General features: G+C 42.5%; 1 protein-coding gene and 1 pseudogene across 2 annotated transcripts; one reads left to right on the forward strand and one right to left on the reverse strand.

Moving 5' to 3' along the window:
• Nucleotides 1–21,081: 21,081 nt before the first annotated feature.
• LOC126417450 (putative inorganic phosphate cotransporter) lies at nt 21,082–442,393 on the reverse strand. Of its 2 annotated transcripts, none has more exons than XM_050085118.1 (10): nt 442,277–442,393; nt 121,834–121,970; nt 115,211–115,441; nt 97,164–97,251; nt 88,423–88,643; nt 78,275–78,424; nt 58,455–58,587; nt 52,112–52,356; nt 35,792–35,918; nt 21,082–22,493 (listed from the first exon to the last, which is right to left on the reverse strand). In XM_050085118.1, the coding sequence occupies exons 1-10, from the start codon at nt 442,356–442,358 to the stop codon at nt 22,459–22,461; spliced, it is 1,449 nt and encodes a 482-aa protein (XP_049941075.1). In that variant the 5' UTR covers nt 442,359–442,393; the 3' UTR covers nt 21,082–22,458. The 2 variants fall into 2 exon arrangements, with proteins under 2 accessions (XP_049941075.1, XP_049941076.1); XM_050085119.1 differs by lacking the exon at nt 442,277–442,393 and adding an exon at nt 241,600–241,672.
• Nucleotides 156,315–156,431, forward strand: LOC126419978 (5S ribosomal RNA; annotated as a pseudogene).
• Nucleotides 442,394–478,340: the final 35,947 nt, after the last annotated feature.

A 478,340-nucleotide genomic window follows, 5' to 3' on the forward strand; every position in this document is an offset into this window, starting at 1 on the left:
TTCCGAGAAATAAAGGAAAGTCTTTCAAATCTTGAATCCTCCACTAGTATCTGTGTGATAACAAATGCCTTGTGTGGTTGTAAAGATGATAAAATAAAGATGTAAAGAAATTAATTTCAACCTATAGTGTTGTTTAATTGTAATGGATTGAACCCTCATGTGTATGGTGTGAATATGTATGACTTGGGAAATAGTGATTTGCTTTGTTTCTGTGTAATTTTTCTGTTTTTGTGTCCAGCTTTGCCCTTAGTGTAGTCCACAAGCAAGAGCCATTCACAGCATTATATTCATAACTCAGAAATTTATCTTCTTCTCTGCACTATTATCCTGTGTTACCAAAGCACAGGCCTTTCTGTGAAAGACAAACCTGCCAATTTTGGAATATTAATGTATTTGGCGGATTACTTTTATGAACTTATACAGCAAGCCTCTCTTGTTTTATATTTCTTCTGTCTGAAATCACACTGTTAAAATAACAACTGATACTGGTTTAGAACAGGGATGCAGTTTGTCAGTGATACTTCTTATATTGAGACAATGAGTAAAAAAATGGAGTTTTGCATCAAGACCCTTACACAACAAAATTAAAAAAGACTCTTTGGTGGTGATCAATTTTTATAGTTGATAGTGAGAATGCCTTCCAAAACTCCATTTAGGGATTAAATGCAACTGCCAAAAGTTGTAATTGTTTTGACTCAATGATAAAAAGGACACCATGTGGATGACATCCTATAGTGTCTTCATTTATGAAACATCTTTTCACTAAACAATATCAGAAGCTAATAGCTTTTAAAGATCAAGATCTAGTTACAAATGAAATTGCAACAACTGATCAGAAAATATACAGAGTAAATGAGTTCAAGTTCTTGGGGAAATACTATCTACTTCACAAAAGAAAGACACATATCGACTAAAATAGAAAGATTCAGTTATGTTGGAGAGGTAAAATCCAGATTAAAGATCAAAAATTTGAGGAGAGGGACCCTAATATTTTTTTTAATTATAAAATAAGGCAGTACAAACTATACTATATGATGATGATAGACACAGCAGAAATGAATTTTCTAAGAGCAACTGGCTACATAATATCAGGTAGAACAAGAAACACAGCAATCGGACAAGAATTGGGAATTAGAAATATTAAAAATTGTTTAAGAAATATGCAGATAAATGGAGAGTCTTTGTCATAAGAATGAAACAACACAGAATATCCAAAGTAATAATGAGCTATCAATGAACAGGAAAACAATCATTAAGTAAGGTACGGTGCAGAAAAATAATTAAAAACTTGCAGTAAAGATATACTACAGGACGACTTAACAGGTAAGAACCTAATTCTGGAAGGTAGTCAAAAAAGCAGAAGAAAAAGGAGGAGGAGGAGGAGGAGGAGGAGGAGGAGGAGGAGGAGGAGGAAACAGCAGTAAAGGCAGACCAAGTACAAACATAATATTCAATGAATAATCTTTATGATTTGACTTCATGGTCTGTTCTTCATGTGCTGCATCATGTTTATGATGCAACGGGTTCTTGTGGCATTTTCACCTTATTCTTATCAGTAGTGGGAAACACCAAGACAACTGCACACTGAAATACTGCAAGTGTATGCCCAATCTGCATTGGGTTCACTCACCTGTGACTGAGTGGCAACATCAGTAATGCACCTCAAAAGATAATATCTAAAGTAGACTGTTTGAAGTATCTATGAGAATGGATATCAGACAACATGAAGGATAAGATGACAACAGAAAATGTAAAATAGAGATGGCTTTCAAATAACAAGAAACATCCATGTTAAAAAATCTTTATCTTGAACACAAATCTGAAATACTATGAAATGAAAGTCAGACAAGGAGAAACACTTAAACTAACTATAAAGGAGAAGCATGAAAAATTAGAAAAAAAGTGAAAGAAGAATCTCAAGAAAAATATGAGGCCCAAAAAGCAGCAGTAAATTAGAATACAGATTAAGATCTAATTTCCCCTATATATAAAAGGAAATGTCCTGACTGATTTACTTACTCCTCATCTTGCAGCCCAAACCATTAAGGATAGAAACATGTTGGAGAACATTTTGAGCTTATACTGTAGGCATTGTTTATGAAGGGATCTTTCAAAATTGCACCCCTAAGCGGATGAAAATTCTGTTGAAAATATTTCACTATTAAGGCGAACTATGAAAACTGGTATTTGGTTTCTTGGTTAGAAACAAAAAATTGTGCATTTCAGAATTTTTGGAAAGTAAACCCATGGGAAGGGGCATGAGGGGGTGGAATTTGGGATGAAAATTTTTGTAAAAATATTTCATTATAGTAAAACATTTTGAAAGTTAAATCTATGAAAACTTGTATTTGACTGCTTGGGCAGAAATATGTATTAAGGGGTAAAGTTTCTGTGGAAATGTCATCATAAGAACTCAAAAGGCGTAAGTACAGAATTGCTTAAAAGTCTAGGTGTTGTTGCAGTTTGTGAAGTAAATAAAAAAAAGCTGTTTAGTAGCCACCAAAACAAATTGGCTTTGTCAGACTGCCTAGAAAAATAAACAGATTTTTAATACATTAATTTTTCAGCAGGCCTAATCTATGTTTATAAAATTATTTTTGGTGTAATTACTGCTCTAACTAATCATTACTTATGACAAAATAGACACCACATTGAAGTGCATTTTTGTTTGAAATGACCAAGTGCACTGTTCCTAGATACTGATTTGTACATGAACAGTGTGTGTAAGAAAATATAAATTCAATTAGATTTTTTAAAAATGTGCACATTTTATACAAAGTATTTCTTTATTAAATTTGAGTACCCTATCTGCAGCTTAATTTACATCACTAGATACACTGCTTACACAGTGTTTGGATTTACACATGAGCAACAGGCATAACAACATACAAGTTTAACGAAAGAAAAACAAAAAAATCTGTGCAGGTCGTACAGTTTACACAAGCAAAGTAATGGGTGCAAAGCTAGTACAGAACTATAGCTGAAAGCTGAAAAGGTAACTGATGTAATGAGAAAAAGGTGATTAAAAATCTATGGACACATATACAGGATGAATAATGACAGAATAACTAAACAAAGTTTGGAATTACTAAACAATTACAAATTCAAAATCACATGGCTGAGAGAACTAGGAAGAGATACCGAAAATCTTGGAGTGAATTTGGACAAAATACGAAACAGAAAACTTTTAAATAAGCAATGCAAAAGGTAAGATTTCAGGACAAAAAAAATCAAGAACTTGAACAGAAAAGGATACAAGAAACAACACTAACCAAGGATGAAAGAAATATGGCCCCAAAGGATACTGCAGTTAAAACAAGCAAAAATGATGTTGTTATATCCTCCAAAAGGGTACCTTTAAAAAAAGTGCTGCAACTTCAATAAAATACTCAGTTCCTTTCATTGTTGCTGTCATCCAACCATAATGTGAGTTGTCTCAGTCTGAGGGGAAAGAACCAAGAAGTACAAACACAGCTGCAGTGACACTCCATGAACCTGATGAAGACTGCTTGTAACAGTAGCTGAAACTGGTTGTTATTTTCACACATGACTACACAACAAGCAAATTTTACTAAAATAGATTACACTAAGAAAACATTTGTTCACTCATATGGTACGGTTTAGATTTGCTCTTGTGTGTGTGTGTGTGTGTGTGTGTGTGTGTGATGCTACACATTAAGTAGAGAAGCAGAGCCCAGACTTTTATGTAATCAGGCCTACATCTTCTTTCCTTTCACTACTATGCATGTGAAAAGTGTTCACAAATTATTTTGTCAGCTTTGATATATTTCATTTGATCATTACATATTTTTACATATTTCACTACAATTACATATTTTAACTTCATGTTACATAAAATTACAAATTATTGCTTTTTTACCCTTCTCACCATACGTTACCACTCGCTAGAAAAATATTGGTGTAAGACCAACCACAAAAGTTGAAGATAGGAAGTAAACTATCTTTAATCATTTATGTTGTAATCAAATGTGTTTCATTGAACTTTGAGTTGGATTATAAAGGACGTACATTTGCTTAATTTTCTAATACTTGACATTTCAGTTCTCAAAAGCAAATCAGATACAATAAAATACTGTGTATAGCATTGTAGTGGCCACTGTTAGTAAAGGGCTTTGCGTGCTATCGAGATTGTCAGTGGCCAAATAAAAGACTAGCAGCCTGATATTTGCTGACTGTTAGTGATTTTTACTGATCCAGAACTAGGGAGTGCTTGCACCAACAAAAGTGTGCCAAATAGCACTTAAGAGTTCATGCCTGACTGGTGTTCATGATGCCTCCTATTGCATCAGAATTATCATCTAAATTAAGATCTTTGATTATGATGGATGACTCTTTAAGCATTGATGCAGAGATTGTTCTATGTTGAGTGTGTTCTGTGAATCCCTTCTCATGTATGTGGCGATACGCACACAAACCACAAAGCAGTGCAATTGACTAAGAGGAAACTCTTACTGATGCAGTTATAAAAAATCCCAAACTCCACAAATGAATTTGTCCGTGATATGTGCTCCACTGTGGTTGCTGTGTACATTCCATGGTCAAGCTTGAAGTACCCAAGTATCGCATGTTTCCACAAAAGTACTTCAGGCAATAGGTTCCTTGTGAACTGACATTAAGGAAAAACAATTTAGGCTTCTGCTACCAGGAGGCTCTGAAAAGTGTGTGTTACTTCATAAATAACCACCGTATATGGATAGCTGTTGACAAAAAAATAGACCTATGTGGAGGTTTCATTTGAAATCTCATTGTTGGCATACTCAACAGAGAAGAACCCTCAAAGCCATTATTGATTTTCTGCCAAATGTTGGAACACACAAATCATTCAGCAATGAATTTTTTTGTGAATGACAGTCTTAAACTATTGTGACCTGAGGGAACTCTGGAAATGAAGTCCTACATGCTGAAGGCAGCAACTGCCCTAAATGTATTCTACCTTCATTTAATCCACTTAATCTATCTGCCCCATGCACTGGATCATATCACCTGGTAGTGCATGGCAGGTGCCGAGAAGTCTCTTTCTTTGCCTTGTCCCACGTGTATATGAGGTTGACATACCAATTCGATTATACCAGTGTTAGTGGTATGTGATGGCGGGATGCCCTTCCTGACACTACCAGTTCCCCTGATGGATTATGAGTATCCTCATCTCTCTGCATCAAGAGTAATTTCAGGTTCAAGGGTGAGAAAATATACTAGCTCAATAAAATTCTTATGGGTATGTGACCGCATTGGCAGTGTGTGCAAAATTCTTTGGCATTACGAGCACTGATGCAAATGGCCATCTTAATGATGTTTTTGCTAACTGCTGAATAAGAAAAGTTTTGGTTCTTATATACCGTGAGAACAGGCAGTATGATAGGATACTGAGGATGAGGAGAATGGTTGTTACACGTCCATTATTGCTGTTCGTTATTTATTTCATGGAGGAAACAGATGTTCTTGATTGATATTTGCTTAATTTCTCACCGCTAATGGAAACAGGTGAATGAAAAATGAGTGGGAGTTGTGATTTAGCACTGTTTACTTGCTGCCTAGTACCAGCCAAGCCATTTCAGTACTCTGTGTACCTGTCTCTGCTGGTAGGCTTTCTATATACTCTATGGCCAAGTTCACCATCAGGCTTTTGGTAAACTTCCATATCAATGGAAGGCAGCACATAGTTCTTTTTTATCTCCATAGTGAACTGGATTTTGATGTGCTGTTGACTTGGGTGTTAGTGGAAGTTCTTTAGCTTTTCTCCATGCGACAAGATAATAGAAGTGTTATCAAGATATCTGAGCCAGCATTCTGGGCATAATGGTGCAGATTGGAGTGGTGTTTCGTGCATCCATGAAGATGTATGTTGCAATAGCTGAGGGAGGGGAACCCAAAACTGCACCACCTGTCTGTTCATAGAATCCCCTTTCCGCCTAAAACAAGTTGTCGTTAAACAGTGGTGCACTAACTTGCAGATATTGTGTGCCATGCGTTCCTCTAAGATGCTTATGGTGCCCACTACTGATATATTCGTGAACAAAGACTTCACATCAAAGCTGACTATCAGATCTATAGCCAGTGCTACAAAATGGTTGGAGTCCTTAACATGCAAATCTGTGGGATTCATCAAAACCGAATTTTTGGAGCCAGTTCTTTCATTAGACTGTAGGTCAGTGAGTTAATACTATTCAGAATGGTCCACAAAGGAAAAGCATCTCTGTGCATCTGTGGTAAACTATACATTCTCAGTGCCTGTGTAACTTGCGGGATTAGTCTTCTGGTAATGTTGATGCTCATTCTAGTTTGCTTTAGCAGTCCTTGTGATGATTTGATTATCTTGGCCATCACATCCTCCTGAAGTTTCTTATAAATAGATGAGCTAAGAAGATCCTCCATTCATTTGTTATGACCTGCCATGCCCAAGACAGTGGTGGTATTTTTCTTGTCTGCTCGTGTAACTACTAAGTGAGCATTGTTCATAAGTTCCACTATAACATGACGTTCTCCCTTGCAGATGCTTTCTGTTTTGGAGGTTTTGTGTGCATCAGGACACATACTGGTTTTTGCCAGGCCTTCTCTGCCTCAGCTTGTCATAGATAATGAACTGAGGCCTCAACTGATTTGATGATGTCTTTCAGAAATCGTTTCATTGTGATTGCAAAATTCATCCCTTTAGCCAGAATTTTTGTGACTGCATTGCTTAAGATGCAGCTGGAGGATGTCAAGTGTCCAGCATCACTCCTTCCTCCATTATTTTCTGCCATAGTTTGTCAAACTTCCTTGTCTGACAGGTGGCGGTACTATCTCTCAACATTGTGGCTTGTTGAGATGTCAACCTGTTGACCTCCCAGTCTTCCATATCCTCTGAAGCAAAAAAACACCAAGGAGGAACATCATGCTATTGCAGAACTGAAGAATAACTCTCATTTAATGATAACTCAAGAAGATAAGGAAAATGCCACCGCTGTGTAGCACACGGCAGGTCATAACAAATGAATGGAGGATCTTCTCAGTTCACCCATTTATAAGAAACTTAAGGAGGATCTGATGGCCAAGATAATCAAATCAATGCAAGCACTCCAAAAACAAATGAATGTTGACATGGCCAGAAGTCTAATCCCACAAGTTCCACAGGCATCTAGGAAATATAGTTCACCAAAGGTGCACAGAGATGCTCTTCCATTATGGACCATTATGAATAGCATTAATTCACTGACCTAGAGTCTAGCAAAGGAACTGGCTTCAAAGCTTCTACATTTGGTGAAATCCACAGACTCCTATACTCCAACCACATTTCAGCAGTGTTTAATGAAAACTGTATCTTGGCTAAATTTATTTTTTGTTTTATTTACACGTCAAGTTCCATAGGACCAAATTGCAACCGAGCGAGGTGGCGCAGTGGTTAGCACACTGGACTCGCATTCGGGAGGACGACGGTTCAATTCCGCGTCCGGCCATCCTGATTTAGGTTTTCCGTGATTTCCCTAAATCGCTCCAGGCAAATGCCAGGATGGTTCCTTTGAAAGGGCATGGCCGACTTCCTTCCCCATCCTTTCCTAATCCGATGGGACTGATGACCTCGCTGTTTGGTCTCTTCCCCCAAACAACCCAACCCAAACCAAATTGCAGGGCAAATCTCCAAGGTCATGGAACGTGTCAGCTGATGATCAGCTTCAATGTGAAATTTTTATTCATGTATGTAGGCAGACACCATCAACATCTTAGAGAAACACATGACACCCAATATCTGAGAATTAGTGCATCACTGTTTAATGACAACTTCTTTTAGGTAGAAAGGGGGATCTATGAACAGACAGGTGGAGTAGCTATGGATTCCCCTCTCTCATCTGTTGCAGCAGACATCTTCATGGAAGCATTAATTTTGAAGAAATAGCCTTCCAAGTTGCACCATTATGCCCAGAATGCTGGCTCAGATATCTTGATGACACCTTTGTTATTTGGTCACATGGAGAAGAAGTAAAGAACTCACACTAATACCTCAGTCAGCAGCACAGCAAAATCCAATTCACTATGATGATAAAAAAGGAATGAGGTGCTGCCTTTCCTTTATGCAGAAGTTTATCAAAATCCTGATGGTAAACTTGGTCATAGAGTATATATAAATCCCACCAGCATGGACAGGCACCTACATGGCTCCTACCATTATCACCCTACACAGAAGAAATCTGACCTGTACATTACAACAAAGAGGGCTCACAGTGTTAGGGACAAATATCTGAAGGCTGAACTACAAAACTTCAGGTCCATTTTTGGTGTCAGTGGTTGTGGGATAAAGATGAGAGATCAAACTACATTGAGAAAGAAAGAAGGCAATAGGAAAATGCAGAATGGAGCACAAAACATCAGACTACTACTGTACTTTGAAGGTGTCTCTGAACTTGGGGGAAAAATCCTCTGCCATGGAGGTATCAAGCCTGTTTTCTGAGACAGCAACAGAATAAAAGATGTTTCTGGCTGAACAAAAGATGCAGTTGACAAGTTACATGCTAGTGGAGTTTACAAAATCAGGTGCAAGTGTAGACTAGAGCATGTAGGCAAAAAGGAGTGACCAATCAGCATATGGATATCAGAACATGAAAGATGTCTGTTCAAGACAACACACCAACTTAGCTGTGGCAGAACACTGGGATGAGTGTGGCAAGCAGATAGAATTCCAAGAAGCCCATGTACTTTCGGAGAAAGATCAGAGAGGTGATAGAAACAGCCAAGTGACCAACTAACATGAATAGAGAGGGTGGGTACAGGCTTCTAGTGCCTTGGCTGCCAGCAGTAACAGTGCTACAGCATGGCAGCTCATGCAAAGCAACACACACAACTGTCAGGGAGACCACAGCACCCACAGTCAAGAACATCTATTTCCATCAATGAAAAGAAATAATGCAAACAACAATAATGGTGTTGATTAATCAGGTTTCTGCCAGTCATTCGCATCTTTCCTGCACAATATTCCAACTGCGTGACTCGCACTCTTCTTCAGATGCTGTCCAATACTTACATTATGCAGGAAGGACACGAATGACCATCAGAAATCTGATTAATCAACATGACAATGCCTCGCCGGGGAAGCCTGAAGAATAACAATAATGATGTATGATACCTCTTCTCCTCATACTAAACACCTTATCAGATTGTGATAAGAGCCCCCTCAGCCAGTATACAAGAAATGAAACTTTTCTCATTCAGCAGTTAACAAAAACACACTGAAGGAGGCTATTTGCAACAGTGGCCAAAATGCAGGATAATTTTAAACACTGACAATGTGCTCACATACCCAGAAGAATTTTATTGATTGTGACAGTGGCTGCATATTCAAAATGTTTGTTTAGTGTGTAACTGATGCAGGATGTGGATACCAGCCCAGTATTTACCTTGCTGGATGTCAGTCATCAAGAAGATTCAATCCATGGCCAGCACACCTTCTTGTGACCCAAGAGCTGGTGCTGTAATGCATGTGGCTATCTGAGTGGGTCATACAGCTATCCATAAGTAAATAAAATAACTTTTACACCAACAAAGTGTTTCTCAAAGCCTCACATTGTGTGTTGCTGCACAGAGAAATGTTGCCAAACCTAACATTGCTTCCTGAGCCCGTGCTAAACGACATGGGGTACAGAGATTTAAGCTGTTGGTTTTTATAATGAATGTTTTCAAGCCATGAAATCTGTGACTGATTCATTTTTGAGAGAATCTTCCATTTCAGTACAAGAGACAAAAAATGCTTTCATTGAATATAAAATCAAAATTTCTCTGGCATATGTCCATAGTGATTTTGGCTTCTTGCCAGCAGTATTAAAGAATTACCCTTTATGGAAATAATTAGAAGTTACTGAGAATGTCAAATGAAAACTGGCTGACTGGGCAGAAGGTAGTCATAAGTGGGATGCCGTTTCGGCAAGAAAACCTTGCTACTTAAATTTGCTGCTATCTAAAATATCATCAATGGGACAGAAGAAGATGATTCAGCTGACAAATATCCAGGAATATTTCACCTCCTAAAATTTGGACCATCAATGTAATGTGATGTGGAGAGGTCATTTTCCACATCCAAAAACATTCCTTCTGATGGGCAACATTTGCTAACAGGAGCAAATTCAGAGAAGTACCTTATTGCTCATTGCAGTTCAAAATGAAGAGTAAGGTAATATACTGTAGTAAGTTAAATAAAGATGAACATTTTAGCAAAAAGATAGACTCAAAATAATTTTCTTTTAGTAGTGCATTACAGAATTTCAAATAAAAAGTTATCTAATGTAAAGTGTACCTTCTTACTGTACTTCTGGTATATTTAAATGTGTATCAATATAATACAGTAGCCTACACTGTACTTTGAAAAGTGGTTTCAGTTGAAATTACTGTTTTACGTAAAATATAATAAAATATTTTTGTGAAATTATGTATTTACCTCTTTTCATTAAATAAATGTTTCCCACATTTTGTGTGTCAATACTGAATAAAGATTTGTGCTATAAAGATAAGTGTGTGCATGAAAGTTGTTTCATTTTGAAATATTCTTGTGGTATTTTGTGTGCCAGAATAAACAAATTGTGACTTATGAAAGTGCATTCCAAAAAGTTGCAACAAAAACTGGTTTGCATGCATAATAATTTTATATTTCCTGGAAAGTAAAAGGTAATTAGATAGTTATTTACTCATTCCATCAATTGTAACTGCATTCACTCACTATCATGTAGAATGTGTCACTTACTCCACAAATGTAACAAACTTTCTTAGTAGAAAATGTGTGTATGTATATGCTCACATGTTTGCTCGCACACACACACACACACACACACACACACACACACACACACACACACACACAGTAATATTCAAACAACGTAAGGAAAAGATAGGCTGATAGTTACCATAAAGATGATGCATTAAGTTGTAGACACACACATACACACATATGCATGCATTCGTTAACACAAGCAAGTACATGTCGCACCCACATGACTGCCCCCTCTGGCAGCTCCACCCAGATTGCAACTGTCACATGGAAAGCAATCTGAAGAGGGGGGGGGGGGGAGGGGTGGTGAGATAGCAGTGTATGGGTGAGGGGTGAGAAGAGTTCTGTCTGCCACTGTGCGCAAGGACTAGACTGCCAACAACTGCAGTGTCAGGAGGTTGTGGAGAACGGAGATAGGAAGGGGGTTGAGGGGGGGGGGGGGGGGGGGGAGCAAATGGAGTGAAAAAGAAAGATGGGCAGGTGCATTGGTGGAAGCTGGCACACAGAGAGTGTGAGGCAAGAAGAGGGAGGAGATGACAGAACACAGGGGGTGGAGGGGAGGGGGGACAGTATGTTGCCATTGTTGGAGGCTTGAATAATTTCAGGAATGGAGAATGTGTGTAAGGATAACTCCCAGCTGTGCAGTTCTGAAAAGCTGGTGGTGAAGGGAAGGATCCAGATGGCTCAGTTAGTGAAGCAGCCATTGAAGTTGAACCTGTTATGTTCAGCTACATGTTGTGCCAAAGTGTGGTCTACTTTGCTCTTTGCCACAGTTTGTTAGTGGTCTTTCATTCTGATGGACAGCAGGTTGGTAGTCATAGCAATATAGAAAGCAGTGCAGTGATTGCAGCAGTGCTGATATATGACATGGTTGCTTTCACAGGTGACCCAGCCCCTGATGGGGCAGTGTAAAGGGACACCCTCCTCTAGCATTACTTTTTCTCAACAGAAATAGTCAATACCAGGAGTGTTTTTGAATTTTGAATAGGTCAATATTATCTCAGCTGTTTTTCTATAAAATTTCATTTGATTTTGTACATGGGGTGTTATATTTCAAGCTAAAATCTATGGAAGGAAATTACATTATTTTCTTTGTTACACTCAATATATATCAGCTCTGAATGTACTGTTAAAATTACTTTTTTTAGAAACATTTGAAACTATGAAATATTTGGCACACTTAAAATTTCTATTATTAATTACACAATCTGATGCTAATTATTATGTTTATTTCTGGATACATGTATAAAATAATAACATAAATTAATAGAAATTCATTTGTCATGGGAATTTGTAAACCCTTTGAAGTATTGTTAGTACTGCAGAGTAAAGTAGTAGTGGGCACACCTCTGATGTGACTGGACATGTTTTTATATTTCGGAAGAACAACGTAATTTCATCTTTGTTAAAGTCAAAATTCAAAATACAGTGTGATGTAGAGAAGTGTGACAGAATAAAATATTTGTGAAAACATAAGATATAGTGCAGGCTTTCTTTAGAGTTAATTACATCAATTGGAACCATGAGATCCTAAAATATGAAAATTTCAGCTTCAAGAATAAATGTGAAGAACTGGAGCCAACTATGAGAAAAGAAGATAAGTAAAAAGTTTATTGTAAATCTGACTCCTCTCATATTTTTAAAAAAAATTAGACCATACCATCGGCAATAATATTGATGACAACAACAAATAGTGGGAGGGGGAGATTACACGTGGTGGCATCATATGGGATCAATTGCCTAATAATGAAGTTTTGTTGGTTGCTGAAGAAGGGAGAGTGATTTATGTCATCTGCAGTTTATGTATAAATGGATTTCCAATCACACAAAGAAAGAAGATCAAGGTCTGTCCAACAAAGTAAATTGCATCAGCAGTGATGATGTACTACCAACAATGACTGACTGGATCGAATGAAAGAGCACTTTACAATTACAACAAGGGACATCAAAAAGGAAACATAAGTACAAACTATGTGTGAAATTAATTTCTTTGTGGACCCATGTGCTTGTTAACAAAATGAATAGAGACAAGGGTAGGAGTGATGTAGAACTGGAAACTGTAGGATCCAGTCAGGGCGTGTCTGAGCTGAGTAAAATCATAGCAAAGAAGCAGTAAAAACTGGTATCTTGCAGTTTTGGCAAAACTAGAGGAAATGAAGGCAGATAATGATAGCCAAGTTTATGCAGTTAATGATCAATTAACTGAAATAAGAACAGATAACAATAGTAAATTTGCTTCACTACAAGGACAATTAAATGACCTGAAAACTGAAATAATAGTAAAATGGACAGGTTACAAGACCAAATGGACCAACTTAATAATCAAGTTTCAGGGCTAAAACACGGATTGTCAAAGGGGTTAGAAAGTCTGAATGAAAAAGTTGATGTTTTACAAAATAAATTTATTGTTTTGGACAATAAGTTATCGGCAAGACAACCGAAGAATGTTAATGGTGTCAGAGTTGAACAGAAGGCTGTAGTGGAAAAAATGGAACAAAACATCACCAGTTTAGACCAAAAAATTTTAAATGTTGAAAACAATATGCAAACTAACGTAGCTGTTTTAGACCAAAACATTTCAGCAGGAAAAATGTGTGAACCAAAGTATATGTGTAAACAATGGTGGAGGCTGGGATGGGGAAGGAGAGGGATAGTATGGTGGGGCTGGCGGACAGCGAAGTGCTGCAGTTTAGACAGAGGGCAGGAGAGAAGGTGTGGAAGGGGTAAGTAGTGGAAAGCAGAGAAATAAAAAGAAATTAAAAGATTGGGTGTGGCGGTGAAATGCTGGCTGTGTAGTGCTGGAAATGGAACAGGGAGGGGGCTAGATGGGTGAGGACAGTGAATAACAAAGGTTGAAGCCAGGAGGGTTACGGGAACGTAGGATGTATTGCAGGGAAAGTTCCCACCTGCGCAATTCAGAAAAAACTAGTGTTGGTGGGAAGTATCCATATGGCACAGGCTGTGAAGCAGTCATTGAGATGAGGGACATCATGTGTGGCAGCGTGTTCAGCAACAGGGTGATCCACTTGTTTTTTGGCCACAGTTTTTTGGTGGCCGTTCATGCGAACAGACAGCTTGTTGGTTGTCATGCCTACATAGAATGCAGCACACAGGTTGCAGCTTAACTTGTGAATCACATGACTGGTTTCACAGGTAGCCCTGCCTTTGATGGGATAGGCGATGTTAGTGACTGGACTGGAGTAGGTGGTGGTAGGAGGGGACAGGTCTTGCATCTAGGTCTATTACAGGGGTATGAGCCATGAGGTATGGGATTGGGAGCAGGGGTTGTGTAAGGATGGACGAGTATATTATGTAGGTTCGTTGGATGGCGAAATACCATGGTAGGAGGGGTGGAAAGGATAGTGGCCCTATTGTGGACAGTTACTGTGCTCCCACTGAGAGAATCACTGCTCTCATAGGCCAACACCTTCAACATATTACCCGGAACCTGTCCTCCTACATTAAAGATACCAACCATTTCCTCAACCAACTCTCCACAATCCCTGTCCCACAGTTCTCTGCTTTCCGCTGCTTACCCCCTCCCCCCTCCACACCTTCTGTCCTGCCCTCAGTCTGAACTGCAGCACTTCACTATCCACCACCCCCACCATACTATCCCTCCCCCTCCCCACCCCAGCCTCCTCCTAACCCCCATCCAGACGCCAATCCCATCATGCACTGATGCTACTGCTCGCAGTGTGGTTTCAGTTCTCTGGGACTGCAGACGTGTGTGCAAGTTGCGTTTGCATGAGTGTGTGTGTGCGTGTGTGTCTGTGTATCTACTGCTGACAAAGGCCTTAATGGCCAATTGTGTGAATCTTATTGTTGTGCCTATCACGACTCAGCATCTCCGCTATATGGTGAGTAGCAACTTTCCTTCTCTGGTATTGTTACATTCCATCCAGGATTTTCCATTGTTTGAATCAAAAAATTAAATTTGTTACAAGATATCTTGAAGGCAAACGTCTATCATGGATAAATTTAAATTTAAGTCTGTTGGAAACATATCAAAGTTCTGAGAAAAGTTTTTTAAATGAATTTTGGTCAGAAGCTGAACAGGGGAGAATTAAAAGCGAATTTTTGAATGGTCCCAATTATAGGAATAGGGAGGGTACTTTGAAAGAGTTTTGTAAGAACCAACTTTAAAAAATTAACACATGTTGACAAACCATTTGGCGAAATGATCTTTGTTGATGCACTTAAAAGAAGATTACAGAAAGGTTGCAGTGGGATTTTGTACATGGAGCTGATGATTGTCTTGCACAATTTTTACGATATGTTGACAGGCTGGATAGGGCACTAAAAAGAAGTATGTACAATAATAATAATAATTGGAATGATAGAATTCATAATGAGAATAATTATGGAAACAGAGATAATGGTAACTTCTATCAGGATCAAAGTGTTGATAAAGGGAAAAATTTTGAACATCAGCAGGATAGGAATAATGGGGATAACCATGGGCATTTTAATAGGAGAAACAATCATAGACCTAACTACTTGGGAAACGGCAGTTCATCTCTATCCAAAGTTTTGGGGTGAGGAAACACAACAAGCACAGGGCCCCCAAGTTACACTTGCAATTAAACAAGAATAACAGTGTTCATGATATGGCACATGTACCTGACAGTGAACAGAAGGAATATTAAATTTCTCATTTATGTTTTGATCAAAAGTTATGGGATAATATGTTTAATTATGGTGATGTAGGTGCTAATCACAAACCAGAAAGTGAGAGTGATGAGAATTTTGATATAGTATGTACTAATAATTTCTTTTCTTGTTCAGAAAACAGTGTTATTGATGTATGTAAATTGGATGATGACTGTATTGGATCAGAAATAGGCCGTGCTTTTGATATAGATATGAATGAGAGTTGTGAAATAACTGAGGTTGATAAGTCTTGAGACTAGTAGCTTATTGCAAATGAAAGTAGATGAGATAAGTGACTTTGATGGAGATGAGACTTGTGTTGTTAGTGATGCTGTTGATGAGGTAATTTTGGAGGAATATGATGATGATGAATATCAAGTATTTGTGGAGTTTAAGGATAATGAAGTTTTAGAGTTATTTGTGAATGATGTTAACAATACAGATAAGGTAAGTGATGTACGTGATGTTGTTAGTGAGATGCATGGAATACCAGTCCATTGAAAACAATTTTTCATTAGAACTGTTTGAATGATACAGGAAGCCCAATTTGTGGTACCATATATCTGAACTATTGAGAAACAATTTAGAAAGAATTTTGTGGAAATGCCCATTCTAGGTGTAAAGATACGAGGAGCTACAGGTAAGCAAAGCAAATTGGTAAAATCTCAGGTACTTTTAACTTTTAGTATAGAAGACAAAAGCTTTGAACATGGATGTTTAGTGAGCCCTAGTCTGGAAGAAAATATCATTCTTGGTGTGGACTCTATAGTGAAAGCTGAGGCTTGATTTGTTTTGAATGATGAAGAATTGTTTGTTTTGGAACCTAAAAATAATACTTACATGAAAACTAATTTCTGTATTTTAAGCTGTGGGAGAAGTTGAACTATTTGAAAGACATTGTGAACCGAGGTGAGTACCAGGTGTTTGATGATGATATAGATATTGATGAGACTGAGGATCAGGATTTTGAAAATGTAGTAGATTCTAAAGTAAAGGAAGCTACAATTCTTAATGACCAACAAAAAGAACAACTTAGGAAATTTTTATTGGAATTTAGAAGTGTGTTTAGTGAAAAACCAGGGAAAGTGAAAGGCTATCAGTGCATGCTTAACATTAGAAACTATCAATGACCATCCTGAGAACATGAACGAGCTATTACACAAATTTGATTATGTAAAATACAGGAGTAAATTGGACCTAACTTCTGGATTTCACAAGATCCCACTTGAAATTAGTTCTAGAATGTATACTGCATTTTTCTTTATAGGTAAGTGTTTTCAATACTGTGTGGTGCCGTTTGGGCTAAAAGTATCTGTAACTGAATTCATAAGAGCTGGGAAGTGAAGTGCATTCAAAATTAATTGTGTGCGTTGATGACATTTTGGTCACTGAGAAGACTTGGGAACAACATTTGGATCTGTTAAGAGATGTGTTTTAAAAATTGGAATCAGGAGGTATGACTTTGAAAATAGGTAAGTGTAAATTTGGTATGGAAGAAGTTAAATTTTTAGGACGTGTTGTATCTGAGAAAGGAGTTACACCTGATAAAGAGAAACTTGATGCTGTTGCTAATTTTCCTAGTCCCCACTGCAAAAACAGCTTAGATGGTTTTTTGGGTTAACAAGATTCTATAGAAAATTTTGTAGCAGCAAAGCTTTAAATGCTTCATGCTTTTGTGAACTTTTGAAGAAGAATAGTGTTTGGAATTGGAATCAGGAATGTGGGATGCTTTTTATGAGATGAAAGGGCAGTTATGTCAAAGTCAGATATTGTCCAGACCAGGTTTGTCTCTTCCTTTTTGTATTATGAAAGGCAGTAGTGATGTTGGTTTGGGTGCTCATTTATTTCAGAAGATTGAAGTTGTTATTGAACATAGATCTCTTGCATTTGCTAGTAGAATGTTGCAGAAGCATGAAAAGATATACACTGTATCTGAAAAAGAAGTTTTGGCTGTACATTGGGCAGTTAACAAGTTTAAAAATTATCGACTAGGTCACAAAGTCATCATCTATACTGATCACAAAGCATTATGTTATCTCCAGGTATGTAAGCTGTACCATAACAGAATTACTCACTGGGCCTTGTTTTTACAGCAGTTCAATTATGAAATCAGATACATTAAGGGCACATACAGTGTAGATGCTGATGCTTTGTCTAGGCTACCTTTATGGAGTGAATCATCTAACAACTTTGGAGAAGGAGAACAAGAGTTTAAAATTATGCACTTGAGAGGTGTGAAAGAGGAAAAAGAGATGTTGAAAATACGACATCTGCAGGTATTAAATCCATGATCAAAATTGGAAACTGGTTAAAAGCATGTTGGGTAAGAAAGGAGGAGAAAAGACAGAACAATATTATAAGAATATAATAGAGGGAAACATTCCACGTGGGAAAAATATATCTAAAAACGAAGATGATGTAACTTACCAAATGAAAGTGTTGGTATGTTGATAGACACACAAACAAATACAAACACACACACAAAATTTAAGCTTTTGCAACCTAAGGTTGCTTCATCAGGAAAGAGGGAAGGAGAGGGAAAGATGAAAGGATGTGGGTTTTAAGGGAGAGGGTTAGGAGTCATTCCAATCCCGGGAGCTTGTGTCTGTATATGCGCGGATGGATATGTGTGTGTGTGCGCGAGTGTATACCTATCCTTTTCTCCCCCTAAGGTAAGTCTTTCCACTCCTGGGATTGGAATGACTCCTTACCCTCTCCCTTAAAACACACATCCTTTCGTCTTTCCCTCTCCTTCCCTCTTTCCTGATGAAGCAACCTTAGGTTGCGAAAGCTCGAATTTTGTGTGTGTGTTTGTATTTGTTTGTGTGTCTATCAACATACCAATGCTTTCGTTTGGTAAGTTACATCATCTTGGTTTTTAGAACAATATTATAAGGTATACAAGGGTAATTTATTCGGGACTGACTTAGATGATTGGAAACTATGTTGGCTGGAACCATGCATCGATACTTTAATTACTTATGCACATGAGAGTTTTGGTCATTGTGGATCAACCAAATGTACACAGAAAATTCAGGAAAACATCTATTTTTATAACATAGGAAGGAGAGTCAAGAAGGAGATTGCCAGCTGTGACAGATGTCAAAGACTGAAGGAAAGTAATCAAACAAGTAGAGGCCAAATGCAAAACATACTGCCAAATAGTTACCTAGACATCATGTCTGTGGACATTTATGGACCTTTGCCTATGTCTAAGAATAGGTTTTGTTATGTTTTTGTGGTGGTTGATGTATTTTCGAAGTTCATAAAGCTGTTTCCTCTTAAGAAAGCTACCACTAAGCAATTCATCTCTAAGTTTGAAAATACTTATTTTCATCAGGTGAGTATTCCTAAAAAAAATTTCTCTGGCAATGGTTCTAGTTTACATCATAAGCTTGTAAAGATTTTGTTGATCACACTAAAACAAGGTATATTCTAACCTCAGTGTACCAAGTGTGAAGTAACCCTGCAGAGAGATATATGAGAAGGTTGGAAGACTGTTTAGAACATATTGTAGTAAGAATCATACCAGTTGGATAGATTATGTCGGTGGTTTAGAGGATATCATGAACAGCTTACAAACTTCTTCAACAGGTTTTTCATCATATGAAATCATGTTTGATTGCAGACTAGCTAACTTCATTTCTGAGACTGTTGAGTTTCTTCCATGTAAAATTCTGTCATCGCAAGAGAGGGAAGAGTGTGTCAGGGAGATGATGAAAAAGCAGGGGGATAGAAGAAAGCAGAGACATGATGGTAAAAGCAGATTTTCTAAGTTTGAGGTAGGAGAAAGCCAAAGAGAAATCAAGAGTGCCAACATCTGGGATAAAGAAATTTTACAATATTTATATGGGATCATTAGAAAATCTTGATAATCTGGATCGTAGTGCATACAGACTTGTGTATCCTAAATCTAAGAAGTTGTTTGGATTATGCAGTATCACTGAACTGAAAGGTTATCTTTTTCCATAGTCAGATACTGTCCCCAAACCCTCCACCCAACAGTTTCCACCCCTCTGTCCTATCACCTCCTCTGCATTCTCATCTTCCACCCTGTTTATTTGTAGCCCTTCTCCAATGCATTTGCTCATCTTTCCCTGCTTCTCTCCTTTTTTGCTCCTTTTTTCCCCACCTTGCTGCCCCACAACCCCCTGTCACTGCTCTTGTTGGCACTCTAGTCCCTGCACATTCCATCAGACAGAGTTTCTCTCTCTCTCTCTCTCTCTCTCTCTCCCTCTCTCTCCCTCCCTCTCCCCCCACTGTACACTACTATCCCTTCCCCCTTCCAGACCCCTCCAGATTGCTGCTCGCATCCCATGTGGCAGTTGCATTCTGGCCTGAGATGCTGGAGTTAGTGGTTGTGCATGCATGAGGTGTGCTTGCTTGTTTAGGTATGTGTCTCTTTTTTTATTGTGGCTGTGGCTGAAGGCTTTAAGTAAGTGGCCTTAAATTGTGCCTGTCTGCAACTTGACTTGTCTTCAAGTAGCAGTCTGTCTTTTCCTACATTGTTGATATTCCTACCTGGAGTTTCCATTGTTTGATTTATACAAAAATGTTTCGGATAAATTACTGAAAAGAGTCATCTTTACCAAAGCAACAAGAGGTTTCTGCTGTGTAACAATGGTCAACCTGCTGCCTCACTAACTATCAATCTATTTTTGGTTAAAAAAGTGAAAATCCTCCCCAATACTTGTTTCCTTTGGTATCTGCTAATTTCAGCTTTTCTTAAAAACTGACATTTGCTTTGTATGTAAAACATTATGAGCACATTACTGTCATTAAAAAGCAGTGATAAGCTCGTGAAAGTCATTGCAAACATATTTCTTAAATAAACAAGTGTTTACTGACATAATGATTATGTGAAAAATTGAATGAATAAAAGTTTTTGATACACATGTATGCATTTTTGTTCACCAATTGTTTGAATTTTTCAGGCAGGCTGAGTAAATCCTTTATCATAATAAAGATAAGATGGTGATAATTTCTTTTGGAATGTTTAGGTATTGTATTTTGGGATTAGTGGTTTTGTAAATGGTTGTAAAAGGGTGGGCAATGACAACTCATGCTAAAAACTTTTGCATTGTGTTTATCATTTCCTTTATTCCCATTTCTTCCATATGTCTTATTACCTCTCAGATTCACTGTATTTTGGTTGTTGTGTTGAAAAGCAACTGCATTATTTGATGTGTCAACCTTTCCTGATCCATTCTTAGGTCGTGTCCAAAGCATGTAGTTTTTCTTTATCTGACAGTGTCTAAGATCCTCTCTCTCTGATTATAATATTCTTGGCTTATTGGTCTTCTATACTGATCATTTCATGTTCTTCTGAGTTCCAATGTCATCCTGCAAGTCCTTCATTTCATAAGTTCTAGCCTCCTAAGTAATCCTATTTATACAAGATTCAGACTTTTTCAGTTTATAACAATTCAGGTCAGATTACTGTCTTGTAATGTTTTAGTTTTGCATTGGTCTGAATGTTTTTATTATTGTAGATATTCATAGTGAGTTTGTATCTGAAATTCATCTTGTTTGTTCATATCCCATAGCTTCTTTTTCTATGAAACAAGTTTCTATCCATTCTATCATAGCATTAAAGACTGCCGCAGACAATTTTGAAAAGCGTATCTTATTTAAAAGTTAATAAAAGGATAATAAATATGGAGAGAGAACACATGTTTTTAACAAATTGCATATATTTTACAAAACAGGAACAATTTTTACAAGACTACTTACAGTAGTTCATTTGAGAGACTAGTTGTTTCAGAACATACCCAACTGGTACAGGCTGAAAACACTGTTAATGATAGTGTCTTAGAGAGAGTCAGCAGTAAACTCTGGTTTACTAGAAAGTAAACTAGAGTTCACCAGCAACACACAAATCCCACCTAATTATTCAGGAGAGCTTATAACATTCTGCCACAACTTTCCTTACTATATTTGCAACTTTATCTGATAGAAATACCATAGGTGAAATTATGAGATGTAGAGGAAAGCTTCCTGGAACATATGACTAAAATTTCCATTACCCAAAAAATTTATGTCTTGAAATCTTTCTCCCCTAAAATTTTTATAATTTCATAACTTGATAAGTGGAATCTTTCTCTAACTTTATAAAATTAGACTTTATACCTTAAGTTTAAAAAAAAGGTTAATCAGTTTTTCAAAAAAATAGAATGACACAGTATAATTTAAAATTTACTATATGAAGTGAAGAATAATTTACAGCTGATATGTCCATTTCATATCAGTAAAACTATTCTGCCAGTATTTCAGTTCTACAGCAGAAGAAAGTAAAATACTTATTCTGTTAGAAACTATATTTGAAATATGAGCACATGTTTTCTCATGTCCAGTATGAGAAACTGTCAATATACTTACACAAAATGTTTTCCAGATTACATTAAACAATTGAATCACTGCTGTTATATTCTTTTAATAATTGATGTGATGCTAAAGCACACAGTACTAATTTCATGTTTGTTTATCTTCTTTCACATAAATAATTGTGCACCTCAAACTCCATAACCCTATTGTTACATTGTTTGTACATTTTTATCTTTTCAGCTGAATATGTTGCCCATGTTACAATAAAAGGAGGTAAAATTCTGATGTATGATATATTTTATGTATTTATGTTTATAAAATGCAGGCAGCAATCAGACTGACAACATAACAAAACAGTTGTACCAAATCTTGAGTGTTTGAAGTTAAACAGTTTTCATCAGGAAATAAGAGTTCAAATCCAATCATGACAGTGTACACTTTATTATTTTTCCCTTTCAGTTTATCTTCTGCAAAATAAACTTTGATGTTATGCTGATGAGATTCAGTACTGGTGCTTTTATAATGATATTTGCTTGTTCACCACAACTAGTCGTGGCACACAAAGTCATTTTGCTGACTCAACTGTCATTGTAACACTGTTTTTGCTTCACTAGCTTAAAAATGTCAGTAATATCATTTTCAGTGTCAGCTGAGTGATACAATAAACTGTTGATGACATCACTTCATCAAGAGCCATCAGTAACTTCTTTTACTGAAGCAGTACATCCTCCGCATTACGCCTTTTCAGTGGGGGCTGATTCAGCGTTTTCTGTAAAAATAAACATAAAAACAATTAAGAACTCTGAAACTGTTTTACAAGTATGGTAAGCAAGTTTACTGAAATAAAAAAGATTTATGTCAGGCAAATACATACACATGTGAACACACACATTTTTGTGTTCTTTAGATCGAGAGCCTTTATTGATGCTTCGTTATGAGAGACTTAGCCTTTGTTCTTTTACATTGTCATGCTTGGTTGTGAGTTATTTATCCTTTTTTCTTGTACATCTAAAATGGTTCTATGTATCTAAAGTTGTCATGTTTTATCAAAATCTATAGAATGCCTGGTCTTTTGTAAACTTGGGATCACAGAACAGAAAATGATGATAGACAGTTAGGCACTGTCTGGATAAAGAACCATGGGGTTGTCAGTAGTGTAGAAGGGGAGAGGGCATCATAGTGTAGAAGGAAGACAATGAGGAAGTTCTATGGGACTTAACTACTGAGGTCATCAGTCCCCTAGAACTTAGAACTTCTTAAACCTAACTAACCTAAGGACATCACACACATCCATGCCCGAGGCAGGATTCGAACCTGCGACCGTAGCGGTCATGCGGTTCCAAACTGACGCGCTTAGAACCGCACAGCCACACCGGCCGGCGAAGTTCTAGGTGACAAAGAATCGATATCTGTGAATAAGAACAGTGGAGGGCTGGAGGGAAACTAGGCAGGATGTCAGCTCAGGTCCCACTGAGCATGGACAAAGAGGTGGATTGGGAAATAAGAATGTTAAGTGAAGGCATCAGAAGTGACAGAGAAATTGTCATAGGTGTGCAAGAGGGAAGGTAAATGGAAAGTCAAATAAATATTTTTTAATTATGGCTGTGCATCTCTACTCCTATGATTTGTTTGGGCATGCACAAACACCCTCAGCAAAACCACTACATCCATTCCTGTTACTTTGTTAATCATCAATATTTCTAACTGCATAATTATTGGACTCCCCTTCTTCAAACAACAGCTCTTCAGACAGATATGAAATCTTTCCACCTCACTTAGTATTTTGTATGAAATTATTATTACGTGGTCTGTGTCACACAAAAGAACTATTAACTTGCTCCTAAAAACTTCAATAGCTGCTCTGAGACCAAATTTCTACATCTACAACTGTACTCTGCAAAGTGCAGGCCAGGGGGTACTTCTCATTATACCACACATTAGAGTTTCTTCCCATTTCATTCATGGCTGCTATATCACCTCTATGTATGATTTGATTAGTCTAATCTTGTATACTTGGAGCAATACAAAGGCAGACATGGCACATTCCCAGATTTGTCTCTTACTACTCATTCTTCAAATTTTTAAAAAGGCTGCTAAGGGATAACTGATGTAGGTTCTCAAAACTCTGTAAGTAGGCTTTTCATGGATAGCAAGCATCTATCTTCAAGCATCTGCCATTTAAAGTTATTCAGGAATTGTTTAGACACTCTTCCATGACTCAAACACACTTGTGACCATTCATTCTGCCTTCTTTGTATATGTACAATATTCCCTGTTAGCCCTGTTTGTTATGGGTCCCACACGAGCAGTATTCTAAGACATGTCACATAAGTGTGTTCCTATTAATCTACTTTGTTGAATGACTGCATTTTCTCAATATCCTACCAATGAACCAAAGTCTACCAAAAGCTTTACCTATGACCGAGTCACTGTGATCTTTCCATTTTATATTCTCACAAATGAAATGGCTCTTTTGGAAAGTAAAGAATGTTTTTTCTACAGAAATTTTTATTTGATGTAATTAAACAAAACTGTATTGTACATACAGTTTGATACCCAAGCTACTCTTCTACCTAGTCATACTGTTTAACCAGCTTTTCTATGCCTTCTGCATACTCAGTTGCCACCAAGTTGTTGAAGCACTGGTTAACAGTTCAATTTGGGGATGATCACTTAGGGCTAAGTCAGGACTGTATGGCGGATGTTGAAACATTTCTCATTGTAACCACTGAAGCAAGTCCTTTGTCACTTTTTGTATGTGGACATGCAGTATCATGAAGAAGGATGACTCCAACTGGTTAGCATTCCACACTGCTTGTTTTTAAAGCCACAGTGAAGTCGCTGAAGAGTCTGACAGTAAGCCACTGCATTTATGGTCTCACTATAGACACATAGTTGATAAGTGGGAAACTCTTATGATCACAAAACACTGCAGCCATAACCTGTCTTGTGCTCAAAATTTGTTTTACTTTTTTGATTTCTTTTGGGATTGCAAGTGACGTCATTCCATTAACTGGTGCTTTGTTTCTGATGTGAAATGTGATATCCAAGTCTCACCACCAGTAACAATGTGAATCAAAAAATTCATCACCATCCTTTTCGCAGTGACTTTATGTCAATGCAGCTGCCATTTGTTTGGTTTTGTGTCTGTATGGCAAAATTCTAGGAACCCACCTGGCAGACACTTTTTTATAGCCCAGATCTCCACTAACGATCTCGTTACAACACAGTTTTTGAAATATCTGAAAAGAGTAAGTGCAGTCCACTAATTGTGAAATGCCTATCTTCTTGGATTTTCCTTTCAGTCCTTGCTTTGAGTCCATCAATCACCACTCAGAGCCAGACCAAGTGATCTTCATGTGAACAGCAAATCTTCATGTGACCAGTCTCCTATTCGCCATTACATATGATACACCACTTCCAAACCGACCTCAGTTACCTATCTATAAATTCCGCACATTTAAAAAGTAGATAACACTATGCACCTCAAATTTGGTGGGATCATCAATTTTGTCACATATTTTAAAACTGCACAACTAAGTAGTAAGGAAGTGTATCAGATCATACCTGCCATCAAACTTAAGTAGATGAGACCCAAGGTCAGTGGCCACTCAGTGGTGGCAATGGGGTGACATGATCACATGCCAAAACAAAAGTCCTTTACTTTCTGAATGACCCTCATAGTTACATCTAGCCATTTGTATGAGTCGACTGATCCAAACTGCAGTCACATCATATTTCATTTTTGTGTCATATGAAGGGCACAGTTTACATTTATGAAAATAAAGTAAACTGCCAACCTTTGGAAAACTGTCTATTTTTTAGATAGTACTTCATTGTGGATACATAGTTAAATCATATAAAAATATTCTGAGGTTATCATTAATATTGTCTATTATATCATTAGCATATAACGTGAGCGGTAAGGGTACATGCTGTTAGACATTTCTAAGGCTGTTCATGACTCATTAACTAAGATGACATGTGGCATTCTCTCTACTGAGGAATATCTGACCCAGTCACAAATTTTGTTTGCACCTCATATAATCATACTTCAGTTAATAAGCATCATTGTGATACAAAGTCAAATGTTGTTCAAAAGTTAAGAATTACTGCACCCATCTGATTGTCATCATCCATGGCTTTCAGAATGTCATGTTAGGAAAGTGCAAATCAGGTTTTGCATGACCAGTGTTTGTGGAATCCATCCTGGTTAGTGTGGAGGAAGTAATTATGTTTGATCTACCTCATTGGATTTGAGCTCTGAATATGTTTCGACAGCCATGTTAGTCAGCTGCTCCAAAAACAGAGATAGAGCTTCACTGCAGATTTAAATGCACCCAAAACCTTTTAGACAAACAAAACTGAGCAAAACCAAAATTAGCTTAAGGAGAGCCATGCATGAAGTGTTCAATGAAATCACAAGCAAAATTCAATCTACCACTCTTACAGAAAATTCTGAGAGGTTCTGGTCTTATGTTAAATCAGAAAATGGATCAAAGCTATCTCCCACACCCACACTGAGCATAGTGACACTGAAAGAGAAGATGACAGAGAAAGGACTGCAATACTAAATTTCTTTTTTCAAAATTGTTTCTCTGAGTAAGTTCCTACTGCAATTCCTCCTTTAAATCTTCTCATGCATGTCAAAATTACAGATACTGAAATAAATGATCATATGATAGATATCATTTGAATCACTCAATAGAGGAAAGCCAACTGGACCTGATAGGATTCTATGTAGAGTATGCAAAAGTAATTGTTCCACTTCCAGCAGCAATGTACTGTGGTTTGCCAGAGGAGCACAGCATTCTTAGTGATTGAAAAAATAGGTACAGGTCATTCTTGTCTCCAAGAAGGGTTGTTCTGCTTCAAGAACTCTGGGATAAATTCTAGAGACACTCTTATTTCACCATCTCAAACACACGATATTTTAAGGATGAGTGTGTGAGAGTGGAAATGTGTCTACTGCACCACAGTTTGCGTGTGTGCAGGACAGGCGTGTGTTACGAGAAGACTTAAGTTGTGGTGGTCTATGGGCCCTGACAAGTGGTGGCCACACATGCCTTGGAAGCCATATGTCCAGTACAAAGAGTAATCAAGGGCTACTCTTTGATGCAGTGAAATAGTAGGGACTGTTGGGAACAAATGAAATAGGTTTTACCTAGAGACTCATATATACTCTGTTGTTCGACTTTCTAGGAGCAAGAACTGTTTTGACAAGGTTTATTAAAACCAAAAGAGACTGTATTGGTATATGTTAAGTACTAAAGTATTCCAGACTGGTTGACTTGCGAGACTTGAAAGCACATGTGAAACTTGTGTAGTTGTTTTATTGTGAAGATGAAACTATAGCAAAGTTGATATGAAAGTATTCTGGGAGTAAGAAATCATTTCGAAAGAAGAGAAGTAGTTCAGTATCATTTCCCTCACCAGCACAAAATCTTTGGAGAAGAAGCATTGCGAAGATTGACACAGCCATCTGTCCTGAGAAGAAGATCGGCTGCACACAATACGTAAATCACTCGAGAGAGACGTGTGAGTCTTGCACCCCAGTACCAAACAGTCTCTGGTCACCAGGAAAACATTTGAGGGTCATTGAACAGATGCACAAAAGTATAGGGCTTGAAACTTCCTGGCAGATTAAAACTGTGTGCCCGACCGAGACTCGAACTCGGGACCTTTGCCTTTCGCGGGCACCATCTGAGCTACCAAAGCACGACTCACGCCCGGTACTCACAGCTTTACTTCTGCCAGTACCTCGTCTCCTACCTTCCAAACTTTACAGAAGCTCTCCTGCGAACCTTACAGAACTATCACTCCTGAAAGAAAGGATATTGCGGAGACATGGCTTCGCCACAGCCTGGGGGATGTTTCCAGAATGAGATTTTCACTCTGCAGCGGAGTGTGCACTGATATGAAACTTCCTGGCAGATTGAAACTGTGTGCCTGACCGAGACTCGAACTCGGGACCTTTGCCTTTCGCAGGCAAGTGCTCTACCATCTGAGCTACCGAAGCACGACTCACGCCCCGTACTCATAGCTTTACTTCTGCCAGTACCTCGTCTCCTACTTTCCAAACTTTACAGAAGCTCTCCTGCGTACCTGTGAGTACCGGGTGTGAGTCATGCTTCGGTAGCTCAGTGAAAGGCTAAGGTCCCGAGTTCGAGTCTCGGTCGGGCACACAGTTTTAATCTGCCAGGAAGTTTCATATCAGCGCACACTCCGCTGCAGAGTGAAAGTCTCATTCTGGAAACATCCCCCAGGCTGTGGCTAAGACATGTCTCCGCAATATCCTTTCTTTCAGAAGTGCTAGTTCTGCAAGGTTCGCAGGAGAGTTTCTGTAAAGTTTGGAAGGTAGGAGACGAGGTACTGGCAGAAGTAAAGCTGTGAGTACCGGGCGTGAGTTGTGCTTCGGTAGCTCAGATGGTGGAGCACTTGCCCGCGAAAGGCTTCCGCAACCCAGACAATCAGAAAGATGTACTACTCTGCACATCATGGATTGAGGCTCAGACCTGTGCGGCAGAAGCCAATGACATCACAAGCCCATAACTGATGAACTTCACCGGCACCACTGCCACTATCGCCTTCCAGTCCACCGTCCACTGCTGCTCTTCAACCAAAAACATCATGCCCCTGGAGACTGGACCCTGCCAGCTCAGCATGTCTGGACTCTCTCCTGGTTTTGGTGATTGTAACATTGGAATATTAAATTTTTCATTACTTGTGCTTTGCACAGACATAGTAATCCCAATGAGTATGCTCCACAGTGGCCTGTTGGACCTTTAGCTGTTACTCAGCAAGGGACTTGGTTATTTGTTTTCCTGTTATTGACATTTTTTAAAAATGGACTGTTTACTACAGAGGTAAAAAAATAGCTCTTCTTGCCACAGTAAGTGTTCGATGAAGTATTTAATTTCTACGGTGTTAACTGACTGTGAAAGACATTTCAAGAAGCATTTTTTTGTGTTGTTAATATTTAGCTATATGCTCAACTGTGCACATTCAGTGTAATAGTGTCAATAAACATTTTTCCAGTTTAGATTCCATGTAACAGTTGTGTCATATATAACAATGGTGATAAGTTAAAAACTGTGTTTTACACATGCTGTTGCAGAAAATGACCTGGTGATTTTTTTATTCTCCATGGCAGCTCCAACAGAGACCGTGGATATCAAAAAACTTGTACTCATACTTCTCTAGCAGATGGAGCAGACTAATGAGAGGTTGGTGGCAAGGCTGGAGATTATATACCAGTCCATGCCACTAGTGTTGGACCAATTAACACAGATAGACTCATTGGTTTGGAATCTTCATCAAGTGCCTTGCCCTTTGACCAGAAAGTGGAACCTTAGGACAGCTAGGTTACCCAAATGGAACAATACTTCTGCATTTATAAGTTTACAGGTGACCTGCAGCCCATGCTTTCACCCTGGCTCATGCAAGTCCTTCAGTGTTCCAATTAGTTAAACAACTACACCCTCAAGCAGAGCCCCAAGCCTTCCCCTATGATACATCAAGGCTAGCCTCAATTCACAGATCCACATTGAGGCAGGGAAGCATAAATTTTTTAGCTGTTAAAAGATAGAATCAGAGTCATTCCATGATTGTATTGGCCAATTACAGAGACTGTAAATTCATGTGTACTAATAGAGAGTGCCATTAATCTTACGCTTCCTTGCTAGATATAAACATGGTTTCAGTGCATGCCCTCAACGAAACAATGAGGCACTATCTCCTTAAACTCAAGGGCTCTTCACTTGATGTGTGTTTCCCAATTATTTGTGCATATGAACAGTTGCTCCACTCTTCAGCACCCCTGTAGGATCTCACCTTGGTGTTTGTGTCCATGCCAGCCATGCCTGCCTGTGGACCCCAACGGCATTCCACAAGCAGGATGGGGTACCCCTAAGAGGATGCCCACAATAGCCACTCCCATCATGCATGCAATGTTTCATACAACACACATGCCAGCAACGTCATTTTCGAAAAGTGAGATGAAAATCTTGTGGCAAAACAGGACATAAAGCGGAGATCTGCCACTCGTCTTCACATATGAATGTGCATTATATTCAAGTTGAACAATTTGTGGAAAAAATATACATGGATGCCCGTTACATCCTCAACTATCCATCACCCACCCAACAGTTCAATCACATCAACCCCCGCCTACACCATCACAGGTATGCCCCACAAGGCCAGGTGTGGGCAGGTGTAGGCCATAATGCGTCCCAGCCACCATTTAGCACCTCCTCAGAAGGGCCAAGGTAGAAATCACATATACTGATGGGTCAAAAAACAAGTGCCACCTTAACCAAATTTACCCATCATGGGTACCTTCACAACTGGCAGAAAGTCTGACACCACTATTTGTTCCAAGAACCCCAGTGCCAGCAGCTGACAAGGACCAGGTGCCAGCCTGGAAGGACTATCTGACCACCAGCAGCTCAACAGCTGCCCCAGCGGAACATTCCAATGGCCGTCAATCTGTCAGCTGGAGCTTCACCCCCCCCCCCCCCCCCCCACCCCTCCCTCCCCCCTCCTGGTATTTGAGGGATCAATGTCAGTGAGGCCACAACAACTTGTCTCCACCTAAACACCCCCATTCTAGGACGAGAGGGTTGCTGTGGCATGCCTAACACAGAGGTCCAGCAGCCAAATGGCTGCCAGCTGCACAATTCAAATGATTATGGCTCCACTCGAACCATGGAAGGGCCATGAGGTCAGCAAGTATATCATCAAATCTCATTCATTGCACACAGCTAGCATCAGCCTGCGCTGGTCAAGACCATGTTCTGCTTCTGTGGCCCAGCCAAGCAGCCAACTGGGAAGATGCAGAACTTTGCACATCAAGGATTTAAGCTCACACCAGGCTGGTAGAAGGCAGTGACGTTGCAAGCCCAGTACTGATGAACTACACTAGAACTGCCGCCGCTGTCATCTTCCAGTCTGTCATTCATTGCCGTTCTTCAATCAAGATGTTGCACCCCTGGGGACTGGACCGTGGCTGGATAGTGCATCTGGACTCTGTCATCATTTTGATGATTGTAGCTATAACCACTAACTTTTCCATTACTCATGCTCTGGGCAGACTGACATTCAAGAAGAGTGTGCTGCCAGTTATAACATGCAGTAAAGGGCTTGATTATTTGTCTTCCAATTATTGACATTTTGTAAGACCGAACTGCTTACTACAGTGTTGAAGAACAGCTCTTCATGCCACAGTAACTTTCCTGAAGGAGTATTTACTTTCTATGGTGTTAATTGATTAGTTGTGGAAGACTCTTCAAGAAGCATTTTTTGTGTTGTTGTTAATATTTAGCTAAACACTCAGAACTGTGCACATTCAACATGTTGTTGTTGTTGTTGTTGTTGCTGTGGTCTTCAGTCCTGAGACTGGTTTCATGCAGCTCCCCATCCTACTCTATCCTGTGCAAGCTTCTTCATCTCCCAGTACTTACTGCAACCTATATCCTTCTGAATCTGCTTAGTGTATTCATCTCTCGGTCTCCCTCTACAATTTTTACCCTCCATGCTGCCCTCCAATGCTAAATTTGTGATCCCTTGATGCCTCAGAACATGTCCTACCAACTGGCCCCTTCTTCTTGTCAAGTTGTGCCACAAACTCCTCTTCTCCTCAATTGTATTCAATACCTCCTCATTAGTTATGTGATCTACCCATCTAATCTTCAGCATTCTTCTGTAGCACCACATTTTGAAAGCTTCTATTCTCTTCTTGTCCAAACTATTTATCGTCCATGTTTCACTTCCATACATGGCTACGCTCCATACAAATACTTTCAGAAACGACTTCCTGACACTTAACTCTATACTCGATGTTAACAAATTTCTCTTCTTCAGAAACGCTTTCCATGCCATTGCCAGTCTAAATTTTATATCCTCTCTATCTCGACCACCATCAGTTATTTTGCTCTCCAAATAGCAAAACTCCTTTACTACTTTAAGTGTCTCATTTTCTAATCTAATTCCCGCAGCATCACCCAACTTAATTCTACTACATTCCATAATACTCGTTTTGCTTTTGTTGATGTTCATCTTATATCCTCCTTTCAAGACACTGTTCATTCCATTCAACTGTTCTTCCTAGTCCTTTGCTGTCTCTGACAGAATTACAATGTCATCAGCGAACCTCAAAGTTTTTATTTCTTCTCCATGGATTTTAATACCTACTCTGAATTTTTCTTTTGTTTCCTTTACTGCTTGCTCAATATACAGATCGAATAACATCGAGGAGAGGCTATGATCCTGTCTCACTCCCTTCTCAACCACTGCTTCCCTTTCATGCCCCTCAACTCTTATAACTACTATCTGGTTCCTGTACAAATTGTAAATAGCCTTTTGCTCCCTGTATTTTACCCCTGCCACCTTTACAATTTGAAAGAGAGTATTCCAGTCAACATTGTCAAAAGCTTTCTCTAAGTCTACAAATACTAGAAACATAGGTTTGCCTTTCCTTAATCTTTCTTCTAAGATAAGTCGTAGGGTCAGTATTGCCTCACGTGTTCCAATATTTCTACGGAATCCAAACTGATCTTCTCTGAGGTCAGCTTCTAACAGTTTTCCCATTTGTCTGTAAAGAATTCGCGCTAGTATTTTGCAGCTGTGACTTATTAAACTGATAGTTCAGTAATTTTCACATCTGTCAACACCTGCTTTCTTTGGGATTGGAATTATTATATTCTTCTTGAAGTCTGAGGGTATTTTGCCTGTCTCATACATCTTGCTCACCAGATGGTAGAGTTTTGTCAGGACTGGCTCTCCCAAGGCCGTCAATAGTTCTAATGGAATGTTGTCTACTCCCGGGGCCTTGTTTCAACTCAGGTCTTTCATCGCTTTGTCAAACTCTTCACACAGTATCCTATTTCCCATTTCATCTTCATCTACATCCTCTTCCATTTCCATAATATTGTACTCAAGTACATTGCCCTTGTACAGACCCTCTATATACTCCTTCCACCTTTCTGCTTTCCCTTCTTTGCTTAGAACTGGGTTTCCATCTGAGCTCTTGATATTCATACAGGTGGTTCTATTTTCTCCAAAGGTCTCTTTAATTTTCCAGTAGGCAGTATCTATCTTATCCCTAGTGAGATACACCTCCACATCCTTGCATTTGTCCTCTAGCCATCCCTGCTTAGCAATTTTGCACTTCCTGTCAATCTCATTTTTGAGACGTTTGTATTCCTATTTGCCTGCTTCATTTACTGCATTTTATATTTTCTCCTTTCATCAATTAAATTCAATATTTCTTCTGTTACCCAAGGATTTCTACTAGCCCTCGTCTTTTTACCTACTTGATCCTCTGCTGCCTTCACTACTTCATCCCACAGAGCTACCCACTCTTCTTCTACTGTATTTCTTTCCCCCATTCCTGTCAATTGTTCCCTTATGCTCTCCCTGAAACTCTGTACAACATCTGGTTCTTTCAGTTTATCCACGTCCCATCTCCTTAAATCCCCACCTTTTTGCAATTTCTTCAGTTTTAATCCACAGTTCATAATCAATAGATGGTGGTCAGAGTCCACATCTGCCCCTGGAAATGTCTTACAATTTAAAACCTGGTTCCTAAATCGCCTTCTTACCATTATATAATCTATCTGATACCTTCTAGTATCTCCAGGATTCTTCCATGTATACACCCTTCTTTTATGATTCTTGAACCAAGTGTTAGCTATGATTAAGTTATGCTCTGTGCAAAATTCTACCAGATGATTCCTCTTTCATTTCTTACGCCCAATGCATATTCACCTACTATGTTTTCTTCTCTCCCTTTTCCTGCTCTCGAATTCCAGTCACCCATGACTATTAAATTTTCGTCTCCCTTCACTACCTGTATAATTTCTTTGATCTCATTATTCATTTCATCAATTTCTTCATTATTTGCAGATCTAGTTGGCATATAAACTTGTACTACTGTAGTAAGCGTGGGCTTCGTGTCTCTCTTGGCCACAATAATGTGTTCACTATGCTGTTTGTAGTACCGTACCTGCACTCCTATTTTTTTACTCATTATTAAACCTACTCCTGCATTACCCCTATTTGATTTTGTATTTATAACTCTGTATTCAACTGACCAAAAGTCTTGTTCCTCCTGCCACCGAACTTCACTAATCCCCACTGTATCTAACTTTAACCTGTCCATTTCCATTTTTAAATTTTCTAACCTACCTGCCCAATTAAGGACTCTGACATTCCACGCTCCGATCTGTAGAACGCCAGTTTTCTTTCTCCTGATAATGACATCCTCTTGAGTAGTCCCTGCCCGGAGATCCAAATGGGGGAGATCCGAATGGGGACTATTTTACCTCCGGAATATTTTACCCAAGAGGACGCCATCATCATTTAACCATACAGTAAAGCTGCATGCCCTCAGGAAAAATTATGGCTGTAGTTTCCCCTTGCTTTCAGGTCTTCGCAGCACCAGCACAGCAAGGCTGTTTTGGTTAGTGTTACAAGGCCAGATCAGTCAATCATCCAGACTGTTGCCCCTGCAACTACTGAAAAGGCTGCTGCCCCTCTTCAGGAACCGCATGTTTGTCTGGCCTCTCAACAGGTACCCCTCAGTTGTGGTTGCACCTACGGTACGGCCATCTGTATCACTGAGGCATGCAAGCCTCCCCACCAACGGTAAGGTCCATGGTTCATGGGGGGGACATTCAACTAATGATGGCAATAAACATTTTTCCAGTTTAGATTCCATGTATCAACTATTTTGGAAATAATATGGGTGATCAATGATCATCACTATTTATGAAATATCGATACTGTCCATTCTCACTTTCTTAAATATTGGTGAGGGTCATGACAGTATACAGAAGCAGAAAATCTGAGAATACCTTGATAAAAGACTTGTTATGTGTGTTTTAATTAATTAATATATACAGATGATTGTATGAACACTGGCAGACTTATTCACAAAGAGGTGCTTGTTTTTCCATTGTGGTTTGAGACTAAGCAGGGTACACAGGAAGGCATCCGAAAGAATAAACACCACTTTGACCCAGCAACCACTAATGAGCAAGTTGCACTACATCAGTAGTGAGTGGATAGGTAGGGAATTTGGGCTGATGGGAGGTGTTCTAGGGTAGCAGTGCATCTGTCTAATAACCAGGAGACTTGGGTTTGAATCCCCATCTGACTCAAATTTAAATCAATGCCTGCTTGCAGCCAGTGTCCATAACTCCTTCTCTGTGTAACATCAGTGTTAAAGGCAAAACATAAATTTTCATTCAGTGCCTAAAATATCTCCTCAACGAACAGTCATTTGAAGTTTTCTCAGTATCTCAGAATATGCTCCAGAAACTAGAACCATTATTGAACTATAGTTTGAAAAAGATCTGTGTGGCTATACAGAAAAGAGAACAATGTGGTTCAGTATTGTCTGCAAGAACAATTATGGAGAAGCACGAGTAAAAAGGAAAATATGTCACATTCACTTTCTTAGATATTGATGAGGATCATGACAGTAAACAGAAGCAGAAAATTTGAGAATACCTTGAGAAAAGACTTGTTATGTGTGTTTCAATTAATTAATATATACAGATGATTGTATGAACACTGGCAGACTTATTCACAAATAGGTGCTTGTTTTTCAGTTGTGGTTTGAGACTAAGCAGGGTGCACAGGAAGGAATTTTCATAATTTTATTCATCACTGTATCACAATTTTAGGCTCATGCCTTTGCAGATGATGATTTGATGTGGGATGAAAATGACACTAAAGTAAAACAGCAATTGAATGACTGGATTCTGTATTCAAGCCATTAGACTAAAACCTCCTTTATGTGGTGAGTAGCAATCTATTGGTTTCATAATATTGATGTTATTCCATCCTGGACTTTCCACTGTTTCATTCAGCTGTAAGAAATTACTGATAAAATGAAGTCAGTGGTGACACCTGTTGTTCAGAGAAAAAGTGTTCTTAAATGTGTTTCTACACTGAAGCTGAAAACGTTCATAAAACAAGCAAATATCCTTTCATGACATGTTAACACTGTACTTTATAATATCAAAATTAATACAAATATAAATGCAGAAATTATTTTCCTACCTTTACTTTTCTTTGGCTCATTCCAAGGCTGCACTACTGCACTTCCAAAGATAACAAAAATTGTGTTTCCAAAAAGATATATACCCGAAGCAATATAGAAAACTATTTGCCACTTTTCTCTGGTGCTCTGTATGAAACAAAAATAAAATAAAGTAATAATCATCAGATAGACAGGAGTTTAAAGTCTACATATAACTACATTGATTTATTCATCCAGTCATCTTGTTTTGTAGATCCTACAATGAAGAGAATCTTCAAAGCTGTAGAATTTGCTGACTCCAACACAAGGATCATAATGAAAAAGAATGTGAAAAATATCAAAGTACACATTAACAATGCAACTGCATAATAATTTATATTATCATTTTCTTTTTATACACATCAAACACTTAGCTGTGAAAACATTATTTATTTTATCAAAAGCAAACCAGGAAAGTCTTACTCATTTCATTTACAGTCCATTCAACTGTCTTCAACTGCCCTAAATACACAAATTCATCAAGTGGTTTACTAGTTCACTGTTAATTTGTCCAGTTTTCTTTCAATAAAAAAATCGAAAGCTCTCTCAACATGAAGATTGGGCTGAACACTCTAATAATAACAATAATAATAATATATTCATTTTTGATCATTTAGTACAATAATATGGATAAATCACTTCTAGATAATTATACAATGGAACAACTGTATTGTGTAATACATTCTCACATGCATTTTTGTAATACATAATTTAGAAGCAGTTCTGTGTGTTAATTATTTGCAAAGAATGATGAAACTTTTGTGTTCTCGTTACTCCACATCTCTCTCTCTCTCTCTCTCTCTCTCTCTCTCTCTCTCTCTCTCTCTCTCTCAAGTGATTCCACTTGAAGCATTCGCAGTTTTGCAACTGATTTCAGAAGTGTGTTTTAGCTAATGGTGATTACATTGAAGGCCAGGAAAGGTATTTTGGTATTTTGTTTGTAACTCTTTTTTTCTTTATTTTCTGCAACCATTCGCTGAACTTCTCAGTTGCACCTTGTATGTATAAGAAACAGTAATGGTGCCAGCACTGACCCTGAGGCACCCCTTCCTCCCTCCCTCCCTCTCTCCCACCCCTCCACCACAACCAACCAATTTAACCACATCTCAATCAGACGCCACCTCACAATCATTCACATCACTGTGGAGAATGGCCTTTTGCCACCTGTTCTTAAAGTATCAGAGGAACCAGTTCTAAACCGCTCCTCTTATTCCACAATGGTCCAATTTCTGCAGTATAGTTTGTGATCAACACAGTTAAAAGCCTTAGTTAAATCAAATAAGCTGCCTATCCCCTAACAACATTTTGTTTAAACCATCCAGTGCCCCACAGAGAAAACAGAATGTACCATTTTTAGGTGTTAAACCACTCCCAAAACTAAATTGTACATTTTTGTGTGAACTGAAAGTATCAATTATTCTTACATGTGAAGCCTTTTCAATTGCTTTTGCAAACACTGATAGCATAGAAAAAGGTCTAAAATCATCTACATTATCCATTCCGCCGTTTTTAAAAAGCACTTTCACTACAGGACACTTTAATCGTTCAGGAAACTGCCATTCTTAAATGAAAAATTACAGATGTGTCTAAGTAAAAGGGTTAAAACATGCATCACAGTGCTTTAGCCCCCTGCTAGGTACCCTATCATATCCACAAGAGTCCTTAGTTTCCAGCGAGTTGATTATTGACTCAGTCTTTCCAATGCAAGTATCTCAGAGGAGTACTTCAGGTAGCGGTTTCTATGCCATTTTTTATGAGAAATATAAGATTCCCTGTATAAATTAAGTCTTTATTTAATTCACAGAAATTAAGTTTTAATGTAATTCCCTTGCTACATTCAGAAAGTGATTGTTAAATACTGTATACTTATTTTGGCAGTAAGAAAACCATTTGTATTATGTACTGCCCTTCTGTCCTTGAGCTTGTTCAGTTGGCCAACACTTCTTTCACTAGTGACCATACTGTTTCAATTTTATCCTGAGTCAGCCATTCTATTTGCATACAACATGCATTTTCTTTCTTAATGACATACTTCTTACTGTGCTGTTTATAATGAGCTACTGCACCTCAATTATGGCTATTTCTAACATTTTAATATGATTCTCCCTTTGTAACACATGATATCCTTTTCCCATTAGCTAGCCACCCAGGTTATCTGTTAATTTTAGTACCTTGTTTTAAATTATCTGCTGTAAAGCAGCTTTCAAAGGGCATGAGAAACATGTTGAGGAAAGCATTATATTAATCACCTATTTTATCAGCACTATAAACAACCTGACACACTTTTTTAATGTAGTTGAAAAAGTATCTGTTGCCACTGAATTCACATTCTTAAAGATGTACGTAATTATATTTAACATGTTTGTGTCCACAAATTCCTTTTAGGGTTAAAATTTGTACATCAGGTCTGAAAGGCCATTCATGCTTTTACTAACAGAATGGCCCTCTAGTACTGAAGACTGAATAAAAATGTTATCTGTAGTTAAGCTACTGTTTCTCTGTACTCTGCTTGCAAAGAATACAGTCTACACCAGATGATATGAATTTAGACTTTCCAACATTCTTTTCCTTGTATAATCACTTTTCATCTACATCTATGTGATTACTCTGATATTTACAATAAAGTGCCTGGCAGAGGGTTCAATGAACCACCTTGAAGCTGTCTCTCTACCATTCCACTCTCGAGCGGTATGCGGGAAAAATGAGCACTTAAATTTTTCTGTGTGAACCCTGATTTCTCTTATTTTATTGGATGATCATTTCTCCCAATGAGGGCGGGTGCCAACAGAATGTTTTCACAATTGGAGGAGAAAACTGGTGATTGAAATTTCATGAGAAGATCCCGTCACAACGAAAAATGCCTTTGTTTTAATTATTGCCTCTCCAATTTACGAATCATGTCTGTGACACTATCTCCACTACTTTGCAATAATACAAAATGAGCTGCGATTCTTTGTACTTTTTCAAAGTCATCCATCCTGATTTCTTTTAGTACTCATTTGAATAACTTCACACTTTTCCTTACACAGGGTCAATTGCCACTTGTCGCACCACACAGATATCTTATCTAAATCATTTTGCAAGTCGTTTTGATCATCTGATGACTTTACAAGATGATAAATTACAGCATCATCTGCAGACAATCTAAGACGGCTACTTAGATTGTCTCCTATGTCACTAATCAAGATCAGGAACAACAGAGGGCCTATAACACTTCCTTGGGGAATGCCAGATATTACTTCTGTTTTACTCGATGACTTTTTGTCTATTACTACGAACTGTGACCTTTCTGACAGGAAATCACGAATCCAGTCGCACAACTGAGTCGATACTCCATAGGCACGCACTTGCTTGTGAGGAATGGTGTAGATAGCCTTCTGGAAATCTAAAAATATGGAATGAATTTGACATCCCCTATTGATAGCACTTATTACTTCATGAGTATAAAGAGCTAGTTGTGTTTCACAAGAACGATATTTTCTGAAACAGCGCTGACTATGTGTCAATAAATCATTTTCTTTGAGGTACTTCATAATGTTCAAATACGGTATATGTTCCAAAACCCTACCGCAAATCGACATTAGTGATATAGGCTTGTAATTCAGCGGACTACTCCTACTTCCCTTTTTGGGTACTGGTGTGACTTGAGCAATTTTCCGGTCTTTAGGAACAGATCTTTCTGTGAGCGAGTGGTTGTATATAAGTGCTAAATATGGAGCTCTTTTATCAGCATACTCTGAGAGGAACCTGACTGGTATACAATCTGGACCGGAGGTCTTGCCTTTATTAAGTGATTTAAGCTGGTTTGTTACTCCGAGGATATCTACTTCTATGTTTCTCATCTTGGCAGTTGTTCTTCATTGAAATTCAGGAATATTTACTTCATCTTCTTTGGTGAAGGACTTTTGGAAAACCATGTTTAATAACTCTGCTTTAGTGGCACTGTCATCAGCGACTTCACCGTTGTTATCGCGCTGTGAAGGTATTGATTGCGGCTTGCCACTGGTGTGTTTTATGTATGACCAGAATCTCTTTGGGTTTTCTGCTAGATTTCATGACAGAATTTCTTTGTGGAAATTATTAAAAGCATCTTGCACTGAAGTATGTGCCATATTTCGAACTTCTGTAAAACTTTGCCAATCTTGGGGATTTTGTGTTCTTTTAAATTTGGCATGCTTTTTTTGTTGCTTCTGCAACAACGATCTGACCCATTTTGTGTACCATGGGGGATCAGTACCATCACTTATTAATTTATGTGGTATATATCTCTCAATTTTTGTCGATACTATCTCTTTGAAAACATTCCACAACTTTTCTACACTTACATGATCAGATCAGAAAGAGTGAAGACTGTCTCTTAAAAAGGCATTAAGAGCATTTTTATCAGCTTTTTTAAATAGATATACTTTGCGTTTCTTTTTGATTGTACGTGTTACAGTATTGAGCCTAGGAGCAACTGCCTGGTGGTCGCTAATCCCTGTATTTGTCACAATACTCACTATTTGGCCAGGATTTTGTGTTGCTAGAAGGTCAACTATGCTTTCACAACCATTTACACTTTGAGTGGGCTCATGAACTAATTGTTCAAAATAATTTTCTGAGAAAGCATTCAGTACAATTTTGGATGACGTTTTATGCCTGCCGCTGGCTTTAAATGTATAATTTTTCCAGCATATCGAGGGTAGATTAAAATCACCACCGACTATAATTATATGAGTGGGGTACTTATTTGAAATTAGACTCAAATTTTCTTTGAACCATTCAGCAATTATATCTTCTGAGTCGGGGGGTCCAATTAATAGTTTAGTCTGACTGTCAGGTACAACCTCTACCCATACTATTTCATACGAACTATCTACTTAAATTCCGCTACAAGGCAAGCTACCTCTGACAGAAATAAATACTCGATCCTTTCTGAACACTATTAGATCATTCTGAACAATGTTAGATTGTTTGAAAAAATTTTAGCTGAACTTATTTCTGGCTCTCTGTACCTACAACTATTTGAGCTTCAGTGCTTTCTATTAGGGCTTGGAGCTCTGGTTCTTTCCCAACACAGCTGTGACAATTTACAACTACAATACTAATCATTTCTACAACTACCTTACTGTGTTTTACCTGCCCACTTTTAGACAGACATCCCTTCTGTGGTTCCCTGAGACCCTCTAACCTAAAAAACCACCCATTCCCTTCCACACAGCCCCCGCTACCCATGTAGCCGCCTCCTGTGTGTAGTGGGCTCCTGACCTATTAAGCGGAACCTGGAAATCCACCACCCGATGGCTAAGTCAAGGAATCTGCAGCCTACATGGTCACAGAACTGCCTGAGTCCCTGATTCAGACCCCCCACTTGGCTCTGCACCAAAGGTCCACAGTCGGTTCTATCAGCAATGATGCAGATGGTGAGCTCTGCCTTAATCTCAGAAGCAAGACTGGAAGTCTTTACCATTTCTGCTAGCTGCCCGAAACCAGTCAGAATCTGCTCCAATCCAAAGCGACACACGTGACTGGTACTGGCATGATCCACCACCTGCAGTTGGCTGCACCCTGTACTCTTCATGGCATCCGGAAGCACCCTTTCCACATCCGGAATGACTCCTCCCAGAATGCACATGGAGTGCACACCAGCTTCCTTCCCCTCCTTGCAGCCATGTTCCTAAGACGCCCCATTATGCGCCTAACATTGGAGCTCCCAACTACCAGCAAACCTACCCTCTGTGAATGCCCAGACCTTGCGGGCTGAGGAGCTTCCTCTGGAACAGGGTGGATGACTGCATCCGGCTCAGAGACATCGTCAGCCACAGATAACGCCAAAAACCTGTTTGTCAAACGAACCAGGGAGGCCCTAAGATCGGGCCCTCAAAAAGTTTTTTGCTGCCTGCCAGACTTTGGAATGATCTCCCACTCGACCACGGGTGAGGGGTCAACTTCAGTGCAGGCAGGACCCAGCGCGACCACAGCAGTGGACCAATCGGAGGACACGTGGGACTTGCTCGACGTCCCTCGCATCCCCGCGTTCGATCCCCCACAGTGACGCCCTTGGCAGCAGCTTCAGGCTGTGTGATAGAAGCCAAAGCAGCCTGGAGCTGTGAGCGAAGGGTCGCCAACTCAGCTCACATCTGTACATAGCAATCACAGTTCCTATCCAACTTTTAAAGTTAATATTAAATTCACCACAGACAACTAATTAACTAATTTTTGGTACTCTATATTAAGTGAAGATATTTTTTTCCTAGGGGGAGCAGGTATCACTCATTAACCTGTAATGACTCAATCACTGATTGCCTTGGCAAACTTTTTGTTTAGCATGGCAGAGCTCTGCTACAGCGCTGTCTTTGGCCAGCATTTCAAACTCAACAATTACCATGTGTATTGAGATATCAGCAATAAATTGTCCCTACTTGCTACCTACATTATTCCACACAAGCATTCTTACCTGGACCCTTTGCCACATTCATGATCCTCTGAAGAATGTCAACACCAACTACAGATCACTCAGTGTACTTCATCTCATCATCTATGTGCTGACAATGGAACCAATTACAGTTTAGGTGAACACCGAGTGCAAGGCAGTTCCATAGTGTTTCATTTAGTGCTTCAGATCAGCAGGAACAATCTACATTTTCTGTTAAATGTGTACTGCACTGTACTGTTGGTAGCAACAATGAATCTTGTGTACATGAACAATGGGTAGTGATTGATGACCTTCTGAATGATTTCAGCAATGAGTGTAACCAATTTTCCTACCAATGAGACACTAGTCATCAGACTGTTGGAGACAGAAACAGTGGTATGCCATCTGTGTTGATCATGCCAGCCAAAACGGGAACATTTCCACTGAACCAAATTGTGACATCATATGGAAACCGGTCAGCTGGGCCATGCAACGACATACTAGTGGGATTTTCTTCTGCAGTGCATCTGCATCAGGGTAGTTCATTGTTCTCCAACCTCCTGTGCCTCCATATCCACATAATGTAACAGAAGCCTTCTGACTCAGTGAGGGGCCTGACAAGGTCTAGGTGCACATGCTGGAACTGGTCTTGGGTATCAAACTGCAAGCATTTTGGTCTGTCTTAAGAGTGTTGGTAGGCTCTACAAGCTCGAGTCCAGTAATTACAATCACGTTGGACATTTGGCCATTTGAAATAGTCTGTGAAAAATTACAATTAGCGCGCGAACACCAAGATGTGACAGCCCATGCAGTCAGTTGAAAATAGCCTTCTGCATGATGAATAGGACATGGGTCTAAAGCAGTTCTGTGATATGTCACCCAAAACTTGCACAGATGAACCAGGAATAATATGTGATGAACATTTGATTTGCAATTCAGTTATGATGTTGTGTAGGACATCAAGTAATTGCATGCCCAGTAGTTGTGTCTCGACCAGTTAACTGTAATGCTACCAGCCATGTCATTGTAAGACAGTATGGGGAAGGCTGTCCAACAAAGGGTCTCTACCAAGACAATTAACTTGCAGCTACAAACCCCTCCCCCCCCCCCCCCCCCCCCCACCACATCAATAATCCAAACATGATTATGTCATGGTTATCAGCTGACTAAGCCTATACCGTCATTGCCATATAGCCATAGGGGAGCACCTACCACTTAAGCATGAGAAAACAGAGTTTGACACAACTCCAACTACAATGCTGCCTCCACAGAACAGCTCCACGACTCCCTCATTCCACTCCAATGTGGACCCAATATCACACTACGGCTGACCACACTGTCTCCCTCCTCTCCTTGTGCAATATCACCTGTATTAAGATATGAAAAGGACAAATATTCTTTTCAGCACTGCACTGAGAAATGGTCCAGCCACGCCCTGCACAAGCAACCAACCATAGAACAGGTGATATCACTCACTGGTGTGAAGATGATTTCAGTTGCAGCAACGTATAATTTAATGTTTTTCTAAGCTGTAGGTGAAAATTTTAATGAATATCTTGTCCATTACAGATAATAGGGAGAAAACTGTATCCTTTTTGGTCTTTTCTGTATCCTTTCATGTGAAGTAAAATAATTACAACATTGTGCCAGATTTGGGGAACTGCCTTCCTCTGCAGACATTCTGAAAATTCTTTTGTAAGTTTATTCCTGCCTTAAGTAATATTCTGTGCCTCATCCAATTTATCTCTTACTACACTATACAAACATTTTAATAAGTCTTGAAATGCATCTACAATTCTCTCTCTCTCCTTTTTTTTTTAACATAAGTTTATATTTTGCCTTCTTCATACACTTATTGTTTTCAGTTGTTTCTGTAAACATAAGTTCATAGTATCTTCCCATATCCTCTCAATGACTTTTTGAATACTCTGGTGTTATTCAGCATGTCCCTCTTACTGTTTGCCTTACCCTCTTGATTCCCTTTTAATATTTGCCTAATTCCATTTAAGGTCTTCTTTTGTTTTGTTTTCCTCATACCTGCAACTTCTTTGCTGTTTTCATGAATGCTTGGATAAATAAATCCCCTCCATCAATGACTGTCCAACCATTTTCTTGGACACTGAGCTTGTTGCTTGATTTTATAGTATAACTTGGTGTGTATTTGTGCAAATCCTTTATTATAAGAAGTGATTCAAAAGTGCCACATGTTAAGAAATGAAGCAAATAATCTTTTCAAGTAGTTAAAGGAAAGGAATGTATTGTGAAAATTTTTCACTGACTAGGAAGGCACACAAGATCCTCTGTGACTGTAGTGATCCTCCGCAGAGAGTGAATCTAGTAATAAGATTGTGCAAAGATTCTGACTATTTATTTCGGTTTGGACACTCAACTGGCATGGACACATATAGTGATTAATAGTAATTTCATTAAATATGTGTACCACTGTTGGCCAGCATTACAGCTTATATTAATTTAAAATCATTTACATGACAAAAATGGTGTCCCATAAATATTATTTTGACTTAGTCTGAATATACTAATTAAAAAGAACAGAATATCTGAACTTCAAGGCATATAACATTTTTATATATCCAAAAATTACTGATCTGAAATATAACTGATTGGTCATTATCCTCCTGCTTGCATTATTCCTATTTCATAATGACTGATCTGAGTTTGTGCATGTTGAGTACTGCCATAGGATTTTTGGACACTGATTTCTTGATGTTTCCCAACAAATCTGCCAGATAGCTGTCAGATATAACAAAAGACTTGGAAAACGAGTTGAATAGAATGGACAGAGTCTGCAAAGGAGGATATAAGATGAACATCAACAAAATCAAAATGAGGATAATGGAATATAGACAAATTAAATCAGGTGATGCTGAGGGAATTGTATTAGGAAACGAGACACTTAGAGTAGTAGATGAGTTAGTTATCTGGGCAACAGAATAACTGACAATGACTGAAGTAGGGAGGGTATAAAATATTGAATGCAGATTGAAGTGTTAAGAAGACTTTTTTGAAAGTGTTTGTATAGGGTGTAACCCATATGGAAGTGAAACATGTACGAAAAAGTTTAAACAAGAAGAGAATAGAAGCTTTTAAAATATGGTGCTATGGAGGAATGCTGAAGATTAAGTTGGTAGATTGCATAACTAATGAGAAAATACTGAACAGAAAAAGAAATTAATTGTTGCACAACCTGACTAGACAAAGGGATTGGTTGATAAGCCACATTCTGAGACGTCATGGGTTCACCAATTTAGTACTGGAGGGAAGTGCACAGGGGGGCAGGGGGTAAAAATTTTACAGGGAGACCAATAGATGAATAGAATAAGCAGTTACAGTAGGGTGTAAGTTGCAGTAGTTATTTGGTAATGAAGAGGCTTGCACAGGATAGAGTAACATGGAAAGCTGCATCAAACCCGACTACAGATGGAAAACCTCAACAACAACAATAACAGCTAAAGAGTGGTGTAAGCAGATGGTATTCTAAGTTCATGTTATAGTCTGTTTAACCAGACTTTGTTTAATTATGTGTGAGGATAGAAAAAACTTGGCATGTCAAGCATTCAGAATCCATTGTGTTCCCTGAGTATACTCCTTCCAATATTCTTTCACCTTGACTAGAATAATGGCTTCCAACAGAACTGCACATTGGAGTAAGCATTCTGACAATTTTATATTCTCCTGCCATGACCCAAAGAGTTTCATGACACATGTGAACAGTGCCATACATTTGCAGACCTATGGTTACAGCAGGCCTGGATGCTTTAAGCATCAGAGCCTGAAATCAGTATGATCAGTTTTCATAGTGATCAATTGATAGCAGAACTTTGAAGTTTCCAGTCAGTTTTGTTGTTTGGCAGCTAGTTAGACAGTCAGTCTGTGTGACAGCTATAATGCATTTAGGCTTAGGCACCAGTCTTTTGTTTCACCACACTATGCGCAGTTTATATTTTAGATTAATTTCTTCCTATGTTCCATGGTTCATATTCATGTGGAACTTATCAGTAGGTTAACAAATAAAATTTATCTCTATGAATAATGGCCATTTACAAAACTGGATGTTTTGTTTTAATCTTGATATACAATAAAATTTGATGAAAGTCTGCCAACCACACACATATCATCTACTCATAAATTAATTAATGGGGTAAGAGTTGTCAAGCATAAATAATTTCACTTTGTTTTTAAAACTTTAATTACCTGCCAGCAGCTTTGATTCACAAGGGAAATGATCAGTCATTTTTATTGCTGCATACTTTGTGGTCCTTTCTGCATGTGGTTAATTCTTCTATAGTACGGACACATTTTGTTCCTAGTGTTTTGTTTATGAATAGCACTATTATTTTCAGATAATACCAGATTCATCACAAATACACATCATAAGACAGTAAAAATATTTTCAAGCTGCTGTATGTATGTTTATATTTTTAAATAGTTGCCTAAATGAAGTTTGAGGATTAAAACTAGATATTATCCTTACAACATGATTACGTGAAAGGAATACTTTGTGTGTGTGTGTGTGTGTGTGTGTGTGTGTGTGTGTGCACGCACGCACACACAATTGCCCCGTAAAACCATAAAATTACTCTATATTACATCAAGGAAGTATGCAATGTAAGATAGTTCTCTGATGTCTTCACCACCAAAATCAGCAATTACACATAGCTCAAATGTTGCTGATTTCCTTCACTTCTCTTCCTTCCCCTTCAAACCTTCTGCCTGAAAGCTTGCCTAATTATAATCTCCTTTTATGTGTGTGTTCTGTCACCACTTGGTGTGTAGTTTTTTTTATTTATCCAATTACATTTAACAGACTATTTTGTACTGTATAAAGTGTAAAATTGTAGTGAGACCAGTTCCCTTTATGTTTACATCAGCCTGTTAGTTGTCATTCTCATGCTCACATTCTGACTGGTGGACTTGTGGAATGAAAATGGTATGACTACATCTTGTTCTATGCACCAAGTGTAAATTCTGATACGATATGTTTTATGATACCCATTTTTAATTGTCATAAATTTTGTAAACATCTCTGATAAAAAAATTGTTTTCATTATTTTGATGGATGTAAATGTCTGAGAGGTATAAAAGCATGGAGAAATTTAATAATCGTAGACAAATGTGTTGTTATCTTTGTATTTAACAATCTATGGACTGTCAGCAGGTAAAGTAAGTTAGCTGCTGGGGATTAGTTTGCCGAGAGGAGTTATATATGGCTACATGTTGGGTGATTGTTGCCCATTATGTCTAAATAACAATGCTCAAAAGTATCTTTCTATAATTGTGAACCACAAAAAAAAGTGTTACTTAAAATTAATGAAATGATTTCAAGAATATATCAACACAGTGAAAACTGAAATGTGTCCATTTTTTTTTTATCAAAATTGATACAACAAGAACAAACCTATGAGCTACTGCAAATCCAAATATTCTATCAATCTTCCACAGGAAAGTGATAAAGAAGACCCCTAGATGTGAACCATGAGAAACAATGAAGAAGAATTTTACCAGCTAAGTACCAATTCTTTCGATCAGTCGGCATTTCTGAACTTTCCACCCTGTTTGCTCAGTGTACTGTTAAGGAGGATGAAATTCATGTCATGAAAAATCAACAGAGACAGAATTTAATAATTACTTGAATCAGGAATTATAGGTTTTGGGGTCAGAGTGGGCATATTTATGGATACTGGTGATGAGCAGAAACAGAGACCAGCACCTTCAAAAACAACCAGCACACCAGAAAACATCAAGAAAATAAGGTTGGCAATTTTGAATTCCCCCAAGTGATTTGCTTTCAAACATGCAGCTGCTTTTTCAATTTCTGATTACACATTGACACAAATTCTTCACGAAGACCTGAAATTCATCCAAACAAACTGGCAGTGGTTCACACACTCAATCCACACTATTTTGTTTCGCAAAAATGCACATAAACTCTTGATCAAAAGCCTGCCTCATAATGTCCTCATGCTCTTCAGTGATGAGGCACATTTCCTTTGTCTGGATGTGCAAATAAACAAAACATGGGATACCAGAATAGCATGAAATCTGCAAAAACTTCATGAAGTCCCCACATTAAGACTGTGAGTTTGGTGTGTGTTATTGAAAATTGACATTACTGGCCCATGCTTTTTTGAAGAGAATGAGAGGGCACTTACAGTCACTTCTGAGCATTATGTCCAGATGACTGAGGAGTTTTTTCTCCCTAAACTTGAAGAAATGGATGTGGCTGATGTCTGGTTCCAACAAGATGGCATCACATCTCACACAGCATGAATACCAATGACACTCTTGTGTGAAAACTCTTTGAGGGGTGCTCTTCAGTGACCAGCACACTCACCAGACTTAGCCCCCTCTGATTTGTTTCTTTTGGGGTTATCTTAACTCCCTGGGGTATACCAATCATCCACCGACTCTGTGTGAGCTGTAGAACAATATTCATGCTATTATTGTCAACACAGAGACATTCTGGACAAACTGGACCTAAACTTCTGATTTCGATGCTCCAAGTGCATTGGGCACAATGGAGGCCACTTTCAGGATATCATTTTCAAAGCCTAATGAAATAAAACTTTAAATGTGCCTCTTTATAAAGAAAAAGAGAATTCAATTGATATCTCCAATATTTCCTCTTTTATGATTTTTAAAAATAAGGAAGCTCCCACACCACACCCTGTACTTTTGAATATTTCATTTATTGATCTTCTTATTGTTCCAGCTCTGTTGAGAGTGATGATTATTTTTTGCATCATCAACAAAGAACATTTTTCCTTAATCAGTATGGGATGTCATTTATGTATAAAGGGTTAAGATTAACAAAACTAACAAACTCCAGGGAGGCCAAAATGTCCTGTGAACATGTGACCAGAATTGCATCATTGCCATTGTAGAGGGCACCAACAGATGGAAGTTCCTCTGACCACATGTAGTGTGTTCCTTGTGTGCTGCAGACTGTGATTTATACAGTGTGCTTTAAGCAGCAGAATGGTCAGGTGTTCACGTCCAAGAACAAACTGAGATGGTGTTTCCACATGGCCAAGCAGATGGAAACAATCAAGAGGAAGCACGGCTATTCCAAAACAAGTACCCTCATAGACACCAACCACATCACACAACATTTCAAGCCCACTTTAGTTGTTTGTGTGATCATGGGTCCTTTCAGTATTATGAAAAGGATAGTTGCTACTCATCATATAGCAGAGGTGCTGAGTCACAGAAAGGCACAACAAAAAGCCTGTCAGAAAGTTACCTTTTGGCCATCAAGGCCTTTATCAAAAATACACAGAACACACCCGCACCTGCGCACACATACACTTTTTACTTCTCTCCTTCCCACTACACCTTCCACCCCCCACCCCCCCCTGCATCTAGGACCAAATTGAGGGGCAAATCTCCAATGTCACAGAATGTGTCAGTACATGAAATTACAACATAATGTAATAAAAGATTAGATAAAATGTTTATGAATCCGAAAAAAAGTCAAGCCATAGGTTTGAGTAAATGCAATCAACAATACAACATAAGGATCAGCTTAATTTTTCAAGGAACTCAGAATAGAAGGAGTGACCCATGAGGAAACTCTTCAGATTTAATTTGAAAGCTCATGGATTACTACTAAGATTTTTGAATTCTTGTGGTAGTTGATTGAAAGTGGATGCAGCAGTATACTGCACACCTTTCTGCACAAGAGTTAAGGAAGTCTGATCCAAATGAAGATTGGATTTCTGCTGAGTATTAACTGAGTGGAAGCTGCTTATTCTTGGTAATAAGTTGATATTGTTAACAAGAAACGACTGTAAGGAATATATATATATATATATATATATATATATATATATATATATATATATATATAATGGAAGGAAACATTCCACGTGGGAAAAATTATATATAAAAACAAAGATGAGGTGACTTACCGAACAAAAGCGCTGGCAGGTTGATAGACACACAAACAAACACAAACATACACACAAAATTCAAGCTTTCGCAACAAACTGTGGCCTCATCAGGAAAGAGGGAAGGAGAGGGGAAGACGAAAGGAAGTGGGTTTTAAGGGAGAGGGTAAGGAGTCATTCCAATCCCGGGAGCGGAAAGACTTACCTTAGGGGGAAAAAAGGACAGGTATACACTCGCACACACGCACATATCCATCCACACATACAGACACAAGCAGACATATTTAAAGACCATATGTTTGTTTGTGTGTCTATCGACCTGCCAGCGCTTTTGTTCGGTAAGTCACCTCATCTTTGTTTTTATATATAATTTTTCCCACGTGGAATGTTTCCTTAAATATGTCTGCTTGTGTCTGTATGTGTGGATGGATATGTGCGTGTGTGCGAGTGTATACCTGTCCTTTTTTCCCCCTAAGGTAAGTCTTTCCGCTCCCGGGATTGGAATGACTCCTTACCCTCTCCCTTAAAACCCACTTCCTTTCGTCTTCCCCTCTCCTTCCCTCTTTCCTGATGAGGCAACAGTTTGTTGCAAAAGCTTGAATTTTGTGTGTATGTTTGTGTTTGTTTGTGTGTCTATCGACCTGCCAGCGCTTTTGTTCGGTAAGTCACCTCATCTTTGTTTTTTTATATATATATATATATATATATATATATATATATATATATATATATATATATATATAGAGAGAGAGAGAGAGAGAGAGAGAGAGAGAGAGGGGCCAATGTCAGAATACCCAGACTAGTTAACAGGAGTGTGGGTGAGTTGCAGTTGCATGTGTTTGTGTTTGTTGTCCATTTTTGACAAAAGCCTTGTTCGTCGAAAGCTAACTTTCTGACAGTCTTTTTGCTGTGCATTTCTGCTATATTATGAGTAGCAGCTATTCTTTTCATGACACTGTTACATCCCATCCTGGATTTTCAATGGGTCCTTTCAGACAGGTGAAAATGCAGGGAGTTGGTGTGCTGCACATACACCAGATTTGGAGGACTGTGTTCTACAGGGTATGCTGCCTCTCAACCGTTTCCATCGTTTGGCAGTACACAAACACCATCTCGGCTTGTTCCTGAGATGAATATCAGACCATTCTGCTCCTTATGGTATGCTGTGTCAATTTTACAGTGTGCAACACACACAGAACACATGGAATGTGGTCAGAGGAACTTTCATTCATCTGTGCCATCTAACGTAAATGTAGATGTTCAACCAGAACAGCATGCTACACATTGTTCAGTAGTGAAGTATAACAATCTTCATTAAGACTCTGCCTTTGAGTAATAAGAACTAATAAGGTCTTCATGACTTTTTCTGCATGTGAGGTCATATTTTTCTTTCCTTGGTGTACTTCTTGTCATGTGCTCTGCCATCTCTCACATACAAGATGAGCACAGGTTTCATCCAATACTATTAATAATGAGATAATCTTATTAGAATTGCATTTATGGGACTCTATGTGTGTGTTAACAAACTCAGTGGTTCCTTTAGTAAAAAGATTTGTTTTACCCAAATTTTCATGTAAAAGATCTTTGTAGCACAAGTGAGGTTGCATGTGTTTAGCCAGTGTTCGCTGAATATGTCACTGGGAATTTTTGCCACAATCTGGTCAGACATATAAATTTTTGGACTCTATGAACACTTCTTACTTACAGACATTGCACAAATATACTTAAATTCAGCAACCTGCCACTAAACCACGAAGAATAAAATGCAAAAATTGCTTCTTGTTGAATCTTGCTCCTCTTTTATGTATATATACTAAGTTTATACCACATCATTATTTAGATAATCATTACAAACAAGCAGCTTAACTTATGTATTTCTGTAGGTTCACGGTAAAATCTGCAAACATTTGTAAGCTTTCAGTGTGTCCTTTATAACTAATTTCTACTCAAATTATCCAAAAACTTAGCCATATTGCTGCTGTAATAAATCAACTACTTACCTCAGTGCCAAGAATGACTCCAACCACAAGTGGGCCTACAATGGACATGATGTTTCCAAGTCCATTGGTTATTCCCATCAGAGTTCCAGCAAAATTAGGAGAAAGATCCACATGGTTTATTTGGAAGCCTACAAAAGTTCCAGCATTGAGACCAACAGCAATTGTGAGAAGTGCAACCACCAAGTCTGGGTTGTCCACAGGGGCTAATGCTACGCCAATAAGTGCTGCAGCAGGACCATAATGAGCTGTAAAAAAAGTGTTGTTTTCATTACACACTTTCTCCCTTTTGGTAGGACACAGTGTTACACCTTGAAACACTTTTTAGTCTTTTGCCTCTTTATTCCATTCTGCATTCTGAAAAGATAGCATTCACTTTCTGTGTGCTGCAGTCTTTCTCTAAAATTACAGATATTGCTCCAGAAAAGTAAGATTTCTCCAAATGTGAAAGACAGTTCCAAGGTACAATATGGTCATGTACCAAGGAACAAATATTCTATCCAGATTTAAAAGTGTTGCAGCCAAGAAAAATCTTGTCATTAGAGTCTATAATAGTCTGTGTGTTACATTATTTCTAAATTATCCATACCAGTAATATAAGACAAAATATTATCAAAAACCAGTCAGAAACTAAAATTTTGAAATAGGAATTATTGGCAACTAATGCAAATTTCCATTTTTGAGGCAGTAAAATTGTTAGGACATTAGAAAAACTCTGTTCATTTGCAAACATTATACTTAAAAAAATTTAAAAAATCCATTTCTAGGTGCTAGATAGTACATGACTGACAAAATACAACTTAAATGTCCACACATTAAGTAGCTAGTTTTAAAATATATTGTAATTTACTTGCCATAAAACTCTGTAATGGAAGAATTATCAGTAACCTCAAAACAACATAAATATATTATACAGCATTTAAATATGTAGAACTCATAACATGGTATTTACTGACACTGCACAAAACACAACCTCGTATTTCACAATAACAGAAACAGCAGAAAATGCTGCAAACAGTTTATGACAGTCTACAATGCATGCTCCTTCATTTAATTCGAAACTCAACCACTAGATTGAAACACTGACTAGGAAATATTGTGTGTTCCAGGGTACACTATCCTCAAGGTACAACACGCTCCTCTACTGTATGAACAACTGGAACAAAAACAAGCTATACAAATATGTAATGCATATATGTAGCATTTACAGTATTACTTGAGAAACATTACTTGTGTGTCCCCATAATTTACTTATGAGCACTTCACTGTTAGAACTCCAGTACTTTCGTGATCAGCCTATGGAAAATGATAAAATGAATGAACTGTATTTGATTATACTTCTACAGTTTATGATCCATCCTGTTATTTTTACTTTACTATGCCAAAATGTTTTATTGAGAGAGAACTAATAGCTTGGTTTTGATGTTGCAGTTTGTTATTTAAGATTAAAATAGTCATCTTTTGTGTTCCGAAGTAAAATAATTTGGTATGTCTTTTAGGACTAAAAAAATAAATCAGTTAGTTTCAACAGCAGTTGTTGTTCAAAGTAAGAACAACTCATTCATTCATTCATAATGTTGAGTAAATCCCATAACAATGGATCACTAGCTTTCAAGCTTTGGATCTTTTTCTCATGGAAATTACACATATTCACATACACAACCAAACAGACACTGAAATGCGCACTACCAGAGCAACATTGATTACTGATTTTTGTTTATTGAGAATGATTATTTTGGGCAACAGATGTGTGGAGGGGGTAGGGAAGGATGCATGAGGTAAGGAAGGGGTAGTGGGCTTGTGCAAGATAAGAGTGGGACAGACAGATGACTCACTGGCTGCACAATAATAGAAAGAAATTCTGAAGGGGTAGGCATATAAGAAATAAAGAAAGATATCATGCATCCTTCCCTACCCCCTCTCAAAATCTATTAGCTCAGAAAACTGTCCTCAATAATTAAAAATCAATACTCAGTGTCGTGTGGGCATAGTAGTGTGTGTTTAGTTGTCCATGAGGTTTTGTGCCTGAATGTGTGTAATTTCTATTAGGAAAGAAGTAAACACTTGAAAGCTAGTGAACATTGTTTTCTGTTACATGTGTTTATGTGCCACATATCAATCTACTATGTACTGTTGTATCCAGAATTTACCTTTATTGCTATTAATCAACATACTGGTCATTATGATAAAAAATTACTGCTTTATGGGACAAGTTTCAGTAACTTTTGTTTCATTGTTCATTCATAACTTAAAAATTACAGATAAAAGAAATAAGTGAGAAGTCATTGTATTTAGAGATTTTAGTGTTGACGTCATCCTTTATAGTACTGATCAATGTCAAGTTACTGATGTCCAGCTTTGGCTTGTTCCCCACAGTATTATTTTCAGCAACAATAGAAGTATATAGCATAACAGTGCAACACTTTTAGTGCTTGCCCTTGGTGATATTGCAGCATAGTAGAAGCAGATCTCCTGTTTGTATCAGCTGTAATACATATATCCTCTTGCAAAGAAAACTCTGTACACATCACTGCTTGCACACAGACAGAAACTCCAGAGCTAAATTGTGTTGAGTGCTCTTCCAGCTATGAAGTATTGTGTTACAAGTTGATGCTTACAAAATATTTCTTCCAATCTACAAGAAAGATGGACTGATTGGAGTCTAGACAATTCAAAAGTTGATCTGGCTTGGTTATACAAGGCCCCCCCCCCCCCCCCCCAATCTCCCTCTCTATCTCTATCTCTCTCTCTCTCTCTCTCTCTCTCTCTCTCCACACACACACACACACACACACACACACACACACACACACATGGCAAACCTGGCTAAGAAAGTCCAAAGGAGTAGTTCACAAATTCTAATTTATTCAGTACACATAACCCAGTGAGATACCAAATTTTTTCTTCATTTCATACAAGAAATAGGTTCTGTCATATTCTGGGAAGTACCCCAGTATGGAGCTAATCAGTTCCTTGTTTGTTGAAAGTTTCTTCCTGCCAAGACCAACTTTTCAAGTTAAGTGTAGGGTTGAATAAAGCAAATAAGATAGCACTGATTTGAATTCTAGCTATTTTCACCATTGTGACTGCTCAATAAATGAATGTTGGCTGGAGCACCGTTCTGGTGAAAAACCATTTTCTTGTGTGCCAGTCTTGGTGGCTTTCAGGGACAAACAATCCACAAATAAAGCAAAAGAGATGTCTTTCATGGGTATGATTTTCCCTGAGTAACCTCTGGGGATTACAATCTGGTACCAACATCAGTTACATAAAAAAAAGGAGATCAGCAATTTCAGCATTCAGCACACTATGGGCTCTTTTTGGTACTTTTTCTGGAGAATGTATTGCATTCTATCACCTGGGGCGCCTGTAATATCAATTACTTTCTGCACATTCATTATCTTGGCATAAAACAATATTATGAAAAGGACAGTTGCTACTCAGCACTCACCATATAGCGGAGATGCAGAGTCGCAGACAGGCATAACAAAAAAAAAGTCACAAAATGAGCTTTTGACCAACAAGGTCTTTGTCAAAAATAGACATGCACACACACACACACACACACACACACACACACACACACACACACACACACACATGCAACTCATGCACACATGACCACAGTCACTGGCAGCTGAAGCCAGACTACAAGCAGCAGCACATGATGGGAGAGGCATCTGGGTGGAGGTGAGGAGGCAACTAGGGTAGGGAGGGGGAGGGATAGCAGGGTAGGGATGGGGGACAGTAAATTACTGCAAGTGGGAGTGTTCAGGGATTAGATGGAGAGAGGGTATGGCAGCCAGGTGCAGTCAGGAGGTTAGGCAGAGGGCAGGAGACAGGGGGGGGGGGGGGGGGGTAATGGAAAAGGAGAGAAGTAAAAAGACTGGGTGTGCTGGTGGAATAGAGGGCTATGTAGAACTGAAATGAAATGAGATGTGTGGTGAGGGCCCCAGCGGGTAGACCTGATTGCCTGAGGTGACGCCATATCGGCGACTTGTGTGTCCATGAGGATGAAATGATGATGATGATGAAGATGAAACAAACACCCAGTCCTTAAGCAGAGAAAATCTAGAACCTAGCTGGGAATTGGACCTGGGCCCCCCCCCCCCCCCCCCCCCCCCAGCATGACAAGCCAGTGCGCTGTCCACTCAGCTATGGCAGAGGACTATGTAGTACTGGAATGCGAACAGGGAAGGTTGAGGCCAGGAGGGTTCTGGGAACAGAGGATATATCCAGTTGTTTCTTGGCCACAGTTTGTTGATGGCTATCACACAGGTGGACAACTTGTTGGCTGTCATGCCCACGATGAATGCAGCACAGTGGTTGAAGCTTAGTTTGTAAATTACATGACTAATTTCTCACAAAGTCCTTTATTTGATGGGATAGGTGATGTATGTGACTGGACTGGAGTAGGTGGTGGTGGGAAGATGGGTCTTGCATCTAGGTCTATTACAGGGATATGAGCCAGGAGGCAAGGGGTTGGGGCCAGGGGTTGTGTAGGGATGATCTAGGATATTGTGTAGGTTCAGTGGGCAGCAGAATACCACAGTGGGAGGGGTAGGGAGGATAGTGGCTAGGACATCTCTCATTTCAGGGCACAATGAAAATGTAATTCAGTTGATCCAGTCCTGTGTGATACTGAGGCATGAGGGGAATTCTCCTCTGTGGCCAGACTGTGAGGCCTTGGAGGGTGACTGCAAAGATGAGGCATGGGAAATCTGTTTTTGTGCAAGGTTGGGAGGCTAATTACAGTCTATAAAGGCCTCTGTGAGATCCCTGGTATATTTCGAGAGGGACTGCTTGTGACTGCAGATGTGACGGCCACAGATGGCTAGGCTGTATGGAAGGGACTTCTTGGTATGGAATCAGTGGCACCTGTCAAAGTGGAGGTATTGCTGGTGGTCAGTAGGTTTGATATGATCAGAGGTACTGATGCAGCCATCTTTGAGGTGGAGGTCAACATCAAGGAAGGTGGCTTGTTGGGTTGAAGTAAATAGAGGAGATGGTGTTGAGGTTCTGGAGGAATGTGGATAGGGTGTCCTCATCCTTGATCCAGATAATGAAGATGTCATCAGTGAATGTGAACCAGATGAGGGGTTTGGAACTCTGGGTATTTCGGAAGGATTCCTCTAGATGCCCCACAAATAGGTCGGCATAGGATGATGCCATGTGGATGCCCATAGCTGTACCCTGGATTTGAATGTAGATAATGCCCTCAAAGGAGAAGTAACCGTGGGTGAGGATACAGTTGGTCATGGCAATTAGGAAGGAGTTGGTTGGTGTGGAATCCATCGAGCACTGGGCATTGGGCATTCAGTAGTGACAAGACCATGGGCATTAGGGATGTTGGTGTAAAGGGAGGTGGCATCAATAGTGATCAGCAGGGCACAATGTGGTAAAGGAACAAACACTGTGGAGAGTTGGTGGAGGAAATGGTTGGTATTTTTTATATAGGAGAGTAGGACGTAGGTAATAGGCTGATGGTGTCAGTCTCCAAGAGCAGAGATTCTCACAGTGGGGGCACAGTAACCAGCCACAATGGGGCATCCTGGATGGTTGGGTTTATGGACTTTAGGAAGCATCTATAAGGTAGGCATGCAGTGAGTAGTAGGGGTGAGGAGAGAGATGGACTCGGGGGAAAGATCCTGGTATGGGCCCAAGGATTTGAGAAGAGAGTGAACATCCTGCTGAATTTATGGAACGGCGTCATTGTGGCATGGTTTGCAGGTGGATGAATCTGACAGTGGGCAGAGCCCTTCTGCCAGGTAATCATTGCAATTCAAAACAACAGTGATGGAGCCTTTGTCAGCAGGTAGGATTATAAGGTTGGATCAGTTTTTAGGTGGTGAGTTGTGATTCTTTCTGTGGGTGTAGGGTTAGTTTGCATGTTGTGATGGATTGGGGAATGACGCCGAGGCAAGGTTCAATGCTAAGAAATTCTAGAAAGTTAACAGGAGCTGATTTGGGGGGCAGTGGGGATGGATCACAGTTGGATGGAGTGAACTGAGATCTGCTGTCTATTTTCCACAGAGGCCTTGTTGGCTGAAAGCTCATTTTGTGACAGTCCTTTGTTGCCCTTATCTGTGACTCAGCATATCTGCTATATGGTGTGAGGCATCTATCCTTTTCATAATACTGTTATATTCCATCCTGTATTTTCCATTGTTTGATCTTGTCATAAGAGTTACATATACACATCAAGTAAAATGAAAACAGTCAGCATTTATTATATCCATTTTTAAAAGTTTAGCTTCTCTTGTACCCACTGACAAGTCTTTCATTCGATAAAAGAAGCAACATTTTCATCTGATTAAGATTAAAAATAATTATACTGAAAAATTACCTATAGAATTGAAAAGTTTCCTGGATGCTGTCAGACTTATAATTTCTCTCCTCTGCAACCAGAATGAGACAGGGCTCATAACAAAACTCAACAGCCACATCACCAAGTATGGTAATGCAGAGAGCAATCCATTCTGAAACCCAGAACAATCTATTCTGTACAATGACAGTGTATCATAAACATGGCACAGATAATGCAGTTATATAACAATGAGATAATTCTAACAGCTTATGCAAACTGGACAATAATTATTCTAAAAAAAACACATACATGCAGATAATTTTAGAATACAAAGTTAAAATTAACCCATGGAAGAAAATACTGTCAGCTTGGAATGATGCCAACTAGAGCATCCGTTTGAGAAATGACAATAACATTCAGCAATAAAAGTATGCTAACTGATACTTCCTACAGTCAGAGGATCCTCCATGAAAACTTAAAAGAAAATGAAAGTACATAAAAATTTTTGTATCTGCCTTATACGCTATCTAACCGCATAACTGATAATCATAGATTGTTATTGTACTATGTGCACATAACAGGCTAAGAAGTGAGCACGAATAGCTATTGAATGAACAATACAGTGATGTCACGTTTGGATGATGACTGAAATTCACTGTGTTAAATTTCAATCTCTAGAATAGTTTATACAACTAGAAGTTTCAAACTGTTTAAGAGTTTTGTATATTCTGCTGCTGTGATAGTTGTAGAAAAGCAGATAGGAACAATTTCGCACTGCTGGAACAATTTCTATCAAATGATCTTTTCAGAATAAAGTAATTTTTCATTAATTACATAAAGCACTGAATCACTGAGAAAACTGATTTTCTCCTTTAATGAATTAATCACAGTGTTATAACACAATGAATCTTCAAGCTGCTCCCATTATGGTGTTAATGACATCTGAACTACCCTTTCTATTGTGAGGGTTGTAACTGTGACATGATGGCAAACATCACTAATTGAAATTTCACTTCTATGGAAACTATCATTGTGTGCTTCTCCTATGTTTTCCATTGTTTTCTTTGAGCATTCAAAACTCTTAAGTGTAGTGGTTTCCAAAATCTAAAGAAATACTCTGTGATCCACTATAAACATATATATCTGTATAGAAGTAACATCAAGGAACCGAAGTTGTACTCTGAAGAAATTTCCAAGTATATTTCTGTGTGGTATTGTCTGACTGACAGTTTTCCTGATGTAATTTTCATGTACAGTGGAACCTCGCTGAACAAGTACCTCCCATACTGCACAATTCACATAAAAAGCAAAACAAATTGTAAAAAAATTACTTGCTTAAGAGAGATGTTTCACATAACAAGTGATGACGATTTAGTGTGACGTCACCAACCATTACACATGTAGCAGGGGAAACATTCAACAATATGAACACCTTTCATTGTCAGCAGTAGCATATGAACAATGTCTTTAGTATGTACTGCAGTCTGGGTTTAGCACTCTTTCTGCTACCATCTTAATGCAGCTTGTGATCACACATTTTTCTAAACTTGTATTCATACAGTGTTTTTTGTGTGCAAATATTTGAGACAGTACCTGTGGAGCCTGTAGTCAAAGAGATTGTGTCTTTGGCTAAGAGCATGGAACTAGAAGTGGATGACAATGATATTGATGAACTCGTGGAAGATCACAGTCAAAAAATGACCACCGAAGAGCTTGTGAAGTTGCAGTGTATCTCACAGTAGGAAGTTATGGAGAGGAGGAGGAGGAGGAGGTAGGAACAGCAAAGCAGAAATCTTTTGGCACAGTAGGAGAAATGCTGAAAGCATGGGAATCTGTTGCATTGTACATTGAAAATCACCACCGCAATAAAGCAGTGGCTACGTGCGCTACAAATTTATTTGTCGATAATGCTGTCTCACATTTTCGCCAAGTGCTGAATTATGAGCAGGTACAAATGACTATAGATAGTTTCCTAGTAAAAAGAATTAGTTATAATAATAAAGTACATAATACTGTATGTATAATTTTCTTTGAATAAATGGCATGAATAAGATAAAACTTTTAGTGTTTTTTCTGCATGGAATGCATTATCATATTTTACATTAATTTATATGGGATAAATTGTTTCACTTAATGAGTGTTTTGCACTACAAGTAAGATACTGTAACAAATTATGCCCATTACACAAGGTTCCACTGTACTTCCTTTACACTTACCCTTGAGATAACAAGCCTGTAATCATTCATACTGCCATTCTTATATACATTCAATGCAGTATTTCAGTTGACCTTAATGTGGACACCACAGGCTTGAGCTCCATTCGTTGCACTGCTCAAATGTTTTTTAATGAATCTTTATCAAGGACAAACTGCAATTTGCCAGTATCCTATGAATATATAAAAGATGGCCATTAACTTTGCTAACAACTGTGTTTGTGTAATTGTTACGCTTTATATCTCCAGTCATTGTTACCGCATGACATTCATAGGAATGGCATTTGCCTCAGTACCACACAACACATACTAACAAAAGTATGATCACATATAACATCAAACGAAATTTGTTACTATATTAGGGACACAACATGTTATCTTGGATGGAGAGTCATCAACAGATATAGAAGTAACTTCAGATGCCCCAAAGAAGTGTGTTGGGACCTTCACTGGAATGTTGTATATTCGTGATCTGACTGACAACATTAATGGTAACTTTCTTTAGCAGATGATGCAGTTGTCTATAATGAAGTACTATCTGATAAATATTACACAATTATCCAGTCATATTCTGGTAAGAATTAAAAATGGCACAATGATAGGTAACTTGCTTTAAATGTTCAGGAATGTAACATTCACAAAAGACAAAAATGTAGTATCCTAGGATTACAAACTCAATGAATCACAATTGGAATCACTCAGCTCATAGAAATAAATGTATTAACAACTTGTGGAGATAAGAAATGAAATGGCCAGTCAAAGTAAAAGAAATGACAGAGTTCAGTTGATTGGTAGGATACTGAGGAAATGGAATCAGTCTACAAAGTAAACTGATTACAAGTTACTTATGCTATCCATCCTAGAATATTGCTCAACTGTAAAACCCATACCAATTCAATTCAACTTATTAGAATCCTTCTGTCTCACCACATGTGAATGAGACAGGAACTGAAATTGAGGGTAGCAAAGCAAGAGCTGAAATGCTTAACTCCATTTGCAAATGTTCCTTTAGGATAGAAAACCCACAATAATTTCTCCAATTTAATCCTCATACCCATGAAAGAATGAATGAAATTAGTGTTTGTGTCAGTGGTGTTGAGAAATAGCTGAAATTGTTAAATTTGAACAAAGCTCCAGGCTCCGATGGAATCCCTGTCACATTCTATACTGAATTTGCTGCTGAGTTAGCCCCTCACCCCCTTTTAATTATAATCTATCATCACAGCTCCCTTGAACAAAAAAAAAAACATGCCCAGTTGCTGGAAAAAAGCACAAGTCACCCATCTACAAGAAGGGTAGTAGAAGTGGCCCACAAAATTACCATCCAGTATCCTTGACATCCATTTGTTGTGGAATCTGAAATCATATTTTGAGCTCAAACATAATGAAAAATCTTGAACAGCATGACCTCCTCAATGCCAAGCAGCATGGATTCCAAAAACATCAATCATATGCAATCCAACTCACATTTTTTCCAACTCACATTTTCTCATATGATATACTGAAAGCTTTGGATCAAGGCAGTCAGGTAGATGCAGCATTTCCTGATTTTCAAAAAGCATTTGAATCAGTACCACATCTACATTTATTGTCAAAAGTACAATCTTATGGGGTATCAAGTGAAATTTGTGATTGGATTGAGGACCTTTTGGTAGGGAGGAAACAGCATGTTGTCTTGGATGGAGAGTCACTGTCAGATATAGAAGTAACTTCAGGTGTGCCCCAGGGAAGTGTGTTGGGACCCTTGCTGTTCATGTTGTATACTAAAGACCTTGCAGACAATGTAAATAGTAATCTCAGACTTATTGCAGATGATGCTGTTATCTATAAAGAAGTTGTCTGAAAGAAGCTGCATAAGATTTCAGGGTGGTGCAAATACTGGCAACTTGCTTTAAATGTTCCAAATGTAAAGTTATGTGCTTCACAAAACAAAAAAATGTGGTAGCTTATGAATATAGTATTAATGGGTCACTGTTAGAATCTGTCAACTCGTACAAATTTGGGGGTGTAATTTTGTAGGGATATGAAATGGAATGATCACACAGGCTCAGTAGTGGGTAAATCATGTTTATTGGTAGAATACTGGAAAAGTGCAATGAGTCTACTATGGAGATTGCTTACACATCACTTGTGTGGCTGGTTCTAGAAGATTGCTCAAGTGTGTAAGACCCATAGCAAACAGGACTAACAGTAATATTGATTGTGTACAGAAAAGGGCAGCATGAATGGTGGGTTTGTTTAATCCATGGGAGACTGTCACAGAGATACTGAAGCAACTGGACTGAAAGACTCTTGAAGACAGACATGAACTATCCTGAGAAAGTCTGTTAACAAGGTTTCAAGGGCCAGCATTAAGTGATGACTGTAGGATAATACTACACCCCCCCCCCCCCCCCCCCAACATATTACTCTGTAGGAATCACGAGTATAAGATTAGAGTAATTACTGCATTGAAATAATCATTCTCCCCATGCTCCATATGTGAATGGAATGGAAAGAAACCCTAATAACTGGTACAATGTTACATACCATCAGCCATGCACTTCACAGTGGTTTGCAGAGTACAGATGTAGATATAGCCACCACACACATAAAACAATCATAATATAAATTAGCATAGTATTTTATGTAAATATACTTCTTAAACTAAGCAGTTCTCTTCACTGTTGTTGTTGTTGTGGTCTTCAGTCCTGAGACTGGTTTGATGCAGCTCTCCATGCTACTCTATCCTGTGCAAGCTCCTTCATCTCCCAGTACCTACTGCAACCTACATCCTTCTGAATCTGCTTAGTGTATTCATCTCTTGGTCTCCCTCTACGATTTTTACCCTCCACGCTGCCCTCCAATGCTAAATTTGTGATCCCTTGATGCCTCAAAACATGTCCTACCAACCAATTCCTTCTTCTTGTCAAGTTGTGCCACAAACTTCTCTTCTCCCCAATACTATTCAATACCTCCCCATTAGTTACGTGATCTACCCACCTTATCTTCAGCATACTTCTGTAGGACCACATTTCGAAATCTTCTATTCTCTTCTTGTCCATACTAGTTATCGTCCATGTTTCACTTCCATACATGGCTACAATCCATACAAATACTTTCAGAAACGACTTCCTGACACTTAAATCTATACTCGATGTTAACAAATTTCTCTTCTTCAGAAACGATTTCCTTGCCATTGCCAGTCTACATTTTATATCCTCTCTACTTTGACCATCATCAGTTATTTTACTCCCTAAATAGCAAAACTCCTTTACTACTTTAAGTGTCTCATTTCCTAATCTAATTCCCTCAGCATCACCCGATTTAATTTGACTACATTCCATTATCCTCGTTTTGCTTTTGTTGATGTTCATCTTATATCCTCCTTTCAAGACACTGTCCATTCCATTCAACTGCTCTTCCAAGTCCTTTGCTGTCTCTGACAGAATTACAATGTCATCGGCGAACCTCAAATTTTTTACTTCTTCTCCATGAATTTTAATACCTACTCCGAATTTTTCTTTTGTTTCCTTTACTGCTTGCTCAATATACAGATTGAATAACATCGGGGAGAGGCTACAACCCTGTCTCACTCCTTTCCCAACCACTGCTTCCCTTTCATGCCCCTCGACTCTTATAACTGCCATCTGGTTTCTGTACAAATTTTAAATAGCCTTTCGCTCCCTGTATTTTACCCCTGCCACCTTCAGAATGTGAAAGAGAGTATTCCAGTCAACATTGTCAAAAGCTTTCTCTAAGTCTACAAATGCTAGAAATGTAGGTTTGCCTTTTCTTAATCTTTCTTCTAAGATAAGTCGTAAGGTTAGTATTGCCTCACGTGTTCCAACATTTCTACGGAATCCAAACTGATCTTCCCCGAGGTCGGCTTCTACAAGTTTTTCCATTTGTCTGTAAAGAATTCGTGTTAGTATTTTGCAGCTGTGACTTATTAAACTGATAGTTTGGTAATTTTCACATCTGTCAACACCTGCTTTCTTTGGGATTGGAATTATTATATTCTTCTTGAAGTCTGAGGGAATTTCGGCTGTCTCATACATCTTGCTCACCAGATGGTAGAGTTTTGTCAGGACTGGCTCTCCCAAGGCCGTCAGTAGTTCTAATGGAATGTTGTCTACTCCCGGGGCCTTGTTTCGACTCAGGTCTTTCAGTGTTCTGTCAAACTCTTCACGCAGTATCGTATCTCCCATTTCATCTTCATCTACTTCCTCTTCCATTTCCATAATATTGTCCTCAAGTACATCGCCCTTGTATAAACCCTCTATATACTCCTTCCACCTTTCAGCTTTCCCTTCTTTGCTTAGAACTGGGTTGCCATCTGAGCTCTTGATATTCATACAAGTGGTTCTCTTCTCTCCAAAGGTCTCTTTAATTTTCCTGTAGGCAGTATCTATCTTACCCCTAGTGAGACAAGCCTCTACATCCTTGCAGTTGTCCTCTAGCCATCCCTGCTTAGCCATTTTGCTCTGCCTGTCGATCTCATTTTTGAGATGTTTGTATTCCTTTTTGCCTGCTTCATTTACTGCATTTTTATATTTTCTCCTTTCATCAATTAAATTCAATATTTCTTCTGTTACCCAAGGATTTCTATTAGCCCTTGTCTTTTTACCTACTTGATTGTCTGCTGCTTTCACTACTTCATCCCTCAGAGCTACCCATTCTTCTTCTAGTGTATTTCTTTCCCCCATTCCTGTCAATTGTTCCCTTATGCTCTCCCTGAAACTTTGTACAACCTCTCGTTCTTTCAGTTTATCCAGGTCCCATCTCCTTAAATTCCCACCTTTTTGCAGTTTCTTCAGTTTCAATCTGCAGTTCATAACCAAGAGATTGTGGTCAGAATCCATATCTGCCCCTGGAAATGTCTTACAATTTAAAACCTGGTTCCTAAATCTCTGTCTTAGCATTATATAATCTATCTGATACCTTTTAGTATCTCCAGGATTCTTCCAGGTATACAACCTTTTATCATTCTTGAACCAAGTGTTAGCTATGATTAAGTTATGCTCTGTGCAAAATTCTACAAGGCGGCTTCCTCTTTCATTTCTTCCCCCCCCCCCCCCCCCCAATCCATATTCACCTGCTATGTTTCCTTCTCTCCCTTTTCCTACTAACGAATTCCAGTCACCCATGACTATTAAATTTTCGTCTCCCTTCACTACCTGAATAATTTCTTTTATCTCGTCATACATTTCATCAATTTCTTCATCATCTGCAGAGCTAGTTGGCATATAAACTTGTACTACTGTAGTAGGCATGGGCTTTGTGTCTATCTTGGCCACAATAATGCATTCACTATGCTGTTTGTAGTAGGTAACCCGCACTCCTATTTTTTTATTCATTATTAAACCTACTCCTGCATTACTTCTATTTGATTTTGTATTTATAACCCTGTAATCACCTGACCAAAAGTCTTGTTCCTCCTGCCACCGAACTTCACTAATTCCCACTATATCTAACTTTAACCTATCCATTTGCCTTTTTAAATTTTCTAACCTACCTGCCCGATTAAGGGATCTGACATTCCACGCTCCGATCCGTAGAACGCCAGTTTTCTTTCTCCTGATAACGACGTCCTCTTGAGTAGTCCCCGCCCGGAGATCCGAATGGGGGACTATTTTACCTCCGGAATATTTTACCCAAGAGGACGCCATCATCATTTAATCATACAGTAAAGCTGCATGTCCTCGGGAAAAATTATGGCTGTAGTTTCCCCTTACTTTCAGCTGTTCGCAGTACCAGCACAGCAAGGCCGTTTTGGTTAATGTTACAAGGCCAGATCAGTCAATCACCCAGACTGTTGCCCCTGAAACTACTGAAAAGGCTGCTGCCCCTCTTCAGGAACCACATGTTTGTCTGGCCTCTCAACAGATACCCCTCCGTTGTGGTTGCACCTACGGTATGGCCATCTGTATCCCTGAGGAATGCAAGTCTCCCCACCAACGGCAAGGGGGGGTCTCTCTTCATTATAGTGAAGGAAATTAGCTGCTCTATTTTCAATGCTGCTGATTCATGCATTGTTCAGTGCTATAAGAACTGTTGGTAATTAATTAATATTTCTTTACTTTTTTAAAAATATGTGGAACCCTGATTTTTTTTTATTTACTTAGGTAAGCAATGAATAGAATATTTGGGCTGATAAAAAGTACCTTTTTTGATATTAGGTTGTGAGTATTTCTCTATGAAAATCATCTCTATTTGATGTTTCATAGCTATGAAATTGATTATCTAATACACAGTTCCTGATGTCATGACTTTAAATTCCTTGAAAGATACTTGTCCCAGGAAAACCTCAGACATTACGTTATACACAACTGTTGGAGGTTTGAGTGATAAGTAATGCCTCTATGCACTGTATTCCTCAATAGATGGAGCACTGAGATCTAACTGATTTCAATAAGTTGTGAGGAGTCTATGTGCAACTCAGTTAACTGCAAGCTACTGCTGTGATTTGTTCCATTGTTATTGTGGTCAAATTGGAGCAGTCAATGGGAGCTAGTCAGTGCAACTGAAACAATATGCTATCAACACATTCCCAACAACAAAATTTATTATGTGTCAAAGCAGCTTACGACAATGTATGTGTTGATGTTAGCACTGTGTGGTGATGGGTAAACACAGCTAAGGCTGACAGGCTTGAAATATTGAAATTGTGTGACAAACAAAGAACTGTATGAACATTTACAGCAAATAGCAAATTTCACAAGAGAAGATGAGAAGAGTCTCTTTGACCTGTAAAAAAGTGCCTCAGGAAAATTCGAGGAGAGAATGAGAATGTTTTGTTGTAACAAGGCAATGCCAGGCCATAAACTAAATGTCATCATGGAAGAGCTTAGGTGACATACTTGTGACAACACTGCATCTGCTATACAGTCCACATTTGGCACCCTGTGATTTTCATCTCTTTTCGAAAAGGTAAAAGGCCTTTGTAAGCACCACTATTGCTCCAATGAAGATATCCAGATGGTAATGAAGAGCTGGTTGTGGAGCCAGAAGTTGGGTTCTTATGTGATGCCTTCATGAAACTTAATCCTCATTGTTAAAGGTGATCTAGTTATCTGCCTATCACATAAAAAATGGGAGTACTTCATTAAACAAGAAATTCTAAGGAAACTCAGTTTCTCATTTACTAAATCACTCTAATCCAGTCACTTAGACTATCCATCAAAGTATTATTTGTCATTCAATTCTCATTTGTTCTTTTGAAAGCATTAGTGTTGAATTTTTTCATACAACTGAGATATGTACTAGTTTCGTGGATGGTGTCTTATGTTATGGCACAGCAGTTCAGGGATTCCAATGCCTCCACTAGAAATTGCTGTTAATACTACTCTATCTGTTGTGAATTTCAATAAATCTGAGCAATGAATATTAACTGTTTAATAACGTACTGACACCTTTACAAAATAGTTTGTCTTTATATTTGTTTTTTCACATATATGCCAGTTAATTAACAACAAAGCTACAAAATTACAGTGATTATTTTTCATTTATCTTAATGGCTACTATGAGCCCTGCACCTCAACCACAGTGATCTGGATGATGCACAGTTCTGCAATGAACCTGAAGCTGTTAACTGTCAGCTTGTACTGTTCTGCAGAAGTCTTAATTGTCAATCTTGGATAACAACCAGAGGGAATATTCATTGCACTTGTTGTGGAGGAAGCAACAATGTTCCCCATTTATTCCACAATGGCTAAGTTGGCTGTATTCTCACCAGAAGGCACATCGTAGATGCTAGCAATACTGGCATGTTTAAAAATTTACTCCATTCTCAGTCCTGGGATATTATTTACAATGAAGATAATGTAGATATGAAAACTTTACTACCCCTGACATACTGGGTCATCATTTCAATATGGCCTTCCCAGTAAAACAAAACAAAGTACAATATTCACCCAGAAAAAAGGATAATAGGTGGATGACAAAGGATATAAGAATGCCATGTAAGATTAAGAGGTCACAGAATGAGCCAAGTGTAAAAACAGATGATTCAAGTTTTGCACAGTTATTTCAAACATTCAAGAATGTCCTTCATAAAGTAATATCTAAACTAAAACAACTAGCAAATAAAGCCTACATAAATGATTCTCATAACAAAGGTAAAGCCATGTGGGATATTGCCAGAGAAACCTTACAAACTGATATCAAACAGAAAACATCAGAATCTCTTCAATGTAATAGTCACCAAATATATTTATGATACATTCAATACACCCTTTTCTGGAATTGCTAACAGTCTTTCAGTTGGTCACTCTCCACCAACAAAATCTTTCTCTCCAAAGAGTAAAAATTCTAATACCTGCAGCTTTGAAGAAGGTTCTCCTAATTATTAGGAATATGAAAAATTCCCTCCTGTCTGACCTTGATGGTTTACCTAGCTTTATAATGAACCCTGTACAATCGCTTTGCAACATAATCAAGAGCTCCATGGATACTGGCATTTTCACTCAACTACTCAAAACCTCCAAAATAGTTCCATTACACAAGAAAGAGGACAAGCATGAAGTCAACAACTACCAACCAATATCTCTACTTCCAACTGTGTCAAAAATAATAGAAAAAATTGTATATACTCAAGAGCATAGCTGTCAGAGCTAGCAAAGGACCTGGAAGAGCAGTTTAATGGAATGGACAGTGTCTTGAAAGGAAATTATAAGATGAACATCAACAAAACAAAATGAGGATAATGGAATGTAGTCAAATTAAATCAGATGATGCTGAGGGAATTAGATTAGGGAATGAGATACTTAAAGTAGTAGATGAGTTTTGCTATTTGGGGAGCAAAATAACTGATGATGGTCAAAGTAGAGAGGATATAAAATGTATGCTGTGTATGGCAAGGAAAGCGTTTCTGAAGAAGAGAAATTTGTTAACATCAAGTGTAGATGACAAAAAGCTATTCTAGGTGTGGTGGGCAAAGTCTCAGACAGAACAGATCTCATTTCAGAGCATGATTTTAGGAAGTCATAGCCTTGTCAAAGCAGCTGATTAATACATTACAGACCAGGAGAATGCTGAGTGACAAGTGGTGTGCTCTGAAGTTTGATCCCTCAAAAAAAAAAAAAAAAAAAAAAAAAAAAAAAAAAAAAAAAAAAAAAAAAAAAAAAAAAACAGCTTTGGAGAACATCACTTGTCGCTCAGTATTATCCTGGTCTGGAATGTATTAATTATCTACTTTAACAAGACCATAATGTCCTAAAATCATGCTCTGAAATGAGAACCATTCTGTCTGAGATTTTTCCCACCACACCTAGAATAGTTTTCATCACCATCCCAATGTCCACAATATCCTTGTCAGACCCTATACTCTTTCTGCATCCATCTCCCTACCCTATGGTTCCTACCCCTGTGACTGTACCCACTGCAAGACTTGCCCTATGCGTCCTCTTACCACCACCTATACCAACCCTGTAACTGGCAAAACATATAGTATCAAAGTGGAGAACCACATGTGAAATGAAATATATCATATACCAACTGTTATGTAAAGATTGTTTGGCCTTCTACAGCAGCATGACTACCAACAAATTATCAGTTAGGATGAATGGGCATAGGCAGACGGTGTATACTCGCAACAAACAATATCCTGTCGCAGACATCCTCTACAACATGACAGTCATGACCTCGGTGTCTGTTTCACCCCATTCGCCATCTGGATTCTTCCTGCAGATACCAGTTTCTCATAACTTTGCAGGTGGGAACTAGCACTACAATATGTCCTGGGTTCTTGCCAACCACCTGGTCTTAATTTACATTAATTTCTTCAGTCTCAGCATTTCTTTGCAATAGCTACTCCTTTATTCACTCCACTTTAGTTTTTTTACATCTTTCAATCTCTTACCTGTCTATTTTTTGCCATTCCCCTCCCACCTCTGTTATGTGCAATGCACTTAGCTTTTCACTCTTATTAACTCGTGCATGATGTTTTAGCAGTAATCTCTGTCTTGCATATTAGCCTGCCTTCTGCCTTTAAGTTCTCAGGTTTCCAAATCTCACCTGGCGCCATCCCCAATAATCAGTCTTTCCATTTCATCCCGTCTGTTAACTCACCCCTGACCCACAGCTCTACATGGCTTTTCCAAAATGTACCCCTTTTTCTAGACCTCTTCGATACTTTTCCTTCACGTCTCTTCATTTTCCTTCAGCTCTTCTGTTGGAAGAAGGAGCCACTGCCCTTTTTTTTAATGTGCGTGTTTTGTTGCCACTTGGTGAGTAGATTTTTCAGCTATGCATTGTTAGAACTTCTATCCCACATCATGAACATGATTTTGCAGATAAATAAATAAATGTAATTGAGGTCTGAGTATAACCACATAATAATTAATAGAACCAAGATTTGAAGGTTCTAACCTTATAGAACCTAAAAAGGGCTAAATCATACTTTAAGGTCAAAAAGGGGTTAAATAGTATTTTCAAAGAAAAAGCAGAGGGTAAAGAGAACTTTTGCAGAAAAACATGGTTTTTAGGTAGATTTTCTGTATTAGTATTGCCGCCCCGATAGCTGTGTGGTCAGCATGATGGATTGCTGTCCTATGGGCCCGGCTTCGATTCCCAGCTGGGTATGAGATTTTCTCTGCTCAGGGACTGGGTGTTGTGTTGTCTTCATCATCAATTCATCCCCATCTGGTGTGCAGGTCACCCAATGTGGTGTCGAATGTAATAAGACCTGCACCAAGCTGGACAGACCTGCCCCGCAATGGAGCTGTTCATGGACATGTTCATGATGTGGGATAGAAGTTCTAACAATGCATAGCTGAAAAATCTACTCACCAAGTGGCAACAAAACACACACATAAGAAAAAAGGTTTATAATTATGCAAACTTTCAGAGGCAGTGGACCTCCCGGCCTATGACGCCAAACGCTCATTTCCATTTGTATTAGTATTGGGGAAACTCAATAATGTGAATTTGTACATTTTAAGAAATCACATAATGAATACATTTATACACTGCACTGAAACCAAGAATTTGTATGGTATACTGTTTTTGCACAGAGCACAACTTAATCATAGCTAACACTTGGTTCAAGAATCATAAAAGGAAGAAGCCTGGAGATACTGACAGGTTTCAGATAGATTATATAATGGTAAGACAGAGATTTAGGAACCAGGTTTTAAATTGTAATACATTTCCAGGGGAAGATGTGGACTCTGACCACAATCTATTGGTTATGAACTGCAGATTAAAACTGAAGAAACTGCAAAAAGGAGAGAATTTGAGGAGATGGGACCTGGATAAACTGAAAGAACCAGAGGTTGTACAGAGTTTCAGGAAGGGCATAAAGGAACAATTGACAAGAATGGGGGAAAGAAATACAGTAGAAGAAGAATGGGTAGCTTTGAGGGATGAAGTGGTGAAGGCAGCAGAGGATCAAGTATGTAAAAAGACGAGGGCTAGTAGAAATCCTTGGGTGACAGAAGCTCCTATTACTTCTGGAAATCAGAAATGAAAGGGTGCAGTCCCAATCTTTAATATGATGAAAGGAGAAAATATAAAAATGCAGTAAATGAAGCAGGCAAAAAGGAGTACAAATGTCTCAAAAATGAGATCGACAGGAAGTGCAGAATAGCTAAGCAGGAATGGCTAGAGGACAAATGTAAGGATGTAGAGGCTTATCTCACTAGGGGTAAGATAGATACTGCCTACAGGAAAATTAAAGAGAGCTTTGGAGAAAAGATAACCACTTGTATGAATATCAAGGGCTCAGATGGAAACCCAGTTCTAAGCAAAGAAGGGAAAGCAGAAAGGTGGAAGGAGTATATAGAGGGACTATACAAGGGCGATGTTCTTGAGGACAATATTATGCAAATGGAAGAGGATGTAGATGAAGATGAAATGGGAGATATGATACTGCGTGACGAATGTGATAGAGCACTGAAAGACCTAAGTCAAAACAAGGCTCTGGGAGTAGACAACATTCCATTAGAACTACTGACAGCCTTGGGAGAGCCAGTCCTGACAAAACTCTACCATCTGGTGAGCAAAATGTATGAGACAGACGGAATACCCTCAGACTTCAAGAAGAATATAATAATTCCAATCCCAAAGAAAGCAAGCGTTGACAGATGTGAAAATTACCAAACTATCAGTTTAATAAGTCACAGCTGCAAAATACTAGCGCGAATTCTTTACAGACAAATGGGAAAACTGTTAGAAGCTGACCTCGGAGAAGATCAGTTTGGATTCCGTAGAAATATTGGAACACGTGAGGCAATACTGACCCTACGACTTCTCTTAGAAACTAGATTAAGAAAAGGCAATCCTACATTTCTAGCATTTGTAGACTTGGAGAAAGCTTTTGACAATGTTGACTAGAATAATCTCTTTCAAATTCTGAAGGTGACAGGGGAAAAATACAGGGAGCAAAAGGCTATTTACAATTTGTACAGAAACCAGATGGCAGTTACAAGAGTTGAGGGACAGGAAAGGGAAGGGAAGCAGTGGCTGGGAAGGGAGTGAGACAGGTTTGTCGCCTCTCACCGATGTTATTCAATCTGTATATTGAGCAAGCACTAAAGGAAACAAAAGAAAAATTTGGATTAGGTATTAAAATCCATGGAGAAGAAATAGAAACTTTAAGGTTCACCGATGGCATTGTAATTCTGTCAGAGACACCAAAGGACTTGGAAGAGCAGTTGAACAGAATGGACAGTGTCTTGAAGGGAGGATATAAGATGAACATCAACAAAAGCAAAACGAGGATAATGGAATGTAGTCGAATTAAGTCGGGCGATGCTGAGGGAAATAGATTAGGAAAAGAGACACTTAAAGCAGTAAAGGAGTTTTGCTATTTGGGAGCAAAGTAACTGATGATGGTCAAAGTAGAGAGGATATAAAATGTAGACTGGCAATGGCAAGGAAAGCATTTCTGAAGAAGAGATATTTATTAACATCGAGTATAGATTTAAATGTCAGGAAGTCATTTCTGAAAGTATTTGTATGGAGTGTAGCCATGTATGGAAGTGAAACATGGACGATAAATAGTTTGGACAAGAAGAGAATAGAAGCTTTCGAAATGTGGTGCTACAGAAGAATGCTGAAGATTAGATGGGTAGATCACGTAACTGATGAGGAAGTATTGAATAGGATTGGGGAGAAGAGGAGTTTGTGGCACAACTTGACAAGAAGAAGGTGTCGGTTGGTAGGACATGTTCTGAGGCATCAAGGGATCAGCAATTTAGTATTGGAGGGCAGCGTGGAGGGTAAAAATCGTAGAGGGAGACAAAGAGATGAATACACTTATGAAGAAGCTTGCACAGGATGGAGTAGCATGGAGAGCTGCATCAAACCAGTCTCAAGATTGAAGACCACAACAACAACAACAACAACAACAACAACTGTTGCTTGTCTTTATAACTCGATAATGTGTCATCAAGCTGCTGCATTGGTGACACCTGAGTCTACTTATTTTTGTAATCTGGAATGTATAAGAAATACAGCCCACTCTGTAATCAACATAGGGTATGGTGCACTGTCACTTTCAGAATATGTCCCTACGCCATTGCACTTGGAAAAACCTAGCTAGTCTTTACTTAAATGTCATCTACCATTAGAGATATATATTAAAGGGACAAATCAGTGACACTTGAGTCTGTTTATTTTTGTAATTACAAAGGAAAGTCGGATATTGCATTGACTCCTATTGAGTGGTGTGCTTCAAGTGTAATTTTGTCATGCCTGCTAAACACATATCATCAAAAGTTAGTCTTGGAAGCAATGGATTGGGTAACACTGGCAGCTGAGTAATTTTTTACCAAGCCTGTCAAAAACAAGTAAGTAAGCATGTTATTTTTATCAATCATTTCCTCTACCAGTCTTTGTGCTAGTCAGTCTTCTTCCCTCAGATTTTCAAATCATAATTTGCAATTTGTTCTCTGAATTGCATATGCAATTCAATTGAAGTTGCGATTTTATGTGATTACATACTTATTTTTATGCTACTGCCATCTCCTTGGTGTTTGTTTGTTTTAATTTTGGTAAACCATGACAAAAATTCATATTTCCTTCAACACAAAGATACTGCAACTAACTTTAAGAGCATTACTAGGAAAAAGAATAAACAATAGATTCAACCATCAATTTCCTGTATGACAAGAAGTGTAGGGCTTAGCTTTTATCTAAACTTGTGTAAGACTAATGTCAACTAATGTGCCATGGAATGTGCTAAAGAATCCTACCTTTAAGGGCTTCTTGGAGAGTTTCAATGAGCGCAATATACCAGATGAGTTAACATTGTGCAAAAATGATTTAGAACAGGTGTATGAAAAGGCTATTGCTAGTATGAAAACATACATTGGTGACCATTATGTTTCACTTTCAATTGGTAAGACCACTGACAGTTGGGTAAATTTATAGCTAATATCATCAGGGGGAAATAAGATTCCATGACACCAGGAAAATCCCACCTACTCCAGTGTAAAGAATTGGTGAACATGAATCATAAAACTGTAGTCTCCACTGCCAGGGATGCCATGCACATCCTGTGGCCAGGAGAAGATAGGAATGATAAATTTTTGCTGTTGCTAACAGACTGTGTACGCATATGTTAAAGGCAGGAACAACAATGAAGGAATTATATCCCAGTATGATCCATTGCATATAAGCCATTACACCTGCCTTACTCTTGGCCTACACTGTCTAACAAAGGAAGTCAGAAATAATTTTCCTGAGGTTAAAAATATCAAATGCAGTATTTTTCAGAGCGCCTGTGTGCACTCAGTACTTTAAGGAAATAGGTTCAAGCATTCCCTTCTCACCCGAACTCATACCTAAATGCTGGTGCAGCTGGCTCTTGACAGCTTTATACTACACTGGATACTACCAAAAAGTCAAAGAGGTAGTGTACACATTCGACTCTAATGAATCAGATTTTACTGAAAAAGACAAGATGGCCCTTGAGAACAAAATGAATGTCGCATCCTTGGAATTTTTAGGAGATTACTTTCAACATCTACCTGTTGCAATGCAATGCCCTGAGCCCACATCTCTACCACAGAAAGATGCTGTGGATGTTATCTCTTACATGCAGAAGTATCTGGAGGAAATATCTGACTCAGTGGGTACAGCATACATCACTAAATTATGGATTATTCTTCAGACGAATCACAGATGTGAACACATGATGAAAGTGTCCACAATTGTTCAGGAGGAGAAGTTGGAAGGTGTACTGTATTGGGGATCACAAGTAATTATGGTTGTGAAATATGCATCATTGACCTCTTTTGCTGTAGAGAGATCATTTTCAGCCTACAAAAATGCACTGAGAAACAAAAGAAAAAGTTTCACTTTGCAAAACTTAGAAATGTGGTTAACTGTGTACTGCAATATCAAAATGCAATAGCAAATTTCTTGTTAACTGCAGATTAGGATATGGATTGTGCTCATACATAGGTACACATCTCAAGTGTGTTTTTATGTCAGTGACACACAAAAAGAATTTTCTCAGTAGAAGACTTTTCATTAAAGTACTACAAAAAGACCACTGTAGCGTTGGTAAATATCTCAACTTTTTTTGCATTTTTTCAAGTGCAAATATAAAGAACAGTTAATTTTTACTTTCTGTAAAGAACAAGAATAACTGTGTCATAATTACAATAAAACTTTCATATTCTAATATTAGTATCATTTTTATTAAAATATTCCAAAAATGCTAAAATAGTTTGTTTCAACCTAAAAACAGCTATTCCAAGAAAATGAAGGATTAAAATTCATTTTCTAAAAATCTGGGCCCTAATAATGAATATGAGCGGCTAGAAAGTGTAAATTACCAGGAATTAGGCAAAAACTAACAAAATAAAGAGACCGATACCAACCTCAAATTGTATCATGTGATATAGTTCCAGGTTTGTAGTTCAAATATATGTTTACACATGAATTCCACAAGATATATGGGCTTATGCAGAAACCAAATTACTTTAACTTCTCAGAATTAATGTGAGCACTCCTATCAATCATGAGTTTATAGAATACAGAGACATAGTTTTTCTCAAACAAATTTTGTCATCCTATAACTCCATTTGGAACAAATAAAAATGTAACGTATGTGAAAATGAACATGGACAATCACAACCACAAGAAACTTCTTCTTTATGAGGTCACCCATTTCGGGCTGTTTTAGACCATCTTCAGACCTACCACCATGATGGTAGACAGTGGCGGTGACCATTATTGTTGGTGCTACAACTCCACAAAACTTGTGAAGTCGTAGTGCTATGACTCCACAAATACTAATTTGTGGAGTCATAGTGCCTGCTCTGTTCACCACCACTATCTACAATCATGGTGATATGTCTAAAGATGGCCTAAATTAAACCAAAACAGAGAACTTTATAAAAAAAATAATAAAAAAAAGAAGTTTATTGCAGTTGTAACTGTTCATGTTCATTTTCAAGTAAAATAAACCACTGTTCTCCATGAGAAACGTTCTCAAAAATTATCAGTGTGTGTGAAATTAGTAATCAGTTTTCTTTTAGACCTCTTGTTAAAATGTTAGTTGCAACATGTCATACTATGAATTTGAAATAAATTTACTCTAATCATTTATATGCGGAAATTTATTATATAATTTTAGTTTTCACTTTGTGACTACAGTCATACAGTTTGTTTCATCAGAACTGATGTATCCAAATAAGTATGAGTGAAAGTGAAAAAATAAACAAAACCTAATACGTAAAAAAAAATACAAAGTTATAAAAATTGTAATATATCACATTCAAAAAACCTTTTAGTTTGTCAAAAAGCACATTTGTTAAGATGTACATGGTCTTAAAAAATTAGGTTTGTAGAAGTTTCTAACCAAAAAATGCAATCATCTAAAACCATTATTGTCACTGTTTGACTGCCCTAAGTTTTCTATACAAAAATATACACCTGTGTTTAAATTTCTATTTCAATTAAAAATCCATGATCTTTGAGAAACATCTAGCACAAATACCTAACATACAAATATTAATGTGAAGTGTGACAGTGGCTCTTTGGACATGATATTTAGTTCAGTAGTAGCATATGTAAAATTGTGAAATTCATCAAAGTTGTCTTCTGCAGTGTTCTGCTGTCTGCATTTAATGGAAATGATTTTGTAAAGTTTTATGAAGATATTATGCAGTAACTCGAAAGGACAATAACTAATTGGAAAAGAACAAATATATGTTTCATACAAACTAATCAAACACCTGAGACCTACTAGATGCCACTGCCAACCTCTTGCTGTCTTAAAAAACAGATGAGTATTAATTAATTTATTGTTTTTGAAAACTTGTCTTCCCTACTGAAAGTATCACATGCCATGTTAGTGTTGAACTTACTAGATGGGCAGTGTTATAAACTGAAATTTATGCAACTTGCAAAAATTAAAGTGAAAATTTTTGCAAGTTTGTTCTTTTTAAAAAGTGTTTATTTATAAGAACCATGAACAAATAATTACTATGTACATTTATTACTATCTGCAAAAAGTGACTGTTTGGCCTCATTTTAATTTGCTAGATAATAGGCTGTAAATGTGATGATAAATAAATAAACACATATTCAATCTCAGTGCATTTCAAGTATGAATATGAAGAAAGCAGTAGAACTTCAGTGAAAGAAATGGAAGTAATTCCTTGGACGCCATGAGGCGTACATGTGAGAAAAATAATTATGTGCACTTACCTTAGAAATGTCAAACTTAAGGATGTCAGACATGTAAGTTGGCATTTCTGTCAGAAGCGTCCAAAATCCCCAACATTGGCAAGCATGGACAATTGTGAGTGCTATCATGGGAGGTGATGTAATAATAGAAAGCCAAGGGGTTGAATATCTCTGAAATGTATTAATTTTGGTTGTAACATCATGTAGTAGAAGTATTAGTACTACATTGTACGTTAAAGTAATTGCCCAAATAACACGGGTCAAAATATAGTGCCCAAAACAAACACAGCACACTATTGGGTCACATTTCTACTACCACAAGGTAGTACAAAAACATAATATACATAGATTTAAAAAAATCTACTCACCAAATAATGCCAGGAGAAAACACACAAAAAATTTGGAAATGCATGAGCTTTTGGATTCAGTGACCTCTACTGGCAGAATGGTTGAAGGGAAAGTCAGAGAGAGAAGGAAAGGACTGTTGAGTGTTAGGAAACAGGAAAATTTATAAAAAAAACTCACCCAAAAACTCAAGTCAGCAGAGGCTTATTGGACAGGTTGAGTATGAAAGACTGATTGTCCAACTCAGTTTCCAAATGTTACTCTATTATAGAAGATACAGATTTACTCTTCAGTTTATTTCTTGCGCCACAAAATATTTGAGTGATAATACAGTTATTGTAATCAGTGGTACTGAGCACAGCTAAAATTGCTCAACTTGAATGACTCCAAGGCCCAGTGAGATCCCTATCAGACTATATACTGAATTTGCAGCCGAGATGGTTCTCATTTTAACCGCAACATAGCACCAATCCCTTGAAAGGAAAGAACTATGTGCAAGAAGCACAATAGTAATGATCCACAAAACCACCATCCAATCTCATTTATGTCTGCCTGTTGTTTGTGAAATAGAATTATATCTGCATGCCAATCAGTGAGCATTCCAAAAACATCAATCATGCAAAACCCAATTTGTGCTTTCCTCATGTGGCATCCTGAAAGCCACGAGTAAAGGAAATCATGTAAATTCCATATTTCTTGATCTCTATAAAACATCTGACTCAGTACCACACCAGTGTTTGTTCACAAAAATACTGTGGTGGGCAAAAATATTGAAATACCAAAACACAACATGTCATTATGCATAATACAATGTAGGAAAGCTGTTGCCCTTTAAAACAGCATCTGATTGTCTTGGAGTGGGGAAATACGGGTCCTGTATGGTTTTCATGGGAATCTTATACTATTATTCCTGCAAAATAGTGGCAAATTCAGGTAACAATGATGGAGGAGTATAGCCATCATATATGCTTCTTTGCCCCAAAGGCTCACTAATATTGAACTGGTGACTGTGTTAGCTAGGGCAGATGCAACAATTTATCATCATGGTCACAAAACCAGTCCTGGATTATGTGAGAAATGTGAACAGGGGGCCTGTCATCTTGGAACACAGTGTCATCACTGCAAAACAAATATTGTACCATGGGATGAATCTGATCAGCCAAGGTCTTCACGTACTCCTTGGAAGTAATGTGATCCTGCAGAGTAACCACGGGCCCATTATATAGCTGTACAAACCATCTCTGTACCCCTACCTTTTTTCACTTTTGGCAACAAGCAGTCTGCATCATAGGCTTGGGATGGTGTACACCAGATGTATACATGGCCAGAAGCTGGAAATAGCATGAAACAGGAATCATTTAAGCAAATAACCTTCTTCCACTGCTCCATAGTTCAGGTCTTATGGCTTTGGCACAATGTTTTCCTGTCATGGGCATATGCATCACTGATGTGTTGTTTTGGAATTCCAGCTCATACTGAAATTCCCATCTTATGGAGCTCCCAACATGTTGTTTTGGTGCTAACATGGTTTGTGAGTGTGACATTCAGTTCTGCAGTGACTTTTGCAGCTGGCATCCTCTTTATTTTTCATCAAAATCTTCTTCAACGACTTTCCACAATGATCACTCAACACAGACTTCTGACCACATTGTGACTTAGCGGATGGAATTTTTCTGCTTTCCCTGTATGCAGTATAAATCCTTAGTATGTTGTTGTTGTTGTGGTCTTCAGTCCAGAGACTGGTTTGATGCAGCTCTCCATGCTACTCTATCTTGTGCAAGCTTCTTTATCTCTCAGTACCTACTGCAACCTACATCCTTCTGAATCTGTTTAGTGCATTCATTTCTTGGTCCCCCTCTACGACTTTTACCCTCCACGCTGCCCTCCAATACGAAATTGGTGATCCCTTGATGTCTCAGAATATGCCCTACCAACCAATCCCTTCTTCTAGTGAAGTTGTGCCACAAATTTCTCTTCTCTCGAGTTCTATTCAATACCTCCTCATTAGTTATGTGATCTACCCATCTAATCTTCAGCATTCTTCTGTAGCACCACATTTCGAAAGCTTCTATTCTCTTCTTGTCTAAACTATTTACCATCCACGTTTCACTTCCATACAAGGCTACACTCCATACAAATAGTTTCAGAAACGACTTCCTGACACTTAAATCTATACTCGATGTTAACAAATTTCTCCTCTTCAGAAACGCTTTCGTTGCCATTGCCAGTCTACATTTTATATCCTCTCTACTTTGAACATCATCAGTTATCTTGCTCCCCAAATAGCAAAACTCCTTTACTACTTTAAGAGTCTCATTTCCTAATCTAATTCCTGCAGCATCACCCAATTTAATTCAACTACATTCCATTATCCTCGTTTTTCTTTTGTTGATGTTCATCTTATATCCTCCCTTCAAGACACTGTCCATTTTGTTCAGCTGCTCTTCCAGGTCCGTTGCTGTCTCTGACAGAATTACAATGTTACCGGCAAACCTCAAAGTTTTTATTTCTTCTCCATGGATTTTAATACCCACTCTGAATTTTTCTTTTGTTTCCTTCACTGCTTGCTCAATATACAGATTGAACAACATCGGGGATAGGCTACAACTCTGTCTCACTCCTTTCCCAACCACTGCTTCCCTTTCATGCCCCTCGACTCTTATAACTGCCATCTGGTTTCTGTACAAATTGTAAATAGCCTTTAGCTCTCTTTGTTTTATGCCTGCGACCTTCAGAATTTGAAAAAGAGTATTCCAGTCAACATTGTTGAAAGCTTTCTCTAAGTCTACAAATGCTAGAAACGTAGGTTTGCCTTTCCTTAATCTATTTTCTAAGATAAGCGGTAGGGTCAGTATTGCCTCACGTGTTCCAACATTTCTATGGAATCCAGACTGATCTTCCCCGAGGTCGGCTTCTACCAGTTTTTCCACTCGTCTGTAAAGAATTCACGTTAGTATTTTGCAGCTGTGACTTATTAAACTGATAGTTCAGTAATTTTCACATCTGTCAACACCTGCTTTCTTTGGGACTGGAATTATTATATTCTTCTTGAAGTCTGAAGGTATTTTGCATGTCTCATACATCTTGCTCACTAGATGGTAGAGTTTTGTCAGGGCTGGCTCTCCCAAGGCTGTCAGTAGTTCTAATGGAATGTTGTCTACTCCCAGGGCCTTGTTTCAACTTAGGTCTTTCAATGCTCTGTCAAACTCTTCATGCAGTATCATGTCTCCTATTTCATCTTGGTATGATGCCTCTTGAAATACCAAATACTGTAGCTATCTTGGTTGTGGAAACACCCGTCATAGAAGTACCAACGATATGCCCACATCTGATTCACTTAGCTCAGGCATAATGCATCTACAATTACAAAGAACACTTTTCTCACCACAACTGAAACTTGCAATGTATTGAGGGCATTGCACATTTGCTGTTCATGGTCAGATAAAGCAATGCCAACTGCAGGCTTGGCTAGCAACTGCAGTTATGGTCAGGTATTCATTTCTCTCAGTGTTTCCCTATTTTTGTTCAACCCCTGTATGTTTACAGGGGTTACGGAACAAAATTTGTAATGGGGTAGAGGATTTCTGTTGGCCGGACACAACACATTATCTTGGATGGAGAGTAATTAGCAGAAGTAGATGTATATGTGTGTCCCTGGGAACTGTGTTGGGACTGCTGTTGTTCATCTTGTATATTAATGATCTGGTAGTGGACAATATTAACTGCAACCTCAGTCTTTTCATAAATAATGCAGCTGTCTACAATGCATCACAGTCAACTCATACAAATACCTGGGTGTAACGGTTTGTAGGGATATGAAACAGAATGATCACAGAGGCTTATTCACATGTAACACAGCTGGCAAATTCAGTTTGTTGGCAGGATATGGAGAAAATGCGGTCTGTCTATAAATGAGACTACTGACAAGTCACTTGTGTATTTGGACTCAGAACACTGCTGAAGTGTGTGGGACCCATTCCAAATACACTGAAGAGCCAAAGAAACTAGTACATCTGCCTAATATCGTGCAGGGCCCCTGCGAGCATGAAGACCCTGCTGCCCCTTCCCCTCTTTCCCCCAGGTTGCCTCTTCCATAATATCCTGCTGCTCGCAGTCTGGCTCCAGCCGCCATAGACTGTGGTCATGTGTGTCTGAGTTGTTTATGCGAAGTGTGAGCGTGTGTGTATGTTGTCTATTTTTGACAAAGGCATAGTTGGCCAAAAGCTAACTTTCCAAAAGTCTTTTTGTTGGGCCTTACTGCAACTCAGCATCTCAACTGTATGGTGAGTAGCAAATATAATGTTTTTAGATGTTTAGTAACCTTGTCTCCCCACATGAATCATGGATCTTGCCTTTCGTGGGGAGGCTTGTGTGCCTCAGCGATACAGATAACCATAACGTAGGTGCAACCACAATAGAGGGGTATCTGTTGAGAAGTCAGGCAAACATGTGGTTCCTGAAGAGGGGCAGCAGCCTTTTCAGTAGTTGCAGGGGTAACAGTCTTGATGATTGACTGATCTGGCCTTGTAACATTAACCAAAACGGCCTTGATGTGCTGGTACTGTGAACGGCTGAAAGCAATGGGAAACTACAGCCATACTTTTTACCAAGGGCTTGCAGCTTTACTGTGTGGTTAAATGATGGTGGTGTCCTCCTGGGTAAAATATTCTGGAGGTAAAATAGTCCCCCATTCGGATCTCTGGGAAGGAACAACTCAGGAGGATGTCGTTATCAGGAGAAACAAAACTGGTGTTCTATGGATCGGAGTGTGGAATGTCAGGTCCCTTAATCAGACAGGTAGGTTAGAAAATTTAAAAAGGGAAATGGATAGGTTAAAGTTAGATACAGTGGGAATAAGTGAAGTTTGGTGGCAGGATGAACAAGACTTCTGGTCAGGTGAATACAGGGTTATAAACACAAAATCAAATAGGGGTAATGCAGAAGTAGGTTTAATAATGAGTAAAAAACTAGAAGTGTGGGTAAGCTACTACAAACAGCATAGCAAATGCATTATTGTAGCCAAGATAGACATGAAGCCCATGCCTAACACAGTAGTACAAGTTTATATGCCCATTAGCTCCACAGATGATGAAAAGATTGAAGAAATGTATGACGAGATAAAAGAGATTATTCAGACAGTGAAGAGAGATGAAAATTTAATATTCATGGGGGACTGGAATTTGATAATAGGAGAAGGAAGACAAGGAAAAGTGGTAGGTGAATATGAAAAAAGGGTAAGGAATGAAAGAGGAAGCTGCCTGGTAGAGTTTTGCACACAGAATAACTTAATCATAGGTTACACTTGGTTTAAGAATCATAAAAGAAGGTAGTGCATGTGGAAGAGGCCTGGAGACACTGGAAGGTCTCAGATAGATTATATAATGGCCAGACAGAGATTTAGGAACCAGGTTTTAAACTGTAAGACATTTCCAGGGGCTGATGTGTATTCTGACGACAATCTGTTGGTTATGAACAGTAGATTAAAGTGGGAATTTAAGGAGATGGAGCCTAGATAAACTGAAAGAACCAGGGTTTGTAGAGAGTTTCAGAGAGAGTATTAGGGAACGATTGACAAGAGTGGGGGAAACAAATACTGTAGAGGAAGAATGGGTAGCTTTGAGAGATGAAGTAAAGAAGGCAACAGACGATCAAGTAGGTAAACAGGCAAGGGCTAGTAGAAATCCTTGGGTAACAGAAGAGATATTAAATTTAATTGATGAGAGGAGAAAACATAAAAATGCAGAAAATGGAGCAAGCAAAAAAGAATACAAATGTCTCAAAAATAAGATCAACAGGAAGCGCAAAATGGCTTAGCAGCTAGAGGACAAATGTAAGGGTGTAGAGGCATATATCACTAGGGATAAGATAGATACTGCCCACAGGAAAATTAAAGAGACCTTTGGAGAAAATACAACCACCTGTATGAATATCAAGAGCTCAGATGGGAAACCAGTTCTAAGCAGAGAAGGGAAAGCAGAAAGGTGGAAGAAGTATATAGAGGATCTATACAAGGGAAATGCACTTGAGGGCAATATTATGACTGACCCTAAGACTTATCTTAGAAATTAAATTAAGGAAGGAAACCTATTTTTCTAATATTTGCAGACTTAGAGAAAGCTTTTGACAATGTTGACTGGAATACAGTCTTTCAAATTCTGAAGATGGCAGGGGTCAAATACAGGGAGTGAAAGACTATTTATAATTTGTACAGAAACCAGATGGCAGTTATAAGAGTTGAGGGGCATGAAAGAGAATAAAACTTGAGAAGGGAGTGAGACAGAGTTGTAGCCTATCTCTGGTGTTATTCAATCTGTGTATTGAGCAAGCAGGAGGAAAAAAAAAAAAAAAAAGAGAGAGAGAGAAAAGGTTTGCTGATGACATTGTAATTCTGTCAGAGACAGCAAAGAACATGGAGGAGCAGGAGCAGTTGAACGGAATGGACAGTCAGAACAAAACAAGGATAATGGAATGTAGTCAAATTAAATCAGGTGATGCTGAGGTAATTAGATTATGAAATGAGAGACTTAAAGTAGTAAAGGAGTTTTGCTATTTGGGGAGCAAGATAACTGATGATGTTCAAAGTAGAGAGGATATAAAATGTAGACTGGCAATGGCAACGAAAGCGTTTCTGAAGAGGAGAAATTTGTTAACATCGAGTATAGATTTAAGTGTCAGGAAGTCGTTTCTGAAAGTATTTGTATGGAGTGTAGCCTTGTATGGAAGTGAAACGTGGACGATAAATAGTTTAGACAAGAAGAGAATAGAACCATTCGAAATGTGGTGCTACAGAAGAATGCTGAAGATTAGATGGGTAGATCATGTAACTAATGAGGAGATACTGAATAGAATTGGGGAGAAGAGGAATTTGTGGCACAACTTGACTAGAAGAAGGGATCGATTGGTAGGGCATATTCCGAGGCATCAAGGGATCACCAATTTAGTATTGGTGGGCGGCGTGGAGGGTAAAACTTGTAGAGGGAGATCAAGAGATGAATACACTAAGCAGATTCAGAAGGATGTAGGTTGCAGTAGGTACTTCGAGATGAAGAAGTTTGCACAGGATAGAGTAGCATGGAGAGCTGCATCAAACCAGTCTCTGGAATGAAGACCATAACAATATAAACAACAACAACAAAGTACTTGTTTAACTTCAATGGACATTTTTTATTTACTGACCAGAAATTTTATTTTGAATTGTTTGTTGGATCAAAACATAAAAATAATCTACAATAGTGATGTAGGTATAAGTGGCAGATGTTGTGGTGTATGATACCAAAGTCTTATGATAAATATTAGAAAAACATTACTGTCAACGAAAAGTTGGGTAAAAAATCTGGCCACTTTCATGTTAAACAAATCTCAAATAAAATTGTACCAATGGAAAAATGGTCCTGTTGGAACACAAAAAGGCAAATATGTTCCTCTTTAAAAGATAGGGACAGAAAAGTGGAGAAACAGCTGCCTCAAACCTCATTCTGCTTTCTGCACCAAAAATATTGGCATGCAAACATATTTGTGCTCTTTTAACACATAACTTTCTAAATCCTTCTACTCAGTCTCCCATTGTAGTTAAGCCTTCATATTCACCATCTCCATCTTACTACAACTGTCTGTATAAGTATCTCTCCAATTGTCTCTTTTTACCCCTCACTGATTTACAGTATATCCTGCTACCACTGTCTCCTCTCTCACTTACACTGTATCCTTTTTTCTTTCTTTCCCACTGCCACTATCCCCACCAAACCTTGGCAGCTCACAGACTGTGGGGGTTCAACTAATTTTTTCCATTGTATTCATGTGTTTAAATTTTTGGTCCAAATTCCAACTCCCCTATCGCTATGTATTAAAGTTCGCCAGTCTGGGAGGATCCAGAGCCCCCAAGTATATGTATGGTCTCCGTTCATCTGTATTTTTTACCTCCACTGTCTTCTCTCTCTTTTGCTCCCACTGCTTCTATCATCTCTCTCTCTCTCTCCCTCTCTTCTCTCTTACTGCACAAAAAAGTGTGAATTATGTTCACCTGCCACAAAGGCAGGATGGGAATTAAGGCAGCTGGTCCCCCACTTTTCTGTCAAAAATCTTTTAAAAAGGAACATATTTGCCCTCTTGTGCTCTGGCAGAAGCATTTTTCTACTGGTACCCATCTTTTCCCTGTTACAGCAAGGTTTGCTGCTTATATAAAATGAATTCTATAGCTCTGTAATGCCCTGACTGTTTATTCATATACTTTGACATATTTATATACTTTGACACATGAACAAGAAGTAAATATGTATAATACAAGGTCACACAAAATTTCTTGCTTTAAATTTTTCTGGATACTTTGCTCAGTGATTGAAATTCATCTGTCCATCTTATGAATTGTATCTTAAGAGAGTAAAAATGTTACTAGAAATATTTTATTGAATTAACCGTCTTTCCAGTTTTACATAATTTTTGGCTATCATTTAAAGTTCCTTCCAGGGAAGTTAAAAAACTTTGTAGCCCACTTTGTATCTCTGCAGTACCCCTTTGGGCATATTTCTATATGCAGTAAGTGTCCATTACACAGAGACAGCACACCATAAAGTTTTATTGGTGAAAACACACTGACTCAAAACACTGTCTGATGATCTCAGAACCCTTGCAATGATGCTACTACCCTTTCCATGTGTTCACTATGTCAGTTAAACTACATTTACCCCTCAGACCTGATATTACATGCATATTTTATGTGCTCAAGAATGCTAACTTCGTACCTCTGGATCTCGATAACAAATCATGATATTGTAGAAAGTTTCATGGTTACCTTAGAAAATCATCTTAAGAACATATGTTATAAATTTTGATGATCTGCCATGAATAAAAGTTAAAGAAGTGGCTATCCCCACAACTGATATTTTTCTTACCGAAAAATGATTTTTCGGAGTTTTCTCAGGAAGCACTCATGAGCAAGTCATACTTTTATATGCCACCTACAGCCTACCCTGACTAAATCTGATTAACTCAGTTTGTTTGTGCTAGAGGAAGCGTGTAATGTTTAAATTTTGACCCTGTACTGTAGGATAGCTACAGTATGCTAGTTCTTCCGATAGGAATGCCAATGGCCACTAGCCCAAGGCTTCACCCCTTACCTCTGTGATCACTAGAAACTGAGATATGATCCAATGAAAAAAACATATTTTTGCACACGACTTTTTCGAGCATACCGTGCACTGTCATACAGTGACAAAGAGGCCATAAAAGGTGACATGTCTTCCTTGAAATGTGATTAGGATATAAAAAAACTCAGAAATAACTGTTTTGCAAACATGGATATCTAACAATTTGTTTTAACCAACAAGTATAAAACAGACACAAGGAGGTAATAATCTCCACAATGTTTACCCTTGGGAAAAAAATTACTAGACTATTAATATGATAATTTAAGAATAATGTAATATGGAAATATTAAACTGAGTTAAAAATTGATCATCTGGTCAATATTTATTACAGCACATATAAACACTTAGGAATACAATCAGATAAAGTAGTGGTAGAAGGGGGGAGAGCAGTAGGTCACCAAGTTCGCACATTGAGAGGGATCTATCAGCTCAACGAGAGGTGGGGATGAAGGAGAATTTACCAGACTGAGACAGTCAGTACATGTGCACACAGCTGTCACACATACTGACCTGGATGGAAAGCTCCATATATTTTACAGTAACATTCAGCATCCTCTTATAATTGCAGGGACATTCACAACATTGGCTTGGTGATTTTAATGAGATATGGAAACTCAGAGCAGTTTTCTTATAAAGTTATATTTAAAGTTTCATACATCATTATAATTATGAAAATAATACCTTATCCGATGATCTGTTTGTATGAGATTCTTCAATGAATTTTCTCTCTTCACCAGTTATGAATTTGTGTTTCGCTGGGCTACTGGCTCCAACAATCGCACATAAGATACCCCAAGCTACTGCAATTCCACCAAATATATAAAAGACAGAAGGCCAGCCAAGACTGCTGCTAGCCAAAACTCCAGAGAGAGGCATAGATATGATTGTTCCCAGCTGAGCCCCTGTTACAGAAAACACTCGTTTACAGTAAATGTCCTTCTCATCATGGTTACTGCCTCTTCTTCTTCTAATTATTATTATTATTATTATTATTACTGTTGATTCTCATTACAATTCTAAATAATTAAACATTCATTACAATTTGGGTACAGTATTCAATGTGAAAAGAAAGTTCCCTTTACAGATAGTATCTTAATTTAAGCCAGAAACTTTACAAAGAGAAATATTTATATTTTTCAATTTTTAAAATACTTAGATTAACTTTACATCTTATACAAGTTTTTAATCTAAACCCAGATGGGAAACATAAAATATGATGTTCCAAAAAGTTTGGTATTGGTGTTGATTCCATTTTTACCTATATCAGTGACCTAGCTAATATGTTAAATGACTACACAAAAAATACAATGTTGCTGATGGTACCGACATACAAACACCCATTTCAGGCACAAGATGATTGTTTTGCAACTTATGACAGGTTCAAATACAAATTTTAAATGTTAATCTCAAAAAACCAATATTATGCAACTGCAGTCAAGAAAATTACCTACAGATACCAGAGTTGTCCATTAATGGTCTACACGGAATGACGTACTGTACATAAAATTTTCTGGAATTCACATACATAGCAACCAAAATTGGAGTCAGGGTGTTGGACTCTCTTCTGAGGAGTTAAGATTTTTTTTGAGTCTGGTGAGTTACCCCAGAATATTATGCCGTAACTCATTAATGAGTGAAAGTACCCAAAGTAAGCTGATTTTAAAATGTTGATGTCCCCAAAATGAGTAATGATTCTTAGAGCAAAAGTTGCTGATGAAAGCCTTTTTAGAGTAAGGGACACATGCTGTTCCCAGTTGAGCCTACTGTCAATGTGAATCCCCAGGAATTTAGTGGAGTGCACCTGTTCTAGTTCCTGATTGTCATGAGCAATTACTATATTTTCTAGAGCTTTATTTTTGTGTGGAACTGTATAAAATTAGTTTTTTTAATATTAACTGAAAGAGAATTAATTGAAAACCAAGCTGTAACTTCTCTGAGTATATCATTGACATCAGTCTCCAGATCAGCAGTAGACTTACCATCTATGACAATGCTTGTATCATCAGCAAACATTGTGAATTCACAATTTTTACTAATGGACAGGGGTAAATCATTAACATATATTAAAAACAGCAAGGGTCCAAGCACAGATCCCTGGGGAACTCCATGCTGAATTTTGCCCCATTCAGAATCCACTAGATTAGAAGATCCTTTGTTGCAGCCATTTAGAACCACATTTTGTTTCATGTCTTCAAGATATGATTTTAGCCATTTACCTATAGGCGACTTATCTTAGAAGAAAGATTAAGGAAAGGCAAACCTACGTTTCTAGCATTTGTAGACTTAGAGAAAGCTTTTGACAATGTTGACTGGAATACTCTCTTTCAAATTCTAAAGGTGGCAGGGGTAAATTACAGGGAGCGAAAGGCTATTTACAATTTGTACAGAAACCAGATGGCAGTTATAAGAGTCGAGGGACATGAAAGGGAAGCAGTGGTTGGGAAGGGAGTAAGACAGGGTTGTAGCCTCTCCCCGATGTTGTTCAATCTGTATATTGAGCAAGCAGTAAAGGAAACAAAAGAAAAATTCGGAGTAGGTATTAAAATTCATGGAGAAGAAATAAAAACTTTGAGGTTCGCCGATGACATTGTAATTCTGTCAGAGACAGCAAAGGACTTGGAAGAGCAGTTGAATGGAATGGACAGTGTCTTGAAAGGAGGATATAAGATGAACATCAACAAAAGCAAAACAAGGATAATGGAATGTAGTCTAATTAAGTCGGGTGATGCTGAGGGAATTAGATTAGGAAATGAGGCACTAAAAGTAGTAAAGGAGTTTTGCTATTTGGGGAGCAAAATAACTGATGATGGTCGAAGTAGAGAGGATATAAAATGTAGGCTGGCAATGGCAAGGAAAGCGTTTCTGAAGAAGAGAAATTTGTTAACATCCAGTATTGATTTAAGTCTCAGGAAGTCATTTCTGAAAGTATTTGTATGGAGTGTAGCCATGTATGGAAGTGAAACATGGACGATAAATAGTTTGGACAAGAAGAGAATAGAAGCTTTCGAAATGTGGTGCTACAGAAGAATGCTGAAGATTAGATGGGTAGATCACATAACTAATGAGGAAGTATTGAACAGGATTGGGGAGAAGAGAAGTTTGTGGCACAACTTGACCAGAAGAAGGGATCGGTTGGTAGGACATATTCTGAGGCATCAAGGGATCACCAATTTAGTGTTGGAGGGCAGCGCGGAGGGTAAAAATTGTAGAGGGAGACCAAGAGATGAATACACTAAGCAGATTCAGAAGGATGTAGGTTGCAGTAGGTACTGGGAGATGAAAAAGCTTGCACAGGATAGAGTAGCATGGAGAGCTGCATCAAACCAGTCTCAGGACTGAAGACCACAACAACAACAACAACCTATAGGCCCTTTGATTCCATAATGATAGGCCTTCTCCAAGAGTATCTTGTGGTTTACACAATGAAAGGCTTTGGAAATATCACAGAAGACACCAACTGGTGACTTCTTAATATTAATAGACTCCAAGACATCATTTGTGAGTGAATATATGGCACACTCTGTGGAAACCCCTTTTTGAAAACCAAACTGTCTGTGGTTAATAATATTAAGTTTATCAAGATGTGCCACAATCCTCTTATACACTGCCTTTTCAAGAACCTTTGAAAATGTTGTTAAGAGAGAGACAGGACGATAATTTTTGACATCTGTAGCATCGCCAGACTTGAAAAGAGGTCTCACAATGGCATATTTCATTCTCTCTGGAACAACTCCCTCATAAAGAGATGTGTTGCAAATGTGAGCAAGTACTACACTTACATCATTACTGCAGGCTTTCAACAGTTTACTGGAGATGTTATCTATACCTGAAGATCCTTTACTTTTCAATGAGTGAATTTTTTTTATTATTTCATTAACAGTTATGGGTGTTACATTTATATCATTAAAACATTGTGGGAGGTTAAGTTTCAGAATATCTGCAGCTTCCCTTAGGTCACCACTGCAACCTATTTGAGAGGTGACATTTAGAAAGTGGTTGTTAAATGTGTCTGCTACCTGTTTACTTTCAGTTATTTCCAAATCGTTAATTTTTAGGTAAACTGTCATTAGGGCAAAGCACGAAGGCTTGAATGACTACTATATCAAAATAGTACTGAAACATCTTTCGAAAAACTCAAAGAAAGTTTGGTCATATGTAATGGCTATTAATGGCACCGAAGTTAGTGTCCAGTCATTCACAGATGAGACAAAAACCAAAATTGAGAGCAGCAAAACAAAAGCAGAAATGCGTAACCTGCTTTCAAATTTCCCTTTACAACAGAAAGCTCAAGAGTATTGTTCACTTTAATTTGTGTACCACTGCAAAAATGTGTGAAACAACTGAAGTTGTTAAAACCAAACAAAGCTCCAGGATCTGATGGAATTTCTATTAGCTTCTATACTGAATTTTAAGCTGAGATAGCACTCTTTCAACTATAATGTACCAAAGATCCGTTGAACCAAAAACTATGCCCAGTGGTTGAAAGAAAGTGCAGATCACTCTCATCTACAAGAAGAGCAACGTAAGTGATACATGCATTTGTTGTAGAATCTTATAAGATATTCTGAGCTCAAACATAATGAAGTATTTCGAACGCAGAGACCTCCTTCATACCAACCAGCACAAATTCTGAATACATCAACCACATGAAACCCAATTTGTGCTTTTCTTACAAGATGTCCTGAATGCCATGGATCAAGGCAGTCAAACAGATAGTGTTTCTTGACTCCCAAAAGGCATTTGACTCAGTTCCACGCATACACTTATTATTCTGTTCCTTCAGGGTACCATCTTCAATCCATGTGAATGGATTGAAGATTTCATGGTGGGGAGGATTCACAACATTATTTTGGATAGTGAGTCAATGACAGATGTAAAAGTAACTTCCGATGTGTCCCAGGGAAGTGTGTTCGAACTCTTGCTGTTCATGTTCTATCTTAACGACCTTGCAGATAATATTAACCTCAGACCTTTTGCAGATGATGCATTTATCTACAAAGAATTACTGTATAAGAAAATCAGCCTGATATGCAGTCAGATTGTGATAAGATTTCAAAGTTGTGCAAAAATTGGCATCTCACTTTAAATACAAACAACTTTCTCAGGAGGCCATCATGGCTCGGAGACATTAACAATAACAGGAACAATAACAACATTCAACAACCATTCAAATTATCATAAAATTATAACAACTAAAAAGTCAAGAATGATGAGGTGTTTCCAAAAGCTGCATAGCTGTATGGAAGTACTTTTATTTGCAGCTACTAGTTTCACCTCAGTATAGATGCATCTTCATGTTTATCTGTCAAGTTTTTGAAATGTTAGAAATACAGAACCACAGCATTGGCATTCAACAAAAAAACAGCAACACATGCTAACAATGGTTACATGTCATAATGCAGGTGGACAATTACAGAGTCCCAGCTTTCAGAAAATTATTCATGTTAAGAAACGAACCACAATGATGGGTCATCATAATAAAATTGAGTACACCCAAAAGATGCTCATCACTTGACTGCTGAATGAGCCAGGCCTATAATAAAGCAGAAGAAAGAACTAAAAATGAGTGAGACACTACTGTAAACAGGGACAAAACGCTGAAATATTAACTAACATCTAGAGAAAGTTCTATAAGTACATGGGAAAGATCATCCAAAAATAATACTCAGGTATGGAATCAAAGTGTCGAGAATGGAAGAAATCTTAAAAATAGCTTACCGGAAAACACCTCATAGGATGTACAATAAGATCCTTTTGACACCAACTATATAAAACTAATGAAGTAAAACTTAAAATTCCTTGTAATGTGTGTACTTCCACCATATTGCTAACAGGACAATGTGGTTAAGCAAACCATGGTGGCTAGGAGTACAGTAGAAGGTGGAAGGCCATGATGCTTAAGAGAAAAACAAAGTAAACACATGAGCAACTGCAAGGAGGAAATCATGACTAGGAAAACAACTGAAGGCTGGGAAACACATTATATAACTTCAAAAAATCTGTAGTTTATTGCAGGTATAAAATAAAAAATAAAACATAATCTGCTTCACATCAGTACTTCAGTATTATAAAATTACCAAAGGAATGGTATCTGAGTATTGTGCAATCACTAAATTAACATGAAAATCATCCTAGTAGCTAGCAGCAACAATTCAGATCATCAAGATTCAATATGATATTGTAGTATCTCAGTTCAATCTGATTATTCAAAGTTGAACCTGTGGCTCACTTTTACGTATTTGTGATATGTTTTTCATCCAAAATATTTACAATGTTTCCTTCTGTTCCCTTAAATATAATACACAATTTTTTTTCAATATTGGAAATAGAATGACCTATTTCTTTTAGATAAGCTAGGATAGCTGATTTGGGGTCAGCAAGATTTCAGTGTTTTTTTCAACCATATATTAAAATAGTGCCCCATCTGATCTACATATTTCTGGGGGCATCCACTGTAAGCAATATCAAAAAACCCAGAACCCTTATATTTATTTTATTCAGCCTTTTCATTATGCCTTTTTCTTCTACCAAAACTCCTCAGAATGAAAAATGCTAGATGGATATTTTTCTGATACACTGCTGAAATACAGTACTCTGTAATAACTTGGCCCTAGACTATTTTGATTAGATGGAATTAATGTTGTGGCTGAATCAGTAGTGCTCGCTAAATGGACAGAGCAGGGAAATCTTTTCATCTTTATAGATCTTCTCCTCTTACTGGTGACTTCGTTATTGATCTTCTCTTCAGTAAGAAAAGGTCTGCTCATTCTGTCCATTCAGCAAACACTATTGGTTCAGCCACAAGTTAATTCCATATGATCAAAATAGTGTCAGGCCAAGTTATCACAGAGTACCTTATTTTGGTAGTGTATCAGAATATGTTGGCAGAAAGTTAGAAAAGAAAAATATCCATCCAGCATTCTTTATTCTGAGGAATGTTGGTAGTAGATGAAGGCAAAGTGAAAAGGTTGAATAGAATAAATAATATCTATCAAATTTTGCTTATCTGGGCTATGACCAGTAGCTATTCGGATGATTTTCACATTAATTTAGCAACTGCATAATACTCAAATACTACTCCTTTGGCAATTTTATAATATTAAGATACTAATATAAACCAGATTATGTTTTATTCTTTATTTTATACCTACAATTTCAGATTACATAATGTGAGTCCCAGCTTTTGGTTGTTTTACTAGTTATTATCTCCTCCTTGAAGCTGCTCATGTGTTTACTTTGTTTCTCTCTTAAGCACCATGGCCTTCTGTCTTTCAATGTATTACTAACCTCCATGGACTACCTACACCACGTCAGCCTGATAGCAATATGGGGGAAATGTACAAATTACACGGGAATTTAAGTTTTACTTCTTTAGTTTTATACAGCTGGTGTCGATAGGATCTTATCACACATCCTATGAGGTGTTATTCAATAAGCTATTTTTCAGATTTCTTCCATTCTCAACATTTTAGTTCCATAATAGAGTATTATATTTGGGTGATCTTTCCCGTGTACTTACAGAACTTTCCCTAGACGTTAGTTAATTTTTCAGCATTTGATCTCTGTTCACAGTAACATCCCATTCATTATTAGTTTTTTCCCCCACTTTTTTCTGGTCCTGGCTCATTTAGCAGTCATGCGTTGTACATTTTGACAAGAATCATTGGGTGTACTCAATTTTATTATGATGACCCACCATTGTGGTTTGACTCTGAATATGGATAACATTCCGAAAACTGGGACTCTGAAATTGTCCATCTGCATTATGTGAATATAACCACTGTGAGGATACATCATTGTTTTTTGTTGAATGCCAATGCTATGGTTCTGTATTTCTAATATTTCAAAAATTGGTATTCTTGACTGATAAACATGAAGATGCATCTATACTGATGTGAAACCAGTAGTTGTGAATAAAAGCACCTTCATGCAGCTATGTAGCTTTTGGAAACATCTCAGCATTCTTAACTTTTTAACTGTTATAATTTTTATGATAATTTGAATGGTTATTGAATGATGAGTGTTGTTATTTTTATTCACTTTAAATATTCAGAAATATAAAATTGTACACTTCACAAAATTAAAAAAGTGTGTGATATCCTATAACTATAGCAGTGGTGAGTCACTGTTTGAATCTGTCAAACCATACAAATACTTGGGTGTAACAATTTATAGTAGTATGGAATGGAATGATCACATAGACTCAGTAATAGGTAAAGCAGGTAGCAAACTGTGGTTTGTTGAGAGAATTCTAAGGCAATACAATCAGTCTACAAGGAGACTGCATCGGAAACACTCATGTAACCCATTCTAGAATATTACCCAAGTGTGTAGTATCCATACTGAATAGGACTACTAGGGTATATTGAACAGATAAAAAGAAGGGCAGCTTGAATGGTCACAGGTTAGTATGACCCATGGGAGACTCTCAGAAAGAACTGAAAGAATTGAATTGGCAGACGAAGAAAGTTTCTAGAACCAACTTTATGTAATGATCTAGGAATATACTACAGCCCTCTCATATCATTTGCATTAGGCTTGTGAAGACAAGATTAGACTAACAGCATGCATGGAGCTGTTCAAGCAATCATTCTTCCTGCACTCAATACATGAATGGAATGGGAAAAAGCCTCAATAACTAGTGCAATGGGACATACCTTCTGTCACCACTTCACAGTGGTCTGCAGGCTACGGATGTAGAGGTATATGTTGACATAGAAAAAGATTCATGCTGAGAGCTGCCCATTGCTTCCTGTCAGTTAAATATGATGTGAACCACTCACTCATTGTACCTCAACAGCCACAAAATTTAAATTTCTCCAAAAGAGTGTTGTGAGCTGCCTAGTCAAACGACTTTGATCACAAAATATTCCAGCATCTTGTCATTCGGATAGTTTAATATGCATTCAGTGAAATGATAGATTGAATGTTCAGCAGATTAGCTCTTCTTGAATCCATATTAAGGGTAACTCAATACCTTGTACTTGCAGATATGCCCAACCTTTCTTATATGAAAAGCTTTTCCAAAACCTGTGCAATCATCAAAGTACATCATTATAATGATAAATAAATGAATTATTTTCAGAGCTTTGCAATATTCATCAACTACTAAAGCTTGTAATATGCCTAAATAATAATGTAATAATTTTTTGTGGCTCAATGGCCTGGTGCAAATCTTTCAATTGGACGTCAGTGCTTCGGCTTTCCAGTCAGGGAAAGGTACCTACAGCTTAACATGAAACCTGTACCTTGTATCATTCCTGGTGACTCCTCACATGACTCGTTTGGTTAAAACACAAACTCAAGAATATTTGGTCTGACTGGGATTTGATACTGCGACCTCTCAGTTTCAAGTCAAGTGCTTTACTGCCAGACCAGTAAGCCCAACTACCTAACTAATAAAGCAAGTTAAACTAGCTTACCTGCATAAACTATAGTCCCCAACAGCCCACTTTCTTCTGGTGTCACCCATAATGAAAGTAGAGTGTGTATTGAAGGGTACAGGAATCCCTGGAAAGGATGAATGGAAACTGATGAAATGTGAGTTTATTTGCTGTTCATGGCTGAAAAATCTTTTAATTCCTTAACATATAATTCAATTTCATCATTTTCTCTGGTTTGACTCCTGCTATTTCTGTACGTGCACATTGTACATTACTTCAGTAAGCTAGTATGATAGTGATTGGACTCTGCTAATTTCAACCTCAGCTAAAATATAAATAAAGCAAAACTGGAAAGATGCACATGCTATTCTGTTATTTATTGTTAACGGTGTTTAAGACTAAATTCAATTTCCATGTGCACCAACCGTTCACAGTACTCCATACAGCCAGACTATAAATAATTCTTTAGGCTTGTAAAATGTAAAACAAATCTTACTTATAAATAAATGTGTTATTTGTTTTAAAAAAACTTAAGTTATAAATAAATGTGCTATAATAACAATGAATATAAGCAATTTTTGGCAATATGATTTAACTGTATAGATAAAAAAATCTACTCACCAAGCAACACCAGGAGAAAAAAAATGTTTCCCGTATGCAAGCTTTTGGAACCAGTGGCTCCTCCTTCCAGCTGAAGGGTTGAAAGGGAAGAAGAGGGAGCTATCCCTTTTCCCCATTTTCCTAAACCTCTCTAGTTCCTTTCCCTTCACCCCTTTTTCTTCCCCACAGCTCTGAAAGCTTGCATAAGTAAAACCTTTTTTTTACATGTATGTCCTCCTGCCACCACATGATGAATAGATTTTTTTATCTACCTAGTTACGTTAAACGTGCTATTAGTTTTTTTATATACTCTGGGAAGTGAAAAATCACACAAACTTAAAAATGAAGGAACCCTGAAAAAGAAGAAAAGATAAAACACTAATTCCACTACAAAGCAGAAATCCTTTCCATCACTTATCATAACAAAAATTAATTTAGGATTTGAGGCTCGACTGTATCTTAAAACTTACAAGTCTGGTATGAACGAGTAACTAATGCTTTTAATGTGTGGATTAGACAGAAGGATAAATATCATTCAGAATGTACATTTTTCAATCCGAATTTCAATTTATTCATCACTATTTAATGTAATCATACTTTGTACAAACCAAATTATATAAAGTACAGTTCTATGGAACACAATGTGAACTGGAGAACAGTAAAGCACAAGAATAAAGACAAATACTTTGTATAAGCTGTATATTGTATAACTTTAAAACCCAACAGTAAGGGCAAAAGTGTAACATACAAATTAACATAAAAAATAAAAGTAATGACAATCAAAATGTAATATCTTTCTCTGATAACCCATTAATTTCTATACTGTGTAAAGTGCCTTTTTAGCCAGTTGTGTATAACATTCCTGAAAATCTCTAATGGGACTGTATATGCTTGAGACAAAGTACATTGAGAAGTTTAATGTCTATATTTGTATGACCATTTTGGGTTTTACTAAGTCTAGTAGTGGGCTGGTCAGTCATTTGATTGTGCACTTAACAACAGTGTTATGAAAAGGATAACTGCTACCCACTGCATAGAGGAGATGTTGAGTCACAGACAGACACAATGAAAAGACCATTAAACATTTAAGACTTCAGTTCAAAGGCTTTCTTTGGAAACAGGAAAAACACAAACATTCACTTAAGCACAACTCACACACACATGGTCACTTTGGCTGTTTGTTTAACTTGTAGTTTTGCTAATTTTCTTATTTGTGTAGTTGACAATTGAGTGTAAATAATGAAGAAACTTCCATAATCATAGTTGTTTGAAAGGTGGGCTACAGGACATACCGGTTTTTAAGACACATAAAATACATCTAACTTCCTCCTTCCAATAGATGAAAACTTGTGAAATTTAAAATTTTACCAGCAAATTAAATGCTTGAAGAGATTTCAGGATTGCAGCCAGACATAGTAAACTTCACTCCACGATATTTCAATTGGACACCTGCCAGTCATCTTCAGGTGAGCCATTTAAGACTGATGGAGACATTCTCTGCTCTGCCTTAGATAACATGCTGAAAGTATTGCTGCGCATGCACCAGAATCATGGTGAGAGAAGGACCACACCATGGCACCATGGCACTGCCATCGCTGGTGTAACAGCAAAGTTCAGCTGTCTTTGGCATTGCTGCTCGCTCCAGTCATCAGAGTATTCTGGTGTCATCATCTGGAGCAAATCTCAGAGATGACAGGATTCTACACATTACCCAGCTGCTGCTGCTGCCATGGTTAATTAGATTTTCCACGGTGTGTATTTCAATGGATTCTTCTATGAAGGAGTCTCAAATGATGTTGCTGTGACCAAAATTAATGATTTGTTACATTCCACTGAATGTCTGTTGGTGATACAATGTTCCACAATTGCAAACTTGCTGGGTTGCAGAAGGTGAATGCAATATTTATGTTCCTTGCAGCTTTTTTCTACTGTGTGCGTTGATTGTCCTATATAGGCCATACCACCCTGGCACGGTATTTTGTATATTCCCACCTTCTGCAATAACAAATTGTCCTTCTCTGATTCCAGCAGGTTTGAAATCTTAGATGGTGGGCAGAAAATCACTTTCACCTGAAAATTACTAAGGATTCTTGCTATTTTGAAGGATATATTTCCAACAAAGGGAAGAAAAGCTTTGGACTTTGCTGGCGCATTCTCCTCTTTATCCACTTCCCAATTCTTGGTATTAACTAAGAATGTCCTGTTAATTTGCCAGGTAGAGTATCCATTGTCTCTGAACACTGTCTTTAAATGTGCAAGCTCTTCAGGCAAACTATCTGCATCCAACATTATATGGGCTCTGTGTACAAGGGTTTTAAGCACACTCATAGTTTGGGATGGGTTACCACAACTTTGAGAGTGTAAGTACAAATCAGTGTGAGGGGACTTATGATAAATAGAATGTCCCAGAAAGCTGTCACTCTTCCATCTAACCAAAGCATCCAGGAATAGGAGACAACCATTTTTCTCTAATTGCATAGTAAAATGAATGTTCTCATGAATGGAGTTAAGATGATGTAAAAACTCCATTAACTTATCTTATCTGTCGGGTCACAGTATGCAAGTATCATCCACATACCTCCAAAAAACAAGTGGTTTAACAAGCACTGACTCAAGTGCCTTTCCTCAAAATCCTCCATAAAAAAGTTAGCCACGAGGGGAGACAAGAGGCTGCCCATGGTGACGCTGTCAGTCTGTTCAAAATATTCTTGGTTAAACATAAAATATGTTGAAGAAAGAACATGCTGAAACAAAGCAGTGATGCCCACCTGAAACTGTTTACCAATCAGCACTAAAGAATCAGCAAGAGGTACCATTGCAAAAAGATGTACTACATCAAAACTCACTTAAAGATCTAAACTACTTGGGTGGACAGCCTCCAGTCTGTTGACAAAATCAGCTGAGTTCCGTGTATGGCATGGACATTTGCCAACCAACGATCTCAGCAAGAAAGCAAGGTCTTTGGCTAAATCATATTTGGGGGTGTCACTATTACTCACTATAGGCCATAAAGGAAGACCAACTTCGTGCCAAAGAAATAAGAAGGGAAACCTGCTGTGCTCTTTTGAAAACTCTTCCTCAATGCAGTAATATAACCTCTGAAGAAAGGGCAGCACCATAAAATCTCAAAGAGGAGCTGGACATAGTGATGTTAAAGATCTTATAGTTCATACTTGGAGAAGATGTATGGCCTACTTAGTGCCTACATACTTGCCAGATTGATCAAGACCCTACAGCACATGTGGAATGGAAGACATGTACATTTCCGAATTTTTCCTCATTACTTCCAGAGACCACAAGCACTTAAGACCATATGGCAGTGTACTACCGAGACTGTATGATCTTCCTTAGGTGCATGTGATATCCACTACTATTAAATTTCCACACTGAGCAACGACATGCTCCATTACGAGCGGCCGAGAAACACACCGTTGGCCACACTTCTCCATGCATGGCCCCCTATCAACATTGCAGGCTGCCTTTGCATGCATGCATTTCAAAACACAGCAATTGGGCACCCATAACACTCAGTGATTGGCTGGGAAAATACAGTGACCACAGTCGTCAGTTCCATTAACTATGGAGCCTTATTTAATGCTGCTGATGATGTCTACAAGCCAGGTCTCATCATGCTATGTTTCTACTCCACGACTCAGAAATGTGACACTGTGATAGACCTGCTGTTCAATGTTGATTCAGCTGTGCTTTGGACTTAGTCCGAATGCTATACTGGAACTTGGTGTTCAATGTTCACTAGGCTTAGTATGTCAATGGACTTGTGACTTCTGCCAAAATTCTACATTTCACTTGCTCTTCCTGGACATTGTGACAATTACCATCAATTTATATAATTTTCCATGAAATGTTCATCTACAACTTGGCACTTAGTAACAGAATAATTTGTGTCAGTATTGCATCAATAAATTGAGAATGGTGATATATTTATAGTGTAATGCCTAGTTATACAGCAATAAAATGGCAATGAGCCAGTGACCATCTACAATGGAAGCTCTACTTGTGCAACTTATTCATCAGCAGGATGAGGACCAGAAGCTGCTACTGAACACCCTCCAACCATTTCTTCAAAGTTTACTGCAGACACAAGCAACACAGCAAGTGATTAAAATTCTTCTGGGTATTATGCCGCGTCATTGCTAAAAACTAACAACAATAATAAACTAAAACTGACATTTCAGCTGAATTGCAATGGCCTTCCTCGTGCCCTGAGGAAGGCCATTGCAATTCGGCTGAAATGTCAGTTTTAGTTTATTATTGTTGTTAGTTTTTAGCAATGACGTGGCATAATACCCAGAAGAATTTTAATCACTATTATACCGGCTGCGGAAGCCTACGTTCTTATAACACAGCAATTGTTGGCTTTACCTTCCTTTGAGAAGCCTTTAGAGGACTGGAAAGCCTGCAAATAAAGATTATTGGAGCATTTCCATGCCTTCAAGGTAACTGCTGCCAGCCTCATGAAATCTTTGTTTATGTCATGATCAAAACCTAAGATTTACTGGCTACTGTGCAAATTGGCCCCCTTATCTAAGGCTTCATAGCTCATCTTTTCAAATATTCGTTTGTTGCAGACTAAATATTACCAGGGGCATTATTTCCTCCTGGATAGCATTTTATTGATGCGAGAAAAAACTAAACCAGATTCATAGTAATGGGGCTTAGAGGTGCTAGATTTAGCATGAAAATGTCATTTTGTTACACCCAAAAGTAAGGAGTCATATGCAGAAGATATGATCAGGGACATGATCATCCAGGGTACTCCAGATAGGGATTTTCAGCATGAGGCACTTCAACTTGATGACCCATCATTAGACAAAGTTTTGGACTTAGTACAAAGCTTCAAAGTGACCCGAGCAGTAGGCAAGAAACTGGAGTTGTGGATCAACATGTAACATTAGTGTAAACACATCCTAGCTAGCAGCCAATGACCACACGAGGACATAGCAACTGTACACGTGGGATGCTGTCTCATTAACCAACAAAGTCCTCCACCCCACTTGACCTGATCAAACCAGTCTTGGGTACTGAAACGATTGCCGTCATGTCTAGATTGTTTTAGAAAACATCAACGTAAAGGCTTATGCAAGACAGCCTCCAGCCCAACAGATGGATGTTAATCTGGTAGCCACTATAGACCATCAAAAGACCTTGAATAACCTTTTCATAGAAGTCCAAATTGCAGAGAAACCAGGTCAATTACAAGTAGAATTGGCACAGCCATGAACATGCTGAACTATGGTACCTATTTGAAACTTGGAGCTCCTACCTTGCAGGAAAAAAAGAGACATCTAATGGTGTATAATGAATATACCATCCCAGGATGTGGTCAGGTTGAACTGCCAATGACATATCATAGGTCATCTGCCACACAACCTTCTTAGTCGTTAACAGTGATTCCACTGAGAACTTGTTTGGATTTGACTCTTTTCAGAACTTTGGGTATTCAAATAGATGATTCTGTGAATTTGGTATACGAAGATGTTCCATACTCAGACCTAGAGACACTTTGCCAGGATTATGAGGACCTGTTCACCCACAACTTGGCACTGCAGGTGATTTTGAGGTGCACATTGCACTGAAATGCAATGCATGGTCTCAGTACTTTTGAGCCCACATCATTCCGTTAGCTTTCAGAGACCAAGTAAAGAAAGGATTGGATTGCCTAACAACTGGAGTTCTAGAACCTATTCCTTCTAGTCAATGGGCTACCCCATTAGTCATAGTGTGAAAGCCATTGGGGGAGATCTACCTGTGCAGTGATTTTAAAGTAACTGTCAACTCCCATTCAGAAATTGAGGCATATCCTATTCTGAAGCCAGAAGAATTATTGTCCAAATTAAAAGGTGGAACCTTCTTCTCTAAAATAGACCTAGTGGATACCTCCAACTTCCACTTGATGCATAATCTCAACAGATTCTTACACTTAATGTGTGACATGGGCTTTATCATTTGAAATGCCTAATGTTTGGTATAGCAAATACCCCCACCATCTGTCAGCGGTTTTTGGAACAATTAGTACTCAAAGTGGATGGAAGCATTAACTATTTAGATGACATCATTGGAACAGGGAGAACCATGGAGGAACACCTTCACAATCCGAAATATTTATTCAGCGTCTTAAGGGAAGCTGGCCTAAAATGAACAAAAGAAAAATGTTGTTTTTCCAGCCTGAGACTGACTACCTTAGCCACATCATTTCCAGCTCAAGCATTTGTCCACTGGATGAACATGTCGAAGCCATAATCAAACATCATTGGAACAGGCAGAACCATGGAGGAACACCTTCACAATCCAAAATAGTTATTCAGCGTCTTAAGGGAAGCTGGCCTAAAATGAACAAAAGAAAAATGTTGTTTTTCCAGCCTGAGACTGACTACCTTAGCCACATCATTTCCAGCTCAAGCATTTGTCCACTGGATGAACATGTCGAAGCCATAATCAAACATCATTGGAACAGGGAGAACCATGGAGGAACACCTTCACAATCCAAAATAGTTATTCAGCGTCTTAAGGGAAGCTGGCCTAAAATGAACAAAAGAAAAATGTTGTTTTTCCAGCCTGAGACTGACTACCTTAGCCACATCATTTCCAGCTCAAGCATTTGTCCACTGGATGAACATGTCAAAGCCATAATCAAACTTCCCAGACTAATAATGCTTAAGCAATTTGTTCCTTTCTGTGGAAGATATCATGTTATCAAAAGTTCTTACACACAGCAGCAACAGAAACTGACCCCTCGCCCCACTTGTGCAAGAAAGGAGTGCCTTTACACTGGACACCAGCTTGCAAGTGCATCTTCCACAGGCCGAAATCCCAGTTGTTGATGGCCCTGTGCCTCGCACATTTTGATCTAACAAAGCAGATAGTTACTGCAACGGACGCATCTGATCAGAACGGTCCTGGCACATAAGGGTGGGGATGCCTTGGTTTAGGGCGCTCAACTACTAAGGTCATTAGCGTCCAGTCACAAACATTAGTGCACTTATAGCGTAGAAAAACGCAAGGGGGCGACACTAGAAAGTACTTACAAAGACTCAGATAAACAAAATAAAAGAGTTAGATCTCTTTGGACAAGTCCGTCAATGTAATAAAACTAAGGACACGAACAGCTGCTCGAGCATCATCAGCTAAAAGTTCTTGTAAGGTAGACAGCAGACACAGGACAACATGAGAGTGAATAAAACTGGGACAGGACAATAAAACATGGTGCACTGTCAATGGATGACCACAGGGGCACTGCAGGGTGGGGTCACCGGACAACAGGTAGCGGTGGCTAAATCAGCAATGCCCTTCCTCTTGCTGGGAAGGGTGTGAGGAGGTCATCCAAGCCATCGGGATCGGTTTGATGGCCCTAAGCTTATTTTCATGGAGAGAGGACCAAGCCTCATGCCACAATGATGAAACGTGCTGACAAAGAACCCCACTAACATCTGTTGATGGGACACAAAAGGAAGCTGTCTGAGGCAGGAGGACAGCAGCCTTGGCCGCAGCATCAGCAGCTTCATTCCCAGGCACACCAACATGGCCAGGAATCCACAAAAAAAAAGGACATGAGCGCCGGTATCAGCTAGCGACTGATGAGACCGTTGAATTCGTTGCACGAGAGAGTGGTCTGAATATGGGTCACAGAGACTCTGAATGGCGCTCAAAGAATCAGAGCAGATGGCATAGGGAGAATGACAATGGTGGTGGATATACTGAACAGCCTGATAGAGAGCAAAAAGCTCAGCTGTAAAGCTTGAACACTGGTCAAGGAGCTGGTATTGAAAGGTATCATCCCCAATGGCAAAGGCACATCCGATGCCAGCAGTAGTTTTGGAGCCATCTGTGTAAATAAAGACGTTATTAGTGAGCCTCAAACGAAGTTCGACAAACCTCAAGCGGTATATCGAATCCACGGTCCTCTCCTTTGGGAGTGAGCTGAGTTCAAGGTGAATGCGAGCCTGAGCCTGGAGCCAAGGTGGCTTCGGGGTCTCACCCACCCGAAAAGTCATAGGGAGGGTAAAATCAAGTTGCTGAAGCAGGCGATGAAAGCAAACTCCAGGAGGTAACAGGGCAGAGGCATACAGCCCATATTGACAGTCGAGAGAGTCGTCAAAGAAGGAGAAATATGATGGGTGGTCGGGCATTGACATCAGTCAGCAGGCGTACCAACAAAGCAACATATCGCGCCGGTAGTTTAGCAGTAATGTGGCAACTTTGGCATACAGACTCTCAACAGGACTGTTGTAGAATGCTCCAGTCGCCAGATGTAACCCCCGATGGTGGATAGGGTTTAGACAGCGTAAGATTGACGGCTGGGCAGAAGAGCAGACAAAGCTCCCATAATTCAGCTTTGATTGGACAATGGACCGATATAAGCGAGGCAGGACCATTCGATATGCTCCCCATATCGTACTGCTGAGAACACGGAGGACATTTAGGGAATGGGTACAGCAAGCAGCCAAGTAAGACACATGTGGAGACCAGCAAAGTTTCCTGTCAAACGTAAGACCTAAAAATTTTGTTGTCTCCATGAATGGGAGAGCAGCGGGACCGAGATGTAAGGATGGTGGAAGAAACTGTTTGAGAAGTTCATACAGACCGTTTTCTCACCAGAAAAATGGAAACTGTTAGCGACACTCCAGGAATATAGACGGTCTAGACAACACTGAAGACAGCACTCCAGGAGACATGTTCTCTGAGCACTGCAGAAGATCATAAAGTCATCCACGAAAAGGGAGCCTGAAACGTCAGATGGAAAGAAATCCATTATTGGATTGATAGCTATGGCAAAAAGGGCCACGCTCAAAACGGAGCCCTGGGGCACCCCATTCTCCTGGCGAAAGTCATCTGACAAAACAGAACCCACACGTACCCTGAATATTCGATCCATTAAAAATGCATTAATAAAAAGAGGGAGGTGACCACGAAGGCCCCAAGTGTGCATGGTGTGGAGGGAAAATGCCCACCCTCCAACAGGTGTCATAAGCCTTCTCCAAATCGAACAACACAGCCTAGGTGGTCAACAGCAGAGCGGCGCCTACGAAAGCTGCATTGGATAGTGGTAAGGAGGCATCAAGATTCGAGGAGCCAAACCAATCGAGAATTTACCACGCATTCCATCACCTTGCAGACACAGCTGGTAAGGGAGATGGGGCAATAACTGGAAGGAAGGTGTTTGTCCTTTCCTGGTATGGGTATGGGAACAACAATTACTTCAAGCCAGCATGTGGAAACATGACCTTCAGTCCAGATGTGATTATAGGCGCAAAGAAGAAAGCCTTTACCTGAAGGAGAAAGGTTCTTCAGCATCTGAATATGGATACCATCGGGCCCTGGAGCAGAGGATCAGGACCGGGCGAGGGTACTTTCGAGTTCCCGCATGGTGAAGGTGGCATTGTAACTTTCATGATTCAAAGACTGGAAAGAAGGTGGCCATGCCTCCTCTGCTTGTTTTCGGGGGAGGAAGGCAGGGTGGTAATGGGCAGAGCTCGAAACCTCTGTGAAAAAGCGGCTGAAGGCATTTGAGACATACTCAGGATCCACAAGGACTGCATTTGCTACAGTCAGGCCAGAAATCGGGGAGTGGACCTTGGTGCCAGATAGTCAGCGCAGGCCACCCCAGACAACCGAAGGAGGAGTAAAACTGTTGAATGAGCTGGTGAAAGCCACCCAGCAAGCCTTTTTGCTTTCATTGATAACACGACGACATTGTGTACGGAGTCGTTTGTAACTGATACAGTTCGCCATCATAGGGTGGCGTTGGAAGGTGTGTAAAGCATGTCGCCGAGCACAAATAGCATCACTGCATGCTGTTGTCCACCAGGGGACTGGGACTCGACGTGGAGAAGAGGAAGTATGAGGGATGGAATATTAAGCAGCAGTGAGAATAACGTCCATGAGGTATGCAACCTGACTATCACAGCTGGAGAAGTTTTGATCATTGAAGGTCGCCAGGGAGGTGAAAAGCCCCCAGTCAGCTTTGGAGATGTTCCAGCTAGTGGAACACAGAGAAGGTGTGTGACACAGGAAATGGATTACGCAGTGGAAATGGTCACTCGAGTATGTGTCAGACAGAGCATACCACTCGAACCAACGTGCAAGTTGGATAGTGGATATTGAGAGGTCCAAGTGGGAATAGGTATGCGTTGCGTCCGAAAGGAAGGTAGGTGCACCGGTATTTAAGCAGACTACATTGAGGTGGTTGAAAAGGTCTGCCAAGAGGGAGCCTCTGGGGCAGGATGCTGGAGAGCCCCAAAGGGGATGGTGGGCATTAAAGCCTCCAATCAACAAAAATGGTGTAGGAAGCTGAGCAATCAGGTGTATCATGTCTGACCGAATTCTGTGAATATTCCATTGAAGAAGTGCATTATGAAAATGAAAGGAAAAAGAGGAAACAAGAAAGAGTCATGTCAATGCCCGCTGAGGGCCTGGCTTCAATGGAGCACTACTGCTGCAATCGATAGGTGGTGAGTCATGGTCCATCAACTCAACAGTTGTGTCTGCCACCTTCCTGAGCTGGTCAGGAGGGGCAGCTTCCTCTGCCGGTGAAAGGCCAGATGATCGGCTACCATCAGTGGGGCCTGGCGAAACTGAAGATGGCCGAGGACCACAACCGTTGTGTGGCACAGGAGAAGAAACGCGCCTCAGCAGAGATGGAGAACTCTTTTTTCTATGAGCCTTCTTTGAAGAATTACGTTTTGTTGAAAGAACAGTTGATGGCTGTGAAGTTTGTATGCACAAGAAATCTTCATGTATCAGTTCTTTTTTGAAGGTCCAAGCATCTGATTTAAGGTCCTCATCTTAGCAGTAGCAGATGATGATGTTTGAGCCTTAGGGTTGGTGGGAGGAAGAGGAGACATTGATTGGGTGATCTTAGCATCGGATGATCTGACGACCGAATCGCTAAATGTTAGATCGCATGTCTGTGTAACTACCTCCCTGGTAGGCCGGAAGCACAGTGGGCTTTCTGCTATTGAATAACTTGTGAGCAGCCGAGGTCGACACCTCCTCTTTCACTCGAATTTCCTGTATACTTTTCTCATCTTTGTAGATGGGGCAGTCACGAGAGGAGGCAGCATGGTCGTCCATGCAGTTGATGCAACGAGTGGACGGAGGTGGACAATCACCCTCATGGGCATCCCTGCCACAGGTAACGCATTTAGCCGCACCTGAACAAGACTGCCCTGTATGGTTAAACCGCTGACATTGGTAACACCTTGTAGGGCTGGGTATATACGGCTGAACAGAAATGATCTCATAACCTGCTTTAATTCGTGAAGGCAATTGCGCATTGTCGAATGTCAGGAATATGGTTTGGGTCGGTATGAGGTCCTTGTCGACCCTTTTCATGACCCAATGGACGGCTGTCACTCCCTGATCAGAGAGGAAAGGCAGAATCTCCTCATCAGTTAGACCGTCGAGTGACCTGGTATACACCACACCACGCGATGAATTCAAGGTGCGGTGGGCCTCCACCCATACAGGAAATTTCTGTAAGAGAGTGGCTTGCAGTAATTTTTGGGCCTGGAAGGTGCTCTCTGTCTCCAAAAGCAAGGTACCATTGCACAACCGAGTAGAAGATTTCACTGGTCCTGCAATCACATCTACACCCTTCTGAATGATGAAAGGGTTGACTGTTGAGAAATTGTGTCCGTCAGATCTTGTGACAACAAGAACTTCAGTGCCAGTGGTAGAATTTTCGGAACATTTGTTTCATCTAGCTTTCTTTTTTGGGCAGAAGACAGGGAAGAAGAAGAAGAGAAATCAATTGCGGATGAATCCCCGATGATTGCCAGCATCTCCGATGGCGTGCTCCTTCCTTGTGGGGGGCTCTCTCAGAGGGCACTCCTGCCTTAGGTGATTGTTCACACCTCAGGTCACACATCCCAAGAAATGGATGGAGGGACCAATTGGCATGTTCGGAAGGTAACAGCTCAGGCAATATCCCCTCCCTGGGCCTGACCTTTACCAGGGGGTACATGCGTGCCTTACTTGTCTACCCAGGGTGGGGAATTACGCATTACCCCATCGCTGGCTACGCGTGCGAACGTGTGGGTCGGCCTTCAGACACGCACAGGGAGAAAAGAAGAGAGGAAAGAGAGAGAGAGGGATAGAGGGATAGAAGAAAGAATCTCAAACGCCGAATCGGAGAGTAAGACATGGAAAATAAGACAAGGAGAATAGGGCAAGGAGAATGAGGCAGAGATAGAAGTAAGGGCATGAAAGCAAGGAGAAGAGTGAACGTAGGGAAAGACCAATAGAGGAAGAAAGTGTGAGGATGGAGAAAAACAAAGGAAACAGGATCTTGGAGTTGTCAAACGTCCGTCTCCGGACGAAGGCTCGATACGTTACTTCCAAGAAGAGGGAATGTGAAGGGGAGGTAAGGGGGGGAGGGGGGGGGGGGAAGGATTGGAGATGAGGAGGGATGGGGAAGGGGGGCAGGGCAGCCTGGAAAGGAAGGAGAACTGCACTAGCTTGGGGCCCCGTGCTCACCACACACGTATCCACAAAAGAGTTGTGGACCCGCCGGGGGAAAGGGGGGGGAGGGGGATGGCTCTGAGCAAGCCATGACCTATGCACAAAAACATTGACTGATACCCAACACAGAAACTCCCAAATAGAAATAGAAGCACTGTCTATCATATTTGCATTAAAGAAATTCCACGTTTTTCAAAGTTTCATCTCATCACAGACCATAAACCACTGATCCCCTTATTCAGTCCAGCAGTGAATATTCCAGACAGGACTGTTCACCACCTCCAGTGCTAGGCTTTATTTTTTGTGCACTATCAGTAAGAGATTCACTTCCACAACACTACTTTGTGCACTATCAGTAAGAGATTCACTTCCACAACACTACTTTGCGCACTATCAGTAAGAGATTCACTTCCACAACACTACTGAGCATGCCAAAGCTGATGCCCTCACCCGCCTTCCATGGGGACCCAATTCAGAGTTTGACAAAGAAGAAATTCTGTATTTTCATATTGATGAAGAAGCAGAAGCCACTGTAAATTCTTCTCCCATTACCAGCTTCCAGGTCCCAGATGCAACTGGTAGCAATGGCGTACTCCAACAATTCCGGAATCATATATTTCACAGATGGCCTGAACAACAATCTCCCAAGGCTTCTGCAGCATTCCATCAGTTCTTTAATGCCTGTAATCAGCTCATGTTGACTGATGCAGTAATTTCACTTGCTTCTGATTAAGGGCCACTCGTGAGTAGTCACTCCTTATTCTTTACATTGGCACATCCTACAACTATTGCATCAAGTTCATTGGAGGGTGTCCCGAACTAAACTCTTGGCTCATAGGTTCACTTACTGGCTGGGAATGAACTAGGACATTGAATAACTCACCCAAACATGTCCATCTCGCCAAAGCCAGCAGGCAGCCCCATGACATTTATTTGCTTCTTGGCCACCCTGTGCCCACCTGTGGCAGCGGGTACACATTGATTTTGCTGGGCCAGTGTTTAACACCATGTTCTTGATAATGCACAATGCTTACTCCCAATTTCTGTACATTGTCCAATACAATGCCATGTCAACCAACGACACTATCACTGCCTTAGAAAAAATTGTTGCAACTGAAGGTCTACTGGAAGTGCTCATAACTCACAATGGTCCACAATTCTGGCATTCAGCACATTCCAATCCCCCCCTCCCCTTCCTCCATCTACAATCAAATGAAGAAGCTAATAGAATCATCCACACTTTCAAAACTCAGATGAAGAAATTCTTCCAGGGTCACTCCAATGATGCATCACTAACATCTTTTTTTGAGCAGTTACAGATCCAAAGCATTTGGAGACAAAAGTCCTGTGGAATAGTATACCTAGGAACACATGATGTTTCCCACTTCGTGTTTCAATCTAGTGACCAATTTTACAACCACATGAAAGAATAAGCACTAGACTGCCCTGAGCAGTTTTTGAAATTGTCTGCTGTTTTTGTTGTTGTGAGGCATGAGGTTGTGTTCTATGCAAAAATTTTGAGTTGTACACATTTAAATGCTGTATAACAGTCTATTAAATACAGTACTGTCAAGGTTTTCTTGACTGCAAGACTTTTAAATTTCCACAGAATATTTGTTCCTCAGTACATGGCCATGTTGTACTTTGATTTGTTTTATGATTTCTGATTTTTAATTAAAGATAACAAAGTACATCTGTTGCAATGTATTTTCATCTGTCTTAAATATTCATTATGAAAGTATCTTTCTGGGGATAGGTGTAAACCACTGGTGTACACTTTTACATCACTGTTTGTTTGATTTCTTTACATGTCTTTTTACTGCTTTTGGGCAGCACTTATTAAATGTATAAGGAGCAATCAAAAACTTTCCATTTCAGTGCAGTGCTGCAGCTTAGATTCAACATAGTGTGACTCCAATGTGGGTATTTAAGCACTGACATGCAGACAAGGGATCAGAGTGGCATTTATGTCTTCCAACGTGCAGTAAATGTGGAAAAAGGGATCATAGTGGCATTCATGTCTTCCAATGTGCAGTAAATGCAGAAAAGTGAACTATGGAGACATTATTACCAAAAGCATCCAAACAGTTACTATGTGCTGTTATTCCTTTCTTGGTTGCCAAAGGACAAACACTACAAACACTGGTAGATATCCACCAAAGAATAAAGAATGTGTATGGGGCAGCATGTCTATTGAAAACCACCATTGTGGAATGGTGCATGGCAAGAGGAGCTGCTGCTTCATAAAAGCATGCATCCCCATATCACAAATGTCATAACACAAAAGGTGTGCCAATTCAACTGGGAGACACTTGAGCACCTGCCCTATAGTCCTGATCCCTCCCCACATGATTATCATGCCTCTGGTCCCTAGAAAAAGGCCTTGAAGGGTCTACAGTTCCTGACAGACAAGGATGTGCAGCACGCAGTTACAGATTTCTTCACACAGCATAACACTGTGTTTTACCAAATGGGTATCTTAAACCTGATGCATCAGCAGGACAATGCCTCAATACTACCAGCAGTTTTGCCTGATTGGCAAACTGACTCTGGACTGTGTGACCTTTGAATGGAAACTTTTTATATCTGAAAGAAGGTAGTCAAAACTATAAAAAAAATTCATCAAGATTTGTATAAACAGATATTGACAATGGAAATTCCTGGATGGAATAATACATAAAACAAAGGAAAGCAGCCTATAGCTGATTGAAGTGCAGTGCATAGAAATACACAAAAGAAAACAGTATTTACACTAACTTTAAAGCTTTTGCTCTTCCTCTAGCAAAAGTACACACATTCACACATGCATCACCATAGACACCTGATTGTACACACCTGCTGAAGCAGCTATAGGAAGTTAGGCTACGTCATCTTACATTTTCTTTTAAGATTGTTATTGACATAATTATTGGAACTATCTATATTAAACTGCAGCTTGATGACATATAAAGATGTAGTCGATTCTCATTTAACCAATGTCTGTTTACACATAAAATTATTTTTTGTTTCTGCTAGTTGAATACAAAGCTCATCTACCTATTAACTATATGACACTGATAAGCAATAATAACATATAACTGTTACACAATAAAGGGAGATCAGACATGTTTGAGAGCAGTACACTTTGTACTTGTTAGCAAGGGTATATTTTCGCATTTTGTTGGCATTACTGCTGTTTGATGTCCTCATAAAATCAGCCTTTTAATTCATCCATCCATTCATTCATAATGCTCCATAGACCCTTTCAAGAAGGAGAAAGTCAGGGATGTGGCACAAGTCAGGGTATACATTAACAAAAGACAAAGGACTCATAGAAACTTAGTAAGTATTCTGTATTCACAGTAAACTATCATTATGCTTCTTAATACTATTCACATTTAAGTCATCTAAATTTAATCGATTAAATTAGGAAGGAAGCTGCTACTCAGAAAAAGGCTGCAGTCTTCTGAATTAACTGTAGAGATACTTTTTATCTCCTATTAGTTACATGGTATCTGCTTGATCACTATTAAAGATATCAGTGCAAACAGGAGATGATTCATATTCTACAACGTTGAAAGTAGAAAGTGGTTTTGTTAATGTGACTGGACTGTGTACATTCAGTGTAAAACAGGAATATCTCTAGTATTTACCCCTCTCTCCTACCAAAATGATAATGGGGTAAGATGCTAAAGCTTATAGGGCCTGGCATATGCTATGGGAAAAAGTGGAGTTATCCCCTTTTTGCACTGAGTTACACAATTGTATTTTTTAAAGAAAATACAAGATGTTTCTGAAAAATTTGATGAATGGTCTCAGAAAATAAAGGAAACAAAAATTACAAACAAATTACCTTTACTGGCTGTCAAAGTAATCACCATTACAGTAGTTACAACACACTTCTGGCATCAGTTGTAAAGCTTATTGTGGAATCATTCAAAGTGGTGTGGTCATGTGCACCTTTACAAACTGTAACCCTTTCAGGGCTAATTTAAGGTGGGATAATAAAACGAAGTCTGTCAACATCAAAACCAGAGAATAAGGAGGGCACTGAAGAACAGTCACCTTGCATTGAGTGAGAAAGTTGAGCATGCAGACTTTGCAGATATCCAACAATGCATTGCAGCCTACTTGCCTTTTACCTGTACAATCAGCCTTAGTGGCATCTTCATCAAAATTGGCTGAAAATTTATTGGTGGGGATAGTCTGTTGTCAGTCATCCTTGGTCATGAAACTTTCTGGCAGATTAAAACTGGGTGCCAGACCGAGACTGAAACTCGGGGAGCTTTTCCTTTCGTGGGCAAGTGCTCTACCAACTGAGCTACCCAAGCACGACTCATGATCTGCCCTCACAGCTTCAGTTCTGCCAGTACCTTGTCTCTTACCTTCCAAACTTCACAGAAGCTCTTCTGCAAACAAAATTAATTTTTAAGAGGAATTTTACATGTCATTTCAACAAAGTGATCCCAAATTAATCTCGTGTGATATTCATTTTACTGGTATGTATTAACAAGGACACTAAAACACAAGGAATAACAAGTGCTCTAGCAGCGAAAACACTACCTTGGCCCGTCCTGACTGCTACCACTATGCAGAAGCAGGCTGCTCAGTTCCTGCAAGAGTACTGGTTATTCTTCATATTTTCTGTCACATGTTAATGCATGTCAACAAAACAAATATCACACTAGACTAATGTGGCAGTGCTGTATTGAATAGGAATGTAAAATTCCAATTTAAAAATAATTTTGTTTGAAACGGGAAACAAACTGATGCATCCTGTTGACACTGGGCACCCCATGAAATGTGTGAAGAGCAATATTTGTTTGGGCTGACACCAGCTGCATATTGCAAAAGTGGAGTTGTAAGTAACTGCCAAAATACCAGAGAAAATATGCCTGGGAACTCTTATGAGGCACCCAGTATAATCAAACAGTTTCATTTGTAATTAATTATACAAAGGATTTCAGAATATGGTGTTATAAGACACACCTTGCATTGCAGGATGAATGATTCAACAGAAAACTCACCTGGGAGGCACCCTGGAGGACTCGGCATGCACAGACAAGTGGCCAATCTCCGAGGTCTGCAGCCACTGGCGTGAGAAGTGACAAGGCTCCTGTGATGAACAGGGCACTAGAGAAGAAAATGTTGGCACCATACCTTTCTGCTAGTTGCCCAGCAGGGATTTGGAACACCACATAGCCCCAAAAGAAAGAGCTCAATATTGTACTGCGTGTTTGTGGATCCCAGTCATATTCCTGTTGGAAGACAAATGTAGGTAACATCGGTTCCTAATTGAATTTCCTTTCAACATAAGGGAGATATTTACTTGTTAATTAGTTAGTTCATTTCCTGTCAAAATTATGTGTATACATGATTTCTATGTACACTAGGCAACTTGCTGGCCATTTTGAGAACACTACATAACACAGGTCAAACAATGGAAAATCCAATATGGAATGTAACAATACCAAATAAGGAAAGCTGCCACTCACCATATACCACAATAGGAGGGGTGGGAAGGATATTGGGTAGGACATTTCTCATTCCTGGAACCCATAAGACGCACTGAAACTCTTTTCCTGCAGGAACTTGAGCAACATGCACAATGCCACCTCAAAAAGCTCCCCATCCTGCTCACTTCCTATTCCCACCTCGGAGTACCACAGTCCACCACTTCTACTACAACCTCCAAACCTCCCCCACGCCCCCTCATAGCTGACAAACCCTGCTTGCAGACCTACTACACTTACCCCACCCTCCAAAACTCCCTCCCACCACTGCACAGAACCAAAACCTAAACAGACCCGCAACACAGTCATGGACCTTTCCTCCAGAAGCCTTAGTCCCACAGAAGTATCAGTCCTTTCCAAAGGCCTTACCTATTGCCCCACTCCCAAATTCAACCATGCAGGACTAGTTAAAGACCTTCTCTCCTTCTCCTGGTCCCTACAGTGGAAACACTACTTGCCACCAACCTGACCAATCAGACTCAACCTACGACCAATATTGAACCTTGCCTAACTCAGTTCACTCCTCCATCCAACCATGATCCACCCCCACTGCCTCCAAACCACCCCCTGTTAACTTTCCAGAATTTCTTATCCTTGAACCTTGCCTCACCATCATTCCCCAAATCCCTCAACATGCATACTAACCTTACATCTGCAGAAAGAACCGCAGTCCGTCATCTATAAACTGATCCTGATCTTATAACCCTACCTGCAGACAAAGGCTCCACCACCGTTGTTTTGAACCACAAGGATTTCGTGGCAGAAGGACTCCGTCAGCTGTCAGATACTTCCACCTACAAACCATGCCACAGTGATCCCATTCCAGCAATCCAGCAGGATCTCCAGTCACTACTCAAATCCTTAGGCCCATCCCAGAGCCTCTCCCCAGAGTCCATCTTTCTACTTACCCCTACCACTCCCCGCACTCCCATCTTCTACATGCTTCCTAAAGTCCATAAACCCAACCACCCAGGACACCCCATTTTGGCCGATTACTGTGCCCCCACTGAGAGAATCTCTTCTCTCATAGACCAACACCTTCAACCTATTACCTGGAACCTATCCTCCTATATAAAATATACCAACCATTTCCTCGACTGTCTCTCCACAGTTCCTTTCCCTTTACCACACGGTGCCCTGCTTGTCACTATTGATGCCACCTCCCTGTACACTAACATTCCTAATGCCCATGGCCTTACTGCTATCAAACACTACCTTTCCAGATGCCCTATGGATTCCAAACCAACAACCTCCTCCCTAGTCTCCACGACCAACTATATCCTCACACACAATTACTTCTCCTTTGAAGGCATCACCCACAAACAAATCCGCAAATCCTTATTCACATTCCCCATTTGCTTCACCAGGTCCTACTCAACCCAGCAAGCCACCTTCCTAGATGTTGACCTCCACCTCAGAGATGGCTACATCAGTACCTCCGTCCATATCAGACCTACTAACCACCAGCAATACCTCGACTTCGACAGATGCCCCCCATTCCATATCAAGAAGTCTCTTCTGTACAGCCTAGCCACCAGTGGTCATTGTATCTGCAGTGATGAGCAGTCTTTCTCTAAATATACCGAGGGTCTCACTGAAGCCTTCACTGACCATAATTATCCTCCCATCTTTGTACAAAAACAAATTTCCTGTACCTTATCTTACCAGTCTCCCACCACCTCCGAAAGTCCCACAGTCTGGCCGCAGAGGATCATTACCCTCGTAACTCAGTACCATCCAGGACTGGAGCAACTGAATTACATTCTCCACCAGGGTTTCGATTACCTCTTGTCATGCTACCCACTATCCTTCCCACCCCTCCTACTGTGGTACTGCGCCATCCATCAAACCTACACAATATACTCGTCCATACTTACACAACCCCTGTTTCCAATCCCTTACCTCATGGGTAATACCCCTGTAACAGACCTAGATGCAAGACCTGTCCCATACATCCTCCTACCACTACCTACTCCAGTCTGGTCACTAGCATCACCATTGCATCAAAGGCAGGGCTACCTATGAAACCAGTCATGTGATTTACAAGCTAAGCTGCAACCACTGTTCTGCATTCTATGTAGGCATGACAACCAACAAGCTGTCTGTCTGCATGAACGGCCACCAAAAAACCGTGGCCAAAAAACAAGTGGATCACCCTGTGAATTGCGCAGGTGGGAACTTTCCCTGCAATATATCCCACATTCCCGTAACCCTCCTGGCCTCAACCTTTGTTATTCACTGTCCTCACCCATCCAGCCCCTCCCTGCTCCCATTCCAGCACTACACAGCCGTCATTTGACCGCCACAACCAGTCTTTTAATTTATTTTTATTTCTCTCCTTTCTGTTACTTACCCCTTCACCCTTCCGCACCTTCTCACCTGCCCCCCCTTCTAAACTGCAACACGTCACTGTCCGCCACTCCCACCATACTATCCCTCCCACTCCCCGTCCCAGCCTCGTCTTTACCCCCACCCAGTCAACACTCCCATCATGCACTGGTGCTGCTGCTCACAGTATAGTTTCAGCTCTCTGAGACTATAGATGTGTGTGCAAGTTGCGTTTGTGTGTGTGTGTGTGTGTGTGTGTGTGTGTGTGTGTGTGTGTGTGTGTGTGTTCAATGAACCCTCTGCCAAGCACTTAAATGTGAATTGCAGAGTAATCATGTAGATGTAGATGTACTGCTGACAAAAGCGTTAATGGCTGAAAGCTCTGATTGCGTGAATCTTTTTATTGTGCCTATTGCGACTCAGCATCTCCACTATATGGTGAGTAGCAGCTTTCCTTCTCTGGTATTGGTACATAACACAGGTCTTAAGTCTAGTAAAAATGAACCCATTACTATCTGTCCTCACTCATGTTACAACAGAAACACAGATTTAATAATGAAGTACACACTCCATGGGATTATGGGACTGTAGCAGGATGATGTTAATTCCTTCCCTTCTTATTTTAGTTGACAATCTGGCAGCTATGTTTAACTAAATTTTACAACTGGAGGTAACTAGTACATGCCAGTTTGTTTATATGAAAAACTGGAATGGTGACAAACATGCATAAGCCTTGGCTGTGTGACCACACCTTGTTGACTTTAGTTACCTTGCCTGAATTGTGTTGCATCTGAAGACAATAGTATACACAGAAATAAAATATTTGGGCCACCATCTTGCACAGGATAGTGTCAAACCTACAGAGAACCACACAGTGGCTATTGACAACCTATCTAAACTGTGGAATCTGCAGGAATTCCAGTCATATCTGGGTAAAATCAGTTATTATTTCAAACTTCTCCCCAATGCAGCAGATTTCATTCCTCTGTTAAACATCTTTCATACAAATTGTGTTCATTTTTTTTAGTTGGCAGGCTGCAACAGAGCTTTCACCCACATAAACTCACTGTTCAAGTCATCACTGTGCCTTGACACCTTCAGGTTGTCCTTACCACAGATGCCTCCCAATCCAGGGTTGTGGCAGTTTTGGCTCACGGAAATGCTCATAGCTCTGAACAGCATATTGCTTACACCTCAAAGATGTTAACAGTCATTCAAGGAAGCTTTAACCATTGTGTATGCTGTCGAGAAGATTTACTTTATGTGCAATGGTTAGCCTGAGAAGCTGCCCACCAAGGAGTCCCATCTGCTCTGCAACCGTTTTCTCCTCCATCATCAGCTGGCAGTAGTTAATGGTATGCTCCTCCTTAGCACCAACTTTGACTACCCCTGCATCATCATCCCTCCGGTTCTTACTTTCCTACCTCATGGCCATTGGGGTATGACCTGAATGAAGGTCCTTGCATGTCATTTTGTCTACTGGCCTGACATAAATTCAGCAATTATGAAGATCAGTGAGTGCCAGCAGTATACAGAGCAGCAGGTGGTGATGCTGCAACTTTCTGCTCCATGGCCCAGGCCCAGTCCGACATCATCAACATTGACTCTGCAGACCCCTTCCATAATTCTACTCAGTTGTTGGTGGTTGATGCACTGCCCAATTATCCCTATGCCATGGCCGGCCGGGGAGGCCGAGCGGTTCTAGGCGCTACAGTCTGGAACCGCGTGACTGCTACGGTCGCAGGTTCTAATCCTGCCTCGGGCATGGATGTGTGTGATGTCCTTAGGTTAGTTAGGTTTAATTAGTTCTAAGTTCTGGGCGACTGATGACCTCAGAAGTTAAGTCCCATAGTGCTCAGAGCTATTTGAACCCTATTCCATGCACATGCACTCGACCATAATGGAACCAACTGTGCGTGCTCTCACCCTGGTTTTCATGATCTAAGGGTTGCCCCTGACAATCGTGTCTGATAATGGTCCACAGTTCACTTCACCACTGTTTCACGAGTTCTGCATCTCATACCCACACCATTTCACCTCCAGATGAATGGTGTGGCAGAGTGTATGGTGCATACTTTTAAGACACAACTGAAAATGTGATTGATGGACATGTCCACTGACTTGGCATTGCCTCTGTTTCCCAGAGCCTACAGGGTCACTCCACTGAATGGCAGTAGCTCAGTGGAGATCTTCCACAGCCGACAGCTCTGGACACTGCTGCAACTGCTCTGATCTGTGGCAAGGCCAAAGGTGTGTTCGTGACCTCTGTTGTACACGCCTGCTGACCTTCCATTGGCAGGCTGTATGGGCACCAGGGTATAATACAGGATCAGTGAATGATCATTGTAGAAGCCATCAGGGTATCACTCTCCCTCCTCAGAACCAGTTGCACCCTCGGTGGGGCACTGATCTGTCACAGCTGCAGCCATAGAAAACACTGGTTGGAAGCCCTCTAGAAACCACTGCTCCACTCCAGGGGCCAGGGGCCAGGGGCCATGGAGCCACCTCCACCTGATTGCCTTTGGCACCAGAGACATAGATATGCAACCACCAGCTGCACCAGACCCTGCACCGACATGACAGCAGCTGCATGGATGCCGCATCGTATCTGCCAGAGCACCTGGCTGCCCCTTCCCAGTCATTACTGGGGCCATCCCTCATTGCAAAAGGCGCATTTTCCATGTTGGCACCTGGCTTTCCATCATCCGGGCCACTTCTGATTGCATGCCCTGCCTGGCCATAGACAGCTGACAGTTCAGCCCCACAATGGCAATGCCTCTTTGGTTGCTGTTAAGCTGATACAGACAAACACTGTTGACATTCAGCACCAATTGTGCCGCTGTTGGGACATGTGGCTGGACCCTGTGGGCTTCTCGGCCATGTCAGCCTGTCAACAGCAGTGGTCTCACCTGGTTGGCCTCCATTTTCTGCCATCAATGCCTGTGGTGCTGACTTCTTAAAGGAGGGGATGGAAGTGGTGGCACACCGAAGTATGCCGCTATTGTGACTGGAGAATTTGTACTTGATGCTGTCAGTGGAAGGTCGAAATGAGAGCATCTGCTTCACTCGCTGTCAACACCAGCACTAGCCACGTCTTGCTGACAGCACACTACCAGCGAGACCTCACTTTCTCTTGCTTCAGCCATGCTCAGTGAAGATTCTTCTTACTGTCTAGAACAGTTCTGTGATTTTCCTGATGATCATTGCATATTATCTGACTTGGCACGGGATGCAATTTTTCGTCAATGTTCTCAGGTGCCTGTGTAAATCTGATGCTCTATTAACTGCCATTGTATTTTTTGTGTGTTGATTGTTGTAAACAAATAACTGTAGATACTACATAACTTCTTCCATGATTGAGAAAATTTGGGTGACACTCTTCCTTAAACAATAAAAAAATTTAAAATAAGTGTATGTGTATGTCTGTGTGTATTCTTTTTTTCATTTTAATTTGTACCTTTCATTTGGAAAATGAGTATATTGTGTCTTAGGTGTAACTGCTGAGTGTAGAGGGAAAAGAGAAGGGTTCTGCATGTTATTGATGACAACTAGGAAGGAGGAGTGGGTGAAAATTTAGCCAGCACATTCATCTCAATGTGTGTGTGTGTGTGTGTGTGTGTGTGTGTGTTTGTGTGTGTGTGTGTGTGTGTGTGTGTGTGTGTGAGAGAGAGAGAGAGAGAGAGAGAGAGAGAGAGAGAGAGAGAGCATAAGAATGTTTCTGCATTTTGTGTTGCAAAATAAATAAGTAAAGTATATAACTAAGATATAAAGTATATACTTTCTAATTATTACAACCAACAGAAACTTACCGGAAAATTTGGATTTGAGCTGTTTTTGTCTGTCATAGAGACAATGGCAATTGAAAGATTTGTCCTCAAAGCATACGCAAATGTCACTCCCAGGAACATGAGCATCACCTGCAGATGGCGGTAGCCAAGGGCAGAACCTGCAACATATACGGAACAATGGTTACATGAAACAGATTGGACCATATTTTGAGACAATTTTTCCAGAGTGAAAAATCACTACCAATACAGTTTAGTAACAACACCTGCTAGGGAACAAAGAAGGTTTTCATATCCACGCCTGTCTCACAGCCATATAAATGCATGCATTTCCTGGTACAGGTCACTGACAACCAGCCTGTCCCACCAGCATAGGCGCCCTGGAGCTCACTTCTCAGGAGTATCTTACGTAGATATGTTGTAAGTTGTGACCTTGGTAGATGTTGAAGGAGAGAGTAGTCAGTTATAGTACGATAATGCTGCACAGTTAACAGTCCTACTGGAGGATGCCGACAATTTGTCAGCTGAGCAATTTCGACAATGGAAGGACAGTCGGTTTATCGAAGGTGTCACAGTTTCAAAAATGTTGCAGATATTATGCCACTGTTGTAAAGTGCGTCATGGCTGAAGAAAGCTGTTATTACCTGGTAAACAGCTGAGTATGTATGTATGAGTTTTCGTACTTTTCTATTTTTTCAGACAGATGTACTAGGTCTCTAACAGATGTATTAGTTCACAGATTTACTTCCGGACTGAAAATCAGATGTTTTTACGCTGTGCCCACATAACAACTTGTGCTCATTGTACACTTCCCTTTTTGAATGTTCGCTTGTGATCACACTTATTTGATTTCGTCACTCTCAATCAAATAGTCTATTCTCGGAGGCCCTAGTTCCATCATGGCTAACTTTTCCTGATAATTTAGTTTTATGTTCCCGGAATGAGATTTTCAATTTGCAGAGAAGTGTGCGCTGATACAAAACTTTTCTGGCGGATTAAAGCTGTGTGCCCGATTGAGACTTGAAGTCAGGACCTTTGCTTTTGGCAGGCAAGTGCTCCACCAACTGAGCTACCCAAGCGAGACTCACGACCTGACCCACGGCTTTACTTTCCTGTTCGCATTTAAAACAGATTCAACATAGTTCATGTTTACACTGCACACAAAAGCGATTCCCCCACTGTAAACAACCAGCTCCAAATGCAAACTACCGTTGTGGAAATGATTAACTCAAGTACTAATTTGTATAATGTGACTAGAATACAAAAGAGACGCTGAGATTCTTAAGGGCCTAAAGCACACCGCCATCGATCCCACATTTAAGTGAATATCAGAGAAACCAGTGATACAGCTTTTTTTGAATTTTCATAAATACAATGTGGGCCTACAGCACATTTCAGGATCATGAATAAATGCTACAGTCTCACAATCGACCGTGATGTGTTTTAGGTCATGATGATTCTCAATGTCTCAAATGGATTACTGTATTATAATGTTTATAACTTAATATTCTATAACTCATTCAGAAACACACAAAATAGGTTTACTGTCAGTACAAATGTAACATATACTGACATTCAATCTAATTTTGCTATATAGTGAGTGAATTAGCATATCTGAGGACTGTGCTATCACCTAGCAGGATTTATGCCGAGCGAATGGGGATAAAAGTCTGCCACAGTATGCTACCACCCGATGGCACTGACGTAACCTTCTAGTTGAGTGGCAAGGGCTAGCTGTGCACACCCTGAACCGTGCACCTTGTTTATCAAATCAAGGCAATTACGTCATGCGAGCTGTGCATGCGCAAAAGCTCCTCAAAACGTGCACAACTGAAGAGGTGCTCGCGAGCCTGATGCCAAAGTTTCATGGAGTCTATAATCCGTTCACTGTAAGAATAAACCTGATGCCAACATTGTATTGTGTATTCTTGCTCGTGTGCTGGAACCTCATTGGATTTCCGTTTCACGTGGGACTGCAGCCACGCCGTCTCGAGTACCGTCAACTATGATAATACAGGTACGTTTTGCGATCTGATTTACTTACACATCGACTGAGCGATAATACGGGACAACAGCTTAACCGGCGCATTTAACTTGGACAGCACTGGCCTTTCAGCTGGTGCAGCTAGTCTGCAGTGGCGTGGCCAGCTGCAGTTCACACGTAAAAAGAACGAACAGAGGAGCAATACTGCTTTGAATGTCATTTAATTTTTAAGCAGAATTAAATAATACACTGCAAATGTCCCACAATACGCTCCTTAGATGACTAAACGAAAAACGCAATACGTTATCGTTTTTAGCTAACGTACTATTGTAATTAAAAACAAGAGTGATGAAAATTCCTAACTTAACCAGAGGGTAATTTTTCTGCATAAACTGTGTGTAACGTAAGAGAGTATTGAAGGGTTTCACCGTATATTTAAATATTGAAGCCACTGAAGGTATTGCTTACAGTCAGTCGTCTGGTAATCTCTTAGCTCCTTCCTTATCCGAAACAGAGAAATACATTTCAATTCTGAAAGTGTCACCTGCTACGTTGTTAACGAGCCTATCAACAACAGAATCCACAAAGCCAACCAGGCGCACCATTTTCTCTTCTTCTTTTATGACGACCGTTGTATATCCCGCGGTACGCGCCGATAGCTGAGTGGTCAGCGCGGCGGTCAGTCACGCCAAGGGCCCGGGTTTCGATTCCCGGCTGGGTCGGAGATTTTTCTCCGTTGAGGGACTGAGTTCATCAACATCAGTGGAAAGCAAGGAAAACCACTTGCATCACTTTCCTAGACGCTCATGCGGTGGACCTCGCTGACGAGGCTTCCCTCATGACAAGACCTGCCGTAAGTCAGAACAAAGTTTTTCTGTATCCCGCCAGCGTTCGGCAGGGACGTGTGAAAAAGCAGTTCCAGTACGTCTGACAGCTTAACAGTCTTGTTAACTTCTCGGGCCAGATCCCGCAGCTTGGCTACAGATCAGTTCTGTTGGGTTCATATTGTAATGGTACAGTAGTAAATGTAAAACGCTGCGTTTCTAGGATGTTTTCGATGCTGTGAAAATGGTTGTTTTTCATGTTTCTACATGGTCATAGTCCAAAAAATGAGGATTTGGTTTTTCATTTTTGCTTTAAAAAATTAAATTCTTGTGGTTTTATGTTTTCTTAATTTCAACAATTTTTATGAACAGTCTTTCATAAAACATAGATCATTAAGAATTTGTACTGGAAATGGAAAAAGGAATTTCGCGTGCAATATGTAATTAGAAACATATTCATAAAATATGGTGATGAGTTTTATAATTACGAGATGTAGGTATTTCATATTGAACGAGAAAAATTAAAATAATTCCGTGGGGTTTTTAACGGCAGCACGAGCATGCGCACTTATTTCACATTCAATTACTCTACCGACTGCGATATACATTAAATGCCAGTTTGAGAATGCATTATGTACAATACTGACATTACTTCAAAGCCGATTAGCGCCGGCCGAAGTGGCCGTGCGGTTAAAGGCGCTGCAGTCTGGAATAGCAAGACCGCTACGGTCGCAGGTTCGAATCCTGCCTCGGGCATGGGTGTTTGTGATGTCCTTAGGTTAGTTAGGTTTAACTAGTTCTAAGTTCTAGGGGACTAATGACCTCAGAAGTTGAGTCCCATAGTGCTCAGAGCCATTTGAACCATTTTGAACCTACTTTCAAAAGTGTAACAACGCCAGTGTACGTATTCTACGGCTTCTGACCAATCATTGCGTCTGTGTTTGTTTACATCAGGTTTATTCTTATGCTGAATGGATTATAAAGGAGCAGTAGCGCGGTAGATTCAAGTGCCGTATTTTCAGATTTCACTATGTTACATTTAACTGTATTCAAAGAAAAAAGCCGATACATCTGCAAGGTGTCGACGGTTACGCTGTTCACGTACCCTTGTGCTCTTACACAGCAGCCTCCTCTGACTATACCGCAGCGAAGTAGCAGCAAGACCTTTAACCAACCGCAATTTGCCGCTTAAACCCTGATATGGAGTGTACGAAACTGAACTGAAAGTGCTGGACTCTAGCAGGTAGTCTTGCAACAATATTGGAGGAGTAAATGGTTACGCATAAAGCAATATGCCCTACTTCCTTCGTCATAAGAAAAAAATGCTAATTTAAACAAACACGAAACTGCGCGGCAAATTCAGATTATTATTTTGTGCAGGAGTTTGCGAGAAGCTGTTTCTCGGAAAGCTTTTCTATATTGCCTGGAGTCTGGACATCGTATGAAATGTCGGGAGAATCCAGACGAATCCCAACCATCTGGCAACACTAATCTCAACGTGTCGATTCCAAACCTTATGTGTGTTTCACTGGCGTAATTAACTGCGAAGGTACAGTTTGCTTTACATGCACACCTTAAAGTATATCGCAATTTAAACAAATTTCTCATGAACACTGCAGTTGTGTGTATCTGTAGGGAATTATCTGCACGCAAATGCTATATTAGTTGATAGACTTCCACCCGGACAAACATAGGATGTGCCATGTAAATTTGTTAAGGCTACCATAATTTTAGAACAGCCTTGGGAGGGCCAGTCCTGACAAAACTCTACTATCTGGTGAGCAAGATGTATGAGAGAGGCGAAATACCCTCAGACTTCAAGAAGAATATAATAATTTCAATTCCAAAGAAAGCAGGTGTTGACAGATATGAAAATTACCGAACTATCAGTTTAATAAGTCACAGCTGTAAAATACTAACGCGAATTCTTTACAGACGAATGGAAAAACTGGTAGAATCGGACCTCGGGGAAGATAAGTTTAGATACCGTAGAAATATTGGAGCACATGAGGCAATACTGACCTTATGACTCACCTTAGAAGAAAGATTAAGGCAAGGCAAACCTACGTTCCTAGCATTTGTAGACTTAGAGAAAGCTTTTGACAATGTTGACTGGAATACCCTCTTTCAAGTTCTAAAGGTGGCAGGAGTAAAATACAGGGAGCGAAAGGCTATTTACAATTTGTACAGAAACCAGATGAGTTATAAGAGTCGAGGGGCATGAAGGGAAGCAGTGGTTGGGAAGCGAGTGAGATAGGGTTGTAGCCTCGCCCCGATGTTATTCAATCTGTATATTGAGCAAGCAGTAAAGGAAACAAAAGAAAAATTCGGTGTAGGTATTAAAATCCATGGAGAAGAAATAAAAACTGTGAGGTTCGCCGATGACATTGTAATTCTGTCAGAGACAGCAAAGGACTTGGAAGAGCAGTTGAACGGAATGGACAGTGTCTTGAAAGGAGGATATAAGATAAACATCAACAAAAGCAAAACGAGGATAATGGAATGTAGTCGAATTAAGTTGGGCGATTCTAAGGGAATTGGATTAGGAACTAAGACACTTAAAGTAGTAAAGGAGTTTTGCTATTTGGGGAGCAAAATAAATGGTCTAAGTATAGAGGATATAAAATGTAGACTGGCAATGGGAAGGAAAGCGTTTCTGACGAAGAGAAATTTGTTAACATCGAGTATTGATTTAAGTGTTAGGAAGTCGTTTCTGAAAGTATTTGTATGGAGTGTAGCCATGTATGGAAGTGAAACATGGACGATAAATAGTTTAGACAAGAAGAGATTATAAGCTTTCGAAATGTGGTGCTACAGAAGAATGCTGAAGATTAGATGGGTAGATCACATAACTAATGAGGAAGTGCTGAATAGGATTGGGTAGAAGAGAAGTTTGTGGCACAACTTAACAAGAAGAAGGGATCGGTTGGTAGGACATGTTCTGAGGCATCAAGGGATCACCAATTTAGTAGTATTGGAGGGCAGCGTGGAGGGTACAAATCGCAGAGGGAGACCAAGAGATGAATACACTAAGCAGATTCAGAAGGATGTAGGCTGCAGTAGGTACTGGGAGATGAAGAAGCTTGTACAGGATAGAGTAGCATGAAGAGCTGCATCAAACCAGTCTCAGAACTGAAGACCACAACAACCACCATAATTTTGTTGGAACACGATCCACAGCCATTTCCATGTCATTGTGATATTCGAGCATCTGCTTTTACTTAGAACCAATTCTTTTTCTTACTCTTTTAAGTGCGCTTGTACTTGAGATGTGTTTTACGCCAAATTTGAATTTTTTTATGCACACTATTGGTTACGGAAGTTCGCTAAATCTGTAACGAGGTGAGAATTTCTTCGCCCGTTGTCAGCCTTAAAGAACAAAGAAACTGCCAGTTCTTGTGGTACCCCTGGTCAGATTTGCGATAGTTTAATGTGGTAAGAACTGCTCCCAGCAAACAATGTACTTCGATCGAAGCTTCTTATTTTACAGCGGTGTGTCTACGAGGGCGTGCTGAAAAGCAGTGCTTCCTATTTTTTTATTCTGTCCTCAATATCGATTGAGGTATTACGTGTTATGCATTTTTCTCGGTCGACTTTCCCGGTGCAAGTTACAATCATCTACTGCTGTAGCATTTAACATGGTCGTGTGTAACGTACCTATGTTGTGAGTAAGAAACAGCATACTATGGTCGAGTTTCGAATTCGAAGAATTGGTCCACACACGGAGCTCCCTGTCCTTCAAAATTACATAGCCAGACCACACATGAGCGCTCCAACATGTTACAATCCGACTCCTTGGGTTCACTGTCAGCGATCATCCTTCATACCGTTTTGACTTGACCCCATCCGATTTTCATCTATTTCCAAAACTTAAAGAACACATTCGAAGACTTACCTTCTCAGTGATGAAGCAGGGCGATCAGAGGTGGTGATGTGACTGCGTCAATAAAGTCAAACATTCTACAGTGACGGTGTTAACATATTGGTCTCTCGTTGGGAGAAACATGTTCGTCGGCTGGGTGATTATGTTGAGAAAGAAAAAGGTGTACAATGTTAATTAAGTTTCGTTTATTCAAAATGCTTTCAGAGTTTTCACACACACACACACACACACACACACAAAATCGGAGGCACTACTTTTCAACACACCCTCGTAAAATGTGTTTATCTTTGCAATGCGAACAATGAACAATTCAAGAGAGTTACCAGTAAACGTCATATCTGGCAAATTTCCCATATCGGTGACAAGGACACGTTAACAGAGCAGATATCAGGTTTGACGGCGCATGTTAGGAATGTCGCCACTTGAACCGATTGCGCAGTTCGTTTGAACACACGGTTTTATTTACTAGTCTTCATTTTTTACTCATCGGCGAGCAATATCACGCCAAGAGATCTCTGCCAACAGATATCAGGACGGAGCTATCTCACGGGAACGAGCTGCCAAAGTAGCTCCATCAGCCATTAGCAGCGCGGCGTGGGCGGACGAGAATTCCTCGAGCACATTCCGATTTTCCAAGCACCTGTCGACGCGCTAGCTACACGTCAATAATGAGCAATGGATTTCAGATTGGACACCTTATCAGTCTGACGCTACCATCACAAGCATCGTCCCTTCATACTACGATAATATTCGGTCCAGTCACATAGGCATGCGGGAAAGGAGCGATTTGTCTGACGTCCAAAACGGCGTGATCATTGACTTTCGGGCCAAGGGTGAAAACATTTCCGAATTGGCTAAGTCTGTAAACTGTGCACATACCCGCTTGGTTAAGGTACGAGGGTCCCTCCAAAAGAAATGCAAGCTATTTTTTTTAAATCCCTCTTTTATTCTACATGTTTGAAAGTTTTACAGTGTGTAGATACATCGTTTAGGAACAATATTCTCATTTCTCCACACAATTTCCATCCCTCTCAACTGCCTTACGCCATCTTGGAACCAGCGCCTGTATACCTGCACGGTAAAATTCTGGACCAACCTGTTGGAACCACTGTTTGGCAGCGTGCACAAGGGAGTCATCATCTTGAAATCTTGTTCCACGAAGAGAGTCTTTCAGTTTCCCAAAGAGATGATAGTCACATGGAGCCAGGTCAGGAGTGTAAGGCGGGTGGTTCAAATGGTTCAAATGGCTCTGAGCACTATGGGACTCAACTTCTGAGGTCATTCCCCTAGAACTTAGAACTAGTTAAACCTAAGGACATCACAAACATCCATGCCCGAGGCAGGATTCGAACCTGCGACCGGAGCGGTCCTGCGGTTCCAGACTGCAGCGCCTTTAACCGCACGGCCAGCGTGTTTCAGTGTTGTCCATCCGAGTTTTGTGATCGCTTCCATGGTTTTTTGACTGACATGTGGTCGTGCATTGTCGTGCAACAGCAAAACATCCTGCTTTTGCCGATGTGGTCGAACAAGGCTCAGTCGAGCTTGAAGTTTCTTCAGTGTCGTCACATATGTATCAGGATTTATGGTGGTTACACTTGGCATGATGTCCACAAGCAAGAGTCCTTCGGAATCGAAAAACACCGTAGCCATAACTTTTCCAGCAGAAGGTGTGGTTTTGAATTTTTTTCTTGGGTGAATTTGCATGATGCCACTCCATTGATTGCCTCTTCGTCTCTGATGAAAAATGATGGAGTCATCTTTCATGACCCGTCACAATTCTTCCAAGAAATGCATGTCCACCATTCTCATACTGTTCCAAAAGTTCACTGTATGCCGTTTTTCTTGTTTCTCTGTGAGCCACTGTCAACATCCTGGGAACCCACCTGGCACAAACCTTTTTTAACGCCAACACTTTCAGTATTCTGCAAACACTTCCTTCCCCTATCCCAACGTAGCGTGACAAATCGTTCACTGTGATGCATCTGTCAGCAGTCACCAATTCGTTAACTCTCTTCACATTGTCTGGAGTGTGTGCAGTGCGAGGCTTGCTGTTGCGAGGACAATCCTCAATATTGCCGTACCCGCTTTCATAACGTAACGTGCTTGCCCACTGACTAACTGTACTGTGATCGACAGGAGCATCTCCATATACCTTTTTCAACCTCTTATGAATGTTTCCCGCTGTCTCGTTTTCACAGCACAGGAAATCTATGACAGCACGTTGCTTCTGACGAACGTCAAGTGTAGCAGCCATCTTGAAGACATGCTGCGACGGTGCAACTCACGGGAACAGATTGAACTAAGTTTGAAATCAAGGGGGACGGATGAATCTACACACTATAAAGCTTTCACACACGCAGAATGAAAACTGTATTTTTACCAAAATAGTGTGAATTTCTTTTGGAGTGACCCTCGTATACCGTGCAAGGCAAAATGGTGCCATCCAAAACCGCCGCCGAGGGAACTGTGAAGCACCACGGGCCATAGATTACTTCTGCGGAGATGTATACGGGCGAATAGACGCACAACTGTTAAACAGTTGACTGCCCAATAGTGTCTTCACAACGAACGCTCAGCGAAAGTTGTTGCTTATTGTCGTGTACATAGTTCCGCGTAGTCAGCGCGTACACAACTTTCCCAATAGAGCGCGCTCCGCTAAGCACAACAGCGCAGGCGCAGCGCTCGTCCGTCTCCACACTACGAGATGGCGCTGTCTTAGAGACGGACCAAATTCTGCTTCCGCCGATCCGCGTATTAATACGTAACGCAGCCAACGAGATTGCTGCTAACGTAACACCTTTTCTCCTCGCGGATCACACTCGCGCAGTGATACCTGAACGCCCGAGGTATTATAACGAGTGTACAGACCTCCGATTAGTCAGTCTGCGTCAGTCTGCATTAGTCTGCACCTGTCTGTACCAGACTACATTAGTCTCTACTAGTCTATAGTCAAAGTTTCAGTCTGCACCTAATAAGATTATCATATTCCTGTACATTGCCATGAAGATAAATGTATAGACCCTTTGTCAAGTATCAGAGATATGTGAGAATACGACCAAGTTTCATAGATATGTGAGAATAAGACCAAAGGAACTTCAGATTGTCAATTGTAAATAGCATCCAGAACCAAGTTAAGTTATTTTTATGCTTGATATTATTTTAATAAATGTGTGTGAAAATTAATGAAGTTCTGTTTAAAGTTAGTCACCGTCAATCTGCTACACTAAGCGTGCAAGTGGCATTTCTATCGTCTGACCTAACGGCAGAAGATAAACACGCCACGATAAGACCACGAGACATATTGCTGACACTCGCCTACTTCGTTAGAGCGACAAGTCAAATAATCTGATGGTGTGTGTACCGAAGGTCTTACAGTATGCACACCACACTTACGGACCTCCGCACCTGGAGCCTGGTTCATGCACCCATGACTGCTGTACATCAGCGACAAACGCTGGAATTGCACGCCAATACCGCACTTGGACGTCCACTGAGGAGCGACACGTGGATTTATTTACACTACTGACCATTAGAATTGCTACACCACCAAGATGACGTGCTGCAGAGGCGAAATTTAAAAAATGGTTCAAATGGCTCTGAGCACTATGGGACTCAACTGCTGAGGTCATTAGTCCCCTAGAACTTAGAACTAGTTAAACCTAACTAACCTAAGGACATCACAAACATCCATGCCCGAGGCAGGATTCGAACCTGCGACCGTAGCGGTCTTGCGGTTCCAGACTGCAGCGCCTTTAACCGCACGGCCACTTCGGCCGGCGCGAAATTTAACCCACAGGAAGATGATGCTGTGATATGCAAATGATTAGCTTTTCAGAGCTTTCACACAAGGTTGGCACTTGGCGCCGGTGGCGACACCTACAACGTGCTGACATGAGGAAAGTTTCCAACCGATTTCTCATTCACAAACAGTAGTTGACCGGCGTTGCCTGGTGGAACGTTGTTGTGATGCCTCGTGTAAGGAGGAGCAATGCGTACCATCACGTTTCCGATTTTGATAAAGGTCGGATTGTAGCCTATCGCGAATGCGGTTTATCGTATCGCGACATTGCTGCTCGCGTTGGTCGAGATCCAATGGCTGTTAGCAGAATATTGAATCGGTGGGTTCAGGAGAGTAATACGGAACGCCGTGCTGGATCCCAACGGCCTCGTACCACTAGCAGTCGAGATGACAGGCATCTCATCCGCATGGCTGTAACGGATCGTGCAGCCACGTCTCGATCCCTGAGTCAACAGGTGGGGACGTTTGCAAGACAACAACCATCTGCATGAACAGTTCGACGACGTTTGCAGCAGCATGGAATATCAGCTCTGAGACCATGGCTGCTATTACCCTTGACGCTGCATCACAGACAGGACCGCCTGCGATGGTGTACTCAACGACGAACCTGGGTGCACGAATGACAAAACATCATTTTTTCGGATGAATCCAGGCTCTGTTTACAGCATCATGATGGTTGCATCCGTGTTTGGCGACTTCGCGGTGAACGCACACAGCAACCATCTACACTAATAGTTCGACGACGTTTGCAGGAGCATGGACTATCATCTCGGAGACCATGGCTGCAGTTACCCTTGATGTTGCATCACAGACAGGAGCGCCTGCGATGGTGTACTCAACGACGAACCTGGGTGCACGAATGGCAAAACGTAATTTTTTCGGATGAATCCAGGTTCTGTTTACAGCATCATGATAGTCACATCCGTGTTTGGCGACATCGCGGTGAACGTACATTGGAAGCGTGTATTCGTCATCGCCATACTGGCGAATCACCCGGCGTGATGGTATGGGGTGACATTGGTTACACGTCTTGGTCCCCTCTTGTTCGCACTGACGGCACTTTGAACGGTAGACGTCACATTTGAGATGTTTTACGGTCCGTGGCTTTACCTTTCATTCGATCCCTGCAAAACCGTACATTTCAGCAGGATAATGCACGACCGCATGTTGTAGGTCCTGTACGGGCCTTTCTGAATACAGAAAATGTTCGACTGCTGCCCTGGCCAGCACATTCTCCAGATCTCTCACCAATTGAAAATGTCTGGTCAATGGTGGCCGAGCAACTGGCTCGTCACAATACGCCAGTCACTACTCTTGATGAACTGTGGTATCGTGTTGAAGCTGCATGGGCAGCTGTACCTGTACACGCCATCCAAGCTCTGTTTGACTCAATGCCCAGGCATATCAAGGCTGTTATTACGGCCAGAGGTAGTTGTTCTGGTTACTGATTTCTCAGGATCTATGCACCCAAATTGCGTGGAAATGTAATCACATGTCTGTTCTAGTATTTGCCCAATGAATACCCGTTTATCATCTGCATTTTTTCTTGGTGTAGCAATTTTAATGGCCAGTAGTGTATTTAATCGTATGACTAGGGCCCCCGTCGGGTAGACTGTTCGCCGGTGTCGGTCTTTCAATTTGACGCCACTTCGGCGACCTGCAGTCGATGAGGATGATAGGATGATGATGAGGGCAGCACAACATCCTGTCCTTGGGCGGAGAAAATTCCCCGACCCATCCGGGAATCGAACCCGGGCCCAGAGGATTGACAATCCGTCACGCTGACCATTCAGCTACTGGGGGCGGACGACAGGTGGATGAATCTTGTTTTATTCCGCCTCAGAAAGGTGGTAAACACTCTGGAACAATTGTCGGAAGGTTCCAGGCCCGAGATTGGAACATACGGTCTGGGGAATGTTTTCGTGGCATTCCCTTTGTGATCTCGTCATCCAGGAAGCCTCAGTCGATCAACCAAACATGCATCTATCCTTGGAGAGTTTGACCACCGCTGGAAGCAGCGTGTTTTTCCTCGGCACGATGGCATCTACCAGCAGAACAGTACAACGCGTTAATACAACTCGCAGTGAACGGGTGTGCTTCGAAAAGCACCAGCATGAGTTTACCATACTCCCCTGGCCAACAGACTTCTAGAATTTAAACCCAACCGAGAGTCTGTGGGATCACCTCGATCAGGCTGTTCACCCTTCTGATACTGAACGGAGAAACCAGCGGCACTGGAGCCGACAAGGTTCCAAAAAAATTGTTCAAATGGCTCTGAGCACTATGGGACTTAACATCTGAGGTCATCAGTCCCCGAGAACTTCCCGAGGCCTGCTCCAGACTGAAGCGCCTAGAACCGCTCGGCCACACAGGCTGGCCCGGCATGGTTCCACATCCGATATTACCAGAACCTCACTGTCTCCTTTTCTACATGTCTCGCATCGGTCCAAGCTGCAAAACGTGGTTATTCAGGCTTTTGATGGATGGTCGCATTAATGCGACTGGACAATGTGCTACACATTGAATTTCTGTGTCTCGACACAAACTACAATGCAATTCAAATCAAAGATTGGAGCTCAACGTCAAATTGCTGTATTTAATTTTTTTATTGATAGGATGTTATAATGAAGGATTGTTAAGTGCGCAAAATGTTCCAGGTTACTTTTTCCAATGGTTACTTTTTTTTATGACATACGTATAGTAAGTGTATCATTTCCTATCTCAGAAGCTATCTTATGAGTACTTGTTGCAGAACTATTTAAACTAGTGAAGAAGCTTTCTTGACTTATCCCAGATTTGGTTTGAATATGCTGGTAACCTGATACGCTCTCCCAAGCTTTCTTGTAACTGAGGGTCTACACCTAGCTTGGCGATTCCCCGCTTTTCTGAAATCATTACCTCTGAGTGCAATCAGATATTAGCTAGCATACCCGCCCCCTCCCTTCATCATAATCAATATTACTCCTCACTAAAGTGTAGTATGTTACATAAATTTCTTTGAGCATTGTCATTTTTTAAAACGAGGTAGGATAAATGATATCTAGGTGTCGTAGGTGTGTCGTTAAACCACAAACTCATAAGTCGATGAGACAACTGATACTGCTTATTTCCAACAACATTCTTTTATACAACGGTGAAACAATTTGCAATGCATCGTTGTGCTACCTACATTTCCTTCTCGGAAAAGAAAGCCAAGCATCCACGTTGAGGGCAAACACTTGTTGCAAAACATGCTACCTCTTCCTAGCGGTACTTACTTCACTCACACCCTGCACCCAAATTTAAAAACAAGCAAGCTAAAATTTCTGCACTATACTTCATGTTTGTAAATGACATGATTTGAGCTTTCTTTATTTCTAAACTGACAGAAATTGGAAGAATACAGCGTGTCAGTGTTTTGTGTCTGACCACCGCCACTAATAATAATAATAATAATAATAATAATAATATAGTGTAGGCACAATGCCATACACCAGTGCAGTGGCCATTACACAGTTACTACCGTGTTGTGCTGTCACCTGGTTTGTAAACTGTTGTGAAGTGAATTATGAAGCATTTCTAATGTGTTATGGGAACTACCTGTAACTCAGAGAAGGCATTTTCTTGAGGTATTTGAAGCATATGTTATGTATATGTCTCAGTTTTACCGTCACAGATGCATAGTAATAAGTGCAGAGCACGTGCCTAGTGGATGGACTATGTGAGGAAGATCTTCATACACTCGTGTGGTGTTGTGGTCTTGAGTCTGAAGACGTGTGTGATGCGGGTCTCCTTATTCCTTTATCCTGTGTGAACCTCTTCTTCTCCGAATAAATACTGCAACCTACATCCTTCTGAATCTGCTTACTGTATGCATCTCTCAGTCTCCCTCTAAGACTTTACCGCCTCCCCCCAAACACGCATACTTCCCTCCAGTACTAAACTTATGTCTTAGGTTTTGTGCTACCAACCCATCCCTTCTTCTAGCCAGGTTGCACCACAAATTTCTTTACTCCCCAGTTATATTCAGCACCTGCTCATTAGTTACTTGATCTACATATCTAATTTTCAGCATTCTTCTGTTGTAGCACTGCACTTCAAAAGCCTTATTCTCTGCATATGTAAACCGTTTCGTTCAACAAGCTTTAACCAACACCACATTGTGTAACACGTTAATGCTAGTATTTGAAAATAAATAAATGAATAAATAAGTTGTAACTTATGTAATCAGTGTTATAGTCTTACGAAATAAGACTAATGATCTTTTAAAAGTAATTTAATTTACACAATTAAGCTCTTTTGCTTTTATACCTCAGAAAATTACATTTTACCCATCATGGGTAATTATCTGCAGATTGGGAACCACTGACGTCGCCCATTCCTACTACCTAGTAGCAATGCTTTCTTACTCTTAACAATTTGTTCAGTGAATGCAATTACTCAAGACATGCTCTCAAAAGTATGCAGCCAGTTTTACTATCGTGTGGGAATTGTTGTGTCTCAGAAACACTGCACATTGAACATTTCTGAAGAGTAAATGAAATGTTTAGATGTCTACCGTAGAAGATTACACTAGTGGCCATGAAAATTGCTACACCACGAAGGTGACGTGCTACAGACGCGAATTTTAATCGACAGGAAGAAGATGCTGTGATATGCGAATGATTAGCTTTTCAGAGCATTCACACAAGGTTGGCGCCGGTTGCGACACCTACAACGTGCTGACATGAGGAACGTTTCCAATCGATTTCTCATTCACAAACAGCTGTTGACCGGCGTTGCCTGGTGAAACGTTGTTGTGTTGCCTCGTGTAAGGAGGAGAAATGCGTACCATCACGTTTCCGACTTTGATAAAGGTCGGATTGTAGCCTATCGCGATTGCGGTTTAGCGTATCGCGACATTGCTGCTCGCGTTGGTCGAGATCCAATGACAGTTACAAGAATATGGATTCGGTGGGTTCAGGAGGATAACACGGAACGCCGTGCTGGATCCCAATGACCTCGTATCACTAGCAGTCGAGATGACAGGTATCTTATCCGCATGGATGTAACGGAACGTGCATCCACGTCTCGATCCCTGAGTCAAGAGACGGGGACGTTTGCAAGACAACAACCATCTGCACGAACAGTTCGACGACGTTTGCAGCAGCATGGACTATCAGCTCGGCGAACGTGGCTGCGATTACCCTCGACGCTGCATCACAGACAGGAGCGCCTGCAATGTTGTACTCAACCTCGAACCTGGGTGCACGAATGGCAAAACGTCACTTTTTCGGATGAATCCAGGTTCTGTTTACAGCATCATGATGGTCACATCCGTGTTTGGCGACATCGCGGTGAACGTACATTGGAAGCGTGTATTCGTCATCGCCATACTGGCGAATCACCCGGCGTGATGGTATGGGGTGACATTGGTTACACGTCTTGGTCACCTCTTGTTCGCATTGACGGCACTTTGAACAGTGCACGTTACATTTCAGATGTGTTACGACCCGTGGTTCTACCATTCATTCAATCCCTGCGAAACCCTACATTTCAGCAGGATAGTGCACGACCGCATGTTGCAGGCCCTGTACGGGCCTTTCTGGATACAGAACATGTTCGACTGCTGCCCTGGCCAGCACATTCTCCAGATCTCTCACCAATTGAAAATGTCTGGTCAATGGTGGCCGAGCAACTGGCTCGTCAAAATACGCCAGTCACTACTCTTGATGAACTGTGGTATCGTGTTGAAGCAGCATGGGCAGCTGTACCTGTACACGCCATCCAAGGTCTGTTTGACTCAATGCCCAGACGTATCAAGGCCGTTATTACGGCCAGAGGTAGTTGTTCTGGGTACTGATTTCTCAGGGTCTATGCACCCAAATTGAGTGAAAATGTAATCACATGTCAGTTATAGTATAATATATTTGTCCAATGAATACCCGTTTATCATCTGCATTTATTCTTGGTGTAGCAATTTTAATGGCCATTAGTGTATATATATGTGAGGTGTCAAGTCAAATTTGTGATTGGATTGAGGACGTTTTGGTAGGGAGGACACAGCACGATGTTTTCTTGGATGGAGAGTCATCGACAGATGTAGAAGTATCTTCGGGTGTGCCCCAGGGAAGTGTGATGGGACTGTCGCTCTTCATGTTGTGTATTAATGACTTTTCAGGCACTGTTAATAGTAAATTCAGAATTTTTTCAGACGGTGCAGTTATGTACAATGAACTACTGTCTGAAAGAAGCTGCATAAATATTCATTCAGATACTGGCAAGGTTTCAAATTGGAGCAAAGACTGGCAGCTTGCTTTAAATGATCAGAAGTGTAAAACGAAAAAAAAGGGAATATCCTATTAGTATAATATCAATGAGTCACAGTTGGATACGACCAACGCTTACAAATATCTGGGTGTAACACTTTGTAAGAATACTAAATTTAAAAAAAATTAACATTTGCTCCACAAGACACCTGCAACTAGAAGCCACCTGTCAGCTGAACGAGATATCTTGCACTGAATGACGTCAGCGTTGTCTATGGCAGGGCACGGCCCACCCAGCCGGCCTTGAACTGTCACTCCGACGGTATGACGTCATGCCAGGCAAGTGTTACACCGAACTATTCCACTCGCCGTTACGACAGCAGAGGTGTACCTCCAATAAAGCGGAGTGCATTTATGGGACGTGCAAGCTAAAAGCATACTAACAATTTACTCGTAAGCTACTCCGGGAAACTGAACAGCAGAAAAAGACTATTTACAATTTATCTGCGCAGGTTCGTCGTGGTGGTGCTTCCGTCAGTGATAAATTTCATGAAAAGCGACCACAGTCGTTTGTTGTTCCAAAAAAATGTTGATGCTGTCGGCAGCATGATTGAGAAGTATCGGTATATGGCTTACCTTGAGATAAGGCGTATCAAAGAGGGCTGTCTTTGAACGAGTCTAAAACTAAAGACCAATCGCCTCTTTGGGTGCTCTAAGACGAATCGAAACTAGTAACAGTTCGCGAACCACCTTCAAATAAACGATCGTTTATTTCAGTGAATAACTGGACATGTCTTGTCCATTGCATTGATGGTTCGAAGAACAGTTAATGCTGAATGAAGAGATCTGGTATGGGAGCAATTTCAGGCGAACCTGGAATAAATATGACTTACTACCTGAAAAAATATTGTTGTTGGGGTAAGACATCACTAGCACGTTTAGGAGGGATAATGGGAGTGAACAACGATTTTCATACGAATTTTTAATTTGGGGTGAGTTGATGTTTTCAGGACTGTCATGTCTTACAACGTACTTGCAAACTGGACATCTGGATGCCATAGTTGACTCTTGGCACAAGAAATAATTTGAAGAAGAATGACAACAATATTACAGTTTACAGTTAGAATACTGTACACCTTACTTTTCAACTTGAAGGTGAGGTAAACAGTTTAAATACAACCAAATAAAAAGAACGTAGCGACAGAAGCACTTGAGGGATATGATGGGAAACGATGATAACGTGGGAGAGCGAGTAAATATGAAGGTAACTCCATGGCAACACAGCCTAGCAACCTTCAGCACGGCACTACTTACGTCTGCACAGTGTCGTGACCACAGATGTTTGATCGGCTGCCCTGGAGGACGACTCTGCGGTCGGAAGAATGGGTCAGCCAGCGAGGTGACGACTGTCCGGCTACGTGCGAGACAGACAATGGGCCCGTGACGAGCGTACCCAAGTAATGATTGTTTGGCTAGGCCTCTTAAAGGTCGCCACTCCAAACCGCGAAGCGTTCGACCCCAGACCCGCTATGTCGATGCTGTGTCCGAACCCCGAAGCGTTCGGCCCCAGACCCGCTATGTCGATGCTGTCCCTGAATGAGCCTGATTCAGTGCTCTTCACTGAGAAATGCAGCCACTCCATAGCCTCGGTCTGTACAGCCACCTATACCGCCAACATCTAGTCGGGTTATCCACGTGAGTAAGCTACCGGACAGAACACGAGGGTGTGCTGATAGGTAGTGCCTCTGGAATTTGTGTATAAAAACTCTTAAAGTTTTTTAAATTAAACAAACTTTATTAACGTTCTGTGTCTTTATTCCGGATGTCAACATACTTACTCCTCAACGTAGTCGCTCTGCCGAGGAACACACATCTCTTAATGAGGAGACCAGTTTGTTGATACCGTCTCTGTGGCACGTTTGACTTGGTCGACGGAGCCACAACTTCGCCTCTGATTGTGCCGCTTCATCACTCGAGGGTGTTCTTTGAGTGTTGGAAACAGATGAAAATGGGATGGGGCAGGTCGGGACTGTATGGAGGATGACTTACAAGGGGACCCTCCATACTGTAAATCACGGATTTTGATGCGCTTCAAATATGTTGTTGAGGCACTTACCCTGAGTACCTGGCTATTCGGTTTTTTAGCGACGGGCCTTGGTTTTTGAGAAAATCGATTTTGAAGTTCATTGTGGGCTTTTTATACCCGTAACATTACATGTATACCGAGCAAGTTAGCGTAGCGCAGCGGCGAAGGTTCACGGCTACCGCGCTGGAGATACCATGTTCGAATACTGCTCTTGTCCTTTTTTTCAAAATCGAACGAATTTTTTCAGTTTTATTTCAAAGAATATCAACACACAGTCTAAGGTGTGCGAAATTATAAAGAAATATTCTGTTATTAATTTTTTCTGCCATACAATATTACAAAATCTTATTTTTCATCGTCCACATTGCTTGATGTGCCAGATCAATATTGTGGGTGATGCTTATCATAGAAGCAACCAAAGCACAAATTTTCGCTGCACCACGCGCATTTTATGAAAGCAACCATCTTGTAGACGCACGGTTTCTTCATGAGCGATACCGGGAAACACAATTTATTTGCATTCAAAAATATTTCTCTTTTATCCGCTAATTCCGATGCGAACCATGCGTATCTAATCATGCTTTCGAAATTAGGTGCGCTGAATTGATGTAGGTTTAGCGAGCAACCGAGTTAGAAAACTGTTGCGGAAGCAAAGGGAACTTCACAGCAAACATAAACATAGCCAAAGCCTTGCAGATAAACAAAAACCACGCGAAGCGAAATGTAATGTGAGGAGGGCCATGCGAGAGGCGTTCAATGAATTCGAAAGTAAAGTTCTATGTACTGACTTGGCAGAAAATCCTAAGAAATTTTGGTCTTATGTCAAAGCGGTAGGTGGATCAAAACAAAATGTCCAGACACTCTGTGACCAAAATGGTACTGAAAGAGAGAACGAGAGACTAAAGGCCGAAATACTAAATGTCTTTTTCCAAAGCTGTTTCACAGAGGAAGACTGTACTGTAGTTCCTTCTCTAGATTGTTGCACAGATGACAATATTGTAGATATCGAAATAGACGACAGAGGGATAGAGAAACAATTAAAATCGCTCAAAAGAGGAAAGGCCGCTGGACCTGATGGGATACCAGTTCTATTTTAAACAGAGTAGGCGAAGGAACTTGCCTCCCTTCTTGCAGCGGTGTACCGTAGGTCTCTAGAAGAGCGTAGCGTTCCAAAGAATTCTAAAAGGACACAGGTCATCCCCGTGTTCAAGAAGGGACGTCGAACAGATGTGCAGAACTATAGACCTATATCTCTAACGTCGATCAGTTGTAGAATTTTGGAATACGTATTATTTTCGAGTATAATGACTTTTCTGGAAACTAGAAATCTACTCTGTAGGAATCAGCATGGGTTTCGAAAAAGACGATCGGGTGAAACCCAGCTCGCGCTATTCGTCCACGAGGCTCAGAGGGCCATAGACACGGGTTGCCAGGTAGATACCGTGTTTCTTGACTTCCGCAAGGCGTTCGATACGGTTCCCCACAGTCGTTTAATGAACAAAGTAAGAGCATATGGACTACCAGACTAATTGTCTGATTGGATTGAAGAGTTCCTAGATAACAGAACGCAGCATGTCATTCTCAATGGAGAGAAGTCTTCCGAAGTAAGAGTGATTTCAGGTGTGCCGCAGGGCAGTGTCGTAGGACCGTTGCTATTCACAATATACATAAATGACCTTGTGGATGACATCGGAAGTTCACTGAGGCTTTTTGCGGATGATGCTGTGGTATATCGAGAGGTTGTAACAATGGAAAATTGTACTGAAATGCAGGAGGATCTGCAGCGAATTGACTCATGATGCAGGGAACGGCAATTGAATCTCAATGTAGACAAGTGTAATGTGCTGCGAATACGTAGAAAGAAAGATCCCATATCATTTAGCTACAAAATAGCAGGTCATCAACTGGAAGCAGTTAATTCCATAAATTATCTGGGAGTAGGCATTAGGAGTGGTTTAAAATGGAATGACCATATAAAATTAATCGTCGGTAAAGCAGATGCCAGACTGAGATTCATTGGAAGAATCCTAAGGAAATGCAGTCCGAAAACAAAGGAAGTAGGTTACAGTACACTTGTTCGCCCACTGCTTGAATACTGTTCACCGGTGTGGGATCCGTACCAATATGATTGATAGAAGAGATAGAGAAGATCCAACGGAGAGCAGCGCGCTTCATTACAGGATCACTTAGTAATCGCAAAATCGTTACGGAGATGATAGATAAACTCCAGTGGAAGACTCTGCAGGAGAGACGCTCAGTAGCTCGGTACGGGCTTTTGTTGAAGTTCCGAGAACATACCTTCACCGAAGAGTCCTGCAGTATATTGCTCCCTCCTACGTATATCTCGCGAAGAGACCATGAGGATCAAATCAGCGAGATTAGAGCCCACACATAGGCATACCGAGAATCCTTCTTTCCACGAACAATACGAGACTGGAATAGAAGGGAGAACCGATAGAGGTACTCAAGGCACCCTCCACCACACACCGTCAGGTGGCTTGCGGAGTATGGATGTAGATGTAGATGTAATTTTATTGAATCTTCCCTAGAAGCGATCTCTCTATTGTGTTTCATCAAGTCGGGAGCATTCTGAATAATTTACATGAAGATTTTCACCTGTCGGTAAAAATATACATCGCAGAGCTGGCAATAAGGAGTGTACTTTGGTGGAACCACTTTTAGGGTGCAGGTGCTCGCTTTCCTTTCATCAGTGAATAGATGATCGTAGAAAGTTGAATCGGTTTGCCCTCCCCACGAGTCGATAATGTACAAAAAAATTTGTTGTCTCACGTACGGAAGAATTACAGAACGCAAAAATTCTTCGTACACCAGTTTCGTGAAGTTCCTGGATTTCGTGCAGGACACGATTACATTTCTGTATTTCCCAGTTAATTTGTCTACTCGTTTTTCAACGTTAGGACCAAACTTTCCGGACGGTTCTTGCAAACATAAAAAAAAAGCAGATGGGAGCAGGATTCGAACACGGCACCTCCAGCGTGGAAGCCCTGAACCTTTACCGCTGCGCTGCGCTGACTTTCTCGGAATATATGCAGTTTTACGGGAAGGCACCGCGCGCAATGAACTTAAAAATCGATTTCTAACCAAGGCCCGTCGCTAAAAAAATAGATAGCCAGGTACTCAGGATAACTGCCTCTACAACATATTTGAAGCGCATCAAAATACGTGATTTACAGCATGGAGGGTTCTCTTGTTAGCGTCCCATTTCGCTCCAGTTATTGAATATCCGAGTGTCGCTGATTAAATAGGTAAGAATGACGTTGTTTAAACAGGTAAAAGAAAAGTGTTAAAAGACTATCATTGCCAGTTTTGTTAGCCTGCTAAAAGATAATTTAAAGTAATTAATAATGAAGCCTCAATAAGGTCACAGTGTTGTTCGGTAATATTTAGAGGCAAAATCAACCTTGCTAATTGAGTGAAGACAAAGCGAAGTAACTAAAATTAAAGTAATTATGGTAGATGCGTCACAGCTGATGGAGACTACATTGAGTAGGCTCAATATATAGCTAAATATTCCAAGTATGTTCACAAAACATTTCATTCTCCTCCTGCAAGAAATAAAAAAATTAGAGACGACCTGGCAAAACTTTTTGAACGCCCTTTGTACCTTACCAGTCCTAACAACTACACAAGACACGAACAACACTAATGCTCTCTGGTGGTCCTTCTACTTACTACAGATAATCGCAACTCTATTCGTTCACATATCCGCCGATGGTTTGTACTTGTACGAATTTACATCGACATTCGATCTTGCCTTCTGGATGTTTCACTTTTTATTGTCAGGTTTTGAAGCTGCTCACCTCCAGTGGACCAAACAAAGCAGAAACTGGACAGTATGTGGCTGAAGATGCGTGCTGTCAGCCGACGAACCTTGAATTTGGCCCTTTTCAAATGACACAAACGTTCGAGTGCACCTGCGGTCCAATCAGACGACTAACCCACACTATGGGGAGGGTTACTTCATGCTGGGCGTTGTTCTGTGATTTCTGGCGCGTTTTTGGTAAGCTGACTTGGCCCTACTCATATGAATCAGGATGTTCATTTAAACATGATGTCCAAATACTGTAATTTCTTTTGTCACTTCATGATGGGTGTGCTGTGGACATTTCTGTCCCCAAAGGAGACCACAGCCGTGTTCACAGGGCTGCACGCATACGCTTCTGGTTTGACGAACGTTCAGGCACCTTACCGCACGTCAAGTGGCCTGCAAAATCACCTGACCAAAATCTCATAAAAAAAAGTCTTGTGCTGTTAGGAACAGCGAATTAAACGTAGCAATTTGGCAACTTGACGGGATCGAGTCATCTACACTCCTGGAAATTGAAATAAGAACACCGTGAATTCATTGTCCCAGGAAGGGGAAACTTTATTGACACATTCCTGGGGTCAGATACATCACATGATCACACTGACAGAACCACAGGCACATAGACACAGGCAACAGAGCATGCACAATGTCGGCACTAGTACAGTGTATAGCCACCTCTCGCAGCAATGCAGGCTGCTATTCTCCCATGGAGACGATCGTAGAGATGCTGGATGTAGTCCTGTGGAACGGCTTGCCATGCCATTTCCACCTGGCGCCTCAGTTGGACCAGCGTTCGTGCTGGACGTGCAGACCGCTTGAGACGACGCTTCATCCAGTCCCAAACATGCTCAATGGGGGACAGATCCGGAGATCTTGCTGGCCAGGGTAGTTGACTTACACCTTCTAGAGCACGTTGGGTGGCACGGGATACATGCGGACGTGCATTGTCCTGTTGGAACAGCAAGTTCCCTTGCCGGTCTAGGAGTGGTAGAACGATGGGTTCGATGACGGTTTGGATGTACCGTGCACTATTCAGTGTCCCCTCGACGATCACCAGTGGTGTACGGCCAGTGTAGGAGATCGCTCCCCACACCATGATGCCAGGTGTTGGCCCTGTGTGCCTCGGTCGTATGCAGTCCTGATTGTGGCGCTCACCTGCACGGCGCCAAACACGCATACGACCATCATTGGCACCAAGGCAGAAGCGACTCTCATCGCTGAAGACGACACGTCTCCATTCGTCCCTCCATTCACGCCTGACGCGACACCACTGGAGGCGGGCTGCACGATGTTGGGGCGTGAGCGGAAGACGGCCTAACGGTGTGCGGGACCGTAGCCCAGCTTCATGGAGACGGTTGCGAATGGTCCTCGCCGATACCCCAGGAGCAACACTGTCCCTAATTTGCTGGGAAGTGGCGGTGCGGTCCCCTACGGCACTGCGTAGGATCCTACGGTCTTGGCGTGCATCCGTGCGTCGCTGCGGTCCGGTCCCAGGTCGATGGGCACGTGCACCTTCCGCCGACCACTGGCGACAACATCGATGTACTGTGGAGACCTCACGCCCCACGTGTTGAGCAATTCGGCGGTACGTCCACCCGGCCTCCCGCATGCCCACTATACGCCCTCGCTCAAAGTCCGTCAACTGCACATACGGTTCACGTCCACGTTGTCGCGGCATGCTACCAGTGTTAAAGACTGCGATGGAGCTCCGTATGCCACGGCAAACTGGCTGACACTGACGGCGGCGGTGCACAAATGCTGCGCAGCTAGCGCCATTCGACGGCCAACACCGCGGTTCCTGGTGTGTCCGCTGTGCCGTGCGTGTGATCATTGCTTGTACAGACCTCTCGCAGTGTCCGGAGCAAGTATGGTGGGTATGACACACCGGTGTCAATGTGTTCTTTTTTCCATTTCCAGGAGTGTATTATTGGCTTCTGCTGGATATGACATTCCTATAGGAATTTATGGGCTGTCTTCCTCACAGAACTAAAACTGCTGCACGGTATTAGTGTCTTACTTTTTTGTCCAGTGTACTTGTAATGATCAGCCTCTATTATGAGGTCCATTCTCATTTATGTGACCACCGCCTATGTTCGACGTCAATGTTCAACAAACACTCACGGAAGGCAGATGGCAGCACTAGCAATGGCAATGTAGGGTATGTAAAGCGTGTCAAGGGAAGCGGAAAACAGTGCAGACTTTGTCTTAATGCGGAAACGGAGTTATTTCGCTAACATCGAAAAGGGCATGATTATTGGCTATCAGTCCAAAGGTGGAATCATTTCCGAAACGCCTAAGTTCTTAAACTCTTTGCGTGCCGCCGTGGTTAAAGTATAATTTGGGTGGCAAAACGGCGCTAACCAAAACCAGTGCCGAGGCAAATGTGGTGCACTACGGGCCTTAGGTGACAGGGGTGCACGACGGCTGTGGAGATGTATACGGACGAACAGACGTGCAAATGTTGAGCAACTGACTGCCCGGATGAACCAAGGTGCGACCTCCAGTGTCTCGTCAACGACCGTTCAGCGAACGTTGTATGGGCCACCGCAGCAGGCACCTGGTCCATGCATCCATGCTGCCTGTTGCTCATTGGCGACGACGACTGGAATTTGCACGTTACTGCCTCAACTGGACGTTCACTCAGTGAGGTTAGCGCACTGGACTCGCATTTGAGAGGACGACGGTTGACATCCGCGGCGGACCATCCAGGTTTAGGTTTTCCAAGATTTTCTTAAATCGCTCCAGGCAAGTACTTGGATGGTGCCTTTGAAAGGGCACGGCCGATTGCCTTCCCCATCCCTGACAACATCCTAGCTTGTGCTCCGTCTCTAATGACCTCGATGTTGATGTGATATTAAACCCAATCTTCCTTCCTTCCTTCCACTGAGTGACGACAGGTTGCCTCTTCGGATGAATCACGTTTTATGTTCCATCTGACAGATGGCATTTGGCGTGTACGGCGTGAAAGGGCTCAAGGCAAACATCCTGTAACTATCACCGTAAGGGTTCAGGCCGGAGGAGAGAGCATTATGGTCTGGGAAATGTTTTCATGGCATTTCCTCGGTGATCTCATCATCCTGGATGACAAAATACATCAACACAAGTATGCATCCATCCTTGGGGACCATGTGCACTCCTATGTACAGTTCGTTTTTCCTCGGCTCGGTGGCATCTACCAGCAGGACAATACAACGCGTCACCCAGCTCGCAGTGCACGTGCGTGGTTCAGTGAGTGCAGTGATGAGGTTACCGTACTCCTCTGGCCATCAAACTCCCCGGATTTAACCCAGTCGAGAAACCGTCTGACCACCTCGGTCGCAGTGTTCGCGCCATGAATGCTCAACCGAGAGAGCTAACGCAGTTGGTTACGGGAGTGTAGTCGGCGTTGTCTCACATCTCCGGCAGTACCTTCCAGAACATCACTGACTCTCTTCCTGCACGTCTGCACTCCAAAAAGTGGTTACTCAGGCTTTTGGCATGTGGTCACATTAGTATAACCGGACAGTGTAATTCCTATCTCGTTGCTAAGGAACGTATTTAACTCTTGAAAACATATACATTGCGATGCTCTTATGATTTTACTTAGAATTTGATAGTACGAAGATCACTCCAAAAGAAATGCACACTATTTTTTTTAATCCATCTTTTATTCTACGTGTTTGAAAGTTTTACAGTGTGTAGATACATCCTTTAGGAATAATATTTTCATTTCTCCACATAATTTCCATCCCTCTCAACTGCCTTACGCCATCTTGGAACCAGCACCTGGGTATCCGCACGGTAAAATTCTGGACCAATCTGTTGGAGCTACTGTTTGGCAGCGTGCACAAAGGAGTCATCATCTTCAAACCTTGTTCCACGAAGAGAGTCTTTCAGTTTCCCAAAGAGATGATAGTCACATGGAGCCAGGTCAGGACTGTAAGGCGGGTGTTTCAGTGTTGTCCATCCGAGTTTTGTGATCTCTTCCATGGTTTTTTGACTGACATGTGGCCGTGCATTGTCGTGCAACAGCAAAACATCCTGCTTTTGCCGATGTGGTCGAACACGACTCAGTCGAGCTTGAAGTTTCTTCAGTGTCGTCACATATGCATCAGAATATATGGTGGTTCCACTTGGCATGATGTCCACAAGCAAGAGTCCTTCAGAATCGATAAACACTGTAGCCATAACTTTTCCAGCAGAAGGTGTGGTTTTGAATTTTTTTTATTGGCTGAATTTGCATCATGCCACTCCATTGATTGCCTCTTCGTCTCTTGTGGAAAATGATGGAGCCATGTTTCATCACCTGTCACAATTCCTGCAAGACATTTATCTCCACCATTCTCGCACTGTTCCAAAAGTTCGCTGCATACCGTTTTTCTTGTTTCTTTGTGAGCCACTGTCAACACCTGGCACAAACCTTTTCTAACGCCAACACTTTCAGTATTCCGCAAACACTTCCTTCCCCTGTCCCAACGTAGCGTGACAATTCGTTCACTGTGTTGCGTCTGTCAGCAGTCACCAATTCGTTAACTCTCTGCACATTGTCTGGAGTGTGTGCACCACGAGGTCTGCCGCTGCGAGGACAATCCTGAATATTGCCATGCCATCTTGAAGACATGCTGTGACGGCGCCACTCACGGGAACATGTTGAACTAAGTTTGAAAACAAGCGGGAAGGATGTATCTACACACTGTAATACGTTCAGACACGCAGTATGAAAACTGTATTTTTACAAATATAGTGTGCATTTCTTTTGGAGTGACCCTTGTACAATTAGTCATTTAACCCTGTCATTCATGTCCCTTGATGCAAAGTAAAGACTCATATATGATATTCTGATCCTTTTTGTAACCTATCCCGTGAAAATATACTTGAAAAGAGTCTAGAACTGAGGACCCTAGGAATATACTACAGCACTCTACATATCACTCCTACGGGGTTCGCGAAGACAAGTTTAGACTAATTACAGCGCGCACGGAGGCGTTCATGGAGTCGTTCTTACCACACTCCGCACATCAATGGAACAGGGAAAAGCCCTAATAACAGATACAATGGGAAGTAGTTCCTGCCATTCACTTCACAGTAGTTTGCAGAGTATAGATGTAGATGAAGAAGGATTTAATCTGCTTATCCAGTTTTTTTTAAGACAACAGTTCACAAAGTAGTCTATGAATATATTACAGAGTACATTACATTTTTCAGTAACACCGAATAAGTCGTATTTCGCAGATACATCTTTAACTCCTCAATTCCTTTTTCATTTATTAATCTTGTAGCTCAATTACAAGTACTCTGAAAATAGCTTTGAAATCTCGCTGTGTGTCTGACAATGTTATCAATAGCAATCCAGATGGTTCCCGTAACTATTCTTGGAAACTATATATAGGAGAATTAGATTATATTACATGGCAAGGTACTGATAGCTCTGGACTAGGTGTACCAGTAGTTTAAAACATTTAAATTTTAACCGCACTGAATACATTATTCTGTTTAGAAATTAAAAAATTTAATAGTGCGTCAAGTCATTACACGAATAAAATCGTCGACTGGAGCGCATAATATTACGACTATTACTATTAACTCTTCATGAATTTCTGATTCTGCAGAGCAAGATTCAAAATGATGATCACTTCGAAATCCAAGAGTATGGGTGTTTTTATTTTCGTATTCCTTTTATACAGCGTATTTCAGAGTAAGGTTTTAAAAAATTGAGCTCAAGTTCCTTACCAAAAACAAGAAAAATATGTCCTGTAAACAAGGGCTCTACAACGCATACCTTAAGAGGTATGAGCAATTGTTCATCCTTGGTGCTGTGAAACATCTCTTCTATAGAACAAGTGTTCATAGCTCTTAAGGTATGCCCTTTAGAACCATATTTACTGGACATTTATTTCTTGTTTTGGTCCATACTACCTCCTCCCAAAATATGAGTAGAAGATATGTGTTTCTCAGTATTGGAGATGAACAAGTGCTGATCGCTCTTAGGTGTGCATTTAAAAGCCCATGTTTATACGGCTTTTTTTGTGTGTATTAGAAGGCTGCCCCCCCCCCCCCCCCCAAATTTTTCAAACATCATACTGAAACACCCGGTATTTGTATTGTTTCTTGATTCAACTCCGCCCTCAACTTCACTTTTCGGAATGGTACGTATTACATGAATGTAAATTCTAACGTAAGATTCTTACTTCCATGTGGATCAGCGAAACTACACAGCCAGAACTAACAGCTAGACAAACGAGCCACAGACAGGCAGCCATATTTCCGCACACGACCGATTTGTATCATACAATCATCGGATTGCTTAGGAACCAGGAGCGATCAGTCATCCGTGGCTGAAATCTGCGATTTGCGCGCGCATGTGATCTACAGACAGATCGCAAGACCTGACGACGACTGCCTATCCGTCGCTAACGTTTGGGTCCCTGGCCTGACTCCTTTCACTCGTTACTACAGGAAATTGCAAATATCTGCCGTAACATACAAAAAATTTACCTGACGACCCTTGGGAGGGACAACCGGTACTCATATAAATATTTTATTTTTCGCTATCTTCTCCTCTGTACACCGTACGCTTGAACCACCAGGTTTCCAATAGTTTTCTCCAAACTTTCTTCGTGCTCAAACGCCCCTTTATTATTGGTGGTGGACGGCACAGAGAACAAGATTGTACCCCCTAGTTTCAGGTAAAAACTGTCCTCTGTGACTCGAGAGCTTCATATGGGCTGTTTCTACTTTTTCAAATCTTACCAAATGTACCGCGGTTTTTTATTGCTGGTCGACGAATTAAGGTAATCTCTGTGTCTATTTCCAGCAGTACAGTATCTTCCCAGACGTATTAGTTCCGTATGAAGGGAAACGTGATCATGCAGAATCACGTGGCGAGATAACGTGAAAGATCATTTTGAGGCTGATAGGGTGGCACCTGGGAAGCACTCCATCATTTGCTCTTAAAAGAATATCACATAAATCCAATAAACTGTGATTAGCTACGGCAAATCGGAGCGTACCTAAACCTGGTAGTGTAAACAGCTTAGATAACATTTGATATAGGGCTTCGTTATCACAATTCGCTGCTGTTAATGAGGTAATACCACCATTAATACAAGAGTTGTTGGGAGACAGTCTGAGGGACACACGAGCTTGTCATATTACACCTCTCCCAGGTATGAAGTAAAGCGATTCGTTTACAACAGATTCCAGATCTTCATTGACGTACTGTCCTACGGGTTAGCAGCCTGCTTGATATGTTATATCAGTGTTGCCGCCTCAGTTTCATTGTCATCGAAAGAGGAAGGACAAATGGGAAAGAGAGAAAAAAATTTCTCTTGAGGTTGTGCCCACGCTGGCAATAATTTCCACACCATTGTAAGAATTTCTGTAAAGCTTATGAGATAGTGGAAGTAGGTAAATAAAAGAGTGAGTTACCATAATATTTTACGACTCGCCTACGTCATATCATGGCAATATCTAATGTGTCTGCTTCAGTTTTAGTAGATTCATATTCGCAATGGAGCATCGCAAGTTTGATATGTTTGCTAACCGAAATTAAGAAGTCGTAAGAAAATACAAAAAGCCTTTTTGTTATTAAGAGGAAAGGTGGAGATAACGATAACAACTCAAAGAAGATTACAAGCTGTAGTTTTAAGAAGGGAGTAGTATGTGTCGAGGAAGAAATGATATTACATGATACTAGACATTCCGATACTCACCGTCTCGCAATATGTTTAAAATACAGACTGGTCCATGTATAGATACTTTTGAGTCCATAGTCCGTAATCTAACATTCATACAAAAATATTGTGTGCATTGTTTGCAGTCTGACGCATCTAAAAATAATGATAAAGATCGTTAGAAAGCTACCAGAAACGAGTTCGAATACAATAGGAAGTTCAATTGAAAGATACCCTAGAGAAAAGTCCAAGTCCAACAAAACCTTTACGCCGTTCAACTCTGCAACTGAGAATTAAAAGATTCAGAGGGAACATTATCAACAACGGCCTGCATTTTTACTTTATAAATTTTCTGACCTGCACGATGTACAGTTTTCGTACCAATCAAAGCGCGCTCAGACCTGTGCATGGTTTCTTCACATGAGACCTGATTCAGTGTCTCAGGTACGTGAATTCAGAAAGTACGCCCCACTATGCATCAGAAAACCTTCGTCTGTACGTTGAAAAACCGTTGGTTAATGTTAAGATTAGGTGTGAGATTTCTAGCCGAGTTTTAGTTTGGTCACACAGTGCACATCAAACTGTAACTGTGAAAGTTGATCTTTATAACTTTTGTTTACCAGTACTGATCAGACAAAATTTTAGTTTTGCTGTAATTACATTAACTTCTAGTTCTTATGCATGCTACTTTTACTTAATCGAACGCTTTTAATTTCTGGTGAAACCGGTAGAGATATCTAAAAGTTTTCATAGGTAAAATGGTAACTGGTATGGGAAATTGACTCGGCCACACACTGTAAGGTGGCCTACGAAATATACATTTATCTCTATATTCATACTATGAAAACTAATGAGAAATGCATGACAGGAGGTACCCCCCATTGCACCACGTATTGATGGTCATTATCGTTCCATTCGTATATGGAGCGCGCGAAGAAAGCCTCTAATCTTCCGATCTCTACGGAAGCGTTACACAGAGTGCTGTAGTATACTCCTCGATTCCCCTCGTGAGTCTTAAAACTTTTAAGTATGTTATAGTGGGATAACTTGCGTCTATCTTCAGACGTCTGCGAGTTCAGATGTTCACCCTTTCTGTTACACTCCCCCTCGAGTCAAACAAACCAGCGACCGTTCGTGTTTCGCGTCCTATATCCCTGTTAGTTCTACAGGGTCCGGCAATAAAACCTTCCGCATTTGATGTAGCCGGCGTGCGAGCTGTAGTTAGGATACTGATGGGAAGTGTGTTTTGTTTGAAAGAAGTGTACGTGCCATTTTCAGTGAGTGCCAAGGCGTGGCTTGGTGAGCATCGTGCGTTTGTCGTGGAGGAATTTATTCGTGATGGTGGTTCTGTGATCAGTACTCAGCGGGCGTTTCGGAGACGATTCAAACGTGGCCGACATGATCGTGTCCCGGACAGAAAAAATATTCAATGTGGCTGTCGAACTTTAGAAAGACAGGTTCAGCACTGAAAAGAAAACCTACTGACCGTCATCGGACTGCATCAACGCCGGAAAATGTGGCGCGTGTGAGACTATCTGTGCAACAATCATCAATGAGTTCGGCACTTAAACATGCAGCTGCCCTGGGACTATCTGATAGGAGCGTAATAAGAATTCTTAACAGAGAACTTCATATGCACCCCTTCAAAATGATGGTTACCCAGGAATTAAGTGAAAGAGATTTTGAAACTCGCAGAGCTGCGCGTGAGGAAATTCTTCAGGAACTGAAACTTCCTGGCAGATTAAAACTGTGTGCCCGACCGAGACTCGAACTCGGGACGTTTGCCTTTCGCGGGCAAGTGCTCTACCATCTGAGCTACCGAAGCACGACTCACGCCCGGTACTCACAGCTTTACTTCTGCCAGTATCTCGTCTCCTACCTTCCAAACTTTACAGAAGCTCCTCCACGCTGTGGCTAAGCCATGTCTCCGCAGTATCCTTTCTTTCAGGAGTGCAGTTCTGCAAGGTTCGCAGGAGAGCTTCTGTAAAGTTTGGAAGGTAGGGGACGAGATACTGGCAGAAGTAAAGCTGTGAGGACCGGGCGTGAGTCGTGCTTCGGTAGCTCAGATGGTAGAGCACTTGCCCGCGAAAGGCAAAGGTCCCGAGGTCGAGTCTCGGTCGGGCACACAGTTTTAATCTCCCAGGAAGTTTCATATCAGCGCACACTCCACTGCAGAGTGAAAATCTCATTCTGGAAACATCCCCCAGGCTGTGGCTACGCCATGTCTCCGCAGTACCCTTTCTTTCAGGAGTGCTAGTTCTGCAAGGTTAGCAGGAGAGCTTCTGTAAAGTTTGGAAGGTAGGAGACGAGATACTGGCAGAAGTAAAGCTGTGAGGCCGGGCGTGAGTCGTGCTTCGGTAGCTCAGATGGTAGATGACTTGCCCGCGAAAGGCAAAGGTCCCGAGGTCGAGTCTCGGTCGGGCACACAGTTTCAATCTGCCAGGAAGTTTCATATCAGCGCACACTCCGCTGCAGAGTGGAAATCTCATTCTGGAAACATCTTCAGGAGCTGAAAACAAACAGAATTTCCGCTACTGGGCTGCAAAAAACCCTCGTGAAATTTATCAGTGACCACTACACAGCTCTCTGACAGTTTGTTGCGCCGTTGCTGTATGTTTTGCGTGGGGACCGTATTTTTTCGAAGAAGGTGGCCACACGGGAACGGTTAATTCAAACCGTTATTGTAATATGCTAGAGACTTTCCTCCAACCTAGGCTAAACCAGTTTATTGCAGATCATGAAGACCAAGCAGTGTGGTTCCAGAAAGACGGAGCAACAACTCACACCTATCGGTGTTCTATGGAAATGTTGCGCGAGTTGGTTCCTGGTTTTCTTGTCTCTTAGCGAGGAGACATCGCGTGGCCCTCAGGGATGCTTGATTTATCGCCTTGTGATTTTTTTCTTTGGGGACGTTTAAAGGCTCTAGTGTACGACACTGCATGCACTTAAAGAGGCCATTACCCAAGAAGTGGCAGCCATTCCAAGAGAAATGACACGAAGATGTATGGAGAACTTCCGGGATAGACTTCGTCAATGTGTCAACAATGGAGGACGATATCTAGCAGATATTATTTTTAAAACCAAATAATCCAAAATGGCAATATACTTTTCATAAATAAAAGTAATTTTTCTCTATCATATTAAGGTTTCCTTTGGCATCTTATTAAAATGAAGGAGGTTTTATTGCTAGACCCTGTATTTGGTATGGGTCCCACACATATGAGCCATATTCTAGGGTGGGTCGCACGGGTGTTTTCTAAGCATTCTCGTTTGAAGATGCTGCATTTTTTCAGTATCATATCAGTTAATCTAAGTTTATATCTACATCTACATCTACTCCACAAGCTACCATACGGTGCGTGGCAGAGGATACCTTGTGCCACTACTAGTCATTCACTTTCCTGTTCCATACGTCAATCAGAGCCTGTACGCCTCCACACGAATCCAGTTTCTCTTATCAGCGCGGTCCTTACCCCAAATATACGTTGGTGGCAGTAGAATCGTTCTACAGCCAGCTTCAGATGCCGGTTCTCTTTGTCCAAAAATGTTTCGTGAAAAAAATGTCGTCTTCCCTCCAGCAATTCCCATTTGATTCCACGAAGCATGTTGATCGAACCTGTCGGTAACAAATCTAGCGGCGAAGCCCCATCCTTTAAACTGATCTGTTGGGGATCCCAAACTCTCGAGCAGTACTCAAGAATAGGTTGCAGTAGTGTTCTATAAGCAATCTCCTTTGTAGATGAGCTACACTTCCCTAAAACTTTCCCAATAAATCAAAGTCGACCGTTCACCTTTCTAACTAACGCCCTCATGTGTTCGTTCCGTTTCAGATCGCTTTGCAACGTTACGCCTAGATATTTAATCGAAGTGGCTGTGTCGAGCAGTGCACTACTAATATTGTATTCGAACTTTACGGGATTATTTTTCCTACTCTGTCGTAACTTACATTCTTCTACATTTAAACAAGCTGCCATTCAGCACACCAACTAGAAATTTCGTATAAGTTTTCATGTATCCTTCTGCAGTCACTCAACGACGACACTTACCCGTCAGCAAACAACCGCAGATTGCATCTCACCCTGTTCGTCACAGTATTTTTCTATATAGGGAATAAGACGACCGATTTCAGTTCAAGTTGCCAATTATTACACTAATTGGAAATCTTACCATGCTCTGGCTAGAACTTTGTGCAACTTTTTTTAGACAGTAGGCGATTATAGAGCCAACGGCCTTGGCACAGTGGTAACACCGGTTCCCGTCAGATCACCGAAGTTAAACGCTGTCGGGCTGGGATAGACTTGGATGGGTGACCATCCAGTCTGCCGAGCGCTGTTGGCAAGCGGGTTGCACTCAGCCCTTGTGAGGCAAACTGAGGAGCTACTTGATAGAGAAGTAGCGGCTCCGGTCTCGGAAACTGACATACGGCCGGGAGAGCGGTGTGCTGACCACATTCTCCTCCATATTCGCATCCAGTGACGCCTATGAACTGAGGATGACACAGCCTGTTCGGGAGGAGTTTAGTTTTAGTTTTTAGGCGATTATAGATAACTGCATCATCTGCAAAAAGTTTGAGGTTATTGTTAATATCGCCTGCCACATCGTTAATAAAGAACATGAACAGCAAGGGTCCCTCTTCCCTGGGACACGTCTGAAGGCACTTCCACATACCTGTCCATGATTCTCCACCCAAGATAACACGCTGCATTCTTCATACGTAGATATCATCATTCCAGTCACGAACAGCGCTTGATGCGCCATACTTTTACTAATTTTACTGAGGGGAAACTATATCGAATTGGGCGGAAATGAATGTATGGCCCAACTTGACTAACAAGAACTGTTAGGTTGAGAGGATATATTCTGAGGTATCAAGGAATAGTTAATTGGTAATGATGGGAAGTGTGTGTGTGTGTGTGTGTGTGTGTGTGTGTGTGTGTGTGTGTGTGTGTGTGTGCGTGCGTGCGTGAGAGAGAGAGAGATATAGGGAGGAGTTGGGAGGACGCGAGATTTTTAGAGGGAAACATAGGCCAGTTTACACAGTACGCAGGCTTCAGTGGATTTATGTTGCGGTAGTAATGATGAGAAGAAAAGGCTTACTACGCAGGGAAGTCTAGCATGGAAAGTTGCAGCGAACTAGTCTTCGGGCTAAAGACCACAAGAACAACAACAAACCCAAACGATTGTACATCCGTTAATAAACGCTGGTGTGGCACGGAGTCATATGCTGTTCTGAAGTCAAGAAATACTGCATCTACCTGGCTCCCTCGATCCACGGTTTTCAGTATGTCATGAGAGAAAAGCGGGAACTAGGTTCCACAAGAGCGAGATGTATGGAATCTTTGTTGCTTGTCACGTCTGAGCACAGAATGCGTCCAAGGTTCTACAGCAAATGGAAATCAGTGACATTGGTTGATAGTTTGTGGATTTTTTTAGCACCCTCCTTCTAAACTTGTCTAATCGGTGCTTTTGTCCTAACGACTGGACACAAGATTGCAAGTGTTCATCAGAGTCAATGGTATTGTCAGGAGTGCCCCATGGAAGTGTGATAGGGCTGCTGTTCTATTCTGTATGCATAAATGACCTGTAGGACAGGTTAAGCAGCAGTCTACGGCTGATTGCTGATGATGCTGTGGTGTGTGGGAAGCAGTCGTTGAGTGACTGTAGGAGGCTAGAAGATAACTTAGACAAAATTTAGATTTGATGTGATGAGTGGCAGCTAGCTTTAAATCTAGAAAAATTTAAGTTAATGCAGATGAGTAGGAAAAGTAAACCCGTAACTTTCGAATATGGTATTAGTAGTGAGCTGCCTGACACAGAAACGTCGATTAAATATCTACAAGTAACGCTGCAAAGTAATATGAAATGGTATGACCATGTAAGGATTGTTGTAGGTAGAGCGAATGGTCAACTTTGGTTTATTGAGGGTATTTTAGGAAAGTGTGTTTCATCTGTAGACGAGGCAGCATGTAAGACAATAGTGCGACTCATTGTTCAAAAATGGCTCTGAGCACTATGGGACTTAACTTCTGAGGTCATTAGTCCCCTAGAACTTAGAACTACTTAAACCTAACTAACCTAAGGACATCACACACACATTCATGCCCGAGGCAGGATTTGAACCTGCGACCGTAGCGATCGCGCGGTTCCATACTGAAGCGCGTAGAACCGCTCGGCCACTCCGGCCTGCTCGACCCATTGTTAAGTACTTTTCGAGTGTGTGGGATCCGCATTAAGTCGGATTAAAGGAAGACATCGAAGAAATTCAGATGCGGGGTGCTATATTTGTTATCTGTATGTTCAAACAACACGCAAGTATTACGGAGGTGCTTCGGGAACTCAAATGGGAATCCATGGAGGAAGGCGAAATTCTTGTCGAGGAGTACAGTTGAGAAAATTTAGAGAACCACATTTGAAGCTGCCTGCAGAATGATTCTGCTGCCAACATACATTTCGCGTAAGGACCGTGAAAATAAGATTGGAGAGGTTAGGGAACGTACAGAGGCATATGCACTCATGCTCATAAATTATGGATAATGCTGATACATGGTGAAACAACGTTCTGGTGGGCGGTTTGCGGGTTTAAATCGCCTCGGGGTATGACCATGCGGTGCATTTCAGCTGCGGTCGCTGCACGGTGGCGCTGGCAGCAGTCCGCATAAGCAGAGGTGTGTTGGTGCATGTCAGAGTACGGTGCAGCGAGTAAGTGTGCAGACTTTTCAGACGTGCTAATGGTGACTGTGTGTTGAAAATAGCCAAAAAAACACATATTGATGACGTTATGAGAGGTAGAATACTAGGGCGACTTGAGGGTGCTCAAACACAGCAGGTCGTAGCAGGGGCCCTCCATACGCCGAAAAGTGCGATCACACGATTATGTCAACGATTCCAGCAGACTAGAAACGTGTCCAGGCGCTACAGTACGGGACGTCCACAGTGTACAACATCACCAGAATACCGATATCTCACCATCAGTGTCCGCAGACGGCCACGGAGTACTGCAGGTAGCCTTGCTCGGGACCTTACCGCAGCCACTAGAACAGTTGTCTCCAGACAGACATTCTAAAAACGACTGACCAGACATGGTTTATTCGCCCGGAGACCTGCGAGGTGCATTCCACTGACCACTGGTCACAGGAGAGCCCGGAAAGCCTGGTGTCAAGAGCACAGTACATGGTCATTGGAACAGTGGTCCCAGGTTATGTTCACGGACGAGTCCAGGTACGGTCTGAACAGTGATTCTCGCCGGGTTTTCATCTAGCGTGAACCAGTAACCAGATACCAATCCCTCAATGTCCTTGAAAGGGACCTGTATGGAGGTCGTGGTTTGATGATGTGGGGTGGGATTATGATTGGTGCACGTACAGCCCTGCATGTCTTTGAGAGAGGAACTGTAACAGGTCCGCTGTATCGGGTCGTCATTTTGCACCAGTATGTCCGCCTTTTCAGGGGTGCAGTGAGTCCTACCTTCGTCATGGTGGATGATAACGCACAGCACCACCACCATCGTGGAGGAGTACCTTGAAACAGAATATATCAGACGAATGGAGTGGCCTACCTGTTCTCCAGACCTACACCCCATCGAGCACGTCTGGGACGCCCTCGGTCGACGTATCGCTGCACGTCTTCAAACCCCTACGACACTTTTGGAGCTCCGACAGGCACTGGTGCAAGAATGGGAGGCTATAACCCATCAGTTCTCGACCACCTGATCCAGAGTATGCCAACCCGTTGTGCGGCCTGTGTACGTATGCATGGTGACCATATCCCATATTGATGTCGGGGTACATGCGCAGGAAACAGTGGCGTTTTGTAGCACATGTGTTTCGGGACGGTTTTCTCTACTTATCACCAATATCATGGACTTACAGATCTGTGTCGTGTGTGTTCCCTATGTGCCTATGCTATTAGCGCCAGTTTTGTGTAGTCCACTTCGTGTGGCACCACATTCTGCAATCATCCTTAATTTATGAGCATAAGTGTAGATTGTCGTTTTTCCCTCGCTGTATTTGCGAGAGGAACAGAAAAGGAAATGACTAGTAGTGGTATGGGGTATTCTCCGCCATGCATTATACGGTGGCTTGCGGAGTATATACGCGTATGTAGAAGTTGATGCAGAAGATTTTGTTCGAGAAGAAATAATGAGATTGCAATATTAGGCGTTGTTTTTCGTAGTTCTTTCAAATTCGCAACTGCATTACGAAATCCGTGACTACGATTTTCGTATCACATAAGCGCAACAGCGTTCTATCACTGATTTCACTGCACCGCAGTTGGCATCACTGCAAAACTTGTTTGTAGTTGTAATATGAGGCCAGCAGACAGAACGTCACTGGAGCCCGGTGAACTCGCATTGATCGAGTTCCAGTTGGAAATTAGATGTGGAATGTTTGCCTGGCAGATGGTTCATCGAACCACTTTCACACTGTTTTTCTGCTGCTCCGCTCTCTTAACAGCGCGCAGGAAAAACGAACTCTTACACCTTTCTTCCCGAGCTCTGATTTCTCTTATTTCATTACAACCATCATTTCCCCCTATCTAGGTGGGTGCCTACAAAATATTTTCGCATTCGAAGGAGACGGTTGGAGATTGAAATTCCGCGACAAGATCTCTCCGCAACGAAACACGATTTAACGGTTGCCATCCCGACTCGTTTATCACGTCCGTGACACTCTCTTCCCAACTTCGCGATAATACAAAAAGAGGCGTCGTTCTTTGAACTTTATCGATGTTTTCCGTCAATCCGGTCTGGTAAGGACCCCATACAGCACAGCAATACTCTAGCAGAGAACGGACAAACGCAGTGTAGGCAGTCTCTTTAGTAGAATTATTGGATCTAATTAATGATCTGCCAATAAATCGCAGTCTTTGGTTTGCCTTCCGCACTACATTATCTATATGATCTTTCCAGTTTAAGTTGTTCGTAATTGTAATTCCTAGGTATTTAGATGAATTGACAGGCTTTAGATTTGTGTGATTTATCATGTAAACGAAATTTAGCGGATTTTCTTTTTAGTACTCTTGTGGATGACCTCACACTTTTCTTTATTTGGATTCAATTACCGTAGAGATATCTTGATTAAATCATTTTACAATTGGTTTTGATCCCCTGATATTAGGAGGTAAATGACTGCATAATCTGCAAACAGTCCAAGATGACTGCTCAGATTGTCTCCCAAATAGTTTATATAGAAGAGCAGAGGGCCTGTAACACTTGCTTGGGAATCACCACGTCTCACTTCTGTTTTACACGATGACTTTCCATGAATTACTACGAACTGTGATCTTTCCGACAGGGAATCACGAATCCAATTGCACAATGAGACGATACTCCATAGGCACGCGACTTGATTGTAAGCCACTTGTGAGGGACGGTATCAAAAGCCTTCTGGAAATCTAGAAATATGCAATCAATTTTAGATCCCCTGTCGATCGCAGTCATTACTTCGTGAGAATAAAGATCTACTTGTGAATCATAACAATAGTATTCTGAATCGGTGCTGACTGTGTGTCAACATGTCGTTTTACTCGAGGTATAATATTCGAGCACAGCATATGTTCCAAAATCCTACTGCTAGTCGACGTCAATGATATGTCTATAATTCATCGGATTACTCCTACCCCCATTCTTGAATATTGGTGTGACGTGTGCAGCATACCAGTCTTTAGATACGGATCTTTTGTCTAGCGAGTGGTTGTATATGATTGTTAAATGCGGAGCTACTATATCGCCATACTCTAAAAGGAAACTAACAGGACCGGAGGATTTCCCCTTATTAAGTGATTTATGCTGCTTTGCTAGCTTATTGCTTTACTCAATGTAGACATTCCTTTTATGACTGTAACAATATTTATTGGATTTAATTTTATCCATATTTTTCAGCTTAAAACGTGACTGTATTCAAACCATTGGAGGTATGAATTAAACAACGCCTTCAGTCACAACTTTTTCGTGTTTTATTAACTACACGATGCATTTCAGACCCTGTGGGTCCATCGTCAGGTATAATTTGTCTTAATACATGTTTATTTCTTGTCCTGAATGGGGTGAAATGCCTATTCCTGTCAGGAAAAGGTTTAATGTTAGGTTATGAATTTCGTAAGTCGAACGCGGAAGAGATGTGCAAAATAGTGGAAAATGAACAGTGTAAACTTACCACATCATACAAAGAAAGCATTTTTAACGTTTTAGTAACGGCAAACACTATTAGTACATGTCGCTCCATTCAAGATGTACATTTGCACACATAGTTTATAAACACTTCACAGATGTTTTTGCACATGGTGTTGTCAAAGATGAATTTATTGGTAGTGCTAAAGATATAACTATTAAACAATTGACATATGCAAGAAATAACTTTATAATAGGTCTTTAAAATTACTGAAATAACTATGGCTTGCGAAATCTGTTTGGTCATTTAACATAGGTTCTGGTTTTTTGATTTTGTGGAGGTATTTCTCCAGTTGTTCTAACAGACTTGGGGTTTTACCATTGGCTTCGTTATGTAGTATTACCAAAGTGTTTTCTAGACTGTTGATGACATGTTTCGTTTCCAACATATGTTGTGCAATGACTGATTTTTCGAAATTCTAGAGCCTGAAAGCATTTACATGTTCTTGAAAACGGGTCTTGAAGTTTCTGCCTGTTTTCCCTACATAGTAGGCAGGACAACTGGGGCATGATACTTTGTACACTCCGCTGTTGTTGTATGTTTGTGTATTTGATTTTACGGTATGGATGAGTAGGTTTCCTAACTTATTATTGGTTGAGAAAGCAACTGCTACATTTGTATGGTTTGGTACACATGTATCCATAACTGAAGAATGTGATCAATGTATGCATAGTACTGAAAAATGACTATGATAAGTAAAACCATATTTCTCCTCTTGATTCCACGGCTTTTCTCGCCCACCAGACTCCTCCTCAGCTTATCTTCCCACTATCCACTCTAATTATCTTCATCTCCATAGTTACTACACAATGGCCCCCCCTTTACTTTTGACCCACACCCTTCAACCCTATAGAACACGGTTTCCTCTGGTCAAAAGGTTTTCCCCCACTGCAGGTGCTTCAGCTCCTTGAATGATGTGCAGTGCTGTTTTTTTTAGAAAGAAATACCCATTTCTCCAATGCAGTTTAAATATATATTTTTGTTTCTTTTTTTAGTCCTTCATCGTTAATATCAGCGAGGAAAAAAGTTTTTAATGTTTTGTGTAAACGTCAGCAAAATAATTCTTTTTATAGATTTGTCTCGTCTTTGTTTATATTTTTGAAGCTCTTTGCCGGCCCATGCGCGACGAGGGGCTTCAAATAACAATAAAGAAAAAAAAACAGTACACATATGTAAAGTATGTACAGACAATTACACATTATGTGTCACATTATACAAGTCTTGAAATAATTTGAACATATCGCAGAAGGTACTACTTAGCAAAAAATGATCAAGAATACTTGTCAAGACCAAGCAGTGCACTAAATTCCATTTGTAACTGAAATCGCCATGACCGCCCTGTAACATGTTCCGGAACCAATCTAAGAATCTCCTACTTTTGAAGTCAGCTTTTTGTTGTTGCGGTATTCTGTATGGGAACCTCTGTAACATTGTATTAAACTGCTCAATAAGAAGCATGTCTGCGTTAGCTGGTTCAGGTCTGGACTGCTCCCATTCGCTAACTGTTCCTGTTGCATAATACTGCACCAGTGTGTGTGTGTGTGTGTGTGTGTGTGTGTGTGTGTGTGTGTGCGTGGTTGGGTGGGTGGAGGACACACTCAATGTCCCGGCTGCCCGTGCGGTCGCAGTGTCTGACTTCGCTACTATCGCATCATGTAATATCATGCTGATGGCTGCATCTGCTTTTAGCGCTAGCGGCCGTGTTCTCCACTGCACAGTATTACAGCACACTGTAGGATTATGTCAGAATGACCATTGCACCAATTAATGGGGGGGGGGGGGGGGGGGGGGGTTGGAGTGTTGTCATAGTGTTTACACAGAGCGATTTTGGAGACCTAGCGAGGAAGCCACTTCCATAATTGGAACTTCGTTTGTCGGGGCTGGATCGGACTGTAGGTCACCCGGATTATCGAAAAATTTTATGAAACAAAAACTAAGAAAACATTTATTATGGCGTGGGTTAAATACCGTAAACATACAAGTTGTATATCTTTCCACGTCAATACACAAATGAGACGTTTGTTTCACACAAATTTGGACAAGATACTGAAAAATAAGCGGCTGAGTTTATATTCGGATATAATTACTAAGTATCTTTTGAGCCAGTTTCGTATGGCGTTTATTCGTAACACGTTCACACAGGTGTTTCACCAACACCATTATTAAGCCCAGCTGCGTTGTTGGCTCTGTATGTGTCTTAATGCCCTCAGATTTACGCGCCAACATCGTCAGCTAAACCGTCGTCAGTACGCTCATTTGCCGGCCGGGGTGGCCGAGGGGTTGTAGGCGCTACAGTCTGGAACGGCGCGACCGCTACGGTCGCAGGTTCGAATCCTGCCTCGGGCATGGATGTACGAGGTGCATTCAAGTTCTAAGGCCTCCAATTTTTTTTTTCTCCAGACTGGAAAGTGATAGAAACTTGCGCATTGTTTTAAAATGAGGCCGCGTTCATTGTCAATACGTCCCAGAGATGGCAGCACCGTACGGCAGATGGAATTTTACCGCCAGCGGCGAGAATGAGGACTGTTTTAAATACTTAAAATGGCGACGTTTTCCTTACGTGAACAGTGTGCAATTATTCGTTTTCTGAATTTGCGTGGTGTGAAACCAATTGAAATTCATCGTTAGTTGAAGGAGACATGTGGTGATGGAGTTATGGATGTGTCGAAAGTGTGTTCGTGGGTGTGACAGTTTAATGAAGGCAGAACATCGTGTGACAACAAACCGAAACACACAAGCCAGTCTGACGACATGATCGAGAAAGTGGAGAGAATTGTTTTGGGGGATCGCTGAATGACTGTTGAACAGATCGCCTCCAGAGTTGGCATTTCTGTGAGTTCTGTGCACACAATCCTGCATGACGACCTGAAAATGCGAAAAGTGTCATCCAGGTGGGTGCCACGAATGCTGACGGACGACCACACGGCTACCCGTGTGGCATGTTGCCAAGCAATGTTGACGCGCAACAACAGCATGAATGGGACTTTCTTTTCGTTGGTTGTGACAGTGGATGAGACGTGGATGCCATTTTTTCGATCCAGAAACAAAGCGCCAGTCAGCTCAATGGAAGCACACAGATTCACCGCCACCAAAAAAATTTCAGATAACCGCCAGTGCTGAAAAAATGATGGTGTCCATGTTCTGGGACAGCGAGGGCGTAATCCTTACCCATTGCGTTCCAAAGGGCACTACGGTAACAGGTGCATCCTACGAAAATGTTTTGAAGAACAAATTCCTTCCTGCACTGCAACAAAAACGTCCGGGAAGGGCTGCGTGTGTGCTGTTTCACCAAGGCAATGCACCCGCACATCGAGCTAACGTTACGCAACAGTTTCTTCGTGATAACAACTTTGAAGTGATTCCTCATGCTCCCTACTCTCCTGACCTGGCTCCTACTGACTTTTGGCTTTTTCCAACAATGAAAAACACTCTCTGTGGCCGCACATTCACCAGCCGTGCTGCTATTGCCTCAGCGATTTTCCAGTGGTCAAAACAGACTCCTGAAGAAGCCTTCGCCGCTGTCATGGAATCATGGCGTCAGCGTTGTGAAAAATGTGTACGTCTGCAGGGCGATTACGTCGAGAAGCAACGCCAGTTTCATCGATTTCGGGTGAGTAGTTAATTAGAAAAAAAATCGGAGGCCTTAGAACTTGAATGCACCTCGTATGTGGTGTCCTTAGGTTAGTTAGGTTTAAGTAGTTCTACGTTCTAGGGAACTGATGCCCTCTTAAGTTAAGTCCCATAGTGCTCAGAGACATTTGAACCATTTTTGAACCAGAGCTCTCATTTTCGGCAGCGGAACAAAAAGCGATAATTTCCTCGTCAGAAATCGTCATATTAAACAAAATTCTTCAAGTTATTTTCGGTTATTCTTCGAATCTGACACCGTTGAAGATCAGACATATGGTTCAGCAGCAATATTTTCCAACAGTGCTGCTTTACCCACCTTATGCAGTACATATAATTTATTTTTCACGATCACAGCCGTCTTCTTTCTCTCTGATTTCAGTTTACACTCACAACGTATGGGAACAATACAGTACTGTACAACTTAGTGTTAACTTGTTAACTGACATCGTTCCAGAATGTCTGTATAGCGTTAGGCTGCATTTAAACTTAATCATCACCGTCGTAGATAGGTGCTTGCTTCCGGATTGCCAAGTACTGTGCAGTTGCTGCATTGAAAAGAAAGAAAAAAAAAAGCATATCGATCCAGATGAATCGGATGGACCGGAGATTCGGATAGGACCGCATAAACGAGGTTACGCTGTGCTAAGGTCTTTTGTGTTTTAACGTGTGGCACTCTCCGTCAGCTGTTTTTCATTCAAGTGATCTGTTACTTACCCTATGAATTTCTGAATTTCAGCTTTGTTGGTTTACCTTCAGTGATGTAGCACCAGCAATGGTCAAGTGGCTGATAAGACAAAATGGTAAGCCGCGCGGTCTGAGGCGCCTTGTCACGGTCTGTGCGAATCACTCCCCCCCTCCCCCCCCCCTTCCCCCCCCCCCCCCCCCCCCCCCGTAGGAGGTTCGACTCCTCCCTCGGGCATGGATGTGTGTGTGTTGTCCATAGCGTAAGTTAGTTTAATTTAGATTAAGTAGTGTATAGGCTTAGGGACCGATGACCTCAGCAGTTTGGTCCCATAAGACCTTACCACAAATTTCCAAAATTTTACGAAAGGGTAACCACATACTTTGTTTACCAAAGTGAGTTCTGCCAAGTTAAGTTTCGAAATGAGAACTAATGAAATAAAGACCAAGGCGACGCCATTACGTGCAGATGCACTTACTGGAAAGGGACTTATTGTTGTAGTTTGTCATTAGCGCTACTTGTAAAACAATGGCAGCATAGTTGCGTACCTTCGAGTTTTCTCGTTAGTGAAAAGCGAAGGTCAGTCACGCAAACCCCGACTGATAACACCTGAGTGATAAATTTGACGAGACTTTTACGCAGAAGGACGACAGGCACTTGTTATCTCAACAAGGAAGGACTCGGTACAAAATCTAAGCTTCTTACAGAAAACTGGCTGGCGGCCAAGGCTACGAGCGTCCAACATAAAAGAGAAAAAGCTTTTCATTACAGCTCGGTAATTTCAAGTTTTATATGCCGCAGTTAGTTTCACTGTCTTGACTAACCCTCGCAAGACCAACATATTTTGCCGGCCGAGGTGGCCGACCGGTTCTAGGCGCTATAGTCTGGAACTGCGCGACCGCTACGGTCGCAGGTTCGAATCCTGCCTCGGGCATGGATGTGTGTGATGTCCTTAGGTTAGTTAGGTTTAATTACTTCTAAGTTATAGGGGACTGATGACCTTAGAAGTTAAGTCCCATAGTGCTCAGAGCCTTTTGAACCAACATATTTTCAGTAACGTGTGCTAACTTTTGTTGTTTTATATTAACAACAAACTTTTTGAAGAGGCACCGATGTGTTGATAGAATACTGAACATGAAAACATTGAATATGACTTACATTCTCATACTATCTACTACTGGGATTTAAATTTATGGATGAAGTTTAACTAAAAAATTTAAAACATTTATGAAGTTTGGTAGAAGCCTGCATTAGAAACATTAATTTTTTTTTCAAAATTTTAAAATATAGTTTACCTGACTAGATTACAATATTTTCAAGAGGCGGGCCCAGAGTACCATCCCCCCTTGCTATTGAGAGATTTAACCCACAGGATCAAGCGAGAGCTGTAACCGGCCCGTTTCTGGGACACGAGCAGGAGAGCCAACCCCTGATCCAATCCGCCCCGCTGACTAACGACGTTGACTAGTCTGGTACGACAATAGAAGATAGCAAAAGTAAAGTCGAAGTTTTATATTTCTCATTTCAGAAATCGTTCACGCAGAAGAGTCGTACGAACATACCATCATCTTACCATCACACAGACTCCAATACGAAGGACATACACTCATGTTCATAAACAAAGGATAACTGCAGAATGTGGCGGCACACAATGTGGCACTGCACAAAACTGGCGCTAATAGCATAGGCACATAGTGGACACACACTACACAGATCTGAATATCCACGGTATTGGTGATAAGTTGAGAAAACCACCCAGAAACACATCTGCTACAAAACGCCACCGTTTCCTGCGCATGTATCCCGACATCAATATGGGATTTGATCACCATGGCCGGTCGGGGTGGCCGAGCGGTTCTAGGCGCTACAGCCTTAGGTTACTTAGGTTTAAGTAGTTCTAAGTTCTAGGGGACTGATGACCTCTGAAGTTAAGTCCCATAGTGCTCAGAGCCATTTGAACCATTTTTGATCACCATGCACACGTACACAGGCCGCACAATGGGTTGGCATACTCTGGATCAGGTGGTCGAGCAGCTGCTGGGTTATAGCCTCCCATTCTTGCACCAGTGCCTGTCGGAGCTCTTGAAGTTCGTAGGGGTATGAAGACGTGCAGCGGTACGTCGACCGAGAGCGTCCCAGACGTGCTCGATGGGGTGTAGGTCTGGAGAACAGGCAGGCCACTCCATTCGTCTGATATATTCTGTTTCAAGATACTCCTCCACGATGGTGGTGCTGCTGTGCGTTATCAACCACCATGGCGAAGGTAGGACTCACTGCACCCCTGAAAAGGCGGACATACCGGTGCAAAATGACGACCCGATACAGCGGACCTGTTACAGTTCCTCTCTCAAAGACATGCAGGGCTGTACGTGCACCAATCATAATCCCACCCCACATCATCAAACCACGACCTCCATACAGGTCCCTTTCAATGACATTAAGGGATTGGTATCTGGTTACTGGTTCACGCCAGATGAAAACCCGGTGAGAATCACTGTTCAGACTGTACCTGGACTCGTCCGTGAACATAACTTGGGACCACTGTTCCAATGACCACGTACTGTACTTTTGACACCAGGCTTTACGGGCTCTCCTGTGACCAGAGGTCAGTGGAATGCACCTCGCAGGTCTCCGGGCGAATAAACCATGTCTGGTCAGTCGTTTGTAGACTGTCTGTATGGAGACAACAGTTCCAGTGGCTGCGGTAAGGTCCCGAGCAAGGCTACCTTCAGTACTCCGTAGCCGTCTGCGGACACTGATGGTGAGATATCGGTCTTCTGGTGATGTTGTACACTGTGGACGTCCCGTACTGTAGCGCCTGGACACGTTTCCTGTCTGCTGGAATCGTTGCCATAATCGTGAGATCAAACTTTGTGGCACACGGAGGGCCCGTGCTACGCTCTGCTGTGTTTGACCAGCCTCCAGTCGCCCCAGTATTCTACCCCTCATAACGTCATCAATATGTGTTCTTTGAGCCATTTTCAACAACAACAAAAAATGGTTCAAATGGCTCTAAGCGCTATGGGACTTAACTTCTGAGGTCATCAGTCCCCTAGAACTTAGAACTACTTAACCTAACTAACCTACGGACATCACTCACATCCATGCCCGAGGCAGGATTCGAACCTGCGACCGTAGCTGTCGCGCGTCTCCAGACTGTAGCGCCTAGAACCGTTCGGCCACTCCGTCCGGCCATTTTCAACACACAGTCACCATTAGCACGTCTGAAAACGTCTGCACACATACTCGCTGCACCGTACTCTGAGATGCACCAACACACCTCTGCGTATGCGGACTGCTGCCAGCGTCACCGTGCGACGACCGCAGGTCAAATGCACCGCATGCTCATACCCCGAGGCGATTTAAACCCGCAAACCGCCCACCAGAGCGTCGTTTCACCTTGTATCAGCATTATCCTTAATTTATGAGCATGAGTGTAGTAATAAGCATCGCTGTTGTAGAGAAAGAACTGAAAGAGTTAAGAGCAAGTAAGTCGTCAGCTCCAGATGAAATCCCAATTCCATTTTAGAAAGAGTACTCTACAGCGTGGCCCCTTACTTCGCTACCATTTATCGCGAACCTTCGGCGCAACCCGAATCTCCAAGCGACTGTAAAAAACCGTAGGCGAATTCCATATATAAAAAAGTGTAAGAGAAGGGACGCCAAAACTACACACAGATCTCTTTAACATCGGTTTGTTGGAGAATCCTTCAACATAGTCTCAGTTCGAATGTAATAAATTTCTTTGAGAGGGAAAAGCTCTTGTGCACAAATCAGCACGGTTTTAGAGAGCATTGCTCGTGCGAAATTCAGCTTGTCCTTCTCTCGCATGATATCCTGCGAGCCTTAGATGGAGAGCAACTGAAGGATTCCATATTCCTAATTTTCCGTAAAGCATTTGACACGGTGCCAACTGCCGACCGTTAACGAAGGTACAAGCATACGGAATAAGTTCTCAGGTATGTGAGTGGCTCGAAGACTTCTAAAGTAACAGAAGCCAGTGCGTTGTCCTCGACGGCGAGTGTTTGTCAGGAGTGCCCCAGTGAAGAGTGGTAGAACCTCTCTTGTTTTCTATACACATAAATAATCTTACAGACGGGGTAAGCAACAGCCTGCGACTGTTTGCTGATGATGCTGTGGTATATGGGAAGACGTCGTCGCTGAGTGTCTTTAGGAGGATACAAGATGACGTATACAAAATTTCTAGTTGGTGTGATGAATAGCAGCTAGTTCTAAATGTATAAAAAATGTAGAAAAATGTAAGTTAATGCAGATGAGTAGGAAAAATAAACCCATAATGTTCGGGTACAGCATTAGGAGTGCACTCCTTGACACAGTCACGTCCATTAAATTGCTGGGCGTAACGTTACAGAGCAGTATGAAATGGAATGAGCATGTAAGGGTTGTAGTAGGGAAGGCGAATGGTCGACTTCGGTTTATTGGAAGAATGTTAGGGAAGTGTGATTCATCTTAAAGAATACCGCATATAGGGCACTAGTGCGATCTGTTGTTGAGTACTGTTAGAGTGTTTGGGATCCGCACCAGGCCGGACTAAAGGAAGACATCGAAGCAATTCAAAGGTGGGGTGCTAGATTTGTTACCGGTATGTTCGATCAACACGCAAGTATTACGTTGGTGCTTCGGGAACTCAAATGGGAATCCCTGAAGGAAAGCGACGTTTCCAATGAGTACTACTGAGAAAATTTAGAGAACTGGCACCAACGTACAGCCGGCTGCGGTGGCCGAGCGGTTCTAGGCGCTACAGTCCGGAACCGAGCGACTGCTACGGTCACAGGTTCGAATCCTGCCTTGGGCATGGATGTGTGTGATGTACTGAGGTTAGTTAGGTTTAAATAGTTCTAAGTTCTAGGGGACTGATGACTTCAGATGTTAAGTCCCATAGTGCTCAGAGCCATTTGAACCAACGTACATTTCATCAAGGACCTTGAAAATAAGATTGGCGTGGTTGGGGTTCCTACGCAGGCATGTAGACTGTCGTTTTTCCCTCGCTCTCTTTGTGAGAGGAACAGAAAAGGAAATAACTAGTAGTATAGGGTACCCTCCGCCATGCACCATACGGCGGCTTGTGGAGTATGTATGTAAATGTAGATGCAGGGCTGGTGAGCAGACCAGCTAGACTTTTAGGCGGTTTCCCGGTTTCCTACATCCAACTACATGGAATATGCGATTTACTCTATTCTCAGACAGATGCCGTAGACAGCTTCCTTCCCAAGAGTAGCTGTGGCGTCAAGAGAACATCACGCCACGAAATGCCACTAGCACCGCCAAAAACGATATGTAACTCAAAAGGCAAAAGGAAAAGGCGAAGTTTCAGTGTCGTATTTATGTTGTTCCACAGCTGCAGAAGATTTATTTCGTGGCGCGGCTACTGCAATCATCAGATGTTTAATTAAGAATTAAAGAACACAATTTTGAGAGTGGAAAAACTGTTAGAGGCACACCTCGAGGAAGATCAGTTCGGATTCCGGAGAAACGTAGGAACTGACCCTACGACCTCTCTTAGCAGATTATTTAAGGAAAGGCAAATCTACCTTTATAGATTTTGTAGATTTCTAGAAAGGTTTTAACAATGTCGACTGGAATACACTGTTTGAAGTTCTGAAGATAACAGGGATAAAATATAAAGAGCGGAAGGTTATAGACAACTTGTACACAAACCAGACGGCTGTTATGAGTCGAGGGGCACGAAAGGGGAGCAATGGTTGAGAAGGGAATGAGACAGGCTTGTAGCCTACCGCCGATATTATTGATTCTGTACATTCAGAAAGCGTAAAGGAAACCAAAGAAAAAATTGGAGCAGGAGTTAAAGTTTAGGGAGAGAAATAAAAACTCTGAGGTTTGCCAATGACATTGTAATTCTTACAGAGACAGCAAGCGACTTGCAAGAGCAGTTGAACGGAATGGATAGTATCTTGAAAGGAGAATAGAAGATGAACATCAACAAAGCCAAACCAATGACAATGGAATGTAGCCGACTTAAATAAGTTGATGCTGAGGGAATTAGACTGGGAAACGAGACACTTAAAGTAATAGACGAGTTTCGCCATTTTGGAGTGAAGTAACTGATGATGGGCGACGTAGAGAGGATGTAAAATGTAGACTGGCAATGGCAAGAAAAGCGTTTGAAATAGATAATTTTTTTGACTTAGAATGTAGATTTAAGTGTTAGGAAGTCTTTTCCGAAGGTATGAATCTGGAATGTTGTCTTGTGTGGAAGTGAATCGTGGGCGATTAACAGTTTAGACAAGACGGGGATAGAAGCTTTTGAATGTGGTGCTACAGAAGACTGCTGATGGTTAGATGGGTAGATCACGTAATTAATGACGAGTTACTGAATAGAATTGGGGAGAAAGTAAATGTGTTGCATAATTTGACTAAAAGAAGGACTTGTTTGACAGGACACATTCTGAGACCTAGGGGATCACCAGTTTAGTATTGGAGGGAAATGTGGGGTGTAGAAGCAGTAGAGGGAGACCAAGAGATGAATACAGTAAACAGATTCAGAAGGATGTAGGTTGCAGTAGTTATTCGGAAGTGAAGAGACTTACATGGGATAGAGTAGCGTGGAGAGCTGCATCAAACCAGTCTTCGGACTGAATACCACAACAAGAACAAGAACGAGAGGTGTTTTTAAACATTATCAGGCTAGAAAAGATGAAAAATTAAAAAGTTAAAAGTTGAAAAAATTACTCATCAAAACAAAGAACGTGTAAGCCTACGTTCAGTGTCAGTGAACGTTGTTTTACAGGTTCTAAGACCAGGAATGCCAGTGCAAATGAGAGCTTCTGTGGATTTTTTATTGTAAGAGAGAGGTATTGGCGAAAGTACAACTGTGCGGAAGAGTTGTGAGTCGTGCCTGGACAGCTCAGTCGGTAAAAGCATTGCCCGCTAAAGACAAGGTTCTGGGTTCGAGTCCCAGTCCAACACACAGTTTTAAGGTGCCATGAAGTTTCAACAATGAGGCAATTTCTCCTGTGGCGCAAACTGTTCACTTCTTTGGTATTTGCTACGTCTTGCCTCGCCTGCTATAGTGGCGCTCAGTCTCATTCGTCTGGCATAGCTATGCCGCCGGGCATGAAAGATGGCCATATTTTTTCACTAAGAAATCGCGCTACGGCCAAAAGAGAAAGGGCAGATGCCGTTTTGAGACAATACTGACACCACTCATGGATTAGGACTTACTCGTGTTTCGAGTGGACGACTGCTAGCTACAAGCCGGCCGCGGTGGTCTAGCGGTTCTGGCGCTGCAGTCCGGAACCGCGGGACTGCTACGGTCGCAGGTTCGAATCCTGCCTCGGGCATGGGTGTGTGTGATGTCCTTAGGTTAGTTAGGTTTAAGTAGTTCTAAGTTCTAGGGGACTTATGACCAAAGATGTTGAGTCCCATAGTGCTCAGAGCCATTTGAACCATTTTGCTAGCTACAAGGCAGTACGAGGAGCCACATAACTATATCTACATGACTACAGTGCAATTCACAATTAAGTTCCACTCTTTAACAGCGCGCGGAAAAAACGAATTCCGTTCGATCTCTGATTTGTCTTCTTTTATTACAATGGTTATTTCCCCCTGTGTAGGTGAGTTAGTGCTAACAAAATATTTTCGCATTGTTAGGTGAATGTTGGAGATTGAAATTTCGTGAAAAAATCTCTCTACAACGAAAAAGTCTATGGTTTCCATCCCAGCTCGCGTATCATATCCTTGACACTCTCTCCCCTATTTCGCGATAGCACGAAACGAGCGGTCCTTCTCTGTACTTTTTCAGTGCCGTCCGTCAATACAATATGGTAAGGATCCCACACTGCACAGCAGTACTCTAGCAGAGGACGGACAAGCGTAGTGTAGGAAGTATCTTTAGTGGACCTGTTAGATCTTCTAAGTGTTCCGCCAATAAAACGCAATCTTTGGTTTGCCTTCCCCACTGCATTATCTATGTAGTCGTTCCAGTTTGAGTTGTTCGTGATTGTCATTCCTAGGTATTTAGATTAATGATAGCCTTTAGCTTTAATTTATCATGTAACCTAAATTTAGCAGATTCCTTAGTAGTCCTGAGGGTGACCTCACACTTTCCACTATTTTGGATCAATTGACAATTTTTGCACCACACAGATAGCTTGTCTATATCATTTTGCGATTCCTGTTGATCAGCTGTTGATTTAACTAGGCGGTAAATGACAGCATAACCTGTAAATAATCTAAAGGGCTAGGCAGATTACCTCGTAAATCGTTTACGTAGATCAGGAATAACGGAAGGCCTGTAACATTTCCTTGGGGGACGCCAGATATCGCTTCTGTTTTACACGATGACATTCCGTCAATTAATACGAATTGTGATATTCCCGACACGAAATCACAATCCAATTACACAATGAGACGATACGCCATAGGCGCGCAACTTGTGACGGACGGTATTAAAAACCTTCTGGAAATACAAAAATATGAAATCAATGTGAGAGCCCCTGTCGATAGCACTCATTACTTCGTGAGAATAAAGAGCTAGTTGCGTTTCACAGGAACGATATTTTCTGAATCCGTGTTGGCTATTTGATCGTTTTTCTCGAGATAATTGATCGTGGGCCGGCCCTAGTGGCCGAGCGGTTCTAGGCGATACAGTCTGGAACCGCGCGACCGCTACGGTCGCAGGTTCGAATCCTGCCTCGGGCATGGATGTGTGTGATGTCCTTAGGTTAGTTAGGTTTAAGTAATTCTAAGTTGTAGGGGACTGATGACCTCAGAAGTTAAGTCCCGTAGTGCTCAGAGCCATTTGAACCATTTAATTGATCGTGGGATATGTCCCCATTCCGTCCAGCCGTTATTGCTAGTAGATGAATCCTTGTGATGCCATTGCTTCTTTATTCAGGCAGCTCCTCGTCAGGTCTCACGAGGCTGAGTGGATCCCGTTCTAGACCTCGCTGTCTCAGAAAACTTCTGAGAAGGTACCGGAGATCGAAATCGAGTCCTTCCGCACTGGAGGCAGCAGCGCTAAGCATTCTGGAGGGGAGGTGGAACATTATTGATATTGAAGAAATAGTGATTTTTCCTTTTTTGGCGCCCGCAGTCATGCTCCAGTTTTTAAATGAAATTTCCTCCATTTGACTGTATATTTTAATACTCATTTGTTTCACACTATCGCGATTCCAGCTTCAATCGAAGATGACACGCCATTCAGACATGTCGAATATTTTGTGACATTTCACCTTCTGTTTGGCAATGGCTTCAAAGCTGATATCGCGATAGTGTGAAACACATGCATATCAAACCATACATTGAAATGGCGAAAATTTCATTAAAAACTGCGGAAATAGTTTCAGAGGTGACAGAGAAGTGCAGATGCATCAGTTTGAGGAAAGGAACACCGGTACGGCGGAAAAATGTCTTAACCGTAGCCTATAGGGATTTCTTGTAAGGACATTATAAGTTTAGTAAGACAAAACGCCGCTATATTCAAAGACGTTTTATTATCATCCTAAGTTTTTGGTGCTATAAGTCTATTTCGGCTCCATGGCACTATGAAGCTGTCTGCAAACATGTGGAGTTGTTGGTGCATGTACCTGTATATGCATGTGTGTGTGTCTTTTTATAGCTAATAACAGATTTGTATACATCTCTTATACTTACTTCCATAACACATCATTAACGCTGTTGCTGTCCAATACCTTGTACTGCGCTACATCTATGATATGCAGCATTACAAGCAACAGCATTAACGATGAGTTACAGAAGTAAATAACACAAAAGATACTGTATATACAGAATTGTCATTAGTTACAAACAGACAGAGATATATGGACTAACTCCATATGTTTGCAGATAGCTTGATAACGGCCATGGAGCCGAAGTAAGCTTATAGCGCCAAAAAATAACATCGTAATACAAAGGCTTACTAAACATATAATGTACTTATGTACATTTATAACGCTGTAGGCCCAGAAGAATTCAGAATGTTGACGCCTAGGGGGATTGTTTCCAGAACGAAACTTCCAATCTGCATCGGAGTTGTAAGTAGGCTGTTTAGGTTTTTATGTTGGTAATGCCACGTAGCGCTCTGTATGAAAATCACTGACTGTGCTGTGTGCAATCTGTGGCTGGTTGGCATTGTTGGAATATTCGCTATTGTAGTTGGGCAGCTGGATGTGAACAGCGCGTAGCGTTGCGCAGTTGGAGGTGAGCCGCCAGCAGTGGTCGATGTGGGGAGAGAGATGGCAGAGTTTTGAGAGCGGACGATCTGGACGGGTGTCCACCAGAAAAAGGAAATTTGTAAGACTGGATGTCATGGACTGATACACTATAAGGTAAATACATTGTTTGTTCTCAATCAAACTCTCTCATTTGCTAACTATGCCTATCAGTAGTTAGTGCCTTCAGTAGTTAGAATCTTTTATTTAGCTGGCAGTATTGGCGTCCGCTGTATTGCAGTAGTTCGAGTAACGAAGATTTTTGTGAGGTAAGTGATTCACGAAAGATATAGGTTTATTGTTAGTCAGGGCCATTATTTTGTAGGGATTACTGAAAGTCAGAATGCGTTGCGCTAAAAAAAAAAAAAAAAAAAAAAAAATAAAAATAAAAAAAAAAATAAAAAAAAAACTTTGCTTCAGTTTAGTGTTGATCAGAATAAGTAAAGACAGAAATGCCTGAGTACGTTCAGTTTTGCTCAGCTGTTTGAAAATCAAATAACGTAGAGGTTTTCCAGCACTGTCATTTATAAATTTTTCTGAGGGGATGATTCAGAGTATTCACTCTTTGGAAACTTCCTATTAGCTTAACACTACGTTGCGGGTCGGAAACCGAACTGAGAACCTTGTCTTTCGTTTCCTCTGACGTAGACCATCCAGTTGCTTAAGTAAATACGTCAGATATGCCGAGAGGTGTGCGGGATTCCGAAGCCGAGCCGCGGCTGGTGTCTGCGGCCTTGACAGCCGTCACTGGCAGCAGCGCTACGGTTCCACTCCAGTGGCTTCCTCCGCCAAATTTCGCTCCAGATCCGCTAGCCAGCCACGACGTCTGCTGTTACAATCTGTGTTTCAAATTGTCCCAAAGTATTTAGAGGGGAAACGATTCGCCCAATGGAGACCCAGTATTAGGTACACCCTTAAAAACTACACATTGGCCGCTTTGGAGCGCTATGGATGGTGAAGAACTGGTACCACGTGGTCATGCGACACTCCACGGCTGAGCCTGCGGCAGCAGTAAGGTGAAGTGCGCGTGCCATTCGGTTTTATGGAACGGTGCAGTGAAACAAGTCTCCGGGTACAGATGCCACAATGGTGGAAAGAAGTCATTGTGATTAGGCGTTCCTATGGCCACACGATGTGTGAAACTGCTCGATTTTTTTGTGTACCAACGCGATCTATCCAACTTGTCAACAAGGAATGGTCTTAGACTCCGAGCCGGCCGGGGTGGCCGAGCGGTTCTAGGCGCTACAGTCTGAAACTGCGCGACCGCTACGGTCACAGGTTCGAATCCTGCCTCGGGCATGGATGTGTGTGACGTCCTTACGTTAGGTTTAAGTAGTTCTAAGTTCCAAGGGACTGATGACCTCAGATGTTAAGTCTCATAGTGCTCAGGTCCATTTTTGTTAAGACTCGTAACCACGTAATACGACGTAAGAATCTAACCGGCAGGGGCCAGAGGCGAGTGTTACACCTTCTCACCGAAAATTGATTTCAAACCCGACAGAAAGAGCTGCTGTCGACAAATGCAGTTCCATCTCAACCACTTTCCGAGCTAACGTTACGAAGGGAATTGCATGCAGCGGACATTTGGAATCGGGTATCTCCCAAAGCCTACTGCTCACAACTGTACTTAAAACTTCACGCGTTCAATGGAACGATTATATAGGAAACGTAGTGTGGAAAGCGAATCACGACTCAAATGGCTCTGACCACTATGGGATTTAACAGCTGACGTCATCAGTCCCTTAGAACTTAGAACTACTTAAACCTAACTAACCTAAGAACATCACACACATCCATCCCTGAGGCAGGATTCGAACCTGCGACCGTAGCGGTCGCGGGGTTCCGGACTGAAGCGCCTAGGACCGCTCGGCCACTCCGGCCGGCAGCGAATCATGCCTTTTATTGTCAGAACACTTAGGAGATGCAACAAATCTACTAAAAAGGCTGCCTACAGTACAGTTGTCCATCCTCGGCTACAGTAGAGGTGCGCATTATAGGATCTTTATCAGGTAGGATTGGCTGAGAACATCCAAAAAGTTCGGAGAATGGCGGTTCGTTTTGTACTAGTGCGAAATAGTGGAGAGAGTGTCACGTGTATGGTGGAAGCTGTAGTGTCAATCATTAAAACAAAGAAGTTTTTCGCTGTGGCGAAACGTTCCACAAAATTTCAATCACCGTCTTTCTTCTCCGAATGCTAAAATGTTTTTTTGACTCCCACATACACAGGGGGAAATGATAGTCGTAATGAAATAAGAGAAATCAGAGCTCACACAGAAATATTTATGTGTTCACTTTTTTTCACATACTATTCGAATGTGTCTGTACGTGGTTCTGTGGACCCTCTGTCCAGAATTTGGATGGGAATTGCAGAGTAGTGATATAGGTGTAGATGTATATCAAACAAGACATAAAATGGACGTTTGTTTTCAAACGATGCAGGGCACTGACTGCACTGAGATCCCAATGTGAGATTTAAGATGAGGACGGTACTGTTTTGCTGCGTTGCAGGCATACGTAACTAGTCTGACGAAAACACTGGCGGCCTATTGCACCTCGGTCGGCCCGCAAAAGCATCCGATCTGAATCCCACATCAAATCTCTGGAACTATTTGGAACAGCGCGTGAAACGTGACATTCAACATCCTGCCAATTTCGTAGCTCTACGGCATATGAAGATCAATCGTTAGTGGCAGCTGGATAAGGCACGGGGTCTACGAGAAATACGTGCCAGCAACAAACTTGTGACGTCACACAAGTTGCTTTGGCCGACAAATATCGCGAACGCTCAGCTATGCACGGAGCAAGACGGGAAATGATTATGTAAATGAAAAGCTACCCACTTACATTCTTAACTTTATCATGTGTTACCGAGATCTTGCATGTATTTAAATGCGCAGTTAGGAATTATTGGACTCGTCTGAAATAGTAACACGCTTCATGCCGGAGATGACCGCTGGCATTCGAAAGACTTGGGTCACGTGATGTGAAGCACGCCACAGGGCCTGTATATCTCTTTGACCCGAATATGGCATATCTGAAGAAACTTATGGATCCTCTTCCTCGGTGAACCCAGCCAATTATCAAGCGTGCAGGCGGCGTTGTAGGTGGTATTAGCGTGGTGTCTCTGGCTGATGTGCTTAGATATCGATGTATAATATTTTCGCGGTGTCCTGAATTGCAGCGCTCAGGACCGAATTTTCAGGAGGCACAACTTCCGCGCATATCGTTCGAAGTCTCCGACCGGTCAGGAACTGCAGGAAGATCAAACCCGCGGATTGAGCTGACGGCGTTCTGTTTTCGTCGTATGAGCAAAACTTCGACATTTGATCGAAATTGGCGTGTTTTTTTCGGTCTTGGCTCTCCGAGGTGGTTCCATTTGGAGTGCCGGCATGGACTCGACTAATGTCTGAAGTAGTGCTGTAGGGAACTGACACCTTGAATCCTGCAGGGCTGTCCATAAATCCATAAAAGTACGAGAGGGTGGAGATTTCTTCTGAACAGCACGTTACAAGGAATCCCAGAAATGCTCAATAATGTTGACGTCTGGGGAGTCTGGTGGCCAGCGGAGGTGTTTAAACGCAGAAGAGTGTTCCTGGAGCCACTCTGTAGCAATTCTGGATGTGTGGTGTGTCGCATTGTCCTGCTGGAATTGTCTAAGTCCGTCGGAATGCACAATGTATATGAATGGATCCAGGATGACTTCCGGAAGGCGTTCGATACAGTTCCGCACAGTCGCCTGATAAACAAAGTAAGAGCCTACGGAATATCAGACCAGCTGTGTGGCTGGATTGAAGAGTTTTTCGCAAACAGAACACAGCATGTTGTTCTCAATGGAGAGACGTCTAAACACGTTAAAGTAACCTCTGGCGTGCCACAGGGGAGTGTTATGAGACCATTGCTTTTCACAATACATATAAATGACCCAGTAAAAAAATGGTTCAAATGGCTCTGAGCACTATGGGACTTAACTTCTGAGGTCATCAGTGCCCTAGAAATTAGAACTACTTAAACCTAACTAACCTAAGGACATCACAAACATCCATGCCCGAGGCAGGATTCGAACCTGTGACCGTAGCGGTCGCGCGGTTCCAGACTGTAGCGCCTAGAACCGCTCGGCCACTCTGGCCGGCAATGACCTAGTAGATAGTGTCGGAAGTTCGATGCAGCTTTTCGCGGATGATGCTGTAGTATACAGAGAAGTTGCAGCATTAGAAAATTGTAGCGAAATGCAGGAAGATCTGCAGCGGACAGGCACTTGGTGCAGCGAGTGGCAACTGATCCTTAACATAGATAAATGAAACGTATTGCGAATACATAGAAAAAAGGATCCTTTATTGTATGATTACATGATAGCGGAACAAACACTGGTAGCGGTTACTTCTGTAAAATATCTGGGAGTAAGCGTGCGGAACGATTTGAAGTGGAATGATCATATAAAATTAATTGTTGGTAAAGCGGGTACCAGGTTGAGATTCATTGGGAGAGTCCTTAGAAAATGTAGTCCATCAACAAAGGAGGTGGCTTACAAAACACTCGTTCGAACTATACTTGAGTATTGCTCATCAGTGTGGGATCCGTACCAGGTCGGGTTGACGGAGGAGATAGAGAAGATCCAAAGAAGAGCGGCGCGTTTCGTCACAGGGTTATTTGGTAAGCGTGATAGCGTTACAGAAATGTTTAGCAAACTCAAGTGGCAGACTCTGCAAGAGAGGCGCTCTGCATCGCGGTGTAGCTTGCTGTCCAGATTTCGAGAGGGTGCGTTTCTGGATGAGGTATCGAATATATTGCTTCCCCCTACTTATACCTCCCGAGTAGATCACGAATATAAAATTAGAGAGATTCGAGCGTGAACGGAGGCTTTCCGGCAGTCGTTCTTTCCGCGAACCGTACGCGACTGGAACAGGAAAGAGAGGTAATGACAGTGGCACGTAAAGTGCCCTCCGCCACACACCGTTGGTTGGCTTGCGGAGTATAAATGTAGATGTATATGTAGATGTTTTCTTGTATATGTGTTGCCGATCGCAGCGCCGTATTCTACCTGTTTACTTATCTTTGTATTTGAATAGGCATGCCTATATCAGTTTCTGTGGTGCTTCAGTGTATAAGGAACAGAATAGTGTGCTCAAAGCAAATATTTCTCTTTGTAGCACGTAAAATATACCTAAACACAAAGCATGAAAACCTGTTCGCATTTTTTTCTCGAATGAGTGCCGCCCCTTCTCAATTCACAGACTTCTGCTGGTGTGTATGTTGTTCGAAAGCCGCTGGGCGCGAACCAGAAACTTGCTGTCTTGTTTTTTCAGCGAGCGCAAAGGTCCGCTTAGGCTCAGTGGGACAACATTTTTGCATGCTCATAAAATAAATGGGCCCGTTCACAGACGGTTCGGTCGACCGACCAGTGGCCCGAACACGTCCGTCCAGACCATCTGTGTGTGGGCGGTGGGTCCTTGGAGCCTGCGATCTGGGTGCATCGTTGCACCGGCGAGCCGCTACCTGCAAGGCCGCACTCTCACAAGGGAACCTCCCCATCGCACCCTCCTCAGATTTAGTTATAAGTTGGCACAGTGGATAGGCCTTGAAAAAGCGAACACAGATCAGTCGAGAAGACAGGAAGAAGTTGTGTGGAACTATGAAAAAAATAAGCAAAATATAGCGCCGTGGTCCCATGGTTAGCGTGAGCCATTGCGGAACGAGAAGTCCTTGGTTCAAGTCTTCCCTCGGGTGAAAAGTTTACTTTCTTTATTTTCGCAAAGTTATGATCTGTCGGTTCGTTCATTGACGTCTCTGTTCACTGTAATAAGTTTAGTGTCTGTGTTCTGCGACCGCACTGCAAAACCGTGCGATTAGTAGATGAAAGGACATGCCTCTCCAATGGTAACCGAAAACATTTGATCGCAAAGTCATAGGTCAACCGATTCCTCCACAGGAAAACACGTCTGATATATTCTATATGTTCGATCCCTTAAGGAACTTTTCGATTCCTTACAGTTCGGAAAATATTAATTGACCTTCTTATTGAAGTCGCGAGCTATATTTGTTGGATTCATATTGCCCACGGAATACATCTCACGTATTTAACGCACTCTCGCCCAAAGTAGCTAACAGTCAACTGCCAGCGAGGGAGCCTCGTTAGCGGGAATATTCTCTCTTCCGTGCGCTGTAGTCGACTGACGTCGTGTGTTTCGATGTTTGTTTAGGTGTAGCGCCCCTATACTACGGCGCAGTTACCTCGCATCGGGACAGACCGACAGATGATAATTGTCTGAAAATAAAAAATTAAACTTTTCACTCGAGGGAAGACTTGAACCAAGGCCCTCTCGTTCCTCAGCTGCTCACGCTAACCACGGGACCACGGCGCTCCTGACCTCACACCGTGCTTGATAGTGCCTATCTTGCGCATGGACTACTCAGTTTGTATATTTTGCTTATTATTTTTTTTTTTGTAGTTCCACGCAAGTTCTTCCTGTTTTCGCGATTGATCTGTGTTCAGTTTTTCAAGGCCTATTCACTGTGCCAACTTATAACTAAATCTGAGGGGGGTGCGATGGGGAGGTTCCCTTGTCAGTACGCTGCCACGTGACTGGGCGAACAGCTGGTAGAGTTCAAGGCAAACCCGTTTGGCGCACGGGTCAACGACCTGTCCACTTGTGAATGGGGGCCGTAAGTATGTGTGTGATTGCGTGCAGTATGACTCCCAGAATGCTGAGGCGTGTCATTTTTTGGTCCGAGTAGCTCGTGAGCCAATCGCGAACATATTGTTTGTAAGTGTGCGCGCACCCTACGACAGTACGGGAAATAACCGTTGGGTGGAGTGCGCTAAGTCCGTAACACTGCATCCACTGGCCATCTCTGCCACTGCCAAATTAAAGCTCTGTACCAGGTGTTACCGTAGTAGTGGTAAACATATTAGGAGACGGTAGTATGAATTAAATCTAATAAAACATTCCATATACTTTTCGTCCAATTTGATTGGTTACAGAGATACAGCTGTTAGAATGTAACCCATGGAAGGTGTTAGGCAAAGATAAACGATTAAGTTCAAAGCTGATTTTCGAACTTTCTTGAGAACTCCACATCTTCTGAGGTCGTCTTGGCGTTGCTTTGTGAGGGCAGCGCTATTCGTAATCCATATACAAATATCCGTTTTTTGCGTTAATTTTTTCTTTGTAGGCTTCGCCTTTCAACCATTCTCACAGGAAAAAAATGAAGGGGTTAGGTCAGGTGATGTTGGTGGTCAAGAAACGTGACCATTTCTGACAAATAGTTCAAATGGCTCTGAGCACTATGGGACTTAACTTCTGAGGTCATCAGTCCCCTAGAACTTAGAACTACTTAAACCTAACTAACCTAAGGACATCACACACATCCATGCCCGAGGCTGGATTCGATCCTGCTACCGTAGCGGTCGCGCGGTTCCAGACTGTAGCGCCTAGAACCGCTCGGCCACTCTGGCCGGCCCCATTTCTGGCGATTTATCTTTTGGAGAATGTTATGTATCACCTGACGATTAGAATGCACGTAGCCTCCGAAATCCTGGGAGAACAACGGTACCTCTCTCAATAACGCTGAAAGTTTTTTTTTTTTTTTTTTGAGAATGTCTAGAAAATGGCACGTTGTAAAATGCACCAACAGATCAGGCCCAATAAACTGTGTATCATAGCACATCAATCATTTATGGAGAAGCGTTTTTGGAAATGCCTCTCCACAAAGGCAGGTGGATTTTCTTCAGAGCACACGTGTGAGCTACGCAAGTTACTGATATAATCATGAGTGAAAATGCCGTTATCAGTAATGAGTATTGAAGAGATTATTCGGCAAAATCCAATTAACGAATGACAAAATTCCAAATATACCTTTATCTCTTTCTCAGAGGAGTTGAATCTCCCGTTAATGATAAGTATAGAGGCCGTGCATACGTGATGTCGACCGTATTCTTGTATGTGAAACACAGATACATGTAGAAATTCTGCTTGCGTTTGTTCAATGACTACATTGTCCCAAATGAATAATGTCTTCTACTTCAACCTCACTCTACTCATTTCCAAGTTTTGATGAAATACGACTGTTGGCCGCTGCACCAGCCTCAAGCACTTTAGTGACAACACCAGCAGACACTCTCGAAACTGGTACGTTGTGTTTACGAAATCGTCTACCGTATTCTCTATAAACAGTAACAGCATATCTGATGTAAAACCAATACACAAATGCCATATCGGCATATATGGCATTCACACATACGTGCCGCATGCTTAAATGATACAGTAGAATCAGCCAACAAATCACAGTTAAAAAATTCAGTTACTTGAACTAAAGTGCAACTTGACAACTTCGACTTCAAAACAAAAATGACACTCGATAAACAGACGCACAGTAACTGGAATAGCAAAACGAGGAATGAAAATTTCTGTAACCAGCTGTATTTCTGTAACCGAATACAACTGGAACAGTTAATCTGAACTGTTTTATTCGAATTAGGTTTTACTATCACCTCCTAAAATATTTGCTACTCCTCGTGAAACACACTGTAGACGAGTGACACAAAAAAGGAAGAAAACAACGACATTGTCCACTACACCACGTTAAGGTTGTCTTTAACACAAAATTGGGTGCACAATGCAATGCGTAGTGCGGGCAATGCAGAGGGAATGAAGGTACTCACAGTGAAGCAGCGGGTGTTCGCTATAGAAAGTCAGGTGACAACAAAGTCGTGGGAACGGTGTGGTCAGTTGTTTGCTGAGAAGTTTGATGGTATCAAAGTGCCATGCAACACTTGGTCCGAAAATGGCGTCAGACATGATCTGTTATGAACAATTCAAAAAACATCGCGAAACGTGCCCGCACACTAGAAAATATTGCTGCAGTTCACCAGACAATGCTTCAGAGTCCAACCAAACCAACCCGACGCCTGTCGCAAGAGACCAGCATGTCACGTCGATCATGTGGACAAATACTCCGTAGACATGCACATTAATTCCTTTCACGTTTCTGTTGTTCATGCATTAAAACCAGCAGACGTTCCTCAGAGCCTCCAGTTTTGTGAGTGGCTGTTCATTGAGGTAACAATGAATGGCTTGAATACGTCTCTGTTCTTTATGTCTGATGAAGCTTGGTTTCACCTGAGTAGTTATGTCAACTCGCAGAATCACAGGTTATGGGTAGCCAAGATTCCACATAACTTTCACGAAATACCGTTGCATCATCAGAAGGTTGGATTTTGGTGTGCACTGTCTGCACGCCGCATTATCGGTCCCATCTTCTTTTATCAACTGCTGACTTCGACGCAAACATTTTGAAACCATTTGTTGCAGCATAAACGGAGGAGGAAAGGGCCTGCAGTCACTACCAACAGGCTGGAGCAACTGCCCATACAACCGGTCGAACCTTGGTGCACATCTTAACAGTCTTCACGCCTGACAGTTGTTAGCAGAGGTCAGCGTGGTCGCGGCCCTAGCTGTCCACCCAGGTCACCTGATCTGTCAGCGTGCGATTACTTTGCGTGGGGAGCCCTCAAGTATAAGGTGTATCACAGCAACCCTCGTAATCTTCAAGAACTGCAGGAGAAGATTTCGGATGACACTGCAGCAATTCCTTCAGTTCAGCTTCGATCCGCCTTCAGAAACTTGCTGACCAGGGCCCTAAAGTGCCAAGAGATGAATTGAGGTCACTTTAAACATCTGCTATAGTCAGGTTACTAATGTATTTCCTGTCTTCTGTTGTGTTTCTTTGTACCCTGGACTTCTCTACTTTTATTTGTCTCACCTGCAGAAAAATATCCCAGCAAACATATGGCAGTCCATCGGGTATCAGCGCGACCGACGTTGTGCCAATTCCGCACAGATAATTAAAGGACTTCTTAATAAAACTTTTAGAGATCGTAGGGCTGGTCATTCGGGAAGCACAAAATGACCTTTATGTGACTGGACGTAACAGCTCTGGGCTATTATCGAAGGAGAAAAATATCGCCAGAGGCCTACAAGGAAACAGACGACTTCCGAAGACGTGACATGCTGTGTACCGTGGATGTGTGCTGCAGTAAGTCCTGGCCGGCCGGAGTGGCCGAGCGGTTAAAGGCGCTACAGTCTGGAACCGCACGACCGCTGCGGTCGCAGGTTCGAATCCTGCCTCGGGCATGGATGTGTGTGATGTCCTTAGGTTAGTTAGGTTTAAGTAGTTCTAAGTTCTAGGGGACTTATGACCACAGCAGTTGAGTCCCATAGTGCTCAGAGCCATTTTTTTTGCAGTAAGTCCAGATGACATTCAGTGTCCAATATTGCCTGCCAGGAATCGGTTTATTGCATGTATCAGTGCTGAAGCATAACATATCGAGTCATTGATATGACAGTCATCATAGTAAACGCACGAATCGTACCTGCGGTATGTGTTTCCTTACATTTGGTACACAACTGCAGACGTTGAGGGTTCTCTTCTCACGGTGTCGGGACGATGTTCAGCGTCGCTGTTATCTTGTTGTTAAACAAAACTATCCACACACTCCCATTTAAAGTGGAAATGACATCTGGATGTCACCTGAGGCGACCACGCCATTGTACAAGTAACGGAAGCGGAGAGTAAAATGGTTCAAATGGCTCAAAGTACTATGGGACTTAACATCTGAGGTCACCAGTCCACTAGACTTAGAACTACGTAAACCTGACTAACCTAAGGGCACCACACACATCCATGCCCGAGGGAGGATTCGAGCCTGCGACCGTAGCAGCCACGTGGTTCCGTACTGAGGCGCCAAGGACCGCTCGACCACAGCGGCCTACGGAAGTGGAGAGTATTTCGTTGTCTGTAGAGAAACAGTAACAGCAGAATAAGTCTGCCAGAAGAACTCAGTAGTTTGGAACGAGGACTAGTACACTGAAAGGCCAAAGAAACTGGTACACCTGCCTAATACCGTGTAAGGGCCCCCGCAATCACGCAGAAGTGCCGCAACGCGACGTGGCATGGACTCGACAAATGTCTGAAGTAGTGCTGGAGGGAACTCACACCATGAATCCTGCAGAGCTGTCCATAAATCAGTAAGAGAACGAGGGGGTGGAGATCTCTTCTGAACAGCACGTTGCAAGGTATCCCAGATATGCTCAATAATGTTATTATCTGGGGAGTTTGGTGGCCAGCGGAAGTGTTTCAACTCAGAACAGTGTTCTTCGAGCCACTCTGTAGCAATTCTGGACGTATGAGGTGTTGCATTGTCCTGCTGGAATTGCCAAGGCCGTCGGAATGCACAATTGACATGAGTGGATGCAGGTGATCAGACAGGATGCTTACGTACGTGTCACAGGTCCTATATCACTCCAACTGCACACGCCCCACGCCATTACAGAGCCTCCACCAGCTTGTACAGTCGCCCGCTGACATGCAGGGTTCATGGATTCATGTGGTTGTCTCCATACCTGTACACGCCCATCCGCTCGATACAATTTGAAACGAGAGTCTTCCGACCAGGCAACATGTTTCCAGTTATCAACAGTCCATTGTCAGTGTTGACGGGTCCAAGCGTTGCGTAAAGCTTTGTGTCGTGCAGTCATCAAGGGTACACGAGTGGGCGTTTGGCTCCGAAAGCCCATATCGATGATGTTTCGTTGAATGGTTCGCACGCTGACACTCGTTGATGGCCCAGCTTTGAAATCTGCAGCAATTTGCGGAAGGGTTGCACTTCCGTCACACTGAACGATTCTCTTCAGGTCTTGCCGGATCTTTCTCCGGCCGCAACAATGTCGGAGATTAGATGTTTTACCGGATTCTTGATATTCACGGTACACTCGTGAAATGGACGTACGGCAAAATCTCCGGTTCATCGCTACCTCGGAGATGCTGTGTCCCATCGCTCGTGCACCGACTATAACACCATGTCCAAATTCACTTAAATCTTTATAACCTGCCATTGTAGCAGCAGTAACCAACCTTAACAACTGCGCCAGACACTAGTTGTCTTACATAGGCGTTGCCGACAGCAGCGTCGTATTCTGCCTGTTTACATATCTCTGTATTTGAATACGCATGCCTATACCAGTTTCCTTGCCGCTTCAGTGAAACTGGACGTAACCCGAGCAAGAAATGCATCAGGAACGTTTTAGCCCTTCTTAACCTGCCCAAGTCGACTGTTGATGTGACTTCGAAGTGGAAACGCGAAGAAACAGCCACAGCTAAATCAAGATCAGGAAGACGTCATGTACTGACCGACAAGGCACATCGAACACCGCGGAGGGCGAGTGTAAAAAAATCGCTTGAATTAACGGAAGGAATCATCCTGAGTTCCAAAGTGCAACCAGCAGTTCAGCTAGCACAATGGCTGCCTGTAGGGAGTTAGGAAGAATGGATACAGGGGTCGAGCAGTTCCTCATAAACCACACATTTCTATAGTCAGTGGTAAGCGACGTTTGAGGAAGCGTAAAGAGCGACGCAACTGGACAATGGATGACTAGAAACGATTGACAGGAGCGATGAATCACTCTGTACCCCTGTGGCAATGTGATGGCAAAGTTTGCATTTTGCGGGTGCATGTGGAACGTTACCTGCCATCACACTAGTGCCAACAGTGAAGTATAGAGGAGATAGCGTGACGGCATGGGAGTGTTTCTCGTCCTTAGGGTGTGTTCCTCTTATTGTGCTTAAGAGAACGCTAAATGTGGAACGATATGAACACATATTGCAGCATTGCGCACTATGTGCAGTAGAGGAACTGTTCCGAGACGATGACTGTTTTTATCAGCATGCACCCATCTACATCTATATCTACATGGATACTCAGAAAATCACATTTAAGTGCGTGGCAGAGGGTTCATCGAACCAACTTCACAATTCTCTATTATTCCAACCTCGTATAGCGCGCGGGAAGAACCAACACCTATATCTTTCCGTACGAACTCTTGATTCCCCCTATTTTATCGTGGTGATCGTTTCTCCCTATGTAGGTCGGTGCCAATAAAATAGTTTCGCATTCGGGGCAGAAAGTTGGTGATTGGAATTTCGTAAGAAGATTCCGCCGCAACGAAAAACGCCTCCGTTTTAACGACGACCACCCAAATACTGTATCATTTCACTGACACTCTCTCCCCTGTTTCGCGATAATACAAAACTTGCTGCTCTTCTTTGAACTTGTTCGATGTACTCTGCCAATCCTATCTGGTAAGGATCTCACACCGTGCAGCAGTATTCTAAAAGAGGACGGACAAAGCGTAATGTCGGAAGTCTCCTTAGTGGATCTGTTACATTTTCTAAGTGTCCTGCCTATAAAATGCAGTCTTTGGTTAGCTTTCTCCCACAAGATTTTCTATGTGAATTGTAATTCCTAGGTATTTAGTTGAATTTACGGCCTTTAGATTTGACTGATTTATCGTGTAACCGAACTGCAACGGATGCCTTTTAGCGTTCATCTGGATGACCTCACACTTTTCGTTATTTAGGGCCAACTGCCAATTTTCGCACCATATGGATATCTTTTCTAAATCGTTTTGCAATTTGTTTTGATCTTATGATCACTTTATTAGTCGATAAACGACGGCTGCTCAGATCGTCTCCCAAATCGTTTATGTTGATAAGGAACAGCAAAGGACCTATAACGCTATCTTTGGGAACGCCAGAAATCACTTGTGTTTTACTCGATGTCTTTCCGTCAATTACTAAGAACTGTGACTTCTGACAGGAAGTCACGAATCCAGTCACATAACTGAGACGATATTCCATAAGCACGCAATTTCACTACATGTCGCTTGTGTGGTACAGTGTCAAAAGCCTTCCGGAAATTCAGAAATACGGAATCAGTCTGAAATCCCTTGTCAATAGCACTCAACACTTCATACGCGTGAAGAGTAGTTGTTTTTCACAAGAACGGTGTTTTCTAAACCCATGTTGAGTGTTTGTCAATTGACGTTTCAAAATGCTGCTGCATATCGACGTTAATGACGTGGGCCCGTAATTTATTGGATTACTTCTTCTACCTTTCTTGAATATTGGTGTGACCTGTGCAAGTTTGCAGTCTTTGGGTACGGATCTTTCGTCGAGCGAACGGTAATATATGATTGTTCAGTATGGAGCTACTGCATCGGCATACTCTGAATGGAACCTAATTGGTATACAGCTAGCTGTCGTAACACAGCTTCTGTGAGGCAATGGTTTTCTGACAATAACATTTCTGAATGGACTGACCTGCTCGGATTTTCGATCTGAAAACAGTGGAATACTTTTGGGATGTATGAAGATAGTATCTGTTCTTTCGGACATGTGTGGACATTAAGTTGCGAATGTGGGTCTCACGGGGAGCGTGCAAGGGATAAATCCCTGAAGTCGCACTATCCTCTGTGCCCTCGTTCGCTCAGATGGCTAGAGGGTCTTCCATGTAAGCAGGAGATTCCAGGTTCGAGTTCCGGTCGGGGTACACATTTTCAGCTGTCCCCGTTGATGTATATCAACGCCTGTCGGTAGCGTAGGGTCTTGATTTAATTATCATTTCACCTTTGGGATGAGTTGATGCGTCGACTTCGCCATTGACCACAGGGTCCATCGCTGACTTCTCTGGTTTCGGCTCTTGCATGGGCTGGCATTCGTCCACGGACATTTAGACACCTCGTTGAAAGCGTCCCCAGTAGAGAGTTCAGTTCGTCATAAAAGTGAAGGGGGACATACACGCTATAGTAATGTACTCTAGTAGATGTGCGGATACTTCTGATCAAATGGATCAAATGGTTCTGAGCACTATGGGACTTAACACCTGAGGTCATCAGTCCCCTACAACTTAGAACTACTTAAACCTAACTAACCTAAGGACATCACACACATCCATGCCCGAGCCAGGATTCGAACCTGCGACCGTAGCGGTCGCGCGGTTCGAGACTGAAGCGCCTAGAACCGTTCGGCCACACCGGCCGGCTACTTTTGACCAGATAGTGAGTTTGATGTCATTGCAATCCTCTTCGAAGGCTATTTCCAGTGCCAACGAAAGAAAGGATTTTGTTTTACTTTGAAGAAAATAAACGAGATGTCATAATTAGACAGCTATAGGCGTTAAAAATGACGTGCGTACGTCAGATAATTCGCCACATTGACCGCTATAACTCCCCGAAAACCGCTTTCCGATTTGTTAACTATCTCTGGATATATTTTGTGTTGCCTGTGCTACCCGCATGGCCCTGTAGGGTTCGAATGAGAGACCGACAGCTTCGCAACCTTCGTATTTGTACGGTAAGCTCTTTTGTTCTATAAGGCAGCCACAAGCGTTACCTAACCGTTCCTGGTCAACGAAAGTTACGTTGTATTTTGAAGAGCGAAGGTTGTGCCCCCTACAGCGGAACGACGGACAGCCACGTTAATGCTCCGTCATTGTTGAGGTAGCAAAACAGTTCCCAGAGCGTAAACTCAACCGAGAGGAACAGCGGTGAGAGACTAGACATTCTTGGTGCTGTCTGAGAACAATATCTTCAGTTATTCACTGTCAGAAACTTTTTTGGTGAATGAGTACCGCAGTGTCGTTTTAATTTTTTAGTGGTCGATTCTTCACTTTTTATATTCCAATTGCGGTGTTCCATTATACCAAGTCTTTCTTTGCAGCCGAATAAAATACTTAAATGCTAGCGAGTTGTGCTGTGCTTAGTCTGTGGCGTATACTAACGACCGGCATTAATATACACATTCGCTAACCGAAACTTAATTTTTAAAAAGCTCCTTCTTTTCTTTTTATTCTAGGCGTTAGTTTCCACTTTCAACTTGGAAACGCATTTTTGTGAACATCTGTGTTTCATCTACGTTATCTGATCAAAAACATCCAGGCACCTGTTAGTGGATAGTAATGTGGGGTATCCACCTTCGCCTTTATAATGGCTTGAACTCTGCCGGCGACACTTTCAGTGAGGTGTCAAAGTCTGTGGCGGAATCGCAACCCATTCTTCCTCAAGAACCGAAAATAAAGAAGGTATTGACGTTCGACGCTAGCGTTTGAAGCGAAGTTGACGTTGTAACTTTTCCCGAGGGTTTTACGCATTTAAACTGAAGCAGTGAGTGAAAATTTATAGCAAGGCCGAGGCTCGAACCCGGGTCTCCTGTTTACTAGGCAGTTGCGTTAGCCACCAAGGCACCTTGCCACATTGGTTCAAACAGCTGCATAGATTATTCTCGGGAATTTAAGTGGACTGGGGCGGCAGTGAGAATTTGGGTTCAGGAGAGAGCTGTGTCAGGCTAATCTGTGCAGTTGTGTGAATCGCTGTGCGAAGGTGCCGTAGTGACTAACGCACCTGCAAAGACCAAATATCTCACGAAATAAGCATCAAACAAAAAAAAACTACAAAGAACGAAACTCGTCTAGCTTGAAGGGGGAAACCAGATGGCACTATTGTTGACCCGCTAGATGGCGCTGCCATAGGTCAAACGGATATCAACTGCCTTTTTTAAAATAGGAATCCCCATTTTTTATTACATATTCGTGTAGTACGTAAAGAAATATGAATGTTTTAGTTGGACCACTTTTTTCGCTTTGTGATAGATGCCGCTGTAATAGTCACAAAAGTATAAGTACGTGGTATCACGTAACATTCCGCCAGTGCGGACGGTATTTGCTTCGTGTTACATTACCCGTGTTAAAATGGCCATATACCAATTCCAGAGGAGGATGATATCGTGTTGATGTGTAACTATTGTGATCAAAATGCCCAACGGACGTGTGCTATGTATGTTGCTCGGTATCCTGGTCGACATCATCCAAGTGTCCGGACCGTTCGCCGGATAGTTACGTTATTTAAGCAAACAGGAAGTGTTCAGCCACATTTGAAACGTCAACCACGACCTGCAACAAATGATGATGCCCAAGTAGGTGTTTTAGCTGCTGTCGCGGCTAATCCGCGCATCGGTAGCAGGTAAATTGCGCGACAATTGGGAACTCAAAAACATCGGTGTTGAGAATGCTACATCAATATCGATTGCACCCGTACCATATTTCCATGCACCAGGAATTGCATGGTGACGACTTTGAACCTCGTGTACAGTTCTGCCACTGGGCACAAGAGAAATTACGAGATGATGACAGATTTTTTGCACGCGTTCTATTTAGCGACGAAGCGTCGTTCACCAACAGCAGTAACGTAAACCAGCATAATATGCAATATTGGGCAACGGAAAATCCACGATGGCTGCGAAAAGTGGAACATCAGCGACCTTGGCGGGTTAATGTATGGTGCGGTATTATGGGAGGAAGGATAATTGGCCCCCATTTTATCGATGGCAATCTAAATGTTGCAATGTATGCTGATTTCCTACGTAATGTTCTACCGATATTACTACAAGATGTTTCACTGCATGACAGAATGGCGATGTACTTCCAACATGATGGATGTCCGGCACATATCTCGCTTGCGGCTGAAGCGGTATTGAATAGCATATTTCATGACAGGTGGATTGGTCGTCGAAGCACCATATCATGGCCCGCACATTCACCGGATCTGACGTCCCCGGATTTCTTTCTGTGGGGGAAGTTGAAGGATATTTGCTATCGGGATCCACCGACAACGCCTGACAACATGCTTCAGCGCATTGTCAATGCATGTGCGAACATTACGGAAGGCGAAACACTCGCTGATGAGAGGAATTTCTTTACACGTACTGCCAAATGCCTTGTTGGCGGACATCATTTTGAGCATTTATTGCATTAATGTAGTATTTACAGGTAATCACGCTATAACAGCATGCGTTCTCAGAAATGATAAGTTCACAAGGGTACATGTATCGCATTGGAACAACCGAAATAAAATTTTCAAACGTACCTACGCTCTGTATTTTAATTTAAGAAACCTACCTGTTACCAACTGTTGGTCTGAAATTGTGAGCCATATGTTTGTGACTATTACAGCGTCTTCTATCACAAAGCGAAAATAGTGGTCCTACTAAAACATTAATATTTCTTTACGTACTACACGAATATGTAATAAAATGGGGGTTCCTATTTTAAAAATAAACGCAGTTGATATCCGTTTGACCTATGGCAGCGCCATCTAGAGGGCCAACCATAGTGCCATCTGGTTTCCCCCTTCAAGCTAGACAAGTTTCGTCTTTGTATTTTTTTCGTTTGACGCTTATTTCGTGAGATATTTGGCCCAGTCACTATCAATGGACCACCCTGTATAAACCGAAGCAGTGAGTGAAAATTTCTACCAAGGCCGGAGCTGGAACCCGGGTCTCCTGCGTTAGCCACCAAGACACCTTGGCACAGTAGTACAAACAGCTGCATAGATTATTGCCGGGAATTTAAAGTAGACTGGGGCGGCAGTGAGTATTTTGGCGAGCGGTTCTAGGCGCTACAGTCTGGAACCGCGCGACCGCTACGTCGCAGGTTCGAATCCTGCCTCGGGCATGGATGTGTGTGATGTCCTTAGGTTAGGTAGGTTTAAGTAGTTCTAAGTTCTAGGGGACTGATGACCTCAGAAGTTAAGTCCCATAGTGCTCAGAGCCATTTGAACCATTTGAGAATTTTGGTTGAGGAGGGAGCTGTGTCAGGCTAATCTGTGCAGTTGTGTGAATCGCTGTGCCAAGGTGCCGTAGTGACTAACGCACCTGCATAGTAAGCCGAAGACATAGGTTCGATTTCCGGCCTTGGTACAAATTTTCACTCGTTACTTTATTCTACATACATAAAATCAAATCTGTATGAGACCAGTAAAGTCTCTGAAATTGTGTCATTTCATTATTCCCTGGGCAGGCCAGTCTAAGACAGGAATGTTCTTGTCTACAAACCATTGCTTCTCAGATGCTTTATGACAATGTGTGTTGTCATGCTGATAAAACAGTTATCGCCTCCGAACTGTTCTTCTACTGCAAGCAATACCCAATGCTGTAAAACTTGTTCATATTCTTTCAGCGCAATAAGGAACTACACTGTAAGCGTGGAAAACACCTCCTTTTCCTAACACCACCTGCCTGTACTTCGCTGTTGGCACTACACATGATGGTAAAGTTCTCTAGTCGTTCGCCGAACCCAAACCCTTCCATCGCATTGCCACAGGGTTAGCGTGTGTTATCAGTGAAAATCACTCGTTTTCAGTCGTCCACTGTCCATAGCTGTCGCTCTTTACACCTCATCAAGCGACGAGGCTTAGCACTGATTACATAAATCTGTGGATTATGAAGATCAGCTTGACTGTTGTACCCCATTATTTTTAACCCTAAGCACAGTCATTGCGCTAAGTGGACTGATTGTAGAACTTGAAACTCACGACTGATCCCTTTCACTAATTTCATGCGATTTTTTGTAACAACCCTCCGCAGTGCTCGGCAATACATGAAACCTGCCAGGTCTTAATTTATCTGTGGCTGCTGTTTCCGTTACCACTTCACACTCAAATCATCAGCAGTGGTTTTGCGCTGCTTTAGTAGGTGCAATTAACCCTGAATAAAAAAAATTGTAAAGTTGTTCACATGGGTACTAAAAGAAATCAGCTAAATTTCGATTACGCGATAGGCCGGCCGAAGTGGCCGTGCGGTTCTAGGTGCTGCAGTCTGGAACCGCGAGACCGCTATGGTCGCAGGTTCGAATCCTGCCTCGGGCATAGATGTGTGTGATGTCCTTAGGTTAGTTAGGTTTAACTAGTTCTAAGTTCTAGGGGACTAATGACCTCAGAAGTTGAGTCCCATAGTGCTCAGAACCATTTGAATCATTTGATTACGCGGTAAGTCACACAAATCTGAAGGCTGTAAATTCAGCTAGGTACTTAGGGATTGCAACTACAAATAACCTAAATTGGAACGATCACATAGATAGTATTGTCGGAGAGCAAACGGAAGACTGCGATTCATTGGAAGAACACTTAGAAGGTGCATCAGGTCTACTAAAGAGACTGCTTACACTACGCTTGTCCGCCCTATTCTGGAATATTGCTGTGCGGCGTGGGTTCCGCCTCAGGTGTGACTGACGGATGACATCGAAAAAGTAAAAAGAGGGGCAGCTCGTTTTGTATTATCGCGAAATAGGGGAGATAATGAACCAGACATGATACGTGAATTGGAGTGGCAATCATTAAAACAAATGCGTTTTTCGTTGCGACGGGATATTCTCATGAAATATAAATCACCAGTTTTCTTCTCCGATTGCGAAAACATTCTGTTGGCACCCACCTACATAGGGAGAGATGATCATCATCATAAAATAAGAGAAATCAGGGCTCGCACAGAAAAAATTATGCGCTCGTTTTTCCCGCGTGCCGTTCGAGAGGGAACGGTAGAAATGGTGCAAATGGCTCTGAGCACTATGGGATTTAACTTCTGAGGTCATCAGTCCCCTAGAACTTAGAACTACTTAAACCTAACTAACCTAAGGACATCACACAAATCCATGCCCGAGGCAGCATTCGAACCTGCGTCCGTAGCGGTCGTGCGGTTGCATACTGTAGCGCCTAGAACCGCTCCGCCACTCCGGCCGGCGGAACGGCAGAGAGACAGCATGAAGGTAGTTCATTGAACCCTTCTGCCAAGCACTTTATTGTGAATAGCAGAGTAATCACGTAGATGTAGATGTGAAATGTTCCTCATGGAATTGTTACTCGGGTGACATCCAATTAGTATCCATTTCCAAAGTTACTGAACTCTCCTCACCACCCCTTCTGCTTCTCTTCGACAACACTATAGTTCTGACCTTCTGTTATACTGGCGGGTCTGCCTTTCGTAACATACAATAACCTATTCCGCATTTCTTAGGAGTGTTCAGGTACTTTTGATAAGATAATTTACACTATTCTAGGTCCAAAATGGTTCAAATGCCACTAACCACTAAGGGGCGTAACATCTGAGGTCACCAGTCCCCTAGACTTAGAACTACTTAAACCTAACTAACCTAAGAACATCACACACGTCAATGTCCGAGGCAGGATTCGAACCTCCGACCGTAGCAGCAGCGCGGTTCCAGACTGAAGTGCCTAGAAATGCTCGGCCACAGCGGACGGTATTCTAGGTCTGATGTTTAACTATTTCGTAAGAGGAATAAAGGCTAAAGAAAGTTTGATAGCACTGCTTAGATATAGCCCTTCAGTCCAGATGTAAGGACTGAGAAGACCTACTAAGAAGACTGGACAGCGTCCTTAGCATAGAAGATGGTTTAAATGTAAACAAAGTTTAGGCGAAGAAGAATTGTAAGGATAGCAGAGGCGATGCACACCATCACGTTTTTTCTGTATTCGAATAGGTATAATGAATGCAATACGTGTAACGTACACCGTTTAATGCCTTCGCAACCGCAACAAGATTCCAATGCGCTTTGAAGGTGAGGTTCAGGGTCACTGCGTAACTCGAGGTCTGCTGCACACTCCACTCGCAGAGGCCAACATGCGCTTCCGCGGAGTTATAAACTCCTCGCTCTAGAGTTTTAACTCTGACTGCTTCCTTCTTATGTAATGTCCAATCTCTTATTTCCACTACATGTTTAATATCGCATTCACTTCCTCTGATATCATGTTTTAACGGTGCAAATATATTAGTAGCTTCCTCACAAACGTTGTTATTGTCTTCGGTCTCTCCACGCTAGACTCTCCTGAACAAACCTCTTCATCTCTTCAATAACTGCTCCAATCTACATCCATTTGAACCTGCATACCGTAAACAGACATTGATCTTCCTCCTCAGCTTAACCCTCCTCGCCCCACATTTCCGTCCAATACCAAATTACACTACTGGCCATTAAAATTGCTACACCAGGAAGATAACGTGCTAAGGACGCGAAATTTAACCGACACGAAGAAGATGCTGTGATATGCAAATGATTAGCTTTCCAGAGTATTCACACAAGGCTGGCGCTGGTGGCGACACCTACAACATGCTGACATGAGGAAAGTTTCCAACCGATTCCTCATACACAAACAGCAGTTGACGGGCGTTGCCTGGTGAAACGTTGTTGTGACACCTTGTGTAAGGAGGAGAAAAGCGTACTATCACGTTTCCGACTTTGATAAAGGTCGGATAGTAGCCTATCGCGATTGCGGTTTATCGTATCGCGACATTGCTGCTCGCGTTTGTCGAGATCCAATGACTGCTAGAAGAACATAGCATCGGTGGATTCAGGAGGGTAATGCTGAACGCCGTGCTGGATCCCAACGGCCTCGTATCACTAGCAGTCGAATTGACAGGCATATTATCCGCATGGCTGTAACGGAACGTGCAACCACATCTCAATCCGTTAGTCAACACATGGGACCGTTTGCAAGACAACAATCATGTGCACGAACAGTTCGACGACGTTTACAGCAGCATGGACTATCAGCTAGGAGACCATGGCTGCGGTTACCCTTGACGCTGCATCACAGACAGGAGCGCCTGCGATGGTATACTCAACGACGAACCTGGGTGCACGAATGGCAAAACGTCATTTTTTCGGATGAATCCAGGTTCTGTTTACAGCATCATGATGGTCGCATCCGTGTTTGGCGACATCGCGGTGAACGCACATTGGAAGCGTGTATTCGTCATCGCCATACTGGCGTATCACCTGGCGTGATTGTGTGGGGTGCCATTGGTTACACGCCTCGGTCACCTCTTGTTCGCATTGGCAGCACTTTGAACAGTGGACGTTACATTTCAGATGTGTTACGACCCGCCGGCCGAAGTGGCCGTGCGGTTAAAGGCGCTGCAGTCTGGAACCGCAAGACCGCTACGGTCGCAGGTTCGAATCCTGCCTTGGGCATGGATGTTTGTGATGTCCTTAGGTTAGTTAGGTTTAACTAGTTCTAAGTTCTAGGGGACTAATGATCTCAGCAGTTAAGTCCCATAGTGCTCAGAGCCATTTGAACCATTTGTTACGACCCGTGGCTCTACCCTTCATTCGATCCCTGCATTTCAGCATGATAATGCACGACCGCATGTTGCAGGTCCTGTATGGGCCTTTCTGGATACAGAAAATGTTCGACTACTGCCTTGACTAGTACATTCTCCAGATCTCTCACCAACTGAAAACGTCTGGTCAATGGTGGCCGAGCAACTGGCTCGCCACGCCAGTCATTACTGTTGATGAATTGTGGTATCGTGTTGAAGCTGCATGGGCAGCTGTACCTGTACTCGCCATCCAAGCTCTGTTTGACTCAATGCCCAAGCGTGTCAAGGCCGTTATTACGGCCAGGGGTGGTTGTTCTGGGTACTGATTTGTTAGGATCTATGCACCCAAATTGCGTGAAAATGCAATCAGATGTCAGTTCTAGTATAATATATTTGTCCAATGAATACCCGTTTATCATCTGCATTTCTTGTTGGTGTAGCAATTTTAATGGCCAGTAGTGTAGATGTTGATCGGTCAACCGACAAGGAGCGACGCACGTCAAGCAGCGGATGCAATTGCAGTGACATTAACCAGGAGTGCAAAGCACACAGTCTCACGCTCCACAGTTGCACGGTGACCAGTACCGCTTTCGACGGTGCCAATGGCATAAGGACGGGACTAACGAGGCCGGGGTCGCCTGCCTTCTCCGATGAGAACAGATTCGGTCTGAGTCGTGATTCTGGACGTACCCTCGTATGGCGAGAAGCGGTAACAAGCAATGCACGCACGAACATTGTCGAACGTGGTCGTTTTGGTGGTGCAGGTGTTAATGGTGTGGGGAAGTGTAAAGCTGCATGGGAGTACTGACCTCCACATCTTTGAACATTGTGCGCTCACCGGTCAACCCTATAATGACACCGTACTCCTTCCCCATGTACGTCATCTCAGGGATCCATCGGGCTCTGATTTCATTTTTGTGGATGACAATGCGCGACAGCATCGAACAGCGCAGGGGGACAAGCTCTTTTAACGACAGGATGTACGGCGAATGGACTGGCATGTTCGTGACCCCGACTTGAATCCTATCAAGCACCTGTGTAGTGCGTTGGGGACGTGTATTGCAGCACGACCACACACGCGCACGACCATCCAGCAGTTGTTAACAACGCTAGTGGGAGAATGGAACGCCCTGCTACAGGAAGTCCTTACTTACCTCAAAAATGGTTCAAATGGCTCTGAGCACTATGGGACTCAACTTCTGACGTCATTAGTCCCCTAGAACTTAGAACTAGTTAAACCTAACTAACCTAAGGACATCACACACATCCATGCCCGAGACAGGATTCGAACCTGCGACCGTAGCGGTCTCGCGGTTCCGGACTGCAGCGCCTAGAACCGCACGGCCCTTACTTAGCTCTTGGCCAGCGTGGGAGCACGTCGCAGAGCATGCACTGCCGTTCGTTGTGAACACACTCCCTGTTATGAATTATGTGACTTCAGTGTAATTATCATTTTTGAATAAAAGTGTGATTTTAGTTCGTTGGGTTGGGTTGTTTTGGGGAAGGAGACCAGACAGCGAGGTCATCGGTCTCATCGGTTTAGGGAAGGATGGGGAAGGAAGTCGGCCGTGCCCTTTCAAAGGAACCATCCCGGAATTTGTCTGGAGCGATTTAGGGAAATCACGGAAAACCTAAATCAGGATGGCCGGACGCGGGATTGAACCGTCGTCCTCGCGAATGCGAGTCCAGTGTCTAAGCTCTGCGCCACCTCGATCGGTTTTCGTTCGTCTCATTGTGTATTTCTTTCAGTTACCTTCTGTACTATACTATAGCAGCTTTTTATACTTATGGTCGAAGTTTCATCGAGCTATATTTCGTGGTAGAGGCCCATCATGCGAAATTTTCCTTCGTCGCTAAGTTTTTCACGCCAGTATATGAACAGGGAATCTGTTCTGAAAATATTGTTTGAGTGTAGCGTAATATGGAAGCGGAACGTGTAGAATAATTACTAGTACAGACAAGAAGAGTGTAAAGCGTTTGAAATGTAGTGCTACAGAAGATTGCTGATGATAAGAGGGATACATAGGATAATCCATGAAAAGGTTTCAGGTAGAAAACGGGTGGTGGTGGTGATGGTAAGTCTCAGAAATTTCTCTCTTTACTTATTCTGATCATCACTAAACAGACACACAGTATTTTTAGCGCAACGCAATCTGACTTTCAATAATTCCAGCAAAAGAATGGCCGTGACTAACAATAACCTATACCTTTCATGAACCACTTACCTCACAAAAATCTTCGTTACTCGAACTACTGTAATACAGTGAGCGCCAATACTGCCAGCTAAATAAAAGATTCTAACTACTGAAGGCACTAACTACTGATAGGCACAGTTAGCAAATGAAACATTTTGATAGAGAACCAACACTGTCTATACCTTAATAGCGTTCAAAAGTCATTATATATAATTTTGTGACATCCAATTAAACAAATTTCCTTTTTCTGACCGACACACGTCCAGATCGTCCGCTCAAAACTCTTGCATCTCTCTCCCCACATCCACCACTGCCGGCGGCTCACCTCCAACTGCCCAACGCTACGCGCTGTTCACATCCGCCGGCCGCGGTGGCCGAGCGGTTCTAGGCGCTTCAGTCCGGAACCGCGTGACTGCTACGGTCGCAGGTTCGAATCCTGCCTCGGACATGGATGTGCGTGATGTCCTTAGGTTAGTTAGGTTTAAGTAGTTCTAAGTTCTAGGGCACTGATGGCCTCTGATGTTAAGTCCCATACTGATCAGAGGCATCTGAACCATTTGTCCACATCCAACTGTCCAACTCTACACTAACGAATATTACAACAATGAGTCCAACCAGCCACAAAGCAGTCAGCGATTTTCATACAGAGCACTACGTGGCGTTACTAACATGAAATCCTAAACAGCCTACCTACATAGAATTACATAAAAACCTAAACATAAAAAGACATATGGAAGCAAAACGTGTAGAATAATTACTAGTACAAAGATGCGTGTAAAGCTTTTGGAATGTAGTGCTGCAGAATATTGCCGAAAATAAGAGGGTTACGTAGGATAATCAATGTAAAGGATTCAGGTAGAAAACGTGTGGTGGTGGTGGTAAGTCCTTATGGGTCCAAACTGCTGAGGTCATCGGTCCCTAGCCTTACACACTACTTAATCCAACTTAAACTAACTTACGCTAAGGACAACACACACACCCATGCCCGAGGAAGAACTCGAATCTCTGACAGAGGGAGCCGCGCGAACCATGACAAGGCGCTCAAGACGGAGCGTTTACCCCACGCAGCCAGGGCGAAAAGATCTTTATCCCACAGCGTGACAAAAAGAAGGGTTGGTTGATAGGGCACATCCTGAGGTAACAAAAAACATTTTGTGATATTACCGTCACATAGTGGTATACGATATTGTTTCTTTGCCTGCGACTATTTCTTTCTTTCTCTCTTTTCTTTGTTGCGCTTGTGCCTTTTCCCACAGTTACGCAGGGTCGGCATGGTTAATCGGATTTGGCAATATTAGTGGTAGGGGTGGCTGGATGCCCTTCCTGCCGCCACTCCGTACCCCCCGGGATGGAATCAGTGTACCCCAACTGTCTGCGACTAGTGTAATGCATGGAATAGTACGAAAGTGTTCAAATGTCTACGAGCCGAGTAACTGAGGCGGGATGTGGGGACCAGCCCGGTATTCACTTAGGGGGATGTGGAAAACCGCCTAAAAACCACATCCAGGCCGGCCGGCACACCGGCCGTCGTCGTTAATCCGCCGGGCAGATTCGATCTGGGGCCGGCGCGCCTACCCGAGTCCAGGAAGCAGCGCATTAGCGCTCTCGGGTAACCTGGCCGGTTCGCTGCGACTATTTCACGGTTACTATTTCGTGGGTACTGGCCTGGTTTGCTTGGGAGAAAAGCTCCGCTTTTTCGCTCTGGGACGGTGCGCTACCGATGTGGTCTCAAATCCTGTTGTCAGCAAAAGAAAGTCAATGAATCTCAATGGGAGATGAGTAGGAGTGCTCTCCCCCCCCCCTCCCCCCCCCCCCAAATCCGCCACCCCGGGGAGATCGTCAGTTTCTGAGGAAGTGTGGCTCCAGCCTGCTTCATACTACTGTGCCGGCACCCGTCCTGCCGTCACAGCGTCCCTAGAGAATGAGTTTTTGCCTTTTATGTGCGTATATCGAAGTAGAAGACGCCATGGCACCGCCCAGAAAGCGTGAGAACGATGGTTGCATACGCTCCAAAACGTCTGTCCTACGACTTTTCCATGGATACGCGATTCACAAATAACAAATATAACCTGTTGTACATCCAATTTGTTGTTCTCACTGTGACGGTATTGCCGACCGCTGTGGCCGAGCGGTTCTAGGCGCTTCAGTCTGGAACCTTGCGACCGCTACGGTCGCAGGTTCGAATCCTGCCTCGGGCATGAATGTGTGTGATGTCCTTAGGTTAGCTAGGTTTACGTAGTTCTAAGTTCTAGGGGACTGATGACCTCAGATGTTAAGTCCCATAGTGCTCAGAGCCATTTGAACCATTTTTTGTGACGGTATTTTCTTTGCGTACAGTGACCAGACCCAACGATCTGTTCCATGAAGTATTCAGAGAAAAGAACGAGCATTGCACTCGCCCGTATGATCGAGGCTTTGTTTTATAATAGGTATTGCACTTACGCTCCTTGAGTCACGTCTGGGACGTACCGCATGCAACTCTGAGTTTCTTTCGTAATGGAGGAAAGTGTTGAGTGTAAAAATTGTTGATGCTAGCCGTAACTTGACTACAGTAAGTAGGTTAAAATGGCTGTATTCTGCAGTAGTTATGCAGAGATGAAGAGACCTGCATCGAACCAGTCAGATGGATGACCAGAACAACAACAGCCCGTCTGTATGCCGCTAAATTCCGTAACAGTGATCGGCGCTGCGTGCCAGCAACTAGGTGTTGCTCTTAGCAGCCGATTCTCGGAATTCACGGCGCCTCCTCAACACGGTAGAGCATGAAAAACCCGGAGACCTCTCGACCTCGCAGGCAAAGGCCGCCATGCGGCGCCTACCAGCTGCCTGCCCGCGGACAGATACATCGATATCGCACATCTTGCCCGCCCCGCTCTCGATTATCGCACCGACACACGACTCAGACCTTGACGACTTCTTAGTCACGTGACACGCCAAACTATTCCATTCCCTGTCGCGATAGCAACGCCGTATCTCCGCATATCAGCAGTCTCGAACATAATCGCTCGCGAGTGTGTATCCAGCTTTTAACGAGTTCACCATAGACATCTATTACCTTCTCTCGAGGATCTTAGCATACTTGGTAAATCCAAATCTGTGAGCGTATTTTTCTTTGTGACGATATGCATACGTCAGTGGTGTATAGAACCAGTTTGTCACTAGTCTAACTAGGGTGTTGCGTTGCGATGCGGTTTTATAATCATACTGTTAGTATAAGCGGCAGTCAAATGAAAACGAGATAGATGGAAAAAGTATTGGCCAAGTCTGAATAGAAATCGCGCACTCAGGGTTCCGCACACGTTTAATTACGTATATCGAGATCTCGTATGTCGAGATCTCGACAATTTTTGCCCGTTATCGATGTTGATACTGGCAAGATATCGCTCCTATGAATTCCAAAACTTTCGAGAATGTTTTAATTTCAAGTTTGAAGTCGGATAACAAATGACAAAAGCTATTTTTTCGTGCGATATAATTACAAATCAACAATTTTTTGATTCTTTTCCTTTGTTTGTACTGTGAAATCTTTCTTCTTGCTAAATTTCGTGATTCTACCTCAATGGAAAGTGCCCTACATGTTTTATTGAGTGAGTTTCTATCAAAATATTTAGCGTAAATGGACGTATCTTTTGAGTGCACTAACTTAGAAGCTTAAAAGTTTTGCGCCACCTAAGACCTATAGGCCTCACTATGTGACATAAATTTAAACGTGATACGTGTACTCGTTTCTGAGAAAAAGGGGCCTTAACAGACGAAGGAGTAGACAGACAGTAGGTTAACAAATGACAATTTTTTTTCCATGTGATACAATTACAAATTAAAAATTTCGGATTTTTGTCGTTACTTGTGCTGTGAAATCTTTCTTCATGCCAAACTTCACGATTGTAGACCAAAGGGAAGTACCCTATAGGTTTTGATGAGTAAGCTTACGAGTATCAAAATATATCACAAAAACGGCCGTATTTTGTTACTGCATTGACTTAGAAGTTTCACTTTTTTGCGACAGCAAAGGACCATAAACCTTAATATTTGACTTAAATTTGAACATGATACGTATATCCGTTACTGAGGAAAAATGTTTTGAGCGGCCGAGGAGACAGTCAACAAAGTAATCCTTTAAGGGTTTCATTTTTACAGACTGATGTACGGAACCCTAAAAAGCAAGTAAACTGTTTATTATTTCAAAGCAATCGCCGTAACCGTTAATACGTTTTTCCCACTATGACACAACATGGTCAATGTCTTTATGGAAAAATGTTAGCGATTTATCAAGGAACCGTTATATTACACAGGCGGGCACCTCTTCGTCCGAAGCAAACCGACGGCCACGAATGTCTTTCTACAGCGCTGCAAAAATGTGGAAATCGTGCTGGGACAGATCGGGACTATGTGGAGGATGTTCAGGGTGTCTAGTGGAACTTGCACAGCCTAGTCGAAACAACAAGCACACCAACTCCAGGAAAGTCAAGATGACCTTTATCTTTGACTGCAACGGACCTCTGCTCATTGACTTTCTGGAACACGGCACCACAACTAACACACAGCGGTACGTGGACACTTCGCAAAAATTGGATTGCCACATCAAGTCCAAATACCCAGGAATGTTGACTGACGGCATGATTTTGTTGCAGGATAATGTCTGACAACGTGCTGCCAAGATTGTTTCGACTACGCTGCAGACGTTTGTGCTCCATGCAACCCCGATTATCTCTCCATCAGATTTCCGTATTTTTACTTCCGTATTTTTACTTCAGACGAAAAGGTTGTAATGTTGTAACTTGAATTTGGTATGCTGTAATCGGGTGCTAATAGTAGAATAAAAGTGGGTCAAAAGCCGTGATCTGTCTGGGGACGTTAACCGTGGATTACTGGGCAACTGTTTCATCAGATATTTAGTCTAGGTTTACCAAGCAGACTAACATTAATGATAATCTTTTAATAGTCATACAAAATCGGTAATATATATATATGAAAAGAGAATTTAAATAAAAAGAAAGAAATCAGTTTATATTTGGAAATTTATTTTATGATTGTTCATTGAAATTTCAGCATATTAAATTCTATTCGTAACAAGCTGGTGCCTTATTTAGGATGGTGAAAATCTTACGGAACACATCAAATATGGAGCCAAGATTGGGAGACTGCATACAACCCTGCATTCACAAAACAACACCCAAAGAAATTGAAACATAAGCAAGAAGAAATTAACCACAACCAACAGATTCAGTTTTCACCCAAAGAAATTACGTTCGTAACACAATCCTGTCCGTCATGTAATTACCACACACTGGTATACTAAATTCATATTAACTCTTTGTGAAATCTTCCCAAAAGGAATAGCTGAAGGCTACTTTGATGATTACACCACATGCACCACGTGGTCAACTTGGTTTACAGAAAGCGTATAACTCCACAGTAATTTTGATAATTAAAATAAATTCGATCGAAAAGCAATTGACAAAAGAAAAACCTTGAACTGGTTACTAACGTCTTACTATTAACCTGATGGGTCAAACAGTTATATAAGCACGTGGTACTGGTCTCGCAAAGTACACTCCACGTGGGTTGAACATAAAGAAAAGCATAAAGAAAAGTTGCTATATTGTAAAATATTGTCAAGACGAGACGTTATAATCACACAAGCATTCACATTTAAGATTGATGAACTTAGTTAGAGTTACTGATCAACACGTGGTTCCACTTTACTCGCAAAGTAATGACAAAGCAACTACCCCAAAATAATCTGAACTTCACACGAGAATAATACTGCGCTGCAATTTAAGATAACATCGGATATTTTAGACCTAAACCCGAAATAAGGGTGATTAAATTTTCAGTTAGGCTGAACTTAAGAAATCCATTGTCCTATGGACTTAGCAGACACGCGCTTAGCCGGAGATCTTACCACTTCAGACGCTCGCCACCGCCAGACTGCAACTGCCTACTGCCGAGCGTGCTTCCTGAGACTGGCTCACAAAGACAAACGGAAGTGGCCAGAGGGGCAGCTTCCTATACCAACATGACAACGGACGGACAGAACCATACTAAGGATAGAAACCTCTCTGCTTTAAGAAAGCGTAGCTACCTGTTCCGACGTTGGTCCTACTGTTCTCTAGCAGACAGCCTTGTCTGCTACCCTCAAGCATGCAACTACAAACACATTTGATCATTCATCCTCTCACACAGAAGGGAAGGGGGATGACAGTATCTTATCATATACAGTATATAACAGAAAGCGGATGTAGGTTCCGTATGAGACTGTGTGACATGAAATTACATATAAACTGTGTTTTAAAGTGTAGTAGTGTGACAGATCGTTCTTGTTTACGTGTAAAAGTAACACGTTCCACTACTCAGTCTCCTCCCAGATAGTCAGAAACGCCACAGTAAATTTAGAAGAGGAATTTACTCCATAAATGACAACAGATTTAAGAAATTAAACATGAAAGGAATCCAACAGAGACCTTTCATAACCCCAACGCTCCGGGAAAAGACTGTGCAGGGAATTTTCTGGCCATGCTAGGACATTCCCAAGCAGGCTTCTCACACCCTACTTAAACCAAAAGTGTAAAGAAAAAGCAAAAGGTCACCAGCTACTTGCTAAAACACAATAATTTCAACAAATCTTTAAAATTTACTAATTCCAAACAAAAAAAGAACACAATCTGTGACACCTATTTAAAAGATAGTGTAGACCTAATTCGGTCAGCAAGTAAAAACAATGGTTCCTGTGTCATTAATATGAAAACAATTTCTGGTTGTTACCCTTATGGAGTTCACCAGTATTTGTTCATTGCAAGAGCCAACTGATCACAGGCAAATTTATGACTGTTTATTAACAAGTAAAATTTATGAAAATAGCAAAGATGCCACAGCAATTAAAAAAAAAGAACATCAAATAACATCGGTATTATAAAGCAGAACATTACAATGCACAATCCGCAAAAGCAAAAAAAATGATAAGAGAAAAAACATGTTTTACAAAGTGGTTATCGCAAAAAAATTCTATATCGTATAAAACTAATAATTTGTAGAATTAACATAACTATGTGGCATTAATTTAATCACTCTACTATATTTCAGTTAGTTAGCAAACAATGAGCACTGTGTCATTATACTGAAAATACAATAAATTATGTGATTGTTACCCTTAAGGGGTTCCTCACTATAAATATGCCCCATGCAAAGGCTAATCGATCACAGTCCAATGAGAATGAATAGCAATCTGACTGATAAACGAAGCAATGCCACATGAATTAATTTACGAAACAAAATAACACAAATCTAATACATCACACAAGAACAAACATCGATCAATAAAACAGTACACTAGTCAACATCTAAAAAAAAACACCAATAAATAAAACACCTTGCAAAGGACAAGAGTCAAAGTCTAAAAAGAACAATAAATAGAACACCTGCAAAATACGAGAGTCAAAGTCTAAAAAAAATAATAAATAGAACACCTGCAAAATACAAGAGTCAAAGTCTAAAATAAACAATAAATAGAACACCTGCAAAATATGAGAGTCAAAGTCTAAAAAAAATTAATAAATAGAACACCTGCAAAATACGAGAGTCAAAGTCTAAAAAAAATTAATAAATAGAACACCTGCAAAATACGAGAGTCAAAGTCTAAAAAAAATTAATAAATAGAACACCTGCAAAATACGAGAGTCAAAGTCTAAAAAAAATTAATAAATAGAACACCTGCAAAATACAAGAGTCAGTCTAGTAAACACCAATAAATCGAATCCCTGCAAAACACACCAGTCAAAGTTTCTGTGACAGAAACACACGTATATGCATTGAACTAAGAACCGTATAATCACTGTTCACTGATACACTCACAAGGTCCACTGTTCCGAGGCACAGTGTAAGGGGTGGGGCAGGGGGTGCGTCGCCGCAGCTGTCAGTAGGGATTTTTTTTGTCCATCTGTTGCCTGCAATCCCGCCGTCTCTGCCCTCTCATGAAGTTTCTCTTGGTGGTCTGTGTCACGTACATCTCGATTTGGTTCCATGTTTGTGTTGTCAAATTCGTGCGGTATCCTCGATTGACACGCCAGGTTGATATTCCTGGGCAAGGATGGCACTTAGTGGCTCTTCTTTTGTGCCACCCTTAGCGACCAGAGAACATCGAACCATGATTTACTGCCGCTTGACAGTGGGCATCCGTCAGGAGATGTTGATAGGCGTCGTTGAAGTCTGCCAGTTTCTCTGGACAGTACCTGTCAAAAGGCTCCACGCCCCTTGTGTTGTTTCTCCGCGGCCGTCTCGTCACGGTCGCGTGCGTGTGGTGCGTTGCCAGCAGATGGATATCCGCGCGGTGGACCGCTCGCCCATCTCAGGTCATCGCCTCGAGGAAGGGTCGGCCGGGGCGGCCGCCCATTAGCTCCAGGTGCAAGGGAAAGTGTTTGCCGCATGCCCTTCTTTTGTTGTCGACCGCGCTCCCGAAGTGGCCCGGTTGACAGCGTCCCCCGCTGGGAAACCCGCCAGTTTACAACTAGTCCGGCTGCTCCCGCTGTCTCGTAAGAGTTTAGCCGGTTCGCTTTCACGTTCTCAACTGCATTCACAGAAAATTTTTTTATCGTAGTTATGTGATTACACAATGTCATACATAATACCACTTAGTATTGCCTTTCACAATTTTTAAGAACAAACGTGAGACTTAATTTTTCTTTTTTTTTAAATTAGATGAATCGACAATATAAAATAAAATTTAAATAACTTGACAATGTAAAAGAATAAAAATGAAATGACTTTACAATGTAAAAAAAAATAAGAATTAAATGAACTGACAATATAATATTTAAATCCACATCACTAATGTGGTTCACTTACGTTTTAATAAATCAAATGCTACTTATTAATTCACTAAAATGAATAGGATTATGCCTTGTGCAAGTATAGGTCGGGTCAGCATAGGGTTCACATGTTATTTACACACACACATGCACACCTGTTGTCTATTCTACAAACTAACTACCCATAAACATGCATTACTCAAAATTCTACTTCACTCTACTACTAGTTAAGCCCACAAGCTACTTCAATGCTATTTCAACACCGTGTATATACCACTACAACATTGTTCTAATTCGTCCTCTTCTTGACGCTCGCGGCATACGTCTTGTCACACGATAAATATGGAGAAACTTTCCTTAAACATACACAGTAAAAAGAACAATGGTTATTTACACACCAAAACATTTATACCAGTTCGCACACCTGAAAAGAGACTCGCAATTATACATTTATCATACTCATATATTCACACATAAAACAGTAAGAAAATTTTACCTAAAATTACGTTATCACAACAATTAATCACGCAGATGACTCTGAGAAGGTTAAAAATATTTGCATTATACAGGTTATATTACATTTTCTTATCCATTTTGCTGCGATTTCGTTCCTTCTTTACGTTACCTTTCGCTTCCAAATCAGTTATTTCGCCTGTGGTGGTTATTCTGGATTCATTTCTCATGAATGGCAAAATTGTGGTCACCTCTATTCTGTAAAACAGTATAATCTTAACATATTGAACTTACAACAGACACAAAAGATCCGAATCCTCCTGCAGTTTAAATGACAAATGTTTTGCTTCATCCTTATTACCTTAAACCAAGCTTTCCTTCGTTCCCATAATCAAAATTATTTAATCATCCTCTACCTTCAAGAGGGAAATTTCCTCAGTACACATCATATAGGCTGCAGTGCATCCCGCACCAGCGAAAACAGTAAGCTGTAATGCTCACAGCATCAGCAAAAATACATAAACGTCGCTTTTCTAGGACAAGTATTAACGCAGAATAATTTTTTTTTTAGGCTTTGGCTCAACATCAATCAAGACTACAGAAAGGATCCATATTTCTGTATCATTCACCATTTGCTGAAAAACTGCTCGTATTTGACTGCCACAATAATATTTCAGGGCGACGTAAATTACAAAAACCACAATTCTTCTTTCACCTTGAAGGGAATAAATCTACTTACGAAATCCACAGATAGCACTTTCCGTACTCAGCTATAAAGAACAAAAAAGACATATATCATCAATATTAACATATCATCGCATATTGGGAAGCCAATGGTTAAACAATCGTATTATCGCGTCCTGTTTTCAAGATTCCAGATTTACTCATTCCTTTCTCAGAGTTCTCCTGTCTTAAATATTCATAACAGCACGCATACTATAGTAAGAGATCCTCATTTATACTGACAGATATAGAATAGTAATAGATAGATAGTAGCACTGAAAGCAGAAAATCGGAAACAAGGCTACTAACAGCTGGGGACCTGGGTTTGCCAGACCCATAATACCCACAGATCGGATATTCCCCTGAGTTTTGCATTAATTCAACACAGATCTTGCTTCTCTCAGGAGCGGCTCTTTTCAATTTACACGCACAAAAAAAAAACAGCATTTCACTCGTTCACAAGGAAACCTTTTATCTTTACGTTTGAATCAAACTAAATCCTAATTGCACAAGGAAAGAAAACAAATTAACAACATCACTTCAATCAATCACATAAAAACATCTTTATCAGTAATTTTTACCAACATATTATTCAAAATGCATGTCACAAATTTAAACTAATCAATTCATTCTCTCCACCGTCCTCTCTACTCCCCACTGTCCTTTCTACACATTTGCCATGTCGCTCATTTGTTCCGATTGGGCGCCTTCTGCGCTGATCGTTAGTCATTGCCGGTTTTGCTCATTTCTATTTGCTGGATTATGTCTAGGGTTAGCCGGCCGAATTTCCACATCATGAGGTGCTCCGCCTACAGTCCTATTCCCACCGTGTTCACCGTGATATCGATTCTGGTTGCCGTACCTGTAGCGTTCACGATCTTGTCCACGTCCTCGATCATTTCCGTTGTTCCACCTGTGTTCGCGACTGTTACCCCAGTTTCTATACGGCCGGTCCCGATTATTGTTCCGTTCGCGTCGCGACGACCAGTCACGCAGTTGATTAGTACGACGGCCACGACTGCGATCGCGCTGCTGTGCCCCGTAATAACTTTGTGCCTGATTAGGCGGGCATTCTGCTGTATTGTATTCCAACTCTTGGAGAAGCGTCTTAAACGTTTCCACGTCCTCTTTGCATCGTCCCGCAAGAATGACGTGCCGCAAGTGCATCGGCAATTTGGTGATGCATATCCTAATTAGTTCCGCAGGCCCGTATGGATCGTATAAAAATTGATTTGCCTGCAGCATGTGGTCGAATAGGCGTGCAGGGCTGCCGAAACCAGACTGGTTCAAATTTGGCAGCATAATTATGCCATGTTTGACCCTATCTTGTGCCGCTTCCGACCAATAGGCGGACAGAAAGGCTTGTCGAAACTCCCGAGTGGAGTTGCAGTGACGCGCTGCCGACCTCATGCGAATCGCCGGTTCGCCTTCCAAATAGCCACACATATATTCTATCTTATGTGAACTTGCCCAGTCGGGGGGAAGACAAAACTCAAATTGCTCGAGCCATGCACGTGGATGTATTCCTTTTTGCGAATTTCGGAATATCTCAAACTTTCTTACCGTAAGGAAATGTTTGAAATCAAATCCCCGCATTTCCTCCTGGCGAGGCCCTTGAATGTTTCTATTATTCTCATGTCTGCCCCTCAAATTACATTCTTCCCTGTCGTCAAAATCTCCCTCGTGGCCGGAGTCCCTCTCTGCACTGTTCGTACGGCTATTTTTAATGCTATTGACGAGTTCGGAATCACACGCCATGCGGTTTTCCAGATGCGCCACGCGTTCTTGTAATTCGCCTGTTACAGCTCTGTTTTGCCTGTTCACTTGGAACTGTCCCTTCTGAAATCTCAGAAGCGAACGCACTTCTTCGGTCTCTGCGGCCGCTACCGGTGTAGTATTGTTCTCGCTTTCCGTCAGCTTCATCGTGCCTACAATGTCCGCTAATGCCGCAATCTTATCATCAATTTGTCTCTTGTCCTCCGCCCCAGTCTGCTTCAATTGTTCTACTTGCTGTTCCAACGCGTGGATCGCTAAACTGTTGTCCGCTATTGTGTTGCTAACGGACGTGGGACAATGCGTTTCTGCCTCTTGGACCCTCGAGAGTACCTGCTGGTGCTCCCTTTGGCATTCTTCCCTCAGCTCTTGGAAATTCCTAAGTAGCCGTTCTTCGCTTTCTTTAGCTTCGGCATCGCCCCTCCGCTTGCTCTGTTCTAAGGCTTGCAGACGATCATCGATTTGTTCAAATGTACGGCCTAATTCTTTCATAATATCACTTTTTATCTCACTTGCCAGATTGTTTATTCTTTGTGAGATATCATCGGACACTCTCTGCATCGACTTGTCGACTTTATTTGTCTGCTGGATTAGTTTTTCGTCTATTTGTTCGCCTAGCTCTCGGATCGATTTTTCAGATTTCTGCGTCATCTGTTCGAACGATTTTTCTGATTTCTGCGTCATTTGTTCCCCTAGCTCGCGGATCGATTTCTCTGTGTTTTCTTTATTTTGTTGCAATAAGGCTTTCATGAGTTCTGCTAAATCAATTTGGTTAGTTGGAGGCAAATTAATTTCTGGCTCTGCTGTGAGCCCGTTCGTGCTGTTTTGCATTTCGTCTGAAGTATTCCCCATTGCATTTTCGGAACCGCCCGACGCGTTAATATTGGAAATCAAATTATCCCCTTGGTCCATGTTGCTTAAGTTGTTGGACCGCTTACTTTTAGCTTGGTTACGTGTTTGCATTAGTGCAATTTATACTCAGTACGCAACACACTAATCACAATAAATGTGTCCCCCAAAAATTACGACAGTCACACGAAAGATACCCAACCTAGTACACACTTTTTCACACGCAAAACAAATTTTTATCTTTGATCGAAACAGTGGAATTTACAAGCGAGAATAAAAAACACACAGACATATAAAACACACAAATATAAAAAACAAAACAAGACAAACAACGCAACGCCGATCAACAACGCCGTGAATCTTTTGAAAGTCTGCTCGGAAACAACACAGAAGTTGTTTGAGCGCTGTAGGAAAAAAATTAAGATTATAACACGCTCGCAATCTAACGTTTCAGAGATTCCAGAGTCTAGCGGAATCACAGAACAGGGTCGCCATGTGTAATGTTGTAACTTGAATTTGGTATGCTGTAATCGGGTGCTAATAGTAGAATAAAAGTGGGTCAAAAGCCGTGATCTGTCTGGGGACGTTAACCGTGGATTACTGGGCAACTGTTTCATCAGATATTTAGTCTAGGTTTACCAAGCAGACTAACATTAATGATAATCTTTTAATAGTCATACAAAATCGGTAATATATATATATGAAAAGAGAATTTAAATAAAAAGAAAGAAATCAGTTTATATTTGGAAATTTATTTTATGATTGTTCATTGAAATTTCAGCATATTAAATTCTATTCGTAACAAGCTGGTGCCTTATTTAGGATGGTGAAAATCTTACGGAACACATCAAATATGGAGCCAAGATTGGGAGACTGCATACAACCCTGCATTCACAAAACAACACCCAAAGAAATTGAAACATAAGCAAGAAGAAATTAACCACAACCAACAGATTCAGTTTTCACCCAAAGAAATTACGTTCGTAACACAATCCTGTCCGTCATGTAATTACCACACACTGGTATACTAAATTCATATTAACTCTTTGTGAAATCTTCCCAAAAGGAATAGCTGAAGGCTACTTTGATGATTACACCACATGCACCACGTGGTCAACTTGGTTTACAGAAAGCGTATAACTCCACAGTAATTTTGATAATTAAAATAAATTCGATCGAAAAGCAATTGACAAAAGAAAAACCTTGAACTGGTTACTAACGTCTTACTATTAACCTGATGGGTCAAACAGTTATATAAGCACGTGGTACTGGTCTCGCAAAGTACACTCCACGTGGGTTGAACATAAAGAAAAGCATAAAGAAAAGTTGCTATATTGTAAAATATTGTCAAGACGAGACGTTATAATCACACAAGCATTCACATTTAAGATTGATGAACTTAGTTAGAGTTACTGATCAACACGTGGTTCCACTTTACTCGCAAAGTAATGACAAAGCAACTACCCCAAAATAATCTGAACTTCACACGAGAATAATACTGCGCTGCAATTTAAGATAACATCGGATATTTTAGACCTAAACCCGAAATAAGGGTGATTAAATTTTCAGTTAGGCTGAACTTAAGAAATCCATTGTCCTATGGACTTAGCAGACACGCGCTTAGCCGGAGATCTTACCACTTCAGACGCTCGCCACCGCCAGACTGCAACTGCCTACTGCCGAGCGTGCTTCCTGAGACTGGCTCACAAAGACAAACGGAAGTGGCCAGAGGGGCAGCTTCCTATACCAACATGACAACGGACGGACAGAACCATACTAAGGATAGAAACCTCTCTGCTTTAAGAAAGCGTAGCTACCTGTTCCGACGTTGGTCCTACTGTTCTCTAGCAGACAGCCTTGTCTGCTACCCTCAAGCATGCAACTACAAACACATTTGATCATTCATCCTCTCACACAGAAGGGAAGGGGGATGACAGTATCTTATCATATACAGTATATAACAGAAAGCGGATGTAGGTTCCGTATGAGACTGTGTGACATGAAATTACATATAAACTGTGTTTTAAAGTGTAGTAGTGTGACAGATCGTTCTTGTTTACGTGTAAAAGTAACACGTTCCACTACTCAGTCTCCTCCCAGATAGTCAGAAACGCCACAGTAAATTTAGAAGAGGAATTTACTCCATAAATGACAACAGATTTAAGAAATTAAACATGAAAGGAATCCAACAGAGACCTTTCAAGGTGCATGCTTGGATACAACCATAGTTCGGTCGGCATCCTAAAACATTTTTCCATGAAGGCATTGGCCGTCTTGTCTCACACTGGGATAAACAGTCACGGCAATTACTTTCGTAATAATGAACAGTTTGTGTACTTTCCTCCATCTCTCTCGTTTTCATTTTACTGCCTCTTGTATTTCTATACACATCTATACTCCGTAAACCACCTTACGGTGCACGGCGGAGAGTTTTCTGGTACCACTTCTTTTCCCTCCATTCCTGTTCCATTCGCGGATGCCCCACGGTAAGAAAGATTGTCGCTAAATCTCCATATGAACTCTAATTTCTCTGAATTTCTTGCCTAGGTTCTTTCCTGAGACGTATTTGATAGGAACTGGTATGTTGCCAGAACGTACTCTCAGAATTTCAACAGTAAACTGTTCCATGGTGCACAACGCCTCTGCTATACCCTCCGGCACTGGAGTATGTCCGTAACGCTCTGGGGCGGACAAAACGATCCCTTGACGAGATACACTTCTCTTCGTTGAATCGTCTCTATGTTGTTGTTGTTGTGGTCTTCAGTCCTGAGACTGGTTTGATGCAGCTCTCCATGCTACTCTATCCTGTGCAAGCCTCTTCATCTCCCAGTACCTACTACAGCCTACATCCTTCTGAATCTGCTTAGTGTATTCATCTCTTGGTCTCCCTCTACGATTTTTACCCTCCATGCTGCCCTCCAGTACTAAGTTAGTGATCCCTCGATGCTTTAGAACATGTACTACCAACCGATCCCTTCTTCTAGTCAAGCTGTGCCACAAACTTCTCTTCTCCCCAATCCTATTCAGTACCTCCTCATTATATATGTGATCTACCCATCTAACCTTCAGCATTCTTCTGTAGCACCACATTTCGAAAGCTTCTATTCTCTTCTTGTCTAAACTATTTATCGCCCATGTTTCACTTCCATACATGGCTACACTCCATACAAATACTTTCAGAAACGACTTCCTGACACTTAAATCTATACTCGATGTTAACAAATTTCTCTTCTTCAGAAACGCTTTCCTTGCCATTGCCAGTCTACATTTTATATTCTGTCTACTTCGACCATCATCAGTTATTTTGCTTTACAAATAGCAACACTCCTTTACTACTTTAAGTGTCTCATTTCCTAATCTAATTCCCGCAGCATCACCCGACCTAATTCGACTACATTCCATTATCCTCGTTTTGCTTTTGTTAATGTTCATCTTATATCCTCCTTTCAAGACACTGTCCATTCCGTTCAACTACTCTTCCAAGTCCTTTGCTGTCTCTGACAGAATTACAATGTCATCGGCGAACCTCAAAATTTTTATTTCTTCTCCATGGATTTTAATACCTACTCCGAACTTTTCTTTCGTTTCCTTTACTGCTTGCTCAATATACAGATTGAACAGCATCGGGGAGAGGCTACAACCCTCTATACCTTGTATTAATCTAACTAGAAAAGGGTTCCAGACTCACGAACAGAACTCAAGGATCACCAGAACTGTTTGGTAAGCCACCTCTTCGTGCTTAAGATTATTCTAACGAATCGCAGCCTGGCAACTAATTCTCCTACGACAACTTTTGTATGTTCATTCCACTTATGTAGCTCCAGATGGTTACTCCTCGTTAGATCACAGTAATTACAGTGATTTATCGGCAATACTGTAATCGGACGGCAATGGGTCTCTTCTCCTACATAGGTACAATACTTTACGCTTACTTTCGTTCAGCTCAGCTGCCGGTAGCTGTACCAGCTGTCGGTCCTGTGCAGGTCTTCCTGGATTTCAATACAGTTTTCTGCCGTTGCAACTTCCGTACAGTAAAGGTCATTAGTCAAGGTCATCTCCTGCGAACAGCCTCACCGAACTTCCGACGTTCTCCACCACATCACTAACATACACTGAGGTGACAAAAGTCATGGGATAGTCATATGGTAAGAAAAGGGCACTGAATTGGCGGAGCTGTTATTTAGACTCAGATGATTCATATGAAAAGGTTTTCGACGTGATTACGGCCGCACGATGGCAATTGACAGACTTTGAACGCGGAATGGTAGTTGGAGCTATACGCCTGGGACATTCCATTTCGGAAATCGTTGGGGAATTCAGTATTCCGAGATCCACAGCGTCAAGAGTGTGCCGAGGGTACTAAATTTCAGGCATTACCTCTCACCACGCACAATACAGGGTTATTACAAATGATTGAAGCGATTTCACAGCTCTACAACAACTTTATTATTTGAGATATTTTCACAATGCTTTGCACACACATACAAAAACTCAAAAAGTTTTTTTAGGCATTCACAAATGTTCGATATGTGCCCCTTTAGTGATTCGGCAGACATCAAGCCAATAATCAAGTTCCTCCCACACTCGGTGCAGCATGTCCCCATCAGTGAGTTCGAAAGCATCGTTGATGCGAGCTCGCAGTTCTGGCACGTTTCTTGGTAGAGGAGGTTTAAACACTGAATCTTTCACATAACCCCACAGAAAGAAATCGCATGGGGTTAAGTCGGGAGAGCGTGGAGGCCATGACATGAATTGCTGATCATGATCTCCACCACGACCAGTCCATCGGTTTTCCAGTCTCCTGTTTAAGAAATGCCGAACATCATGATGGAAGTGCAGTGGAACACCACCCTGTTGAAAGATGAAGTCGGCGCTGTCGGTCTCCAGTTGTGACATGAGCCAATTTTCCAGCATGTCCAGATACACATGTCCTGCAACGTTTTTTTCGCATAAGAAAAAGGGGCCGTAAACTTTAAACAGTGAGATTGCACAAAACACGTTAACTTTTGGTGAATTGCGAATTTGCTGCACGAATGCGTGAGGATTCTCTACCGCCCAGATTCGCACATTGTGTCTGTTCACTTCACCATTAAGGAAAAATGTTGCTTCATCACTGAAAACAAGTTTCGCACTGAACGCATCCTCTTCCATGAGCTGTTGCAACCGCGCCAAATATTCAAAGCGTTTGACTTTGGTTCGGGTGTCAGGGCTTGTAGCAATTGTAAACGGTAATGCTTCTGCTTTAGCCTTTTTCGTAAGATTTTCCAAACCGTCGGCTGTGGTACGTTTAGCTCCCTGCTTGCTTTATTCGTCGACTTCCGCGGGCTACGTATGAAACTTGCCCGCACGCGTTCAACCGTTTCTTCGCTCACTGCAGGCCGACCCATTGATTTCCCCTTACAGAGGCATCCAGAAGCTTTAAACTGCGCATACCATCGCCGAATGGAGTTAGCAGTTGGTGGATCTTTGTTGAACTTCGTCCTGAAGTGTAGTTGCACTGTTATGACTGACTGATGTGAGTGCATTTCAAGCACGACATACGCTTTCTCGGCTCCTGTCGCCATTTTGTCTCACTGCGCTCTCGAGCGCTCTGGCGGCAGAAACCTGAAGTGCGGCTTCAGCCGAACAAAACTTTATGAGTTTTTCTACGTATCTGTAGTGTGTCGTGACCATATGTCAATGAAGGAGCTACAGTGAATTTATGAAATCGCTTCAATCATTTGTAATAGCCCTGTACAGTTGCCCAAGGCTTTCACTCAACGTTCGAGTGAAACGGCGTTTGCGTAGTGAGCGCTAAAAGAGAAATAGCACTGCGTGCAATAACCGCAGGAATCAGTGTGAGACGTGCGGCGAACGTATTCCTTAGGACAGTGCGGCGAAATATGGCATTAAAGGGCTATGGCAACAGACGACCGACGTGAGTGCCTTTGCTAACAGCACGGCATCGCCTCCAGCGCCTCTCCTGGACTCGTGACGACTGGAAAACCGAGGCCTGGGCAGATGAGTTCCAGTTTCAGTTGGTATGACTGATGGTACGGCTCGAGTGTGGCGCAGGCCCCACGAATCCATGGTCCAAATTGTCAACAAGGCACTTTGCAAATTTTGGTATGGGCTGTGTTTACATGGAATGGACTGGGTCCTATGGTCCAACTGAACCGACCATTAACTGGAAATGGATGTGTCCGGCTACTTGGAACCCATTTGCAACCATTCATGGATGGAATCATCTTGGATGACAGTGCGCCATGCCACCGGACCAAAACTGTTCGCGACGGTTCTGAAGAACATTCTGGACAGTTCGAGCGAATTATTTGGCCACTCAGATCCCCCCACATGAATTCCATCGAACGTATGGGTCATAATCGAGAGGTCAGTTCGTACAAAAAATCCTACACCGGCAACATATTCGCAGTTATGGACGGCTATAGAGGCAGCGCGGCTCAACATTTCTGCAGGGGAGACAATGCCATGCCTTTCCACGTCGAGTCGCTGCAAAACGCCGGGAAAAGGAGGTCCGACAAGATATTAGGAGGTGTCCCATGACCTTTGTCACCTCGGTGTATACTGTTAATAGTAACGATATTACAACATTCCCGAGTGATACTCCGGAAACAATTGCCCAGTTAATAACGGCTTGTTGAGTTCTGTTTCCTTGGCAGTCCTGAATCCAGTTACAAAGACTCGTCACATATTGTATCTACATCTACATGACTAATCTGCAATTCACAATTAAGTGCCTGGCAGAGGGTTCGTGGAACCACCTTCAGACTACATCTCTGTCGTTCCACTTTCGAACAGCGCGCGGGTAAAACGAACACTTAAATCTCTCCGTACGAGATCTAAATTCTCTTATTTTATACGATAATCATTTTTCTCTGCGTAGGCGGACGCCAGTGCAATATTTTCGCATTCGGAGGTGAAAGTTGGTGACTGAAATTTCATGCAAAAACTTCACCGGAAAGAAAAACGCCTTTGTTTTAATGATGTCCATCCCAACTCATGTGTCATATCCATGACACCGTCTCCCCATTCGCGATAGTACGAAAGGAGCTGCCCTTCTTTGAACTTTTTCGATGTCCCCCGTCAGTCATATCTGACACGGATCCCATAACGCGCAGCACTACTCCGGAAGAGGACAGACAAGCGTAGTGTAGGCAGTCTCTAGTAGACCTGTAGCATATTATAAGCGTTCTGCCAATAAAACGGAGTCTTCGGTTCGTCTTCCACACAGAATTACCTACGTGATCGTTCCATTTTAAATCACTCGTAATTGTAATCCTTACATATTTAACTGTATTGATAGCCTTTAGATTTCTGTGATTTGTCATGTAAACAATCTAAGAGGGCTGCTCAGATTGACTCCTAAATCGTTTATGTACATTTAAAAACAACAAAGAGCCTACAACACTCCTTTGGGGAACGCTGGATATCAACTGTATTTGACACGATGACATTCCGACAGTTACTACAAACTGCGACCTTTCCGACACGAAATCAAGAATCCAGTGGCGCAACTGAGACGATGCTCCGTAGACACGCAGTTTGAGTCAAAGTAGCGTGTGAGGAACGGTGTCAAAAGTCTTCTGGAAATCTATAAATATGGTATCAATTAGGAAATTACTTTTGGTAGCACTCGTTACTTCGTGTGAATAAAGAGCTAGTTGTTTTTCACAAGAATGGTATTTTCTGAGCTCGGTAAGTTCATATTGTGTTCATTAAGCACCAGTGCGTAACTGCACCTAATGCCTTCCGAAAATCGAGAAACACTGTATCAACTTGGGCGCGTACAATATGTCGTCATGTCCTCCAGCTTACCCACTGAACTTCCTCTGTATGAGGTGAGGCTACAGATCAAAGAAGTAACTACAGCCACGTCTGAGATGCGTTTGCGATCAAAACGAGTCAAAAGAAGACTTGAGCGTTCTCATGGAGGGCATGATTGTAGTATGATCTTTCACGGCCGGGGCCAGTTTCCATAAACTTTTGTAGGTTGTTGATTGTATCGTAATGTCAACTTTTGTTTCGGATAGCATGCATGTGGCTTTCTTCAGGGTATGTCCTGACTGTGGAAGTTCGGAAGTTCAGCTGCACCGCCAGAGAGATTTCTACACGAGCTATGCGTATGAATTACAACTTTTTCTGGGATTCATACATATTGTGGGACATGTTTTGACTCGGTTTCAACGAAATCTGTACTAACTGCCGTTGAGAAACGCGACATAGATCACGCCCGTGTTAGTATGCAGTAGATTAAATTATTCAATAACACAGCTGCCGCTAGACTCCATTAGGAAAACGGGAAAATCAGAACTAAAAATGGTGCAAATGACTCTGAGCACTATGGGACTTAACATCTTAGGTCATCAGTCCCCTGGAACTTAGAACTACTTAAACCTAACTAACCTAAAGACATCACGCACATCCATGCCCGAGGCAGGATTCGAACCTGCGACCGTAGCAGTCCCGCGGTTCCGGACTGCAGCGCCTAGAACCGCACGGCCACCGCGGCCGGCAAATCAGAACTGAAAAAAGTGTCTGGCATGGGAATGCCTTATCACGAAAACGTTCGCAGCAACTTTAGAGGAATTTTACAGGAGCCTGAGCTGCGTAAACAAGGAAAGAATGTGTGTCAGTGGAACTCACATGAACCACTCTAGTTTTGCTGATAACATTGTGATGTTTTCTTTTGGTCAAAATAAATAAACGCAATAATTGCTTCAGGGTGAATTATCTGTAAGTTTTTAGTTTTCTCATGATTGCTGAAACTTACGGGCGTAAAAAAGTTACGCATACGCGCACGGAAAGTTAACGAGAAAATTTGTGTGTTAATTGGTCAGACAATACTTGTGCCTTCGCAAGGTCACTTACACATGTGTTGTTAACGTAAGCATCGTAAAATATAGTTCAGGACGTTTTCTCGATTAGAATTTTCCCAGTAATTATACATTAATTTCCAAACGCGTACAATTATATTCACTGTGCTCATCAACCCTTTTACATTCAAGTGTTTTTGCTGCAAACGCAAATTACTGAAATTATTACGAAAATAATGAAGAGCGTGCCGTAATTCTTTAAAAAATTTGACACTAGTGTAGGAATATAGTTACGTGATAGTGCCTTAGCCCTTTACACGAATGGAACGTGGATCATGAACGACAGTAGATGGCGTATTTGGTACAACTTTTTGTACTAATACGCCGTCTAAGGTAGGTTACCAATGAATGGAACATGCCAAGCTAACGTAAACAGATGAGCTGTTGTGCATTTTGCCTTACGTTGTGTTTTTAAAATTTAGCAGTCATCTGTGAAGCGCTGCATATACGGACATGGCCATGTGCAAAAAATGGTTCAAATGGCTCTGAGCACTATGGGACTTAACATCTGAGGTCATCAGTCTTCTAGAACTTACAAGGGGAGGCCACGACGTTTGGAACGCAGATTTACTATAAACTCCGTACACTCGTAGTTCTCCATGAACACAACAAAATGTGTAAGCAGTAGCGCGTACTTCGCAAGCGTTACTGAGAAAATCGCAAGATAATTTCGGTCGTCGAATATATATATATATATATATATATATATATATATATATATATGTGCGTGACCATTTTAACCATGAAGCGGCTGCAGCGGATTGGTGCCGCTCTGTAATAAAAAAAAAAAAACTGAGTTAATGGATCAACAACGAATTGAAATGGGTGTCTTTCGACGTCCGTCCCGAGCAGATACAACGAACGAAAACGAACAAAATGAGATTAAAAAAAAGCGTGTTCGGTCAGAGCATTAGCTACCCTTTCTAATAAAAAACTGAGCGAACGGATGAACGAACAAACAGAATGGGTGTTATCGGACGTCCGCCCTGAACAAATTCAACGGACAATATAGACCAATTTTTGTTTTTTAAAAAAAGTGTTTGGCGTTCAAGCCGTTGGATCACTGGATCGAGTTCTGCTCGTCAGTTTTTTTTATTTTTTATTTTCAACACAGTCATTTTCTTTACTATTTATATTACAATTGATATAACGGGAAAAATACGTGTAATAGGATGAACTTTTATTGAATTTACAATGTTATTTGGCAATCTACTAATTTTTATTATCACAAATAATATCATATTCATAACAATCGACTAGTAAAAGACCAAACGCATAAAGTGATACTGAAAATGTGTGCTTGTCCGTGTCTTCAAATCTGTTCGCATTTAATCGAAAGAGAACGAGAAATTGCTTCTCGGAAGACGCTATTAAAATACACTCGATACTGCAAAAGCCAATTATCAGCGCCGATTTTTAAGGAAATACTGCTCTATGCATGGTTTGCTTCGAAACTATCGTCTGAAAGAGAGGTTTTTGAAAATGTTAACGAGGTTTGTTTTTCCACGGAAAACGTCAAAAGACCTCGCGTATGCGGAAACATAGCATTTATTCAATGCATCTGGTGCCGTTTAACCTTATGTTTTCCATCTTTTTACGAAAAATGTCACCCTGTAACTTGTACTCGTAATGTCGAAAGCGACGATTAATTGTACATCTTTCGAAAGCCGTCTGTGCCGGTCAAAACTTGGAGGTAACAAGTCGTTTCCGGCTCCTTCCAGGTGTAAGGGATTTCTCAAATCACGGACAAGCATATACTTTCAGTATCACTTTATGCGTTTGGTCGTTTACTAGTCGACAGTTACGAATATTACATTATTTGTGATAGTAAAAATTAGTAGACTGCCAATAACATTGTAAATTTAATAAAAGTTCATCCAATTACACGTATTTTCCCCATTATATCAATTGTAATATAAATAATAAAGAAAATGACTCTGTTGAAAAAAAAAAAAAAAAAAAGCTGACGTACGGAACTCGATGGAGCGATCCAGCAGCTTGAACGCCAAACACTTTTCTTTTTTTTAGTTGTTCTATATTCTTCGTGGAATTTGTTCAGAGCGGACGTCCGATGCCGCTCATTCAGTTTGTTCGATGATCCGTTCGTTCAGTTTCTTTTATTATAAAGGGTAGCTAATGCTCTGACCGAACACGCTGAGCTACCGTGCCGGCACCAGTCGGCTGCACCCGCTTCATAGTTAAAATGGCCACGCACACATATATACATTCGAGGACCGAAATTATCTTGCGATTTTCTCAATAACTCTTGAGAAGTACGCGCTACTGCTTACACATTTTGTTGTCCTCATGGAGTACTACGAGTGTACGAAGTTTGCAGTAAATCTGAGTTCCAAAAGTCGTGGCCTCCCCTTGTTAGAACTACTTAAACCTAACTAACCTAAGGACATCAGACACATCCATGCCCGAGGCAGGATTCGAACCTGCGACCGTAGCAGCCGCGCGGTTCCGGACTGTAGCGCCTAGAACCGCTCGGCCACCGCGGCCGGCTGGCCATGTGCGCAAGGTGCTTTTTGACTAGAAACGTTTTATTTTAGACAAACCTTTGCATAGTGTGCTGTACTTTATCTTCTAGTATGACAACTCGTCATTAAGTTCCAACTCACAATGAACACGTTTTGTAACAAAAATTTTTATGGTCCAGAAGATGACAGCTTAGCCTGTCGAAACCAGTTGTCGAAAATAAATAAGTATTTATGCGATCTAGGATGTAGAAATTTTCTTACCAAGTAAAAGAGCTCTTTCCTTCTAGTTTCTCAAAATGAGAAATTTCAGTCATGTTGTAACATGATTGATGATACAAGGCTGCAACAGCATAAGTAATATCATGTGCACCTGAGTGTACGGAGCATTTACATGTTTTATGACAAGTATTTATTACCATTTATATGTTCACATGCTTACAATTTTTTTAGTCTTTCCACATCCATGACGATCATTTTGCTTAGGATCTATGGAGGTTAAATTAGAATATTTGTTTTTCATTGTAAATATTTATTATGTATTCTTATTTTTCTGATATATTCTACGTCCTGAAGGATGTCTTCACTACGGGTCAATTGGAACGAAAAGTACCTCTAATCTAATGTTGCCTTACGATGGTTGGATGTTCTTCATCGGCAGTGATGAATCCACGTGTTTCCATTTCTAGCTTTGCTCCTCTGTTTCGGGGACGCCCTGATCCACCCAGCACTCGTCCCTGGCTACTAGTTGGCTAAAACAGTCATCTGGTCTGGCTGCAATTCCGCTGCTGCCTCGGTTCGACAGCTTTCTGGATGGATGTGCGCAGTCGTAGAATCCAGCCAGTGGGGAGGTTTGCCATGTTCGAAATAAGAAGCTTCAAATCTATCCCTGAATGATTTTCACTTTGTCGACTTTCGCCTCGATTGTGATACTTTTCCTGCGATTGTCGGTTCTTCGCAGAGAGATGGTGTGCCACTTCAGAGTTGTTTGACCAGACTGGAAGCGCCTGTCACCTGACCATTGGGGCATATGACGATGCCTATCTGTAGCACACTACCACCAACTACGCATGTATTGTTCCAGCGTTGTACCCCTTCAAATGCAGACAACGAATCCCGCACGATACTGCACTGTACTAATTGGCTGCGCCATTTTGTTTTGAGTTCTCTAGCGGCATTCTGCGGTATTGCGTCGCAAGGATTTCGATGTGTACCAAGACTACAGACAGATACCAGCAAACAAATGAAAATTATTTACGTAATTTTATGTTGTCCAGGTGATAATTAAAATTTACAACTACCCATCGTATAATCCATCAAATTCATTCTATCTTCTGCCGGCCGCGGTGGTCTCGCGGTTCTAGGCGCGCAGTCCGGAGCCGTGCGACTGCTACGGTCGCAGGTTCGAATCCTGCCTCGGGCATGGATGTGTCTGATGTCCTTAGGTTAGTTAGGTTTAAGTAGTTCTAAGTTCTAGGGGACTGATAACCACAGCAGTTGAGTCCCATAGTGCTCAGAGCCATTTGATTTTTTTCATTCTATCTTCTGCTTTAATTTCGCTGAAGATTATGCAGAAGTTGACTATAGGAACACCAACAAAATGCCTGTTATGCGGTGCCACCGTCTCACTTTCATTGTCACAGTCTGAGTTTACTAGCTTCTGATAACTTGGTAGCTCACTAACGCGTTGTCCTTCTCAGGGCTGAGCGAGCCTACCTCTTGTCCGTAGGGGCGGCCGTTAGTGATGTGTTGTTGCCTGCAGAGCGAAGCACTTCGTCGAGCTGCTGGTAGCACTGGCATGACGTGTGAAATACGCTTGTTTGCAGACTCGCTACTTGTAGCTTAGAAGTTCTGCTTGTGAGCAGCGTCAGCTGTTGTAATGCACGTGTGCTGCTGGGTGGTGGCTGCACACAGCAGAAAGTACTACATTTTGCTGTCTCCTACCATACCCGCTCAAGTACGACGAAGTTACTGTGTGTGCACCCTAACTGAATGTCCGTTTACTGCTTTAGCTTGACGCCGTTCCCTCACCTCTGCTGCAGGGCTGCCAACATGAACTTCAAATTTTTCCGTTTGCGTCGCCCAGTATTTGTCCATTGCCTTGCTATATTGTTGTTGTGGTCTTCAGTCCTGAGACTGGTTTGATGCAGCTCTCCATGCTAACCTATCCTGTGCAAGCTTCTTCATCTCCCAGTACCTACTGCAACCTACATCCTTTTGAATCTGCTTTGTGTGTGCATCTCTTGGTCTCCCTCTACGATTTTTACCCTCCACGCCGCCCTCCAATGCTGAATTTGTGATCCCTTGATGCCTCAGAACATGTCCTACCAACCGGTCCCTTCTTCTTGTCAAGTTGTGCCACAAATTCCTCCCCAATTCTATTCGATACCTCCTCATTAGCTATGTGATCTACCCATCAAATCTTCAGCATTCTTCTGTAGCACTACATTTCGAAAGCTTCTATTCTCTTCTTCTCCAAACTATTTATCGTCCATGTTTCACTTCCATACATGGCTACACTCCATACAAATACTTTCAGAAATGACTTCCTGACACTTAAATCTATACTCGATGTTAACAAATTTCTCTTCTTCAGAAACGCTTTCCTTGCCATTGCCAGTCTACATTTTATATCCTCTCTACTCCGATCATCGTCTGTTATTTTGCTCCCCAAATAGCAAAACTCATTTACTACTTCAAGTGTATCATTTCCAAATCTAATTCCCTCATCATCACCCGACTTAATTTGACAACATTCCATTATCCTCATTTTGCTTTTGTTGATGTTCATCTTATATCCTCCTTTCAAAACACTGTCCATTCACTTCAACTGCTCTTCCAAGTCGTTTGCTGTCTCTGACAGAATTACAATGTCATCGGCGAACCTCAAAGTTTTTATTTCTTCTCCATGGATTTTAATACCTACTCCGAATTTTTCTTTTGTTTCCTTTACTGCTTGCTCAATATACAGGTTGAATAACATCGGGGATAGGCTACAAAACTGTCTCACTCCCTTCCCAACCACTGCTTCCCTTTCATGTCCCTCGACACTTATAACTGCCATCTGGTTTCTGTACAAATTGTAAATAGCGTTTCGCTCCCTGTATTTTAGCCCTGCCACCTTCAGAATATTGTTATGGTATGTTAATAGCTGCTATGCCCGTTATGTGTAATTATTTGAAATTTTTTGTAGATGTGCTGTCAATGTTATACTGTGTGCGCTCCGAATACCAAAAAATAGAAAAAAAAATGTGCAGCGCCGCAACTGATTGATTTGCATCGTTGTCGTTTGAGAATTGCAGGTGTATGATATTAGTGATGCCGCAAAAGGTATGCTTTGGCTTTATGTTGATCTGGAGGCCAAACCGCGAATAACATAAACTGACAGTGAAACAGAATTACGTAAAATATTCTGGTTTTAACCCCATACTTTACTTGTACGGTAAATCTTGTCCTCCTTACCTTTACTATTCTACTTGTGAAAGCCGTTGTCACTATCAAACACTATTGATTTCTCTGTGTGTGGATGTGAGTGGATCTATCAGCCGTCATTTAAGCTTCACTGACAAGGGGAACGCCTCAGACACGGCCAACTGAATCGGTTCAACATACAATATTGTAGTTGGGGCAACCACAGCTATGAGTATTCTTCTTGGGTATTAATGACAGCTTCAGCTGTTTTTAGTCCTTTATTACTGGATCACTATCGGTTTCGTGGCACTAAATGCTACGTCTTCCGGTGAACATATAATTAAAACATTAGAGCGGAAAAGCTGAGAATCTTTTTACCCAACATTCTGTTGTCTGTCAAAACAATACGGCGCTAAAAGACGGTATGTCATAGACTAAAATCTGCCAGTTTCCAATATATTGGATGGATCCAAAGCATATCGGGCCATAGTGATAGCTTCTCCGATCTGTACGGAACCGCGTACGGATAACGAATGTTGGGTAAGAAGATTCCGGGCTTTTCCTCTCCAGTGTTTTAATCATATGTTCACATGAAGATGTGACTTTTAGTGGCACGAAACCGGTAGTGATCCAATATTAAATGACTAAATACAGCCGAAGCGGTTATTAATACTCAAAATGATTCGACTCATATTTGGCAGGTCGCTTGTGTAAGAAAGACTCTACGATACAGCTTCAAATTTTGTGACTGTCGTCCTCAGTTGCGTATAATATCAAAACGAGTGTTCAGTTCCTAGTGCTGTGAAGTCTGAAAACAAAGTTTCAAGCGGCAGTTATAACAAGATGGACAGCGATAACAAAGGAAAGAAAAAACAACATGTAGACCAACAGGCGCGAAATCTGCCACTGAAGATGATTTGCAAACAATAAAGGCGAAAAGTGTACGGCTCAAAAAATTGTTTCATTCAACTGTAATTAGACGCCCCCAAAATAAAAATTGGCAGTTACTGTAATACTCTAAGATATTTTGGCTCAACATCCCTCCGCTTTTGAGAAAACCACCTGTAAAGCTCACGACGCACAAGCGACTGAAAATTGCCGGGTTCGATAGATAACTAGAAACTGAGCATTTTTCATCGCCATATGTGCAAACGCATATTGTCCTAGAAATCGAGGAAAGAAACTGCTACGACTGCCGCTTGTGTAACCATAAGGAAAACACTGTACAACGGAAGTGTCGCTGGTGTAGAAATTTGTATTTTTTCTGTGTCGAAACTGACAGGACTAGGAGGGTTAATAAAGTAAAGAATAAGGAATAACAACAACGTAAGCAAAGAAACTTCTCAAACGACCCGGGACAGTAAAGAATTAAAATTTTAATTCTGTTCGCCTTACAATCGCTCTTTTACTCACTCTGTTACATGTCCTCACTTTCTTTCGAGTAACTACTTTGATAGTACTTGTCATATAAACATTCGAAGCAAATATATTCGCGGCACCAAGAATATCTAATGAATGCAATCTTCGCACAACTACATCGTTCCTTCCGAAGATTTGGCAGGAAACAGACTTGATTTACATTTAACAATATTTCTTTTTCGGAATTTATTTTAATAAGTACCACGCATGAGATAATATAGCCTGAATAATTGGTGCTTCAAATTTTAATTATTTACCAATAGCCGTGCGGTTCTAGGCGCGATAGTCTGGAGCCGAGCGACCGCTCCGGTCGCAGGTTCGAATCCTGCCTCGGGCATGGATGTGTGTGATGTGCATAGGTTAGTTAGGTTTAATTAGTTCTCAGTTCTAGGCGACTGATGACCTCAGAAGTTAAGTCGCATAGTGCTCAGAGCCATTTACCAATACAAGTCGTTTGAGAAATTAATTTGCGTAATAATTTATTCGTCTGTTATTTATTCCTCATTGATTACCTTATTTACCCTCCTATTCCTACCAGTTTCGATACGGAAACAAATACAATTTTTTTTAAAAAAAAGCTACAGCCTGTTTCATTTGAGAATCTAACACTGTTTCTCTGATTCCCAACTAGATGACTTGGTTATTACGTCAGCTTTTTCCTGCTTGGTATATGAGCGGCAGCTCTAACGGCTTCTTTCCTCGATTTCTAGGAAAATGTGCCTTTGCGGACCCCACATATGATGAAAAATTACCTATCGATCCTGTCAACTTCGAGTCGATTGCGCAGCTTGAACTTTAGGCTAGGTTTCCTCAAACCCGGAGGGATGTTGAGCCAAAATATCTTAGCAGTCTTTCATTTTAGGTTTTACAAAAGCGACGTGCCCAGTATGAGCCGAGTCGGTTGGCCGTCTCTGAGGCCTCCCCCTTGAGAGTGGAGGCTGCAGTTCATGTAGCGGAGTTGCGCAATAGCGAGCAGCAGGTGGAACGCTGGCTGCATTCTCGTGACGTAAATCGTGGAGCGGTGAGGGAACCCCGAGTATCCGCTCTGGGCAAGGTCCTTCGGCGAATCGTTTGCCTTTGCCGCTTCCTTTCACAGGATTGCTCGAGGCGTGTTGCAAATCTACCGGTGAAGCGTTGGAATCACTTCTGACGCCTTAGATGTACGGTATACAGATTACACGAGAGAACTTGCTGTCTTTCCAGTAGCAGTTTGTCATAGGCCGCTGGAGCAGGGAAGCGTTCTAAGCGACTACAGAAGGACAACGGTTCAAATCCGCGCCAGGCCATCCAGATTTAGGTTTTCCATGATTTCCCGAAATCGCTGCAGGCAAATTCTGGGATGGTTCCTCTGGAAGGGCAGCGCCGATTTCCTTCCCCATCCTTGACATATTCCGAGTTTGTAGTTCGTTTCTGGAAAAGGGGGCTTGTCAGTTCCATTTTCAAGAATAGTTGTCGTGTGCACAGACCTGTAGGCCTATTCCATTGACGCTGTTGAAGGATTATGCAACTTGTATTATGCGCAAGAATTATATTCTTTTTTGGAGACCAAGAATCTCCTCTGTGAGGACCAACATGGATTCCACAACAAAGGACCATCTGAAACTCAACTCGCGTTGTATGTCCACCAGACCCAGACGGCAGTCGATAAGGACGGCCAAGCTGACATCGTATTCCTTGCGTTCTGAAAGGCGTTAGAAACAGTTCCGTACTATTCTACTGCCAAATTGAGGATAGACTGACAGTCTGGAGATGAATTAAATGGATAAGAGAACCTACTGGATTGGAAGACGTATCATCACCATTATCGCGATCATGCTGTGCATTTTCTCGCCTCTGGAATGGTCTGTTTGTATCGCAAACCTTTCCATCTTCTGCATTCTTCCCACTACCTCTCTGTCGCCATTCTGTGCTAATTTTCTTCTGACTTCAGAATACTTCCCTCCACTGCTTCTAGCCCTTTCATCCCTTGGCTTTCCCCTTCCTCTCTTGCGCGTAACCTTCATGTAGCGACTCTTTCTAGTTCACGTCTTCTCATCCACTCTCTTCACGTGCCCATATCATCTTAATCTGCTTTCCACAAAGTTATCATTTAGAGATTGCTCATATGTTATCTGCCTAACCGTTTCATTTCTCATCATTTACTGTCTTGTTACACTTATTCGACTAGTTAAAAATGTCTCCACCCTCGCACCTTCCGTTTTTCCCTTTCCTTCACGACCAACGTTTGTACAGCGAGGTATTTCCAACAGACATTAATTAAAATTAAATGGAAGCAGGCGAAACATCCAACTAGGTGAAATGATGTAACGTAGATCAGGGACGTTCTTTGACTGTTCCCGGGAGGTATGAAATGTGGGTAGATCACATTAGGAAACATGCAATGATGATATGGATGTAGATATATGAAGTGAGTATTGCACTGAATAATGTGGTGGTAGCCTTCATTCAGTAGTGAATGTTGAATGGTTGATGACTAAAATGATTGATGATAATATTCGTTAAGCGCGACTGCACTATCAGGTCGTAATAAGAAACAATAAAATTCTAAGCTCTGAGTCTGGGGCTTTCACTTACAGATTTAATAAAAAAACGGACTACTGTTCATAAGATATGTGTCGTTCAGTGTTTCTGTTTACGAATTCGTAAAAAAATGGTGTTGCGGTCCCCAATACGAAGGTGCAGCTTATCGCGTTAGTCTATCCTGTTTAAGCCTCTTCATTTCTGCGTAGCTACTGCAACATACGCTCATTTCAACATGTTTGTATTAAAGCGCTGATATCGTCTACAATTTGTACCACCAAATTTGTCTCTGTTATCAAATTCACAACTACACGATGCCTCAACGTTTCATTTTCATTGCATTCATCACGCCTTTCACTGCAGTCGCCGGCCGCGGTGGCCGTGCGGTTCTAGGCGCTCCAGTCCGGAGCCGCGCTGCTGCTACGGTCGCAGGTTCGAATCCTGCCTCGGGCATGGATGTGTGTGATGTCCTTAGGTTAGTTAGGTTTAAGTAGTTCTAAGTTCTAGGGGACTGATGACCACAGATGTTAAGTCCCATAGTGCTCAGAGCCGTTTTCACTGCAGTCTTTTCTCTAAGCAGTTCGTGTGGTCTCCCGTCTCTCTCAGTTATTCCCAACATGCACTTCTCAGTTAGTCGCTCAGAAAGGCTCACTTTTTGAATTAATTTCACGTTAAGTGCTCAGTTTCACTGTCATTTCTCAGAAGAGTTCATACGCAATGATTCAAAACTTTCCGTCTCAGAGATGCCAGAAGCTTTCATTTTCATTTAGCGTGCCAAAAGCACGTCGGAACTCTTTTCCTTTTCGTTTCATCCAAATGCCCTAAATACAAAAACTCGCCAACTTGATTTATGATTTAATAGTTTAGTTGCGCTATTTCTTGTTCGATGTTTTGAGTATACGCTGTTCCAGTGCTGTGTATTTTTTCGATGGGAATGACTATTACTTTTGTAACTGAATTCTATTATTATTATTTATTTCTATTCATTATTTATTAAAATGACACAACCGTGCTGTTCTAAGGAATTGTGAGGCTAAAATGCTTACACAAGCTTCATTGGATCCACACAAAGCACAACAGGCTCAAAATTAACTGCTAAATCGCCTTCTTGTATTTGAAAGTAACGTAAACATTTAGGTAACCTAAATGTGGTGCCATGAAGCACTGCATATCTCAAAACAAAATGTTTACACTGACGTTCCTTCGGTTCCTTCGTTGACTACCGAAGATGCCTAATACACTTAGGTGAAATAACAAGGTAAAAGACTTTGAGCTAGCAACTGAGGAAGAATCACTGCAACTATGAACATTATTTTTATGTTATTGCAACTGATTTTACGGACTACGGCTAAAGTAAAGATAACGTACTGGTGTTACAAAACAGCTTTTGCCCCTTTTATATACTACTATATTCATCGGTGTAAATGTACCATTAATATATGGGAGCGCATAATTATGTTAAATGACTTGTAAAGGTCTCTTTTTTCAGTCATGATGACATTCCGTGCAAATAATCTAAAGCAAATGCAACTTCATAAATGAGGAATATTTTATGCAGCTACACAAATGAGCAGGTGGTGTGTCTTGTTTTAGGTGTGGGAGATTTTGGTTCTGTATCTGTGCCAATTTGTGCGTAAATCTTCATGCTAACTTGTGAACGCCAAATTTTACTATGGAATAAATTTAGACAGCTAGTGATACTTCCGTCTTGTATATATCTATTGAAAACAGTCCCAAGTAAATACAACCATCGTATCTTCACGGAATAACGAAATTACCATATTTTGTATGTCCCGTGTGACAGAATACAAACAGCGTGATGCCAAAACTGAGACAAGTATGTGTTCTGTTTAAATTGTCATGTGCATGGCTCACTAACATGAGTGACACATTTTTCAGACAGAGTGTTTACCACTAACGGACGGTCATATCGAACGTTATTTCGACTCACGGTACTTATAAAGCGGCAAATATTCTCTTTGAAGTAAAATGTCAGTTCCCTGCTTAAGCAATCTGCCGTTCCTCCGAGATAACGACGCAATATCATTATTAGAGATTGCAAGATTAGACAAAGATAATAAAATAATTAACGACTAATAATCAAGCTACTACGGACATACATGGCACAATTTTGTTTATTCGAACTCTGAAAATATGACAGGAAATTAGCTGTGCGATGAAATTGTTTGAAGATTTAATATCACATAAGGAGTTTTGCGACTGGATATTGTCTGTGCCTGATGAGGGTTTCAATATCATTAGTAAAATTCTTAAATCGTCGCGGTGTCTTCCAGGATCGATCGCATTTATTAAACCACGCGTCTACATAATTTTTTTTTTTATCCAGCTAGATCGGTATTCATGGACGTCAGCAGAAAAGTTTGCGCGGGGGAATAGGGGGGGGGGGGGGGGGCGGGGCAAGGTTAAAAAAAATGGCTCTGAGCTCTATGGGACTTAACTACTGAGGTCATCAGTCCCCTAGAACTTAGAACTACTTAAACCTAACTAACCTAAGGACATCACACACAGCCATGCCCGAGGCAGGATTCGAACCTGCGGCCGTAGCAGTCACGCGGTTCCAAACTGACGCGCTTAGAACCGCACGGCCACAACGGCCGGCAAGATTCAAAAATTACCACTTTTGACATAAATGAGTTTGTCCGTTTTGAGGCATGTCGTGCCGCAAGAACTAAATTTCACAGGCGACGCGAAAATCTTATTGTATCCCAGAGAATTGTTTTTTATTACTAACTTCTAGAAGTATATAAGAATTCTGCATCGTAAAAAGTATCTGTAGTCCACATTCCAGGCTGGCACTCTCCTTTACTACCAATTCCCCTTGTGGATGCTAACGTCAGTATTCCTGAAATAATTTTCGAATATAGAGAATTGGAAACATCCATCTGACGGATTAAATATCCCTCTAGTGAGAGGACTGGACAGTATACGGCGCTTCTGGCTTATGATTAATCCGTACCCATATATATTTGAAGACCGCACCAACTTTGCTAACAAGATCGTGGTTGATAAACTGATTGCTAAATGGCTCTCTGTTTTGGTGGTGACACAAACTTTTGGAATGGCTAATAAATCTGTGGTCGTGTCCTCTTCTTTTCCCAACTTTTTAGAGATAAAAGCGTAATTTTATTTGTAGCTTGACAGATTCCATTGATTTGAAGTGGTTCAAATGGCTCTGAGCACTATAGGACTTAACATCTGAGGTCATCAGTCCCCTAGAACTTAGAACTACTTAAACCTAACGAACCTAAGGACATCACACACATCCATGCCCGAGGCAGGATTCGAACCTGTGACCGTAGCGGTCGTGCGGTTCCAGACTGTAGTGCCTAGAACCGCTCGGCCACTACGGCCGGCCCATTGATTTGAAGCATGCAATAATTTCTTTTGGGTATATTTGCGTTTTATGTTTATTTTCCGTACGTCCTCTTTCCGACTTTTTTGTAACATTCTTGTGTTATTTTCTTCGATTCTAGGTCAAAGTAGCTGCGAATTTGTTGCATGCGTCCATGACACCTGCAACTATTAATTTTTATTTTTGTACTGTTGTACATTTTCGGCCTTAGGCCTTTTCCAGGATGGATGCGTTTCTTAAGTCTTTGATGATAAAATATCTACGATGGCAAATATTAGCAATTTAATAGAAGGCGTCAGTACGTTCCATCAGAAATATTTAATGATAAAAGGTCTAAGAAATGTATCCAGGTACGTGAAAATGATCTAACGCTGAAACTGTGCAACAGTACCAGATTAAATTAATAATCAACAGTTTCAGGCATCCTGGAGTCATTAAAAACCCTTATGTTCTTCTAAGAATCTACTTTTGTCTGTAATGCGAATGACAGCAATGTCATGTGACTATCACTAACAACAACAACGAAGTCTATCTCATGATATTATCAGCTTGTAAACCTCGTATTGCTTATTTTGTAAGTTGAGATTCTAAAACAACAATGTAATCATAGCATGGCGTAATACATCTGTAGTCATGTAAGTGAGAAAGTTACTGTTTGTCCGCCAACTGTGTATAGCCAATAATAATTTCGTGTAGTTCAGTAGTCTGGTGAAAGTCTTTCAACTGGACGCCTCTTTGGCAACATGTGTGTCTCTGACCTAACCTAGTAGCCCAAGCGGGGAAAGCGGACACACTTTTTAACGTCGGATTCGGACCACGTTTCGTTCTTAGCGAATCTTCACATCACTGAGAGGTGTAGTTTAGCTTAAAGGCAGACGGAAACATTTCATTGATTCCACCGGGATTCGAGTCCGCGACCTGTCGCGCTTTAACACTACTCCACGAGGGCCGGCAGATGCAGCTGACTTCTTGACGGCCATCACTGAACCTTGATCGCTACCTGCAGTAAACTTGTAGTTAATGTGAAGATAGTGCCAGTGAGCCGTGAATACTGAAGCAATTGCAGCAAACGCTGATACCATCGAAAGCCCAACTGGTGCGACTCATTGTCGAGTTATCATTTCTACTGTAATTTCTCTTCCATTCTCCCTAACAAGGCCAAGTTCGTATCTGCTCGTCCTACGCCGCTAGGAACCTATGAAGTGTAGCGCGCAGCTATTATTTGAACAAGTGTTTACTGATACGACAACAAGTTCGGTGATAAGTACGCTACTAACATTACTGTATGTGTGTGTTGTCAGTCCTACGATGTCTATTTTCTCTCTTTTTTTACAACGGTGGGGACAAAGATTTTTCCCTTTAATTTGCACTGTTATTAGCGAACTTGTCAGTTATTGTATGCTGTCATGTACCTCCGAATGACTTGTTGTTGTTGTTGTGGTCTTCAGTCCTGAGACTGGTTTGATGCAGCTCTCCATGATACTCTATCCTGTCCAAGCTTCTTCATCTCCCAGTACGTACTGCAGCCTACATCCTTCTGAATCTGCTTAGTGTATTCATCTCTTGGTCTCCCTCTACGATTTTTACCCTCCACGCTGCCCTCCAATGCTAAATTTGTGATCCCTTGATGCCTCAAACATGTCCTACCAACCGGTCCCTTCTTTTTGTCAAGTTGTGCCACAAACCCCTCTTCTCCCGAATTCTATTCAATACCTCCTCATTAGTTATGTGATCTACCCATCTAATCTTCAGCATTATTCTGTAGCACCACATTTCGAAAGCTTCTATTCTCTTCTTGTCCAAACTATTTATCGACCATGTTTCACTTCCATACATGGTTAGACTCCATACAAATACTTCCAGAAACGACTTTGTGACACTTAAATCTATACTCGATGTTAGCAAATTTCTCTTCTTCAGAAACGCTTTCCTTGCCATTGCCAGTCTGCATTTTATATCCTCTCTACTTCGACCATTATCAGTTATTTTACTCCCTAAATAGCAAAACTCATTTACTACTTTAAGTGTCTCATTTCCTAATCTAATTCCCTCAGCATCACCCGATTTAATTTGACAACATTCCATTATCCTCGTTTTGCTTTTGTTGATGTTCATCTTGTATCCTCCTTTCAAGACACTGTCCATTCCGTTCAACTGCTCTTCTAAGTCCTTTTCTGTCTCTGACAGAATTACAATGTCATCGGCTAACCTCAAAGTTTTTAGTTCTTTTCCATGAATTTTAATACCTACTCCAAATATTTCTTTTGTTTCCTTTACTGCTTGCCCAATATACAGATTGAATAACATCGGGGAGAGGCTACAACCCTGTCTCACTCCCTTCCCAACCACTGCTTCCCTTTCATGCCCCTCGACTCTTATAACTGCCAACTGGTTTCTGTACAAATTGTAAATAGCCTTTCGCTCCCTGTTTTTTACCCCTGCCACCTTCAGAATTTGAAAGAGAGTATTCCAGTTAACATTGTCTAAAGCTTTCTCTAAGTCTACCGAATGACTTACAATGTGAATAAACAGTCGATCCTCGGAGGATGCGCAAATCAATTCGTCGTACAATATTAGCGTTCAACTAGTTTCCAAAAGCCAAACTCTTTGAGTTGAATGTCTTCGACTATATAGCCATTCACATTTCTCAACCCAAATTTCTCGTTTCACTATAACTGATCCAATTCAGCCTTAGACGTTCTCTGTTTCGATTTCGTTATTATTACGAGATTTACAAAATTACACTGCTGGCCATTAAGACTGCAACACCAGGAAGAATACCACATAACGAAAGTTTACTTATTGTGCATGTGCAATGTAGGATGAATGCGTCTCAAAATTTGTAAGTGATTTGTAATACGTAAGGTACGAAATTTAGCACACAGAGCTGGTTCCTCTGGCACCAACATGGATACATTTGCAAAGGAACATGCACTGTGGCGACGACAACCGTTACGAAATACGTTAAATGTATTTACATTTGCGAATATGGGCAACCATAATGCATTCATATCCAAAGGAATTTTGCATCATAAATCGGAGCAACATAGGCACAGCAATATCGTATTTATTTGCCGACGCCGGGCAAGCGACTTCCAAGTAAAATGTTTCTCCTGTACGGAAATATATAGCAATAACACATGATGGATATAGGCGTACAGGCTGTAGACGCATCGTTGACGACATATGGATGTTTGAGAATGGGCGGAGTCGTGCACGGATAGTTAAATAATAAAACGACCGCGGGAAATCCGCGATCGAGTCCCAGTCTGACACAAATTTTCATTGTCGTCATTCTGTTCTACAGCTGATGGTTGTCCATATTCGCAATCGCGAATTCATTTCATTTATATGCTGTTCATGGTGACAATCTCCGTCCTCCTGAGAACAGAAGTAAGAAACTGTGGATGATTTGGTATGTGTTGTTGGACGGTCCAGAACCAGGTTCCCCTTTGCTGGCGCGATTGCCTATTGTATAGCATTAACCTATGCTGTCTAAATCGACAGTACGAACGCTTAAGGACTGAAGTAGTTGGAAATAAAAAAATAGTGACTCAATGGAAGGATAGAACACTGGATTACAAAAGCAAATGTTATAATTACACCCTTTCGTGCTGAGCAACGTATGGCAGAAGGGAATATCTACCGTGAGTGCCAGTGTAAGAAGGAACGAAGAACTATATGTTCCGGTTCAGAACAGATAAGTTAATTTCAGATGCGCCTGTCTTTTAAACTCTACGTCACACACACCACCAGGACAACTTTTTCATGCGCACTGTGCTAGCGCTGCATCCATGAAAATGTAAACAGGTCGAAAAATAACGGAAGAAATACCAATTCGGAATTTTTCAGATTAATTTTCACTCAGGATCTGTATTTTAATATACATAAAACACTAAACTCATACAAAACTGCACAATAAAAGCGATTAAATGTGAACGTAAAATAATTTGAATTTCACGTAACATATTCGGATACTATAATGTTGATATGTCAACCAACAAGTTTTTCTTTTTAATTTCAACTGAAAGTTAGCGATCTAAAGAGAGTAAAAATTCCACTACTCGTTATTTCATCGGATATAACAACAAGAAACTGAGCTACCGTGTATCAATTTGGAAATTTGAAAAAAAAAGCGACTACGTCATTAAGCTATCACACTTTACCGTACAGCTGAACAGGAGGCGTGAAAACCTCATCTTCGGGTACAGCTTTAACTTCGTTGGTTGCTACGGTTGCAATTGATCACTTGCGTATTTTCTCACTTACTCGTGGGCCGAAAATTGTACACAATACCTTAAAATATGAGGCTGGTACATAAACTGAAAAATAAATGCCACTGATTTCCGGTATTAATGTGGTATTGGAAATTAGTCGCTGTTTCACTCGCGCGCCGTATGCTTAATTACCAGTCTCTCAAACCATAAAACTATTTCAATTTCGCGAAAAACGGCCTTCTTAAGCAAAAACATGTTCGACTAATTTTTCACTCATCCGTTGTAACAGCAACAGGAAATTGATCCACATTGTATTCAGTATTGTTTAAAAACTAAGTATATAATCAACGAATCACGCCGTCCTGTGTTGCTTTAGTTCGACAGGTTTCGATCTGTAATATCTCATCCCTAGGGACAAGTTTGGTTTATCACTGGCACCAAAGCAACTGTGTCTTTAGTTATGAATTTGTCATATGCTACTACTGACTTGTGGCAGCGTCGAACACATAGTAAGTGACCTGATATATTTTGAACGTAGGTATAATCCAGTCGATAATGGACACTTCTACGATGAACGTAGATTGACAAATATCTCTAGCTCTTTTCTCATTACGTGGGACAGCAGAAAGGAACTGAGGTACAAAGTAGTACTTGTGGAACTACAAAGAACGGGCTATATAATTAACCTGTCACACTTAGTATGTCGTCTTGGTTCGATACATTTTAAACTTCCAAACGTCATCATTCGATACAAGTGTGCTATGTGCGGTGGTTGAGCATTGGCGCGACCCTATCATTAGTTGTGGTAGTAACACGCAACAGGTGACATGACGGCGTCGAACTCGATACACGAAATCCGATACTTTTTGGACGTCGATGGGAGCCGGCGACACTAGTCGAAGCATAGCTTGGTTGTGAACGCAGACAGCTGCAGTAGTGTAAGGTGAGACGAGATGTACGTACGTATGGCGGTGGGCGTGAGCTTCACCATGGTGGAGAGAGTGTTTTGCGGCGGCGTCCTGCTCAGCCTGCCCCAGTCGTGACACTGCGCGAGTCTCAGGACAGCCGCGACGACCGCACCCCCCCCCCCCCCCTCGCCCCTCCTCCCCCCCACCCTCCTGGTAAAGCGGCGCCACTACGCTGTCCTACACTACGCTATCCTATCCGCTCCTATCGCCGCCGGGCAGCCTTTCGCCAATTACTTGCTCCGCTGGGCGCATGCACTGGTGCGTGTTCGGACTGCGCGAGTCCTGCAGGTGGCAAAGCCAGTGGTCCTCCAACTGCAGGCCCGCGGTTCTCAGCCGAATTTTACGGTAATACGCATGTGGCAAATAACAGCCGAATCCATAAACATCGACTGACGTTAAGAGCTTTTTTCCCGCTCAGTTACAATAAGTACTTATAGAGAGAGTAATATTTTAAAATGTGCTTACTTTTAACTGTCGTTGGTGAATTTGCCCGTGATCTAAGTAAAGTTGTCCACTTAGTTCAGGGGCAGAGGGGCAAGTAGCGCAAACACTGCAGGCTTACTAGAAATAAGAAGGCGAATGATTCGTTGTCTTCTAGTACTGACAACTGACGGGCGTTCGCGACTCGTACCGATCCACTGCTACTGTATAAATTTTGACACGGAAGTAACATGAATTGGCCAGTGTGCGTTGTAGAGACGGTCATGTTGAAATGTGTTATATATTTGTAGCAAGAAGTAAGAAATTAAATTAGGGGTCCTGTAATACAACACAGTCAATAGAAGAAAAATGACTCTTAAAACACTTAGTAACATTTATGAATGTGTCTCACATTCAATATATCAATTAAATATAAGTCGAGTTTCTGGTTGGTTGGTTGGTTGTTTTGGGGGAAGAGACCAAACAGCGAGGTTATCGGTCTCATAGGATTATGGAAGGATGGGGAAGGAAGTCGGCCGTGCCCTTTCAAAGGAACCATCCCGGCATTTGCGTGGAGCGATTTAGGGAAATCACGGAAAACCTAAATCAGGACGGCCGGACGCGAGATTGAACCGTCGTCCTTCCGAATGCGAGTCCAGTGCGCTAACCACTTCGCCACCTCGCTGGGCGAGTTTCTGGTATTAATCAGTTAATCATCCTCTGACACAGACAACATGACACTTCGTCAAGCAATTACAATAAACCGAGGCCGCTCAGAGTGGCAGGAAACTGAAATAGAACTGTATACACGAAGTGTTCCGAATAGTGTCGACTTTTAACGATCAGTGCTTGGGGGACAGCGGCCAGTCTTCGCGCCATTGCTATAGATAGTTTTGCTGGGGCGCTACATCACTGATATTGCGTATCAGAGATCCGACAGTTTGTTACTAGGTTTGTGGAGGTATTTGGCATTATATGTCTAGGCACAGGTGATGTAACTCGTGTAAATAAGGAGCCGCTGAAGTGCGAACGCGATGATTGCGCCCGATAGCGATCCACATAAGCTCCAGAGTGTTTACATCTGGCGAATTTGGTAGAGAGACAGCATCGTGGGTTCACTATAATGCTCCTCAAACCATTGCAGCACGGTTATGGCTCCGAGACACGGACAATTATTCTGCTGAAAGATGACATCACTGTCGGGGAAGACGTCAAGTATGAAGGGATGCACGTGGTTCGCAGCTGTCAGCGGGTCTTCGATTACCACCAAAGGTCCCATGCAAGCGCAGGAGTATGTCTCCCATAGCATAACACTGCTGCCACCGGCCAGCGTCCGTAGCGCGCTGCACGTTTTGGGCCGCCGCTCACATCGATGGCGACGCTCGGCTTAGGGTAGCAAAAATGTGATTCACCCGAAGACCGACACGTTTCCATCAATCGACGGTCGATTCCTGACGGTCCAGTGCACATTCAGTCGTAATTGACGATCTCGTTGGGTCAACATGTGAACACATAGGGGTGGCCTGCTGCGGAGCTCAATATTCAACAATGCGCGACGAACGTTGCGCTTCGAAACACTTCTGCGTGCACCAGAAATGTGCTCTTTCGGCAGACATGCCACAGATCACCATCTATCCTACTTTACTGAGCAATCAAGCCTCCGAACTACTCGTTCTGGGAAGAGCCGTGGACGTCCAACCATTTAGCACCTATTGGAAGTTTCAATGTCCTACCATTCTCCGTAGATGTTCACGACAGCAGCACGACCACATTCGACCAGCTTCGCCGTTTTCGAGATACTCATTCACAGGCTCTGCGTAATAATGATCAACCCTTTGTCAAAGCCGCTTAGCTCAATGGGTTTCCCCATTTGGAGCCCATATCTTCAAATGGCTCTAAGCACTGTGGGACTTATGGGACTTAACATGGGAGGTCATCAGTCCCATAGGCTTAGAACTACTTAAACCCATCTAACCTAAGGACATCACACACATCCATGCCTGAGGCAGGATTCGAACATGCGATCGTAGCAGCAGCGCGGTTCCGGACTGAAGCTCTTAGAACCGCTCGGCCACAGCGGCCGGCTCCCACATCTTCGCTAGGATGATCCCCCGTCCATGTATGTTCCGCTTACACCCATTTTTTTTACCGCGTCACGTGCCCGCAGTGATACCAGGTGGCATGCAACGCCGCGGTGGGCAGTGGTCATAATGTTTTGACTTATCAGTGTATGTTCCTTCCATTTGACATTTATACTACGTATAACAGGTGATCGTAACAGTCACACACGCCCTTGGGTTGTCAGTACTGAAAGACAGACAAGAAAACATTCCTCCTCTCACGTCCTCCACTCTCGACGCGGCCGCGCTACTTACCCTTCTTCTCCTGATGTCAGTAGCCAACATAACTCGCGGTCGAATTCACTGTCAATTAAAATGAAGCACATCTAAAAATATTACTGTGTCTGTAAGTAGTTTTGCTTTAGTGAGCACTCTTAAGAAACTCCTAATGTTGGTTGACGTTTTTGGGTTCGGCTGTTACGGTTGAGAATCATGGACCACACGAATAATTTATTCGGGCCGCAATTTGACGATCACTGGGTTACGGGAAACGTGCGCCATCTCACTCCATTATATGTCTCGGAGCAGGTTTACCAGTTCTGCTGTCGCCTTCGACAGTATCTGATCCCCATAATGAGGCCTCCCTATTCATGGGGATTTCGCCATATTTAATTCGTCCTAGAAACCTGAAATGGAAGAGTAAAACATATCCTATATCTTAGAAGATACAGGTGGCACATGACGTCATTATATTGAAATCAACATCTATATCAGCTGACTAGTGGCGGCACACATTTTTATTTTCACCGAAACAAAGGAAACTGGTATAATACACTGAATAAATTATAATTGCGTTATTACCTTGCAACGGACACTGGAGTCATCAGGCCCCCTACCAGGATACTCATAAAAGATGTCTTGAATAACATCCTAATTTCTGTCAGCTGTGTTCTTGTTCTGTACAACTAGTTTTATGGCTCGTAATTGTGCATATTCAGATCCGATGATTAGTTTATGTCCACATTTTTGATAGCTTCATGAGTCATGATGGTGCTGCCGGGTTTAATATTTCCCCTAAAACAGTTCCACGACGGTTTCAGAAGACAACCAAGAGGAATTATGACGGTATTGCAACCAGCCCACCAGTTTCTCTAGCAATTGGAACTCGAATTAAAAGTTTCCGTTCTGTGCAATGTCGGAAGCACTGTACTCCATCCTGGTTACAGACGTGAAAAGAAAAAAACATCGTCGGTACACGTTTAATCTTGAGACTGTAGATGGCGAAGTGGGGTCATACAATTATTATAAGAATCCAAATGCACTGCGATAACTTAAATCGGCATACCGGATAAAAATTTGTCACTTTTACTCCGCAGGTCATTTTCCAGCTTGCCACTTTGGGTTAAACAACTCAGCTGACCGTTGCCGCTGCGACGCCTTGCGTCATTTGAAAATATTTTCAAACACGAGACTCGTTGAACTAACTAGTCGCCTTGCAACGATAGTAGTAGAGTTTGTGCCGCTCAGTAATACTTCGTCTTAGATGGTGATTATTTGACTTCAGTAATTGTTGGTTTAAATCAAAATAATAAAATTGTCTTTGTTATACTAATCAGATGTAAAATAATGTTAGGATGAGGGTAGGTGCATGAAATCTAAATAATATATTTTAAATACAGGTAGATAAGTTTAGTAAATAAAGCTTATTGTTCTTGGAATCGTTCAAAAATTGTAGGTGGGTGACAAATTCTACACGAACGAAAAACTGAATCTAATCTAATCTCATCATAATTAAGTGAAATGGAATTTAGCTAGAGCCCCCGATATAGTAGGTGGGAAATACACTATATAAATAAAATGAACATAATGGATAGCACTCAAACTCCACAGTAACACAAACAAATATTAGTCCAATCTGCACTGGATGCTATAATCTTAAGTGCCGATCAGTGACGAAAATAATCAAAGTCCCCAGTGGCAGACTGAATTAAAAATGGTTCAAATGGCTCTGAGCACTATGGGACTCAACTGCTGAGGTCATTAGTCCACTAGAACTTAGAACTAGTTAAACCTAACTAACCTAAGGACATCACAAACATCCATGCCCGAGGCAGGATTCGAACCTGCGGTCCTGCGGTTCCAGACTGCAGCGCCTTTAACCGCACGGCCACTTCGGCCGGCTGACTGAATTAAAAATCAGACTCAGTGCAAATAGCTCGAAGTTCAACTCAGCTTCACGCGCGGCAGAGTTAAAACAGTCGTGGCCACTGCAGAATAACTCTTTAAGTCCCCACTGAACAGGCGCGAAATACTCTACTGGCTATTAAAATTGCTACACCAAGAAGAAATACAGATGATAAACGGGTATTCATTGGACAAATATATTGTACTAGAACTGACATTTGATTACATTTTCACGCAATTTGGGTGCGTAGATCCTGAGAAATCAGTACCCAAAACAACCACCTCTGGCCGTAATAACGGCCTTGATACGCCTGGACGTTGAGCCAAACAGAGCTTGGATGGCGTGTACAGGTAGAGCTGCCTATGCAGCTTCAACACGATACCACAGTTCATCAAGAGTAGTGACTGGCGTATTGTGACGAGCCAGTTGCTCTGTCACCATTGACCAGGCGTTTCCAATTGGTAAGAGATCTGGAGAATGTGCTGGCCAGGGCAGCAGTCGAACATTTTCTGTATCCAGAAAGGCGCGTACAGGACCTGCAACATGCGGTCGTGCATTATCCTGCTGAAATGTAGGGTTTCGCAGGGATCGAATGAAGGGTAAAGCCACATCTGAAATGTAACGTCCACTGTTCAAAGTCCCGTCAATGCGAACAAGAGATGACCGAGACCTGTAACCAATGGCACCCCATACCATCACGCCGGGTGATACGAAAGTATGGCGATGACGAATACACGCTTCCAATGTGCGCTCACCGCGATGTCGCCAAACACGGATGCGACCATCATGATGCTGTAAACAGAAACTGGATTCATCCGAAGAAATGACGTTTTGCCATTCGTGCATCCAGGTTCGAGGTTGAGTACATCCAGGTTCGAGGTTGAGTACACCATCGCAGGCGCTCCTGGCTTTGATGCAGCGTCAAGCGTAACCGCAGCCACGGTCTCCGAGCTGATAGTCCATGCTGCTGCAAACCTCGTCGAACTGTTCGTGCAGATGGTTATTATCTTGCAAACGTCCCCATCTGTTGACTCAGGGATCGAGATGTGGCTGCACGATCCGTTACAACCGGGCGGATAAGATGCCTGTCATCTCGACTGCTAGTGATACGAGGTCGTTGGGATCCAGCACGGCGTTCCGTATTACCCTCCTGAAACCACCGATTCCATATTTTGCTAACAGTCATTACATCTCGACCAACGCGAGCAGTAATGTCGCGATACGATAAACCGCAATCGCGATAGGCTACAATCCGACCAGTATCGAAGTCGGAAACGTGATGGTACGCATTTCTCCTCCTTACACGAGGCATCACAACAACGTTTGACCAGGCAACGCCGGTCAACTGCTGTTTGTGTATGAGAAATCGGTTGGAAACTTTCCTCATGTCAGCACGTTCTAGGTGTCGCCACCGGCGCCAACCTTGTGTGAATGCTCTGAAAAACTAATCATTTGCATATCACAGCATCTTCTTCCTGTCGGTTAAATTCGCGTCTGTAGCACGTCATCTTCGTGGTTGGAGCTATTTTCTGTTGCCACCTTAAATAATCGTTCCTACAAAAATAACTAGGTATATCTGTGGTTGGATTCCACTTGCTAGAGAAAATGATGGGCAAGCTAGTTATAAGGTCACAGTGCGGACGAAGCCCTGTGGTGTCAGGTTTTCACTAGGGGAATCAGTCTATGTCCCTTTCCACCTTCTAGGAATATGATGATCTCTTTGACGATGAGTTGTTAGAGATGGAGCACAAACTGGAGTTGGGGAAAAGATGGGAAGGAAAATCGGTGGTGTCCCTTTCAAGGGAGCTCTACCGGTATTTTCAAAAATGGTTCAAATGGCTCTGAGCACTATGGGACTCAACTGCTGAGGTCATTAGTCCCCTAGAACTTAGAACTAGTTAAACCTAACTAACCTAAGGACATCACAAACATCCATGCCCGAGGCAGGATTCGAACCTGCGACCGTAGCGGTCTCGCGGTTCCAGACTGCAGCGCCTTTAACCGCACGGCCACTTCGGCCGGCACCGGTATTTTCCTTGAGCAGCGTATGGAACCCACTGAACATCTCAATCTCAGTGGCCAAATGGGGATCTTAACGTCTGGCCTCCCGGGTGTAATTCCGGTGTCTTACTACTTAGCCATTAATTCCCGGCTCCACCGTTCAAGGCGTGTTTAGAAAAAACCAGCACAGCTTGTGAGGGATAATATTCTGACTGTGCTGTATTCTGTCTGCCTTTAACCTACATTTCACCTATGAATGATGCGAAAAGAAAAACCACCAGAAACGACACGTGGTTCGGATTCCCGTTAAAGGGCATGTCCCCGTTTCCAGGTTGGATAACTGCGATAGACTAAAGACACGCAAGTCGCCAAAGTGGCATCCAAATGAAAGTCTTGCACCAGGCCACTGAACCACATTAAATTTTATTATTTACATTTTGTTATATAAGGAAAGATTACACAGTGGATTTGTCATTGAGAAATCGCATCTGATTGCGGTTGTTGTTGAGAAGATAGTGTTATCCCTCGCGTCGTAATTCAACCGTGGCAAGATTGTGGCCTTCCAAGACTACGATTTATCGTTCTGTGATACTGCTGCTCGCGTTGTTTGGTATGCTGCTGCTGTTACGTGAATATGGAACCGATGATTTCACGAGGTCATACTCAACACCACACAGGTTTAAATGGTTCAAATGGCTCTGAGCGCTATGGGACTTAACATCTGAGGTCATCAGTCCCCTAGACTTAGAACTACTTAAGCCTAACTAACCTAAGGACATCACACACATCCATGACCGAGGCAGGATTCGAACCTGCGACCGTAGCAGCAGCACGGTTCCGGACCAAAGCGCCTATAACCGCTCGGTCACAGCGGCCTGCTCCACAAGAATAACGCGTACGAGGACAGACATATTCTTCACTAGGCCCTGCACGGTCGTAAAGGTACGTAACATACGGAAATTGCTAGATCTCATTGTAAAACAGGCCCAGCACCTGGCTTGATGATATAGAGTGTCACTGGGTGCACAGCTCAATGAGTCCGGTTCGCATAACCAATAATTTGGACAATACCGATACGTTTCTGACGAGTTAAGGACGGTGGATGTCCCCTATCCTCGAGGTCCCGTGACAATGTTTCTGGACAAGATACACGTGAGGCAATACTGACCCTACGACTTACCTTAGAAGAAAGATCAAGGAAAGGCAAACCTACGTTTCTAGCATTTGTAGACTTAGAGAAAGCTTTTGACAATGTTGACTGGAATAATCTCTTTCAAATTCTGAAGGTGGCAGGGGTAAAATACAGGGAGTGAAAGGCTATTTACAATGTGTACAGAAAGCAAATGGCAGTTATAAGAATCGAAGGACATGAAAGGGAAGCAGTGGTTGGGAAGGCAGTGAGACAGGGTTGTAGCCTATCCCCGATGCTATTCAATCTGTATATTGAGCAAGCAGTAAAGGAAACTTAAGAAATGTTCGGAGTAGGCATTAAAATCCATGGAGAAGAAATAAAAACTTTGAGGTTCACCGATGACATTGTAATTCTGTCAGAGACAGAGAGCCTTGCAAGAGCAGTTGAACGGAATGGACAGTGTGTTGAAAGGAGGGTATAAGATGAACATCAGCAAAAGCAAAACGAGGATAATGGAATGTAGTCGAATTTAGTCGGGGGATGCTGAGGGAATTAGATTAGGAAATGAGACACTTAAAGTAGTAAAGGAGTTTTGCTATTTGGGGAGCAAAATAACTGATGGTTGTCGAAGGATATAAAATGTAGACTGTCAATGGCAAGGAAAGCGTTTCTGAAGAAGAGAAATTTGTTAACATCGAGTATGGATTTAAGAGTCAGGAAGTCGTTTCTGAAAGTATTTGTGTGGAGTGTAGCCATGTATGGAAGTGAAACATGGACGATAAGTAGTTTAGACAAGAGGAGAATAGAAGCTTTCCAAATGTGGTGCTACAGAAGAATGCTGAAGATTAGATGGGTAGATCACATAAGTAATGAGGAGGTATTGAATAGAATTGGGGAGAAGAGGAGTTTGTGGCACAACTTGACTAGAAGAAGGGATCGGTTGGTAGGACATGTTCTGAGGCATCAAGGGATCACCAATTTAGTACTGGAGGGCAGCGTGGAGGGTAAAAATCGTAGAGGGAGACCAAGAGATGAATACACTAAGCAGATTCAGAAGGATGTAGGCTGCAGTAGGTACTGGGAGACGTAGAAGCTTGCACAGGATAGAGTAGCATGGAGAGCTGCATCAAACCAGTCTCAGGACTGAAGACCACCACAACAACAATAACAACAACAGAAACCGCATGTTGTCCGTGCTTTCCTGACCTACCTCGACACAGGGAGTGTTCGACTGTCACCCTGGCCAGCACGTTCTCCAGATCCCTCATCCACTGGAAACATCTGCTCGTGTTTTGCAGAGAGACTGGCACGCCATCACTAGATAGCCACACCCCTTGATGAATTCTGGCACAAAAGTCATCTACATCTACTCTGCAAATCATTCTTAAATACTTGGTGGAGGGTTCATCTTACCACCATCACAATAATTCTCTGTCACTCCACTCTCGAACAGCGCGCAGAAAGAACGAACACCTATATCTTTCCGTGCGAGCTCTGATTTCTCTAATTTTATTATGATGATCGTTTCTTCCTATTTAGGTCGGCGTCAACAAAATATTCTCGCATGCGGAGGAGACAGTTGCTGATTGGAATTTCGTGAGAACAGAATTCGTGAGAACATCCCGCCACAACGAGGAACGCCTTTTGTTTAATTATGTCCACCACAAATCCTGTATCATGTAAAATATAGGGAGCGAAAGGCTATTTATAATTTGTACAGACAGCAGATGGCTGTTATGAGCCGGCCAGAGTGGCCGAGCGGTTCTAGGCGCTACAGTCTGGAACCGCGCGACCGCTGCGGTCGCAGGTTCGAATCCTGCCTCAGGCATGGGTGTTTGTGATGTCCTTAGGTTAGTTAGGTTTAAGCAGTTCTAAGTTCTAGGGGACTGATGACCACAGCAGTTAAATCCCATAGTGCTCAGAGCCATTTGAACCATTTTAGCTGTTATGAGACTCGAGGAGCACGAAAGGGAAGTAGTGGTTGGGAAGGGAGTGAGACAGGGTTGCAGCCTTTCCCAGATGTTATTCATCTGTATATTGAACAAGCAGGAGAGGAAACAAAAGTAAAATATGGAGTAGGAACTAAAGTCCTAGGAGAAGAAATAAAAAACTTGAGGTTTCGCGATGACATTGTAATTCTCTCAGCGACAGCAAAGGACTTAGAAGAGCAGTTGAACGGAATGGACAGTGTCTTGATAGGAGGATATAAGATGGACATCAACAAAAGCAAAAGAAGGATGATGGAATGCTGTCGCATTAGATCAGGTGATGCTGAGAGATTTAGATTAGGAAATGAGACACTTAAAATAGTAGATGAGTTTTTCCATTTGGGCAGCAAAATAACTCATGGTAGTCGATGTAGAGAGGATATAAAATGTAGGCTGGCAATGGCAAGGAATGCGTTTCTGAAGAAGAGATATTTGCTAACATCGATTATAGATTTAAGTATTAGGAAGTCTTTTCTGAAACTATTTGTATGAAGTGTAGCCATGTATGGAAGTGAAACATGGGCGATAAACAGTTTAGACAGGAAGAGAATAGAAGCTTTTGAAATGTGGTGCTACAGAAGGATGCTGAAGATTACATGGGTTAAAGAGAGATGGGGCCCCTCCACGCCCGCACCAACGTGGTGACCAAACCAAAAGTTCTACTGTCACCTCCGTAAACATGTTAGTTATCTAGTAAGTGGATCACAGGATGCTGGGCTGTGATGTTGTCCGTGCGTCTGGGTAAGACTCCGCATTAACACGGTCCATCAGGTGATAGATAGTGGACGAAACGCGAGTGAGGGTAGCGATTTGAAGAGCAGAGGGAAAAAAGTGCCATGGCTCGTGCCGTGGGAAAAAACCTCTGCGACAGTGGGATGGGTAGTAAGAGCAGTAGTGGCTTACTAGCTGCGATAGTTCATGCAAGGTTGGATTTGTTAGTATAGGTATCATGCATCATTACCGTGACAGGTGATGGCGATGTGTCCCAGTTGCTGCAGCTGCTACATTCCTGGAACAATCAAGATCGTTATACAGCAGTGGGAGATCAGCCGTAGATCATCTCACTGTGTGGGGGATGTGTGGAGCTTGTTTGCATGCAGTGTACGGTACGGCTTCCCTGCGTTGTGCCAGTTATTCGGCAGTGTATTTCAGCTGGACATCCAGTAATGGCGTCTGATTAACAGGGGCTCGCCTGTGCGTTATGTTTGCGTATGCTTGGCCATAGATGTTATGTCCTTTTGGTCTTTTATGTTTCCATCTATGGTTGTGGTCTTAGTTCCCCAGATTCAGAGTAAACGGATTCTGCGAATGTCTGGAGTTTCTGTATAGTCTTGTGGTGAGTTTGTGGATTACCTCCGTGAGAGTCTCAAGTCGATATTCCCGGTGAAGGTCCGCGATGCGTGTGTATCGTGGAGCATTGCTTATGATTTTGAGTACTTTGTTTTGTATGAGCTGCAGACTGCGCAGGCGTGTAAGCGCAGAGTATCCCCAGACAGGAGCTGCGTACGTCATCAGGGGTCGGATAACTGTCATGTACATGGACCTCGACACCCTTCTGTTCAGTGTGCTACGTCTGTTGAGCATAGGATAGAGCTGTTTGAGCCTCGCGCTAGCTCGGTTGGTCATGTGTTGTATGTGGTCCCCCCAGAGTAATTTCCGGTCCAGCCAGACACCGAGGTATTTGACTTTCTCACGGAAACGTATTGGACGTGCATGTAGAGTTATTGGTCTGCAGTATCGGTGTTTGCGCAGTTGCTTCGGTCTTCTAGTGAACAGAACGGCTTCGCACTTGTCGACGTTTACTCTAACACGCCATTTCTCCAACCAAGGCTCAGCCACTCTGAGTGCACTCTGTAGGCGTGACGTAATGTTTGATGGTTTCCAATCTTGCGCAAGGATGGCTGTGTCATCCGCGTAGATTGCCATCGTTGTGTTGTGTGTGGTTGGGAGATCGTTTATGTAGAGGTTAAACAGTAAGGGCCCTAGGATGCTTCCCTGGGGTACTCCCACGTGTATACCGTGTCGTGTTGATTGTTTTCCCTGGACGTCAGTGTTGAAACTCCTGTCTGTGAGGTATGAGTGTATTAGACGCAGCAGCCCGTCGGGGAATCCCGCATCGCTGAGTTTGCGGATGAGGCCGTTGTGCCATGGGTGGATACGTAACTAACGAGGAGGTACTGAGCAGAATTGGCGAGAAGGGGAATTTGTGGCACAACTTGGCCTGAAGAAGGGATCGGTTGGTAGGGCACATTCGGAGGCGTCAATGGATCACCAATTTAGTATTGGAGGGAATCACTGAGTGTAAAAATCGTAGAGGGAGACCAAGAGATGAATACCCTAAGCAGATTGAGAAGAATGTAGGTTGCAGTAGGTACTCGGAGATGAAGAAGCTTGCACAGGATAGAGTAGCATGGATAGCTGCATCAAACCAGTCTTTGGACTGAAGACACCAACAACAACTCTATTGGCTATTCCAATCTTTGTGTACGGATCTTGCGCCGAGCGAGCGGTTGTATATGATTGAGAAGTGTGGAGCTATTGCATCAGTATAGTCTGAACGGAACCTAAGCGGTATACAGTCTGGACCGGAAATTTGTTTTATTACGTGGTTTAAGGAGCTTTGCTACTTCAGGATATCTACTTCTAGGTTACTCGTGTAGGCAACGGTTCTTGATTATAATTCAGGAATATTTACTTCATCTTCTTTGGTGAAGGAAATTATTAAGGCAGGGTTTAGTAACTCTGCTTTAGAAGCACTGTCATCGATAGTATTTACATTGTTATTGCTCAGAGAAAGCATTGATTGTGTCCTGTCGCTAGCAGGCTTTACATACGACCAGAATCTCTTTCCATTTTCTCCTATGTTTCGAGGCAAAGTTTTCTTGTGGAAACTATCATAAGCGTCTCGCATTGAAGTCCGCGCTAAATTTCGAGCTTCTGTAAAAGATGGCAAATCTGGGAGGTTTTGCGTTTGTTTGAGATGCTCTTTCATTGCTTCTGCGAGTCTCGCATTGAAGTCCGCGCTAAATTTCGAGCTTCTGTAAAAGATGGCAAATCTGGGAGGTTTTGCGTTTGTTTGAGATGCTCTTTCATTGCTTCTGCGAGTTCTGACCTGTTTTGTGTACCGTGGGAGAATCAGCTCCACCGTTAGTTAATTTATTTGTTATTAATCTCCTAATTTCTCTCGATACTATTTCTTTGAATTGAAGCCACATATGGTCTACGTTTACATTGTTAATCTGGAATCTTTGGAGATTGTCTCTCAGGAAGGCATCGAGCGAATTTCTACCTGCTTGTTTTAATAGATGTATTTTTCGTTTATTTTTGGTGGATTCAGAAGTTACGGTATTCAGTCTCGCCGTGTTCACTAACCCTGTAACAGTTTTCAGGCTCGTTATTAGCTCTGGATTATTTGTTGCTCATAGGTAAGAGTGTTTACACAACCGTTTATTATTCGAGTGGGCTCATGAAATAACTGCTCGAAATAATTTTCAGAGAATGCGTGTAGCACAATTTCGGTTGACGTTTCATGCGTACCTACGTATTTAAATACGTATTTTCGCCAACATATCGAAGGTAAATTGCAGTCCTCACCAACTATAATTCTATGAGTCACGTACATGTTTTAAATCAGAGTGAAGGTTTCTTTCAGCCTTTCAGCAACGAGTTGGGAGGTCAGTAAAAGGATCCAATAACTATTTTATTCCAGTTGCCAAGAATGACCTCTATCTACGCTAACTCATAGAAACTATCTACTTCAATTTCGCTACGAGATAAACTACTTCTAATAGCAATAAGTACGCCGCCACCAACTATATTTAGCCTATCCTTTCTGAATATCGTTAGATTTCGGCTGAACTTACATTCGGCTTTAGCCAGCTTTCAGTGCCAATAACGATTTGAGCGTCAGTGCTTTCCATTAACGATTGGAGCTCTGGTATTTTCCCAACGCAGGTACGACAATTTACACCTGTTGTACGGATGGTTCCTGTATCTACGTTCTTCTTGTGTTCGACCTGCACCCTTTGAGACTGAACCCAATTCTGTGTTTCCCCAAGGCCCTCTAACCTGAAACACTCAAGTCCACGCCAAACAGCCTTCGTTACCAGTACAGCCACCTACTGTGTGTAATGGAGTGCTGAGCTATTTAGCGAAACCCGCAGCCTACCACCCTATGGTGCAAGTCGAGGAATCTGCAGCCCACACGGTCGCAGAACCGTCTCAGCCTCTGATTCAGACCCTCCACTCGGCTCTGTGCAAGAGATCCGCAATCGGTCCTGCCGACTATGCTGCAAATCGTCGCTGCAAGCGAGACTGGCAGCCTTCACCATTTCTGGTAGCCACTCGAAACCAGAGAGAATCTCTTCCGATCCAAAGCGACACACATCATTGGTACCAACATTAGCCACCACCTGCAGATGGCTGCACCCTGTGCTCTTCATGGCGCCCAGCATGCACCCAGAGTGCACATTGGCTTTCTTTCTCTCCTTGCAGCCATGTCTACATCCACATTTATACTCCGCAAGCCACCCAACGGTGTGTGGCGGAGGGCACTTTTCTTGCCACTGTCATTACTTCTCTTTCCTGTTCCAGTCGCGTATGGTTCGCGGAAAGAACGACTGCCGGAAAGCCTCCGTGCGCGCTCGAATCTCTCTATTTTACATTCGTGATCTCCTCGGGAGGTATAAGTAGGGGGAAGCAATATATTCGATACCTCATCCAGAAACGCACCCTCTCGAAACCTGGACAGCAAGCTACACAGTGATGCAGAGCGCCTCTCTTGCAGAGTCTGCCACTTGAGTTTGCTAAACATTTCCGTAACGCTATCACGCTTGCCAAATAACCCTGTGACGAAACGCGCCGCTCTTCTTTGGGTCTTCTCTATCTCCTCTGTCAACCCGACCTGGTATGGATCCCACACTGATGAACAATACTCAAGTATAGTTCGAACGAGTGTTTTGTAAGCCACCTCCTTTGTTGATGGACTACATTTTCTAAGGACTCTCCCAATGAATCTCAACCTGGCACCTGCCTTACCAACAATTAATTTTATATGATCATTCCACTTCAAATCGTTCCACACGCATACTCCCAGATATTTTACAGAAGTAACTAACTGCTATCTGTGTTTGTTCCGCTATCATGTAATCATACAATGAAGCATCCATCTTTCTATTTACTCGCAATACATTACATTTGTGTATTATGTTAAGGGTCAGTTGCCACTTCCTGCACCAAGTGCCTATCCGCTGCAGAGCTTCCTGCATTTCGCTGCAATTTTCTAATGCTGCAACTTCTCTGTATACTACAGCATCATCCGCGAAAAACCGCATGGAACTTCCGACACTATCTACTAGGTCATTTACGTATATTGTGAAAAGCAATGGTCCCATAAGACTCCCCTGTGGCACGCCAGAGGTTACTTTAACGTCTGTAGACGTCTCTCCAGTGAGAACAACATGCTGTGTTCTGTTTGCTAAAAACTCTTCAATCCAGCCACACAGCTGGTCTGATATTCCGTAGGCTCTTACTTTGTTTATCAGGCGACAGTGCGGAACTGTATTGAACGCCTTCCGGAAGTCAAGGAAAATGGCATCTACCTGGGAGCCTGTATCTAATATTTTCTGGGTCTCATGAACAAATAAAGCGAGTTGGGTCTCACACGATCGCTGTTCCCGGAATCCATGTTGAGTAGATTCAGGGTTTCCAGAAATGACGTGCGAGCAAAAAACATGTTCTAAAATTCTACAACAGATCGATGTCAGAGATATAGGCATATAGTTTTGCGCATCTGCTCGACGACCCTTCTTGAAAATTGGAACTACCTGTGCTCTAGTCCAATCATTTGGAACCTTCCGTTCCCATAGAGCAGGCTCTTCCAACCGAGCTCCAGGGAGCCGGAGCGCTCCGGAGCGCTCACTGCGGCAGCTCGGAGCCGGCGTGGTGAGGGAAAGCTAACTCACTGCCCCCTGGCCGCATGCAGCCGCAACTGACGCAATAATCCTTGTTCAATGACAGCTATGACTAGTCGCGGGAGCCCTGTACCTCTATTGGAGGATACCTTTCTATTCATTGAGAGGGATGGTCGTCCGCAGTGTCTTGTATGTCATAAAGTATTTAATTCTGCGAAGAGGTACAATATACAACATTACACAGTTCTTCACGCAGCGCACTACGATCAGGTAGAAGGCGTTGCACGCAGAGAACTGGTAGCCCGGCTTAAGAACGACATACCAGGAGACGTAAGTTTAAAAACGGTTTCGTAACATGGAGAGTATCAAAACATGGAACATAGTTCGTGTTCTGTAATGCGTTTATATTTTCAGGTGAATGAGAGCGGAGAAAACACTACTGAATCTTCAATTCGAGCAAGCTACAGGGTCGCTCACATCATTGCGACGAGTGGCAAGCCGTTTTCGGTGGGACCACTCGTAGAATCGTGCATGGTAGCACTTGCAGAATGTTTGTTTCCAAGGTTCAAAATGGTTCAAATGGCTCTGAGCACTATACGACTTAACGTCTGAGGTCATCAGTCGCCTAGAACTTAGAACTAATTAAACCTAACTAACCTAAGGACATAACACACATCCATGCCCGAGGCAGGATTCGAATCTGCGACCGTCGCGGTCGCTCGGTTCCAGACTGCAGCGCCTAGAACCGCACGGCCACTCCGGCCGGCTGTTTCCAAGGGAGGTGCAGGCCATTGAAGGGGTTTGCCTGTCGAAGCAAACAATGTCTAATCGAATCCTGGACATGGTAGCGGATTTAGAGACACAGCTCAGGAAAAAGGCGGAGAGCTTTGTTGCATTTTCGCTAGCACTTGACGAAAGCACCGACATATCGGACTGTGCTCAGCTTGCAGTCTTTGTGCGTGGTGTCGACATGTAGCTGCAAGTAACTGAAAAACTCTTGGATGTGGTAACACTAGATTACACCGCAACAGGATGTGACATTTTTGAAGCTGTTTGTGAATCAGTGGACAATATGAATTTGCCGTGGGATAAGCTCCATTCTGTAGCGACAGACGGTGCACCAGAAATGATCGGGCGTCACCAAGGTTTTGCTTCTCGTTTGAAAAATAAACTCGGGGACGAATTCTGGAAAGACATTTTGACTCTTCATTGTTTTATTCACCAAGAGGCACTGTGTGCTGAAACAGTAGAGCCAGGTAGTATAATGAAAGATGTCATGAAGTGTGTGAATTTTGTGCGGCGTCACGGTATGAATCACCGCCAATTCAAAGGATTCATGAAAGATATGGAAGCGGAGTATGGGGATATACCTTACCACAGAACATTTCGTTGGCTGAGTCAGGGAAAAGTTCTTGATGTTTTCTTTGCCATTCGTGAGGAAATATCCCTTTTTCTCGAAATGAAAGGGGAACAAATGCGTTGTCTGAAAGATATAAAATGGATATCAGACCTAGCGTTCCTAGCTGACATAACTATGCATCTGAATAATTTAAATCTGTCATTGCAAGGGCAAAGGGCAGCTAATCGTTGACATACACGACCAGATCAAAGCGCTCATGGAAAAGTTACGTTTATTTGAGAGGCAGATGAGTAACGGACATTTAACGTTCTTCAATCGTCTTGCTTGTTTAAAACTACCTGAAGGTACTACTTTCGGCGATTACCAAGCAAAGTTCATTTGAAACACGATTCCGAGACCTCACTAGTTTGGAAATGGAACTTAAGGTGTTCAGCACTCCTTTTTCAGTTTCCCCCTATGACTTGTCATCGTCACTTCAATTGGAGATTATTCATTTGCAAAATTCAACTTTGTTGAAAGAGAGGTACTAAAACACGTTGCATTTGTCACCATGGTATTGTTCATTACAGCAAAAAATTTCCCAAGCTTCACAACAATGCCGCTCAGATCATGTGCATGTTTGGATCTACGTATTGTTGTGAGCATCTTTTCTCAGCAATGAAAAGAGTAAAAAGTAAGGAACAATCGTTTCTTCAGGATGCGACAATGAGGGCCACCCTCCGCATTAACGCTGCGAACACTTTGACGCCGGATTTTCCGATCTTGTAATGAAAAGAAAATATCAAGCTACAGACGCCCAATAAATTTAGAATGCAATTTCTTGTAAAACAGTTGTTGCTTATTTATTTTCTGAACATCGTATTTCCTGGTATAGGATGTCACCACGTCTTAGCAGCTAAGAGTATGAGGTTGTCGATCATGTAAGACGCAGCTGGCACAACAAAACGCTTGCCTTGCTGCCTGACTCAGCCAGCCGTGCCACGTGCCGGCGTGCCCGCCCACTTGAATGGTCACAGCGAGCGACACGGCTCCCTGGAGCAGGTAGCGCTCCACGACTCACAACGGAGCCGACGAGCTGGAACAGCCTGCTCTAGAGACTTGCAGTACACGGGTGTTAGAAGGGGGCAAGTTCTTTCGCGTACTCTGTGTCCCTAAGCACCCACATAATGCGCCTAACATTGAAGCTCCCAGCTACCAATAATCCCTCTGACTGTGACTGCCTGCCTCTTGTAGGCTGAGAGGTCTCCTCTGAAACAGGACAAGCGACTGCATCTGGCTGAGGGACCTCGTCAGCCACAGATAGCACCTGGAAACTTTTTGTCAGATTAACCGGGAGGCCTTGTGCTCGGATTCTGGCGAAGTCTTTCGGAGATTGCCACGCTCCGAGGCGACCCCCTGATCCACCACAGGTGCGAGTATTAACTGCGCTGGCCACCAGTGCGGACCGATCGGCGGACTCATGAGTGATGCTGGACGTCCGTTGGATCCCCCACGGCTGGTCCACATCAATGGTGCTCATCCAATGCACACTCAGGCTGCGTATGCGAAGCCAACACAGCCTGGAGCTGAGAGCGAAGTGTCACCAACTCAGTTCGCATCCGCACACAGCAATCACATTTCCTAGCTGTAATAAATACAGTGGAAAACTATACTTTACAAACGACTATAGACACACACTATGAAACTCTGCTGTTGACACTGACCAAAATGGAAGAAATTATGTCTAATAAATTTGATTAACACCCAGAGATTGAAGAACTAAACTACCAAAGCACACAGATGAGACTAAATACACTACTGGCCATTAAAAATGCTACACCAAGAAGAAATGCAAATGATAAATGGGTATTCATTGGACAAACATATTATTCTAGAACTGACATGTGATTACATTTTCACGCAATTTGGGTGCATAGATCCGGAGAAATCAGTATCCAGACACAACCACCTCTGGCCGTAATAACGGCCCTGATACACCTGGGCATTGAGTCAAACAGAGATTGGATGGCGTGTACAGGTACAGCTGCCCAAGCAGCTTCAACACGATACCATAGTTCATCAACAGTAGTGACTGGCGTATTGTGACGAGCCAGTGCTCAGCCATCATTGACCAGACGTTTTCAATTGGTGAGAGATCTGGAGAATGTGCTGGCCAGGGCAGCAGTCGAACATTTTCTGTATCCAGAAACGCCTGTACAGGACCTGCAACATGCAGTCGTGCATTATCCTGCTGAAATGTAGGGTTTTGCAGGGATCGAATGAAGCGTAGAACCACGGGTCGTAACACATCTGAAATGCAACGTCCACGGTTCAAAGTGCCGTCAATGCGAACAAGAGGTGAGCGAGACGTGTAACCAATGACACTCCATACCATAACGCCGGGTGATACGCGAGTATGGCGATGACGAATACGCGTTTCCAATGTGCGTTCACCGCGATGTCGCCAAACACGGATGCGACCATCATGATGCTGTAAACAGAATCTGGATTCATCAGAAAAAAATGACGTTTTGCCATTCGTGCACCCAGGTTCGTCGTTGAATACACCATTGCAGGCGTTGTTGTCTGTGATGCAGCGTCAAGGGTAACCGCAGCCATGGTCTCCGAGCTGATAGTCCATGCTGCTGCAAACGTCTCGAACTGTTAGTGCAGATGATTGTTGTCTTGCAAACGTCCCCATCTGTTCACTCAGGGATCGAGACGTGGCTGCACGATTCGTTACAGCCGTGCGGATAAGATGCCTGTCATCTCGACTGCTTGTGCTACGAGGCCGTTGGGATCCAGCACGGCGTTCCATATTACCCTCCTGAACCCACCGATTCCATATTCTGCCAACAGTCATTGGATATAGACCAGCGCGAGTAGCAATGTCGCGATACGATAAACCGCAATCGCAATAGGGTACAATCCGACCTTTATCAAAGTCTGAAACGTGATGGTACGCATTTCTCCTCCTTACACGAGGCATCACAACAACGTTTCACCAGGCAACGCCGGTCAACTGCTGTTTGTGTATGAGAAATCGGTTGGAAAGTTTCCTCATGTCAGCACGTTGTAGGTGTCGCCACCGGCGCCAACCTTGTGTGAATGCTCTGAAATGATAATCATTTGCATATCACAGCGTCTTCTTCCTGTCGGTTAAATTTCGCGTCTGTAGCACGTCATCTTTGTGGTGTAGCAATTTTAATGACCAGTAGTGTAATTCGCTCCTGGTTAGGAACTCGTAAAATGTCACAAAATCGGTTTCTTTCCGACACAAAAGAAAACGCGAGAACTGTGTGTATTAAATATTACATTAACATGCAGAAATTAAAAACCTAAACTACCAAAGCACACAGATGGAAGCGTATAATTCACTCCTGGTTAAAACTCGTAAAACGTCACAAAATCGGTTACTTCCTGTTACTGCTCTGTCCTGGCCGGTGGCTGCTTCCTGACTATTACAGTAACGTGGAATGATGCATTCATGTATATCATCCAAGCTCAGTTCGATGTGATGCCCAGTCTTCTTACCCCTCGTTCCGTGTGATCAGTCTGATGCGAATAGGGCGCACTGTAGGATTGCACAAATATTCGAGCGATGCAATGCGAAACGGTGCGGTTTCTCTGTCCTACGTGTGCAGTGCAGCCATGTTGCATGAATTGTTTGTGAAGTGCTTGAACAGATGAGCCGCCCCCTGAAGTACTTATCATCCAATTTCAAGAAAACTATTCACTGAAAAATAATTGATTCTTTCGCATCTTACAGTCTAGTACCTTCGATTATGCACCGTATTTCTTTTCGTTATCTGTCACCGTTATTGTGCTGCATCAAATTCAGTAAATCTCTGTGTAACGCCGGAAATGGATATCCTCCTATTTCCATCTATTGTACTATAATTTTTTTTCTTGTTTTGTTACCTCAAGATATGACATTTCTGTCTCTTTATACATTGTAATTGTTTTACTGTTTGTATATATATATTTATGCATTTATGTTGGTTTGTCTTGTGAATATTATTTGTATTTATACGCTGGGTCTGGCCTAGGGAAAGCTATGCTATCGAACGAATACATCGATAGGTCGTGTGGAGAACCAAAGTGTTGAGGATCTTTGGTAGTGTAAACTCTGCCGCGTGGAGCGCGGGCAGAGCGGAGTCTGGCTGGGGTGGTGCAGTGGAGCAGGTGTGTTGTGTGAAACTCCCGCGAGTTGCCGCGCTTTCGGGGTTTGGCAGCATGTAATCGCGCTCGACTTGCGATGATAGTTTCTGACATGGTGTCGCGGACGGGAAGCATTAGCTGGCGCACATCAAGAGCCCGTTTCGTCTGGTGACCGTGTCGAGAAGAAGGCGCGCCAGCATCCAGCTTCTGCAACAGCGACGGCCAACAATGAGTGACTGTCGACACCTCCTCGATCGACGGCTTCAAACCTTCAATCAACCAACAAGGAAGACTGGAAGCACGTAAAGTTTTAGAACTGTATGGCAGACCTCAGCTTTTCAAACTTTTAAAATTGCTGCATCACAAAATTACAGCAACTTTAGCATGAACGTTTGTTGCTCATTGTCCCAATTGCATTACCAAGCAGGGTCCCTTCCTTTTCCGGAATGAGCCCGAGTGTCGTTGAAATTCAAACGCCAGCATCATTTGATTTCACTGCTTTAATTTCAAAGTTCAGTTAAGGTATTCATAGCTGGATACAATATTTAGATTGCACAAGCACAAATTAAGAGTCCGAGTTTTGTTACCATATTTTAGCTTACCTGTGACTGCAGCTCAGCTTGGTGCGTACTAAATTTTACTATTGTTAATTGTTCAGAATCATTTAATTCAATTGAATCTCTTATTTCTAAATTGCGTAGATTCAAGTAGCTTTTGAAATGATTGTTGAGGTAGTCCAAGACTAACCGTATTTTACTGAATTTCGATGTGCTTCAGAAAGAAAGCTCACTATTAACTTCAGTCACTAAATTAACTTTCAATTTTCCGGTTTTATTAACTCTTTTACTAAATTAAGTCAGAGTGTAGCGAAATTTATTACTTCTGACAAACTTTCAGTTTTCACACTACACGTGTCAACCTTCAGCTGCCACGCTTCTAGTGCTAATTATATGTGTAATAACCTTTCTTTTTCAGTTACTATAGTAATTGTCCTCAGGACTGGCGACCGTAATTTCCCCCAAATCTCAAATATCTAATTACCGCTAGTTAATTGTTAACGTAACGGCCGCACATTTACTTTCTTTATTAATTTTACCCCTTTTCAAAATTAATTTCCACCAGTTTCATTTGCATTTTTCCTTTCATTTAGATGTAACCCTTTCCTCCCTCTTTATCGACAAATTGACTTCGGTGACGATTGCTTTTCCCAAATTTCCATTAGGTACACGCGGTTTAATTTTTCACTGTCATTAAGGTCGATAAGTGAGGGGGAGGTTACACGTGGCAACCTGGTGACAGGACAATCTTTGGATTTGATGTTGTTCTGGACACGAATTTTGCATTGTGCAAATCTCGTAACAAAGCACTGGTTACGAAATGGTCGATACGTCAGCGAGAATATTAGTGTGAGGAATCCTAATTAGATTTGAGATTTGGCATTTATATTGAAAATTATTAAAATGAGTGAAGGCAACAATTGCCAAAATTTGGTAGACTTGGATACGGAACAATCGGTCGAACAGTGGGAAACGCGCACCGCGGTACCCATTGTTCAGGGGCAGGCGGGTAGCACCCATTAATATTTATGATATTTTATATGGGCTACTTAGCTTTAATCGAAATTTTTTGTGGTTACGTCACAAGATATAATCGCTACATAACTACATGTCCTTATTATTTCAATCTGCAGTAAGGCATTTTGTTTGTTTAGAACTTTTAGAGTGCTTTACAGCTATATTTGATGTCAGTTTGCCAACTAGTCTCTCCAGTAAAACTACTGAAACGGTATTTATACAGGGTGAAAACTATTTAAACCGACAAACTCTGGGAGGTCGTAAGGGACATCAAAACAAATATTTTTCCCTAATGTCATTTTTTCCTATGAGGGGTATTTAAATCGGTAGAGGAAGATTTCTCTGGAGTCCAATTAATTAAACCAACAAACACTTTTCCATTTTTTTATGACCAAGAAACAACACATTAACACAACCCAATTTCAATTACAGTAGATTTTCAAAAATGCCTCCATTGTCACGTAAACAAAGGTTACACCGTCGGATCATATTCTGCCTGACACGAGCAAAAACCCCAGGAGTATTCTCAATTGTTCCTGCTGCTGCTACTATCCGGGCAACCAGATTCTCTTCTGATGCAACAGGATTTGCATAAACAAGATTGCGCATCTCTCCCAACACAAAAAAGTGCAGAGGGTACATATCTGGGGATCGAGCAGGCCATGGTACAGGACCACCTCTGCCAATCCACGTTTCTGAGAACCGTCGGTGCAGGAACCGACGCACACGACGGCTGAAATGTGCCGGCGCCCCGTCATGTTGGAACCACGCGCGTTGTCTTGTAAGGAGTAGGACGTCTTCCAGCAATTCTGGCAATGCTCTGGCTAGAAAATTGTAACAGTGCCTGCCATTTAATGGCCTAGGTAGCAGATACGGCCCAATTAAACAGTCCCCAACAACACCGACTCACACATTAACGAAGAACCGCACTTGATGAGCGCTAGTAACTGTGGCATGTGGGTTATCCTCACTCCAAACATGCGAATTGTGCATGTTGAAGACTCCATCATGCCCGAACGTTGCTTCATCGGTAAATAACACAGAGGATGGAAATGTAGGACGCATTTCACACTGTTCCAGGTACCACTGCGAAAACTGTGCTCTGGGTGGATAATCAACTGGTTCCAGGTTGTGGACACGCTGTAAGTGAAATGGACGTAACAATTGATCTCGAGGGACTGTTCTTACATTCGTCTGATTCGTCCCCATGTTAAGTGCAACTGCACGAGTGCTGATTGAAGTATCTCGCTCCACATGCTGCAAGACAGCTTCCTCACATTGCAGCGTTCTTACCGTGCGACGGCGTCCTTGTCCAGGTAATCTGCTAAATGACCCGGTCTCACGTAGACGTTGGTACACAGCAGCAAAGGTCGTATGATGCGGGATACGGCGATTAGGATATTGTTGTTGATAAACCCGCTGTGCAGCTCGTCCCTTGTAGTCCGCTACGTAGTAAGCACCAACCTTATCAGTGTAGTCACTCCAGGTGTATCGCTCCATTACTAAACAGAGACAATGCACTACTACACAGGTGGACAGCAGTTGCCTACAACTGAAGAGCGTAATACGCCCTCTAACGACTGAAGATCGTAATACGGCCTGTGACAACTGAGGAGCGTAATATGGCCTCCACCGGTTTAAATAATCCTCATAGGAAAAAAATGACATTAGGGAAAAATATTTGTTTTGGTGTCCCCTACAACCTCCCAGAGTTTGACGGTTTAAATACATTTCACCCTGTAGACAGGTATCTGGTACTCTACTTGAGATTCTTTTATCCTGTGATGTGTACCAGGGTTAATTGCCTGTCACCATCTTCAGAATTCACACATCCTGAAGAACAGTACAGCATGCTCTATGAGCATTCTTACTGATCAAAGACTGAATAGTAGCTATGTAGGTCCATAATTAGCTTTAACTCGTCAACTTCAGCTGTAAGGTTATGATACTTGATTCGCCACTTGATTGCCAAACTACTGACCAGACTTTTTGTTAACCTGCATGTCTAAAAAAGGTAATAATTAAAATAGTTTCATATCTAATTAGTGTCCCCTTTCATCAGCCTGTGTATGGTTGCATGATGATCGGAACCAGCAAAAAAAGCTCCCCTGCACAAAATACGTGAGTGGAACGGGAAAAAACCCTAATAAATGGTGCAATGGGCGTACCGTCTGCCATGCACTTCACAGTGTTTTGCAGGGCATAGATGTAGATGTAAATGTACACAACGTTCTAAACAACGCTGATCAAAATCTTACATATTATAACTTGACAAATCGCAAACCGCGTCAGCTTCGCGAAACCAACAGATCACGTCCGCTTCGTGGCATCGAGAGTCGCACCATGCCTCATGCGTGGTAGGCACACGTAGGACAATTCAAGCGCTGGCGACTGTTTCTATATTTTTGCGCGGTCGCCGCGCCGCGATCGCAACAGTTCGCTCGTTGGATCCTTTATTGTACTATCATATGATAGCGGAACAAACACTGGTAGCAATTATTTCTGTAAAATATCTGGGAGAATGCGTGCGGAACGATTTGCAGTGGAATGATCATATAAAATTAATTGTTGGTAAGGCGGGTGCCAGGTTGAGATTCATTGGGAGAGTCCTTAGAAAATGTAGTCCATCAACAAAGGAGGTGGCTTACAAAACACTCGTTCGACCTATACTTGAGTATTGCTCATCAGTGTGGGATCCGTACCAGATCGGGTTGACGGAGGAGATAGAGAAGATCCAAAGAAGAGCGGCGTATTTCGTCACAGGGTTATTTGGTAAGCGTGATAGCGTTACGGAGATGTTTATCAAACTCAAGTGGCAGATTCTGCAAGAGAGGCGCTCTGCATCGTGGTATAGCTTGCTGTCCAGGTTTCGAGAGGGTGCGTTTCTGGGTGAGGTATCGAATATATTGCTTCCCCCTACTTATACCTCACGAGGAGATCACGAATGTAAAATTAGAGAGATTCTAGCGCGCACGGAGGCTTTCCGGCAGTCGTTCTTCCCGCGAACCCTACGCGACTGGAACAGGAAAGGGAGGTAATGACAGTGGCACGTAAAGTGCCCTCCGCCACACACCGTTGGGTGGCTTGCGGAATATAAATGTAGATGTAGATGTCGATGTAGGACTCGCCGTGTAGGGGTTGTTACTCCCTCCAAAAGTGGCGAGTCTGTGTATTGCGTTTCGCGCTCTGAATACCCTAAGATTACCTACAAATTATTAATTCTTCCTTATTTGCCGTAAACTTATCAGCCAGAACATTATGACTAACTGCCTGATAGCCAGTATGTCCACCTTTAGCATGGATAACAGCAGCGACGTATCGTGGCATAGAAGCAATGAAGCCTTGGTTGGTCGCTGGAAGGAGCTAGAATCACATCTGCACACACAACTCACCTAATTCCCGCAAATTCCAAAGGGGGAGGGTGGCGGGGGGGGGGGGCGGTATGCTCTGACGCCCAGTTCAATCACATCCCAGATGTGTTCGGCCGGTTTCCGATCTGGTAAGTTGGGGCCAGCACAACAATTTGAACTTGCCACTGTGTTCCTCATACCACTCTATCGCACTCATGGCCATCTTGCTGAAAAATGCCACTGCTGTCGGAAACATGGTCTTCATGAAGGGGTGTACGTGGTCACCAACTCCTTGGCCGTCTTGATGCCTTGCACGAGCTCCACTGGACTCATGGATGCCACATGAATGTTCTATAGAGCATAATGGAGCCGCCGCCTGCTTGTCTCCGTCCCGCAGTACAGGTGTCAAGGAGCTGTTTCGCTGGAAGACGACGGGTTCGAGCCTTCCATCGGCATAATGAAAAAGGTAGAGGGATTCATCAAACCATGCAATGCTTTTCCACTGCACCAACTTCCAGCGCCGAGGGTCACGTGCCCATTTAAGTCATAGTTGCCAATCTCGTGGAGTTAACATTGGCACATGCATGGTTCGACGAGTGCGGAGGCCTATTATAGTAGTTCAATTCTTTTATCTCGGCGGTTCGCGCATGCCCGCCCACACGTGGGAGATTGCTGCGTTGCCAGTTGTACGCGCCAAGAGAAGCAGCGGGATAGTATAGTTCGCAAACTTCCGTTTAGGGGGGAGCGCGCAGTTTATGAAGTATAGCCACCACGGCCGCATTAACCCTTTCGCTGCTACAGAGACGTGCTCCACGCATTCCGCGATGTGCGCGATTTTGTCATCACTGCACTGCTCGCCTGTGCAGACACACAGTGTTTCGACTGCTTTGACACACTTTATCATTCGATTTCACAAAAACTGTTTGGCCCAAAAATTTGATTTTTACACAACTTCTTGACTTAATTTTGTTGCAATGTTCAACGCAGTTATTGTGCAGTATTAGATGTAGTAAACCATTGCACGATATTTTGAAGAGTTTCCAGAGTTAAAGTCCATAGCGTATACTTTCCGCGTGGTCGATTTTAGTTGCCACTATAAATTTCAAAAAATTACATTCAAACGAATAAAATTCATGAAGACACTTCGATATTGTTTTGAAATACAGAAAATATTAAGCATTAGACAAGGTTTGAACTCACAACCTTTCGCTTAGCAACCAAACGCTTTAACCCTTTTTTTATTTATTTTTTGTTGTTTTTTTAATTTTTTTAAATCTCCGACCCAGCCGGGAATCGAAACTGGGCCCATTGGATTGACGGTCAGTCGCGCTGACCACTTTTTTTATTGAAAAAGTAAAATAAAAATAAAAATAAAAACGCGGTTCCTTCGCTTTATGGTCCAACAACGCGACCACTTTTTTTTTGGTAACAGGAAGGCAGGGTAAACAAACAATCTTTGTTTGTACAATTGTGCTGTCCTAGGGGAAAGTATCGAGACAGCAAAAACAATTTGGAAACCATAAAATATAAAATCAACGTAAAGGCCGCCTCTTTTTTTTCCTTTTTTTGTGACATGAATAAAGTAAATGACAATCCTAGACACGGGCGGGAGTGAGAATGAAGTTATCATCTGCATCACAATCCCTGCAGCACGCGGTGTCGCATCATAAATCTGGCAGCAAGCCATATAATCTTGACCATCTCTGCCAATGTATGCACTGCACACCAAATGTGGTTCCACGTTCTCGACGGATATTTGAATTCCATTATGTTGCGGCCATGTTGATCCATCAAGCACCTATAGATCTCCCGAGTCGTGGGTATTCTCGTCGAAGGTACTTTCAGACGAACATAACTGTAATCAACAAGAAATGAGGCAGTGTGTGCAAGAGAAGGTGAAATATTGCCCACCGCAATAGTGGGTTCGTACCCTTACGCTATCGCAGCTCGTCATTCAATATGTCTCCCGGAGGACTTTAAAACAGCACGCAGAATACCGACAAACACTGTTGGTATGATTATCGATTACTCACGTTTCGTCGAAGTGCAATAGGAAATAAACAATTGCCGCTGTTCTTTATTGCGAAAATGCGGTTATTGAGAATGATACTAACACCCTTCCTTGCTATTGCCTGAATTAGGAGGCTTATTGCTTGTTTGGTTTATTTAATTAATAGAATATGAAGCAATTGGTATAAAGAATGCTTTTTCCAAACTTTCTATAAAAGAAAGTCTGCTATCAAGACACTGCTTTTGTTCAATTACTTTATTTATGACTGAACGTTTCTAAAACTGAAGACACTCGTCCGTGCCCTGCACTGCAGTCGAGTTGTGACAATGTCGTTCTCTGTTCATTGGCTGACTGTGTTTTGTGACGTCAGATGCGCAGAACGAACCTAAACTCGGCCGCCATCATAAATGCACTATGTGATCAGACACACTAGTGTCGGCCGCGGTGGTCTCGCGGTTAAGGCGCTCAGTCCGGAACCGCGCGACTGCTACGGTCACAGGTTCGAATCCTGCCTCGGGCATGGATGTGTGTGATGTCCTTAGGTTAGTTAGGTTTAAGTAGTTCTAAGTTCTAGGGGACTGATGACCACAGAAGTTAAGTCCGATAGTGCTCAGAGCCATTTGAACCAGACACACTAGTACTCTGGCCAACATTAAAGCCTGATGTTAGTTCCTCCACAATTCGCCGCCTGTCCTGTTTTCCTAGTCTGCCGGGCTACGACGTCCAACGTCTGTAGTGAGGAGTGGCTGCCCGACCCCACGACGCCTGGACGTGGTTTCACCTCTGTTTCGCCACGTAATGAAGACACTCACCACAGCACTCCTCGAGCATCCAACAAGTCGTGCAGTTTGCGAAATGGTCATGCCGAGCCTCCGGACCATCACAATCTGCCACGGTCAAACGCAGATGATCGCGCGCCTCCCTCATTCCATGCAGAGTGCACACTCACTGATACTACATGCAACCTGCGCGTGTCTGACTAGCAGTCATTCCTCGCTACGTGACGCTGCTATCGCCTGGACGACGTTATATCAATAGCAGATCGGAGGTTATAATATTCTGGCTGATCGGCGAATACGCACAATAAGTAAAGTTTCGTTATTTTCTTACCTGTCTGGTTCTGCAATTTTAATGCCAGTTGTGTATGCAGATTAGAATATCATAAAATCTTATGCCAGCATCATGTGTGGATTCCAACAGGTACTGATGAAATTAAAGTCAGCTCCAGTAGCTGTGGTCTGCGCAGCTGGCTTCCAAGTGGAGGATTCGGGTTCGATTCCCGGTAATGTTAGGAGGAATGGACGGTGTACACTCAGCCTCGTGATGGCGAATGCTACACTACTGGCCATTGAAATGGCTACTCCACGAAGATGACGTGCTACAGACGCGAAATTTAACCGGCAGGAAGAAGATGCTGTGATATGCAGACGATTAGCTTATCAGAGCATTCACAAAAGGCTAGCGCCGGTGGCGACACCTACAACGTGCTGACATGATGAAAGTTTCCAACCGATTTCTCATACACAAACAGCAGTTGACCGGCATTACCTGTGTAATGCGTACCATCACGTTTCCGACTTTGATAAAGGTAGAATTGTAGCCTATCGCGATTGCAGTTTATCGTATCGCGACATTGCTGTTGATCGAGGTCCTATGACTGTTAGCAAAATATGAAATCGGTGGGTTCAGGAGGGTAATACGGAACGCCGTGCTGGATCCCAAAGGTCTCGTATCACTAGCAGTCCAGATGACAGGCATCTTATCCGCATAGCTGTAACGGATCGTGCAGCCGCATCTCGATCCCTGAGTCAACAGAGGGGGACGTTTGCAAGACAAAAACCGTCTGCACAGTTCGACGACGCTTGCAGCAGCATGGACTATCAGCACGAAGACCGTGGCTGCGGTTACCCCTGACGCTGCATCACAGACAGGAGCGTCTGCGATGGTGTACTCAACGACGAACCTGGCTGCACGAATGGCAAAACCTCATTTTTTCGGATGATCCAGGTTCTGTTTACAGCATCATAATGGTCGCATCCGTGTTTGGCGACATCGCGGTGAACGTACATTGGAGGCGTGTATTCGTCATCGCCATACTGGCGTATCACCCGCCGTGATGGAATGGGGTGCCATTGGTTACACGTCTCGGTCACCTCTTGTTCGCATTGACGGCACTTTGAACTGTGGACGTTACATTTCAGACGTGTTACGACCCGTTACTCTAACCTTCATACGATCCCTGCGAAACCGTACATTTCAGCAGGATAATGCACGACCGCATGTTTCAGGTCCTGTACGGGCCTTTCTCGATACAGGAAATGTTCGACTGCAGCCCTGGGCAGCACATTCTCCAGATCTCTCACCAATTGAAAACATCTGGTCAATGGTGTCCGAGCAACTTGCTCGTCACAATACACCAGTCACTACTCTTGACGAACTGTGGTCTCGTGTTGAAGCTGCATCGGCAGCTGTACCTGTACACGCCATCCAAGCTCTGACTCAACGCCCGGGCGTATCAAGGCCGTTATTACGGCCAGAGGTGGTTGTTCTGGGTACTGATTTCTCAGGATCTATGCCCCCAAATTGCGTGAAAATGTAATCATATGTAAGTTGTACTATAATATATTTGTCCAATGAATACCCGTTTATCATCTGCATTTCTTCTTGGTGTAGCAATTTTAATGGCCAGTAGTGTACTTGCAGCTGCATGCCACGATAACTCACAACGGCCGGGAGAGCGTGTGGTGACCCCGTGCCCCTTCCCCCCACCCACCCCCTACATCGCATCCCCTAAAGCCGTTGGCTAAGGATGACACGGCGGTCTGGGACGATGGGGCCGCAGGGGCCTGTTGATGAAGTAGTAATAGTGGTGGTAGTAGTAATAGTATTAGTAGTAGTAGTAGTAGTGTTAATGGAATTAAACGGATAGGCAATTCTGGGTGAATGCTGTTTTGGACCATCGATGTCCCGAAGAGCCTGTACTGAATGAATTCAGTGTACGACTATAAGCTGCTATCTTATGACCACTGGAACAGATAAGTTTTTGAGCTGTTGAATTTTGCTGCCTCTCTGAATCTCTGAGTGACGACTCAGTGCATATTCCCAGTAGGCAATTCAACCTAGGGTGTGCTATCAACACGCTTATGGATCTCATAAAAGGACAGAGTTTCGTATGATTTGGACTTTCAGAAACCGTGTTAATACTTTCAGAAGTGTCCTTAGGTCTGCAGTAATGAGCCACTGAAATTTGCATGACATGTTTTTTTTCTGCAAATATGGTCTTCAGCTGTTCGCTAATGTTCTTCAACCTGTCTTATAAATCTGTCTGACTAGTGCCGATTTGCATTTAGTTGAAACTATTGAATGCCTGTAACTCGTGCACGGCTCGTGTTCATGCCATTTATTCATTGTCATCTTCTATTACGGCACTGCCGCCTCGTTCTCTTATTCCATTTACTGGCGTCGTTAACTTCCTGCCTTACTTGCCCGTGAGTGGCAGCAGCAGCGCGTATCGATAAGAGCACTGTCCTACCATCGCTGGAGCGACCAATATTATTCCGGGTCGTCGAGTGTCTGGCAGTCAGCTGGAGACGGACCAGCAGTGCAGTCGGGACGCAGCAGCAGTGAAGTCGGGTACGGAGCGCCGGTGAGGCGCCGGCAGCCAGTGCTCGCCGATCGCTGGCGACACACGTGAACTGTCCGACAGAAGGAGATTGGAGCGGGACGACCGTTGGTTGGTCATTCGGTTGGTCGTCTCATCGGCCGACGAATATTTGGTCCTTTCACCGTTTCCGGGCCTGGGCATTTGGTCGCTTGGCGTGGAGCAGCGAGGAAGTCTCCGTGGCGCGTGTCTGGCGGGGATCCGCTGGCGGCGCCCACGCTTGGTTGGAGTGTGAGGGGCTGTTCCCATTGCTACGAGGTCCGTGGCTCACCGATCGCGGACATGAAAGTTGAGTCTTTAATTAATCTACCAGCCAGCCCCAACTGTTCACACTGTGTCGTTTGAATTTCGTTGTGGGCTGTTGCGACATTCCCCCGAACAACAACACGTGTTTCCAAGTTGGCGAAATTCTAGCCGCCCACCTGTGGAGTTCAACTTAACTTGATTATTTTTGAATTGAAGTGCACTAGCGGAATCTTCTGCCTTGTGGCCGGTAACTTTCCGCCTTACCTGCCCTGGCCGTTGATGTAAATTTAGGCAGTGTATTTTCCTCGACTTGTTGTGGCTGTCCAGCACGGCGTGTAGTTTGACAGGTGAATGTGTAATTCGTTGTGGGCGCCGATACCTTCTGTGTTGTTCCATTGAGCTCCCTGTTGTGTGCTGGTCGGGTGGAGTGGAAGTTATCCTGTCGCTTGGTTCGTTGACTGTCTGACGGTTGGGTTGCCGTCGAATTGAGAATTGTTGGGCCGACTGCCTGTCTCACCTAAGCGAGCGTTAGTGTTTGAATTCCAGGCCGACCCTTGGAAACTTCTGAGCGCCGTTTGATGTGCTGCCTTTTCTTATTTGTCCTTGTTGTTTGTTTATGTATGGCTTCTAGCTGATTTTAAATTAAAGTTGTTTTGCCCTTAAGGCGTGAGATTGTTTTGGGCCTTCAGCCTGATTTAAAGAAATTTTACGATAAGGCGTTCTGCGTTTTAAAAATCAAATTCCTGTTTTGAGCCTTAAGTTATTGGCCTTCAGCTGATGTTAAGTTAAAGTTGTTTTGCCCTTAGGGCGTGAGATTGTTTGGGCCTTCAGCCTAATTTAGAGAAACGTATTAAGATAAGGCCTTCTGCGTTTAAAATTCAAATTCTTGTTTTTGAGTCTTAAGTGATTGGCCTTCAGCCGGTTTTAAATTAAAGCTGTTTTGCCCTTGAATCGTGACACTGAATGGCGCATTTAGCCGGGAATTAAGTTCTAAAATTAATGTTTGGCTTGTTTTTAATGTTTTCTTTACTCTTGTAATGTTTGTCAAATGAATAAAGTAGTATGTTCGAGCGCAACTGACAGCCACTCATTTTGGCCCCTTCCCACAAATTAAACTATCTATCCTGTCCTGCGGGTACAGCAGGGGATTTCAGCCTGAGAGACGGAAGATAAACACGAAGTATTTCGCATTGACTTATTGTACACGAAAGGACAGCCGGAATTCACTGTGTTAGTGAGGCGATTCAGAAACCTCTTCCTTTTGAGCATCTTTTGCCACTGTCCAATCTGTTGTGAATACAGACTGCATGAAGTACATGTTGATTGTAATGACAACGGTTCCGTAAGGAAACGAGTCGGGTGACCTACCGAGCAGAGAAGAACACGGAGACGCTGAAGCTGGCTGGGAAGTTCTTCCACGATTGCGTAACTGCAACAGTGCGCAAGTCGTCTGACCAGTTAACGTAGTAGGTTGCAAGACACACTGACCAGTTCACAGCGCAAGGGACTAGGCTTCCAGTTATTATATCGACCCCATCATGCAATATGTGCGGCAGCGTGTAGCTATACGGCTTTCTCCCGACATCAGCCATTTAATGCGGTTGACACAAATGGTTCAAATGGCTCTGAGCACTATGCGAATTAACTTCTGAGGTCATCAGTCGCCTAGAAATTACAACTAATTAAACCTAACTAACCTAAGGACATCACACACATCCATGCCCGAGGCAGGATTCGAACCTGCGACCGTAGCGGTCTCTCGGTTCCAAACTGCAGCGCCTAGAATCGCACGGCCACTCCGGCCGGCGGACTTAACTTCTGAGGTCATCAGTCCCCCAGAACGTAGAACTACTTGAACCTAACTAACCTAAGGACAACACACACATCCATGCCCGAGGCAGGATTCGAACCTGCGATCACAGCAGTCGCGCGGTTCCAGACTGAAGAGCCTAGAACCGCTCGGCCACATCGGCCGGCTTCCCACAATTCCTCCAGATCGTTACACCCTTGATTACTAATGTTCTGTCTCTGTCTCGAGTTTTTTCCGCAAAAGCATTTTCTAGAACTACGTGATCCAAGATGATCCCAGGAATTTAATATAAAGCTATCACGCAATATACGAATGAGTAGTTTGTATTACTACACTGCTGGCCATTAAAACTGAGAGACTATAAATGATAGAACGTAACGAAATTTTGCTTTTGGTGCATATACAGGGTGGTCCAATGATAGTGACCAGGCCAAATGTCTCACGAAATAAGCTTCAAACGAAAAAACTACAAAGAACGAAACTTGTCTAGCTTGAAGGGGGAAACCAGATGGCAATATGGTTGTCCCGCTAGACGGCGATGCCATAGGTCAAACGGATATCAACTGCGTTTCTTTAAATAGGAACTCCCATTTTTATTACATATTCGCGTAGTACGTAAAGAAATATGAATGTTTTAGTTGGACCACTTCTTTCGCTTTGTGATAGATGGCGTTGTAATAGTCACAAACATATGGTTCACAATTTTAGACGAACAGTTGGTAACAGGTAGGTTGTTAAATTAAAATGCAGAACGTAGTTACGTTTGAACATTTTATTTCCGTTGTTCCAATGTGATACATGTACCTTTGTGAACTTATCATTTCTGAGAACGCATGCTGTTACAGTCTGATTACCTGTAAATACCACATTAATGCAATAAATGCTCAAAATGATGTCCGTCAACCTCAATGCATTTGGCAATACGTGTAACGACATTTCTCTCAACAGCGAGTAGTTCGCCGTCCGTAATGTTCGCACATGCATTGACAATGCGCTGACGCATGTTGTCAGGCGTTGTCGGTGGAGCAGGATAGCAAATATCCTTCAACTTTACCCACAGAAAGAAATCCGGGGACGTCAGATCCGGTGAATGTGCGGGCCATGGTATGGTGCTTCGACGACCAGTCCATCTGTCACGAAATATGCAATTCAATAACGTTTCAACCGCACGCGAGCTATGTGCCGGACATGCATCATGTTGGAAGAACATCGCCATTCTGTCATGCAGTGAAACATCTTGTAGTAACATCGGTAGAACATTACGTAGGAAATCAGCATACATTGTACCATTAAGATTGCCATCGATAAAATGGGGGTCAATTATCCTTCCTCCCATAGTGCCGCACCATACATTAATCCGCCAAGGTCGCTGATGTTCCATTTGTCGCAGCCATCGTGGATTTTCCGTTTCCCAATAGTGCATATTATGCCGATTTACGTTACCGCTGTTGGTGAATGACGCTTCGCCGCTAAATAGAACGCGTGCAAAAAATCTGTCATCGTCTCGTAATTTCTCCTGCACCCAGTGGCAGAACTGTACGACGTTCAAAGTCGTTGCCATGTAATTTCTGGTGCATAGAAATATGGTACGGGTGCAATCGATGTTGATGTAGCATTCTCAACACCGACGTTTTTGAGATTCCCGATTCTCGCGCAATTTGTCTGCTACTGATGTGCAGCTAAAACACCTACATGGGCATCATCATTTGTTGCAGGTCGTGGTTGACGTTTCACATGTGGCTAACACTTCCTGTTTCCTTAAATAACGTTAACTATCCGGCGAACGGTCCGGGCACTTGGATGATATCGTCCAGGATACCGAGCAGCATCCATAGCTCACGCCCGTTGGGCATTTTCATCACAATAGCCATACATGAACACGATATCGACCTTTTCCGCAATTGGTAAACGGTCCATTTTAACACGGGTAATGTATCACGAAGCAAATACCGTCTGCACTGGCGAAATGTTACGTGATGCCACGTACTTATACGTTTGTGACTATTACAGCGCCATCTATCACAAAGCGAAAAAAGTGGTCCAACTAAAATATTCATATTTCTTTACGTACTACACGAATATATAATAAAAATGGGGGTTCCTATTTTTAGAAAAACGCAGTTGATATCCGTTTGACCTATGGCAGCGCCATTAGCGGGCCAACCATAGCTCCTTCTGGTTTCCCCCTTCAACCTAGACAAGATACGTTCTTTGTAATTTTTTTCGTTTGATGCTTATTTCGTGCGATATTTGGCCCGGTCACTATCATTGGACCACTCTGTATAGTGCATAGGAAGGGAAGGCCTACTACTTAAATCTGTAGGTGATTTTGGAGTGTAGAGAGTGAGAAATTTGGTACACAAAACAGCAACAACGGCTCTGACTTAGCTGGGATTTCATATATGGGTACGTCATTCCATGCTGTAAGAACTCTGTGCCAGAATTCATCAAACATGTAACAGTTGTGATTTTTGTGTTTTTGAAGTATTGTTGTTGCCAACTGGTTACCTATAACTGAACTGTCGCATGTGTCTGCGTTGTAATTTTAATCCGAACAATGCAAGTGGCATGCTTACGTAAACGTTATCTGATAAAAGGAGTCGCCAAATACAACTGAAAACTTCATAACCGTGTTACAATTAACTTTTACCAAGAATAAAACTATATACTAAATAAGTTGTCCTGTGGAATTCTTTATTGCGCAGTGCAGTGAAAGTGTTACAAGGCGTGACGTTACAGTACGTGACTTTCAGTTCGAACACACAAAACAAACAACATAAAAATTCTAAATAAAATTAGAAATAGAATTTTGAAAGAATAACCGTCCAAATGATTTTTTTAAATGCCCTGTAAATTAATGTCAGCAAACAGAGTAAATAAAATTCCAAATATTACATGTGCGCGCGCTGTAAGAATAAGACTGTATGACAAAGAAACGAAATCTGAACTAAACCTTACCTAAACTGTCACTGATATTAATTTTTAAATGCAAAGCTTGATGAATGATTTATCTGTGTTCTGACTGTAAAGTTAACCCTGCTGTTCTGTTCGGGTCTATATGACCCGAAACGAATATGAACGTTATTTTACATTATGTAAATACCAATATATATTTATGAAACTTTGTGACTTTGTCTGAAAATGGATGAGCAGCATGTGTTTTAAAAGGTTTTAAAAAAGTTTAAGAAGTTTGGGCTTCAACTGTAATAGTTGCATATGTAATGTTCGGGTCATAATGACCCGACACAAATATGTTTAGTGTAACTCGTATTTATTTCTAAAATCTGGAAATGGCGAAAATTATTTTTGTTGTGTTGTGTGGGAATAGTGACTGCATCATTCCAACTTACTCTCAACAATCACCTAAAGCTCCATGCGTTCACAACAATGGGCTTGTTTGTTGCTTTCCCCAGGAAATAATAATTGGCAGTTCTCAATAATTGGAATGCTTTGTTTCTGCCCAGTTTGACTTGTGACACCATGGCGATGAGACCATTGAATGATCGTGAGTTGGAAGAAATAGTAAATGCCTCACCAGATGAAGGATCACTTTCTGAGTTTGAAGATCACATCAGCAATGCATCTGAAAGCGAGTGTTCCGATGACAGTTACGACAGTCCACAGCCCATACAAAATAGTGTAGAGACTTTTCTTTCTAAAAATGGGAATATAGAATGGCAGTTGCATCCACCAGCACAACATGGTCGCCTACCAGCTTCGAACATCATCAAGAGTACCCCAGGAGTTACCAGGTATGCAGTCAGCAGAATATCTGATGTAAAATGTTCATTTGAAGCAGTATTTCACACAGCGCTTCAAAATGAAATAATAGAGATGACAAATATTGAAGGGCAGCGAGTTTATGGTGAACAGTGGACAGATATTGATGGTTCTGTTTTCCATGCATACTTAGGACTCTTACTCCTAGCGGGTGTATATCGATCTCATGGGGAGTCTACAAAAAGTTTGTGGGATAAAGATACTGGGCGAAACATATTTCGAGCAACCATGTCTCATGAAACATTCTGTAAGATATCACGTGTCCTGCGATTTGACAAGAAATCTACTAGAGAGGAAAGACGGCGTACTGACAAACTTGCCGCAATTCGTAGTATTTGGGAGAAGTGGGTAGAGGTCCTTCCTAAACTGTATAATCCAGGAGAAAATGTTACTGTTGACGAGCAGTTAGTAGCATTTAGAGGTCGCTGTCCATTCAAGCAGTATATCCCAAGTAAACCGGCAAAATATGGGATCAAAATATGGACCATGTGTGACAGCAAAACTTCATACGTACTGAAAGCCCAAATTTATACAGGAAAGGTGAGTGGAGCGGCACCAGAAAGAAATCAGGGAATGAGGGTGGTATCTGATCTCACTTCTGAGTTACGTGGTCAGAATATCACGTGTGACAACTTTTTTACGTCGTACAATTTGGGGCAGCTGCTTCTGAAAAGGAAATTGACTATGTTGGGAACTATACGGAAAAATAAGCCGGAGCTTCCACACAAAATGACCAACAAGGAGGTACACAGCTCTTCATTTTACTTCACAAATGACACTACTGTGGTTAATTATATTCCTAAGAGACACAAGAATGTTGTACTTATGAGCACTCTCCACCATGATGCGGAAATCAGTGACAGGGCTGATAAGAAGCCAAAAATGATTTTGGACTATAATTCAACCAAAGGTGCTGTAGACACGCTTGATCAGTTATTAGGTACATATACATGCAAACGAAAAAGTAATAGGTGGCCAATGATAGTTTTCTACAATATTCTTGATGTTTCTGCTTATAATGCATACGTTTTGTGGATTTCGGTTGACCCTAATTGGAATGCAAGCAAATTGACTAGAAGGAGAATATTCTTGGAGGAACTTGGAAAGTCACTGATAAAAGAACATATTGCATCAAGAACGCATTTCCCAAGAACAGAAGATTCTTTGAGAATGGTCACAAGCATCCAAAACCCGAATGATGTGGGTGGTGTGTCAGAATCGGTAACAACAAGAAAATCTACAAAACGTGCACGCTGTAAGTTCTGTCCATCAAGTAATGACAATAAAACAAACATGGTGTGTGGAAAATGTAGTAAACATATTTGCAAGAAACATGTAACCTACTTGTGTCCACAGTGCAAGCAGTAAGAAAAGAACTGTAGTATTTTATAAGATGATTGTATTGAAAATTCTGTTGTTTCAAATTTATGTGAATACTTGTGCCTAAACTACAATCAGTAAGAAGAGAGGATTCTAAAGTTGTAGTGCTTTCTATGTTGGAATGTAATAAAAAAACTGTAGTGTGTTCTGTACTGTAGTGTGCTCTAAGATGAATATCTGTAATGACAACTGTCTGTTGTTAGAAAATGTCAATACTTACGTCTAAACTGTCAACAATAAGAATAGAAGTATGGAAAAACTGTAGTGCTTTCTAAGTTGAATGCCTGTAATGGAAACTGTCTGTTGTTTCAAATTTATGTGCATATTTAAATGAAAAATATCCCTCAATAAAGTTGTATGCATTGTTATTATTATTATTATTACCATTATTATTATTATTATTATTATTATTATTATTACTAACAAGGTACTGGAATAGAACAACAATGTCGATAGCTAAAACTGTACCAAAATTTATGTTTCTAAAGCATTTTGATATGTCGGGTCATATTGACCCGAACAGTATATATGTCAAGTAAAAGTGAACAGAACAGCAGGGTTAAAGTGGCAACGGAAACTCCGTACTGCTCGAAAGAGATGAAAGTAAAAAGTGCAGCAAACTAGCTAAAGAAAAGAAAAGTTGTCCAGCACATAAAACTTTATCTTGAGTGGCTGTGTTCGCTTAGTGCAATGTGGGGACACACAATTGCAAAACGAAATTTGAGAGATAATGGTAGAAAATCGACTTACTAAATGATTGAAAAGAGACTAGCATTAAAAAACTGTATTGTGAATAATGAAACTCCTTCCTTGACAATTGCAACCATCCTTACAAAAATTACTTCTTATTAAAAATATTACTCTGCAATATAATACGTTACTAAAATTGTAAAAAAGTGGTGAAACTGTAAGTCTTAGTGGAAGCCATGTGAACAAATGATTTTACCTAGTCTCGTCTCGACAACCAGTCTAACTGACCAGAAAAAAATAACAAGAAAATCCTGAAAACTTGCTTTTCGGAAACTTATTATAAATTACTTCGACCCAGCAATGCAACAACAACATAATTGTACCCGAATATTTTCACACTTCTCAAATCAGTCTAACCCAGTGGCACGCGCCGCTAAAGATGGACTACGTGATCAAAAGTATCCGGACACCTGGCAGAAAATGACTTACAAGTTCGTGGCACCCTCCATCGGTAATGCTGGAATTCAATATGGTGTTGCCCCCCCCTTAACCTTGACGACAGCTTCCACTCTCGGAGGCATACGTTCAATCAAGTGCTGGAAGGTTTCCTGGGGAATGGCAGCCCATTTTTCAGGGAGTGCTGCACTGAGGAAAGGTATCGATGTCAGTCGGCGAGGCCTGGCACGAAGTCGGCGTTCCAGAACATCCCGAAGGTGTTCTATAGGATTCAGGTCAGGACTCTATGCAAGCCAGACCATTACAGGGATGTTATTGCCGTGTAACCAGTCCGCCAGGACTCGATGCAGGCCAGTCCATTACAGGGATGTTATCAGTGTAACCACTCCTCTACAGGCAGTGCATTATGAACAGGCGCTCGATCGTGTTGAAAGATGCAATTGCCATCCCAGAATTGCTCTTCAACAGCGGGCAGCAAGGAGGTGCTTAAAACATCAATGTAGGCCTGTGCTGTGATAGTGCCACTCAAAAAAACAAGGTGTGGAAGTCCCCTCCACGAAAACAACGACCACACCATAACACCACCGCCTCCGAATTTTACTGTTGGCCCTACACACGCTGGCGGATGACGTCCGCCGGGCATTCGCCATACACACACCCTCCCATCGGATCGCCACATTTTGTACCGTGATTCGTCACTCCACACAAAGTTTTTACACAGTTCAGTCGTCCAATGTTTACGCTCCTTGCACCAAGCGAGGCGTCGTTTGGCATTTACCGACGTGATGTGTGGTGTGACTTATGAGCAGCCACTCGACCGTGAAATCTAAGTTTTCTCACCTCCCGCCTAACTGTCATAGTGCTTGAAGTGGATCCTGATGCAGTTTGGAATTCCTGTGTGATGGTCTGGATAGATGTCTGCCTATTACACATTACGACCCTCTTCAACTGCCGGCGGTCTCTGACAGTCAACAGACGAGGTCGGTCTGTACGCTTTTGTGCTGTACGTGTCCCTTCATGTTTCCACTTCACTATTAGATCGGAAACAGGGTCCTAGGGATGTTTAGGAGTGTGGAAATCTCGCTTTTAGACGTATGCCACAAGTGACACCCAATCGCCTGACCACGCTGGAAGTCCGTGAGTTCCGCTGAGCGCCCCATTCCGCTCTTTTACGATGTCTAATGACTACTGAGGTCGCTGATAAGGAGTACCTGGCAGTAGGTGGCAGCACACTGCAGCTAATATTAAAAAGTATGTTTTTGGGAGTGTCCGGATACGTTTGATCGTGTAGTGTAACTAAGCCAGCGGGCGCGTGCGGCACTCAGCGACGCCTAACATCAAATACAATTTTTTGATAATTTTTCTAGTTTTCTGGTAGAATTTATAGAAATGGTTTAGAGCTACAAGTAAAATCGTTAGAAGCACAGATTTCAGTGCTATTAAAGACCTTTATTATAGCAAGTCTTATAAAAATGTATAGTGAAGAGAAACTGAAATGCTGTATAGTCATAATAAAGAACTAGACATCGAAATAAGAAAAAAAATTATCGTGAACACATAAGAACAATCACACACTTTGTTCCTTTGGCGAAGCTCTGCAGTCAGTAGAAGTCGCAATGTTGTGGCTGAGTTGCTTGCAAACAAATCTTTTGCAACAGTTGCAACTCACAGTAGTTTTGCTTTTTTTTACCACCAGAAAGATAGTACCTTTCACACCTTCTAACAACCTCTTCGTTACGTACGGGGATTGATCGACAGGGTGACAGAAATCCTTGGATGTCCCCTGGTAAAGTAAAGAGCTGAGCCGTTCCTTTCAACTGGCCCTCCATTAGAACAGCCAAGGCCAGGTTTGTGAGGTACGTTCTTCTTCTGAACCTTTTATCTGAATTATTTGCGAAGAACAGCATTTGGGAATTAATTACAGCAGCATCCAGAAAGCGTAAAGACAAGCCCAAGAGCCATCTCCTTGTTGACCTCTGAGTGGAGTAGGATGTATACATGTAATCATCAGTATCTACACCACCTCTGGTTGCATTGTAGTCCACATTTACAACAGACTTTGCTGTTGAAGTGTCTGTTTCGACAGTTTCATGCAGTGATGACAGAAAAAGCACAGCCTTGTTTCCTTCCGTTTGGCACGAAACCAGAAGAAGTCATCATTCCGAAAGGACAGTTTCCAGTTTCTCTCGATCTGTTTGGCAAAAATTCTGGAGCAATTTCCTTCTTGTTCTTTCTCAGAGTGCCTATGAAGGTTAGTCCATTTTCTAGAAGATGCTGTCCTAAAGGATAACTACTATAATAGTTGTTCGTAATTACATTCCTGCGAGTGCCCTTGATTGGTTCAACTGATCTCTTGATGCAAGGTATGATCCAGGATTGTATCTGCCGCAGTATACTTCAAAGTTACAAGTGTAAAATGGCTTGCTATCGCACCATGTGTAAAACTTCAAATCATACTTGGCCAGCTTATTGGGCATATACTGCACACAACCATAACGTCCACGAAAACGAGTTGGGTTGGGATGTTTGGGGGAAGAGACCAAACAGCGAGGTCATCGGTCTCATCGGATTAGGGAGGGTCGGGGAAGGAAGTCGGCCGTGCACTTTCGAAGGAACCATTCCGGCATTTGCCTGGAGCGATTTACGGGAATCACGGAAAACCTAAATCACGATGGCCGGACGCGGGATTGAACCGTCGCCCTCCGGAATGCGAGTCCAGTGTGCTAACCACTGCGCCACCTCTCTCGGTCTCCACGAAAACGAATAAGCATTTGGTCTGTGGTTGTGAACTCCCCTGGGCTGTAGTTATTTCTGCAGTTTTTCAGAAATAAGGGTGGAGATCGCGGATGGCAGCTATTTTGTCAACTGCAAGTCGCTCTTTTCTCGTTGAAGTTTCATCATATCTCAGTGACCGGAGCAAGAACAGAAAGCGCTTGTAGCTAAATGCTGCCCTGACAATAATCATTCCTGTGCCATTTGATGCCCACAGCTGTAATACGTTTGTGCGTCCTCCTTTATGTACAGCTATGAAAAACAGTGCTCCTAAGAGACCCATTATTTCAGAAGCAGAAATATTTTTGCAGTCTCTGCCCTCTCGTAATTCACATATAATCTCTTGTTCTTTGTATTTGGTCTTCGCAACAATACAATCAATTATCTCAGGATCAAAAAATTTGACAAAACTTTCAATTTCAGTTTTAGTTCCTGTAACATTGCGTTTCGGGCCAGAGTATTTCTGCAGTCTCTGTCCCTAGCGTAATTCACAGATGATTACTTGTCATTTATATATCTATTGGTGTTCGCAACAACACAACCAGTTATCTCCGGATCAAAAAAGAAAAAAAAAAAATTCAGAAAACTTTCAATAGCCGGCCGAAGCGGCCGAGCGGTTCTAGGCGCTTCAGTCTGGAACCGCGTGACCGCTACGGTCGCAGGTTCGAATCCTGCCTCGGGCATGGATGTGTGTGATGTCCTTAGGTTAGTTAGGTTTAAGTAGTTCTAAGTTGTAGGGGACTGATGACCTCAGATGTTAAGTCCAATAGTGCTCAGAGCCATTTGAACCATTTTTTGAAACTTTCAATTCCTGCAGCATTGCGTTTCGGGCCAGATAAGATCTTGATTATATTCTTACATTTTATTTTACCCGGCACCACTAACGAATTATTTATCTGCAAAGTTTCCTGGTCCTTATCAATATAAAAATGACATTCACCATTTGGTAATTCATTCACTTCATTCTCGCCATAGTACGATTTTTCAGATTCACTGGAATAACCTGCAGCCTCGATTATTTCTGCTTCATCATCGCTGTCAGAGAAATTAGCATAATCCTTTTCGTTAGATGATTCCAGAAGAAGGCGCTCAATTTCGTCTGGCGTCAATGTTTTTCTTTGTGCGAAACTTCAAGACAATAGGGAAAGTATAATACTAATGTTCTATGACTAAATAATCATTCACTCATAGTATTTTTGTAAAATATAGCTTCTGATCTTGGAAACATTCAACAGAGATTACTCAACATTTACTTACATCAGCAGGCGCGTGCGGTACGCAGTGCCACCCCAATTTAGTTGTCCACTTCACAGATCAATCACGCGTATTATTAATGGTCTTATAATGCGGCAGTAGTGATGCTTGTAGCCTGACAATGTCATAGAAGCATATGTCGGACCATTATTGTATGCTTGGCACGCTAACTTAATTACTGTAAGAAAACTGAATTGGAGGTACAGTGCGCCCGCCGCAGGGTTAATCAAATTAAATTTCCAAAAAGCAACATCCTCCGGCTTACATCTTTGTGTTCTGCTGGTTATTTCAATTGCCAATCAGAGTGACCAACACCCAACTCCCTCACTTACTTCTCACTGGATGCTATTGGCACGACAATGTTACTGACAACAAAAGATCACATTGGTTGTACTTAGAACCTCTGGGAAGAGTTAATGATGAGCTGCACAGAATACCGTCTTTCATGCTGACATTCAATTGACAGAAGCTGTCAGAGTATTTTAAGGAGGCTTTCTCTGCCTTAAAGTTAGCCCGCATACATCTAACGTAATGAGGCTCACCACCAGGGCTCGAAAAGACCAAGCTACTTGTCAAAGATGTCGTCCTCTTCCCACTAACCAGGTATTTAATGCTCAGCCCCTGCCATGTGTGTCAGTTGCCATGAGTTTGCAGAAAAAAATGTTTTGTAGTCACAGAAGAAACGAAAATCCAAGACATAAAGCCTATACTATGCATCTCCTATACTAAAGCGAACAAGTTGTTCAAATCCTCACAGTGTAATGGAACAACTGTACACTACTGGCCATGAAAATTGCTACACCAAGAAGAAATGCAGATGATAAACGGGTATTCATTAGACAAATATATTATACTAGAACTAACACGTGATTATATTTTCACGCAATTCGGGTGCATAGATGCTGAGAAATTAGTACCCAGAAGAATCACTTCTGGCCGTGATAACGGACTTGATACGCCTGGGCGTTGAGTCGAACAGAGCTAGGATGGCGTGTACAGGTACAGCTGCCCATGCAGCTTCAACACGATACCACAGTCCATCAAGAGTAGTGATTGGCGTATTGTGACGAGCCAGTTGCTCGGCCAACATTGACCAGACGTTTTCAATTGGTGAGAGATGTGAAGAATGTGCTGGCGAGGGCTGCAGTCGAACATTTCCTGTGTCCAGAAAGGCCCGTACAGGACATGCAACATGCGGTCGTGCATTATCCTGCTGAAATGTAAGGTTTCGCAGGGATCGAATAAAGGGTAGAGCCACGGGTCGTAACACATCTGAAATGTAACGTCCACTGTTCAAAGTGCCGTCAATGCGAACAAGAGGTGATCGAGACGTGTAACCAATGACACCCCATACCATCACGCCGGGTGATACGCCAGTATGGCGATAACGAATACACTCTTCCAATGTGCATTCACCGCGATGTCGCCGAACATGGATGCGACCATCATGATGCTGTAAACAGAACCTGGATTTATTCGAAAAAAATGACGTTTTGCCATTCGTGCACCCAGGTTCGTCGTTGAGTACACCATCGCAGGCGCTCCTGTCTGTGATGCAGCGTCAAGGGTAACCGCAGCCATGGTCTCCGAGCTGATAGTCCATGCTGTTGCAAACGTCGTCCAACTGTTCGTGCAGATGGTTGTTGTCTTGCATACGTCCCCATCTGTTGACTCAGGGATGGAGACGTGGCTGCACGATCCGTTACAGCCATGCGGATAAGATGCCTGGCATCTCGACTGCTAGTGATGCGAGGCCGTTAGGATCCAGCACGACGTTCCGTATTACCCTCCTGAACCCACCGTTTCCATATTCTGCTAACAGTCATTGGATCTCGACCAACGCGAGGAGTAATGTTGCGATACGATAAACCACAATCACGATAGGATACAATCCGACCTTTATCAAAGTCGGAAACGTGATGGTACTTATTTCTCCTCCTTATACGAGGCATCACAACAACGTTTCACCAGGCAATGCCGGTAAACTGCTGTCTGTGTATGAGAAATCGGTTGGAAACTTTCCTCATGTCAACACGCTGTAGGTGTCGCCACCGACACCAACCTTGTGTGAATGCTCTGAAACGCTAATCATTTGCATATTACAGCATCTTCTTCCTGTCGGTTAAATTTCGCGTCTGTAGCACTTCATCTTCGTGGTGTAGCAATTTTAATGGCCAGTAGTGTAGTTGACACTGAAAGATGACGATGTTAAATTTTTTCCTAAATGTTTTCGATGTTTGGTGGTCGATAGAGAAATTCCTATACGTACCTGCAAGTAAGTGGAAGGCAGATATGTTTGAAACTTAAAAATAACAAGTTTATGAATATGTATTAGTTAATTTGGACTATTGAAGACTTATGTTTGAAAAATATCCAGTGTACCGATATGAAGTATGACACATGGAATAAAAATAGAGCTCACATCACTTTCATTGAATACTAAAAAACAAGCTGGCGAGTGGTGGCTTCCCAGAAACCCGCGACCCGATTTTCTCAGTGGGTAAGAGATCGGGAGTACCAGTCGAACACCCTCAGTATCTAGGTACGTCAGGACAGCACGGGCAGCAGGCTTCCTTGCATTTTCATGGTGAAAGGTAACGTTACGTATACAACGAAGACAGAAATTGTTCTTTACCTTTCCTATTCGTTCAGAATGTTCTCATCCCTCTCCTACACATTGTAACTGACCGCCTATGGAGCCCTTTAAAATTTATTTTATTTTTCGTGAGTATTGGGTTATTTGGACTTTTGTACAGACTAAAATTACTGCTGAGAGGTCAACGGTCCACTGTTAAGGGGGGATTTTATGTACGAAGACGTTGCGGAATTCTGTCATTTGCTCGAGTCTCTCTGTTCTCGATGCGGGCGGTAGACCTGTAATAGCTGGCTGTGCTCTACGGCAGCTATGAGACAATATGACGGCAGCCAAGGAGCGTCCGAAAAAATGAAATCGTTGCAGTACCGTTATAATATGTCAGTCCCGTATTAAATTGTATAACAGACATCTATCTACGACAGATCAGATTTATTTCATGTGTGAATGGAATGGAATTAATGTTGATTCAGGATAGCCAGTGACTTGTCGTATCTGATAGAACTGAACATTTATTTCTACATAAAACACGCCTGTATAAGATAGGTCACAAGCGTGGAAGGTTTAACGGTTACTGTAAAGAGCGGCATGGAATGGTCTCAATCTCTAACATCAAAGAGTTATTATAATGACAAATAATAGGAGTAGTATTCATTTCACACTAGGTGAGGAGAGCCCTACGTCATAGTGACGTAGGCACGCGTCATCATGAGTTTCAAGAGTTGTCCTATCGACTGTTGTGTGCATTCTGTATACATCGACTGTTGTGTGCGTCTTGAATCTGCATTGTTCATTGTTCTTAGTTGATTTACAACATGAAGGCAAAGTTAAATGGAACTAGATTGTTTAATATTTCCAGCAACATTCGGAATTAACTTCGGAACTTCAGTTTTTCAGTTTAACGTTTCTGCCCCCATGAATTACGTACAATTCACTGGTTTCTATAAAAATATGAAACACTTTAATTACTCGCTATTACACGTTTTTATCCACATGATTTATGCACAATTAATCGGACTAAAAATGCCTAGACAATTTCGTTATGGTTATGATTCCTTTATTCAGATATTCGTTATGTTCATGAAAGACACAATAACATCCCACATTCTTTGGATTGCAGCTTAATAATTAATTATTTCATGTTTCTATCCACAGGATTTAGACACGACTCATCGGATTTTTAAAAAAAATGGGGTAGCATTCATCTCAGGCTAGAAAAATAATTAGACACTTTCGTTATGGTTATGATTCCTTCATTCAGATATTCGTTATGTTCATGAAACACACAATAACATCCCACATTCTTTGGATTGCAGCTTAATAATTAATTATTTAACATTTCTATCCATACATTTTATGCACGATTCATCGGATTTTTTACATCTCAAATTGTTGAGATTACAGCTTAATAATTAATTCAACTGTGATGAGTATAACAGCTCCTGTCACTTCGTTTGTACACATGTATTTACATTTAGCTTTGACGACGTTATCAGTACAACTGCAAAGATCGATATACGTACTCATGTAGTCGATTTAGGTTATTTACGTCGCGATGACGTATTTACGTCACGATGATGTAGGGTTCACCTCACCTAGCGTGAGATGGATGCTACCCCAAATAATAGTCACACGGAATGTTTATACATCATTGTACGCTCGCATTTGTCGGGAAAAAATTAAATGCTACATGACTCACTCCCCTAGTGTTAACAATATCGCTAATTAAACTTCACATGTCGCCCCGCATGCGCTACCACTGCTTTCTTGAAATCTGGCATTGTGCCACTGCAGTCGGTGGTTCCAACGGTATGTGAGGTACCAGTCCTCGGTGTCATTTCCTTCTCCTAGGCACCTGGCGTCCGTATTATCTCGTGGTTACTGTGGGGCACGGGGACGTTTTCTGGTGATGTGTCCTTGTCTTCTCGTTTGCCTCCTGCAGTCGTTGCTGCGGTCAAAGCGTCAAAAAAGTGCGACGGTGGCAGGCATACCATTAATTCTAATCTGGAGTGTGTGGCCGCCTCTGTTAATCACCGGATATTGTCTCTCGTATTGTGGCTACAACAGCTTTCGTTCTGTGTTATTGCGTAAGAAAACGTGTGTGCAATTCTCAAGATCTGCGAACACAAACAAGTGTCTCGCAGCCTGACTTCTTGCCGCCGTGGGTCTAGGCTGTCGTATGTGCTCTCGTAATCTAGCAGCAAAGTCTGATGCATCGACTGTATCGTCTGCCATGCTGTGCAAGAATTCTCCTGGCAGACGTAAAGCCTGCCCGTACGACAGCTCTGTTGCCGTAGCCTTTAGATCGATTTTCGATGACGTCCGTAGTCCTGGGAGTACAATAGGTAGTGTCTCCATCCAATTCTGCGTCGTGTGACATCGCAGAACTGCTTTCAGTTGGTGATGCAGGCGTTCAACTATACCATTAAACGGTATTTGATACATGATGATAGGCTGTGGTGCGTATACGCTTCATGCCTGATAATGTAGCTAATGCTTTGAAAAGATAGACTTTGAATTGTCGTCACTGTGAAACGTCCCCTTTGAAAAATTATACATGACTGTGCTTAAACTGACACACAATATTTTTAGCGCAACGCAATCTGACTTTCAAAAATCCCTACAAAAAAAAATGGCCCTGACTAACATTAACCTATGCGTTTCACAAATCGCTTACCTCACAAAAATCTTGGTTACTCGAACTACTGCAATACAGAAAGCGCCACTACTGCCAGCTAAATAAAAGATTCAAACTATGGAAGGCACTAACTACTGATAGGGATAGTTAGCAAATGAAAGATATTAATAGAGAACAAACAATGTATTTACCTTAATATCATCATATATATATATATATATATATATATATATATATATATATATATATATATATATATATATATATATATATATATATATATATATATATAGCAGTTCATGACAAATTTCAAAACTCCGCCATCTCTCTCCCCACATCCACCACTGCTGGCGGCTCACCTCCAACTGCGCAACGCTACGCGCTGTTCACATCCAGCTGCCGCTGCCCAACACTACAATGGCAGACAACAATGCAAACTAGCCACAGACTGCACACAGCACAGCCGTGATTTTTATACGGAGCGTTACCAATAAAGAAACCTAAACAGCCTACTTACATAGCCCCCATGCTCCCCACAAAAAATTTTACAAATTGTTTTGGGCAGTGGCCAATAATGATTTGATAAATTTTTTCATAATTACAATAACAAAGATATCAAATGCACACACTTATTGATACAATGTTGGTCAAAAGCTAAACTTTCTCACAGTCCATAAAGACAGTCCTAATCGTTCATCACAGTAAAATAGCAGTGTTTTTCTCAAAGTCTGAGCAGTAAAAGAAAATGCACACGGAAGTAGTGGATTTCCATGCAGTCTTGAAGAAGTAGTGTTGTCCTTCCAATGGAAAGACAGTGCTGACTCTCGACATGCAGACAAGTAATGGGTCACAACAGAGCAAACCCACAGCAGAGTCATTCGAAGTTTTGAAGAATATTGGTAGGTAGGTCATCACAGAGCAGACCCACTATAGTCTTGGTAGAGATTACAGTATTGGTGGGCCATCAGAGGTGCAGACCCACTGCAGTCCTTGTAGAGATTGTGGTATTGGTGAGTCAGCAAAGGTGTAGATCCACTGTAGTCCTTGTAGAGATGGCCAGCAGCCATCTGTTGTGACTGTGCAGGTGCACAATAACTACTGAAGAGTCTTGCGGATAATATAGCAAGTCCATAAACCACCACTTGTCCATTCACAAAAAATTTGTTTGAAATGTCCTTAGAACCAGCAATGCTGTTATCCAGTCCCTTGCTGAATTATTAACACACGTGCAAACACTATCAGTCCCTACTTCTCACATATTGTCCATATACTATGACCAACAGAAATGTGTGCAGTGAAATGTAACTTACAAGTTACTTAATTTGATGAACTGGTGTCAAGTACAATTTTATAACATAAGAATACAATAACAAAGGTACAAAACACATCATTAAAAACATAATAATACAGATAACATTTGTAGTAATAGGGGCTTTACAAAAGAATAGAAATAAACATATACATCAGTGTTACAGGAATTATGACATAAGTAAATACATAAAAGATCAGAATAACTTTTGAAACATCAAATTCACACATGAGCATTAAAACAGAACAGAATTAATAATGTCTAACATCTTTACAAAGTAAATAACATATTATTAATGCAAATTATATTTGAGAATAACAGTATTCCTCTTCATAATTCATGTAGCTGAGTATGAGAAAAATTCTACAACATAAGTCTTATGAGGTAAACATATAAAGACAGGAAGAACATAAATATACAAGAGTACACAAACACAGCGGAATAACAGAAAGGGAAAGGACAGGGTTTGTTTTACTGCAGTATCTTGCAGACAAAACTTTCTTTACTTCTTGGAGATCTCCCTTCGTTCTTCATTATTTCAAAAAGTGCTATCTATACCTGCTTTCTGTATTCTATTCATATTTCTTTCAAAATAATTATTTCTCAGTGTACAAAACACTGTACACTCGCATTTTCGGGGACAGAATGAGATGCAACAGACTCAAGTGGCGCAATGTCTGTATGGAATGCGGAACAGTATATCGTGCTTGAATTATTAGTAATTTGTGACATGGGATTAGTAGCTTGAACTGTATTGGAGTCTATTTGTCAATGTGATTGCTTGATTTGAAGCTGACTATTGAGTAGTGTCATTATATCTGGGTGCGAGAAATATTGCGAAGAGACAAAGCTTATACACACATCAAAAAAAGTTTTGCATCACTCCAGTTCCCAGAACTCCTGAAGATAGACGTTGACTATGGCTATTGTATCACAGACACAGTGCCCTTGACTGTTCAGAGATGTCACTACACCCGCCCAAAGATGTAAACAACCGTACATGAGCAGCGCCTATTAGACGGAGGGGGTCCGACAGCCGAACGGTTCCAGTCATTCCATCAGGAAGGAGATACACGTCTCGTGTTGTCTGTAGTTCAACCACGCCTAGACGGTCAATACCGCAGTTTGATCGCGCCCTCATTGTTACTTTGTGCCAGGAAGGGTTCTCAACAAGGGAAGTGTCCAGGCGTCTCGGAGTGAACTAAAGCGATGTTGTTCGGGCATGGAGGAGATACAGAGAGACAGGAACTGTCGATGACTTGCCTCGTTCAGGTCGCCCAAGGGCAACTACTGCAGTTGATGACAGCTACCTACAGATTATGGCTCGGAGGAACCCTGACAGTAACGCCACAATGCTGAATAATGCTTTTCATGCAGCCACAGGACGTCATGTTACGACTCAAACTGCGCGCAATAGGCTGCATGATACGCATCTTCACTCCAGACGTCTACGGTGAGGTCCATCTTTGCAACCACTACATCTTTGCAGCGCGATACAGACGAGCCCAACAAAATGCCGAATGGACCGTTCGGGATTGGCGTCACGTCGTCTTCACCGATGAGTGTCGCATATGCCTTCAACCAGACAATCGTCGTAGACGTGTTTGGAGGCAACCTGGTCAGGCTGAACGCCTTAGGCACACTGTACAGCGAGTGCAGTAAGGTGGATGTTCCCTGCTGTTTTAGGATATCATTATGTGGGGCCGACGTACGCCGCTGGTGGTCATGGAAGGTGCCGTAGCGGCTGTACGATACGTGAATGACATCCTCCGACTGATAGTGGAACCATATCGACAGCATATTGGCGAGGCATTCGTCTTCATGGACGACAATTCGCGCCCCCATCGTGGACATCTTTTGAATGACTTCCTACAGGATAACGACATCGCTTGACTAACTAGCATGTTCTCCCAGACACGAACCATATCGAACATGCCTGGGATAGATTGAAAAGGTCTGTTTATGGACGACGTGACCCACCAACCACACTGAGGGATCTATACCGAATCGCCGTTGATGAGTGGGAGAATCTGGGCCAACAGTGCCTTGATGAACTTGTGGATAGTATGCCACGAGGAATACAGGCACGCATCAATCCAAGAAGACGTGCTACTGGGTATTAGAGGTACAGTTGAGTACAGCAATGTGTACCACCGCCTCTAGAGGTCTCTCTGTATGGTGGTACAACATGCAATTTGTGGTTTCCATGAGCAATAAAAAGGGCGAAAATGATGTTTATGTTGATCTCTATTCCAATTTTCTGTACAGGTTCCGGAACACTTGGAACCGAGGTGATTCAAAACTTTTTTGATGTATGTATGTACCACTGAAGTTGCAATTTTAGCAGTCGTGCGTAGACACGATCTCTCTACTCTAACCCCATACAGACCAATACTAGAAAATTTCAAGGCTTGTTAACTGTTGAAAATAGCGAATATCACGTGATTTAATTTAGGCCTCTTTCACCTGCTGTTTGACCTGACTCGATGACAAGAATTTAGTGCAGCGAGGCTCGAGCAAGCCAACTGGTAGACTTTAGGTCAATCACCAAGAATAATTCATGGTCTCGTGATAGATTAGCCACAACATCCTCGAAACTACTGCTTCTAACTTATTTTCGTGCTATTTTCGTAGAGACCACGATTCACACCTTTTATAAATGATTCGCAGATTATCTTTAATTTTCTAAATTAAGGTAGTTTCGAATTGTAAACCGGTTTGCAACTTCTTAACTTTTCACTTCACTATTCTTTTCGTTAAAGTTCTGAAAATTTTATGTGAATTGCTGGCTAATGTTTCTTGAAATTGCTGTAAGATGGAAGTTTTAGTATTGGATCATCACTCTTCAGCGGAGTGTGCGCTGTAATCAAACTTCATGGTAGGTTAAAACTGGGAGTCAAAGAATGTTGCTATGACATCGTACAGGGAATGATTAGGGCATTTCAAGGGCAACTAGAGAAGCTCGAACACGCTGTTAACGAACTGGACTGGTTATCTTTGACAAAGTATGTTAAGTCCAGGGTGATTACCCTGCCACCATTGTCAGAGTAGTGTCGCCTAATGAGGCGCAGTCGACGGACACGTAACTCACCGTCGTTGGCGAGGTCGCCGAATAACGTTTGTACACGGACTAATCAGTTTTTGTGTTAACTGAGGAAGAAATTCTCGCTGCCGGTATTCGGACACGGAGTGTAAGAGAGACGGTATAGGGTTCCCGATTGCCAAATCTCACACCAATGACCGTGATAAAATTCCAAACCTCTCCGCACTGTGTTTTGGAGTGGGGCGGTACCGCACTACTGTTGATGAGGTCCATCGATTTGGGGGCGTTAAGCCCAGCGGTCCTATTGGTGGGATTCGAGAAGAGTGGTTGTGCTCCAGCACCCCGTTTCACCTCTTCTTTCTCTACACTTCATCCTTAGCAGCACAAGGTTCCTGAGATTTGGCAGAGGTCTGAAGGATGTTGTTATTAAGAAGTACGATTACACATACCTCTAGGACTGCAAAACCCCAGAGGCCAATCAGTGCTCTCGCCAAGGTTCGGGAGAGGCTTCTTGCGATCACTTGCTGACGTGTAGAAAATTTCGAGACCAGCGCACGAGCCACTCTCGGTTTCAGATAGCTGACAATCTTAACAACATTGTGTCGTAAATTGACCCTAACTTATTTCATCCATGTAGGACTGTGTATTTTTAAATCTGATACTCTTCTGCATCCATAATCTGCAGAACATGTGAAGTACATGCCAGAGGGTACATCCCACTGCACCCGCTTTGTAGGTTGTAATTAATTTGCTTATGATAAAAGAAAAAGTAAATGAGTTGTCTGCATAAGCCACACTTTGTATATACGAGGTGCATTCAAGTTCTAAAGCCTCCGATTTTTTTTCTAATTAACTACTCACCCGAAATCGATGAAACTGGCGTTACTTCTCGACGTAATCGCCCTGCAGACGTACATATTTTTCACAAAGCTGACGCCATGATTCCATGGCAGCGGCGAACGCTTATCTAGGAGTCTGTTTTGACCACTGGAAAATCGCTGAGGCAATAGCAGCACGGCTGGTGAATGTGCGGCCACGGAGAGTGTCTTTCATTGTTGGAAAAAGCCAAAAGTCACTGGGAGCCAGGTCAGGTGAGTAGGGAGCATGAGGAATCACTTCAAAGTTGTTATCACGAAGAAACTGTTGCGTAACATTAGCTCGATGTGCGTGTGCGTTGTCTTGGTGAAACAGCACACGCGCAGCCCTTCCCAGACGTTTTTGTTGCAGTGCAGGAAGGAATTTGTTCTTCAAACCATTTTCGTAGGATGCACCTGTTACCGTAGTGCCCTTTGGAACGCAATGGGTAATGATTACGCCCTCGCTGTTCCAGAACATGGACACCATCATTTTTTCAGCACTGGCAGTTGCCCGAATTATTTTTGGTGGCGGTGAATCTGTGTGCTTCCATTGAGCTGACTGGCGCTTTGTTTCTGGATTGAAAAATGGCATCTACGTCTCATCCATTGTCACAATCGACGAAAAGAAAGTCACATTCATGCTGTCGTTGCGCGTCAACATTGCTTGGCAACATGCCACACGGCAGCCATGTGGTCATCCGTCAGCATTCGTGGCACCCACCTGGATGACACTTTTCGCATTTTCAGGTCGTCATGCGGGATTGTGTGCACAGAACCCGCAGAAATGCCAACTCTGGAGGCGATCTGTTCAACAGTCATTCGGCGATCCCCCAAAACAATTCTCTCCAGTTTCTTGATCATGTTGTCAGACCGGCTTGTGCGAGCCCGAGGTTGTTTTGGTTTGTTGTCACACGATGTTCAGCCTTCATTAAACTGTCGCACCCACGAACACACTCTTGACACATCCATAACTCCATCACCACATGTCTCCTTCAACTGTCGATGAATTTCAATTGGCTTCACACCACGCAAATTCAGAAAACGAATGATTGCATGCTGTTCAAGTAAGGAAAACGTCGCCATTTTAAGTATTTAAAACAGTTCTCATTCTTGCCGCTGGCGGTAAAATTCCATCTGCCGTACGGTGCTGCCATCTCTGCGACGTATTGACAATGAACGCGGCCTCATTTCAAAACAATGTGCATGTTTCTATCTCTTTCCAGTCCGGAGAAAAAAAATCGGAGGCCTTAGAACTTGAATGCACCTCGTATGTTGGCGACGTTTTTCGAGGATTTACACTCATCAGTTGAATACATTAGTTTACATGGGTATTTTTTGCTTGCTGCTGCCAGACGTCTGCCTTACGTATAATTTTGCTATAAAAAAGTTATGTTATTGCATTATACTCAATAAAAAAAACTTGGTCATAAGTTGTTCCAGTTTTCTGCAGACTGCTGACTGTTATCACATACACTCATTATACAACATGCATACAAAAAAAAAAAAAAAAAAGACGAGAGACTGAACATCACGGTTAGGCTGTGGTTTGTCAGCTAAATAACATTATAAGACTGAGGAAGGATAGAGTTGACACGTCCAGGAACATTCTAGCTTTATGCGGGAATCACAAGATACAGCGAAAAAGCAGACGCCAAGGGTATTTCCTACTTCGTCGAGTACAGGGAGTGAAAAATCTATAACTTGGGCAGAAACCAGACTTTAGGTACACAGTTGTGAGGGGAATGAGACAGGGTTGTAGCCTATCATTCACATTATTCAGTCTCTACATTGAGTAAGCAGCAAAGGAAACCAAGGAGAAAGCTCGAAAATGAATTTAAGTTCAGACAGTATAAATAAAAACTTTTATGTTTTCCAATGGCACTGTAATTCTGTCAGAACTAACTAAGTATGTAAAATATGTGTCGAATGGAATAGAAGAAAGCTTGAGAAAAAAGTTAAAACGTGAACATCAAGAAAAAAAATTACGTTAGTAAAGCAGTGTGGTACATGTAAGTCAGACGATGCAGGGGGAATTAGGAAGTGAGCGCTAAAAGTACTAGGCTAGTTTTGTATGTGGACAGCAAAATAACTGACGAAGGCAGAATTAAAGATGTAATTTGTTGACTTTGAATATAAATTTAAGTGTTAGTAGCCGTTTTAGAAAGTAGTGTCTGGAGTGTAGCGTTATGTTGATGTGAAATAAGGACAATACACACTACATACAACAAGGGAATACAAGTTTTCGAAATGTGCTACTGAAAAATGTTGAAGACTAGATGGGTGGATCGGGTGACTATTGAATAGGAAGAATCGAACCGGGGAGAAATGAGTTTTGTGTCAAGTGTCAACTAAAATAAAGGCTATGTTGACAGAACACATGTTGTGACATCAAGAAATAAATAATTTGGTGGCGGAGAGAAGTGTGGGTGTGGGGCGGCGGGTAGAATTATTGTTTTATATATGTTTGAATGTTGAAACACTTCCCAGCCGATTAACCATATGAGGGGCAGCGGGTGGAATTAATTGTTATATAAATGTTCCTATTATTTATGCTGTTGTTTTGCCGTTCTCAACACTGGCTTTCTAACTACAATATTGCCAACCAGAAAGTGATTAGCAAAACTTGAAGCCTGTAATTAGAATTCCTAGTGCCCACTTCATCTAAGAAATACACTTATAGCTACAACTTATAGCTCTGAGGAATTAGGAGATTGTCCAGGATTCATAATCAAAAACGATCGTGAAAAAAAACTTTCTCTGTATTCTGGAAGTCACAGTTGAAAAAAAAAGAAGAATCCACACAATCTAACTAACAGAGCAGTTCAGAGTCTAATGCGCCGATGCAACTATAACTGTCCAAATTAAATATTAAAATGAATGCTCGCCATAATCTGATGATAATGTTTCATCAAACACCACGCTAAATAATGGTAGAATGTCTGTCCCGCGGCGGCACGTGAAAATACGACATACGCAAACTGAAGACATATCATTAAAGTCATCCCAGAATTAACACTTCACTCGAAAATGATTTCATGGTTACGTGTATCCCGATTAACTTAATATGGCATCTGAGGCTGTTTGTAGCAATGTTACCGACGCGACGCGACGCGACTCCCGACACATATGTTGTGCTATTCAGCGTCTGGAGAGAACTGGGGCTTTCCTTCCTCGCACAGCGTTCTTATATACAAAGCCGCGGTGCGGACGGCTAAGGGAACGCCTGATCAAATCGGCTCTCCTTACTAGCCGCTGGGCTAGTAATGCACCACATTAAGTTATTGAATAAATCATAGCTTCTTTTACTGATGGCCGATGAAGCTCTCAATTTAAATGTGAATTCAGCACCCAGGTAAGTAATCATAATAAAAGTTTAACGTGGCTAAGTTAAATATTTTGGGCGAGAGAATTAATTTAATTACACTACACGCAGTAGACGAGCTCTGAACTTGCCCTTTGGAGATACGCTATCACTATAGTTTTATAGTTATTCAGTTGAAACTTCTCACATCTTTATGATTATAGCGGATCTCCAATCTACTTAAATATAAACATCCTAGCCTTATTTATTAGCCTACTTAATCTATCTTGCTTCCTTAATTTTTAAGACAAAAACCAGAAAATCATTAATTTCGACTAAAATCTTAATTTGTGAGGTCCAGAGTACTGTTTCTATTAAATAATTATGAAAAAGGAATCTAAATATAAATTTTTAATTCTCTAGCTCTTTTCTGTTGCGCCAATGATTTTTACAGAAAAACGTCCAAATTTCGAAAATGGTTATAGTTATCGGATTGATATTCAACACATATTAATTTAGTATTACTCCTGACATGCTAAAACCGTTTCAGGTTATTTGCTTAATTTTTTAAAGTATTGCGCAACATTTATGACGTCAGAGCTAGTTACAGCGGACTGGCTGGCACACAATGGAAAGACTGATGTGAATTTACTACGGCGTGAGTAGGCTGCTTCCCTACATAGGGCGTCAAAATTGTAGAAGGAAGCCACGGCTTGAACGCTGTAAACAGCTTGAAACGGATCTAGGTTGCATTTTTATACAGAGATGACGTAACTTCTGCACGTTTGGTTAGTGTCGAGACCTACATCAAGTTAGTCTTAGGAATGAATGATACAACAACAACAACACAACCAAGATGCTTTTGTTAGTCTTTGGTGGTCTGCAATGTAAAGACCATTGATAAATCTCCAGGTAGTCAATGACCAAATAGTGTTAGGGTTGAGCGGCAGAATGGATTTTGGAGACAGTTAGGTTACAAAACGAACTACTAAGTTACACCAACAAGATTCTGTATGCACACCTACATCCTGAGATATCTGCGTTGAACCCTTCCTCGAATTGTTGGATGGGGAAAGGGAAAATTAATGGGGGACTCGTAGCCGCGTATGCAGATGACCTGATGGAGGCATGTCAGGAAACATCAGAGCTGCACCAAAGAACTGCGAAATGGAGGTCCTTGTTTGAACTTAGTGCTTTCAAGAAAATTGTATGTACGATCTTGAAATGAAATCTTTTTCCCAAATCGAAAACCTGCCGTAGTCTTGAGATACGCTGATACGTAGTCTGTTGACCTGTCGATATTTAGAAGTTTATCTTATTTCGACTATCGTATCACTTCAGTAGCAACGAAATCAAGTAGGGTAATGCACAAGTGGTGGCGATAATCCACCTTTACCAACAAGATGACTCTGCCGACGATGAGCAGCTACTACAATACTATCTTCAGTACCACACAAATTTCGCGGCATGCTTCTAAGGGCACATAACATATAGTATGCACAAATTTTGAAACTTTGCGGCGTGCGTAGTGGGATGTACTTCTAGAAGGTGCCTTTTTCCCCCTGCGGTTCGCACCCAAGTGCTGTGAGCTCTCTTTTGCCTCATGTACAAGAAGAGGTATGCGTGAAGCTGTACGTCTCTTTCTCAACATGTGCGCATGCGTGATTCCATTCACCCCTGGGTAGAAGCGCTTACTCTATCCCAAAGTTCGAAACACCCGCTTTGCTAGCAGCTGTAGCTGCCATCGAACTTGGTATTTGTTTGAGACAAAGACAAAATTGTAGAAATAAGAGAAATTACTGGGATAGTGCAAATATTTTGCATAAGGCATGTGCGAGTGTGGTGAAAGAAAAAAAGGATGGTAGCAACAATCTGGTTTGAAATTTTAGACGTGATTTCGGAGTAATACTTCATGCTGTTGTATCACTGATAGTGAAGGAAACTACACAACACAGAGAGTGGTGACAAGATTTGCTCTGACACTTCAGATTCTTTCTACCAAAGACAATTGTAAGTAGGCTGTTTAGGTTTTTTTATTGGTAACGCCACGTAGCGCTCTGTATGAAAATCACTGGCTGTGCTGTTTGCAGTCTGTGGCTGGTTTGCATTGTTGTTTGCTATTGTAGTGTTGGACAGCTGGATGTTAACAGCGCGTAGCGTTGCGCAGTTGGAGGTGAGCCGCCAGCAGTGGTGGATGTGGGGAGTGAGATGGCGGAGTTTTGAGAGCGGATGATCTGGACAGAGACAGTAAATTTGTAAGACTGGATGTAAGGAACTAATATATATATTATGACTTTTGAACACTGTTAAGGTAAATACATTGTTTGTTCTCTATCAAAATCTTTCATTTGCTAACTATGCCTATCAGCAGTTAGGCCCTTCAGTAGTTTGAATCTTTTATTTAGCTGGCAGTATTGGCGCTCGCTGTATTGCAGTAGTTCGAGTAACGAAGCTTTTTGTGAGGTAAGAATTCATGAAAGGTATAGGTTATTGTTAGTCAGGGCCATTCTTTTGTAGGGATTACTGAAAGTCAGATTGCGTTGCGCTAAACATATTGTGTGTCACTTTAGTGAATGTCTGAGTACGTTCAGTTTAGCTCAGCTGTTTGAAAATCAAACAACGTAAGGGGTTTACCAGCACAGTAATTCATAAATTTTTCTGAGGGGACGTTACACAATGCCAGTGTTGATGTTCCATTTCAAGGGATCTACTGCTTCAATATGTAATATCATCCCAGAAGATTCCCAAACTCTGATAAAATCATCGGAAAATTACATTAAGATACATTGGTCACGACTGAACGCTTCTTTCTCTGGCAAACAGAACATTCGGTTGATGCTTATCGTTTATAGTTAATTAGATTATCTGAGCTTCTTGTTTGGACACTTTCAGCTACCGATCTCTAGAGAAGTGTGGCTGGATGTCCAGCGAGATTTTGAACTGACATGAAATTTCTACTGTTTGTGGGCTTCAGACGACAAATATGTAGCCTTGCAGTACCCATACAAGCCATTTCAATTACAAGCATGATTTCGCTGTTCTTTTATTTTCTCTCGTCGATGCAAACAGTACGTGTATTGAAGTAACTCTTAAAGAGCCAGGACGGCTTCGGCACATCAAGAGCCGTAGAATTACTCTTCAGCATATATTCGTTGGAAGCACGAAGGCTTTTTTATTTTGTCGTGGCTTAACATTATTATTTCCAGATTACATTTACCTTTGAGGAACTGTAGACAGTCGTTTGGTTTTATTCTATCTTAATAATCTGCGGAAGTGATAAGCCACAAACAAGGGAAAACACGACAGCCCCCTTAAATTCGACGTGTTTTTCGTCAGGATACCCGGCCATAGTTTAAATGCAAAGGTAAACTTGAATACGCGCAAGAAACTAAACCTTTAACAGTGAGAGATAGTAAAACGAACCGCGGACGGACACAAGACTGCGTCTCCTCGACTGGAGTGGGAAAGCTTCGGGAACTGCGCAAGATGGTGCACGTGTACAAACAAACGGCATGCGTGACTTTGCACCGCTGACTGCGTCCCTTGCCTCTTTGTTCAGCGGACGCATGTACCTTGTGGGTATGCAAAATTGTACAGGTGTAAACGCACTTTAAGGTTAAGCGGGGATTTCGGCACCATACGAGTTGACCCACTACTGGTCATCCTACGGATATATCCACTATCCAGTATACATCATTGTGATACATCTATCCGCCCATTATTATCTCCGGAAGTGAGACCTGCAAAGAATTGAAAGAATAACTAAGTGTAAACTAAATCAAAGCACTCGGGAAGGCACTTAGACAAAATCGTATCTCTTTCAGGTGGGGCATGATTTACTTTGTGGAGAGATCCGGATCCTGAAACATATCTATGTAGGAGCTACCGAACGTAGAGAAATAAAAGCCTTTTAGACTATCCTCCAGACAGATTGGCTCTCGGCGCAGATCGGCCACAGCAAATCGACGACATTGCGGATTATCTCAAGTCATTTGTTTGCTGAGTGGTTGACTGGAGAGTGAATCACAAACGTAAATTATTGCGGTGAAGGTGAAAATGTGAGTCAGTTTGATCCTCAAAACACACAGTGTTCTAACTTGGTAGTGCGTGCGTTTTGATCTAACAGATCAAAACGAAAATTTCTGTTCAGACACTGACAATGTTGAGTGTTTATGGAAAAAGTTCAAGGCAATCGTAAAATGCGTTTTAGACAGGTACGTGCCGAGTAAAACTGTGAGGGACGGGAAAAACCCACCGTGGTACAACAACAAAGTTAGGAAACTACTGCGAAAGCAAAGAGAGCTTCACTCCAAGTTTAAACGCAGCCAAAACCTCTCAGACAAACAGAAGCTAAACGATGTCAAAGTTAGCGTAAGGAGGGCTATGCGTGAAGCGTTCAGTGAATTCGAAAGTAAAATTCTATGTACCGACTTGACAGAAAATCCTAGGAAGTTCTGGTCTTACGTTAAATCAGTAAGTGGCTCGAAACAACATATCCAGACACTCCGGGATGATGATGGCATTGAAACAGAGGATGACACGCGTAAAGCTGAAATACTAAACACCTTTTTCCAAAGCTGTTTCACAGAGGAAGACCGCACTGCAGTTCCTTCTCTAAATCCTCGCACAAACGAAAAAATGGCTGACATCGAAATAAGTGTCCAAGGAATAGAAAAGCAACTAGAATCACTCAATAGAGGAAAGTCCACTGGACCTGATGGGACACCAATTCGATTCTACACAGAGTACGCGAAAGAACTTGCCCCCCTTCTAACAGCCGTGTACCGCAAGTCTCTAGAGGAACGGACGGTTCCAAATGATTGGAAAAGAGCACAGGTAGTCCCAGTCTTCAAGAAGGGTCATCGAGCAGATGCGCAGAACTATAGACCTATATCTCTGACGTCGATCTGTTGTAGAATTTTAGAACATGTTTTTTGCTCGAGTATCATGTCGTTTTTGGAAACCCAGAATCTACTGTGTAGGAATCAACTTGGATTCCGGAAACACCGATCGTGTGAGACCCAACTCGCTTTATTTGTTCATGAGACCCAGGAAATATTAGATACAGGCTCCCAGGTAGATGCTATTTTTCTTGACTTCCGGAAGGCGTTCGATACAGTTCCGCACTGTCGCCTGATAAACAAAGTAAGAGCCTACGAAATATCAGGCCAGCTGTGTGGCTGGATTGAAGAGTTTTTAGCAAACAGAACACAGCATGTTGTCCTCAATGGAGAGACGTCTACAGACGTTAAAGTAACCTCTGGCGTGCCACAGGGGAGTGTTATGGGACCATTGCTTTTCACAATATATATAAATGACCTAGTAGATAGTGTCGGAAGTTCCATGCGGCTTTTCGCGGATGATGCTGTAGTATACAGAGAAGTTGCAGCATTAGAAAATTGTAGCGAAATGCAGGAAGATCTGCAGCGGATAGGCACTTGGTGCAGCGAGTGGCAACTGTCCCTTAACATAGACAAATGTAATGTATTGCGAATACATAGAAAGAAGGATCCTTTATTGTTTGATTATATGATAGCGGAACAAACACTGGTAGCAGTTACTTCTGCAAAATATCTGGGAGTATGCGTGCGGAACGATTTGAAGTGGAATGATCATATAAAATTAATTGTTGGTAAGGCGGGTACCAGGTTGAGATTCATTGGGAGAGTGCTTAGAAAATGTAGGTCATCAACAAAGGAGGTGGCTTACAAAATACTCGTTCGACCTATACTTGAGTATTGCTCATCAGTGTGGGATCTGTACCAGATCGGTTTGACGGAGGAGATAGAGAAGATCCAAAGAAGAGCGGCGCGTTTCGTCACAGGGTTATTTGGTAACCGTGATAGCGTTACGGAAATGTTTAATAAACTCAAGTGGCAGACTCTGCAAGAGAGGCGCTCTGCATCGCGGTGTAGCTTGCTCGCCAGGTTTCGAGAGGGTGCGTTTCTGCATGAGGTATCGAATATATTGCTTCCCCCTACTTATACCTCCCGAGGAGATCACGAATGTAAAATTAGAGAGATTAGAGCGCGCACGGAGGCTTTCAGACAGTCGTTCTTCCCGCGAACCATACGCGACTGGAACAGGAAAGGGAGGTAATGACAGTGGCACGTAAAGTGCCCTCCGCCACACACCGTTTTGTGGCTTGCGGAGTATAAATGTAGATGTAGATGTAGATGATATAAGGCAATTCACTATCCAGTCAGATTAATGTGTCCACCTGTGAAAAGCCTGAATAAACACCTTTTGTAGCGCGGACCCAGTGAGACGTGCAGGAAGAGAATAGTGAGGTTCTGGAAGGTACGGACAGGGGTCTGGAGCCGTGCACCAGTGCCGTGGCCAGCTGCAGTATGTTTCTCGGTTGAGAATCCATTGCACGAACAGCCCGACCAAGGTGGTCCAACAGATTCTTGATTGGACTTAAATCCCGGGAGTTTGGTGGCCAGGGGAGTATCGTAAAACCCTGATGCAATTTGAACCACGCACGTACGCCGAGACCTGTGTGACATGTTGCATTGTCCTGCTGGTAGGTACCATCGTCCCAGCAAAACTGTAGAGGTGGACATGATCCCCAAGGATAGAAGCCTTCCAGAATGAGGAGATCACCTTGGGAATGCCACAAAAATTTGCTCCAGGTCATAACGCTCCCTCTTCCGGTCTGGACCATTCCTACAATTGTAGCGTAGTGTTTGCTTTCGGACGTTCCACGCTGTGATAGAGCAGAAAACTTAATTCATCTGAAAAGTCCACCTGTAGCCACTCAGTTGACGTCCAGTTGTGATACTGGCGTGCAAATTCCAGCCTTCGTCGCCGGTGAACAGCAGTCAGCATGAGTGCAGGAACCAGACGCCTGATGCGGATTCCCATACGCAGCAAAGTGGGCTGAACGGACGTTGAGGAGGCACAGTTGATGGCCCATTGGTTCATCTGGGCAGTCAGTTTCACGACAGATGCACGTCTGTTCGCCCGTACACGTCTTCGGATCTATCGTTCACCACTGTCGTCTATGGCCCAGAGTTTCCTCGGCGCCAGTTTTGAATAGCGCCATTTTGCCATGTATGGTGTCTAGTTTACAAACTTAGCCTTTTCTGAAATGCTTCCACCCTTGGCCCGAAAGCCGACGAACATGCCGTTTTGGACGTCTGATTAGGCGCTCCGTTTCCGCGTTACGGCAACGACAGCACTGTTATCCGCGTCCCGCCGACACGCGTTATACTGGGTGATACAAAAAGGTACGGCGAAACTTTCAGGAAACATTCCTCACACACAAAGAAAGAAAATATGTTATGTGGACATGTGTCCGGAAACGCTTACTTTCCATGTTAGAGCTCATTTTATTACTTCTCTTCAAATCACATTAATCATGGAATGGAAACACAGAGCAACAGAACGTACCAGCGTGACTTCAAACATTTTGTTACAGGAAATGTTCAAAATGTCCTCCGTTAGCGAGGATACATGCATCCACCCTCCGTCGCATGGAATCCCTGATGCGCTGATGCAGCCCTGGAGAATGGCGTATTGTATCACAGCCGTCCACAATACGAGCACGAAGAGTCTCTACATTTGGTACCGGGGTTGCGTAGACAAGAGCTTTCAAATGCCACCATAAATGAAATTCAAGAGGGTTGAGGTCAGGAGAGCGTGGGGGCCATGGAATTGGTCCGCCTCTACCAATACTGACGAAACTAAAATGAGCTCTAACATGGAAATTAAGCGTTTCCGGACACATGTCCGCGTAACATCTTGTCTTTATTTGTGTGTGAGGAATGTTTCCTGAATGTTTGGCCGTACCTTTTCGTAACACCCTGTATACCCAACACTGTTAGTGGCACCACCTGCACGTTGGCGTGGAACAGAGGCGGTGGTCACATTGATGTGACTGGACCGTGCATGTGCGTAGGACACTCCCCTTGAGCGAGCGCTAATAATTAGAGATTCTTTTCACTACAGAATAAAACCATTCCTACAGATGAAGAATAGTGTCAGCACGTGGCGGCTATTGGGAATGTCTGGCATAAGTGAGACTTATTTCAGCACTAGCGCAACAAGGTTTCTGCGTAATGACGGGTCATCTTGTATAAGTGAACACTTGATGCATCAGCGCTCTAGATAGAGATGTGGACATCTCTCTGTTGTTGTTCCCATGTAGTGATTTGTGAAGCATTTCGCATAGAAAGGCGTAGATGCAAAGGAAATTCATTCATGCCGATTTTCAGAACACACACGGGGGGGAGGGGGGGGGGGGGGACTGTGATCCCCCATTTTCAACTTTGCCAGGTGGGCAAACGAGTTGAAATTTAGTCGGCACAGCTTAAATGATGATCCACATAGTGTTCTGCCAAGATGTGTCACTGCCCCACAAATTATTGCGAAAGGGCATAAAATGGTCATGGAGGATCGCCGACTGAAAGTTCGAGAAATTGATGAAGCTGTAGGGAAGTCATCTGAACGGGCATACCACATTTCAACAGTGGAATTGGATGTGAGAAACGTATCTGCTAGATGGGCGCTGCCACTGTTAACGGAGGGTCAGCAATGTGTCAGAATGGAAATGTCCGAACAATGTTTGACATGTTTTCAGAGCAAACAAAAAGATTTTTTGCCCCGACTTGTGACCATGGATGAAACATGAGTACACTAATATACCACAGAGACACTGCAGTGGAAACATGTTGATTCACCACCACCACCACCACCACTACCACCATCACCAACGAAAGCGAAGGCAATACGGCCAGCCAGAAAGGTCATGGCCTCAGTTTTCTGTGATGCGAAAGGTATACTGTTGGTAGATTATCTTCCACTGGTCAAACAATTACAGAACAATACTACACTGACTTCCTGCATCAACTACAAAACCTCCTGAGCTAACTACAATAAGTGGGTAAGGCCTGGTTTGGCAATGAAGAAAGTCATCTTTCATCTAGACAATGCGCGCCCAGGGACAAGCGTCGTTGCCACGGAAAAATACATGACGTAAAATATGAATTGTTGCCACACCCATCTTGGTAGCCCGATTTGACTCCATCAGACTTCCATCTCTTTCCCGAGCTCAAAATTTTCCTTAGGCACGGATATTTTCTTCGGATGAAGAACTGATACCCAAAGTTGACGGTGAATTTTGCAGGCCTGGAGAAATCAGATTTTCAAGATGATATCAAGACATTAGAACACCACTGGACCAAGTGCATTAGTGTAGAGGGAGACTAAATCGAAAAGTAAAAAAGTTTCGCTGACGAGATCAGGCGTTTCTTTCTATTCCATTCCGAGAACTTTTCAAACTACTCTCGTATTTTCCAACAAGCTAACACAAGAGCATGTTGCTAGTGCTATCCTGACGTCGTCCGATGCAGGGGGTATTAGGCTGTTGCGCTGGCTGGCCTGGACTGTTTATTAAATCTGGTGTAGAGTTGAAGGAGCATGGAAAAACGTACCATTTAAGTATTACTGTCGCTGTTTAAACATTGATTATGTTTAGTGTCTGAAGATCTCATATCTCGAAACAGATCGCAAACAGAGTGATTTCTTGTAACTAAAATATTTTTACGTGTAAACCAGTTTTACGAGGATTTTTGCCCAGCACCTCATATCGTTAAGGGAGAAGTGAGCGGTGTAAACACTGAAACGTCAAATATTTACTTAATACCTTATGGGATTCAATAATTCCACAATTTCAAGTGGTAGAAGCGCAAAAGTTGATACAATATCTCTGTAGAATTCTAACATAAGACATTTAAAGAATTGCGAGAAAACTCAAAATCTTTGCAGACAGTAGATAAACTTTTTTCCGACAGATTTTTCGCGCTGGACCGCCATGAACTGAAAGACTTCACCATTTTCTAGGTTCACTTCCACAAGTCGTTTTTGGAGTGAGGTAATTCAAATTGATTATGTAAAACCTAATATGAGCACGTAAGGTCTGTAAAAGCATAAATTGACGCCATACCTGCCGACCGTATTGACCCATATTTTATTAGGCGAATGTTAGGGTGCACCTTATTGCAAAGCGAACTACTGCAAATATTTAGAGACTGGGGAAGTCGCTATACATATGGTTGCAGCACGATGACTGTCATTCAGTCTTTCATATTTTTCTCTGGGTCATGAAGTAGACCCCTCATACTAGCGGAAAGAGTCAAATTAAACGTTAATAAATATAAACAAGTATCAGAAGCTAATGCCGCACACTCTGTTCACCTTTCACTATCAAAAATGATTCAAATGGTTCTAAGCACTTTGGGACTTACTCGTAACATCTGAGGTCATCAGTCCCCTAGACTTAGAACTACTTAAACCTAATCAACCTAAGGACATCACACACATCCATGCCCGAAGCAGGATTCGAACCTGCGACCGTAGCAGCAGCGCGGTTCCAGACTGAAGCGGCTAGAACCGCTCGGCCACAGCGGCCAGCCCCTTTCAAAATCGCTAAATAGTGTTTGTACTTGCACAAACTGAAGTGAACATCGTAAGATTAGCAGGAAACCGCTGCTTTTGAATATACTGCTTTTTTCTCTTATACTTATTTATCTATTACTGCTTACTTAGCATTTATATGACGATGGCGACGACGCCAAAGTACAGCGGTTATCGGCAGTGCCAAAGCGTGAAAATCAGCTCGTTCGATTCCATTGTTTTACACCTTACAAAAGACCTGTATAACACATACCTAACTAAAATATGAGTACACTGCTATTTCTTAAAGAATAATGCGCTGAGCACAAAAAACATATCACTTTTTCGAAACCATGTAATTGTCTCCCATTGCGATGTGTAAGTTTGAAATATTGATTAAAGGCGCCAACAGCTTTCCTCTGAAACGATGCAAAGGATAAGAGGTATCGGTTTGCCTGCCCTTAGGAGCTTGAGCAGTCGCAAGGCGCCACTCAGATGAATGGGTATCGAAGACTGTGACAGATACATTTTTAACATGCTCAACAATGGTGCATGGTTGTCACCGAGGGTATTGCCAAACTGGAGGGGGGGGGGGTCATAGAGGGGTCCTTTGCCGTTTTATTCACGCAAATTTCAGTGCTGCAGCCGCTGAGATCACATCATAGGAGGGCGCGAAATGGGAGGCTTGAAAAAGTATAAACACTCTTTGCTGCTTTGGATCACGTCAAAAATTCGTCGGATGGTTTTGATTTGTCTCTAGTTGTTCCACCCCATATACTAGAGCAAAATTTGCGATCGCAGAACACTCCAGACAGGTCAGATGATGTTTAGTGTGGTTGCAGCCCCATGATGTCCTTAGAGTAGGGATGAATCGTCAATCGTCTCGGGGGGGGGGGGGGGGGGGCGGGAGGGAAGAGATAGAGGTCAGCAGTGTTGATTGTTGGCAAGAATGTCGTCCTGCTCCTCATCACACAGTGAATTCTCGTTTTCGACCATGAAATGTGTATAGGGATCAACGTTCAATGGGAAGGGGTGGTTTCACTTGTGTATTTGTCACCACTGTAGAGTCTTGTAACATAAGAAAGAAAGGGAGAGGATGTTGTTATGGGTGGCTGCTAACCTCTGGTCGCTTTGTGCTATCGTATCCTGCGAGTAAACTGGCGGACGCCAACTTGAATGTGAGTGAGTCAGTGAAGTTCTCTAGTCAGTGGTGGCGGCCTAATACTTGCAGTCGAGAGATGGTTGGCAGTGTGTTGCTTGTCAGTGTGTCTCTAGCCTCTCTTATGATGGGCGCATTTGATCCAGCGTCTACTATCGATATTCGTTATACCTCTTTGCCGACTGGTGTTCTGATGACAACTTGCGTCAGCACATTCCTCTCCCTCGAAATGCCACACTGTTGTAGAGTAGGGAAGATGAGAACGACAACGGGTGGGGGAGGGGGGGGGGAGGCAGGACGCTGTACACAGAGATGAGCTGGGAGCCATGACTGTGGAGGACAGCATACTCCCATACCCTGCCATCTGGCTTGCACGGCAATAGGAATATCCTCCAGAAAACTGCTGCCAGGGCACACGTCCAGGCCTGAGGGTGTGTCCTGGGGCGATGACGGCGACGGCAACGACGGGTCCACGTCCACCGGGTCAGTGAGCGGGGACAGTGGGGGCTATGTGGCATCATCCACCTGCTCCTCCTGGGGTACCCTGGTGGCACCAGTGAGCGGCTAAAAAGGCCATGCAGTCCTGTGAGGACGTGAATCTGGGGGAAGAAAAGCAGCAGAATCGTGGGACAAATGACATCCACCAATTTGGTTCTGGTGGAGGCACTGCAAACCATCAAGACCTGTAATCAAGTACATAAAAGCGTCAATGCGTTTCTGGATTACTCCTCTTTCCCTGCGCTGACTGTTGCCATAAACCCTGAAAAGATCGAGATAGCTCAGAGCAAAGCGATACTTAGGGACCATTGGCGGCGCCGTACGCTGTGATGGGTGTAGCAGCTTCCGATGGTGGCGGCCATGCAGAAATAACACTCGCCCTCACACTGCCAGTGACGCTCAACGTGCTTTGCAAGACGTACACCAACCTCCATGGGCAGCACGATCTCCGGACTTGTCTCCAATCGAGCACACGAGGAATATGATGTGACGAGAAGTGACTTGTGCTACTTGTCAACCAACAACTCTTACAGAACTACATGATCAGGTCGAGCAAGCGTGGCATAACGTATCCCAGGACAGTATTCGCTATCTGTACAATGACTGGAAGCCAGTGTCAGAGCTTGCATTGCCGCCCATGAAGGCAACAGCACGTACTAATATGGGTATTTCAGTTTGGGGCGATATCTGATATCCCAGAATAGTTTTCAACAATAAATCTTGAGTCAATGTGAAACATCTAAAAGCCTGTACTATTTTTGTCCGGCAATGTATGTCCTCTGTCGAAGCAGTTTCTTTGGTTTCATAGTTAACAATGTCACTAGTGGTAATCTCACTGTATGATTTCCCCCAAGCGAAGATGATACAGGTCTCTTTTTATTACATCGATAACACCACTTCGTGACCATGTATGCATGAATAGATAAAGGAATTTTTTTAAAGATAGAGGCATTTTTTGGGAATCTCGGTGGATTCAAACGGCTATTACAAATAAATATCTTTATACAAAAACGTTCTGCATATCATCCTGTTATTGAGATTAGATACATAAAAAGTATTAATGTTCGTTGGAGACAAGCTCTTATCTTTAAAGCACAAAGCATATAAAAAAGTATCTCTTTTCCAAAACCCTGTGATTGTCTCCCATTGCCATGCATAAGCTTGAAGTTTGGCTCAAAGGTGCATACAACCTTCCTCTGTAACAATGGTGCAAAAACGTGGTGCCTAGCCACGTCACCCTCAGTCTCGGTGACACTTCAAATATCAAGGTGGCGATACAGTTGAAAAAAGGCCAAATCTCAGATGTCCATGTGAGATGTAAGGCGTATTAATGATGTCACATTGACACTAAATTTCACCACAATTCTCCCCAACGCCATCGTGTATGTGACACATGATGAGACCATACTTACACCCTCTCTTATCCGCAATTCATCCCATCTTTTGACTGCTCTGCAGTGGAGGTCAGAACAGTGACACAAAGCACTGAATTCATGTTGTTTTCCTGTAGGTGGCCGAGGAAAAAATTTCAGACACACTGCCGCTCAGAACAGACACAAAAAGCCCTCAGATGGTGGCAAAAACCGAGTGAGGTAGCACAGTCGTTAGGACACTGGACTCGCTTTCGGGAGGACAATGGTTCATCCAGTATCCGACCATCCTGATTTAGGTTTTCCGTGATTTCCCTAAATCGCTTCAGGCAAATGCCAAGATGGTTCCTTTGCCATGGCACAGCCGACTTACTTCCCCATCCTTCCCTAATCCTATGAAACTGATGACACTCTTCCCCCAAAATCAACCCAACAGTGGCAAAAGGACTTAAGCTGTCGCCAACATACCAGTCGGCAAAGAGCAACATGAAGATCGATAGGAGACACTGGAGCAAGCGCTCCTCTCACGAGAGAGGCCAGAGCCACACCAACAAGCAACACACCGCCAGCGTCCCCTCGACAGCATGTATTTAGGCCGCCGCAGCTGACCAGAGGGCTTCACTGTGTCACTTACACTCCAGTTGGCGTCCTTCAGTTTACGTTTTTTAATGCCTCTGTGTGTGCTGTAATTAAAATAATATTATCCTTATGATCCATATGGAGCGATATGTAAGGGGTTAGTATATCCCTAGAGTCGCCATTATAAGTTGATTCTCGAAACTTTGTTAGTAGACTTTCTAGAGATGATTTTCGTCTTTTTCAAGAGTCTGCCAGTTCAGTTGCTTCAACATCTTTCCACACTCTCCCCGTGGTCAAAGAAACCTGTAGCCATTCCTGCTACCCTTCTCTGCATACGTTCAATAACTCCTGTTAGTCCTATTTGGCAATATTCTTGGGTTGGTCCCACGAGTGATTTCTACACAATCTTCCTTGCAGACTGATTGCATTTCTCTGGTATTCTACCAATAAATCGAGGTCTGCCACCTGCTTTACGCACGACTCTGATCGTTCTTCTACATGTGTCAGACCCAAGTATTTGTATGAGTTTACAGATTCCGACTGTTGACTCACTTCTATCAAATACTTAGTGTACAATTGTTTTTTCTTTTGTGAAGTGCACAATTTTACGTTTTTCAATATTTAAAATAACTGCCAATCATTTTAATAGAGAACAAACAATGTATTTACCTTAATAGTCATAATATATATAGCAGTTCATGACAAATTACAAAACTCCGCCATCTCTCTCCCCACATCCACCACTGCTGGCGGCTCACCTCCAACTGCGCAACGCTACGCGCTGTTCACATCCAGCTGCCGCTGCCCAACACTACAATGGCAGACAACAATGCAAACTAGACACAGACTGCACACAGCACAGCCAGTGATTTTTATACAGAGGTGGCGTTGCCAATAAAAAAACCTAAACAGCCTACTTACAAGCCCTATGAAATGTTATCAAGGTTTGTCTGAAATATTATCAAGGTTTGCCTGAATATTTGTAAAGGTTCCTTCAAATTGTACTTTGTTGTAGATAATTCATCATCTGAGAAAAGTCTGAGGCTGTTATTAATGTTGTCTGCAAGAATATAACATACTGCGTCCTCCCTACCAAGAAATCCTCATTCCAGTCATATATTTCGCCAGACCCCCCACATTACTGTACTTCTGATAATAAGCGTAGATGCGGTACTGACTCAGATGCGTTTCGGAAATCGATAAATACTTCGTCTACCTGACTGTCTTAATCCACGGGTTTTACGATATCATGAGACAAAAGTGTTAGTTTGGTTTCACATGATCTACGTTTTCGAAATCCTTGCCGGTTGGTAAGAAGGAGGTCGTTGTGTTCGAGATATCTCGTTATGTGTGAGCTCGGACTCTACAAAAAATGAATGTCAAGGATATTGGATGGTAGTTTTATGGATCGCTTCTGCTATCCTTCTTGTAGAAAGATGTCACCTCTACTTTCTTCCAACTACTGGACACGGTTTTCTGTTCGAGGGATCTACTAAAGATTACAGTTTACGAAGGGCTAACTCAACAGCGAATTGGGTATAGAATAGACATTCCATCGGGCCCTGGCGCTTTATTGAGTGTTAACGATTTCAGCCGTTTCTAAACGCCATTATTTCACTAATATTCTCAATGGTATGATACTTAAAGTTATTTTGTTTTTCTCTGAGGGTTCTCAGAACTAAATATCAAAACACCGCGTAGTGATGGAATTAACACAGAGATTTCAATATGCATCTCCCACACTGAAATCCAGCAGCTTCCTCAACTAAAGTAACAGATGCTGGATAAATAAGAAAATTCCACAGGACAGGAAATTAATTACAATAATCCCTGTTTAGAAGGAAGGAGACGTCACTGCTCAATTAATTATAGGCGCATTTCTCTCCTAAACACAACTTATGAAACACACTCTAAAATAGTAACACAGAGCGTAGCAGTAATTGTTGAAAATATTCTGTTAGAAGTGTAATCCGGCTTTACACAAAAGATAGATCGTGTACAGACAATACGTTCCCTATTATGCAAATCACTGAGAAATACAAGGAGTTCGGTAAAGAGATACATTTACTATTCAAAGAATATGTGAAAGATTTCGATAAAGGAAACAGAGAAAAGCTATGGGAGATAATGAACAAATGAGGAATGTCTCTGCAGATAATAAAGGTAATAGAAAGGACGACCAAAGGTCAGACATTTCCAGTACAGGAAACGGAAAATCTAAGAAATATATTAGTATTTTCAAAGAAAACAGAAGTTATGGCTTTCAGACGCCAGAAGACATTTCCCAGCAAAGTAATAACAAATAATCTGAAAGTAGAAAAGTAAATTAGTTTAACTTATTAGGAAATTATGTCTCACTCATGGCAGAAATCGAAATACAGAAAGTACAAAAATTTAATTATACTAGCAAGATATCCTGTGGAGCCCTCAGAATGAAACTAAGCAAGGCAAGATTACTTAAGATCTACAAAACGATGTTCACGCCAGCCATGACATATGGAAGTAGTCGTGGACCGTAAGAAAATGAAATGAGCGAAGAATACAAGCATCGGAGATGTGATTTGTATGAAGAGTAACTGGGCACACATTATCCGACAGGAGGAGAAATGCTGACATCAGAGAAAACTTGGGAGTGAAAACTTTAAATAAGCTGTTTAAGAACCACAGTAACAATTGGAAGGGCCATGTCACAAGAATGGAAGATGACAGAATACCAAAATTAATGATGGTTTATTACCCAAAGGCAGATGATTTTTGGGATGACCGAGGAAAAGGTGAAAACATGGATAACTTCAACCAAGAGGGCATCAACGCAATTGCCTAACACATGCAGAAAGAAGAAGTTATTTTGCTGCCCAAACAGCACAGTTTGCTGGCTACCTTTAGTATCTCATTTCCTGATATAATTCTATCAGCATCACCTTGTTTAATTCAACTACGCTCCATTAACCTCATTTTGCTTTTGTTGATATTCATCTTATATACAGTTTGCAAGACATCAATTACATTCAGCTGCTTTAACAACTCCATTGCTGTCTCTGATACAATTACAGTGTCATCAGCAAACCTCAAAGTTTTGACTTGTTCTCCTGGTATTTTAATTCCCTTTCAGAATTTCTCGTTAGTTCCCTCAGCGTATAGAGTGAATAACATAGGAGAGAGGCTACAATCCTGTCTCACTCCCTTCACAACTACTGTTTCTTTTTTATGCCCTTAGGTTCTTACAACTGCAGCCGGGTTTGTGCCATTTAAAGACATGTTACAAGACTCGCAGCGAAAATGAAAGCAAACAACCACACATTAGGGCAAGAATTATGATTTCTGAGGATAAGCTGCATGCCAAGACAACGTCAATAACAGATCACCTCTGCTACAAGCAGAAATGTTCATTTCATCGAAAATATCTTTCCGCAGATACGCCTTTAATTTGACCCTTGGACTAACTAGTGATTTATCGCGTGCTAGAGTGGAGCAATATCAGATTTTTATGTCTGTTCGAGCGCATCACAAAATTTGCTAATTAAGCTTTGTTGTAGCGGTAAACCGACTGATAACGCGTATCGCGCACCTAGCAGAAGCGAAACGCTGTCATTGGTTTGACTGACAAGAATATTTCACTCATACTGAAGCAAGGTCAATGATTTAACGATCTTTTTATCTCTGCTTGATAATTCGGAAAGAATGATGAAGTAGGCTATTGCTCATGATATAGGAAACAGAACGCTCTGAGGCTACAAAAGACGTTATTTGGGGCAAATGGATGACAAATACTGAGTTCAAAAGAAGAACGATGTCGTGTAATAGGACTACGAGAAGCTGCATGTTCTTTCTGCGATATTGCAGAACGCCTTGGCAGGAATGTAACAACTTTAAGTGACTGCTGGCAGTGGTGGTCATGGGAATGTACAGTCACAAGAAGACTACATATATTTACAGACTTCTAGTTAGAGACAATCATTAGATTTATTCCTGGTATACAAATTTTTTTTTACAAATAACTTATTAAATAATTTAATGCCACACTGTTCACTCATATCTCACTATCAGTCACTGCACGCACTATACACACATTGTTTCATAACACATCACTCACTACACACACAAACACACACACACTGGTGATCTCTGGGCCATTTTCTGTACCGCAACTTCCCATTTGCTATCCTGAAAATCTGAGTCAGTATCCCTCTATAATAAGTGAGATGTCTAGCTCAGAAAGAGGAAGAGGTGTTGGTATTGTGCTATGCATAGCTTGGGGGTAAGTTTTTCTAGAAAAGAAAAAAAAAGAAGGGGATAAGCGTAGTGTGAAGGTGTTATGTGGAATTTTGGATGTTTTATAATCATTATTATTATTTATTTGTATCACATTTTCTTTACTAGACCCCTACTCTGTTTTATCTAAGTAATTCTTCAATGTATGAAATATATTTCATAACAAGTACTTTTTAAACATCCTGGCAGATTAAAACTGTGTGCTCGACCGAGTCTCGAACTCGGGACCTTTGCCTTTCGCGGGCAAGTGCTCTACCATGTGAGCTACCGAAGCACAACTCACGCCCGCTACTCACAGCTTTACTTCTGCAGTATCTTGTCTCCTACCTTCCAAACTTTACAGACGCTCTCCTGCGAACCTTGCAGGACTAGCACTCCTGAAAGAAAGGATATTGCGGAGACATGGCTTAGCCACAGCCTGGGGGAGGTTTCCAGAATGAGATTTTCACTCTGCAGCGGAGTGTGCGCTGATATGAAACTTCCTGGCAGATTAAAACTGTGCGCCCGACCGAGACTCGAACTCGGGATCTTTGCCTTTCGCGGGCAAGTCCTCTACCATCTGAGCTTCTCTAAAGTTTGGAAGGTAGGAGACGAGATACTGGCAGAAGTAAAGCTGTGAGTACCGGCCGTGAGTCGTGCTTCGGTAGCTCAGATGATAGAGCACTTCCCCGCGAAAGGCAAAGGTCCCGAGTTCGAGTCTCGGTCGGGCACACAGTTTTAATCTGCCAGGAAGTTTCATATCAGCGCACACTCCGCTGCAGAGTGAAAATCTCATTCTGAAGTACTTTTTAGGTGCCTTTTTTAAAAAGTGTGTTTTTGCAATTTCTTTAATCTCTTTTGGTAATTTATTGTACAGTTATATTCCTTTGTAGAAAATGCTGTTTTCAGTTTTATGTTAATTTGTATTGGTAAATGTGAGTTGAGTCTAGCTCTTGTTCCATGGTCTTAGACAGAGCTGTTTGTGCAGTAATTACCAATGTTATTTTTGATGTATTGACACGGTTCAAATGGTTCAAATGGCTCTGAGCACTATGGGACTTAACATCTGTGGTCATCAGTCCCCTAGAACTTAGAACTACTTAAACCTAACTAACCCAAGGACATCACACACATCCATGCCCGAGGCAGGATTCGAACCTGCGACCGTAGCAGTTAAAATCCACAGTGTGTTGAACAGATCTTTACAATGAACTCGACTACTATTTTCTTTATTATTCTTATGGGTATTTTCTAGAGTTTGGAAATTGTGTTCACATTTTGTGCATTTGGTCCCCAAAAAAAAAATGCCATAGCTAATAGGGGAGGCCTGTTGTGTTTTCTGCTGATTCTACCTTGATGCCAGTGATGGCCGTGCGCCATTTGAAGGCCTACAACCAACCTGTCTGCGTGCTGGACACACTGGACCTACACTTATTTATGCTCTGAGGTGCGATTTCATATGACAACAGGAGCACTCTCCTGATTATCCCATCCACGCCGAAAGCAATGTGTACGTCCGTTTGGTGGTCAGGCCTGTTCTGTATTCCAGTGGGCTTGCCCACATACCGCTGTTGTAACCCATCATGCTCTATAGCCTGTCGAAATGTCCCTTGGCCTCCTATACCACCAGATCTGTCTCCAGTCGTGCCGATAATGGGACATTATCGGACGACAATCAGTATTAGGTCGCGACCAAGTTCAACAAACGTGGAACTCCATCACACAAACTTACACCCGGCTCCTTTACAGTACAATACATGCACGTTTGCATGCTTGCATTGAACATTCTGGCGGCTATACCAGTTATTAATGTACCAGCATTTCACATTTGCAATGCCTTTTCTCGCGCTTACCTTAACCTGCGATCTTGCAATGTTAATCACTTAAATATGTTACCTAGACAAATGTATTCCCGAATTTTCATTAATCTATATTAATTATTTGTTGGTGCTGCGATTTTTTCCGTCAGTGTGTACGACCAAAAAAAAAAAAAAAATCTTCAAATGGCTCTGAGCACTATGGGACTTAACTTCTGAGGTCATCAGTCCCCTAGAACTTAGAACTACTTAAACCTAGCTAACCTAAGGACATCACACACATCCATACCCGAGGCAGGATTCGAACCTGCGACCGTAGTGGTCGTGCGGTTCCAGACTGCAGCGCCTATAACCGCTCGGCCATCCCGGCCGGCTGTGTACGACAGCAGAAGCTAAAATATTCGAGTAAATGTTGATCCGCCAACAAACCATTTCCGACATAACTTCAAATGTGTGGTTGTGAGCCACCACTGACTTCAAAATGTTGTCATAATTTTAAGGGAAGATCAAAAATTTTCCATGTGGAGGCCACACTAACCCCTTGCCTACATGTCGAGCTGGGTTGCATATACGCTGCGGTGGAGCGGATGTAAAATGCAAACTGGCAACAGCAAGAAAAGCATTTCTGAAATGGAAGAATTTGTCAACATCATATGTAAATTTAAGTATTTGGAAGCCTACAGTGAAAGTGGTTGTCTGGAGTGCATACTTTGGAAGCGAAACGTGGACGATAGGTAATTTAGACAAGAAGAGAGTAGAAGGTTTTGAAATGTGGCGCTACAGAAGAATGTTGAAGAACAGACAGGTAGATCGAGTAAAAATGATGAGGTTCTGAATAGAATTGGGGAAAAAAGAGAATTGTGGAACAATTTCAGTAAAAAAAAGGCTGTCGGCTGCTAGGACACATCCTGGGGCATCAAGGATTTCTCATTTTGGTAATAGGACCAAGTGTGGGGAAAAATGTAAATGGTGACCCAGGTTCGAACGCAGTAAGCTGGATGACAAGAACTTAGGTTGTGCTAATTATCCAAAGATTAAAAGTCTTGTGCAGGGTACACAAGCGTGGAGAGCCGCATCAGAGCAGTCTTTGGACTGAAGACCACAACAACAGCCACAACAAACCAAGACGAGACAGACCTGGCCATGTACTGATGGACAGCAACCGTCAAGCATTGCGGAGAGGTGTTTTGTAAAGATCACACGAATAAACGAAATGAATCACTCTTTAGTTCCCAAGCGCTACCAGCGGTTCAGATAGAACAATTACTGTGCGTAGGGCGTAAGTTTTGAAACACCCACGGGCTATTCATCAGGACTCGATGATTAGCTATTCCATTTCTTCAACTGTATCAATGGAAGTGCCGTACACTTCATTTATTAGATGAACTCGGACTGAAAAATCCAATGAATTAAGGTCAGTTTATCTTGGAGTCCTTCTCGACCTATCTATGTTGGACAACACTGATGCGTTAGTAGTCGTCCTACAACAGCAATAAAAAAAGGAGCCGCTGCATCGTCATCCATGTAGTGCCTACATTCTCCAACCTTGGCTCATGGCTAAGTCCATTTACCTAGGGAATCCATAGAAAAGTTTACATTTCAAATACTCTACTTAACGTAAAAGTGGGCACCCAGAAGGGGATGGGAAAATGAAATGAAACTTCACGGGCTGAGAAGGTGTGTGACGTTGTTTCAGTGATTAGAAAAGCGAATCAAATTCAAAAAGAACTAGGCTGTATGAGCCCACTTATCAATATGGCGTTGCACCCTATCCGACCGGAATGTATGAACTGATTCGGTTGTAAAGGGTGTCATATAACCTTTGTATCCACGAAGGTGGCCCACAATTGTAGTAAATGGTCCTTGATATACACAGTACTGACACTAGGACGAAATTCATGACTAAGATGGTCCCACAGAAGTCTTATCAGGGGACATCTAGGGGTCTCGGTGGTCATGGGAGTAATTCAGAGTCACTCAGACAGTTCATAGAGACACGTCCCACGTGTGGACGAACATTGTCGTTTTGAAAAATGACACCACGATACGTTCGTATGGCAGGTAACACACGAGGAACAGATTGTCTGTGATATATCGTTGTGCTATCAGAGTTCTGTAGTCACTACCAGATATGCCTGAAGTGATTCCTGATGTCTCCCTACATCGTGATGCCAGCAGTAACACTATTGTGCCTCTCCAAACCACTGGAAGAAAGGGAACTCTCCCCTGGTAGCCGCCATACGCACCGACAATGGTCATGCGGGGTAATGCGCAACCGCGATTCATCACTGATGTGACGCCGTTTATCAGCTGTCCATACTTCCCAGTCAGGGCACCGCTCCAGACGCAGCCCTTTATATGATAGTGTTGTTAGTAGTCTGAGTATGGGACAGTAATTCACTAGTCCAGACGCTGCTAGTCTCCGAGTACTAGTGTTGAATGTTGCAGGGCGTCTGTCACTTGTTCTCGCGAGGCAGACGCAGATATGAAGTTGTGGTGTACTTTCTGCAAAGTACGACGATCCTGTCTTGGGTTGTCACACGTGGTCGACCAGAAACTTAACGACGTTTATGGCTGTTCTCACGTTTCCATGCTGTCCAGTGTCACGCCAGTGGCACATCAGAATTCCCCACAAATCTGGATATTGCACGATACTATTAGCCGACCAAATGGAGACCCAAAGAGGCCCCCTTACAAACACTTTCATGTGCTGATAAAGCTGTTTCACAGTAGTACGTGGCATTTTTTTTAAATTTTTTATTTACACGTCTAGTTCCGTAGGACCAAATTGAGAAGCAAAACTCCTAGGTCATGGAACGTGTCCGTACATGAAATTACAGCATAAAGGAATAACAGATAAAATAAAATGTTTATGAACCCAAAAAAGTCAAACCATAAGTTTAAGTAAACGCAATCAACAATACAACATAGGGATTAGCTTAATTTTTCTAGGAACTCCTAGACAGCTATTCTGGAATCATGGGAGTGTCCCACGAGGAATAACAGATAAAATAAAATGTTTATGAACCCAAAAAAAGTCAAACCATAAGTTTAAATAAATGCAATCAACAATACAACATAGGAATCAACTTAATATGTCAAGGAACTCCTCGACAGAATAGACGGCGTGTCCCATGAGGAAACTATTCAGTTTAGATTTGAAAGCGCGTGTATTACTGCCAAGATTTTTGAATTCTTGTGGTAGTTTATTGAAAATGGATGCAGCTGTATACTCCACACCTTTCTGCACTAGAGTTAAGGAACTCCGGTCCAAATGCACTTAGGTTTCTGCTTAGTATTAACTGAGTGAAAGCTGCTAATTCTTGGGAATAAGCTGATATTGTTAACAAGAAACGACAGCAAAGAGTATATGTATTGAGGGGCCAGTCTTAGAATACCCAGACTAGTGAAGAGTGTCGACAGGTTCGCGAACTTACACCACTTATTGCCCGAAATGCCGTTTCTGAGCCTAAAATATCCTTTGGGAATCCGAAGAGTTACCCCAAAATATAACACCATACGATGTAAGCGAATGAAAATAAGCAAAGTAGACTAGTTTTCGTGTCGTACGATCACTTACTTCAGATACCGTTCGAAAATGGTTCAAACGGCTCCGAGCACTATGGGACTTAACATCTGAGGTCATCAGTCCCCTAGAACTTAGAACTACTTAAACCTAAGTAACCTAATGACATCACACACATCCATGCCCGAGGCAGGATTCGAACCTGCGACCGTAGCGGTCGAGCGGTTCCGGATTGAAGCACCTACAACCGCTCGGCCACAGCGGCCGGCATACCGTTCGAACAGTAAATATGGCAGCATTAAGTCTTTGAACAGAAGCCTGAACGTGGGCTTTCCACGGTAGTTTACTATCTATGTGAACACCTAGAAATTTGAACTGTTCAGTTTCACTAATAGTATGTCCATTCTGTGAAATTAAAACGTCGGGTTTTGTTGAATTATATGTTGGAAACTGTAAAAACTGAGTCTTACTGTGATGTAGCGTTAGTTTATTTTCTGTATGCCATGATCTTATGTCATGAAGTGCACTATTTGAAATAGAGCCAATGTTGCACACAACATTCTTTACAACCAAGCTAGTGTCATCGGCAAACAGAAATATTTTAGAATTACCTGTAATACTAGAGGGCACATCTTTAATGTAAATAACGTATAGGAGTGGCCCTAACACTGATCTCTGCCCCCCCCCTCCCCCCTCCCTCCATTTGACCGCGACCTTCACCACAGTGATCAATCAACATCTGCCGCTGTTCCTGCCCTTTATGTGCCCTAACATGTTGATAAGAATACTACACACGAACAACACTGTGTTCTGGTGACTATTCTGCCCATCACAGAGAACTGTAACTCTATAGTCATTTGCTACCCACCAGTGGTGTGCACGTGTATGAAGTTACACTGATATCTGGCCACGTTTTCTGGATGCTTCACTTTTTTGTCAGGATGTGTACAAGGTACTCTAAGGGTGGATCAAAAAGTTTCCGTACTTCTTTCAGAAAAGATTTCCTAATATTTAAATTTATATTAGATGTTAACAAATTTCTCCATCTAAGAAATGCTTTTCTTACTATCACCAGTTTACATCCGCTACTCTTTGGTCATCATTAGTTATTTTTCTGCCCAAACAACAAAATCTCTTAGTGCAGTTAATGTCTCATTTCTCATCTAATTTCCTCAGAATCGTCTGATTTAATTCGGCTACCCTTGTTTAACTTTTATTTATGTTAATCTTATAATTTCTTTTCAAAACACCTTTTATTCGCTTCAACTGCTGTTCCAAGCCCTTTGCCGTCTCTGACAGAACTATGTCATCTGTAAACCAAAGTTTTTATTTCTTCTCCAGGAACTATAACTCCCTTTTAAAATTTCTCCTTGGTTTTCTTCACAAATTGCTGAGTGTATGGACTGAATGATACCAGGAATAGGCTACAACACTGTCGCATTCCATTCTCAACTATGGCTTCCTTTCAAGTCCTTAGATTCTTATAACACCATAAATGCATTCTCTGCAAGCAGTAAATAACCTTCCGGTGCTGATTTCATCCCTTCTATCTTCAGAATTACAAAAAGTGTAGTCCAGGTCCAATCCACATTGGCAAAAACTTTCTCGAAATCTACAAACGCTAGAAGCGTAGCTTTGCCTTCCTTGAGGGCGAGTATTGCCTTGCGTGTAATTACATTTATCCGGAACACAAAAGGATCTTGTCCAAGATCCGCCTCCAACAGTTTTTCCGTTCTTCTGTAAATAATTTGTACCAATATTTCAAGATCATGATTTATTTAAATGGTGGTTCGATAGTATTCACAACTGTCGGCAGTTGCCTTCTTTGGAATTGGAATTATTGTATTCTTTCTGAGGTCTGAGTATCTTTCACCTATTCATCTATCTTGCAACCGCTTGGAATAATTTTCTCACGTCTGGATCTCGGAAGGGTCTCAACATTTTAGCGGGAATGTCGTCTTCTCCAGGGGCCTTGTATTCACGTAGGTCTTCCAGTGCTGTATCAAATTCTTCTCGTAGTATCGTATTTCCCCAGTCGTCTTCACGTACGTGTTCTTATCTTGTCATAATACTGTCCTGACGCCTGTTCACCTTACACAGACCCTTTATATATTCCTTCCATCTTTCTCAGCTTTCCCTTCTTTGCTTAATACGTCTTGCCCCTTGAGTTCTCGACATTCGTGCAGCTCCTTTCCTTTTCTCCAAGGTCTTTTCAATTTTTCTATAGACGGCGTCTATCTTTCCCATGGTGAGCCTTGCTTCTATAGCCTCGCAGTTCTCTTCTAGCCAACCCTGCTTAGCCATTTTGCACTTTCTGTGAATCTAATTTTTTACATGTCTGTATTCCTTTTTCTCCTGCTTCATTTGTTGCCTTTTTAAATTTCCTCCTTTCATCAAGTCATTCATGAATTTCAACTACTGCCTGTCTCTACCTACCGGGTGATCAAAAAGTCAGTATAAATTTGAAGACTTAATAAACCACGGAATAATGTAGACAGAGAGGTAAAAATTGACACACATGCTTGGAATTATATGGGGTTTTATTAGAACAAAAAAAGTTCACAAAATGTCCGACAGATGGCGCTGGACAGCAAAACGTCAGTGACTGCGCATGACAATCGTGTACAAAAGGAGCTGTAATGAGAGAGAGAATCAGATGCGCCAGCAGTCGCAGCATGTTGACATTACCTGAAAAGGCGCTTTTAGTGAAGCCGTATTTTCAGGATGGGGAATGTGCTAGTTCAGCGTTACGATCCTATCGCCATAGGAAGGGGATTCGAACGGGTAAAGGTCCGCCGACAAATGCAGCTGTTAGGAGAATGATTTCGAAATTCGAAGCCACGGGTTGTTTAGACGATAGATCCCACAGTGGCCGACCGAGCACAAAGCGTAATGCTACTGAGACAGTTCAGGAAGAAATGGAGACTGTAGCGGGTTCGTCTATGCACGGGGAAGTCAGCGCTCGTGCAGTCACACGTCGCACCGGCATTCCATACACTACTGTTTGGTTGGCACTTAGGCGTACCCTCCGATGCTATCCGTACAAAATCCATCGATATCATGAACGGTTACCTGGCGATTTAGTGAAGCGGAGGGCATTTGCGGTGTGGGCGTTTCAAAAGATGACGGAAGATGACGATTTGTTGAGTAACGTGTTGTGGACCGACGAAGCTCATTTCACGCTCCGAGGGTCTGTCAACGTCCAAGACTGCAGAATTTGGGCTACCGAAAATCGTAGAACTGTCGTGGAAACTCCATTGCACGACGAGAAAGTCACGGTATGGGTTGGATTTACCACATCTACCGTTATCGGGCCTTTTTTCTTCGAGGAAATGCGTGATTCTGGTTTTGTAACTGCTACCGTGACGAGTGAGAGGTACGCCGATATGTTACAGAATCGCATCATCCCCAACGTGGCTGATAAACACCTGCTGGAACGTACGATGTTTATGCAGGATGGCGCTCCACCCCATATTGCTAGACGCGTGAAAGATCTCTTGCGCGCGTCGTTTGGTGATGATCGTATACTCAGCCGCCACTTTCGTCATGCTTGGTCTCCCAGGTCCCCAGACCTCAGTCCGTGCGATTATTCGGTTTGGGATTACCTGAAGTCGCAAGTGCATCGTGATCGACCGACATCTCTAGGGATGCTGAAAGACAACATCCGACGCCAATGCCTCACCTTAACTCCGGACATGCTTTACAATGCTGTCCACAACATTATTCCTCGACTACAGCTATTGTTGAGGAATGATGGTGGACATATTGAGATTTGTCTTACTTTTTTATGCTAATTATTGCTATTCTGATCAGATGAAGCGCCACCTGTCGGACGTTTTTTGAATTTTGTATTTTTTTGGTTCTAATAAAACCCCATGTCATTCCAAGCTTGTGTGTCAATTTGTACCTCTCTATCTACATTATTCCGTGATTTATTCAGTTTTCAAATTTATACTGACTTTTTGATCACCCAGTATGTGATCTTGTGCCCCCCTTACCTGTTTCACCTCTCAAAGCTACCCGTTCGTCTTCTGTGGTTAACCTTTCTCCTGTTTCAGTCCAATATTGCTTAAACTACTCTATGAAAATGTCAAAAACCCCTGGTTCCTTTCAATTTATCCAGGTCCCATCTCCTTGATTTCCTACCATTTTACAATTTCTTCAGTTCAGTCTGCAGTTTACAGCCAATAAATTCTAGTCAGAGTTCAAATCTGCCCCTGGAAATGTCTTATAGCTTAACAGTTCCAAAATCTCAGCCCTACCATTCTATAATCGCCCACTGATCCCGGTCTCTCCCACATATACAACCTTTTTTTATGAGTCATAAACAAAGTTTTAACGATGGTTAAATTGTGCTTTGTGCAGAATTTTACCACATGTATACCTGTGTCATTCCTCTCCTGCAGTTCATATCCACCTATAATGTTTCCTTCTCTTCCTTTTCCTATTACCGGATTCCAGTCACCCATCACAATTAAATTTTCACCTTCTTTAGCTGTCTGAGTAATATCTTTCATATCATCATACCTTCATTCAGTCTCTCCATCAACTGCGGAGCTAGCTGCCATATAAATTTGTACTGGTGTGACAAGTGTTGGATTCATGTCTATCTTGGCTACGCTAATGCGTTCCCTAGGCTGTTCATAGAGAACCCACCTGTGGTCTAGGGGTAGCGTCTGTAGTTATTAATCAAAACAATCTCGGTCCAGGGTTCGAAACCCGCCACTGCTTAAACTTTAATTTATAATCAGCACTGTCGGAAGAAGACTTCAGGCATAAGAAGTCACCCTCATTCTGCCAATGGCCTTGTCAAAGAGGGTGGAGTAACGGACAGAGGTTCAGGGCACTCTCTTGTCCTTGGGGTGGGAAACTATCCCTAAAGACGAAAGAATCAGCAATGATCAACGGCATGAGGATGCAGAAGGCAATGGAAACTACTGTATTAAAAACACATAACTCGTATCCACAGGATATGTGCCCTGTAATTGAAAAAGAGTCATGATGATCGGTCTATTGGCAAAAGATTTAGGAGTAATCCCTCATTCGGATCTTCGGGAGGGGACTGCCAAGGGGGAGGTGACCATAAGAAAAAGAGTGAGTAATCAAGGCAAGGATAACGTTCTACGACTCAGGGCGTGGAATGGCAGAAGCTTGAACGTGACATGGAAGCTAGAAAATCTGAAAAGGGAAATGAAAAGGCTCAACCGAGATATAGTAGGGGTCAGTGAGGTGAGATGGAAGGAAGACAAGGATTTCTGGTCAGATGAGTATAGGGTAACATAAACAGCAACAGAAAACAGCAAGGGAGTAGGATTCATTATGAGTAGCAAAGTAGGGCAGAGACTGTATTACTGTGAACAGTTCAGTGATTGGGTCGATCTTATCAGAATCGACAGCAAATCAACATCGATAACGATAGATCAGGTATACATGCCGACGTTGCAAGCTAAAGATGAAGAGAGAGAGAGAGAAAGTATATGAGGATATTGAAAGGAAAATGCAGTGCATAAAAGAAGATGAAAATCTAAATGTCACGGGGACTGGAATGCTGTTGTAGGGAAAGGAGTAGGAGAAAAGGTTATAGAAGAATATGGGCTTGAGCCACTGAGTGAGAGAGGAGAAAGACTAATTGAGTTCTGTAAAGCGAATACTCTGTTCAAGAATCACAAGAGGAGGAGGTGATACGGGAAGATTTCAAGTAGATTACGTCATGATGAGGCAGAGATTCCGAAATCAGATATTGGATTGTGAGGCATACCCAGGACTCAGATCACAATGAAATAGTGTTGAAGTGTAGGCTCAAGTTTAAGAGACTAACCAGGAAGAATCAATATGCAAAGAGGTGGGATACGGAAGCACTAAGGAATGACGAGAAATGTTTGAAGTTCTCTGAGGCTATAGATACAGCAATGAGGAATAGCTCAGTAGGCAGTACACTTGAAGAGGAATGGACACCTCTAAAAACAGCAATCACTGAAGTCGGAAAGAAAAGCATGGGTACAAAGAAGGTAAATGTGAAGAAACCATTGGTAACAGAAGAAATACTTCAGTTGACCGATGAAAGAAGGAAGTACAAAAATGTTCAGGGAAATTCAGGAATACAGAAATACAGGTCGCTGAGGAATGAAATAAACTAAAAGTGCAGGGAAGCTAAGACTAAGTGGCTCTATGAAAAATGTGAAGAAATCGGAAAAGAAATGATTGTCGCAAGGTCTGACTCAGCATACAGGAAAGTCAAAACACCCTTTGGTGAAATTAAAAGCAAGGACGGTAACATTAACTGTGCAACGGGAATTCCCGTGCTAAATGCAGAGGAGAGAGCGGATAGGTAGAAAGAGTACACTGAAGATCTCTGTGAGGGGAAGATTTGTCTGACGTGATAGAAGAAAAAATGGGAGTCGATTTAGAGGAGACAGGGGATCAGGCAGGAGGGGTAGTTAACATTGCATCAGAGTTTCTAAAGTTACTGGGGGAAGTGGCAACAAAACGACTATTCACGTTCTTATGTAGACGGTATGAGTATGGTGTCATACCATTTGACTTTCGGAAAAATATCATCCACACAAATCCGAAGACTGACAGGTGTGAGAATTATCGCACAACCAGCTTAACAGCTCATGCATCCAAGTTGCTGACAAGAATAATATACAGAAGAATGGAAAAGGAAATTTAGGATGTGTTTAGATGATGATCAGTTTGGCTTTAGGAAAGGTAAAGGCACCAGCGAGGCTATTCTGACGTTACGGTTGATACTGGAAGCAAGGCTAAAGAAAGATCAAGACACGTTCATAGATTTGTCGATGTGGAAAAACAGTTCGACAATGTAAAATGTGCAAGATGTTCGAAATTCTGAGGAAAATAGGGGTAAGCTATAGGGAGAAACAGGTAATATACAATGTGTACAAGAGCCAAGGGGGAATAATAAGAGTGGACCACCGACGACAAAGTGCTGTTATTGAAAAGGGTGTAAAACAAGAATGTAGTCTTTCGCCCTTACTGTTCAATCTGTACACTCAAAAAGCAATCATGGAAATAAAAGAAAGATTCAGGAGTGGAATTACAATTTAAGGTGAAAGGATGTATATGAAACGATTGGCTGAAGGCATAGTTACGCTGGGTGAAAAAGAAGAAGAGTTACATGATCTGATGAGTAGAACGAACAGTGTAATGAGTAAAGAATGTGAACTGAGAGTAAATTGAAGCCGCGCTGGATTAGCCGAGCGGTCTGTGGCGCTGCAGTCATGGATTGTGCGGCTGGTCCCGGCGGAGGCTCGAGTCCTCCCTCGGGCATGGGCGTGTGTGTTTGTCCTTGGGATAATTGAGGTTAAGCAGTGTGTGAGCTTAGGTACTGATGGCCTTAGCAGTTAAGTCCCATAAGATTTCACACACATTTGAACAAGTAAACTGAAGAAAGACGAAAGTAATGACAAGTTGCAGAAATGAGAACAGCGAGAAACCTAACATCAGGATTGATGGTCACAAAGTAGATGAAAATAAGGAATTCTGCTACATAGGCAGCAAAATAACCAATGTCGGGGTAGGGAGGACATCAAAAGCAGACTAGTACTGGTAAAAAGGGCATTTATGGCCAAGAGAAGTCTACTAGTATCAGATATAGATATCAATCTGAGGAAGAAATTTCTGAGAGTGTACGTCTGGAGCACAGCATTGTACGGTAGTGAAACACGGACTGGGGGGAAACCGGAACAGCAGAGAATGGAAGCATTTGAGATGTGGTGCAACAGACGAATGTCGAAAATTGAGTGTACTGATAGAGTAAGGAATGAGGAGGTTCTGTGCAGAATTGGAGAGGAAAGGAATATGTGGAAAACACTGACCAGGTGAAGGGACTGGATGATAGGACATCTGTTAAGATATCAGGGAATAACATCCATGGTACTAGAAAGAGCTGTACGGTGCAGAAATTGTAGAGGGAGACAGAGATTGGAATATATCCAGCAAATTGATGAGGATGTAGTTTGAAAACGCTACTCTGAGAGGAAGAGGTTGGCACAGGAGAGGAATTCGAGGCGAGCTGCATCAAGCCAGTCAGAAGACTGATGACTGAAGAAAAAAAATGCTGTTCGTGTCTCTCATTCCCACGTTGTCCAATCACGTTAATGAAACCAGTGCATATGTTCGACGTCAACGCGCAATAACCGCTGACAAACGGAGGGTGGCAGCACTAGCAGTGGAGGGCAGATAATACCTGTCAGGCGGAACCGGAAAACAATGTAGTCTTTGTCGCAATGTGGAAATGGAGCGATTTATTCCAGATCCAAAAGCACTTGATCATTGGCTTTCGGGCCAAGGGCGGAAGCATTCTCGAAATGGCTAAGTCTGTAAATTATTCTCGTACCGCTGTGGTTAAAGTATACCGTGCATGTAAAAACTGTGCTATCCAAACCTGGCACCGAGTCAATTGTAGTGTGCCACGTGCCGTAGGTGAAGGAAGTGAATGACAGCTGTAGAGATGTGTATGGGTAAACAGATGCGCAATGTTGAGCGACTCACCACCCAGATGAACTACAGGGTTACTAACTCTGTCTCTTCAACGACCATTCACTGAACGTTGCTGCATATGGTTATTCGCAGAAAGCACCTGATCACGCAACCATGTTGACTGCTGTTCGTCGGCGACGAAGGCTGGAATTTGCAGGTCAGTACAGTACAGTAACCAGATGAAACAAGTTTTATGCTCCATCGGACTGATGGCTGTTGGTGGGTATACTCCTGCAACAATTGTCGTGAGGGTCCATTCCGGAGCAGGGAGCGTTATGGTCTGGTGAATGTTTCCATGGTATTCCCTGGATGGTCTCACCATTCTGGAAGGCACAATGGATCAACACAGGTATGCATCTATCCTTGGGGACTATGTTCACACCTACATGTACGCCATGTGATCAATAGTATCCGGACACCCCCCAAAACATACGTTTTTCATATTAGCGGCATTGTGCTGCCACGTACTGCCACGTACTGCCACGTACGTACACCGTATCAGCGACCTCAGTAGTCTTAGGCATAATGAGAGAGCAGAATGTGGCGCTCCGTGGAACTCACGGACTTCGAACGTGGTCACGTGATTGGGTGTCACTTGTGTTATACATCTGTACGCGAGATTTCCGCACTCTTAAACATCCCTATGTCCACTGTTTCCTATGTGATAGTGAGGTGGAAACGTGAAGGGATGCATACAGCACAAAACCGTACAGATCGACATCGTCAGTTGACTGACAGAGACCGCCGGCAGTTGAAGAGGATCGTAATGTGTAATAGGCAGACATCTATCCAGACCATCACACAGGAATTCCAAACTGCATCAGGACCCACTGCAAGTGCTATGACAGTTAGGCAGGAGGTGAGAAAACTTGGATTTCATGGTCGAGCGGCTGCTCATAAGTCACACATCACGCCGGTAAATTCCAAACGACGCCTCGCTTGGTGTAAGGAGCATAAACATTGGACGACGGAACAGTGGGAAAACGTTGTGTCGAGTGACGAATCACGGTACACAATGTGGCGATGTGATGGCAGGGTGTGGGAATGTCGAATGCCCAGTGAACGTAATCTGCTAGCGTGTGTAATGCCAACAATAAAATTCGGAGGTGGCGGTGTTATGGTGTGATCATGTTTTTCATGGAAGGGGCTTGCACCCCTGTTGTTTTGCGTTCCACTATCACAGCACAGGCCTACATTGATGTTTTAAGCACCTTCTTGCTTTCCACTGTTGAAGATCAATTCGGGGATGGCGACTGCAGCTTTCATCACGATCAAGTACCTGTTCGGCCTGTGGCGGAGTGGTTACACGACAATAACATCCCTGTAATGGACTGGCCCGCACAGAGTTCTGACCTGTATCCTGTAGCATACCTTTGGGTTGTTTGGAACGCCCACTTCGTGCCAGGCCTCACCGACCGACATCGATACCTCTCCTCACTGCAGCACTCCATGAAGAATGGGCTGCCATTCCCCAAAAAACCTTCCAGCACCTGATTGAACGTAAGCCTGCGAGAGCGGAAGCTGTCATCAAGGCTAAAGGTGGACCAACACAATATTGAATTCCAGCATTATCGATGGAGGGCGCCACGCATTTGAAAGTGATTTTCAGTCAGGTGTCCGGATACTTTTGATCACATAGTATAGTTTGGTTATCCTCAGCATGATGGCACCCACTAGCAGGACAATGCAATGTATAACTCAGCTTGCAGTGTACGTCCGTGCTTCAAAGAGCACCAGGATGACCTTACAGTACTCCCCTGGCCACCACACTCCCAGGATTTAAACCTGTGAGACCACCTCGATCGGCCTGTTCGCGCCACGGATCCTCAAGCAAAAAAACTATCGCAGTTGGTTTTGGTCGGCGTGTCTGCACATTCCTGTCCGTACCTTCCAGAACCTCACTGAATCACTTCCTCCACTTTCGCGGTGCAAAAGGCAGCCTCGGATCCACGATATTTCCGAACCACGGTAAAAACATGATATTGGTGCCCACCACTCGAACGTTCGAGATAGGGCGTCATAAATTAAAAAAAGAATCGATTGTTCAAAAATGTGTTATTTTGTAGCGTATATCTTTCTGAAGAGACTGCTACATAAAATATATATGTTCGAGGAAATATAAGTGGCAATTGACCCTGAATAAAGAAAAGTGTGAAGTTATTCACATGAGCACTAAAAGAAATCAGTTAATTTCGATTACGCGATAAGTCACACAAATCTGAAGGCTGTAAATTCATCTAAGTACTTAGCGATTACAATAACAAATAACCTAAATGGAACGATCATGTAGATAATGTTGTGGGTAGAGCAAACCAAATACTGCGATTCATTGGCAGAACACTAAGAAGGTGCAACAGGTCTACTAAAGAGACTGCTTACACCACACTCGTCCGCCCTATTCTGGAGTATTGCTGTGCGTTGTGGGATCCGCATCAGGTGGGACTGACGGATGACACCGAAAAAGTTCAAATAAGGGCAGCTCGTTTTGTATTATCACGAAATAGGGGAGATAGTACCAAAGACATGATACGTGAATTGGAGTGGCAGTCATTAAAACAATGGCGTTTTTCGTTGTGACTGGATCTTCTCATGAAATTTCAATCATCACTTTTCTCCTCCGATTGCGAAAACACTCTGTTCGCACCAACCTACATAGGGAGAAATGATCATCACAATAAAATAAGAGAAATCAGGGCTCGTACAGAAAAATTTAAGTGCTCCTTTTTCCCGCGCACCATTCGAGAGTGGTTCATTGAACCCTCTGCCAGGTACTTTATTGTGAACCGCAGAGTAATCACGCAGATGTAGATAGATGTGGATAAGACATGTTGTTTAGTCTTAAGTGTGCCAAGGTGCAGTGCCACGCCTTTTCACACAGAATTCTTCAATCGCGCGTCACTGTGTTTTTCTCTGTGGAATTCGAAGGTGTATATTTTGTAATGTAAGCCTTCAAACCTACAGTCAGGTCAGTGGAAATTAAAATATTCTGTGGTGCCTCTCGTACTCCCAGTCGGCCGGTCTGTCAACCTACCCACCTTAAAAAAAAAAAAAACCCTCACAATTAATACTGGGGGGATGGGGGGGAGGGGGGAGATTATTTGTGACCGGGAAAATAAGAACTCTTCAGAAAATTTGCACTCTTTTTTGCCTGTTACCTAATAATTTTCTCTTTTGTGTGACTTAAAATGAAATATTGGAAATATAGTACCAGTACAGACAAGAGACATGCAAGACAGTACATATTTGGTACATATTTCTTCAATCTTTAGGTCCCAGCATTTTTTTCTCTCTAATATTGCTACAGCTTTTCACGGCTTGCTTTCCTTTCTGCGAAAGAATCTATTATCTCATCAAAGTTCGTCAAACGTTTTGCTACATGAAAGATCAAAATGTCGTTGTCAAAATTTGAAAAAGGTGTTAATACGAATTGTATCCAACAGTGGCTTGGTTTCTCAATTTAATTACGTCTATTTTGTCACTGTCTGCTATAAAACGAAGTAGGCCTTTTAATATTGTAGCTCTACACACCCCAAATAAGCGAGAATGTTTTGGCACAAATGGTCATTTTTATCTACCTCATTTACATAAATAACACAACAGAATATAATTCAGGAAGCACCAATATCAAACGCCTATTAGGTCTATTACAAGCACAAAGTTTTGTGTTAATAAGTAGTGTCACATTTCATTCATGCGCTCCAGTTTCTCAAGCATGAGACTGAAATGGAGTAGTAGTAGTAGTAGTACGAAATTTTTACATGAATTTGGAATCTTCATATTATTCCATATAATTTATGTGGTGTCCCCGTTTCTTTCCCTTCTTCGTTCTAACAAACAATCTGGTCATCACTAATTCTGTAACTGTTCCATCCAATGTCAAATCCTATTCTCTGGTTTTCTTCACTAACCCTGCCAGAATCACCAGTTCAGTTATCCCGCATTTATTCTCCAGTTAAGTGTTATTACGAGTTCGTGCAACGTGTTTTCCGTGTTATCTTTTCCGCGCTGTTCCGAGAATAGAACTTCAGCAGCAGCTAACTGGGGACTGTACAACTGGCCCTTAGAAGTGTAGCGATCTGGCAAAAATCTTCTGTCAAAATTTCATTTTCTTGGATACTCTGAGAAGATAATATGTAATCTTTCTTATCTGTTATTTCTGTTAGCCGTTTATTTCCACTCTGGTAGTCGGAATTTATGGATTTCGCTAATACTGACAACAACTTTTATCATTCACACACCCATTCAACCACATAAATAAGCAGCGATTGGTATTAACCCGTTCGGGTTTATTCGTCTCGGCTTATATGAGCCCGTCCCCTTTCGTCTGCTGGCAAGTTTTTTATTTTTTTATGCGACGGGGATTCCCCTGGTAGAGACATCAAGTACACTACACAGGCATTCAAAAATTAACTTATGATTCGTTCGGAGATCAACCTAGAACGTGTTCAAAAATGTTCAAAGACCAACAGGGATGCATTTCAAAATAATGTGAATAATCGACAGACGAAAGTGCGCTGGATGCTTGGCGCTTCGTGAAACAATTTTATTTTCTTAAAAAATATGAATTTGGCGTCCGCTGAAATTGCCGCACGAGACAGATACCTCGGTTTGCCCCTCCTGCCCCCCCCCCCCCCCTCCCCCCAAATCTAAATCCGGACCTGGGAAAAGGTGGTTATTCAGGCTTTTGACAGGTGGCCACATCGTGACTGGACTGCATATTTTCTTATTCATTATTAGATCTATTCCTGTATTATTCCTATTTGATTGTTTGTTGTTAACTCTGTGCTTACCTGACCAGAAAACCTTTCTTGCTGCCACTTCAGTAATCGCTACTAAATCTAGCTTCAACCTATCCAGTTCCGTTCTTAAATTCTCTACCTCACCCCTTTGATTGAAGGATCTTGCATGCCACGCTCAGACTCATAGAATGCCAGTCTTGTCTCTACTGATGACGACATCCTCCTGATCATTTCCCGTCTAGAGATCCAATTTGGGGCTATTTTACCTCTGCTATATTTTATCCAACAGAATTCCATCATCTTTTAACCCTACTTTAGAGCTGCATGCCCTTAGTAGAAGTAATGGCTATAGTTTCCCCTGGCTTTCAGCCACTCACAGTACAAGCACAGCAATGCTACGGTGGCTATTGTTACAAGGGCATATGAATCAGTCATCCAGATTGTTGGCCCCGTGCTGCACCTACTGAAAAAGGCTGTTGCTCCGCTTCAGGAGCCACATGTTCATGTGGTCTCTCTAGAGATACCCTTCCGTTATTGTTACACATACAGTTCGGCTGCCTTTATCGTCGAGGCACACAAGCCACATCACCTTGGCGAGGTCCATAGTTCATGGGGTTGGGATGGGAAAAGGGTGTGGTGGCCATCTCTCGGGTCTCCGATTTATTGTAAGAATTCACATATGGATCATATCAAACTAAATTTTCAAACTCCTTGGGGCGCAAAACAAATTCAGCATTCTAGCTGGCATAGGAGCACCCGTGCTCCAGGGGAGCCGGCATGGTAGCTCAATGTGTTCACTCAGACGACTGGCTGCCCTCTGTAATAAATAAAAACTGAGTGAAGTATTCAAAGATCAAACTGAACAGATGTCATACGACATACGTCTACACCAAATTTACTTATTTCTTTATTTCTCAAGAAAAGATGGCCTGCCTATTGTTATTTAGCAGGTCGTACAATGTGTGATTTTACATGGTATATCATACAAATTCAGTTCATTACTCAAACATTTTTGAGAATTTTACAAATGGATAAAATAAAAAATAACAAATAAAAAGAAATATATAATAAAGAACTAATGTATATATAGAATTATATTTAAACTTAGATAATGATAATAAATAAGATACATAATAGGTTGTGGATGCATTTTAAATTAAAATTAAAAGTGTATTTAATGGAAGAAACAAGGGACGGCAATTTGACTTAGACACGTCGTGACAGTACTTACTTTTATACCTTCTGTGTGCGTGGCTACATTAGTTACATACGTTGTCTTGACTGTGGTATTAATTCATAATGTACTGATTATGCAGAGAACAACAAGAACGAAAAAAAGGGGTAGCATCTTTGATTAGTAATCAGAACGTCCTCGGTTCTGGATTCGACACCCGCTACTTTTTAAATTTTGAGTAAAAATCAACAGTAATGGTGACCGAAGACTTCCATAAGAAGTCACCCCCGTTCTGCCAACGGCCTTGTCAAAGGGGGTGGAGGCGCGGACTGAGGTTCAGGGCACTCTCTTCTCCTTGAGTTGGGAAACTGCCTCTAAGAGACGGAAGAATCAGCAATGATCAACGTTATGGGGATGCAAAGGCTATAGAAACCCTTGCATTATGATACACAATGTGTATCCACAGGACATGTGATTTCTACTGTCTTGATGATCTTTCCATTGGCGAAGGATTCCATTCGGATCTCCGGGAGGGGACTGCAAAGGGAAGTGACCATGGGAAAAAGATTGAATAACCAACGAAAGGATAATGTTCTATAAGTCGGGGACTGGGATGTAAGGAGTTGGAACATGGTAGGGCAGCTATAAAAACTGAAAAGAGAAATGCTAAGGCTCAATCTAGATATACACTAGTGCACAAAATTAAAGCAATAACTGGAAATTTTCCAAGGTTGCGTTTACTTTACGACAAAACAGTATTAACAGGTGACAGTAAAGCAGAAACAATGTAAAGAATACATATGTAAACAGCTGCAACAAGCAGTATGATAGACAAAAAGGTTCTTCGTTTTCTCCAACTTAACGAATTTGTACCACACATTCCGACAACTGGTTAATGTGCTCAGTATGGGATGTGACCACCCCTGGCAGCAATACTGGCCTAGCAACAACAAGGCATGCTGTGAATGATGTCATCAGTCTCATGTTGATGCAATAATGCTCATTACTCCTGCAAAGCTTCTCCCAAGGCTTGAAGAGTGGTTAGTGGATTCTGACATGATGCAATCCGTCTTCCTATTGCATCCTAGACAGGCTGCAAGGGATTCAAATCTGGAGAGCGAGCATGCCACGCAGTGCATGCAGTATCATCCGTTCCCAAGAAAACATCAACCACCTGTGCTCTATGAGGTCGAGCATTCTCATTCATCAGTACGAAGTCTGAGCCCACAGCACCTGGCAACAACCGCGCATGAAGTCCCAAGATCTCGTCACGATAACTGACAGCCGTTTAAGCTAGCCGATTCAACCGTTCAGTTTCATGAAGAGGTGTTCCAGTGCCAACATAATTTCTACTATTAGGGATCCTCCTCGATATCAGTCTCGTTTCACAATGTTTGATCCCGTTCCTCCAAATGCAAATCTGTCGGGAATCACTCTCGCAACCGAACGCTGTGGCCGAGCGGTTCTAGGCGCTTCAGTCCTGAACCGCACTGCTGCTACGGTCGCAGGTTCGAATCCTACATCTACATCTACATTTATACTCAGCAAGCCACCCAACAGTGTGTGGCGGAGGGCACTTTACGTGCCACTGTCATTATCTCCCTTTCCTGTCCCTGTCGCTCTATGATTCGCGGGAAGAACGACTGCCAGAAAGCCTCCGTGCGCGCTCGAATCTCTCTAATTTTACATTCGTGATCTCCTCTGGAGGTATAAGTAGGGGGAAGCAATATATTCGATACCTCATCCAGAAACGCACCCTCTCGACACCTGGACAGCAAGCTACACCGCAATGCAGACTACCTCTCTTGCAGAGTCTGCCACATGAGTTTGCTAAACATCTCTGTAACGCTATCATTCTTACCAAATAACCCTGTGACGAAACGCGCCGCTCTTCTTTGGATCTTCTCTATCTCCTCTGCCAACCCGACATGGTACGGATCCCACACTGATGAGCAATACTCAAGTACAGGTCAAACAAGTGATTTGTAAGCCACCTCCTTTGTTGATGGACTACATTTTCTAAGGACTCTCCCAATGAATCTCAACCTGGCACCCACCTTATCAACAATTATTTTATATGATCATTCCACTTCAAATCGTTCCATACGCTTACTCCCATATATTTTACAGAAGTAGCTGCTACCAGTGTTTGTTCCGCTATTATATAATCATACAATAAAGGATCCTTCTTTCTTTGTATTCGCAATACATTACATTTGTCTATGATAAGGGTCAGTTGCCACTCCCTATCGGCTGTAGATCATCCTGCATTTCGCTGCAATTTTCTAATGCTGCAACTTCTCTGTATACTACAGCATCATGCGCGAAAAGCCGCATGGAACTTCCGACACTATCTACTAGGTCATTTATACATATTGTGAAAAGCAATGGTCCCATAACACTCCCCTGTGGCACGTCAGAGGTTACTTTAACGTCTGTAGACGTCTCTCCATTGAGAACAACATGCTGTGTTGTAGGCTCTTACTTTGTTTATCAGGCAACAGTACGGAACTGTATCGAACGCCTTCCGGAAGTTAAGGAAAATGGCATCTACCTGGGAGTCTGTATCTAATATTTTTTGGGTCTCATGAACAAATAAAGCGAGTTGGGTCTCACACTATCGCTGTTTCCGGAATCCATGCTGATTCCTACAGAGTAGATTCTGGGTTGCCAGAAATGACATGATACGCGAGCAAAAAACATGTTCTAAAATTCTTCAACAGATCGATGTCAGAGATATAGGCCTATAGTTTTGCGCATCTGCTCGACGACCCTTCTTAAAAACTGGGACTACCTGTGCTCTTTTCCACTCATTTGGAACCTTCCGTTCCTCTAGAGACTTGCGGTACACGGCTGTTAGAAGGGGATTGTTCTTTCGCGTACTCAGTGTAGAATCGAATTGGTATCCCATCAGGTCCAGTGGACTTTCCTCTGTTGAGTGATTTCAGTTGCTTTTCTATTCCTTGGACACTTATTTAGATGTCAGCCATTTTTTCGTTCGTGCGAAGATTTAGAGAAGGAACTGCAGTGCGGTCTTCCTCTGTGAAAGTGTTTTGGAAAAATGTGTTTAGTATTACAGCTTTACGCGTGTCATCCTCTGTTTCAGTGCCATTATCATCCCAGAGTGTCTGGATATGCTGCTTCGATCCACTTACTGATTTAACGTCAGACCAGAACTTCTTAGGATTTTCTGTCAAGTCGGTACATAGAATTTTACTTTCGAATTCACTGAACGCTACACGCATGGCCCTCCTTGCGCTAACTTTGACATCGTTTAGCTTCTGTTTGCTGAGAGGTTTTGGCTGCGTTTAAATTTGCAGTGAAGCTCTCTTTGCTTTTGCAGTAGTTTCCTAACTTTGTTGTCGAACGACGGTGGGTTTTTCCCGTCACTCACAGTTTTACTCGGCACGTACCTGTCTAAACGCATTTTAAGATTGCCTTGAACTTTTTCCATAAACACTCAACAGCGAGCATGGATGTGTGTGATGTCCTTAGGTTAGTTTGGTTTAAGTAGTTCTAAGTCTAGGGAACTGATTACCTCAGATGTTAAGTCCCATACTGCTTAGAGCCATTTGAACCATTTTTGATCACTCTCGCAGACCAATTCGGGCCTCATCTGTGAAAAGAACATTGGGCCACTGTTCGATCGTCCAGGTGGTATACTGACCACTACACTCTAGACGTTGCCTCCTGTGAAGGCGTGTCAGAGGTACTCATACAGCAGGTCTCTGACAATAAATGGCACTCTGGTGAAGCCTTCTGTACACCGTTTGCCTCTATACAACACTTCCAGTGGATTCTGCGAGGTCAGGTGCCATTTGCCGCGTAATAGTAAGGCTGTACCGTCGTGTCCTTACTGCCAAATAATGGACCTTTTTTCTGATGTCACATGTCGTCGGCCACGCCTTGGTCTTCGGGACACAGTTACGGTCTCTATAAAACGTTGCAATGAGTGAAGGGCGCTTAGTGAATCGGAACGGACAAGAAATTTAGGACAAGAAGAATGTCTCATCTGCTCCAGTGCCCGCAAGATCGCAGACAATTCTGCATCAAAGACAGTAAAAGTCTGAGGCAGTCGGACCTGGAGAACACCATCCGGAAAAACAACAGAGCAACCAACGGCATCCCCATGTTTCGACCCATCCGTAAAAACAGCTACATAGTCGTAGTGCTCAGATAAAATGGCAGAAAATGCTGCATTAAAAACGGTGGCAGGAGTGCAATCTCTCTTGTACAGCAGATAAAACAGTCCAGACCATCCAGGATGCCCCCCTCCAAATACAGCGATTGGGGAAGGTGGTGGCTTTCTGCTGGGTTCCGGGGCATGTCGGCATTGCTGGGAATGAAAGGGCAGATCCCCCTGCACGCACTCACCTCGCTGTTGAGCTCACGAGTCATGCGTCGGTGGGAGGATGTGTGGCTGGAAGTGACTGACAATAAACTCCGTATAGTCAAGCCCACAACGCATGTGTGGTGTACTTCCTTTCAGCCCCGTGGACGGGACGAGGTTCTCCTCACTCGGCTTCGGATAGGCCACAGCCCTATGACGTATGGCTTCCTGCTCCGTCGGGAGGACCCTCCAATGTGTGGTGCTTGTGGCGTCCAGGCCACTGTGCGCCACGTTTTACTGGATTGCGTTTTATTTTCTGACCAGCGGGCCGCGACTGACTTGCCAGCGGACCTGCCATCTCTTTTAGGCAACACTCGGACGAATGTGGTTATAGTTTTAAAGTTCTGTGCCATGTCAAATGTTTTTACAAACATTTTAGGGAGAGGATCTTAATTTGCTCACTGCGTGACAAGCTCGCCCATATTTTATGTAAGTGGCCAGCCAATGACAATTTACTGTGGCATTCTTGTTGCTACGTTTTCCCTTTCCTTACGTTTTACTTTCTTATGTAGCATTTTCCTTCTTTTCCTGCTTTCCTTGCGTGTGTGCTTCAGTTTTATTAGGTCTGCCCACATTCGTTCCCTTTAATGTGTATAAGGGCGCTGATGACCTCGACGTTGAGCGCCCATAAGCCCCAACACACACACACACACACACACACACACACACACACACACACATATAAACTGTCGCCACACACCATTTGTATAACTACATCGTGAATTAGCCACGGTACGGTCAAACAGAGGTTTGTTGTTTTAATTTTGGACACCGGTGTAGTGGGGTCATTGCAGTGAAATGGATGAAAGACAAGAATTTCTGGTCAGACGAGTATAGGGTAAATCAACGGCAGCAGAAAATGGTATAACGGGAGTAGAATGCTTTATGAATAGGGAGGTAGTGCAGAGAGTGGGTCGCTACGAACAGTCTAGTGATAGGGTTATTGTCATCAGAATCGACAGCAAACCAACACCGAAAACCATAGTTCAGGTGCACAAGCTGACGTTGCAAGCAGAAGATGAAGAGATACAGAGAGTATTTGAGATTATTGGGTAATTCAGTACATAAAGGGAGATGAAAATCTAATAGTCATGGGGGAATAGAAGGCATTTGTAAGGGAAGGGGTAGAAGAAGGTGTTAGGCAGAATATGCGCTAGGTAGTAGGAATGATAAAGGAAAAAGATTAATTAAATACCACAATAAATTTCAGCTTTTAGTAACGAATAACCTGTTCAAGAATTACAGCAGAGGGAGGTATATTTGGCAAAGGCCGGTGATGAGGGAAGGTTTCAGTTGGATTACACCAAAGTCAGGCAAAGATCCCGAAATCAGATACTGGAGCAGATATAGACTCAGATCACAATTTGATAAAGACGAAGGGTAGACTGAAGTTTAAGAGACTAATCACGAACAAACATTGCGCAAAGTAATGTGATACCGAAGCTCTAAGGAGAGCTGTAAATAATGCGATAACGAATAGCTCTGTAGGCAGTTCAGTTGAAGCAGAAGAGACACCTCTAAAAAGGGCAATCACAGAAGTTGGAAAGAAAAACGTAGGTACTAGGAAGGTGACTGCGAAGAACAAATGGATAACAGAATAAATAGGAAGTGCAGGGAAGCTAAGGCGAAAAGGCTACATGAAGAATGTGAAGAGATTGAAAAAGAATTGATTGGTGGAAGGACGTACACGACATGTAGAAAAGTCAAAAGAAACTTCGATGAAATTAAAAGCAAGGGCGGTAACATTAAGAATGCAATGGGAGTTCCACTGTTAAATGAGAGGAGTGAGCGAATATGTGGAAGGAGTGCACTGAAGGCATCTATGATACGGAGGACTTGTCTGGTGAAGTAACAGAAGAAGAAACAGGAGTCGATAGGAAACAGATAAGGGATCTAGTATTAGAATCAAATTTTAAATGAGCCTTCAAAGCGCACAATCAGTTTAACAACTCATGCATCCCACTGTTGACAAGAATAATATAAAGAAGAATTGAAAAGAAAATTGAGTATCTGTTAGATGTCGATCAGTTGGGTTTAGGAAAGGTAAAGGTACCAGATAAGCAGTTCTGATGTTGCGGTTGATAATGGAAACAAGACTGCTGAAAAATCAAGACACGTTCATAGGTATTGTCGACCTGGAAAAAGCATTCAATAATGTAAGATGGTGCAAGATATTCGAAATTCTGAGAAAAATAGGGGTAAGCTATAGGGAAAGATGGGCGATGTACAATATGTACAAGAACTAAGAGGAAACAAGAGTGGGAGACCAAGAACGAAGTGTACGGATTAAAATGGGTGTATGACAGGAATGTAGTCTGTCGCACCTACTGTTCAATCTATACATTGAAGAAGCAATGACGGAAATAAAAGAAAGGTTCAAGACTGGGATGAAAATTAAAGGTGGGACGAGCAAGAAGGACATAAAAAGCAGACTAACACAGGCAAAAAGGGCATTCCTGCCCAAGAGAAGTCTACTAATTTCAAGCGTAGGTCTTAATTTGTGGAAGAAATTTCTGAGCATGTACGTTTGTTGTACAGCAGTTTATGGTAGTGAAACATGGACTGTGAGGAAATTGGAACCGAAGAGAATTGAAACGTTTGAGATGTGCTGCTACAGAAGAATATTCAATATTAGGTTGGACCAATTGAGCCGTGTGCGGCTCCCGTTGATGCCGTTCATAGCTTGGCATCCTGTAATACCGATACTGGAGTCTCGTTTTCTTAGTGTGTTTACTGGCGCCACTACGTTTGTTCGCCTTGTTTGTCCGTGAGTGGTAGCAGCAGCGCTTATCGATAGCACGTACTGTGGTACCATCTTTGGAGCGGCCTCTAGTATTTCCGGCTCGTCGTGTGTCGAGGAGTGGAGTTGGGACGGAGTAGCAGTGAGGTCCAGACAGCCAGTACTCGTCCGATCACTGGCGACACACGTGCAGTGTCCGACGCAAGGATGCGGTCGCGAGAGTGCACGGCCGCGTCAAGTACCGGATTCAGCGAGTTTTAGTGGAATGGATCGCGATATTCGAGTAGTGCAACTTTCACTTGTGTGTGTGTGTCTGCCCGTCGAAGTGACCTCATGGCAATAAGTTGTCAGTTGATGATTTATACTGGGATCTTCCTCGTGCCTGACTTGAGTGTGGGCGACCGTTGGTTGGTCGTTCAGTCGGTCGTCGCAACAGACAACGTGTATTTGGTCTTCCGACCGCTTCTGATTTCTCTGTGTTTGTGTCGACTTGTTTCGCAGTGACTGGTTATAGTATTTTGAGTTATTGGCGGAACTGTTTTCCCGGATCCGTGTGTATCTTGTGCTTTTGAATGAGCAGTTACTTTAATGCTATCTGTGTACTGGACTTGGAGAGTTGCGAACGAACGGCAGTTTGGCTTGGGACAGAGCAGCGAGGAGGTCCGCAGTGCCAGGGCAGGCATTGTCAGACTGAGGGGCTGTAGCCGACGACCTAACCCATGATATTCGAAGTTGAGTGAACCGTGGCCAGTACTGAAACCTCCACTGTTTGGGATCTCGCTGTTGTTTGCGTGTTGCTGCTCCCACGGCTGGTGAGACCAACCGCAACAAGTGGAGTCTGTCAGGTTGGCAGAAGCTATTAGCCGCTTTCTGCTTCTTTATGTTGGTTTGGATTTAGTATTATTCTTATTCGTAAAGTGCAACCAGCGGTATTTTCTACCTTGTGGCCGCTAACGCCCTGGAGCGGCCGGAGTGGCCGTGCGATTCTAGGCGCTACAGTCTGGAGCCGAGCGACCGCTCCGGTCGCAGGTTCGCATCCTGCCTCGGGCATGGATGTGTGTGATGTCCTTAGGTTAGTTAGGTTTAATTAGTTCTAAGTTCTAGGCGACTGTTGACCTCAGAAGTTAAGTCGCATAGTGCTCAGAGCCATTTGAACCTGCCCTGGAAGTTAGCGTACTTTTCTGGCAGCGTACCTTTCCTCATCGTGTTGATGCTGTCCGACACGGCGTGTAGTTCGACAGCCTCTTGAATTGTACTGTGCATATGTTTTTGGGACGTCTACCTTGGTTCTAGTGTTTCCTTCGGCCGTGGGTGTGTTTCTGAAGACGTGGTGCTGTCCGTCTCTTTGCCCTTGCCTAAAAATATTGCGTCGTAGTACCAGTGATCGGACGTTAGGCGGATTGGTTAGTCGGTCGGCCGGCGCTTAAGCTACCCCTAGGGTTAGTTGCCATCCTGTTACGTGAGTACAGCTCTTGGCTGCCTGTCTCACCGCTCACACAGCCGTAGTCACGTTCCTCAGGTCGATCCAGGGAGCGCTGTCTGTGGATCACTCCGTCTTATTTGGACAAGTTGTCATAACTGTTTATAATTTACCCTAATATTTTAACATGTTATTGCCTTCCCCACTTGTAATTCCAGCCTTCAGCCTAATTGTTTGTAACATTGCTTGTGACCTTCAGCCGACAAATTATTTTCAGTTTTCTCTTAATAAGGCCTGCAGCCGTCACTATTGCCTGTTACAATTCGTTAAGATTGTTTTAAAAAGGTTTTTGTATTTTAACATGCAACTGCCTTCCTTACTTGTAATCCAGGCCTTCAGCCGTTGAGTATTCTGAAAATTGCTTGTGGCCTTCAGCCCCCAATAATTTTGAATCCTTTCTTAATCAGGCCTTCAGCCGTTAATTGTTTGCAACATTGCTTGTGGCCTTCAGCCGACAAATAATTTTCAATCCTGTTTTAGTGAGGCCTTCAGCCATCACTATAGCTTGTTAAAAGTTATTAAGATTATTAGAGAGGGTCTTAGTATTTTTAAAGTGTAATTGTCCACCTCACTAGTAATTCAGGCCTTCAGCCCTTGTGTATTCTGAAATTGCTTGTGGCCTTCAGCCCACGAATAATTTTCAACCTTCTTAATCAGGCCTTCAGCCGTTGTTTGTGTGTAACATTGTTTGTGGCCTTCAGCCGACCAATCATTTGCAATTTTCTTAATAAGGCCTTCAGCCATTACTATAGCTTGCTACCATCTGGATTGTTAAGAAGAAAACATCTTAGTATTTGTTAATGTGTAACTGCTTTCCTCACTTGTAATTCAGGCCTTCAGCTGTTGTGTATTCTGAAATTGCTGCTGGCCTTCAGCCGTTAATTGTTTGTAACATTGCTTGTGGCTTTCAGCCGACAATAGTTTTTCTGTTTGATAAGGCCTTCAGCTGCCACTATAACTTGTTTCAGTTATTAAGATTATTAAAAGGGTTTTTGGTATTCTTAACGTCCATCTTATTGGTAATTCAGACCTTCAGCTGTGTGTATTCTTGAAATTGCTTCTGGTCTTCGGCCGACGAATAATTCTGAACCTTCTTAATCAGGCCTTCAGCCGTTGATTGTGTGTAGCATTGCTTGTGGCTTTCAGCCGACAATACCTTGCTATTCTTCTAATAAGGCTTTCAGCCGCCAGTGTAGTAAAATCTTTTAAAAATGATTGTTGAGAGTTTCGTTTTTTAAAAATAAAGTGTATGTGTTTTCTGTGCAATCAAAGGTAACTGATTAGGTCCTGTCCACACCTTTCTTGCTTTCCCTAAGTCCCACGTCTCAGAAATAACGCAAAAAATGAGAAGATTCTCAATAGCATCGGCGAGGAACGGAATATATGAAAAACACTGCCAAGAAGAAGGGGCAGGAGTTTTGTTTCCAAGGTTCATTCGGCTTGTGGCCGCAGTTACAGTTTAACCAATGTGATTAAAAAATGTAGCTATCAGAACGTATTTCATTGAACTTTAATTATCCATATCATTTTTTAAAAAGTAGAAAATGGAAAAATATACAATAAGTTCATTAATTAGATCACGAGGTTATGTAAGCAAACGAAGTGTTGTAGATAACATGAAAGTAGAATAAGTGTTTTTGAAGTTTACCCTGTAATTCCTGTTTCTCCGCTTTGAGGAGTCGTAATCAGTGGCATTCTTGTGATTGTGTTTGTTATTAATCAACAAAATTTTCTCAATTTTTCTGGCTTTTTTTCTGTTTCAGGTTTTTAATTTTCAGGGTTGATCTAAGAATATTGACATATAATCAAAAATAATTTTTGTGAATATATACGCTGAATTGAATTACATGGAGAATTAATTTCATATCATCAAATTAAATGAATCACATCCATATTCATTTTGATAATATCGAAAGATATACTTTGTGTATATTGGAGATGTATGCTTACCTTTGAGGTATCAAGGTAATCCGTAAGTGGCAGTCAAATGAAAATTACACAGATGGAAAAAATAAGTAAACTGTTCATTATTTCAATAGTAATCACCATAACTGTTTATAAATTTATCCCACTGTAAGACAAGATGGTTAATGCCTCCAAGGAAAAATGTTTGGGGAAATGTGTGGTGCAGACATGAGCTCTACTCAAGTGGGGGAGCCCTGTTTCCTGAAAACTGATTAAACAAGAATATGCAAACTGAATTGAACAATATATTATAGACATTGATTTGAATTTCATGGCATGAGATCCTTCCTCTCCAGCACAAAAAAATGGTTCAAAAGGCTCTGAGCACTATGGGACTTAACATTGGAGGTCATCAGTCCCCTAGAACTTAAAACTACTTAAACCTAACTAACCTAAGGACATCACACACATCCAGGATTCGAACCTGTGACTGTAGCAGTTGCGCAGTTCCGGACTGAAGCACCTAGAACTGCTCGGCCACCACGGCCAACTCTCCAGCAGAGTCTTTTTCATGTCAACTTCTAGATGGGGAGGGGGGAAGTGGGGGAGTGGAGTGGAGGGCTAAAGGATTTCCCAGGAGCAGGAGAGGGTAATTAATTGACTAATTTAATTAATTAGTCAATTAATTTGATATCAAAAGTGTGTTCATATCAGAGCAGAGATGGATTGGGGGTTTCCCAGAGGAGTGGAGGGTTTCTCAGAAGGGCAGATTATCCTCAAGGGTTCATGAATCAATTCCCAGGGGATCATAAATCAATTAGCATAACAATAGTTTAAAGGGCAGGGATAATTTGCCCCTGAATGTGTTAATGCCTCTGAGTGTATGCAACCTGTGCAAACAAACTGTGCCAGAAATCTCTTTGTCTCAATACTAACAGTCACAGTAAAGCCAGCTTAAAGTATTTGCCTCTAGTGTATTTTCTTTTTTTTTATAGATGTTCAAAGCTACAAAGTTCCTTTATATAATGTCTGTGAGGCATATTTGGGCCCCCTTGAGCGATATCCTCATAAGAAGCAGCCACCAACCTACTCCATTTAGTGGTCATTCAGATTCTCAATGGATGCTGCCACTGCAACATAGGTGAAATATAGGTTGTAAGGATTTGCTATGACTTCACACATAAACATTAAAAGATTTTACCGTGGACAGCAATATCATTGGGAGCTGTGTTATACATAACACGATAGTACAATCTTCGCTAGAGGGCAGTTAGCTTTAGTTAATAAGCTCATATTGTGAGAGTGTTGTGCGCCAACATGAGGTACACAAAAAAAGTTTTGAATGTTTAACAACGAATGCTTGATTTACACTTTTGACCATACCCAGCAGCATATTAATTTTAAGGTATGTAATACTACAGTGCAATACAGATGTCAGTATGCATAGTAATACGAAATAATGGTTTGTGTTTCCTTGTTTTATGGAACTTGATAATGGGATAATGTAACCCCAAAACATGTTGTGTTAAATATTTGCAAGATTTTCAAGAACTGGTGCATAATATTCTCAGTACCGATTCGTGATACAGCTATATTGTGGCTTCACAACAAATAGCAGCTATTTTTAATGAAGCATCTTTCTTTTTAATGTGCTTGGTTAAAGTTAGATGGATTGAACATGAGCAGTATTATGAAACACACTGGAACTTCACTTTCAATACACTGTACAGTTTAAGTTGCTAGATGTTTACTGTTTTTCTTCATGCATACCTTCGCTCGGTCCACATCTCTGAATGTTGTTCTTGATAAGAAGATAAGGAATACGATGAATGAACAAGATAAATGGATGTCTCCCACTCAACCACGTTCCCATTTACAGAATCTGCTGCGGTCAAAGTTTTGCTCAATGTAAATAAGCCCTCCATTATTACCGTGGAAGCCTTTTAAAAATTCAGGAAGAAAATTCGCAAAAGAAAGGGCAGTAATGGCTAGACAACTCGTGGTTCCTTCGCACTGACAACGACCTTGCCACAGCGCTGTCAGTTGGCGAGTTATATGGCAAAAATCAGTAGAGTGCCATCCCACAGCCACACTGGTCTCCGCATTTTGCTAACATGTGAATTTTCTTGTTTCCCAAATTTCAATCAGTGTTGGAAGGTCGCCGTTCTGACACCATTGCTGAGTGTACGAGTAAGTAGAATTAATCATACCTGTGTAGCAAACTTGAAGAACCGCGATTCTGGGCAGAAGTTTAAAATGTGCTTCCAATTTCCTGCGTTTCTATCCCGAAGAGGTCGCGCAGTAAAAATCAGACAAATAACAGCTCAGCCAAATACGTACAAGCAAGCAGTCATTCTTCCCCCTGCCCCGTCTGTGAATGGCAGGGGAAGAAGCTTATTATCTACACCGACGGAAAAAAAATAGCAACATCAATAAGAAGTTGTGCAACGTAAACGACAGTTGGTAGGCGTGCTTCTACAGCTGAAAGATGATGTCTATTCGAATTTCGCACCAGTCGGACAAGAGTGGCGCTAGTATTGCCACTACGAGGATGCAAATCATGTTTACTTTGAATATATACTGTAAGGGTCGTGAGCGCTAGTTGCCTTTCAGATTGGATGCGGTGAGTTGATGTCAGTCAAGAATGTCTTTAAGACGACAAAGACGCCATTATCAATAAATCAGTGAATTTGAACGGGGTCATGTAATAGTGCTACGAGAAACTGGATGTTCCTTTTGCCATATTGCAGAAAGACTTGGCAGGAATGTAGCAACTGTACATGACTGCTGCAGCGGTGGTGACAAGAATGTACGGTCGCAATAATACCTGGCTCCGGACGGCCTACCGAGAGGGAAGACCATCATGTTCGGTATACGGCTCTGGAGCATCCTACGGCATTTGCAGCAGCAATTAGAGCAGCAGTTGGCAAAACTGAGAGACAACCAACTGTTACAAAACGGTTACTTCGAGGCAGATGCCTCATAGCGTGCACTCCACTGACTTCAAATCACCGTCATTTGCGACTTCGGTGGTGCCAAGGGTGCAGTGCAACGTGGAGGCCAGTTGTGTTTTCTGATGAAAGTTGGTTCTGCCTCTGTGCCAGCGATGGCCGTGTGTTGTTTAGGAGGAGGTCAGTTGAGAGCCTGCAGCCAACTGCTTGCTAGACACACTGGACCTACACCTGGAGTTATGGTCTGGGGTGCGGTTTCGTATGACACCAGGAGCACTCTTGTGGTTATCCCACGCACGCTGACTGCAAAACTGTACGTTAATTAGGTGGTTCGACCTGTTGGGCTGTCATTCGTGAGCAGTACTCGAGGGTGAGTTTTCCGAAGTTTAACGCTCTTCCACATACCACTGTTGTAACCCAACATGCTTTACTGAGCCGGCCGGAGTGGCCGTGCTGTTCTAGGCGCTACAGTCTGGAACCGCGGGACCGCTACGGTCGCAGATTCGAATCCTGCCTCGGGCATGGATGTGTGTGATGTCCTTAGGTAAGTTAGGTTTAAGTAGTTTTAAGTTCTAGTGGACTGATGACCTCAGCAGCTAAGTTCCATAGTGCTCAGAGCCATTTGAGCCAACACTTTGGACGAAATCGTACAGATCGCTACGGTAATGAGGACTAGATAGTTATCATCCCCTGTTGTTGTCACATTGTGATGTCCGGTACTTGATAGTTGCTGCGTACGACCCTCTTCCATCAACCTCAGAGGTTGAGTTCCGTAGTGCTCAGAGCCATTTGAACCATTTTTTTGCTTTACTGAATGTCGAGATGTGGCCTTGGCCTGTTCGATCACCAGGTCTGTCTCTAATCTAGGAAATACGCCACATCTTTGGACGACAACTCCAGCGTCTTCAACATCCAGCATTACCAAGTGCAACACAATGTGTGCACGTTTGCGTGCTTGCATTCACATTCTAGCAGTTACACCGATTATTGATGCACCAGCGTTTCACATTTGCAATCGCTTTTCTCTCGCTTACATTAACCTGCTGTCTTGCAGTGTTATTCATTTACATATGTTCCAGAGACAAATGTATTATCGAAATTTACATTAATTATTTTTTTTTTTTTTTTTGAGATGCGATCTTTTCCGTCGGTTTGAATTGCTAAGCGACTAACCCGGGGCGCGGTAAACCAATTCCATTTGTTTCTAGAATGAAATTTTCACTCTACAGCGGAGTGTGCGCTGATATGAAACTTCCTGGCAGATTAAAACTGTGTGCCGGACCGAGATTCGAACTCGGGACCTTTTCCCTTCGCGGGCAAGCGCTCTACCGACTGAGCTACCCAAGCACGACTCACGCTCCGTCCTCACAGCTTTAATTCCGCCAGTACCTCGTCTCCTACCTTCCAAACTTTACAGAAGTTCTCCTGCGAAACTTGCAGAACTAACACTCCTGAAAGAAAGGATATTGCGGAGACATGGCTTAGCCACAGCCTAGGGGTTGTTTCTAGAATCAAATTTTCACTCTACAGCGGAGTGTGCACTGATATGAAACTTCCTGGCAGATTAAAACTGTGTGCCGGACCGAGACTCGAACTCGGGACCTTTGCCTTTTGCGGGCAAGCGCTCTACCGCTTGCCGCGAAAGGCAAAGGTCCCGAGTTCGAGTCTCGGTCCGGCACACAGTTTTAATCTGCCAGGAAGTTTCAATTCCATTTGTGCTTACCTAACAGCTTCCAGGGGCAGGAAACATTTGATTTTCAGTAAGTCACATACGGTTACTGATCCAATTCAGAAATGTAAAATGCCTTCATAATCTATTCATTAAGAGGTATGATCTTATGCTGCAGTATTAACACAGTATGACAAGTACTACAGCTAGAAACTTTGTATATATCCTGGGGCAGTGTAACTCACGACGCCCATTCAACCAGTATTTGAGAATGAGAGCACTTAGCGGTATGCAGCAAACTTTGCACGTAATTTCAAACCTATACGACAGTTTTTCTCGCTGACACCGCTCAACAATATGTTGAAAAGAAGAAAAGTTTATCCCTTACCACATTTCTCTGTTCATGCAGTAAAACTGCCGCGTCAAGAACGACATCTTTTATACATATTTTCTTGGTTACATGATTAATGTGAAATATAATTGTGTGCAAAACATAATGACGAAACTAACTTTCGCATAGCCCGCCCGGGTAGCCGCGCGGTCTAACGCGCTGCTTCCCGAGCGGGAAGGCGTGTCGGTCACCGGCACGAATCGGCCCGGCGGATTAAGTGTCGAGGTCTGATGTGCCGGCCAGCCTGTGGATGGTTTTTAAGGCAGTTTTCCATCTACCTCGGCGAATGCCACTTACTCCGCTTCCGTCACACTGTGTCGGCAATTGCTACGCAAACACCGTTTCCACGTACGCGTACACCATAATTATTCTACCACGCAAACATTGGGGTGACACTCGTCTGGTATGACATGTTCCTGGGTGGGTCCACTGAGGGCCGAACCGCACGATAACCTGGGTTCGTCGTGAGGCGGCGGTGGGGTGGGTGGACTGCTGTAGCCTGTTGTGGGGTTGAGAACCACTGAGGGCTACGACGGGACGAAGTCTCTCCGTCGTTTCTAGGTCCCCAATTTCATACATACATAATACATACATGCATACAACTTTCGCATGATGTGTCACTGGCAAGTAAAAAAACTCGATGAAAGTTTGACCATACGTAGAAAGTACTGCTGCGGTATAGTACGGAATGAAACAGAAAGAAATACGCATGAGACGAGCAGAAATGACATTTTTATTCAAAGACAGCAATTACCATGAAGTCACCGAAATTTTTCATAGTCCCCTGGACATCATAAAAAGGCTGGACATGGTTTTTATCAGGGTGTGTGCTGACCATGGACGGCATTGCATGGTGTGTAGCATGCTACCATGCTGCCATGCTGGCCACATTGTAACAACAACGACTCTGTACTATTGTACATATAAGTAATTCTGTTCATCTGATTTTACGATAAACCTGAGTCATTGATGTTCTGATTTCATTTCTTTTTGTTTCATGCCATTATGTTAAGGAAACTGTAAATAAGTTTCAATGTGAATATTAATGTTTATGTCAAATATCAAGTAATATTGTAATAGAATTGAAATGTAACAAATGTTGAAACTGTTGTAAGATGTTTAAAATCGTAACTGTGCGTCTGGCCCATACGTAGGCAATGTGTTAGGATATGTAGAATGCAAAACCTCGGTTGAATACTCGGTCTGTCAGGGAGCGGTAAAAGGTGGATGGCAGGCGAGGGCGGAAAAATGCGCGCGGGAACTGCACGGCACAACGAGCTCAGTAGTAGTAGTTGGAGTTTGGCACTGGTTTGACCGACACCTTCTGGAGCGAGGAGGCTCTCCTGGAAGACATAGCTTCACTGAGCCCCGGGTATGCCGTTCCAACGCCCACACAGTATGGCAAAATTCCATAGGCACTAAATAGAAAAGTACTGCGACGCTAATGAGAATTAAACTGCCGATACGTCAAGAGCCATAGCTGTTGTTGTATGTGTGCTCTGTGCCTCGCCATATCGCCGTCCGCCAACCGCCGCATCGATACTAGCAGGTGGAAACTTTTAGTACTGTATTCGTATGGATCAGAGAGTGAACTGTGTTTGTTTGGTGCAATAATAACCTAAATTTTACCAGAACTTTTCCATCATCTAATTATCCTCACAACTAACCTAGACAGGGTCCTTTCCAAACGTTGTGCAATCCGAGTGTCCCGAAATGAAAATTAAAAATTCTGTTAATTATAATTATTTGCAGACCTAGCTATATTAGAGTGTTGTTTAAAGAAATGTTTTGTTAATGAACCAGTAAATCAATAGCGAAGGTCTAACGATGTCGAAAGAAAACTTTAGTTTTGATATAGTAAAGAAGTTTATTATTTGGAGACAGATTTAAAGGCATTTAAATGAGAAGTAAATAAGATGAAAAGAGTAGTAACTTATATACTGGAAATCTTGAACGAATAATAAATTCAGTAATCATTTTTTTAAATACAGCTATCATAACAGTTTCAGTCAACCCCCCCCCCCCCCCCCCCTCTAATTCACTCGACTTTTGAAGTGTTCTAAGTTGGTTTAACCAGCAAAAGTTAAAGTCAATATAAAAGTCAAAATTTATCAGTGTTTATCTTTATCAAAATTGACATTTTGTGTGTGGCATGAAAGTACAACTTCTAGGATAACGTATGTCCGATTTTAATCAGATTGATAGACAGTGTAAAGTTTTGTAGTAAACATTATAGTGTAGTGTTATGTATTCATGGTTTTCTATGTCAGTACAGATAGTGAAACTATCAGTTCAATAGATTTTCTGGTTCGAAAATTCTGCCATATTATGCAGTGTTACAACTTGTTGTTTTGCATGAATATATACCAACTTGAACAGGGAAGAAACTCATTTAATGCCTAATTAGGCTGGCGACCGCATTATTATCACATTGGTAGCATCTTCTGGGTCGCTTTTGGTCCGTCCTGACGTGTAATTGCATGTCGGACTTACTTGACGGATCATTGTTATTACAGAGTGGATGTAAGTCTGATTTGCCACCATTCAGGCACACACGGTCGATATCTATACGATAATCTTTTTTCATAAGGTGAATCCCGCTCACTTACCATAGAAAAGGCTTTAACGAGTACTGTGTCACACAGACATTACAACATGTTTAGTAAGGAGTTCTTGTGGTAGGATGTTCCATTCCTCCGTCAGCGGGGTTGACAGCTGCTGGATGTCCGCCCCGATAGCTGAGTGGTCAGCGTGACAGACTACCGTCCTACGGGCCCGGGTTCGTTTCCCGGCTGGGTCGGGGATGTTCTCCGCTCAGGGACTGGGTATTGTGTTGTTTTCATCATCATTTCATCCCCATTCGGCGCGCAGGTCGCCCAATGTGGCGTGGAATGTAATAGGACCTGCACCAAGGCGGTCGGACCTGCCCCGCAAGGGGCCTCTCGTCCAATGACGCCGAACGCCCATTTACGTTTCGCAACTGCTGGATGGTCGTTGGTGCATATGGGTGTGCTATAATACGTCTCACCAATTCATCCCACACGTGTTCGTTGGGGTTAAAGTTGGGGGAAAGGGCAAGCCAGACGTTTGGCGAAATTCTCTCATTCCAAGAGCTCCTTCATCTGCGCCGTTCGATGTGGTCGCATATTGTCATCCATAAAAATAAAATAACGTGCAAAAGCACACCCGAAAATATGCACATGGAGAAGGAGTGTACTACCACAACGACACTGATCAGTAGCGTACCGTGTTCAAATATCTGAACATCAGTACGCCCATGCAACATTATGCCATCCCACACATGTACCGTTCTCGCGACAGTTGCCAGTTTTCCAGACACGCTCAAGTAGCTCCTCAACTAGCATCACGAGGCTGAATGCTGTCATGTAATAAAATAAAAGTTATGTTGTTATTCAATGGAAAAGTTGGAATTTGAGATTTCGTTTACTGTTTTATGAATCATAATTGGCGTAAGAATCATGCATTGACCATTGTCATAATATATTGCATTATGAAATGCGAATAGTCTTTACTTGCAGTTTCGCGTGGCTTGAGGCAGTCACAGCTAGCGTGCTATTGACAAAGAAATTGCATTATCGTCTTTCTAATTACTTCATGATCGTAGATACGATCATACCCGGTTTTGAAGTTATTGTTATGACAAAACAATATCCTAAGGGGCCAGAAAATTCTTAAGGGCGCAAAAACAACTGTAACATCACACAAAAAGGGAATTCAATATTAAGGCTGATGCAAGAAGACGATGAAACAGTTTATTTAAATGTAATACGTGCATTGGACTGCTGGTCTTGGTGTCTGTAATCTTAGCAAAATGCATAATTGAAATGAAAATAATACTGAGGAGATGATAGGCATGAGCACTGCTAAATGATTCAGTATTTCCAGAACAAATATTTATTATAACTAAAACATATATCGTACCTTATGCTTAGTACAACAATGACGGTAGATTTTTATGTCCGTTTCATGTCCATTGAGCGCTCTTTTATGTAGCCATTGTCCTCTTGAGTCGCCCGTGCGTCGTCACGATAAATTATTACAGTTCTTCTTTTTACACTTCACTCAAACTTAGATGGAACACATTTTTATACATTTAGTAAAAATTAGATCAGACCGCCACAAATCTGCGTCCGTCTTACTTAAGAAAAACAGTACAAGTGTTTAGCGCTCAAGGCTTCATTTGTTCACCAGCGGACAAAATAGTGAGGGATAACATATCGATCCGTATTCTTCTCAGTTTATATTGCGGCTCAAACACGACGAATTACATTATTTAGGAAATTCCACCGTCGCTATGCGACGCCTTATTATACATTAATCATTCTTTATAAACAAGTATTCGCCTTATTGCTGAAAGTGTTAACTATTTGCTGTTTTAATGAAGCCAAAAATAGCGAATATCCCAACGCACTCTGTTCCAGTCCTCTCGCCAAGGGAAAATTCGTTACTGTATCAGGAATTACTCACATCATCCGCATAGCTGCCAGGCATGTTGATCATCAGGCAGTAGAGGCGGACAAACTTTAATATATAGCACAGCTAGCAGTTACCCGCAACTTCACTAGCGTATCAGTAATATGAAAAAAATGTGTGGACGACTTTCTTAGACGGAAGAACCTGTTCGGAATGTTCGGCCGCTGGTGCAAGTCTTTTTATTGACGTCATTTCTGCGGAATGTGCGTCGTTGATGATAAAATGGTGACAAGGACAACACACACACTGACAGGAGAAAATACGACACGGCTTGGAATCTAACACGGGATCCTGTGATGAAGGATCAGCAAAGCTAACCAAAAGGCCTGGAGTGGCTTTGTTACTTATCAGTAGTTTTGTTGCGACGAAACTAACGAAGAACGAAAATGAATATTTTGTAGTTCGGTGCAACGCAACTTTTATAATATTTGTACTTTTAACAGCGTCAGCTCCCCTCACGTTTCTGCTTATTACCAGCGGCTGCGCTTGCGTATCGTAATCAAATGCAGCCTCACTAAAAGTCTCCCCTTTCTACAAAGGCGGACAAAAGTATTCAGACACTGGGAGTAATTAGAGGAGTAAACTTAAATGTGTTTTTAACCCAAAACGTATGTTTTATTCTTTACAGATGTGTAACACATGTGCCAATCTGAACATATGCCGGACAACAAGTAACAAAACACGCCTTACGTTAAAAGAAAATTGAAATATACAATGGGCAAAAGTATTCAGACACTCAGCAGTCGGGAATGCTTCAGTTTCTCTGCATTACAGCCATCAGTCTTTGTGGCATGGAGCAAACAACCGTTTTCGTTATATCCGAACCGATATTCACCCATTCTTCTTCTATCAATGCATGCAAATGTGTCAAACTGCTGATATGGCGTTTGTGTAGTCTCGTTTTCAGTCCATTCCAGATGTTTTCGATAGGACTGAGGTCCGGAGACTGCGGTGGGTAATGAGGCGATGAGGCGTGTTGTATAGGATCCACAATGTGACTATTTCTGCCGTATTCTTAGGATCATTGTCTAGTTGGAAATAAAAGTCACCTCCAAGATCCACCTTCAGAGAACTTTTCGCCAGATTTTGTTCGAGTATTTGTCCATGGTGCCTTCAATGAAGACAGGCTCGCCAACACCTCTGGAAGACATCCATCCCCTCACCATCACACTGCCGCCTCCACATTTGATGGTTGCTTGCATGTTTTTGGGCTCCCACTCTGTTTGCTTGGCGCCACACTAAACTGGGGCCATCCACGTGGCTCAAAGTAATTTTGCATTCATCACTCCACGGGATCTTGTCCCAAAAGGCCACATCCTTGCCGACAAACTCTTCTGCAAAAACCATCCGCTTTTTTTTGCGTTACATTAATCGGCGAAAGGTTAGCGCCTTGGCACTCTGGTATTGTACCCAGCACTGTTCAGGCATCTGCGCACTGTTATAACACTAACTTCAGTACCAGTGCCTTCTGCCAGTTCTGCAGCTATAGCAAGGGCCGTTGTGTGCGGCTTGTTTTTCACACTATCTTCCTCTTGTCTCTGTTCGTGAGTTTCTGAGGACGCCCCTGTCGTGGACGATTGACGAGAGTTCTTTCTTCTTTCCGTTTCTGGACGATACTAAATATAGTTTTTGTGCTTCGCTTGACGACCTTGCCTATTCCTGCATATGATTTTCACGCACAATAAACCTTCGCCCTTCCACTGTCGTTTCCCTATATTTGTAGAGCATGGCGCTACATTGTCTTTTGTGCGTGACCTGTGCTTTCCTGTATAGTACGGGACAGCTGCCTTGCGTACACTGACTGCTTGATGCCGCCGAGTCGTGCCTTCAGACTGCGGTACCTTGTCAAGCTGGGTGAGAGGGTGGGGGGGGGGGGGGAGGGGGAGTCTGATTACTTTTGTCCCGCGTGGAACACACGCCTGTGATGGTAATACAGAACTATTCGTTCCAGGTAGACGGTATGGTGACAATCGCATAGTCGACGTCTTTTGAAATATTCTGTGCGTTATGGCACATATGCAGATAAACATTCCGTGTAAGCATCAGTCACAATTGACCCTGTGATACGCATGTAACCTGTGTCTGAATACTTTTGTCCGCGTCTGTATGTGTAAAGGCACGACGGCTCTCTGTTTGTCACACAGAATTTAATGGACGTCGTCGTTGTCAATCTTCAGGCATCTCAGGAGCTATTAAGTCAAGCGTGACGCTCAGCAGCTAAAATGCAACGAGCTTGTGACTGATATAGGCATAAAAGTATGGATTAAAGACGTTGATGATAGTGTAAGAACTGTATTCATTGGATTGCATCGTATTATGTAGAACACATCAAACAATAAAAGTATTTTCACAAATATAAATTTTAAAAACCAAAGAGTAAATAGCTATATCAAAGAGTAATTATTGTTCCACAATTCGCGTTGCATTTTTCACATAAATAAATATCTTCTATTTCACATTTCCTAAAATAGCTTATGTTCTTCCTCAGCAGTCGATCTATCTCCATATCAAATTTCATCGAAATAGGTTCAGAGGCTTAATCGTGAAAGCGTAAAAAACAGAGTTACTTTGGCATTTATAACATTAGTATGGATAAAAAGTTCTCTCCATCACGCACTCCACTATCATTCTCAGGACCCATAACTAAACACAGATAAGCGGATTAAAAAATTATGGATATAACTTCGCCAGACGTTATATGAAATTACTTAGTAAATAACCTTGATGAAGAATGCATTTTAGGTCTGCAGTGGAGTATGCGCTGATGTGAAACTTCCTAGCAGATTAAAATTGTGTACCGGACGGGTACTCGAACTAGCGTTCTACGCTTTTGGCGGACGCTTGCTCAACCACCTGAGCTATCTAAGCACGATTAAAGACCCCTCCTCAAGCCGTACTTCTGACCGTAGCTCATCTCCTACGGTCCAAACTGCATATGAGGGTTCCTGCGTAACTTACGGGACTAACACTCCTGGAAGAAAGGGAGTTGCGGAGACATGGCTCAGCCACAGCCTGGGGGATTCTTTTCGGAATTAATTTTCACGATAGAGCGGACCGCTGATATGATACTTCCTGTCAGATTAAAATTGTCTGCCAGACTGGGACTCGGCCCCGGGAAGTTTGTCTTTCTCTGGCAAGTGCTGTACCAACTGAGAAACCCGAGCACGATTAGTGACTGCGCCGCTCAGCTTTACTTCCGCCAGTATCTCATCTTCTGCTTCCACACTTTACAGGCAAAAGTTTCAGATCCGAAACCCAGTCTGGCCTACAGTATTAATCCGCCAGGAAGTTTCAACCGTGATTAACTCGTGAAAGCTTGCAGGTAGAACTCGAACTCATCCTAATAGATGAACTTAAGTAGCTACTATTAAATGTGTCAGATGCTAAAGTTACACTAAGGTGGTTTCTCAAAGTGTTTTAACCAGCACCTTGAAAAAATCAGTCTGTGACCGTGAAACTTAATGATGTCATCAGCCTCTTATGCAAATTCACTCTTCAATGAGACACATTTTTCCGAATGATGAACGACTCTGCGAAGACGTTTGTTGGTCTGCATTTTGGCTACTCACGAAAAGTTCCACCTCGAGACTCACCCCGTCGTCATACTGTTTATACCTGCTGTGCTCTGGTTTCTTCATTCCAGGAAAGAGGAAGAAGTTACTGTGTTAGAAAACAGCAGAATTTGGAGGTTGAGGCAAACTTTTGATAGCCGAGTGAAGCAGCATCTGTGACTGGTCTTGTGCAGAATTAGCTGGAACGTTGTCATGGAAGTAAAAACGGTGCCTTCGACGTGTTCCCACTCGACACTTCTACCTGACAGCCACCTGTACCCTTGTCAACAAATTTCGGTAGTATGCACCTGTCATAGATTGCACAGTACGAGCATAATCTGTAAGTTCCGTACCATGGCAGACCCAGCATCACTTTTCACTGTGATGGCCCAGCACCCGTCCATCGTGATTCAGCGGCTAATGAAGTCATTTGGATTGGCATGATACAAATGCAACATTTCTGCTACTGTCCGATTTGAATGGATGTGAGAAGGCGTCAAACTTTGCGAACTGCGACCTTCGTTATGTTCAAAATGTTGAAAACTGATCTGTAACCAATTATCACGTTTTCCACAATTGACTCGGTTCTAATACACTGGAAGTCAGAACGTCCACTTCTCCTACGATTCCTGATTTTTCACCCTTAGAGATGGTCTGCCGCTTCGTTCTTCGGGACTCATACTAGCCTGACCACGCTGTGCGTCAGCTCCATCTAACTACAGTGTCACCTGATGCATTTTTGTCGTACACTTCAACCAACTCGGTACGAATTATTACAGTATTGTTCCCCCTGAAGACGTAGAAAACATTTTATCAACTGTCTGTACTATTTTGTTTTGGCTCCTCTGGCGGTGCGCTAGGGTACTGTGGAACGGCGATTTCGGCTTGTACCAGGGCTCAAGACATCTGTTTACAAATAAACAAAAATAAATCATCATCAACATCATCATTTAAGACTGATTATGCCTTTCAGCGTTCAGTCTGGAGCATAGTCCCCCTTATAAAACTCCTCCATGATCCCCTATTCAGTGCTAACCTTGGTGCCTCTTCTGATGTTAAGCCTATTACTTCAAAATCATTGTTAACCGAATCCAGGTACCTTCTCCTTGGTCAACCCCGACTCCTCCTACCATCTACTGCTGAACCCGTGAGTCTCTTGGGTAACCTTGGGTTGGGTTGGGTTGTTTGGGGAGGAGACCAGAGAACGGGGTCATCGGTCTGATCGGATTAGGGAACGATGGGGAAGGAAGTCAGCCGTGCCGTGCCCTTTAAAAGGAACCATCCCGGCATTTGCCTGGAGCTATTGCGAATCGACACAGAATTCATCAACCGACCACGGCATAGCAGCCCGGATAATTATAATGGACACGATTTAGGGAAATCACGGAAAACCTAAATCAGGATGGCTGGACGCGGGATTGAACCGTCGTCCTCCCGAATGCGAGTCCAGTGTCTAACCACTGCGCCACCTCGCTCGGTGGGTAACCTTGCTTCTCCCATGCGTGTAACATGACCCCACCAAAATAAATTATTCAGATTTTTTTTTATGGCTACATAAATTTAATAACTACGTTCGTATATCGCAAAACCGTCAGAGCGGGATTGTTATCGCCGTAAAGACGTCTCGGATAATACTTCAGATAAGATGGCAGTCGCAAGCCAGACTCAGGACATCTCGTAATTAATCTCCTACATGGACAATGATGGATTTCATCTACTTGAACGGTACTGATTTTAATATGGGGTAAAGCTTCCGTTGCACAAATTATTGACGGCTGGACACCGGTATTTCTGTTTGACTTCACTGAGTACCAATAACGTGAGCTGAGCCCCGATGGTTGATGTAATGCGGAATTATTGATAATACGGCTTTCAAGACAGCCATACGACCTTGCGTCTTCTGATCAAAAATATCTTGCATATATAGCTGGCAGTAAGAATGATAACTTTTGTCATAAAATTTTAGCTTGCAGGGCGCCATACACATATCAATACATGTAAACCCCGCCAGATTGGGTAAAACTCTATGCCTGAAGTCTCACAGTCATGTGCTGGATAATTATGTGCTCTCTTAATATTAACCCATTCTCCTGAAAGTCGTATGGCAAGAGTCAGCAGTTCGTGGTCTCACGGTCGCGTTCTCGTTTCCCGAGCACGGGGCACCGGGTTCGATTCCCGCCGGGATCAAGGATTTTCCCCTGCCTCGAAATGACTGGGTGTTTGTGTTGTCCTCACCATTTCATCATCATTCAGAAAGTGGCGAGATTGGACTGAGCAAAGGTTGGGAATTTGTACGGGCGTTGAAAACTGCACAGTTGAGCGCCCCACAAACCAAACATCATCATCGTCATCATCGTATGGCAAGAGAAATGGGAGTCGAACCAAAGTCTCACTACGCCACTCTAGTATCTTAATTACCCCGTGAGATATCGTGCCGTCTGTGTAAGATCCAAAAAGGTAGCGCCACACTGTAGCTCTACATAGATGAGGATGTCATCGATAACCCTGAACGTGCCTGAGGAGCAGCTGAGTAGACCGTGGTCCACATCATCCAACTGTGATAAAAAAAAAGATACCCTGGGTAGTGGTGTGATGTCCGGGATGCTGTAACTGAAAATATGAAGATTACGCGTAACGAATTTTGCATTTTTCCAATAACCATCAATAAAACAAATTTTCACACTTATCGCCCTTTCCCCTTCACCCAGAAACAATTTGAAATTAAGAGTTTCCTATCTTACATGTGAAATTAATATTTTAGCGGAGGATAAAAAAAAGAAAACAGAAAATTACCTAACTGGATCGTTAAAGCTTCACAGTCCAATCACATTAATGTGAACATCGCCTATGTTCGACGTAAACATGCAATAACCACTCACAAACAGCAAATGGCAGCACTAGCAGCGGAGGGCATCTAAAGCTGGTCAGGGGGACCTGAAAAACAGTACAGTCGTTGTCTTAACGCAGAAACGGAGTGACGTTCAAAAGGGCATGATCATTGTGCTAATATTATGTAAACTGTTCACGTGCCGCCATGATTGGAGAAGGCAAAAGAGCGCTATCCAAGACTGGTGCCAAGACAATTGTGTTGGATGACAGGGGTGAACGACGGCTACGGAGATGTGTACGGGCGAATACAAGTGTAACCGTTGAGCAACTGACCACCCAGATTAACCAAGGGGCTAGCAACAGTCTCGTCTCAACGGCCGTTCATAGAACGTTGCTGCGTATGGAACTCCGCGACAAGTCCCTGGTTCATGGACCCATCCTGACTGCTGTCCAGCGGCGACGAAGGCTGGAATTTGCACGCAAATACCGGAACTGAACATCCACTGAGTGGCGACAGGTGGACTTTTCAGATGAATCGCGTTCTGTGCCCCATCGTACAGTGGTCTTTGGCCTGTACAGCGTGAAACGTCCGAAAGCAACTATTGTCGGAATGTTCCGGATTGGAGGAGGCAGCGTTATGGTCTGTGGAAAGTTTTCGTGGCATTCTATAGGTGATCTTGTCAGTCTGTAAGGCACAGCGGATAACCTCCTACATACAGTTTGGTTTTCCTCGGCACGATGGCATCTACAGCAGGACAGACAAACGTGTCACACAGCTCACAGAGTACGTGCGTGGTTCGAAGGGCACCAGGATGTGTGTGAACAGCTCTCCCGTGGTCCGGATTTAATCCCAGTCGAGAATCTTGGAACTACCTTCATCAGGCTGTTCATGCCATGGATCCTCAACAGAGAAACCAAGTGCACTGCCACTGGAATCGACATGGCTTTACATCCCTGTTGATTCCTTCCAGAACGTCATTGACTCTCTGCCTGCACGTCTCACAGAGGTCCACACTGCAGAAAGTTGTTATTTGGGCTTTTAACTGGTGCTTACATTAATTTGCTGGACAGTGTGTTTACTGGATGAACACCTTAACTGTGGGAGTCCAGGTCCACCTACTATGCAAAGAACTGTTCTTTCCAATTTCTGTACATTATTTTGGGCCGAAAAATTTAGTTTTTTTTCAAATCGTAGTACCTTGAAACAATGAAAATTAGGGAGATGAAAAAATGAAAAAGAGATCAAATCGATTGATATGTTCCGGTCGTATGTGCTCTAAATTCTGCAAAAATGTGCAAAAATTAACATTATTACAATAATTTTTAATATTTTTCAAGTAGCCGCCATCCGAATGGAATAGCTGAAATTGCCATCTACAAGAAAAATAGGAAAACTTCAGAAAATACTGTTAAAATATAATTTGACTTCGTTACCGTCTTTATGTAACGCATTGCTCTCAAAATTGGTGAAAAAATGGAAAAAATAACATTATAAACTTATTGAAATTAAAGGATAAAACTGTTAATAACTTGCCGGTATTTTTCTTGTTTATTTCACTCATATAATTTAAAATGTTTCCAAACGAAATATTTTAGGAACTCAGCTGTATTCTTAAAGAAAAAAATTTTTTTATGCTGAATGGCATAAGAAAGTCCTGGAAAATAACGTAGAGCTGTTTGCTTCATTACTTACTCCCATCCGGAGGTACTTGGGAATGTGATTTCTTTTTGGATTTAAATTTGGCTGATCTTCACAGCTGCATTGTTCTAACTAAGCGGTCCCTAGACTCAGCTCTGCAAACTTCTTGTGATACTTCTGTTATGACGTTCTCACATCGTGTGTGAACTGGGACTTCTTGATTATTACATCCCGCTTAGGGACTGAGTCACATTGCCTATGACGTGACTTAATGTTGCCAACACAGGCTTATCTCAACAAGGGGGGAGTACATAAATTACAGCCCATTCAGTTAAGCATTACTGAGTAGTCTTGAGCCTGGAAACTGAGTTAGGCTCACATCCACTAGGTTAATACCATCCTGGTAACCAAGTCGCTTCTCAGTTACGCGATTCGCAAACGTTTAGAAAACTTGCGCTCACTTTCTCATGAATAACACTACACTCAGACAGTTCGGATGCGTATAGTTCGTCTGGGGTGGGGCTGAGGAGGGGGAGGGGGAGGGGTGAGGAAGGTTATCGGGCCACCCCTTAAACAGTTGTTGTCGTTGTCTTCAGTCGAAAGACTGGTTTAATGCAGCCCTCCATGCTACTCTATGTTGTGCAAGCCTCTTCGTCTCCGAGTAACTACTGCAACCTACATCCTTCTGAATCTGCTTCATGTATTCATCTATTGATCTGCCTCTACGATATTTACCATCCACGCTCCTCTCCAGTACAAAGTTGGTGATCCCTTGATGCCTCAGAACGTGTCATATCAATCACTCCCATCTGCTAGTCATGTTGTGCCGCAAATTCCTCTTCTCCCCAATTCTGTTCAGTACCTCCTCATTAGTTACGTGATATATCCATCTAATGTTCAACCTTCTTCTGTAGCACCACATTTCAAAAGCTTTGTTCTTTTCTTGTCTACGCTGTTCCATAAATGGCTACACTCCATACAAGTACTTTCGAAAAAGCCTTCCTGACACTTAAATCTATACTTGGTGTTAACAAATTTTTCTTCTTCAGAAACTCTTTCCTTGTCATCGCCAGTTTACATTTCATAGCCTCTCTGCTTCGACCAACATCACTAATTTTTCTGTCCAAATATCAAAACTCATCTACTACTTTACTTGAATCATTTACTAATCTTATCCTCTCAGCGTCATCTGATTCAACTCGACTTCAGTCCATTATCCTCGTTTTGCCTTTGTTGATGTTCATCTTATATCCTCCTTTCAAGACACTGTCCATTACGTTCAACTGCTCTTCCAAGTCCTATGCTATCTCTAACAGAATTACAATGTCATCGGCAAACCTCGAAGTTTTTATTTCTTCTCCCTGGATTTGAATTCCTAATCCAAATTTTTCTTTTGTTTCTTTACTACTTGCTCAATATACAGTTTGAAAAACATCGGGGATAGGCTACAATCCTGTCTCACTCCCTTCCCAAACACTGCTTCCCTTTCATGTCCCTCGACTCTTATAGCTGCCATCTGGTTTCTGTACAAATTGTAAATAGCCGTTCGCTCCATGTATTAGACCCCTGCCACCTACAGAATTTGAAAGAGTGTGTTCCTGTCAACATTGACAAAAACTTTCTCTGACCTTTCTTCTAAGATAAGTCGTAGGTTTAAGGCTCTGAGCACTATGGGACTTAACATCCGAGGTCATCAGTCCCCTAGAACTTAGAACTACTTAAAACCTAACTAACCTAAGGACATCACACACATCCATTTCCCACACAGGATTCGAACCTGGGACCGTAGTTGTCGCGCGGATCCAGACTGAAACACCTAGAACCTCTCGGCCACACCGGCCGGCGGTCGTAGGGTCAGTATTGCCTCACATGTTCCAACATTCTACGGAATCCAAACTGATCTTCCCCGATGTCGGCTTCTACCAGTTTTTCCATTCGTCTGTAAAGAATTCGTGTTAGTATTTTGGAGCCGTGACTTAAAAAACTGATAGTTGGGTAATTTTCACAGCTGTCAGTACCTGATTTCTTTAGAATTGGAATTATTACTTTCTTCTTGAAGTCTGAAGGTATTTCGCCTGTCTCATACATCTTGCCCACAAGATGGAAGAGTTTTGTCATGCCTGGCTCTCCCAAGGCTGTCAGTACCACTGACGGAATGTATCTGTTACCGGGGCCTTGTTTCGACTCTGATCTCTCAGTGCCCTATCAGATTCTTCACGCAGTATCATATCTCCCATCACATGTTCATCTACGTCCTCTTCCATTTCCATAACATTGCCCTCAGGTACATCACCGTTGTATAGACTATATACGTCCACCTTTCTGCTTTCCTTTCTTTGCTTAGGACTGGTTTTCCATCTGAGGTCTTAATATTCATACAGGTGGTTGTCTTTTCTCCAAAGGTCTCTTTAATTTTCCTGTAGGCGGCATCTATCTTACACCTAGTGATATATGCTTCTACATTCTTACTTTTGTCCTCTAGCTATTCCCGCTTAGGCATTTTGCACTTCCAGTCGATCTCATTTTTGAGACGTTTGCATTCCTTTTCGCCTGCTTCGCCCCTTTAATTACACACTCAAAATCCGTTAATAACTATGCCGACCCCGTGCCGATGTGGCGTGGCCATGTCCAACTGTTCTGGGTGGGCAAAAAACTTTTGTGTTCGAACGTAAGCTCAAGAACACAAAGTAAATCTCCTGACAGGCGTCGTGAAGATTGTGCTGACCGATACACAAATTTTGAACTATCTGTAAAGCATTTACTTGTTTTAATACTAGATCACTGTAATATGTATAGCTTAAAAACAAGTCCAACTATTTCTTGAACCGAGCGAGGCGGCGCAGTGTTTAGCACACTGGCCTCGCATTTGGGAGGACAACGGTTCAAACCCGAGTCAGAAAATCCTAATTTAGGTTTTCCCTGATTTCCCTAAATCGCTTCAGGTAAATGATGGGATTGTTCCTTTGAAAATGCACGGCCGACTTCCTTCTCTAACCCGATGGGACCGATAACCTCGATGTTTGGTCCCCTACCCCACATTAACCAACCAACCTTTTTCTTGAAGCAAGGATGTGGAACTTTATTCAGTCAAGTACAACTCGAGGGTGCTGTTTGCTGGAGTGTTAGAAGGGCTCAGCATAACGTGCAGCGAGATCCTCTCGGTAGCTTCCCTATTTCATTGCCATGGAATTATCGAGTAGGAATTTTTTATCACTACTTAGTGTATTTCTGTCTATTTTGGGGCCTGATCATAAAACTCTTGGAGCTAAGCACTGGAGGATTTTCGTAATCACTTACCTTTTCACCGACAGGCTCTCTAAATGTTTTCGGACCTGTGAATGTTGAATCGTCCTAGAGATAATGAAACAGATGACAGAATAGCGGCTCATTAAAATGGATAAGGCAGACGGCAATGGTTCCCCCAAATGTGTTTTGATTAGGTGAATCAGTGCGTTTTTCCTACCTATATGGTAACCAATTTTTCAAGAGAAATAGTACGAGCAGACAGATAAGAAATAATAAAGTGAGAATATTTTCAAGTCTTCCAGAAGCGGGAGTAACATGGCCGATGAAGACTGAACGAGGTTGTTGAAGTAAGGATTAACTGCAAGAAATCTATTCGAATGAACTAGATCTACCACCAACATGTCTATCCCCCCCGTCCAAATATAGAACTTAGAAGAAAGATTAAGGAGAGGCAAACCTACGTTTCTAGCATTTGTGGACCTAGAGAAAGCGTTTGACAATGTTGACTGGAATACTCTCTTTCAAATTCTGAAGGTGGCAGGGAGAAAATACAGGGAGCGAAAGGCTATTTACAATTTGTACAGAAAGCAGATGGCAGTTATAAGAGTCGAGGGACATGAAAGGGAAGCAGTGGTTGGGAAGGGAGTGAGACAGGGTTGTAGCCTCTCCCCGATGTTATTCAATCTGTATATTGAGCAAGCAGTAAAGGAAACAAAAGAAAAGTTCGTAGTAGGTATTAAAATCCATGGAGAAGAAGTAAAAACTTTGAGGTTCGCCGATGACATTGTAATTCTGTCAGAGACAGCTAAGGACTTGGAAGAGCAGTTGAACGGAATGGACAGTGTCTTGAGGGTATAAGATGAACATCAACAATAGAAAAACGAGGCTAATGGAATGAAGTCGAATTAAGTCTTGTGATGCTGAGGGAATTAGATTAGGAAATGAGACACTAAGTAGTAAAGGAGTTTTGCTATTTGGGGAGCAAAATAACTGATGATGGTCTAAGTAGAGAGGATATAAAATGTAGACTGGCAATGGCAAGGAAAGCGTTTCTGAAGAAGAGAAATTTGTTAACATCGAGTATTGATTTAAGTGTCAGGAAGTCGTTTATGAAAGTATTTGTATGGAGTGTAGCCATGTATGGAAGTGAAACGTGGACGATAAATAATTTGGACAAGAAGAGAATAGAAGCTTTCGAAATGTGGTGCTACAGAAGAATGCTGAAGATTAGATGGGTAGATCACATAACTAATGAGGAGGTATTGAATAGAATTGGGGAGGAGTTTGTGGCACAAATTGACTAGAAGAAGGGATCGGTTGGTAGGATATGTTCTGAGGCTTCAAGGGATCACCAATTTAGTACTGTAGGGCAGCGCGGAGGGTAAAAATCGTAGAGGGAGACCAAGAGATGAATACACTAAGCAGATTCAGAAGGATGTAGGCTGCAGTAGGTACTGGGAGATCAAGAAGCTTGCAAAGGATAGAGTAGCATGGAGAGCTGCATCAAACCAGTCTCAGGACTGAAGACCACAACAACAACAGCTATGGTTGATCTGGATTACTTCGCAGTTTAGTCCTAACAAGTTGTTTTGCGTCTTTACGTTGTTCTTGTCTATAATATGGGATGACACAAAATCGGTAAATTTTCCAGAGTCGTGCAAAGTAGTTGATCCAAATACAACGGTAGCTCTATCTGAAACATTACAAATTTTGTTTGGTAATTGCCCTTTAATCTGCCAGTTAGAGGAAACTTAAATATCGATATCAATACTGTTATCTTCATCTATACTAGAAAGATATCGATCTTCAGTTTCAACAACATGCACATTACAATGCGAGCCTGAGAGTTTCGAAACATCATTCAACATCAAATGGCCGTCAAGTGCTCCTGTTTCCTATTTCGCAAACTCGTAGTGAGTAAATAAACCTTATCTCAAAATAACAGATATTTTCTTTGATGTTTCATAAGCACAATTGGCAGTAATAACGCAGTTACACAAAACGATGGGTTCTATTACAAATAAAGTTTATAACAATGGATCATTTCGAAATGCATCCTCAGAAAACAACGAACATTTTTTTCTGGTTCTCAAAGACCGTAACATGTATCATACAACACGATTCTCTTTCCTTAACGGAAGGGATATAGGCTTTCTGAAACAAACCTATTCTGATAGGTACTGCTCGAACATTTTTTCTGGTTCTCTAAGACCGTAACATGTATCATGCACTACACTTATAAATTTTACGATTCTCATTCCTTAACGAAAGGGATATATGCTTTCTGAAACAAACCTATTCTGACAGTTAACTGCTCCAGCAACGTATGGAAAACTTGATGCTATTATGTCAACTTCAAATGCAGTTTTATAGAGGTTGGATGAAAATGTGAAACATGAAAAATACAGCATCCTTACCGCAGTAGAGTGGCGAGTTAAGGAAACATTAATGGAGGTGGATAGCGATAGAGTACAAAGGCTCAACTGTATTGAGATCTAGGGATAGTGGTGGGTAGGTGAGATGGGACAATTCATCCATGTGCTCACAAAACCAGTCCTGGACGACAAGAGCTGTGTGATCAGGACCCTGTCGTCTTGGAACACAGCTTCATCATTGGGGAACAAACACCGTGCCTGATCAGGCACAATGGTCACTTAATCCATGGCAGTAATGCGATAGTGCAGAGTAATCATGTAAATGTCGTGTGGTTAGGGCCTCCCGTCGAGTAGACCGGTCGCCTGGTGCAAGTCTTTCGATTTGACGCCACTTCGTCGACTTGCATGTCGATGGGGCTGAGATGATGATGATCAGGACAGCACAACACCCAGTCCCTGAGCAGAGAAAATATCTGACCCAGCCGGGAATCGAACCCAGGCCCGCTGGTACGACATTCTGTCGCGCTGACCTTTTTTTTGGGGGAGGGGGGAGAATTGCCTCTCAACGGACTTTCTTCAGCATCCAGGTTAGTTTCGCTTTCCTGCAAGGTGTGTCGGTCTTCAACTTCAGGCGGATCTGCTTCCTTTACAGTTGCAGGTGTCTGTTTCGGTGGAATTTCAACTGTTTCTATCGATTGACGGGACTCTTGTAGGTCGTCAGCTGTGATGGTACTGACGTCCATCGGAATTTCAGTGTCTGGAATACAGGGTTATTACAAATGATTGAAGCGATTTCACAGCTCTACAATAACTTTATTATTTGAGATATTTTCACAATGCTTTGCACACACATACAAAAACTCAAAAAGTTTTTTTAGGCATTCACAAATGTTCGATATGTGCCCCTTTAGCGATTCGACAGACATCAAGCCGATAATCAAGTTCCTCCCACAGTCGGCACAGCACGTCCCCATCAATGAGTTCGAAAGCATCGATGATGCGAGCTCGCAGTTCTGGCACGTTTCTTAGTAGAGGAGGTTTAAACAATGAATCTTTCACATAACCCCACAGAAAGAAATCGCATGGGGTTAAGTCAGGAGAGCGTGGAGGCCATGACATGAATTGCTGATCATGATCTCCACCACGACCGATCCATCGGTTTTCCAATCTCCTGTTTAAGAAATGCCGAACATCATGATGGAAGTGCGGTGGAGCACCATCCTGTTGAAAGATGAAGACGGCGCTGTTGGTCTCCAGTTGTGGCATGAGCCAATTTTCCAGCATGTCCAGATACACGTGTCCTGTAACGTTTTTTTCGCAGAAGAAAAAGGGGCCGTAAACTTTAAACCTTGAGATTGCGCAAAACACGTTAACTTTTGGTGAATTGCGAATTTGCTGCACGAATGCGTGAGGATTCTCTACCGCCCAGATTCGCACATTGTGTCTGTTCACTTCACCATTAAGAAAAAATGTTGCTTCATCACTGAAAACAAGTTTCGCACTGAACGCATCCTCTCCCATGAGCTGTTGCAACCGCGCCGAAAATTCAAAGCGTTTGACTTTGTCATCGGGTGTCAGGGCTTGTAGCAATTGTAAACGGTAAGGCTTCTGCTTTAGCCTTTTCCGTAAGATTTTCCAAACCGTCGGCTGTGGTACGTTTAGCTCCCTGCTTGCTTTCTTCGTCGACTTCCGCGGGCTACGCGTGAAACTTGCCCGCACGCGTTCAACCGTTTCGTCGCTCACTGCAGGCCGACCCGTTGATTTCCCTTACAGAGGCATCCAGAAGCTTTAAACTGCGCATACCATCGCCGAATGGTGCAGTTGGTGGATCTTTATTGAACTTCCTCCTGAAGTGTCGTTGCACTGTTACGATTGACTGATGTGAGTGCATTTCAAGCACGACATACGCTTTCTCGGCTCCTGTCGCCATTTTGTCTCACTGCGCTCTCGAGCGCTCTGGCGGCAGAAACCTGAAGTGCGGCTTCAGCCGAACAAAACTTTATGAGTTTTTCTACGCATCTGTAGTGTGTCGTGACCATATGTCAATGAATGGAGCTACAGTGAATTTATGAAATCGGCCGGCCGCGGTGGTCTAGCGGTTCTGGCGCTGCAGTCCGGAACCGCGGGACTGCTACGGTCGCAGGTTCGAATCCTGCCTCGGGCATGGGTGTGTGTGATGTCCTTAGGTTAGTTAGGTTTAAGTAGTTCTAAGTTCTAGGGGACTTATGACCTAAGATGTTGAGTCCCATAGTACCCAGAGCCATTTGAACCAATTTATGAAATCGTTTCAATCATTTGTAATAGCCCTGTACTTGTATTTTCACACGATTCAGGGGCTGAGGGAGCAGTCGACCGTGCGCTTGCCACGGCTGCGTTTAAGTTCCCGGCAGTGTTGTCATCACAGGTGGCCTAGCGGACTCGCCAGCAGGCAGCTGTGTAACGCGCCGCTGCATATATTCTGCGCGAACGTGCCCAGGCTACCTGTGGCAAGTACACGTTCCAAATAAAATCTCACGTTCGATTTCTGGGTATGATTTTTGTCTCTCGGTTAAGCTGGGCGCCCCACATCCGATCCACCGTTACCAAGTGTGAAGAAGGTTTAAATGTAATCAGATCACTCACTCGTGTCTGGTGGGGAGCGCACCAGAGTGTTTTACTCACCATGTACCGAGGGATAATTCGATCTCGATTAGACTATGGCTGTCAATTCTACCACACTGCGTCAAAGATTCATCTCTCCAAATTAGATACTCTTCAATATGGAGCCCTTCGTACCCGTCTTGGAGCCATGTGATCGACGCCCACCAACGCCCTTTTAATAGAAGCAGGGGAGATGCCCTTGAGCATTAGGCGCCAAATGTTATCGGACAAATTCTACATTCAAGGCATGACCATTGTGGACAGTTCCGTCTATCAACGTAGAGACTGCATTTATCGACTGTGGATTGCATCCCACAGAAAGAATAAAGTGCCAGCCGTTTGTGCCAGCTTTGACACTTGGTCACCTGTCATACATTCTATACGCCGTTCAGTGCATCTACCTGTTTTTGAATATGATCTTCAAACGCTCTGCTCCCAGATCCCAGTCCATCATTTAAGTACGACCTGGCTGGACAGCACTAATGTCAACGTTGGCTTCAATCGTCTCGTTCAAGCACAATGGCCGGGTTTTCTCTGTGTATATACCGATGGCTCCAAAATTCCGCAAGAAGAGTGTACGGGATGCGCTTTTTTCTGCCCTCAGATCCAGATCTGCAAAACCTTCAAACTGCCTACGAGCACTTCTATTTTTATGGCGGAGACAGTGGCAGTTTTGGAAGCACTTAGGTTTGTCTCTAGCACTTCCTTCCCCAAGATATTGATAGTATCTGACTCGCAAAGCGTTTTTAAAACATTCAGTACAGTCGATGGAACAAAACAACCAACAGTTATATCTTGGATGTGATATCTGAACATATTCGCAGCAGACGCACGGGCCGGACGATCCATTTGTTGTGGGTACCTTCCCACTCTGGTATCCTCTATAATGATGAAGTTGATGCATTAGCCAAACAAGCGGCAACCTCAGGCACCGTCCTGGATCTGCACCTTCCTTATACAGACTATTTACGTGAAGTCATGGATCACGCAAGACAACAATGGCAGGAAATGTGGAACGTTTCTCAACAGACAAAAGGCGGTTATTACGCAGTGCTACAACCTCGGATTCCTTCACAGCCGTGTTTCATGAGGACACATCTGGACCGATCCACGATTCTACCATCATAAGACTCCGCTTCATTCATGCCTCTTTCCCACAACATCTACATCGGATCAACGTTTACAGTTCACCAGCATGTGAGTGTGATCCTGAGTTGGAAGCTGATGTCAACCACATCTTATTTATGTGCCCCAAATTTGACCGTGAACGGTTGGTCTTTCTGAAGACATTGCTGAGTATGGGCTACCATCTTCCTCAATCAGCTTCTTCTCTTTTGTGTACTAAAGACGTTCGTCTATATAAAGTGATAGTTAACTTCATCAAGAGTATTGGTTACAATCTGTAGGTTTTAATGGTGTACGTAAATTATAAATATGTCTGGCTGATGAAGATATTTCAGAATTGGTGTGAATTGTAAGCCAAGACACTTTTAATTATTTTCCAATTCAATTCAATTCAATTTTTAAAACATTATGTACAAAACTGTAACAGTTAAGCTTTTTATTCTTGTAAATGTGCATTTCTGTATTTGTTTATTCAATTATGTGTACATTGTCACTATGTGTTGCCGATGGCTAAATTGAGTACACACTCAAAGGCCAAATAAAAAATAAATAAAAATTAAAAAATTAAAAAACAACGTGCCCAGGCTTGTTACAGGCGGCACAGGTTCGCGGTTGGTCGTCATAAATTACAATCCCTCTGTATCCGCAGACATTAATGTACGACGGAATGTGCTTTTGTAACTCTACTCGAAGCTGCCGTACTCCATTTAGTACTGAAAATTTATGCGCGCTTCACCATTTCTCGACAAAGTTGCTGAGCACTTTCCCGAAGGGTGAAATTACGGCATTAATTTGTTCTGTTGTAATCTCAAAAGGCAGTTCGAAGATTCGAACTGTGCGAATGCCGAGACCAGCATGTGCAACGGTGACTTCACCAACGTTTCCATCAGAATGCTTAAATTTCATGACACATCCGGAAGACTCAACTATTTTCTCGCACAACTCGGCACTACACAATTTTACAAACACGACACAAGCTACAATCGACAGGTGGATCCCTATTATATCATTAAAGGAGGGCTCCGCATCTTCTTCTAACCAATTCTCTACTTCAAACGACTTGGGTCGAGCATATCGTGGATCAAAAGTAAGTTTCAATGTATCTTTTAAACTTGGTTGGGCCATCACTGCATGCTACACATTAATTCTCGAAGTGTTCTGTAAACCGAGCTTTAAGCTGTAGAAAGCGCATGACTTATCACGCGGAAGCACAGACGGCGCAGCGCACACCACACTACGTCATACCTCCACGCCGTCCGCTGGCGAACTATCCACTCAGTTACCGGGGGCGTACTGCAGAGTAATCATTAGATCCATGGAATACCATAATAGTCTATCGCGTCCCAAATCATGACCGGACCCCCGCCATGTTTCACTCCTGGGACCTAAACTCCGGCAGAACCTGGAACAAGAGTTATCCGACCATATGACATTCTTCCATTGCCCTGCAATTCCTTGCTTATGCAGATCCCTTCCTGTTGTTTTGGTGCTGACAGGGTTCGCGAGTGTGACATTCAGTTCTGCTGTGTCTTTTGCAGCTGGAGTCTTTTTATTTTTCGTCACAATGCTCTTCAATGAGCGTCTATCATGGTCTTTCAGCAGACAATCTTCAACACACACTTCTGCTCCGCTTTCCCTGTATGCGGTATAAGTCCTTGGTATGATGCCTTTTGAAACACCAAGCACTTCGGCCCTCTTGGTTACGCTAGCACGCACCATACGGACACCAAAATCTGCCCATGTTCGAATTCACTTAGCTCCGACGTAACGCACTCACAACTACAGAGAACATTATTGTGACCACGGCTGACGACTTACAACGTATTGAGGACACTGCACAAATCCCGTTCGTGGTCAAACACAACAGCGCAACCAGCAGGCTCGGCTGTCATCTGCATTTGTGTTCAAGCACGTATTTATCGCGTGTTTACATATTTTTGTCCAGCTCCCGTACTTGTGTTGTGAACAACGCCGAATCCTGTCCTCACCAGTACGAAGCCTGTTTGCTGAAATACAGGGTGCGTCAAAAAAAGTATACACACTCTGAACTGTCATAGACAATTTATTTCCCGTTCTACAAGGTTAAATATCTGTCAGAAAGTAATGTTACGTTTCTTCAACAGGTGGCAGCAGTGGCAAGGAAGTAACTGAAACATGGCGGACGTGCGTTTGAGCTTTGAAGCACGGAAGCAGATAATTAAGTGGTACTGGAAGTTTGAGAATGTAGCTGCGGTTCTAAGACAGTGGAGAAGTGAGTGTGGTACAGAACCACCTTCAAGGTTAACAATTACACGTCTACGAGACAAATTCGAAATTCGTGGAACAGTGTGTGATGTGCATAAAGGTCGATCAGGGCGACCTCGTACAGCTACAAGTGATGATTCCACAACTGCGGTCTTGGAACTGATTCAGCGTACGCCTCAAAAATCTTCAAGGCAAGCGGCACGTGAGAGTAACGTAAGTGCTAGTAGTGTGCTACGCATTCTGAAGAAAGGCAAGTTTCGTGTGTACATTCCAAGGCTGGTGCTAAGAGACGACGGTCCAGATCAAAGGTTAGAATTTTGTGAGTGGGTTCAGGAGATGGTGAGACGTGAACCGGGATTTATGGGTAGCATAATTTGGTCGGATGAAGCACAATTCAAACTCAATGGAACTGTCAATAGGCACAATTGTGTGTACTGGGCTGAAGATAATCCTCACATTACAGTTGAAAAGGCTGTGAATTTGCCTGGTGTAAATGTGTGGTGTGGTTTGTCTGCAAGGGGACTCATTGGGCCTTTCCGATTTGAAGGTACTGTTACTGGAGAAAGGTACACTATCATAGGGACGTACGAGCATACCTGGATCACAATGTGCCAGGCCAGTAGATAGGACACAGGGGACCAATCGAGTTTCCTGCACGCTCTCCAGACCTCACGCCACTGGATTTCTTCTTATGAGGCACAGTAAAAGATGAGGTGTACAAAAGTAAACCACGTAACCTGGACACACTTTGGAATGAGATTCAGGCGGTGTGCGCAGAAATCTCTTTGGACACTTTTGTACGATGTATGGAATCAGTGGTGACTCGTACTCAGAAATGTATTGATGCTGAAGGCCACCAGTTTGAACATTAATGACATTTGCAGAGTACATTTATTTTTCCAATTGGACTTTAAGCTTTCCATTTCCAGAAATTTAACATTGTAGAACGGAAAATAAATTTTCTATCGCGCTTCAAAGTGTGTATACATTTTTTGGCGCACCCTGTATATTTAGGTTTACCAAATATACGGCAATCAAACACCTGTCTTGTGATGTAAGATAAAGACATGATTTATCACCACGACGTCACAAAATAACTCAAAAATTATAAAAACCTGATAATACATGATAATTTCAACGATAACTAGATAAGCGATTGAAACACACATCAGACACTGGTAACGAGTGCCAACTGACAGAACAATGGTACGGAGCGATGCGGAGGGAGGAAATGTGGGCGGCATCTGATTCTTTGACATAAACCCAGTGAGTACGTGCGCGTGTCGACTGAGGGTTTTCCCTTTAACAAAATAAACTTCACAGCTTTAGAGCGAACTGGAGACCCTGACCAATGCAAGACATACTTTTTCTCTAATCCTCTGTCGCTTGTAATACTAATCGACTACAGGTACCACATTTATATTGTGCCATATTAATAGTGCAGACAATTATCCTAGTGAAAATGAAAATGTGATTTCCTAAAAATAATCTCAGAGCACATGCGAGATTGGAAGATAAGAATCAATTTCATTTATTTTTTATTCTTTTTTATCTCCCTAATCCTTCCACAGTATTACGATTTAATGAAAAGGTTTCGAACCTTTTCGACACATAATACCATACGTAGTTCAATAGCTTTGCACCGTCATCGGTGGTTACTTTTTTCATTTCTGTGAAATGTTAACGTCTTTGAGCAATAATTATTGTAACGCAATTTGGCCTAAAACATTTTATGTTTTGTGACCATTACTTTATTTTGTAGGATGTTATGTTTTGTAGAAAATTCTTTACTTTATTATATAGCTTGTCATCTACAACTCAATGGGAAATAGGGGAGAGAGTGTCACGGATGCAACAAGCGAGCTGGGATGCAGTCATTAAAACAAAGGGGTTTTTCGTTGCGACGAGACCTTTTCACGACATTTCAATCACCAACTGTCTCCTCTGAATGTAATAATATTTTATTGCCTCCAATCTACACAGGAAAATTATGATCATCATAACAAAATAAGAGAAATCAGAGCTCGTACAGAAATATTTAAGTGTTCATTTATCCCACGCGCTGTTAGAGAGTGGATCGGTGGAGAACTATTTCTGAAGGTGGTTCTAAGAACCCTTTGCCAAGCACTTAAGTTTGAACTGGAAAGTAGCCATGCAGATGTAGTCGTAAATGTTATTGTGAGTTTCGCTGGCGAGTCAACGAATCACATTACCACCAAATGTAATATTGTACATTTCTCGATTCCTTACACATAGCTTCGTGGTATCTGCTCTCATGTGCATGCCTATGTGTTTGTGGAAATATGCTCTTGAACGAGTTACACGTTTTTGAAGAAATGAACTCGCAAGTAGCGCTTTTTTAACTTTTCATAACACAAAGTTTGTAACTGTTGTGGTTTGATGCCTGTAAACGTTCATTTGCTTTCAGACTTGTTCTGGCGTCAATCTGAACTTTCTTTACACTCTCTCTCTCTCTCTCTCTCTGTGTGTGTATGTGTGTGTGTGTGTGTGTGTGTGTGTGTGTGTGTGTGTGTTTACTATTATTTTTCCAGTTTTTATTGTCGATTTTGAATCGTTCCTATAATTTTTTAACAGTGTGGCATTGTATATGTAATGCAATCGTTTATAATCTGCGCTCAAAAACTGATATTAGCCTGTATTTATTAATTTTATACTTCATTACGCGTTTTGGCGGCAGAATAAAATTAATAAATGCCGTAGCCAAGATTAAAATCAGCTGTTGAGTGCATTAAAAAGAGCGGCAACATTTCACAAAGCATTATGCATTTTGCTGCTGTTTATAATCTGTATTCCTCAAACTATTTCCTTCTGTATGTGAAGTTTCCCTTTATGTTTAGTTTTTGATACATACTGCGGCTGTATATGAGTATTTTTAAATCAGTGTCTATTTAAGTTAGAAGTAGCTGAGAATTATTAAGTGTTGAGGAAACGTTCTTTGTAGGCTATTACTTTACAAGGATAATCGGAATACATTAGAGAAGATATTATTATTTTGTTTTTCTTGCCGTCTCGTCTGATAGATCTGTTACTTCCCTATACTTGGATGTCGGTTCAACGAATCAAGCGGGAGGGCTCAGCGGCCGGGTAATCATTCTTCGCTCTGGAGGTCCATGTGTTTATTGCGTATAATTTTTTGTTTGGCAGTTAAATGTAGAACCTCGACAAGTGTCGCAGGCTACGCGAGTGCACGTTAATAGCAGGATTATACCACTTCCGTTTATGGCCAGAGACTACTATACCCAGTGATCTCCATTCTATATGGATGTCGAGTTCCAGCTTGCGATCGTGACGGCTAAAGATGCTCGTATTCCGTTTCTTGCCTAATTATAAATACGAGGAAATGCCACGAGAAAGAAAAGTGATAATACTTTTCGATCTACCTCTTACATCAACCTATTCATCGTATATTAATATAACATTCACAGCCAGAAGAAAAAGAATTCTTTATCACCTACAGACCTGTGGATTTTTTTTTTTTTTTTGTTTAATTACAACATGGCAGACTATGCAGATGACAAGAATCTGCAGGCACGTCGAAATTCCTCGCTCTGGGATCTACAGTATAGGGATCTCTGACTACCCCGTTCCAGGACCGACTTTGACTCGATGCAGCAGATACCATATTGATTTTGGCATATTTAGCTGTTTCGTATCATAAACTGCAGTAAGCCGTTTCAAGGTAACAGCACATTGCAGAATTATCACAAATATGTCACACCTACAATTACACTGAGGTGGCAAAATTAATGGGATAGCGATATACACGTTTACAGATGGCGGTAGTATCGTGCATACAAGGTATAAAGGGGGAGTTCTTTGGCGGAGCTATCATTTGTACTCACGTTAAATGGTTCAAATGGCTCTGAGCACTATGGGACGTGACATCTGAGGTCATCAGTCCCCTAGAACTCAGAACTACTTAAACCTAACTAACCTAAGGACATCACACACATCCATGACCGAGGCAGGATTCGAACCTGCGACCGTAGCGGTCGCGCAGCTCCAGACTGTAGCGCCTAGAACCGCTCGGCTACTCCGGCCGGCTACTCACGTTATTCATTTGAAAAGGGTTCCGAAGTGATTATGTCTGCACGACGGAAATTAACAGATTTTGAACGTGGAGTGGTAGTTGGAAGAAGATGCATGAGACATTTCATTTCGGAAGTCATTAGGGAATTCAATATACCGAGATCCTCAGCGTCAAGAGTGTACCTAGGATACCAGATTCACGCATTACCTCTCACCATTGACAACGCAGTGACCGATGGCCATCATTTAAGGACCGAGGGGAGTGACGCTTGCGCAAAGTTGCCAGTGCTAACAGACAAGCAACACTGCTTGAAATAACTGCATAAATAAATGTGGGACGTACGACGATCGTATCCATTAGGATAGTGCGGCGAAATTTGGGGTTAATGAGCAGCAGACGACCGACGCGAGTGTCTTTACTGACAGCAGGACATAGCCTGCAGCGCCTCTCCTCGACTCATGAGCATATCGGTTGGACCCTAGACGACTGGAAAACCGTGGCCTCGACAGATGAGTCCCGATTGGTAAGAGCTGATGGTAGGTTTCGAGTGTTGCTCAGACCCCACGAAGCCATCGACCCAATTTGTCAAGAAGGCACTCTGCCAGCTGGCGATAGCTCTATAATGGTGTGGGTTGTGTTTACGTGGAGTGGATTGGGTGCTCTGGTCCAACTGGACCGATCGTTGACTGGAACTGGTGATGTTCGGCTAATTGGAGACCATTTACAGCCATTCGTGGACTTCATATTCCCAAACAACGAGGGAATTCTTATAGGTGACAATGCACCATGTCACCGGGCCACAATTGCCCGCGGTTGGTTGAAGAAAGTTCTGGACAATTCGAGCGACTGATCTGGCCACCCAGATCGCGAGACATGAATCCCACTGAACTTTTATGGGGCATAATCGAGGTACGTTGCACAAAATCCTACACCGGCAATGCTTTCACCATTATGAACATTGTGTTGATGCCTCGTGTAAGGAGGAGAAATGCGTACCATCATGTTTCCGACTTTGATAAAGATCGGATTGTAGCCTATCGCGATTGCGATTTATCGTATGGCGACATTGCTGCTCGCGTTGGTCGAGATCCAATGACTGTTAACAGAATATGGAATCGGTGGGTTCAGGAGGGTAGCACGGAACGCCATGCTAGATCCCAACGACCTCCTATCACTAGCAGTCGAGATGACAGATATCTTATCCGCATGGCTGTAACGGATCGTGCAGCCACGTCTCGATCCCCGAGTCAACAGATGGGGACGTTTGCAAGACAACAACCATCTGCACGAACAGTTCGACGACGTTTGCAGCAGCATGGACTATCAGCTCGGAGACCATGACTGCGGTTACCCTTGACGCTGTATCACAGACAGGAGCGCCTGCGATGGTGTACTCGACTACGAACCCCAGTGCACGAATGGCAAAACGTCATTTTTTCGGATGAATCCAGGTTCTGTTTACAGCATCATGACGGTCGCATCCGTGTTTGGCGACATCGCGGCGAACGCACATTGGAAGCTTGTATTCGTCATCGCCATATTGTCGTATCACCCGGCGTGATGGTATGGGGTGCCATTGGTTACACGCCTCGATCACCTCTTGTTCGCACTGACGGCACTTTGAACAGTGGACGTTACATTTCAGATGTGTTACGACCCGTGACTCTACCCTTCATTCGATCCCTGCGAAACCCTACACTTCAGCAGGATAATGGGCAGCCGCATGTTGCAGGTCCTGTATGGGCCTTTCTGGATACAGAAAATGTTCGACTGCTGCCCTGGCCAACACATTCTCCAGATCTCTCACCAATTGAAAACATTTGGTCAATGTTGGCCGAGCAACTGGCTCGTCACAATACGCCAGTCACTACTATCGTGTTGAAGCTGCATGTGCAGCTGTACCTGTACACGCCATCCAAGCTCTGTTTGCCTCAATGCCCAGGCGTATCAAGGCCGTTATTACGGCCAAAGGTGGTTGTTCTTGGTACTGATTTCTCAGGATCTATGCACCCATATTGCGTGAAAATATAATCATATGTCAGTTCTAGTATAATATATTTGTCCAATGAATACCCGATTATCATCTGCATTTCTTCTTGGTGTAGCAATTTTAATGGCCAGTAGTGTAAGTTCATGGTACGCTATATGCTGATTTTCCTTTTAATCCTAGCGTTTTTAATATATTAAGGGCTTTCTTACGAATGTAATGCAAGCATGTTCTTCTGTATTGAGTGTTATTTACATTTCCATCTGATTAGAAAATTAAGAATGAAATTAATATTTGTTTATTTCCGCATATGTGCCGATTTCTGAGTGTGTGGTTGGGCAGGAACCTAAGAGGGCAGCTTAAATTTCTACAGATAAAACGAGCAGCAATAAAATTAATATTGTTCCTTCTCACAAATATTTAGCCGTTTATTTCTAGTGCAAAGATCGTCAAGAGACAGACACTTCCGGCTGGCATAACACTGCCGCTAATGACATATGGCTACAAGCTGGCTATACTGAGTCCTGACACTAGAAATCTCTCATTCACAGAAATGTTTTATTCGACCTGTAGATCCTGACGTACCTCTTTCACCCTTTATTTTATATATACTGGGTGTTTCACAATTCCTGTTAGGAATTTGGAGATTCTAGAGGGAACTTAGTATATAAAGTTTTGATCAGGAACTCATGTTTGGAAATGTGCCGTTTGGATAGAAAATAAGTTTGAAAATCGGATCACTTATAAATCGCCAGTTTCACGGTTCAGTACGTAATGGCGGAGCTATGCAACGCATGTGTCGCAAACGTTTGTCGGTTCAGCTCATTGCGTCACATACGACTTTCGGCCGATTACAACAGCTACGAGAAACAGGTACGTGATATCAAAATGGTATCTGTTTTTTCGAACATGTCCGAAAGAACAGATACCATGGATGACCATATAGCTCTCTTAGAATGAAATGATAATTAAATGAAGACCCTAAGCTGTCGACAGGCGTTGATATAGCGGTACATCAACGGGGACAGTTGAGTTTGTGGGCATTAAGTGTGGACGTTAAGTTGGGAATGTGGGTCTCACGGTGAGATTGCAAGGGATAAGTCCCTGCAGTCGTTGTATCCTCTTTGCCCTCGGTGGCTCAGATGGATAGGTTAAGTATAGGAGCGAAATGCCATGTAAGCAGGAGATCCCGGGTTCGAGTCCCGGTCGAGGCACACATTTTCAACTGTCCCCGTTGATGTATATCAACGCCTGTCCACAGCTTAGGGTCTTGATTTAATTATCATTTCATAGAAACAGACACGGTCGCAACTACGAGTAGGTTGGTTGACTGTGGCGCTTCACAGTCGCCGACCAGGATAGTGGACCGTGTGCGGACTGCGTCGCAGTTACGCCTGTTGCAATGAACGTCAGGATCGCCACGGAGAGCTCGCGGGTCAGAGGTCGTTGTCTCTGCTCCGTTCTATGAAGTGAGAGATTCGAAAGTGATCCCATTTAAAAACTCAATTTTGCGTCCAAACGGTACTTTTCCAGACATGGGTTCCTAATCAGAACTTTATCTAGTAAGTCCCTTCTACAATCCCTGTAAGCCTGTAATGTAAATCGTGAAACACACTGTGTACATTTATTTAGATGCTGGCCACACTGTAAACGCACACAGTCCAAATGTAACACTAATTTAAAAATGTATGATAAGTAGATAAAGTATAGGAGCGAGAGGTTATCTACAGTTTGTACAGAAAACGGACTGTAGTTATAAACTTTTTATTTAATAAAGAGATTCGCCAAACAACTTCCCAAAAAATAATCGATACTGGCATATAGGGGCCATATGTTTCTGGAAGTCGTGAATTCGTACCTCAAGTGCTTCCTTCGAAGACTTGACTGCAACTGGCTCCTGTATGCCAATATCGATTATTTTTGAGAGATGCATAAGGGGCCTGAAGATGACATAACCAATTGCCGAAACTGTTAGCGAAAATAAAATAAAAGAACTTCGGCTGTTTGCCGAATTTCTTTGTTAAATGTTTGACCAGCCACTGAGTCACGTCCACAATGGATCAACAGAGACTGTAGTTATAAAAGTCGAAAGACCAGGAAGGGAAAGAGTAGTTGCGAAGGGATTGAGACTGGGTAGTAGTCTACCTACACCTTAAGTTATTCAATTTATACACTGAGCAAGCAGTAAGGGAAACCACAAAGATATCTGGAAATGTACTTAAAATTCAGGAAGAAGAAATAAAAACTTTAATGATTGCTGGTGCCATTGTAATTCTGCCAGAGACGTCTAAGAACTTGGAAGGTAGTTAAACGGATTGGATAACGTCTTGCAACAAGGGTATAAGAAGAAAATCAACAAAAGTAAAACAAGGGTAATGGAGAGTAGACGAATTAAATTAGGCGTTACTGTCAGAGTTATATTAAGAAACGAAACACTAAAAATACTGTAGAGAGTTTTGACATTTTGGGTGCAAAATAACGGATGATGGCAGAAGTATACAGGATATAAAAAGCAGACTAGCAGTAGCAAGACAAGAGTACCTGAAAAAGAGAAATTTGTTGAGATCAAACATAATTTTAAGTCTTTTCATTTTGTTCTGAAGGCATTTGTTTGTATGTAGCCTCGCACAGAAGCGAACCGTGGCCGACAAGCAGTTTAGACAACAAGATAACAGAAACTTTGAAATACGGTGCTACAGAAGAATTCTGAAGATTAAAGTGGTAGATCGAATAACTAATGAAGAGGTACTGATTGTAATTTTCACGAAAAGAAATTTATGGTACGTTCTGACTAAATGAAGAAAGTGGTTCATAAGACATTCTGAGACATCAAGGCACGGTCAGTTTGATAATAGGAAGATGTGTTGGGCGAAAGAATTGCAGAAGGAGACCAAAGCTTGACTGCAGTAGCTAGTTGAAATGAATGTAGGTAACAGTAGTCACGCAGAACGGGAGAGATTGTACGGGACACACTAGTGTGGTGAGTTACATCAAACCAGTCCTTGGACTGAAGACTGCAACAACCACAACACGAAAAGAAGTTGAGTGTTTGTGCCATCGCCCACATTATGTTGTCTAACCCCAATCAATAGCAATAGTGCCCCACGTTGTCACTGTGTTGCGACTCGAATGCCTGATATTCCTCGGATTACATCGAGGATTTAATCGCGAAGTTATCGATATTTAGCGTGGCATTTGAGCGGCTAAGCTGTACGTATTCATTGGAAACAATATCGGTTATAAAAAACAATTAATTACGTCTCTGACAAAGTCTGTAAGAAATACTGTCCTGAATTGAACGTTTAACTCTTGTGGTTTTTTCCTTAATCCACCTTTGATGTACAGCAGAAAATATAAGAATATAGCTTGACATGAGAATGTAGGCTATTGGAGATAATGTTGGAAGCTACATATTGCTTCTGAATGTCGACCTGTGATGAATTTGAGTGAATGTTATGTTTTCGCGCTATCAGTGTTACTGCGACACATCGGAGCATTAGCTTCTGTATCTAGATACGGATAAGCTGTAATCTTCGTCAGATTAAATACCGTGATAATTGATGATTCTGGTGAGATGTGGTTGGGATTATCGACATATCTCTGGACGCCGTTTGTTAAGACGATGTGACCGCTTCATTTTTTCTTCGTTGCAAGTGTCTAGCGTTTCTTTGAGAGGACTATGAAACTCACCTAAAACTTCCACCGCAAATATTGCGGAAATAGAAAGTGCTATTGATGTGTGGTTTTGGCACAACGGATTGATAGTCAGGGGCTCGTATCGTTAGCCAATAAATTGAGTGTAATAATATTTAGAATGCGAGTTTTTTGTGTAAGCATACACATTTTTAAATGGAGCATTAACTGTTGACATTGACGAACTAAAAGTAGGGTAAATTAGAACGTCAGCAGTGTTTGTTGCAGGATTCTAATACTAGTTATGAGATACAGTATTTTGATAAGTTCCTGCACCGACACTGGTACAATGTCTGTGGTTGCACACACTGAAGAAGAGCAGAAGCGCATACACTCGTTATGTGGATTCTGCCCAATAACAAGACAGTTCACCATCATAGGTTGTGTTCAAAATGACCACCGGCAGGGGCAGTATACGCTTTCAGTCTGGTATGGAACAACTGCTGCACACGGGCTAGCTTTTCAGCGGAGATGTCCGATCACGCTGCAGTAGTACGTCGTTGCACATCATCAGGTGTAGTTGGTATGTCGTTGTAGACAGCGGATTTCAGCTTTTACCAGAGAAAAAAGTCTACGGGCGTCAAATCCGGGTAACGGGTCTGCCACGGTACAGGTTCTCTGCGTTCAGTCCAACGATTTGGAAACAATTCGTGAAGAAAATCTGTAGTATTTCGTGCACTATGGTCCGGACAGCCGACATGTTGATACCTCAAGTTTCTCCTAGTTTGCAGCATCTGTGGAAGATGGTCTCTTATCAGGCTGCGATATTTATGTGCGTTCAGCGTTCGTCTATAAAAAACCATACGTTTACGCTCCATGGACGCTGACGTTTCACTTGAGAAACCCAATGGTGGTTGTTGTTGTTGTTGTTGTTGTGGTATTTAGTACTGAGACTGGTTTGATGCAGCTCTCCATGCTACTCTATCCTGTGCAAGCTTCTTCATCTCCCAGTACCTACTGCAACCTACACCCTTCTGAATCTGTTTAGTGTATTCATCTCTTGGTCTCCCTCTACGATTTTTACCCTCCATGCTGCCCTCCAGTACTAAATTGGTGATCCTCCTGATGCCTCAGAACATGTCCTACCAACCGATCCCTTCTTCTACTCAAGTTGTGCCACAAACTCCTCTTCTCCTCAAGTCTATTCAATACCTCCTCATTTATTATGTGATCTATCCATCTAATCTTCAGCATTCTTCTTTAGCACCACGTTTGTAAAGCTTCTATTCTCTCTTGTCCAAACTATTTACCGTACATGTTTCACTTCCATACATGGCTGCACTCCATACAAATACTTTCAGAAACGACTTCCTGACACTTAAACCCATACTCGATGTTAACAAATTTCTCCTCTTGAGAAACGCTTTCCTTGCCATTGCCAGTCTACATTTTATATCCTCTCTACTTCGACCATCATCACTTATTTTGCTCCCCAAATAGCAAAACTCCTTCACTACTTTAAGTGTCTCATTTCCTAATCTAATTCCCTCAGCAGCACCCGACTTAATTCGATTACATTCCATTATCCTAGTTTTTCTTTTGTTCAAAAATGGCTCTGAGCACTATGGGACTTAACTTCTGAGGTCGTCAGTCCCCTAGAACTTAGAACTACTTAAACCTAAGGACATCACACACATACATGCCCGAGGCAGGATTCGAACCTGTGACCGTAGTGGTCGCTCGGGTCCAGACTGTAGCGCCTAGAACCGGACCGTCCCCTCCGGCCGTCTTGCTTTTGTTGATGTTCATCTTATATCCTCCTTTCCAGAAACTGTCCATTCCGTTGAACTGCTCTTCCAAGTCCTTTGCTGTCTCTGACAGAATTACAATGTCATCGGCTAACCTCAAAGTTTTTATTTCTTCTCCATGGATTGTAATTTCTACTGAGAATTTCTCTGTTGTTTCCTTTACTGCTTGCTCAGTATACAGATTGAACAACATCGGGGATAGGCTACAATCGTATCTCATTCCCTTCCCAACCACTGATTCACTTTCATGCCCCTCCACTCTTATAACTGCCATCTGGTTTCTGTACAAATTGTAAATAGCCTTTCGCTCCCTGTATTAGACACCTGCCACCTTCAGAATTTGAAAGAGTATGTTTCAGTCAACATTGTCAAAAGCTTTCTCTAAGTCTACAAATGCTAGAAACGTAGGTTTGCCTTTTCTTCATCTATCTTCTAAGATGAGTGGTAGGGTCAGTATCGTCTCACGCGTTCCAATATTTCTACGAAATCCAAACTGATCTTCCCCGAGGTCGGCTTCTACTAGTTTTTCCATTCGTCTGTAAAGAATTCGCGTTTGTATTTTGCAGCCGTGACTTATTAAACTGATTGTTAACAGACCAATAGTGCATGTTTCGGCGGTTTCCCGGCCATGACTGGTAAATGTGGCTTCATCACCAAACAAAATACGTGATGCATCTGGAGTATCCTGTCGTAATGCCCATCTACAAAAGTTAACGCGATTCTCGTAATCGTTTCCATGTAGCTCTTGATGGAGAGGGATGTGGTTGGGATTGAACCTACGTCGATGGAGAATGGGTAGGACACTTGCCACTTCCTCTTGCGACTGCACAGGAGCTAAAGTCGGGACCTCTTGCAGCAGCAACAACAAGAACATTAATTTTCTCCCTTCTCTCGTCAAAAAAATGTTCAAATGTGTGTGAAATCTTATGGGACTTAACTGCTAAGGTCATCAGTCCCTAAGATTACACACTACTTAACCTAAATTATCCTAAGGACAAATACACACACCCATGCCCGAGGGAGGACTCCAAACTCCGCCGGGATCGCCAGCTCAGTCCATGACTGCAGCGCCTAGACTGCTCGGCTAATCCCGCGCGGCTTCTGCCGTCACTTGTTTCCTTCTGCTACTTGTCTAGGTGATACACTACCACTATCACGTAACTGGCTGCAGATATTGATAAATAATTGCCGAGATAGTAGACGTCCGTTGGGATACCTCGCCGCATACGCCGTGCAAGGACGAACTGTATTCTTCCTACAGTCTCTATACCCCATGAGCATGTCGGCTTTTTCTGCATTTGTAAGTCCCATCGTCCAGTCACGACCTACTGCTTGGACTATCACACGCTAACTGACTAACTAGTCTCAGTGCAGTCAAGGAGCCCACAAGCACACTGTAAGCAAACGTAGGAACATCGTACCTACCAACTACACAGGTTGAATGGCACAAATAATTGTCAGTGTGGAAACTTTGCACGATACGATATCTCGTAAACGACTCGCACTAGAATCCTGCAACACACACCACTGAAATTATAATTTACCCTACTTTTAGTCACTTAATTTCACTACACATTGTTTCACTTAAGAAATATATGTTGCACAAACAATCTGTTTTTGGCAAACAATCGCGGGCCGGAGTGGCCGTGCGGTTCTAGGCGCTACAGTCTGCAGCCGAGCGACCGCTACGGTCGCAGGTTCGAATCCTGCCTCGGGCATGGATGTGTGTGATGTCCTTAGGTTAGTTAGGTTTAATTAGTTCTAAGTTCTAGGCGACTGATGACCTCAGAAGTTAAGTCGCATAGTGCTCAGAGCCATTTGAACCATTTGGCAAACAATCAGGGACCCTGACGTCAAATCCATTCTGTGAAATACAAATGACAGAGCCTAGCAAGCAGTCGTGCTTTTTGCAGGTTTTATTTGGCAAATCTAGATTTCGTGTACTGCCTAGCCATTATCAATGCACAGTTTCATAGTACCAATGCACGTCAGTTCCATGTTGTTCGGGCGTCCGTCACAGTTCTTTCAAGACTATACTGTGAAAGCCGCACAGCAATTGTACTTCCCATTTTCTCAATATTTGCAGTGCACATTTTAGGTGATTCACCCGTTGTAACAGAGCTCAAATCAGAACACTTTCATTCGTATCAGCCGGCCGGTGTGGCCGTGCGGTTCTAGGCGCTTCAGTCTGGAACCGCGTGACGGCTACGGTCGCAGGTTCGAATCCTGCCTCGGGCATGGATGTGTGTGATGTCCTTAGGTTAGTTAGGTTTAAGTAGTTCTAAGTTCTAGGGGACTGATGACCACAGATGTTAAGTCCCATAGTGCTCAGAGCCATTTGAACCATTCGTATCAAATTGTATGTATTTCGCGGTAAATTTCTAATCCCGCTGAACAAATAATTCTTTGCCTAAGTTTTGCACGTGACAAGGAAAGTATATACTTTCCACTTCAATAAAATTATTCTGGATGTGAGACGTCATAGCCGGCCGCAGTGGCCGAGCGGCTCTAGGCGCTACAGTCTGCAGCCGAGCGACCGCTACGGTCGCAGGTTCGAATCCTGCCTCGGGCATGGATGTGTGTGATGTCCTTAGGTTAGTTAGGTTTAAGTAGTTCTAAGTTCTAGGGGACTGATGACCTCAGATGTTAAGTCCTATAGTACTCAGAGCCACTTGAACCATTTTTGAGACGTCATACACAATAAAACTGCCAACGTTACAGGTGTTACTGCAGCCGTACTTCAACAGGGTGAGTGACTTGGCTGAACGCCGTTTGAAAATAGTCGAAACGTTGGCAGTTTTACTACGTACGACGTCACACACCCGGAAAAATCTTTTCGAAATAGACTCCTGCAGTGGAAGCCTATGCTTTTATACTCTGCATGCGATTAAAATTGTAGCACCTGGAAGGATAATAAGTGACGAGATTTTACTTATTGCGCCCACACAATACAACAAAAACATACGTTATTACATTTGTAGGTGGCTTGGGGGTTAACAGGATGTGAAATGTAGTGCACGGAGCTCCCACCTTCGTCCGCCACAGGCAGTCAAGAAAAGAAGGCCCAGTTATACAATGAATTCCAAGTATATTTCAGTCTTCCTCCGTTGAAGTCAGTTTGAAAACACTTCCTATGGTGAAGTCAGTTTGAAAACAGTCACGCACATAATAAATCTCCTTCTTTTAAAGTAGTCAATACTTGAGGCAGAAGCCCTATTAACATTGAATAAACAAGGAGCTTCCAAGCTAGGTTTCAAAAAATGTCCTGAAGGGACCTGTTAAAGTCGGAGTTCACAATGTTACTACGTTCGGCGAAGCCCATTATAAGGATGAACGCAGAATTATTACAAATCTACTGGTTGGCCACCACGATGGGGCTAATTCTTCTACTGGGAAGACCATGTCGGAGATTCTGGGATTCTGAAATGGACACAGGAAGCTCCTGACAGATGAAATGCGACTGCATTTGGCGCCTGGCCAGGAAGCCCACTTGGACTGAAACACACTCCTCATTGCCCCAACGTCGGCCTAAGTACAGCCCTGGACCTCAGGATACAGCTTGTGGTACTTCCTGTTATATGGTCAGTGTAAGAAGAGGTCTGTGAGGCGAGGACCTCTGACGACGCTTAGGTTGCCGTCTGGTGGCCGTGTCAAGCATGGCAGCCCTCATGGATCGTTTGCAAGGAAGCCTGCCTCCCACGTAGCTTGGATGTCACGCGTGTTGCTGACAGAGTAGGCATAAGCCCACAGGACGGGAGAGTCAAACTGAGCTTCGACTGCAGATGCGGGAAGGTCATTCTACACTGCTTCAGTTCTTGCCATAGTTTATCAGTCATTGTGGCTGGTGAGTGGTGGCGAGCCAGTCTCTTGGCAAAAAAATGTTCAAATGTGTGTGAAATCTTATGGGATTTAACTGCTAAGGTCATCAGTCGATAAGCTTACACACTACTTAACCTAAATTATCCTAAGGACAAACACACACACCCATGCCCGAGGGAGGACTCACACCTCCACCGGGACCAGCCGCACAGTCTATGACTGCAGCGCCTGAGACCGCTCCGCTAATCCCGCGCAGCTAGTCTCTTGGCAACTCGTGTTTTTTTCAATGGGCGAGAGATACGCAGAGTGTGCTGCTAACCTAACAGTCAAACACATTCTGCATCAGGGTAGATTATGACAGCACTGGTGGGTAACATGTGGTCCTGCATTATCTTCTTGAAAGATGACAGCATGGAAACTTCAATCATAAGGCACAGCCACTCTCCATAACAGGTCAGAAATATAATGGCTGTTGTTCAAATTACCGATTATGGGAACTGGTGGTGACCATGTTGCGTACCTAATGGCAGTTCATACCACCATGGAAATTTCTGGTTCAAATGGTTCAAATGGCTCTGAGCACTAAGGGACTTAACATCTGAGGTCATCAGTCCCCTAGGACTTAGAACTACTTAAACCTAACTAACCTAAAGACATCACACGCATCCATGCCCAAGGCAGGATTCGAACCTGCGACCGTAGTGGTCGCGCGGTTCCAGACTGAAGCGCCTAGAACCGCTCGGCCACAGCGGCCGGCGGCAGCCTATGCTTGGGATGTTAATTCTCTAGTCCGAATGCTGCTAGTCTCTGACCAATGGTGGGATGACACAGTATGTTGCAAGGAATCTTATCACTTGTCCTCGGATGAGAAATACATATGTGAGGAGTTAATGTGCTTGGAGCACATTAAGGCGTTCCTCCCTTGTGATGATCGGACGTGAACGATCGCGACCTTGACAACAAGTATGCCTGCCCTGAAGTTCTCGTGCAGCCCAACATCAGGCCACTGTCACATCTGAATGCTCCACAAATCTGGATACTGCAGCTGGCCAAATGGAGACCCATAATGAGGTTCTGTTTAAAGTGCTGATAATGGAGTCTCACACGAGTACACGGCATTTCCATTTCCTTCACAGTGATGACTCACAATATGGCACAGTTCACACCTCTTATATGTCCTACAATGCTTGGCAATAACAACATACATGAGCAGCACCGATGCACTCTTGTGGACATTCCTCTTGTCACAGAGAATTGCAGCAGTAATCATTTACGTACCAGCTGATGAGGTGTGCGTGTATGACGTTATAGTGACATCCGACCACATCTTCTGGGTGCTTCACTTTTCTTTCAGGCAATTTGTATTAGGATATAAATTTATTTATTTGGAGAACTAGCAAATTTGCGAATTCATTTGACCCACTACACATACTCAGAGATGTGAGCAATAACGCACACCAACCCTACTGGAGCTACAGTACAACATAACTTGAACCACCCCAATGACTACAAACTAACTAATGCTCAAACTAATGTGTACCTAGGGTACTATGGTACAAATGATTCAAATGGCTCTAAGCACTATGGGACTTAACACCTGAGGTCATCAGTCCCCTAGACTTAGAACTACTTAAACCTAACTAACCTAAGGATGTCACATACATCCATGCCCGAGGCAGGATTTGAACCTGCGACCGTTGCAGCAGCGCGGTTGCCGACTGTAGCTCCTAGAACCGCTCGGCCACAACGGCCGGCTACTATGGTATAGAAAGATGGAAAACGACCTGTTGATCCTCAACCAAAAGTCTAAAAAACTGTTCATATTTACGAAAGTGTACTTTATTGGAATCCTATTTATGGACTGTTATTTAGTGTTTCGATGAGTGCCATCACTCTAAAATTATGCGATCTTCTCTTTTTACCAGTTATGAACAGATTTCGAATAATACCGCAGCAATACGACCGTGTAGTGCATTAAAAAAAAAACTACGCAAATGCAAGGGACGACGAGGCACACTTGTAACAAGAGCCGGTGTTTGCGTGTTTCAGCGATGCTCTATACAGTTTACAGGTTGGTTGGTTTGTGGGGGTTGAAGGGACCAGACTACAAAGGCCATCGGCCCCGAGTTCCACGACCATAAAAACCTACTAGAAAAAAAAGAAAAAGAGGTAACAAGGGACGACACAGAACAAGAAAGATGCAGACAAAGACCAGAAAGCTAGGAAATAAAGGCATATAGAGTAGTACAGTGGTTGGCAGACCATGGAAATAAAAAGGAAAGGCCAAAGATCAAGAGACACACTAAGAGCCCCATCTAAAACCGTAGGCCAAAGGCCATACGCAACACACAAAAGAAACAAACCCTCAGATTGAGTGATAAAAGCCCCCTTCCCGAATAAAACGCAAAACTAAGCCTGCCATGGCAGCGTCATCAGTTAAAATCGCAGGGAGCGTATGAGGCAGCGCAAATGTGTGCCTGAGCGCAGTTAAAAGTGGCAAGGTCAACTAAATGTGGACCACTGTCACAGTTTGCAGGATATGCATCGTAGTGACCTGCTAAGTTATGCACATGAAATTGCGCGCGACATAGTTTACAGTGATTTGAAGGGAAGCAGTGGATAGTTGCGTAACTTCAAACAGTGCTACAGAATTTGAAGACATGAGATAACGAAATTTCAAATGAAGCGTCAACTCTACGATGCACAGCAAACTGCGCAACCGCCTCGAAAATTTGTGGATGAGAGAAACAAACTTATCCCATCGTTCAGTATGGAATTTATTTTCAACTTCGACCAATCAGGATTTGAAAAGGAAATGCATGTGATAGGAACTTTGGAAATTAAAGGTACCAAGAAATTTGTATCGTGATCGACTAACGTCAATGCCTTAACGCAGTCGTACACAATTATGCTGACTGTTAATCTGGATGACAAATTGGCTGAAAAGTTATTTGTTGTACTGCAAGAAGTTGGAGGTGCTCTTCTTCCTACGATTCATTCCCGTGTGCATGTTCTCGCATGGGCAGTAGGGAATATTTACGTCACAGCAAGCGAGAGTGGGACAATGAGCGTAAGGAAACTACATCTGTGGTATGAGCACTGTTATTGGCCAATAGCTGATGAAAATAATTTGCTTTAGCTCGATTCCTGGCCTGCGTATAAAAATCATATGCCTTTACAGCAAACTATCCCCCATGAAAAGTGTGTGACATTGGAATTCATACCACCTGGAACCACTGGACAAATCGGCCTCTGGATGCTTGTTTTTTCCGATTCTATAAAACATATCATCGCACTATCTGCAGATACACCTTTAAAGGATAGCCAGTTTCACGATAAGCTCCAGGACAGACTGTTTCGCATTCGGTTGCATGCCATCACATTCCATCAGTTTTTTTTCACCCTGTTGCACTAATATGATTTACATGCATTATTTAATAGTGGATACCTAGCTGAACATCCTGCACGGTTTGTAACACCCAACGAGTTGGCCATCGATCTTGATAGCGCAAACCTTAGTGATCACTGTGGTGCGCCGTTTTTCGTTCGGTGTTCACGTTGCAAGTTAATGGTTTGTTTTGAACATTTATTGACTGTCGACGACGCCCATTATGTGAAGTGTAATACACAAACTGAAGCGCCAAAGACACTGGTATAGGCCGGAATGGCCGAGCGATTCTAGGCGCTACAGTCTGAAACCGCGCGACCGCTACTGTCGCAGGTTCGAATCCTGATTCGGGCATGGATGTGTGTGATGCACTTAGGTTAGTTAGGTTTAAGCAGTTCTAGGTTCTAGGGGACTGATGACCGCAGAAGTTAAGTCCCATAGTGCTCAGAGCCAGACTGGTATAGGCTTGCGTATTCAACCATAGAGATATGTAAACAGGCAGAATACGGCCCTGCGGTCGGCAACTACTATAGGTATGAGACAAAAGTAGTCGGCGCACGGGCGATGCGATACAGCATCTCCGAGGTAGCGATGAAGTGGGAATTTTCCCGAACGACCATTTGACGAGTGTACCGTGAATATCAGGAATCCGGTAAAATATCAAATCCCCGACATCGCTACGTTCGGAAAAAGATCCTGCAAGAACGGGACCAACGACGACTGAAGAGAATCGTTTAACGCGACAGAAGTGCAACCCTTCCGCAAATTGCTGCAGATTTCAGTGCTGGGCCATCTATAAGTGTCAGCATGTGAACCATTCAACGAGATATCATAGATACGGACTTTCGGAGCCGAACACCCACTCGTGTAACCTTGATGACCGCACGACACAAAGCTTTAAGCCTCGCCTGGGCCTGTCAGCACCGACATTGGACTGTTGAAACATGTTAGCTGGTTGGACGAGTCTCGTTTCAAATTGTATCGGGCGGATGGACGTGTACGGGTATGGAGACAACCTCATGAATCCATGAGTGTCAGCAGGGGTATGTTCAACCTGGTAGAGGCTCTGCAGTTGTGTGTAGACTCTGACAAGTGACACGTACGTAAGTATCCTGTCTGATCACCTGTGTCTATTCATGTCCATTGTGTATTCCGAAGGATTTGGGCAATTCCAGAAGGACAATGCGACACCACATATGTCCAGAATTGCTACAAAGCGGCTCCAGCAGCACTCTTCTGGGTTTATAAACTTTCGCTGACCACCAGACTCCTTAGACATGAACATTATTGAGCATACCTGGGATGCCTGGCAACGTGCTTTTCAGAAGAGATCTCCACCCCCCCCCCCCCCCTCCCCCCCGTATGCTTATGGATTTCTGGATAGCCCTGCAGGGTTTATGGCGCCAATTTCCTCCAGCTCTATTTCAGACATCAGTCGAGTCCATACCATGTCGTGTTGAGGTACTTCTGCATGCTCGCGGATACCCTACACGATACCAGTTTCTTTGGCTCTTCAGTGTACATCCCATAGAGGATGGATCTCTGCACCTCCCGGACTCTCATTTTCTGTCGCTCTCCTGATGCACATGGTGAGTCATTAGCACCTAATATTTTTCGTGTCGTAACTGGTAACAGAACACTTTCAAATGAGCCTTGTTAAAGATTGAACTTGGGACTCGTACTCAAGGGATTCCTTGTTAGAGCTTCGCCATCCCTTGGGTTAAATGACCCCTTTGGCGACAAGAATGGTGTCTGGCCACAAAAGTAGATAAAATAAATTCGGAAAATCATGGAATTAGCGAACACAATACGAGGGGATAAATGCTGGGAAAGAGAGAGGTTTAATTTACTTCGTGGGTGATATCTGACGCCTCAGTTAAGATGAAATAAAGGTGGTACGTAACAAGTGACAGCAGTGGAAATGATATCAAACAAACATTTGGACTGATATGTTGCTTGAGGCTTCCCCGATGGACTAGTTGTAAACATGCTGCTCTGGCGAGACGTCGGATGTTGTTGTGGAGTTTTCACAACGACATCCGTCGTCTCGCTCTCGCACGGGAACCATATTTACATTTGGATTGATGACGGAAAAAATAAGATATTTTATGCCTCCGATAGTGTTACAATCACCTGATTTTTGAAGGTGGAAAATTACATAAAACAAGAATGAATACAAATGACGTTTAGTGAACCAGAGTAAATGCAATCACTCGATTTCAAACCCGTGTGCGGGAGAGGGCGACAGAGTTTTTATGCACATAGGTGCTTTAGCTAGTAGACTCCTTCTGCCGATTCTGTTGCCGTCAAAGTGCATTTTCTCTACGACTATTTCTACTAGGGATATTTGGCGCCGTTTCTAGTGCTAGAGAGCTATGTTTCTCGAAATAAAATTTTCGTTTGTCCAAGTAAAGCAGCGCCTCTAGTTGCAGGTTAACGCGTGGAGAAACCCACCAGCTACTGATGGGCTGTCGAGTGGACAAACGTGATTCTGCAAATTGTTTATCTTGTAAGGACTTTGGCCCAAGGCTTCGTACGCTCGTGACGGAGCATCTTCTTTGACACCTGATATTCCACAGATAGCATCTTCACTTGATGAAACATTATTTGTTCCTGCTGAATAACGAAATACAGTCCTTTTTCTTGAAATTGTCGTGACCGAGGAAAATTTGTGCCAGACCGTGACTCATTTTTCCACTTAACGCGAACAGTCGACTTTAACTTCAGGCTGTCTGGGCGCATCTCCAAACCAGACTCAACTTTTATTGTACCTGATTTTTATTGTTGGTGATACGTCTTCTTGTTACTATCGAACAATCATTCAGAGATTTTTGGGAAAGAATTAAATTCTGTCTTTGGAGAAGACAGGTTTTTAACCGTATCTGGAGAGGTAGAGGTAAATTGACGTTGAATAGAAATATTAATTTGCATGAAATACAATGGTGTCCAAAATTAAAGTAACAAACTGCTACGTACCCGTCTTGTGTCTAATTCACGATATAATCATACAGACTGTCAACATATGTCCGTACGATTGTGTTTTGCATGGAAGACACCATTCCGATCAACGGACAACCACGCCAACGATGACGTCAGGACATCTATCAGACGGGGTAGTGTTTGCCGGGTAGTCCCACATCCATAGTCGCTGTGTACACAGTCACAGACAGCGCTGTGTAAGCCTTTTCATCTCCGAGTAACTACGCAACCTACATCCTTCTGAAAGCACTTAGTGTAGTCATCTCTTGGCCTCCCCCTACAATTTTTACCCTCCACGCTTCCCTCCAATATTAAACTGGTGATGCCTTGATGCCTCAGCACGTGCCCTACCAACCGGTCCCTTCTTCTAGTCAAGTTGGGCCGCAAATTCCTCTGCTCCCCAATTTTATTCAGCACCTCCTCATTAGTTGCCTGATATACCCATCTAATCTTAAGAATTCTACTGTAGCACCACATTTCGAAAGCTTCTATTCTCTTCTTGTCTAAACTATTTATCGTCCATGTTTCACTTCCATACATGGCTACACTCCATACAAATACTTTCAGAAGAGACGTCCTGGCACTTAAATCTATTCTCGATGTTAACAAATTTCTCTACTTCAGAAACGCTTTCCTTGGTATAGCCAGTCTACATTTTATATCTTCTCTATTTCGACTAACATCAGTTATTTTGCTTCTAAAATAGCAAACATCATCTACTACTTTAAGTGTCTCATTTCCTTAAAAAAATGTTCAAATGTGTTTGAAATCTTATGGGACTTAACTGCTAAGGTCATCAGTCCCTAAGGTTACACACTACTTAACCTAAATTATCCTAAGGACAAACACACACACCCATGCCCGAGGGAGGACTCGAACCTCCACCGGAACCAGCCTCACAGTCCATGACTGCAGTGCCTTAGACCACTCGGCTAAACCCGCGCGGCTGTCTCATTTCCTAATCTAATGCCCTCAGCATCACCTGATTTACATCGACTACATTCCATTATCCTTGTTTTGCTTTCGTTGATCTTCATCTTATATCCTCCATGCAACACACTGTCCATTCCTTTCAACTGCTCTTCCAGGTCCATTGCTGTCCCTAACAGAATTGCAATGTCGTCGGCAAACCTCAGAATTTTTATTTCTCCTCCATCGATTTTAATTCCTACCCTGTCTCCGTATGAGCCCTAATTTCTCGTATCTTATCTTCGTGGTCCTTACGCGCAATGTATGTTGGCGACAGTAGCATCGTCCGGGATTCAGCTTCAAATGCTTGTTCTCTAAATTTTCCCAATAGTGTTTCTCGACAAGAACGTCGCCTTCCCTCCAGGGATTCCCATTCGGTAACAAATCTAGCAGCCTGCGTCTGAATTGTTTCAAAGTCTTCCTTCAATCCGTCCTGGTACGGATCCCAAACACTCGAGCAATACCCAAGAATAGATCGCACCAGCGTCCTACATGCGGTCTCCTTTACAGATGAACCACTCTTTCGTAAAATTCTCCCAATAACTGAGTCGACCATTCGGCTTCCCTGCCACAGGTCTCACATGCTCGTTCCATCTCGTATCGGTTTGCAACGTTATGCCCAGATATTTAAAAGACTTAACTGAGTCAAGGAGAACACTAGTAATACTGTAATACATTACAGGTTTGATCTTCCAACTCATTCGTATTAACTTACATTTTTCCACATTTTGGGCTAGCTGCCATTAATCATACCAACTGGAAATTTTGTCTAAGTCGTCTTTTATCTTCCTACAGTCACTCAACTTCGACATCTTACCGTTTTCCACAGCGTCATCAGCAAGCAACCGCAGATTGCTGCCCACCCCGTCAGCCATATCATTTATGTATACAGAGAACAACAGCGGTCCTACCACACTTCCCTGGGGCTCTCCTGACGATTCCCTCGTGTCTGATGAACGCTCGCCTTCGAGGACAACATACTTGGTTCTATTACATAAGACGTCTTCGAACCATTGCACACATATCTCTGAACTTATTCCATACGCTCGTACCTTCGTTAACAGCCTGCAATGGGACACCGTATCAAATGCTTCCCGGAAATCTAGAAACATGGAATCTACCTGTTGCTCTTCATCCGTAGTTCTCAGTACATCGCGAGAAAAGGCAAAGCTGAGTTTCGCACGAGTGATGATTTTTAAAACCATGCTGATCCGCGGACATAAGCTACTCTGTCTCTAGAAAGTTTATTATATTCGAACTGAGGATATGTTCAAGGATTCTGCAGCAAGCAGAAGTCAGGAATATTGGTCTGCAATTTTGCAGGTCCGTTCTTTTACCCTTCTTATACGCTTGAATCACCGCGCTTTTTTCCACTCAATTGGGGCTTTGTGCTGGGTGAGAGATTCATGATGAATGCAAGCTACACTACTGGCCATTAAAATTGCTACACCATGAACAAAATGCAGATGATAAACGGGTATTCATTCGACAAATATATTATACTAGAACTGACATGTGATTACATTTTCACGCAATTTGGGTGCGTAGATCCTGAGAACTCAGTACCCAGAACAACGACCTTGATACGCCTGGGCATCGAGTCATACAGAGCTTGGATGGCATGTTCAGGTACAGCTGCCCATACAGTTTCAACACGATACCACAGTTCATCAACAGCAGTGACTGGCGTATTGTGACGAGCCAGTTGCTCGGCCACCATTGACCAGACCTTTTCAGTTGGTGAGAGATCCGGAGAATGTGCTGGCCACGGCAGCAGTCGAACATTTTCTGTATCCAGAAAGGACCGTACAGCACCTGCAACATACGGTCGTGCGTTATCCTGCTGAAATGTAGGGTATCACAGGGATCGAATGAAGGGTAGAGCCGCGGGTCGTAACACATCTGAAATGTAACGTCCACTGTTCAAAGTGCCGTCAATGCGAACAAGAGGTGACCGGAACGTGTAACCAATGGCACCCCATACCATCACGCCGGGTGATACACCAGTATGGCGATGACGAATACACGCTTCCACGGTGCGTTCACCGCGATGTCGCCAAACACGGATGTGACCATCATGATGCTGTAAACAGAAACTGGATTCATCCGAAAAAATGACGTTTTGCCATTCGTGCACTCGGGTTCGTCGTTGAGTACACCATCGCAGGCGCTCCTGTCTGTGATGCAGCGTCAAGGGTAACCGCAGCCATGGTCTCCGAGCTGATAGTCCATGCTGCTACAAACGTCGTCGAACTGTTCGTGCAAACGGTTGTTGTCTTGCAAACGTCCCCATCTGTTGACTCAGGGATCGAGACGTGGCTGCACGATCCGTTACAGCCATGCGGATAAGATGCCTGTCATCTCGACTGCTAGTAATACGAGGCCGTTGGGATCCAGCTCGGCGTTCCATATTACCCTCTTGAACCCATCGATTCCATATTCTGCTAACAGTCATTGGATCTCGACCAACGCGAGCAGCAATGTCGCGATACGATAAAACGCAATCGCGATAGGCTACAATCCGACCTTTATCAAAGTCGGAAACGTGATGGTACGCATTTCTCCTCCTTACACGAGGCAACACGACAACGTTTCACGAGGCAACGCCGGTCAACTGCTGTTTGTGTATGAGAAATCGGTTGGAAACTTTTCTCATGTCAGCACGTTGTAGGTGTCGCCACCGGCGCCAACTTTGTGTGAATGCTCTGAAAAGCTAATGATTTGCATATCACAGCATCTTCTTCCTGTCGGTTAAATTTCGCGTCTGTAACACGTCATCTTCGTGGTGTAGCAATTTTAATGTCCAGTAGTGTAAGTAAGGGGCCAATGCCGCAGAGTACTCTTTGTAAACTCGAACTGGGATTCCATCCGGACCTGGTGATTTATTTGCTTTCAAATCTTCCAATTGTTTCCTTACGCCAGGTACGCTTATCACTATTTCGTCCATACGGGGGTGTGTCCGATGGCCGAATGACGATATGTTTGTATGATTCTGCTGTGTGAACGATTTATTGACCGTGAAATTTAAAACTTCGGCTTTCGTTTTGCTATCTTCAACTGCCACACCAGACTGGTCAACAAGGAACTGAATGGAAGCCTCAGACCCGATTAGCGATTTTACATACGACCAGAATTTTCTCGGATTCTCTGCCAGATCTTTTGCTAAGATGGAACGATGGTAGTAGTTGTATGCTTCGCGCATAGATCTTTTCACAGACTCACGAATCTCTTCTAACCTTCGCTTTTCGTCGTTCATGCATTAGCTTTTGAACCGTGAGTGCAACAGTCTCCGCTACCTCAGCATCCGCCGAATTTCGTTATTAAACCATGGTGGGTCTTTTCCATCCTTTATCCACTTACTAGGCACATAACTTACCAGACCACGATTTACAATCTGCTTAAACTTTGACCACAATTTTTCTGCGCCCATCTTACTGGAACTAGGTGATACCTGCTCACTGTCTAAGTGAGATGTTAATGACTGGCCGGCCGCTGTGGCCGAATGGTTCTAGGCGCTTCAGTCCGGAACCGCGCTGCTGCTACGGTCGCAGGTTCGAATCCTGCCCCGGGCATGGATATGTGTGATGTAGTAAGATTAATTAGGATTACGTAGTTCTAAGTCTAGGGGACTGATGATCTCAGATGTTAAGTCCCATAGTGCTTAGAGCCATTTTTTGTTAATGACTGCTTACCTGCTCTGTCTAGCAGAAACACTCTCCTAGTGTTCTTGACTGAATTATTTACGTTCGTAATCATATTTCCTATAATGACAACACGATCGTTAATCCCCGTTTCTATAGTGACATTTTCGATAAGGTCCGGACTATTTGTAGTTACCAGGTTCAAAAGTATTTGGTGTGACTGTCTGTCTGTACACCCCCCCCCCACCCCCCCCCCACCCCCCCCGCCGCAATGAATCCATAGACATTCCAATCTACACACTTCAGGTTAATGTCGCCTCGAAACAATATTGTATGATCTAGGTATTTACGCGCTACTGACCTTCCTTTGAATGTCTCTAGAACTGCCACAGCAGAATCGGGTGGCCGATAGAAACATCCAACAATTAGCTTGGTTTCACCTACACTTGTTATACTCGACCAGATGACTGCACTGTCAAATTCAACTTCGACCTCTATAGAGAGAATATTTTTGTCGACAGCAATGAACACTGCCTCTCCTATGTCTCTAATCTGTGTCTCCGATATACGTTCTACGACTAGCTAAATATCTCGGAGCTTATCACTTCGGGTTTCAGACAGCTCTCGGTCCTAATAATAATTTGAGCGCGAGAAGTTTCCTGGAGGGCAGTAAATTCTGGAACTTTATTACGAATACCTCGACAGATTACTGATAAAATTGTTATAGGCGAAGTGCCTTTATTCTGAACGCTGTTCGACTTCCCTTGGTGCATATGGACTGGCGAGTGTTCATCAGCGCACCTCAAACTACCACCTAGCCTAAAAAAACCTCATACGCAGTTCACAAGTACTCTGCTACCCGAGTAGCTGCTTCCTTTGTGTAATGCACCCGTGACCTATCAAGGGGAGTCCTGTCTTCACAGCCTCCGCCAGCCGCCTGTAGGAGCTGAGGATCGCCTCAGAACCCGTGCGACGGGCGTCGTTGGTGACGACGTGCACCACAACATGCAGACGACTGCGCCCTGCATGCTCGATAGCCACAGGCAAGGCCGCCTCTACATCTCGGATGCGGCTCCCAGGCAGACATACCGAGTGCACAACGGCTTTCTTTCCAACCATGAGCGCTAACTGCCTAAGGGGCTCCATAACGAGCCTAACTTCGGAGCTCCCAGTAACCAGTAAACCCTTCCCCCATGTGCCTGCTCGGACCCTGCTGAATGAGCGGCCACCTGTCCACTCACATGGTGAATGGGCGAGGCCAGTCTCCACATTGGCCCTGCGCCTCGACCGACGCGAACGCGTTACCACCCACCAGTCCCTCTGCTGTGAGGGTGTATCCGCACCATCAGGTGAACTAGGAGGTGCCTCGGAAGCAGAGCCCGTGGGCAAAACAAGTGACACCTGAGGTGTTCCATCCTACGCGCCAGATTCTCCGCCACCACTTCACCCCGAGGCAGCAGCCTGAAGGTGACTGCCCGTAGCCAGGCACATTCAGCTGTTCGTGAACTGCGGCCAGCTCCCTGCATCCGTACACAGCATGCACACATCGTAGCCATCATAGCAAGATTAACTAAAGAAGTGAACTACAAAAGTAGACAATCCTAGATGTGCAGCTTGCTAACCTCCTGATGTGTCACCAATGGACGCTGCTGCATTAATGAGCAACGTAACTGGCTATTCAGTGAGCAACTATTGAGCTACAGGCTGATTTAAATTACACTTACAAAAACTTGTTTTCTTGTTACGCAGCTCCAGCATGTGTGCACTGCCAGCGGGCCATACAAATCATAAGAAATGCTCGAAGATATACGCGTACCTCGAATTTACGTAATGATCTCTTGTGGAGGTATTCAAAAAACTCAGTCACTCAACTTTATACAAGAACTCGAGACACTAGAACAATCCCTTCCTGAATCTGCGGAACTACGATCATAACCACAGGTGGAAGCGTAACAGCCCAAAAATAGTTCTTCTTAGGGAAAATTATCCATCTACGGGAGGCTTAAATGAAGTACACAAACAACGAAATTTCGGTGAACTATTCTGTAACAGCAAACCTGACTGGCGCCACCAGCTGTAGTTACACAGCCAGCTAGTCGGCACAAGCAAGGAAGCCGAACACACAAGACACAAACAAACCTCACACGACTCCAAACAACAAGCAGCCATCATTTTGATTTGCAACTCCTTGTATTGACCGTGTTTGCAGTTAAAATGGTTGCATGTGAGGTCCGCCAGTTATGCAATAAACAGTTTTTCTCAGTACCCAAACATGTTTCGGCACCACTATACCATCATCAGTGGGTTTTAGTTTTCATTTATTCTTTACATTTGGTGTGCATGAATTTTCTGGTTCGCTTGTGTGTTAATTACTACAGGTAGCGTGTCATGTTTTCGTGTGGCAAGTACTTCCGTTCTCTGCATAATGCTGAGGTGTTGTGATGCACACGTAACTATAACAAGTATTTTTCACAAATAACGAAGTAAAACACTTTTCACTTCACCAGAACACAGTGTGATTGTGGTTTGTTATGTGTCCCAGCCCAGTCTGTCACTGGGGCACGAATTTCGCAGCCACTCGGTGTATGTTCAAATCATCACACAAAATTGGATGTACAGGATCTTTAGTGACTCCAACCTCTTGGGCAATCTTCTGCACGGTCAAACGACGATCTGTCATCACCAAATTTTGTACCCTCTCAACAGCAGCTGCACTCCGAGCAGTTAGGGCCTGCCAGAGCGCTGGTCACTCTCCGCTGATATGCGGCTATTTTTGCATCGGTTGAAGCACTCCTTAATTTGTGTTACACCCATCGCATCTTCTCCAAACACCTGCTAAATCTTACGAATTGTTTCGCTTTGAGAATCACCAAGCTTTTGACTAAATTTGATGCAGTCTGTTTGCTCGATACGTTCAGTCATCTTGAGAGAATGAGTAATCCGACGAACACGTTGTGTAGCACCTCACTCAGCGACCGACAGGCAGCGACTGACGCGCTGGAAGGTGGGGACAAAATTCACGCATGTGCATGGATGTTTCTTCCTTTACTGTGTACAGTAGCGCCGCACTATCGTCTCTATTTCGTGCGGGAAAATAAAAGGTCGGATACTTTTTAGACAGACCTTGTACATTCAAAAATCACAAACCTAAACCTCTTCAGGCGTTGGCGATAAGCGTCCCTTTATAATGCTCAACGAAATATTTAAACAGAAATTCGACTTTTATTAACTTCCAAGTCTCTGTATTTCTATGGGCTTTATACTGATAGTTCCTTGAGTTCTATCAACTTTCAAACAACCAAATCTGGCTAAGGTGCGATTTCAATTACTTTCGGGCAACAACTTGAAAGAAGCCAAACGAAATCTTTGAATATTTTTGTTAGTGCCACATCTAAACCACAACCGCTATCGAGACATTACCTCGCTCGATGCATCAATACACCACTCTATCCAATACCGAAAAATACTCAGTTACCTTCGAAACGGCGAACTAACAGTTCATCCCCGAAAATCGGACGATTCCGGTACCATAAAATACCACGCAAATAGCAGACACTATAAAAGAGCGTTTAAAATTAGTTGCGACTTTTGACGTTTGGTTCGTCGGAGAGGACGTGACGCCGTTGCCCAGATAACACCAGTGGCGAACCGGCTTTCCATACCACGCTGCCAGCGATTCGGCTGGTACAGCGCGCCTGTTGCCACGACGGGAGTACTACTTGGTGTCGCGTTTCAGTTGCTTCTACGTTCGTTAGCTCTAGAGATGGGCAAACTCGTTCATCCTTGGGAACTAGTTCACTGGTGATCGCTCTTTTTTGGAAACCGTACATTTTTACTCGTTCACCGTTCATTGTGCTTGGTACCTGATTCTTATGAAAAACTGAAAATTAGTAGTTTAGGTGACTGAAGATGGAAGGCGCCAAGAGGGGGACTTGCCTCCCCCTGGAGTACAGAGTTTTTATTCATAACGGAATTCTCACACACCTGTAATTTTCGTGATTGTGCAAAACATCTAGTTTAGCCAACTGTAGCGTTAAATCGCTGATCGCAGTGAAATAATATAAGGTGGCGCACGAAAAACCGGCCCCAAGTACAGACTGCTCGCCCACGCACCGCTACGAGCAGAATAGATAAACATGTATTAATTAGACAGTGAAGAAATAACAAATAAGCTAATGCAAGCAACTCCGAAACAATAGATGACGATTGGTAAGCGACAATGAGCAGTCTAGTACTGCGGGCCGGGGCAGATGTTTCGTGCGCCACTGTAGGAGATATCATATTCTCTTTACAAAATGTCACACCATACACTCGATTACGAAACGTGGGCTTCATTTGGTCTGCCTTCCATAACAATGAACATGCTCTTTTACCATGCACAAAAAAAATACGGAAAATGGCCACTCGTGTGTGCCGTGCCGACGTCCTTTGCATGTGTAATAACAAAAAATCTTGCATTTTTTACAAGTATTTCTTCTGCTGTTTATCGAAATAGTGAAGTAAGCTGATACACCGTTTTTGTACCTGAAAAGATGTATGTATTACATATCACGTAATTTTTATGTAGTTTAAGTAATTATAAAATACATTTTAATTACCGGTCATGTACGCTGAATAGAATACGGAAAGAACCAGAAGTTCAGAGTTCAAAAGAGGTTTGAAACAGATCTAGAATGGGCGTGCGAAGCGAACGAAACGGACAACTCGATACTGAACTATGAGCAGTCGGCAGTGGAACTGCGACGAGTGGCCACGCGAAGGAGGACGAGTCCGGCCGAGCGAGACCGAGACTGAGGGGAAAGGGATCGGGGCTGGAACGAGATAGGCCGACGTGCCGCCCGCGATCGAGACCGACCGTTTCCCGTTCCTGGGAACTATGAGTAGAAATCCGCGGCCGAAGTGAACTATGAAAGACCGTTCCTTAGAAATCGTTCCTCGCTCGTTCCGTTCATCTTGGTGAACCGTTCCTTTGAACCCGTTAGTTCGCGAACGACCCATCTCTAGTTAGCTCTCTTTGTGAAGTATTATTTTTTGTCTTTGAAGTGTTCTGCAGTGCTCAGGTGTTGTAAACGAGTGTTTTTATGTTGGCGTTGGGTTGATAGTAGCAGTGCAGCATGTCTGAACACGAGATTCGCAGTAAAAGAGTTCGTCCAAGAACGCGTTCACCGGCCGCTAAGGTAACGAGCTGTGGAAACGGAGTTCCGATCCGTGGCCAAGGTCGCGAATTTGTGTGCTCTGTGCGGATTTATTTTGAACTCGGGTGCAATAACTGCGATCCGATTTTAGATGTTACAAGAGTCGTAGACAGAACAGCTGCTGTACTTAACATTAATCGATAAACGGTGCTGAGAATTAGCAAGGAGAAGGAATGAAAGAAATACGCGAGTGAAGAAGCAACATCATGTCATTCTTTGTTAGAAACTTCAGGCAAGAAAAGATGCTGTGACAGACGGGAACGAAGATGGACGCATTCCAGCAGGATGCAATTCGGAGACATGCATACGCTAATTACTGACGCAAGGAATACCCTACTTTAAATAAACTTCTTTTCAGACTGAAAGAAGCAGAGCTGTTTAATGAGGAGTAGGTCGTCCCATCGAAGCTGTTTACACGAGCTTTGTTTCCGGTACGAAAAGTTATCGTCTCTGACATTAATCGTCGAGAGAAGCGACGTAGTGGCGTGGAGAGGGAAATATCTGCTTGCAGCGAGGGATGTTTCGTTCGAAGACATTGTGTGGTTGGACGAGACGTAGGTTAACAAGCGTCACACGTTGACACGGCGGTGCACGGATCGCACAACACAAAGAACGACGAAAGCGCCGATAGGCAAAGATGGCAGGATAATTGTCCTCCGCGCTAGGTCTGCTCGTGGTTTCATTCCAAACTGTTTATTGTTGTTCCGCTCCAGGAAACAAGGCGACTATCATGAGGAAACGAATGCCAAAGTTTTTGTAGAGTGGTTTTCTGATCTTCTGCTGCAGAATATTCCTCCAAATACGACAATAGTAATGGACAATGCGCCATACCACTCTGCTATGATAGATGACGCTCCGACATTGCACTGGAGGAAAGCACATATTTTGCTGTGGGTGCAAAGAGACGTTGAACCTGGCATGAATAAGGCAGGGTTAATGAAACTTATAGCACGTCACAAGCCAAAATTTCCACCCTATCAGTCCGCAGCTCGTGGTCGTGCGGTAGCGTTCTCGCTTCCCATGCCCGGGTTCCCGGGTTCGATTCCCGGCGGGGTCAGGGATTTTCTCTGCCTCGTGATGACTGGGTGTTGTGTGATGTCCTTAGGTTGGTTAGGTTTAAGTAGTTCTAAGTTCTAGGGGACTGATGACCATAGATGTTAAGTCCCATAGTGCTCAGAGCCATTTTAAATCCACCCTATCAGGTCGACGAACTGGCTACCGATAAAGGGCATTATGTAATCAGTCTTCCTCCATATCACGCATTTTAATTCTATTGAGAATATGATGAGGTCCCACACTCCGAGGAGCGTAGGGGACGATGTGGGAAACCTGCAGAATATATGGGTGCAGGTGAAAGTTAGTGTGGCAAAAAACGCCAAAAAGTTTGCGCTCAATGACGTTGAAACGCTGACAAAAGAAGCCATTACAAGTGATAACTTTCAGGATTGGTTTCGAGTTGTCAGTCATACGAAGAAGGTACTGTATCCGTAAACAAAGTTGACAGTCGACGCGGTAGCTGCTGGGAGCGGTCGTAAAGGCATTTGCCATATACAGCCCCTCCCATCAGACACGGCACTGAGTGTCAACTTCGCGCGTTTAATAGTTGCAGCATTAGAAAATTGTAGCGAAATGCAGGAAGATCTGCAGCGGATAGGCACTTGGTGCAGGGACTGGCAACTGCCCCTTAACATAGACAAATGTAATGTATTGCGAATACATAGAAAGAAGGATCCTTTATTGTATGATTATATGATAGCGGAACAGACACTGGTAGCAGTTACTTCTGTAAAATATCTGGGAGTATGCGTGCGGAACGATTTGAAGTGGAATGATCATATAAAATCAGTTATTGGTAAGGCGGGTACCAGGTTGAGATTCATTGGGAGAGTCCTTAGAAAATGTAGTCCATCAACAAAGGAGGTGGCTTACAAAACACTCGTTCGACCTATACTTGAGTATTGCTCATCAGTGTGGGATCCGTACCAGATCGGGTTGACGGAGGAGATAGAGAAGATCCAAAGAAGAGCGGCGCGTTTCGTCATAGGGTTATTTGGTAACCGTGATAGCGTTACGGAGATGTTTAACAAACTCAAGTGGCAGACTCTGCAAGAGAGGCGTTCTGCATCACGGTGTAGATTGCTCGCCAGGTTTCGAGAGGGTGCGTTTCTGGATGAGGTATCGAATATATTGCTTCCCCCTACTTATACCTCCCGAGGAGATCACGAAAGTAAAATTACAGAGATTCGAGCGCGCACGGAGGCTTTGCGGCAGTCGTTCTTCCCGCGAACCATACGCGACTGGAACCGGAAAGGGAGGTAATGACAGTGGCACGTAAAGTGCCCTCCGCCACACACCGTTGGGTGGCTTGCGGAGTATAAATGTAGATGTAGATGTAGGAGACGTGGATTCGTAAAGGACTGCTGGAAGAACAGATTGAAGAGACTGTAATTTCAGTCGGCACCAATATCTGTTCCGAGGAAGAGGAAAGTGACTGTTCTTCCCTTGGGGTCGCTCTACTTAACCTTACCTGTGACTATGTATCAAATATCATTGATTAACAGTTCTGTTCGTTATTGTCGTTTCTTCAGCACCAAAGAATGTTTGCCTGGCAGCCGCTAACGCATGCTACGTAAGGCAGGCATGGCTTTATTGCCGGCCGCTGACGCGCTCGCCACACGCTGGCAACTACGCTTCCCCCTACCCACCCTGTGCGGAACTGTCAAAAGTCGCAACTAATTTTAAACGCACTGTAACAATTGCTATTCTATACAGGTGTCTCTTCGTCACTGCAAAAATTCATGTAGCCGGCCAGAGTGGCCGAGTGGTTCTAGGCACTTCAGTCTGGAACGGCGCGAGTGCTACGGTCGCAGTTTCGAATCCTGCCTCGGGCATGGATGTGTGTGATGTCCTTAGGTTAGTTAGGTTTAAGCAGTTCTAAGTTCTAGGGGACTGATGACCTCAGATGTTAAATCCCATAGTGCTCAGAGCCATTTGAACCATTTTTGAAAAATTCATGTACCCTCTCACCAACTCAAAATCTCACAGCTAAGATATTTCGTAGAAGTGGAACGCTATATTTGGAACATAGCCACACAAAAATTAATCAAAGGTCTTTACGGGATATCATTCGAAGTCGCTACAAGGCGCATAGTTATCTGCATCTCGACGCACCACATAGTAAATCTGCTCTATAACTTGTCTGGCCCCACCAGAAGTCAACTCCAAATCTCTGCTGAACTCCTGCCTATTATTAGCGATACACACAATTCTCCTACGAAATTACGTTAAGCACCTCTCTCGTGCATATTTAACGATCAACTCCTTAGCCTCCATTTAAAACTCAATAGGGAACCATCAAAATTGACAAACGCTTAATGCACCTTCGACTTTTGACAATCCATTAATTATTAGAATCAGCCGTCTGTGATTTCGTGTAGTGGCCAGCTGCTCTGCAGTGTAATATTATCTCTGGAGTCTGCGCCGTCCGGTGGCTGATTTCTGCTACGTCTTGCGTCTCACAGTGGACAAGGTATAAGGACGCTGAATCAACAACATGTTCACTTACATACAATTAACAAATTACACTTATAATTACAATCATATCGCAGCAGCTTTTCGCACACGGGTGACGGCGAATTTCTCAAACGCGCTTGACACAGCAAAAAACGAACAGTGAAAAAGGCAGGGAAAAGACAGAAAAGCCATGTCTCCAATACGTGTAAACACAATGGTGTTCACATATAATTAACGTAACGAACACAAACCACAATCACCACAGTTCTGTATCCATATATACACTCCTGGAAATTGAAATAAGAACACCGTGAATTCATTGTCCCAGGAAGGGGAAACTTTATTAACACATTCCTGGGGTCAGATACATCACATGATCACACTGACAGAACCACAGGCACATAGACACAGGCAACAGAGCATGCACAATGTCGGCACTAGTGCAGTGTATATCCATCTTTCGCAGCAATGCAGGCTGCTATTCTCCCATGGAGACGATCGTAGAGATGCTGGATGTAGTCCTGTGGAACGGCTTGCCATGCCATTTCCACCTGGCGCCTCAGTTGGACCAGCGTTCGTGCTGGACGTGCAGACCGCGTGAGACGACGCTTCATCCAGTCCCAAACATGCCCAATGGGGGACAGATCCGGAGATCTTGCTGGCCAGGGTAGTTGACTTACACCTTCTAGAGCACGTTGGGCGGCACGGGATACATGCGAACGTGCATTGTCCTGTTGGAACAGCAAGTTCCCTTGCCGGTCTAGGAATGGTAGAACGATGGGTTCGATGACGGTTTGGATGTACCGTGCACTATTCAGTGTCCCCTCGACGATCACCAGTGGTGTACGGCCAGTGTAGGAGATCGCTCCCCACACCATGATGCCGGGTGTTGGCCCTGTGTGCCTCGGTCGTATGCAGTCCTGATTGTGGCGCTCACCTGCACGGCGCCAAACACGCATACGACCATCATTGGCACCAAGGCAGAAGCGACTCTCATCGCTGAAGACGACACGTCTCCATTCGTCCCTCCATTCACGCCTGTCGCGACACCACTGGAGGCGGGCTGCACGATGTTGGGGCGTGAGCGGAAGACGGCCTAACGGTGTGCGGGACCGTAGCCCAGCTTCATGGAGGCGGTTGCGAATGGTCCTCGCCGATACCCCAGGAGCAACAGTGTCCCTAATTTGCTGGGAAGTGGCGGTGCGGTCCCCTACGGCACTGCGTAGGATCCTACGGTCTTGGCGTGCATCCGTGCGTCGCTGCGGTCCGGTCCCAGGTCGACGGGCACGTGCACCTTCCGCCGACCACTGGCGACAACATCGATGTACTGTGGAGACCTCACGCCCCACGTTTTGAGCAATTCGGCAGTACGTCCACCCGGCCTCCCGCATGCCCACTATACGCCCTCGCTCAACGTCCGTCAACTGCACATACGGTTCACGTCCACGCTGTCGCGGCATGCTACCAGTGTTAAAGACTGCGATGGAGCTCCGTATGCCACGGCAAACTGGCTGACACTGACGGCGGCGGTGCACAAATGCTGCGCAGCTAGCGCCATTCGACGGCCAACACCGCGGTTCCTGGTGTGTCCCCTGTGCCGTGCGTGTGATCATTGCTTGTACAGCCCTCTCGCAGTGTCCGGAGCAAGTATGGTGGGTCTGACACACCGGTGTCAATGTGTTCTTTTTTCCATTTCCAGGAGTGTATCTCAACATACCGAGGTTCCAAAATAATAGCAGCTCAATGTTATGCCGGAAGAAATGAGCTGCTACAAGTCGCTATGGCACTATTTAGTCGTTCTGTGAAGAGCTGTGGATGTCGAATCTGTCTGTCACATCTTCTTGCCTGCAACACACAGCCCGCACATTAGTTTTCTTTTGATATTAGGATTAATCTATAATATTCTTCGTTTTCTCATTCGAATGCCATAATAATAGAGAACCACATCTTCTCTGAACTTCAGTCTGTGTTCGATATGTCGAGTGCAACCAAAAAGATGCTCGGGTGTGACAAACCATACTCCATCTCCTCCACAGTCGCACACGACAGTTACAGTTTCTCGTTTCTGAGTTGTGCCGTGTGCGGAGAACCGTTGAAAGCTAGTGAACAACCAGTTGCCGATGTAGATCGCCTAACAGTTGCATTTCTTCTCAGTCGCTCCGCGTGCGGACGGACTTAGCTGCACCAGGGACACCCGTATAAGCAAACCACGTGAACTGGCAACTTACAACTAGCGCTAAAGTAAACTTTGAGTTTCGATGCTTGAGTTAAAATGTACCCGAAGTTTCAATCTTAATTCATGTAGAGCCGCGCGGGATTAGCGAGCGGTCTTGGGCGCTACAGTCATGGACTGTGCGGCTGGTCCCGGCGGAGGTTCGAGTCCTCCCTCGGGCATGGGTGTGTGAGTTTGTCCTTAGGATAATTTAGGTTAAGTAGTGTGTAAGCTTAGGGAGTGATAATCTTAGCAGTTAAGTCCCATAAGATTTCACACACATTTGAACATTTGAATTCATGTAGAACGGTGGTCGTCAAACGTTTTCATTCAAGAATCAATTCCGACATTGTGGTGTGGTACCTCAGGCCACATAGCACCGATATCCTTATTAATTGGTAACTTACATAAATCACTATGTTATAAGCTCCCAATAAACTAGCTATGGTAGGGCAGCAATGATTTGGCCGCCGGCCCCCAAGTACTGATCGTTAAGAGACCTTTCGGAACATTTCGTGCAACCGTTCACTGTTTCAGATTGCTGCCGCTCTCAGCGACCCCGAAGTTCTGGCGCTAATTTCCTGACGAAGTGCTGTTGTATTTTTTGTGTGAACGGATGATTAATTGCTTAACACTGACTGGCAACCTTGTAAACATTGTTGTTTCCTAGAATGCCGACCAATTTATGGTTTTTCGATATTTTTTATTTAGAACACTAACTGTGGTGCTAAGCTTTCACTAAATCCTGAAACTATTTCTTCTGGATGACATATATAAATTGTTACATTTTTCTTTCACATAGTATAATTTTTTTGTGTGATTTAACGTTGAAAGAGGGCTTTGTACAAATGACTATTTTGTACTCGCTGTACTGACGTGTAGTGTCTCTTCCTGCAGCCTTTTCTGTTTGCCTATGACGTAAACTGTGTTTCGTGGTTCAGAAACTGAAGAAACATCAGAAAAGAATTCAACTTATCAACTAACGTTTTACGAAATCAAAATGAGAAATATTCGTTTGAAGTTTGACACCGTTCTTCTTGAGCAGTGTCAGGACCATCATGTGACTCGTCGATATCGGCATCCTCACTGTCATTGTAAACAAAATCTTGCTCCAATTCACCGAAAATTTCGCCGTCCGTAAGACAAAGTGAAGCCACGCCCCCCGTTTCTTTAAATACTGAACAAAGAACTGCCGTCCTCCAGCAGCTTGACTTCGTACAACAAACTGCTGTTTTACAAAGTAGGCATTCCCCGCAACACAATGATGCCACATCGAGCCCGTCAATATATGTGATTTCGTGTTTAAAAGCGGAAGAAACTGACCCCGCCACATGTCGAGGTCGGCCGTCTACTTAAATTTTCGCGTCCATTCAACTGACGGGACTGCCAGTCAAAGTGTTAATAACAGAAATTTTAGTGATATTTAAAGGCATTATGCAATATCAGACACGATCACAAATGTTTACTAAGGTTTTTAAATGTCTTTTTTCTTCTTTTTATTACGTTGTATTACAACACTCTTATTCTAATTTCATGTTTCTAGCTACACCCATCTACCGTATTTGAAGATGACCATCTGTAAAATGTGTCTTTCCGAATCCAAGTTACTTGTGTTTGAAATTTATGCCATAACAGTTGACCGGTACGAGGCACTTAAGCCAATGTATTGTCAGCTCTGGAAGACACACAGTAAAACATTCCCCATCTCACATCCTCTAACCCCGAGGTGGCAGCAGTACTTACCCCTCTGTCCGTGAGTTAAGCGGCCAAATTCACCAACGTCAATTAAAATTAAGCACATCTTACATTACTTTCTCTGTAACAATTTTTCTTTTTCACTGACCAGGAAAACTATACTCTTAAAAAGCTCTTAACGTCAGTTGACGTTTTTGGGTTCGGCTATTGGTTGCTAGATTGCAATTCACACTTCCATACTAATATTATAAATACAAAGGTAACCTCTCTGTTACGCTTTCATGACTAAACCGCCGAACCGTTTTTGATAAAATCTGGTATGGGGACAGCTTGAACGCTGTGGAAGAACGAAGGCTATTTTAGAAAGTATGTGCTGCAATATATTTACTTGTTTGAATTATATAACGCGAAAAATATGGACCAATAATTCCTCTTTGAAAAAGCTATTTATTCTTTGCCTTTTGAACTTCAGCATATTCGTGAAATGCTGTTACTGTTTGCTATGTTCTACGTATTACGATTCAGGGTAATGAACACAATTTGTATACACTCCTCTATGTGTTTAATCCACACTTCCATAGTAATATCAAACACAAGCGCGTCACGCCATGCGTCCCATATAATTTCTTTTTTGCGTTCAAATTTGCTCGAACAAGCGGTTAGCGTTGCTGTGTCTCGCTTGTGGGCCCTTGGGTCATATTCTCTCTCGGATCGGTATTTATTTATTTATTAATTTTTTACTCGCGTCTGGATGTGTGCTGTGTGCTGTCATCATCATAATTTTGTCATTATTAATGTACCAGTCACCGAAGTGGAGTCCCATAAAATGACTTCCACCAAGCTCCCAAACATTGCAACCGAGTTCTCCTAGCCAATAAAGCCGTACGCATATTTGGTTTCATTTTACTGATACCCGAGCGAAGCCGTGGGCAACAACTAATACGAGGGTTATTCGGAAAGTAAGGAACGATCGGTCGCGAAATGGAAAACACAGTGGAAATCCGATGAAGTTTTGCACAGATGTGTTGGGCAGTGTCTCTGTTATACCGGTCGATCGCGTTACACCGTTCTTTTTAGTTCTGAGCACACAGGGAGCACATAAAGATACCTAGAACAATAGTGTCTCCCGCCAAGTACGAGGGTCTGGTGAGAAATTTCGCCTGAAGCTATGCAGCCAACATTACATAGCTGTCGTGCGTTTTCTTCTTCGAGGTAATTCTTAGCCGCATTCTGTAGGGGCAATGAAGATGCTCCTGCAACGTTTTCAATTGTAAATGTTTGATTACCCATAATACAGCCCGTAGTTGTCTCCCAATGAGTTTCATCTCTGCTCACATGAACCGCTGGTTTTGAAGACAACATTTTGGCATAGACAAAGATTTGTAGGCCAGCGTAGAGAATTGACGGCTGCCTTCTACAACGAGAGTATTGGGAAGTTGGTACAATGCTACGACAAACGTCTCAGTCGTATTGGCGACTATGGAGATAAGTAGCTGGAAGTTGTAGTTAACTGTTGCAATTAGAACTGTTTTGATTTTAGCTGTGGTTCCCATTTCGCGACCTATCGTTCCTTACTTTCCGAATAGCCCTCGTACAATGCTTATACAAACCTCAGTGTGTTTAATCCATACTTCCATACTAATATTATAAATGCGAAAGTAATTCTGATGTTACATTTTCACAACTAAACCTCTGAATCGATGTCAATGAAATCTCGCGTGAGATAGCTTGAACCCTGCTGGAGAAGGTGGCTCCTTTACGATATATTTATTGATTTGAGGAATATTGCGCAAATTAAGGAAAAATATTTCCTATCTGAAAAAGCTATTCTCTCAAATGCTTTTTATTCCAGTCTTTGGCCTCAATATAAAGTCCTCCGTCTTCATATCTGTTCTATACCATTTCCTAATGTGATAAAGCCGTAATGGCATTATCAAAACATATAAATACACTCAGCAAAGCATCGTCACGTAGAACTAAAATATCTCTCACTTTTGAATTTAATCACATTTGTGAAAATGATTTCTTAGTTGATATGTTCTATATAATATGATTCAACGTAATCAATGTAATGCTTATTCAATTCTCAACGTGTTTAATTCGTACTTCCGTGCTAATACCTCTATTATTAATTGCGAAAGTGACTCATTCTGTTACGTTTTCACTACCCTATGCTGAAGCAATACCAATGATATTTGGCATGGAGATAACTTGAACCTGAGGAAGACCATAGGCTACTTCAGAAAGTTGTATCTTTTTCAGTACTCGTACTATTAACATTGTTAAATATTGTATACGTGAGTGGCAGGCAGACGGCACTGTCGCGATGATCGGCGAATCTTAGTGTCTATAGATTACTCTGTGACACTGCAAATCCAATATTGTGCGCATGGTTTATGATATTGAGTTTCTACGTCACCTGGTATGCTGGAAATACAACTGTAAGGCCGACTACCATATTTACAACTGTTACTAAACTGAAGCGACAAAGAAACTGATATAGGCAGGCGTATTCAAATACAGAAATATGTAAACTGGCAGAATACGGAGCTGCGGTCGACAACGCTATATAAGACAAGTGCCTGGCGCAATTGTTAGATCTGTTACTGCTGCTACAATGGACAGTGGCGTGTTATCAAGATTTAAGTGAGTCTGAACGTAGTGCTATAGTCGGCGCACGAACGATGGGACACAGCATCTCCGAGGTAGCGATGAAGTTTCCCACGCGATCATTTCAAAAGTATATAGTCAATATCAGGAATCCGGTGCGACATCAAATCTCCGACTTCGCTGTGACCGTAAAAAGATCCTACAAGAACGGGACCACGACGACTGAAAAGAATCATTCAAAGTGACAGAAGTGCAGCTCTTCCGAAAATTACTGCAGATTTTCAGCAAGTGTTAGCGTGCGAACCATTCAACGAAACATTATTGATATGGGCTTTCGGAGCCAAAGGTCCACTCGTGTACACTTGATGGCTGCACGACACAAAGCTTTACGCCTCGCCTGGGCCCGTCAACACCGACATCGGATTGTTCCTGACTGGAAACATGTTGCCTGGTCGGATGAGTCTCGTTTCAGATTGTATCGAGCGGATGGACGTGTACAGATATGGAGACAACCTCATGTATCCATGGACCCTGCATGTCAGCAGGGGACTGTTCAAGCTGGCGGAGGCTCTGTAATGCTGTGGATCTAGATGCGATTCTGAGAGGTGACACGTGCTTAAGCATCCTGTCTGATCACTTGCATCCATTCATGTCCATTGTGCATTCTGACGGACTTTGGAATTCCAATAGTACAATCCAACACCCCACACGTCCAGAATTTTTTCTGAGTTGAAACACTTCCACTGGCCACCAAACTCCCCACACGTGAACATTACTGAGTATATCTTGGATGCCTTACAACGTGCTGTTCAGAAGAGATCTCCAACCCCTCGTACTATTGCAGATTTACGGATAGCCCTGCAGGATTAGTGGTCTCAATTCTGTCCAGCACTACTTCAGACATTAGTTGAGTTCACTGTTGCGGCACTTATGCGTGCTCGCGGGGACCCTACTGGATATTTGGCAGGTGTACCAGTTTCTTTGGCACTTCAGTTGTAAGTAGGCTGTTTATGTGTTTGCATGTTGGCAGCGCTACGTAGTGCTCTGTATTAATAACTCTGACAGCGCTGTGCGCACTCTATAGGAGACTCTTGCTAGTCGGACCAGCAGTTGGAGGTTAACAGTCAGCAGTGGTGGCTCTTGGAAGTGAACAGCCAGTAGTGATGGAGGTTGGAAGCGAGTATTCAGCATTGATGGAGGTTAGAGGTTTGAAGTGTTAGCGAAACGATTATTTAACAATGGAACTGGATGTCACGGTCGATTATATATATTTTTTGAACTGGATGTCACATTATTAACGTAAAAATACATTGTTTGCTTTGCAACAAAATCTTTCCTGTGCTAATCATATGCCTCTCAATAGTTAGAGCCTCCAGTAGTTAGAATCTTTTATTTAGCTGGCAGTATTGGTGCTTGCGGCATTGCTGTAGGTCGTGTGATGAAGATTTTTGTGAGGTTTGTTGTTAGGATTTCTTCTAATTCAGGGCCATTCTTTTGTATTAATTATTTGAAGTCAGGTTATCAGTTTTAAAGCAGTCAGATCGCGTTACCGTTGAATATTGTGCTAATTAATGAACAGGAGAAGTTCGAGTTCTGCTTCTCAGCGCAAATTCTGTAGGGCAGAAATGGAATGAGAAAGAATAGCAAAGAGACAGTAGGTTAAATACGTCAATTTCATTCAGCAGTTTCAGAATTCAGAAGTTTCACTGTCTCAGTTATTGTAACTTACGTAACATTTTTTTAAGAAGTTTCACAGTGTATAAACCTAGCAAACGTAAGTCTGGTTCAGCGCATAGTTGTAAGGGAGCTCAAGCTGCGGAAGTTACTAGAATCCAACAAATCTCAGAGCAACCTCATGTCCGCCGAACTCGAACACAGAACGTTAGGTGGGCTTAAGAGCTACACAGACATTAGAAGAATCACAAGCCCGTCGCATTTTTGAGCGTCACAGGTCTCCTACAACTTCCTAGACGCTTGAAGACTAAAAATGACGGTGTCAGTTAATGGCTGTATGACAAACAGAGAGTCATGTCATTACATATCGAACGTGGAGCTTTTAGTAAGGCTCCATTTGATTATGATCTATTAACTGACTATGTTAATCATAAAGTAATACTCGTAGGGGGAAAATGTAGGCACAATAATGCAGTAAAGTGTAAGGAAGTAAACGTTGGAATGTGTTGAACCGGTGGCAAGATCTCACATCCAGTACTAGGTAAGCAAGAGAAATCCCTTAAGCTATACTTCTGCAAGAATGTAGTGAATCGAGGCACTTTTGTTAATATAATTAGAAAATTTAATGTATTCTTTCAGGTTCCACGTGCAGCAAAATAACAGAAACACATTCATTATATACCTACGTATTGGCACTGCATACATTTTCATATATGCGTCTCAACACCTCTATATACAGATACATATCGTAAAATTAGTAGTTTGCTTACTCACCATCACTCATCATAACAAAACTACTGATACGCGAGCGAAGCAGCGGGTAACAGTTTATTTTGAAATACGGCTAAGAATCGCGGGCCGCTCGAATACCGCATGCGGCGCTCGGTCCGCAGTTTGACGATCACTGATGTAGAAGATGAAGTTTTGCGAAATCGGATTAATGTTTATGAAACACCTCGTATTTCGGTTATCTGGTCCAATTTGGGCTTGGCTCGGTTGATAAGAGTGTCGTATGGTCCGTCCTATTCACCTGCATCTATATAATTAACGTTGATAAATCACTGCAATAATTCACAACTGGTTTCACAGTTGTAAATAGGATCGAATATGACGCTATATAGAACGCTATCTCTTTGCTTGGATTCCACTTGTTAGAGAAACGGTTGGGCAGATTAAGGGCTCAAATCCTCTAGCTTATACTGACGGGGATTGCTTGCAGACACAGAACGGAGACCAACTGCCAACACGTCACATACAGTTGCAAACTGTAACTAATCCTTTGAATGACTCTGAATTGTTCCTGACTCGTGCTTTAAAAAGCGGATGAAACACGAATGCAGTTGGTGGATTTACGTAGTATCCGTATTTCTATCTCTTTATCTTGCCGACTAATTTTCCACAGATCATATACTATCTGAGATTACTTATCGAACAATAAAGTAATACTGGTGGCTGTCATTTAATGTTGCACAAACACAGATTCAGGATAAGGAGTGCCTCCTTATCTCGTGTCCGTGGCTTTGCTGTGTCTATTGTGTCAGATAATCCTCGCTATCTACTCGATCAGAACTCGCAAATCGCCTATTCGATTTCCCAAGTATGTGATAAGTATGACGCCCGTCGGGCAACTCAGGATTTTCTGATATAAGCACGCGTGCAACACGTGATAACAGTCAGCTGAGATAACAGCTCAGTACTGCGGCAGCTGGTACACAAAAACGCATCCACTGCAAGTCCAGAGAACTTACGACACAAGATTACAAATGTGGTCAATCCACAATAGATAGGTGTCGGAGTGTCGAACCAACACTTTGCCGGCCGGGGTGGACGAGCGGTTCTAGGCGCTACAGTCTGGAACCGTGCGACCGCTACGGTCGCAGGTTCGAATCCTGCCTCGGGCATGGATGTGTGTGATGTCCTTAGGTTAGTTAGGTTTAAGTAGTTCTAAGTTCTAGGGGACTGATGACCTCAGCAGTTAACTCCCATAGTGCTCAGAGCCATTTGAGCCAACACTTTGGACGAAATCGTACAGATCGCTACGGTAATGAGAACTAGATAGTTATCATCCCCTCTTGTTGTCACATTGTGATGTCCGGTACTTGCTAGTTGCTGCATACGACCCTCTTCCATCCAAGTTACGGTACGAGATATGACTGATCATTCTTACCAGTCGAATTCATTCATATGCTGGCATTGTTCCCTCCGCAAGCGACGTGCCATACTGCACTTGCTTTTATGTTCCCACATCTTCTGAGTCCAGGCACGGAGTCAGTGGGGAGGCGGAGCACGAGGACTGCGAGCCCCCCCCCCCCCCCCTCCTGAACCCCCTCCCCCAGCGAAGGGTATGTAAATGATTAGAGCTGCGATTTTCTGTTCAAAAATGGCTCTGAGCACTATGGGACTTAACATCTGAGGTCATCAGTCCCCTAGAACTTAGAACTACTTAAACCTAACTAATCTAAGAACATCACACACATCCATGCCAGAGGCAGGATTCAAACCTGCGACCGTAGCAGTCGCGCGGTTCCGGACTGAAGCGTCTAGAACCGCTCGGCCACTGCGGTCGGTGATTTTCTGTGACGGATGGAACGACCATCAGATTGTGTTAGTGTTGTTCGTGTTTAGTGTTCTTACCAGGCTTGGTACGGTTTGTTAGTTTTTTGAACAGCGTCAGATATCTACATCTACATGACTACCCTGCAATTCACATTTAAGTGCCTGGCAGAGATTTCATCGAACCACAATCATACTATCTCTCTACCATTCCACTCCCGAACAGCGCGCGGGAAAAACGAACACCTAAACCTTTCCGTTCGAGCTCTGATTTCTCTTATTTTATTTTGATGATCATTCCTACCTATGTAGGTTGGGCTCAACAAAATATTTTCGCATTCGGAAGAGAAAGTTGGTGACTGAAATTTCGTAAATAGATCTCGCCGCGACGAAAAACGTCTTTGCTTTAATGACTTCCATCCCAACTCCCATATCATATCTGCCACACTCTCTCCCCTATTACGTGATAATACAAAACGAGCTGCCCTTTTTTGCACCCTTTCGATGTCCTCCGTCAATCCCACCTGGTAAGGATCCCACACCGCGCAGCAATATTCTAACAGAGGACGAACGAGTGTAGTGTAAGCTTCTCTTTAGTGGACTTGCTGCATCTTCTAAGTGTCCTGCCAATGAAACGCAACCTTTGGCTCGCCTTCCCCACAATATTGTCTATGTGGTCTTTCCAACTGAAGTTGTTCGTGATTTTGACACCCAGGTACTTAGTTGAATTGAGTGAACACTACGAATGACACGAAGATGCCACTTACTGGTATGAGACAGCGTTATCAACAATTGACAGAGTTTGAAAGCGCCCACATTGTGGGTCTCCATTTGGGCAGCTGGTCAAATCGTGAAATATCCGGATATTTGGGTCATTCGGGGGTAACAGTGTAAGTAGGCTGTTTAGGTGTGAGTAGGCTGTTTAGGTTTTTTTATGTTGGTAACGCCACGTAGCGCTCTATATGAAAATCACTGACTGTGCTGTGTGAAGTCTGTGGCTGGTTTGCATTGGTGGAACATTTGCTATTGTAGTGTTAGGCAGTTGGATGTGAACAGCGCGTAGCGTTGCACAGTTGGAGGTGAGCCGCCAGCAGTGGTGGATGTGGGGAGAGAGATGGCAGAATGTTGAGAGCGGACGATCTGGACGTGCGCCCATCAGAAAGAGTAAATTTGTGAATATTCGCTATTGTAGTGTTGGGCAGTTGGATGTGAACAGTGCGTAGCGTTGCGCAGTTGGAGGTGAGCCGCCAGCAGTGGTGGATGTGAGGAGAGAGATGGCAGAATGTTGAGAGCGGACGATCTGGACGTGTGTCCATCAGAAAGAGCAAATTTGTAATACTGGATATCATGAACTGATACATATATGATGACTTTTGAACATTATTAAGGTAAATACATTGTTCGTTCTCTATCGAAATCTTTCCTTTGTTAACTATGCCTATCAGTAGTTAGTACTGTCAGTAGTTAGAATCTTTTGTTTAGCTGGCAGTATTGGCGCTCGCTGTATTGCAGTAGTTCGAGTAACGAAGATTTTTGTGAGGTAAGTGATTCATGAAAAGTATAGGTTATTGTTAGTCAGGGCCATTCTTTTGTAGGGATTATTGAAAGTCAGATTGCATTGCGCTAAAAATATTGTGTGTCAGTTTAGTGTTGATCAGAATAAGTAAAGAGAGAAATGTCTGAGTACGTTCAGTTATGCTCAGCTGTTTGAAAATCAAACAACGTAAGAGGTTTATCAGCTCAGTAATTCAATAATTTTTCTAAGGGGACGTTTCGATTTCATGGGAGTATGAGGGAAACTATACATCTGGGATAAGATCGACCAGATCTGACTACCACACTGGAGGATCGCCGGTTTGTGCACCAGGTCCGTCGTAACCCCTTCACATCTGCGTCTACCTCTCGAGAACAAGTGGTGAACTCTCTGCAATATGTTATGTCATCTCGCACCATTGGTCAGAGACTAGCAGCACCCAGACTAGGTAATTACCGTTCCATGCAAAAGCTGATGTTAACCCCACAACATAAATGGCACAGCGGTGTTATTTCTTTTATCGTGGTGGAGTAGTCATCGTGTATTACGCCAGGGCATGGCTGGTACTGACTGTGGGAACTCTGACAGCACAACAGTAGGTCATGGACATCCTGCATCCTCATGTGTTATCTCTCATCAGTTGTACCGTGGTGCCATTTTTCAACAGGACAATCGTCGTCCACACATGTCAGGTGTGTCAGTAAACTATCTGCATGATCATGAAGTACTCCCATGGGGTTGGAAGATCCCCAGACCTGTCCCCCATAGAACATGTTTGGGGCTGCTCCGACGCCAACCACATCCCAGTGCCAGAATCTGGGATATACACTCCTGGAAATGGAAAAAAGAACACATTGACACCGGTGTGTCAGAACCACCATACTTGCTCCGGACACTGCGAGAGGGCTGTACAAGCAATGATCACACGCACGGCACAGCGGACACACCAGGAACCGCGGTGTTGGCCGTCGAATGGCGCTAGCTGCGCAGCATTTGTGCACCGCCGCCTTCAGTGTCAGCCAGTTTGCCGTGGCATACGGAGCTACATCGCAGTCTTTAACACTGGTAGCATGCCGCGACAGCGTGGACGTGAACCGTATGTGCAGTTGACGGACTTTGAGCGAGGGCGTATAGTGGGCATGCGGGAGGCCGGGTGGACGTACTGCCGAATTGCTCAACACGTGGGGCGTGAGGTCTCCACAGTACATCGATGTTGTCGCCAGTGGTCGGCGGAAGGTGCACGTGCCCGTCGACCTGGGACCGGACCGCAGCGACGCACGGATGCACGCCAAGACTGTAGGATCCTACGCAGTGCCGTAGGGGACCGCACCGCCACTTCCCAGCAAATTAGGGACACTGTTGCTCCTGGGGTATCGGCGAGGACCATTCGCAACTGTCTCCATGAAGCTGGGCTACGGTCCCGCACACCGTTAGGCCGACTTCCGCTCACGCCCCAACATCGTGCAGCCCGCCTCCAGTGGTGTCGCGACAGGCGTGAATGGAGGGACGAAAGCGATGAGAGTCGCTTCTGCCTTGGTGCCAATGATGGTCGTATGCGTGTTTGGCGCCCTGCAGGTGAGCGCCACAATCAGGACTGCATACGACCGAGGCACACAGGGCCAACACCCGGCATCATGGTGTGGGGAGTGTTGTGTCGGTATCTGGGCCGACACCGTGAAGTTGAGATGGCTGAAAATGCAAGCTACACTAACGCTGTAGCCGATAGGGCACGCAAGGCTAACGCAGACGGGCGTGAAGTCTGGAACATGAGAACTTATAAATGAATAAGAAGAAAAGTATGTAGATGCTTATTACTTATCTTTTTATTAGTCCTTGGAATACATCTCTCTTGAATACTCGTAAGCTATAGGCACTGATACAAATGGCGCCTTGCTAGTTCGTAGCCATTAACTTAGCTGATGGCTATTCTGTCTCTCGGCTAATGAGAGAGAAAGGCTTCGTACATCTGGTCGGTAGCTAGGTTCTCGTACAACTGGGCGGTAGCTAGGTTCTCGTACAACTGGGCGGTAGCTAGGTTCTCGTACAACTGGGCTGAGTGCTCTCTCGTATCACGAGACCTGCCTTGGTGGTGGCGCTAGGTCTGCGATTACACAGTGGCGACACGCGGGTCCGACATGTACTAAATGGACCGCGGCCGATTTAAGCTACCACCTAGCAAGTGTGGTGTCTGGCGGTGACACCACATTCCTCCCCCGCAAATCGGCGAACGGTCGTGTGATAAGGCTTCCGCCCGCCGTGGGGAGGACCACATGTTGACGTATGCGATGAGGTGGGGAGCCTAACAACAGGCGAGGCTGTGCCACCCGCACCCGGCCATACGGTCCGAGGGGAGCTAGGAAACGCCTGAAAAACTAGTCCAGGGTGCACGTCAACATGCGGTGTATGCGCCCGTAAAGAGACAGGAGGGACCGACGGATCAACCTCCATTGCGTCGGGGTAGCCGACGCGCGATGACGTCATGTGGTCCGGAGCGGGCGGGAGTTCCATGGCGGAGGACAGCTGGTCACGGGAAGCGATCGGCGGCGCGTGACCCTGGGAGGCGCTTGGCGGCTGCAACGAAGCGTCGAATGCGGGCGGCGCCGGCGGGAGAACAAGCGGCGGCGGCGGCGGCGGCGGCTGCTGCTGCTGCGGCTGCGGCGGCGCGTCGCCATGGGGCAAAATGGAAGGCATCGTCGGTAACACCTGGGGATGAGGCGAGCCAGTAGATGGGTCCCCAGGGCGCTGACCGGACGGCACCGTCGCTGAAAGCAGACGGGGAGCGGCAGTACCCGAGCGACGACAGAGGCGCAGCTGATTGAGATGCCGACGCACCTCACCAGAGGCCCCCAAAACCAAATACATCGCGCGGCCGAGGCAGCGAAGAATGCGCCCTGCGAGCCAACGCCGTGAACCTCGATAGTTGCGATAAAATACAACGTCGCCTGGAGCAAAAGCAGGAGTCTGCCGCTGCACAGGAACCTGATGCGGCGGATGCAGCAAAGACATCAAGGTGCGATGAGGACGACCGTGGAGCAACTCAGCCGGCGAGCGACCATCTCGGGGCTGAGAGCGATACGAAGACAAAAAGAGCAACAATGCGTCCTCCCGAGAATGCGACTCTTTCAATTTCAACATCTGTGACTTGAAAGTCCGGACCAATCGTTCAGCGGCACCGTTGGACTGAGGCGAAAACGGCGCGGATGTCAGATGTTGAATACCATTGGCCTGGCAGAATGACTGAAATTCTGCGGACATGAATTGTGGGCCATTGTCGGAAACAATAGTCTGCGGAAGACCTTCAATGCAAAAGATAGCCGACAACGCTTGGATGGTGGCGGAGGACGTCGTGGAAGACATCCGGACAACAAAAGGAAAATTACTGAAGGCGTCGACCAGAACCAACCATCGGGCATTCCAGAATGGACCAGCAAAATCAATGTGCAAGCGTTGCCAAGGGGAAGTGGCTTTTGGCCACGCAAAGACTTTCCGCGGCGGTGCGGACTGTTGTTCGGCACACGCCGGGCACGAAGAACACATATTCGTAATCGCAGCATCGATTCCGAACCAAGTACAGTGCTGACGAGCAAGTTGTTTCGTTCGCACTATACCCCAATGTCCTTGGTGAAGAAGCCGTAAAACAGAGGACTGTAACGAACGTGGGACCACGACTCTGGACTGATCATTATCAGAACGCAACAACAAAACACCACGTCGAACAAAAAGTCTCTCCTTGTGAGCAAAAAATCGGCGAACCAACGGATCCTCGATCCGAGACTTTGACAAAGGCCATTGCGTAGCAACAAAACGTAAAACAGTAGCAAGGACAGGGTCAGCAGCTGTGGCTGTAGCGACACGACGAAAATCAATCGGAAACGATTCGACCACTTCATCGGTTTCCGAATCAATGAACATGCAAGCAAGTTCGGAAGAATCGAATGCTTTATCCTCAGCAACAGGCAAACGGGACAACGCATCGGCGTTTCCGTGCTTAGCAGTGGACCGATACAAGATATCGTAGCGGTACTGCGAGAGGAAAATAGACCAGCGAATGAATTTCTGCGCTGTACGTGGAGGTACAGGCTTGGTCGGATGAAAAAGCGATGTCAAAGGTTTGTGGTCTGTGTGTTTTTTGCTCGTGACTTACCATACCTGGGACATGTCATTAATGCCCAAGGCATACATCCCATCCTCGTCGCCAATGTTGTGTCGGTATCTGGGCCGACACCGTGAAGTTGAGATGGCTGAAAATGCAAGCTACACTAACGCTGTAGCCGATAGGGCACGCAAGGCTAACGCAGACGGGCGTGAAGTCTGGAACATGAGAACTTATAAATGAATAAGAAGAAAAGTATGTAGATGCTTATTACTTATCTTTTTATTAGTCCTTGGAATACATCTCTCTTGAATACTCGTAAGCTATAGGCACTGATACAAATGGCGCCTTGCTAGTTCGTAGCCATTAACTTAGCTGATGGCTATTCTGTCTCTCGGCTAATGAGAGAGAAAGGCTTCGTACATCTGGTCGGTAGCTAGGTTCTCGTACAACTGGGCGGTAGCTAGGTTCTCGTACAACTGGGCGGTAGCTAGGTTCTCGTACAACTGGGCTGAGTAATCTCTCGTATCACGAGACCTGCCTTGGTGGTGGCGCTAGGTCTGCGATTACACAGTGGCGACACGCGGGTCCGACATGTACTAAATGGACCGCGGCCGATTTAAGCTACCACCTAGCAAGTGTGGTGTCTGGCGGTGACACCACAGGGAGCGATCTCCTACACTGGCCGTACACCACTGGTGATCGTCGAGGGGACACTGAATAGTGCACGGTACATCCAAACCGTCATCGAACCCATCGTTCTACCATTCCTAGACCGGCAAGGGAACTTGCTGTTCCAACAGGACAATGCACGTCCGCATGTATCCCGTGCCACCCAACGTGCTCTAGAAGGTGTAAGTCAACTACCCTGGCCAGCAAGATCTCCGGATCTGTCCCCCATTGAGCATGTTTGGGACTGGATGAAGCGTCGTCTCACGCGGTCTGCACGTCCAGCACGAACGCTGGTCCAACTGAGGCGCCAGGTGAAAATGGCATGGCAAGCCGTTCCACAGGACTACATCCAGCATCTCTACGATCGTCTCCATGGGAGAATAGCAGCCTGCATTGCTGCGAAAGGTGGATATACACTGTACTAGTGCCGACATTGTGCATGCTCTGTTGACTGTGTCTATGTGCCTGTGGTTCTGTCAGTGTGATCATGTGATGTATCTGACCCCAGGAATGTGTCAATAAAGTTTCCCCTTCCTGGGACAATGAATTCACGGTGTTCTTATTTCAATTTCCAGGAGTGAATATACACTCCTGGAAATGGAAAAAAGAACACATTGACACCGGTGTGTCAGACCCACCATACTTGCTCCGGACACTGCGAGAGGGCTGTACAAGCAATGATCACACGCACGGCACAGCGGACACACCAGGAACCGCGGTGTTGGCCGTCGAATGGCGCTAGCTGCGCAGCATTTGTGCACCGCCGCCGTCAGTGTCAGCCAGTTTGCCGTGGCATACGGAGCTCCATCGCAGTCTTTAACACTGGTAGCATGCCGCGACAGCGTGGACGTGAACCGTATGTGCAGTTGACGGACTTTGAGCGAGGGCGTATAGTGGGCATGCGGGAGGCCGGGTGGACGTACCGCCGAATTGCTCAACACGTGGGGCGTGAGGTCTCCACAGTACATCGATGTTGTCGCCAGTGGTCGGCGGAAGGTGCACGTGCCCGTCGACCTGGGACCGGACCGCAGCGACGCACGGATGCACGCCAAGACCGTAGGATCCTACGCAGGGCCGTAGGGGACCGCACCGCCACTTCCCAGCAAATTAGGGACACTGTTGCTCCTGGGGTATCGGCGAGGACCATTCGCAACTGTCTCCATGAAGCTGGGCTACGGTCCCGCACACCGTTAGGCCGTCTTCCGCTCACGCCCCAACATCGTGCAGCCCGCCTCCAGTGGTGTCGCGACAGGCGTGAATGGAGGGACGAAAGGAGACGTGTCGTCTTCAGCGATGAGAGTCGCTTCTGCCTTGGTGCCAATGATGGTCGTATGCGTGTTTGGCGCCCTGCAGGTGAGCGCCACAATCAGGACTGCATACGACCGAGGCACACAGGGCCAACACCCGGCATCATGGTGTGGGGAGCGATCTCCTACACTGGCCGTACACCACTGGTGATCGTCGAGGGGACACTGAATAGTGCACGGTACATCCAAACCGTCATCGAACCCATCGTTCTACCATTCCTAGACCGGCAAGGGAACTTGCTGTTCCAACAGGACAATGCACGTCCGCATGTATCCCGTGCCACCCAACGTGCTCTAGAAGGTGTAAGTCAACTACCCTGGCCAGCAAGATCTCCGGATCTGTCCCCCATTGAGCATGTTTGGGACTGGATGAAGCGTCGTCTCACGCGGTCTGCACGTCCAGCACGAACGCTGGTCCAACTGAGACGCCAGGTGAATATGGCATGGCAAGCCGTTCCACAGGACTACATCCAGCATCTCTACGATCGTCTCCATGGGAGAATAGCAGCCTGCATTGCTGCGGAAGGTGGATATACACTGTACTAGTGCCGACATTGTGCATGCTCTGTTGCCTGTGTCTATGTGCCTGTGGTTCTGTCAGTGTGATCATGTGATGTATCTGACCCCAGGAATGTGTCAATAAAGTTTCCCCTTCCTGGGACAATGAATTCACCGTGTTCTTATTTCAATTTCCAGGAGTGTATATATATATATATATATATATATATATATATATATATATATATATATATATATATATATATGGATAGTAGAAAGACAGTATGTGAGAGGGTTATGTACATGAGAAGTTTGATGACATATAAGTGAGATGTAATTTATAAGTAATTTGGTAGAATTTACATGGTAAGTATCAATGTGGTTTTCGTTATCGTTAAACATATATTTCGGTAATCTTGTTGTGGATATCAGATTCCGAGCGTTGCTGCTTTACAATGTTTTTTGGTTATAATAGTATACATTTATAGGTGATGTTGCGTCTCTTCCTTGGGTATTTTGAATTTTGGTTGAGGTTTTTAATTGTTAATAGACCAATAGCATTACATGACGTAATAGGAAAGACATGTGAAAGACATATGTACGCATGTTGACGGACAAAATACGGATATATATGATTGAACCGCGGTATTGACCGTCTAGGTATGGTTGAACTACAGACAACGTGAGCCTTGTACCTCCTTCCTGGTGGAATGACTGGAACTGGTCAGCTGTCGGACACCCTCCGTCTAATATGCGCTCCTCATGCTTGGTTGTATATATATCTATATATATCAAAAAAAGGTTTGTATCACCTCGGTTCCGAGAGTTCAGGAACCTGTACGGAAAACTGGAATAGAGATCAACATAAACATCATTTCCACGCTTTTTATTGCTCATGGAAACCACACATTACATGTTGTACCACCACACAGCCAGACCTTCAGAGGTGGTGCTCCAAATTGCAGTACACATCGGTACCTGTAACACACAGTAGCACATCCTCTTGCATTGATGCATGCCTGTATTCGTCGTGGTATACTATCCTCAAGTTCATCGAGGCACTGTTGATCCAGACTGCCCCACTCCTCAACGGCGATTCGGCGTAGATCCCTCAGAGTGGTTGGTGGGTCACGTCGTCCATAAACAGACCTTTTCAATCTATCCCAGGCATATTTGATAGGATTCATGTCTGAAGAACATGCTGGCCACTCTAGTCGAGAGATGCCGTTATCCTGAAGGAAGTCATTCACAAGATGGATGTGCACGATGGGGGCGCGAATTTTCGTCCATGCAGACGAATGCCTCGCCAATATGCTGCCGATATGGTTGCACTATTGGTCGGAGGATGGCATTCACGTCTCGTACAGCCGTTACGGCGCCTTCCATGACCGCCAGTGGCGTACGTCGGCCCACATAACGCCACCCCAAAACAGCAGGGAACCTCCACCTTGCTGCACTCGCTGCACAATGTGTCTAAGGCGTTCAGCCTGACCGTGTTACCTCCAAACACGTTTCCGATGATTGTCTGGTTCAAGGAATATCTGACGCTCATCGGTGAAGAGAACGTGATGCCAATCCTGAGCAGGCCATTCAGCATGTTGTTGGGTCCATCTGTACTGCGCTGCATGGTGTCGTGGCTGCAAAGCTGGACCTCGCCATGGACGTCGGGAGTAAAGTTGCGCATCGTGCAGCCTATTGCGCACAGTTTGAGTCGTAGCACGACATCCTGTGGCAGCACAAAAAGCGTTATTCAACATGGTGGCGTTGCTGTCAGGGTTCCTTCGAACCATAATCCGTAGGTAGCGGTCATCCGCTCCAGCAGTAGCTCTGAGGTGGCCCGAGTGAGGCATGTCATCGACAGTTCCTGTCTCTCTGTATCTCCTCCATGTCCGAACAACATCGCTTTAGGTCACTCCGAGACGCCTGGACACTTCCCTGGTTAAGAGCCTCTCCTGGCACAAAGTACCAATACGGAGGCGATCGAACTGCGGTATTGACCGTCTAGGCGTGGTTGAACTACAGACAACACGAGCCGTGTACCTCCTTACTGGTGGAATGACTGGAACTGGTCGGCTGTCGGCCCCCTCCGTCTAATATGCGCTGCTCATGCACGGTTGTTTACGTCTTTGTGCGGGTATAGTGTCATCTCTGAATAGTCAAAGGGACTGTGTCTGTGATACGATATCCACAGTCAACGTCTATCTTCAAGAGTTCTCGGAGCCAGGGTGATGCAAAACCTTTTTTGATGTGTGTATATTTCACTTAATTAAATCTTTTGTTTTTATCGTGTCTTTCGTTTTTTTATGTCTTTTGTTCTCATTATGTATTTTGTTTTTATTACGTCCTTTGCTTTTACTAAAAACCTACATTGTATTAAAATAGCATTACTTAAACTTTTTTGTATAACAAAGAAAGGAATATACAGTAATACTTGCTGTAACAAAATTGTAAACCAAATATGACAACGCGCTTGCGAGAAAAATAAATTGTATAAAAAAATGTAAAACCGCTATGGCTGAAAAGAGACGCCAGCATGCCCTCAAACAGTTCGCCCTACTTCCTCAGAGGTGAGAATGAAAAGTGAAAAAAAAATCCGTAAGCGTACGAGGTGATGGAGATCTCTTCTGAACAGCAAGTTGTGAGGCATCCCAGATATGCTCAATAATGTTAATGTCTGGGGAGTTTGGTGGCCAGTGGAAGTGTTTCAACTCAGAAGAGTGTTCCTGGAACCACTCTGTAACAATTCTGGACGTGTGGGGTGTCGCATTGTCCTGATGGAATTGCCCAAGTCCGTCGGAATGCACAATGGGCATGCAGGTGATCAGACAGGATGCTTACGTACGTATCACCTGACAGAGTCGCATCTGGACGTATCAGAGGTCCCATTTCATTCAAACTGAACACGCCCCACACCATTACAGAGCCTCCATCAGCTTGTACAGTCCCCTGCTGTCATGCAGTGTCCATGGATTCATGAGGTTGTCTCCATACCCGTACACGTCCATCCGCTCGATACAGTTTGAAACGAGACTCGTCCGACCAGGTAACATGTTTCCAGTCTTCAACGGTCCAATATCGTGGTTGACGGGGCCAGGTGAGGCGTAAAGTTTCGTGTCATGCAGTCATCAAGGGTACACGAATGGGCCTTCGGCTCCGAAAGCCCATATCGAAGATGTTTCATTGACGGGTTCGGACGCTGATTCTTGTTGATGGACCTGCGTTCAAATCTGGACCAATTTTCGGAAGAGTTGCAATTCTGTCACGTTGAACGATTCTCATCAGTCTTCGTTGGTACCGTTCTTGCAGCACCATTTGCGGCCGCAGCGATGTCGGGGATTTGATGTTTTACCGGATTCCTGATATTCACGGTACAATGGTGAAATGGTCGTATGGGAAAATCCCCACTTCACCCCTACCTCGTTGATGCTGATCCCATCGCTCGTGCGCCGACTATAACACCACGTTCAAACTTACTTAAATCTTGCTAAGGCGCCATTGTAGCAGCAGTAATCGATCTAACAACTGCACCAGACACCTGTTGTCTTATATTGCCGTTGCCGGCCGCAGCACCATATTCTGCCTGTTTACACATCTCTGTATTTGAATAAGCATCCCCATACCAGTTTCTTTGTCACTTCAGTCTATCCTTAAATAGTAATAGTAACTTTATTTCCATAAACATGTATTATGTAACAGTATGTGACATAACTAGAAATGCTATAGCACGAAATATAAGGGCTACAAAAATTAAGAAATTACGTTCGTTATTTAGTGTTACCATTGTAATGTATGTTAATTAATAAAAACCATTGCATCAACCGCTGACGACATCCATATGATGTACATTGTACCACGGATGAATAAATAAATCGGTCAACCAATTAATCAATCTTCAGATGGCGCTTTCAGATATCCTTGCTTTCCTGCTGAGGCCTCATTTTGAACTCGTTACTGGTTTGGTGCAGTGATGGATATTTCTAGGAGACCAACGCGTACTGTACTTCTGTTGGTATATTCATTTTAAAGGTAACACATTACTGCACGTGCACTGTGAGAGCGCTGTTTAGTTCTCCCAAAACTGCTTTAATATACTCAGTTATATGTTTTATATCAGCACGTAAGCTGAACATTTAGAAAACGTAACACAGCGTCACATGAGACCAAAATAACTAAACTCATGTCAGACTGGGCCACATTTTGTAAATTTAGGGTGTACGTGTTGCCGTACAACATAGAAAGTAGTGCGTTAAACCAGTTCCCAGATAATTAAACAGCACTCACGTAGAGTACGTACAGAAATGTATTGACTTTAAAATGCATACAGTAATACAAATACAACACGAATTCGTCGCACAGAAATACACATCACTGAACCAAACCATCAACTAGCACAGTACAAAAAAATGCCCACAGCAGGAAAGCAACGAAATCTCTAACAGCTGTCTGAAGACTGATTTGTAATAAATCAGAAACCGGTAACGGTATGATTTAAATAAACTTTTTAAACGATATTTGTGGCCGGTTGCTGTTTAAATTGTAAAACTTGTAGTTGTACGACGGGCACAGTTCTCACCTTTCGAAAAGATAGCGAAAGTGTTTATATTGCATGAATGACGACAATGCTTCACAGAATAGTACCTTATCGCCGAATGAAATCGGCGCCCAGGAGTGAAAGTTAGGATACGTGCAGTCAGGTAATGTCAAAAGTAGCAATACAGGACAGCACTGTAGCTTCCTTACGGACTCTGTTGCACATGGGTGCTCATTTTTGAAGGGGGCTGAAAAAATTCCTTGCCACATTCAAAGATGTAATTTTTTTTAAAAAATGCTGGAAATTCCAGAAAGTACTGGACAGTGAATAGCAATCACTATCTGAGTAACTGTTATCACATTTTATAACGTGTGATTCACAGTAATACAATCTGCTCTATTCTGATGAAATAGAAAAAAAGTTGCAGTACGTGATAACAAAAAGCTGTAACCAGTCCTAAAAGGAAAGTTCAACCACCGCCATTAAGTTTATGAATAAAAACGGTCACTGAAATGTAAATTCATGTTACGTGATACATAAAACTACTTTTGGGAGTAAATCTGTATGCCACCCTTTCTTTGGTGATGCAGAAGGTACAACTGAATAATAACGGCGCAGGTTCGAATCCTGCCTTGGGCATGGATGTGTGTGATGTCCGTAGGTTAGTTAGGTTTAAGTAGTTCTAAGTTCTAGGGAACTGATGACCTCAGTCCTACAGTGCTCAGAGCCATTTGAACCAATTATTTTGTGCGACTGGATTCGTGATTTCCTGTCAGAAAGGTCACAGTTCGTAGTAATGGACGGAAAGTCATCGAGTAAAACAGAAGTAATATCCGGCGTTTCCCAAGGAAGTGTTATAGGCCCTCTGTGGTCCCTCATCTATATTAACGATATAGGAGACAATATGAGTAGCCGTCTTAGATTGTTTGCAGATGATGCTTTTAAAGTCATCAGATGACCCAAACGAGTTGCAAAATGATTTAGATAAGATATCTGTACGATGTTAAAAGTGGCAATTGACCCTAAATAAGAAAAGTGTGACGTTATTCACTCGAGTACTTAAAGAAATCCGCTAAATTTCGATTACGTGATAAGTCACACAAATCTGAAGGCTGTAAATTCAACTAAATACTTAGGAATTTCAATTACAAATAATCTAAATTAGAACGATCACATAGATGATGATGTGGTAGAGCAAATCAAAGACTGCGATTCATTAGCAGAGCACTTAGAAGGTGTAACAGGTCTACTAAAGAGACTGCCTACACCACGCGTGTCCACCCTACTCTGAAGTATTGCTGTGCGGTGTGGGATCCGCATCAGGTGGGACTGACGGATGACATCGAAAAAGTTCAAAGAAGGGCAGCTCGTTTTGTATTATCGCGAAATGGGAGCGGTAGTGCCGCAGACATGATACGTGAATTGGAGTGGCAATCATTAAAACAAAGGCAGTTTTCGTTGTGACGTGATCTTCTCGTGAAATTTCAGTCACCAGTTTTCTCCTCCGATTGCGAAAACTGTTGGCACCCACCTTAGAGGGAGAAACGATCATCACGATAAAATAAGATAAATCAGAGCTCGCACAGAAACATTTACATACTCGTTTTCCCGCGCGTCGTTCGAGAGTGGAACGGTAGAGAGACAGCTTGAAGGTGGTTCATTGAACCCTCTGCCAGGCACTTTATTGTGAATAGCGGAGTAATCATGTAGACGAAGCTGTAGATGTGAACATTCATTTTATTTTTACCCGGCACGATGTCATTTACCAGCAGGACAATGCAACGTCTCACACAGCTCGCAGTGTACGTGTGTGGTTCGAAGAGGACCAGCCTGAGTTTACTGTACCTCCGAGGCCACCAAACTCCCCAGACGTAATCCCAGTCGACAAACTGTGGCAACATCTCGATAGGGCTCTTCGCACCATGAATCCTCAACCGCAGTATCCCTCGCAGCTGGCCACGGCGCTGGAGTCAGCGTGGCTCCACATCCCTGTCGGTCGCTTCCAGAACCTCACTGACGCTCTTCCTGGACGTCTTGCAGCGGTCCGCGCTGCTTAAGGTGGTTATTCTTGCTTCTGGCAGTTAGTCACATCAATGTGACTGACCAGTTTATTACTGCATAAAATCATACGTAATCTCAGTAGTTAGATGTCCAGGGCAAAACACACAATCAGTGCACCAAAAAGGCTGTTTATCAAACCAGTTATTTTTTCACTGAATGTAACCTAAATTCAAGCTCTTAATTTAAGGATAATTGCAGAATGTGGTGCCACAGAACGTGGCACTACACAAAATTGGCGCTAATAGCATAGGCACATACCGAACACACACTACACAGATCTGCAAGTCCACGGTATTGGTGATAAGTTGAGAAAATCGTCCCGAAACACATGCGCTACAAAACGCCACTGTTTCCTGTGCATGTATCCCGACATCAATATGGGATATGATCACCATGCGCACGTACTCAGGCCGCACAACGGGTTGGCACACTCTGGATCAGATGGTCGAGCCGGCCGGTGTGGCCGTGCAGTTCTAGGCGCTTCAGCTTGGAACCGCGTGACCGCTACGGTCGCAGGTTCGAATCCTGCCTCGGGCGTGAATGTGTGTGATGTCCTTAGGTTAGTTAGGTTTAAGTAGTTCTAAGTTCTAGCGGACTGATGACCACAGATGTTAAGACCCATAGTGCTCAGAGCCATTTGAACCATTTGAGCCAGATGGTCGAGTAGCCTCCCATTCTGGCGCCAGTGCCTGTCGGAGCTCCTGAAGTGTCCTAGGGGTTTGAAGACGTGCAGAGATACGTCGACCGAGAGCATCCCAGACGTGCTCGATGGGGTTTAGGTCTGGATAACAGGCAGGCCACTCCATTCGCCTGTTATCTTCTGTTTCAAGGTACTCCTCCGCGATGGCAGCTCGGTGGGACCGTGCATTATCATCCATCAGGAGGAAGGTGGGACCCACTGCACCCCTGTAATGGCGGACATACTGGTGCAAATTACGTCCCGATACACCTGACCTGTTACAGTTCTTCTGTCAAAGACGTGCTGAGATGTACGTGCACCAATCATAATCCCACACCATCAAACCACGACCTTCATACAGGTTCCTTTCAAGGACATTAAGGTGTTGGTGTCTAGTTCCTGGTTCACGCCAGATGAAAACCTGGCGAGAATACCTCGTCCGTGAACATAACCTGGGACCACTGTTCCAATGACCGTGTACTGTGTTCCTGAAACCAGGCTTTACGGGCTCTCCTGTGCCCTGTGCAGGTCTCCGGGCGAATAAACCATGTCTGTTCAGTCGTCTGTAGCCTGTGTGTCTGGAAACAACTGTACCAGTGGCTGCGGTAAGGTCCCGAGCAAGGCTACCTGCAGTACTCCGTGGCCGTCTGCGGGCACTGATGGTGAGATATCGGTCTTCTTGAGGTGTTGTACACTGTGGACGTCCCGTACCGTAGCGCCTGGATATGTTTCCTGTCTGCTGGAATAGTTGCCATAATCTTGAGATCACACTTCGTGCTACGTGCTACGACCTGCTGTGTTTGGCCAGCCTCCAGTCGCCCTAGTATTCTACCCCTCACAACGTCATCAATACGTGTTCTTTGAGCCACTTTCAACACACAGTCGCCATTAGCACATCTGAAAACGTCTGCACACATACTCGCTGCACCGTACTCTGACATGCACCAACAAACCTTTGCGTATGTGGACTGCTGCCAGCGCCACCGTGCGACGATCGCAGGTCAAATGCACCGCATGATCATACCCCGAGGTGATTTAAACCGCAAACCTCCCACCATAGCTTTGTTTCACCACGTATCAGCATTATCCTTAATTTATGAGCATGAGTGTAAATAGTCAATCACTATCTCCTATGTGCAAAAAACAGTGTTTAATTCCGGCGCGGATAATCACTTGGCTTACCTGTGCGACAACGGATACTGAGGCTGTTGCAATGTTTCGGTGGAATAGGCTGAAAGAAATCACGCTCTTTTGCCATTACTGAAATACAACGTCCTGAGTGCAGTGCAAGAGTGTTAAGCGGCAACATATCACAAGTTAATAGTCGGATCAAGGATGCTGCAATGCCAGTCAGAACTCGTACGTTTAAATTGTTTTAAATAGAAACTGTGATGTGGAGGTTCAGAATCGAATAATTTGAAAACTAATTGCACTTCAATTTTGCATTCTTTAGCAGAAATTATAAGATATGAACATACGGTACCTGCATCATTGGACAGGTTATTAACAGTTTGTTGTAATTTGAAAATAAATAGTAAGTTTAGAAGGTGTGCTCTCTAAAGAAAACTTTCATGAATTTAGTTCATGAAACAAAATTTACATTCAGTGCTTTGAAATAAAAATAGGTTAGGAGTGATGTGATTGTTTCCTGAGTTCGTTTATATTCTGCATTACCTGAAACAACAGTACCAAATAGTCAAACAATGCGAGTTACGAAATGTACAAACCAAAACTGAGGTTTCCTAACTCGATAGCTGACTTTCTGCAATATTGGTGCATGCGAATGCATAGTCGGACATTACCTTCTGTAATACGAGAGTGAGTCAAATGAAAACCTTAAATTTGTAATAACAAATCGAAATTTCGAGCCGTTATCCTCTAAGTTTGTAAAAGTGGTACCAACAGCGTGCAGAATGGCCTGTAGGTGGCAGCAAAGTGCAGATGCACACATACCGTCGCAGTATCAGTATAAAGATGGCCGCCCCACTTGTGACTTGCACCAGGGAAGAACAGCATTCTGTTTTTCGGTTTTTGCGTAGTGAAAGTGTGGAACCTATTGAAATTCATCGACGGATGAAGGTTCAATAAGGTGATGCATGTTTGTCACAGCATGACGTGACAATGCAAGGCCCCACACTGCCCGTACAACAGTTGCAACAATCACAGACCTGCATTTTGAGCGTCTTCCTCATCCACCGTACTCACCAGACCTTGCCCCAAGTGATTTCCATGTGGTTGGACCACTCAAAGACGCAGAGGGAGGAAAGAAGTTCCGTTCTCATGAAGACGTACGCCACGCGGCGCATGAGTGGTTGTGCGGACTACTAAAAGAATTTTTTTCTAAAGGAATTTATGCACTTTGTTAGCGCTGGATGACTTGCATTGAGCGTGGGGGATATTCTGTTGAAAAGTGATACAGCTTTGTACCACTTCTGCACAATAAATAATATTTAAAAAAATATTTAAGGTTTTCATTTGACTCACCCTCGATATACCAAGCTGCAGCAACAGGCTTCCGAAATCAGGCCTTCATATCAATACACACCTGCTTCAGCCAACGCTCGACACCGAAGTGTTTGCCCACATGGACTGACTATTTGACGACAATATAAATTTTGGTATCCAGAGAGTCTCCTTTATACATGTACACAGAAATAGGTGTTTCCTGTCTCAAACAATACCACTTCTCATAATGTAACAGCCTTTCACCTGTTGGTTAGGATCTTCTAGTGGCCACTGTTCATAACCCGTGGGACATGGCTGCAGGTGGTACACGATTGTTTGTAGAGATGTTGCTCAGTCTGCGTTGATACACCAACAAATCGGGAAACTTCTTTCACGCTCGGTCATGGGCACGTCCAAACATGACAGCTCCTTTCTGACAGTCTGTCCCGTCTCCACGTCGAAGCTTCTTACTGTGTTGATTTCAAACAACCGACCGGTTCGAAATCACCACCTCACCGCCATTACTTACGTCAGCAGTACATGGTCACATGGTCTCATGATACCGGATCTGCACCCCTACAGCGCTCCGACGCGACAAGTGACCTCTTTTAAATGGCTGACAGTATTTTGACCGCAGATCTTACAAGGTGAGGAATAACACTGAACAACGAATGAATTAGTTCCCTAGCCATATTCCACCACTTTATTGCATCGCCGTTTATACGGATCGCCACAAACCTTTTACATCCCAATTATACAAAGCAGAGGATCCTAAGTTGTTTCCTGAAATAAAGAATCTGTAATTGGAGATGGCATTTCATGCGATATGAAGTCTTTCATGGACAATGCTAGTGAGGCACACGTATGCTTGTTTTTCAGCATCAACGTTGATGGTGATATTATGATAAACAACACACAGTCGCCTATGATCTGTCCAAAATTCATTTTCTCCTGTGGGTTAACGTGATGTTATTGATGTAGAAACTCCAACTTTCCCTGAAGAGGAACTGGTTAGCAGTAGCAGGTTCCTGGCTGTGTGTCTTATTATACAAGAGACAATAGGGATATTTTAGACAGTGTGACCAAACTGCATGCGAAGTTGTAATGCATGCACTGAGAGTGGCTGTCGTTACTCTGAACGGCTGCTCTCAGCTTAAGTTGTAGATATAATGCGTAAGTTGTATATATCAGTACAAAAACAAAGTGTTCATTTCCGACCATTAGTTCATTATTTACAGACACTGAGTTTTGCCTCCTCTCTCATTTCTTTAATTCTGGCTCGAATGTTTGGCTCAAGTTGTTTATAAAGTGAGGCCAAAAGTGAAAATTGCGTTGGCATCCATGGAATAAGATCTAGAATAACTTGGGATTGAAAACTGGACTGATGTATCCGTATTTTAACACTTTCGGGCGCAATCCACTCAGACACAGTTGCCTTTTAGACCACTGTGTCCTTTACTGCGAAGATAACGGATAAAGACACTTGTTCAAAGTCATATACCAAATAGATACGAACATACCTGAATACGATGCCCCGATTCTGCTGACGCTACCATACGTCACACAGCGATCTCCGCCGACCAGGAGGTTCGTCTCGACCATCGTTAACCAAACCCGCTAGCAACACAGCTCCATCCGATCGTGTAGTATGTATCACTGGGCTACTGACGTAGCTCGCTCCCGTTCTTTCCAAATAAAACGTTATTTGTCTCCATGTTTACACATTTTTCCATTCTGTGCCTGTATCTACCGAGGCCAATGTGTCCACACAGCGGCTGATAAGAACGTACACAAAACGTAAGACGTTCACGTCAAAATAAAACGATTCGTATCTCGACGAGCCGCCACTACTTAAAAATGCGCTGCGTTCATCAAGTCAAGCAACAGAATAGTTGACGAGATGTGAATACTGAAAGCACGAGGTTGCTCGTTGCGATATCGAGCGAATAGCATTTCAAATATAACACCCAACACGTAATCCGTACTGTATCGGTAAGTAACGAAGAGGTATATTTACTTATGCACCTTACTTCAAAATGAAAGGTCCGTCAGAAAATTCACCGAGTTAATAACGACGAAAATTTTATCCTAAGGCCGGCCGGTGTGGCCAAGCGGTTCTAGGCGCTGCAGTCTGGAACCGTGTGACCAATACGGTCGCAGGTTCGAATCCTGCCTCGGACACGGATGTGTGTGATGTCCTTAGATTAGTTAGATTTAAGTAGTTCTAAGTTCTAGGGGACTGATGACCTCAGATATTAAGTCCCATAGTGCTCAGAGCCATTTGAACCATTTTTTTAATCCTGAATCTGATGATAGAATGGTTTAATATTCATATTTCAGTCATATTGTATCAATAATACAGGAAGAGGTAAAGCAGTTTTGTCGGCAGATGATATTTTGAAAGTCCTGTGGTTGTTTAATAAAATATATTTCTTCTATAACAGCTGCCGTACCACTCAATACATCAAATAATACTAAAACATTTTATTGGTTCTTGCCATTAATGGCTTTGGACATGTCGTTTATCATCAGATAGGCTGCATCGCATTTATTGATCAGTTGCTGAGTGTGAACAGTGCTAAGATGACCTATAGAGAAAACCCAATTTGTATTGAGATATACTCAGATTCAAATGAATAGCGGGGATAAACTCAAATTACAAACAATCGGATCATGTATTGTCTACATGCTTACGATAAAAAAATCACACTTATTTATGAAAACTAGCATTTTTCGAGTAGTCATATGAAGAATAAGTATTTTTGCAGTATCATTTAATGACTGTACGTATGTTCGAAGAAATTTCGGTCTTCTAGCCGGTTGTTGTCGATTATACTCCACGATATTTCAACTTGTTACCTGTCAGTCATCCTCCAGTGAGTCATGGGATACGAGGGTCACTCCAAAAGAAATGCACATTATTTTTGTAAAAATACAGTTTTCATTCTGCATGTGTGAAAGTTTTACAGTGTGTAGATACAACCTTCCCGCTTTATTTTAGACTTAGTTCAAACTGTTCCCGTGAGTGGTGCCGTCACAGCATGTCTTCAAAATGGCTGCTACACCTGACGTTCGTCAGAAGCAACGTGCTGTCATAGAATTCCTGTGTTGTGAAAACGAGACAGTGGGATACATCCAGTAGAGGTTGAAAAAGGTGTGCGGAGATGCTGCTGTCGATCGCAGTACAGTTAATCGGTGGGCAGGCTGGTTGCGTGATGAAAGTGGGCATGGCAATATTGAGGATTGTCCTCACAGCGGCACACACTCCAGACAATGTGCAGAGAGTTAACGAATTGGTGACTGCTCATAGACGCATCACAGTGAATGAACTGTCACGCTACGTTGGGATAGGGGAAGGAAGTGTCTGCAGAATACTGAAAGTGTTGGCATTAAAAAAGGTTTGTGCCAGGTGGGTTCCCAGGATGTTGACAGGACTCACAAAGAAATAAGAAAAACGGTATGCAGCGAACTTTTGGAACAGTACAAGAATGGTGGAGATGAATTTCTTGGAAGAACTGTGACAGGTGATGAAACATGGCTCCATCATTTTTCACCAGAGACGAAGAGGCAATCAGTGGAGTGGCATCATGCAAATTCACCCAAGTAAAAAAAAAAAAAAAAAAAAAAAAAAAAAAAAAAAAAAAAAAAAAAAAAAATACGAAACCACACCTTCTGCTGGAAAAGTTATGGCTACAGTGTTTTTCGACTCCGAAGGACTCTTGCTTGTGGACGTCGTGCCAAGTGTAACCACCATAAATTCTGATGTATATGTGACGACACTGAAGAAACTTCAAGCTCGATTGAGTCGTGTTCGACCACATCGGCAAAAGTAGGATGTTTTGCTGTTGCACGAAAATGCATGGCCACATGTCACTCAGAAAACCATGGAAGCGATCACAAAATTCAGATGGACAACACTGAAACACGCGCCTTACAGTCCTGACCAGGCTCCATGTGACTATCATCTCTTTGGGAAACTGAAAGACTATCTTCGTGGAACAAGGTTTGAAGATGATGACTCCCATGTGCACACTGCCAAACAGTGGCACCAACAGGTTGGTCCAGAATTTTGCCGTGCGGGTATAAAGGCACTGGTTCCGAGATGGCGTAAGGCAGTTGAGAGGGATGGAAATTATGTGGAAAAATGAAAATATAGTTCCTAAAGCATGAATCTACACACTGTAAAACTTTCGAACACTTAGAATAAAAGATGGATTTAAAAAAAAATAGTGTGCATTTCTTTTGGAGTGACCCTCGTACCTCCTTTTGCCCAGTGTAGTGCAGCAACTCGGCATGGCACGGACTTATAAAGTCGGTGAAAGTCCCCTGTTGAAATATTGAGCCATGCTGCCGCTATGACGACAATGATGATGGTGAGGTCCCATGCTCCGAGGAGCGTAGGGGATGATGCTACAGACCCGCATCGCCTACTAGGCAAGGTCCTAGCGGAGGTGGTTTGCCATTGCTGCTATAGCCGGCCATAATTGAGAACGTGAATGTGTTGCCCATGCAGCATTTTGTGTACAAACTTTCCTCCAGGTTATGCCCCATAACAATTTGATGGGGTTCATCTCGGGCGATCTGACTGGCTAAATCATTGGCCCGAACTTTGCAGAATGATCTTCAAACGAGTCGTCAACAATTGTGGCCCGGTGACAGGCGAATAGGCATCCACAAAAATTCCAACGTTCTTTAGGAGCGTGAAGTCCACGAATGGCTGCAAACGGTCTGCAAGTAGCCGACCATAAACATTTCCAGTCAAAGATGGGTTCAATTGGACCAGAGGACCCAGTCCATTCTACGCAAACACAGCCCACACCATTACGGCGCCACCACAATCTTGCAAAGTGCCTTGTTCACAACTTGGATCCATGGCTTCACAGCGTCTGCGCCACACCCGACACATCAGCTCTTACCAACTGAAATCGGGACTCATCTGACCAGGCCAGGGTTATCCAGCAGTCTTCAGTCCAACTGATATGGTGACGAGCCCAGGAGAGGCACTGAAGATACATTCGTCGTACGTCCCACATTGATTTCTGCGGTTATTTCGAGCAGTGTTGCTCGCCTGTCAGCACTGACAACTCTACGCAAACGCCGCTGTTCTCGGTCGTTAAGTGAAGGCCGCCAGCCACTGTGTTGTCCATGGTGAGAGGTAACGCCTGAAATTTGGTATTCTCGACACGCTCGTGACACTGTGGATCTCGGAACATTTAATTCCCTGAAGTTAATTCCCGCAGCGCGGCCATAATCACGTCAGAAACCTTCTCACAATAATCACCTGGGTACAACCGTCAGTTCTGCCATTGCATTGCTCTTTTATACCTTGTGTACGCGATACTACTGCCATCGCACAATCTCGCTCACCTCAAGAAAAGCTAAAGATTTTGCCAACATTCTCTCCCCTTTATCCACTTCCTAGGTCTTGGTTTTAACTGATAGTGTCCTGCAAAAAACCTTGGCTTATTAAAAGAATAAAATATCTTGTAACCACAAAAAGGAACTGTATCTAACAACAAGAAAGAGTAATGACCCAGAAACAGCCAAATATTATAAAAACTACTGTGCTACATTAACAAAGGTTATTAAAAAGTCCAGAAGCATGTGCATCATGTCTGAGATTAATACCTCTGATAACAAAATCAAAACAATTTGGAATATTATTACAAGGGAGACAGGGCAACCGAGAGCACACGATGACACCATTACCATCAAAGTGAATGGAAACTTGACAAACAATAAGCCGGAAGTCGAAAACATTTTGAATAATAATTTCTTAAATTTTGTAGAGAAAATAGGATATAAATGTTCATTAGAAGAAACAAGGTAGTTAATGGAAGAGGCTTTACCCACACCATTTGATACAATTGAAATTCGACCCACCTCTCCTTCTGAAATTAGGAAGATAATAAACTCTCTTAAGAATAAAAGCTCACATGGAATTGATGGTATTTCCAGTAGGATAATAAAAGCTTGTTCCCAAGAGATAAGTGGGATTCTTTGCCACATATGTAATAGCTCTCTGAAGCAGGTTATTTTCCCAGATAGACTGAAGTATGCCATTGTTAAACCACTGCATAAAAAAGGGATACGTCTGATGTCAACAACTACTGCCCAACCTCTCTTCTGACTGCCTTATCCAAAATTTTGGAAAAAGTAATGTGTTGTAGAGTAACTTCACACCTTTGTAAAAAATAAAGTTTTAACAAAATGTCAGTTTGGTTTCCAGGAAGGGTTTTCAACGGAAAATGCTATATATACTTTCACTAATGAAATATTAAATGCTCTGAGTAGCTGGAAGTCACCCGTTGGGTTTTTTTTGTGATCTCTCAAAGGCTTTTGATTATGTAAATCATGGAATACTTCTAGATAAGCTCAAGTACTATGGTATGAACGGGACAGCGCTCAAATGGTTTAAATCATACCTAACTGGAAGAGTGCAGAAAGTTGAAATAAGCAGTTCACATAATATGCAAAATCCTGGCGAGTTCTTGGGTCCTCTGCTGTACTTAATATATATTAATGACTTGCCATTCTCTATTCACGAAGATGCAAAGCTGGTACTTTTTGCCGATGACACAAGTATAGATATCACACGCAACAGACAAGAATTAACTGATGCAATTGTAAACGATGTTTTTCAGAAAATCATTAAGTGGCTCTCTGCAAATGGGCTCTCATTAAACTTTGACAAAAAACAGTACATACAGTTCCACACAGTAAATGGAATGACACCAATAATAAATATATACTTCGATCAGAAATCGGTAGATAACGTAGAATATTCAAAATTTCTAGGTGTATGCATTGATGAGGGGTTGAAGTGGAAAAAACACACTGAAGATCTGCTGAAACGTTTGAGTTCAGCTACTTATGTTATTAGGGTCATTGCAAATTTTGGCGATATACATCTGAGTAAATTAGCTTACCACGCCTATTTTCATTCTCTGCTTTTGAATGGCATCATATTCTGGGGTAACTCATCATTGAGTAAAAGAGTTTTCGTTGCATAAAACCGTGTAATCAGAATAATTGCTGGAGCTCATCCAAGATCATCCTGCAGACACTTATTTAAGGAGCTTGAGATCTCCACTGTAGCCCCACAATAAATTATATATTCACTTATGAAATTGGTTATTAACAATCCGAACGAATTCAAAAGTAATGGCAGTGTACATGGCTACAACACTAGGAGAAAGGATGATCTTCACTACTCAAGGTTAAATCTAATTTTGGCTCAGAATGGGGTAAATTATGTTACCACAAAAGTTTTTGGTCACTTACCTAATAGCATCAAAAGTCTGACAGATAGCCATATAGCATTCAAAAGGAAATTAAAAGAATTTCTTAATGGCAACTCCTTCTACTCATTAGATTAATTTTTGGATATAGTAAGTGGGTAATTTCCCCAACACCCACAAAAAAAATTAAAAATATTAAGTGTCGTGTAATATTTTGTGTAATGTAATATCTTGTATAGAAGCCTTTTATTAACCTGACACGTTCCACATCATTACGAAGTGTCGTATTCATGATCTGTGGAACAAGTACTAATCTAATCTATTAATCTCTCGGGTAGAATGTCCGTTTCCCCCGATTACTGCCTTTAGATGGGCGAGCACTTTTAGGCAAACTATCTGCATCGAAGACCGTTAAGCTTTGTGTACAAGAGTCTTTTTAAGTATATCCATAGTTTGCCATGTATGATGACTGCTCGATGATTGTAAATACAAGTCGGTATGTGTGGGCTTACAACATACTAAATGCCTCAGAGAGCCGTGGTTCTTCCGTCTACCCACAACGTCCAGGGAAAAGTAGTAAACAATGAATGGGGATGAGATGAAGTAAAACCTCCATTAATTTATCTTCTCCATCACGCCATACTACAAAAGAATCGTCCACGTACCTCGAAAATACAGTTGCTTTGTGGGCTGCCGATTCATGCACTCTCTCCACGGAGACCTCCAAAAAAAGGTTGGCCACCATAAGAGGCCGTCAATCTACTCAAAATATTCGTGGCTGATCATAACATAGGTTGAGGAACGAGCTTTCCGAAACAAAGCAGTGATGTCCACCTGAGACTTGTTACCAATTATTAGTGCCAAAGAACGTATTTGTATAACGAAACACATATGCTTCTAACGGCAGTACACAGTGCATGATGGAGTAACTTCGTGCCAGTATTATCGATCATCTGTCCTATTCACTTGCTAAGAGAGGAAAAAATGTTTATAAGCTTCTGAACGCTCTCTAATCCCTCTTAATCTCATAATCCCTACACGGGATACACGCTGGTAGCAGTACAATGGTCGTGCAGTCTTCTTCAAATACAGACTGTCTAAATTTACCCAACAAGTGTTGCGACAACCACGTCAATTTTCTTCCAATGATTCTCATTTAAGTTCTTCGAGTATCTCTGTTGCACTTTCGTGTGGGCCATACCGACTTGTTACGAGCCTAGGAGCGCGTCTCTAAATTCGTTCGATGTCTGCTTGATAAGGACGCCGAACAATGAATCAATACTCTAAAATTGATCACAGTAGCGTCCTGATGTGATTTCTTCCACACTTTCAGAACCCTTCCAACGAATTATAATTTACATTTCTGTCGCTAGCCGTTCATTTTCAAACCAGACCTGCACTAAAAGTGCCTAATAAAGCAAAATTCCTTCAACGTACTCGGCTAACGTCTACATAACACGGTCATATAACAGATGTGGAGTAATCATATTACAGTGTGATACATTCAGCAGACGAAATTGTATTCTGTTGTTCCAGACATGCGTGCAAGCTTTCCAATCGCCTTCATCTACATCTACATTTATACTCCGCAAGCCACCCAACGGTGTGTGGCGGAGGGCACTTTACGTGCCACTGTCATTACCTCCCTTTCCTGTTCCAGTCGCGTATGGATCGCGGGAAGAACGACTGTCTGAAAGCCTCCGTGCGCGCTCTAATCTCTCTAATTTTACATTCGTGATCTCCTCGGGAGGTATAAGTAGGGGGAAGCAATATATTCGATACCTCATCCAGAAACGCACCCTCTCAAAACCTGGCGAGCAAGCTACACCGCGATGCAGAGCGCCTCTCTTGCAGAGTCTGCCACTTGAGTTTGTTAAACATCTCCGTAACGCTATCATGGTTACCAAACAACCCTGTGACGAAACGCGCCGCTCTTCTTTGGATCTTCTCTATCTCCTCCGTCAACCCGATCTGGTACGGATCCCACACTGATGAGCAATACTCAAGTATAGGTCGAACGAGTGTTTTGTAAGCCACCTCCTTTGTTGATGGACTACATTTTCTAAGGACTCTCCCAATGAATCTCAACCGGAAGTGAACAGTAACGAAATCCTAGACACAGAATGGAATATATACCGCAAGGATAGGATAAACGCCAATGGTGGAGGAGTATTTATAGCAGTAAAGAATTCAATAATATCCAGTGAAGTTATTAGCGAATGCGAATGTGAAATAATCTGGGTTAAGTTAAGTATCAAAGGTGGGTCAGATATGATAGTCGGATGCTTCTATAGACCACCTGCATCAGCAACCGTAGTAGTTGAGCGCCTCAGAGAGAACCTGCAGAACGTCGTGAAGAAGTTTCGTGATCATACTATTGTAATAGGGGGAGACTTCAATCTACCAGGTATAGAATGGGATAGTCACACAATCAGAACTGGAGCCAGGGACAGAGACTCTTGTGACATTATCCTGACTGCCTTGTCCGAGAATTACTTCGAGCAGATAGTTAGAGAACCAACTCGTGAAGCTAACGTTTTAGACCTCATAGCAACAAATAGACCGGAACTTTTCGACTCCGTGAATGTAGAAGAGGGTATCAGTGATCATAAGTCAGTGGTTGCATCAATAACTACAAGTGTAATAAGAAATGCCAAGAAAGGAAGGAAAATATATTTGCTTAACAAGAGTGATAGGGCACAAATCGCAGAATATCTGAGTGACCACCATCAAACGTTCATTTCTGAGGAAGAGGATGTGGAACAAAAATGGAAAAAATTCAGAAACATCGTCCAGTACGCCTTAGATAAGTTCGTACCGACTAAGGTCCAAAGCGAGGGGAAAGATCCACCGTGGTATAACAATCATGTACGAAAGGTACTACGGAAACAAAGAAAGCTTCATCATAGGTTTAAGAGTAGTCGAATCATAGCTGATAAGGAAAAGCTGAACGAAGCGAAAAAGAGCGTAAAGAGAGCAATGAGAGAAGCATTCAACGAATTCGAACATAAAACATTGGCAAACAATCTAAACAAGAACCCTAAAAAGTTTTGGTCATATGTAAAATCGGTAAGCGGATCTAAATCCCCTATTCAGTCACTCGTTGACCACGATGGCACCGAAACAGAGGACGACCGAAGAAAGGCAGAAATACTGAATTCAGTGTTCCGAAACTGTTTCACTGCGGAAAATCGTAACACGGTCCCTGACTTCAGCCGTCGCACGGACGCCAAAATGGAAAATATTGAAATAAACGATATCGGAATTGAAAAACAACTGCTATCACTTAGTAGCGGAAAAGCATCCGGACCAGACGAGATACCCTTAAGATTCTACAGTGATTATGCTAAAGAACTTGCCCCCTTTCTATCAGCAATTTATCGTAGATCGCTGGAAGAACGTAAAGTACCTAGCGACTGGAAGAAAGCGCAGGTCGTTCCCATTTTCAAGAAGGGTCATAAATCAGATGCGAATAATTATAGGCCTATTTCGCTTACGTCAATCTGTTGTAGAATAATGGAACATGTTTTGTGTTCTCGTATTATGACGTTCTTAGATAATACAAATCTCCTTCATCATAACCAACATGGATTCCGCAAACAGAGATCATGTGAAACTCAGCTCGCCCTATTTGCCCAAGAAATTCACAGTGCCGTAGACACTGGCGAGCAGATTGATGCCGTATTCCTGGACTTCAGGAAGGCATTTGATACGGTTCCGCACTTACGTTTAGTGAAAAAAATACGAGCTTACGGAATATCGGACCAGGTTTGTGATTGGATTCAGGATTTCCTAGAAGAAAGAACACAACATGTCATTCTTAACGGTTCAAAATCTGCAGATGTAGAGGTAATTTCGGGAGTACCGCAGGGAAGCGTGATAGGACCTTTATTGTTTACAATATACATAAATGACTTAGTTGACAACATCGGTAGCTCCGTGAGGCTATTTGCAGATGACACGGTTGTCTACAAGAAAGTAGCAACATCAGAAGACTCGTACGTACTCCAGGAGGACCTGCAGAGGATTGATGCATGGTGCGACAGCTGGCAGCTTTCCCTAAACGTAGATAAATGTAATATAATGCGCATACATAGGGGCAGAAATCCATTCCAGTACGATTATGCCATAGGTGGTAAATCATTGGAAGCGGTAACGACCGTAAAATACTTAGGAGTTACTATCCGGAGCGATCTGAAGTGGAATGATCACATAAAACAAATAGTGGGAAAAGCAGGCGCCAGGTTGAGATTCATAGGAAGAATTCTAAGAAAATGTGACTCATCGACGAAAGAAGTAGCTTACAAAACGCTTGTTCGTCCGATTCTTGAGTATTGCTCATCAGTATGGGACCCTTACCAGGTTGGATTAATAGAAGAGATAGACATGATCCAGCGAAAAGCAGTGCGATTCGTCATGGGGACATTTAGTCAGCGCGAGAGCGTTACGGAGATGCTGAACAAGCTCCAGTGGCGGACACTTCAAGAAAGGCGTTACGCAATACGGAGAGGTTTATTATCGAAATTACGAGAGAGCACATTCCGGGAAGAGATGGGCAACATATTACTACCGCCCACATATATCTCGCGTAATTATCACAACGAAAAGATCCGAGAAATTAGAGCAAATACGGAGACTTACAAGCAGTCGTTCTTTCCACGCACAATTCGTGAATGGAACAGGGAAGGAGGGATCAGATAGTGGTACAATAAGTACCCTCCGCCACACACCGTAAGGTGGCTCGCGGAGTATAGATGTAGATGTAGATGTAGAACCTGGTACCCGCCTTACCAACAATTAATTTTATATGATCATTCCACTTCAAATCGTTCCGCACGCATACTCCCAGGTATTTTATAGAAGTAACTGCTATCAGTGTTTGTTCCGCTATCATATAGTCATACAATAAAGGATCCTTCTTTCTATGTATTCGCAATACATTACATTTGTGTATGTTAAGGGTCAGTTGCCACTCCCTGCACCAAGTGCCTATCCGCTGCAGATCTTCCTGCATTTCGCTACAATTTTCTAATGCTGCAACTTCTCTGTATACTACAGCATCATCCGCGAAAAGCCGCATGGGACTTCCGACACTATCTACTAGGTCATTTATATATATTGTGAAAAGCAATGGTACCATAACACTCCCCTGTGGCACGCCAGAGGTTACTTTAACGTCTGTAGACGTCTCTCCATTGATAACAACATGCTGTGTTCTGTTTGCTAAAAACTCTTCAAACCAGCCACACAGCTGGTCTGATATTCCGTAGGCTCTTACTTTGTTTATCAGGCGACAGTGCGGAACTGTATCGAACGCCTTCCGGAAGTCAAGAAAAATAGTATCTACCTGGGAGCCTGTATCTAATATTTTCTGGGTCTCATGAACAAATAAAGCGAGTTGGGTCTCACACGATCGCTGTTTCCGGAATCCATGTTGATTCCTACATAGTAGATTCTGGGTTTCCAAAAACGACATGATACTCGAGCAAAAAACATGTTCTAAAATTCTACAACAGATCGACGTCAGAGATATAGGTCTATAGTTTTGCGCATCTGCTCGACGACCCTTCTTGAAGACTGGGACTACCTGTGCTCTTTTCCACTCATTTGGAACCTTCCGTTCCTCAAGAGACTTGCGGTACACGGCTGTTAGAAGGCGGGCAAGTTATTTCGCGTACTCTGTGTAGAATCGAACTGGTATCCCGTCAGGTCCAGTGGACTTTCCTCTGTTGAGTGATTCCAGTTGCTTTTCTATTCCTTGGACACTTATTTCGATGTCAGCCATTTTTTCGTCTGTGCGAGGATTTAGAGAAGGAACTGCAGTGCGGTCTTCCTCTGTGAAACAGCTTTGGAAAAAGGTGTTTAGTATTTCAGCTTTACGCGTGTCATCCTCTGTTTCAATGCCATCATCATCCCGGGGTGTCTGGATATGCTGTTTCGAGCCACTTACTGATTTAACGTAAGACCAGAACTTCCTAGGATTTTCTGTCAAGTCGGTACATCGAATTTTACTTTCGAATTCACTGAACGCTTCACGCTTCGCTGGTACTGTGTTTACGTGACCGTCCCAGTTATTCTTACTGTAACCCCTACATACTCCACAGCCGTTTGCTGATGATGCTATTGTGTACGGGAATGTGTCATCGTTGAGTGACTGAAAGCGGATACAAGACGATTTACACAAAATTTCTAGTTGACGTGATGAATGGCAGCTAGCTCTAAATATAGAAAAATATAAGTTAATGCAGATGAGTAGGAAAAACAAACCCATAACGTTAGGATACAGCATTATTAGTGTTCTGCTTGACAAAGTCACGTCCTTTGAATATCTAGACGTAACGCTGCCAAGTGACATGAAATGGAACGAGCACGTAAGGATTGTAATAGAGAAGGAGAACTATCGGATTATTGGGAGAATTTTAGGGAAGTGTGGTTCATCTGTAAAGGAGACAGTATGCAGGACACTAGTATGACCTACTCTTGAGTACGGCTTAAGTGTTTGGGATCCACAGCATTCTAATTAAAGGAAGATAATGAAGCAATTCAGAGAGAGGATGCTAGAGTAGTTACTGGTAGTTTCGAACAACATACAGATACTACGTAGATGTTTAGAGAACTCATATGGGAATCGCTGGATGGAAGGCGACGTTCTTTTCGAGCAACACCACTGAGAAAATTTAGAGAACCGGCATTTGAAGCTGACGGCAGTACGATTCTACTGCCGCTAACGTACATTCTGCGTAAGGACTACGAAGATAAGAGAAATTAGGGCTCATGCGAGGCATGTAGACAGTCAATTTTCCCTCGCTTTATTTCCGAGTGGAACAGGAGAGGAAATTACTAGTAGTGGTACAGGGTACTCTCCGCCACGCACTATACTGAGTGTGTATGTACTGGGCTATTAATTAAAGTGCAGCTACTCACCGAGTTCGAGTGTGGGCTGTAATAATTGTATGGCAGCGAAACTTGGTAGATATTCCAATGCGTTAACGCGAAACTGATTTACACTGGAAAAAAAATTAGTTCCAATTTTGGCCACCAAGTGAAAGTCTGGCGCTGTGGATGCAATAAAGACGCATAGAACTGCTTCCATACGTAATGGATTAGGAACGGAATGTGGGCAGAAAAGGCCAAACAAGTGAGATAGAAATAATGCCGTTTTTATCATTAACCACTGCTTACACAGTTTGTTCAATAAGAACACCAGAGACGTAGACGAGATGCTACACTGCGCCAGATTTGCAACTGGTGGCCAAAATTTGATCTAATCACTTCCAGTGTAAATCGGTTCCGCATTAACGCATCAGCATCAGCTTCGTTGCCATACGAAAATTACAGCCCACACGGGCCCTTCGCGAGTAAGTGCACTTTTAATTATAACCACCCAGGAAATAGAGATGTAGATGTAAACACTTACACGATGTGACGAGCTAAAAGCGCTTATTACTCATTTTTCTCTTTGTCAAGTGTTGTAGGAATTATGTAACATCAATAGCACGGAAAATAGGTGGAAAATTTAGATTTGCTGGAAGGATTCTGGAGGAAGGCACTCCATCAGTGATGGGAGGACGCTGGTGCATCAGTTTTGGAGTAGACATGCTGTTCCACTGTTCTGAGTCCTTGTCACGTTAGCATGGTGGTTGACATCGGACGATTTAAAAGGCGCACTGCTGAGGCTCTAACAGCGTAGCTCCTAAGAAAGTGCAAAATAGATGCACGGGAATTTTAAACAGGTATCTTCGATGTTTCCAGAATAAATTTGCACCCTGTAGTGTAGTCTGCGCTGAAGTGAAACTTCCTGGAAGATTTTAACCGTTCGCTGCGCCGTGCTCGATCCTAGGACTTCCGCCTTTCGTGGGCAAATGCTCTACCGACGTACCTGTCCAAGGGTGCTTGGACAGCTCAACCAGTTGAACACGTCCTCGCGAAAGGCAAATGTCCTAGGTTCGGATCCCAGTCAAGAAGTTTCAAAGGCGACGTTGTTTTCGCTGAAATCTGTGGAATAAATATAGAGAATCTGTATTCGGAGAATACTGCAGTCTCCCTGCTACCTCAACCGATACTTACGAAGCATAGGATAAGAGGTCAGGTGGCGCACCGAGGCATATAGTCGTTTTTCCGTCGCTCCATTTGTCTATAGAACAGAAGAAGAGGTGTTAATGTTGGTACTAATTTCCATCCAACATTCACAGTACAATGGTCTGCAGATTACACACACTCAGGTAAATATAGAATCGTATTGTTATTTCCCATTTGAGTAAATGAATGGGAAAGTCTACAACAAATCAATGCTTTATCCACGGCTTGCAATCTGAGAGCTTCCCGACCTATGAACGGCGGGATTCGAAATACACCATTCGACAAACATGTTCAACGAAGCTTTCAATCAGATCCGCACCGATGGAGTAACGAGACAGGATCTCTCACAGGGTGCAGACTCGGAAAGGTCTATCTTCTGCCGACGAGAAGCAGCATTTCTCCCGACCCGTGACTGTGAAAGCACGGCGTTGTCAGTGCCACTTGTACGTGTCATTTCATCCAGGTAGCACCATAATGAAACGATTGCTACCAAACAAATGTCTGTCGCCAACATGCAGTAACATTACGTTCAGATCACACAGCTACCGCTCACACAGGGCGCTCTTGGTCAACAATGGCGTTCTTGCTGCGACGTGGCTGCTGTCAAAGCTCTCTTCATGCGTGTGCTGAAGTTAATACGCAATTTCACCGAAGGGTTCCGATTTTTGCCGATTTATGCCAGCTGAGGGCTACTAATTATTTATGACGACCAAATAAAATCTGTTCTTTATTGTACAATGTATTCCAAAATTATCTTTACAATTTTGTCATATACAGGGTGATTCAAAAAGAATACCACAACTTTAAAAATGTGTATTTAATGAAAGAAACATAATATAACCTTCTGTTATACATCATTACAAAGAGTATTTAAAAAGGTTTTTTTTCACTCAAAAACAAGTTCAGAGATGTTCAATATGGCCCCCTCCAGACACACGAGCAATATCAACCCGATACTCCAACTCGTTCCACACTCTCTGTAGCATATCAGGCGTAACAGTTTGGATAGCTGCTGTTATTTCTCGTTTCAAATCATCAATGGTGGCTGGGAGAGGTGGCCGAAACACCATATCCTTAACATACCCCCATAAGAAAAAATCGCAGGGGGTAAGATCAGGGCTTCTTGGAGGCCAGTGATGAAGTGCTCTGTCACGGGCTGCCTGGCGGCCGATCCATCGCCTCGGGTAGTTTACGTTCAGGTACCAATGTGGTGGCGCTCCATCCTGCTGAAATATGAATTGTTGTGCTTCTTGTTCGAGCTGAGGGAACAGCCAATTCTCTAACATCTCCAGATACTGTAGTCCAGTTACAGTAGCACCTTCGAAGAAAAAGGGACCAAAAACTTTATTGGCTGAAATGGCACAGAAAACGTTCACCTTAGGCGAGTCACGTTCATACTGAGTTGTTTCCCGCGGATTCTCAGTGCCCCATATACAGACATTGTGACGGTTGACTTTCCCGTTAGTGTGGAAAGTTGCTTCATCACTAAACACAATCTTTGAAACGAAAGATTCATCTGTTTCCATTTGAGCAAGGATAAAATCACAGAAATCGATTCTTTTAATCTTATCAGCTGCAGACAGTGCTTGAACCAATTTCAGACGATAAGGTTTCATAACTAACCTTTTCGTAGGACTCTCCATACAGTTGACTGTGGAATTTGCAGCTCTCTGCTAGCTCTGCGAGTCGATTTTCCTGGGCTGCGAACAAATGCTTGGTGGATGCGTGCTACATTTTCATCACTCGTTCTCGGCCGTCCAGAACTTTTCCCTTTGCACAAACACCCATTCTCTGTAAACTGTTTATACCAACGTTTAATACACCACCTATCAGGAGGTTTAACACCATACTTCGTTCGAAATGCACGCTGAACAACTGTCGTCGATTCACTTCTGCCGTACTCAATAACACAAAAAGCTTTCTGTTGAGCGGTCGCCATCTTAGCGTCAACTGACGCTGACGCCTAGTCAACAGCGCCTCAAGCGAACAAATGTACAACTAAATGAAACTTTATAGCTCCCTTAATTCGCCGACAGATAGTGTTTAGCTCTGCCTTTTGTCGTTGCAGAGTTTTAAATTCCTAAAGTTGTGGTATTCTTTTTGAATCACCCTGTATATTTCAGAAAGTTACGTTTTGCGGCACAACGTTCACACACCTTGGAAAGTCTTAGTAACTGTTTAACAGACTTCACCGTATGCGCCATCTGTAGCATGTGGGATATGTAAGCGACATTCCAGTTCCTCCCATGTCTGGCGTATCATTTCCTCATTAACATGTACAGTTGCTGCTCCAGTGCGAACTCGTAGTTCCTGCAGATACCGCACACCCAATGTGGTAGACAGTATCCATTCCAAAACACAAGAGAAAAAAAAATCTAATTGGTTTATGTCTGAAGGCCTTGGCGGGTCAGGAAATGGATTCTCCTCTGCCAATCCAGCGACCTAGAAGTATGTCGTCTAAAGTCTTCCAAACAATCGAGGCCTAGTGAGGATGGGCAGCATCCGGCAGCAGCGTGATGACAGGATGAAGTTCTCCGACCTGCGGAAATGCAAACTCTTCCAACACGTCCGAATAAACAGTCGAGGTTACTGACGCCTCTGCAAAAAAAACAGTCCCTCCACAAAATCATGTAGCAGACCACACCAAACGTTTACCTTCAGACTGTCGCGCACAGTTTCCAAGCTAAAGTCTGGGTTCTCAGAGCCTCAGATCCTCACATTGTGTCAGTTTACCTTAGTAGACTCATGAAAGCAAGGTTCTTCCGTGGACATGACCTTTTTCAGTCTGAATCATCCTTAGTGCAGCTCAAGGACTCAATTGCAAATGCTTTGCTCTTTGGCCAGTCACAAGGTTGACATGCAGCAACTGCTCTTGTAGGCATGAAGTTTCAGTTTCTTGTGTAGCGTTCTGTGCACTGTGTTCGGTAGTAGCTGCAACTGTCGAGACACTCGACAGATTGATTTGGTTGGGCTCTGGATAAATGCCCTTTGCGCCCATTGTACATCTGAATCACTCGTCCTCGGACGCCAAGAATGCGTCCTCTTCATCACACTTCCGTACTCCTTGAATCTCGTGCTCCATGTCTGATGGTCGGACATGATTGTGTGTGCTTTTGTGATGTGCCTGGAAGTTCCGCTGAACCTGGGTGTCAGATTTGTTATCTACCAAACATGCCACATACTGTGCCATAAGCAGGGGGTGGCCATTTTTGCTAAAAACTAATCTGAAAAGAAAATTAAAATAAAATGAGTAATAATGAAAAATAAAAAAATTAGGTGTGTGTGAATATTATTGCGCAAATCACACCTCCCTAACGATCCACATTTCTGAAAAATATGTGATCAAAGTTTTAAAGATTATTTTGGAACACCCTGTATGTCAAGTAAAAACAGTGCGCTGCTATAAACAATAAGATCCGGATTTTGTTTTACTTTCAATTTTTTAGAAACGTTATTCGATTCTTAATTTACTGCAAGGAACCATTTAATATGTTGCTTGAAATGTGTTTCATCAATACAGCTTCTTTATGTAATTTCTTTTAATAATGATTCATTTTTATTTAAACTACTAACAAAATTTTGGGCACAGCATTGTATGGTAGTGAAACATGGACTGTGGGAAAACCGGAACAGAAAGACATTGAAGCATTTGAAATGTGGTGCTACAAACGAATGTTGAAAAGTAGATAGACTGATAAATTAAGGAATCAGGAGGTTTTGGGCAGAATCAGAGAGGAAAGGAATATGTGGAAAACACTGACAAGGACATCGGACAGAATGATAGGACAGCTGTTAAGACATGAGGGAATGACTTCCATGGTACTAGAGGGAGGTGTAGAGTTAAAAACTGTTAAGGAAGGCAGAGATTAGGATACATCCAGCAAATAATTCGTGGGCGACCGCGTCAAACCAGTCAGATGACTGATGGCTCAAAAAAATTACTAGGTCTGGGTAGAAAAAAATATGCAGAAAGTTAATTTTAGGGGAAAAGGAGGCAGCTCCGTCAGGAGTGCAGGATCACTCCGGTACAGTTCTGCTTGAAAAAACTGTAAAGATGGAGCATTACTCAAGAACGAATAAAAATAGTAAAGTAGAAGCTTGACGAGCTTTGCTGGGAGACATGTGAGCAATAGCTAGCTTTACAGCGCCACTTTTTAAAATAATTATTGACCCTGTTATTCCCGATTTATTATGTGGTTTCAACGAATGAACATAGTTACAGCAGAGCAACATAACTTTTGCTATGAAGGAGATCATAAATCTGACGCACTTGTGTTTAGCGAAACATTTCTTCATACATAAATGAGCCAAAGGAATATGCCAAATACATGATTGAATGCCAGATGGTGGAATTGCAGGTACGAGAATGTGTAAGGAAAGTACACAAGCGAAACTGTAACGAATAGGGATTCATTCTAGTAGACGATGCGGGTTACAAATGGGAAAATCTACTGACGTACCAGTAAGCAATTTTGATAAAGGGCAGATTGTTATGTCCTGACCCCTGGAAACGAGCATCGCGGATGCAGGGAAGCTGGTTAGTTGCTCGCGTGTTACGGTCGTGAGCATCTATGGGAATTTGTTGAAGGACAGTGAAGCCACGAGTAGGTGACAAGTTGCTGGATGTCCATACTTCATTACGGAACGTGGCGGCTAGACCAGTCAACGAAGACCATAAATAGTTGAATATGGTAAAAATTCGTGTAGTCTCAAATTTTTGTGCAGTGGTCGGAGTAAGTGCCGTGAACAACACACTAAAAATCCTAAACGGTGCGCTGTGAGCTTGTGGCTGGGGGGAGAGGGGGCGTTAAGAGGTAATTTTTTATGTTTTTTTTTAATAACTCGAACACACCGGCTTCTAGCGAAAATGTTTGACAACACAAAAGTAAACTACATTAAATTTCCTACAAAAATGGCCATATTCTTTTTTTTCTCCGTACTTATAATTTCCACGTTTCAGGGGTGGAAAAATTGCACGTCATTAAAAGTGCGGTAGTTTTTTAATGGTATAAAATTATGTTCGTTGTGAAATGAAGTGACTTAAAAACAATAATGAAATATGTGTAGGGGAGAGCGGGGCAATGCCGTACAGCTGGGTAATACCGTGCACCGCTTTATCCAGTTTCCCAAAGAGCGCTGCATGGTGCTGCCACATAGCGGAAGTAACTATAATCAGACACAAAGGGGTCTATATCGTTCCAACGGCGCAGACGTCTTCGACAATCGGTTTCAACTGATTTCGACTGTTTTCTTATAAAATCTGAAGATAATAAGTCTAGAGGCGAGCGAAATATGTAATAGCAACAATATTTAAAGTAGCTCTATTTAATTACGCATTTCTTGATCTTCTTTTTAACATCAAATGTTAAACGTTAAATTTCGTGATTGTTGGGTTAGAATTTAAAATGGCGAGTCATGTTGTCTCAGGGCAATACCATGCCCGAAGCACGGTATTGCCCCGTGGTGATCGGTATTGCCCCATATGGTAATTTCTTTCGGAATTTTCGTGAATTATATATTTGGAAGTGTGTGTGTGTGTGTGTGTGTCATCTTACAAGTTTTCCTTGTGTAGTGCATGTGACACAGCTGAAAACTATATTTGCGACTACTTCCATTAAAACAGGGGATAAATGCGATCAGAGACTGACACCAAAATCCAATAATTTTGTTTTACCAGTAAAAGGATTTTCTGTCTTTAGAAACTTTAATAAGTTGTAAAATGTGTGTGTTTCAATTATAAATAAATTCTGAATTTCGAATTTCTTAATTTGATTTATTTTTACAGAGTTTTTGTCATTTTATGTGCAATGCTGTGTCATAAGATATATTGTGTGGTATTACCCCACCCCTCGGGGTAATACCGTCCAATGTAACACTTTTGTAAAACAGCTGTAGGAACGTAAATCGATGTAATATATCAAATATGAAGCCATAAACGTGTGGGGCATTGATTTCCTGCCCAAAAAAAGGTGTTCAGCATTTCAATTGAGTTCGAAAAATACGAAATATTTGAAAAATGGCTTACGTGCACGGTATCTCCCTGCTCTCCCCTACCACATCTAGGTGTAGCACAGATATATTAGACTATTAGAGGATACAATGTGCTCCAGGAGAGTAACAGGATGAAAAAGGGAGGGGGGGGGGGGGGAGGATAGATATGTAGGTGTGTGAGGGAAGGTAAGTCACCAGACTGTGATCATGCATTTTCCTCCTTCATACGTCTGCAAACTGAAGGGCGAGCAGGTGATTCCCCATTCTATCTACGCCACTACGTCACAGGAAGCAACTACAGGATGTTTCACAAACTTCACCAACCCTCTGCAGCGCGCCCTATGAGTGACTAGCGAGGCACTGTGCAGACATCTCAGGGGGAGGGGAGTGTTTGTTTTCCACAAAGTGCGTTAATGTTACATGTAGTACAGATCTGAGTTACTAATAATTCTAACGCAAGAAACGCAAATGGACAGTCTACACAAATCTCTGTAAACTGTTGTACACTGCTAGAGGAAAATTTGGTACTTAGTTATCTCAGGGCTGAAGACCACAACAACAGTTATCCCTTATAACAGCTGTACAGTTCTTCCAGGAAATGGAACTTCCCCCATCCTCAGCTCTGCTCACTTTTCAGTTAGACTGTATCTCCCAAGTATTTCCTGTCCAGTTTTCCTGAGTAGACAAAATAACTTCACCGAGCTCGTGTTTATATAGTTGAGCTATTTTTCTTTTTGGTAAGTAATAACACTTTATGAAAATACTAGAACAGTTTTTGAAAAACATTCTATTACTTTGCATATGAATGCAGAGTCTCGCGGCATTAACATTGAATAAAATGTTCTCCGGTTTCCAACCGCGTCAATTGCTTAAAACTACACAAGCAACTGATGCGGTTGGAAACCCGAGAACATTTTATTCATTCTATTACTTTAGTGCACTCTAGTGGGCACAATCGAAACTAAATCACAGTCCCCTATACAATACTGTCCTCTACCAGCTGATACATAAACTACATTCGCGTCACGTTTCGCGTCACCATCTGTCACTATCCAGCTCTGATTATGAGACACATCTCCCACTTAACTGCCTCCAAGCCAGGATCGGTATACAGCGCTACGCCTTAGCGAGTACTTATTTGCAGTTGTTAAATGAGCTATGATGCAGAAAAGCTCATCAGCTGGAACTGTCAACTGCTACCACACTGAAGAGCTTATCCCATGTGCAACGTGCTGTCAGTATCTATACGATAATATCAATTTCATTGTCTCCACTATCACTGGTTGGAATTCTTTCCACGCATGGAAGGTATCAAATGCTTCATCCCAACCTCAGCTCTTCCAACATCTGTAGAGGCCCCTCTGCAGCAGAAGCACTTCACCTACGTGTTATTGAACTTCAGATATTTCAGCATAAATCAAACAATGCATTACAACAGATTAATTTCTAGATTTGAACATGACCAGTTTCATTCCATCAGAAATATTCACACCCACTTAAGACATGTTTTGGATGCATGGTAAGTCGCTCCACTCAGTGCAGCTCGCTCTGCAAGTGCCAGCATTTCCTGGCCTAAGAGATTTATGTAGTCTCCAATAACATAATTAATGATGAAAGAAATGCATTAACTTTCTGGTCATTCATTAGTTCACCATCAAGTTACTATAACACAATGAAACGGCTTTACAACGTGCTGTCAGTGATAGACAGCAGCAAGGTGCCACATTTACCAATCCACCTCTTTCCCATCAACACTACATAGATCACTGACAATATGACACAAATTAAACACTTCTCATCCATTGTTTGGAGAAACATAAAAGCTCAATTTACAGCTACAAAGTAAATATTTAATAAATATGAAAATATCTCCACTACACAAACAAGTTATTTTGTCTACTCACGCTGCTGTCGCAGGTTCGAGTCCTGCCTCGGGCATGGATGTGTGTGATGTCCTTAGGTTGGTTAGGTTTAAGTAGTTCTAAGTTCTAGGCGACTGATTACCACAGATGGTAAGTCCCATAGTGCTCAGAGCCGTTTTTTTGTCTACTCACATAAGAAAACTGGACAGTAAATTCTGGTGAGGTGTAGTTTGTCTGTAACTGAAATGCGAGCAGCACTCGTGATGGGGTAAGATGCCTTTCCTGGATGAACTCTGCAGCTGCCGTACAAGGTGACTAAGAATCAATGTCTCCTCTAGTAGTGTAGAACAGTGTGCAGAGATTTACTTAGATTGTGTACATTTCCTGGGTTAGTGTCACTAGTAACTCAGATCTGCATTGCATATAGTGTTGTGGAAAATAAACACCCTCAGGCATGTCTACACACTTCATCATCAAAAATTCAAAAGGTGCTCTGTGGAGTGTTGGTACACCTTTGTGAAACACCCAGTTGTTGCTTCTTGTGGCGTAGTCGGGTAAACAGAGTGGGGAATCACCTGCTCAGCCTACAGTATATTACAAAGTCACACATATACAGAACTAAGACAAAACGAAAAATAGCTTACAGTTGTTTCTTGATTAGTCTTAGTTCTGTAAACTTCATTCACAATGTGCCACTTTGTTATATACAGCAAAAAAAAAAAAAAAGAAAAAAAAAAACTGACGTAGACTGTCAAAGCACCTGAAGATGAGCCCCCCTGGGCTCGAATTGCATCACGCATTGAAATAAAATCACGATTATAATTGAAGACAGTTGTTCTTTATTTTACGGAAGTAATACATTCACGGAGGAGACACACTGTCAACTGTAGATAAAATGAAACTGATATTAATATTGGAGAGACCCTCAAACGTGGAAACTATTAGGTAGTTTAATTTTGCACTGGGAAATATTTTCGCTAGAAGCTGCTGCGTTCGAGCCAGAAAAACGTAAAACAGTGACCTTAAAACGCCCCCCTTTCCCTCCCAGCCACACTCTTACACCCATCGCTCTGGGTTTCTAGTGTGCTGTTCATGGCACTACTGCCTACAACCGTACAAAAATTTGTGACTACACGAATTTTTTCTCCTAATTTTCCATTGCTGACTGGACATGAAATATTACAGCCAGAAATGTAAGTTCAAAACTGTTTATGTCGTTTAGAAGACGTCTGGCAAGTTGACAGGAGTTATCATCAGACTGTTCACAGCAAACTATGGTTTCGAAAACTTCTTGCAGCATTTCCCAGTGATCCATAATCACACGCAAGAATTTAGAGTTAAGAGCTCCAGCAGACAGATGTTATAGTTGGAATGCGTGGTCCCAATGAAGAAGTAATTCCGTACGTTTTATTTGGCGAGTGATGAAAAAGCTAGAAAATCCGGTAATAAAAGGGAAAAATGATAGATGCTTCACATTTTTTTGCAACTCTTTTGCAAAACTAGACCAGTCGGCGTCCCAAACAGTGTACAAATCCTGCAAAAGGAACTTCGTCCTTAATTTTTTTTCCTGGATCCATATAAACGGCTATACACCACGCTTGCACCATCAAAACACTGCCCTAATAATTTGTGCTCGAAGTCTAATGATCTCTAGTTGTTGTCCAATACAGCAAACCAAGTTTCTTCTGGCACCTGCATCATAGAAACCTAAGAAACGCTCCACTACAGATCCTTTAGCATTAACGAACCTCATAATCACAGAACACTGAGACACTTGTGTAATGTCTGTTATATCGTCTACCTAAACAGAAAGAAATCCAGCACTTCTCAATTCAGCTTTTACAAAATAACAAATGTAGACTGAAATGCAATCGATCAGTTCATTTTGTATACTTTTTTGAGTCACCACTGAAAATTTTTTTTATCTTGGAATATTGGTTCTGTATTCCTACAGGACTCCTTGATACATCAGCTGTTCCTTAAAATTCCAAAATTTCTAAACTCTATTGAACCTTCCTGACAGTGAAATGCTCATTCTTGCTTCCTTAATAGAGTAATGTACCAATCACGAATTGTAGGAAGAGCCTGTCCCAACGTACGTTCTTATTGAACTGCACGGCATACAGTCTAGCATTTCCATTTATGGCTTCTGAAACTGTATTTCGATTTCTTTGTAAACTTTTCGAATTAACTTGCCACATTCAATGCTCTGCCGAATTTGAATGTGTGTACTGATCATTTTGGTTCCATTGCTAAAAAGCAAGCATGGTCAAGAAACGATTCTGCAGAGTTGGAGAGAAGCATAGCCACGGGAATTCCATAAACCACAAGCGTTTGAAAATAAGATTGTAGCACTTACCTGAATGCTTCACCGAATTTTCTCGTGTTGAGAAATGAGAAGAAGCGATCTGTTTGACTTAGTAAAAAACTTTCTACGTCTGTGCCGCATGGGTACTGTATGTTGTGCCAAATACGCCACTAAGGTGGATCATCAACGAATGGAACACGCCAAGCTAACATAAATTAACTTGCTAATGTGCGTTTTACTGTATACTGTGATTTTTAATACTTAACAGTCATCGGTGTGCGCTACATATACGGACATCGTCATGTGCACAAGATGCTTTGTGACTAAATGTTTTATCTCTGACAAATCTTTGTATATTGCGGTATATTACATGTTATCGACTAATATGACAACTTCGAGATTTCGACTCAATGAACACGTTTAGTAACAAAAAGTTTTGAAGACCAGAAGATAAGAGCAAAGTCTGTCGAAACCAGTTGTCGAAAATAAGGAAATATTGATGAGATACTGGCTAAGTTTTTTTTACTGAATGTTTCACTTCCTACATACTGCATATTTGTAGGGTGCTCAAAATTTAAAACTTCCTTCTTGTCTTCGTCTTTCCAACCTTACGAAGGTGTTCCTACTAAAATGCACGCTATATAATATTTAAAACCCACAGCATTACACCAGGCACGATCAAGGGGCGGGGAGGGGGGAGTAGGGGGGGGGGGGGGGTATCTGACCCGGTGCAAATTCAGGGGGCGCCAAATTCATATTCTTAACGAAAAATACCTGTTTCACAACGCGGATAGCATCCAGCATGCGTTGGTCCATCGATTATTCATATAATTTTGAAACGCATCTCTGTTGGTTTTTCAACATTTTTAACACGTTTTAAGATGATTTTTGAGCGAATCGTAGGCCTAAGTTGATTTTGAATGCATGCATAATGTACGTGATGTCTCTGCCAGGGGAAAACCCGTCGAATCTAGAAAGAAAAAAGCTTACCCGCAGACAAAAGGGGACCGGACTTCGCGAGCTGAGCCGAACAAACCCGAACGAGTGAAATAGTGAATACCAATCACTGTTTTTGTATGTGGTTGACGCATCTGAATGGTAAGCGTTGTTATAACTATTAGCTAAATCCAAAGATTCAGACTACCAGAGTGCAAATAAATGTCTAATAGGAATAACAAGTACGAAAGATTACATATTATCCTCGCGGTGTATACAGAAAAATAAATGTTGACACAAAATTTTTTGCCAAATTGCTACATTATTAATGACCAGTTGTACAATTCCCGATTAGCAGTCGCTTGAGTCCTTTTCTCGGAATAGCGCGGTAAATGCGTCGTACGAACACGTAATAACGCCTAATCGAAGAATAAACGCGGGATAACTAAACCGGTTATTCTGGCAGGGCCAGTGAAGTTAACCAGAGTATAAGTTTTGACAGTAGCAGAATGTTGACGAGTCTGCAGCTCGTGGTCTCGCGATAGCGTTCTCGCTTGCCGAGCACGGGAAGCCTACTACGGCCGTGCGGGTCGCCCGCATCTTTCCCCAACGCTCTGCCAAGGAGTATGGCACTTCATCATAATCATCAAGATTGTTAGAACGAGGAATGAGAAGAAACTGGTATATCACACAAATAATAAGGAAGGATATGACGATTCCAAATGTACATAAAAATTTCGTACTACTAATGCTACTTTTCGATCTTATGCTTCAGAACCTGGAGCATAGGAATGAAACGTGGAACTATTTCCTAACATAAAACTTTTTGCTTGTAGCAAGCCTAGCGGGCACTTGATATTGGTACTTCGCGAATTATATTCTGTCGTGTTTTTAATGTAGCCTAAATTAGGTAGATAAAAACCACCGTTTGTACCAAAACAGTCTTGCTCATTTGGCGTATGTTACAATTGCTGCAATGTTAGAAAGGCATATGTAGTTTTATCTAACATGCAGTGACAAAATAGACGCAATCAAATCGAGAAACCATACCAGTCTTGGGTACTATTCGTTTTAACCTCCTTCTGTCTGAATTAATTTTCATTTCTGAATTTTACAAATCAGATATTTATTTGTTCATTGTCGTTAATGAAATGTACTACAACAAGTTAAACAAAAAAGTAGTTAATAATTTAAGCATAGAGGTAGTAACGTATGTCACACTGGGAAGATAATACGTTTTAGGCGAAACACGTGACAGCAAATAAAATAAATCAGCATATGTCATTAACATTATGTTTAGCCAACAGCATTCTGGTACAAAACGCTCTATGCACAAACCACCATCACATTTACAGCACACTGTTCTTAGAGTTCCTTTCCAGTTTTCTGCAGCGCAGCGTCTTCTTCTTTTCTGTGGCACCCTATCTACCAGATTAGTTTTTTCATCGTATCTGACTTCGCACAGCATTTCACCTTGATGTGGATTACCTACAAGGCGACCAGGGCCTCTAAGGACTGTAACATTGGAAGTCAGGATAGCATTTCACAACATAGCGCCGAAATTGTAGTTGTGACATATTCATACCTGTCTTTCTGTTGAGAAGCCACACCTTATGTACAGACACATCCAGTAGCCACTTAAAAATTTGCACCACCATTACTTTCCTCTGATGCTCACTATATAAACCTTTCGTCCATTCGGTCAGTTCCACCCTCCTATATTCTTGTTGTATTCCCCGTAACATGTAGTCGCCCGCGAAACAAGTGTCTTTTCATCTCTTGTCTTGAATATTTAAGAAAATACTTGTACTCTTTTCTTCTCTTGTCTTGAATATCGGCTCACAGAGCTCACTGGATTGATCCCACGGCTGGTCGAAACAGTTGTTACTGCAGGATTATCTAACCATCTGACAGTAATCATTCTACTTTACTGGCTGCTCTTGTAATCGAAATCTCCTCTCTCATTCCTGTTGGACATTGCCTTAGAGGTTATAAGTTGACATTCTTTAGGCGGTCAATTCTCACGAATAGTGCCACTTGCACCATAACCTCGTTCTTTTAGGTGAACCAACAATGTTGGTGATGTAAACAGATAGTCAAAACCTCTAAAGCAGATTTTTACGTTTATCAGGAAGTGAATCAATCATTTGAACCAGAATTGCAGCACATTTTCCAAATGCTTTCTCATACACTTAGTTCCTTTGTGAATCATTTGCTTGGTATATTTGAAAACCCACTAGATAACCCATGTTTGTGTTTAGGCACCAAGCTTTGTACCCAGATCTAATGGATTTATTTTCAGAAATTGTTTGCATCCATGCCTGCAAAATATTGTATGATTCTCTCATCATAATCTAGATCTTGCTCAGGCTAAAAGTGGAGAGAAAACACTTTTCTTAATATATCTGCTGATTGACGAAGTTTGCACATTTTATCGTTTACATTAGTTTGTGTATTATCACATGAGTGAGTGAATCTGATAAATGTTTTAAATCTGTCTCTTCTCAACATGTTTTGCACCATTCCTGGATCCCAGTAACATCTGGGATTATAGCCCGAGAGAACTGGAATTCCTAGAAAACCTGTTATCTCTTCATGTGTTATTTTGGGACCTGGACAGTTCTTGAACAAAGCGTATTTTGTAGATTCAGTACTGAGAAATTTAATCATTTCATCACTCCAAAACAGTCCAAAGCATTGAACTGGAGCCAAGCATCTCTGTTTTTTGTCATCCTCTCAGGAAACAGAGCGTTATCACTTTGCAAATACTCCTTTACTCAATATCTTATTACAGTTTTTGAGGTCAGTAGCTTTTCTGTTTCATCTGAAATGACTTTTTCTGTTTTATCATCATCAGCCTCAAGTTCACCATCTAACCTCTTTTTGTTGGTCAATACCACTTTTGCATCAGCATGAAGTTGCCTTGCTCCAAGATTATCTATCTTTCCACCCAATCTTCTCCACCACAACCTTCATCCGGTTTCAGGAGGGTCAATGAATATATCCGTTGCAGCTTCTTCGTCCTCCTCAAGAATAGTTCAGATTTCATGCACAGACGTGCCTCTGAGAAAGAAGTACCCATTATATTGACAGTTTTGCCACAATTGAAAACTGGATTTCGAACAATAATAATGAATTGCATTTTGTGGCTAACCTGTGATATAAATTTCAACACCTCTAACTTTATAATTAATTTTATAATTGAAATTGTATGGTATATTGGTTTCCTTAGTAAATGAACAACCAGGCACTGTCCTCTTCCTGCTTTCTGCTGGCAGAAACTCGCTTAAATATCAACAATAGAACTTCCTTAACTGAGAGACATACAACACTAGCCATTTCAAATGCATGCATTGTTGCTAACAAGAGAAAACCGTGGTAGTATGTTACGTGACATATATGTCTCACTAGGGAGAAATGAGTTAACAGCTTTTTCAGTATTAGACAACAACATTGTGGTTTTTCATGTAGCAAAACGTTTGTCGAATTTTGATGAAGTAATAGATTCTTTCGCAGAAAGAAGTCCACACCATGTAAAGCTGTGGCAAGATTAGAGAGAAAAAAAAAGCTGGTACCTAAGGGTTGAAGAAATATGTACTGTCTTTCTTGTTTATGTTCCCTACATTTAATTTTATGTCACACAAAAGAGAAAGTTATTAACTAATAGGCAATAAAGAATACAAATTTTCTGAAGAGGTCTTATTCATCCAGTCACAAATAATCGAACCCATTATTAGCTGTGAGTTTTTTTAAGGGTGTAGGATGTCAAACCAGTCGACTGGGAGCAGCAGAAATACCACAGGACATTTTAATTTCCACTGTCCTGAATATAGGTTTGATGGCTTCCATTATAAAATATACGTGTTTGAATTCCACAGAGAAAAATACAGTGACGTGCGACAGAAGGATGCTTTGTGAAGAGGTGTGGCACTGCACTTTGGCAAACTTAAGACCAAATAACATGTCTTACATTTTCTCGAACATATATGTTTTATACATCAAACTCTTCAGAAAGATGTGCACTACAAAATGAACATATTTTTTAAAATCATTCTACTTGAAGCTCTTGAGGGTAAGGAGTGGGGGTCGCCACTACCAAGTTTTTGTCCCGATTCGGAAATATCGTAGATGCAGGGGCTGCAGTTAACGCACTTGAGATGGAAGCATTCTACAAGCACACAACATCCACTGCTTTACAGCCAACAACTGGGAGTAGCCGGGAATAAAATTTCCGTCTACCTCACCGAATGCCCCCTCCCCTGGCAAACTCAAGCAGATGATATCACGGTTGCTAGATCAACCATATGTTGGCTGTGATTTAAACAGTAGTATACCAGTATGTGGTAAGATAAACTTTTTTTTAAGTGTGCCAATATAAAGATATTGGTGAAGTGCCACTTCACCTATTACCCCTAAGTAACCACTCCTGCGTAGGTCAGAAGGAACCTTGCTCATTCTGCAAAGCAAGAAGGAATGTGATCTTACAACAGAGTACAAGTACAATGTTAGTGGAGACACAAATATTTCAGTAACACTGTACAGCGGACATAATTGAGCATGGGTCTCTGCAACAGGTGATCCCTACAGGTTCCCATGCTCAACCAGTGATGTCGTCAATCACGAATACAGTAAGTATGGGATCATTGATATTTGGACTGTGAATCAGTGGAAACATTTTACCTGATCAAATGACTCATGTTTTTTATTACTCCATATTGATGGTCCTGTCTGGATACACTGTCCCAGTGAACATCTGCTTAAAACATACAGTGCTCTATGAATGCACATCGGTGGTGACAGTATTATGCTATAAGTGACATTCACTTGGGCTTCAATGGAACCTATGGTAGAACCAGGACAGCTGTGGACTATGTGAACATAACTGAGGACCACCTGCTTCTCTCCATGCTTGATTTGTTCCCCGACAATTATGGCATCTTCCAGCAGACCAGAACCATGTTAGTGTGGTTTGAGGATGATGTCGGACTCATGCTGATTTCTTGGCCACAAAGTTCATCTAATCTGAACCTGATGGAACACATCTAGGACACAGTTGGGTGCCAGCCCCGTGTCACAAACTTTTGGCCCTTTATTTACAGGTGTAGCACGATTTGCGCATAGATGTCTCCTCCAGAGACTTACCAAGGTTTTGTCCTGTAGAACTGCTACCATATTGTGTTTCAAAGGTAGATCGACACAGTATAAAGCAAGTGGTTATTATGTTTTGGCTCATCGTTGCACATTCTCTCTTTCTAGCCATGAGAAATCAGTCTAATTGGTTCGATGAAAATGACCAAAAGTAAACAATAAAAGAAGAGCATTTATTGCCTACCAACACAACTGTTGGTCCACTTTCAGGAAACTTCACTATCAGTAAATCAAGGCAGAAGTACAAAAAGAAATTCGAGAACAGGTTAATCAATGGTAGCTGATCGAATCCCATAAAGCGCAACATCTGGTTGTAACCAAAACAACTCTAGCTTCCTTCAGCATTACCAAGCCAGTGTATGGTCCTTCAAGTGAAGGTCTCAGTCCCACAAGATCTAAAGATGACACTATGCTTTCGAAAAGTAGATGTTCTACAAGCAATTAATAGAGCCAACACTTTCAATTGCTTTTGAAAAGAAGTGTATAGGTATAAGGGGCAGGCAAATGAAAAGGAGACAATGGAGAAAACTGGTCAGGTGCAAGTAGAATTCATATATAGACAGTTCATCCATCCCATTAATTGAGAATCTTGACGATTTTTGCCTGTTATCGACACTGATACAGGGAAGATATTGGTTCCATGAAATCCAATTCTTTCAGGAATGTTTAATTCCTATTTCCATTCACATAACAAATGATAAAAGAAATATTTTTGTGTGATATAATTACCAACTAACAATTTTCTGATTTTTTTTATTTGCCTAGACTGTGAAACCTTGCTTCTTGCTAAATTTCATGATTCTAGATCAATGTGGAGTATCCTATGGGTTTTAATGAGCGAGTTTGTGAGTATCAAAATATCTGCATAAATGGCTGCATCTTTAGACTGCACTGACTTACAAGTTTCAATTTTTTATGCTCCCGAGGAACTGTAGATCTTGTTAGATCTACCTGTTCCCGAGAAAAATGTTTTTTAACAGTCGAGCAGAGAAACAAATAGAGAGGCAACAAAGTGATCTATAAGGGTTCAGTTTTTACCAAGTGAGATACAAAATCCTAAGATGTAGGTAAGCTGTTTATTATTTCAAAAGTACATGCTGTAACTGTTAATGCATTTATCCCACTGTGAGACAAGATTGTCAAAGCCTTCACAGAAAAATGTTTGTGGTTGCCTACAGAACCCTGATTGTAACCAGGTGTGCATCTCTTCATCTGAAGCAAATCGACAGCCACAGATGTCTTTCTTGAGGGACTAAAAATATAGGAATCCCATAGGGAGAGATCAGGACTGTAAGGAGGATGGGGGCTTGCCCATGTGTTGCGAAGGTGGTAAGTGTACTGTAGGAGTTTTCCTTCATACAGACCTGATATCCCTCCCCCCCTCCTCCCCCCCCCGAAAACCATATCCATGTTTTTGGAGCCCTGAAGAAGGGCGCTCGTGGCTGCTGATTTGCTTCAGACAAAGAGGTGCATAGGTGCATGCGTGGATTCAATCATCGTTTGATAGACAACTGTAGATATTTTTCCATGAAGGCATTCACACTCTTGTCTCACAGTAGTATAAATTAATTAACAATTATGGTGAATAATTTTGAAATAATAAACAATTTACTCACTTTCTTTCCTCTGTCTCATTTTCATTCAACTGCCCATTATAGATGAAGAGAAATTTTCTAAACTGACTCAGATGCCAATAGAGAATCAACTTGGTGAGGTACCTTCTTTTTAAGAAGTCAAGGAAAGAAGTAGAAAGCTTCAAAACAAGAAATAACCAACTGCTGATTTCTTTAAGGAAAGCTGTCCCATCCTTTATTAAGATATGAGTTTGCTCATCCTAAATTTATGGACAACCAAAACAATCTCAGCTGATTTCAGATATGACTCAGCCGTTATCATCTTCCAAAAAAGATACAGATCTGATTGTGGTAACTATCTTGGATTTTTCCTGCACTCTGATGCTGATAAAATTCTCACTAGATTTCTGTCCAACTGACTGATATACCTGGCTGAAGAATCTCTACCTGATTCACAGCAATAGCTTCAGTTTCAGCTCAGGAACCACAACTGTAGTATTCATTGACCCCTTAATATAACAGAAGTGCGCAGAACAAAAGTGTCCTCTGTTTATGGCCTTATAATCTTGTCACTGCCTTTGACTCAGTAAAGGAAGATGCATTCTGGAGGATATTAGGATTGATTAGCTGCACACAGAAACCCATTGTGGTTCTTAAATTGCTGCATGACAATATGAAGGCACTGTACTCTCCAATACCTCACAGGGAGAACCATATGAAGTTGTTGCATGTGTTAAACTGGGATATGTTGTAGCTCACATGTTATTCTCAATATTAGTTGGCACAATCATTCACCTTGTAAAAGTAAAACTGCCATTCAATGTAGAAACTGAGTGCAGAACTGACAAATGATTGTTCAAACTAAAATGACTAAAAGGTAGGGAAAAAGTATCTTCAGTTGTCAATATTGTAGGCACCACAAGAGGCTGAAAACAATGTTGTTTCACCCATATCAGGAGACAATCTTGCACTGGCCTGAATCAACCAAAAAAAGACCTGTATTCTGTAACAAACTATTTTTATTGCCAGCAGAACATCTCCCACCATTACCAATAAATGGCAGGTTTCTACAAAGCAGAGAACATTTCTCCTATCTCATCAATCACCTATTGATGCTGAAATCTAACATTCCCTAAAGTGCGCCAGTCATAACTGAAAGCAACCATTTTTTAAAAGTTGATTATTAAGGAACAATCTTCAAATAAAGCCCTACAAACTCTGAATGAATTTCTGCTGTTGATAATCCGTCCAAAACAGAGCATTTTGTGAACTGAATTAAATCCATCATAGGGAAATGATTGGATCAGTTGGGATTAAATCATTGTACATGCCATGACATGACATGATATCAGTATGGAATCTTTCAGAAATGCTGAACCTGCACTTAAAATGTAATAGGCCTAAATATTATGTGACTAATGAAAAGTTGTGCCAGATCAACTTGAACCAGGATTTTCTGCTTATCACAGGCAGTCACATTAGCCATTAGCATATCTGATCACACCTAAAAATATAATTGAAACTTTCACTGTCACTGATATAGCTACCTACTATTTCTGCACACTACAGCCAGAGATTCTCCAATGGGTTATGTGGTAGTAGTGCCACCAGAGGAAAAGATTGGTTGAGGAGTATGGTGTAGCCGGTCATAGGGGATCTATGTGAATTTCACTAAATACACTGACACGAATTGAGAGAAACAATTGCAGATAAAATTAATGAAGATGATATCATTATAAACTAACTAAACTTGTAGGCTAATGTAATTTGTAACGTACCTAACAGTGCTGGGTAATATCAAGGGACACAATTCTTTTGTTTCACTTTTCCATGCTGAACCATAAAAGAATGATTTCCTTATAATTTATTTTGCACTAATAACATCGCTTACAACATTTGACATGTTCTTAATAACTGCTAGTAAGTGAGAACACATACTGTTTCAGTACATTTCAGTAAATTTTTATGAATGATGAAACTGTTATTTAAAGAACTGCTTACATGAAATTGTAAAGAATGACATAAAATCACTATGGAAATGTTAGTAATGCATTTTGGAACAGACTGAGATAAAAAAATCACTGCTTATAAATGTGATGCTGTAAATTATCATTGACTATCTATTTCATTAGTTATTTTTTGTAATCCGTTAACGTTGTGCTTTCAGTCATTAGGACTAAATGTGAACAAACATAAATACCACTACAAGTTGATAACTCTTTGTAATTTAGTAGCTTTAATTGTAATGAAGTCAAATAAAAATTAATTACACATTCATATGGTTAAAATTTTTATAAGTAGCCCTAGCTCTTGTAGCCATTGGTTGGGCCCCACTCTATTGCAGCCCAACAATCCCTTCATAAATTGAGTAAATAAAGAAAATTCTAGCTTTCGCAACCAATGGTTGCTTCGTCAGGAAAGAGGGAAGGAGAGGGAAAGACGAAAGGATGTGGGTTTTAAGGGAGAGGGTAAGGAGTCATTCCAATCCCGGGAGCGGAAAGACTTACCTTAGGGGGAAAAAAGGACAGGTATACACCCGCACACACACACATATCCATCCGCACATACACAGACACAAGCAGACATTTTGGCCTTTACAAATGTCTGCTTGTGTCTGTGTATGTGCGGATGGATATGTGTGTGTGTGCGGGTGTATACCTGTCCTTTTTTCCCCCTAAGGTAAGTCTTTCCGCTCCCGGGATTGGAATGACTCCTTACCCTCTCCCTTAAAACCCACATCCTTTCGTCTTTCCCTCTCCTTCCCTCTTTCCTGATGAAGCAACCATTGGTTGCGAAAGCTAGAATTTTGTGTGTATGTATGTGTCTGTTTGCACTGCACATGTACAAAGAAACAGTAATGATTAAAGTTATTTGTACAATACACAAGACATATTCTTCTGAATACGTCATTAATTTACAACAAAATTACAATAAGATGTTTACTTATTTTTGTTCACATAATTTCACAAAGCATTCGTTGTTCTTCATATAAGTATGGTACTCTTGTAATGTGTAGAAAGGGTGTTTTACTAAAAATTTCTTAAGCTGATGTTTCAGTTTAATTGTAGGAAGAGCCATGACTGCTCTAGGCAGTGCATTAGCTAATTTTATACCTGCATACTGAGGCCCCTTTTTGTAAAGTGCTGTTCTGTGGCTGCCAATGTAAAATCTTTCTTTATTTCTAGTATTGTACTGGTGGAAATCTGAATAAGTGTTTGGGTGCAGTCTTTTCACAAGCAATATGGCTTTTAGAATATATGTGTTTATAACAGTTAACACATCTGTTTTTGGAAACAAGTTGCGACAAGATTCCCTATATTTTGCTCCACAGATTATTCTCACAGCCCTTTTTTGAAGAATGAGTAGCTTATCTAGATTAGCTTTGGTTGTTGCCCCCCAAATTTCAATACCATAGTTCAAGTGAGAGGAGAAAAGAGCATGGTATGCAGTCTTTAGGACTACCGTGTCTCTACAGAACTTGCTAATAGTACTGATTGCAAATATATTTTTTGACAACTTAGTTGCTAGAGAGTCAATATGTGTGTCCCATTTCAGGTTGCTTTGGATTGTTATGCCAAGGAATTTTACACTAGACTCTTTCTTTACCAATTCGTTGCCCACGTATAATTTAATTTCATTATTCAAACTACTTTTGTTAAACTCCATCAAACATGTTTTACTGGTGCTTACATTTAAGTGGCTTTCATTAAAAAACTGAACAATTTCTTTCATCACATTATTACACTCGGCCTCTAGTTCATTACATGATTCCTTTTTACGTACAATGGACATGTCATCAGCATACAGAACAATTTCGGAATTTATAGTACAGTATTTAATATCATTTACATAGATCAAGAACAGAAGGGGGCCCAATACCGAGCCCTGGGGCACCCCATATTTTATGCAAGTGATCTCTGATTTGTAGACACCACTTTCCGTTTTAAGTAGAACAAACTGCTTTCTATTGCTCATATAACACTTTATTAGGTCATAAGCAGCACCTCTAATGCCCATGTTCCATAGCTTGTCTATTAGGATGTCAACGTTCACACAATCAAAGGCTTTTTCCAGGTCTAGGTATACACCTGCCACATGTTCCTTGCTTTCAATACCCCCTAACACCTCTTCAATTAGTTGAGCAGCTGCAGTGCTAGTTGATTTACCTTTTACGAATCCATTTTGAATTTTGAACATCAGGTTGTGTTTGTTAAGAAAGTTTATAATCCTGTTGTATATAACTTTCTCAACTATTTTGGACAAGACAGGAAGGATTGAGACTGGTCTGTAGTTTTCTATTTTGTTGTTGTCACCTTTCTTAAAAATGGGTGTTACCTGTGCTATTTTGAGTCTGTCTGGAAAGGTGCCTGATTCTATTATATTGTTGACTGCTGCAGACAGAGGTACAGAGACATTTTGGCTACAGGCTTTTAAAACATTAGTAT

This window comes from Schistocerca serialis, chromosome 1 (genome assembly GCF_023864345.2).
Source record: "Schistocerca serialis cubense isolate TAMUIC-IGC-003099 chromosome 1, iqSchSeri2.2, whole genome shotgun sequence".
Classification (NCBI taxonomy): domain Eukaryota; kingdom Metazoa; phylum Arthropoda; class Insecta; order Orthoptera; family Acrididae; genus Schistocerca; species Schistocerca serialis.

Excerpts from the sequence above, each read along its gene's own strand:
- LOC126417450 (XM_050085118.1), bottom strand. The coding sequence starts at position 442,358 with ATGGTCGAGACGAACCTCCTGGTCGGCGGAGATCGCTGTGTGACGTAT. Across the intron at positions 58,588-78,274 it reads TTAAGTTTGACATTTCTAAG|AATGGATTGCTCTCTGCATT; the intron begins GTAAGTGCACAT and ends TCTGGGTTTCAG. Across the intron at positions 22,494-35,791 it reads TGAGCCAAAGAAAAGTAAAG|AAAACGCTGAATCAGCCCCC; the intron begins GTAGGAAAATAA and ends TTATTTTTACAG.